Here is a 576,716-nt window from a genome sequence, read left to right as displayed (position 1 = left end):
TTAAATTACATTTAAAAATACAGGACTGACCAGTAATATCTAGCTGGTTTGTACCAGCCCAACCATGCTGTATAGCAGTGACAAAACCTCTGTAATCAAGTAATTAAGCCAAGTTTATGGCTGCTCTGTATCACCAGAAGAGCACACAGTGTCCCAAGTGGAACAGAATCTAGCCCATAATGGTTATTAATCTAGGAGTTAGCTCAGTAATGTTACATGCAATCCCCCCATTTGAAATACTGCTAGAAGCCTCAACACATTCCTAATTACCAGATGATAATATACAGGCAAACACGCTTTCTTTAAAATACATTTGCTACAACTATTGATTCAGGAATTGAAATTTGTACTTTCACTAGGGATGGAAATTTCAGAATGAGTCTAGGGCAGTTAGATGCCCATCTTACACTCAAATTCAATGGAATTGGATGTTTAGCTACCTTTGGCTATGTCTACAGAGGCAAAGTAAGGTGACCACAGATATGCAATTCCAGCTACGGCAATTGCGTTGCTAAAATCGATCCATCTGCCCTCAGCTAACTTAGCTGTCCACATTGGGGAATGTTGACAGCAGATTTTCTCCCATTGCCCTCCCTTACTCCTTGTGTCTTGTGAGGAGTACAGGGGTCGACTAAGACTCTTGAGAGGTCAATTTTGCCCACCGTACTAGGTGCGCAAAATCAAAACCCGAAAGATCAACCCTGAGCAAGTCGATCTTCCAGGATAGTGTTGACGTAGCCTTAGGCACTGCTGAAAAGCCAAGCTCTAGTGAAATGCAAATTTGCCTGTGCAATAGCCTAGAAAACAACAAAGTTTGAAAACGTGGGACAACAAACTGGATTCAGATTTCAAATTTCAGAAGTAATAGTTTTTTGAACAATTTATTGGTGAGACACATTGAAAAACATTTGCAAGTCAATTTTTTCAAAAACGGTGGTACTTACATTTAATAATACCCCAATGGGATGTCTTCCACATATTGTATTATGGTATTTCTTCAAGTAATTGCTAAAAGATACAGGATCTAGCTGTTCTATAATGCTCATACCCTGAAAAAGAGGCAATAGCAATGAATACCGAGTTAAAAACACATGAGCTTTACAAGTAATGAACATCCCAACTCCATGTGTTTGAGAACCTCAATTCTGATTTATGGGAGAGTTATGTAAAGGTCTATTGCTTCTCACCACTCCCTCTGCCTGTCCTGGCAAGATTACTCCCTGAGGAGTTTTACTCTGATGAGCTTCTGAAGAGTAGTAGCACCAAATACTAGGCAGGCTAAAATCAATGTGTGAAAACAAACCCTAATCACATATCCTAACATTTATGTTTATACAGACACAGATAGAATTGCACCAGTATTCCAGACAAAGGGTGCTCTTTTCCTGTCAGCATGTAACACATCAAATACATATAAAATAGCTCACAATAAATCTACCTCGCAGCTTCTACATCCCTCAGCTACTGCAGCACCAATAGCCACCCTGGGAATGGATGGGGACAAGGGTATTCAACCCTCGGACTGTGGCACTGCTTCCCCTCCCTACACCTGGTCCTTCACAGCTATGCACAGCAATGCTGCCAAAGTATCAGCAGTGGCAGCTAGGGCTCCAGTCCCCTTTGAAATGCTGGGCCCCAGGGCAATTGTCCCCTTTGCCCCCTCCCCAATAGCCTGCTCAGCTATTCCCCAGCTGTCTCTTGCCCAAGAGTGCTAGGTCCTGTGCTACATTCTCCCACCTGGGAAACGATTACCCCTATCAATGTTGCCAACAGGGTAATGAGGTCCAGTTACTGATGGGCAAGGAAATTTGCTCTGGAGTTCAGAACAGGACAATACACTTGTAATGGGGGTGGAAAGAAATTCTCAGGAAGTGGCGAGAGACAGAACCTGCATGCAATATTTACAGTGACATTCTCCTGAGATGCTCTTTCTTGTCTCTAGGCAGGTGGATGGAAAAAGCAGGTATCATCACTCCCAAAAATTGTCATCACCCCCAGTAAAGTCTGCCCATCACTCACAACAATAAAGCCCTGAACATGGTGACTGGTCTGCTGCTGAGTAGGGGAGATGACAATGCTACTTATCCCTTCCCGCAAAACAACTAATGACATATTCTTCCAGAAATACTGCAACTTCCTTGCTTGCCCAGGGGTTCTCAGGAAGGCATGCTTTGGCCCTTAGTTTCCCAACTTGTTCAGCAAGGCTATCAACTATGAGGTGAACACTTGTCCACTAGCTGCACTGTGTTCCGCTTGTTTCACATGAAGCTATTTGATGACGTATTAAACTTCTGTCATTACTGATCTAGGAAGGATATGAACAACAATTTCAAAGGCAAGACAATCTCCCGAGCTCTTCAGTTTTCTTGTAAATTTTAATTATTGCCCGGCCACACGGTGGGCCCCCATCAGCTGGTGCTACTGGTCCAAGTGAGCTGCACTCCCCTGCCCCCAAGCTAAGGTTGAGTCAGGCTACGTAGTACAAGCAACAGGCACATCAAAGGCCACACATTTTTCTTTATTGCATGTGATGCTCCATGACTTGGACTGAAAATAACCATAATTAAATCATAGCCTTAATTATGAACAGCTCATCAGAACACATTCTGCAGATAGATTCTTTATTTCATTAAGGGGGCACAGAAACTAGCATGGTACAGTATTTGTGTCACAGCAATAAGCCACAGAAATATATTGAACTCTATATGGCAATTTAGCAGCTGTCCTCTCTAAACGGTCACTGTATTTATCGGAACATCACGTAAACTGATTTGGATAAGAAAGTTATGGCCAGGGAAGATACAGAGTTGCTGGTTTTATTTGTATTCATTTGGGATGATGAGTGCATTTCACAATACATCACAATGCAGTCTTCACATTTTACTGAAGCACATCTATTTTAACCGTGGTTTATAGCCATGGAGTCCAATACACTGTCTGTTCGCCACTTGGTGGGACAAGCATGCGGCGGCAGCAGTGGAGGCAGCTCCTCCTGCAGCTCACTTGGGGCCAAGAGGTGGCTTGGGGCTGGGCAGCTCGCATGGTTCTGGGGTTGGCGGCTCTGGTGAGTCACCAGCAGTTTGCTAGGGGTGGGTGTGTGTGTGTGTCTGAAGGTGTCTTGCTGCAGGTTGCGGGGGAGGGGCAAGTGCCTAGCTTGGGGGACAGTGCAGGCTGGGGCGACTGTTAAATTTCTTTTGGACACCACAGGTATGTATAATTTTAAGGATTGCATTGGGATTGTTTTTGGAACCCTTTCCTGAAGCCCCATCCGCTGCTTCCAGGGGCTGCAGCTTCCTAGGACCATGGCTTCCCATACAGCCCCAGCGTTGAGCTGCCAGCTTACCAACTTGGGCTGCTGTTGCTCCTGTCCCGGGCTCCCTGGCTGCTGTTAGCGGTCCCTTGCAGTCAGGGCAGCCAGGGCCCCTCCTCCTCCCAGGCCCAGGACTCTCTGGTCCTGTAGAATCCGTGGTCTTGCAGGATGCCATATTTGGGAGTTTTAACCTGTAGTATATGGTGGTTTACCAAACTCACATTACACGACTTCTACAATAGCCAGAGATAAGAAGATGGGGAATATCTAACATAACAAAACTCCTTTTTAACTTCTATTATAATAATCAATGGGGCTACTCACATAAGCAAGGGTTTGCATGATCAGGTTCTTACATTATCTACAGTGCAGGGTCAGCAACCTTTCTGAGGTGAAATGCCAAAATTCGACCTTTTGATCTTTATGCACAGTCTGAATGTGGGCAATATTTTTTTTAAAATCACCAACAGTCATACTTACAACAGCTTCATTAATAAATTAAGTTGAAGAGCTTTACTGTTTAACTATGGAAATACATCATTATAACTTGGAAGGCAGAACAGAACAGTTAACAGGCTCAAACTACAGCTGAAAAGGAGACTTGCATCTTTCACTTCTTACAAAGGAAGCTGAGATTTGTCTTTGAACCCCCCCGGGATACCATCCTTCCTGTCTGTCCCAGGGGTTTACAAAAACATCATCACTGTGGGACCTCGTATCCCCACAGCCTCTGCTCCCAGGCAGGCTAGGAGAATGCTGGGTGCCTGCATCTCTAAAAAGTCAGCTGTCCCTCCCCAGGGAGGATGCCATTGGAAGGAAGCTTCTGAATTGGGCATGTGGTGGAAGCTTGGGGCCCACCTGGGAGTGGGAGCAACTGAAGATTGAGGTGCAAAGGGAAAGGAGAAACAACCTTTGAATGGGGGGCGGTCCTGATTGATGCTAATAGGGAGGACCAGCTGACCCTTGCAGGGGTGCAGGAACAATTTTGATAATGGGGTTGCTGACAGCTCCTGAACCAAACTGTAGCCTTGGCATTTTGAATGTCCCTATCTGGCTTGTTGACTGTGAAACTTATATAGGGTAAAGAACAAGAGAGAAAAATGTCTACGCTACGTGATCAAGTCCATTTTAAGGCAGTTAGCTTGATTTTACAATGTCACTGTCGTCACAGCAAATGCTATTAGTTCGCTTTTAGGGAGTGCTAAATTCGATATTATTACATCCACAAAGCAAGCTGGCGTAGCACGAAGTTTGAATTTAAAAGGTCAAATTAATGCTACTGTGGAAACACCATTTTTTTAAACTGACTATTAGCCTTCAGAAGTGTCCCATACGTATCTCACAATGCCTCACGGCTGCCTACTCTGGCTGCTTCCATTTCGGCTGCTCTCCAGGTGTGCAGGAAGTCAATAACAGGAAGCCTGCGAATTCGAATTCAGCACCAGGGAATCCGGGAAATGGAAGTGGGCACCTGGGCCCATTTTGAATTAATTTTTGTATTATCTGCATGTTGATCAACTCTACCCATGAAAAAAATAGCCCCAGCCTGAGGTGGTCGTTTCTTCCTTGCACAGGATATAACAGAGAAGACCAAGATATTTTTTCTGTGTTGCTGCCAGCCCCCACTCCACCGCACCATGTGGCAGCTAGGCTGCGGGGGTCATGCTTGTAGGAGAAGTCAAGAACCTTCTTTCTTTATTATCAGCATGGTGATTAGATCTACCCATGAATAAATAGCCTCAGTACAGGGTGGTGGCATCTTCCCTGCACAAGATATAACAGGAGAGTCCAAGATTTTTTGCCCGTGGCTGGCACCAGTCTCTGCCCCACGTGGCAGCTCAGCTGTGGGGGCCATGCTTGTGTGAGAAGCCAAGAAGCTTCATTTCTGAGGTTCACATTTGTACAGGGGCAGCCCCGGTCCCCTACAGGTGTCATGCTGTTGGGGGTCTACCCACTGCCTAATCACATCACAGGGCTAGCCCCCAACCCAATAAAAGGACATGTCTGCGGTGCAGTGCAGACCATGCTGCCGAGCAGCACCATGTCCTGGCTTGCGCACAATGAAGGCTCCAAAGGCGGAAAGATTTTCGGGGGCTGATGTTGCCAGGGGGAAGTCTCCCCCCAACATCAAAGGGGGGGGGACATCTCAACTGGCTCTTCAACCACCTCTCGCAGCACAGCCTGCTTTGAATGTGGGGGCATCAGCCCCCAGAGTCATTGGCAGCTGGGCTGGCCCCCCAATGGAGAAAGCTCCTGAAGGGACCTTGTCCACTGACCCTTCAAGCAATTTCCCCCACGACATCCCTCACTGAATGTTTGTGTGTGGTGGTGGCGGGCAGGAGGAGAGGGCCGTAATCTGTTCCTGTGATATTTTCAGAGAGGATGCTTCCTGTAGAAGTTGTACCATTTTACCCAGGTAAGGGTGCTATCAAAGAGAGAAAAAGTGGCTGGGGCACCAGTTGACATGGCACAGTCACAGTCACCTGGGTGATCCCAGGGCACTATGGCAGTCCCCTGCCTGGTGCACTATTTAGCTTAGTATACAGAGGTCATATCATTCTGCCCAGGTAGGGGTGATACCCGCCCAAGGGAGGTGGCTTTAGTTGTTATGGATTGTACTTTCCTCAACTTTACTGTTACAGTAAACCCCCAGTAAATGCAATTTCAACTTGCACTTAACTCACATTAATGGAAGTTAAGTGAAAAATCAAAAGGAGCACAGCTCCCCACTCCAGATCCTGGCTCCCCCAGCTGGGGGAAACCAGGGAAAAGCTGCTCTGGTGTGGCTGTCTGCCCGCTCGGCTCCCTCAGCTGAGGCGTAGCTTCTCCTCTGCTTCCCTAAAGCCCAGGGGAGCTAGGCTGCCACCTGGTTCCCCACTGACAACTTGCGTGAAATTAGAGTTATGTGAGGGTGTGCAGGAGCGCAACTCTCACGGAACTCAGAGGTCTACGGTATCCTACCCTACTCCAGGCAGACTGGCCCAGAAACAGTGTGCTCTGATGGCATCTATCATCACCACAGTTCACACCAGCAAGTGGCCGGAGTTAGGGTCAAGCTTTGGAAAAGTGGTGCGAAAATTCCTTTTGCTGTTCCTGTAATATTTTCAGGGAGGATGCTTCTGGTTTCAAGGGATGGGAAAGTGGCTGGGGGGCCAGTTGAGATGGCACAGGCACCTGGGTGGTCCCAGGGCACAGAGTCATGCCGGCGTGTGGGTATGATAGTCCCTTGCATGGCGTGCTAGTTGGCTGATCAGGCAAAAAGGCATACCTAAAGGCGTTCTTTCTACAGGGGAAAAGCAGCTGAACAACCAGTTTACGTGGTTCAGTCACCTTCTGAAGCCAGCCTATGTGGTTTTCTTTCACCTGGGATTCCCTACCCTTCCTTCTGAGAAAATGGCTGTTTGCTTTCCCCGGGAGCAGAATGAGAGCAATGCAATGTGGGAAGAGGACATCATATACCCACAACTACTTGGGGGGTAATTCTTCCCATACCGCACCAGCAAACAGAACCCAGAATGCTACGGGCTGATAGGTTTCCACAATACACTATTGCAACAGTCGATGTTTGGTGATTCAGTGTGGCAGCACTAACTCGCTTTGTGGGGAGGTGAGGAGAATCAAAATTGAATTTATAAAACCCAGTGTTATCAAGTTGAATTTAATAAAATCAAATTTATATCATAGTGTAGGTGTAGCCTCAGATTGCCAACAAAACCCTGCATTCTGAAACTGACAGCAAAAAGTCATTACAAATTCAAACCCTGATCCAGCCACCTTTTGCACAAGTGCAGTCCTAACTCACAAGATGAACTCCATTGAAATAAACAGAAATGTTCCCCTTACACAGCAGAACTTGGAGAAGCAGTGGTCTCTTAATGCTAAACAACTCCAGTGTTTAAGATCCCGTGAAATACTTTATTTAGTTCACCCCCCTGGCCTCCTGCCCCATTTGCTCAACCCTAAATGTTACAGCAGGTAAATTTACCAAAATCCTCCTCTCCTAAGGGCAGCTATTACTTTCGTGGGGACTTCCCTCCCAGCAGAGTTGTTTTGCTCCCTTCAGAACAGTTTTGTGGAAGGGGCGAGGGGGAGGAAATTCCTGTATTTGCCTGATTACAGCCAATGCTAACCTGTGAAAGCACAGCAGGAAACTACATCCCTCAGACTGCTCTTTAGACAGCAGAAAAATCCCGCCCCACATCTCTAGCTGCAGCAGCTGGAGTGAATGTGAATCTGGCTGTGAGGGCTGCTGTAAAAGCCTTAACTCTCTGCTCAAAAATACAAGGAGGCGTGCACAAAGGTGTTGAACCAGTTTGAAAGACAATTAAGCCTTAACCATCTTCAACCCTGGCTAAGCACTTTGTACACACTCCCTTGCATTTTCCTGCACTTTCCTACGGCAGATGCTTTGAGCAAACTCCTGGCTGTGTGGGGTGGGATGAGAAGGGCTGAGTTCCCTTGCATGACAATGAAAATGGGATCTGTGGGAGCACGAGCACCTGGTGGCCGGGCCTCACTCACAAGGCAGAATGACCATACACTCCATCTTGGAACGCTATCATACAACGGCGGGAAGGCCTGAAGCCAGGCCAGGAGAAAGAAAGCAGAAAGTTGACAAGTAGTTGGAGAGTCCCCAAAGAGAACATCCTGACAAGCCGATAGTAAGTCCCCAAAGAGAACAGCTGGGGCAAGTAGCTGGAAGACCCCCAAAGAGAACATCTTGGTTGTGCAACATTAGAGGTTTCCGGGGGAGGTTCAGAAAAAGACCAAGGACAGAGGAAATCTTGTAACATGTTCTGACAGGCCGGGAGGACAGAAAGCCCAAATTAGGTAACAAACGCTTTAATTGGCCAGGTATCAAACCCCCAAGTAAGAAACAGTATAAAAGGTGATTTGGCAGGGACAAGGGTGTGGGCTCCTGGACACCAGGCGGAGGCTAGCAACTTCCAGTCCAGACAGCAGACCCTGGCCTGATCACCCGGACGTCACCACCACGAAAGGTCCCAACCAAGCCGTATCTCTGACCTGAAGGGCCGCTGTAACGTAGTTGTTGGTGAGATGTGGGAGCATTGGATGTTATTGGTAAGTCACATGTAATTATATACAGCTATATGTAACCTAGTGTTTAGCCTATGCCAAATAAATATATATAAGACAAGTGTTAAGTAATTGTAGTTATGAACAAATGAATCAATCACTATTGGTAAATACCACTAGCTGGGGCTATACAGAGAATTATTGGGACTTAGAACAGCCACAGGGCATTGTGGTGTTCACAATCAGAGCGTTATTGTTGCTGGTACTGATAATACTGTGGAAACCTAGGTTTTAAAGTAGATACACTGAATCACATATTGCTGCTACACTATATAAGGCTGTTATAGTGGTGGGATGGTCGGTCCCGGGCCACCCGACTCCCCCCGCTGTATCAAACCCCACACGCACCCACGGGACCCAGAGTAGGTCGGCACATGGTCAGGCTCAAGTGCCATATGATGGAGTGGGGGGAGTGCATGTGAGAGTCAGGCTGGATGTCTGAGGCAAGCAGCAGCTCCCAGTGGCTAAGGATGACCCTGGGGCTACAACTGGCAGGTAACACCTCTGCCCTGAACAAAGAGGAAGGAAGAGCCGAGCTGGGTTTTGAATCAGGGGGCAGCAGTTTGAGGCTAGGGAAAGAGAGAGCTGGAAGGAGCCAGCCGGAGGAGGGGGAAAGCTACACCCCAGAGGGGCACCCCTCAGGGTCTTCTCCCCAGGACAGGTTGGAAGGACTGTCTCTGGCTGCTGTACTGTCGCTTCTGTGAGAAACTGGGCATCTGTTGCCTAATAAACCTCCTGTTGTACCTGCTGAGTGAGTGTCACTCCTGCCAGCGGACGGGGTGCAGTGCAGGGGGATCCCTGAACCCCATCACACTGGTGTCAGCAGTGGGATGCACTGCACCCACGGATGAGCTCCCAGCAGTGGCTGACTGAGCGCAAGAGAAGGCAGGAGCCTCACAAGAGCCAGAGGGGGAACAGAGCAATTCCTGCAGCTGCTGCCGGTGAGTGGATGACCCGGGAGGCAGCGGGGAGATGGATTATACCCGACTCCTAAAGGCAGAGCTAGCGGGGCTGTGCAGAGAGAGGGGCCTGACCGTGGGGAAGGCGACCAAGGCCCAGCTGATTGCCCAGCGGGAAGAGAATGACTGATCTGGGGGGGCAGAGCCTGTCCCGGCAGAAAGTGGCTGGTCAGCCTCGGGATGCGTTTCGGATTCTCCGACAGGAGCGGGGGCTCGACGCCGTCAGACAGACGCGGTGCCCACCAGGTCGCGCTCAGCTAGCAGTGGTCCATCACGGGCAGAGTGCCCCGCTGCAGAGCTGCGACGGCTGGAGCTCGAGGTGAAATTAAAGGAACTGGAAGCCCAGGAACGGCAGAGGGAACACGAGCGCCAAGAACGTCAGAGGGAACAGGAGCGCCAGGAACGGCAGAGGGAACAGGAGAGACCGGTCCCTGAATGTATGACAGAGGGGACCACCTCTTGGGCGAGTCCAGGAAAGAGGGGCCGGCCACCCACCCCGCAGAGAGCCAAGCAGAGCCTGGACAGAGCAGCCGGCCCGAGGGACACAACACGACCCAGGCTGTTATCGCTGTGGGCGAAAGGGGCATAGAGCAGCCCAGTGCCCCAAGCTCCCAGACAGGTTGAGCAGGCCGGGGGGTCATGGAGTCAACTGGGTGGAGTCCCAGAAGCCAGAGAGGCTGGCGGCCAAGGCAGGTGGTGCTGACAATGGGCACTCGGATTGGGCCGAGTCCGCCCCACAGACCAGCTCCTGAGGGGGACCAAATGCTCAGAGGTCAGTTTACAGAGTGGGGGCAGCACTACCTCTGTGGAGCAAGCGTCTCAAACACCTCGAGGTAGACGGGAAAAAGGTCACGGGGTTCTGGGACACAGGCGCTGACGTGACGCTGGCCCGACCGGGGGTGGTGGCACCGGACTGCATGATACCCAATTCCCACCTGACGATAACAGGAATTGACGGGACCCCTTTCAAGGTGCTCATAGCGAGGGTGCACCTGAAATGGGGGAAGAAGGAAGGCCCCAAGGAAGTGGGCGTGCACAGCCATTTGCCGGCGGATGTACTGATGGAGGCTGACCTGGAGAACTGGCAAGGTGAACGCCCTCGTACCCTGGTCCTGACCCGTAGCCAAAGAAAACGAGGGGTGCACTCCCCAGATTCAGGGGTACAGGCCCAGCCAAAGTCACAGGAGCCACAGGGGCCAACCCTCAGAGAAAGGGGGCCCCCAAAAACCAGATCTCAGAGGCCAGGGGCGCTGGAGCCAGGCAGGGATGGGGAAGTAGCATCTGCCCCTGCCCCAGCCGAAGAATTCCAGGCAGAGCAGCAGGGAGACCCCTCCTTGCAGAAGCTGAGGGAACTAGCCAGTCTGAGCCCAGCTCCACAGCTGGGGGAGGGCTGCAGGGAGAGATTCCTGTGGGAAAAGGGATTCCTGTACCGGGAATGGGCTCCCAGATGCAAAGCGGAGCCATGGAAGGTACAGAGGCAACTGGTGGGCCCCCAAAAGTACCGGCACAGGTTGCTGTACCTAGCCCATGATATCCCGCTCGCAGGACACCAGGGGATCCACCGCACCAGGAGAAGGTTGTTACAGAACTTTTTTTGGCCAGGGATCTTTGCAGCTGTCCATCTGTATTGCCTGTCCTGCGATCCCTGCCAGAGGGTGGGGAAGACCCGGGACAAGGGGAAAGCTGCCCTGAGGCCACTGCCCATCAGAGAGGAGCCTTTCCAGAAAGTGGCTATAGACATAGTGGGACCCTTCAGCAAGGCAACGCGTTCAGGGAAGAAATATATTTTGGTGGTGGTAGATTTTGCCACGCGATACCCAGAAGCAGTGGCCTTGACCTCTATTGACGCTGACACCATGGCGGATGCACTGCTGTCCATTTTCAGCAGAGTGGGGCTCCCCAAGGAGGTCCTCACAGATCAGGGGTCCAACTTCATGTCGCCCCTGCTGCAAAGCTTGTGGGACAAGTGTGGGGTCCGGCACACCTGGGCCACAGCCTACCACCCGCAGACCAATGGGCTGGTGGAGAGGTTCAATGGGACTCTGAAGCAGATGCTGAGAACCTTCATGAATCAATACCCCCATGACTGGAACAAGTACTTACCCCACCTGCTGTTTGCATACAGGGAGGTGCCCCAGGAATCCACGGGGTTCTCCCCGTTTGAGCTGCTGTACGGAAGGAGCGTACGGGGACCCTTGGACTTGCTCAGAGAAGTGTGGGAGGGGACGGCCTCTCCTGAAGGCGAGTCAGTGGTACAGTATGTACTGACCTTCCGGGAAAAACTCACCGAGCTCATGGGCCTGGCCAGGGAGAACCTCTCCATGGCCCAAAGGAAGCAAAAGGTCTGGTATGACCGTAATGCCAGGGCCCAGGCCTATGCCACCGGGGACCAAGTGATGGTCCTTATACCTGTGTGGTGGAACAAGCTGCAAGCGGCCTGGGATGGGCCCTTCAAGGTCGTCAAACAGCTAAATGACATGAATTATGTGGTGGAACTGTCAAACCGGGCCCACAGCCACCGGGTCTATCATGTGAACATGATGAAACCTTACTGGGACAGAGAGAACTTGGTGCTGGCCGTGTGCAGACACTGGGAGGGGCAGGAGGATGATCCCTTGGTGGATTTACTCACAAGGACCGGAGCCGGCTCCTTGCTGGAGTCTATTCCCCTCTCAGACCAGCTGACCCCTGCCCAGCAGATGGAGATCAAGGAGGTGCTGCATTCGCACCAACAGCTGTTCACTGACAGACCCGGACGCACTGACCTATCTGTCCACCGAATAGAGACAGGCACCCATGCCCCTATCAAGTGTGTGCCATTCAGAGTCACAGGGAGGACAGCTCAGGACACAGAGCGGGAGGTTGAAGACATGCTGGCTCTGGGGGTGATCCAACCCTCATCCAACCCCTGGGCCTCTCCCGTGGTGTTAGTCCCTAAAAAAGATGGGTCTGTTTGGTTTTGTGTGGACTATCGCAAGCTTAATGCCATCACTGTATCGGACGCCTACCCCATGCCCAGGCCTGATGACCTTTTAGACAAGCTGGGGGGAGCCCGTTACCTCACCACCATAGACCTCACCAAGGGGTACTGGCAAGTGCCATTAGACCAAGATGCCCGGCTCAAGTTGGCTTTCATCACCCCTGTGGGGCTCTACGAGTTCCTGGTCCTGCCCTTTGGCCTCAAGGGGGCACCTGCTACCTTCCAGCGTCTGGTGGACCAGCTACTGAAAGGGATGGAGAGCTTTGCCCTGGCTTACATGGACGACATTTGCATCTTCAGCCAGACGTGGAAGGACCATGTGTCCCAAGTCAAGCAGGTGCTGGACCGACTCCGGAAGGCTGGTTATCAAGGCAGGGAAGTGCAAGGTGGGAATGGCTGAGGTGACCTACCTGGGCCACAAGGTGGGCAGCGGCTGCTTAAAGCCAGAGCCAGCTAAAGTGGAGGCTGTCAGAGATTGGCCCACACCCCAGACTAAGAAACAGGTACAGGCCTTCATTGGGATGGCGGGGTACTACCGGAGGTTTGTGCCCCACTTTAGCTCCATCGCAGCCCCCCTCACGGAGCTGTGTAAAAAGGGAAAGCCTGACAAGGTGGTCTGGACCGAGCAGTGCCAGGAGGCCCTCTGCGCACTGAAGGAGGCTCTGGTCAGGGCCCCAGTGCTGGCAAATCCAAACTTCAACAAACCCTTCCTGGTGTTCACCGATGCCTCAGACGTGGGGCTGGGGGCAGTGCTAATGCAGGTGAATGACAAAGGGGAGAAACACCCCATTGTGTACCTGAGTAAGAAGCTGCTGCCCCGGGAGCAGAACTACGCAGCTATAGAGAAGGAATGTCCGGCCATGGAGTGGGCGTTGGGGAAGCTGCAGCCGTACCTGTTTGGACGGCGTTTCACCGTGTACACCGATCACTCACCCCTGACCTGGCTGCATCACATGAAAGGGGCCAACGCCAAGCTCCTGCGGTGGAGTCTGCTCCTGCAGGACTACGACATGGAGGTGGTCCATGTGAAGGGGAACACCACCACCATAGCCGATGCCCTGTCACGCAGGGAGGGCCCCGAACTTCCCCAGGTCACTGGCTAAGTGACCCCGCTCAGTTCGGTCTGGAAGGGGGGAGAGATGTGATGGAGTGGGGGGAGTGCATGTGAGAGTCAGGCTGGATGTCTGAGGCAAGCAGCAGCTCCCAGTGGCTAAGGATGACCCTGGGGCTACAACTAGCAGGCAACACCTCTGCCCTGAACAAAGAGGAGGAAGGAGCCGAGCTGGGTTTTGAATCAGGGGGAGGCAGTTTGAGGCTAGGGAAAGAGAGAGCTGGAAGGAGCCAGCCGGAGGAGGGGGAAAGCTACACCCCAGAGGGGCACCCCTCAGGGTCTTCTCCCCAGGACGGGTTGGAAGGACTGTCTCTGGCTGCTGTACTGTCACTTCTGTGAGAAACTGGGCATCTGTTGCCTAATAAACCTCCTGTTATACCTGCTGAGTGAGTGTCACTCCTGCCAGCGGACGGGCTGCAGTGCAGGGGGATCCCTGAACCCCATCACATGCCACTCAGCACGCAGGCCAGGGGTTGCCAACCTCTGATACAGTATTTCATAATTTAATGTCAAATAACATTGTCATTTTCCTAATACCTACTTTGTTTTTAAGTAAAGTGAGATAAGAGCAAAATACACAAAGAACTGTCCTAAGAGCTAATGGCTTAAGCAAATAAATTATATTTGCAGGTCCAACAGTCATTTTTCAAGTTGGCTTACTTTTTTCTGTCCATAACATAAGCAGAACAAAATTTAAAAGAAAAAAAAAAAAGCAATGATTCTGGCTACCTCCAGTTTTTGTGCCCACTCTGAACTGATTTTCGTTAAGTGCTGGGCACCTACAACTTCAACAGAAGCGAAGGGAGCAGAAAGTCTATAGTAGCTGTGAAAAGCATGCCTCAAAAGCACCCACCATCTGCTTGGAAATTTTGGCCCTAATAATAATATGAACTGATGGATTTGCAACCTGAATCTTGTAAGTGAAAATATAAAAGGTGACGGGATATTTAGTGTTCACTCAGGGCCATAACAAGGGTGAGGCGAGTGAGGCACTTGCCTCAGGGGCAGAGCTGAGGGGGTGCTGAAAAAGCCCCTGCTCGGATGCTGGGCGTAGCAGGATGGGGCTACGGCTTAATCACGTATCAGCTGCTCGCTCCCTGATGTGTCTCTCTGCCAGCTGATGTCAGTGCGCACTGAGAACCTGAAAGCAGCGTGAGGCGATGGCAGCAGGGATGGGGCACCAATGGCTGCTGGTGGAGATGGTGCTGGTGTTCTGTAAGGTGAGACAGTTCCTGCTCCTCCCCCATCAGCAGGGCATGTGCCAGGGCGGTGAGGCCTGGCCTGAGGGAGAGGGTGACGGCCCCACCGAGTAGCTCCTGCTGGACGGCATGTCACGTGGAGGGCACTGCTTTGAGCTGAGGAGCACAGACGGTGGAGGAGGAATGCGGTTGGGGCCCAGAGGTAGGCAACTTGCAGCCCTGGAGCCACTGCTTAAACTGAATTTAGTTTTTTTGTTTAAGTGGCGGCAGCCTCTGGAGTCACTGAGCACTCAGGAGCAGGAGGCCCTGGAGGAGAAAGCCGGCAGAGCAGGGAGCTGCCCACCATGCACATTGGGGAAGCCTGCAGGAGAGCTAGGGTAAAGGGTGGCTGAGCCTGCTGAAGACACGCAGAGAAGGTGGCGGTAGGGGAAGCAGCATTGGGAAAGCGGCAGTGGCCCTGGCAGAGAACTATGCTCATGCTCTGGCGCAGCTTAAATCTGAAGATGGGGAGACATTTTGGGGCTGAAAAGGTTACACCTGGAGATGGGGTGTGGGTTTTCAGGGTTGGGGGGGGAGTAAAGTTCAGGGATGGGGTAAGAACTTTCTAACTGGTACACTGTTCTTAAAACAGAGGTGATAAAACATACGGTTCAATGTTATTTATTAAGGACTGTCTCATATTCACACACATTTGCAGCTCTTGAAGTATTGATTTTATAACTGAATTTTAAAAAAAAAAAGTCTTCTTGCTATTTTGCTTGCAGACCCCTGGACTGGGGTAATGTATATCACTAGGGATGGCAGCAGGGGGTAAGCACCAGGCTTTGCGGGTCTGCAGAAATCTTGGTGGTGTCCAGAATGAGTCTGAGACCCTCCTCCCCACTACCTGCCTTAGGCTCTGGGCAGGAAGTTTGGTTGGGGAGAGGTGTGGGTTCTGCAGGGGAGGGGGAGTTTGGTTGGGGAGGGGAGTGGGATGGAGTAGGAATGCAGGAGAGGGTGAGGGTGAAAGCTCTGGCAGGGAATTTGGGTGCAAGAGGGGGTTCATGAGTGTGGGGTGAGGGGCGTAGTGCTGTAGGTAACCCCTCTGTGGCAGTGGCTTCTAGGTGGGGGACCAGGTGGTCTCTGAATGCTCCTGCCGTCAGACACTGCCCCTCAGCTCCCATTGGCTACAGGAGTGCTTGGGGAGGGGGCCGTATGTTGAAATGTGCCCCCCCCATATAGGTGCTGCAACATTGTGCTGTCAGTCATCCGTGGAGCAAGTGCAGGCCAGAAGCCATTCTAGCCTGGTGAGGGCCCCTAGGCTCTTTTAAATCTCCTGGGGTTGGCAGGTGGGGACAGAGCACTTACTGGGGACAAATACGTAGGGGTGTCAGGGAGAACTGGGGAAAAGACCTGAGCCCAAGTTTTGCTGGAGCTGGACCCATGGGGCCAAGAGTGTTCCTGGAGGCCCATGCAACTTGCCACCTCTGTGGGGAGCTGAGCAGTGAATCAGTCCAGGGTGCGATAGTGCTGCTGATCACAGCATTGTAGTCAGCAATAATGTCTCACTTCTGGCAGGCCTAAGCAGGGCACAGAGAAAAACAAGGCAAATGAACAGTCACCTGGGTAAACTCAGCTTGTGAGGAAGAGAGATTGGTGGCTTTGCAAGGATGAGGGTGGAGGGAGAAATCACAGTAACAAATGCACTAGTGAGAATATAGCAGGAGTGCCTTAATCCAAGTACAAGGGGACATTGGGCCAACCTGAAAAGTGGAAAGTTTGCATCTAATATTTGTGACATGTAATGTAGCTCTGGAACTTGCTGCCACTGGAAGGCACTGAGGCCAATAACTTAAAAAATATTCAAAAGAGGTTGGCCATTTCTATAACTCCTGGAAATCACTAGTTGTAATTTATTGTCCCATAGTGGAACAGATATTAAACCTGAACGTTTATGAATGAATCAACGTCATAAAACTTCTAACTTCTCCTGATGTACCTTTCAACCCTAGGATTCAATGAACTATTGGAGACTAGAAGGAAAGCTAACGTGTAGGGTGAATTTCTTCCTCTATAGTGAGGATGCTGGATTTGATGGAGTTTAGGTCTGCTAGAACAACAGTTGCTACACTATATTGACACAAACTGTGCACATGTAATGGCACCTTACAGACTAACAAATTTATTTGGCATAAGCTTTCATGGTTTAAAAAAAAAAACAAAAAAAAAGAACACTGTCAGACTTCATATTCAGCTTGAGAATTTATGCCTTTTGCTGGTCAGCATTATTGACCTCTTGATAGTTGGAGGCAGTCTGTTCCATATTATGATATTTCTACTGTGAAACACTAAGCTACTTTTTTTGTTTTTGGGGGGCATGAAATTTAACATTTTGTGAAGAAGGGGAAGGCAATAGGATAATAGACTTCAGTTTGCATGTAGGGACTACTATTGAAAGGCAGACATTTATTAATTCAAACTCTTAAGAAGGACTCTCTGCCATTTTATGCTAATGGAGAAATGGTTAATTATTTTCCAGACTGTTAAAACAGGCATTTCTGTGTTAGGAAAAGAAATGATTCCATGGTTGCTACTTTAACTTATAAAGTGTTGCTCTAATCTCTTCCATCCAACACACAAGGTGGGGACTACTTGCAGGTAATGAAATCTAACTTGAGTTATTATTAGGGCATATGATGAAAAGTAGTGCTTACAGAAGCAGCAGCACACCTCAGGCATTAATGGCATTTTTAGTTGGTCTCTCCCCTGCTGCCAGTTGCTCCTACAGCCAGCTCATTTAACATGGTTCTTAAAGACCAGTACATTACAAACTGAAAGATTCATTGCCAGTGATGTACACTGTGTAACACATTTCATTTGTAAGGGGTTGCTTGTTCTCAAGATACTGTATTCAGAACCGCTCTCCAGCATCATCTCTGAATGAAAAATGAGTTTAGATAAGTCTAAAGTTAAAATCATACAGAGACGTGAGATGTCAATTTTGCAGAAGATAGTGGCAAAAATCATTTAAATATATGAACACAAAATATGTTGGGAAGGTGAAAGATGCAGCATGTGTTAAAACTGAAGCTTGCTTCAAATCGACAATTCTTAATTGAATACAAACTTGCAGTTTTCTTGACTCTCTGGTTCTTTCAGTCGGCACTCTGTTGGCAAGTGAGCCAAAGTGAGTTAGATAAGTGAGTTTAGGTAGTACAACCTACTCCTTGACTAGTGACTTTTGGGTTTCACATGATCACTTTCAGAGTCACCCACTATAGGGAGGTTGAGCAATGAAACACAGAAGAACATCTTCAGAATGCTTTTCTTCCCAGCTCACCATTTATGAAGACTGGCTCTCAATTGCAGCCCCACTTCTTGTGAGTTGTCTGTCTGTTTGATAAATACAATCTTTACCATTGAACTAGATGAAGAACATGCAGGCATGCTGAGTTTTTAAACTTTCAATCTGTGATAATTTACATCAGACTATTAACCCTACTGTCTGGGACTCAGTGCTGTTTTAATGTTACCAAATTACTGTGCCGGCTGGGTCTCTGTATGTGTGGCTCATCCACAAACCACCCTTAAAAGGTGTGACTTCTTCCAGAAGGGAGGGTTACTGAACCAGAGAAGTAACTCTGGAAAAAAAGGTCAGAAGAGTGGGTGCTTCTTGCCCGCATGAGAGGACAAAAGTTTCAGGAATCAGCATCACCAAGAGGGAGGCTCTTTCTTTCTTCTTACAGTAGTAAGAACAGTGAAAACACACATGGTGATCTTGTGCTTGTAACATTCCAGGTACTAGAACAACAAGAAGTCTTGTGGCACCTTATAGACTAACAGATATTTTGGAGCATAAGCTTTCATGGGCAAACACCTGCTTCGTCAGATGCATGAGTGGGGGGAGGGGCAGGTTCAGAGGGGTATTTAAAGAATGGGGTCCCAGAAAAAGGGAGGGCCAGAGCTGAGAAGGTCTGTTCAGCAAGGTGGGAATGGCCCATTATCAATAGCAGGTAACAAAAGAAGAAAAAAGTCAGACCAGAAGGGGGATATAACCCATTATCAGAGTCTAATGGGGAGATCTTAACACCCAGAGCAGAGAAACTGCCTTTGTAAGCTGCGAGCCACTCCCAGTCTCTGTTTAATCCATGGTTAATGGAGTCAAATTTGCAAATAAATTGCAGCTCAGAGATTTCTCTCTCCATTGGATTTTTGAAATTTCTTTGTTTCAGGACTGCCACCCTTAAATCTGCTACTGAGTGTCCAGGGAGACTGAAGTGTTCCCCCACAGGCTTCTGTACGTTACTGTTCCTGATGTCTGATTTATGTCCATTTATTCTGTGCCTGCCGGTGCTAACCCAAGAGAAAGAAACCATGAGGTCTCACAATAGTATTATAGCTACAGTGACTCCCTCCCAACTTATCTATGCAATCTTTCATGTCACTCAAATTATCAAATGTTGAAATGATGTAACTGATGCCACCAGTTCCTCTCCTCTGTGATCACAGTGGAACAAGGCTTTGGCTGCCATTCCATTGATTTATTGTTATTTTATACTAGATTTTGCTCTAATCAGAATTGTACGCTACAGTTACTTAGTGCTGATGACTCTGGATGTCTGTCTGCTCTAACTATTACTAGGGCACTACACTACCAAATTCATGGTTCATTTTGACCAGCTGCATGGTGATAGGATTTTAAAAATTGCAAATTCCGTTATTTCAGCTGCCTGAAATCTCAAATTTCACAGTGTTGAAGTTGTAGGGGTTGTGACCAAAAGGAGGCTGGAGGAGAGGTGCCACGTGGTTATTGCAGGCTATGGTTGCTCAGGGTTCCCCACCTCCCTTTTCCCATCTCAAGCAGAATGAATTCTCTTGATGTGCACCTCCATTGAGGGGCTGATGGGTGACACATCACCTTCATATTGGTGCATGTAACAAAACTGATGTGGTGGGAGTGCAGCCAAGGGGTGGGGAAGTAGCTCAGGGTTGTGGCAGAGGGTTAGGGTGCAAGGTCGCTGGCTGGGAGGGTGAAGGCTCTGGGGTGGGTCTGAGGATGAGGAGTTTGGGGTGCAACAGAGGGTCTTTGGGTCTGGGGAGGAGCTCTGGGCTGGGGGTGTGGGCTTTAGGTTAGGGCTGAGGATTAGGGCTTTGGGGTACAAGAAGGTGCTGAGGGCTAGGTGGGTAACGGTTGGGGCTCCAGTTTACCTGGGCAGATTCCTGCAGGGGCTGGCAGGGAGAGGTTCCCCTCTTGCCAGCTGTGACTGATGGGGAAGGGTCTCCCTCTTTGGCAGCTTCAGGGCTTAGGTAGAGATGCTACAGCCCTAAATCCCAGAACAACACTTAATAGGAAGCTGCACAGCTTACAGGAATCTTAGGCTGTATTACAGCGACCCTTCTACACTGCTGCTGGGGGCAATGTTGCAGTCAGAGCTGAGCAGCTGGACAGTGGCAGGCGCTGGCCCAGAATCCTGCTCTGAAGCCAGAACCAAACACTAACAGCAACACAGAACTGATGAAGGGCCTGGTATGATACTGTATTGTCACCCTGACTTCTGCACTACTGCAGAAAGGAGGTAAGGTGCCCAGCTAACAGCCACCACTCTCTGAAAGCCCAGCTTTGCAGTCAGGGCAGACATAAAGGTGGCGATAATGTGACACACGTACCCTGTAACATGAGGGGGTACAACTTCATATTATTGTCTCAGGCACAAAATTAGCGAGTTAAGGCACTGTGTTCACTAGCAGACATGAACAATATTATGGAAGATTATCAACATATTTCAAAGCAGTAAACTGCCTTTTGATTGCAACAGTGAGAAAAGAGCAACATCAGTAAGGTTGGGCTACTGTTAAAGGAAGAGAAATTTTTTAAAATGCCAATTCTTAAATAATTTAAATAAAATACCAATAGCCTAAGGAAACAGTGCTTAAATTAAGCTTCAAATGAAGTCAGATTCTGATCTCTATTAAATGGCGTTCCCCCACTGATTGAAATTGACTTATCAGATTTCACCAGTACAACTCAGGTGAGCAATCTGGCTCCGATTGTGGCAGGTAGTTTTTTCTAGACATAATCAAAAGAAATTACATTTCCCTCCCCTAAATAAATGCTCCCCCCAACTATTAAAACTGTAGACTGTGGCAAAAGGCAAATATCTATCACCATCATCAACCACCAGGGGTTCAGTGCCCATTGGTGTCCTATGCCTCCCTCACTATTTTCTTCCATCTTTCCCTGTCCAATGTGGAGTGGCTTGGTTTCTGTAGACTAGTTCTGCATCAATCTACTATATCATCTACCCATTCTCTGTGGGGTCTGCCTCTCCTTTCACACCGTCCATTATGCTGAATACCAGGGTCTTGTTTTTTCATTCGTCATTCATTCTGCAGATATGCCCAAATAGCTGTAACTTCCATTGAATAATTTCTGCAGTAGGTTCTCTTTCAGCTGTATCTTCCTATAGAATTCCTCGTTGGTGACCTTCTGCATCTATCCTATTCTCAGGATCTTATTATAACAACTCATATGCCAATATCCTTCTCCTTGAATCTTTTATCACCCATGTCTCACACTGGTACCACAAGCTGCTGAACACACTTCTTCTAGATGCTCAGCTTCATTCCTAAGCTAACTGCTTTGCTTTTCCAGATCTTATCCATCACTTTCAAACTCGCTCTTGCTTTGGCTATTCTAGTTGCTATTTCCTTCTTACAGTCTAGATCATGTGTCATGTTGATCCCCAGATACGTGAACTTCTCTACATTCTCTAGTTCAATCCTGTCTGCAAGGATCTTCTTTCCAATTTTCGTATCTATAAATACCATTGTTTTTGTTTTATCGATATTCAGTCAGTCTGTGCCACTTCTCTTCCTCGTTTAGCACCTGCACCATTCTCGCTCACTTCTCTTCATCTTCCTCAATGACAGCTACGTCATCTGCAAACCTCAAGCTGTTAATTCTCATCCTGTGCACCAATATCCCTTCTACCACTTCCTTGATCTTATCAATTGTTCTCTCTAGGTGTGTGATGAAGATACTCAGCAATATCGATCTCCTTGTCTCATAACTCTACTCATTCTAAACCAACTTCCCAACTCCACACATTCTCACCACTGGTCTGCTATCTACTCTGTATGACTCCAATGCTGCCCGAGTAAATTTCTTATCTATACTATCAAATGCCTTCTGCAAAATCAAAAAAGCATTTGTAGATTCTCTTTCATCATGCTTTCTCCACTGTCAATCTTAGTACCAATACCTGCTGTATGGTACTTTTATCTTTCCTGAATCCTTCTTGCTCATCTGCTAGATGTTCTTCTATCTGCAATCTCACTCTCTTCATCGATATCAGCAGCACCTTGCCTAGATGACTTATTAGGGCAATCATTCTGTAGCTCTTGCATTCCAATGCACTCTCTTCCTTGTGTGTTGTCACTAACATGGAGCTTGTCCATTCCTTGGGTGCCTTCCCTTCTTTCCATGCTCTATTAAATAATCTGTGTATCTCCCAGATCATAACTTTCTCTGCTGTATTGATCCTCCCCCCTGCGACCTTATTTCCAGGACTCTTGTTCTTTAGTCATTTCACTGCTCTTTCTACTTCCTCTTTCAAAATATTGGTCTCTCTCTCTCAATGCTCGGCGGAGACATCTCTTTCGGTTCTTTGATCAGTTCCTCTGAGACAACCAAGTCAAACCGTGCTGTATAGAGATCAGTGCAATACCTCTTTATCACTGCACAACCTTCTCCTTGTTCATGAGCTCCTCGTCATTCTTGTCTTTATTGCCATCTACTTCAACTACCACTTCCTGTTAATATTCCTTATCACCTTATACACCTCCCTGTCTTGCAAACAGTGTAATACTTCTCTATATCTTCACACTGCTCCTCTAATCATTTTCCCTTATCCATTCTGGCCACTTTCCTTACCTTGTTGCACTTCACACTATATTGCTATTCTGCCCTCTCAGAAACATCCCTTCTGATCTTCAGTGCTCTCTTCTCTTGGACAAACTTTAGTGTCTTCTGTGTAATTCACTTCTTACTGATCTTCTCTTCTTCCAGAATTGTCTGCTCAATTGTCTCTTCTATCGCCGTGGCTATCCCTTTGAGTCTCTTGTCTAGGTCCTTCTGTGTGTCACAATTCCTGATCTTCTCTGAGTGCTGCTCTGTACACATTCCCTATTCCTTTCTCACCTAGCCTCGCCATGTCTCTCCTTTTCTTAAGCTGTGTCTTATACTTTCTCATGAGTTTCATCTTGATGTTCACAATCACTAGACTGTGGTCCAAGTCTATATCCACTCCTTGGAAGGTTTGGCACTGCTGTACTGAAAATACCCATCTTCTTCTTATGAAGATCATATCTATCATGTTCTTGGACTTCCCGTCATTTGACTGCCACGTCCACTGCCTACAGCCTTTTGTTTGTTGGCATGGAACCTCTAGAGGCTTCAGGGCAGTTTAAATATCTATGGCTCTTCTTAAATCATTGTGATAACAGGCTGGTAAGATTTAAGTATATCCTAAGTTATGTCCTATTACAGCCAGTACGTGTCCCTAATGCCTTATGTGGGAGGGAAAATTAACCAGAGTAACTATTCTGGAATAGCCCCCCAGTTGTGCATGCTTTTCTGAAATGAAAGTCAGTCATTTTAGTAGAGAATATTTACACTGCTTAGACAGCATAAGCTTAAGTAAAGTACTCGATGCTCAGCCAACTTCAGCAAGTTGTTAGTTTAGGCATGATGTTTAAAATGCAGAAAGGGAGAGAATGAGTGTGAGTGTGTGGAGAGCTAGAGTGAGTAGCCTCACATTGTTCCTTACCATTTCCATCAGCACTCAAGACTTGGACTGTATTTGAGGAAACAGAAGGCGTTGAGGATAGGATATGAAACTGAATGAATTCATTCCAAAAGCTGAGGAAACATGATTGATCTCTATCGGGAGAACATGGTAGCACTGTTTCCAATTACAAAGATGAACAGGCTGAACACCTAATGCAAAACTGCTGAAGAAAATTTCCAAAATTCCTAGAAAAACAGTCTCATGAGACACCAAAGATTCCAAGCTCTGTTAACAGACAGGAGAAAACAGAACAGAGATAGGTATTCCATACAGACAGTGCTGTTTGCTTATAAATAAGCTGCAGTTCAACACAGGAAGAGGATTTCACACATACAAATACTCATTAGAAAAGAAAGATGGCCATAAGGAGACTAAATTAGTAGATTACTATGGAGTATATTTTACTACCCCACCCCCAAAAGTAAGGTTACAAAATTACTCTCATAGTGATCAACCACGGAATAGTAGAAATTACTGTTAAAATTATAAAAAATGCTCCATCCACTTTGCTGAGTAACTGCCAAAGAAAAGAATCAGTACAAAGCAGCTCAGTTCACTCAACATTATTAAATATGCCTCACCCTCTGCTATATACTAGCTTTGGTCACAGAAATTAACAAATGAGAATAGATATTTACTATTATACTTCAATTAAATTCACTCTTATAAAAAGATGCATATCTCATTAGTTCCCACTCCTGGGTCTTGTCTACACTAGTCTTTATTAGAATTTCTTCCCACTGACCCAACGACAAAAACAACTCTGTCTTTTCTTGGATTAGTGTTCCTACAATGAGAACAGAAGGGTGTGAAAGGAAAAGACAAGAGTAGACATGAAAAGTAACAAGCTCCAGGGATAGTTCCAAATGCGGGGAGGAGGAAATCAAAAGGCTGCAACAAGCTGCATTTAATAATAATAATAAAAAAAAATAAAACATCCTGAAAAGCATTAATTATATAGCTCTATCTACAAAGTTATATACCAGTCAGTAATCATTCCAGCTAAAGTGAATGTCACAATTTTAAATTTTCGCAAAACTGAATCAATTCCACACTTATACTTCATAGTTATCATAACTATTCTTCAGAGGACACCTGAACTCTCCAAGACTTCATTTAAAAAAAAATAATTTTTTGCTAAGGAAATGTTTACAAAAATATTCTTTTTCAATCTTCTTCTCCCATGAGAGTTATACCTTTTTTTGAGACATGCATAAGGTGGATCAGGTAATATCCTACACTTGATTAATTTCTGTTGGTGAGAGAGACAAGCTATTGAGTTTACACACAGCTGTTCTTCAGGTTTGGAAAATGAAAAGAAGTGTGTGCGAATGGAGGACGAGGGTGGACGTGTGAGTTCTGGATTGTTGTATTAAGTTATAAATCCAGCAACTCTGGTATGTACATATGGCTCCACTGCTTTGGTGATCAATATCCTAAACACACATCTTTCAAGATCCATGGGTCACACACATGCCTATCACAAAAGTGGCATGCCTCATCCAGTGTACTGACTGCCCCAATAAGCAAGTGGGTGAAATGAGACACAGTGCCCTCAAAAGAGCTCAGAAAAATATTAGAAGACAAAACTGCTATCACCCCTTCTTCAAAGGAAACCTGCACAACACCAAAAAAACAAACCTAAGAGCTTAAGTCTATAACTTTGCTAGGCACTAAGAATCAAAATAAGACACACCAGCTTTATGGCTCATTACAACACCCTAAAACCCACTAAACCCCAGCTTTATTTTTTCCTCTCCTCCTCATCCCCATGACTGGAGACTTGTTAAATGGCGACTGCACCCTGAATGGTCCCTTGAAAGGAGTTAATTGCTTATGCTAAACAATCTGTTCCACCTTGTATTAAGCAGGGATGCTCTGAGCGCATTTCCCAGACCTGAAGTAACTGCTCTGTGTATCTTGAAATCTTGCTTCTCAACAAAAAAGTAGTCCCAAAAATATTACCATGTCCACTTTTGTCTCTCTACTACCATGGTACCAATGCTCCCTCCCTCACCATTCCTGTAGTTAAAGAATCAGTTATCAAAGACATAGACTTCCCAACTCCTTAGGGGGTGCTCAACCCCTGCTCTGCCTCAGGGGCCATTTCCGCTCCATTCCTTTCTCCAAACCCCTACCTCCCACCTCACCTCCTCCCTTCTAGCACCTCCTGAAAACCAGCAAAAAGCTGGTTGTGGCAGGTAGAAGACCATGGGAAGGAGTGGGAGGAGCTGATCAGCAGGGCTGCTGAACACCCACTATTTTCTTTTCCTGTGGATGCTCAAGTGCCGCAGCACCCCAGGAGCCTGCCTGTGTCAGTCACCACAAAACCATGAGTTTCACACACACGCATTGTAACATCTCAGCAATGGGATACTTACCAAATTCAGTGCTACTGAATGGCTAAAAGCTGTGCTTATCAAGTTCCAGCTGTAACCCTGTCTTCCCCTGCCTCCCGTCTTCCAGCCCAATTACCTAATCATTCTGTTACATCCAGTCTTTCAGACTCTGAAATGCTTTCACTGGCTTGGGAACTTGTGCTGAATGAATCCCAGAAGACCACCTCTGCAAAAAACTGGTGTCTGAATAAAGATCCAAAGGATGTGTGCCACAGAGACCTCAAAGAAGCAGATGTGGACAACTGGGAAGATCATACTCAGGACCACAGCAATGGAGGGTCCTGTGGCACCTTACAGACTAACAGAAAAGTTTTGAGCATGAGCTTTCATGAGCACAGACTCACTTGATGAAGTAAGTCTGTGCTCATGAAAGCTCATGCTCAAAACTTTTCTGTTAGTCTATAAGGTGCCACAGGACCCTCATTGCTGTTACAGATCCAGACTAACACAGCTACCCCTCCAATACTCAGGACCACAGTCTTTGGAAACAAGAGCTTAACAAACATCTCTGCAGTTATGAGAAGAGGCAGTCCAGCTTCAAAGAGGAGAAAAGAGCTTGCAGGAAGCAGAGCCCCGAAAATTAAAACACCACCCTTAAATATGGCAGATACATTCAAGATTGTCTCTCTTGGGTGGGTCTCTTCAGCCACAGTGGCCATAAAACCCACTGAGTTAATTCTTTATCACTTGGGACACATACCCATGATCTCTCGAGAATGAAGGATGCTTACTAAAAACTAGACTATACATTCTCTGGGTCAGGGACTGACATGCATTATGTGTTTGCGCAGTGCCAGCACATTGGGACCCAAGTAGGTGTGGCTTTCAAGAGCCAAAACAGATTATAAAGGCTAATTTTATTCTTTACACAATAAGTTATTGTTATTAAATAACTGCATTTTAACAACCAATATAACCATCCACATCTTCCACCTATTTTAGTTTTTCCAATATTGCCTCCATGCCATACTTCCTTACCATCACACTGGCCACATGCACCCATAAACATCTGTCTATCCTCCTGCTTCTTAGATAGGTCTTAACTACCGCCAAAGTGAGTCTCATCCTGGCCAGTCTCACAAGAGTGAGACTACTACCTGATGACCTACAGGATCTGTGCCAGACAAACTGTAGGTATCACCACGAAGTTCTGAGGAACAGGCCATACCCACTGGGTGAGGTGTGGCTTCCATTCATCAGTGGGGGGGTCTCCCCAGCAAGTGGTTGTGGGGAGGCAATGGATGGTTCTTGTAGCAGGCACCACAGTTGGTTTGTGAATGGGCCGATGTTGGGGACAAAGGGGCACAGCTACACAGGACAGAGGCATTTCCTTTTCCACTCTGCCTTGCATCACCTTGAAGGGCAAGGTCTGAATGGGGGTCTATTTCATTCATAGCTCCTTACTGGAAGGCGCTTATCTCCATGTTGATAAGCAGAAGAAAACCGCACTGAGATTTGGGAATCAAAGAGAACGGCTCAACATTGCCTAACAAAAAAGCTCTGCCTACCTCAGTGGATGTTTGAAAAAGGTCCAGACTCAGTAACTGTATCAATCTGAATATCAAACTATGCTTGGTACCCATTAAAAAGGAAAGACTCAAGTTCATTTGGGACAAACAAGTCTCTTCAATACCTAAATTCCTGTGGTAGTGGGTGGATCTGTGCTGAAAAGGACCCCATTTCCAGAGCTAGTGCTGATGAAAGAGCCTGGATACCATATGGTGGACATCACCAGCACCAAAAGATGAGAATTGCTTTGAAGGCATCAACGTAACATAAAAATACTTGTCTGCCATGACCTAGGGGGCTTTGCTCACTTGTTTAGGTACTAGTGTGCATACACCAGCTTTCTAGAGATACGGTATTTAGACTCTTCCATGGTCTGGTCATGCTTGGGCAGTATCAAGGACAGCTTTCTGTACTGAGCCATGCTTGGTACCAGGACCTGTATAAGAACTTGGGGAGTCCTAGAATCAATATTGTTGCCAGAGGAACCCGGAGAAAAAGTGAGACCTTCAGTCACTGACATGGTCATTACCTGAGAAGACTACAATTGCTTTGAAACAAGCTCTTTATGAGAACTAGAATTGCCTTTATGACGAGTCTTCCTGGTACCCACCACTAATTTCTCCCGTGCAAACATGATGTGGAGGTTGATGAGGCATTACGCTTGTTCAGAGACGCACGTATGGCCTGGATCTGAGGCGAGAAGGAGGGAATGCTCCATTATCTATAGCCTGAAACAAATCTTCAGATTTTTTCCAGTTCCCTTGATTACGATAGACTCCTGATGGTTGAGGGAGTACTTAAATCCCAGAGATCCTGGCATACCCTGGAGGCACACGGGTGAACCCCAAAAGGAACTACTCAGTTAAGGAGGGGGGGAAAAAAAGTCACTAGAGCAAAAATAAGGAAAGTGTACAGATGAATAAAAGCAGCATAATGACACTAAACCAAAACTACAAGATTCTAAAGCTGAACTTTGAATGGTATAAATGGTCATGCTACATTTTCCATCTCAGAACAAGGACTCTGAGAAGAGAGGGCAGTTTGCCTGCAGCTATCCTGTATGTGCTTGGTATGGGGCGCAAGCATGTGCCTGAATGGGCACTGCTACTGAAAATCTCTGATCACAGGCGCACGTACACCTGAAATGAAACACTCACAGAGATACAACTTGAAGAATGTAATAGGAAAGTATTTAGAGTATTTTCTCTGTCTTTTAGCATCGCACACAACAGCCATGAAGTTGGAAGCCAGCCTGCATGACCATGCATCTTCCACAGCATGCCGGTGCTTCACAGACCACGTACTGAGAACCTTTGCTCTATAAGAATCCTGCTTGTTCCCAAAGATCGCTTTTCCCCACTAGTTAATAATTTAGATATTGAAGATTCAGAATGTGCCTAAGTCCTGATGTATTACTTGGACAAAGAAGAACCTAGAATAAATGCCCTTTCCACTTTGAGATTGTAACATAGCCTCTGCAACATTCTGTCCAAGGAAGGGTTGGATTTCCTGCAATGTTTCTTCAAGATATTGTTGAACTTATGTGTATTTCTTAAACAGAGACAGCTGAAGTAATTTTTCTTCAGTAAATTTTGTGGCTCCCTGCCCTCCCCCGTGAAAATGGTGAGGACACGTGGATCTGAAGGCTTCTAGCACTCCTCCAGGCAGTAGTTCCTTCAAAGTGGACACTCACTGACTGGCCACTTCAGAACCTTTAAAAAAAAAACCAGAAAGCCTTGCTGCTTTTGTGAAATTGCCTTTGAATCATACGCTTTCCCCTGGAAGAGAGCTCAGGAGTTACCTGACTCTTGTCTAAGGAACACAGTTTAAATCTAGACCCAAATAGAAGCTAAATTCTTAAACTAGGTCTGCTCTGAAAAAATACACACCCTCTAAATAACATGGTTAAAAAAACAGCCTCTAAATACACAACGCTACATCAGTGCAAGAACTCTGTGGACCTAGCTACTACCCCTTGGGGACATGGTTTAACTATAGTGATAGGAGCATCTATACTTAAACCTTTACAGAAACACAGCTGTAGCTACAGACCAAGGGAGGTGCTTTTTCCTTCTATATTTTACAGTAGGATGAGAGGATGTAGGTCAGAGTCCCAAAGGAACAAAAGGGGCTTTAATTGCCTTGGCCAGCATGAATCCTACCTTTTCTCCAGGATAGCTGCATCAAACCTACTGAAACAAATCAGCAACATAGGTATGATTCTCATCTACTGAAACTAGCACTTTTACAAATGTAAGCTACCAAAACCATGTTCGAAGTCAAAAGCTTTATTGCTTCCCATAAATGCATGTACATCTGCATTTATACCGAAAAATTAGACTGAGGGAATTCTGAGCAGTCAGGCAAACATTTTTCTCATAAAGAATATATTACATTGTGCGCACTCAGTAAACTACATGATACCAGCTGCCAATCCACCAATTAGAGGACATTGGTTAAATATCCTCTGTATGACCAGAAAGAGAAAAAAGCATACAATCAACAACGTACAAATCAAATATTTCCTTACAAGATTCTAGAAGCATTCAAACTCACGTGAAGAACATTATTGGACAGTTAATTGCTCCAAATCTGAAATCTTACCATTTTATCTAGATGCTCAATGGATCTATAAATCTCTCCTTGCGATTCATCATAGTAACTGTAACGGAATCTTTGACCTTAAAACAAAAATCAGGTACAACATAAAAAGGGATGAATTAATAACTAGAATACGCCACTAAATAATTTCATCTATGATAAAAAGCAAAGTACAATTGAATCCACCCTTCTGGTAGCCAATCTAAAGTCATATAAATTCTAAATAAAAAAATTGAAAGATTGATAGATATTCATAAAGAACGGTATTTTTAACTACACCCTTCTGTTCTTTTAGTTATCTCAAACACCAGCACAGAATCTCACCAGAAAAACAGAAAAAAACCCTATACTACTTAAAGTGCAGTTATACTTTGCAAAAATGAATACGTAAAATGGCATTATGTGGTCCTATATTACTATAGTTAATCAATTATTTCATATCGTATTTGCTCAGTTTACAAATAAAAGGGCAGCTTTTCTCCCTGGCAGCCCTGCAAAAATCCATCTGAAAGTCATGATGTTCTCTCCTGCTTGAGCATCAGAACCAGTGATAGAGGCTGGATGTCTTTTTGAAACAGCCTTTTGATTAGCCATAACAACACACCAAAAAGTTACATAACCACAGTGTCATTGGTTAATATAACAAAATAGAAGTTAGAAATAAAATCTGAGAGTTCTGACTCCACCACCAACAGCAGATGTATAATCTTAAGCAATTCACGTAAGTACTGTGCCTTAGTTTACTCATTGGTGAAACAGGCAAAGTTACTTCAATCTTAGGGATCTTGACATAGGTCATCAAATCAGTTAAATTTTGTAAATTTCTTTTAAATGCACAGAAGAACGGCATTAACAACAAAGAATTACCCCCCTCCATATTACCAGGCTATAACAGTCAAGGACACTGACAGGGCTGAAGGGGAAGGAGATAAAGAGGGCTACTGTGGCTTTTTAAATCACTGCAGGAGCACTGTACTCTAGACAGCACTGGAGTGGAGAGAGGGAGCCTATGAGGCAGTATAGATGGTGCTGAGGGCTAGCTGTCCCCTGGCCTACCCCCGCTTCCACCCGAGGCCTCATCCTTTCTTGGGGCACACAGCAGGGGCTCTCCAGCCTTGCCCAACGGCCTGGCAAGGCTTTCAACCCTGCTGGTAATAGTGCAGAGAAGCATGTAACATATACATTTCATTATCTCCCCCTCTCATCCCACTGAAATCTCAAAGGCTGCCAAACACAATTTTATTTAATTTTTCAAATAAAAAAAATCACTTGCGGTCTTACAGAAGGTAGAAAAACATTTACATTCAAAGGATAAATTTACCTAAGCACCAAAGAATGTTTAACAAAAAGGCCTGCTCAAATATAGCCACATTGCTATAATATAAAAAACCTTTTAACTTACCCCAATGGCAGAAGTCAGAAGAAACCACAAACAGATTACTAGGTTCTGCTAGGTATTTACTGAAAAGTTTTCCAAATTCCTGTTCTTTTGACTCACTCAGTGCTCCAACCAATACTGGAACAATGGTAAACTCATCCTTATGGCTTATAAGCAAAAGAAAAAGATTTCACTTTGAAATATTACTATTAAGGATCAAGTTATTTTTCAAGGTATGACAATTGAAACTATAAATCTGCATCTTAAAAGGAAACTATTAACCTGAAATGTAATTTATTAAAAATAGCTTTAGATACTAATCTTTCCTCACACCCCTGCCAATGTTTGCTATTTTATCACTTTTATTTCCAATAATATTTCTTCTCAACTTAAAGTGAAAAAAAAAGCCACAAAACCAATGGAATGCACCAACTCTGTGGAGGAAACAGCAAAAAAGTGACTATGGACAAAATAAAAGGAGTGAAATTCTGCTATGTTGAGGTGCAGCACAACTACAGGCCACTGAAATTTAGCTTATGCCCATGAGATAGGACATAAATGATATGTAGCTCTGTGCTGACCTTCTACACAAACTTCACCAAAAGAACACAAAGTAAAAAATAAAATAAATTCTACAAGCACCAAAATAGAGGGGTTTTCCCTTTACTCCCTTTCTGTTGTAGTAATCATAGGGATCACCTGTAACAAAAGTAGCTTTCAACTGGGCACTGATTTTTATGTTGCCCACCCCCCCACACACACACTTTTAAATCTCAATAGAAAAGGTGTCCCGCTATTTGAGCTTGCCCCCCACCCCCAGTCTGGGGATATGGTTCAATGAACCAATCACAAAATCATAACATTTATATATACACGTAATACTTATTAAGTTCTCTCTTACAAAATGAGGGCAGGACTGTTGCCTATTATTCATTTACATTATTAGTATTTTGTCAATTCTTTTACCTGTATCTCTTCCAATGGGAGAGTTAATTTTAGCTTTGCAAATCAAAATTAACTTTTGGCCTTACAATACGCAGAAAAGCAATTTACAGACTAGCAGATTATAGCATCAAAGTTTTTCCCAAAACTAACCCTAATTCACAAGTCAATGCACAATACTATTTTATACAGGATGGTCAGATTTGACTGGTCAGCTGTTTGCCCTACTCCCAGTTTCCTTTCAAGTAAGAAATCCCAATTCTCTGAATTCGTAAATTTAAAAGCTAAAAAAAAAACTGTCATTCTCCCACCTAAAGAGTTCTGCCTATTGAAACGCACAAGCTGTTCAAATGTATAATTTTAGGTGTCACAAAATAAGTGTTTATCCATAGTACCTTTCCATAGCTTTAGCAGTATAAGGCAAATGCATTTCAATACTGTGTTCATCTTCATCTGTCTGGAGAGACATACGTTCAAACATTCCAGTCTTCCATAATTCTCCATAAACTGAAAAGATTTTAAAATATACGAAAATGCTTCATTAAAAAATAAGTTTTTAATCAAAAATTACATTAGAGTATTTTGTTAGAAGTGGCACAAAATACTCCTTGCTTCTGAAGGTAATGATCCCAGAACATGCCCCATTTTATGGCGCTTTCTAATTGAAGAGTAACTTGAATTTAACCCAAGTTACAATATATTAAATTAAGTTTGTATCTTACAATTGAGAATGTGTTGTGTAGAGCAGTGACATCCTTGAGATGCTTTTTGCAGACATTATGATATTTTTAGATCACCACTGACCATATGATTCCGTAACAGTGAAGAAAAAGTTGATGCAGTGGGCTGCTACTGAATGTGTTTCTTTACTAATAAAGCACCTTAGCCATTGGCCAGTGCACAAAACCTAAACTGCCGAATGTAAAAAGCCTCACCAGTCTCTACCTGTTCACGAGGTTGTGTGTATTATCTTGCACTGATAATTTATGTCTTTTTTTCTTCTGAACGCCTGCCCCATCCGTTCAAACCCTAGGGCTCCTAGGTGTTGCAATAATACATACAAAAAAATAAATGTGAAAGATACAAGATTAGAGATATACATACTCTTTTGATCAATTCGAAGATCATACAGAGGTGTTCTATAAATCTCCACACTGGAAAGTGCACATCGGGAAAGGGGCACATGATGGGAAGGCCCAAGGATGAAAATTTTCCGGCTAGAGTAATAGAAAAACCAGAATCAGAACAACTGTACTCCTACAGAGATCTATGATAGAAAAATAAAGTTGAAAAAGAAAATGATAAACTGAATTAATCTGGGTTGACCAAGGGTGGGAGCGAATAAACTGGTGGCTAATGGGAGTGCTCTACTTTACCAAGAACAGGGTTGGATTCTTTGCTACTGCACACCATCTTAAGCAGATGAAGGCACATACCCTCCACTGAGGGTGGGGTGGTATGTTTATCATCAGTTACTCAAAGCCTCTTTTGCTTCACATTAGTCTTTCCTGAGTTCAACTGAAGCCACTGCTTTTTCCCCAGAGGGTCTAGTCTCCTATGAGCTGTGTCATCTGTGAGTTAGCAACATACAAACACTACATAGATCTGCATGTCATTACCATACTACTGGCACTGCAACATATGTCTTGTTGGCAACAGGTGTTCATTTCACCAGCGCTCTGGTCCTAATTAAAGGTCAGTTCTTTTTGCCACAGAAATTTTTAGGAGCAGCTTTGCCATTTTATGGGAAATATGTGGTAGAGTTTCCGCAGTTAGATCACGCCAATTTTCTTTTGGTTTGTGTGCATGCAGTAGGAGAAATGCTGAAGTGCTACATCAGTACACTTTGAAATCTACCCGGGACGCAGACTTCCTCAATGGAGGCAAAATAAGGTGCTCCCGCAAGCTACCTGGTAAACAATAACTGACGTAGGCTGTGTCTACACTACCTCCCTACTTTGAAAGGAGGATGGTAACTAGGGTGTTGGGAGTTTATTAATGAAGTGCTGCGCTGCATATGCAGCACTTCATTAAGCAAACTGTCCCCCGTGACAACTTCAAAGTTTTAAACTTTGAAGTGCTGGCTCACATCTAGCTGAGGCTCACCTGCTGGCACTTCAAAGCCCCTTGGCTCCTCAAAGTACCGGCGCATGAGCCGCAGCTAGACGCTAGCTGGCACTTGGAAGTTTTAAACTTTGAAGTTGCCGCGCGGGGGGGGGGGGGGGGGGAATTTGCTTAATGAAGTGCTGCATATGCAGCGCAGCACTTCATTAATAAACTCCCAACGCCCTACTTACCATCCTCCCTTCGAAGTAGGGAGGTTGTGTAGACAACCCCATAGAGGAGAAAAAAAATCTACCAATGCCATTAAATATGAAAAGTGGAACTTGTTCCAGGAATTTCAATACAGAAAACATCTCTTTACCAGTGTTACTGTGGCAGGGTCAACTTCACTCCTGGCCTCAGCCCCTTGGTTCTAGTTAAAGGTAGTACTGGTACTGCGGTCTGGATCCCATGTGCTTTAGCTGCAGTTTGGACTTATATCCCTTGGCTGAAGGGAGCTGGCGTAGAGGCCTCCAGATCTGCCCGGGTTGAGTAAACAGTCATCCTAACCTCCAGCTGACCCCCATGGTCACCTGGAGGAAGGAGAGTGCAAACACTCTGTTCAGGAATTCTTCACCTCCCCAGATGTCTCTGGCAATGCTGGTACTCTTCTCTGCTTTCTCTCTCTCACTATCACCTTACCTGTTTTCTGGCCTTGTATAAAAGTCCAGTGGCAGCCTCCAGCGAGCTCAGCTGGTCCTAATCAATTTACAGAAGCCCCTCCTCAAATGCTTCCCCAGGTCAGCTATTCCTCGCCGCCCTGAAGAAATCCTCTTCTAATTAGCCAGGCCATCTCTGCTTGTTTAGCGTTGCTGCTCTCTCCTTCTAAGCTAGCCCTCTGGCCTGACCCTGTTCAGTTACCAAACGCTTTCCTTTTGAAAAAGGCTCAGTTTGCTCAAAAAAAGTTCCAAAAACCAGGAAAACGGTTACTCACCATTGTAAGTGCTGTTCTTCGAGATGTGTTGCTCAGATCTACTCCAGCCAGGTGTGCATGTGCATGTACAACTGTCAAAGTTTTTCCCTAGCAACTACTCCCTGGAGTGGTGCCTATATGTATTACTCAGACGACCCAGCACCCCTCAGTTCCTCTTTGCTGTCCAGTCAGATAGCAGGGAAGGAGAGGGCATTTTGAATAGATATGAGCAAGACATCTTAAACAACAAGTTACAATGGTGAGTAACTGTTTTTACTTTGAGTGCTTGCTCATATCTATTCGCGTTAGGTGATTCCCAAGCTAACTCTAGGAGGGGAGTTGGAGTCAACATGTGGCTAACTCCAACACAACAGCCCCAAAGGCTGTGCTTCATCTGGATCCCTGAACAATGGCATAGTGAGATGTGAAGGCATCCAAAGAGGACCGTGTGGCAGCACGACATCTCCTGGAGAAGCTCACGTGCCAGGAAGGCAGATGAGCATGCTTGCACTTGTGTATAGCGTGCCGTCACAGGCGGTGAGGGAACTTTAGTGAGGTCATAACATGCCCACATACAGGATGTGATCCAGGAAGAGATGCACTGCGACAATGTCCCCTCATACACTCAGCAATGGCCATAAAGAGATGCGAGGTCTTAGGGAAGGGCTTGGTCCGGTTGATATAGAACGCAAGCCCCTGTTGCAAATTGAGCTGGGAGCTATGACGTTTAGGATGGAAAACAGGCAGAAAATGTCCTGGCTAGTAAGGAACCCAGAGACCACTTTAGGCAGGAATGCTAGGTGAGGATGAAGTTGGACCTTGTCCTTATGGAATATCAGGCTCTAACATGAGGGACCGGAGCCTGGACACTCTTCTAGCAGAGGTGATAGTCATCAGGAAGGCCACCTTCCAAGAAAGGTCAAGGAAAGAAGTGGCCAGAGGTTTGAATGTGGGGGGAGGGTCCACAAACACCCAGAGCACCAGATTAAGATCCTAAAATGGAACTGGCCAGCAAACCAGCAGGTGAAGTTGGTCCATGCCCTTGAGAAAATGCCCCACCATAGGGTGCACAAAAACAGAGCACCTGCCCTCCCTGGGATGGAAGGCTGAGACAAAAGAGAAGACTGAGAGGGAACGTGATAGGAGTTTACAAGTACCTAAAAGAATGCTATACAAGGAGGATGGAGAAAAATTTCTCTCCCTGACTTCTGAGGATAGGACAAGGAACAATGGGCTTAAACTGCAGCAAAGAAGGTTTAGACTGGACATCAGGAAAAACTTCCTAACTGTCAGGGTGGTTAAACATGGGAATAAACTGCCTAGGGAGATTGTGGAATCTCCATCATTGGAGATATTTAAGAGCAGGTTAGATATCAGGGATGGTCTTGATCAGGTATTCCCAACCTATGGGTCCCGACCCAAACATGGGTTGTGATTAGCTTTGTTAAGGGTCACCAGCTGAACAGCTCCAAGCAGCATGTGGCTCTTAAGGAAGCCATTTGCAATTTCTTAATGCTGCCACCTCCGGCAAATATCACTAGAGATAGCAATTACCTTATGCCTAGGTGCTGAAAGCTTAACACTTGAGTTAATTGGTTTTAATGACTGTTACTTACTGGGAGCAGGAGGGCTGGGGGAGCTACCCAGCCTAGCAGCCCTGGTGAAGAGGCTGTGGGAGGATGGGGAGTGTCTAAGGCTGGGGGGCAGTTCTCAGGCTGGAGGCACTTTGGGGCTGCAGTGGGGGGGGTCTAAGGCTGGGGTTGGGGGTGGGGTGGTGGCGGTGGCGGTGGCTTGGGGGTATTTTGTGTTCAGCCCCTGGAACATTTAAAAAATTGCCATATGGCCCCCAGTGGGGGGAAAAAAAAGTTGGACACCCCTGCCTTACGCTTTACACCTAATACAAGCACTGTAGTTCAATCTTTCAGGAAAATTCAACTTACAAATGTGGAATTTATAAAACACAATTGTACTCAAAAAACAAGAAAAGTAAAACTTTCAAGACTACAAGTCCACTCAGTCCTACTTCTTAGTTTTGACAATTGCTCATGCAAGTTTATTTACAATTTGCATGAAATAATGCTGCCTGGTTCTTGTTCCTCTGTTACCTGAAAATGAGAACAGTCATTTGCACAGCACTGTTGTAGCTGACATCGCAAGATATTTACAAGCCAGATGCACTAAAGAGTTGTATGTCCATTCGTGCTTCAATCATCATTCTAGAGGACATGGGCCCATGCTAATGACAGGTGCTGTTTGTTAATGATCCAAGCCAGAGCCTACTAGCATCTGTTCATATTTATCATCTGAGTCAGATAACACAAGGTCAATTCTCTTTTTTGGGTTCTACAGTTTCCACATCAGAGCATTGCTCTTTTAAGATTTCTGAAAGCCTTTACCACACTTCATCCCTCTCAGATTTCGAAAGGCACCTCAGATTCTGAGACCTAGGGTCAAGTGCTGAAAGTATTTTTAGAAATCTTTCTTTAGTACCTTTCCATTTTGTCAATCTGCTGTGAAAATATCCTTGAAAAGAACATGTGTTGGGTCATCCTTCCATAACACAAAATATACTGCAGAATGTGGGTAAAACAGAAGGGGAGACATACAATTCTCCCCAAGGAGTTCAGTCACAAATTTAGTTAACGCTCCCCCCCCCCCGCCCAACAAGTATCATCAGCATGGAAGCATACCCTCTGGAACTGTGGCCAAAGCATGAAGCAGCATACAAAAGTTTAGAGTATCTGGCATTTAAGTTCCTTGCACCACCAGCTAAAAAGGTGCCATGCAATGCTTGTTCCTTCCTTCAAGTGATGCTGTAAAATAAAAAGCAGTATCCCCCATAAATGTAAAAAAATGTATTTGTTTTAGAAACTGGCTGAACAAGAAGGATGACTGTTTAAACTTGTAAGCTCTGAAGTTTTATATTGTGTTGGCTTTGAATACAATTATGTAACAAAAACAAATCTACATTTGTAAGTTATGCTTTCATAATAGCGTTTACACCACAGTACTTGCATGAAGTGCACTGAAAAATACTATTTCTTTAGTTTCTCATTTTTATAGTGCAAATATTTGTAATCAAAAATAGAAACTAACCACTGTAACCATTGTTTTCCATATTGTAACAGAAATCGGTATATTTGAAATGTAGAAAAACATTCAAAGATATTTAATAAATTTCAGTTAGCATTCTATTGTTTAGCATTGTGATTACTGGAGATTAACTAAAAATGAAGATTAAAATTAATCATGTGAGTTAACCGTGATTAACCAACAGCCAAAAATCTCAAACAAAATTTATGGGCTTGATGCAAGAATTACCAGATGAAATTCTACATCCTGCGTTATGCAGGAGATCAGCCCAGAACATTGTAATGATCCTAAAAATCTTTGACTATACAGGGCTTGGTTTAACTTCTACTTAGGTCAGTCAGGGTGCTTCCACAACTACAAAAGGAAACAGGATCAAGCTCACACAGAAAGCTACCACTGAATTACTGCAGTTTTTTGTTAACTCCCATTTCAACAGAATTATGCTGCAATAAGACTGTGAGAGACAGTCACAGTAGTTTAAAATATGGTGACAATGTCTGTCACCTTTACTCACATTGTGAAGTAAGCTGTTGTTTTAACACTTCCACTGAAATTAGTAAAACTGTGTGAAATATGAACTCGCAGAGTCAGGTACTAATCAATGTATGCTATTGAATTTGGAGCAAACAGAATCTTGCTACACATAGACCTCATTCCCACAATGACCTGTATAGAGGTAGATCCATGAGCCAACAAAGCTGTTTGCAGGATTAAGATCCTACTTTCAGGTGCTTTAAAAAGTAACTGTAACCAATGAAACAGATCAGGCTCTCTTTGAAACAGAGAGGTTACATCTAGACTAGCCCAAATCTTCGAAAGGGCCATACAAATGGCCCTTTCGAAGATTACTAATGAGGTGCTGAAATGCATATTCAGTGCCTTGTTAGCATGCCGGTGGGTGGTCGCAGCTCTTCGAAATTGCTGCTTTTTGCTGCTGCATGGCTCTTCCAGACGGGGGTCCTTTTCAAAAGGACCCTGGGAACTTCAAAATCCTCTTATTCTTATCAGCAGATAGGATACATCTGCTGATAGGAATAAGGGGATTTCGAAGTTCCCAGGGTCCTTCCAAAAGAGGACACCCATGAGGACGAGCTGCACGGCAGCGAAAAGTGGCAATTTCAAAGAGCTGCAGCCACCAGCATGCTAATGAGGTGCTGAATATGCATTTCAGTGCCTCATTAGTAATCTTCAAAGATTACTAATCTTTGAAATGGCTATTTGCATAGCCATTTCGAAGATTTGGGCTAGTGTAGACACGGCCAGAGAGTATCAAAAACAAATGATAAAAATGATAATATTATTACAAAATATTGACAGAAGAGTATATTCGATTTAAGAGGTGAAACTCAATAAATTTCAAGTTTGAATAAAATTTCCTCTCCCCAAATTACCAGAAAAAAAATCTAATGCAAATTTTCATCTCCAAAAAAATTACACTATTTGATATTTTTATTTTAAACTGAGTATTGTTGTTACACAAAGCCAAAATAAAGGTAAAGTAGAATGCAAATATCTAAAACATGAAGTAATGAAAATACATTTTTGATATATTTCCAACTTGCTGAGTTTAGCCAGAAAACAAAACTTTTATAAAATGTAATATAAATCTCAACTGAAAATTCAACATTTCAGAACAAACAGAAGAGCTGCAGTCAGCTTAACACATGCTGTTAAAGATTTTTTACCACTGTTAAAAGGTAGACACACACACACACACACACACACACACACAGAGAGCTTATCTCAATGTTACTTACGTAACAGTAGGATCCACTTGTTTGTAAGCATGGGCTGCACATGACCCACAGTAAGTATACCCAGCATGGCTGCAAAACACATTTTTGCAATTAACTTCTAGGTTTAAGACTGAGAACAAGCAGCAAAATAAATCAGAAATCTAAACAGAAAACAATCTAAACAGAAAAAACAGCAAAGAGAATGATTCAAAAAGGGAAATAAGAGATGGCAAGTATTAGTCAGGGCTGACATTTTTAAAAGGCAATATTGAGTATATGTGGGATGTGCTATTACAACGGCTATGTCTATACTAGCCAAAAACTTCGAAATGGCCATGCAAATGGCCATTTCGAAGTTTACTAATGAAGCGCTGAAATACATATTCAGCACCTCATCAGCATGCGGGCGGCCACGGCGCTTCAAAATTGATGAGGCTCGCCGCTGCGCGGCTTGCCCCAACAGGGCTCCTTTTCGAAAGGACCCCAGCTACTTCGAAGTCCCCTTATTCCTATGAGTAGATAGGAATAAGGGGACTTAGAGGTAGCCGGGGTCCTTTCGAAAAGGAGCCTCGTCAATTTCGAAGCGCCGTGGCCGCCCGCATGCTGATGAGGTGCTGAATATGTATTTCAGCGCTTCATTAGTAAACTTCGAAATGGCCATGCTGATGAGGCGCTGAATATGTATTTCAGCGCTTCATTAGTAAACTTTGAAATGGCCATTTGCATGGCCATTTTGAAGTTTTTGGCTAGTATAGATACGGCCAATATGTTCTAAAAAAATTATTTCTGAAGAAGTTCTGAAAGGTTAGTCAAAATAGTAACAAACCTGACAGCTTACCTGAAAACAGTGAAAAGACACTGAAAACTTTCTAAGAGAAAGATCCTAAATAAATTTAAACCAAAAAAAAAAAAACCCACAAAAATGAAGTATAACTGGCACATGACATCCCAGATATGCTGAACATATTGCTCTTACTACTGTTTATTGGCACTGTAACTCTCATAGCTAAAGGCGCCCCTTGGTACTTAATTAACCTATTACTTATCTAAGCTACTGTAACAAATCCATAGTCATCTATGTCTTCAGGTTTGTCAATACGCTTCAGACCATACAACTATACATCATTAGAACTCTGTGGCAACACTGAGTAATGAATAATGTGAAAGAAGCATCTATATTCTAGAGCTAAAGGACTATATGTGATAGAAGTAGATGAGAAAGAAAATTATATGTTTAAGATGCAATGAAAGACATACATCTGCCAGAGAACAAATGGTTGGGGGGCGGGGGGAGGGAGGGAGCGGGTATAAATACCTGGACTATAGCACAGTAATGGTTACAACTACAGAGAAATGAAATGAGAGAAGTGGAACTGAACTTTATCTTTTCCTGTCACACTCTTTGGCAATGACTAGCTCATGAGATGTTTTTTCCCTTTCCTTGTTTTCCAGACCCATTACACTCAAAAAGGTTTCCAATCATTTAAACTACTTATACATAATATAGAGATACACATCTCATAGAGCTGGAAGGGACCGCGGGAGGTCATTGAGCCCAGTTGCCTGCCCTCTTGGCAGGACCAAGCACCATTTATTTATTCATTTATTTTTAAATCTATTTGCCCCAGATTCTTAAATGGCCACCTCAAAGATTGTGTGGTCTGTAAAAAACACCTTATAAGAAGAAACTTACAGAGCTCAATCTTACAACAGAAGTAGTCTATAAGCACATATGCAGAAAGATATCTGACATATGTTATTTAATTTAGCAAAAGCACAACGAAACCCAATGGCTGGAAGTTAAAAGAGAAAACCTCACAACAAAAAATTACACTTTGAAAGATTCTTACAAAGGAAGCTGGCAACTTTTAAAATCAAGAGCTATCTTTAAAGATACCCTCTGGTTCAAATCATTAAGGCCACTCAATGCAGGTATGTAGATCACAACGATGCTCTGTGACTTAAAAAAGAAATCTGACTACCTAGCCTGTAGTTTCTCTCTACACTATTTTGTTTTAAAAAAAATCTCAAACCTTTTCTTAATCAAAGAAGGTAAGTATCACTGTTCCATTTTACAGGTAAGAAAGCAGACACACATGAATGAACGACTTGCCCATCATAAAAAGAATCTGTAACAAAGCTGGAAACAGAACTCAAGTTTCCTGACTCTGTCTAGTGCCCATCCATTTCACCACGTCAGGAGGATTTGGGCCCAGTTTCTTACTGTTTCTTCTGTGAAATGGTTATAAATATACAGCAAGCACTACATAAAAATGAATCACTATAACCAAACTATCTTAATATCTCTTTCCCATCTCATAGTAAACTGGATTGATCTCATTATTTTATTCAGTTATTTCAAGTCACTGCTACCAATTCTGCCTTTAATGTGTTTTAGAAATGACTAGCTGTTATTATTTCCAATCTACCCTGCAGACAGAATACTACATAGGGCTGAATGACCCATCAAAGACTGCCATGCAAATAGTTTTAAAAATGTGGCTAGACTCTTTGGAAAATAGCCATGCTTTTTTATTTTCCTATTTGCTATGTAATTTTGGTAGCTCATGCACTTGCACGAGTGTTTATAAATATTGTAATAACACTTATTCCTGAAAACAATACCATTTTATGGCTCTTCGTGTGTCTGATGCAAGGATATGATATAGTCCTACAGAAATGAACTACTCCTGGCCAAACGCTAGCTGTTATTTCCAATATTTATTCACCCTACCAATCGTCTGCACTAGACAATATATTCTTTGATCTCTACATGGGGGTAAGTTTCAGAGAGAATGTGAGAGATTAAAGGAAAATGAAGAAAACCAGATTAAAAAATTTCTTAAGTCTGATATTGTTTCTCCACAGCAGAGAAGGTTATGAACTTCTGTAGTGTTTAATAAAGGTAGGATATAGCAGAATATTTTAGTTCATGGTCCTGTTTGAACATTGAAAGGGGAATTATCTCACACATTACCTAGACGTCTAGAAGCAGTTTGGATGAAGAGGAATTAATAAACCACTTTCTCCTGCTCTTTTCAAATGTTTGAAGAGAATCATCATTTGGGCTCAACTTTATCTAGCTTGTTCACAGTCCAAAGTGTAACTTTTTTGAAAGCATGGTACAAATTCTATTTGATCATTCTGAAGGCATTTTTCTGATGCAGACATACCAAACAGAATCATATAAAGATATTTCTAGAACACAAATCAAATATTATTTTGAAAACATTTAAAACTTCAATTCTTTGAAAGAGAAAGAAAAGGAAGCAAAAAACCATAAGCCTGAACTGATCTACAAGTCAAAATACACGTTAGTTTAAGATGTTCACAGCATTTAGGTAGCCCTTAATTATTATTATTTTTAACAACAATGTACTAATGCTGCGCTTGGTGCTATGCAAAGAAATAATCATAGCCCCTTCTCCTTGAAGGATTTGAATTTCTTTATTCTATCCCTCTACTAAATAGGATTGTAGGAACAAACCTTTTTCTGGGAAAAGAAATGCTTTTACAATCTCGTTTGTCCATAAACTAATAATCAACAACGTGTTAAACTGTGTGCAGGTTTTAAGCCTTCATTTTCATGATAATTAGAACATTTTCAATGGTTTTCAAACGTTTTGTATTAGTGACACTTTTCATCCAACAAGCTGCTGAGTGATCACCCCTTTGTAATTAAAAATGGGGTGTAATTTAATTAAATGGGGGTTGGGGACTGTTGAACCCATGGAACTGACAGCTCATACACCCCATGTAACCATCCTGCAGCCCACTGAGGGTCCCCGACCAGTGTTTCCTGTAAAGTAAGTGCTTGGGCAGCCACCCAGGAGTGATTCAAATGCTACCCAGTGATTAGCAGAGAGCCCACAGCTGGCAGCATTTGTTCGTACAGGTGACGCACGCCACAGCACATGCTTCACTGCACATAAACACCACTTTAAGAAAGATCTTCAGAAATGACTTACTACCTCAAATGCTAAAATACAGATATGAAACTTACGGTGCAATAATGGCTCTAGCAGGTCTTTTTGTAGATTGTACTTGAGAAAGCCAACCTTCTAGTTGTGCATTCAGCTGGGGTCCTACAAAAGCACAAGTAAATACTGAAATAATAAAACAGTCTAGCACAATTTAAAATATAATCAAATACACTAAGTAACCTTTAAATATTACCCTGAGATTTTAAACCAAATATAAATAAAAGCAAATGTCTGTGTTGCAAGCATATAAAAAACCAGACAATCGAAAGCTGTAAAAGCAGCATGGCCCATATTGCTTAAAGTCATGCCATGAATGGTTTAGCCCCCCAAACTGTAATTGCTTCACTATTTGCACAACCAGTTTGCTGTTCTTAAATGAACAGAAGACACACACATACTGTGGTCAAGGCCACAAGTGTCAGTGACAAACTACTCATGGGGGGGTAAAGATACACATTCAATTAATTTCCTTTGTTAACCATCTAAGCTATGTCTACACTCCAGCGATCCTTTGAAAAAAGTTCTCCCAGAAGACTACTTCTGAAAAAATGTCTCTTGAAAGATCACATCCACAAACACAGCCCCGGCCACTCTTTTGAAAGAACAGGGCCGGAAACGCCATAGACAGTGTCTGATGGCCCTCAAACCTTTCCAGGAGCTCTGGCCAGCTGCTCTCTTAAAGGGACCCTCCCAAACACCCCTTCCCTGCCCATGCTGCTGAGGTCTGCCTTACTTCAGACAGCACAGAAGAGCCAGAGCAGGGACCAGATTACCAATACCAGATTAAGGTCGCATGAGGTAACAGTTATTTGTGGTCTAACCCTCTCCAAGTCCTTCGTGAATCTCTTGACCACTGGGTTCGAGAACAGCAATGAAAAGCCTGGGCCAGGATGTAAAACGGAAATGGCCATCAAGTGCACCTTAATGGATGAGAAGGTCAACCCCTCCTCACTCAGGCGTCAAAGATAGTCCAAAATAGTTGAAACCGTGGCCTGGAAGGGGGATGGTCCTTCCTGAGACATGCACATGGTGAACCTGTTCCACTTTGCCAGAGAGAGGCCCTCATGGAAAGTTTCCTACTGTTCAGAAGTACCCCCCTCACCAATTCTGAGCAGGAAAGTTCTATGGCACCCAGCCATGAAGCTTCCATGCCATGAAGTGAAGGGACTGGAGGTTGGGGTGCTGCAGCCACCCCTTGTCCTGAGTCAATAGGTCTGGGCATAACAGGAGTGTTATTAGGTTGCTCACCAAGAGGTCCAATAGAACCAAGTACCAATGCTGCCTGGCCCATGCTGCAGCCACCAGGATTACTGAGGTCTGAACTGACTGAATTTTGAGGAGGACCTTGTGGTCAAGGGGAACCGGAGGTAATACATACAAGAGCAGGCCTGGCCAGGAAAAGATCCCGGACTCTGGTTCCAGTAAAAGGAAAACACCCGGCACTTTGAGTGGCAAACAGCCCACCTGGGGAGAGCCCCAAATTTGGAAAATTGACTGCAGCATGTATGGGTGAATGTTTGAAAGTCGTGGTTCATGAAGGACCTGTTGAGGTGGTCCACTATGGTATTGTGGACCACCAGTAAGTAGTGAGCTTGTAGGAGAATTTGGTGTTGAATGCAAAACTCCCAAAGCCTGAGGACCTAGTGACACAGGGGACAGGAGCATGCACTCCCATCTGGTGATATAATACATTACTGTCATGTTGTCTGTATTCACTAACACACAATATCCCACTAGGTTCTCCTGAAATACCTCGCATGCCAGCCAGATGGTCCTGAGCTCCTTCACTTTGATGAGGAGCTTGAGGTCTGACATGCCCCAGAGAGCCTGACAATCTCCCAGATGTGCCCACTAGCCTAAGTCTGATGCATCAGTTACCAGGGACAGGGAAGGTTGGGAAGGTCTGAAAGAAACCCCCGCACGCACTGTCCAAGCATCGAGCCGCCAATGCAGGGTCCGAAGTACCTACTGCGGCAATGTCACTACCACGTCTACGTTGTCCCTCAGCCGGTGGTAGACTGCAGCAAGCCACAACAGAAGAGGGCAAAGCTGAAGTCTGGCATGCTGCACCACGAATGTACGTGCCACGGAGCCTCAGACAGCAGGTGGCCGTTGTGGTGGGAAACTTGATCATGTTGTTTATGATACCAGTCATAGGCTGAAACATGCTCACCATCAGGGAGGCTCTAGCAAGCACCTAGTCCAGGAGATCCCCTACAAACTCTATTCTTTGTGTGGGGACCAGCACTGACTTTGCTTTGTTGACCAGGAGCCAGAGACTGTTGAAAGCATAACAGATAAATCTTAAATGCTCTTGAACCTGGGCTGTGACGAACCAGTCTTCCAGGTACGGGAACAACTGGACTCTGTGCCTGTGGAAGAAAGCTGTAACTACTGCCATGCACTTGTAACTATCAACAGATAAGCAAAGCTACCAGTGAAGAACAGGTTGCTCGTTCCAACAACCGTCATCACAGTGAGAAGGAACTAAGCAGGGTGTGGGGCTGGCACTCCAGGGGGCACCACACTGATCCGATGGCTACCTGCTAGACGAAAAAGATTTCCAGCAACTGGGCATGCGTGTGCACGCACACCTACAACGTAATGCACATGAGCAATCACTCCGACTTACTACACACAGCTAAACGTCTCATTTCTGACGTGAAGATTCGAAATAATTAACCAACCAATTATGGTGAAGCAGTAGTGCAAATGAACCACACAGACACACTTGGCTCTCTAGACAGGTTACATGTATGCCATTATATTTTCCTTTCACCCACTCCGAGAACTTATCTTTTTAGAATGTAAATCCCGACTTCTTGTAAGACTAGATAGTACCTAATATATTTTAGGTGCTACTGTAAAAATATGAAAATAAAATTACATTGCATTTGCAGAAGAGAAACAGAAAATGAGAAAGGAGTTCCACAAAAGATAAAAATGTCCTTTTAGAGAGAAAAAGTGGATGAGGTATTATCTTTTATTGGACCAACTTCTATGGGTGACAGATACACATTTTCCAGTTTATGCAGCTCTGCTTCAGGTATGGGAAAGCTCTTTCACTTACTGACGACAGTCCAATACAATAGTCCCTTGAGTTATGTGAGGACTGTGGTCCCACACACCCTCGCATAACCTGAATTTCGCATAAGTCGGGGGGCAGTTTTTTGCCCCGGCCAAACACATGCTCTGCAGCCAGGGAAGCAGTAGGAGCACCTGAAGTTCCTTTAGAAAGGTAAGTCCTGGGGTTGGAGGGGGGGGCAATTGGGGAGGGTTAAGCCTGGTGGTGGGTTGGAGCTGTGGGAGGGGCGCAGGGGGGTTTAAGCCTGGGGTGGAGGGGGAACCGGGGCTGCGTTGCCCTTTGGGGGGTTGAGATGGAGCTATGCAGGGGGGTGAACAGAGGCCAGGCAGGGGGTGAACCGGGGCCATGCGGGCCCGGGGGAGTGGGATTTTGAGTTGCACTTAACTTGCTCAATGCGCGTTAAGCGCAACTCGAAATCATGCATTTTGAGGGATTACTGTACAAGAGATAATCTCATCATTCTGACTCTATAATGAGACTGACCCAGCTACACTACCACTGCATATATCTTTTTCTATAATGAAAACCAAATTGCATGCTGATATGTTAGAATCCCTTTGACTAATTTTAATTGTATATAAAACACCACTTTCACTGCATATAATCGATCATATTCTCAAAATCACCAAGTGTGACATATTCATGTCACCCTTAATGTGATGTTTTAATTAACATATTAAAAGACATTTAAGTTTATGTTTATAAATATGGCAAATGAGACAACGAAAAAAGGATAGGAATAGGAAAAGTGTAGACGTTACAATAAGTCCACGCATATATGCAACCTTTGCTAGGTGAACATCTAAACATATGTGCATGAATGCATATACGTTTTCTCCCATCAGATGAATGTTCACCACCTCGGCTGAATTATTTGTGTTGTATTAATACCCATAAGGCCCTAGTCATGATCAGCATCTTTTTACAAATTATACAGACAGAAATAAATTCTGTCCCCAGGAGCGTGCAGTTTATTTCTATGTATTTTTCGCTAAAGCTCTCTTGCTTTCTTTCCTCAAAACACTTATGTCCCCTCTTTTACGCCTGTCAAGGCTCTTCCCTACTCTGAAACCCCAAATGCAGAAGGTGGTGACAGCAAGAGACCTTAAAAATACCTTGCCTCTATAGGCTTCTGCTTAAAAGATTCCCAAAGTCACAGATTCCCTGACCCTGAAGGGTAGCTTTAAAACCCAGGCAGACACGCGTGGGATGTCTCCCTGTGGGGTAGCCCCAAGCTCTTGACCCTCCCTTAGGAGAAAGCTTGAAAACAAAGAGGAAGAAATTAAGCTGCAATCTGATAGCTGACCTTTCAGTCTTAAGCATACATACACAAACCCTTCTCTAGGATGCAGGAATCAAATCAGCTCCTTTAAAAATGTGATTTATTAACAAAACCAAAGCCGAAGTATACAAAGAAAGCAATAAAGCATATTTGCTTGCTAGGTACTACAGATCAACTTTAAAAAAGAGGCGGGGGGTGGGGGTAGATAAAACACAGAGAATTACTTCCCTGGGATTCAGTTTAGAAATTACAGTGTACCAGGAGGGGGAGAACTGGAGCACAGTACATCAGTCAGCCTAAGAAGTCCCACACCAAGTCAAAATAAAAAAATAATCTGATCACATCTGGCTAAGCATTTCCTTTTAACTTACATACGATAAAAATTCCAGTTAGCCAACAACCAGGACCAACCAATGGTCGAATAATCAAAAATATTCGACAACCGGGGGCGGGGGGAAGACATGGGGGCAGAGGTGCAGGACTGCTGGCTACCCAGGCCCCTTCTGCAGGGCAGGCTGCCCAGGGCCATTTATCTGACCCCTGGTTATCCTACATTCTGTTTTATCCCACACTGCCCCCAAGCAGTGTCAGATAAAACTGGGATGTTGGACAGCTGGGGGGCGGCGCATCAGATAATTGGGGTTTTACTGTATTTGCATGCCCAGATAGTGACATGGCCTAAATATTTACTGGATTCACCGAGCCCTGTTTCAGATTAAAATCTCTCTCCCCCACTTCCAGCTGGACAAAAGAAAGACTCCCTCAGCAAGTAACTATTTCAATTCAAAAGATTCCTCTCCCCACTGACTCACTTGGCTGCTTGCCAACGGATAACCCACTCTCTTTGGGTTTTATCCTTTACAGGCATTCAATTCATGACAACTCCTCTTCAGCCTCTTATTTCCCCCTTTTGTAACAGAATGTAATGATTACTTTATATATACACCAGAGCCACCGGGGTACCTAATCAAACATTTGAAATGGACACCTAACATGGCAATCTTAAAGCTGCCTAAGTCCCTCATCCAGTGACAACTCTCTGGCAGGGCTTTTTACATCCTGCATCTGCAGAATTTGCTACAGCACGCACCTCTTAGCACAACATATCTCCAGAGCTCCAAATTTCATTTTACAGCCATTTACAGTTGGGAGGAAAAACAAAAAAACAAAAACAAAACCAGAAAACATGATTCGAGATAAACCAATGCAATGCTGTCTTCAAGAGTCAGCAGGAAACCTAAATTAGATCAAAGACACGCGAAGTACCCCATGTAAACTTCTGAGCATTGTTTATTTTGAAACACATGGAGGATAGCTTAAATGTCAATAGAGCTAATCCAATTTGCCAATAATCATTTTAGAAGACACATTCAGCAAATATGCTTGTACATAATCCCCAAAGTCTGCTGATGTTTACAGGTGCTAAAACACCCGGCTACACCTAACAATTCCTACAATGCAGCATGCAATTATGTGTTAATTCAAAAAGCTCAGACATAGTGAAAATAGAAGATGTGTTATATTCAATTTGTTTTACACTGTCTGCACACTAAATATGAGGCACTATTATGCTGCCTGTATTTAAAAACTTCCATTTTTACTTTTTTTTTTTTTTTTTTTAAGTGGCAGTTGTGTCACCCCCTAGACACACACACCAGTCCTACAGACCATAGGGATCTTGCAGCAGAACTTAGGTTCCACTTGCCCCAGAATTCACAGCATATTCCTTAGAAGCAGACAACGAATGCAGTTTATAGAGAATGAGATAGAGCAGGAAAGCTCATATGTTACTAGAGCTGTCCGATTTGTTAGTTTTGTATCTTACATCGAAGTGAAGGGAGACAACGAACATCCTCTGGAAGGCTGGTGCCAATTACAAGCATTTTCACACCAAAACAATAGCTCCCCTCTGCTTCTAGCCCACCTGATTTTCAAGTTTTCTGACTTCAGCAAAGGAGATTTCCTTTTTGTTGCTTCTGTATCCCAGAGCTTCAATCAGTTCTACTCAGTGCAGCACAATAAAAAGCAGGGCTATAATGCATTAATAGTATGGTTATTACAATAAAGTTTGCAAGAGCAAATTATGTCATAACATGACCTCCACCAAGGGAGTTTTTGCTGTATGCAGTCTTTGATGATGTACCTACAATAATCAAAACTAATGTAAGGGCAAAGATTGCATCAAAACTTTTGACTGACCTCCTTATTCTCAGCTCATCTCCTCATCCCCACCCCTGAAACATGCCTTATTAATGGGCTTTTATTAATGTATTTGGGACTCTTGAAGTACATTTTTGCAGCACTCAGCATCTTACTCAGAACTCATGTTCTCAGATATATTCTAATACATTCTGGAAGTTTATTGTAAGGTATCCCAAAATTATCCTTCCTTCATTCAGTATTGTTATAATTGACTCTGATTTGCCAGCAGCAGGAACATTTTACAATAGATCTAAATTTTAAATTAAATTACATAGCAAGAAACAGTCGCCCACCTGAAGACAGTTGGAAACAGCAGTGAAGAGCCCAATCCTGGGACATGGTAAGTCAAATACTTTTCCAAAAGCAGCTCTGGAATGAGCAGCAGCAATACAAACCAGACATAACGTTCATGGTGTCTGCTTTACAGTGACCAGCGTTCCTCAAATGACCACCACAGGCCCCACTCTATCTGATGGTGGGATGAAAAAGCAGAGAAAGCTACGGTGACAGCAAGAACCCTATACTTTGCATGGAAGTCACTGATCAGGAAAACTGTGGTGGAAGTCTGCAGAGCAACAAAAGCGTTTTGATTACTACTAAAATTAGGGCTGACTAAGATAGATTTTTGTTGCATACATGGCACAGACTTTTGAGAATAGAGGGTTGTATTAGAGAACAAATAATGAAATGCTCTTCTAATTTGACTCTTGATACTGTTTTCCCTTTTGTTATCAAGCCTTTATTCGGTTTACATCAACAGGTACATAATTAGGGTCCTACCAAATTAACAGTCCATTTTGATCAACTGCACGATCATATAATTTAAAAAACAAAAACTGAATTTCATGATTGCAAATATTTAAATCTAAAATTTCAGTGTTGTAATTGTAGAGGTCCTGACACAAAAAGCAGTTGTGGGGGGGGGGGGGGGGTTTGCAAGGTTATTGAATGGGGGTTGCAGTACTGCTACCCTTATTTCACAGCTGCGGGTAGAAGCACTGCCTTCAGAGCTGGGCAGCTGAAGAGTGGTGGCTGCTGGCCAAGAATCCAGGTCTGAAGGCATAGCTACCACCAGCAGCTACACAGAGGTAACAATAGCATAGACTCTGTCTACACTAGGTCGATTTTACAACATGACTGTCTTCACTGCAAATACCATTAGGTCTTTGTTAATGGGTGCTAAGGTCAACTTTCTTGCCTCACCCCTCTGATGTGAAGCAATGCCAAGTTTGAATTTAAAAGGTTGAGTAAGTGCTAGTTTGGAAAGATCAATACTTTAAATTGATTTTACTGGCCTCCAAAGTTATCCCACAATGCCCCAAATGTGTCCGTTCTGACCGCTGTCACCTCCACTGCTCTCCGGGTGTGCAGAAGATAAGAAACAGGAAGCCTGGCAATTTGAATCCATTTTCTTTCTGGCCAACATGACGATCGCATCTAGCCATGATTTCTCAGGGTCGCAAAAGAGCCCCAGCATGGAGCCATCAAGAGAGCCAGTGTCTCATTTCTTGAAGGGCAGATGATCCGCACTGAGGAAACACCAGGGAGGCTCAGCAGCAGCACGTCCTGCCCTGTGTGGGGTTTCAGTGCTTGAAATGGCTTTTTCCCCTGCACAGGATTTAGCAGGAAAGCCTGCAGAAAGTGGTGTGTACCTGTGATAGGGTGTACCAACTCTGCACTGAGCAGGGGGCCAAAAGCCAGGCCTATTGGATAGAAAAGGCCCTGCCCCCAAGGCCCTGCTGGGCATGCTCCAGCTGTAAACCAGGTATAAAGGCTGGGGAAGCTTGGCAGTTGGGGTTGGCTAGCAGCAGGGAAGGAGCTCCCATGGAAGCAAGCAGCAGCAGCAGCAGCAGCAGCCGCCGCCGCCGCCGCCGCCACCACCACCGTCTGAGGAGCAGCAGCAACAGTGCTGGCAGCAAACACACCTCCTCCCCTGCCAGGAGCAGTCCAGAGCAAAAACAGCTGGAGGAAGCGCAGCCAGACTGAAGATGGCAGACTGCACCAGGAACAGGTCAGGAAGTAGCCCAGGGTGGGGGAACCAGGAAGGCTACTTGTGAGTTCAGTGCGTTGGGGTGAGGATCCCCCCCCCCGCTGAGCTGGTGGCTGGGGTCCCACGCCCACCACCACCAAGACCCTGGCTGGAGCTTGGTGGAGTGGGCAGGCCCAAGATTCCCTACCCCCAACCTCCCTGTGAGCCTAAGGCAGAGGAGACCTAGGCTGCTGAGGCCTGATAGGCCTGCGAGGCCTGCAAAGTGGGACTAGGCCGCAGAGTCCCTGACTGGGCTGCCAGGCCTGAGAACTGGGACTAGGCTGCTAAGGCCTGATGGGGCATGCAGGGCCCAGAGGGCATTGCAAGAGCCCTTCGGAGCAAGACGGGGTAGGAGACCCCGCCACAGTACCACCTGTCTCAGCTGACTCTTCCTCCCTTTTATGAGCCCACTAATCCTCCTTCTGGTTGTTAATTACTCCATGCCCTTTATATAGTGCCACAGAGAATCATCTGTGTAACTGATAGAGCACACGTCCAACATGAAAGCAACATAACCATAAAGAGTTTGCAACTTGTCTTAAAAGCATCAACCTGTGAAATTTACAATGTCCATCCACAAACATTTTCATGTGTTTTGAGAGTACCCAGCTGACTGAACCATTTCAACAGGTTGTTTGGCTAGTTTTCTCCATTTCACATTTGTGTGGGGCAGCCCCACACCCCAAGCCACCATGATGCTGGAGGGCTAGCCTCCCCATCCCCATCACATGGCAGTTGGGCTGTGGGGACCATGCTCGCAGACAACAGCATGTCCTGCTCAGTGCGGGGTGAAGGCTTCTTCCCTGCACAAGATTTAGCAGGAGAGGCCAAAACAACTTTTCTGCACTTCACACTTGTACAGGGCAGCTCCCGCCCATGCACCTGATGGGCTAGCCCCAGCCCCACCACACCATGTGTGGCTGTGCAGTGACAACCATGGCAGTGGCATGTTCTTCCCTATGCAGGGTGAAGGCTTCTTCCCTGAGAGAAACTCATTCTTAAAAGCCTCAACCTCTGGAATTTGCAACATGTGCGGGGGCGGGGCTGGCCCCAGGCCACAGACATTTTATGGAGATGCCCCCCACCCCCAGCACAGGCACACAACTGATTGAATCATACCAACAGGTTGCTCAATATTCTCTGGATCTGGCCCCCCAAGAAACCATACGCTGAGGGACTGGCCTTGGGCCACAAATGTTTTAGGGGGCTGGCCCCCCACAAGGCACCAGTATTCTCCCTCCCCAAATCACGTGGCTTGGGCAGGGGAAGATTTCCTATGACAGAATGGAGCCTGTGGGCTCTCTTTACCAGAAGAGGCAAAGAAATCCCTTAATTCTTTTCTCAACCTTTCTATCTTCCTTAACTTTTCCTTCTCTTCTCGAGCCATTACTACTTCTGACAGGGCAATGGCTCCTTCCAGCAGCCACTAGAGACCAATGCCTTCTGGGATTCTTTCCTTTTCTTCAGTTCAGTTTTGGGGATCCATAACGAGTCTAGAGCAAAAACATTCAAGAGTCTTCTCACCTCATGTTGGATACATCAATGCAATGGTTTCCACAGAGCATTCTTCACTTCTTGGGGGTGACAACTCCCAGATTTCATTCTCTACTTCAACCCTGGCTCCTTCAGCCAGATCCAATGCGAAAGTGGTCATGTATCTTCTTTCCCTGAGAATAATATGAAATCTTTCCCTAAGTCGCATGGAGTCTCTTTGGTGCATTTTCACCAGGGGAACGGACTTCTGAAAATGGCCCTTCTTCACTTCTGTGTGGCAACACACATCTCTCTCTCTCTCTCTTTCTTGGTCAAACCTAGATGCTTCAGTCTCTCTCTTCACTTGTATTTAACAGCAGTTTGAAGTCTCTTGAAAAAAATCTTTTTAAAAAGCTGCCTCATTCTGTAAAGATGACTTTCTGTAAAAAAGCTGCTTCCTTCCATAATGCAGATGACTCAAACAATTGCTCTCATTGGGGAAAGACTTCTGAAAAATGGCTGTTTGCTTTCAATGGGAGGGGAATGAGGACCATGCAGTCTGGGAAGATGACCTCACACAACCACAAACGTGTGGGGATTTTTTTTCCCCATAATGCACCATCAAAAAACTCCAGAATGCCAAGGGGCTGAAGGAACCATGGGATAGGTACCCACAATGCACTGGTGCAACAGTGGAACATTGGCAATTTAGAAGGGATGCACTAAGTTGACTTTGAGCAGGTGCACACACTCAACTTGAACTTTATAAAATCCAGTGTTACAAAGTCAACTTTAATAAATTCCACTTTATGTCATAGTGTAGATGTTATAGTATATCACCACCCTTACTGCTGCCCACAGAGCTGGGCCCTTAGTCAGCAATTGCCACACTCTGGCCACCCAGTTCTGAAAGCAGCACCACAGAAGTAAGGATGACATGAGTATGGTATTACTATCCTTATGTCTGCACTGCTGCTGGTGGGACACTTCCTTCAGAGCTGGGAACCTAGTTAACATTAGTCACATCTCTCCAGTTGCCCAGCTCTGAAGACAGCACAGAAGTAAGGGTGGCAATACTGTGACCCTACTAAAATAACTTGTGAGCCATCTGCAATTTCCTTTTGGGTCAGGGTCCCCCATTTGAGAAACACTGGTCTCCCCTGTGAAATCTATATAGAATAGGGTGAAAGCACACAAAAGGCCAAGTTTCACAAGAGGACATGAGATCCATGGTCCACGATGCTATGAAAATGGTAGCACCCTAGACATAATGCATCAACTGCTGTAACACTGGGAGTCACAAAGTATGTATTTCAGAAAGGTAGAGAGAACATCTGCTTTGCACAAGACCTCTGTGAAAACACAAAGGGTTCAAACAGGAAAGAGTTAAGAACAAGAAATGACTACTGCACATCAGCACCCTATGCTTCATGAGCCTCGTATTGCTACCAGTGTCAGAGAAATTTACAGAGCGAGAACACTTTCTGCCAAAGCATATGTAGAAATGAAAGAATGTCAACTGAAATAAAACAACCAACAGAGCTCCTTTGGAGCTGTTGATTAAACTGTGTATTATTCAACTGCAGTTAACCTAACCCAGACTATGGATGGTGTCTGGATTACAATACCAATCTTTGCTGAGAGTGGCTGGGCACTAATGAAAGTGGCACTAATGCTCTTTCCATTCCATTAGGATGTGTCAGTTTTAGTGTGAAAATGAAAAAAGGCTGCTCCACAATCTGGCCACTACAAAAATTGTATCAGATCATCAGAACCGGGGGAAAACAACCCTCTAAAAACACAGACCTGCACTAAATACTTTTACTTATCCCACTGACTAGTGGTGGTGGACTTGTTACAATCAATGTTTTTCTACAGGTTGGAACTCCCAAATTTGGCACTCTCTGGTCCAGCACCATCCCTCGTCCGGTAGGACAAGGGATGTCACTGGATCAGAGAGCTGGGCAGGAGGTACAGTCGGGGTCCTCTGGCAGCCCTGTGAGGAGGGGTGCCTGCAGCAGAGCTCAAATCCCCCACCTCCCGGTAACCCAAGTAGGGCAGCAGGTACACAGGGCAGCCCCGTGGGGCTAGCTTTCCCCCACAGCCCTGCAGGCCTGGGATTGGCACAGGGCTGAAGCCAGAAGCCCTGGGGCAGAAAGTAGGGGCACAGCCCAGTGGCAGGAAGGTGGCAGCTTGGGGCTGTGGCAGAGAAGCTTTCCTAGTCCAGCAAACTCTCTTGTCCAGGACTGGAAAGGGCCCAACTATGCCAGGACAGGGAGGTAGAACCATTCTGAGCCATTGATGCCACCTCCAAAACATAGCAGAGACAATAGATTTGACTTTGCTAACACTGGCATCAATTAAAGTGAATGGGAAGTAAAAGGGAAGACTCCGATGAAGGAAAAATTGATACGCAAGTTTCAGCTTTAACAGGTCCTTTGAGGCCTATTGCAGTAAGCAGAATGGGAACTCTTTCAGCCCTTAAATTAAGCAGCGAACTGCTTGATGAAACAAAAAGTTTTGTCCAACAATTTAGTCCTGTGAGTTAAATCAGAAGGAAAATTCAGAAGCTTTCCATGGACACTAAGTCTCTCCTTCTCATATATTCAGGTTTTGCTTCTTTGGTAAATGAAATCCTAATCCTACTAGTCTCTAGCAATCTAAAGACAGTTTTGTGGGGGGGGGGAAACAAAACAAAACGGAGAAACAAAGATTGGAACTTCTAATGCAAATGATTATGCAAACAAGTTTTTTTTTTTTTTTTTAAAAAGGCTTGGTTTGGTTTGTTTTTATGAGGAAAATAGGGCACAGGTCCCAAAAGTATTTTCCTTTTTCAGATATGCTAAAATATTCATATTTGGGGAAAGCAGTAAACCCGCTAGGAATCTGAAATGTCAAGCTCCAGTGTTTACAAAATAATAAGTTGTTATAATACAAGAAAACAGTTGATTAAAACTGGAACGCAACAAATCTAACACTTATGAAACTACTTTACACAGTCTCTAAATTAACCTATGAACTCTGCCACAAGATATTTTCCAAGAGTTTAGCAGGATTTTTAAAAATTTAAATATTTATATAGCCATAGTGGAGCCTGGGGAAGGCGGTGGTTCAAAGACTTGTGAGGCCTGAGTGAGCCAGAGGACACCCACAGGCACGGGTGCTGCATGGCCTTGTAGCAGGGTGTGGCGAGCGAAGCGGTGGAAGGATGTCTGAGGACGCTTGTGCTCACCCTATTAACCCATCCTCTGTCCGGCAGTCCCTGACCCTAGACCTTGGAAAGTCCAGGATGGAGAGGGGCTACCCCTCCTCCCTCCCCATGTAGGGACTGAAATGCCAAGGCCCATTTGCCTTCCTCCCACTCCACCTGGAACCCCTACTCATGCTCTAGCATGAGAGGAGGGCGCGACAGGGCCAGGGCAGGTTGGTCCGCAGTGTGTGATGGTGGCTGCCTGGCCCCCCTGAGCCAGACACCTGGACTGCAATTGGGCCAGTGGGGCATGTACCTTTTCAGCAAAAGGATGTGGGTCCCACCTGTGACCGTCAAGTACATAGAGTGGGTTGGGCATAGAGGCGGGCTGCCCTGGCCGGGCAGGATGTCCTGGAAGGGTAAGATTAAGGTTGGGTGGTGTACAAGTGGCAAAAGAAAAGGGGGGGGGGGAGATCTAGAGCCCCCCCTGCCTCCACACACTACTCTCACCTCAGTACCCCCTTCAAAAGGTCTCCCACTGCCTTCAGAGACAGCAGGCCAGGACCCTCCTGGTGTGAAGCAGACAAGGAACACCCCCAAACACTGGCTCAGCTTTGGCCATGTGCAGGAGGAGGAGAAAAGCACACACCTTTCAAACCTTTCCAAAAGCCTTGTGACAACTCTTAGGGGTGCATCACTCGGCTCGTGCGCCAATGAAAAACGCAGCTAGCTGCAAGAATTAATGTGACTTGCAGGACACACAGATCATCAACCCTTCGAACGCACTGTGACCAGTTCTGGGTCAGCTGGGAAGGCCTGGTGGGCAGGGAGTGTTATAGCCCCGGGGCAGCAACCTGGGGCTGAGGGAGATGACCACCACCATGCCTTCCTGTGGCTCCCTGCTACCCCCATAGGGGTATGGTTAGGGGGGCCTTAAGGGGAATGGGCCCCCCTGCTCCTGGCATGACTGTCAACCAGAGTGCACTGTCCTCAATGTGCCCTGACCACATCACACCACCAGGTGGGTAGGACCACGCCAGGGCACAGGGGCTCTGCGGCGATGCTGGCAACCCACCTGACCCATCTTGGAACACGGACCAAGGAGTCTAACGTGTGCAAGTCAGAGGCTCAAACAAAAGCCCACGGTGCAAGGAAGGTGAGGGCCAGTGCATTCTGCGTGAGGTGGGGTCCCAAAGACAACCATTCACAGAATGGGCACCACCAGCCCGTTTCCCCTGGCCCATCAAGTAGGTGGAATATGAGCATACGTGCTAGGACCCGAAAGATAGTGAACTATGCCTGGGGAGGATGAAGCCACAGGAAAGTCTGTCGGAGGTCCGTAGCTATCCTGCCTTGCAAATTGGTAGTGTGACCTGGCTATAGAGGCAAAAAACTAATCAAACCATCTAATGGCTGGCTCCCTCCAAAGTCTCCCTCAGGATAGCTGGCGCTTGTCCATATCCTCAGTTTTATCTGATAAAAACAAAAAAGCAGTCAAGTAGCACTCTAAAGACTAACAAAATTTATTAGGTGAGCTTTCATGGGACAGACCCACTTCTTCAGACCATAGCCATATCAGAACAGACTCAATACTTAAGGCACAGAGAACCAAAAATAGTAATCAAGGTGGACAAGTCAGAAAAAAAATTATCAAGGTGAGCAAATCAGAGAGTAGGGAGGCAGAAGTGGGGAGGGGAGTCAAGAATTAGATTAAGCCAAGTATGAAAACGTGCCCCTATAATGACCCAGAAAATTCCCATCCTGGTTCAAACAACATGTTAATGTGTCATATTTGATTCCTCAGCTCTCATCCCCTATTACCCCTCCTCTACTTAAGACACATTGATGACATCTTTATGATTTAGACCCATGGTATAGAGACTCTAGAAGAATTCCACAGAGACTAACAATCTGCACCCCACCATCAACTTATGCCTCAATTACTCCACGCAAGAGATACATTTCCTGGACACTACAGTACAAATCAAGGATGGCCTTATTGGTACCACACTCTACCGGAAACCCACTGATCGCTATACTTACCTACACCCTGCTAGCTTCCATCCTGTACACATAACTAGATCCACTGTTTACAATCAAGCCCTTAGGTACAATCGCATTTGCTCTGATCCTACTGACAGAGACCAAAAATTACAAGATCTTTACCAAATATTCATAAACCTGAATTACCCACCAGGAGAAATAAAAAAACAAATCGACAGGGCCAGACGAATACCCAGAGACCAGCTACTCCAAGATAGGCCCAAAAAAGCGAAGAACAGAACACCACTGGTCATTACCTACAGCCCCCAACTCAAACCACTGCAAAGCATTATTAAAGACCTACAACCTATCCTTAATCAGGATGCCATGCTCCAGAAGGCCCTAGGTGACAGGCCTGTTCTCTCTTACAGACAACCTCCCAACCTAACGAGGATTCTCACCCATAACCACAGTCTATACCGCAGAAACACCAGTCCTGGAACTTTTCTTTGCAACAAAGCCCGCTGCCAGCTTTATCCACATATCTATTCTGGAGATACCATCACTGGACCTAACCAGGTTATTCACAGAATCATGGGCACATTCTCATGTTTCTCAATGAACATCATATATGCCATTATGTGCCAACAATGCCCAGATGCTTTGTATATTGGACAGACTTCAAACTCTCTTAGATGAAGAGTTAATGGGCACAAAACAGACACAAAAACACTCCTGATCCACAAACCCGTCAGCCAACATTTTAATGTAGTGGGCCATTCTGTTAATGACTTAAAAGTTTGCATCTTACTAAAGAGGAATTTTCACAACACTCTTGAAAGAGAGGGTGCTGAACTCTTTTATATTCAAATTCGACACATTAACAAGTGGTTTGAACTGGGATGCAAATTTTCTGGGTCATTATAGGGGCTCGTTTGCATACTTGGCTTAATCTAATTCTTGACTCCCCCACCGCCTTCTGCCCCTCTACTCTCTGATTTGCTCACCTTGATAATTTTTTTTATGATTTGTCCACCTTGATTACCATTTTTGGTTCTCTGTGCCTTAAATATTGAGTCTGTTCTGGTATGGCTATTGTCTAAAGAAGTGGGTCTGTCCCATGAAAGCTCATCACCTGATAAATTATTTTGTTAGTCTTTTAAATGCTACTTGACTGCTTTTTTGTTTTGATAGTATATAGACTAGCACGGCTTTCTCTCTGTTATCTAATAAAGCGAATGATTAGCGGTCTAGGGGTTGAAACAGTCTCAACCTATTCTCAAACTTTAAATCGGTAAGAAGCCCAGCTCACTGGAATGGAGCAGCGTGTGGAATAAGAGTGCCTAGTGGGCCACTTTTGGTAAGTGGAACTGGCACGGTGGGACAAACTGAACGCCAGATTAAAGCGCCCAATGCAGATGCTCCTCAGACCCCACAAAAGCTGTTGGTTGATACAGACAGCAGGATGACGACCACGGAAGTTGGAATCCGCTAAGGAGCATATAACAACTCACCTCCTGAATCAAGTAGCCCTGAAAATGGATGGCGCTGGACCATCAGGCCCATAGGTGGTGGTCACTGGCAACGAAAGCCATGGGGATTTTTCTCCGAATTGAACAGCCTCTGGCATGTTGGAACAACGTAGGTAAAGGAAGTTGGCAAGCCGGCTCTGTAACTTCGGGATAAGGATTAGCTCTAAGGGCTGGGTCAGTCGAGCTAGGGCGTGAAGCAGGGCTGCATGAGGTGCCGTCTCCCAGGGGACAGCAGTGATTCTGGACACGAGCGGGGCCCTTCCTGTGGATCATCCCAGCTGCAGCAGGCATCGGTCACCTCTCCCCGCTGCCGTGATGGGGGGCGGGGAGGCACACAGTGTTCCGCCTTGTCTGGCGCCTAGCAGCTGACTTAGAACTGATGTGGAACAGGGCAATCCAACTGTTTGTTTAAAACAAAGCAACTTGAAGGCCTGCGATGGGTGTTGACACGATGTGATTTCTACCCAGTGCTCTGAATGTCAAAGTGAAGAAGTTCAATTAAGCACGGGTAAACCACCGGAGTAACTCTGGGTCAAATGACTGGGCAAATGAAAGAATACCCTGTGCCAGATTGCCGCCACTTTGGTTTGGGAAAAACAATGCACAGCCAAACTTTGGGCTTGCAGAAAAAAAATTTGCCCAACTTTGCATTGAGAACGATGGAGATTCTCATTAAGCAACCTCTTACACTGCCACGATTCCAAATCTGGAGGCTGCAGTCGCTGCATCGAGTAAGGGACTGGATCAAGCATACTCTCTAGACCGAGCTGTCTGTTTGGACTGAGCCAGACTCTATGCATCGAGCAGACTCTCCGGATGGAGATGGTCTCTCTGGGACTTGAAAGAAGAGCAGTTAAGTCACTGACACAAGCACCAAGGAGGGATTGGAAGACCAACATTCCATGAGATCCTTTCCCTCACGTGCTCTCTCTCTCTCTCATTTTCCCACATTTTTTTGTTCAGACTATCAACCCTTCCCCCTTCATGGCATTTTTGTAATGATTATATACCATGCTCACCGTCACCAGACATAACACAAGTTGGATGAGCTACCCAGAGCACTACCATCTTGCTCCACATAACCCAAAAATGAAACTCTTCAGAGTCTTCAAAATAGCCAAATGCCTCGTCTTCTAATTAGTAGCATGCATGAATGGATGAACATGATTCCCACTGTCCCCACCTACTTACTATCTAGCGAAATCACAGCCAAGGGAATGGGCAGACTCAGCAGGGAAAACGACCCTGTTGAGTTTGACTCTAGTCTGGTACTGCAAAGAGACATGAGGGGGTACAATAAGTGGGAGGCCGCCAATGAAATACCATTACTCTTTTTTTTCTTCTTCTTCATTTACCTGGTGAGACAAGGGGGCGAGCTACGAGTCTCTCTCACTTCTGGTTCCAAGTGCCCAACATGTCCTGAACATGACCTGCTCCAGGGACAGCTTCAGGTCGGGGGTTTGACTGGGACAGCGCACCTGTCAAACCGTAACACAGGTGTCCTAAGGCAAGCTCAGGGAAGACAGAAGCCTCCCATGGAGCAGAAGGGCAAAAGCTCGCTTGATCTTGATTTTCAGTATGAATACAGACAATGAAAGTGGGGCATCACAGTCCTCCTCACTTTTTGGCTTTTATGCAGGTGGTGTCAGAAAAGTTACCACAGGGATAACTGGCTTGTGGCAGCCAAGCGTTCATAGCGACATCAGTTTTTGATCCTTCAACGTCAGCTCTTCCCATCATTGTGAAGCGGAATTCAGCAAACGTTGGCGTGTTCATCCGCTAACAGGGAACGTGATCTGGGTTTAGATGACACTATGTATTTTACATTCTACTTGCTTTTGGAAAACATTTAGCTTTCAATTCAGCCATCAATTTCTGCACTCTTCATGAAAGCTTCCTAATAACCACAAGCCAGCAGATTTCTCAAGTCCTGTACTTCTCCATTCCTTTCATAACTCTTCCATAAATTCAACACTATAAAGTGCTTATAAAAATTCTAGTACATATGCATTTATTATTTTAATTATTTATACATGTGGAGGGGGGTTAAATAATCTAAGTGTAAGAAATGTGGCAGCAGGACCTCAATCCTGCTGAAGGAACAAAAGTGGTCATGTAGCACTTAAGACTAACAAAATAATTTATTAGGTGATGAGCTTTCATGGGACAGATCTGCTTCTTCAAATCAATTATTATGTTAGTCTTTAAAGTGCTACATGACTGCTTTTTTGTTTCGATAGAATACAGACTAACATGGCTATCTATGTCACTACTCTGCTGAAGGAACTTGAGGAATGTGTTCTTCAGAGATGCAAAGGGGAAGAGACGTTTGGATGTATATATGTAAATAGCGTGTGTATATGTAAATAGTTGCTTGTTTACAAAAGCTGCTGGGTAGCAGGAAAAAAGCAGTGGTATTTCGTCTATTGTAAACAACTTGATGTAAAGTCACAAATTAAGCTATCACCCAAGAGAGGAATTGTGGAATATCACCGATGTTTGAAATTATTGTGGTGGTACAGGGCAGTCATCATTGTGCAGCAGAAGGGGTGGGAAGGGTATATTAGTTGAACCAGCTGGCTAGGAGCCTTTTGGCCATACAGCTGTAAATCTGTAACAGACAGGAAACTGTGCTAGTCTATACACTATCAAAACAAAAAGCAGTCAAGTAGCACTTTAAAGACTAGCAAAATAGTTTATTAGGTGAGCTTTCGTGGGACAGACCCACTTCTTCAGACCACACATTGCGTGGGTCTGTCCCACGAAAGCTCACCTAATAAACTATTTTGCTAGTCTTTAAAGTGCTACTTGACTGCTTTTTGTTTTGACAGCTATAAATCTGGTTTGACTAGTTCTCCCCGACACTGTTCAAAGACAGAAGTAAAGCCCAGACTAGTTCTGGGGTCTGTAGTTATTTTGTGACAATCCACCCAAGTGGATAATGAGATTCTGTGGCTAGGCCCAGAGCTGAAGCCACTGAGAGCTGAAAACAGAGGATTTTGCCAGGAGCCAAAAGGACAACACAGTGGACAAGCAACCAGCGGAGCAGCAGGTGGAGCACAGCAGACAGGCAGCCGGTGGAGCACAGAGGACAAGTGGCCAGCAAGGGCGACCGGTGGAGCATAGCAGACAAGAAGCCAGAAGGCGATCTTGCCCTTGTGGGGCAAGCAACTCCATGTTGATGTACCTATGAATTCTGAGTCCATATAGACCAGACCATGCCGTGAGAGGTACACCCTTTGAGTAGGGGTGTGAGGGTAATGAGGTCTAAGCAAGGGACTTGCCTCAGCAGACTCGGTGGACAGTGCCTCGCCTAATGGAGCTCTCCCTTCCTTTGTTTAGTAATACTGCATGTATCACTGTGTAAATTTATGCTAAGCTACTGTTGTTAAACAAGCTGTTTCTACCTTGGACTCTGTGCTTACGAGAGGGGAAGATCCACCCATATAGGTACCCAGCAGGTGTCCCAGGTTACTGGCTGAGGGCTTGAGCTGGTTAGGTTGCACAGTTGATGGAATCCCCTTGGAACTGAACCCAGCCCTTCTAACGGTCACCTGCCATTAATAGAAGGGTTACATAAGCAAACACAGCAATCCTGTGGATTGGCACTCTACTAGTTACTGTCCTTCAATACAGTAACAAAGACACCTAACAGCTGACAGTAAACACATTTTCTTCCTGTCAGCATGAACTTGGAAGGGAATGGAAAACATTTAGACTAATTTACAGACAAAGTTAAATTTGATTTATCATCCAACAGATTATATACTCTTCTTTAAAACTGGCACAGAACAAGTACCTCCCTTCTCCCTCATTCAAAAAAATATTAAAACAATGATTTAAAAGACAGTGCTCATTTGATTAGCCACTGTTTTAGAAAAATCCTTACAGGTACAAGTGTTGCCTACACAAAAACCAGGATTTGAATGAGATAGAAAAATGGGTGTGAAGGACTATTCAAGATGAGCATCTATCTTCCCATTAGACTACGTATTTCTGAATGCCAGCCCAATGTATAAATCAGACACCACAACAAACCACATAAACCAAAGGCTGCAAGTACAAGGGTAAAGGGGAAGACACTAGAGTTATGTGTGATCTTTCTTTATGGCTTTTAAAATTTAACTCATCCTATGCTGACTTGAAGTCCTATCTTAGACATGTGAAAAGAACACTAGCAGCGGGTATCATTGAATTCATTATGAAGACAAATCACAATCTGAACAAAATGAAATCTATTTAAAGTCACTGGAGGACAGAAATTGGAATGTCCACATAGCAGCCACCACTTTGCAACAGAAGCCACCTTCTACACATTCTCTTAAGAAGCGCTTAGCCCTGCAACTTACTTGCTTTTAAATATAATAATCTTTTATGTCTCCATTCATTCCTCTCCACCACCACAAAAAGTTATCCAGCATTCAGCCTACATACTTTGTTACAGACCAAAAACTTCATCCACATCCTTAAGGCAGTACTTCACTTCAAGCTCTCTCAGGGTGCGTCTACACAGCAAAGTTATTTCAAAATAACGACACAAGTGTTATTTCAAAATAGCCCACCATTTATTTTGAAAAAGGTATACCCCACTGCATCAGATGCAATTTCTAAATAAATTGCACTAGGTGCATTATTTCTAAATAAACATTTCAAAATAGTGGCTGTGTAGAAGGGGACTACAGAGCTTTTTTTTAAATAAGCCAGTGAGGTGACTAGGATGCTGTCCAAGTGAGTTAATATTACTGTGTGTCTCATATGTACAATACATGTAATTCAAACTGAAACGGAGTATACTATGGTTATAGAGGTCTATTTTAATACTATTACTCATTATAACAATCAGACTATTTATCATCTTCAGATTTATGGTGAAAAATATTGAGGATTTCACTTCATTTGGGATATTTCCAACCCCAGTTCACAATATACTCAGTGATCCACCTAAAAAAAAGTCCGAAATAAAACACTGAATCCCAAATTACAGCTACATGTTGAAATCTTTCGCCCAGCACCCTCGGGACGTGACCCGTGTCGGACAAGAGAATTTGCTGGTTAACGGGAGGTCACCCTATATTCTAGCACATTATTAATACTTCCACTGCTTACTGGGCTCTTTGAAGACATTTGGGGGTAAAATACAGCTAAATAACAGCACAGAACTCTGAGAGCCAGGACTGTCTGTAAACAAACTTTATGGGACCACAGGAAACTTAGCCAAACCCATGATAAATGGTCATCCAACTATTTAAAATCATGACGGATTATCTAGTTTGCTGGAAAAGAGAGCTCCAGATTAGAGAAGCTCAACCTGTAGTACCGTTTTAATATTATGTAATCTTAAATGCCACATTTTAAGTACAGTAGTGCCTTGGGTTACATGATGGCTGCATTCCCACGCACCCTTGCATAACTCAAATTTCGCTTAAGTCGGGGGCAGGGGTGGGGGGGAGAGGAACGCACATTCTGCAGAAAGGGAAGCAGCAGGAGCACTTGGAGCTCCTTTTCAAAGGTAAGTCCTGGGGTTGGGTACGGGAGGGTTAAGTCCCTGGGAGGGGTGCTGGGGGGTTAAGCCTGGGGTGGGTTAGGGCTGCAGTGGGACTTGGGGGGGCGGGGGTGTGAAGCTGAGCCAGAGCCACACAGGGGGGAAGTTGAACCGGCGTGGGGGGTTGAACCAGAGCCAGGAGTGGGGGTGGTGAGCGGGAGACAGAGGGGTTTGAACTGGGGTGGTGAGCCAGAGCTGTGTGCAGAGGGTTTGAACCGGGTCGGGTCAGGGGTTGAGCGAGAGCTGCACACAAGGGGTGGTGAGCCAGAGCTGGACACGGGGGTGGTGAGCTGGGCCACGCGCAAGGAAGAGTTGTTGAAATGGGGCCATGCACGGCTGGAGGGGGAGCGGGATTTTGAGTTGAGCTTAACTAGCATTAATGAGAGTTAAGCACAACTTGAAGGTTTACTGTATTAACCCCATGTCCCATTAATGCTATCTAAGTCTAGAGCGAATGTAAGAATTCATGAAAATAATGCAATCCAACATTTTTTGTGATACTCATTTCCACTGTTTCCTTGGAAAGGATTTGAAAACAAAACCTGTCAGTTAATATATCATTTTTAACGAAAGAGACACTGACACAAGAAAGATTCTTCTTTGATTACTCTTCCAGTGACCATGGGGGAAAAAAAAATCTGTGGTCTATTAATCTCCAGGTGAAGAATGGCTGGATATCACTAACTTGTAAGAACCAATGATAAAACATCCATTCTCTATAGTCAACTTTTTTAAGAAAGTAAGTTAGTAGTAAGTCGGAGAAAGACACTCATTTTGCTCACAGTCTTGAAAGTTCATAAAAAGTTGAATTCAGTTTTTCAGTTTTGCAATAAATGAACCTCAGACTAATTAAAATAATGCTTTAAAGTTTGCATTTAGAAGGCTCCTACTAGGGGTTATCATTTGGTAAAATGTTGCACAGGACCAGTAGTAAATATGACCCTACTATGAATCTCCTCTCCATGTTACCCATTGAACTAGACACTAACTGCTTCAAGAGTGCAGTTCTCCAAAGGCTCTTGCATGCGTGCACATCCAGGGCAGGCCTACTGTAGACCTGAAAGTCGAACCTAGGTAAGCAATTCCATCTAGGGCAATTGCATAGCTGGAACTGATATATCTACAATCAACTTATCTGGCCATCCATGCTGTCTGGCCATCCTCTCCCACTGACCTCCCTTACTCCTCGTGATAATGAGGAGCACAGGGGTCGACTGTCAAGCCCTGATAATTCAATTTTGCACACTCCCCACTAGGCGTGCAAAAATGAACCCCAGACGATAGATCCTGACCTGGTTGATCTCCCCACAAGTGTAGATGTACCCTCAGACAAACAGAAAAGAGCTTATCAAATGATCTGTAAAGGTCCTTGCTCCTGGAAGATCCCTCACGCAGCCTCTCCCAGCACCAGAGGATCAGCCTTAACTGTCCCTATGTCCTGATAGTCATTGAGCTTTCCTAAATTCTACTGTGTCACACCACTACCACACCTCATTTTGCTGTATTCTTCACTTACCCCATCTCTTTGGCTTTCTACCTCTCCCCTCGCTTTGTCTTACTACCACATCAGTACTTAGGTACCATGAGAAAAGGTGCCTTATACTACCCTTCACTCTTCCAGTTCCTTCCTTACACCTCCCCACTTTCCTCTCCAACAATGGTCCACCTTCCAGCCCCCACCAAAAGAGTCTGACATTAAGCAAATGCTAAAAAGAGATTGAATTACCACCACAAAATCTGATCAATCAAGACAAAATTAGTAGCATAACCACGTATATTGCATTTACCATCCCCTATTTTAGGTCTCTACTTGCCTCTTAAGATTGTCAACTCTTCAGGGCAGAGATTTTATCCATTTCTGTTAGTTTAGCAAAACTAAGCACTACATACATGTTAAATAAAGCATTTATTAAACTATCAGGATAGAACACAAAATTCTGTTTCACTGCTTCTCTAAACTATATAGCAACTATAATTTCAACATAATTCATTCTTTTAGCTTCCTGAAAAGCCCTCCTCAGAACATTTTCTAATCTCAAAGTAAAAAAGAAACCTTTTAAACTTTACAAATACATAGACCTCCCTGGGGAACAGGCTTTTCATTCAGCTGGGGAGAAGGATTGAAAATAATAAAATGTTAAATAACTACAGTGAAGACCTTCTCTGCAGGTACCTGCTAAGATTTTAGCAGCCTATTTAAGCACCTTTTCTCTTTCTGATACACAATGTTCCAACAGAGTTGGCCAGACTGAAGCTGATCAAGTTTGGAAGAGACAGAGCGAGTCTTAATGAAATATTTAAAAAAAAAAAATGTACAAAGACTGAAAATTAAGGATTGAAACCACTTCAGCGATTAATCACAGAATTAGATCATACTCAAGTACTACTAGTGACTTCAGTGCAACTTTTCACAGCTATTATAAATAAGAGCTTCAAGAACAAACAGCAGGTTCTCTCTCTGATCGTAACTTCAGTGGAAAGTTAGTCTGGGTCCTTCACTCAGTTAGCCACATCATTCACACTGCAGGGGCATACTTGCACCAAACTCACGTACAGACATCCAAGGTCGGGGCTACAGCAACTAGGGTACAATGCTTTGATTTCTAGGGCCCTATCCCAGAATTCTTGGCACCTCACTAAAATGAATCACTTCAGGAACTGTTGTATGGTGCTTTGTGAAACAACTGATCTGTCTTTTAAACCACTGTGCAGCAAAACATCAAATTAAAAGCACTTCTGGGTGTGTCAGCTTGTCCTTTCTGTCCCCTGAATACTGAAAAGGCATGTTTGTAACACAGCACAATACATTGTTTCTGTTTTTTGCTGTTTTGTCAAGGCAGCAGAATCCAGATAGCGATATGAAGCATACCACAGGGAATTATGGCAGCAACCTGCAGTCCTAAGGTGGTGGCACCAAGTCGCAGCCAGATGATCATGTAGGCTGGCTGCATAGCACAGGAGAAAGATGATGTTGATCATGACTCTTGTAGATGCCTTTTAGACTGACCAGTGGCCTGGTACAGGACCATAAGCACAGAGTAGCAAGACTGCATAATAATGTGTTCCAGGGATGAACAGCAGCAACTTTAAAACCTTTGCTGAAATAAGGGCACCGTCACAGAGCCATGCAAAGAGCTCGTCCAATGTTCCAGGGCAGGATTTGCAAACGACAGAGACCATCTGACTACCTCAGACTGCTACTGCTCTGGGGCTAACCAGTTGTGTACTGGCAAGGCAACTGTTGGGGCAGAAATAATGGAGGTGTTTGAGGCCATATGAAAGGTGACTGTTACTAGGAATGCCACTTTCTGACCAGATAGGAGATGGCAAGTAGTTCCCCCTGTCTGATAATCTTCCTTTTCTCTTACAACACCATCCTGAGGAGTTGGTCCTTTTTTTTGCAGCTCTGTCCTCCATCTGGGTAACATGTATCCCAGAACTGCTCCTCAACCCCTTTGTTCTCCAATGTGAGGTTTGAAAACCCCATACACGGCATTACTGCTGTGGTTTACCAACCCATGGTAGACAATGCTAATGTTCCTGAACTAATAACCCCTGAAATGCGAGGGTACCACCACTGTACAGTTTTCTCACAGCAAAGAGTATGTGAACAAATCAATTAGAAAGTATACTACTTGCATATCATGCAAAGCTTGATCAACCACAAAGGCCAATCAATGAATAAGTGGGATATACCAACAAGATGTATATTGCCAAAGAGTCAGGAGATCTGGCATACCCCTGTTTGGAATAAAGGGGACTTTATTTCACCCAAATAATGTGGTTAACAGTAGCTACAGAAAGCCCCTTGATAATTTAGAGGACCTGCTTACCCTCTGCTGCCCTGGCTCAAAAAGTTGAATGTTTATGTAGGAGTACTGGGCAGAAGGTTTAGTTGAACAGAGGCAGGATGGAGGCAGAACATGCATTTGGCCAACTGAAGGCAAGAAGGCAAACTATAAACCTATACACCTGTTTGAATGCCAGCACAGAATTACAAATGTGGAAGGGACCTCAAGATATCTTAGAATCCAGTACCCTGCACTCACAGCAGGGCCAAGCACCATCTAAATCATCCCTGACATATGTTTATCAAACCTCCTCTTAAATATTTCCTTTGGTGGAGATCCCATGACCTCTCTTAGCAATTTATTCCAGTGCTTACCCATCCTGACAGTTAGGATTTTTTTCCTAAATGTCCAACCTAAACCTCATTTGCTGCAACTGAAGACCCCTTTCTTCTTGTCCTATCCTCAGAGATTAAGAATAATTTCTCTCCTTTCTTGTAACACCCTTTGAGTCACTTGAAAGCTGTTATGTCCCCTCTCTTTTCCAAATGAAAAATAAAAAAACCCCAAAAATTAATTTTCCCTTATCTGCTACGTTTTCTAGAACTTCAATAATTTTTGTTGCTCTTCTCCAGACCTTTGCCAGTCCATCTCCCAGCCCAGGCAACATTTCAAATCCAAAGAGACCAAATACCTACATCAACAATGAACTTTTCCACTTACTGCAGCCAGTGAGACGGGGCTTTAGTGTGTGCCTCAGCAGAACAGTTATAAACAGAGCACAGAATATGCATATTATATGTGCATTCATTTTTATTAAAACTATTCCTATTGTTGAATAATTATTTTAGCAGGAACCAGTTAAATCCTAGTTAGGATAATTCACTAGTTGCATGTTTAAATTCTATCCCGTTCCCACATTGGATCCATCCTAGCTCACACATGAATGGAGTAGAACAGGGGTCTCAAACAGTTTACTTTAAGGCCAATGAAAGTCCTCCTAGGGGGCTAGCAGGCATGCCTCTCTGGCAGGTCTCCACTTGTCCTGCTCCCCTCCCCCTTGCACCTCTGCTGACCCCCATCTGCTGGCTTGTGCACTTCCACCCATCTGTGAACCCCACAAGGGGGTCCTGACACCAGCACAGTAGCCCAATAGTATTTGAGTGGCCTCTGGCTGCTAGCTCTGTGGCACTGCCGGCACGTCCCTATGGCCCAGGGGAAGTGTGTACAGCACTGTCCTGTCCATAGGATGGTTTGGCACAGCCACACCAAGCCCAGAGCTTTGGGAGGCCCTCCAGCAGCCAACCAAACTGTCTTATGGAAAGGATGGTCCCTCATACTCAGTGGGGGCCATGGGTAGGATGGGGCCAGCAGCAAAGGTTGGGCCACCTCCACCCCCACTCACAGAGCTATGCAGCAGCCTGCTCCGCCCTGCCACCATCTTCTCAATCCTGGGGGAGGGACTTACGGGAAGGAGTGCAATGAGAGGAAGATGATGTGAAGAAGTTGGGCAGGGGTGGAGCAGTAGCTAGACTTGGAAGAAGGGTATGGACACCTCCCCCAGGGCCACAGGGACTCATGTGCCAGCAGCCACGCACGGGCCAAATTGTGGAACTGCTTGGGCCACGAGTTTGAGACTCCTGGAGCAGAAAAAGAGAAAAGGAAAAAAAGCACAGCTTCCATCCTGAACTGAAGCTAATGCCACTCCACAGCATGTACCAGCCTCTAATAAAATGTGCATGGGTCACAAGTCAGCACACCCTACACCACACTTATACCACAATCCCCCATAATGGCGACAAAAGTGAAAGCTTCCTCTCACCTGGCTCTAACTCTGCTTCCTCTCATACTTCCTCGAACAGGCCTATGGAATCCAGCATAAGACTATCCTCCAGTCATTCTGGCTATGTGGGTCTCTTCTGCTCCTGGTCTGTATATCAGACCATTCCACTTCAAAAAGCCTGTCAAGCCTGACACCGATCTCTGTACTCAGGACAGCACTGAGCATCTGGTCAAATGCCTCATAATAGGGCAGGGTAATGAGGAATTGTTGAACATTCAATTGGTATCCTTTGCTTTGTGGTAGAGACCTTAAAAGGCTTTTAATTCGCCGCAAAGACTGAACTGACACCCACTTGATCCTCTTCTTTCCCCACTCTTTGAAACAGTCTTACAGAGATGCTAATTTCAACTGTTTTCTTTACTGTACTTAAACCAGGGATCAGCCAGAATCCTGGAGTGATCCTCTGGCCAGCTAGCAGCACCATGGGACAGCAGCTTCTCAGGATATTGAAATGTGCTGAACCTTGTAGAGATGGAGAAAGTTGAAAGAAAGTTAAAATACCAACCAAGTGTACACAAACCAGAAGGTGGCTTCTGGTGCTGAGGATTTAAGAAGAAAGAATGTAGGTAAGAAAACCAGAAAATAAAGCCCCTGCAGAATTGTGGGCAAGTACTATAGAACCATCATAGCCCAAGCTTCATCTGTGTTCTGACTACAGAGTAGAGGCTAGTGCTCCCATTAAAATGAAACTTGAGCTTTAGACTATGCCTCCTGCCAGAGAAGAAAGCTGAGACACAAAAGAGCATTCAAATCTAGATTCATGTATGTGTGGACAATTGGGGAAAGAAAGGAGAGAGACTAAAATCCAGTCATGCTATCACAAACAATGGCTCTTTCCCTTCAATTTTCTTTTGTTTTTTTAAACTCCCATGACAATAAGGCCCCATCCAAAGAACAAATGTTGACCGTTATTGTGTGACTACTTAGAATATGGTCCAGTTTGAATTTAACCAACAGGTTCTTGTTTGTTTGTTTTTTTACCATTACATGCATGTTTGTATGTTCACATCTAGTTTTCTGCTTATGTTTTTCCTTTGGAAAAGTTTCTTGCCAGTCATCCCATGCTCTCTTAGAAGTCAATATTCAAAATGTATGCATACAAATACAGGCAGGGCAGGGCACTCTCAGCTATCCTACTGCACAGAACTGGATGAACAACAATTGAGCAAACTACTTACATGGGGTTTGCCAGATCTACACTAGGGGCCAAAAATCTATGTAAGATATGCAACTCAAGCTATGTTAATTATGTAGCTGGAGTGGACGTACCTCACATCGATTTTCTGTGCAATCCCCACAGTGGGAGGTCAACAGAAGAAACTCTCCCAATCAGTTCTCTTACTTTTAGTGACTGCAAGGAGTACCAAGATAGACAGCAGCATCCCACACATTCAATTTAATACAGCCCTATTAAGTTCAATAAAACAAACGCTGGAAGATCAACCACCAGCGCATTGACCCAGCAGTAAATACAGACAAGCCCTTAATGAGGTATGCCACCTGCCCAAAAAGCATGTGCTGAACTAGTACAGAAAGTCAATCATATGTCAACCTAGGCTTCTCTTAAATGACAAAGCAACTAATTCTAATTGGGTTCAGTTCCAGCCATGCGGCTGCAGCATGGCCCAGTTTAAACATAATAGCTGGGAAATGTAAAAAGTCATTTTACTTTCACACATTAGAGATCAGTTTATTACCCAATTAGTAACTTAGGTAACCTAATTTAGTGTATGCTATCTGGGAAAGTTAATGTTGTGATGAAAGACAAGCTTGTGTTGAAATATGTAACCTCCTATTCAAAGAAATGTATTATGTTGTATGTGGAACGGGGAAAATGTAAGTATTTTACTTTTTCAGATTTAACTGAAAATTGATCTAAAGTCTGAACCGATCATGTCTACAAATTTTCCAAATGAAAGATGGCTACATCGAAATAGGCGAGTGATTCCAGAAAACAAAATTCAGTACAAAATAGTACCACTGAAGTCAAGCTACTCATTTCTTCTTCCTGTCTCTTATGTTTCCCTGATCTTTGTTTCTTCTCTCCTCCTTGGCTATCCAAAGCCTCAACATTCCAAAAAGCATGTGACGAAACCTGTTCTCTCAAGCTTGAGCATGTAACCAGACAATTGGTATACTTTCCTTTTGTTCAGTTCACCTTCTCCATCTTCCTTCACAATCACCTGTTTCTTGTCACCACATACAGCATTCTTTTGAAGTGCCAACAGAAGCAGTGTAAAATTCACAGACAGGGATCTGATGTCATTTTAACTAACAATGAGAGGGAGAAGCCAGGTGCAATAGCAAGTGGAAGAAACCTTTGCTGAAGCTTTGATTACAGAAAGCGACATTGTTATAGTGTCCCTCTCACCCCATCCGTTCTATCGAGTGAACCCAGGACCTGCACCTTCCAATTCCTCAAAGAGCCAATGAAAATAAATGGAAAAATTAGGAGGATCAGACCAATTTCACTTTACTCTTATTCCATAACACTTTCATAAATGTGCTATGTGAAGAAGCAACATCCATATAAATACTGTTTCCCCTCCCGACAATGACCTTTTTTTTTTTTCTCTCTCTTTTTTTTTTAAAATGAAGGGAAAACTCTCCTATGGTAGCTTGCTTCTGCCACAAGATCCTTGATTCTAGTTACTATAGGACACCTGCATAATTCACTTCGCTGGCTGTTGTTGGGGTGGGGGTGCACCCATAAGAAACAGTATTACTGTTTTTATAATACTGAATTCAATAAGAACACACTATAACTTTTGGGTTAGTGCCTCAACATAAAAATAAAAGCTAGTCTGTGGTATCTGACAGTGTATTATCAGTACGATGATGGAATGGGAGAAGAGAAACAGTGGTCTTGGAAGACAACCTAAGTTACTTTATAAAAACTGTTTATGGTTGACAGCTTTTACGTTAGCTTTTAGAATTATGCAGTTAAGATAATATGCACCAGATTATTTAACTTTATGAGGCAAGAGAACATGCATACACCCATCCATTTATGCACTCCACTTTGCCAGGAGGTTTATACACAAAAGATACAAAGGCAACTAACCTACATAAGCCACTTTTATTACACGCTATCTAATTTACCAGGCATTTCTCAGTCTTAAGTCATTAAGAATGCATGGGAGGAAGGTTGGAAAATGTACATACTTTATTTAAATGACTTTTTCTAAAACTGTCTGCCTGTACACCCCTGCCCTGAGCCTCACCTCACCCTCTCAAACCTGACTCCTACCCCTACTGGGTACACCCAACCCCCTGCTCTGAGTCCCTCCTTGCCCCAGCCCTGACTCCTGCATCCTATTCCCTAAACTCCCAATGCACCAAGCCCCCTGCCTTGACTTTGGCTCCCCTCACATACATCCCAAACACCCTGCTTACCCCCAACAAATTGTAGTTTCCCTTCCTGTCCCTGAGAGAGATTGAGAGCAAAGTGCACAGTTCACCTCTCCCCCTGCCCTCCTCAGCCAGGTGAGGAATACAGTGAACTGTGCACTTTTCTCTCACTGAGGAAGGGGAACAGCAAGGAAAGAATGGGGGTGGGTGGGTGGGAGAGTTTAAACACCTCTTTCCCTGCACCCCATCCCACAAACCCTTACCTTACTTTAAGGAGGAAGCTGTATACCATATTTGGTGGTCCTGTCTCTTACTGTTTAAGGGGAGTTCTTGGAGACCCACAAACTCTCTACCATATATAGTAGATTACAAGAATATGTCCGATTATATAGACCATCACAAACTAAAACCTCAGATACAGTAGTATTTTGTAGGCCACAAAGATCTACTGCTTGACTCTTTCAAATGAATTATCCACTGAGTATTTTCAGATAACACATATCAATTACCAGACAGTAAGAGGAAGGAAAAAAAATCTATTAAATCATCAGCCACCTCAGCAAATACAGGAATGGTCATCAATGAATTTGTGTGTTCCTTCTGTTCTACTTCAGTCAGATACTCAAAACACAATGTGATGTGTAAATCTGTGCGTTTAGTATTCCTATCTACTCATAAATGAGGTTTTCATCATTACATGTTCTAACATGTCTCTGTATTAGAGAGTTCTCTCACTAACCTCCCTTATAAGCTGGTTCTTCCATAACTGTCCCCTACAAAGTTTCTCACACAGATAAGGTACCCTGCATCCCCAAACGCCATCAGAAAATATGATCTGGACTAGACAACCACTGGTCTGATCCTGAATAGCAAGTTCTACTTTTCCACGGTTTCTTTGTCTTTCCCTTTCCTAGTCACACCACGCTGCACTACCTTCACTGCTTTAGAAGAGTAGGACTGGAAGGGACCTCGAGAGGCCATTGAGTCCAGCCCCCTGCCCTCATGGCAGGACCAAGCATTTTCTAGACCATCCCTGAAAGCCATCTATCTAACCTCTTCTTAAATAGCTCCAGTGATGGAGATTCTACCACCTCCCTTGGCAATTCGTTCCAGTGTTTGATCACCCTGACAGTTAGGAACTTTTTCCTAATGTCCAACCTGAACCTCCCCTGCTGCAATTTCAGTCCATTGCCTCTTGTTCTATCCTCAGAGGCAAGGAACAACAAGTTCCCTCCCTCTGCCTTATGACACCCTTTTAAATACCTGAAAACTGCTATCATGTCCCCCCTCAATCTTCTCTTTTCCAAACTAAACAAGCCCAATTCTTTCAGCCTTTCTTCATAGGTCATGTTCTCTAGACCTTTGATCATTCTAGGGCATTGCCTGGGACACAGGCAGCGACTGTCAGCCAGGAGAAAGAGTGAGCCGGCAGTAACATGAACACTTCCAATCCGATTTCAGCAGTTTATTCCTCTAAACCACTCGGGGATTTGCTGCAGGGTTTTAAATGTCACTGGCGAGGGGACGGGGATGCTAGCTGCACGTGCAGGCTCCGAGCCCAGGTGTGCGCGCGAAGGGCAGACGGAGCCTAGGAAGGAGCTGCCTCTACCAGCATGTGAACGGGTGGCTAGTATCAGGGCCGCGGGCTGGACCTGCAACTCCCCGCGCCGGGGACGGAAGCAGGGGCCCTACCGGCGGCGCAAGGATGAGCCGCCGCGACGCCGACCCGCCCCTTCGGGCTGGAAAGCGCTGACTCAGCCTCGGGCTCCCGCCGGGCCCCCAGAGTCGGCTCAGGGCTGGCAAAAGGCTGAGAAGCCCGATCTCCTCCAGCACCGCGGCTGCCGGTACAAGCCGCACATCCCCGCCGGGGCCGCACGGGCACCTAGGAGCGCCCGCTCGACAGCTGCTCCGACCCCGCAGCGCTGACACTGCAGCTACCCCTCGGGGCACCCCGAGGGCGGTACCGCCCGCCCCACGAAACCTCCTGGCCCGCTCCCCCCACCCGCGGTGGCCAGGGCTGTGCCCGGCCGGCCCCGCTACCTGAGGCTGTGTACCAGCTGCCGGCGTGGCTGGCCTCCCGGCAGAGCACTCGGTTGGACATCTTGGTGCCTGAGCCGCCTATGGTGTTGGGGGGAGGGAGCAAGAGACGGGCCCGGCCGCGGCGGCGGCGGCAGCGCTACTCCCCCTCTCCCCCGACAGAGGCCGAGCCCCCGCGAGGGGGGCGGCGCTGCCGGAGGCGCCGCGGACCCGGGCGACTGCTGGCGAAGCGCTGCGAGGGGCGGGAGGGGGCTCGGCCACGGACCCCGGAGGGGGAGGGGGCTGGGACAAAGCCCAAGGTAGCCACCGGCTCTCAGGCGAGGGGAGGCCGCGGCCGCCGGGTTTGGCCCTCTTCGACTCCCGTGGAACGGGGAATGCACAGAATTAAGCAGAGCGGCTCTTCATTGGGTGACGAAAGCAAAAGCCCCGCAGCGATTGGCCACTCTTGCTCTTCCACCCGCCTCCCCTGCCCCACGGGACCGGTCGTGGCCCTTGATTGGACAGTGCTGCTGGAGTGGAGCGGAACGAGGGGGAGGGGGTAAAGGACCACAGGCAGGACTAGCGCTGATTGGTCAGCAGGGTTGCCATGGTGATGGCTTCTGGCCTCACTGATTGGCGGGTTGGTGTCTCTGTGGTGGCAGTTGGGAAGATTAGCGGGCAGGGAGCGTAGGGAGGCTGGGCGAGCGCTGAGGTGTGAGGCAGCGCTGAGAGGAGAGCGGAGCTGCCGGGCTAAACCCTGCCTCTATCAGAGCAGCTTCGCTGGTCTGTGACGGCTGCTGCCGCTGGGGCCCTTGAGGTGGCCTGAGTAGTGCTCCCCGGCCCGCCGCTCCGTCGAGGGGGCTGTGCTAGACAGCAGCCGCGCCCGCCGCGCCTCAGTCCCGGGGCCTAGCAGAGGTCCACTTGGGATACCTTCCTACTACCGAATCTTTCGCTAGGTTACAGCCTGTGGCGCTGGGTGCCTCCATACAACATAGCGGCAGCCGCTGGGAGAAAGAGGTGCGGGGGTTTGCTTTGTAACTCTCTCTCTCTCCCTCCCTCTCCCCCCTCCCCCTCCCGGCTGCCCAGAGCAGCAGGCAAACAGAGCGACTCCGGTAAAATGAAGGCTCTTAGTGCCCTGTCACTGAGCTCTGTCAAACAACGAGGAACAGAAGTAGTGTGATCATATACTACATACAAGGAAACTGGATTAATGTTACAGAGGAAGATTTAATTCTGTCATTTCCTAACTTGGCGTATTTAACTTTACAACCTTAAAGTTCCTTTAACTTAGATTAGGGTTTTCTTCTGAAATTTACTTGTTCAAGTAGATACCCTTCCAAACACTAACTTGGCTTAAACTTAGATAGCTTTTTAAGAGTTACACACTATTTAACAACAAGAAGAGAATTATCTCGTGAAGCCCTGACAGCTTGTTGGATGTTCTCATTAAATTAGGAATATTAAAAAAGTGAAAAATGGGAATATTAGGAATCAAAGAAAGGAATGAAATAATGTAGGGTGAATGCAGAACATTTCTATTGGTTCTCTTATTGAAGGGATGACAGTCAAATCTAATTCTACCAACTTTGTTACTGTTAATCAAGCTTTTAGCATTACCACTCATTGGCTATCTGGATTCCAATATGCTACAGCAGTTGTTACTGCTGCATTCACCCATTCTTGCAAGTTTTGGATAAAACAAAGAACTGCTAATTCTCAAGGATTGCATTCTTACACATTTCTGCACTTTGCTTGGATAGTTGCAAGCCACTGGGCTAAGTCACTAATCCATTTACTAAAGAATGCATTCAAACCACAGGATTTCAGGATTCTTTTCTTCACAGCTTTGGTTTTATTCAAACAAAAGTGTTAAGCACAACTTCCATCCTTTGGTCTGACCCAAGGTTTTTTTCTGATTTTTCCTAGCCTGCTCCCTGTAGGAATACATTTGTGTAGGACCCAAGATAAGCCACTCTGTTCCTAACAGGATTATACTCCATAGTCAGAGCCAAGGGCTACAAATACCATTCCACTCTCGGGAGCATATCTGTTAGTCTATAAAGGTGCCACAGGACAACTTCTTGTTTTTGAAGACACAGACTAGCTCGGCTACCTCTCTGATACATTCCACTCTCTGAGACACTGATACCAAGAAAATATTGGATGAAAAAAATCACTACAAAGAAACAAGTAACAAATTCAAATCCTCAAAGAGTAATAAAAATGTCTTTCATAATTATAATTTTCTGCTAATACATCTGTAAGAGATTTTTCAATGGAAGTCTACTGCTTTTTTCTTCTCTGTAAATCTAGCAAATGATGATTGCAGTGTGTAAACAATTGGTGTTAGTTTGTTACTAAATACCAAATCAGAAAGACTGGTTTGGTTAAAAAAAATCTTCTGGGTTAAAGAAGAGAATGAAAAAAATTACTATACGTAAAGTGAAAGAGAGAGATAAAGGAGAGGGTGAGAACAATAAGCACATATTAGCAAACAGGGCAGTGAAAACAGTGGAAATTCTATAACCAGTAAGGGCTAAGGATAGTGAAAAGACACATGCCAAATACATTAGGAACACATGAAATTCTAGCAATACTATAGGCAGCAGTGCAAGTAAGCTGCTCTGGTCCAGTATGCCACACCAGCAAGACAGTTCCAGCTGATATGGTGTACTGGAAAAAACACTGAACTGCCCCAGCTCCAGCTATACAGCATCCCACAAGAGAACACATTGGCAGGTGAATTAGAGCAGTATGGCAGTAGCTGCTGGTGTTCTGCTTCTTTCCCTAATGCCTGCCCTTGCCAGCAGGGAAAGTAGCAGAATCCCCAGGCCTGTCCACTGGCAGGCCTTCTGCTGTCCAGAGCCAGAGGAAATGCAGCATCCCATCTGCCTCCTTCCCCCACACCTCCCATGCACTGGAACCTCACAGGTTCCTACTCCTTCCCTCAGTACCAGCACTTTCAGAGCTCTGCAAATCTTGTAGTCCATCCGCTCTCCTCTTCTTCCCTCCTAGAGCTTGATAGACACAATCAGCTGATTCATTACCTTACAGTTCTGGGAGTAAAGGGGAGGAAGCATGCTGCAAAAGTGCTGGGAGGGAGGAGGTGGTGTAAGAAGTGCAGGGCTCCAGTGCCTTAATGTATGCGATGCACTTGGGGGAGCAGGCAAGAGGTGCCTGGACCACAGGTGAAATCAGATCTCGAAACATCCTGATATTGCTGCTGATCAGACATTTGACCTGAGCAGGAAGCCCTCTAACCAGTACCTGCAACTTTGATCTTTCCTCTTCAAATCCACAGAAATGCCCTGTTATTGTAAAACCCACAATAGGGAGCAAGGGTAAGGAGTATAATGATGATACTTAGCCGTAACATGTGATTTTGCCCAAGAGATCATTTGACTACTTCAGCTAATAATAGAAGATGTCTGAAAAAATTATTTAGCTGCTTACCTATTGCAGCTTGTGTAGTCAGTTTAGGTTCCTCTTAAACATCAGCAAAGAAACAATTTTTAAAATAATTGTTATAAGTAGTAATAAAATGTGAGGGTATTGTATATTGTTTAAAGCAGCAGTTCTCCAACTGTTTTTCCCATGGATCATGTGAAAACCAATGAGGGTCTTGGCCGACCAAGTAACGATCCCTCAAAATATTCTTTGTGCTGTTTGGTAATGTTTGTAAAGCACTATATTAAAAATGCCTTAAACACTTTTTTAGTCTATAAATAAAAGCACACAACTCTATAAATAAAAGCACACAACCATATCAGTAGCAGGGGATCTCTCCTCAGCACAGCAACCACAGAGTTGAGGCAGGGAAGCAGAGCCAACTGTCTCTTGGAACCGGGGAAAGTTGCCTCTTTTTCTGGCCACCACATCCCTGCACGCCCCAAATTTCTCTCACTCCTTCTGCTTTGCCCCTCACTCCTGACCTCCTATTTCCCTCAACTCATTGTCCCTTCCCACCTACTGTCTATTTCCTCACTCCAGCATCCACTAACTGGGTAGGCAGACCTTCATTTCCTCATGTTTACCCAGATTCACACTTTGGAGGAAACTATCTATAGACAACCTGAATGGAGCTCACAGACTACTGGTGGTCCACTAAGCACAGTTGGAGACCATCTGCTTTAAAGGATGCTCTATTATTAGACACTGAATTTTTATTTGAAGTTGGTCAAATTCCACATAATTCAAGGTTTGTCCTTTTAACTTCATAATGTTAGTGATGTTGCAGAATTCAAACAAAGCTGTTAGGCATGACAGACGATGGCTCATATAAGGCATGGCCAGTGTATGACCATTCAGAGATTTACATGGACCTCTCTGTTATTTCATAAAACTTATCACTAAGGAAGTTACTAATAAATAAGGCTCTATAGCACACTGCTGTAGCATCAATGTACCTGCAGTATTGGATGTTATTCAGAGGATATATTCACCTATGTCACTTTGTGTCCATTTCTTGTCTACATCAAAGTTAAGCATCCTAGAGGGCTCTGAATGAGGTGTCTCTTTTTAGTATACCTTCCATCTCACTAAATAAAGCTTTAGTGGCCAAGCATATTCACATGCTGTTTATGACTGCTTGGTTTATATCTTTGCTGGAGTAGGACTGAATTCTACACTGTTAACACAGAATTTTATGGCTGTAAGAGTTTGGGCTATCTAACAAGAGAGCAGCTATTTTAAATCAAGTTATTTTACCATGCAAAATCATAGCTGTTTCATGAATTGAGGTAAAATATTCCACTGAAATTGCTAAAGCTTTCAGCTAGCTGTGAACTTACAATACTTCATTCAGAAGGACACAACATGCAGTTAAAGGCTAGTGAGAATAATAATGTACTTTATTAAATAACTCAAGAAAGGATAAGAGAAATTTTGCAGTTATGAGAGAGATTTTTTGGTTCTATAGGATTTACACAGCAAAGAATGAATTGTGTAAGAAGTCAAAGAAATTAGCATGTAAGTTTAGCAACCAAACTGTCCCCTCCCTGTGGACTTAATTTCGGTCCTCAAACTGTGACTTGTTTTTTAAAAGATATGCTGCCAGGAATTCAATGGGATTTGGCGGTCTGTAGAGAGAGAGGGAAAAAAACAGAAGTAATTACTATTTGTTACATATATTTAAGCAAGCAGGAGTCAGGAGAACTCTTCAGCTTCACTGAAAACAGATTTACTTGTAAAAGCACTAGACGAATTAGAAATAGCTTTGTAGCATGACAATGCACACAAAGGGCTATGTTCTAGCAGCAGCTAGAGAACACCCTAAGGAGGAGGTCCTCCTTTTATTAAGCTCTCTATTGCAATTCCTCCTGGCCCTCGATAGCTACTCCACAACCTTCATATTAGGCTACATTTAGACTATGATTTAGGGGATGTGATTCTTCTGTTCGTGTACACACTGATATTAGCTAACACCAAGCTAGTGAGTATACACAGCAGTGTAGTCATAGTATCAGCAACAGAGGCATGGCTCAACTGTACCAAATAAAAACACAATGCTATCAAAAGGATATGTCAGTAACATAGCTCAGACATAGCTTTGCTGTTGCCACCTCTGTTATCGTAGTGACACACTGCTATTTATATTTCAACTAGCTTGGTGACAGCAAGCGCAAGTATGTGTACATAAACAGGAGAGTCACACCTGGCTCACTGTAGTCATAGCGTCAGAAGAAAACATTTATTGCTATAATATAGTTTATTCTAACCAACATTTCTCATTTTGCTTTCTTAGTGGCTTACGTGTCAAAGTTAATCAGTAACACATATCAGACAACATCTATAATGTGTTCATAGAATCACAGAATGCTAGGACTGGAAGGGACCTTGAGAGGTCAAGTCCAGCCCCCTGCCCTCATGGCAGGGCCAAGTACTGTCTAGACCACCCCGACAGACATTTATCTAACCTGTTCTTAAATATCTCCAGAGATGGAGATTCCACAACCTCCTTAGGCAATTTATTCCAGTGTTTGACCACCCTGACAGTTAGGAACTTTTTCCTAATGTCCAACCTAAACCTCCCTTGCTGCAGTTGAAGCCCATTGCTTCTTGTTCTATCTTCAGAGGCCAAGAATACCACGTCTTCTCCTCCTCCTTGTGACACCCTTTTAGATACTTGAAAACCGTTATCATGTCCCCCTTAATCTTCTTTTTTTCCAAACTAAACAAGCACAATTCTTTCAGCCTTTCTTCATAGGTCATGTTCTCTAGACCTTTGATCATTCTTGTTGCTATTTTCTGGACCTTTTCATACTCATATTAAACAGGAACTAGAGAAATATGCTATGCACAGATTCTTGAAAGAAAACTGCACAGGAAATAGGGAAGGAAGAGTAGCTCTAAAGTGGAAGAAACAACAAGAAACATGACATAGACAAGTAAAATTTAAAAGTCAGTTTAGAAAGGCTGGCCTTTCTCCCTCTCCAATCAACATGCACTTTAAACAATTGAGTGAATTACCTGAATTTACACGCTAATTTATTTAATGTAATTTCCAACGTATTTGCCTATTTTTACCAACTTCTACCTGGTAAGGTAAAAATTTGAAGTAGCTAGGTGTCTGAAAAGTTGTCTTACTTGATTTACATCAAATAGAAAATGTTTACTACAGTAAAAGCCTGGCTATATATTCATCCAGTGCCCCACTGCTGTGTGATCAGCTGCCCTCTGTCCAGCCTCGGGGGAGTAGAGCAGGGCCAGCTGCTGGCCACAGCTGTACTAAACAGCACATATTATTATCCATCATCTCTGGTTCCCTAGGGATGCCAGATAATAAAATTTGCACTATATCTCCTTTAGAACAGTTTGCCTGAAAGGTATTAGTTGCTTCTGCCAAACATTTTTTCTAACCAACAGTCTAGTGATAATAGTTGAAACTAATGGAAGAAAAAACACTGACACGCAAATTGTTCTACAATTAAGCCTCACCACCGCTTTTGCTAGGTGAGTTGATTTCTTTCTCAGACATAAAAAAGTGTAGTGTATAAATCCCATTAAGTTTGTCTCACCCCACGTATCAGGTTAGCACTCACATTCTAGGAAAATAAAAAGCGGTCGTGTAGCACTTTAAAATCTAACAAAATGATTTATTTGGTGATGAACTTTCGAGGGACAGACCCACTTCTTCGAATCTGGAAATTCTGTGAAAGTAAACTGGTACAAAGAATTTAACAGAAAGCTCGAAAAAGTTAAATCAAAACTGACAAATCAGCTACATAGGACAGATGGTGGGGGCAAGGAGGGGGAAGAAAATTACTTACTGCAAGTGTCTATTAAGTGAGTTGCACCTGAGGTCACTACAAATATCAAAGATGGGGAAACAGTCCTTGTAATGAGTAAGGTAACTGCCATCTTTATTGAGACCAACCCATGAAGTGTTAAAGTCTCTTTATTTTACCTGCATCCTAAAACAAAGAGACTAACACTAGATTACAAAGGGAGACATCCAAATTGGAATTTATTTGCAAGATGGACACTTTATGCGTTGGCCTCAATAAAAATAGCTATTACCTTACGCATTACAAGGACTGTTTCCCCATCTTTGATGCTCAGTGTGACCTCAGGCAACTCACTTAACTGAATAGACCAGTGGTGTCCAAAAGAAATTTACCACTCGCCACAGCGTCCCCCCTCAGCACCAGCCCCTCTCAAGACAGCCTCCACCACCCGCAGCCAAGCACCCTACCCCCCCGTCCCCCAAAAAAAGACCACACCTGCTGGTGTCTCACCAGGGCTGCCAGAGCCATGCCATGCCGCCCAGCCCCAAGCTGCTCAGCCATGCTGCCCACCCCACAAGCCACGCCACTCGAGATGCTCAGCTGGGCCACCCAACCTCTGAGCCGACCCACGCAAGCTGTCCTGGCCCTAGCCAGCTGCAGAAGCCTCCTCACTGCTGCTACCATGCACTTGTCCCACCAAAGTGTGGGAAGCATGCATAGAGTGACAGGAGCAGTGCCCCATGTGTGCAGCTCTCTTAAGCCGCATTTGCTGCACATGGCTGTCCCATTCACCACACATGGGGAACGGACAGCATAGTGGACACTGCTTCCCGCTTCTTTAACCCCACTGCCTTCTGTCCTATATACTGATTTGTCAATTTTCATTTCTTTTTTTTTTTTAATCTTTTTGTTAAATACTCATCGTGCCAGTTCACTTTTTCAGATTTCAAGATCTGAAGAAGTGGGTCTGTCCCATAAAAAGCTCATCACCTAATAAATCATTTTGTTAGACTTTAAAGTGCTACTGCTTTTTTGTTTTGTGAAGATACAGACTAACACAGCTACTTCCCTGTGACTGTTCCAGGAAAATGTCCGAAGTTTTAACTGTGGTCTGGGATATATCAATTTAGCACTACCTCGCACTCTCTACCCAAAGCAAAACCCCAAATAAGTCAATAGAAGAGCTGCACACAGCTTATAAGCAGAATATTGTCTCTGTATAGCAACTAACTGTTTACTTATTGATGTGGGCAGGTTCTAATTTAAGCTGGTATGTTCTTTTGTGATTAAGGATACCGTTGGGAGAAGCATGAATGTTCTCATGATTTTAAATTGCTCCATTAAGGTCGTTCACAACTTTTGGTAAGATTGATCAAAGGTTGTTACTTTGGCAGCAAATGGATATTAGTTTGTGTGGTATGACACTCACATGGTTCCAGTTATATATAGGTGACAAGAGTCAACCAAAAAGAAAGGAGAACTGACGAATATCCTTTCCATGCTGTACAGTGTATATACGAGGCCTCTTGGCAAAAGATGTAAACAAAGAGAACAGCATCATTAATAGCTGCTACAACACTTCTCTTTGTGTGAGCTCCAAGAATTTGGCCTCGGGCCTGAGGAAGTACTTTCATGCTATTGCCAGCTGGATGTACTGGAACTACCTTGTTCAATGAAGTAAGGAAAAGCACCATAAGTGCATAACTTACTGAGGGGACAGGGCTCATTCAAGAACCCAGAGCCCACCAAAAACATTGGTGTTTGCATGTCTGTCCCTGCTCTTGCTATGAGAAGCCATGCAACAGATACACTTAAAGAACAGATTTATTCAAGCTGCTTTCTTTTCCATCCTGTGAAAACCTTGCACTATGATTACTTGTTAATGTAACAGGAAGATTAGCACCACTCTCTTATATGGCTCACATCATGTGTGGCTAGTTACAGAACACATCTTGGCTGCTCAAGAGAACAGATATGCTAGTATACCTACCCCCAGTTCCATACATGAGCTTTTGATAAAGTGACAAACTGATTTTGTAAGCCCCAACCTGGGAAGGCCCCTGCAACATGTGAGGCCACCTTATTTTGAGACAAATGCTATATTAAGTTCTTTACCTCTCCTTTGCAAGTACAGCAAGTCCCTGTAGTAAAATAGGCACAACTGTCTGATCCAAGTAGGCACGTGTAGGTAATGACTGAAGATCCACCTTCTGCTTTGATGTTTTCTCTGCATTAATCTTCTCATTCTCTACTATCCTCTTACGAATTCAAAGCATCATGTAAATAAAAGTATTGGATATGAGTACATAAAATCCATTTAAAAGCAGAAATTCAGCATAAGAAGGTTATTAAAAGATAGAGTGAAATGTTCCTCACATTTTACTCTCTGTTTTCTCCTTGGCTGAGAATCTCACTTCAGTTTCCCTATGTAAGATATAGAAACCCTGCCACGTAAGCTACATTACATTTCTTGAAACTGGAGTCACCCCCTACATTATTGTTTTCATCAGCTCTTTTACATTCCTGGCTCTTCCCTGCCAACTTTGTAGATTAGAATTATTTTATCTATGTAGGCAGTACTTATTAAGTTGCTCTTGTCATCATTTGTAGGATCAGGCTTCAAAAATAGGACCAAATCCTGTAAGGAAGACTTAAAAGATAGGCTACATTCATTTAACCAAGCATTCCCCTGCCAACAATGGTTCTTGGATTAGACACAAGGATCCACTCTTGCAAATCCCTGTGTAAAGTTAGGGTATGATTAGCCTGGGGGGAATTCTGCAATTGTTGTATTTGGAGTAAAATTACAGAATTCCCCCAAGACTGGCTCTAATACAGTAAATTATTAATCTTTAAGAGGTTAAAACACACACAGTGTAGGTGAGTTTTCAGCTCCACTATATCACTGGATATTTGAACATTCTGGTCAAAAATATTAAATAAATCTTGCACTACAATACTCTCAAATGAATGGTCACACACACAATATTATGTATTTAACAGCCTCCAAAATTGTCAATTTTGCCAGTGAATTTTTTAAAAATCAACACTACTGAAAGTTAGTCCATAATTTATTCAAAGTGTAAAACAAAGTGTGGAGTAAGATCTTGGAAACACCACGAGTAATTCAATTAGCAGGTCTAGCCATAGTAGCTAAAATACAAATAAATAAAAATACCCCTGAAGGAACACACTCTGGCATCATAAAGGTAAGAAAATACAATGTATACACAAAATGTGCAATAAATAGAGACTATTTAACTCATATCACATCAAAATAAATACAGTGAAGTCTGAGAAGAGGACAAGAAAGTATGACTAAGATCACAGAATCAGACGGAGACTAAGATGAAGAATGGTAAGACAGGACTTTTGAACAGCAAGAAGTGGCTAAATGCTATTCATTAGTTGAGGCAGAAAAAGTTAGAGGGACTTAACTGAAACCATCTGCCTTACAATTAGTAAATATAGGCAGAGTAATATGAATATTCATTATTCAAGCCTAACCTTTTATAAAAAAAAAAAGTTTGAGGCAAAATAGCACTGAGAATTGGGGGTCGAGGGAAGAGTAGATTATGTTGGGATAAGGTTTCTAAGGCCTAAAAACACAGCAAGCTTCCTCTCCCTTTGAAATATACTGCCAACTCCTCAAAAAATGGTTTTAGGAACGTGTGATGCCATGCCAACATACCCAAGCAGGCATCACTCCTACACCTGACCAATTTCTCAATATTTCGACAAAGGGGATCATATGCGGTCTCTGATGAAAGCAAAAAACTAGCTGATTGTCACAGTTATTGTGAGATGTTTGTGTGAGAAACAATTTTAGAGCTCTAGAACAAAAATATACTAATCGTCACATAACCGTTGGAAGTCAAACCTGTAACCTGAGACCAGGGAGTCATAGAGCTGACAATCAACATCTGTGGAAGCTGCCCTTTGTTCACGATCCGAACCAGGTGCAGCTTGTGTGTTAAGACAAAATCCAAGGGAAATCTCTTTAGGGGACCCCCTCGGAAAAGACACAAGAGCCCATAATTGTGTAAGAGAAGGGGAAAGAGGAATTTTATCCTTTACAGAGGCAACACTTTACCAGCAGGAATAGCTTATGAAAAACTTTTTGGGCTACACACAAGCACTGCAAGATCTGCCCACTAAAAGAGAAACATCTTATGAACAACAAATTACTGTCTTGCCTACATATAAGCTATATATTTCATGTTCTGATTCTCTTTTATCTATACCTTTACATTTCAAAATCCATGTATTTTGAACCTTTATTTCAAGGTCTGTTAAAATAATAGTGAATTCTATTTCAATATCAACTTTCTTGATAGGTATTTTTTCTTGTTAATGATTCAAGGAAGAGGCTTTAGGTAACCAATAGAAGTGGCAAAACAAGTTCTTCTGACTACATCGATGGAAGAGATAGAGGTGAAGTTAAGGAAAACCAACCAACCAACCCCACCCCACCCCCCAAAATACTAAACAACCATACCAAGTGGTCATTATTTCTGATTGACTAGTAACAGAATGGTAGTAGCCCAATCAGCAATATTTATATACCATTAATTAGTCAATTGTGTATGGCACCAGAACTTACAGAGTCGTGCTAAGCACCCTTCATCTCCCACAGTCTTCAAAAGCAGTCAGTTTCTTCAATTTTGGTTGGACTCCCCGATCACTCTAGCTAAATTAAACACATATGTTCCCCAAAGCATAAATACTACTTTGATTGTATTTGACAACAATTAAATCTTACTTACCTCTACGTTTTCTGTGAGGCCATATTCAGCATGGGGATTTTCTGGAACCTGTAATACAACATGCTAGTCACCAAAACCAAAAATGCACTTTACGTATCTCTTCATAGAAAAATCAGTACGGTATACCCTCAAGTTACACAAGGCTTGCACTCCTGCACACACTCATGTAACTCAAATTTCGCACAAGTCAGGGAGAGTTGGGAACGAGGTGGTAGCCTGGCTCCCAGCTCCCCTGGGCTTGCAAGAGCCAGGAAACTGACCAGTGCACCAGATACTGCCTGGTTCCCAACTCCCCATCGTTCCCCTCACAGCTGTCTGCCCCCAGCTGGGGGAAGCCATGGTGGTGCAGCTGTCTGCCTGGCTTCCCCCAGCTGGGGTGGGAAGACAACCACAGCAGAGCAGCTTCTCCTCGGCTTCCCCCAGCTGAGGGCTGGAGCAGGGAGCTGGCAAAGGAGCTGTGTTCCTGCCAGCCCCCAGCCTCTGGGAATTTCAACCTGCACTTAACTCACATTAATACAAGTTAAGGGCAAGTAGAAAATGTGTATATTGGCAGTTTACCAGGTAAAAAGTTTCTTGCTATACCTGTGCCTGTCCTTCCATGATCTGTTCTGTATCCATGATCTGAAAGTTGGTAGTCACCAAATATGCAAAAGCCTGGGAGGGAAAAAAAAATAAAAATTAAAAAAAAATTACTGGTCATATCATTTAAATAAATAAAAAGTTAGTTGGTATTTGAAATACAATTGACAATTTTGGTCACGATCACTTAAGGCGTTACCTCTTAGAAATGTGTATGGGTTCTTTCCCTCCCCCTCAACAATACTTTTCTTGTATATAAAAATCAACAAAAGTTTTCTTGAGAAACATGTAAAATATAAAGACACAAAGTAAATTAAAACAGAACTGTCACACAAGGGTAGTTTCTCCACTATTACTTTAAAAAGAACAAACAAAGGTGTATATGTGATAAAGAGACATTTAGAGCTAACTGTACATGTTAGTGTCAAAGCAGACCAACGGTGGTTTTTATTTAAAAAAAATAAATACGAAAGGGTTGTTCCTTTTTTTTTTTTTTCAACCTTTAACATTTAAAAGTCAGACACTTGTTTTTAAACATCTGTTTTCTGCTCATTTTATCTTTTCTACACTATATGACTCTATACAAGAGGTTCTCAAACGTATTTGATAAGACCCCACCTTCTTTCTGTTTGTAGTTGTTTGTGCCATCCCCTGCCAAGCACGTACGCCACCATTTAACTCTGAAGGTGGAGGGGAGAGCAGCAGGTACCGGCCAGGCCACCAGCTCTGCAGGCAGCACTGCACCAAGCACAGAAGTAAAGGCAGCAATGTGAAATCACTTTTCACAACACTTAGACATTGCAACCCTTACTTCTGTGCTGCTGCTGCTGCTAGCCTGTTACCCAGCTGAGGAATGGCAGGGAGGAGACCCCAACCTTCGCTGGTGAGGCTCTGGCTGTCCCTTTTTATCTCCCCCTCGCCCAGGGCATGCCCAGCCCTTGTCCACAAGTCCCAGCCATCCAGAGTTAATACCCTGAAACCTTAAAAACAAAACAAAAAAATGCTCTCGCCTCCCTAGACATATTTCTTCACCTTTCTGGGAGGCCCACCACACAGTCTGTGAACCAAATTCTGAAACTGCCACTTTCAAGAGCCAAGTGAAACCAAGCCAATCAAATGAGCATGGAAGAATGTTTCAATTAATATCAGAGTGGTAGCCGTGTTAGTCTGTATCTGCAAAAAAAAAAAAAAAAGAAGTCCTGTGGCACCTTTAGAGACTAATAGATTTACTGGAGCATAAGTATTCATGGTCAAAGACCCACTTTGTCAGATGCATGGTGTGGAACTTCCACAGGCAGGTGAAAATATATAGACACAAGAAAAGAAGGGAGAGCCAGTTGAAAGAAAGGCCAGAGTTAACAAGGTCAGTTCAGTCAGAGGATGTGGCGCACTCCCAGCAGCTGGTGTGGAGGTGTGACCACCAAGACAGGAGAAACTGCTTCTGTCGTTGGCCAGCCATTCCCAGTGCCTTTGTTCAATCCTTAATTGATGGTGTCAAATTTGGAAGTGAACTGTAGCTCTGCAGTTTCTCTTTGAAGTCTTGTTTTTCAAGTTTTGTTGTTGCAGGATGGCTACTTTTAAATCTGCTACTGAGTGCCCAGAGAGACTGAACTGTTCTCCTACAGGTTATTGTATGTTACCACTCCAGATATCTGATTTGTGTCTATTTATTCTTTTGCATAGAAACTGTCCAGTTTGGCCAATGTATAAGGCAGAGAGGCATTGCTGGCACATGGTGGCATATATTATATTAGTAAATGTGCAGATGAATGAGCCCTTTATGGTGTGGTTGATGTGGTTAGTTCCTGTGATGGTGTCGCTAGTGTAGATATGTGGGCAGAGTTGTCACTGAGGTTTGTTGGTGGGACTGATTCCAGGTTTAGAGTTACTGTGGTGTGGTATATAGTTGCTGGTGACAATTTGCTTCAGGTTGGCAGGCTGTCTGTAGGTGAGGACTGGCCTGCCTCCCCAAGATCTGCAAGAGTGAAGGGTCATTGTCCAGGATGGGTTGTAGATCACTGATAATGTGCTGGAGAGGTTTGAGCTGAAAGCTGTAGATGATGGGCCACTGGTCTTCTGTTATTTTCTTTATTGGGCCTAGCTTGTACAAGGTGGCTCCTGGGTACACATCTGGCTCTGTCAATCTCTTTCCTCACTTCCTCAGTTAGGTACTGTAGTTTAAAGAATGCTGCATAAAGGTCTTGTAGGCATTTATTGCTCTGAGGGATTGGAGCAAATGCAGTTGTACCTTAGTGCTTGGCTGCAGATAGTGGATCATGTGGTGTGCCCTGGATGGAAGCTAGAGACATGTAGGTAAGCACAGCCATCAGTAGGTTCTGATATAGGGTAGTGTATATGTGGCCGTCACTTACTTGCACAGTAGTGTCCAAGAAGTGGCTATCTTTTGTGGACTGGTACAGGCTGAAGGTTGATGGTGGGGTGGAAACTGTTGAAATCATGGGGGAATTCTTCAAAAGCCTCCTTCCCATTGGTCCAGATGAGGAAGATGTCATTAATGCAGCACAAGCAGAGAAGGGACACTAGGGGATGAGAGCTGAAGAAGCATTGTTCCAGGTCAGCCGTAAAAATATTGGCATATCGTGGGGCCATGCGGGTGCCCATAGCAGTGCCAGAGATTTGAAGGTATAAACTGTCCCCAAAGCTGGAACAGCTGAGGACGCATCACCAGGGATACTGTTCCTGACAGCTTGTAGTTCATCTCTGGGTGGGATATTGACATACAGAGCCTCTACATCCACAGTGGTCAGGACAGTGTTTTTAGAAAGATCACAAACATATAGTAGTCTCCTCAGGAAGTCGATGGTGTCTCGAAGATGGCTACCAGTGCTGGTAGCATAGGGTCTGAGTCCACATATTCAGCCAATCCTGCTGTGAGAGTGCCAATGCCTTACATGATGGGGCATCCAGGATTGCCAGGTTTATAGACCTTAACCCTGATTGGGGCTCAATTATTAATACAGGTTAAACCTCTCTAGTCTAGCACTCTCTCATCTAGCAACATCTGTAATCTATCATAATTTTAGTTAGTAGGATGACCTGTTATCATGGGTGTGGCTAAATTTTTCATGATCTCAAAACATTTGTATACAGCCACCAGTTCTGGTTCTCAGTCATCTGTACTGTCATTTAGATGTAATTTACTCCTAAATATCTTCTGAAAGCCCAGTAAACAGTGGATGCATTTGGTAATGCTGCTAAGCAATAGTGACCTCTCATGGTCCATCAAATTCTCTCATTTGGCACTAGTCAAGTCCCCAGGGTGCCAGACTACAGAGGCTCACCTGTAATTATTTAACTCCATTGTAATAATGACCATTTTAGAAAAAGGATATGTATTTTATTGCATTGTCTCTTACAGCACAGATGAGCCAACTTTTTATGTTAGGCCCCACTTCTCATCCCTGCAATTAGCCGGGGTTCCACCACCTCTCTAACGTCATCTGAGCTGATGGACATTTTGGTTATGTTCATAAGAAAAAACCCTTTCAGCATGCATAAGAAAACAACAGACTATAAAAACTTTATTAATCAGTATATAAATACACAGAATACACATAATAAAAGCAGTAACACATTTCAACATTTTAATAGATGGATGAGCCTGAGACCCTCCAATCAATCATGCTATGCCCCCCCTTTAGGAAATATCACCCCCCCCAGGCCTACCCCTCCACTTTGTGCACCCCTGTTCAAGAGGAACCAAACATTCCCCCCTCCCTCTAAGAAGGTGCTAGAGTACAGGAGTTATACCGTAGTGCCTCAATTTACCCAAAGGTTGCATTCCCATACACCCTTGCGTAACTCAAATTTCATGTAAGTCAGGGGCGGCTTTTTTCCTTGGCTGAAAGCACTTTCTGCAGCTGGGGAAGAGGAAGAGGACCTAGAGCTCCTTTTGATTGGTAAGTACTTGGCCTAGGGGAGCTGCTGGAGAGGGTTAATCCTGATGGTGGGTTGGGGCCCAAGAGGGCAGAGGGGTTAAGCCTGGGGTGGGTTAGGGCTGCAGGAGTAGAGTTGAGAGGGAGCCACACAGAGTTGGAGCAGCTGAACCAGGGAAGGGGTGTTGAGCTAGAGCCATGTGCAGGAGTGGTGTACTGAAGCCATCCGTGGGTGGTGAGCCTGGCCATGGGGGATCTGAACTGGGGCTCTGTGCAGCTGGTGAGCAGGGCTAGAAGTGGGGGTTGAATTGGAGCTGTGCTGGACCAGCGGGAGCAGAATTTTGAGTTAAGTTTAACTCACGTTAATGCAAATGAAATGCACCTCGAAACCGTGCATTTCGAAGGTTTGCTGTATATTCAGAGATGTCCAAGACCTCCGCCAGCAGAGTCAGAGGCGAGGGGACAGGGGCTGATGCAGCAGCGCCTCAGAGCCAGATTACGACGGTTTCTCTTTTTCAATCAATCATTCTTATAACAAGCGGCGAAGGAGCATCGCTCTGACACACAGGAGAGTTCCCACCGCTGGAGAAATACGCCAAGGAGGGCACCGCAGCCCGCTCCTAGCACAGCCACCTACCCCTGGAGCCGGGGCTGGAGCCTTCTCCGCCACCGCCGAGCCCAGGTCACGAAATGGGAACCATCTGTCGTGACCCGCGGCAGGAGGCCACACGCCGGCGTCAGACAACCCCACATTGCCGCTCGGCTCCCGCACCCCCAGGCGCCACCGGTACCGTGGGCCTCCGCTGGAGCGGCCCAGGCTGCGGCGGCTCCGACATCGATCGCGCGTAGCGAGATGCTCCCCCCTGAGGCCGAGCGCCGGTGTGGCGGTACCTGGAGCTGACCGAGGGCAGACCCGCCCCGCCCACTCCGCCCTGCGGGTCGGGCCCGGAGTGAGAGGGACGCAGCCACTGCCCGGCCGCGGGCCGCTCTCACCTCTCGGAACGGCAGCTGCGGGCAGGAGGGGGCTGGCAGCGCCTCTCAGCGCGAGGCGTAGGAGGGTGAATCCGTTGCGGAGCTGCAAGAGCCGCTCAACCGCATCAGCCACTAGCAACGGCACAGCGGGGAGATATCGTAAATTGTTGCGCCGTAAGTGAAGGAAGCGGTGCGGCAGCGATTCCCTGCCCCCTCCCCCACTGCTCCTGCGCACAGAGATATCCTCCCACCTGCCGCTAGACAAGGCAATTGGAAAAGGCCGGCTCGGAGCCCGCCCCTCTAGTCTTAGCCGATACGTCACTAGCTATAGCCCGCCCATTGAGGTCCGCGCGCTTGGGCTTGCTGCGGCTGCGCAGATGAGCAGGGACACGAAGCGCGAGCGGGCCTCGCGGCTCTGGAGTCAAAGGGAGGGAGCACACAGGCCCGAGCGCGAGGCGCGTAGTGTCGGAGAAGCGCCTGCCGGAGTGGGAGGGTGCCTGACACACAGCGTGACCAGTCCGCACGTTGTGAAGGTGTATCCCTGTCAGTCAATTTCACCCACCGCCAGGTCACGTGAGCCCAGTGTGGGCAGGTAAAATGGTGTCTTGGCTCGTGCCTAGATGCATGAACGCACCCCAGGGCCCGGCCAGGGCTTTAACCGTTGGCTTCTTCGGTTTGGTGCAGCTGTTACTGAGAAAGGGCTTGCGATTATGGCAGGCAGCTCTGTGTCCCCTTCAGTGACACCTGCGGAGAGGCTAAAAGTTGCCCTGGGGTTGAGGGTCTCACCTGGCTTGCTTACTAGAACCTTTTTTACAGGCAGTGATACCTGAGATGGAAAAGACTTAGCTTTGCTGTCACTACCATTGCAGGGATGGTCATGGGGGGAAATATACTTAAGTACTGTGTTTTCAAGTAAAAGGGAGAAGTCTGGAACAATCAAGAAGCAAAAACTTCATGTTATCAATTCACATTTCAGTTAGGTACCATTACTGTATTATTTTCTTGCTGTTATTTCAGTCTATTTAACCCAATACTATTTTGCCAATTTTAAAATCTGCTGTGTATCATTTGTGAAATAAAATTGTTGGAATTTGCACATTAGGAAAAATTCAGATAATATCTTGCCACCCACCCTCCCACACACTCTAGCTATGAGCGCTGCATAAACCCCAGTGAAGCCAACCTGTGAGACTGGCATGATACTAGAGACCAAATTATTTTGTTGGAGTTATTTTTAAGTGACTTTACCCCTTCCGTTTAGAGCTATTTGGAGAAAAAATATCAGCTACCTATCAGCCAGAAATCTGCTTAATACCCAGTTGATGGGATTCTTAAGGTTCCTCCTGGACTCATTTTCTGGGGGCCCATCTTGAGATGTTGGGATAAATGTGCAGAGTATCACCACAGCAACTGACATCAAAGGTAGTTGTGTTTCGAAAGTATGAAGTGCTATAAAAATCTTAGTATTTTGACGAAGCAAATCAAGCACTAGGAATTGTAAAATTGGGACTCTTGTGATGTGTGACTCTGAGGATCAGGTGGCCTACTGGTTAATGTGTCTGGTCTCCAACTTCTTATCTTGTTGTTGAGGGTCCATATTGGTGCCTGGTCCCTGTCTTCAGCCCACTGCATCTGGGGCAGTTGTAGTAAAGTGGGGCATAGTAGCAGGACCTCGGCCCTCCTTCCCCAGTTCCCATCCTAGAGCTCTGTGAGAAATACAACAGGCAAGTTTCTCCATATACAAAGCTAAAATCTGCCACTGCAGACTCTTCATTACCTACAGGCTCATCCAGTCTTAGGTCATGGTTCCAGCAATCGAAACAGTCAATAGCTTCATAAAGTACCAAATAAGCAGGGCCACGGTGATGCATGGGATGGGTAGATAGGGCACTAGGTTTCCCCTGCCCCAAACACAGAGGACAGGGAGTGCAAGGGGCTAGCAGTTGTTAGAGCCAGAGCTTCTGGGTGGCCTGTGAGGCAGGAGGACATTCTGAGCAGTGGTGGGAGGGAAGAGGAACAGCATGACTCCATTCCCCTGGTTCCTGGCCATGTCACTCAGGGGAAGAGTGGGAAGTGGAGGGATGCAATCAGCAGCTGGAGCAGCAGAGCGTGCTGCCGATACACTGCTCCTCTTCCCTGGCCTCACACTGTTGCCGGTGACTATAGGGAGGCTGACTCCTTTAGTTGCCCAAGTAGTATTACTTGTGGGGGAAGACTGGGGAGAAGAGGCAGAGCAGGGGTGGAGCAAGGATAGGAAGAGGTGCGGAGGGATTGCACCTGAGGCGTCCCAGCCCTCCCCCGGTTAGTGGTGGCACAGGAAGGAGGCACATGGGCAGTGGTCACATGGGTGGTGGTCTCTGTGTCCTGAAAAGCAACCTCAAGATCTGCTGGTAGTTGAAGAGGTGGTTGGGGAAGGCACTGCCAGGGGCTTACACTGTAGTGCTGAATGCTGACCTGGCTCCTTCCACCTCCTGCAGCTCTCAGTGCTGTGGCTCCTCTGTAAAATCCAAGTTATCCTTAATGTGCAATAATAAGGTATATGGTCATGAAAGTACCAGAGACAGTGAGGGGAAAAAAAGAGTCCTGTGGCACGTTAAGGACTACCAGATTTATTTGGGCATAAGCTTTTGTGGGAAAAGATGGATCTTTAGTCTCAAAATCTTATGCCCAAATAAATCTGTTAGGATAGGTCTACATAGCAAAGTTAATTCAGAATAACAGCCATTATTTCAAAATAACTATCCTGGCATCTACACAATGCAGTTGCTATTTCGAAATAAGCAGTTGGCTTATTTCAAAACTGGTAAACCTCATTCTATAAGGAACAGTGCCTATTTCAAAATAAGTGCTGTTAAGACAGGGAATGGAGCCTATTTCAAAACAAGCCCTAGTGCGGTCAATGACTATTTTGAAATCTTGTCTTGGCGATCGGTTGATAACGAGTAGAACATCTTCATGTCACCTTCCTATTTGTGAGTCTATTGATGGCTGATCAGCCCAATTGTGGAGCCACAGATCTCATCGCAGAAGGGGCAGGTATTGGTAGCTGTTGGAGGGGCAGATGGCAGTTTCTGACGCTCTTTTCTTCTTCTCTTCCTCTCCCCATCTGCACTGCAGTGGGACTTGTCAAATTGCACCATGCCCTCACCAATTTCTATTCTCCACTAGGGATGGTCTTGGGCAAGGTTCTCCCAAGTGTCAACACCGATGCTGCACTTTTTCACATGTGCCTTCAGCATGTCCTTAAATTGTTTCTGCTGGCCCACAAGACTCCTCTGCCCTTCCTCCAATTCGGAAAACAGTATCTGTTAGGGGAGGCACAGATCAGACATCTGAACCGCGTGACTAGTCCAACAAAGTTGTTGATGAATGATGTCTTCAATGCTGGTCATGGTCGACTCTTCCAGGACACTAGTGTTCGTGCACCTATCCTCCCAAGAGATATTTAGGATTCTCCTGAGGCAGCGTTGATGATATTGTTCAAGTGCCTGCAAATGACACTTGTATGCTGTCCAGGTTTCACAACCACTGTACAGTATACAAGGAGCTTTGTCTTGGAATAGATACCTCGGTTCTCTGAGACCCTTTGTCTCAGGCAGGCGAAAGCAGAGCTTGCACATCTCAGACAAGGCTGGATTTCTGCATCAATGTCGACTTTAACAGAAAGATGACTTCCAAGGTATGGGAAGTGCTCCACATTTTCTAGCAATTCTCCACTGACTTCAATAGAAGGTGCATGAGATTGTCCCTTCGGTGGAAATAGGTGGAGCACCTTGATCTTTTTGATGTTCAACATGAGGCCAAGAGTCTCATATGCTTCAGCAAAGGCACTTAAGATGGTCTGGAGGGCTGTGGGAGAAACAGCAACAACCATATTGTCATGGAGCTCCATAATCGAGGTTGTGGAGGTCTTGCTTTTAGCCTTCAGTCTCCTGAGATTGAAAAGCTTTCCGTTCATTCTATAGACAATCTTCACACCCTCTGGAAGTCTGCTATCAATTAGATGAAGGGTCATGGCAATGAAGATGCAGAACATTGATGCTTGACTTCCATTTTGATCTCAAAGGAGTTGCTTTGGGATCCATTGTTGCTCAATACTGTGACAGTCATGGTGTCATGAAGAAGCCTTAAAATGCTAATGAATTTTTTGAGGCAGCTGATCTTTGAGAGGATGGTCTACAGGGCACCACGACTGACTAAGTCGCATGCTTTGGACAGGTCAGTGATACTCATATATAAGGCTTGGCTTTGTTCACAACATTTTCCTTGCAGTTCCGGAGCAGTGAAGATCATGTCTGCTATTCCTCTGAATGGTCAGAAGCCACACTGGGATTCTGGGATAATTTTTTCTGAGAGTGGCAGGAGTCCGTTTATGAGGATTCAACCTAAGATTTTCTCTGCTGTTGCCAGGAGGGAGATGCCACTATAGTTTCCACAGTCCGACTTGTTGGCTGTCGTGCAAAGACTGATGATCAGTGTGTCTCTGAAATCTTGTGGCATCTACTCCCTATCCCAGATCTTGAGAATGAGGAAGTGGCACTGTTTATGGAGCTCAGGCCAACTTTCTTTGAAGACTTCTAGTCCAGTTGCCTTGTTGCACTTCATTGCTTTGATGGCAGGTTGGACCTCCCTCAGAATAGGAACTGTTGTAAAATCATCTCTAAGTGGTTGCTGAGGGATTTGGTTCAACGATTCTAGGACCACAACGGAGGGATGGTTCAAAAGCTACTTATAGTGCTCCCTCCAGTAGAAGCAATGGCTCTTTGTCTTTCTTGAGTTGGGTACCATCCTTTGATCTCAGGGGTCTGATTACATGGTTTCTCAGTCCTTAAACAGCTTTGGTAGCATGGAAGAAACCTCTTGTATCATTGATGTCTGCAAGATGCTGGAGTTCTTACACCATCTCAATCCATGACTGGTTTTTCAGAGTCCTGTTTTTTACGTTGGACTTCTGCCTTGGCATGCGCTTTTCTCTTTGTCATGCAATTGATGTCACTTTGCCTAGCCCTAAAGGCTTTCCTTTTTTCGTCAATCAGGCATTCAATTTCCACATCACTCTCATCAAACCAGTCCTGATGCTTCCTAGTCTGGTAGACAATGGTTTCTCCAAGATCTCCAATGATGGCATTTTTCAACCAACACCAGTGTTTTTCCACATCTTCAGGGTATACTGTTGGCAGCTTCCTCTGAAAGTCAGTTTGTTTGATGGGATCCCTGATGGCAAATCCTACTCAATGAATTTATTTTTCTTCCTTTGGGGTTCCTTTCCAGAAAAATGTGTACCCTCCACCTTCTTCTTTTAGCTGTCCTTCTTCTGGTCTATTTGTTTCTGACAGGGCAGCGACATCAATGTTTAATCATCGCAACTCGTGGGTGATAATTGCCGTGTGTCTGTCAGGTCACTCACTGCCTGGATTGTCTGTTAGGGTCCAAATATTCCATGTTCCAAGTTTATTGTTCCATTTCAAGCACATGGACATGAACCCACTGGATGCAAGTATCAGAGGGGTAGCTGTGTTAGTCTGTAGCTTTGAGAACAACAAGAACTCTTGTGGCACCTTATAGACTAACAGATATTTTGGAGCATAAGCTTTTGTGGGCAAAGACCCACTTCATCAGATGCATGAGTGGGGGGGCATTTCAGAGGGGTATTGGATGCAGTTTTTCAGCCAGGGGGATTGAGGTGGACTATGTTTTAGGGCACACTTTCTAGCCCCCTCCCTATGTCAGGTGAGCAGGTAGAACCTAAGGGCTGCTCAGTTGTAGATGCAGCAGCTGGATGATTATACTACCTCAGTCCTCGGAACAGAATGACTGATACATACATCCACCACCTACATGCTGGTTCATGACTAAAAGCTTCCAGATTTCACAATCCTGTTCCTGTTGCTTTCGCCAGTTGCTACAGGGCTTAAGTGTAGGAGAGTAGTGCACAGAGGAAGACACCTGTGTGTGACTTCTTTGAACATGAGGGACTGTTGCACTGAAGCCACCACGTGATTTTTGAAGTCTAGAAAACTCAGGTCCACAACAACTGGGAGTCTCCTGTCCACTACAGCCTTCATGGCCCTTGTAGTATTACCTTTGCTATCCTCCACCTGTTCTGCTGTTGAGGACTTTTAAGATTGTTCATTGTCTGTCTTCTCCCCCTTGATCTTGCTGCCATGGGTGACCCAGCTAGGAGCAGGTGTTATGCTTAAACCAGGGGTTCTTAACCTTTTTGCCCTCACACATCCTCTGAAAGTGAAATTAATGCTTACACCTCCTGTCCTTCCCCAAATTAATCAATGAACCAATCAAGACATAATTAAGATGATAAAGAGATTTTATTTCTAGCCAATTACTCACATACACAAAAAATATAAAAATAATGAATTAAAAAGTTGTTCAGGACCACCTTAATGAGATGGCTGTTGCTGCTTTCAGTCAGTAAGGACAGAAGTTCAAGGGACAGTCTCGGACAATGCTAGGCACATGTCATGCCTGGCATCCAACCAATTTCTAGCCTTTGTCTTCACACCGACCAATGCTGAAAATCCAGATTCGCAGAGACAGGTTGTAGCAAATGGGATCAAGGCTGAAAGAGCTTTCTTTGCCAAAACTGGGTAGGCAGCTATTTGAAAGCACCAAAATTTATCAAGATTTTGATTGAAGAATCCTTGCTTCAGCAAAGCTTTGCTCTGCAAATCGATGAAGTCGTCCTTCTGCATGTCAGCATCATCCATCGAGTCCAAATTAAAGGTGAAAGGATTTTGAATCCACTCGTCATTTTTCAATTCATCTTTAACAAAGTAAGTATCAAAAGAGTCCATGAGATTTTCCAGATGCCTCAAAATATCGCCTTGAATCCAGTCTGGGACCATCTCTAATGAACACTCTCCAGAGAGAAGAACGTTTTCCAGAGTAGGAAAATTTGCATAATTGTTCTTTGCCACGCATCTCTTCCAAAGAGACAGTTTTTGCTGGAAGGCAGCAATCTTCTCATTTGCCTCCAGAACAGTCATTTCTGACCCTTGAAGTGAAATGTTGAGGTCATTCAATTGCAAGACTATATCTGAAAGATAGGCCAGTGACACAATGAAATCTTAGGTTTCAAACTCTTCAGTTTGTTTTCTTTTTCCTCAAAGAAACATGGCTATCTCAGTTCTAACTTCCGTAACACGAGGGAAGACTCTTCCATGTGAAAGCCATCGTACTTTTGTGTGATATAACAATACTTCATGAGCAGCTCCAACTTCTTGGCAGAATATTTTCAAGAGTCTGTGGTTCAAAGCTGGAGACCGGATGAAGTTCACTGCTTGAACAGCAGTATCCATGGCTGATTTCAGTCTTGGAGAAAGTGTTTTTGATGCCAATGCATGCTCTTCCACCCGCCTCCCCTGCCCCACGGGACCAGTCGTGGCCCTTGATTGGACAGTGCCGCTGGAGTGGAGTGGAACGAGGGGGAGGGCGTAAAGGACCACAGGCATGACTAGCACTGATTGGTCAGCAGGGCTGCCATGGTGATGGCTTCTGGCCTCCCTGATTGGCGGGTTGGTGTCTCTGTGGTGGCAGTTGGGAAGATTAGCGGGCAGGGAGCGTGGGGAGGCTGGGCGGGCGCTGGGATATGAGACAGCCCAATTTTGCCTTCCAGTCCAGTCAATTTTTTGAAAAGAACTCGTTGATTAGCTGGTACAAATCAGCAGCTTTTGTGGCAGCCAACAGGGGTTCACAGAATAAAAAATCTTCTTTGATGCGCATTTCGGTGGTGTATCTCACAAAAGCCAAGCATTGACTACATTGAGCCTTGTCAGTACTTTCATCCAATTGAAGTCCAAAGAGCAGAGTCACTTTCTTGAGTTCCTTCATGAGTTGATCCAAAATATCAGATGACATATCCAAAATTCAACAACTGATGATGTCGTTTGACAGAGGTATTTTAGCAATCTGTTTCCTCTGTTGCTTTCTGAGAACAACTTCAACCATTTGAAGAGTACAAGTCTTGATCAGAGTCTCACCGATTGTGTGAGGCTTTTTGTTCTTTGCGATGAGATATGCCACTTTGTAGGAGGCCTCAAGGAGTGGCTACTGAGTAGATCCAAGACCCGAGTTGGGTAAAGTGCCTGATGAGTGGAATCGAGCTTTCTTCTGCTTCAGCGACTCTGGCGAGTCCCCAGAAATTCCTGTGTGCACATTTGCAAAATGCTCTCGGAGTCTGGCAGCCCTCATGTTATCGTTACAGAGAACTTCTGCACAAAAAAAGCACTGAGGCTTTTTGTCAAGACAGCACGTGAACCCAAATTTCACATAATCCTCACTGTACTTCCTCTTCTTTGATATTTTCTTGTCTTCTTGAGGGGACAAAAAATGTAAACTAAACTATCAATTGTGGTAGAGTTAAATGCAAAAACAACTACCGGCGCTGAAGACAGACTGCTAACTGAACCAGTGCGTGTGGGCAAAGTGCACGACAATACGGCACGATGCCAGAGAAAGTGGTATGCCTGACCCTGAACAGGCCTAATCAAGGTGCGGCGTGTGTGAAGATAACAGTAATTCTACAAAGGCGCAATATTGTGTCTGACCTAATTTTTTAAAAGTGTCAGCCTTGAGGAAAAAAAATATCACCTCTTGTTGCATCAGCCAATCAAAATGTAACACTGTTAGCAAGATGTTAGCTTCTGTCATAACCAGTTTAAAGCGGTTTGGTGGAATATGGTCGAATAGCTCTAATGGTGAAAGTAGACATTATTCTCTTAAGTATCTGATCTCACCCCAAGTTCCCCTATATTTAATTAATAAGCAATTAGTGTTAATTTTAATTCACAATATTAATTATAAAGAATTCTAAACTTTTGAATTTTATACAGTGAGAAAGCAATTGTGATAAATTTTCTAGGAGGCACCTCACACCTCCCCAGGGGAGGTGCACCCCACAGGTTGAGAACTTTTACAGGGGAAAAGGCAGTATGCTGCATTTATTGCGAATACAGCAGCAGCATATGCTTTTCACACGCACGCACGCACACACACACACACAGAGTCCTGCCAGACAATGTTATAGTTACCAGTCCTGAGCCTGGATCAATCTAGTGAGCAGCTAGAATGATCACAGATGGGGGGCAGGGCCTTGTCGGTTGCGATCCAATGCTCTCCTGGAGTTGGTGGCAAGACGAACTCAAAGTCCCATGGCAAAGCACCCTGCTTTTATAATCCTTTTCTCTGTTGAGGTCTGCTGTGTCAGTCTGTGACTGGTGTGTTATCCTTTCGATGCCAGTTGTTCTCAAAACATCCTCCAAAGACTCATCCTGTAATCAGTTGTCTTTCGGGTGCCTGCTCCATGCTTGAGTCATCAATCTGCCAATCTGATCACTTCTTGACGGGGGGTATACGCATGGTCCTTCTCTGACGCCATAAAGGCCGTTTTCACCCATGCTTTGCCCCTCCTTTCTTGGCTATCTGGCTCTGGGGCTAACCTTTGCACCATTATCTCGACACAGACATACCACTTTCACACATAAACAATTCTCACAAGGACTCTCAGAGAAAAGCAGTGCAAAAGGCATTATAAATAAAACAATTAAGGCTTCAGCCTTCAACATTCGTCTAATCTCATTACCATAGACACAATATTAAACTGTCTCTTTACTTACTAAACTCAATAAATTTTAAAACAAAGAGTCATATATTCAATTAAAGAACTCAATGAATAAAATCAATAAAATGTTAAATGTGTAAATGTTACTTTACATTTTCTACATTATTAAACCTAAAATTCAAAATATAAAGAGAATAAAAGAGAATAAAACTTTCAACTCCAACCCAGGAGACTCCCTGCTGCATTGTTCTCGGTTCATTGGAATACACAAGCCCCCTCACCATGACAAAGGGACGATGTGGAGAGTAGGATTTCAAAATAGGCTCTATATGTAGACACTGTATTTCAAAATAGCTACGTGATATTTCAAAATGCATTTTTGGCTACATCTACACTTAGGAAAAACTTCGAAATGGCCATGCTAATGGCCAGATTGAAGATACTAATGAGGCACAAATAAATATTCATCGCCTCATTAGCATGTTGCTGGATGCATTTCAGCTGATAGGAATAAGGGGATTTCGATGCTTGTGGGGTCCTTAGACAAGTCATATGTGAGCAAAACGTGGCACTTGGGAAGTGCTGCAGCCAGCAGCATACGAATGAGGCGCTGAATATTCATTTCAGTGCCTCATTAGTATTCTTCAATTTGGCCCTTAGCATGGACATTTCAAAGTTTTTCTAAAGTGTAGACATGGCTTTTGTGTGTAGGTGCATCATTTTGAAATAAACTACTCCAAAATAGTTTCCTTCGAAATAAGGCCAAAGCGTAGTCCTTCAGGTGCCACAGGAGTCCTTGTTGTTTTTGCACATAGGCTAATATGACTACCCCGATACACAGCTAGCCAAGGACTGTCTCAGTAACAGCAACTATAGAGACTTCCTGTGCCAAGGCACCTTTTGCGCTGCCTACCCACATCCGTGTTGGCACCTGGTACCACATGACCACTTTTTGGCAGACTCCCGAACCCATGAGTGCGACGTGACACGCTCTGCACCGCGCACCCGCTAAGGACAAAAAGGGAGCTGCAGCGCTCCTCTGGAGCACTGGTTCTCCCTGCGACGTAAGCGGACCACGAGGCAACAGCATGATGACAGGCGCCTACCCAGCTGCCTGCCTTGCAGCACGTGGCTCCAGGCGAATCCGAGACCAACACAGCGCGCGCGCAGCAATTCCCCCGCTGGCCTCGGCACGCTCAGCTCGCCACACCTACACCACCAATGGACCCTCCGGACGCTGCGGCTGCTCCCGGCAGCCACTGCGGCACGCAAAGACTCACTGTCCCAACATGCAATGCGCCATCAGCGGCTTTCCCGAGCGCGCGCCAATCCCGATTTCCGTACCCGGCATGCCACGCGACCGGGGCCTCGCTGCATGCTGGGAGATGTAGTGTCCGTAGCCAGTTTACCACACCTCTCATTGTCATTTCGCGGCCAGCCGTCATGTTAACAATAGCCGTACGCTAGGGGTGGGGTGCTACGCTTCCCCGTATTCAGAAAGGGCTTCTGCGCAGTCTCCCCAGGGTCTTTTAGCTGGAGCTGGTAAAAAGAGGCGTAGCCGCCATGGCCGGTTGTTGTCAGTCACTGGCAGCGGGTTATGGCAACGGCGGTGAATGAATTCTCCGGGCGGCAGAGGGAAGAAGAAGGGTTCAGCCGGCTCCAGCACCCCGCCTCAGGCCTGCGGGGCCTCCCCCTCTGCCCCGGCCGGGCCGGCTCACCCTCTCCAGCAGCAGCAGGCGGCGAGGGCGGCCGCGGCGTCTCCCCATAAACGGAACCTCTATTACTTCTCCTACCCGCTCTTCGCTGCCTTCGCGCTGCTCCGCTTCGTCGCCTTCCAGCTCGGGCTGCTCTTCGCCTGGCTCTGTGAGCGTCTCTCCCGCGGCGCCCTCATGGCTGCCAAGGGCAGGGCCGGGGCCGGCGAGGCGCCCGAGCCCGGCGGGGCGCCCGAGATGGTACGAGCCTGTCACAAGCGGGCCTTCGAGTGCATCTCCGTGGCGCTGCGTATCGACGAGGACGAGAGAGGTGTGGGCTCGGGGGCGCTTGGGAGCGACGACGGGACGGGTGGGCGGGCGCCTGGGGTGAGAGACTAGCGAGGCCTGAGCTGAGCCAAGAGAGGGGTCTGGTGGTGGGGAGCGTCTGCTCTCCCCTCGCCCGGGGCTGCTGTGCGCCTCTTCATCCTTGGCTTGAGCTATGCCCTGATTGTGGTGCGCATTAGTGGCACATCCCTGAGACGTCTCCGCCGGGGGAAGGTGCTGCTGACAGCTCGCGTGTCAGGTGGGCAGTGGGTGACGGAGACCAGGGAGGGGCGGTGTGTGGCGGGAGGGTATCTACAGTTTTGCTTCCTGCAGGAAGGGCTGAGTCAAGGAGAATGGCAAATAAGATGTCTAGCTTGATGACAGAAAGGTGGAGTAACTTATGTCTAGTGAACTTCAGAAACCTGTTGAGCAAATGAGTGAAACCAGGTACAAAATGGGGGGAGGGGGAAGATGAAGCTTAAGGGTGACATTTTGGCTCAGTGGACTAGTATTTCAATCTAGGTGTGTGGCTAGACATCTCTCTTTTAACTGATGTGTATCTTTCTTTTTTAACATTAATACTTAATGCCTATGCTATATAGCTGTGGCAGAGCTGTGCATTTAAACTCAGTGTACAATAAGAGATTGAACTTCATGTTAAGGAAGTTTCAAGCGACAGCTTTAACATACAGAATTTCAGCCTTCACACATTTTCTGCATTTTCTCCACACCTTTTAATTTCAGTGCCAAAGCAGCTGGAGGAAGCATTCGGTTATCTAGTTTCTTATGGATGTGCTCACAGACAGTTTCTTTTTTCCCCAAAACAGTCTTTGAAATTCTGTCTTTTAATTTTAATTCATGTATGCTGTTTAGGAAGGGGAAATTAATCCTTGTATTCAGAACTAAATTGTCACATTCATGTCTAATTAGATTGCTTGGAACCATTATATATTTCAGAATATAGCACAATAATTAGATTATTGGGAACAATGATAGATTTCAGAATATAGCACAATCTTTAGACCATGCTTTTAGTTTGCAAATTGTATAATTGTTTAAGAAAACATTTGAGGCTTGATATACAAGTGGTCAGACAGAACCTTTTTTTTTTTTTTTTTAAATAATTTGTACCTTAGCAAATTAAACTCTTATTACATTGTATTTTCCTTTAAAATTGTTTTTGAGTAATAATTATTTTTCTTTTGCCCAGCAACTTATAGAACTCTGGGATACAATTAAATATAAACTACAGGGTTGAGGAAGATCACTGTGGGTTTAAAATTAAAAATAAAAACAAAAGCTGTTGCCATTCTTCTTCACTTAGACCAGTGGTTTTCATCCTATTTACCATTTTGGGCTCCATGCAAAACTCCTTGCATGGTCCTGAGGATGTCACATGGGCCATACAAATCTCTGCGGACTGGTTTGCTGATTGAGAACCACTAACTTAAACAGAAGTCTACCTGCAGCAGTATGACTCTGGCAGTGGTCAAAAGGGAGATGCAAGGGTACTGTGTTGAGCTTTAAATTTTTCTGTAAACATCCAGCATGATTTTTAAGGTGTAAAGACTCAGTGAAACTATGATTCTGCATAGGAGAAGGTTATTGGTTTCCTCTTCGTAAAAGCAAAGTAGAGACTATGTGCATGGAAGGGATAGACTTACTTTGCTCTGCAGCAGTAATTTGGGAATGGTAGTAGTGGGCTTAGAAGGAAACTTTTTAAACTATTAAGAATGTGTAAAGCTCTAGTTCATGTCAAGAAACTGTAATGGCTTATAATAAACTAGTGCTTTTTTCATTCAGAACTCTGTCAGAGCCTTAAGAAACACAATAGTTCTTTTATTTTCTCTTCCTTAAGTTTGATTTCTCCTTCCTCTCCCTACTCCATCCCATCCTTGAAGTCCTTTCTTTTAATTCACATTTTGTATAGTTTGTTTGTCCTAAGCATTATGGAACTATACAAACAGTCACTCAGATTATTCAGGGAGAGGAAACTATTTACAATTAAAACTGTAAAAATGAAGTCCTGTGGCACCTTACAGACTAACAGATTTTCTGGAGTATAATCTGTTAGTCCATAAGGTGCCACAGGATTTCTCGTTTTTGAGGATACATACTTACATAGCTATGCCTCTGATCATTAAAACTGTTGAAGTCTATCTTGGTTAATATTTACATAACAGCACAAATGCTGGAAAAATGTGTCCTCTCTAAATCCCATAACATAAAAGTAACTTCCAAGCCTTTGAAAACCAGAAATATTCAGGAGACCAATACAAATACTGGTAGGATAGGAAAATCTTTAAGATGTCATTGTTAGACCAGTATTATCATAGCTATTTTTTAATGCCAGTATTAGATGCTTTTCCCAGGTTCTGGTGTCCGGGGAGTATGGTAGTGCTTTCTTTTATAACTTTGCCCAATAACACTAATTCTCAGACCTCTTTATTGAAGTAATTGCAGTCCATTGAGCAGCATGAAGCCTTCAGCTCTTGCTCTTTTCATGAGATTATATTTTAAAATATAACTCCTGCATTTCAAAAATGTTATAGCTGTGTTACTAGTGTATGGTGCATAGTAGTGTGTGGGTTTTTTTTTTTTTTTTTTTTTTAAAGTAGCTTTAACTACAGCTAATGTGAGTATGTGCTTGGCTAGAAGCAGATCTATCGAATACAAAGCTGACAATGCTACATCCATTTTCCCAAAAAGGAACCACACTTTTGTATTTGGATCTATTAGTTACATAGAAGCATCAATTAGTCTTAGGGCTATAAAGGAATTTAAATGTCAATGTGTGCTTAATCTGTTTTTATTCTTTTTCAGATGCATTTTATACAATTTCATACATGAAGGGATTTCTGTTAAGCATAGTTTGTGGGTCAGTTAAGAGTTCTAGACTGTCCCATGTTAATTTTCGCCCATTTTATTTTGAAATAAGTGAGCATCATTACAATTAGGAAAAAGTAATTAATTTCTTACACTTCTAAATTTTTAGGCATACTATAATAGGCTTGCCTTGTTATTTGCAGCTTTTGTGGCAGTGGTTTGAAAATCCATTTTTACTTAGGGAATTGTGCAGCATCAGGGATGGCTGAGCCATCAAATTCTGTAGAATTGGAGTTTTGTTTTAACTTGTAGGGGAGTCTGAATCTGGGTCTGGTGTTGTCTTAGTTGGCCATCGGATAGTTCACCTTTTTGTGTCAGTGCCAAAATTAACAAAAGATTTGGGCTGTTTCACAATCAGAATTTTGTGGGCAATAGTGAAGCTGACAAAGATCTTTTCAGTTTCAATTTGGGACAGCTCTAATCAGGGACAGACGTTGGAAATATCTTGAGGAAAGGAGGGCTGAGGTAGTAAAGACTTCCCTCTTCCCCCTCCCCTTCCCCCCCCCCCCAGTTGTTGGAGAAACATGGCTGCCCTTAACAGCCTGGAAGCTGAAAATGGAGGGAGATAGAGAGCTTTGACTCCTCCAAAGGAGAAAGTTGTTGGGAAGGGAGATTTAAAATTAGTAGCCAAAGCATGTGAAGTACAAAGCTTTCAACTGAGTCCTAGGGTAGATGCCTGTTTGCTATATTGAGTGATGCCATACAGAATGCCGGGTGACAGATGTGAGACACAAGATTCTGGTGCAATACTCACTGCTGTTCACAAGTGCGCACTTGGAAAAATGTATGATGCTTTATTATATTTAATGTTTCAAAAAGTCTTTGCTCCCTTTCCCCTGACCTTTTCCTCGAGACAGCACTAAAGTTTGTGACAGCAGGTGTAATATAAAAATACTCAATATGAATACTTGATAGTTAAGCTTTTCAAAAAAAACTTATGCTAGCTAGGACACTTCTAATTTCCATAATGTGGTTAAATAGATCATGGAATGCAGGAGGTGAGCGAAAGTAGGGCTTTAAAATCAATCTGCTTTTTCATTATTTCAGTAAATTTTACAACAACAGTATCATGCAGCATATGTTAAATTCCAGCATTATATTGGGAGCCTTGTAAGCTTCCCTATGTGGCAAAGTTCAATCATTGCTGGTGCTTTTTTTGTATTTAATAATAATAATAAAAGAAGGAGCAGATCCTCAGCTGGCTCCCCACCCTCAGCCAATCCCATGGCTGGGTCTATCAAGATGCCGGTACTCAGTACCAGCACAAAAGAAAGCGCTTGTCTTCACCATCTTCTCTCCTGCTCCCTTCTTGTCACTTGGATAATTGCTACTTAAGAAGCTGACATTTCAGACAGATGGTGGGTTTTATGGTGTGACAAAGTAGCTAATGAGGTTGGTTATTGCACTGATTTTTCCCTTAACTTGAACCTGGGTTGTTGGAAATGAAAACCTGGTATACTAATTTAATGCACAACTTCCCCGTTTCATTGTTTCAAGAAATTTCTTATGGTAGGCCTATGTAGAAAGAGACTGCTTTGAAACCAGTTTTAAAAAACACCATGAGTTGTAGGGTTCCCTCCACTATATTGTGACATTGAAGTGACTTTGTGCTTTGCCCATCACTTGTGTGTTGATATAATCACTTTCCTTTCTGATTGCTTATATCTATTAATGGTAATTACCATACGAACATTATATGTAAATAGAAGATTAGGAAAGGGGTTTTTTTCCTTTGTAATTGCTTTGTGAATTGACAGCATTTAGTTTCGGTTTAACTATTTGGCTGTGCATGGTTAGTCCATTTTCTTCTTCTAAAACTTGCAGATGTTAGGGGAAATATCTGAAAATAAGCAAAAGTGATTTAGACTAGGCAAAAGAAGCAGGTTTAGCACAAAACTATTGTTAACTGAGTCTTTAAAATAGAGTAGATGTGAAGTTGTCCCTTTAAAATGTTTATACAACAGGAATTTTGCTCAAATGTAATTTTCCTCACATACGCAATTAAATTGTACGTCGTGGAAACATTCCTTTACAATCTAACTATGAAAAGTAAGGGGCCCATTTCCATTTTAAGCAGGACAAAAGGAACAAGCTGTTGAATGGTATAAGAAGGGAGTTGAAGAACTGGAGAAAGGAATAGCTGTCTTAGTTATTGGTCAAGGTAAGCCAATTTTATGTGTGTAAAATTATACCTTTTTGATGCATACCACTTCCTGGCATTTTTTGTCAGGAAAGTGGAACATTTATGCACCATATTTCATTTTTCAGGTAAACAGTTGGTTTGAAAAATATAGTGTAGAAGCACATGCAGATTTGTTTCCCAATGCAGCAGACATCTCCAGTGTAGGCGCACACATAATGATTTCCATTTACTTTCTCCATATAGGAAATATTTATAAATATATAAATAAAAACAAATGCCACTTGGAATTTAAGATAAATGTGTCGCTCAAATATTTCTGTTCTAATTTTCTAATATTTTGATGTTTTGCTCTTTGTAGTCCGCCGTGATTTTAGTTGGCCAGGTGACCAATTATCGTGGGCGTGGCCAAGTTTCTAGTGGTCTCACAAAGTTTGTTTACAGACACCAGTCGTGGCTCTCAGTGTTCTGTGCTGTTATTTAGCTGTAATTTAACTCTGAATGTCTTGTAAGAGCCCAGTAAGCAGTGGAAGTGTTGGTAATGCTGCTAGACAATATTGACCTCCTGCGGTTTGGCAGATTCTATTATTTGGCACCTGTGACGTGAATTCTAACTTTATTAATAGGCTTCAACTCAAATAGATTTTTGTCTTCGCTGTTCTAGAATTTTATATTATGAATATAAATCAGCACAGTTTGCACTGGGTAGGTATTTGAGATGTAAGAATCCTTCCCCCTCATCCCCAGGTGAAGCCATGCTACCAAGAACAGGGCTTTCCCTGGGGAGGGAAAGTGTCAGGTCTAGGGCAGCCCCGTCCCTGCTCTGCTGCCTTCCCCCACAAGCGGCATCATCTTGGGGACCTGGTACAAGGCAGCAGTGGTGGTTGGGGTGTGAGGTGGGAACTGCACTCACCATGGCAGCAGGAGCTGAAGGAAGTGGAGCCACCCAGCTGGGTGATGGCAGCAGAGCAGACCAGGCTGCTCTGTGTATCGCTTTGTTTACTGCAGTTCCCTTACTGCACTGAGTGTAAGGCTGCCTGACTCCTGCTGCCACCCTGCACCAGGCCCTCTATGTAATCTCCAAGGCTGCCCTAGGTCCCATAGGCTACCATGAATATGAGGGACTGTCCCGTCAATAGGAGAGTTGGGGCAGCTGTTGTGGGGACAGCTCTGACCAAGAAACTCCTATTTCTGTTCTCAGCATGGTGAATGAACATAGGAACAGGCCTTATGGGCCTAATTAGTTGTCCATCTAGCTCTGTCACCTGTCTTTAACAATGATCTGTGTATTCCCTGTAAAACATCTGGAAATGAACAGGATAATTTCAAGCGGTCCAGCCACATCATCTGACAGTTAGTGGTATAGGGCCATCAGAACATGGGGTTGCATTCCTGATCATCATGGCCATGTCTACGCTAGCCCAAAACTTCGAAATGGCCAAAATGAAGTGCTGAAATACATATTCAGTGCCTCATTAGCGTGCCGGCAGCTGTGGCACTTTGAAATTTTTGTGGCTTGCCACTATGTGGCTTGTCCAGATAGGGCTCCTTTTCTAAAGGACCCCGGCAACTTTGAAATCCCCTTATTCCTAACAGCAGATAGGGGTTTTGAATATGTCGAGGTCCTTTTGAAAAGGTGCCCCATCTGGATGTGCCATGCGGCGGCGAGCCGTGGCAATTTCAAAGTGCCATGGCTGCCGGCATGCTAATGAGGCACTGAATATGTATTTCAGTGCTTCATTAGTAAACTTCAAAATGGCCATTTGCATGGCGATTTTGAAGTTTTGGACTAGTGCAGCTGTAGCTCTTGACTAATAGCCACTGAAGGCTTTATCTTTCATGAATTTATCAAATTCTGTTTTGAACCCAGTTATACTTTTGGCCTTCCCAACATCTCATGGCAACAGATTTCACAGGTTGACTCTGCATTGTATGAAGTACTACTTTTTGTTTGGTTTTTAAACCTGCCACCTTTTTCATTTCATTGGTTGATATCTAGTTCTTTTGTTGAAATAATGTGGGATAAATTTTCATATAATCTGAAGAAATATTTCTACCAAAGAGATCATTAAGAGAGTTCCCACCCTTTTCTGCTCACTGAGTAATTTGGGAAACTTTTTTTTTTAAATTTGCCCATTCCTGCAGTAACTATTTGAGAGAAACAATCTTAGAAGACAGTTCCTATTTAATTGTTTTACAGTAAGCGAAGTCCTGGAGCTTAAAATAGTGAAACAGAGTGTAGTCAATAATAGTACCTCTTCTACCTTCACTATCTCAGAGGTTAGACAAGCTAATAAAGTGGGAGAGCTCTGTTTTAAGGAGGTGGCCATTGTAATATTATTCCTGATGTTTTGAAATGTGAAGGGACTCAGTTAATTCAATTTAAATTTGTTTTGTCAAGTTAACTCACGTATTATATCTACCTCTTGGTTCCTTTATTATGTTTTTATTCTTTACCTTGTTTTACTTTGTCTCTCTCACTGTTGTGTACAGTCTTCACAAAGTAAATGGCAGAATGCACCAGTGTGGCCTGGGATGTCAGACATGCACTGCAGCACTTAAGTCCTTAACTTTTTGAAGCAGACAGCCAATGTCTTAGGCCGTTTCTACACAGGCCACTTCGTTTGGAAGTGGCATGCTAATACACGGAGCAAAAGATGCTAATGAGGTGTGGATGCAAATTCTCCGCTCCTCATTAGCATAACGTCACATGATTTGGAGTCCGGAAGACCATTCTTCCGGACTCCAAAATGCTGTATAGAAGTGCGGCCCCTTCTTCCCAAGAATTTTCAGGAAGAAGGGGCCTTTGGAAGGAGGACTTCCTTCCGGAAGCACCCCAACCCCCGGAGCCGCGCTTTTACACAGCGGTTTGAAGTCTGGAAGAACAGTCTTCTGGACTCCAAATCATGTGATGTTATGCTAATGAGGTGCAGGGAATTTGCATCCGCACCTCATTAGCATCTTTCACTCTGTGTATTAGCATGCTGCTTCCAAAGGAAGTGGCCTGTGTAGAAATGGCCTTAACGAATTGTTTCCTTTTAACTTAGGTTTTCAGTTTCTTTCCTTTTCCTCCCTCTACCAGTGTGGAGAGGGAAAGGTAGATGTCAGTTTTAATAGAGGAATTATTTTAGCAATTGTAAACAATCATTTGACATTCCTGTTTTTAACATATATTTTTTTTTTCTTGTCAAGGTGATCAGTGTGAACGAGCTCGACGTCTGCAGTCTAAAATGATGACAAATTTGGCTATGGCAAAGGATCGTTTGCAGCTTCTAGGTACCACATGCTATTCATAATTTGAAATATTGGTATACGTGGTGATGTATTAACTTAATATAGCTCATTGTTTCAGTTGAAGAGCAAAAATCATTGTAGACTTCTCCTTGTTTTGTTAATTGCTAGCTGTATAGCGTGGTGTTTCTCAGCCTTTTCAAGTGACTGTCTCTTTCCCGATGTTTCCATTACCCTGGCTCTGTACATGGATCTGGGAATGGAATGAGTAGGTCCTCTCCCCACTTGCTGTCTCCCTGTCTACTCCTGTTCCCTTTTGCTTTTTGGAGTGGTGGAGATCCTTGGCTCAAAACAGTGGCAACTCATCAATATTAAATACTTCTGTGAAGTGGCTCAGGAAAAACCCTATCAGGAGCCATCTCCTACAGTGATGAGCCTGGAGTCCTGAGTTCTCTCCCCAGTTCTGGGAGGGCAGTGGGGACTGGTGGTTAGAGCAGGAGACTGGGAGCTAGGACTCCTGGGTTCTCCCCCAGCTCTGGGAGAGCAGCAAAACAGCCCTGAGCAACAAAACTTTTATAGCCATCTTAGACGTAACAATAGACCTTTAAAAATCAGAATCTTGTTTCTTCTTTTATCTGCAAAATTATCAAGCATGTGTCTGTCCCAGTTATGGTAGTTTGCATATGTTAGCAAACTAAGTTGACTGTTGGCCATGTGTGCCCTTAAATATATTTCTGCAAATGGAGATGGTAAAAGATGGGGAAGGTTGCAAAAGTGAAGCACTCAAGTCAGGAAACGCTATTATGGGAGTACGTGAAATCTTAACTTTGCAATAATTCAAATAAAGATGCAATTTTTAATTGTGTTCTTTGCCTCATTCTGTCTGCAGACTGAATGGTCAATGTAGTAGTGGTAAATAACAAATGAGTGAGGTTTCCTGTAAATCCTTGTTTCATTCTAGTTGAAATAGTCTTTAAGTGATATCAGTGTAAATCCACTGATGCCATTGCTTTACTTGATAGGTTCTTATGCCGCCTCAATTATTGTTGTTGAGCATCTACTCCAGAATTATACCAGTGTAACTGAGGGCAAAATTTGGATGAGGGAGCTGTCTTTTGTTATGAAGATCAGAAATCATACCTCAAATATTTTAAATTATATTAGACATCTAATGCCACCCAATGATATTGCTTCAGATCGGTTATACTATTCATTACTCTTCATTACTTCTTTTAAATTTAAAATGTTACACCCTTGCTTTTGTCTTGATATTCATCTTGCATACTTATATGGAAGCATTATTGTGGAAATTTGTGATTATGTAATTCAAATGTGTACTGTAATGCAGATAAGACTGTATGCTCAGCTGTCTTGAGGGCTCCACTTTGTGGTCTTAGGCCCCCATTAATGCAACTAAACTAGTTCTGATGGAATCTTGCATCTATAAGGGGAACCCATTAAAATGAATGAAGCTCTATGCTTGGTTGTGGACCTGCCTGTAGAAATCCATTTGCAAGATCAGGGGCTAAAGGTTGTTTGTTTTTACATAATAGCCTTGTGGAATTTTCCAAGTTCTTAAAAATAGTTCCTTTATATTAATACCTACTTTTAAAATCTTTTATTTGATCCAGTGAGCGCTATTAAATGCTTTGCTCTTTGTGTGGGGGAGTCAGAGAGTGCTCCCATGCTGAAATTCAGTTCAGCTATGATAGAAGTGATGTTGGTAGTATAAAGTAAAGAATCAGATAATGACATTGATTACATCTGTTTCTTTTTTAAGAATATGTCCAGTGTTTTTCATTTGTGTCTATAGATACCGGTGGATCCCTATCCGCTGTCTTAAACAGCAATCCCATAGAAGCATTGGCTGTAATAGCTTTTTTCCCCACATACATGACCAGGAGGCTGAGACTGTTTATCCTAGATGTGCTAACTGTGGTGATGCTGTTGTTTAGAGATTAGATTACTTTCGCGGATGCTACTTAGAAATTGAAGCTAATGCACAATGTCTCTCTTTTAGCTGAGTTTATCACTGTAATAGCACTCCAGGATATCTTGTTTGGCTAGATGCCTAATTTACAGATTAATGTGTTTTGGGTTAGGGGATCTATGGCTGCAGATGACATGGGGTAAGGAGTTGAAGCGTTTTGTTTCTTGGATTGGCAGCCACGGACAATTATTAGGACTACTTCTCCTACTGAATGCTCTAACAATCTTCATAAATATGGTATCCCAAATAATAATCCTAATTCCATTGACAATAAGATGATTGTATTCTGTGTAAGTGGGGGCACAGGAGAGAGCTTCCTGTTTTGGGAGACTGTAGGTTTGGAACTGGGCAATGTCACAATGGGCATTGCTTGATGTCGCCAGTCTTGCAGGAATGATGATAGAGATGGATTGCTTTGACTGCAAGAACTGCCTCTGTATTCGGAGGTGGTGAATCAGATCTTCCTTTGGGAGGAAATGCTATAGGATCCTACTCATCTGACCTCTAACAAGATATTGGTGGTGTGTGGCATCAAGGCGACATTTGTAGCAACAAAGGCTGTTAATCTTCATGCAATATAGAAACACTGCATGTCTTCCCACCCATACCTCTGTTATCAGAAGCCCTTCAAGCACAAATATTCAGTGATTTAATAATTTCCTATTGAAAGAAACACGTTTCGTAGTTGGTACTTGCTTCTACTTTGCAGCTTTTGTATTTAAGCTTAATGTACTGTTCGTAGATAGGAAAAGAGCATCAAGAATTATGAAACTGAGGAAATTGAATGTCTGATGTATGTAAGGAGAACAAATTTACTGTCAGAGGAATCCGAGCTAAGTGCTGCCAAAATGAGAAGAAAATTAAATATTTACTGTGTCTGGCAGGCTGAGCAAAGAGTTTATTTATTGAACTTCATTGTATAATGAAAGCTAGTCTCAATGATAAAGTAGACTGCAGTTTTTGTTAAATTTAAAGAATCATACATCACTAGGGCAATAGAAGAATCTAATTCCGCTATCAAGTGTGTTATCTCATTTGTTTTGGAGTGAACACCTATGCTAGGAGATTAGGTCAAATGTAGGTGACTTAGGTTGAATTTCTAAGGAATCAGTCTGCACTTCAGGGTCCATTGTATCAATTCAGGGCTCCTGTGGTTGACTTTTGTACTCCTGCTTTTCTCAAGGAGTAATGCCAAATTTGAGCTTGCATGTTCAACCTTTTGGATAGTGCAGACAGAGAGTTGTGAGATTTGACATTCTTGGCCTCCTGGAGGTATCCCATAGTACCCTAATGTGACCGCTCTGCTGCAGTCAAGTGTGCAGAAAGCAGTGTAGGAAAATTTGAATTTTATTTCCTGTTTGGCCAGTGTGGTGAGCTGAGCAGGAGGCATACCTCAGCAGCACATCTGGCCAGGGATTCCCTGGGTCATAGATGAGCTCCAACATGGAGCATTCAGGAGATCCTGGACCTTACTTGTGTGTGGCAGAATGAATCTGTGCTGGGAATATTACAAAGCAACAAAAGAAATACAGACATATATGCCAAGATGCCACAAGGCATGGAGGGGAAAAAGGATGCAGCACTGCAGGGCATCCCCGGTGTATGACAATAAATGAGTTCAGTCAGGTGTACCATTGAAACAAAGGAACCAAACAATTTTTGCTGTTGCATTTCAAAGGGAGGGGGAGGAGGCAAGTGTACGATGGGATGAAGATGATGCACATCCACAACTACCCACAGCACATTTTTGTCCCAGCAGACACTGAGACAGAAACCCACAATGCAGCAGGAACTATGCAGGATAGGTGCCCACAGTGCATTGCTGACCAAGTCAAACCTGGCAGTGCTAAGGGGGGGACACTCTGTTGACTTTATGTGCCAGTGTGGACATGCACCCTCAGCTTTTAAAATTGAATGATCAAAAACTGACCTTAACCAATTTGACCTAATTTCATAGTGTAGCTATACCCTTAAATGAGAAGGAGAAATCACTTAGGAGAAGAGCTATTAATTGCTGATCGGGGAGGGAGGATGGGAGTTCTTTCTCTTACCTAGTGGAAACTACAGGGCTTTTAGGGGATTCCATGACTACACTGACTCTAAAGGAAAAGACTTGCAATGCAGTTCTTGCACTTTTATGTCATGTACATTATTAAGAAGCAGAGTATGCTTTACCTTCACCTTCTCCAGTTTTGTGAGTCTCTTCTGTTCAATTATCAGTTGCCAAATCTCTCTTGTTAATTCCAAATGAGAACACTTGGTCTCAAATTCTGCAAAGCACATTTTGATACTTAGGATCAGGACTTCTGTCCAGAAGCAAAATCTAGTCATCAGTCGGTATAGACCAAGACCAACTAATATTTTAGAGTAAACAGCATAAGCGTAGCACTTTAAAGACTAACAAAACGTTTATTTGGTGGTGACCTTTCGTGGGACAGACCCACTTCTTCAAAACATCAGGTTGCAGCACTCCTTTCAAAATCACTCTTCCCTTCCCATTTCAGGAAGAGCACCCTCTTTTGAAAGCCACTTTCTAAAGAAAACGTGTGCAGATGCTCCGCAGGCCCTTTGTTTCAAAAGAGCAGTCCTCATGGTGCCTGATTTGTTCAATCCGTGGCCCACTCTTTTGTAAGAGTGGGGGCTGTGTGGATTCTCTCTTGAAAGAAATCACTCTTTTGGGGGTGGGGCGCGTGCATGCATGCACGTGCACTTTTTAAAGAAGTTCTTTTGGAAGGGATCTTCTGAAAGGGCTTCTTTTTAAAGTTCTTTGTAGTGTAGATGTAGCCTGAGGCATCTTGCATGTATATATTGTGTACACATAAGAAATATGTATACATGCATATTTTAAACTAGAGGATCCCCCTGCTATTAATGTCTTTTAAAAATGACTGCTGCTCCTGGCCATACAAAGGGCAAAATTGTGTCCAAAGCGCTAATTGTGAATTCTGACGCAAGCCGTTTGCCCTGTTTAGACAGGTCTTAAGGCGAAATGTGGCAAGTGGTTCGTAAACAACTGGAAGGCGCTAGGAAGAGATGACTTTAGAAGTGGTAATAAGTCTGTGTTTATCAAGGTGCAGTGCATTAAAAATCAGCAGTCCCTTCTGGCACCATCCCTGACTTTTCTCAGTTTGTGCTGAGCATTATGTTAGAGGAGACTCTTTTTTTTTTTTTTTTTTTTTAAAGAGACACGAAGCATAGTGGCTTCTCAGATTTCTTTAGGGAAGGTGTTGCACTTGGGGTGAAATTTATGGGTTTTTTTTTTTTGTGTTTGGGGTTGTAGTAATTTAACCACCGTGTTAACTCAGCACAGAAGTATTTCTGGGAAAAGCTAATATGGCTGATTGAAGCTGGTAACTATCAGCAGCCTGTAAAAAGTAGATAAGTAGGAAGAGGCAAAATTATGAAGGGCCTTAGCAGCAAGGACCCAAAGTGTGTGTCTGTGGCAGTGGAGAAAAGGGGACCATGGCGTGACTTGAAAGGAAGGATTATCAGAAATGTGTATATGTAATTTTTAACTTGTGGGGTTGAGAGATGGCTCCTGTCCTTCATAATATATATTGACTTATTTGTTCACTGCTAATAGATTAGTTATGTTGTACCATGCATTTTTGTCTGTCTTTCTTCCTGTTGATCTTAAATTATTTTCATGAAACACATTCAGACATTAATGAAGTGATCTTTGTTTCTGACCAACTCAAAAGTTTATTTTACAGAACTTTTTAAAAAAATTACATGCAGCAAACTAAGACAGTGAGAACTCCACAAACTTCAATTCACATTTTGAAATCCTGAAGTTCTCTCATTTGAGTACTAGAAACTGTCAAATAAGTCTTGTTTATTACAGATGCATTAAATATAAAATGTAAACTAGCTTACTACATAGTTCATTGAGCCACATTGAATGTGGCAAAAGAGTACTTGTCCCGTGCAGACGGTCCACACAAACTCCAATAGGAAGACTTCTGGAATAGGATTGTCATACAAATCCCACTTTGTCAAATAAAGTCATGATTTAATCTTGAGCAATGCCTTTTGGGGGAGGAAAAAAAACTTCTAATGTTAGTGATATTTGGGTGGGGGGGAGGGGTATGGTTACATTTAACTGATACAAGGATTTAGTGCCAGTTTAAAATTGCTTTAATTTGTACTTCATCCATACCTTTTTATAGGTTCACAAAGTAGTTAGCATAAATAGAAGTATCCTTTTTATCTTTTACCTGTACATCAAATATACTCAAGCCAAAGTTGTCGTTTCTATGTGATCGGCATACGTAAATTTCAGTGGTTCATTTTTTTGTTTGTTTTTTGTTTATTTTGTCCTTTTTTCCCCCCTCTGTTGCATAGAGAAGCTGCAGACAGTTTTGCAAATTCCCAAGCCGCAAATGGAGGTCTATAATGACAGTACTAACCTGGCATGCCGCAATGGACATCTCCAGTCAGGTGGGTTTGGTTTCACCAGCACTGAATTTAATTGGGGGATGTCTTTCAGTTTCTGGTATATTAAAGGAAAATAAGAGTTTCCAGGCCCCACATTAATATGTTTCTATTTTAAGGGTTTTATATAAATACATTCATTCCATCCTCTTGAGGTTTTTTGTTAATGCTGTTTATTATATTGTAGTCCTCAGCTGTTTCTCAAAATAGCTCTCCTTCTTTATTGCACCCTTTCAGGGTTTTCAGTAAGTTAGGGTCCAAAAGCATTTACCTTTAATATGCTTTGATCTAGTTCCTTTTCAGAGAGGACTAGATTATAATGCATTAATTAACTCTTAGTTCATGTTGGGAGGATCCATCCAGACAGTCCAGAGCAGGCCAGTGCAGAGTAGAGTCACAACCCAGTTTGTGATGAACTAAAGTGTTTGTGTAAACAAACCCAGAAGACAGGATTCCAAAAACGCTTTTCTTGTGGCTAGGTATTAAAGGAGGCTAACAGGACTGTATGTTGATTTAAATGTCAGGTGTTGATTGCTAGCATTTCTTACAAGACGTAATTGGCTGTAGTCATGATCATCATAAGAGAGACTTTTAAAAGCCTTTATTTGGTATTATATTTATAATGTGACCAGTATGCTTGGAATTCACTTTAGGTTTCTTTAACTGTTAGCTAGTGCTTGTAATAGATGTTATGGTTATATTTTCTGCTTCTAATGTAAAGAAAATAAACAGCAACCCTTGCAATTTTTAACTATAGGTTTTCTTCTTTTCGCCCAGGTGAACATATCAAAAGTACTAAAGTGTATTTCCAGTTCCCTGGCTACACAACTGAAGCAGTCTCCTGAATTCCATAAACTGTTAAGAATTAAAAGGATTATTGAAGCCAACAATATGATGTAATCAGAACTATATGGCCAATTTACTAATTCACAAGCAGTATAGACTAATCCTATTAAGTAGCGTTAAACACCAATGGAATTAATGAAATTCAGCTACAGTGTGCAGAGCACAGCATTCTTACAATAGTGTGCGATCAGTGGTTTAAAGTAACTATCAACTTGAAATCTAGTCAATTGAGTTAAAAAAAACTTTCAGTAATTCACTTGTCTTTGAATGCCTAAACTGTTTTTCCAGTGATATGGCACTTTTCAATTAAAAAAACAAGCAAGCAAACAAAAAGCCCTCCCTGTTTGGTTGCAAGATGTGAAAACAACAAGGAAACTATTAATCTAATTATGCAGGCTCAGCTACATAAAATAATTAAAACAGATGTATTTGTCTTCTGGAATTTTTCACTTAGAGTAGTTTTTGGTGTTTGAAATAATAGGTTGTTTTTATTAGTTTGCCTTTTTATTTTCAGATGTCATTTAAGCAAAACTTTAAATCAAGCTTAAGAAATGATGGCATGAAATGGCCCATTTAAAATTTGGTTTTCTAAATCCAGATTGTTCCAGTTTGAATATGTACACTTTTTTTACCCAACTTCCAAAAAAAGAAGAAAAAAATTAGGCTGCTTTTTGTTTCATGTGCCCCTCTTCCATTTTTTTGCTTAGTCGTCTGTATTGGTTTGCTAACGTGGGTAGCCGGAAAAAAGAAGGCTTAACAGCTACGCAGTCTTCAGTGTTGGCAATAAACAATTCTAGCACTCACTTCTTTTCAGAAGTTCCCTACATAAGTGCAAATCCTCTCCTTTCCTCCAGGACAGGAGTCAAACAGGAGGGGTCTGCTTCTGCAATGGGGTCATGTTATTTTAAGAACAAGAATATTTTTCTGTGTTGTTGTAGGTACCATCATAAATAAAAAGCTATGGAAGACAACAAAAATGCACTGGCTTTTGAGACTGGGCTTAAAGCCTGTACAAAGAAAAATAAGTCCTGCAGTCTAAAACTCTCCATTTCTATTAAAATGCCTAAGCAGAATAAATATTTGTTCCGTTCTTTGACTTGCAGAAATTATCTAAGGTACTTACATAACCTCTATTGCACTAGCATTATAGCATCCCAACCATCACTATAACTGTCCTCTCAACATCCTGGTGAGAGAGGGAACTACTCTATCCCCATTTTACAAATGGGACCTGAGCCACAGAAAATACGACTTGCCTAAGATGGCATATAGAGATTGAAATTCTCTCATCTGGCAGTTTCCCTTGTTCAGCAGGACAGTAGATGTTGCAGGACCAGAGAGCTTCAGCTGTGCGGGGCACAGTGATGCCCTGCTGGTGCCGGGGAGCCCCCTGACAGGGAACCAGGTCAGGGTGCCCCACTACCGGGAGCCTGTCTGGGGTTGAGGAGCCCCCCATGGCTCTGTCAGGTGTTCTGCTGTGAGGAGGCAGAGGAGATTCCAGCTATGGCTCAGAGCCCCACCAGCAGCCCTGCAGTCTCGGGGACCCTTGTTGGAGCGATCCAGAGCAGGGAGCCTCACCAGCAGTCTCACAGACTCCAGCCAGGGGGAGCCCCACTGGCAGCCCCACAGCAGGGAGCCGGCTGTGGCAGATGAGGCAGGGTACAACCTGTAGTAAATCTGTGGTGGAACAGGGGCTTGAAACCAGGTCGCCCTAGTTCTGAATTAATCCCCCTCGCCATTGGATCATCCTTCCTCTCTTTCTATGTTGTGTATATTCATGGGCTATGCAGATAACTTTCATACTCTGAATTACAAGTTTTAAGTAAAATCAATGAATGTTTTTCTATCCACAGCTGTTGAAAATGAAGTGTGTTGCTACCAGTATAATTAGTATATTATGTCTTTGCTGGCTACTTAGACTGGAAGAAAAGTTCACTATCAAGGGAAAAGCTACACCCCCAATATATATTTGTACAGTTTCACTCCCCAGTTCTTCAGTCTTTTGTAAAGAAATTATTGTAGTAGGGAAAGTTAACAGAGTCACTCTCTTGTCTGGATTTCAGAACAATGTATGAGCAGTAGCAGAAGTAAATTAAATGGAATATCTCACCAGGATAAGAACATCTGAATTAACAGGCTAGAGTAGATGGGGTAAAATAATGGAGACATTTTTCTCTTCTTCCCCTTCTGCCTTCCGAACTGTTGACAGTAGCTAAGAGATTGTAGGATTGAACAATAATAAAGTTAATTCTCCCTCTCTACATCAAGAGGGGGATGTTCACATGTATAAGACTTCTACTACTCACAGGGTGATCTGTTTGCTGTTTTGGAAATTCTCCATTTCAGAATAAGACAGTGAGGTATCCAAACATGCTGCTTCTTCCCAGTATTTGGGCTTTTCATTAGGTGGTTGTGCCTTGGCCTTGCTGGAAGGGGATGCCACCCTTGGTTTTGTGTCTGTCTAGATATCTGGGAAATTTTTAAAGTTCTGTTTGTAAGGATAAGATGGTGCTTACAGTCTTCAGTTCTGCTTAGTCAGTTACTCATATTGCCCCATCTTTTTAACATAACAAGAACATAATTCATAAGTTCAGGGTTAAATAAAATGTGCCTTGGTTTTTATCTGGAACAGATTAAAGATTTTAGAACATCTGGCTTTTTTAAGTTTACAGTGGGACAAAGCCAAACACCTTCCAAGGGCAAGTCTTGTATCTGAATAGCTGTCTGCATTTCTCATGGCTGTTCGTTGGCAGGCTTGTTATTGAGGTCTTTTTTTCCCAAGTATTATTTTGATTTAGTTTTTAAATAGCAAAACCTCTTTCTGTCCCTCACCTGCCACACCAAAATACCCAAGTAACTTCAATGTATAATGCAAGGTCTTTCATTTTGAAAATTTGAGTCCCTTGGATATTTATAAAAGTCTCTATTGTTGTAACACATCTTGTCTCTTATTTGTGCAGCTAGTCATTTATAGATGCATCTGGAGCTCAGTGAGTAGTCTTGAGAGAACTTCTGTTGAGTAACTTATTCTCCCAAGTGTCTGTGTTTTTCTTGTCTTTAGGTTACAACAAACTATCTGATTGTTCATAGGGATAGGTACATTTTACATATTTTGTTCATTAGTAATGGAAAATGGAAGTAGTTGAGGTGACTTCATAAGTTCTAGCAAGTGTAGGAACAAATCTTTAGCAAGTCTAAATGTCTTATTTCAAAATACAGTAAACCCTCGATTTAACTGACGAAGGGGGGGAAGGGATGTCTATTAAATCTGAAAGTCTCTTCCATCTAAATATGCAGGACTGTAGGCACCTTGAAAGGTGCACTAGGGAGTGCTCTGTGTGAGGGCTGGGAGGAACGCAGCAGGCTCGGGAGTGAGAGCTAGGCTGCAGCAGCCCCAGTGGCCCCAGCCGTGGACGCAACCCACTCCACTCCTGGGACCCTAGCTACGGCAGCAGCCCCAGTTGCTCTGGCAGCTCTTCCAGCACCGGTAGCTCTGAGTTGCTGGCATTTGGTTGGGGGTGGGGAGAAGGCTGGCAGACATCATCCATTCTTTCCCAAGTCCGTTTTATATCAGGGTCTGTTAAATCGAGGGTTTACTGTATTAATCCTTATGTGATATATGTTTCAGCAGCAATTAACTGGAATATTGCAATACTCCTAATATGCTTACTTCTGCCCTCACTCCTGGGTCTCAAACCATTCTGAAATTCATTTTAACATTGAGTACATCAAGAACACAGTACAGCTCAATGCTGGTATAGCACTAGTGATACAATATTATCCAGAGTAAAGGCTTAGTTTATGCTTAAAAGGGTTTGTCTGTAAAGGTGTACAGACAGCTAGAGATTGGCAAGATGCCTACTGCAGATGTGCTTTTTACAGGTATAGCTTAAACTTATTCCTTGAATGGAGTAAGTAATTAAGAATGACAAACATCCCCACACACACACAGACACACCGTCCAGTATAGGCAAAACTAGGGATTTTGGTGGCATAGTTTCTTCAGTCAGGGATAGAGGGGAAAAAATCACAGCGACATAGCCAAACTGGCAAAAAGTCTACCTCTAGACCAGGGTGTAGCAGGTCCAAAGAGAAGTTCAGAGAAATAAGCAGTTCTTGCTGAAGTAGCCAAGTGTAAATTTGCTGTATGGAAATATTATGAGTTTGAATATTTAGTGAAAGCTCTTCCAAATGAATACGGGACTAATTTTGAATGATTTGATTAGTCTTGTATTTGGTGCCTAGATACCAGTGTGATAGAAGAATTAAAAAAAAAAAATCTAACTGAGCAGTCTTAAAGATAGCATTGTAAAATGTAAGTAGATTGAATAATTGAGATTTTTGTTAGTAGAATTGCTAACTTACTGATTTCAACCTGAATAAAACTCATTTTCTTGTTTGTAAATAGCAAAAAACAAAAAACCCAAAACCCTTTTCAAGCAAATATAGTTCTTGAAAGGAATAGTCTTAACCAACCATCAAGAGTACAAAAGTTGGTTTGTTTTTTTTGAAATGAGAATGAATGATTGACTGCTCTTAAGAGAGACAAATAAAACATTTTAAAGTAAACATGGGAACAGTCTTCCTAGACCAATACCAGTTGGCTATGTCTGCATTACAGGCTCTTGTCAACAAAAAAGGCATTTTGTCATGCTTATAAGAAGCACACAGGATTTTTTCAGAGGGATAAGGCAAGAACACCGCATTTAAGAATACAGCACCATCCTATAATATGCATATAATATACTCAGTTTACTTGCAGACATACCCACACACCTGCAGACACCATCTTGTGGTTGCTTATAGTTACCAAAAGTTGCTCACTCTAATCCATGGGCCAGATGGATTAGGTGTGAGTGTGGCGCCAGGTCCTGTTGATCTGGATCAGTGCTCCAATGTTGACAAAATGAAAAGAACCCAACTCTGTAGTGGTGCACACATCTTTTATATGGTTTAGTCTATACTTCTGGTTCTTTCCCACTGCCCCAGACACTGAGTCACCAGTCAATGGCAGATGGGTTTGATCCTTTCCCCCTGCCACTGGTCCAGGTGGGTCATTGCTGCAGAATCCGCTTCCCATTGTTCTTCAGCCTCCAAATCTTTTTTGTCCACTTCATTGTCCAGACTGGCTCCAGAGGCTAACTCACTAAGCATCCGCATTCGCACTTCCAGATGGATCTCTCTCTCGCCCATCATTGCCCAGGGACAGCACAGGGTTTACAGTCTAATACAGCAGACCGTATCCCTCCAAAATGGTGGTGTAGATACAATATGGAGACAGATACAAAGTGTCTAGGAATACAAGATAACAAATACAAAAAAATAGTGCAAAGGTACCAAGTAGTACAAGGCTCCTATCAAAAGATACATAATAGTACAAAGTTTCTATTAAGATATGTTTCTATCCAGGCTTGCTATAGAACCTGGGAAGTGTCCAGATTTCGAAAGTGTTCTGTTGACAGTAAATTGACAAGTATCAGAGGGGTAGCCGAGTTAGTCTGTATCTTCAAAAAACAACAGAAGTCCTGTGGCACCTTATAGACCAACAGATATTTTGGAGCATAAGCTTTCACGGGCAAAGACCCACTTTGCCTGATGACGAAGAGGGTCTTTTCCCACAAGAGTAAATTGATAGAATGCAGCAGTTTTGTTGAGTCTTCTCCTGCTCCCCACAAGGAGGAACATCTCTGTCGACAGCAATCTTTTGACAAAAAGCTGGTCTGGATGTTTTGGGGGGGCTTTTTATCAACAGAAAAGGCCTCCAGGGTGCTGTGTGGCTGCCCCAGGGGACACCTTGTCCACAGCAATCAGTGTTCTGTGTTACCTGCCTCCAAACCTTCTTAAAGCTGCAGGGACCCCAGGAAACCCTGTGGCAGAAAGCAAAGAGCGTGGAAGCAGCAGAGGTACCATCTGTCGTCCCTCAAGCCGTTGCAGCCACTCCTTTCTTGAGAGCAGCCCGACATGGGAGACGGACAGCCACCCTGAGAATCCCCAGAGTTCTTGAGGGAGTAGAACAAGGGGTCCCAGGAGCCATCCTGAGGCACCGAGAGGTGAAATGTCATGGTATTGTAACTGTGTCAGTCCTGACCCAGAAAAGGAATTGTGGTAGGGAGACTGCAAGGTTATTGTAGGGGGCATGGCAGTACTGCTACCAGTAACCTCTGCACTGCCGCCTGGTAGTGGCGCTGCCTTCAGAGCTGGCTAGCTGGAGAGCAGCAGCTGCTTTGAAGGCAGAGCCACCGCCAGTACCAGTGCAGAAGCATGGTATGGTATTGCCACTCTTATTCCTGTGCTGCAACCTGTGGAGCTGGGTCCTCAGTCAGCAGCTACCACTTTCTGGCTGCCCACTTCTGAAAGCAGCAGTCCGAAGTAAAGAGTGTCAGGGTATGGTATTGCTATTCTTACTTCTGTGCTGCTGCTGGTGATAGGCTGCCTTCAGAGTGGAGTGTCCAGCCAACAGTCACCATTTTGTGGCCACCCAGCTCTGAAAGCTCCACAGAGGAAATGTTGGGAATACCACAGTCCCTTCTTCCCCTCGCATAACCTTGTGACCTCCCACAGGCCCCATTATGGATCAGGACCCTCAATATGAGAAGTGTTAGTTTCCCCTATGATTGAGAGTAAAAACACACAAGAGCAGATTTCACAGGAAATGGCCTGTTTCTCTTGGCTGTGAATTTGACAGGGCCCTACTCATTCTTGAAACTTTAGATCTAAAAATGTCAGTTGTTTTTATATGCCAATTCAAACTTGCCAAGGCATCTTTAGATGCTGGGATTTCCTTACATCTGTCGTCCTGGAAAGATGCCTCCATAATATGGATGTCAGTGATCTGTGAACACCATGGCTGGGACCTTGGCAGGAAGAGGAGGCTGCCACTCTCCCTCCTTCCTTCCATCAAGCTAAGGAAACAGTGGAGTGTGTGTGTTGGGGGGGGGGGTTGGGAGTCGCATGTGCCCCCAGAGTGGAATGCCAAATAATCTCACACCCCCATGCACCCACCCTTCCTCCCAGACCCTGCAGCTATACCTCCTGCCTACAACCTCCCTCTGACTGCATATGTATTGCTGTCTTTGTTACACCTGAAATAAAAATTCAGCACTCTCCAAACTGTTTTTATTTTCACCCTCAAACCAAGAGCAGGATAATGCTGGGGTTGGATGGGCCTGTACATGAAGTGGTAGGCCCTGGCCATTTGTGGCTTTGACCCTGGTTTTTAGAAGCTTAACACACCTCTGGTATTTTATAAATCCCTGGATCAAATCTCTCCAGAAGACTTAACTAACTACTATGGTAAAGCCTCTAGGATTCTTCTAGGTCAGAGTGAGCAACTCCTAGCACGGGTGCCAAGAGTGAGACAGGAGCTCAGACCTGCCCCTCCTCCCCCATCCAGCTGGGCACTTGCTGAAAGCAATACTGCCTGCAGATTAACAAAAGACCAGCTAATGCTGCCAACCACCATCTAAACAGTAAATCTCTGCTTCTTGATTTATTAATGAATCTGGTGTAAGTAGGGCTATTAATGGCTTTAAAAAGTATCACTGGCACTAGGACTGCACATAGAAGTCAAAAGGTAAAATTCAGCAATCTAACTTGCAAAGCTTTCTGACCCGTGTTCTAGGTCCTTAGATGTTGCTTGCAAGATGGGCTGGCTGTGTTTTCACTGACTGCTGAGTGTGTAATTTGTAAAAAGTTGGATCTCCCGTTTGTAGGAAGGCTTGGCCTGACTGCTGCCTTTAAGTTGTTCAGGCAACACCTACTGTTGATGTAAACTGTGTCACGCTAACAGCTGGGAATGCACAGACTCAAAGTTCTTTGCTTTAGCTTAGTTGTAGATAAAGTTTGTTTGAGGAATTTATAAATGTGACAAAATTCAGTAGTCCTCCTGAGGTCAAGAGAATGATGAATATTATTAACCCAGTGCTGTTGCTTTTATATATAATATATCTCCTTGAAAATGTGTGGGCTTTTTTTAAAAGCATTTTTTTTTTTTTTAACTTTCTGAAAGTGCTTTCTTTGGAAAGCAACTATGTAGAAACAAACCAAAAAAAAAAAAGGTTTAATTTCTTGCAGGAAGTAGTTGCTTGTTGAGGTTGGAAATTTTTTTGTTTAAATTTGTACATTACAATATCAAAATTAAAAATAAACCTAATACCAATTTTCAAAAAGTGTTTAAACTTGTAGCTGAAGTTCCTTAACTGCTCTTTAACTCTTAAGCCTTATCTTTACATGTCCAAAAACTAGTCTTTAAGTAATACTGTGTAATTTGGCCTCATCTGCATTTCCAGTACAGGCTACAAACCCATTTTTGCCATGCCTCATTTTATATACAGAGGGGGGGAACTTAATGCTGTGTAGTGAACATAAATCCTTCCTTCCTCCAGTCCACTTACTTGTTCCATAGATGCTATGTATTGCAACCCGACATCCACCAGTCCTGAGCCTGAAAACCTCATTTTCCCTGAGCAATTTACATGTACTGACTAGCTATCCCAGTGTATTTTACTTTATTAAACCTTCAGATATAAGCCAAATAGCCCTCTTAGCAGGTCCACGTGTACTGCCTGCAAATGTTTGTATCGGAGACTAAAAAAGGTCTCCGTTTACTTATGGAAGAAAGTCAGAGCAAGGAAGTAACAGATATTGTGGTGTTTGTACTCAGCAATGTAAGATGGACCTGCATCACAATTAACAGTGTGTTAGGTGGGAGGCTGCCTTAAAGCTGCTTATTTTATAATTAAATCAATTCTGATTTTATTCATCCCTGACGCTTCAGACTTTTACATTCTAGCTTGCTTATGACCTAGATTTTTATAAATCTCAATTATTTTAGTATTTTTAGCAGGAAATGAAAATGACATTCTAAATAATAGAAAACCAGACCATATGTTGAATGTGCTTGGTAAATGACTTAAATAAAATGCTGTGAGCATTACTTTTCTTAGGGAGTGGGGTGCTTTGGACCTGGAAGTTGAGGATTTGGCAACCTTTTTGTTGTAATAGCAATTTTGTACCCCTTCTTAATAGGGATGTTTAACCCATTAACCAGTAAAACCACCTAAACAGATAAGGCTTACTTGTTACAGTTAGCTGGTAGGGGCTGGAGCAGCCCCACATCTGGTGTGGGCAGAGAATTGCTCCAGCCCTGGGGGTCTGTCTCAGTGTGGCTGAAGCAGACCCTGTCTGAGGCAGCCTGGGAAGACAAGCTGCTGGGGGGGCCACTTTAGACGGGAGCAGTCCCCATGCCGTTGACAGAGGCTTCTCTGACTGGGCTGGAGTACCCTCACCCACAACGCTCCCAGGGCTACTGAGGGACAGGGACTGCTCTGGGCCCAGCTGGAGCACTCCTACCCGCAGCAGCTCTGGGTGCACCATGGGTGGGGAGCATGCCAGCCTAACCAAAGCAGTCCCTCCCCCAACTTCACATGGGCAGGAAGGGGGCTGCAAAGGAGTGGCATGCACAGCTGCCCCCTTTCTCCATTGGTTAACAATTATACGGTAGTTAACCAATTAAAGGGGATTTTACATCCCTACTTCTGAAGTGTTTGAATCCTTATAGTCCGTATTCTCCCTCTGATACTTCCTTGAGATAGTGGAAAAGGATATTGTTTGTCAAATAGTCACTAAAAATTGCTTGTCTAAATAACCTTTTAAAATTAGGGGTTAATTTTAAGCAGCGAATAGTGTATTTATGGCATCCTAAAGGATTAGGCTTTATTAATAAAGTCTGTTTCATTTTTTGTGAACATGTTAGAATAACTCTGACTCCAGGTAGTGTTAGTTTTTTAACATGCTTAGTTTTACAACTGAGATTTTGTTTATATGTGTCAGTTTCTTTAATACTCTGCCATGTTTAATATGCTGTCATGACAACATTAGCTTTGTTTTTCCTTTGTAGAATGTGGAGCTGTTCCAAAAAGGAAGGATCCATTAACACACACAAGTAATTCCCTTCCACGTTCAAAGACTGTTGCAAAAACTGGATCCACAGGCCTTTCCGGTCACCATAGAACCCCTAGCTATAGTGGGATATCTGCTTTGTCTGTGTCTAGACAAGGAGCCAATCCCACAACTTCAACTTTCAAGGTATGCCAGAGAGTAAAAGTGCCCAGCAACTGCTGATGTTAATGCGTAATCCATGCCAAGCTCTACTGTTACTAAATGTAGTCTAACCTAAATGCTCACATTCAGTTCCTTACAATATTTTAAAAACTAAAATTTTGGGCTGAAACTTCTTGGACTTGGGGTCTTGATTATAAAATGAATTAAAAAAAGGCAAAAAAAGGAAACCTCCAAATCATACTTTACCTTTAAGCCAGGAATGCTTTCATTTTACTCAGATGGTATTTTAAAACCGTAATACCCATTATTTCCAAATAACTGAGAAAAATCTTGAGCCCTAGATTCCCATTTTTGTTTTCCCCTATTCCCCATAAACCATGCGTGTACAAAATAGCCTGTTTCTCAGCTCTAGTGATCATGCTTTAAGAAAGCCAATTACATCATTAAAGTATAGTAGTAAAAGGTGTGTGCCAATAAGAAAAGATTAAACAGTTAGAAAGAAAAAGAAAGATTAGAGATCAGGAAGAAAAAGACAGAACCTGGTTAGAAATCTGATTATGACTTCTCTCTTGGCATGGTGTGAGGGGATGTGGCACTGGATTCCATTGCCCAAGTATTACAAGGGTCAGTCACGTTGAGTAAAACTTGGAACTCTCCAAACCACTGGTTGCTTAGTCTTTTTGAGTACATGCTGGGGAAAAATGTCGTTATAGAAAGTGAATCCAAATAGAATACAGGTTGAATCTGTCTAATCTGGCACCCTTAGCACCTGACCAATGCTGGATGAGAATTTGCCAGACCACAGGAGGTCAATATTGTCTAACACAATACCAATACTTTCACTGCTTAGTGGGCTCTTAGAAGACCTCTAGCGATAAATTACAGCACAGAACACTGACAGCCAGGACTGGTGGCTGTAAACAAACTTTATGGGACTGCAGGAAACTTGGTCACACCAGTGATAAGTGGTCATCCGGCTAACTAAAACCATTCCAGATTACAGGTGTTGCCGGACAAGAGAGTAATGGATTAAAAAGATTCAACCTGCATATACTAAATTTCTAAAAATGAGTATTTGATTTTAATTTTTGAAAATAATTAGAGCTTCAAGCAGATACTTAAGCACAGTGGATACAGTCAGCTGGCCTATGACATATCAAAGTCTGGCGCTTTATAGCTGAAATTGTGACATTTGAATTTTATTAATTGCATGCCTTTAAAATGTGTTTGTGAATTGTGAACTGATTTTGTTTCTTGTCTTAAGGCTCCTTCAAAAAACAGCAGAACTAACAAGCCTTCTACACCTACAACTGCTGCTCGCAAAAAGAAAGACTTGAAGATATTTAGAAATGTTGATAGTAATTTTGCCAATCTAATTCTCAATGAAATTGTTGACAGGTAAGTCAAACATCTTTTTGTATTCAGAAGCCAGATAACTTCTGGGATTTTAGTTTAGAATGAAGAACATGTCATGCTTCTTGAGGAAGAAATGAAAACCAGTTAGTGTATTTCCCAAGTTAGATAAAACTATCCTTTGGATATTTTATTTTCATGTTGACAGTCAGCTAACTAGCCACATGAATGAACAAGTGCTTACAAACAGCAAAGTGTGCAGTTATATTAGTTATCTTCAGATTGGTTCTTTAAAAATAGTTAAATGCATGAAATCAGATGCTGTAAAAAATAATGCTTCCTGTTAGGCTAATTGATATTCAATTTCTTTGTTAGTGGGCCAGCTGTGAAATTTGATGATATTGCTGGGCAAGAGCTGGCTAAACAAGCCCTGCAAGAAATTGTTATCCTTCCCTCCCTTAGACCTGAGGTAAGCAACTGAGTAATTTTTATCCTGTTGCTAGCATCTTAAAAATATATTAGTGCTGCCATTATGGAGAAGCCAGTAATTTTTATAAAGCTACGAGCTAATTTACCCACTGTTGCTGAGGTCCTTAAATTTAATGGGGGGGGGGGTGTGTGTGTGTGTGTGTGTGTGTGTGTGTGTGTGTGTGTGTGTGTGTGTGTGTGTGTGTGTGTGTGTGTGTGTGTGTGTGTGTGTGTGTGTGTGTGTGTGTGTGTGTGTGTTAAATAAAAGCAAAATATACCTATTTAAATCATTTGTGTTTTTTCAAAGCCTGACCAGAGCCACTCTTTCCTACGCCACCCTCCTGCCCTCAGCCACTCCAGCACCCCCTTATGCACCCTGCTTGGACTCCTGCTCCCCTGTAAACACACCTGAATCCCCTGCCCATATCCCTTCCTCACCCCCAACCGTTTGCTGTTCCCCTTCCTATCCCTGTGAGGGAGCAAGAGCAAAAGGTACAGTTCGCCTGCCCCCTGTACTGTTCAGCCAGAGTGAGGAATGCAGCAAACTATGCACTTTTCCCTCACTGACTGACAGTGAGGAAGGAAAACAGCAAGCAACGAATACTGGGGACAGGGAGCTTCAGGCCCTTCCTCCCTACTAGCACAATCAAAACCTGAACTTCCTGTAAGTTATAAGAAGCAGCAGCTGTGTTCTGAATTTGGTGGTCCTAGTTCTTAGTATTTAGGGGAGTTTTTGAACGAACTGACCAGATGTTCTTTGAAATATATAGTGTATTTACACAATTCGCAATCCAGCAGTCATGATGAAGTGCTGCAATACAGTGAAGAGTTAATGCAGTGGAATCTCTCGCAGGACTGTCACAGGTCTTCAGAGATATAGATGTGCTGCAAGGAGAGGTGTATGGTACCCTCAAGCTCTGTCTATGCTAATATTTTCAGTTTCTGTCTCCAGTGGCATGAAATAGCCCAAAAATGAAAGCACGAAGGTTTGGTAGTAATAAATACCACCCTCAAAGTAGTTTAAAATTGCTCACTGAAGGGCATACAGATGAAATAATGTTAGGTTTGTAGTTTGATAAAAGGGAAGGAAGTTAGTGATGAGGCGTGGTATTTCAGAAATAATGCTATTTTGCAATAGTGAAGGACAACTTTGAACAGAAGTAGTAAGTGGGGGATTGTAAAGATACACTGCTTGGTATGTTTTACATTTTTATAACTAACCTCTAAGCACTTCACAGAGTATGCTGGCAATTTTTGATTTTAAATGACTGGTTCTAATAGTCTTAGGTGTCTGTGCAGTGTTGGTGTCCAAGATCCTATAAATATAAGCTTAAATTTAAATCTGATTTGTGTTTTGCCACATATGCTGGGATTTTTTTGTATCTCATTCAGCTTGTATAACTAAAATAAACTAGTCCATTTCTAAACACCCCATCTGTGCTATATTTGCAAACATATCTGGCATCTGTACACATAATGGCTTAGTCCAAGACTGTGTGATGCAAAACAAGTTACTAGATGTTCTTTGACATTTTTCTGTAATCTGGCCAGGGATTTAAAGCTATATAGTGGACTTATTTCCTCAAAGAATGTTCTACCTGGTTTTAATGAATAAAAGTACTATGGCATCAGAGGAAAATCGAGTTTAACAAAATTAACTTGAACAATAATACACACAAATTGGGTGCTAGCATGCCAAAAGAAAACTAGTGCTGCAGCTCCATGGTAATGCTTCAGTGTTGCCAAGCAAAGTGCATTAGTTTACCAAGACAACTGTGCCAAGCCACCCGAACATGGAATGCTAAGGTACCATCACAAGTGGTGCTAAAGCACACCAAGCATTTTGACACATCTCAAACAAGCAATTCTTGAAGTCTTTGCCTCAAACTAGATAGGACGAGAAGGCCATGGTTATTATAGAGAGAGGATCCTAGAGACAATGTGGGAATATTTATAATCCGTTAGGGGCCTAGCTCTCTCTCCCCGCTGATGCACCCTCAAGGATAAAATCTTTTGAGAGGGGAGTTTAAGTTTCAGGAATGAGTGCTGCTCACATGGCGTATTCAGAGAACCAGAATTACTTACGGTTTTAAAATAACAGGCAGTCCTGTGGCACCTTAAAGATAAATGTATTAGATCATGAGCTTCCGTGGGTAAGACCTACTTCTTCTGATTATTGTTCTAACTTAATGATTCTTGTCCTTTCCACACTATTGTACCTCTTTCAAGAGTGAGGGTATGCAGGACAAATCATACTTTCACCTCACTTAAAAACTACTTGCTTAGTACAGTACTCAAAATCAGATTTAAAAATCCAGAAGTTCACAGCACACTATTACTGTATTATTATTACATTCTCATTTTACCATGTAATTATACAATAAATCAATGGCAATATAAGTATTGGACTTATATTTTAGTGTACATAGATTAATCTAAACTGCTCTGTATGAAATATTAGTTTGTACTATACTGACATTGTTAATGATTTTTATCTAGCCTCTTGTAAAACTAGACAGCTACCTAGATGTTGCTGTACCTCCTGGAAGACCTCGGGTGCCTCCTAGTACAGGGTATGCAAAGTGTGGGATGTGAAATTTTGTAACTGGGGTGTAGCATAATCACACATATCCATGACCTCTGCAGGCTTCCCCAACCTCTGCTCCCAACCAGCTCAGCTTTCCCACAGGCAGACGAGATCCTGATGGCCAAATTTTCTCCATCTTGCTGCAAAAGCCCCAGCTCTGCAAGAAAACATAAGGGAGTGTACGTAAAGTGGCTTAATTGTCTTCCAGCCTGGCTCAGCTCTTTGTGCACAGAGCTGCCGCTTTTGCTGCAGCCCCCACAGCCAGCTTCAGAAAGTGGGAGCTGGCCAAGCCTGTGGGCAGAGGGGAGGGAGCTGCAGAAACAGGTGTGTTTTGTGAATGAGACTAAATGTTCATTCCAGCTGCAGCAGCCAGAGGTGTGAGGAGGGATTTTTTCCGTTGTTTAAAGAGCAGTGAGAAGAATGCAGTTTCCTGCTGTGCTTTCACAGGTTAGCAATGGCTGTTATCAGGCAAATACAGGAAATTCCTACCCTTCGCCCCTTGTGCAATATTGTTTCAAAGGAAGCGAAACAGCTCATCTGGAAGTAAAGTCCCCCTGAAAGTTATAGCTGTGTTTGGGAGAGGGGTGGGTGGCGTCTCTGTTTGATCAACCCTATAAATGTTACAGCAGGCACATTTACCGATGTGGGGGCGGGGCGACAGCGTGTGGAGAGTCAGAGTGAACTAAACAAAGGATAGCAACGAAGGGTCCTGTGGCACCTTATAGACTAACAGAAAAGTTTTGAGCATGAGCCTTTGTGAGCACAGACTCACTTCATCAGAGTCCGTGCTCACGAAAGCTCATGCTCAAAACTTTTCTGTTAGTCTATAAGGTGCCACAGGACCCTTCGTTGCTGTTACAGATCCAGACTAACACAGCTACCCCTCCGATACTAAACAAAGAATGTAATTCTTTCTTAAACCCTGGAGTTGTTTAGCATTAAGAGACCATTGCTTCTTTGAGTACTGCTGTGTAAGGTAAATATTTCAGTGAAATTCCATCTTATGAGTTAAGACCGTGCCCATGCAAGGCCTGGCAGAATCTGGCTTTGAATTTATGACTTTTTTTGCTGGCAATTTCAGACTGCAGGGTTTTTGGCAATCTAAGACATTTTCTCTCTTGATCTCTGCTCAGTATTTGTTTCGCATTCAACAAGTCAAGTCCAGTGTATTGACGCCAATGCATCTGATGAAGCAGGTCTTTGCCCACGAAAGCTTATGCTTCAAAAAATCTGTTTGTCTATAAGGTGCCACAGGACTTCTTTGGTTTTACAGTTACATACCAACACAGCTACCCACTGATGAAAGCTGGGTAAGGACAGTCAACATGCCAGGCCTGCTCTGGATCCAGAGCACATGTGTTGCTGAGTTCAGACATTGAGAACTAGGTACCTTTCAGAATGCACCAGCATGTTCTACAGGTGGCAGTTAAAGAACAATACCTTAGAATGCCCTGCACGTGACACTGTATCATGTTCATTCTGTAATTCGGTATGTTTCATTAGAGAAAATGGATCTGTAGTATGTAAGGAACTAAAATGCTGTAGTCTATAAAACTGATTCTCATGCTTATTTGCAGTATTTGTAACCTAGCAAAGGGAGTTATTTTAAAGCAGAATATTTTTCAGTTATTTACAGGACTTAGAGCGCCTCCACGTGGATTATTGCTGTTTGGCCCACCAGGAAATGGGAAGACTATGTTGGTGAGAAAATTACTGTTTCTTGTTTGGCAGAACTCTAGATGTGAGTCTCAGAAAATGGTGCTTTTTTTTGTCTATGAAATTGAGAGATCCTCCATAGGGATATCCTAAATTATACCGTTGTGATCCAGTGCTACTTAGTAATAGTTCTGTAAGGAGCTGACTGAGATGATATCTGAGCCACTAGTTATTCTCTTTGAAAAGTCTTGGAAGATGGGAAAGATTCCAGAACACTAGAAAAGGGCACATATAGTGCCTATTTATAAAAAGGGAAATGGGGACAACCCAGGAAATTGCAGATCAGTCAGCTTAACTTCTATATCAGGAAAGATAATGGAGCAAATAATTGAGGAATCAGTTGGAAACATCTTGAAGATGATAAAGTGATAACAGTCAAAAAGAAATGTCCGACCAACCAACCAGCCTTTTATTTTTGGACAGGGCAACAAGCCTTGTGGATGGATCTGAGCAGTAGATGTGGGTATAGCTAGACTTCAGTAAATCTTTTAATACAGTATCGCAAGACCTTATTAACAAACTAGGGAAACACAACCTAGATGGAACCAGTATTAGATGGGCACATAACTGGTTGGATAACTGTTCCTAGAGTGTAGTTTGCAATAGTTAAGTGATGTTGGAGAGGCATAATAGGTGAGGTTCCTCAGAGACCAGTTGTACTCAATATCTTCATCGGTGATTTAGACAATGGGATAGACAGTACACTTGTAAAGTTTGCAGATGATACCAAGCTGAGAGGGTTTGCAAGTGCTTTGGAAGATCGAATGAAAATTAAAAATGATCTGGAAAAATGAGGTAAACTTAGGATGAAGTTCAATGAAGACAAATACAAAGTACTCCACTTGGGCAGGAACAGTCTCTGTCTCTCTCTCTCACTCACTCACTCACACAGGGAAACTATTGTCTAGGAAGAAGTATTGTGGAAAAGGAACTAGGGCTGATAGTGGACCGCAGGCTAACTATGAGTCAGCAATGAGGCACTGGTGCAAAAAAGCAAACACAATTCTGGGATGCATTAGGAGGAGTATTGTAAGTAAGACATGAGAAGTAATTCTTCTGCTCTGTTCTGCACTGAGTAGCCCTCAACTAGAGTACTGTATCTAGTTCTGGGAGCCACATTTCAGGAAAAATGTGGATATATTGCAAAGAGTCTAGAGAAGAGCAACAAAAATGATTGAAGTTCTAGAAAAAATGACCTATGAGGGAAGATTGAAAAAAATTGTTTTGTTTAGTCTGGAAAAGAGAGGGGACGCAGCCTTTTAGATACTTGAAAACTTATTACTAAGAGGAGGAAGAATGATTATTCTCCTTAATCTCTGAGGGTAGGACAAGAAGCAGTTGCTTTAAATTGTAGCAAGGGGCATCTAGGCTGGACATGAGGAAAAACTGCCTGTCAGAGTGATCAAGTGCTGGAATAAATTGCCTAGGGAGGTTGTAGAATCTCTGTCAGTGGAGATATTTAAGAGCACGTTAGACAAACACCGCCCCCAGATGTTTATAGATGGTGCTTTGCCCTGCCATGAGTGCAGGGAGCTGGATGCAATGACTTCCTGAGGTCCCTTAAGGTATGTCTACACAGCAAAGTTGTTTTGAAATAATTACTGCTATTTTGAAATAACCTTTGCAAGCATCTACGTAATGCAACCACTATTTTGAAATAATGTTGCTATAGCAGATGACTTATTCGAATTGGTAAATCTCTTCATATGAGAAATAGCACTTATGTCAAAATAGATATTTGGAAATTAGGGCTGTGTAGACATGGAATAGGGCTATTTTGAAATAAGCAATATTGTGTCTAATGGCTCAATTACTAAATAGGCTCTATTGTGTATGGATACTCTATTTCAAGATAAGAGCACTATTCTGATATGCATTTTGTGTATAGCAGCATCAAGAAATGTTTGCATTGTATCAGTTCCTGAAATGCCTTGGTGCATAAACTATTGCAAGAAAATTCCTATAAGTAGACACTGTGATGTATATCTTAGGGCTTATGCTTTAGTTTGGTTCTAGACACTGAATCATGTAGTTCAAGTTTCATATTGAAGAAATGAGGCAAAGACAGCCCTAATTCTTTAGGACAGTACCATTTTGAGTAACTGAAGTATGAACTACCTAAATTGGCAAGTTTCCATCTAATAGTGTTTTAGTTTTTCCTTATTAATTGATTTAGCAGAGGTAGTTGAGTTGTTCATGAGACATACTAAATTTTATATCCTATAAAATCCTGATATAGTCAAATTATATTACATCATATTCTATTTTTCTTCATACAATATATTTACAGTCTTGTTAAGCCTATTCTAAAGACTAAAATACAGTGGAGTTCTTCTACTTGCCACCAGTAAGAAGGCATTTACTGTTTTTCAGGCCAAAGCAGTTGCTGCAGAATCAAATTCAACCTTCTTTAACATAAGTGCTGCAAGCCTAACTTCAAAATACGTAAGTAATGTTGTTTGTTTTCTTAATGCTAATACGTTAGGATATTGACTACCTGAAGGACTTGTAGGGCTAGTACCTTAATATTTTTGAGTGTGAGGGGGATATCTTATGCCATGGGAGGGAACTACCTCAGTCCACTAGCCTTGTTAAGCCAAAACCCCTCCACATGTCTTTTAAAGTGTCATGAGCACATGAGACGATGCATTTGATATTCCTGTGGAAATATTTCATAAGTCTAGAGGCTGTAATATATTTCAATAGAACTTGTTCTGAATTTCATTGAGATTTAGGCACTTAACTACCTTCTGTCGCTTTAATATATCCTGCCACTTATTAGTGAAACTTTCATATATCTGTGTGTGGAAAAAGGTAGAAAGCTTCCCTGCCCCTCCATGCTGAATTAGTAGTTTGCTTATCTGTGGTATGGGAATGGGTCACGCAAACCAAAGTTGTCATAAACTGCATCTTAACTTTTTTCTAATATTTGCTTTTAAAATGCTTGACCGTTTTAGGTAGGAGAAGGCGAGAAACTGGTGCGTGCTCTTTTTGCAGTAGCCAGAGAACTTCAGCCATCAATAATTTTTATAGGTGAGATCTTAATGTTTGACTGTAGGATCAGTATATAGTTTTTTAAAAGATTGTATTTTAGAAAAAAAATTAAGTGCACTGTCTCTTTGAGGCTCACTTTTGCAAATAATTTTAAGACATCACTAATGCAGCAAGATCCTCTTACCTTATTACTTGCTCCTTAACTCACATTTCATTTAGGGAGCGTGTTTCATTTGAGCATGTTCCATAGTCTGCTCTAGTATCAAGTAATCTAGGAAAAGCTTAACGAACAAAAGAATTGTCCTATCATACCTTGCATGCAAAGATTTGTGTGTTAGTGCATTTTTATATATGACCCGCAGTACAGTTATGAATACATTTCACAGATTACACAGATGACAAAATGCATACAAAATTTCTATCTTGTCAGATTCCTGATCACTGGGCGCCCCATGGCCTTGCTTTTAACACCAATCTAATATTTTTCGAACAGTTTTGCCAGTGCTTGGCTGCATGCTGAAGCATAAAGATAAAACTACCTCTTATTGGTGTCCCCCCCGCTAGCAAAATACAATAAAAGCTTTTTGTGTGTTTGTGTTGGAGGAGTGAGGGATACTGGTAAATCAAAAATTCCTGTTAACTAAAAGGGAGAGTGTTGTGTGGGAGAGGGCTCAGAGCTTGAGGGTTGGGGCTCAGGAGGGGGTGTGGGTGTGAGATGGGACAGAGGCTTGGGGCAACAGGCAATCAGAGGAAGGATTTCATGGCACCAGGTCCAGGTAATGTTCACTTTGTGTGGCTCCCCATATGTGACAATGTATCTCTGCTGCTCATAAGAGGAGGGTGGTACTGCACGCTGCTTTTGCTTGCAGAAATCACCCCTACAACTCCCATAGGCTGGAGATGGCAGCCAGTCAGAGCTGTGGGGGCTGGCTCCTCTGGGGGCCACAGTGCACAGAGCTTCCTGGCTATACCTCCCCATATCATCTGCAGGAATACATTACTATGTGTGGGGAGCCTCCTGAAGTGAATGTTTGCCAGATCCAGTGTCCTGGAAGCCCTCCTGCATCCCAACCCCTGTCCTGCAGCATTTCCCATAGCCCTTCCAAAATGCAGTTTTATAGTGCTTTCTAACTGATAACTCAATGTTTACTGTAATCATTGAATTTCAAACTTGATATTTAGCTGTCTCACTGGCTGAAACTCTAAAACTCAGATTTTTTTCATTTAGATGAAGTAGATAGCCTTTTATGTGAACGAAGAGAAGGTGAACATGATGCTAGTAGGCGTCTAAAAACAGAATTTTTAATAGAATTTGATGGCGTAAGTATCAGTATTTATAGTATTGTTGGGTACTTAAATTAGTTAATGCAGTCATGGGTGCCAATGAAATGTGCTAATAATATGCTAGTGGGATTAAGATGAATTCATTTCTTGGCCAGGAGAAAGAACTGAGCATCCCTGTTGTGGGTTAATGACTGTAAGCAGTTGAAGATATTGAGGTTCAAAGTCAGGCCTAAACCCCACTTACACAGTATACATCTCTAGAAACAGTAGTGGCGTTTGCGTGTTTTTGTTTTGCTGTTCAAGGGTGTATCATTCCCGCCTAATGGGAGCCTGAACTTTTGGAAATTTGGTACTTTGCAGAAAAGAGAGGATTCTGGCTAAATGTTGTTAGATTTTTTTGATGTATGCAATTTATGAAACTGTTTTAAGGAGGCTTGTTCTCTGAGTATTATAGATTTGTAGTAAATAGTCATTTGGTTTATAGAAAATGGCAGGTGAGAAATGTAGCACATATAAGTAATCAAGGTTTCATATGTACACTGAGACATGCTGCCATCAGGATGGGAAAACAATAAAAATTAGAATGCCATTGATTGTAAATAAAGTAAATTCTGTTTTAATGGGTATTCAAACAACCAGATTTTGCAATTAACTGGCATTCCATCTTGTGTATGTGCAGCCAGGGGTTCCTCTATTCTTCCACCCAGTTCCTGCTGCCTAAAATGGCTCCCCATGCAATGGAGCCATGCTTGAACTGCCTAGAGCAGCGCTCTTCCCTCCCACCCCCCCAGAGCAGCTGCCATGTGTGAGCTGCTTAGAGCATCACCCTGCCCAGAGTGACTCGCCACCCAGCATGACCATGCGTGGCTTGCCCTGAGTGTCCTTCCATGTGGCACAGCACCCTACCCAGAATATATTGGCATATCCAGCATATTGGAGTACCTGGAAACCTCCCAGTCCTGGGGCTGTCAGACATGAAAGTGTTTAGAAGTAGAATGACTTCATTAGTCCCTTATGTCAACAACTGAGTCGAAACAGGGGTTCAGAGACAAACAATGAGAGTGGCTAAAGGCATGAAAAAACTTCCATGTAAACAGAGCTGGTACAGATTGCAACACTTTAGTTTAGAAGTGCAATGATAGACATATGCAAGGAAGTTCTATTTATCCTCTTATAGTACAAAAATAAGGAAATATTTAAACAATTAAAAGACAGCGAATCTAAAACTCAGAAAAGGATGTACTCTTTCACGTAATGTTCTTGTAGAATTGATAAGTATCAGCTATTGAGGCCAACAGTTCAGCAGGATTCCAGGAGAGATCTGGACAGATATATGATAATTGAAACATTCCTAATTAGGTAGATTTAAAAATAATGGAAGAGATGAGTCTTCATGCTTCAGGTCATAAATCACCCTCTTAACAGAGAGACTTGGGAAGAAAGTCCATTTGTGGATAGGCTATGGCACAATTATCTGATTGAGTTTTCTGTCACTTTCCTTTGAGATAAATGGTAATGGCCATGGTCATTCAGGATATTAGACTGACCATTATTCTGATCTGGTGTGGAAGTTAGTCTTATGATTTTAATTTTCCCCTCTATAGGCTTCAGTGTAGTTTCATTTCTCTGAACCACAGTAAAATGTGACTTTCTTTAAAATAGTAAAGATAAAGTAAGTCTTGTTTATCTTTCAGTTCTGAGTACTCTCATTAAATCAAAATTATCTAAGATCATACTGTCAGTTGCCAGTCCTAGCCAGGGCACTTGCTTTGGACACGCATGTTGCTACGGAAAACTGAGATGGAGTTTAAATATACTACACACTAGCCAGAAAAATGTGGATAACATAAAGCCAGCACATAAACTTCTATTATCACCGCCTAGTCAATGCTCTTTACTGTTTTTAACAGTTTATTGCATTGGTTCTTAGATTTCAGTTTGTTACTCTTGCTTTATAGGTACAGTCTTCTGGAGAGGACAGAATACTTGTAATGGGTGCAACTAACAGGCCACAGGAGCTTGATGATGCTGTTCTCAGGTACTTACGTTATGCCCCTTCTAATTTATATTTAGAGACACAGTTATGCTTAAATCAGATCCTATTATAAAGTTAAATATCTTGCACTTCTCACATTGTATTGGACTGAAATTTCCTAGTGTTGTTGGGTGGCAAACTTAACAAAATACCCAGTGCTTATTTTAAAAAAAGTGCCTCAGCATTCCCATTTGAGTTACTTGTCTTAGTACCATTGCCTTGAAATAGTCCTGGACCTCAGTGTCCATTGTCTTAACAAACTCTTAGTTCTTGGAGTGATTGTTCACACATCCTCAGTTACCGGAAAATCTTCCCTAGCCAGTAGCCATCAGGTCAGTGTGGTGCCCGCTAGCAAGGCCCTGATATAGCACCAAATATAGGAACTGCCCAACCTGTCCACTGCTTAGTTCCTTCTTGCCACGGTGTCGGTTGCTGGAACTCCCCATCGCTCATGTGAGCTCTTTATTAGTTGGTAGCATTTAGCTCTTACAAGACATAGTTCTTATTAGGCATTAATGGTTTTAAATAGTAAATAATCCTATTGTTGTTTGTTGCCTCCTTGAGACCTCGGCACCGGGGCATGCCGAGGTTGCCAGGCTTCAAAGTCTGCATTGGCTATGGGAAGCACATGCCAAAAAAGATCCTTATTGAGCCTGCCTTAAGTGTCTGGGTGAGAGTTACCAGCAACACCACTGCCCGAGGTGTAAAACCTTCAAGCTGAGGACCAAGACGAGATTCCAACAAAAGGACTGTAGGAAGTGGACGTGGCGATCTAATGACAGGAAGTCTGAGAATATGATAGATATGATTTTGATAGGAAGAAGTGGATAACATCAGTATAGCAGTGCCGAATTTTCCAAGGAGCGGATATAGACTCAGACCACAGTCTAGTGATTGCAAACATCAAGGTAAAACTCAAAAGAAAATGTAAGACACAGTTAAAGAAAAGAAAAGATGTGGCAAGGCTATGTGAGGAAGAAACAGGGAATGTATACAGAACAGCGCTCGAAGAGAAGATTAAGAATATCGCCACAGAGAAAGACCTAGATAAGAGAGTCACAGGGATAGCCATCGCTATAGAAGAAGCAATTGAGCAGACTGTTCCAGAAGAAGAAAAGATCAATAAGAAGTGGATTACCCAGAAGACACTGAAGTTGGTTCAAGAGAAGAGAGCGTCGAAGATCAGAAGAGATGTTTCTGAGATGGCAGAACAGCAATATAGGATGAAATGCAATGAGGTAAGGAAAGCAGCCAGAAAAGAAAAGGAGAAATGGTTAGAAGAGCAATGTGAAGATATCGAGAGGTATTACAGTGAATGTAAGACCAGGGAGGTGTATAAGACCATTAGGAATATTAATAGGAAATGGCAACTGAAGCAGATGGCGATCAAAGATGAGAACAAACAAGTGCTCATGAACAGGGAGAAGATTGTGCAGCAATGGATGAGATATTGCACCGATCTATACAAAGCACAGTTGGACCTGACTGTCTCAGAGACTGAAGAATTGAAAGAGATCTCCCCCGAGCATCAAGAGCAAGACTGATACTTTGAAGGAGCAAGTAGAAAAGGCAGTGAAATGACTGAAGAACAACAAGAGCCTTGGAAATAAGATCACGGGAGAGATGATCAAATATGGCGGAGAAAGCATGATTCAGGAAATACACCAACTATGTAATATAGCATGGAAAGAAGGGAAGGCGCCTAAGGAATGGACAAGATCTGTGCTAGTGACAATACCCAAGAAAGGAAGTACATTGGAGTGCAGGAACTACAGAACGATTGCCCTAACGAGTCATCTAGTAAGGTGCTGATAACTGACAGAGAGATTAAGATTGCAGATAGAAGAACATATAGCAGATGAGCAAGCAGGGTTCAGAAAAGATAGAAGTACCATACAGCAGATATTGGCTCTAAGACTGATAGTGGAGAAAGCTCAACGAAAGAACAAAAACACATACACTTGCTTGGTCGACTTCCCCCCGCCCCCCCAAAAGACATTTGACAGTATAGTTCAGAAAGTGACTTGGGCGGTGTTGGAGTCATACGGAGTGGATAGCAGACGGATACAGTTGTAGAAAGATATTAATGATAATACAGAGGCAGCAGTGAGAACATGCGGGGAGTTGTGAAGTTGATTTAAAACAAGTAGAAGTACAAGACAAAGACCCAATATCGCCAAGTATCTTCATCGCACATCTGGAGAGAGCAATGGACAAGATCATGGAAGAGGTAGAAGGGATATCTGTGCACGGGAAAAGAATGAACAACTTGAGGTTCGTGGATGATGAGGAGAAGCTAGTGAAAACGGTGGGCGTGTTAAACGAAGAAGGGAAGCAGTACGGACTGATTATGAACATGGATTAAAACAAAAAAAATGGTATTTGGAGATAAGGAAATAGGAAGGAAGATCAGTGTCAATGGTATTGAACTAGGAAATGTAGAGACATTCACACATCTGGGGAGCAACATAATGCATGATCTAGACTGTAAGAAGGAAATAGCAACTAGAATAGCAAAAGTAAGAGCGAGTTCAAGGGTGATGGATAAGATATGGAAAAGCAAAGCAATTAATTTAGGAACGAAGCTGAACATTGTGAAAACGTGAGTATTCAGCAGCATGTGGTACAGATGTGAGACATGGGTGGTGATGAAAGATTCGAAAAGAAGAATATTGGTGTTCGAAAGGAGCTCTTGTAGAAAGATTCTGAGAATAGGATGGATGCAGGAGGTCACCAATGAGGAATTATATAGGAAGATACAGCCGAAAGAGAACCTGCTGCAGAAGGTTATAAAACAGAAGCTACAACTGTTTGGACCTCTTTGCAGAATGAACAACGAACGAAAAATCAAGACTCTCTAGTGTTCAGCATAATGGATGGTTCGAACAGGAGAGGCAGACCCCACAGAAAATAGATAGATGATGTAGTAGATTGGTGCAGAGCTAGTCTACAAAAACTAAGCCACTCTGCACTGGATAGGGAAAGATGGAAGGAAATAGTGAGAGAGGCATCAGACACCAACATGCGCTGAGCCCATGGTTGAGGAGGAGGAGGACCTTAAAGGATAACGCTCAATGCCTCAAAGCCCTGTTGATGGAGGCATCTCTTCTGCTCAAGAAGTCCCTGTCTGAGGGGGCCAAGTATGCTTTCCTTGGTGTGGAGTGCACCAGCACTGAGCTCAGCCATGGCATCGATGAAGAATCTGGCACCACAGTGAAGGGCTGGTAGCTCAACCTTCTTGGAGAGACAAGTCTCAATTCCTAGTGCTTCATAACAAGAAAAGGCATGATGGGCCGTTCTCCTCTGACTTCTAAGTGTTGGGAGAATTCTCACAGTGTCAGGGAAATGCATCACCGCCAGGCCTCAGATGATCAGGGTTTGATGCTGGTCCAGAGGTTTAGCCCCCAATGTCCGCACCTACCATTGATGCCAGAGATGTTCCAGGCAGCACAGAGCCTCCTGCAGATCAGTGCCTTTTTTACTGTCCAGGAGGAACAAGTACCTGAGGCAGGTGTCGAGTCGTTCCCCTGTCACAGGGCAAGCCACCCATGATGGCATGTCTGCCTACACCTCCAGCTCTTCTGCCAGTCACAGCGCTGGCACCATCCCACCCAGTGCTTATGCAGGCACCCTCAGGCCTGGTACCTCCTTGGTCTTTGGCATTGGAGGCCTCTGAGTTGTGGTCAGACTCCTACTTGTCTAGTTCTGGCTGGAATAGGAATGCTCACTCTTCATTCGGGTGGAGTTCATGCTCTGCTCTGGGACAGTGGCCACCAAATTGGCAGCAGGCTCCACAGTGGCTGTTCTGGACTCTGTGTGGGTGTTCCAGGGGCAGTTCTCATTCACACTCTGTCCTGGGCACCATGGCTGACCTCGGGAGGTCCTCCAGTACTGCGTTTGGCATCTGTGGGATGGCTTATTGGAACAGCTTCCTCCTATGGAACTGTCCTCATGGACACAGTTGGTCCCCTTGGCACTGATGCTCTTGGTGCCGTTATTGTTGTCTGATCCAGTGGTTTCAATGCCTTTTCCTTTGGTGCTGTCCTCCATGGCACAAACTATGTTGGCACTGATGTTTTTTGACAATGGCTTCTCTTGCATTGCATGGCTCAGCATCACCCTCTCTGAGTTTGGCGTCGGTGAGGCAGGTGTCGGAGCCATTTCCCTTGGGTCAGAGGGCAGATGCACTGGACCTTGTGGGAGCTATAGAAATAGGCTGACCAATGCAAGTGGGTGCATCCTCTGGTCTTCTCCAGACGAAGTGGTGGTGGGGTTTTCTGCCTCCCCAGGCCTGGAGGATGGTAGTTCCCCAGCAGCTGCTGCACTAGGTGGCCTAAGATTTGAGGGTGCAGGCGAAGTAGATGAAGGATGAAGCCAACCCAGTGACATATATCTTGTCATCCATTGAATCCCACTACATTGGCACTGCCTCTCATTAAGACCAGATAGCCAAGACCATGTGGCAGACCCCAGTGTAAGCCCAGCCCACAGCAAGGAAAAGTGAGAGGGCATGAGCATCTTTTCACCAACCCTTATACCCGACTCCCTGGTTGTGGATGTGGCCATCCATAGGGAGAGACAGGGGCTTCAGAGGCCTTTGCCCAAAAATAGAGAAGTGAAATGTTTGGACCTGTATGGTAGGAAAGCTTATTCAACCAGGGGGCTACAGTGCCGCATATCTAATCAACAAGCCCTTGTGAGTAGATACGTGTACAATGCAGCTTCCTCCCTTTTCAAGTTCATGGAGCTGATCCCTCCCCCTGCCAAACCCAAATTTAGGGCATTAGTGGAGGAGAACAAGTTGATTGCACATGTGGCTTTGTAGGCCACCCAGGGCACTACTGATGTGGCAACAAGGATCATGGAGTGAGGTGTGGCCATGAGAAGGGGTGCATGGCTTCAAGTCTTTGGCCTCCCCTAGTAAGTACAGCAGACCACTGAGAACTTGGCCAATGAAGGGCCAAACATATTTTCAGAGAAAATATGATAAGAGGCTCCATACCCTGAAAGAGGCTAGGCCACCCTGAGGTCGCTGGGACTTCATATCCACGCAATGCAAGCCAGGCAATTCCCGCTCTCCCCCGCCCTTAAGCAATTCCCCTAGAACCCTAGGAATCAAAATAGGCAGAGAGGCTGGAGCCAGCAGGAGGCACTCCCACCAACCCAGCCAAGGGCAACAGGTTCTGGTGGGGCATCTAAGTCCAACGCTTGAAGGTGATTGAGAGCACCACACCACTTCTTGTTACAGATACAGCATGTCATATGTTTTCATTCCACCTAACCCTGTTCTACCCTGCCTGGTGCTGTATGACATCAGACTGGTGGGTCCTTCGCACGGTGGGAAGGAGACATGTTAAGGGCTGCAAGCAAGTTATTCCTTCCTCCCATGAATAGTAACAGAGAAGGAGCCGTGTTAGTCTATATATAGTATCAAAACAAAAAAGCGGTCAAGTAGTACTTTAAAAACTAACAAAATAATGTATTAGGTGAGCTTTCGTGGGACAGACCCACTTCTTCAGACCATAGCAGAATCAATATTTAAGGCATAGAGAACCAAAACAGTAATCAAAGTTGACAAATTGGGGGGGGGTGTGTGGAAATTATCAGGGTGACCAAATCAGAGAGCAGAAGGGCAGGGTGGGAAGTCAAGAATTCAAAACTTCCTCACATGAGAGTTTCAGTGCTCGCTTTGTTAGGGCTAAGGTAGCGTCAGTGGCATGTTATTGAAGTTTGTACCTTTTCGAAATATGCAAGACTGCTACCTGGAGTCTTGTTCAGAGTTTATGCATCACCCCATACTCTTATTTGGCCCGCAGCCCATTTTCTGAAGTGGTTGTATTTCTTGTTAATCTCCCACAAGTAAGAGTATGCATATGGCATGCTGGAGGAGAGATGTCTTACTCAACTGCCTCATTCCAGAGCAAGAACTTCAGATTAGCGGTTCCCTGTCTACTTTTTTTTTGCAGTCTGCAGTAGTGTTGGTCAAATGGGCATAAACAGTGTACTGTTATCAAATGTCTGTTTTTACTAAATAGCTCTCAGAAGTATCAGTTTTATTTTCTTGCAAATGCTTGCTCAGTATCTATTTGAGTTACATGTGCATGCGTGGCTCTTGGAAAGTTTTTCCCCTAGCAACTCACCAGCAAGTAGCCAGAGAGGTCAGCTGAGGAGCCCCCTGGAATGGCACCTATATGAAGCCCATATATGATACAGCACCCCTCAGTTCTCTTCTTACCACTTGTGCTGGGTGTTCAGTTTTTCTAGTCAAGTACCTGTTTGCTTTGCCACAGATCCCTTTCCACCTCTGTGCAAATGGTTGTAAATAGCTGTGTTTAGCATAAACATTGTTTTGGTTCAGTTGGTCTTCACTGTTCATTGGATAGGGAAGATTTTTCTCCTCCTTCTCCTACCTTTTCCTACTAAGCTAGTGGAAAAGTTAGGTATATTGGAGGGTAGGGTTAGGGCTCAGAGTGACTGAGACAAAATGGAGGATTGGGCCAAAAGAAATCTGAGGTTCAACAAGGACAAAGGTAGAGACGGAAGAATCCCAAGCCTTGTTTCAGGCTGAGAACCAACTGGCTAAGTACCAGTGCAGCAGAAAGAGCTGGGGAACTACAGTGGATGAGAACTAGATTTGAGTCAACAGTGTGCCCTTGTAGCCAGGAGAGCTAATGGCATATTGAGGTGCGTTGGGAGGAACATTTCTGGCAGATCTAGAGAGGTGATTATTCACCTTTATTTAGCACTTTGAGGCCACATCTGGAGTATTGCATCCAGTTCTTGACCCCCCAGTACAGAGAGGATTTAGATGCATTGGAGAGGGTCCAGCGGAGGGCAACCAAAATGATTAAGGTCATATGACCTATGAGGAGCGGCTGAGGGATTTGGGCTTATTTAGTTTGCAGAAGAGTGAGAGGTGATTTTGATAGCAGCCTTCAGCTACCTGAAGGGGGCTTCCAAAGACAATGAAGAGAGACTATTGTTACTAGTGACCAGTGGCAGAACTAGGAGCAATGGTCTCAAGTTACAGTGGAGGAGGTTTAGGTTGGATATTAGGGAAAACTCTTTCACTAGGAAGGTGGTGAAGCACTAGATTGGGTTACTTAAAGAGGTGATGGAATCTCCATCCCTAGAGGTTAAGTCCTGGCTTCATATATTCCTGACTGGGGTAGTTTTGTTGGAACTGGTCCTGCTTTAGGATTCAATGACCTGCTTCTGAGGTCTCTTTGGCTACACCTACACGTGAACGCTACATCAAAATAGCTTATTTTGATGTAGCGACATTGAAATAAGCTATTTTGATGAATAGCGTCTACACATCCTCTAGGGCTGGTGCCGTCGATGTTGGGCAGCACCACATCAAAATAGGCGCTGCAAGGGAACGTCTACACTCCAAAGTAGCACACATCGAAATAAGGGTGCCAGGAACAGCTGCAGACAGGGTCACAGGGCGGAATAGTGCTTCCGGGGCAACAGCTAGCCGCTCCCTTAAAGGGCCCCTCCCAGACACACTCAGCCTGCACAGCACGCGGTCTGCAGAGCCATAGGCATGCACACCTCGAGCGACGCAGTCATGGACCCCCAGCAGCAGCAGCAGCAGCAGCCAGAGGTCCACCCAGCCACCCCTGTAGGAGCAGTGGTCGCCCTGCTCCATGCCATACAGGAGGCAGCTGAGCACATCCTTGCCACAGAGGAGGAGCTGCCTGCAGGGGAGGAGGACGCAACCCCCAACCCTGCAGCACCCCTCCGCCCCACCTCATACGCCGCCGGCTGTGGAGCTACCCCACCAGCACTGACTGGTGGGAGCAGCTGGTGCTCGGAGAGTGGGATGACGGCCGCTGGCTCCAGAACTTTTGCATGAGCCGGCAGACGTTTCTGGAGCTATGCCAGTGGCTCACCCCCGCACTGAGGCACCAGGACACCTTCATGCGGCGTGCCCTCAATGTGGAGAAGCGGGTCGGCATCGCTGTCTGGAAGCTGGCCACTCCAGACAGCTACCAATCCGTGGGCCAGCAGTTTGGCATTGGCAAGGCCACCGTCGGGGCTGTCCTCATGGAGGTAAGAGGACCCACAGGGGGAGGGGGGCCCTGGCAGGGGAGGGCCACACACACCCTGCACACCCCTCATTGGTGCTCTCCCATGTGCTTCTCCTGCAGGTCATCCATGCCATCAACGCCCTGCTCCTCCACAGGCTTGTGAGGCTTGGGGACCCGGATGCTGCCATGGCGGGCTTTGCCACCCTGGGCTTCCCCAATTGCTTCGGGGCTCTGGATGGGACCCACATCCCCATCCGTGCCCCAGAGCACAGTGGAGGATGCTACCTAAACAGGAAGGGCTACCATTCTGTGGTCCTCCAGGCCTTGGTGGACAGCCAGGGCCATTTCCTGGACATTTATGTGGGCTGGCCTGGCAGCACCCACGACGCCCGGGTATTCCGGAATTCGGGCCTGTGCCGCCGGCTGGAGGTGAGGACCTACATCCCCCAGCGGGAGATCCCTGTGGGGGACACCACTATGCCCCTCTGCGTCATCGCAGATGTGGCATACCCCCTCTGGCCCTGGCTCATGGACCCTTACATGGGCCACCTGTCAGCCAGCCAGGAGCACTTCAACCAGTGCCTGAACCACGCGCGCCAGGTGGTGGAGCGCACATTTGGGCACCTCAAAGGGCGCTGGAGGTGTCTCCTCACCCGCCTTGATGCGGGCCCCACCAACATCCCCCAGGTTGTGGGCGTGTGCAGCGCCCTCCACAACCTCGTCGAGAGCAAGGGGGAGGCCTTCTCTCAGGGCTGGGCTGTGGAGGCTGGCAGGGCCGATGTGCAGCCACCTGCTGCCCCCAGTCGCCAGGTAGACCCCAAAGGATCCGGGTCCAGGAGGCCCTGTGGGCCCATTTCGATGAGGCTGCGGGGTGAACACTGGCAGGCCCCCCACTGCACCCCCCCCATCCTCCACAACACTCCCTGCCCCTACGCCCACACCACAGAGCACCCAAGAGCGCACCCCCCCCCACTTTTCTTGTAAATAAAAGCAGACATTTGTTCGTCAAACCAGATATATGTTGAACTCTCATTATTATTATCTTAACTATTTACAGGCCAAATAAATATTTTATGTTTATTTATTATTAAATTATTATTAAATTAATTACATTATTAAATTAAATTATAAATTATTAAATATTAAATATAAATAATATATAAATATTTTATATATATGTCAGATAAGATGAAAGAAAAAAAGGGGAAGACAAGGAAGGGGAGAATTATGTACATGGGGGGCAGGTATCAGCATAACAACAGGGGTCTAATAGAAACTATTTACAGAAGAAGATAAAACTGAAGGGGATATATACAAAGGGGGAGGGGGGGCCCCACACCCCGGGCCCCACACCCCCTAATGTCCAGCTCTGGGGGTGGGCGGCCGCGACCCATGCCTCGGCCTCAGCCCTGGCCGGGGCTGGCTGGGGGCCGGGCGGACCGGGAGATAAGGCCGGCGGGTGTCAGCTGGCCCCAGGTCCCCCTCGGCAGAAGGGCCCTCGGTGGTGGTGAGACGGCGGATGGAGCAGCGGGTGGAGCAGGCAGGGCGGGCAGAGCAGCGGCCGGCGCGGCATGGGGGGCTAGGTAGTCCGTGATATGCTCGAATGTCCACATAAAGGCCCCCCATGCCTCCTGCCGCCAGGCCAGCGCCCACTCCTGAAGTTGAAGGTGCTGCTCCTCCACCTGCAGGCACTGCTCAGAGACCTCCAGCTGCCGACGGTAGATCGCCAGCAGCTGGGGGTCCGTTGCCATCCAGGAGTGGGGCTGGCTCCGCCATCATCCGCGCCGTGGGGCTGGTCGGTGCTCCGCCAAGGGGCTGGCCGGGAGTGATGGCCCCGGTGGGCTGGCCAGGACCACTGACACCTCGCCAGCGCTCTCCAGTCCTTCCGATGGGGCAGATGCAGAACGCGGGGGGAAGAAGAGCGGAGACAGCCATTAGTGTGGGCCCCGAGCTGTGGCCCTTGTCCCCCCACCCCTCTGCTGCAGGTTCCCCATCCCCAGGGATGGGGCATGGCACTGTCCTGCTGGGGGGGCAGGGGCTGATGCACTCCTGTAAGGGACATGCCACTGCTGTCCTTGGGGCCATGGTCATCTGGGCATATGGAGGGCCCTGGTCATGTCTGTTACCCCCGCTCCTCAACTCCGGGGGTGCGCACCGGGGGGTACATACCTGATGGTCCGCTCCCACGGTCAGGGGACACCCAGTGGGCGGACGCCCTGCTGGAGCTCCCTGATGGCAGGATGATGTGCAGCCCCTGTCGCTGGAGGAGGACTCCCCCTCCTCCTCCTCCGGCGCCCCAGGGGTGGGCTCCTGGGGGGGGGCCCCGGGGTGTGGGGCTTACCTCCAGGGCGGACTCTGCCTCCAGGGCCTGCTGGGGCTTGTTGGCCGAGGTATCGAGTGGCCGGAGGGGAGGAGGTGTGCTGGGGGCCCAGGATGGCCCTGAGCTCCCTGTAAAAGGGGCAAGTGACAGGGGCGGCCCCAGATTGGCTGGCCGCATCCTGGGCCCGGGCGTAACCCTGCTGCAGCAACTTCACTTTACTGCGGACATGATCCGGAGTGCGGGCAGGGTGACCCTGGGCGGCCAGGCCCTCGGCGAGCTGAGCAAACGCATCTGCGTTCCGCCTCTTGCTCCCCATTACCTGGAGCACCACCTCCTCACTCCAGAGCCCGAGCAGGTCCCGAAGCTCGGCCTCCGTCCAGGAGGGACCCTGCTACCGCTTCCCAGCCTGGCTGCCGGTCTGGGAGCCCTGGCTCCCCTTGTGGTGGGGGGGGGATGCCCTGGCGGCGCTTAGGAGGCTGGCGGGTGGTCATCACAGCGCTGGGGGGGTTGTTCTGGCTGCTCAGAGACATGCAGGCTGGCTGCGTGGCTGGGCTGCCACCTGCACGCGCTCTCAGCTTCTTGCACAGGAAGGCAGGGGGCGGGGAGCTTTAAGGGCTGCTGCACGCGGCGACCATCGAGCTCAGGGGCTGGAGAGAGCATCTCTCGATCCCTCAGCTGATGGCCGCCATGGCGGACCCCACTGTTTCGATGTTGCGGGACGCGCAACGACTACACGTTCCCTACTTCAACATTGAACGTTGAAGTAGGGCGCTATTCCCATCTCCTGATAGGGATAGCGACTTCGTCTCACTGCCTTACGTCGATGTCAACTTCAAAATAGCGCCCGCCACGTGTAGTTGTGAAGGGCGCTATTTTGAAGTTGGTGCCGCTACTTCGAAGTAGTCAGCACGTGTAGACGCGGCCTTTGAGCCCTAGGATTCCCCTCGGGTAGCTTAGGGATGAAGAGATCCTAGGGCTTTAAGCAGTGCTCTGGCTGCTTGAAATCTATGCCAAGAAGTGACTCTCCTGACTCCTGCCTTTGTTTGGGTGAAGCTCATCAAACAGTTAAGTGCCCTGACTGTAGGGTTTTCAAGTCCAGACCCTGAAGGAGCACGTTCACTAGGCACCAACTTCTTATGCAGTCAGCACTTCAACCGCTGCAGCAAGACTCCGCCCCTCCATCCTGGGTGCACTGCCTGTCATCCTTGTCTCCGGGCTTGGCGCCTAGGAAGGGCTCCTTTTCCCTGAAAATGCTGGTGTGGCACTGCTCTCACTCTCTGGTATGCGCATCCAAGACACCTAAGTTGTCAGCACTGTCTCTGACAGCAGCATCCTTGGCTCAGAAGGGCCAGTGATCCTGATGCCTCTGTGTCCCGCACACCAAGCCCAATCCCCTTGGAGTCGTTGAGAGGTGATCACATGCCAGTTGGTCCTTTGTTGATGCCTGATACATACTGGAAAACCTGGGGACTCTTGGAAATTATGAGGTCCCCAGCATGCACTGAGGCTCCTGATCCTGGACGCATGTCCTGGGGTAAGCCTTCACTTCTGTATGTACCTTTCCAGGTGCCATCACCTGCACCCTGGGCCTGCCCCGAATCCAGCATGGCCCTCTCAGGTATTATCTTTCCAACTCTCACAGTACCACCTGCCTTTGCAGGCTCCTCCTTCTCTTTTCTGTTCCATCTGGCCCATTTCTCCATTCAGGGCCTCTGCTGTGGGCTCTTCAGATTCCAGAGCTTTGGCATGCTCTGCCTCCTGCTCTGACACTTGGCACTGATGCTTGACAGTCCTGATGCTATCTCCTTAACACTTGTCCTTGGTGAGAGCCGATGCCCAGGTGCCAGCTAAAGATCCGGTGAGGCAAAGTGTGTGATGCCGCACCAGTAACCACGCTAAGCAGCCCGGACAGGCTGGGTTCTTTGGTTTGCGTTTAGTTCGGGTACAGCAGCAAGAGGAATGCAATTAGAGACTTAACAATTACTTTTTATTTATACAAAGACAAACAGTTCAACTAAGACAAACAGTTCGATTTACAAATGATTTAAGTACAACAATTGTGAATTTTTGTTTATAACTTTAGCAGCAGTTAATAGGAAACCGCCAGCAGTGGTTTTTCAGACAGAAGTGGCTGCTGCGAGTAAAAGGGGTTTTTAAACTGACCACCAAATTTTATGAATGAAACCAAGATGGCCACCCAGTTGAGTGACAAGATAATGATTTTTCTTGCGGTTGGTAGCATCCAATGAAAGGTAATTGCTGACCGCAGCTTTCCAATTAAGGTAAGGACCCCCTGTGGTTTAACAGGCAGGATAATGATTTTCTGCGGTTCATGCAAAAGGTAATGGCCCACCGCAGTTCCCTAATAGAACTAAATAGCAAACACGTTTTACAGATAAGGGCTTCTCGCGGTTTGATTGACAGGCTAATGGTTTTTAGTAGTTTATAGCTAGAAACAGTTAGTAAACGCAGTTTTTTAAGGGGGAAACAACACAATTCAACTTAAGAAAAGTATTAAACGAATTAGCTAGCTTAAACTAATACAATTAATGTGTACACAAGAAAGGCACGTTGCAGGTGTGATTTTCACCACGCCTCTTAGACCAGGCGGAACCAGAGTCTTTCCCCCAATTCCTATAGGAAAGAAGTGTAATACAGGTGTAATTCTTACCCCTGCCTCATAGACCTGGCGTGACCAGAATCCTTCTCTCAGTCCCTTGGAAAGAAGTAGATACGAACCAGGCGTCCTGCACCGGACCTGGCCAGCAGGTATAGGTGATTGGAGCTCAAAGGGGGTGGGCTGCCAAACCCCTCTTCATACCCCTTTGGTCACATAGGCTTCTTCCTGGTCAAGTGGCCAATCCAGGGAGGAATGTGTTTGAACCCCAGGTTACCCAGGGAAGGTGCAAGGCTCAATTCGCACCTGTGAATTGTGGGCAATTAGGCACCTTTGGGAGGTGATGGGCGGAGGTTCCTCCTTTTCCTGGGGCGATGATCAGGCGTGTCAATTACCGATATTAGCCAGAAGGGCGGCCATTAGCTAGCCCATTCACTGTCTGGTTTCTGTGTATGGTAGAGAGTCTGGGTGAGACAGCACACCTGCGTTCCCAGGGCATCAAAGGCTGCCTGTCTCCCTCTCTGTCTGTCTCTCCCAGTGGGGGTGGAGAAGAAGAAAAGGTCAAATGGGGGGTTCATGTCTGGCTACAGTTGGGTGCTGGGGTTCACCAGCCGCAGGCGCACTGAGGTGCTGAGGCGCACTCAGCCACGTTCCAGTTCATGGACTCGGTCCCACTGCCAACACTGATCTGGCTCATCTCATCAGAACCCTTGCAGGTTGGACCTCCAATGTCGGTTCTGTGTGGCGCCAAAGGCCTGCACTACTCGGCATTCCTACTCCTGCACAGATCTTGGCCTCAACATAGGTCCTGGTCTCTGCACCAGTCTCTATCTCCGTGCCAATCCAAACGTTGGTCTCACACTTGATGACATTCTGCTTCTCGCCACCAGTCCTGTTCTCCACCATGTGATGCCTCTGGGCACTGATTTTGTTCCCAGTGCCGGTCAACTTCTTCTTTTCCTGTCTCACCAGGGCACTGCTGTGCTTGACATGGTTCTGCTTGGCACCCTTTGCCCTGGCACCATTCTTGCTTTCCTCACTGCTTTTGCTCGCTTCACCCATCACGCGAGACCACACGCACCAAGCCAGTCGTTGGCCTGGCTCATCCTGGGCCTTCCCATTCTCCTTCTCCTGCCTTGTTCCATGGCTCTGCGGTGTTGGACTCACACCTCCACATTAGCTGCTGATAATGGGCCACCTTCTCTGACTGAATTGACCTTGTCAACTCTGGCCTTCATCTTGACTGGGATCCCTTCCTTTTCATGAGCCTGTCAATTTAGACCATCCTCTGCAACCCCCACTCACGCATCTGATGAAGCGGGTCTCTGCCCGTGAAAGGTTATGCTGCAAAATATCGGTTAATGTGCCACAGGACTTCTTGTTACCTTGGTAGCTGTTCAAGATGTGTTGCTCATATCTCTTTGAAACCCAGCCTCCTGCCCCCCGTCAGAGTGGTTGTCAAGCAGGAATTGAGGGGTGCTCAGTTGGCTGAGTATCAGAGGCTTCACATAGGCACTACTCCAGGGGTCTCCCCATCCAATCTGGCTGTCTAGTTGAAAACCAACCTGTCTGTCTAGGGAGAGCTTTCCAACAACTGTGCATGTGTATGCACCCCTCCCTAAAATAGGTAAGTGCAATGCATTTTAGAGAACAGTTACAACAGTGAGTAACGGTTTGTTTGTTTTTATTTTTCAGACGATTCACCAAACGGGTGTATGTATCTTTACCAAATGAGGAGGTAAGTATGTGGCTAGTGAGCATTCCTTTCTGTGAGGTAAGAATCTGTTCTACAAAAAAAAAAATAGTATGACGTTAATTTGCGCTAGCGATTATTAAGCCTTATGGCAAATTACTGAGCTTTGTGAATTAGTGGTGTCTACTAATTCACTTTGGCCAGTGTGGTAAGTTTTATATCACTCAGGTGAATATTTAAGTTGTTTACATTCTGATGTACTTACTAGAATCATATCTGCTGGTAGCTGCTCCCTGTTTCTGGGTAGCTTGATGTTGTAAGGCTGTATGCTGATTAAACAGACAAGGACATGTTTTGATACACCTAAAATATTTGCAACAGCAAGTCTGTTTTGGTTTGGCATAAAATTCTCATTGCAAAAGGTTGTTAAATTGTATGGCCTTATTTTAGCAGTTCTTCAACACTAAAACAAAAAGCTACTAGCACTGTTAATTGTCTTAGCAGCAGCAGAAGTGTCTTGGATCAAGATTCTAGTTCAGTTGTCATGATTGTAGAGTGCCTGGCTGGAACCTATGGGACTCTAAGTTTCACGATTAAATCCTTGTGACCCTTAAAAGACAGTATTGATATATAAACTATAGTCAAAAGTACTACAAGTGTCACATATATAAACGTCAGAATTTACAAAATTACCATGTAATTTTGTTTTATATTTTTTCGAATAGCTTATAGAACTTAAATTTGTTCTTGTACATGAACATACAACTGATAAATGCTTCTTTTCAGACAAGATTGACTTTACTAAAAAATCTTCTAAGCAAGCAAGGAAGTCCACTGACCCAGAAAGAGCTGGCACAGCTAGCCAGGTAAGACTTAGATAATTCTGCTCATAATATTACTGGCTCACTATATTCACGTTGAATAGTAACAGAGGGTCTGTCCCACGAAAGCTTACCTAATAAACTATTTTGCTAGTCTTTAAAGTGCTACTTGATTGCTTTTTGTTTTGATACATTCATGTTAACTGTCTTGTCCAGTTACATTTAGAAATAATGCTAGTTATCAGGGATACAGAAATTGCAAACTGGCCAGTACTTAGAATCACAGAAATGCAGGGATGGAAGGGACAAACGTTGAGAGGTCCTTTAGTTCAGCTTGCACTGAGGCAGAAATAATTGTACCTAGACCATCTCTGATATGTTTTTCTAACTTATACTTGAAAATCTCTAATGATGAGGATTTTATGCCTTCCATTAGAAGCCTATTCCCATGTTTAACTGTCCTTGTAGTTAGAAAGTTTCTCCTAGTATCCAGCTTAAATCCCCTTGCCACATATTAAGTAAATTATTTCTTGTTCTACCTTCAGTGAATGTGAATAATAGTTTATGCTCCTCTATAATAGCACTAACACTTTTGCTGGTGCTTATTGGTGTCTCTCTCTCTCCCCCCTTTTTTTAACCTGGCTTCAGATTTTGGGTTTTCAAAATCTTTGATCATTTTGTTGCACTTCTCTGGACAATCTAATTGATCCACTGCTTTCTTAAACTGTGGCAACACTGGACTCAGATGAGTGCTTATTAGACTGGGATAATGACTTCCTGTGTCTTTTATGTACTTTTACCTCAGAAAGAGATCAACCTTTTCCACAATATCATCACACTGTTCCCTTTATAGCCCAGATCCTTTTCAGCAGTATTATCACTGAGCCACTTTCTCCCTATTTTGTAGCTGTGCATTTAATTTTAAATGAAGTGCTTTCCATTTGTCTGTTGAATTTCATCTTGTTGATTTCAGACCAGTTCTCCAATTTATCCTCCAAACTGCGTGCGACTCCTCAGATATTGTTCTCTGCAAATTTTATAAGTGTGTTTCTTCACTCATTATTCAAGTCATTAATGAAAACATTAACTAAAATAACCCAGAACAGTTTCCTTCCCTGAAGGGGACCCCATTAGATGCAGCCTTCCTAGATTGACATTTAACCTTTGATAACTACTTCTTGAGTATATGGTCTTGCAACCAATTTTGTATCCACCTTAAAATTTTATCTAAAACATATTTTCGTAATGTGCTTATGAGTTTGCTTATAAGAATGTAATATGGGATTGTGTCAAGTGTCTTACAAGATCGACTAGGCCAAAAACCCTGTCGTCAAAGGAAATTAGATGTTCTTGACATGTTAGCTATTATTTATGAGTAGGCCTGACAGGATTTGGGTTTTTCTCGGAGCAATTGTTCATGTGCATTCCAATGTAGGTGCATGCATATGTGCATGCTCGGTTGTTGGAAAAATGTACCCCTAGCCAGTAGCCATTGGGTCGGAGCAGGGCCCCCTGGAATGGTGCCAATATAGCGCCCAATATGGGCGCTGTCCCACCCAGCCCCTACTTGGTTCCTTCTTGCCGCAGTGCCGGTTGATGGAACGCCCCACATTCATGTGAGCCATCTTCTTAGTTAGCTGACAGCTGTTAGATATTCAGCTGTAAATAGTTCTAATTAGGTGTTAATAATTCAAATGGTTAATAGTTCCATTTTTATTGGTTAGTGTTGATCCTCAAGCCTGGAGTGGAGTGGTCACTCTTCCTCCTCGAGGCCTCGGCACTGGGGCATGCTGAGGTTGCTAGGCTTCAAAGTCTCTGTCAACTATGACAGAATGCCCCATTCCATTAAAATGTTGACTAACTGGTTTGTGGATCTGGAGTGTTTTGATGTCTGTTTTGTGCCCGTTGACCCTTTGTCTAAGGGAGTTAGAAGTCTGTCCAATATACAAAGCATCTGGGCATTGTTTAATGGAATTTAATTTAATGGAATGGGACACTCTGTCAATGACTTCAAGGTATGTGTGTTACTGAAGAGAAATTATCACTCCGTTTTACAAAGAGAAGTGGACGAACTGACATTTATATTCCAATTCGGAACATTAACACATGGTTTAAATCGTGATGGGAACTTTCTGAGTCACTATAGGGGCTCGTCTGCATGCTTGACTCAATCTAATTCTTGATCTTCCTCCCCACCCCTCCACTCTCTGATTTGCTCACCTTGATTATCTTTTTCTGATTTGTCCTCCTTGCTTACTGTTTTTGGTTCTCTGTGTCTTAAATATTAAGTCTGGTCTGGTCTGGCTATGGTCTGAAGAAGTGGGTCTGTCCCACGAAAGCTCACCTAATAAACTATTTTGCTAGTCTTCAAAGTGCTACTTGACTGCTTTTTGTTTTGATGCTGAAGAATGATTCTCATTCAGCCTGACTGAAGAGTCTGGGCAAGAGTCTCTAGTGAGACTACTGCCCAATCTGTAAAACCTTCATGCTGAGGACCTTCAAGGATAGGGCTCAAAGTCCTGTTGATGGGGATTTCTCAGGCTGAAAAGCTGCCTCCATTTGTGGGGTTGAGCACATCTTTCTAGGTGCAGTGTGTACTGGCACCCTACTCAGCCATGGCATCGATGAAGGAGAAGGGAACCTGGCACCATGGTGAAGGGCTCAACGGTTTCAGAGATACAAGTCTCAATGCCCAGTGCCGCACATGAGGAAAAGACATGACGAGCCATTCTCCTGCAGCTCCCAAGTGTAGGGAGAATTCCTAGGCAGCATCCGGGGAGACGCACCATGGACAGTCAAGGGCGCTATGCCACTCTGTTATAGTTCCAGCATGCCTTATGTCTTCATTCCACCTATCCCCATTCTACTGTGCCTGGTGCTGTATAACATTGGACTGGTGGGTCCTTCACACGGTGGAAAGGAGACACGCTTTCCAGTTCAGTTCTTACCACCCCTACACCCCGCCTTCCCCGTCCTGCTTGAAGGACCCCTCTCACAAGTGTCGGCTCAGGCAGGAGACAGTTATTCCTCCATTGGGGGGGGCAATAAAGGAGGCTTCTCCACAATTCAGAGGCCAGGGGTTTTACTCACATTATCTCCTAATCCCAAAATGGAAAGGGGAAATGAGGCCCCTTGGACTTGCAAGGCCTGAACATGTTTGTTTAAAAAAAAAAAAAAATCAGGTTTCACAGGGTCTGTCTGAGGCTCATTATTCTGTTGCTGGATCCAGGGGACTGGTTTGCTGCTGTCAACTTACAGTAGTATGCCTATTTTCATATCACCATCTATCCTCCTCACAGGAGGGTTCCTCAGATTTGTGGTGAACAGGGGGATGCTGTCAGTTCAGTCCTTCCATTTGGCCTGTTGATGATGGCTCCAAGGGTTTTCGCCAAGTGCATTGTGGTGGTAGCGGCAGCCTTCATCCACAGGCATGGTATTCAGTTGTTCCCATACCTGGACGACTGGTTAGTCAAAGGGAGCTCACAGGCGCAGGTTTATCAACACATAAGGTTCATTTGCCAAACCTTTGACAGTCTCAGCCTCCTGGTAAACAAGGCGAAGTCAATGCTCGTCCCAACTCAAAGAATAAAATTTGTGGGGAGTCTCCTGGACTTGGTACTTGCTAAGGCCTCCTGCCAGAGAACAAGTTTCAAGGTATGGCCAGCATCATAAACTACATGATCAAGTTTCCCCACCATGACAAGGTATTGCATGAAGCTCTTGGGACATACGGCAGCTTGTATGTTCATGGTGCAACGCACCAGATTTTTGTCTACATTCCCTCCAGTTAAGGCTGTCTTCAGTGTACGTCCTTCTGAGGGATGATATAGACAAATTAGTGATGTTGCCCCAGCAAGTGTTGCAGACCTTGCATTGGTTGCTGGCAGGTGTGGGGGGCAGGTTTCCTTTCTGGTCTCCTCAACCTTCCCTGTCCCTGGCAACCAATGCATCAGATTAAGGTTGGGGGGCACATCTGGGGAGCTCTGGACTCACGCTTTCTGGTGCATTTCACACTTCAAGCTTCACATCAGTGAGAGAGCTCACAGTGATCAAGTTGGTGTGCAAGGTATTTCAGGACAACCTAGCTGGGCATTTGTGTGTCAGAGTACAGACAACATGACAGCAATGTATATCAACTGATGGGTGTGCACACTCCTCTTCCCTGTGTCATGAGGTGCTCAGGCTATAGGAGTTTTGCATTTATCATAAAATTCTTCTGCAGGCCGATTACTTACCTGGGATCCACAATACTCTAGCGGACCATCTCTGCAGGTCCTTCATGAACCACTCGTGGTCCATTCACCTGGATGTGCTGCAATCAATTTTGTGAGTTTGGGGCTATCCACTGATGGACTTGTTTGCTACACACCTCGATTCGATATGCCAAACATCTTGTTCTTACTGGAACCCGAGTGGATGCATTCCAGCCTGTCCTGGACAGGCCCTCTGCTCTGTGCCTTGCCTCCATTTCCCTTCATCCACAAAATCATCCTCAAATTTTAAGCAGACCAGTCCTCCATGATTGTGGTGGCTCCAGCATGGGCCAGGCAGCATTGGTACTTGGTTCTTTTGGACCTGTTGATGTGCAGTCTGAAAACACAGGTCTCTTCAGCAGCATTCCCAGCTCATGTCCCTATTCAAGAAATCCGTAGGGCTGAGACCTGGTCTTCCATATATACATTTTCTGCCCATTACGCAGCACTCTAGGGAGGATGCTGCAGCGGGCAGGGCTATACTACAGTGATTCTGGGGTTCCAATCCCCCCGCTTAACATCAGTTTGCATTCACCTATGTCGGAATGCACATGAACAATCACTTGAAGAAGACAGTTACTTCTGTAACTGGTGTTCTTCAAGATGTGTGTGGTGTTCATGTCCATTCCAAAACCTTCCTTCCTTTCCCCACCATCAGAGTAGCTGGCAAGAAGGAACTGAGGGAGAGGTGAGTCGGATGGTGTCTATATTGGGCACTATATTGGTGCCACTCTGACCTGACGGCTATTGGCTAGGGGAAAAATTTTCTGGAAGCTGACCATGTGCGTGCGCACTCACCTTTTTTTGGAATGGACATGAACAGCACATCTCAAACACCAGTTATGGAAGTAAGTAACTCCTTCTTTATTTTTAAATATCTGAACAATGTTGTTTCTTTTACCAAACTAAATTTTCAGTTACTAGTAATGTTGATGGAGGATCAGAGAACAGATAGTAACTGTTTAATGACCCCATGTGCTGAGATTCAGCTTTATGGCTGTCAAAACACAAATTGTCATCATCACATGCAAAACATAAGAAATTAATATCCCTAAAACAAAGTAATTTCGCAAGCAACACTTCTTTCTTTGAAAATTGTAAATTTTGATTATTATCGATTGCTTGTATGGGGAAGTAGCATTTTTGTGGTAAATGGTGGTAAAATATCTAATCCTTCCATGACTACTTAAAAACCCTAGTTTCCTGTAGCTACATGCACATTTAATTAATAAATGTGAACTGCAAAGCAACAGAAATAATGTCTTCACTGCTCATTTAAGAAATAAGGAGGCTTATTTCCTGCTAAGAAGACAGAAGTCAACATCCCCTTCAATCTCCAATCAGGGCTGGGCAAGCTGTACTTCAGGCTTCACCCTCATTCTCTGATTTAACCATTCAGGTTTTTTTGCTAAGGGGCTCTGTCACCTTTCAAAAACAACCATTAGAAATGGTCAAGAGACATGATGATCCCTCATTACAGGAGCTGCTTAATGATTTGTATGTTTGTGTATAGAATCTACAGTCCACACTTAACATGAAACCCCGTGTTTTTCTTCAGTTAAATGCTAGTGTATCTGATGTGGCTGAAGGTGGTTTTCCGTAAGTGTGAATTAAGAGGACAGTAAATGCAACTTGAATCACAAATTTGTGTAATATTGCAGATACAAAAAAGCTGACAGATAGTAGCCCTGAACATGTGTGCATGCTCCCCTCATACTATGGGTTAAAAAAGGACTCAGTTATACTATTTACATATTTGATGCCCTTCATCTTGCTCAGTTTTCACCTTTCTACCAATTAATTTTTTTAGTATCTGAGAGTAGTGGTAGGAGAGCGTCTTTTACCTTACATGAAGGCAGACATGTCATACCCTTCATGGAGTCTATTAGGAACTTCACTATTGGATTTAATGAACAGCAGTATAAAACTATGCAATAGGCAGGTAGTATTGGTGACTTTGAAAGTATTTTCGGTAATAAATGTACACTTCATGCAGTATCAACAAAATCTTGTGAGTTTCAGTGAAAAACTTCTTGTAGTATGCTAAGTGCCCTTACAACAAGCACAAAATAAAAACGCTGCATTTTAATATTAAATGTTAAGATTCCTTTCAGTTCTCACCAGGCTTTTCAAGTTTAGTCTGGGAGAGATTCCTGCAGCAGTCCCCAAAATACATTAGAACCTCAGAGTTGTGAACGCCTCAAAAATGGAAGTTATTTGTAACTCTGAACAAAATGTTCCTTGAAAAGCTTACAATGGACATAATGCAGCTTTGTAACTTGACTATGCAAAAGGAAAATGCTCCTTTTTAACAATCTTACTTTAAATTAAATAATTACAGGCACTGTTGCTTTGCCTTGCCAAACCTTTTTAAACCTCCCCCTTGTGTGCGTGTCTTTCTGTTTTGTTTTTGTTTTGTTTTTGTTTTTTAAATTAAAGTAGTGCATTTTTGTATTGTATTTGCTGTCTCGCTCTTGTTTCTGATGCTGCCTGATGGTGTACTTCCGGTTCCAAAGAGGGGTGTGGCTGACTGGTCAGTTTGTAATTCTGGTGTTTGTAACTCTGAGGTTCTACTGTAGACAGGATCACCAAAGAAACTGGTCATGAGCTAGAAGCACATCACAAAGTATTAGATTCTAATCATTGTGATATGAAGAAACTACAACAGCAGTTTCTGGACAGTTCTAGGCAATATTTGAGAGTGGAAAGTGCTGACTATCTAGTGGGCTATTTAAAGGACAACTTTTGCATTTATAACTGTGTGTTTATAATGGCTTTCTGCAGTAGATTCCAGTTGCTAGATGTCAACGCTGCTTTCCCACTTTGAAACTGTGAGTGCAGAAAGTGGGGACCTGCGAAAACCTTAAAAATACCTTGACTCTACAGGCTCTGCCTAAAAACCTCCCCAAGGTCACAGATTCCCTGACCCTGGGAGGTTGCTGCCACCACCCAAGTGAGGGAGGGGGGGAAACCCTTTAAGCCCAGGAAGACACACTTGGGATGCCTCCCTGTGGGGTAGACCCCAAGTTCTTAATCCTCCCTCAGGAGAAATCTTGGAAACAGAGTTGTAATCTGATAGCTGACCTTTCAGTCTGGGGCATGAATATGCACAGACCATTCTCTAGGACGCAGGAATCAAATTATTGCCTTAAAGTAATTTATTCACAAAATGAGAGAAACCATTTAAAACAGGGGTGGCCAGCACATGGCCTCTGGGCCAGAATCTGGCCTGTGAAGCCTTTTCAGCTGGCCTGTGGAGCCAGCAGCAGTGCCATTTTATCCAAGTCGGCAAAGTGAGTGTGCAGCGTGGGGTCAGCAATCTGCAGCTCAGGAGCTGCATGTGGCTCTTTAAGGAGCCATTCATGGCTCCGGATGCTGCTGCTGCTGCTGCTGACTTGTCTGGCTCCCTGCCCTGCCACAGTGAAGTAAGGTAACTAAATGTAATTGATTTAATGGCCAGTGGGAGGGATCCAACTGTTAAACCAATGAAATTTTAGTTTTACATTATTTCAGCACAGCATGGCAGGGAGCTGCCTATGCTGCAGGTGGGTGAAGGGAGCAGGAGAGCTGTTGGGGGAGCCACACAGCCATGCTGAGGAGGAAGAGGTGGCAGCCGCTGCAAAGGAGCAGCGGGGGTAGTAGGCATCATCTGAGGTAGGTTAATCCTGGGCTTGGGGCTGAGAGGGGTTAAACGTGAAGATGTGGGGGGCGTGTTTGGCCCCCCAGAACATATAAAAATATTGACATCTGGCCCCTGATGGGGAAAAGAAATGTTGGCCATCCCTGATTTAAAATGTTTGGGTTGCAGCACAGAGAATTACCTCCATGGTTTTCAGTTTAGAAGTTAGAGTACAGGGGAAAGAGTCAAATCATTAACCAGGGAACCTGAAAAAGTTCCCACCATTTTCAAAATAACCAGAACCTGATCCCATCTAATTAAACATTTCCTTTCTACTTACGTATCTTTGGCTGATTATGAGATGGCCAGGAGGTTTACTGGATTCATTCCAGCTGCTTAGGAGCAATCATTTCTCTGTCTCCTCTGCATCAGCCACACAAAGATCCCTCAGACTGCAATTGTTCTCAGTTCAGAAGAGTGTCTCTTCCCTCCCATTGGCTTATCTGACCACCTCCTGCAGAGCCCTCTGTTTAACCCTTTACTGGCATGCATTCATGACACTAGACTTTGCTTAGAATGATACTTACATTTAATACTGATATTAAACTTTAATTGGTAAAGTGTTTTCAGCAGGAAAATGTGTTCAGATTAACGTGTCACTTACTAATTATTCTGAGCAGTTTTGTCATTTAATCTGAGGGAAGATACTATTTCTCTCTTTGGTAATATGCATGTAAAAAGATACAGATCGTTGAAAGTTTTTGTCCTTTCCATCTCCCTTTTTGCAAAGAATGACAGATGGATACTCAGGAAGTGACTTAACTGCATTAGCAAAGGATGCAGCACTGGGTCCTATTCGAGGTAAGTGATGTGGCCCCACTTTCCAATCCTCCTCTTGGTTTTGGAGTCTTTGACAGGCTAAGAATACCAGAGGGCATCTGTAGGATATAGTCTTTCTGTAACCTGAACTTAATGAATATATTGAGGGGTTGGGTTTATTAGGTGGGGTCAATGGTAAGTGGTGTTGAAGAAAGACATGGATTTGAGGCACAGAACACAAATTCTAGAGCGTGGGTCTGTAAATATTCTGGATTCCATTTGCTGGGAAGTAACTTTCTTCTCTTTCACTTCAGTGGTTGCTCTTAATGGGCTGTCATGAATCAGTGTGATTGTACTTTGAGAGTTACAGGTCTAGTACACTTCATGAAAACTAGGGAACAGTATTGTTTTAAAAGAGGCTTTGTCGTAAGAGCCATCCTAAGAACTGTTTCTCTAGTAAAGTGGAAACATGCTTACACTTACTTGTGCACTAAAATGTCCACCTTTTGTCTGCAATGTAAAATCTTCATATTTTTAGCATGTACTTCTCTGACAAACTCCTGTAAAAACTGCATTGTAGGATTTGATGTTTTCTCCCTTTCATCCTTTATGGCTTCCATCTCAATTGTGAAATTAAAGAAAATTTCCATGTAAATGCCAGTCCTACAAACTACAACTTTTCTCATGTTCTGCTGGTAGTAAAACTTCTTCAGGACAAACAGATATCTTCAGTTATACTCTAGTGTGTCAATGAGATCATTATTTGAAGACCCCTGTAGAATTACTACTTTTTAAACTTGGGGTCTTGTGGCACCTTACAGACTAACAGAAAAGTTTTGAGCATGAGCTTTCGTGAGCATGAGCTCATGCTCAAAACTCAAAAGCTCATGCTCAAAACTTTTCTGTTAGTCTATAAGGTGCCACAGGACCCTTCGTTGCTGTTACAGATCCAGACTAACACAGCTACCCCTCTGATACTTTTAGACTTGTGCAAACTCATTTAAGTGACTTGAACTTAATAAATATATCTGGATGCTCAAAGAGAAATGGAATCATTTCATATTCTCAGTTGTGTTGCCTGTGCAAGGCTCAGTGAAACACAACAATTTAGTCACTTAAGCTGATCTCACTTGAAATATACAAGAAGTAGGCATGTTGCATTGTAAGGTGCCAATTTTAATCAATCTTCAGAGTAGAACCGATCATAAAATGTTTTAGGCATCAAAAGTCTTGATGGTTTTTCCTCGTGAAAATCATTGCTTTTGGTTTTTTGTTTTAACAGAACTAAAACCAGAACAGGTGAAGAATATGTCTGCCAGTGAGGTAAGGAGCTGTAATGTGACTTTTTTCCTTCCTGGGTAGAGCATATACAGATGTGTCTAAAATTATTGTGAAGATATTTTTGCTTAATTTTTTTTTTTAAAGTTTTGCTTGCTTGAGTTAAGTGAAAAGATCTCTCTGAAAATGTTGGTAACTTAGAATACCAAGCTCTTTCTCACCCTCCTCCATTCCCCTTCTAAGGCTACAGTGACTGCTGAGCTATGCTGGAGCAGCATCCTCAGCCACCGTGCCCCCTTTTCCCAGCCCCTCCCCCCCAGGGCTGCTGCAGAGAGCACCCCCACCCATGATCCTCCTGTGAAGCTGGGGCCAACCCTCTGTCCATGGCAGGAGCAGAGGGGCTGCTCCATCCCCCTCCTGTTAATCAGTTAAAGCAGGGGTGTCCAACCTTCTTTTCCTCTGGGAGCCACATGGCAATTTTTTACATGTTGCAGGGCCAAGCCCTCCCCCCACACACGGACTTAACCTCTCTTAGCCCCAGCCCCCCACCCGCCCCAGGCTTAAACACTTCACAGCCCCAATCCCAGGATTAATTTACCTTACCCAGAAGCTCTGGGTGCTGCCACCCCCTCCACTGCACCTTTGCTTGGCCACTGTCTTCTCCTCAGCATGGTTCCCAACAGCCCTCCTACTCCCTCACCCACTTGTAGCATGTGCATCTCTCTGCACTGCTGTGCTGAAATAATGGGACTCAATTTAATTGGCTTAATGGCCACATCCCTCCTGCCAGCCACTCAACCGATTAAATTGAGTTTTACTCTTTCAGCGCATCAGGGCAGGGAGCCAGAGGAGGAAGGAGTTGCGGCAGCAGCAGGCACTGCAAGTGACTCCTTAAAGAGCCACATGCGTCTCGGAGCTGCCCAGCCCGCTTTCAAAATGGTGCTGTTGCTGGCTACGTGGGCCAGATTGTGGCCTGCAGGCCACGTGTTAGACATCCCTGGGTTAAACATCAGCACCCCTAATCAAAACTAAAGAGGATTTGAATAGAAACCAGCAGATCCAAACACCATATAAATTCTGGGCAAATTTTTGGATTCCTGTGATGATGGGACCTTTTACAAGTTGGGCTGCTTTCTGGTCAAAGCTGAAAAAAAAGTGACTTACAACATGTAGCTAGAACTTTTTTCTCCTCTTACACATCCTCACTCATAAGGGTGCCCAATCTGTTGTTGCTCTTGGGAGTGTCAGTTAACTAAGCTGTGTCTCTGAACCATCCTTGTCACTGAGTGCACCATAGACACAGGTCTCAACATAGAATCATGTGACTCTTCTGTTCTCAGATCAGGTCTAGGTCTAGGCTGCAGTCCCTGTGGTCTATTGTAGCTTATTTCAGCAGGTCTGGCTTTTCTTCAGTGCCTGCACTTATGTCCCCCAGGAGCAATCATAGTGGTGTCCAGTAACCAAATGGGATTCTTCAAGTCATGTTTATGTAGGTAAACAGAATTTTACACAGAAAATATATTTTATACCAGAGTATACAAGACCCTGCCTTTCAGCTTACCTTTCCCAGCATCTGCCCACCCCATCCCTCTTGGGGGGTAGAATAGCTCAGTGGTTAGAGCATTGGCCTGCTAAAAAGTCGAGGTTCTGAGCCCTCTTATTGAGGGGCCTGGAGCGAATAGGTTTAAAAAAAATAATGGGTCAGGAATGGTGACAGGTCTTGTTGTGAGAGCAGGGGCTGGACTTGATGACCTCTCAAGGTCTCTTCCAGCTCTGAGATATGTGTATTTCTCCACACCCTTCTTACCCTAGAAAACTATTGTTATTCAGCTGGCAAAACAGCTATGTTGCTGCAGCCCGGAAGTAGATTATTGTCCTATAACTTTCTCCACTGTTTTCTGGAAGATTGTTAATCTAGATCCACTAGAGTTCTGTGGAGGGGTCAATAAGCATGTGGACAAGAGGAATCCAGTGCATATAGTGTACTTTTAGATTTCCAGAAAGATCCCTCACCAAAGGCTCTTGAGTAATGTAAGTGATCATGGGATAAGAAGGAAGGTCCTCTCATGGGTTGATAACTGGTTAAGACAGGAATCCAAGGGCAGGAATAAATGGTAAGTTTTCAGAATGGGGAAAGGTAACTAGGGGTGTCCACTAAGGATTCATACTGGGACCAATCCTATTCAACCAGTTTTATAAATGATCTGTAGAAAGGGGTAAACAGTGAGGTGGCAAATTTTGCAGATGATATTACAGTAAACCCTCGAATTATGCGGGGATTGCGTTTCTACAGGTTCCTCCAGAAAAATGTGAAGCAAAGGCAGAGCAGCAAAGGGTACCACTTAAGTGGTAGCAGGATTAAAAAGTTTATGGATTCCTCAGTCCAGCTGGTACGTAGCTTGTGCCTTTCTGCCTGATATACATATAACAGGAGCAGGGAGAAGTTTCATTCCTTGTCTGCTTGTTTCTTCAGTATTAGAGCCTTGTTGTCCTAGCTTTAGTAGAAGATGAAGCTCGTGTAAGAGACATGGATTTGCCCTGATATAGGACTCCCACAATTGTGCTCTATTTGCAAGCTGATCTGTGTCCTTCTCTCAAAAGTCTTTCCCAATGGGGTAAATAGATAGGAGAGGGAAAAGCAGAATAGCAAGAGAGGAGTAAGAGTGTGTGTGGCTTTTTCCTGTGTATTCTATCTGTTAATAGTACGCAGAGAGCCATTTTGGATTATGGAGTGGAAAGCATCATAGGATTTGGGTGTACATAATAAACAAATTGCTGCAGCAACCCAACCATGTGGTATTTCTTTGTCTGTTGTCATTATGGCACATCTGGCTGCACCTGCAAACACTAGGCCCAAAGAAGTGTATAGCTTTTGAGATTGCAATGTACACGTTCATGTGGAGTTAGTCTGTGCTGCCTCAGAGGTCTGTGTGGGTGTGAATAGCAGTATAACCAAACTGCTGCACTGTACCCTCCTGGGATAAATGCCGCAGGTTTGAAATAAAAAGTTCCTAGCACTCCTTAACATAGACCTTTCAACAGAACTATGCTAATGCAAACCAAGTCTTTAATTTGCGTAATCCAAATTGCAGGGCAGTTTAGACAAAATCAGGGGTCTGCAACCTGAGAGCCGCATGCATCTCTTTAAGGACTTCTTTATGGCTCCTGATGTTAAAATGGTGAAGTAAAAAAAACAAAACAAAACAAACTCCTGATGATTTTCAGTACATGGTGAACGTCTCAAAGTCCAACAATGAACAACACATTTGCTATTTAGATACAAGATCTCAGTGTTGGATGGCTCACCCTTTATTGTGTGTATGATACTGTGTCTGTTTTGATCATGTTGCTAATAGTCTTGATTTTGAAAAGGAAGAAGAAGCTTGTGCCATTCCTGCTGTGAAGGGCAACGTGCATTTTAAGAAAAAAAAACATTAAATCTGAAGTAAAACTGGCATAATTAAAATGGGGTTGGAATAGCTTCAATAAAAAGAAAATCAAAGATGAATACAGAGAATTTCAAACTGAATGGACCCAGTCATCCACATTTATATCGAGTTCGGCTGCTCTCCCTTTGTGTCTCATTTACAATGAGAAATTCAACAAAAAATGCAACCTGAAGAGGCATTTGCTGAACGCACACACTACTTTTGCCAAACTGTATCCACCTGGAGATGCCAGGAAAAAAAACATAGCAAAGTAAGAACATGTTTGCTGAATCGTGAAATCACCAAGTAGCATTAACTGTTGCTAGTTTTGTGGCAACTCAAGAGATTATGAAATGAGTAAAGCTGTTCACAGATGGTGAATATATGAAAGAGTACTTTATCAAAGTATCAGAACAGCTGTACAGTGATTTCAAAAACAAAATTGTTCAGAAAATTTAGATCTGCCATTGTCTGCAAAGACAGTCAGGGATAAAACTCTAAAAATAGTCACAGATATCACCAAGCAGCAGTTTAAGGACATGAATACAGCCCCAGGCTTCTCTCTCGCTTGTGATGAACTGAGTGATGTCAATGACATTGTACAAGTTGCCCTTCTTGGCAGGTATGTGAATTCTGAGGACCCCAAGAGGTGCTTTAAGTTGCTGCTGCTCAAAGGCCAAACAAGGAGAGAAGATTTTTTTTTTTTTTTTTTTCAAGCTGTCATTGACTGCCTAAAAAGGACAGAAACAAATGCCAGCTGCATCATCTCAGTCGCAACTGATGGGGCAGCAAGTATGAAAAGGGCACAACAGAGGCTTTTTTCTCTGTTGCAGAAAATGCTGGATCACAATGTGATATTGTTTCACTACATAATTCACCAAGAAGCGCTCTGTGCACAAACATTTCCACCTGAGATCACAGAAGTGATAACCCTGGTAATGCATGTCATCAACAAAATGATGACAAAAGGCTTGAACCACCAGAAGTTCTGTGCACTTCTTGAAGAGGTCAGCTCTTAATATTCCAGCCTTCTCTAGTACAACGAGGTACGGTGGCTCTCCAGGAGAAATGTGCTTTTGTGTTTTGCAGCCTGTCTGGAAGTGTGAAGGTGTTCATGCAGCAAAAGGACTGTGAATATGCAGAGCTGACGAATTCTATGTGGCTACAGAAGTTTGATTTCATGGCATACATCACCTCACATTTAAATGTCCTTAACAGAAAGCTACAAGGAAAGGGAAACAGCTCTTTTGCCTTTAGAAGAGGTGCAATCATTTGAGTGAAAATGTTTGCGCGATGCATTGACGGGTTTGAGGAAGGCTTGGTAAAGGTCTTGTAAATGCAACCATATTTGCTCTGATCCATCAGACAGAGACAAACATCTACAAGACCTTTCCCAAGCTTTCCACAAACTACAATACCCACCTAAGGAAGAGAGGAAACAGATTGACAGAGCCAGATGGGTACCCAGAAGCCACCTACTACAAGACAGGCCTCTCAAGGAAAACAAGAGAACACCACTGACCATCACATACAGTCCTGACCTAAGGCCTCTCCAACGCATCATCAGCAATCTGCAACCCATCCTGAATGATGATCTTTCACTCTCACAGACCTTGGGAGGCAGGCCTGTCCTTGCCTACAGACAGCCTCCCAACCTTAAACAAATCCTCACCAGCCACTATAGATCACACAATGGTATCTGTAAGTCTGCAACCAATCCCTGCAACAAACCCCACTGCCAACTCTGCTCACATATCTATACCAGTGATATCATCACAGGACCTAACATCAATCATGCCATCAGGGGCTCCTTTACCTGCATGTCTACTAATATAATATATGCCATCATGTGCCAGCAATGCCCCACTGCAATTTACATTGGCCAAACTGGACAGTCTCTATGTAAAAGAATAAATGGACATAAATCAGACATCAGGAACGGTAATGTACAGAAGCCTGTGGGAGAGCACTTCAATCTCCCTGGTCACTCAGTAGCAGATTTAAGGGTGGCAGTTCTGAAACAAAGAAATTTCAAAAATCAAATGGAGAGAGGAATCTGAGCTGCAATTTATTTGCAAATTTGACTCCATTAAGCAAGGATTAAACAGAGAATGGGAGTGGCTTGCACCTTACAAAGGAGCTTCTCTGGCCTAGGTGTTAACATCGCCACATTGGGCTGACAATAGGCCATATCCCCCCTATCTTATCTGACCTGTCTTTTCCTCTCTTCATACATACTACTGATAATGGGCCTCTTCCACCCTGACTGAATAGACCTTGTCAGCTCTGGCCCTCCCTTTTACTGGGACCCCACTCTTTAAATAACCCTCTGAAACCAGCCCCCTCCCCCACTCATGCATCTGATGAAGCAGGTCTTTGCCCATGAAAGCTTTATGCTCCAAAATATGTTAGTTGATAAGGTGCCACAGGACGTCTTGTTACCTGTGTGAGCAAATGTCTTCAAATATGAATTTCATAAAAAGCAAACTGAGACACCAACTGAACAATGAAAGTTTACAGTCCATGAAAATGACAGCGTACTCTCCAACCATTAAATGACTCTAGAGAAACTCAGCAGCAGAAATTGCACTAAAATATCTGTAAGCTGAAAATTTGATCAGTGTACTTGAGATGCTGAAAATAATAAATGTTGTTTCATTGATATGAACTCATGTTAACAATGTGTGTGTTTGAAACAACATTATTTTGTCTGTATGCTTACTGTATTTGACAGGCAGAAGCAGATGACCTCTGACATCCTCCAAAGAGAGAGAAGGTTCAGGGGTGAAAGTCAGGAAGATAGTGGTATAAATGCCATGTAAAGTCTGAGGACGTAGAATATGTAAAAAGTTTGTGAACTCCTGCACGAAACATGTATCACATTACAAATCATTGTGTGTATGCTGCTCTTAAAACAGAGGTTATAAAAAGTGTGGTTTGATGTTATTTATTAAGGACCATCTCATATTCACATGCATTGACTCCTGAATTGAGTTTTTTACTGAACTGGGGGAAACAATGGCCCTTTTTTTGCTATTTTGGTTGCTGACTCCTGGACAAAGTCTAAACTGCTCTGCAATTTGGCAGTTCACTAGGCGCTCAGCCTGGGACAGCTGTCTCAGTTTCCCAAGGTGTAAAAGATGTAGAAATGGTTTTTGTTTGCTTGACAATCTAGAAATTGTCTTGTTTGTTCTTACCCTTCCTGCAATAAACTTCTGCCTCCCAGTTCTTAGCACGTAATTCTTCTATAGTCTAATTTTTTTTGATTATTTAGAGCCATATTCTGAAGTTATATCCAGCTGTAACTTTGGGGAGTAAGGGGATACCTTCTGTGGACTGGGAGCATTATACAATAATACCCTTCTGCAGGGGTGGTCAATCAGCTCGGTACTAAGAGCCATGCATAGAATGCTAAGAGCCACATATTATGTTTTTATATATCTATATAGATATGGTGCTTTTTTCCTTCTTTTTTGTGTGTTTTTAAAAAAAAAAAAAAAAAAAGCTGGTACTCAGCCGGCTCCCCTGGCCAATCCTACCACTGCAGATGCTGAGTTGCTGGTATTGAGTACCAGCACAAAAAAACACTGTGTAGAAATATATATTGTATCTAGATTTTTATAATATGTGGCTCAAAGCCCTCGCCCTCCCCTTCCCCAGCCAGGCATCCCCAGCTCCCCACTATAACCCAGTCCCTGCTCCCTTCCTCCAGAGCCGGCACCCCCAGTCTCCCTGCTCTGACGCAATGTCCTCCGCCTCCCATAGAAACAGGCATCCCCAGTCCTCTGCTCAAGCTTGATGCCGGTGACTCACTGGAGCCACCAGTACCACTGCTGCTGCCTCTGGCTTCTCCCACCAAGTGCTGGGGTGTGCGCACAGAGCGGCAGATGGCACGGCTCTGAGCAGAGGCCACATTTAATTGCTCAAACAGCTGCAAGCAGTTCAAGAGCCGTAGGTTGGCCACCCCTACCCTATTGTATGATTAGACATTTTAATCCTATTACCTGTGAAAAGGCAATATCACAAACAAGATCACACTGCTTTAATTGGAGGCAGGCCCCTCATATGCATTGACTAGCGCCATCTAGTGAGAAAGCAGTAACGTTTCACTCTCACAATGGCTCATATCCCCCGTCTGATCTGACTTTTTTTCCTCTTTTGATACCTATTATTGATAATGGACCATTTCCACCTTGCTGAATAGACTTTGTCAGCTCTGGCCCTCCCTTTTTCTGGGACTCCATTCTTTAAATACCCTTCTGAAAGCGCTCATGTATCTGAAGCAGGTCTTCGCCCATGAAAGCTTATGCTCCAAAATATCTGTTAATCTATAAAGTGCCACAAGACTTCTTGTTCACTTTATTTAAGTCTCTTATGATCAAGAATTACCAGGTTTTGGGTTTTCGTTACCTGTGATTCTCATTGTAATCTAACTCTATTGTGCCTATGTGAACTGAAATTTTAACAACCAGGTATACTGTGTTGCCCAAAAGTCTAGTCCAAAATCTTCATTTATTGAATAAGCATATGGCACAGAAAGCCATTCATGGTCTGAAAATCCCTTTCATTTTTTGTCTAGGTGAGGAATATAAGACTGTCGGATTTCACAGAGTCTTTGAAGAAGATAAAGCGCAGTTTGAGCCCTCAAACCCTAGATGCATATATTCGCTGGAACAAGGACTTCGGTGATACCACAGTTTGAACTGCTATGTAAAAGAGAGGAGAAAATGCTGCCTGCAATTAGCAGTTGGTACAGACTGATGGAATGCAGCCAAAGCATACAGGACTGCAGATCTTTAAATATCTGCCCTGGCAATTTAAGATTGAATAAAGAAAAATTATACAATGTGAAAAGTGTTGAATAAGGCCTCATTGCCTTTTCGTCAGGATTTACTCACAGGGCATGTAAGTTAAAGCACAATAAAACCTGGGGTAAGAGTTCTAGCAATCTAATCATGATATGAATATTAATTTGTGTGTTTTGTTGCAGAAATAATGTTCAATTTTATTGACTGTTTGAAAGATTTATACCTTTAACTTTTTTAAAAAAATTTTCCTTTATGACAGTTATTTTTCCTTCTCCCTTCTTGTAACTAACATACAACTGGAACTTTGCACATTTTTGTTTCAATTTTTAATATTTAATCCATATTGTGCCAAATAAGCCATTTCCCTCTGCAACAGGAAGAACAGCATTGGGAATTAGCATTATTTAAGGAGCTAAATAGAAAGCTTTGTTACCAATTTGTCTTTTTGTCTGTACAGTTCACAGAACAGTGTTTGTGTTTCTTTTGTTTTTAAAGACCTTTGGTAGCAAAACAGCAAAAATGCTATCAAACCAGTTGAAATTAATCAAAAATTAAGTCATAAAATGGCCAAGTGTAGCCATCTTTGCCAATGATATTTTTCTTTAATTCATTTGTAAAGCTTACATTGTAGAATACTAGCTTATTGTTAAGGTATGTTAACTTTTACTTGAAGCCCAACTGATTTTGAGACAGTAAATGTCAAATTGTAAAGTTTTAGATCTAGTGTTTCTACTGTATTAGTTTTTCCATTTACCATAATTAAAAATTTGTTTCCATTCTGGTCCTTAGTTTTTTTTACTCTGAAGAAGAGAGCATCTAAAATAACTGGCTAGATATTTAGTACATAGCACACAGTAACATTTTTATATCTTTCATGTGCTTTGGTTTGTATACTAAGATCTGAAATAAACTCAACTGATCTGCTTTTTTTAAAAAGTAAAATCGCTACATTCTTTGTGGTTTAAAAATGAATGTGTATTTAATAGCTACTGAAATAAATAGAAACACTTAAATCATGGCCTTTAAATATTGTAATAAAAGGAAACGAATATTTGGCATGTTTTGCATATGGGCAACATTTTGTTTACAAATTCTACTGTGGAGCTAAACTATGATTAAATCATGGGAAAATGTGAGATGGCATCACATTCCACCTTTTGAAAAACTTCCCCCCTCCCCAGTAATTTAAAACAAACCAACCTTTCCCAACTTATGAAGATTTTTCTCCAAAACAGTTGTATGGATTTTTACCATCAGTCATTTAAGAAATCTGTTTATGCAGCTTTTTTTAGTTCCAAAATTGGAAACTGAGTTTTATGTTGAGATTGTCATTAAAAATATTTACTCTATTCCTGAAGCAATAAGTTGTCAAAACACTGAGGACAGTTGGTCTTATAGCTTAGCTGTAAAAAGAATTGCTGATGTTAGATGCATACAGTTTTATGACAGAGCCTTCTTACTATTGCAAATATCGGGAAGGCTATAAGGAAAGAAGCAGAAGCTCTGTCAGCTGGTCGGAGATCTAAGCATAATTGTTCTATTCCTAGCCGAAGAACTGTAGAGGCAGCTTAATATTACAAAAATCAAGTAAAACAATAGCAGGAGATGAGAAATAGAAGAGGTAATGTTACTAAAATGCCTTTGAAAGAGTAAATGGGTCTGATTAGAAAACCAGTGGTGCAGGTGCCAGTTAATTGAGCATATCAGTTACCCGAATTTTGGATAACCCAGCTTTTGCTGTAGCTCCTTTAATCTCTGTTCTACATCCTTTTTTCAAGCAATTAGGTGCTACATTTTCTCAAAGCACAGGACTGGAAGAGACCAGGCAGAAATGCATCTCAACACTGTAGCTCAGTTTTGCTGACTTCTCTCACTACAGGTATGACTTGTGACCAGACAGGAATTCTAGGCATGGGCCTGCCTTATCTTCAAGTCAGCCGTTCCTTGGTTCTTGCCCAGTGACTTCATCCAGGTTCTGCACGCAGTGTGAATTAAAAAAACTAGCATATTTCACTCCCATATCAAGATATTCTAGGAAGCCTCTGATAATATCAATGAGAAATCAAGTGTGATTTAAAGCAGGTAATCTTTGGCACACCAGCTACGTCTACACTAGCCCAAAACTTTGAAATGGCCATGCCAATGGCCATTTTGAAGTTTATTAATGAAGCGCTGACATACATCTTCAGCGCCTCATTAGAATGCCAGCAGCCGCGGCACTTAAAAATTGACGCGGATGGGCTCCTTTTCGAAAGGACCCCGGCAACTTTGAAATCCCCTTATTCCTAACAGCAGATAGGAATTAAGGGGATTTCGAAGTTGCCAGGGTCCTTTCGAAAAGGATCCCAATCTGGATGAGCTGCGTGGCGGCGAGCCGCATCAATTTCGAAGTGATGTGGCTGCCAGCATTCTAATGGGGCACTGAAGATATTTCAGCGCTTCGTTAATAAACTTTGAAATAGCCATTTGCATGGCCATTTCAAAGTTTTGGGCTAGTGTAGACATGGCCACCATGTAGTTTTGACCAGGGAATGAAGGACTGCTATAATCTTCTCCATGGAATAGAAATAATGTATTCTGTCTAGTATACAGGAAGTGTTAATATCTGTTAGCTCAGCTGCCAGATCTTTCCTGAACAATACACGTTTAATTATCAAGCACTTCAAGCTGGGATATAATGCAGTCTATCAAATTGTTATAACCTCTGCCAGTTGAAATGTCACTTCTTCAACAGACACTGACACTGACATTTTAGCAACTGCTATGGACTTCTTTATCCAAGTGTGGAGCAAACTTAAGTATCCATATCCATTTTGTCAAAGATGATTCATAGTTCCTCTGGCCATTTCTGTGGTGCCTCAGCCAATGTAGCTATGCTGACATGGCATACGCTACACCTACGCAAGGTAGCTAAGTTGTTTTATTTCTGCTGGTTTAACTAGTGTGCTTCCCTAGATGACATTAGCTGTTCTAATGGAAGCAGTCACCCTTTGGCACAACTTTATCTACCCTGTAGGTTTTGCTGGCACAGCTATATCAAGGGCATGTGACCTTTTTCATACTCCTAGCGAACAGCTATGCTAGTAAAACTTGGTTGTATAAATTAAATTGTTTGTATTGAGCTATGCCACAGTGCTTCAGGTTGAGTTTGCAGATCTTTGTTGCCTAGCTTTGAGATTGGAAAGAATACCCATCATCTTGGAACCTTCCTTGTTCCCATCGTCCAATGTCTGTCTTATAAAGTATCTTGGCATTAATGTGTGTTGGAGACCTTTCCCAAATTTTGTATGGGGAAAGTGGAATAAAAAGGAGTAGGTAGTGGGGTACAACCTGCTATCATGGTCATTGTGCCATACTGCTTTCTGTTTTGATACTGTGCTTTGCTTCAAGGCAGTTGCTTATAGTGAAACCAACTAGGTTCTCTTGAGCTGGTCAGTATTGAATAATATTTCTTTACTTTGGTGAATTTCCATGCTCTTATTGTTTAGAGGTATTGGTTACATCATGTTAGGAAAGTGTGAGCTTTTGACAACTTTTTCTATATTGATACCACTCCATAAAGACAGGCCAACTTCTTTTTGTTGGCCTTAGCTTCCAGGCAAGGATAGGATCATTTTTATAATCTTCAGGGACGTGCACTAGGGTTTTCTTTCTTTTGTAACCTCCTGTCTTAGGGCTGGTCTACACTGGGGACTTACACTGGTACATCTACATCTCTGTGTTGTAAAAGATCCATACCCACTGTCAGAGGTAGCTGTGGTGACCTAATCCCAAATGTAAGTAGTGTTAAGTCAATGGAAGAATCTTCTGTCAACCTATCTGTCACCTTTCAGAGTGGTGAGTTAATTATGTTGATGGCATGAACCCTCCTTATCAATGTAAGTAGTGTGTACACTGAAGCGTAGCTGCAGACCAGCAGCAGTAGCAATGTACATGTAGACAGACCTGTAGGCTGGAACTCACTTTACTTTGCCAATAGCGATTTCCTTAGCCCAGCAGTAACTGGCAAAGTAGAAATGTCAGTGGACGAATCGAATGGATAGATTGTGTCACAGAATTTGATGTCCAGATTCAGAAGTATCTGAGACATAGGAGATAAAATTTGCCATATTTGCTGAAATTCTATGTAGTGTTCTTTATCAGAAGCATTTTATAATCCTGTTAATAGAGAATTGGTTCTGAGGAAGAAAGGGGAAAATATTTATCAGCTGACTGTCACATATAACATTTGTCCTCTAATGTTGTGATTGTGATGCTGCCCCTCAGTTCCACAATTCTTCTGCCTCTGTGGAAAGAAGATACCGGGAGGGACAACCCCCCCTTTTTTTAAACTCTAGTCCCTCCTCTAATAGAAGATGGAGATACAGTGGAAAGTTTCTGATATTGGTCCTCCATGAGAAAAAGGCTGAATCATGTCAAGGTCACTTTCTTTTTAATAACCCAGAGTTACAAAAACCAAAGGTGCAGACAAAATAATATCCTTGTTTGCAGTAAATTTACCAGATGATTCAAACTGAAGTAAGATTACTTGTGTTTTTGCTCAGAGAGTTATATTCAAGAGTGTCCTTTTGCTAATGTTTTGCTTCTAAAAAGGTTATCAGTGTTGCTATGGAGTATTAAGCTGCGTCCTTCTTTTGCTAAAGAAAAGTATGTGTAAAAAGCATGATAAACATTTGCATAGCTTTAGTTTCATGGTGTTTGGTCTATAATAAAATGTTGCAATTTGACTTGTTTTTACTGTTTCCCTTCTGTTTTGTTACATAAAATGTCCAAGCTAAGAGCTTTCGATAAATCTCAAGGTTATTGCCTTTTTTTGGATTTTTCTGGTATAGTATCAGATTGTGGGGAGCTTGAGAAGCAATATGTACATATCACACATATTTATTTCTGTGGGAAAAGACTCAGATAAAAGTATTTTAAAAGCTAATTTAAACATGTGCTATTTCCTAAATAAGTAATGTGCAGAAATTGCCTGTCTGATTACCTCACAAATGTGCTAGATTATAAATAAAGTGCAAAGTGGTTTCTGTGACTAATTCCAGTGGCCTGAGCCAACAGTTTTGACTATGCAAGGAAAATATGGCTCAGCCCAGGTAAAAGCTCCTCAGCTGTCTCCTACTTGGACAGGACCAGGGAGGGTAGTGAAAGTTGGCAGGACAGTTGTGGAAACTTAATTATTTAGTGGATGTAGAAGAATGCATGATCTAGTGCTTACAGGAGAAGTCTGGGAATTTAAATGCATGACGTTTCCTTCCATTGACTTTGTGATATCTGAGTTTGGCTAAATCATTCTGAAATCATAATTTGGGAAGAGGATGTATTTTCCATATGTAACAAAGAATGCTTTTTAATCACCTTCTCTAAGGAATCTGACCAACAGCACACTTCCATGTCACTTTTTATCTGGGCTTTTTTTCCGCCGGAACACTGCGGAATGGCGTTCTGGTGCCTTTTTTCCCAGCACCGCCATTTTGGCAGGGGGTTGGGCTGCACTACCCATTCAGGGCAGCAGGGGGAGGGGAGTGAAATGCTGTGCAAGTGGTGTGCCCCTCCCCCCACTCCACACTTGCACGGCTCCAGCTGGGAACCACACGTCGCCTCCAGTCTGGGCTTGGCTCCGCCGGGGAGCCGCACGGCACCTGCTGCGCAGCGAGGTCCCGGAGGCTGCTGGGGATGCTGCAGAGCTGGGAAGCTGCCCAGTGTGGATCCGAGTGGCCTTCCAGACACAGGATGACGACAATGGTGGAGTCCCAGGCCTGGCCCCAGGCAACCGTAGTGAGGCTGACTGTGGCCGATATGGGAAGTCTAGGTACAGTGCTCGGGACATGCATGGCACCCAGCTTGGCCCTGCTGTGCTGGGGAGCCCAGACAGAGGGGCAGTTAGTGTTTGCCTGGGGTGTCCCCAGTCCTGCTGGCCTCGCTTGACTCAGGGGCCACCACGGAGAGCTGGATGCAGGCTGGGGTTCCTGGTCCTGCCTCTGGGAGTGAGCACTGCCGTGGGCCAGCTGCAGCAGTGGTGCTGCAAGAGGGCAGCTGGTGCCTGATGATGGGGCTCAGCCAGAGCCTCTGGTGTAACTTGGCCTGGACGTTGCACCAGCAGGGGGGTCCTCTGCCTCTTGAGATGCGTGTAGCTGGAGACGTGCCTCGTGTGGAGCCAGCAAGAGACTCTCCTGGGGTCTGAGGTGAGGGAGGGAGTCCCAGCTGATCTAGCATGTCGGCAGGGTAGAAGATGGGTTCACGAGCGCTGGAGACCCGAGACCGGGAGGAGCTGAGGGGGGAGGCAGCTGTGTACTCCGGTGTGTGGGCTGGGGTCTTCTCTCTGCTTTCTAAAGCCCTTGAGTCTGTTCATGCCAGTCTGCAAAGATTCCTCTGCAAAACCATTGTGGAGTAGCTTTAAAGGTGCCCGGAGGCCAGATGGGCTAAATTCTGGATCAGGGCAAGATAGGGCGAGAAGGGGCCTGGAGAGGTCAGTCCGGCCTTCAGGAGAGAGACAGGACCCGGTGAACATAGCCATCTCTGCCAGGTGCCTGTCCAGCCCGTTAGAAACCTCCACTAGTGGGGATTCCTCAGCCTTCCTGGGACCTTTAGCTATCCTTACTGAATCACAGAAGTGCAGCCTGCCCCCTGCCACAACCGCCCACACGGGGTGCCAAGTTCCACGCTGTGAGGCATGTCAGTGACTGAGGTAAGGAACGTGGGAGGAAATCGTAAACAAGTTTGGACACTATGGACCCAAATTATCCTTTGCCAGTACACGCTGCATTGCACTAACAGAGGACAAATACATTGCCTGGCCAGGGAAGCTACTGGCCCTAAGAGGGTGAAATATCCCTGGCTGTGACAGCTCTTCCTTCTGTGTTTTTTTTTCCCTGTACATGGGCAGAATAACTTATGTGCACCAAGACTCATGTGATATGCACCACCAACAGAAACACACATTGCTAGCTATGGATGCCCTGGTAAGCAGCTGCCTACTCACTCAGCTTACAGGGAATACTGGCCATGACTCTCCAACTTCACCAGTACTCACACAGCGAACCTTTCCCATAAATCATTGGTTTGGTATTTCCTTCTGAGCTGGGGGCTTTTCTAACTGCACTGAGTGAGCTGTGTTTCAAAACCCAGTTTGACCAGAGTTGGGAGGAGAAAGGAGGATTAGACCTCATCCAGTCCTTAATGCTGCCTCATATGGCACTGGTGCTACATAGTGTGCTGCTGCGATTGGAAGGTATTTCCAGCATTGTTTGTTAGCACAATTTGATCTGCAAGGAGTTGACAGCTTTGATGTATTTTTTTCTTAGGTTAAGACAGCTCTGTCCAATGGCTTTACTTCAGATTAAAGCTGTAGAAATGACTTGTGGCATTCCTGCTAAGTAGAGTGTGGGATGCTCTTAGCAAAACTCTCCTGGAAATTAGAAGGGCTTCTGTCTGCTGCTAGTTACTTGTTCTGTCACTAAATCCTGTTCTGTAATTGGCCACCCTTAAATCAATGAACAGCTTGTAGACACAGTAAATTTTTTTTGTAACTTGTACATCCCAGTGGCAGTAATAATCTTTTGAGGATTGTTGACAATGTAGAGTGCACTATTCATTTTCATATGCTATTGTGACAATCAAGTGACTTCTTATGAAGTACGGTATGTTCAGATTTTATTACAAATGGAGGCAAAGTATCGGTTTAATTGATCAGTTAACACATTTTTAAACATGACTGACTTGGGATTGTGTGGTGGTGAACTTGTTAATTAAAACTTAAATATTTTTATAAAACTTTCAAAACACATTCTTGCTTCAGTTAAGGATTTAAGTTTTTTTTACTTATCAGTACGTCCCTAGTGTGCAAAAAGTTATACTGGCCTAAAAGTGCGTTGCACCAGTATAAACTATTCTTCTTCCCTAACTGGAATAACGCATACCAGTATAACCAGGGCTGCTTTTTCTGATGGAACCCTAACCCTAACCCTGGGGATACTTGGCTCTGGGGGAGGGGAAGATGGGGTTAGAGCAGGGGCTTGGGGGGTGCCTGGTTCATGTGGCGGGGGGAGGATGGGGGTAAGAGCAGGGGTCTGGGGGTGCCTGGCTCTGGGGGATGGCATTGTCCCTCTTAAGCATTCTGAAAATCTGACCACCTTAGTGGTGGCTGCTGGGGATACTGGGGGTGAGACCCTGACTGGTGCAGCTACAGGGCAGCTGCATCCAGAAGCCTCCATGTGCCTTGCGGGTAGTCTTGTTTTAAGTGACTACTAGCAGCATGTCCTCCCCCACAGGGAGTGCAGGGTGGCAGTAAATGCACAAGGCTGGCCACGAGTGGGCCAGGAGCCCTGCAGTCAGCTGTCAGCACACCCACACTTGCTCCTGCACAGCCCCGTCACAACCCACAGCGAGTGGCCACTAGAGACGTGGGCCCTGCTGAGGAGGGAGAGATGGGGGTACAGTGAGTCCACCACACACAGCCACCCCTGGACTCCCGAGACAATGAAGGCATTAACAATATGAAGCATATTTGGAAAGTCTTATGACCTACTCAGGGTGGTCTGTTCTGGTCTGGCTATGGTCTGAAGAAGTGGGTCTGTCCCATGAAAGCTCACCTAATAAACTATTTTGCTAGTCTTTAAAGTGCTACTTGACTGCTTTTTGTTTTGATAGCGTATAGACTAGCACGGCTCCCTCTCTGTTACTACCCTGGGTGAGTTTTATATTTTTTGTACTCCAGTGCCAGTGTTATGGGGTAAAATAGTCCTTACACATTTTAGGTGGCTTTTACAAGTCAGTGTAGGATGTACAGTTCTAGTGAATTGCTTTTCATCAAAGTGTTTTAAGACCATTATTTTGAATCCTTTTGATCAAAATTGAACAACCTAACCCCTGTGAGGAACCATCAGACTTGAGTTCCGGGGGAGGGGGGCATGAGTTCCACCACCTTTTTTTCCCCCTAAGGAAAATCACTGCTTTTTATGTTTATTGTGACAGCTAATTGTCTGCAGGAGCTGTGGGATTTTTTTGTTTTGCTTTTTAATCTATTTGCCCCGGCTCCCTAAATGGCCCCTTCAAGGACTGAACTGGCAAGCCTGGGTTTAGCAGGCTAATGCTCAAACCACTGAGCTATCCCTCCCCCATGAATAGAGGGAGATACACGTCTCATAGAACTGGAAGGGCCCTCAGCAGTCATTGAGTCCAGGCCCCTGTCCTCTTGGCAGGACCAACCACCGTTTTTTTTTTTAAACATTGCCCTGTCTTTCCTTGTCTCTCTCTTCCCCAGCTTTCCCACTGTTTATCCTGGCTGCTGCTTACATAAAGTGTGTGGTTTAGGCTTTAAGCTCTTCAGGGCTATTTTTAAAATACTGTGAGACAACAGCATGTTTCTGAGCACTGACAGAATTTTATTCCAAATGGTCCCCAAGTTAGGTCCTAAACTGCTGAGCAACATAACCTATTAAGGAAATATTTTTAAATAAAGGTGGTGATTCTTAGAGTAGTGTCCCCATGGGTGCTCCACTCTGGGTGTCGACGCGTCCTCACACCAGCACTCAGATTCTTCCAGAGCTGTGTTTTTCCTGTACCATGCATGGGCAGTGGTGCCTCTTTGTGCTATGTGGCGCACATGCGGTGCGCATCATTCAGTTCCTTCTCTACCATCCTTGGCTGCAGAGGGCGCCCCCCCCCCCCCCAAAAGACAGGAGTCTAGTTAAACAGTTAGCATTTCTTCTACCCTTATCCAAGTTTTCTCCTGTTTGACGTTCAAATTAAAAAAGAAAAAGCTTATTGTTAGAATCATTTGCTGTGTCATCACCATGCCCGGCTTCCACCGACGCACAACGTGCAGAGACTTCTGATGCCCAATGCTTCTGCATCAGTTGTCTTGAGTACGGGCTACCAAAGTCCTTCCAACCACCAGCCCTGGAACAGCCCTCTGCCAAAAAACTGGCAGAGGAGCCCAAAGGTACAGACTCTGCATGTCCCTCTACCTCAGTTGGCATGCGCTTCATGAAGGCAGTCCCTTCTCTGGTGTGTTCCTGGCCTCTGGCACTATCCTCATGGGCCATGCCAGTTGAAAAGACTAATGCAATGTCAGCAGCACTGTCAAAGCCAGCACCACTAAACCGGGCACACTCGGAGCCCTGATGCCAACATTTGCCACCTCTGACCGCACTGGTACCTCCAGCTTCAGCCGCATCTAACCCTGGGCACAAGAGGTCCTCGAAAACTAAGACCCCGCCCTCAGTGCCAGACCTGGAGCGCAAAGCACTCCATGCCACTTGCACGAAGCACTGGGCTCGGACCCATGCAAGTCCAGGGCTGAGGCACTGCTCCACTCTTGCATGGAACAGAAGACGACGCTGAAGCAGCACTAAGACACTGCTTCGCCGAAGCCCCCAGCACTGGAGCACAGCACAGTATCTAAGCAGCACCATGAATATTCGCCACCAAGGACACACACAGCACCAGCCCTGCCCAGCTCACTGCACTGTTTGTCCCCAGCACCACCCACATCCCCATGTTCATCTAGGCACTTGAGGTTCTCACATGGCTTGGGGGCCAAACTGCCCACCCTGGGAGGGGACAGTTCTGACTAAAGGAGCATCTTTTCATCACAGCACTCCAACTGGATGTGCCGCCTACCATGGCTTACGCACAGCCACCCCCACTGTGGTTTGCACACCACTACCCCATCCGCAAGAACCAGCTCCTCAATGGTCAGCTTGGCAGAGGCTCCCATGCTCCGCCGGCACCATCCATGATGTCCAGAGATCACCCCTCTCGCCACAGCCCTCCATGTGGGTGACGCATCCACCAACACAAGTCTGAGACTGAGGATTCCCTTTTGGAGAGTTAGGATAGGTCCCTGCTGCACTACTCCTCATCTTCACCGATGACGCAATGCTCTCAGTTTTGCCTCTGCCTACAGACAACTCACAGGCATTCCAGGAGCTATTTCAGTGGCTGGCCCAGGCCCAGGAAAAGGACCTGCAAGAGGTGCCAATAAAACAGTACAGACTTCTTTGCACCCTGCAGCCTCACTCCTCCTCCAGAATTGAGATGCCCACGGACAAGGCCATAATGTACCCTACAAAACTCATCTGGCAGATGCTGGCACCTATTCCCCCCCACTAATAAGAGGGCCAACAAACAATACTGGGCTCTAAGGAAGTGGAACTGATGTTTACCCATCTGCAGCCAAATTTGTTAGCGGTGGATGCAGTCTGCAACTCAACTAAATCCCTTTGCTCTACTAGGTAGGACAAGAGGACTAAGAAATGGGTCATCAAGTGGCACAAAGTTTTGTTCCTCCAGCATGTTGCTCCTGCGGCTGGCAAACTACGTTGCCAGGGTGACCGACTATAACTATCTGAACTGCTACAGGAGTTGGTCCCCTCCTTCTCTGAACAGCAACACCCAGCCCTCATGACTGTGATCCACAGAGAGCACATCACTGCCTGCACAGCACTCCAGTCCATGATGGACACGACAGCTAAGGTCACGGCCTCCACCATGGTCATGAGGTGCACATCCTGGCTCCAGTCCTCTGGGATCCCCAAGGATCTGCAGCAGAAAGTGGAGGACCCTCCCTTCAACAAATACTATCTATTCATGGAGAAGATGGACATGCTCACCAGCGGCACAGACCCCACCAGCAATTGCACCAGCAGCCTGCAGTGTCACACCGTCAACAACCTACACAAATGTTTGACGGGTGTGCTCGGGAGCCTGAAAGATCTTTCTGCTTCAGCTGTCACATAGTATGGGCACCATCTGTTCCATCACCGCCCCTGCCATATTTTCCACCGCTGGGCTGCCATTACTTCAGATAAGTGGATTCTGGAGCTAATGGCCTGGGGGTACTCTACCCCACCACCCCTTTTCTACCCTGTCCCTCTTCTGGAACCCTTATGACAAGCACTGTTGAATGGAGAAGGAAGAGAGCAGCTAGATCCAGTGGTTGAATTGCCTCCCCTAAACTGCACAGTTCTTTTTCTTTCTAGAAAAACTCAAAGGAATTTTTCAAGGGAAAAAATTGTATATGTGGTGTGCTTACACCCATCTCTTAATCTTAAAACGCCTGTGATATGTTTATCCATCTAAATTACACACTTAAGGTCTAGGACAGGGATAGGATACAATATTCTTTTTCACCTGTGTGAGATAATGGCACAGCATCAGATCAGTGGTTTACCTAGCCTAGAATCCTGTCTAACGGTTGCCAATGTTAGATGCTTTGGAAGCAATGACCAGAACAGGGCAACTATCCCAAGGCCTGGCAGTAAGAAGTTTAGGACACTAGAGCCCTGACCACCTTGGCTAATAGCTGCAGATGGACCTGCTTTCCACGAATTTATCTTAATGTTTTTAGCCTATTTGGTTTTGGCCTTCACAATGTCCCCTAGCAATTAATTCCATGGGTTGACTTGTGTTGTATAAAGTAGTACTTGTATTTCTTTTAAACCTGCTGCCTATAAATTTAATTGGGTGATCCCTCTTCCTTAGTCACTTTCTCCCTTCCAATCATGATTTTTATAGACCTTTATTACGTCCCTTGTTCGTTGTATTTTCCAAGTCCCAGCCTTTTAAATCTCTCCTCCTAGGGAAGCTAGTCCACATCCATAATCATTATTGCCCTTTCCTGTACTTTTTACAATTCTAATCTCTTTCTTGGGGCAACCATAATTGCAAATTATTTTCAAGGTAGGGCTGTACCGTGGACTTACAAAGTAGCATATGTTTTGTTTTGTTTTTTTTAATCTAGCCACAGAACTGCCCTGTCTAAAGAATGAATCAGGGCAGCAGACTCTCAGGTTCCATGTTTTGGCAGCCTCACAGCAGCTGCCCCAACCATCCTATGGACAGAAGGTACCAGGGGATCACAGGGCCTGATGCAGCCATGGCAGCAAGGATCACCTCCCTCTCCCAGCTCACCACACAGCCAGCAGGACCCAGCCTACTCTGTTCTGCCACACTTTCCCAGCCTCATGCATCCAGCTTCTCAGTGGCAGTGAGAAGCAGAGCATCCTTTCCCAAGGCACTCCAGTTCCCACCACCCACAGAAAACGGAAGCACAGTGGAATCGACTACCCGCTGCTCTGGCGCTCAGGTCTTGCATGGTACGTGTGTGTGAGGGAAAAGCGGTGACCACTGTTGCCACTCCTGTCCCTGACTCATAATGCCCAATGATTCACTGATGGGGAAGGGTGGAAGAAAGCCGGAGGCAGAGGAGGGGTAGGGGCGCAGCCTATGGGGGTGTGCGTTGCTAATTTAAACTTCATCAATTTGTATGCAAAGCTAGGGTTGTTTTCCACTATCCATTACTCTGAAAGGGGGCAGAGCAGTCCTGTCCGCTGGATGGTTCTGGGAGGCTGCCCCAAGCCCTGTGCCTGGAGGGAGACCTATGCGCCGGAGGATGCAGGGTCTGGGTGGTATCGAAGCCAGCGGCAACGCCCCTGGCCCCACTCTGCTTTAACTCACCCGTTCCCAGCCTTGCCTGGGTGAGGAGACAAAGGGCCGTCGGGGAAGAAGTGGAACGGAAGCAGGGCAGGCGCGCGAAGAGGGGGGAGGAGTGAAGTGGGGCAGAGGAGGGGCAGCTTGTTCCAACCGCCACACCCCCTGCAGGGGACAGCTCTGCTGAGGATTAATGGATTCTTCCCCTTTTCCTTCTCCGACAACCCCGCCCTGTCTCACGCCTAACCCCCACGCCAGGCCCTGGCTCCGTCTTCCCACCCAGCCCCCGCGGGGCCACCCGCACAGGTCCTAGGACACAGCCAAACCCTCGGCGCCCTGCCGGGGCCCTGCTGTGCTCGGCCTCGATCGCAGGGCTGGGGCTTTGCAGCCGCAGCAGCCCCACCAGGCCGAGCACGCACGCGCAGGAGCGGCTATAGGACCAGCGCAGGTGGAACGAGACCTCGCGTTTGCCCTCCCTGGACAGTGCCCATCCCGCGGTGCCCGCTACAGCTTACGGCCAGACTGAGGAGCGAGCTGATTGGTTGGAGACGCGGCGAAAGGCGGAGCACTACGGTTAGCGCCAGGCAGCTCTCAGCCGATGCTCTCTGTTTAATGCCGACCTCCTGAGACGCATGCGCATTTACCTCCTGAAGCGAGAGTAGCGCTACTTACGCTCCGTTCCGCCGCGGGACGGCCGGATTCATCACGTCACTTCCGGTCCGGGCGCTCGCCCGTAAACAGTGACAGTACTCATTTCCCCATAACCTCTTTTTCACCATGGCAACGGGTGGGTCCGCCTCTTCCGGCCTAGAGGAGGGTAGGACCCGCCAGTTCCGGTGCCGGGCGGGGGAGTAACATGGTGAGTTGCCCCTAGTCGGGGGGGAGTAGGGGGTTGCCGTGGCTACCGAGCTAACGGTCTCGCTGCCCGGGCACTTGGGGGGTGGCGCTTCCTAGGCTCGGGAGACGTGGCTGTTGCGGCCCCGTACCCGGCTCTCAGGACCTGGTGGCTTTCCGGGCCCGCGGGTTCCAGCGCTCCTGTGGGCCCCTCGGTGTTCGCCCTGCTGGGCTGTGGGGGCTGCGAGGTGAGCAGGTACCAGCCGTACTGCTGCCGCCTGCGGGCGGGGGCCGCGCTGCATGGCACAAGTGTGCCGTTGCAGCCCCGGAAGGTGTGAGACTTCGCAGCCCGGCGTGCTGGAGTCAGCTTAACCTCCGTACGTGTTAAGTGTGGACCGGCCCCGTCTCCGTAATGAATCGGGGGCTATGACGCCTGTGCCAAGCATAATACGACTGAGCACTTGATTCGGGCCCCAAGCAGCTCAAGGGAGTCCCGGGGGTAGTACATGCCCCTTAAATGCCATGGGCAGGAGAGGCAGAAAGTCAGCCAGCAGGGCCGAACGTCACCGGGCATCCCAGGGGGACTAGTCAAGGAGGCCTGGTGGCCCCCGCGGGGGTCTGCTTCTCTTTCCCACCCCATTCACTGGCAGTAATGGGGGAAACAGAGCAAAGTGGTCCCCACTCATTCTCCTCCCCTAGCTGTGTTGCTCCTGGGATGGGTGGGATGAACCCCACATTTAGTGACAGGAAGCAGAGCAATGTGCCAGAGGGAGTAGATTGAGCTGGGGACGTGTTCTGCTTCTTCCAGGGCTGCCAGTGGCTGGAGGAGTGCGTGTAGTTCTCCAGGTCACATCTGTTTTGGGAAGTGGTGGGGCAGAGCAAGGGAGGAGGTTGTCTCACCCCTTCCCTGAGTGCAGTGACGTGGATTGTGGGCCCCCAGTGGGTCCCTTCACCAGTCAGCCTGGGAACCTCCTGTTCATTATTAAGGTGTTTGTGGAGGGTCTCCTCTCAGATATTCCTGCTTGGGGACCCTAGTGGGCTAACACTGGCACTGTCTTTATGCTCTGGTGCCTGCTGCAGCTGGTTCCCATTCTTGGTGCATTGGAAGAAAGGTGGCAAAGGAAGAACTATACGGAAAGAGCGTGGCTGGTGAGGAAAAGAGATGGGGACAGGATGGGGGAACAGTTAAGGGAGTTGGAGGCTTCTTAGGTTCCTGATGTGGACCTATGTTAATGGCTTGTCAGGGACTTATAAGAGCTTTTTATTCTGCAGCTGGACAACTTGCCTCTAAATCTGTTTCTTGCTACAGAGTTAGCATGCTCCAAATATTTAGTGTGTTATTTTAGAGCAGGGATCAGCCGCCTTTCTGAGGCAGAGTTCTGAAATTTGCTCTTTAGACCTCTGCCGGTAATACTTTTTAAAACCACTAATAGTTCTATTTACAATGTCTCCAAGTAATAAATAAGTTAAGGTGCCTAGTTTTACCGTTACACTCTTTAAATCTCCATCTGGCTGGGTTTTTAAAATATGCTAAAATGTCTGGGATATTAATACAGTGTGAACCTCTCTTATCCTGGATCTGTGGTCCTGGCAGGACCACATATGTTGCTCAGGACCACACACACTGCTGAACCAGGGAGCCCCCAGACACAGATGATGTTACGGGCTGGGAGCTCAGCCAGTCTGACAGGCATCCCCGCTGGCTGAAAGCTGAGCTGCCACTGGCCCTGGTGAGGGAGTCCCGGTGGCCCGAATGGGGAGTCCTGGTGGCCAGGGGCACAGATTTGCTGCTGTCTGGGGCAGGCAGCTACCACTGGCCCCAGGCAGAGAGCCTCTGGGGTCAGGGACATGAAGCAAAGAGCTGAAGAGTGGCTCATGTAACATGTGTGCCAGGGGTTGCTTACCACTGCTTAGACTCTTTGAAAGCTCACATAGATCTCTCTCTGGTAACAGCTAGTTCACATTTTGAGGTTTTCTTCTTAACCTAGCTAAAAACAACAACAAGAGGGAGTATATAGACTAGCACGGCTCCCTATCAAAACAAAAAGCAGTCAAGTAGCACTTTAAAGACTAGCAAAATAATTTATCAGATGAGATTTTGTGGGACAGACCCACTTCTTCAGACCACATCTTCTACAGGTCTGGTATGGCTATGGTCTGAAGAAGTGGGTCTGTCCCACGAAATCTCATCTGATAAATTATTTTGCTAGTCTTTAAAATGCTACTTGACTGCTTTTTGTTTTGACAGCAAAAACAAAAGAACCCTGGCATACATTGCCAGTCTAGGGGAAGTCGCTGGCTGGAACCAGTGCTCATGTTCAGGCCATACTCTCCACATTTCTTGGTTGGGAAATGGATAACCAGAGTCAAGGATAGCATCAAAGCCCTGAGCGTGGAGCAGGCTCATTCCAATGCCCAGCTGGGGCTGCTGGATCCCAAGGAGAGAAAGCAGCAGGGTTACTTTTGCTTCACAGAGCACCCTGTAGCATGACCTTTAATGTCAGCTGACAGCACCCCAGGCCAGCCTGCCTGCTTGCAGGTTCCCCTTCCACCCCTGAGGTGCGTGGGTCTTTCCTTGTGCCCACAGCATGGTAGGTAGTAGTGAGCTTGCGTCAGGAGTAGTTGGTGGCAGGTACTGACTGCTGCTGCCCCCATGCCAGGAGTCATGCATGCAATAAGAGGGGGAGGGGTGTGGTCACTCCTACCTACCTGCTGAGCCATGGGGAGGCTCTGTGTGGGGCTCCTCTCTACCACAGCAGCTGCTGCTGCTGCTGCCACCACCACCACAATATGACCACTCCCGAGAGGCCCATGCACTCAGTGCAGGCACAGACTGGAAGAAGGGTCCCTGGGGAGAGGGAAGGTGGAGTAGAAACTGGCCGGAGCTGGGGCAGTCTTGTAGCCCCACACTGGGGAGCCTTGCAGCTCCAAGGCATGGAGCCAGTTTGGCGCAGAAAACCTCACCAGCAGCTTCACAGCTGCAGGGAGCTCCCCCGCTGGCAGATCCCAGCATCAGGAGCCAGCTGAGCTCCTGCCATGTGCCACTGAAAAGTGGCTCTTGTTCTGACCCCTGTTTTAGAGTGTCATTTAGATTCACTATCAAGCATTCACCAGTTAGGAAACACTAGATTCAGTTACCCATGCAACCAGAATTCTGCTCTCTCGTATCCATTACATGCTCTGAATGAGGTAGGAAACCTATGGAAGAGGAAACATATGACAGTTTCTAATTAAATGATCATGCATATGGACAAGGGAATAAGTTAGGGTTCTATTAGTGAATTTGGTATTGCCTGACTGTTTAACTGTGAAAGCTGAGTAGTGTTTTAATGTGGTTGTGTGTGTACATGATATTACAGCTTTCTTTAAAGGAAGAAAATATAGTGTTATGTACAGTTCTAACTCAATTATCAGTTGGGCTTCAATCCTCAGCTTTCCCTGTTGAAGCATCGTGTAACTACAGAATTAGCTGTGTCAGCTGACAGAAAAAGAAAGCTGTTAAAAATGAGGGAGCAAGGTTACGTGCTGGATTTTGATGAGGAGTTGAAGGGAGTCCAGAAAGAAGTAGTGTGTGGGTGTTTTTTGTAGAGAGTTTCTACCCCATGTTCTTCCCCCCTTGTTAGTGAAGTGAGCCCTGGATCCATGAGCTGCAGCTAGCGTGGGGGGGAACTTTCCCTAATCCCCAATCTAGCTCAGAGATTCTTTCAACACATGTTTTGGTGCCTTCCAACTGCGGCCAGCTGCTATTGCTGGTGGTCACACTGACACTTTTCCTTAAAATATTTGATTAACTTTAGAAAAAATATGCTTACATACACAGTGGTTCATAATTTACACTGGTTTTATTGTTGCAGATTCAACAATAAGAATAATGCCGTGAAAAGTGATATTTCTGTCTTTGTTAATACTGTATCATTTATCACAGCCTCCCAGGTAGCGAAAAGTGATATTAACAAACATACAAGTATAACTTTTTCATTGCCTTCCAGCTAGCTAATGTGTGTGTATGTTTAATATCACTTGTCTCTGCAAGCCCTGGGGAGTGGGGGAAGGTTGGAGGAGGAAGCAGCAGGTGCCAGGGATGGTCATAGGGATGATGTGGGGCCCAGGGAGGTAGTGGGAGCCAAGGGATATGGGGGTGGATAGTAAGCCTCACTATCTTGCTGCTAAAGCCTAGAGCAAGAGGGGGCTGGAACTCCCTTCCAGAGATCAGGACTGGGCGGTGCATGGGCAGAGCTGGGAATCACTGCTGGGGGCCAGTACCCACTGCCATGTGGCCAGTGTATGGAGTGAAACGTCAAAGTCTAGAGTTTGGTGGCCAGAACCAGGGGTTGGCACTGGGCTCTTACTGCTGCATGGCCAGTGGTTGGTCCCCAGAGCCACCTCCCACCACGACATAGCTGGAATTGGGTGTTTGTGCCCACTGTCGTGAGGTGGGGCTAGAGGTCATAGACAGGAACGAGAGCCATGTGGCCAAAGCCAGGGGTTGGGGCCCGAAGCCCCGTAGATGAAGGCTGTGGCAGTATGTCCAAAGCTTGGGCTCAGCACCCATCATACAGCTTGAGCCAGCTGTCTGTGCCCATAGCCCTGCAGTCATAGTGCACTACTATGCAGCTCTGGTTGGGAGGACAATACATGGGGCCAGCACCTGCTGCTGGAACTGGTGACCATGCAGCAAGATGCCCAAAATCCTCATGCTGAACCCTGCTGCCTGTATCCCAGTACTGAAGCCCACAGGGTGTCCCCACCCAGTGGGTCAAGAACTCATGTTACTCCAACAGTGCAGCATTGTCCCCCACCTGTCTCCAAAGGCAGTGCAGGAGGGCACATCCAGGAGCAACAGTGAGCGAAGGCCAATGCTTTGTGTGCCACACATACACCTGCCTATCATTTCCCAGGAGGCTTTCATGGCAATATGAAAAGCCCTTGGTGGCTGTTTGCAGTCATAGCGGCTGCATTTGGGTAACATTGATCTAGCTTCATCTATGTGTCTGACAATTTTATTCTTTACTATAGTTTCTACTAGTTTGCCTGGTAGTGATGTTAGACTTACGGGTCTGTAATTGCCAGGATTACCTCTAGATCCCTTTTTAAATATTGGTGTCCTTAGCATAGAACCAAATACTTCATTAAGAGCTGAGATTGCTGCATCTGATAGTGTAGACATTGACTCATTACGTGCTATGACTGTTCACTACAAGTTCCAGAAACTTGAGTCAAAGGCAGAAAGCTTTCCACAAGGAAAACATATTCTTCTAAGTGGAATTTTCAGTTTGGGCAGCCTATCGTGTCCAGGACCCAGTGAAGACCACTATACCCAAAATCACTGATTTCATTTAGGCTTGACAGAATTTCAATTTTATTTTGTTTTATAATTTCAGTGGATGATATCAATGTTTATTTCCATCAATTTTAAATGTTCACAGTTGTACAAAATTATGGGTTTTAAGCACTTGTGTATTAGTTGAATTTTTCAGAGTTGCAGGAAACTTGGAAGGGAGGGCTCAGACAATGGGGAGCAATTAGCTAGCAGATTGAGACATTTTTCTTCATTTGGATTTGTCCATTCAAAGTTGAGAAATTGATTAGGGCTTACAAAAGGAGGAAGATTTCTATCTCTCCTCCCCCTTCCTCTCCAGTCTGTGAATTAAAAGCCAGTTGGAAAGGGATGAGATTTGCTAATTCTTATAACTTGATGGGGGTGGAGGGATCGGATTTTCAATGCAAGATAGGAACATAACTTGCTTAGGGACTTCTGAAAATCCAAATGGGCACCTATCTGCATTGTTAAGCACCTAGAAGATCCCTAAAATGTAGCTCATGATGACCAGAAACAGTTTGCTAATATCAGATAATTCTTTTATTAAATCAGTTTTAAATGCAAAACATATTGATACTTTTCCTTACAGTTTAAATAAAAAAATACAAATTTTGTTTTTATATATATATTATTGACTGAATTCTAATTTCTGTTCACATGTAGCTTTACACAAATACAAAATAAAACATGTTCTAGTAAATGAGATATGTTAGTTACCATTTTCTAACATAAAAATGTTAGCATTAAAATTTGAATAAATGTATGTGAAGTTGTATAATTCCTTAAATATATAATGTATCCATGTGAATAAGAAGATCCAAATTTAGTATAAAGATTATATTTGGTTGTATGTCAATATGTTTAAATGCTTGTACAAACCAAATGTGAATTAAGATTTCTTTAAAAATGTAAAAACCACAAATGCAAAGAAGATTAAAATCAGCAGTCTAAATGAAGATTTCCTATGTGCTGATTGAATGCTTGTTTTAAACCACTTACATAAATCACTTTCTGATTTAAATCAATCTACTGTGTTGAGTAACATAGAAGAGATTGGAAGGACAACATTGGGGAAAGGTTGACAAGAACTCCTTGGCTCGGGTTATGCAAGCATGTTTTGCCGACAGAACAAGTGGAGTGTGCATGCAATGTGTTTTGTTGACAGTTTGTGGACAAAACTCAGCACTTTTGCTGGCAGCATTCTGCCTCACAGCCATAAGGCATAATGCTGCTGTGGACAGATTCTGTTGACCAAATAAGCTGTGTGGACACTCTGGGGGGCTGTCTCTCGACAGAGAGGGAATCCACAACAGCCCTGTCTGCTGTGCTTCCGGGTGCCTGTTTGTCGAGAGAGCAGCTAAGCAGTCCAGCTGCTCCGTTGACAGAGTGAAGTGCTCTTCCAATCTGCTTTTAGTGTGTGGCCACGGGAAATCTCTTCCAACAGTGACTTCTGTTGACAGGGCACTGTAGTGTAACCATAGCCCTTGCTTTTGATGCTTGCCCCTTTGTCATCTCCCTAACCTTTCTCATTCACAGTATTGACTGTCTTCATATTCCTCATCACAAAGAAGCAACATTTACCAGAAAGCAGCTTATATTCAGTTGACCCCAAAGCTTTTCTACAAAGGAGATACGTAATTTCTAGGGCTAAAAATAAAAAGGGAACATAAAAATGATTTGAATACGAAAAAGACTAACTTTTTTTTTTCTTAAAGGGGACAATACACCTATTCCGCAAATCACAAAGAACAATAACTAGCAAGTTAACACAGGAGTTTAGGTTGGTAGCAGCTGATCGAAGGGTAAGTTAATTTTTAAAATGGATTACAGATGGTTAACTTTCCACAAGTGTTTTTTACCCTGTCCTAGGTACATTTCCAAAAGTGTAGTTAAGTAGACATTTTAATTTGTGTTTTCGGTTAAACATTAATCTGGGCTCATAGCCTTGTACTCAGTTGTGTGTGTTGCCTTAATCAACCAATTTGAGAAATGGCCAAAATGTATATAAAGCATGGCATGAGAGCAGTTTAAGAAATAATGTAATACACATTGGTTTTTATAGCTGGCTTAAACAGTAATATTCTGTTTTCCAGCACCTGCATTGTTTTCAGTGAGTTTATTGGCAATTTTAATTGCTTCCTAATTTGTGTTGTCCATTGCCATTGATTCTGAGTGCCTCACATTTAATTTTAAATCAAATATATGATGAGCATAAAGCCTTATGGAACTGGTAAAATGTTCTTGATAGTAAAAGGTTCTATACAGCTTCCATTTCTTGAGACAGGACTGATTAAAGACCCCGTCCTAAAAAATTAAAAAAAAAAAGCGGGGGGGTGTAGGAGAGGTGCAGTAAAGGATTGTTTTGCACATGGTCTGTTGATAGGAAAGCCCATCAATAAATTTTTTTGAAAGTCTTGCAAATCTGTCAAATTTACAACCCTAGTGACAAAAGCTGTATACCTGCTGTTTACTTTGCATGATTATGAAGAAAATTCACGTGATGTTTGATATGCCATGAAACTGAATTACACATCTTTGGTGGGTGTGTGAGTAAAACTTAGCAAGGCCGTTTTGACTTGTTCATTTAAAATAATGGCTAAATATTGTGTTTCTTACTCAGACAAAACTTACAATGTAGTAGAGGAAATTTTGGTTCTCTAAAGACTGCTGGATTTGACGCTATTACTTGAGGGGATAAGGGGTTAAGCTTATATACAGAGGATTTAAGCTTAAAGTTTAGGGTTTGTTCTCCCCTCATTATTTGTCACATTACTGTTCAATGAAAATGTGTCTGCCCCACCACCCATGTCCATATCAGCAGTACTCTGTTTACAAGTAAAAATGTTCTTACTGGTCTCATGCCCTGCAAACTCAGCCTTGGATCTGAGAATCAAGTTGGGTTGTTTCTTATGCATCGTCATTAGAAGTAAATGTTCTGCAGGCTAAATTAGGTCCATATTTGCACCCGTGTAGCTCTACCATCTTCAGTTTTGGCTCCAAGTGACACTAGTGCAGTCCATTGGCTACAGTGGAGATGCCCGGGTGAAAAGCACTTCTTAACCAGTGTACATGAAGGAATAGCCTCCAGGTGTCTTAGCTCTGTTGTTTCTCCAGAGTTAATGGATGTAAAGCTATAACATTTTTATCACTAATTCAGCAGATGTCTACTTTACACAAATCTGCATGGATAAAGGTGGCATTTTTACATAATTAATTTTCAAAGTAGAATTGTATTTTAAGGTTTATGTAGCGCAATGATTTTGAAAGTGAGTGGTCAGTCTGCCCATAAAGTTAGCAGTGTGTGCGTGAGGGCATGTAATAGTTGATTTTAAAGTAAACCTTTTTTGGGGAAAATCACTACATATATAATGAAGTGTTGCAGGGTTTTTTTTAATCAAGTCAGGTACATATTGCCTTAAACCAAAGGGTTACTCATTTAATTACTTTTATTAACAGTCCTGGAAGATCTTGCTGTTTGGCGCAATTAATTTAATATGCACTGGTTTCCTGCTTATGTGGTGCAGCTCTACTAACAGCATAGGTATGTTGTATTCTTGCATCTAAAATAATTGTTGTTTATTGTTGAGTTTTAATTTATAGCCGTGCCAGCATAATAAACAAACAGGGCTCTGAGTATATTGAAATTAGATGACCGTGCAACTGGCCTCATAATTTACCCCATTTTAAGAGCCTGCGTAGTCAGTTTGAAACTTTCAGAAACTGCACACAGTCAGTGAATTCTTCAAGGTTCTCACTGTTTCCACAAGAGCTTTGGATCTGCTTTCTTTGCTAGTCCTTTCAGTGCTTCCTTTGTGCAGAGTTTAGAATCTTCATGCTAGTCCTTCAAAATTTTACTCATGTCTGTAATCTGATTTCAGTGGAGACCCTCTCTTCCAACTCTGATGTAGGGACAGTGGGTTTCTCCTGTTTCCTGGTCCTGTGTCAGTATATGGCCTGATTTTTGCATACAATTCAGAAGATGTTGCCATGTGTCTGCAATGCAGCTACAGAACCTATATTTTTACTATGTGATACAGTTCTAATCTTATTTCAGTTTGAAAAAATGATTATCAGAATATTGCTTTATTTCCTATCTTAATTGAGCCAGTTCACCCATCCCTTGTTGTAATATATACACATAAGCAGGTGCTGTTACTACGGGGATGGAAACCTTAATGATGAATTTATTGATTTTTCTGGGTTTAAATTCTAGTCTTATTGGATACTTATCCATGACAAAATACTTAAATATTTTATTTGGTTTCATAGAACTAATCTTGTGTTAATTTATTATTAAATGAAATATTTGAGTAGCTAGAACATATTGTGGCAGGGTCAGGCCAGAGGGCTCCAGCAGAGTGGCCAGGTAGCACAAAAAGGGGAAAAAAGACCAGCTAAATACAAGCAGCAGGCCGCAGAGCAATTATAGGCATTCAGGCAGATTACGGCCAGCTAGCTCCACTGCTGGCTTAATGGAGGCCCTTAAAAGCTCTCCACAGTTGGAAGGTGGGGAGGAGAGTGAGTGGATGGGAAGAGAGGTGTAGGGGAGATGGAGAGTGAGGGAGCAAAAGAACAGAAGCCTGAGAGAGAGGCAGACCAACTCCAGCTCAGGAACAGCAGGGGAGGGAGTCCCAGGAGGAATGACTGAGTCCACCTAGGACAGAGACACTTTGCAAAACCTCCAGCCCCCAGGGGAAAGGGGTGAGAGACAGACCCAAGCAGTGGCCTGGATAAGAGGGGCCCTTGTCACAATATGTATTAGAGACAAAAAAAATACAAAAACAGGTTTAAAAGTTACATTTTCATTCTCTGAGATAAATTATCTTTTCAGCGAAGAGTATTTGCACAGATAGAAAATGGTAGCTTGTTGTGTCATAGAGAATTTAAGGGATAACGTTTTTAAAGGCAAACCTACATACAATATTCTTTAATTCTTGTAATGTGAAAACTTAAATATAAAATTTGTTTTCACAGCTTTAACTGCCTACACATACTTGACAATCTTTAATCTTTTCAGGTAAGGTTATGGTTTTTTTTTATCTGATCCTACAAGTTTATCAATAATTTACTAAATTTGAAAGAGGGTAAAACAGCATGAAAAACTATTATGTTCCAACTACAGAGTTACTCGTAATTTTCATAAATATGTGCAAGAACTGATTAGTTGGCATAAAGATGATTTAGATTAAATGTATATAAGATTGTGCATCAAATAGTAAGTGAACTTAGAAGAAAACACTGCTCTGACAAGAACAGTTTAAAAATATCAACTATATTTAGATTTCTTAAAGAGCTGACTGAAGTTGTTACCACAATTGAAAACAAAAACCACATGGCGTGCCAAACTAGTATTCCTTTGATTGGTTGACTCAGGAAAATATTACCACCGCCAATTGTACAAGTGTATTTTGAAAATCGTGTGTGTGTGTGTGTGCGTGTGGTTTTTTAAGCATCACGGTTGGGGAAGTGATTTTTAGATCTACTTCTGTTTTATGGGTCTGTTAGCCAATGGCCAGGTAATGAGTGGTCTGTGAGCCTTATCACACCCGAGTCTTTAACTGCTAGGACCGGCAGCCCCTTCGCAGCGGGCAGCCAAAGTGGCTGACGGGTGCCCCAGAGATCCACCCGGTCTTCAACTGCTAGGACAGGCAGTCCCTTCGCAGCGGACAGCCAGTGTGGCTGACGGGTGCCCCAAACGGTGGTGCAGAGAGCTTATTCCACCCGAGTCTTTAACTGCTAGGACAGACTGTCCCTTCGCAGTGGGCAGCCAGGGAGGCTGACGGGTGCCCCAAGAATCTGCTCCATGGAGGCAGCATGACTCAGCGCTCAGCTTTTACTGCACCTTACCACTGACCGGGCTAATATAGCCAAACCAGCTAAGGTTCTTTGTTTGTGTTCGGCCAAGTTACAGTAACTGGAAGGAGTCGGGCTGAAAGCTTAAATGGTTGCTATTTATTAAAAGCAGAAACAAGAATCTTAATGGTTACAAGGCTATTGCTCTATCTTCGTAACTACTAGTAGGATGATACATGTGACGTGCCAATTAGATTACAAGTGAAAAGTTACCCATTTGAGGACCAGACACCTCAGCCTAAAGAGCTCTTACCATTAAATGTGCACAAAAGTACATTGCAGGCATAATTCTCACCCCTGCGTCCTTTGACTCCTGGCATAGCCAACGTTGTTCACTGAATCCCTCGGGAAGAACAAACGAGGAGGGCGTCCCCTGGGTCCTCGGGAGACAATAACCTTACCCGACCAGCAGGTACAGGAAATTGGAGCTCAGAGTGGTCTGCTGGGCCCTTCTTTATACCCCTTGGTTCATGCACATTCTTCCTTACCTAAAGGTACCGATTGTACTGGTTTGTCTTTGTGACACCAGTTCTTACAAGGCAGTTGCAATTTGATTTACACTTGTAACGTAGAGATAACTAAATCATTAAAACAGGACATTCTTTCGTAGGGGTGCGAGGTTCCTCTTTCGGGACGATTGTGTGGGCGTATCAATTATCAGTACCAGCCAAGGGCAGTTAGAGGCCCTGTGGTCAACAGCTAGCCTGTTAGCCCCCTTGTCTGTATTCTTCAGTCCAGGGTCATGCTGACACAGCACATCTGTGTTTTGAAGCATCAAAATTGTGCTTGAGATAAGTGCATCTGTGCTTTCAGGCATTCTAAGACTGTGCTGTTTCTTTGTGCTTTGTGCTCAGAGACACCTAAAAGGGGCAAGATGGAGTAGAGCAGGGGGATTCTGTCTGGCTACAGGGTCAGATCCTAAGAACACATTGACTTCATCAAGACTGCTAGTGCTTATAAAATTAATCATGTCTAAATCTTAGACTTTTGACTGTTTACTGATTTCTGACTTCTATTCCTGAAGAATGGATAGTAAATCTGCAGTTCCTATTCCTATGAGGTGTAATACAGTTTAGTTCAGTAAAAGAAAACCCGAATCATTTTTAAGAATATTTTGATACATTGGTGATGACCTCAGATTACTAAAAGAGAGGAGTCTGCTGGAAAATGTCTGTGATAGACAGATAATATCTTGCATTATCTTGAAGAAACCTTATAGAAATAATGCACTTTTTTAAATTAAGATTAATATTTTGGGGCTACACTTTATTAAGACTGCAACTGTGGCATTGTATTACTCCTGGGAGAATTCTGTGCCAAAAGAAATAAAATTCTATGCACGATATTTTAGAATTCTACATATTTTATTGGTTAAGCTACCCAATACGGGTTGAAACTCTGTTATCGGTGACATCCCTCTTCCAGCAGAACAATGGATGTTGCTGGACAAGAGGGCACCTAGACCAGAGAGCTCCCGTTGTGCAGAGCACAGTGGAGCCCTGCTGCTGGCAGGGGGCTCTGCTGGTAGCCTGTTCTGGGGAGCCCCAGGGCAGGGAGCCAGGTTGCGGGGAGCCCCGCTATGAGGATACCAGCCACAGTTAGGGTCCCTGCAAGGAGACCTGTAGCAGGTGTGCGGAAAGCAGGAAAGAGCTGGGCTGTGGCACCTAGCTCCACCTGCAGCCATGGGGAACTGTGCAGGGGAGGAGAAGCCCTGCCAACAGCCCCTGCAGCCTCACAGACTCTTGAGACCCCAGCCAAGGAAACCCCATCAGCCCTGTGGCAGGGAACCAGTGGGGGCACCGATTCCTGCAGCTGTGGGGACCCTGGATGGGGCTGTTACCCCTGGGGCCTTTGAATAACAAAGTGTGTGTAACCCCCAGTCAGAACACCAAATCTGACCCCTCCCTCAGTATCTGTCACCTGTGAATTAATGGAAAGCAGACGGGCTCAAATTAAGGGTGCAAACAACATACAGTTAACTCTGTCATATCTGGCGGCCCTGGGATTATTGGGAGGTTGCCAGATATTCAAATATTCTCGTTACTAGAGAGGTATACCTAACAATTTATAACACAAAAGAAGAATAAGATTACATATTAAGAAACAAACAAAAATGTAGGCTGAGTACACCTTGGTGTACACCTTGGTGTTTTTCTGAACCTCCCCTGGGACCGTCTGATGTTGTACAACCAAGATGTTCTCTTTGGGGGGCTTCCAGCTACTTGCCCCAGCTGTTCTCTTTGGGGACTTACTATCTGCTTGTCAGGATGTTCTCTTTGGGGACTCTCCAACTACTTGTCAACTTTCTGATTTCTTTCTCCTGGCCTGACTTCAGACCTTCCCGCAGTTGTATGATAGCGTTCCAAGATGGAGCGTATGGTCATTCTGCCTTGCGAGTGAGGCCCGGCCACCAGGTGCTCGTGCTCCCACATGCCCCTTTGGCCGTGGCCAAGCGAGCAGGACCTATACCTCCACACCACTACCGCTATCAGCAGCTAACAACGGCTGAGTATCCGCATGGAGGGCGAGAGAGTTGACCTGAGTCCCTATTGAGGTTATCCTGCGTATAAGTTGACACCCCAGAGAAACGACAAGTAATAATGCTATGAGTATTATGCAAATAGACCAAAATAATTGTTTTAACCCTCCCAATCCAAATATGGATGGGATACCACCAAACCATTTGTCCCACCAAGATGCCGCCTCTCTGGCCTGTTGACCGATTTGTTCTATATCCTGGATTATATCACTTACATTTTGCTTGATTGACTTAATTTCAAAACAACATTGTCCATTAAATTGTGGATACTTGTTACCTAGCCATTCACAAAACCCATTTTCTTTAGCAAGTAAATAACCTAATGCCAAGCGATTTTGCATAACATAGGTACGAATTTCTTCCATTTTATCATTTGTTAACCCTAATGCTTCTGCAGTTCTATTCCCTGAATGTTCTATACTTACGCCTAAAGCTAATATTTGCTCTTGCATAACTAGGTTACCTAATGGATTAAAGCTAACATAGCTTGGGCTGTTTTTGGTACCCAAGTTTTAAAAGCAACCCAACCATCCGATGTCCAACCTCGCTTTTTCCGGCCTATAAATCGTGATTCGGAATTCTTTCTGGTATAAATGGTGCTACCAGAAATTGCTAGTTTTCCTATAGTACAGCGACCGATAGGGTACTTCAGCAACGTTGAATGAGCCTGACTCCCACAAATCCAAAACCAGGCTGGGGGTAAGCTGTTTTGTTTTATCCACTTATGTGTCAATAAGTGGTCGGGAACTTTGGCCTGTGGCCGTGTATTATTAAACCTGTGCCACCATGGGCATCCGCCCAGCACACCCTGATTTTGCATATTTTTGGCCTTACTTTTGGGTGAGTGACCCAAACACGTCATGGGGTTTATGATGGTAGCATTAAAGTGCTTAGTGGAGTATTTGGTAATACTACACCCCTGTTCAACCATATCCAATTGCCGAAAAACCCCGTTGGCTGCAAAAAAATGCTGGATGCGACTTATCATTATTACACACATCTGCAAGCGATAACCAATGGGTATTATTCTTGCTAACAAAATTATTGGTTACATTTATATTTGAATGATTATATAACTCAAACAGCGAAAGCGTCAAATTACAGTTTTGTTGAAACCCAACAAAAATTGGCTTGTAATCTTCTCGCTGTTCTCCAATCCATCGATATATTGTCTCATGTAAACTCGGAAAGTCCCAACAAAAAGTTCCTTCTGGGGCAGGGGTATCTGTTATAGCCAATGTTATGAGTGTACTTGCTCTGGAATTTCTTTCTTGATAATCGGGGAAATATCCGAGGTTAGTAGAACTGAAATTAGAACTGTTCATAAACACAGGGTCCAACGAAATGGAGCCTCATTAGCAGAGGGTACTTTGTTAGTACAAACTACACATTCAGTGGCATTGGCTAAAACCGCGAATGCAGCTGCCCATAATTCAACAGTATTGGTGGAGTTTCGTGCTGCCGATTTCCATACGGGATTGCTGCTCCCAACATGAATTAGGCTGACCTGTAATAAAACACATTAGGCTCAGATAATTATCCTGGCCATATGGTTAGATTATAGGTTACAAATTATCTTCTGCTAAGCCAATTGTGATGCACCAGCACTTCCCCTTTGTGCTGTAAGCGAGTTACCCAATAAGTATTAGGGTATTGGGCCTGTGTTGTTAGTTGTGCCCAGGTGCGCAGGGTCCCGGAAAAATCCGGGGCGAGGCAGTCCGGTGTAATCCATTTTAACGCAGTTATTAAAGGAGCTTCTATAATTCCTACGTGCCCCTTTGACCAGAATTGCAAGTGTGCAAGTCCCAACAACAGCTTCCCTAACGGCCCATAGTTTCGTTCTGATCCATTTATGCTCCATTGCTCCAAATGTATTATCTTGCCCCTTTGAGTTATCCTGGTTAAAAAATGGTCTGCGGTCCATGCCAGCGATATAGTTATGGGAATCTCCTGTTCCACCCTGGATAGAGTTAACGGCTGGTTACTAACTTCAATAAGTTTCGTCAACGCCTCTGAATCCTCTGTGGTCCAACAAAATGGGTGTTTCTTAGTGACTTTTTTCTGCAATAGCCTAATTGCCCAATTAATTTCTAGGGGGAGAAACTGTCGAATGTAGTTTAATTCTCCTAAGATTTGTTGTACTTGTTGTTTATTCTCAGGATGCTTATTTTCCCACTCCTTTAATCGTCTGTCTTTTCCTTCCCTTGGCCTAATGCCATCAGAGTCTATTTGCAGGCCCAGGAAAGAGAACTCTGTTTGCACGACCTTGGACGACTTATCTTCACTGACCTGCCATCCATCCAGTTTTAACTGTTGATATACCTTATTTAGAAGCCTTTGTGTGGTTTCCCTCTCCTCTCCGGCAACTAAAATGTCATCTACATAATTTAACACAACCGTTCCCGGTTCCTCCTTTATCTTACTTAAAGTCTCCGTCAACTTTAAACTGCACGCTGCTGGGGAGTTAACATAGCCTTGAGGGCAAACTTTCCATTTATATATTTTCCCTAACACTGAAAAGTTTAAGATGCCCTGATCATCCCTTAGGGGGACTTGAAAAAACATGTCCTTAAGATCAATACTCGTGCCATATCTCAGTTTCTTAGACTGTAACATCTTCCAGAGTTCCGGTAAGGTGTATGGTGTTGTAAATTGTACCCTTTCTACTAGTGTATTAGCCTGTCTATAATCCACCACCAGCCGGTACCCATCTCCACTCGGCTTTCTTATTCCCCACCCGGGAGACAGAAACCTTGACTCTGGTACTAACTCTATTTTTTGTTCTGACAGCAATTTCTTTAATAAATTTCTTATATGCCCTTTCCCTTCCTCTGGGGTAGGAATTGGTTTGAACTTCCATGGACTCCTGTTAACTACTTTTGGACTATGCACTGAAGCACTTTCTAATTTTACCTGTAAGGCCTGCCATATTAATGTCTTCAGGCCCAGTCGTCGAATCTCATTTACCCCTAGTAAATTTTCATGCCCTATAATAGCTTTAATCTTATAAAATTTATTACCCCTTTTAACCTTAACCATAGCCATTTCTGCGGCTTTTACTTCGTGCAATCCCTGGACCCATAATTTTTTCCCTAATTTAGTGTGTGGGACAGATGGCTTAATTACTGAAACCTGTGCACCCGTGTTTAACAAAAATCTGATTACTTCCCCTTCTATATGTATTTTAGTGTAGGGCCTTGTGTATCGATTAAGCTCGGTTACTTCAGATAACGGCCCTGTCTGAAGCAACCCCTAATTGTTTTTTGCCTTGTCGTCCGCCCCATTCTTCCCCTTCTCACTGTCTCCGTAAGGGACAAAACCCTTCGATTTTGCCGAGGTGAATTGCTCCTCCGGACTCAATTTTCTCAGTTCACTTCTTGTAAGATTGCTGTTATTCAGCAAGAACCCAAATACTGCCCTTTCAAGGGGGGAAAACTTTCGCTCTCCCTCTCCTTGCTTTCGGTTCTGCCTGCTCTCGCTTGCTGCTAGGACTTTCGTTTCCCCTACGCTTGTTGGAAACTTGAGTTTGCCTGTGACCGTAAACAAAGTACCCAAAGGACGTCCAACTACTGTCTGCAGCCACATGAGATCTCCTGCTGTAACCCCTCCTGCCTCACCAGCCCCTTCAACAGCTACTGCACTAACGGGTACTTGAGACGGGTCTGCCAAAAACAAACAAGGACGGGGATTGTTAGCCTGAGCTGCTGTTAGTCCTAAGGGGTGTTGGCGAGCTTGCCACATGATAAATGACATGCCAGCAATGGTATTTATCAGCTCCTCCTCAGTCCTAATTGATCCCAATGGTATGTTAAACATTTGTAACGTTGCCTTCTGTCATCAAGGAGACGACAGCTGGGACAGTAACGGGCCATTGGGTGTTCTCCTCTATCTCCTGGCTATTCGCAGCACCCCCTGACCATGAGGAGTTTCGCACTAAATATCTAGCCTCTTCTTTATCTACTAGATCTGATCCAAACTATAATACTAACCGACCTAACCACTGAGGCAACGGTTCACCGGGTTTTCTGCTAGTGCTGTCTAACAACTCTTTCCGTTCCCCCAGGGTACGGGTCCGTAACACAATCTTAGTAGTTGTTCCCCCGGTTTGATTATGCTCTGTTCGTGTGACTGCTATAGGAAATGCTTGTACTACTCCCATCCCTTCATCGATAGTCTGCTCACGTTCCCCTTTTCCTACGCTACTCGGTCCTTCCCCCTTTTCCTTCAGCTGCCTGAAATCTGGATACAACGTCGGGGCTGAGGGGACCGCTGACTCAATCACCTCTGGGGGATACGGGGGGGGTGGCTCTCTCAGAGGAGCTGACTCCCTGAGCTGGGTGCCCCCCTTCTCTGCTTCCCCTAGTTCTCCTGGTTTTTTCTCCAGAGCAGATGTCTTTTCCTGTCCCCTGACCAACGACCTAGCCAATCCTTCTAACGTGTCTAGGGTGCATAACAACTTAACAAATTTCTCTGCCACGATTTTTAACAATCGCCTTGGGTCATGATCATCTGCTTTTACTTTATGAGCTATTCGCGCTTCCCAGCATTCCTCAGCTGTCTCTACCAGCAACCTATGTGCTTGTCCCCCGTCTTCCAAGGCATATTTCGGAAACCACGGGTTCTTTTCTTTTGTAGCTCTCTCTACACATCCTAAAAACACTTTATAAGCATGCATCTGATTCTGCTTGGGATCCAGCGGTTTCTGTATCCCTTCCAACTGCAACTGCTTCTTTTCCTCCCTGGGATAAAACCTTGACCCTGGGTGTTTTCTTAGGACACAAGCCAGTCCCTCAACTGACACTCTCATAGTATACTTTCTGTCATCCCCCTTATCAAACAGACATACATCAAGTCCCTCTTGTCCGCCCTGCTCGGTTTCCAATTTATGGAACTGAGCATGATAAATAACTCCTCAGGCTTTGACTCCCTCCCTGTTGACTCCCACGGGCATCCACGTCCCAAGGGATAAGACCCTTGACCTCCTGTCCTTGACGCCATGACGATGTGCCGACCTACTCTGGGTCCCGTGGGTGCGCGTGGGGTGTGATACAGCGGGGGGAGTCGGGTGGCCCGTGACCGACCACCCCACCTTTATAGCAGCCTGATATAGTGTAGCAGCAATATGTGATTCAGTGTATCCACTTTAAAACCTAGGTTTCCACAGTATTATGAGTACCAGGAACAATAACACTCCGATTGTGAACACCACAATGCCCTGTGGCTGTTCTAAGTCCCAATAATTCTCTATACAGACCCAGCTAGTCCAGCTAGTGGTATTTACTGATAGTGATTTATTCATTTATTCGTAACTACAATTACTTAACACTTGTTATATAGTTATTTATTTGGCATAGGCTAAATACTAGGTTACATATAGCTGTATATAATGATATGTGACTTACCAATAACATCCAATGCTCCCACATCTCACCAACAACTATGTTACAGCGGCCCTTCAAGTCAGAGATACGGCTTGGTTGGGACCTTTCGTGGTGTTGACGTCCGGGTGATCAGGCCGGGGTCTGCTGTCTGGACTGGAAGTTGCTAGCCTCCGCCTTGTGTCCAGGAGCCTACACCCTTATTCCTGCTAAATCACCTTTTATACTGTTTCTTACTTGGGGGTTTGATACCTGGCCAATTAAAGCGTTTGTTACCTAATTTGGGCTTTCTATCCTCCCGGCCTGTCAGAACATGTTACAAGATTTCCTCTGTCCTTGGTGTTTTTCTGAACCTCCCCTGGGACCGTCTGATGTTGTACAACCAAGATGTTCTCTTTGGGGGGCTTCCAGCTACTAGCCCCAGCTGTTCTCTTTGGGGACTTACTATCTGCTTGTCAGGATGTTCTCTTTGGGGACTCTCCAACTACTTGTCAACTTTCTGATTTCTTTCTCCTGGCCTGACTTCAGACCTTCCCACCCTTGTATGATAGCGTTCCAAGATGGAGTGTATGGTCATTCTGCCTTGCGAGTGAGGCCCGGCCACCAGGTGCTCGTGCTCCCACAGGTGTGAGAGCTATGTTCAATATTTTAGGTGCAAAAGTAACTCCCTCACTATTTCAGTTTGTGACCTCCATGGTAGCGTATAACAAACTATAATTTTACCTCAAAAGTGAATTCAGGTGTTCTCAATATTGGCAGTATTGCAAGGAATGAAACCAGGCTGAAATACTGTGGACAAAGGGTAATGCTAAACATCAAAATATTACGTTGTGAGGCTGTGTGTAAATGTGTATCAGGTAAGTTCTGTGTCCAGTGATGATTGGGAAGAAAGGAGTATGAAGTGTGTAGTGTAAATTCATAGATGACACTAATTTGAGGTGTGTTGCAAGAAGCACTACAAACAAAAATAATCCAAAGGCAGCTGCAGAGGAGAAAGTGGCAGGAAAGAGAATTCATTGTGGAAAAATTTAAATGTGCTATATCGGAAAAAATAATCTTAATCACACGTACTCAGGAGGAGGTAAAATCTTGGGAAAAATACTGACCCTGACCTGAGGATGATAGTGGATAGTCTATTAGGTGTGAACTTTGAGTGATCAACTGCAGCCAAAAAAAAACAAAAAAAAAACACCACCCCTGTTTGATTTGGAGGTGTATGCTTAGGGGCATCACGGTATGGAACAGGGAGGTAATAATTCCTCTTGCATTGCTCTGAGACCTATGCCTAATGTGTTAAATTCAAATCTAGGTACTTCAGTAGTAGGAAGATATAAATCAATTAAAAGGAATTGGAAGAGAAATACCACTTAGTAACGGGAGGTTTAGTGTATTGTCTTCTTAAACAGTTTATTTAGCTAACTGTAGTGGGGACGGGGTCACTGTCTACAAATACCTAAAAGATGTGAACACTAGAGAGGTAGAAGAATTATTTGGGTTGGCTCAAAGAGTTAAAACTAGTAATAATGGAAACCTTGGTCCATTACCGAGAGAGAACCTTTCCAGTGGTCAGATTTCTTTTTAAAACAGCATTCAAAGAAAAGTGGTAAAAACTGTTACGTATATCATGTTAATATAGTGCTTTAGATAGTGATCAATAAGACTGTCAAATGAGGGGGGTAATTTATCATGCATTGTGATAAAAAGTAAATATTTATTGTGAACAGTACAAGTATCTTAACGAAAAAGGAAAAAAGTATAGTAAAACCAATGCTTTGGTACAATTTTTTTTTGAATGGTGTTTGCTGATCATTCCTGTATTGTAAAAGGGAGGATTGGGCCGTAACCAAATCCCAAATGCAAAATGTCAGAACGCTGGAGAAGTTTGGCTCCAGTTCTGAAATTTACAATCTGGATCCACCTCTAATGTGTGATACAATATGTGACCAAATGGAAAAATCTGTATTATGGTATAAGGAGGCTTTATTCATTAATGAATTTAATCTAAATAAATGTGCAAACATTTTTAAAAATATGAAGAGAAAGTAGTATGTTTTTTGTATAATGCAGCTCTCGTATGTAGAGTGATTTCTAGAGTGTCTGAAATATTAGTTCCTGAACCTTAGAGTAGTTTAGTTGTCTTACTCTCAGTAACAGGATTGGTTTCTTCAGCATTCTGGAACTGGTTAGACTGTGCCGCCTCACTATTTATAGAGTGGTAACAGTGTGCTAAGGTTCTTCATTCAGAAACTTTTTAAGTTAATGTTCAGTTGATCTAACTTCCAGTTCTCAAACCAAGCACTTTTGGAAACTGAACACTTGTTCAGATGTTTAGCAGTGAATAATGGATGCCATGAGAGTCAGTGGACGTGGCTGGCCGAGTAAATGAATCTGAAATGGACTGTTTCTCTGTTAGTAATAGTAACTGCTGCCCATCATATAGTCAGATTAGATTAGAGTGGTCTGTTGCCAGAAATTTTTGTTGGAAGCTATCTTCTGACGAAACTTGTGTTGTCAGATCGTGGCCAGACAGCAAAGCAGATCACTCTGTTGATCTGCTCTGTTGACAGAGCGGCCAGACTGCTTGGTCGTGCTCTGGAAAGAATGGACACCCAGAACACTTCAGACAGGGTCACGTGGTCGGCAGTCCCTTCTGGGAGCCCTGGCAAGATGTGCCCTTAAAGGACCTCCCCCCAGATGCCCATTCCCTGCCCATGGTGGGGCATGCCTACCTCCATGAGTGACAGCACAGCTGCTAGTGCAGGGTTTCAAAGCCTGCTGAGAGATGCAGTGCTTTCTAGCTAGCCATGGTGAGAGAGCTGCCCCTGGGCTTGGACTGGCCTCAGCCAGAGGGACTTCAGCACCTGCTGCGCCTCCTCACGGCCATCTTCCCCTTCCTCTGGAAGGGCGAGGGAGACACTAGGTTTGAGGAACTTACTGCTGCCGCACAGTCCCACCTAGTGCTCTAGAGGCCTCTTCTGTCAACAGAAGGCCCCGCCAAAATATCCAGACTGGCTTTCTGTCACCAGATCTCTGTCAACAGGGACATTAGGCCTTGTGAGGAGCGGGATAAGACTGCCAACAAAAGTGCTCCATTCTATTTACTGTCAACAGAATGCCTTTGGAGTCTGGATGCTCCACAGGTTTTGACGACAAAACCCTCTAGTGTACACGCAGCATTAGTGTTAGACTCAAGGGGATAGGTAATATCTGTGCTGGAGTCAAGAGGTGGGGGATAGGCTATGAGATTATGCCACTACCCCTAGCTTTACAGACTAGATATTTTACATGATTTCACCCTATTTAAAAGCAGGAAACTTCATTCAAAAGGAATGCAAGTAAAGCAAATGGATTAAAGGAGAAATTTTCTCAGTGCTGCAAAAGAACAGTGGAAAACCTTTGCTTATCAATTCCTATTTGAAGGTTTCTCTGCCCTCCAGTTCCCTTTCAACAGAAGTTTTAGGGCTCAAGAGAATAAACTTTAGCTTCTTTTTCTTTTAGGAACTTCACTGAAAAAATACATTGCATTTGGAGTCACGATAAACTCGTAGTCTGAATGATGTGGGGTGTTTGGGAAGTTTGATGGTGCTCCTTTTAAGCACAGAACCTCATGACACAATGATCAAAGGGTGTAATCTCTGATACAAGAGGTAGTATTGAGTACAGTTCTATAACTCATTAGCTGTCCTCATAAAACATACAGCAGAGGCCTGGTCCACACTCCAAATACAGACAAACTTGCACTGTATTGTAGGACAGGAATCAGCAACCTTTCCGAGGCAGAGTGCTAACATTTGACCTTTTAACCTCTATGTACAAGCTGAGTGCAAGTGATACTTTTAAAGTCACTAATAGTCCGGCTTACAAGAGTGTCATTAATAAATTAAGATGCAGAGCTTTACCGTTTAGGTGGTGGTTGGCAGCATTAGCTGTTTTGTTTTGTTAATCCACAGGTGGCATGCCTTTGAGCAAACTCCTGGCTGCCTGGGGAAGGACAGGCAGGGCTCAGCTCCTGCCTTGCAGGCTGATGAAAATTGGCTCGCATGCGGTTCTTGGCACCAGTGCCGGAGATTGCTGACCCCTGTTCTAGGAAATCTTTGTAAGCCTAAAAATTGCAGGATTGCATCCAAAGTGTAACCCAAGTATTACAGAAACATTCAAATTGAGGGTGGGTTCTAAAAGCTAAGATATATATTCAATCTACACAATAGTTTGCAATAAAGTAATTGATTTTCCTAATAGCAGCCTTCTTTTCTATTTTAGTTTGATAACATGCCTAATAAGTTACTGGGTAATGATGAAGAAGCCTAGTCCAGCCTATTCATTTGGGTAAGTTCTGATAATTAAGACCTTACTTAGCTTTCAGTATTGCAGAAATTGTGGGTTCCACTGTATTCAACTTCCTCTGCAATTTTGACAGCCCCAGTGTGTGGGGCTGAACGTGGGAGCCCCAGCTGCCCCAGAGCTGAGAGTGGAAGCCTCAGTGCCTGCTTTCAGCCCCAGATTCCTGCTCAGACCCCCATGGTGGCTGTCAGCAGCAGGAGCTCCCTCTCTGCCCACCAAGCAGCTGCCAGTTGCAAAAGATTTACTACAGCTAAAGTCCATTGTTATTTTCCTCAATTCTCCATGGCTTGTCTGCAACTCAGCACTAATTTTTTGATAACCCTACAATTCAAGTAGGGCCTTACTAATAGTAAAGTATTAATTATTTAATGTGCCATGAAAAATACATGCAAGTATATTAGCTGTGTGTCTAGAAAGTTTCCACTGTATTTGCATGTACATGCTAAAAGTCTTCATAAACAATGAGAATATTTACTCCATCCCCATTGGCTTATTGTGCTGCATTTGGTCTATAATGTATAGTTTGCCCATTGTTTTGGTTCGTAGGCACACTGTATGTAGAAAAACATTTATAGTACCTCATAAATCAAGGAGACATAAATACTGAAAATCTAAAAAATGTCCTAGGACAGGGATGGAGACAGAGATAAATTGCTTCATTTTATGGTGGGGATTATCACGATAATTTCCTGTAGCTCTCCGATCAGTTAACTATCCATAGTAAATTATATGGATCTTGGCCTCAAGGTGTGCTGGGGAGTGCACAACAGAATTGCAGGGCCCCATCCCTGCACTGGCAGGCCTGCCTAAGGAAACTTGGAAATAATTACTTCCTAAAACTTTGGATTCATTTTAAACTGTACAACTTGAACAAACTCAAAATAGAAGCCAAAAGTGGTCTTGCTTGTTCCTCCACAGGCGAAACTGAAAAGCCTATTAATATACTGTCTTGTCGTCTTATCTTATTTCTCAAATTCTAGATTTGAAAGATTTGAAGTACTAGCAGTATTTGCTTCCACAGTTCTGGCACAACTTGGAGCTCTTTTTATACTAAAAGAAAGGTAAGAAGGTGAACTGTTTCCATTATGCTTTACATCTGACGCTCTAACATAAGAGGGCATTCCACTCCAAGTTAAATAAAGCTCATATATTTTTAAACTATTGTAAAAGAAAGGTAATTATTAGAAAAAGTTAGATTTCTTAAAGACAGTATCATCTCACAGCAAGAGGTAATGTTATATTAGCATATGTTGCTGATTTGGACTATTTACTGTGTATGTGGACTACAACAAAATTATAAAAGTAATTAAAGTTAAAACTTAAATGAGCCTACGAATTGCATATTCCAGGTACTCTGTTTTGGACCTCATAAGCAATCTTATCACGTTGTTTGGTCACAGAGATTATCAAGCAATGTTGAAAATACATTATTTTCTGTAATTAGTTAATTTCAGTATTTTCAAGTGTTCATCTGTTAAATAGCATCGTATGTATGATCTAAACCAATTGTATAGTAGAATAGTTAATTTACGGGTTTGTCTGTTTTTTCTTTTAACTCCTATTTTATCAATCCATTCAAATTTGCTCCATATTGATACAAACTATTTTAGGTGCATAGTCTGTTTTTTTGCAGTTTATTTTTGATAAGTTAAGCACACCAGAGAGAAATAGTTTGTTTCAAGTGCTTAGTTTTAAAAATGTTTTTAGAACCCATTAAAATATATGATTTGCTTTATGTAAATTACCTATAGTGTTTCCACAACAAATTTAAAAGAAATTTAAATATCTACAGCTGTATTAACAGCCTAATAGTGCCACTGATTTTGTGAATCATTGGTATCAAGCCATGGATATATCTTTGAAAAAGAGGCAGTGTTAGAACTATATAAGGTTTCCAGATGTAACATTGAATTTACTTACCTTGATGAGTTTACATCCTGAGAGCCTCTTCAGAACTGCTGCATTCCTATTGAATTTGTTGGAATTGGTGGCAGCTGAGCGCCTCACAAAAGCACTCCCTCTTTATATAGAGATGGTGTTTCTAATTCAGGTTTAGTTTTGCTTTACTAAAATTTGTTTTAAAATATAATCTTTTTATGCATTCATTTGATGTGGAACAGAGAGCCTTTTAGTGGCCTCTTTAGAAGGATTTACATGTTTAGATTTTTAGAGTATCCTTAATAGCTTGATGCCCAGCATAGCCTTGAGTTTCTCCTGTGATGGCAATTGCACCTCATCTGGGGTAGTATGCTGTACTGCCTTACTTGTGTATTACTGTTTTCTAATGTTTTCTTTGCTACAATTGAAGATTTTTTTTTAACTGCTCATGGATTGAGAAGGAAAACTGATCTATGTCCTCATTAGAACATCCTTTTTGTTTAGAGTTATTTTATCTATCCTCATTTGTCTTTTCTCTAGTGGTAAATTATACCCAGATTCAATCTGCATATCAGTACATCTTAAGACAGTGTTTCCCATTTTTCAATGTAGTTGAAGCATTTAATTTGGCATCCCAATTGTTATGTTTATATCTGGATTTAGCTGCCTGCTGCTGGGGAGGAAAAAAAAATCTTTCCTCTATATAGCTAGTTTTTAAAATATAATTCAGTAAACTCAACTAAAATTAACAATTTGTTTCTTATAGTACAGAACGGTTTCTGGAACAACCTGAGATACACACGTGAGTTTGGATTTTTATATGTGAAAATAAAATTTTGACACTAGTGCAGAGTAAAACTAACTTGGCTTATTTAGTGTTTTCAGTACATTGATATTTCTGTGTTTAAAAACTGTGTTCAAGACCTGTGGTGATTACTTTACAATCTGTAGCATGGAATTAAATATTAGTTTACATGAGCCCGTAAATAGATAGCTGAAGAGCAGTTACATATTTGTTCCTTGTAAGCTAGTGCTTTTATTGTTTTTATATTTTGATTTATTCAAATTTCTTTTTTGAGGTTGTATAGTTGAGAATTAAATTAAGCCTGACCTTAGCCAAAATAATATTTATCAATATTTTAAAATGAGCAAATGCTATCGGTTATTAAGTATTCAACTGGAATTTAAAATGGAGCATGTTCAGAAATGTTTCATTAAAGTGGTCTAACTTTGTAACATCACAGGTGGCTACGGTGAAAAATGAACGTTAATCTATGTTTCCTTTTTTTAGGGGACGATTGTTGGTTGGTACTTTTGTGGCTCTCTTTTTCAACTTGTTTACAATGCTTTCCATTAGGAATAAGCCTTTTGCTTATGTTTCTGAAGGTATGTGGTGAATGAACTGTGACAAGAATCAAGGAAAGGCAATGAATGTTAACTGTTATTTGACAAATATATTTTTGTTAAATAAGAAGCACAGTTGCCATGTGTGTCACTTCTAGTGGTTCCATAAATCTAATTAAAAGGTTTCGAATTAGAGATGGTCTCCTCAGTGGTCATATACTAAGTCCGATAGGATACACAGAGTGTAGTACACCTCCATCAAAATGGTAAATTGATTGTAATTGCACACCTGGCTATTACTTTGACATGTTTAAAATAAATGTAAGAAGCCCTTCTTCACACGACTCCCAGTCAACATGTGGAACTTGTTGCAGGGGATGTTGTGACTGCCAAAAGTATAGCTGGGTTCAAAACAATAGATAGTTAAGCTGTTAGCCAAGATGATTGGGGTGCAACCTCATGCTGAAGGTCAGGGGTGTGCAAAGCGGGGGGACAGGCCCCTTCGAGGAAGCATGAAATTTCATAAGGGGAAGCGCAGCACGATCAGCTGCTGCGGCTCAGGCTCGTCCATCTCGTTAAAAATATTGAAATATGTTACTGTTTTTATGGATGTGTATTCACATTTACACACTGAGAAAGCTTTTACTTTCTACATACAGTAAACCCTCGCTTTACGCAGACTCGACTTATGCATTTTTACATTAACATGAGTCAAGTCCGGGAGGATGCCACTTTCTTGTACACCACCTTGCTGCTTACCCCACCCCCCACGCGCACTGCTGGCCGGCTCAGGGGCTTCTTCATAGGCAGCTGCTCTCTTGCAGCTGCCCAGCACTGTGACTCCGGATGGGGAGAGGAGCAGGATTGGCTGGAGCTGCGCGGGACCAAGACACGCTGTGGCTGGAGTTGACAGGTCCAGACTCAGTGCTGGAGCCCTGGGTACCACCCAAGCAGTCCCAGGGCCAAGTCACAGTGTGGCTGGAGGTGGCAGGGGTGCCAGGGCTGCTCTGCATGGCCAGCGGCTAGAGCAGGAGGTGTCCCCGCCCCACGCCTAACCCAGCCCCTGCCCACCCACAGGGGGAGCCAGAGCTGCTGGCTGGAGCAGAGGCTCCAGCTGCCCGCTTCCCCCAGCCAGGGGAATTCTGGGGATCTCCCCAACCCCCTTCCCAATTTATGCAAAACTGGATTTGCATGGAGGTTATCCAGGATACAACCTCCGTGTAAATCGAGGGTTTATTATACTTATTTTCTTACACATGGTGAAAGGTGGCTGTGTTTTGGTTTTTGTTTTGTTTTGTTTTGTTTTTTTCATATGACCATAACTGAAATTTCCATCGGTTTGGATTGCATTAGACAGGTTGAGGGGAGGGAGGGCTGCTAATAGCAGGGATGAAAAGCGAGGCCCAGTGTAAAAAGTTTGCTCACCCCTGCTCTAGGTGTCCCTGAACTTCTGATCAGAATCTGGGACTGGAGTACAGGGGCTGGATCACTAGATAACATCATTTTTTTTCCTCTGAGGCATCTAATCTGGCACTGGCCAATGTCAGAAAAAAGGATACTGGGCAGGATTGAACATTGATCTCTCCCAGTATGGCCATTCTTACATTAAAATACAGATTAGGTTCTTCTTCTGTTTTTGCTCCTTCATTCAGTCAGTACAATTTCAATGTGGGTAATCTTACAATGAGGCAGACAAATATTTAAAGTTTTTTTTTCCTTGTGGCTTTTAAAATCTGCCTTCTTCATGCAGCTTAGTCATTGGAGTTTTTACTCTTTGTACAAGTGGAGTCAGGATCATTTCACTAATTGAGCATTATGGAAATTAAGTGAAATCATAACTTTTAAAAAGGCTGTTGCATCACAAAATGTGCTTGTTTTGGTTAGTATGCTTTTAGTTACTTACAGTACTTTATATATAATGCACACGTGTAGAAAAACAGAAGTGAATGGTGCTGGGAGCAGGAACTCCTAAATTCTAACTTCCTAATTAAAGCTCAGCCAATCTGTGCCACAGTTGCCACATCTGTAAAATGTGGGTAATATAGTTTTGTGAGGATTAATTTTTAGTGCTCCCCAGCATAAATGTAAAGGGTTGTATCAGTGATTATTAGTATTCATTATTTGTCTTGTGTATTCTGAAAAGTAACTTATGTTATCCGAGGCTCATTACATCTGTCTTAGAGGCAGGATGAGACCTACATTTTTCAGGAAAATTTAATTGAGTTCTGTGGACTAGCTAGAAAGTGAGAATTAGCAAAGTTCTACATTACCTTCATGATTTGCGTTTAGCAAGATACCTCACTAGGAACTAGAAATGAAACTGTGTGGTGAAGAACCAGAAAAGTGTGGTGAATTTAAACAATTTTTAAAAAAAAATTATGTGATAGGAAACAGTCACAGTATTTGGTTCTTTAAATCATAGAAGATCAGGGTTGGCAAAGACTTCAGGAGGTCATCTAGTCCAACCCCACTCTTCAAAGCATGATTAACCCCAACTAAATCATTCCAATCAGGGCTTTGTTAAACCTGGCCTTAAAAACCTCTAAGGATGGAGATTCCACCACCTTTCTAGGGAAGCCATTCCAGGACTTCACCACCCTCCTTGTGAATATCCAATATATTCCTAATATCCAATCTAGAGCTCTCCTGGATTCCTTTCCCCACTCCTAGTAGCTTCACAGGGTATCCTGTCAATCAGTTCCTTGAAGGAGTCAGATTCTGCTTTTCTGAAGTCCAGGTCACAAATTCTCTTTCTCTCCTTTTTACCTTTTGTCAGGATCCTGAACTCAGTTATCTAAATGGTCACTGCTGACTAGGTTGCCACCTACTTCGCCTACTAGTTCTTTCCTGTTTGTGAGCAGCACGTCAAGAAGAGCATGAATTGTCATTGGTTCCTCCAGCACTTGCACCACATTGTCCTCAGCACTCTCCAGAAACTTCCTGGGTTGTTTGTGCACTGCTGTATTGATTTCCCAGCAGATGTCAGGGTGATCGAAGTCCCCTGTGAGAACCGAGGTCTGTGATCTGGAAACTTCTGTACATTGTCCAAAGAAAGCTTCGTCTATCTGATTCTTCTCGTCTAGTGGTCTATAGCAGATGCCTTCCGCAACATCACACTTGTTGCTCTTGCCTCTAAATGTATCCCAAAGACACTCAACAGGCTTTTCTCCCATTTCATACGAGAGATCTGAGGAATCATAATGCTGTCTTACACGTAATGCAATTCCTACACTATAACAAAGGCACATGCCCTCTTCACAGAGTCTGTATGAGGATGTAGAGGAAACTGTGGACAAGGAGATGGTGAAACATGCTGATAACAATTTAGCTAGTGAAAATGAAAGAAGATTTTGGAAAAACTTGAGAGACTTAGTCAGATGGCATGGGATAGCAAGGTGGGAGATGATTAACTGGAATTAAGGAGAGGTACTGAAAAACTGACTAAATTGCTCCTGTATAAATGGGCTCTGCTAGGTTTCTGTCTAGAAACAAGGGTAGATATTGCTGTAGAAATTCAATGAAAACATATGCCCAAGGCGCACCAGTGTTTAAACCACACAGACTGCTCAAATATATTTTTTAAAAATACAAGAAAATAATTGAGATGGCATGGAGGTGTGGAGTTGAAGCCCCCAGTGTGACAGCCCAGGGGACAGTGTCACTGCTGTGCCTGGGGGAAGCCCTCCCTCAGGGCCTCGGAGGTACCACAGACCCCGGTGGGCCTGCTGGATGGCAGCCATGCATGGCTGCGCGTAGGCCCTGCCGTGGCGCTCAGCCTCTGCTGCCCACAGCAGCGTGCAGCCACCATAAATATGGGACATGGTGCTTCCTGCGTCCAGGTGGATGAGGAGGCATCTAAAATGCCCCCTCAGGCAGGTGACATTGAAGGCCTGCTGTGAGGGGTCAAGGTTGCCTGTATAGGGCTTCGTGAGCCCTGGCAGTAGGGGATGGGCTGCATCCCCCACCAGGCAGATGGGCATGTTTGTGTCCTCAAGCCTGCAGGAGTGGTTGGTGAAGAGGGTTCCAGCGTGCAGCTTCTGGAACATGCCAGAGTTCCTGAAGATGTGTGTGTTGTGCGCCTTCCCTGACCACCCAACCTATATGCCCATGAACTTGCCCTGGTGGTTGGTCATGGCCTGTAGGGTCACTGAAAAGTTTCCCCTCTCATTGATGTATGTAGCTTTCTAGTGGTGTGGGGTGCAGATGCACATCGATGACCCCCTCTGCTGTTGAGGAAGCCCAGGGCGCCGAATCCCGCAATGATGGCATCCACATCTGCCATGTGATGGCCGTGACCACCTACAGCAAAGCAGGAGTCAGAGGGGTGCCAGGGAGCCTGACAATTTTCCTCTCTCGGTCCTTCCCACTCACCGAGAGCAACCCCCTGCAATCATGCCCACCCCCGGCTGGGCTTTGCAGGGGTGGGACAGAATGAACCCTCTTGTGGAGGGAGCTTACGCTGCCACCACCCCTCCCATTCTCTAGGGATGCCTGTCCTGTCCTTCCATCCCTATTCTGGGCCAGTGGCCTGAGACTGCCGTACCTGCATGAGCAGGGCCTCAATGGCCGACCTCCCCATGCTGAACTGGTTCCCGGATCGGTAGCTGTCCATTGCTGTGAGTTTCCAGAGGGCAATGGTGGTGTGCTCCCAGAGGGGGATGTTGGGCCTCAGGCACATGTTCTGTCGCCACAGGGCAGGGGCAAGCCACTCACCGAGCTCAAAGAATGTGGCCTCCTTCATCTGAAGTTGTGAAGCCATTGCTGGTCTCTCCATCGCTCCAGGATGATGTGGTCCCACCAGTCTGCACTGATGTCCAGACACCAAGTGCTTCAGGGTACGGTGTCAGGTCCACAGGGGCAGCCTCCAGCTACTGGATCTGCTCCGCCACATAGCCGAGCAAGGTCTGCAACGTGGGTTGGGGGTTGAGTTCCTGCAGAAAGTGCTGCATGACTTGCAGCAGGAGCTGAAGACTAGCTGCAGCCTGGCGCCAGCTCCATGGTGAGGAGTGCTTGTGAGGTCCTGGATCAGGGCAGTCAGAGCACGTGGTGACAATGCTTTACTGTCCCTCAGGGGTAGGCAAGCAGGCAGGAAAACCTGAAAAGTGGCTGTTCAGAGGGGTCGCTTTAATCACAAGCCTCAGATGCTCTCAGACAGCCATGTCAGGAAGTGGCTACAGCCTTGGTGTCCTGCCTGGACTTCTTCCGGGTGGCCCTAAATGCGACTTAGCATCCTAACTGTGCGGAGGCTGCATTTTGAAATAACTGAGTGCTGTTTCAAAATACGTTTGTGTGCATAGATGTGTTGTTTTGAAATAAGCTATTTCAAAGTAGTTCTTTTGAAATATCTTGTTTCAAAATAATGCTGCTGCATAGACAGCCCCTTGTATCTCAGAGCCAGGTCCCTGCTCCTGGGACGGGGGCCTGGACAGGGTAAGGGAGAGTTTGAGGTAATAAGTTTGTAGATCACAGTTTAGGATGTAAACTTAGAGTAAGAAGCATTTTGGCCACGATATTTGAGCATTTCTGAATTGACTAGATGCCTTTATGTGAGTCCTTCTGCATATATTGGGTGTTGGCTGTAGCTGAAGACAGTATATAGCCATGATCTGATCCATTATACCAATTCCTTTGTGCCTGTATATAGGCTACGTCTACACGTGAAGCCTACATCGAAATAGCCTATTTCGATGAATAACATCTACACGTCCTCCAGGGCTGGCAACGTCGATGTTCAACTTCAACGTTGCGCAGCACAACATCGAAATAGGCGCTGCGACGGAACGTCTACACTCCAAAGTAGCACACATCAAAATAGGGATGCCAGGCACAGCTGCAGACAGGGTCACAGGGCGGACTAGCGCTTCCGGGGCAACAGCTAGCCGCTTCCTTTAAGGGCCCCTCCCAGACACACTCAGCCTGCACAGCACGCGGTCTGAGGAGCCATAGGCACACAGACCCCGGGCGACACAGGCATCGACCCCCAGCAGCAGCAGCAGCCAGAGGTCCACCCAGCCCTCCCGGCAGGAGCAGGGCTTGCCCTGATCCATGCCATGAGGGAGGCAGCTGAGCACCTCCTTGCTACACCGGAGGAGGAGCTGCCCCCAGGGCAGCAGGGCTCAACCCCCAACCCTGCAGCACCCCGCCCCCACCCCCGCCTCACACGCCGGCGGCTGTGGAGCTACCCCACCAGCACCGACTGGTGGGAGCAGCTGGTGCTTGAGGAGTGGGACGACGACCGCTGGCTCAGGAACTTCAGGATGAGCCGGCAGACATTTATGGAGCTGTGCCAATGGCTCACCCCCGCACTCCGGCACCAGGACACCGCCATGCGGCGTGCCCTCCCTGTGGAGAAACGGGTCGGCATCGCTGTCTGGAAGCTGGCCACTCCAGACAGCTACCAATCCATGGGACAGCAGTTTGGTGTCGGCAAGGCCACCGTCGGGGCTGTCCTCATGGAGGTAAGAGAACCCACGGGGGGAGGGCAGGGCAGGGGAGGGGAGGGGAGGGCTGAGGAGGGGAGGGCGGGGCAGGGGAGGGGAGGGGAGGGCAAGGCAGGGCCACGCACACCCTGCTCACCCGTCATTGGTGCTGTCCCATGTGCTTTCCCTGCAGGTTGTGCGTGCCATCAATGCCATGCTCCTGCACAGGCTCGTGAGGCTGGGGGACCCAGATGCCACCATCGCGGCCTTTGCCACCCTGGGCTTCCCCAATTGCTTCGGGGCTCTGGATGGGACTCACATCCCCATCCGCACCCCACATCACAGTGGAGGACGCGACATCAATCGCAAGGGCTACCATTCTGTGGTCCTCCAGGCCTTGGTGGACAGCCGGGGCCGTTTCCAGGACATTTATGTGGGCTGGCCTGGGCAGCACCCACGACGCCCGGGTTTTCCGGAACTCGGGCCTGTGCCGCCGGCTGGAGGCGGGGACCTACATCCCCCAGCGGGAGATCCCTGTGGGGGACACCACCATGCCCCTCTGCGTCATCGCAGATGCAGCATACCCCCTCCAGCCCTGGCTCATGCACCCGTACACGGGCCATCTCTCCGCTAGCCAGGAGCACTTCAACCAGCGCCTGAACCACGCGCGCCAGGTGGTGGAACGCTCATTTGGCCGCCTGAAAGGACGCTGGAGATGTCTCCTGACCCGCCTGGATGCGGGCCCCAACAACATCCCCCTGATTGTGGGTGCCTGCTGCGCCCTGCACAATTTGGTGGAGAGCAAGGGGGAGACCTTTTTCCAGGGCTGGGCTGTGGAGGCCGGCAGGGCCGACGTGCAGCCACCCGCTGCCCCCAGTCGGCAGGTGGACCCCGAAGGGACCCGGGTCCGGGAGGCCCTGCGGGCCCACTTCGATGATGAGGCCGTGGGGTGAACTCTGCCAGGCCCCCCACTGCCCACCCCTTCCTCCACAACACTCCCTGCCCCAACGCCCACCCCATGGAGCACCCAACCGCACCCCCCTCCCACTTTTCCTGGACAAATGACAGCACGCACTTGTGGCTGAACTTAAACTGCTTTTTCTTTTAGAATTTTTTTTTTTTAACTATAAATAAAACAAGAACAAACTATATGCAACATGTGTGGAACCAAAGTAATATGTACAAATAAAACAATAGTAATAAAAAAGTTTGTTCACTAATAAAAAGAAAGCCAGGGATGATAAAGGGGAGAACTATTTACATGGGGGGGACAGGGCAAACGGGGGGCACAAATTAATAAGTCCCAACTATATACAAAGGGGGGGGGCCACGTCCCGGGCCCCTTGCCCCTAAAGTCTGGCACTGGGCGTGGGCAGCCAGGAGCCCTGCCGCGGCTGCAGCCCTGTCCGGGGCTGGCTGGGAGCGGGGCGGACCGGAAGATATGCCCGGCGAGTCTCAGCTGGCTCCAGGGGTCCCTCGGCGCTCCGGCCCTCGGTGGTGGGTGGCGGGGCGACGGCGGACGGGATGGCGACGTGCGGAGCAGCTGGTGGTGCGGCGGGTGGAGCAGGCAGGGCGGGCGCTGCGGCGTCCGGCGCAGCATGGGGGGCCAGGTAGTCCACCAGGTGGTTGAAAGTCTCCATGTAGGCCCCCCGTGCCTCTTGGCACCAGGCCAGTGCCCACTCCTGCAGGTGCAGGTGGCGTTGCTCCACCCGCAGGTGCTGCTCCGCGACCTCCAGCTGCCGACGGTGGATGGCCAGCAGCTGGGGGTCCGTCGCCGTCGGCTGGTGGTGGCGCGGGGTCCGCCGTCTAGCCCGCCGTGGGGCCGGTCGGTCCTCGGCCAAGGGGCTTGCCTGGAGCGATGGCCCCGGAGGGCTCTCCGGGACCACTGATGCCTCGCCGGCGCTCTCTTCCGGTCCTTCTGATGGTGCAGGTGCAGGACACAGGAGAGGAGCGGGGGAAGAAGAATGGAGGCAGGCGTTAGTGTGGGCCCCGAGCCGTGGCCTTTGTCCCCCCAGCCCTGTGCTGCAGGTTCCCCATCCCCGTCCCCGGGAGATGCTGCTGTGATGGATGGGGTTCAGGGGTCCCCCTGCACTGCACCCCGTCCCCTGGTGGGAGCGACTCTCACTTCACTCCGCAGGGTCTGACAGGAGAGGTTTCTTAGGCCACAGATGCCCAGTTTCTCCCAGGAGTGACAGCACCAGCTGTCAGAAGAGACAGTCCTTCCAACCCGTCCTGGGGAGAAGACCCCAAGGGGTGCCCCTCTGGGATGCAGCTTTCCCCCTCCTCAGGCTGGCTGCCTTCCAGCTCTCCCTTCCCCTAGCCTCTACCTGTGGCCCCCGCCCTCCCCCCCCCCAATTCAAAGCCAGCTCGGCTCCTCCCTCCTCTTTGTTCAGGGCAGAGGTGTCACATGCCAGCTGTAGCGCCACGATCATCCTTTGCCCCGGGAGCTATTCGGCTCTTGTTGCTCATATCTAGCCTGAGTCTCCCTTTTGCACTCCCCCCACTCCATCACATGCTGCTGCTGCTGCGGGGTGTCCCACCCCCTCCTCCCGGGGGCCCCTCAAGGTTCCGCTCCCCCCTGCCCCGGGGATGGGGCATGGCACTGTCATGCGGGGTGGCGGGGGGCAGAGGCTGATGCACTGCTGTGAGGAACATGGCCCTGCTGTCCTTGGGGCCATGGCCATGTGATCATGTGGGGGGCCCTGGACACACATCTATTACCCCTGCCCCTCAAGCCCAGGGGTGTACACCAGAGGGGGGTACATACCTGTCAGTCCACTCCCATGGTCCGGAGATCCCCGGGGGGTGGAGGCCCGGCTGCTGCTCCGGGATGGCAGGAGGAGGATCTGCAGCCTAGATTCTGCGGAGGAGGAGCCCCCCTCCTCCTCCTCCTCCTCCTGCCCCTCCTCCGCGATGGCCCGGGGATGGGCTCCGGGGGGGACCCCTGGGGGTTAGGGCTTACCTCCGGGGCGGACTCCGGCTGAAGGGTCTGCTGGGGCTCGTCGGCTGAAGTATCAAGGGTGGCCGGAGGGGAGGAGGTGTGCTGGGGGCCCAGGATGTCCCTGAGCTCCCTGTAAAAGGGGCAAGTGACGGGGGCGGCCCCAGGTCGGCCGGCCGCATCCCGGGCCCGGGAGTAACCCTGCCGCAGCTCCTTCACCTTACTCCTGACGTGATCAGGAGTGCGGGCAGGGTGACCCCGGGCAGCCAGGCCATTGGCCAGCCGAGCGAACGCATCCGCGTTCCACCTCTTGCTCCCCATTACCTGGAGCATCTCCTTCTCGCTCCACAGCCCCAGCAGGTCCCGCAGCTCAGCCTCCGTCCAGGAGGGGCCCCGCTGCCGCTTGCCAGCCTGGCTGGGCTGGCTGCCCTGGCTCCCCTTGGGGGGGTCCCCTGGGGGCGCTGGGGGGGCTGTTGGGCGGCCATTGAGGGTCCTGTGGCTGCTGAGGGACGTGCAGGCTGGCCGCGTGTCTGGGCTGCTGCCTGCACGTTCCCTCAGCTTCCTGCACAGGAAGGGAGGGGGAGGGGACCTTTGAGGGGCCGCTCCACGCGGCCACCATTGAGCTGAGGGGCTGCAGAGAGCGTCTCTCAACCCCTCAGCTGATGGCCGCCATGGAGGACCCCGCAATTTCAACGTTGCGGGATGCGCAACGACTACACGGTCCCTACTTCGACGTTGAACGTCGAAGTAGGGCGCTATTCCTATCCCCTCATGGGGTTAGCGACTTCGACGTTTCGCCGCCTAACGTCAAAGTTAACTTCGAAATAGCGCCCGACGCATGTAGCCGTGACGGGCGCTATTTCGAAGTTAGTGCCGCTACTTCGAAGTAGCGTGCACGTGTAGACACGGCTTATGTGTGCAATAAATGTTACTGTCTGAGCCTCAGTATTGATTTTATTTATTTTGCAAAATATGTTTATAAAAGTTTAATTAAATGGCTAAAAGGTGGTGGTTTTTCCTCCATCAAATTCAGAAGTTGTGTTCTAGAGTAGATAATGCTGTAGCTGCCTATATTTATATAAATGTCCTTGCAACATAGTCACAGGGCCAGATTGTGCTCCCTTCCTCATGTTGGTGAGCAGTGACTTGCATGAACAGTCTCGCTGATGTCAGTACGATTACTCAGGTGACTTTCTGCATACAGGTGTGCGCGCCAAGGGAGAAAAGTCAGGGTTATATGCATTTAGCGGTTAACAAAGACATTTTCCTTAAAAAAAAATAAACTGACATCTGGAGTTACCCTGGAAATTAATCCAGTTCAGTTGTTGTATACTACAAGTTTTATAATCAAATGTGCTGGATAGTGGAGCAGGGCCACCATCATGGGCTGCACTGCTGGCCCTGGCCCTACTGCTGCCGGCTGGGCAGCCAACCCTGCCCCAGCCAGGCACCTGGCTCCCTAGCTCCTGCTCCATTGGCAACCAGCCCCACTCCATCAGCCCCGGCTGTGCAGGAGCCGGTTAATTGAGCCTGCCGGTTATCTGAATTCTGGATTACCTGGCTTGTACTATATAACAAAAGGTTTTTGACTAACCACATGCCAGACAGTGTTCTCCATTCTCAAGTGATATTTGAAAATCTCTGGTCATTCTGATCTCACGTTAATATGGGTTATTCATTCGTATTTTAATACTTCCTTATATTTTAAAAACTAGCTTGATTTTTAATTTTAAGATGAATTGTCAGTCTGATTTATAATTGGTACCTTTTTGTTTTTATGAAGCTGCTACTACGAGTTGGCTTCAGGAGCATGTTGCAGATCTTAGTAGAAGGTAAGGCTTCATGATATTTTTTTTCATAATAGCTAATACTTCAGTCAGTGTTAGTCATTCTTATGCCATACCAAGTTATTTTTAATTGCCTCATGCTATGTGATGCACTTTGACCAAGCGTTGAGATACAAGTTTCTGTTCTCTGCTTGGCACATCTGAGTAACATTCACCAAGTAACTGAAGATAATGCTATTTCAAGCAAGGTCAATCTAAGCTACATTTTCTAACAGCCTTTGAGGGTACCTGACAGCTCAAAATACTTAATTTGAACATAACAATTCTATAGGGACATGTCACTTAGTCCAGCAAGAAGATGGAGGTCTTCAGAAAGGCCATTGAGAAAGGTCAGGTGCACATGTTTTCTTTCAAGGAGGTTTTTTGAGTGATTTGCTCACGTGCTTTCCAATATAGGTGTGCGCACATGTGCATGCCCGGGTGCCAGAAGTCTTTTTCCCCGGGCTGGTAGTCATTGGTCAGTACAGCGCCCCCTGGAGTGGAGCCAGTGTGGCAACCAGTATTTACACTGCCTGACACACTCCCTGCTCAGTTCGTTCTCGGCACAATGATGATGTCGGAACTCCCTGTTGCTTGCGCGAGTAGCCTTTTCTTCACTGCTAGCTTTGCTTATCTGTAGATAGTTTATGTAGCTAGTTAGTGTTAATAGTTCATTGTCGTAGATAGTTTGTTGGTCCTGGATTGAGAGGCGGGTTCCCCCTTCTCACAGCCCTGGTACCGGGGCATGCTGAAGTTTCCAGGCTTCAAAGCCTGTGGAGGGTGTGGCAAGTGTATGCCAAAGAGCCATCTGCACTCATCGTGTCAAAAGTGTTTGTTTAAGAGCAATCAGTGGGCTCACTGTTCCATTTGTAGAACTCTTCAGTGAGGAACTTCAAAGGACAGGTGCAGCGCCTTGAGGTCCCCCTTAATGGAAGCGGCTTTCCAGCCAAAGTGATCACCATCCATGGGACCGAGCACAGCACCCTCAGTGCAGAGCACACTGGCACTGAGTGCAGCAGTGGCACCAGTAAAAGACAGAGGGGACCAGCACTGGGGTGATGGGCTGACACCACTCTTCTAGGGGAGACAGGTCTCAATCTCTGGGTCTTCATACATGGAACAAGCAAGACAGGGGCTTAAAAGAACCCCTCTGGACAGCTGCTTCTCAAGTTTCCCTGCGGTGCCAAGGAGGGAGGGATGAGCCCGAGGCACTGACAGTTGAGCTGCAGTAGGGGAGTGCTTCAGAAAGCCAAGTGTTGACTCTGGGGTCTGGAGAGGGTTGGACCACAAATCCCCCTTACCCTCATGGGACCTTAATCTGGTGTTTGTATAAGATTATGGGGCCCCCCTTTGAACGGCTCACTTCCTGTTCCCTGTTGTTTTTAAGTTATGAAAAAGCCTTTTTGGTGGCCATCACATCAGACAGAAGGGTGTCTGAACTTAGAATAAATTGCCAAGGGAGGTTGTGGAATCTCCATCGCTGGAGATATTTAAGAACAGGTTAGATAGATGTCTATCAGGGATGGTTTAGATAGTACTTGGTCCTGCCATTGGGGCAGGGGGCTGGCTCGATGGCCTCTCGAGGTCCCTTCCAGTCCTAGTGTTCTATGATTCTAGAGCACTGAACACTTTACACAGTGTTCCACAAGGACAAGGTTAGACTGAAACCCCATCCTGCCTTCCTGCTGAAGGTGGTCTCCTCTTTCCATGTCAGTCAGGATATTCCTCTACCTGTGTTTTATCCCAAACCTTATGCCATCCTGAGGGAGGAGAGTTTGCACACTTTGGATGTCCATAGAGCGTTAGCTTTTTATATAGACAGGACCAAACCTTTCAGAAAGTCACAGCAGCTCTTTGTTGCAGTGGTAGACAGCATGAATGGCCATCTGGTTTCTTCCCAGAGGATCTTCCACTGGATAGTGGCTTGTATTAAGGAATACTACAAGCTGATGGGGGTGCTCCCTCCTCCTGTTAGGGTTCATTCTACAAGGGCGGAGGCATCCTCAGCAGCAGTCCTGGCCCATGTCCCAATTCAGGAGATCTCTAGAGCCTCCATACTTATGGTTGTGGCTCATTACACAATTAGGTAGAATGCTAGGGAAGACGCTGTAGTGGGCAAGGCTGTACTGCAGTCATTCGGAGCCTCCGACCCCACCCCCTAACATCAGCTTTCATTCACCTACATTGGAATGCACATGAACAATCGCTGAAAGAAGAAAACAGTTATCTGTTTCCATAACTGGTGTTCTTCAAGATGTGTTGCTCACATCCATTCCAAAACCCACCCACCTTCCCTGCTGTCAGAGTTGCCAGCAAGAAGGAACTGAGCATGGAGTGGGTTGGGCAGTGTATATATATTGGTAGCCGTATCGGCGCCAATCCAGGGGGTGCTGCACCGACCCAACGGATACCGGCTATGGAACAAAGACTTAAAGCAACTGGGCACGTGCATGTGCACACACCTACATTGGAATGGACATGAGCAACACATCTCGAAGAACACCAGTTACGCAAACAGGTAACTGTCTTTATATTCTTTGGGTTCCAGCTATGACATATTATTTGTTTCATTGTATGCAGAGCCACAGCAATGTCTTTCATCCAAGAACTGAAACATTGTGTATCATGTTCTGGCTCTTCACTGTTTAGTATAATTGGACACTGAGCAAAAAATAATACAAATAATATGCAAATAGCCTTTGCAAGATACTGAAAATACTTATGAGCCTTCAACATCCCTCTGTATATTGTATGCTGTCAGCAGTACAAAGACAGTAAAAAGTTCTGTCTAAAAATAAGATACTGGATTATGTTAAATAATATTGCATAACATTTTGTACATGCTGCAAAGCCCAGCTGTTCTCTAAAGCATTTCAGGGGTGGCATGATATAAAGTGTAGTGGACGGAGCAGAAAAGCGTAAGTTTTGGTAATCATAAAGAGCTTGATTTTTCAGTGAGCTAAACAATTTGGTGCTGGTCTTGCTGTATGCTTATGCACATCTTGAACTTGAGTGCATAGACCTTATTGAACCAAGCCCTTAATGGTGCCATGAGAGCAGGGGCGGGACTTGCTGATGACCTGTCAAGGTCCCTTCCAGTTCTAGTATTCAATGACTGTAAGGCTATACTACCCCAGGACATCAACCCTGAGTCTAGTATGGACGCATGAAATCAATCTCTTGGAGGTTGCAGTCAACCTCTGTACTCCTTGCGAAATGCAAGGAGTAAGGAAGGTTAATAGGAGAAGTTCTCCCATCAACCTTCACCAGTATGGGCAGCCAAATTAGCTGAACACAGTCACAGTAGCTAGAATTGCATATCTATGCTTGACTTATTTTTGCCTAGTGTAGAGGTAGCCTAAATTAGATGAGACAAGGTGACAGGGACTCTGTGTAGCAGAGAGAGGTCTGTTAAGTCACATCTCAATGTGTGCATGTGGCAAAGAGTCAATAGTTTCTAAATTGCATAAGTAAAAAGTTAAAAATGTAAAGAAAAATAATGATTCCACTATTCAAAGGCCTTGGAAGAGCAACACTACGTCTACTGTATGGACAAGTGGGGGAGAGGATTTAATGTCTAAAATATTTAGATAGAGAAGACAGTTAGGTTGATTAATGGTATGGCATCCCAGTCTTATGGGGAGCAGCATAGAAATCTGTCTTTAAAAAGACTGGAAAATTTAATTTTTCAGATACTTTAAGAAGCTTCCAGAGCAAGGGTCTGGGACACATAGCCACATCTGCTAACAAAAAGGGGGGTAAACTTGATCACAGTTTAAAATTGTGGAAACATTTTTTGAAAAACTGATTGCTCTAGTGCATTTTACTGTAATGGTGTCTCCTGTTTTTGCCTTGTGAGATTAGAAATCTTTATTTAAAACTGGGAAAGAGTTTGAATATAATAATGATGCAAAAAATAGGCATGTTCCACGCACACAGCTCTTGATTTCAGATTATTAGTAAGGGAGGGAGACAAAAAATTGCCCTAGGCCTGAAAGAACCTAATATATGTAGTCCAAAGAGAGGATATTTTAACTTCCAGCAGGAATAAAAAAGGCTTTTAACCTATACATCATTCTGTCTTCATGATCCTCAAAGTGTGTCTGTTTTATGTTGGAGTAGCAGGTGTAGCTTTTTAATTCTAGTTTCCATCACTTACAATAACTAACTGAAATAACTTTTTTCTGTTTTGTTGCAGTCTATGTGGAATCATTCCAGGGTTGAGCAGCATCTTCCTTCCACGAATGAATCCTTTTGTCTTGATTGATCTAGCTGGTGCTTTAGCTCTTTGCATTACATATATGTTAATTGAAATTAAGTACGTATAATCATTATTTAAATAAATAAAATACTTATTTTAGGATCTAGTTTATGGGAAATATCCTTTTAGATTTGCAAGATGTGATAAGAAGCTGAAAATTCATGTGTCTCAGGAACCCCAATCATTTAGACACATTTGTTGGGTGTTTCATATACACTTGTTTAGTGAATTTTAGCATGTTGTCTGTCAAAAAATATACAATGGTGGCCATTAAAAAGAAAAGGGATATGACTTTTGTGTACCCTAAGAAACAAGCATGTCATTTAAAATTACCCTTTGTGTTTCAGCAATTATTTTGCTGTAGATACAGCCTCTGCGATAGCTATTGCTGTGATGACATTTGGTACCATGTATCCTATGAGTGTCTATAGTGGAAAAGTACTACTTCAGGTGAGACAGTGTCAGAAAATATTTTAATTTTACCTCATTAAAAACCTACATGTTTCATTGACATTTACATTAAACATTTAAATGAAAAATATTCCCAAGGACAAAATTATTCATGATTAAACTGAAGCAATTTCTCAAGTGAGATAATTATATATCATGGAATCATAGCAATCACAGATGCAGCCTATAGTTCCAATTGAGTTGTTGCTTTGTTGCATGTACTGTCACTTTGTGAACCTAATAAACTATCTAGTCAGCTAAATTATATTTAGAGGACTATACTACTGTAAAGGCAGCAGACTGTGCGTCATAATTAATAAGTTAAAGTCGCTTTAAGATTAGCACCAAACTAGCATGTTTGTCTTTATTGTAAAATTCTGTTAATTTTCAGACAACCCCAGCGCATGTGATTGGTCAGCTAGATAAACTTGTAAGAGAGGTAAGTTAGTGTATAATATGTTACATGAAGTGCAAAGCAGAGAACTTCAGTACAAAGACTAAAGATGCATAGTGAGCATCTGCGGGTCTTTCAAGTGTTCGTTCCACAGAAAAGAAAGCTGATGGCATATGAAAATTTCTCTCTCTCTGTCTCTCTCTCTGTGTGAGAGAGAGAGATCAATATTTCCATGATGTATCAACTGTACAGTTTTATTTAGATTTTAAAGTTCTTAATTTGGTACAAATCTGTGTTAAAATATATTCAATCTTTAATTGATCACTGAAAGGTTTTGTGACAATGGCTATGTCTACACTAGCACAAACCTTCAAAATGGCCATTTTGAAGATTACTAGTGAGGCACTGAAATGCATATTCAACGCCTCATTAGCATGCCACCGGCCACAGCTCTTCAAAACTGCTGTGTTTTGCTGCCACGCGACTCGTCCAGACGGGTCCTTTTCAAAAGGACCCCAGGATCTTCGAAATCCCCCTATTCCTATCTTCATGTAACCAAGATCTGTTTTTTTCCAACACTCAGGCTCCACCATAACTGCTTTCAAGTCCCCTATTTGTTATATGCCCATGCCTTCTGCTGACAGGCATAAGGGGATTTTGAAGTTCCTGGGGTCCTGTTGAAAAGGAGCCCTGTCTGGATGAGCCACGCGGCAGTGAAATGCGGCAATTTCGAAGAGCCACAGCCAGCGGCATGCTAATGAGATGCTAAATAGGCATTTCAGCGCCTCATTAGTAATCTTCAAGATGGCCATTCGCATGGCTATTTTGAAGATTTGTGCTAGTGTAGACATGGCCAATATGTTATAAGAAGGCATAGGGATATAACAAATGGGGGACTTGTAAGCATTCATGGTGGAGCCTGAGTGTTGCAAAAAACAGATCTTGGTTACGTGAAGAAATTACACATTTGCAGGTACAGGTTGAACCTCTCTAGTCTGACATTCTAAGGACTTGACTGATACTGAGCCAGAGAATTTGCTGAACCATATTGTTTAAGACTTCCACTGCTTACTGGGCTGTTAGAAAACATTTAGGGCTAAATTACAGTTCAATAACAGCACAGAACACTAAGAGCTAGAATTGGTGGATAATTTACTACATATTTATTTTTTAAATTAGGTTTCTACTTTGGACGGTGTCTTGGAGGTTCGAAATGAGCATTTCTGGACATTGGGCTTTGGTACTTTGGTATGTTTTGTGCCGTATTTTCTTATTCTTAAAAGGAAACATCATCTTTAACCTCTTGGCTAAATAATTAATAAATAAATTAAATCTCTCTCTACTATTTTCATTGCAATTTAGAAATTCACATGCCGTAAAATAGAGCTTTCCTCCTTCCTGCTAAATAAAGCTTGGGTGATTTATTTATTTGTTTTTGGTGAAAAATTGCAGTGTTTTCTAAAAACTTAATGAGGCTTGGAATCCTCTCCTGCCACCACAAACAAGATGCAATTGCTTGTTATATAGGGAGGCATTGTGCCACAGAGCCACCATAATAATCTTTTGTTAAAGAAGTGCATTTTACAATTTAGAGTGGTGTCACAAATGTAGAACTTTGCTTTTATAGAGAACAATACCACTAGCAGCACATTCATATGTTTCTCAACTATGCATTTGTAACGCTGACTGAACTGGGTTGTCAGCACAAGGGATTGAATCTGTGACCATAGGGGCTAAAGCCCTGTGCCTACTACATGAGCTAAAGGCTAAATGGCCCTCCACCAAGGCTGTAGAGCAGAGACTTCACTCACCCTAGTACGTGGTCGCAGTACCTCTGGTGATTACACATTCTTCTTACTATAGGCTAAATTATATCTTGGTCCTAGATATTTTTTTAAAGTGCTCTCTCCATGAAAACTTTGATTTTAACCATGCATTAATAATCAGTTTTAAGGCTTTTCAGAGGATGTTAAAGAACCTTGGAATAAAACTACCATTTTGGACGCTTAAAATTTCTTGCAAATGTCACCAATGGTTAGTGGCAAAACAGTTAAGCTGCGTCTACACGTGCACGCTACTTCGAAGTAGCGGCAGTAACTTCGAAATAGCGCCCGTCACGTCTACACGTGTTGGGCGCTATTTCGAAGTTGAAATCGACGTTAGGCGGCGAGACGTCGAAGTCGCTAACCCCATGAGGGGATGGGAATAGCGCCCTACTTCGACGTTCAACATCGAAGTAGGGACGTGTAGACGATCCGCGTCCCGCAACATCGAAATAGCGAGGTCCTCCATGGCGGCCATCAGCTGGGGGGTTGAGAGATACTCTCTCTCCAGCCCTTGCGGGGCTCTGTGGTCACCGTGGGCAGCAGCCCTTAGCCCAGGGCTTGTGGCTGCTGCTGCTGCAGCTGGGGGTCCGTGCTGCATATACAGGGTCTGCAACTAGTTGTTGGCTCTGTGTATCTTGCACTGTTTAATGAAAGTGTGTCTGGGAGGGGCCCTTTAAGGGAGCGACTTGCTGTTGAGTCCGCCCCGTGACCCTGTCTGCAGCTGTGCCTGGCTCCCTTATTTCGATGTGTGCTACTTTGGCGTGTAGACGTTCCCTCGCTGTGCCTATTTCGATGTTGGGCTGAGCAATGTCGAAGTTGAACATCGACGTTGCCAGCCCTGGAGGACGTGTAGACGTTATTCATCGAAATAGCCTATTTCGATGTCGCAACATCGAAATAAGCTATTTCGAAGTTGGGTGCACGTGTAGACGTAGCCTTAATATGGGATTCTCTTCTGGCTTTATCTTATGGAAAGTTAATATGGATTGTCTCTGAGGAAGAAAAGGCTCATCTAAAGAAACAAAAAGTAAAATGTAGTCTCTCCCACTGAACTCTATGTGCTCTGGCAATCCTAAAACAGAACTAGAATTGCTAAAATATAGAGGAGCACCTAGTGAGATCCTAACTGGAAATATGGAGTTTATTAAAACTTTCTAACAGCTGTTTTTATTTCTGTGATATCAAATAGATGTGCAAAAATATTATTACTGAAGCTAAAGTGGGGAATGAAGTACTCAATGGCAGCCTGGGAATTAAAAATCTTTTACAACTTTTCTCTCCTTTTTATTCTTCTACATTCCCTGAAAACAGGGTTACTATAATTGGCCTTTTAAAAAAGAGGACACCCCTGAGAGGGAGTGTATCTGTATCCATATCTACCGGCTCCTATGGTATTTAATATACTGTAACACATTAATACAACATGAACTGGTAGATACGGATATAGATACACTCCCTCTCAGGGGTGTCCTCTTTTTATATGGTAACCCTGCAGAAAAAACATGAGCTTTTTTGGCCAATGTTAGCTTACCTAAGTGTGATGGTAATAACGAAAAGGAGTTTATGGAGTCACCTATTCTATTGTCTGAAATACCAGATGTTACAGAACTACTGAAGGTATGCCTGATCCTGGACTCAGTGGATTCTTTCTCCACAAATTTTTAAAAAATCTTTGCACCTCAGCTTGTCTGTTTGCATCTGCCAACCCCTTCCATTCTACAGTGAAAAGAGGAGTGCTATCCAAGATCTGCCCACAGTCTTGCTAGTTAGTGCTACCAAATAGAAATCCAGCCATTAACTTCACTTACTGTAGATCAAATTCTTTGTTGGGTATAGATGCAAAAGTGAAATGCAGGACAGAATTTTGTTTCCCATTCTGTCTGCAGTACTAGCTCACATTACAGGAGAGGAAAATACTAGTAAGGATCAGGAAGGTATATACCACACACAGATTGAACAGTACTGTAATCACTACAGACATGGAGCTCTGAGTCCATGTACTGCTGTTGCAATGCTGCTGTTCTTACCTGTTACAGCTGGAGCAGCATAACGACATAATATTCCTCAACTTGGATTAGTTTCAGTGCTCTTTTCTTCTTCTTTTCAGCTGCTGCCCTCACTTCATTGCTCACTATAAACCATATGTAACACCGAGTACCTAATGTTCTAATAATCTAAGTTTTCCAGGAATGAATCTCAGCCTCTCACCTTCCCAGTGTTTTGGCCACATGGAAATTTGTACTCACGGAATTATTTGTGTGGCTCTGATCAGCTCTCTCCACTGAGGCTCCACAGTAGTCTCTGCTTTTGTGCAGGATAAAATACTGTTTAACTCCCTTTATAGCTAAAATGTGTAATGCAAATCAGAACATCTACGTATCTGTTTTTTGGTTCACTTTCTAGGCTGGATCAGTACATGTACGGATTCGAAGAGATGCTAATGAACAAATGGTACTTGCTCATGTGACTAATCGACTGTATACTCTGGTCTCTACTTTGACTGTTCAGATTTTCAAAGATGATTGGATCAGACCTACCTTAACATCTGGGCCTATTGCAAACAATATGTTGCATCTTTCAGATCATCATATTATTCCAATGCCACCTTTAAAGGCCACTGATAATACGAACCCTGTTACATCGACTCCAGCTAAACCTAGCAGCCCACCTCCAGAGTTTTCTTTTAACACACCAGGGAAAAATATGAACCCAGTCATCCTTCTAAACACTCAGACAAGACCTTATGGATTGGGCCTTAATCATGGATCTGTACCTTACAGCAGTGTATTCAATCAAGGATTTGGAATTCCAGGAACAGGAGCAACTCAAGGATTCAGGACTGGTTTTACAAATGTCCCAAGCAGATATGGAACTAGCACTCGAGGTCAACCCCAGCCATAATAAACTCTTTTACATTATTTATTGTACATAAAGGTATTGATTTAATTTTTTTAATTTTATTGTCCAGTTTTGGAAACCATTAGATCAGTTTAAATAACTGGGATCAGCAAAATTGTGATGGCATAGCGTCCTCCATTCCTTTCAGCGGAGAACTGTTCACTGAATAGCTGACCCACTGCTGTTGCACAATCTGTTCTGCCCCAGCTTCCCGCTCCCCTTACAAATTATAACCACTGTTTAATCAATCTTTGGCAAAATCACAGTTAGATTTTCCTTGGTTGGAAATGCTTTTTCTGTCAATACACACTTTACTGTTCAGTGTGAGGGTAAACTAAGAGTTTTAAATTTCGTAAAGACTTTAAGGGTATCATTTATTTGATAATGCTTTTTGATTTTATTGAGGTACAAAATTAGCAACTTTTTCTTGTAACTGTTCTATACTCATCTTTGTATTTTTTATTTAATTGCAAAATTACATGACTATCATGGCAAATAAAATATAAGTTCCTGTTTTAGAAGCACCTCTTTCTTAATGATGGCTACTCCTATAAAAGTATAACATGGATAGATGGCTTTGGCATGCAGAATTGATGACTCACTCTTTGTATGCCACTAGTTCATCCTTCAGACTGCTGCAATACCTTTTCATTTATGACTCTGCTTTTCTTATATAGCATCAAAAAAAAGCTAACCATTTACACACCTAATTCATGTGCATCGTATATTAATGGTGCAGAAAAAGAGAATGAAGTATATAGCAGTAATACTTTGCTTTTGTGGTACTGAGGTCTATATTTGCAACATGCTTGTACCTAATTTTCACACACATTTAGTTGTTGTTTTTTTCCTCAATAAATGTGCGTATAGCTGTTTCTCTAGGGTTCAAAATTTCATCCCAGAAAGGCTCCTCCCTTTTTTAACCTCCCATTCCCCCTTTGCTATGATGATCCAACATAAAGGCCTTCTGGCAGCATGGCTTTTTTTTTTTTTTTTAATTGCTCCTACTGTGCTTTACATCATTCAGTTCCCCAGGCACGGGTGTTCTCTACATTGCATTCTGTATCTAATCTCATCTCTGCACAAATAGGTTACCCATTCCCACTGTCCTCCTTGCTGCGCAGACTTGTCCTTCAAATTGTCCTCACTGCAAAGGCTTTCCTTTGCTCACTAGCATACTTACCAAACAGTCCAGCCATCTTAGATATTGTGATAAAGCACCAATTACCATCATGAGTATCTAGGTGACTAACAAGTTGAAATCTAGTCAGATGTTATCTGAAGATAATTCATTTGACCAGGAAGATGAAGACCCTTTTTTTCCTCCAGAGCTGGGTAAGCTAGGAAATGGACACTTCCCTAGTGCCTAAATCTTCACTTGGGCTTTTGAGACTTTCTGTTCCCATGTGCTAGTTGTGGAGTTTTGCAGTTCCACACACAAACCATTTTCAGTTTATGTCCCTACTACTCACATGAGTCCACTTAGGTACATGGCTGCTTCCCCACCTCCCACCCCACAAAAAAAGAACCAGTGATCTCTAGGACAGTACCTTGATGGGGATTGCCTGGGGGCCATCTGCTGAGAGCCACAGCTATAAAATATATTTTCACATGAGTACCAGTCTCTGCGGGGTAACCATGTTTGTCTTCTTGCTTCTCAAACTTTTGCCTAAGATTGCCCTTTTGGACCTGATCTGGAGGCATATACACATACCACTTAACTTAATTTGCTTTATCTGCTGGTCCTGTGGTCCCTTATTTAGCTCCTCCCTTCTCCACTCTCTCCCCCTGCTATATAAACCCTGGATTCTAATAGCCTATATCAAAGTCTGAAGAAGTAGGTCTTATCCTTGAAAAGCTGAGAAGTCCTGTGGCACTTCATAGACAGACAGATTTTTTGGAGTATAAGCTTTCGTTGGCAAAGACCCGCTTTGTCGAATGCATAATGCCACAGGACTTCTCGTTGTTTTTGCGGATACAGACTAACATTGCTAACCCCTCTGATACTTGTTACCCTTGAAAGCCTCATTACCTAATACATTTGTCAGTCTTTAAGGTGCTACAGGACTCCTTGTTTTTTCGTGGGCTATGCCTAGACTGCAGGCTTCTATTGACAGAAGTTTTGTCGACCACACACATGTCCTGACTGCAGATCTGTCAGCAGAGATCTGCCGGGAGCGGTCTGTCAACATCCTTATACACAAAACAAAAAAGCAGTCCAGTAGCGCTTTAAAGACTAACAAAATAACTTTTCAGATGGTGAGCTTTCATGGGACAGACCCACTTCTTCCACTTTAGGCGCTACTGGACTGCTTTTTTTGTTTGATAAAACATAGACTAACATGGTTATCTCTGTTACCATCCTTACATACCTCGTTCCATGAGGAAAGAGGGATGTCTCAACAGAGTGAGGTTTTCCAACAAAACTGTTAGCAAAAGACATGTAAAAGTGTTGCACAATTTGTGTACCTTTTGCCGACAGTTCTTAGCAATCTAGACGCAGCCATGGGTTACAGATGGGGATTTAACTCTTAGGGCAAGGTCCACACTGCAAAGTTGCATCTGCCCACCTGTACCTCTGCAGTGCTGCTGCTGAAGATGCTCTAAGCTGTCAGGAGAGAACTCTTCTGTCAGCTTAACACCGCCTCTGCAAGAGGTAGTAGTTGTGTTGGCAGGAGAAGGGTTAAGGTCTGGATTTTTCATGCTAAAGTAGGTTTGTAGTGCAGTCTTGACTCTGCTCTTTCTAGCAGATGAATGGACAACAAACTCATCTCAGTAGAATAGTATTGAGGTTCATGAATATTTTGTAGAGATCTTGTAGTTTTCGGCCTCTGTCAGAGGGATCAGAGCAAATGCGATTGTACCTAAGGGCTTGATTGTAAACAACGGATCTAGTTGTGTGTACAGGATGGAAGCTAAAAGCATGTAGGTAAGTATAGCGATCAGTGGGTTTCCGGTAGTGTGGTACTGATCAGGCCATCCTTGATTTGTACTCTAGTGTCCAGGAAATGTATCTCTCGCGTGGAGGGGTCAAGGCATAAGTATTAGGACATAAAACAGTGTCAAGAAATCAAGCATAACCTAATTTTGAAGTACTGCCTATTTTTATTTTGAAAAATCCTTGGATTTGTTCCCACTAGTCACCATTGTTTAATAACCCCGCCTTCATTATTCAGTTTTTAATAGAAGTTGCACACAGAATGAAATTCACCCAGATACAAAGGATATCGAACAGGCATATTGTACTTCTTGAGCCCTAAGTTGTATCACTCTCAACATCAGTCTTAGCAACAGAGAAACTGTTCCTTATAGAATAATACTTTTAGCTACATTTACGAATTCTCTACTTCAGTCACAATGATTTTTTGTGTGCAATATGTCTACTACATTCACTGTATCTGTTTGCTTGCTTGTAGTAGAAGCCACACTTTAAATGTGAGACACATTTTGATTTAAAACCCAAGGGTGTACTGAATACACAGCTTCTAATCAGAGACTCAGTATTTTACTGAACTGTGAAATACTAGTACATTTAACAAGTATTCTGAATAGCTAATTTACTATGCATACCAGAGACATGCAGGTAACAGAGGCTCTAATAAAAACACGGCTCTTAAGCTGACTTACTGTTGTAAACATTCACAGAAAGGTAGCCGTATTAGTCTGTAACTTCGTAAAACAAAAAAGCAGTCCTGTAGCACTTTAAAGACTAGCCAAATGATTTATTAGGTGATGAGCTTTCGTGGGACAGGCCCACTTCTTCAGATCTGGACCAGGTAGCCGAGGGAGTCTACATAGCTGGGAAGGGTTCTGTGGCACCTTATAAACTAACAGAAAAGTTTTGAGCATGAGCTTTCGTGAGCACAGACTCACTTCATCAGATGCTGGTTTTGGAAATCTGCAGGGCCAGGTATAAATAAGCCAGAGCAAGGGTGGGGATAACAAGGTTAGCTCAGTCAGCAAGGGTGAGGCTTACTACCAGCAGTTGATCTGGAGGTGTGAACACCAAGGGAGGGGAAGCTGCTTCTGTATTTAGCCAGCCATTCACAGTCTTTGGTTAAGCCTGAGCTGAGGGTGTCGAATTTGCAGATAAATTGTAGCTCAGAAATTTCTCTTTGGAGTCTGGTCCTGAAATTTCTTTGCTGTAGAATAGCTACTTTTAAGTCTGCTACATTGGTAGACATCTACCAATGTAATTTATGCCATCATGTGCCAGCAGTGCCCCTTTGCTATATACATCGGACAAACTGGACAGTCTCTACATAAAAGAATAAACGCACACAAGTTGGATATCAGAAATGGCAATATACAAAAACTTGTAGGAGAGCACTTCAATCTCCCAGGCCACACAGTAGCAGACTTAAAAGTAGCTATCCTACAGCAAAGAAATTTCAGGACCAGACTCCAAAGAGAAATTTCTGAGCTATAATTCATCTGCAAATTCGACGCCCTCAGCTCAGGCTTAAACAAAGACTGCGAATGGCTGGCTAAATACAAAAGCAGCTTCCCCTCCCTTGGTGTTCACACCTCCAGATCAACTGCTGGTAGTAAGCCTCACCCTTGCTGACTGAGCTAACCTTGTTATCCCCACCCTTGCTCTGGCTTATTTATACCTGGCCCTGCAGATTTCCAAGACCAGCATCTGATGAAGTGAGTCTGTGCTCACGAAAGCTCATGCTCAAAACTTTTCTGTTAGTCTATAAGGTGCCACAGAACCCTTCATTGCTGTTACAGATCCAGACTAACACGGCTACCCCTCCGATACATAGCTGGGTAGTTCTGTTTTGATCTGAACTTCCAGATCGGAGGAAGTGGGTCTGTCTCATGAAAGCTCACCACCTAATAAATTATTTTGTTAGTCTTTAAATGCTACAGGACTGCTTTCTTGTTTTGTTGTAAACATGTTCATATGTGCAGAATCAGGATAGAGCAATATTACAAAAATAATTTTACTTACATTTTTAAATCTTGATGTGAGGGAAAAATTTTGGCAATTGTGATTCTTAAAAATAGATAAAAAGTAACTTGTGTAAAGAAGTCTGGCATTACCTTGTATACATTGACTGAATTGTACAATCAATGTTTTGTAGCTTTCACAGACATGTAGCTTATTTACAGTTTATATTTTATAAATGACTTTGAGAATTCTGATATGGGTATTTGTCATTCCTTTGCCTCTGCTAATTGTATCTTAAATTTCACTGTTAGTTACAATCAGAATGTGTTTATCTAATTACACAAAAAAGCAAGTATCTGTGTATGTTAAATGGGAAATGTTGATATTAGTTGTCTTCACTCTCATGACCATCAGACTACGGCGCCAGCAGGGTGACATCAATAGTTTGCGTGGATTGTGTTATGTGTTGCAGAGAAGGCTGGGAGGATTCTACCTACCAGAGGATTCTGGGCAGTGTTCCCTGTAAGTTGTGTGCTTCTGTGGCCACTCAGGAGATGTTTAAATGCTATCCAGCTGTTTAGAAGACTGCCCACAACTAGTTTTTGTTTCCAAAGGTGATGCACATTTGAACATGCCTAGATGCAAAGAAAAAAACTTATTCTGCCCATGGATGGAAAAGATTAGTGAGAACATTGATTCCGGTTTAACTAATAAATCAGCTCTAATCTCACAGGAAAGTGACAGATAGAAAGACTCCAGGCCAGTGTACAACATCCTTTCTTCATGGTAATTGATCCTCTGGTTGAAGTTCTGAAGGTATATGGCTCCAGAATGAGGCTGAACACAACTGTCAACATGCAGAAAATATTGAAAATTTTGCTTTAGATATAAATTATATAATGTCACACAAGTCCCTGATTTAGCAATATTGTCCACTTGGGAGACTCCTACAACTGTGCAGAACCCCCTTGACTTCAAGACAGACATAGGGTATCCTTAACTTGTTTGTGTGATGTGGTCAGGAATGAGAGCCAGGAAAGGGTTAAGCAGTTGTAACTAAGCAAAGGAGAGGGGAGTTTTGAGTCTTCCAATGTGGCAAGAACTGACAATGCAGCTAGAGAGATTGGGACCTTAAAACTAGGCTGGGTTCTTTTGTGTGTGTGTCACAGCATGGATGGAGGGACATGAGCCCCCTGGGAAATACTTCCCGAGGATCACCAAAACTATGTAAGTAGGGAAAAGTGTTTCGATAGAAGAAAACTTTTTACAGTGGGCCCCACTTTTTGTCCCTGCAATTAGCAGGGGACCTCCCTGACCCTGTCTAGTGTAATCCAAATTGATTGGTTATGTTTACATGAAAAACCTTTCGGCATGTGTAAGAAAATATGTAGAACGTAAAAACTTTATTAATTGGTATATACATGTGAATGCACCTCCGTAAAAACAGTAACATATTTCAACATTTGAAGGTGAGGGATAAGCTTGACACATAGCAGCCAGCTGTGCTGCACCCCCACTTCTGACATTTCACAACCCATCCCCCAAGGGGGCCAACACCCCTGTTTGCTTGCCCCTGCATTAGGGAGTTGACCATTCATTTTTACAGGTTGAGAACTGGCTTTGACTCTGTTATGCTTTGCAAACACTTAACTGTCTCTTCATCCCAGGATTACAATCTCTGTGATATATGAGTCCACTAGGTATGCTGGCAGATATCTTTTAATAAAGTACCTTTTCTTTATTAAACACTCTGCTGTAAGCCAGGTGTGTATGCAGAAAGGGAGAGAGGTCTCAAGTCTAGGTGCTTAGCTCAGCCAACTCACTATCAGAGATCATTGTTTCTTTGTTTACCCACTCCTGGGGAAATGAGTTTGGGGGACCCTCAGAAAAGATTCCCAAATTATTTCTTTTCTGAAAAGGAGTTTTTTGCACTTGGGTGATGGCAGCTACTGACTTATTCCAGAGAAGCTGGGATCAGGGAGAATTTTCTGTCTCTGTGGGAGGTTCAGAGGCAGGGCTGGCCATTTTATTAGGCAAGGCTACCCCACTCCCATTAACTGCACTCTGAGTGCCAGGGTGGGGAATCATCCATGACTGATGCTCATTGCTGGCTCAGGCCCTGGCGCGTAAGTAAAAATATTCAGGTTACAAAGTGAGCTCTATATGGCTACGTGTACACTCGCCAGCTACTTTGAAGTAGCCAGCACAACGTCGAAATAGCACGCGTCGAGTCTACACGCGCCGTGAGCTATTTCGACGTTCAAATCGACGTTAAGCGGCAAGATGTTGAAATCACTATTCCCATCAGAAGATGGGAATAGCGCCCAACTTCGACACTGAATGTCAAAGTAGGGTGTGTGTACACAATCCGAGTCCCGCTACTTCAAAATGGGGGGGTCCTCCATGGCAGCAATCAGCTGAGGGGTTGAGACACTGTCCAGTCCCTGCGGAGCTCTATGATCTCTGCACCCAGCGGCTCTTAAAGCCGCAGGGACCCAGAAACCCCGTAGCAGGAAGCTGGCAGTGTGCACGCGGCAGCCATGCCACAAGGTGTCCCTGCACTGCCAGAGGGACACCATGGCAGCCAGCCAGCCTCATGAGTTCCCCTAGAGCTCCCCCTCTGGGCCATCCCAGGGCTCCCAGGCCTCCAGCCGGCGGGGTAGGAAGCGGGGCCCCTCCTGGACTGACCCTGAACTCCAAGACCTGCTGGGGCTCTGGGGCGAGGAGGAGGTGCTGCACGTCATGGGGACCAAGTGGCGGAACGCGGAGGCGTTTGCCCAGCTGGCCGAGGGCCTGGATCCCCGGGGTCACCCTGCCTGCACTCCTGACCATGTCGGGAGCAAGGTCAAGGAGTTGCAGCAGGGTTATGCCTGGGCCTGGGACTCGGCCAGCCGGTCTGGGGCTGCCCCCACCGCTTGCCCCTATTACCAGGAGCTCAGGGCTATCCTGGGCCCCCGGGGCACCTCTCCCCTCCCCCCCACCCCCAGCCACCCTTGACACCAGAGCCAATGAGCCCCAGCCGGCCTCGGAGACAGGGTGAGGTCCAGAGGCCAGCCCTGCCCCCCCACGGCTAGAGCCAGGACCCTCCACCCCAGCCACCGAGTGGTCCAGCGAGGAGGGGGAGCTCATGCTGGACAGCCCATCCCGCAGCTCCAGCTGGGTGTCTGCTGCATGGGCCTCTCCTGAGCCTGGCAGTGCACCATCAGGTATGTACCCCACAGGGCACAGACCCCCCCCCCCCCGAGCATGGGGCAGGGGCACCACTTGATCGGGGTGGGGGGGCCCACATCCCCACAGCACCCCAGCCTAACATGGCCCGGGCAATCCACAGCACAGGGACGGTGCCACAGCCACCAGTGCCCAGCAGCCCCTCCACCCATGGACAGGGCCGTGCCCCACCCCCCAGCGGGAGGGGAGAGGGGTGGACCACTGGAGGGGGCCACCCACAGGATCACTGCATGCACCAATGGGGGATGGATGCGGGGGGGGGACACAGGCCCTGGGGGGGGGGGGGGCGGGGGGGCACAGGTCAAGGCTGGGTATTCATGGCCTCCCTTTCCTCCCTATTTCTGCAGCCGCACCATCTGTGGTCCCCGACAGCCCTCCAAGACCACCGGAGCACCAACTCCCAGGGTCACCGCATGCCCCAGGATGGGCCCACCCCCACCAAGGACACCGCTGCACCACCACAAGTGACCCCGAGGTGGCTGCGGCCCTCCGGCACCAGGCGGACCTCATGGAGTGGAGGCTCCAATTTGAGGAGCGGGAGGCCACCTACCGCCAGGAGGCCTGGCAGGAATTTATGGCCACCTTCAACTGGGTGGCCAACACCTTTGAGGAGCTGGTGGCCCGTCCGCCTCCCCCCAATGTCCTGCCTGCTGCCCTCCCCACCGCCTCGCCTGCTGATGACCCGCCTGCCAACCCACCTTATGTCCTGCCTGCTGCGCTACTCACCAGCTCCTCAGAGCAGGAGCCACCCGGGGCCGAGGACCTGCCTCGGCCATACCTCCCCATGCTCCCGGCCCCCAGCCAGCTTCGCCGGGGACCCCAGCTGAGAGGGGAACCGGCCAGCCAAATGCGCCGGGGCTTGCACCCTTCCACCCCCCCACCCCAGAATGATGGGCCGACAGGTGGCGTGCCCACATCTCCCCCCAGTACATAGTTGACCCCCCCCCCGTAATAGTTTATTAGCGATGTCCCCAATTGTATATAGTTATTATTTTCATTGAATCTGTTTTATATATTTGCTAATATTATTTGCCAAAAAGAGGCGACATTTTTGTTCTTGTAAATAATGATAGTTTTATTTTTCCACAAACCTGTGTCCTGTGTGCTTTTGGTGAGGGTGAGGTGTGGGTGCTGGGGTGGGGTGCAGGGATGGCCGTGGGGTCACTCACTGGGCCCCCTGGTCAAAGTACTCCCTTAGGGCCTCCCGGACCCAGTGCCTGTCCTGATGGGCCTGGCGGCTCGGGGCGGCGGCTGGCTGGGGGTAGGCTGTTGCGGCCTCCTGTGCCCTGCACGAAGGCCTCCCCCTCGCTTTCCACCAGGTTGTGGAGTGTGCAGCAGGCCCCCCACAACCTGGGGGATGTTTGGGAGGCCCAGGTCTAGGCATGCCAGGAGGCAACGCCAGCAGCCTTTCAGGCGCCCAAAGGCTCACTCGACCATTTGTCGGGCATGGTTGAGTTGGGCGTTGTAGCGCTCCTGGCTATCAGTGAGGTGGCCTGTATAGGGCCACCTAAGCCAGGGCTGGAGGGGGTATGCTGCATCCCCCACAAGGCAGAGGGGTATGGTGGAAGTATCCCCCAGAAGGATCTCCCTCCGGGGGATGTAGGTCTCCCCACCTGCAGCCGGCGGCACAGTCCCGAATTCCAGAAAACGCGGGCGTCGTGGGTAGAGCTGGGCCAGCCCACGTAGATGTCCTGGAAGCGGCCATGGCTGTCGACCATGGCCTGCAGGACCACAGAGTGGTAGCCCTTCCTGTTGACGTAGTGGCCACCACTGTGGTCTGGGATGCGGATGGGGATGTGGGTCCCATCAAGGGCTCCAAAGCAGTTGGGGAATCCCATGGCGGTGAATCCCTTGACGGCCGCATCCAGATCCCCAACTCGGACGACCCTCTTCAGCAGCAGGGCATTGAGTGCACGCACCACCTGTGGGGAGGAAGCATGGGTGCCTGTGAGGGTTTGCAGAGTGTGACCCCCCTCACCCAGGCCCCCACTCCTCGGCCCCCCTTCTCGCCCCCCCCCTCCGCAGGCCCCCCTCACCCAGGCCCCCCTCCCCAGCAGAGGGTTCAGCCCCAGGCCTCCTTACCGCCATGAGGACAGCCCCGACTGTGGCCTTTCCCACTCCAAACTGCTGTCCCACAGAGCGGTAGCTGTCTGGAGCGGCCAGCTTCCAGACAGCTATTGTGATCCTCTTCTCGACAGGGAGGGCGTGCCGCAGCTAGGTGTCGTGGTGCCTTAGTGCAGGGGGTGAGCCACTGGCAGAGCTCCGTGAAGGTCTGCCGGCTCATGTGGTAGTTCCCCAGCCACTGTTCATCATTCCATTCCCCCATAGCCAGGTGCTCCCACCACTCAGTGCTGTAGGGGTAGCTCCAGAGTCAGCGGGGCACCCGGCAGCAGGAGGGTGAGGAGGGCCCGATGGTCGGGGGTGTCTCCTGGTGCTCCTGGGGAGGGCTCCCATTCCAGAAGCTGCTGCGCAGCTGCCCAGGCAGCATCCAGAAGGGCGCCTCCTCCACAGGAGGCAGCTTGTAGGGCTTCCAGCTGCTACTGGCCGTCCATGTCTGCAGGCTCGAGGTCTGTGAGGCTTGTATCACCAACGCAGGGCTGCTCATGCAGTGCAGGCCGTGTGTGTCTGGGAGGGACCCTTTAAGGGAGCGGCTTGCAGCTGCCCCGGAAGGGCTAGTGTGCTTGTCCATGTCTGTGGGCTTTCCTGGCCCTTTATTTCAAAAGAGGGGGCTTGTGTGTGTGGACGCTCCGCGTTTCCTTCCAGGGCGGCTCTTTTCGATGTTCCCCGGTGCTACTTCGATGTTGAACATTGACGTTGCCCTGGAGGACGTGTAGACGATAATTGTCGACATAGCCTATTTTGATGTTCTTACTTCAAAATAGGCTACTTTGATGTTGTGTCCTAGTGTAGACATAGCCAGTGTGTCTTTATTGAAATCAGCAGAGCTATTAAAACTATGAAGTGAAAAGGCATAGTTTGTTCTTGTAGAATGCAAAGAAAAACAGCTTTAGGTCCCAATGCCCTTCAGACACATCCACTGTTCAAACTGGATGTGAAGAGATGCTAAAAGCTAGTCCAGGAAGGAAGCATTCTGATTCAGCTTACCTAGTTTCCATGTGACGTTTACCCTTGTGATCAACAGCTCTTACAGTCGCAAACAAAGAGGGAGTCCTTGAAGTCAATGAGTCAAATCAACTTCACTGCAATTCTTAAAATTACACCAGGAATGATTCTGTCCCTTCTGGTCGAAGCACCTCAAAGCACTTTGCACTGCAGAACAGCAAACTATCGCTCAGCTTTGTTAAATGTAACCATTATTTTGGGTGCATGTTTTTCATTAGTTCTGTTTTTCAGTGTGATAGGATGAAAGGTTCAGTCAGGTTCCACTGATTCACCCTCAGATTGTTATTGCCTTAGGCTCGGCTTCCTTTCTTAAATGTGTTGATGCTAGTGACAACTTGTGTTGATACAGCTGTTTGTAAGGCAACATCCTCTGCTGTTTTGAGGGGTTTACATCAAAAGCATCAATGGACTAATCCAGCATTCACCTTAGTAAATGAAAAGGCTCCCACTGTCTTCGATGGGCACTGGATCAGCCCCTAAAGCTATTATAGATAGATTTAAAAGTATCTACATTCTGTGTTATAGTCCTTGAAGAATGTTTGGTTTTTTTTTTAAACATGGGTTTAAACAGTTTTTAGCTCTTTTTCCTACATTATAGGGCAAGCTATAAGTACAAAGCTAGGGGAGTAAAAACAGGGACGTTAAGCACTTGTGTCCCTATGAACAAGAACCTCATCTCCTTCTACCTAACACAGCAAGGATGATATATAGGGCTTCAGGTAGGGAAACCATCCATCCCATTTTGGCCAGGGCAGCCCCATATTTGGCTCAGCCTGCCATTGAAGTACCCCTTACCAGGATCCAGGCTGCCAGTATAGGGCTTCAAGAGTCAGGGAAGCGAGGAGTAGGTTATACTGCCCTGACGGATGATGGGCATGTCCACCTCCCCAACTCTGATGGAGTGGTCAGTGGAGAAAGTGCTGAGGTACATCTTCCAGAAGAGGCAGGAGTTCTGGAAGATGCATGCTTCATAAGCCTTTCCTGGCCATCCACCCGGACGTCTGTGAAACAGCCCTTATGGTTCACAAGGCCCTGCAGCACCATGTGTCCTTGTGGTTAACGTAGGCTGTAGCCCAGTGGGCAAGGGCCAGGATGGGGCTATGCATGTCATACAGGGCCCCTCTGCAATCGGGGAAAACAATGGCAGCAAAGCCATCCACTTTTCCCAGAGTGACACCCATGCACAACAGCACCTGGTTGATGGCATGCATGACCTGAAGGAGTACGAGCCCAATGGTGGATTTTCCCACACTGAACTGGTTCCCAGTGGAGCAGCAGCTGTCTGGCATGGTGCGCTTCCACAGGGCAATGGCAACACCAATCAGGTCCTGCGGGTGCTGGATTAGAGAAGGTGGTGTGGGACGAGAGAATCTGTCAGACAACAGGAGGCAAATATTGCCTAGCAGCATTGCCAACACTTCCACTGCTCCCTTCCACCACAGATTTCTAAAGGTATATAAAATGGTGACGCCACATGGGTGGCTCCTGCACACACACAATGGTGTGCCGAGGGAACCTCCAGGAATACATTTTCCAGTTATAAACTGGGTTTAACTCCCAAACAGCAATTATAAATGGTATATAGCTAATAGACCAAATTAGAATTAACACACACCTTTACTTAATAACTTATGGAAAAAGGGTTACAAACTAAACTTGAATAAAATCAATTAATATACACAGAAATAAATTAAACTTACAGACCTAGCATTTATACTACCATCACTTAGCAGAGTTGCAGCTACTGGCTTGCACTGGCACGCTGCTGGTGTTCTACTGGACTTCATACAGCTTGGTGAGGGTTCTGTGTGTCAGTCCAGGCAAAGCAACAAGCTGACCAGCCCCTCTGATACTGAAGCTGGCCCTGCAGTATGGTAACAGGCACAGATAAATAAAATTCCTTCCCTCCAGGGTCTCTCATTAGCAAGCTGTAGCTCCCCAAAGCAGTTCCTGGCTCGGAGGAAACTCCACACCTGCCCTAAAGTAGTCTGTTCACTCATCCTTAACTCTCCGGAAACAGGGAGACCAGCACCTTCTTCCCCCAGCCAGGCCAAAAAAGCCTCGCTTTCCTTCCTTTTTTCTCCCAAAGCCTCATGACAGTTGTAGTCTGTAGAGCCAGAATGCAGTACAAAGGATCCTCCTAGTAACAGTCAGAGGCGCCTATAGACAGAGGGGCCTACAGGAAAGTAGGCGTTACAATGATGGGAGGTCTAACAAGGGGAAAGTTAGCTCTAATACATGTAGACTAAAATTTTCAAGTCTCCAAGGGGATCTGGCTGACCAAATGGGAACTGGACAGCCAAATCACGTCGGGCAGCTTTGAACATCTCTGCTGTAAAGTTTCTGACCTGTCCATTTCTATTCCTTCCTGCATAGATTCTATTCCATTGTTAAGTCTGATTCATCCATCAGACTAACTTCTGTCAGTGCACATGGGAGTTAGTTCCTCATTCCAAGCCATTGGCTTTGGCCTGGATCCTTCTGCAGTTTACTATATATTCAGAGGCTGGGGGCACAGGAAAGAACTAACTATAGGAGCCACCTTAGGTTGCATGTACTCTGCCAAGTTTTGTCACCAAAAACTGCCTTTTGGTGACAAAACCGTGGTAATGCACACACTGCAATGCACCCGGTTTCAATTACCAAAAAAACAAACAAAAAAAAAAGTTCCTCCTCCACTGGGAACTTTTTTTTTTCCTTCCTCCCTTTATTGACAAACATGAAGTGCAGACATGAGCCTTTTTTTGTTTTTTCATGTTTATCAGCTTCCAGGAGGTTTCCCATAATGCCTGAAGTAGCCATGCTGATCAGCCATTTCAGACATCCAAGAATGGGGCAGTGGAGGTCAGAGACAGGATGTGGAACGCAGTGAAGAAGGCAGCTGGTTCGTCACTAGGTACAGCAAGACTGTAAGATCTAACTGCCTTAACCTGCACCTCAGCTAGACACTTCGATACGTTGGTTTGCTCTGCCATGAGTTGCAATAGCTCCATGTTATGCTCCTCCTCCCTGCACCTCTTTCCGGCTTCTTGGTTGGTGTGCATGCTCTCTGACTATGCATTGAGTTGGGACCAGTCAGTCACAGAGGAATGAATCAAATTCCAGAACATATCTTCCCTTGTCCAATTCCTTTCACCTTCTAATCTGGCTCAGCCTTTGTGCTGGCGTGGGGAAAGAACTTACAGATGCCGCTCTAGCTGCAAGGAAAAACAGACACAACAGACTCTGCTCACCTCCTACGCATTCTCCTCCTCCTCCTTCTCAAGAGGGTCTTGGGAGGTATCCACGGAAAGTTTTGTGATACAGGTGGGGTCACCACCTAGAATGGCATGCAGCCACTCACAGAACTGGCATTATCTGTAGCTCAGAACCAGAGCAGCTCCCTTGTCTTGTGTTATGCTTGTCTGAGAACTTGACTAGATTTACCAGAAGATCAAGGCACTGGTGGTCAATCTTCTGAAGTTTGATTTTGCATGTGTGCTGAAGATGCAGCAAAATCGACCTCTCTGGACTCAGCCGTCAACCCCTGTACTCCAGGCTACAGCATGGAGTAAGGGACACTGACCTGAGATTATGGAGGCTCAGACTTCACTAGGGAAGTAAATCAATTACGATATGTCGATTTTACCTACACAAATGTGGTAGCTAGAATTGCATATCTGAAATCGACTTATTTCCCTAGTATAGACACCCTGAGTGACTTTATTTTCATGCAGCCCTGCTGTTTTCCTAGTGTAGCCCTTCTCCCTATGCCCTGTGTAGCTTTGGCATACCTGTCAGCATTCCTTCTTGGAATAGAATAATAGAATCCAAAGGCTGGAATGGACCTCATGAGGTCATCAAATCCAGCCCCCTGCCTAAAGCAGGACCAACCCTAACTAAATCATGCCAGCCAGGACTTTGTCAAGCTGGGACTTAAAAACCTCATGGGATGGAGACTGCACCACCTCTCTAGGTAACGCATTCCAGTGCTGCACCACCCTCCTGGTGAGGTAGTTTTTCCTAATAACCAACCTACACCTCTCCTTCTGTAACTTCAAACCATTGCTCCTTCTTCTGTCATCTGTCACCACTGAAAACAGCCTCACTTCATCCTCTTTACAGCTCCCCTTCACTCTTCTCTTCCGCAACCTAAATAAGCCCAAATCTCTTAGCTTCTCCTCATCGATCATGTGCTCCAGCCCCCTAATTTTCATTGCCCTCTTCTGGACCCTCTCCAATGCATCCACAACCTTTCTATATTGGGAGGGGCAGGGGGCTCAAAACTGGACACAATACTCCAGCTGTGGCCTCACTAATGCCCAAAAGAGGAAATAACTTCTCTAGATCTGCTGGAAAATGTCCTAATGCACCCCAATATGCCATTAGCCTTCTGAGCTACAAGGGCACACTGTTGAGTCATATACAGCCTCTCACCCACTGTAATCCCCAGGTTCTTTTCTGCTGCACTGATACTTAGCCAGTCATACCCCAGCCTGTAATAATGCTTGGGATTCTTCCGTCCCAAGTGCAGGTCTCTGTACTTGTCCTTGTTGAACCTCATCATATTACTTTTGGCCCAATCCTCCAATTTATCTAGGTCACTCTGGACCCTATTCCTACCCTCCTACATACCTACCTCTCCCCCTAGCTTAGTGTCATCTGCAAATTTGCTGAGGGTGCAATCCATCTCCTCATCCAGGTCATTAAATAAAGATGTTGAACAATACCGGCCCTAGAGCTGATCCTTGGGGCATTCCACTTGCAACTGACTGTGAACCAGACAATGGGTCTGACTATCTAGCCAGCTTCCTATCCCCCTTACAGTCCATTCATCCAATCAATACTTCCATCACTAATGGGAAAGAATACTGTGGGAGACTGTATCACAAGCACTGCTAAACTCAAGGTGTAACACATCCATTTACTTTCTCATGTTCACAGAGCTAGTTACTTCATCATACGAGCCAATCAGACTGGTCAGGCATAACTTGCCCTTGGTGACTACTCTTGATCACTTTCCTCTATCCCACATGCTTCAAAATGGATTCCTTGAGGAAACCATCTGATTTTTGCAGGGACTGAAGTAAGGCTGACCAGTCTATAGTTTCCTGGATTGTCTTTCTTTCCTTTTTTAAAGATGGGCACTATATTTTCCTTTTTCCAGCCATCCAGGACCTCTCACAATCTCCATGAGTTTTCAAAGATAATGGCCAAAAGCTCTTCAGTGACATTTGTCAATTCCCTCAGTACCCTTTGATGCATTAAATCCAGACCCATGAATCTGTGTATGTCTAGCTTTTCTAAATCACTGTTTAACCTATTCTCTCCCCACCAAGGACTGCCCTCCTCCTTCCCATTCTGCATTGGCTAGTGCAGTAGTCTGGGAGCTGACCTTGTCTGTGAGGACAAACACAAAAAAAAAAACATTGAGTACTTAAGCTTTTCCCAAATCATCTGTCACTGGGTTCCCTCCCTCATCCAGTAATAGCCCCACACCCTCCCTGATCATGCTCTTATTAACATGCCTGCAGAAATCCTTCTCATTACCCTTCACATTCTTTGCTCGCTGCAGTTTCAGTTGTGCTTTTGCCTTCCTGATCACTCCCCTGCATTCTCCAGCAAAATATTTATATTCCTCCTTAGTCACCTGTGCAAGTGTCCACTTCTTATATGCACCTTTTTTGAATTTAAGCTGACCAAGGATTTCCCGGTAAGCCAAGCTGGTTGCCTGCCATGTTTGTTTTTCTTACCATGCCTTGGGATGGTTTGTTACTGTACTTTCAATGAGGCTTCTTTAAAATACTGCTAGTGCTCCTGGACTCCTTTTCCCCTTTCTATTAGCCTCCTAGGGAATCCTGCCCATCAGTTCTCTGAGGGAGTCGAAGTCGGCTCTGCTGAAATCAAGGGTCCATATTGTACTTCTCACCTTCCCTTTTGTCAGGATCCTGAAATCCACCATCTCATGGTTGCTGCAGCCAAGGTTGCCACCTGCTTCTACTTCTACTACTAGTTCTTCCCTGTCTGTGAGCAGCAGGTCAAGCTGTGCACATCTCCTGGTCAGTTCCTTCAGCACTTGTACCAAGAAGCTATCTCCAGCATTCTCCAAAAACTTCCTGGATTGTCTGTGTGCTGCTGTAGTGATCTCCCAACAAATGTCAGGATTATTAAAGTCTCTCATAAGAACCAGGGTCTGTGATCTGGAAGCTTCTCTCAGTTGTCTTGAGAAATCATCATCTGCCTCATCCATGTGATCTGATGGTCTATAGCAGACACCAACCACAACATCAGCTCTCTTGCTTCCACCTCTAAGTTTAACCCAAAGCCTCTCAACTGGCTTTTCTCTCTCCATATACTGGAGCTCTCAGCCATCACACTGCTCTCTCACAGACTTTGCAACTCCTTCTCCTTTTCTCCCCTGCCTATCCTTCCTGAACAGGTTATACCCTTAGATGACAGTGCTCCAGTTATGTGAGTCATCCCACCAAGTCTCCATTATTCCAATCACTTCATACTCCTTTCACTGAGCCAGGGCCTCTAATTCTTCCTGTTTCCCAGTCTTCCTGCATTGGTGTACAAACACCTTAGATAATTAGCTGACTGGCCTACTTTCTCCTTTCAAACAAGTGGTCCTCCTTTGTTGTGCCTTCCCCACTTACCTCAGGACTTGTGTCACCGTCCCCTGACAAATCTAGTTTAAAGCCCTTCTCACTAGGTTTGCAATCCTGCCTGCAAAGATGCTCTTCCCTCTCTTCTGCTGGTTTGGAGCTTTGCCTGCACAGACTATTTGCTCCATGCAGCAATCAGATCCAGCGTCTCCTGTACACTCCAAACTGGAGCGTATTTCTAGCCTGGGGCACTCGTGGTAAGCTGTGATGAGTGCTCCACCCTGATCACACAGAAATTGAACTTTGAAAGTCCTTAGGGCTCTTAACTATGTACCTGGCTGAAGTGCAGTGTTGAACGTTCTGCCCAAAGTGGTCAGATCCAAACTCTCTAGAGGTATTACCAAATGGTGCATCATCTTTCAAAGGCACACATGACAAATTATTCACATATTTTCTATAACAAATGGTTGTAAAGCTTTTATTCCATGGTTCATGGGTGTCCTAAATGTTTCAAAAAGTCATAATGTATTTCAACCTTTTTTTAGTCTCCGTTAATTAAAAAAAAAAATTGACAAGGACAATGTCTGGAAAAAGTACTTTTTTTTTTTAATTTGTCAACAAGTATTGCAAGGATTTCCCTTGTAAGTTGTAAAAGATGTTAGCCATCACCTTTTTATTATAATTAGTTTAGTCACAAATTTAACAGACAAAAGAGGAGTGGCAGGAAGAAGGGAGGATATGAGAGGTGGGAGAGGCATTTTATATTCATCAAGCTATGGGTATTGGCAACTCTTTTTTTTTTAAACAAAAAAAACACTGGATCATATGACTATAAATTTGGGTCAAATCCAACAAATAGCTTTGGTTGGAGGAAAACACAGATAGCCAAAATTCTTTGTTTTGACTCTTCAGTTGGAAATAGAATTTCAACCTTTAAATTCAGCTAATTACAGGAACAGATAAAAATCACTAAAATTGCCAAATCTAAACCAAAAACTTTGAACAAAATATCTGTTTTTGAGTTGACCAAAATGTAAAAGTGGCCTTAGGAAAAATCACACCTGGGCCATACTTCTATTTTGCCAACCCCCATCACCCATGGCCCCAGGGCTCCTTGGGCTTCCTCCGCTCCATCACCTCTGGGCTCTGCAGCCTCCCTGCAGTGTTTAATTTGTACTGAAAGACACCAGAGCTCAGCCCTGGAACAAATTAAGCATGAGCTGGGCGACCTGATACCAGTGTGTGCCGACCAAGCGCCCAGCTCTGAAGGCAATACCACCACTGCCAGCAGCACAGACGAGTGGCATGGTATGTTGCCACTCTTATATCTGCACTGCTGCTGTTGCTTGTGGCGTCTCATGCTTGGTATGTGGATCAAGACAGGCTTTTTGCTGTCACACAAGCACTGTACCTTGCCAGAACCCATGGCCTTCCCACAGTCCTCTGGCTATTTGACTTGCCAGGGATGTCACTTAGATAGTGCGGGGGGGAGCCACCTTCCATGGGACACTTATACACCTGACAATTTCAAGTTTTTGGCGGGGTCAGGTGGAGGGGTTGGCAGATAAGTTAGCTATTGATTTCACACACACATAAATCCAAAAACATATTTCCATCAGTAACAATTGAAATTTAGAGATAGAGAAACCCCAAGAAAAATGGTGCTTAAGAACTTGTTAGTCAAATTTCAGTGATCTAAACCAGCGGTTCTCAAAGTGGTCCATGGATCACTAGTGGTCTGTAACCATCTTGCAGGTGGACCATTTGCTCAGGACTTTCTCCTCCCCACCACCTCTGCAGCAGGGAGCTCACCTGGCTCTCCAGACCTCAGCCTTCCCCTTATGTTATAGCTGCATATCTATATTTGTACACTCTGGTAGACTGATATGAATAATTTAATATATAAGGTATTAGAGATAAATGAATGCATTTTGTCATCATGGATGGTTCGCTGCTGGTCCATGGAAAGGTTTGCGTTGAGTCGGGTGGGGCACGGGCCAAAAGGTTTCAGAAGTGTAGATCAAAACTTCTGAACTGGTCTTGTTACAAAGGGATTAGTGAATGAACAGTTAAATCAACACATTATTTCTGGGTTTAAGATTTTCGTGTATCTACACATGATACTGACACACATTGGCTACATCTACACTAAAGAGTTTTTCCAAGAAAACCAGGCTTTTGTCGGAAAAACCCATGGAGCTTCTACACGCAAACCGCCCTTTGTTGACACACTGCCAACAAAACTTGACACTTTTGCCAGCAGTCTTGTACCTCTCCATGTTCAGGAGTAACGCCTTTGTTGACCAAAAAGCTATGTGGATGATCTGGGAGCCCTTCTATCAACAGACAGGGCTTCCGGTTCTGATCTCTCCTGTAATTTTCCACAACTGTGAAATTATAACAATAAAAAAAGCTTAAAAATAAACAATTTGTGTTAAAGTTATAAAAAGTGCATTCACCAAGCCTACTTATAAGCCAGAGGAAAAGGGTTGAAACATGGGATGGGGCAGAGCCTTTATGTCCACTAGCATTCTCTCTCAGTTTAGGGCCTGATTGAAACTGTAAATCTCACATTCTCAGTTCCTTACACTAACTGCAGGAACTCCAGTGATGTTCAGAGAATGAACTACCGGACCCGTACTTCTCATCTACCAGCAGCTCTGCCAACCAACTCCTCCCGCCTAGTGCCTCCCACCTGCCACAAACAGCTATTTTGGGTCACTCGGGACTCCAGGAGAAAGGGGGTGGAGCAGGAAAGGGGTACACTCAGGGGAAAAGGTGGGGAAGAGGCGGGGCCTGGATAGGCACTTGGGGAAATGGGGGATGCTGCATTTCCCAGAGCAGGTGTGGGAAAAGACGGGGTAGGGGCAGGGCTTGGGGGAAAGGAGTGGAATGGAGGTGGGGCAGGTGGCAGTGGACATCTATGGGTCCGGCTCTGGAAGGGAACCTGGGTGCGGGAAGGATTCTCAGCCAACAGGAATCTCCGTACAGGCCCTTGAGGCAGGGGAAAGTCGGCAGAAGCAGCCTGGCCACCCCCACGGAAGAACCAAACAGCCTGTAGTTTCAAAGGTTGCGATACAACAGGACTGGCAAGAAATGTAAATTGCTTTCAGGCCTGTTTACTCCACTAGTAAAGGTGTGAGTCACCAAAACCTGAGTAACCCCCGTCCAGCCCATGGGAGCCAAGAGAAAATGGGGATTTCTCATGGGTGAATAACAGTTTCTTCTTGTATCAGAGAAGTAGCCGGGTTAGTCTACATCTTCAAAAACAACAAGTCCTGGGGGCTCCTTACAGACTAACAGATATTTTGGAGCATAAGCTTTGGTGGGCAAAGACCCGTTTCCTTCACCCACGAAAGCTTATGCTCCCAAATACCTGTTAGTCTGTGACGTGGCCCAGGACTTATTGTAGTTTCGTCTTGCGTTGGAGAAAACCGCCCAGGGAAACCTGTGTTCACTCAGGGCGCTCCCCAGCCCCTCCCCTTTCTCTGCCCCTTGCCCTTCTCTCCTCTCCCTTCCCCCTTGCCTCCACTCGCCCTTGCCCGGCCCATTCCTCCTCGTTCTACCCCGCCGTGCCGCACCCCGCCGCCTGGGCGAGGGCGGGAGGAAGCCCACTCCCGGTACCCCATCACACCCCCCGGAAGAGGCCATATACGGTCACCCGGTGCAAGGCGCCCCAGGTGAGACCCAGCGGCCGGGACCCGCCCCACTGACTCACTGACTTTCGCCCGGGCGCCGCCAGGTTCATTAGCCCTGCCCGGCGCAGGGGCGGCGCTGCAGGTGGGTGGGTGTAACCGGAGAGGCGGCGCGGCGGGGCTGGGCCACTACCTGCGGAACCTGCCGGGCAGCTCAGAGCGCTTCCCCCCAGGCGCACGCACGGCTCGTTCTCCCGCTGCCTACGCGGCCGGCCCAGCGCTTCGGACGCCCCCCGCCCGAGACTCCCGCCTGCCCGCCATGGAGCTGCTCCACCGGACTGCGCTGCTGCTCCTGCTGCTGACGGCCGCCGCCCTGTGCTGGGCTCAGGAGGGCCAGCGTGAGTAGGGCCCCCCCGCCGCCGCCGCTTCGCCCGAGCAGCCGGGGCCGTTCCGACTGCGCTCTGCGGGTCGGGCTGCAGTGGAGGCTGTCGCGATCCCCCCCCCGCCCGCGCCCCAAAATGGCACCTTTCGTCAGCGCGCGGCGGCTGGGGAGCGGGCGGGTACCGCGGGCTCCGCCTGCTGGGCGTGCAGGGAGCCGTGCGGCCGCGCCGAGCCGCGCCCCGCTCCCTCCTTCTCTCCCCCGGGCTCTGGTTGGGCCTGCAATCCCGGCGCGCTCCCGAGAGCCCCGCCCCGCTGCGGCGCCGTCCCAGAGACCGAGCGCGGGAGGGGGGGGGGGAACTGCGCGGAGAACCCCGGGGCGGGTCCCTGCGGCTGGAGGCGCCGAAAAGCCTCTGCTCCGAGGGTCGCTGGCGAGCCCCGCGCTAGAGCTTTGTCTCCCCGGGAGCCGACAGACGTCGAGTGCCGGCGGGTGGAGCTGGCCTCCGGCGTCCAGCGTAGGCGTCTCTACGTACCGCCTGAGCTACAATCAGTGGCTAAGAGGCGAGGTGGTAGAGCAGCCTCAGTCTGGGGGTGAGCGACCCCTTTAAAATTATAAGTAGCCCCTCGCACCTGCAGTGTGCAGACACGTCATTTTTCCTACCATTGCAACACATTGGTTTAAACCACTTAATCCTAACTGGCTGGTTTGAAGAAATTGCTTCTAGGCAATAAACTGGCCATGGTACTTAAGCCCGTGCAAAAAGGCTGGAGTAAAAAAAATCGATGGCATGTAAAATAAGTCCAATTTTTATCCATAAAAGAAGTTGAGAAGTGCTGAGTTGATGTACCCTCCGGAAGAGCTCTGCCTACTTTCAGGGGTGCACGTACCATGGGCTGAGAAACACTGCACCAGATGGAACAGTACATCATATCCAGGTGTACGAGTTAAAGCTGCATGTCCACGAAATTGCAGTCTGCTAAAATAGGGAAGTGGGTGTTTGGTTTCTTTTTTCTTCTTTAAGGTTCAAGTATTCATAGACTTTTTTTGTCTTTAGCTTGTACCTGTTTGAGGAATAAACGCACAACCAACTGCACTATGCGTTCTGGTACCTGCTGGTGTACATCCGTTGCGTCACAAGTTGCAGTCAATTGTACAGCACGTAAGTGTGGCCTTCTCAGTGTGGCTTGGACAGCTGCTTATCACTAGCTTTTCAGGCAGCAAGTAAGAACTTACTAGAATTGACCACTGGACTCAAGAAATAATTCTCCCCGAGGCTGAATCTATACTTACCGTTCATTCAGTGCGGTGGGATCAATTCACTGGAGTTTGATTATGCCACGTCTGTGGAGATGTGGCAGAATCAATCTCTCTGGGCTCAGCTGTCGACCCTGATACTCCAGGCTATGCCGTGGAGTAAGGGATGTTGGTGCAAGCCCAAAGCGGCCCTGGTCTACACAAGGGTAGGAAGTCCATCCTGATAGCATTGATTCTAGCTGTACTAATGATGTAGCGAGAAATGCGTATCTGAGATCAACTTTGTGCCCTTCTATAGACCAAGCCTTAGGGAATGCTTCTTCCTAACACTGTTACTGCTTTAAATGTCTTCATGCTCCTGGTCAAATGTCTTTTTTGTCTCTAAACAAGTTCTCATTCAGACTAATATATACTCACTCTTTTTCATCTTTGTCCTCTGTCCCCGGTAAAGCATTTTATAGATTGCTTTTTCTATAATGTTTCCTTTTAGAACCCTTCAGTTTCCTTTAGGAGCCTGGAGCCCCCTCCTGGGCTCTGAACCTCTTATAATGTTTCCTTTTACAATTCCTGCCTTTCAGTATAACCTCATTCTACTGATACTAAAACCCGTGGTTCAAAACTCCATTGGTTTTGGTATGACAAGCTTTTTTTTTTCTAATTTAGATACTTTTTTAACTGTTCTCAGTGACTTCAAAATGTCTGCTGATGAAGGCGGAAATGGCTGGTTTAAAGAAGTCTGGCCGTCGTGAGAGACCAAAGCATGCATATGTAGACAATGATGGGATTTATGATCCTGATTGTGGAAACGGTAACATCTTCAAAGCTAAGCAGTGCAATGGAACCTCCTGCTGGTGTGTGAATACTGCCGGAGCAAGAAGAACTGAAAAAAGTGACACAGACTTGCATTGTAGTGAACTAGTCAGAACAAGGTCAGTCTTGTAACAGAATATGATACCATAATATAATAGCATGTGACTTGCCCTCTGTATTTTCCCCATAAGAGAGAAGAATTTGTGTGTGTGTGTGTGTGTGCGCGCGTGTGTGCACACCCACCATGAATCCAGTGGCTCTTGCTTGTTAAAGACTTCAACAGTTACAAAATTGTCATCTGTCATGTAGTAGGTGCGAATACAGGTATTCGTGGAAAGAAGTTTCAAGTCCTTTTTGCTCTCCACAACTTAAAAAATAAAAATTGGCCATCATTGACCTCAACATGAGTGTGCAAAATAAGCTACTATATTGGCACACCTGACTTTGTACATAAGATTTTTTTTTTTCTAACTTCTACATTCCAGCTGGATCATCATTGAAACAAAACTTGGTGAGAGAAGCACGGCTGTGGATGCTGCTTATTTGAAGGAGTAAGTGCATCAAATTAAAATGGCTGCTTATGCTAAAGTAAGGGATATCTATTTCTCACTAATACAATAAGGGGTAACTGGTGGGCAGGGGAGGGCCCGGGGGTTATTGGCTACATTCTCCCCTTCCACCTTGCTCCACTCCCACTCCACCTCTTCCCCCAGCTGAGGCAGCCCAGGGCACAAGCGAGGCGGGGAGGTCCGGCACTGGCATTAGGGATCTAGCCCCCTGCACTCACTGATAGTGGCCGGGGAAGGAAGCAGTGCAGCCACTGCTTGCTTTGCTGACTCAACTTCCTGCTGGTGAGTGCAGGGCCAGTCCCATTCCCTCCTCCTGAGTGGTGCACTAAGAAAAATGCCGTGAGGAGGGGCTGAGTTGCTGCGCTTCTCCCATTGCTGCTGGTGAGTCTCAGGGACCCGGCAGCTAGACCCCTGCCCAGCCCTCTCCCCCACCCCATCTCTCTGCTTGGTGCTGTCTGGACTCTTGCCCCTCCCACCCATGGCACTGGGATGCATGTGATCCCTTATGACACACCCACCCACACACATTGGCCCCCTATGCATTTAACTAGGGTTGTCAACAGCAGTTAACTCAAGTGTTTAACTCAGAACAAAGCGACTCAATTAATTGTGATAATCATTCTTAAACAGTAAGAGAATAACATTTTAAGCTAGATGGACCATTGATCTGGCCCAATATGGCTGTTCTTATGATCTACACTTTCAAATGTATCGTTTTCAATTACAGTACAGAATACAAAGTGTGCAGTGCTCACTTTATATTTTTGACTATATATATTTGCAGTGTAAAACAGGATTCATGTTCAACAAGTACTATATTGGCACTTACAAAGGTAATTTTTTCTTGTGACTTAATAGCACCCCCAAACAACACAGACTTGAGTTTTATAAATCCCCTCAGTTCTAATTCTTGTTCAGCCAATGGCTAATACAGACAAGTTTGCTTACATATTCAGGAGATAATGCTCCCTGCTTCTTATTTGGTCAACTATGAGCAAGAAAAGATCTTCACATGGCACTTCTCTAGCCCGTGTTGCAAGGTATTTATGTGCCAAATTGTTTGTCCCTTCATGCTTTGACCATCATTCCAGAGAACATGCTTCCATGGTGATGATGGGTTGTGTTCAATAATGGTCCAAACCAGTGCAGACCGACAGAAGGTCACTTTCATCATCTGAGTCAGATGCCATCAGCAGAAGTTTGGCTTGTTTTTGTTTATATGGTGGTTCAGTTTCTTCATTTTCTGAATCAAAGTTGCTCTTCTGACAGCATGCTTTTACATCTCTTCCTTTTCACATTTTGGAAGACACTTCAGAGTCTTAAACACTTAAGTTGAATGCTGTAGCTATCTTTAGAAATCTCCATAATGGTACCTTTTTGTGTTTTGTCATTTCTGGAATGAAAGTGTTCTTTAAAATTGCCCTAACAAAAGTATATGGCAGAATGTGGGCAAAATCCCCATGGAGCGGGACACATACTTTTCCTGAGGAGTTCAGTCACAGATATTAATGTGTGGTGGTTTTTCGTTTGTTCCCCTCCCCTAACAAGCATCATTAACATGGAAGCATGTCCTCTGTGATCATGGCATGAAGAGGCATACAAATGTTTATCATATCTGGTATAGGCATATCTTGCAATGATAGCAATAAAAATGCTGTGTTGAGCACTTCTTCTCCCTTTCAGATTTTTTAAATTAAGAAGTGGGCAATGTTATTTCCCTATAAATGTAAACCGTCTTAGTGATCAGTTGAACAAGAAGTAGGACTGAGTGGACATTACTGTTTTTGAGTGCAGATTAACAAAAACATATTTAAGTTGCACTTTCATGGTAAAGTACTTGTATGAAGTAAATTGAAAATGCTATCTGTTTGCAGTGCAGATAGCTATAATCAAACAGTTTTAAGTGAACATTGTACAGAGTAGTAATTGAAATTATATTTTAAAATATAGATAACATCCAAAAATATTTAAATCAATGATACTGAATCTGTATTGTTTAACAGTGTCATTAAAAGTGCAATTAATAGCATATTTTTAAATGTCATGGTTTAATCACTTGACATCCCTAATTTAAATGAAGTAAAATGCAGTATTCCAAATCTAAGACATTTAGTAAGAATATCAAAAATAAACCCTTTGTGTTACTTGCATTCCCGATCATGCTCTTTCTGGAGCTGTGAGAACTAGAACCTTAAGATTAAGTCCGTGATCACTTGAGACCGAGCTATATTTCCTTTTTAAAAATAAGAGTGAGAGGCAAGGGAATAATGCAAACATCACAATACCTGACTCCATTGAAGGCCAATCAGAACGTCTAAAATGCTGATCATAAACTCCCATGAAAGCACCAGTTGTCACTGGAGCTGTTCTTATACATAATTCTTCCAGTAGGCGTTTTCATAGTCATGAAAATGAAGACTCTTGACTAATTTTATATGATCCTAATACATGGTGTCTAGCTCCTGTGTACGGTTAGAGTTGCTGCGTTTTAATCTTGTAATCTTCTCACAGCATCATCAAAAAAGAATTTGGAAAACGTTACTTGCTGGATCCAAAGTATATAAGTGATGTTGTGGTAAGAAGCATGCTTTTTTTTTCATAACTTAGAAGTGTGTCTGGAAATTAATTTAATGTGATTTTAAGTTTGAGCTCCCAAAAAGCAAATATTTTTCTTCAATTTGAATATTCCAGTTGACTAGAAAGGATGGTGAGTTTGTGTAAGCATTCAGTTGACTAAAATAGACTGAAGGCTATGCGTGCCTAAATCTGGAATAGATTTTAAAATTGGATTTTTCTCCATCCTCTCAAGAAGGGAGAGGCATCATGAAGCATCTCCTGGTCAAGAACATGCCCTGTGAGACTATGCCCCTACCTTTTCTTTCATGTCCTGACAAGCTCTTCATCACCAGCTCAGATTTTTTGATTGTGTGTGAATTGGAAGTATTGGAATAAGGGCTGATACAAATTCTCCTCAGATTCACTCTCCTGAAGTTCTAAAATTCCTTCTCCACCACGGACAGATTGTGTTTGAACCATCAATGGTTAAGCAGCATCTAGTGTGCCATTTTGATATTGCCCTCTTGTTCTTGATCCTCTAAAATCTGCTCGTTGATAATATGTAAAAGAGCATAATGCTACAGGATTGCTAATCAGTCCAGCTGTTCACAGGGAAGTAATATTAACATTGCTTGCTTTTTTGCAGTATGAAAACCCTTATGTCACTATTGAACTGAAGCAAAATCTTTCCCAGAAGACTCCCGATGATATGGATATAGCTGATGTTGCTTACTACTTTGAAAAAGATGTAAGAATGCATTAATATTGTCAGAACAGGGACTTCTAACAACAATATTCAAGTTTACTGGCTAATAATTTGAGTTGTAGCCAACATTGCTTAGATGGGCTATTGCATAGGAGCAGTGTGCTATTAAGTGCCTTTTTAACTTCCCACAGACCAAAGGCGATTCTCTAATTCAGGATGAAACGCTATTTTTTAACATATCTGCAGAGCCTCTAAAGTTTGATCAGACCCTAATCTACTATGTTGATGAAAAGCCACCAGAGTTCTCCATGAAACGTCTAACAGCTGGTATTATTGCAGTCATTGTAGTGGTAATACTGGCAATTGTTGCTGGAATTGTTGTGTTGGTAAGTTAAATACTCTTTGTGCCTGATGCCCACAATTTTCTTTGTTTAGCACACATTGAGTTCCAGGGTTGTCTTCCCACCCCAGCTATTGGCTAGAGGAAGGAAGGAAGGAAGGAAGGGGACAGGTAGGGGAAACTGACCTGTGGGCAGGGAAGAGAGAGACTAAGCTCTGGTTAGTGGCTCTGCCCAGGAATAGACGAGGTAGCCAGCCAGCCGGAAGACTTTGTTTCCTTTGTTCTCATTTACTTTTCCAAAAAAATTCCTCACTCCATCAGTTGGTGCGTGATGGCACCTGAGCGTGCGGTGGCACATTACTCGGGGAAACAGTAGAGACTCGGGGCCGTTCACTAGGCATATGCTCCTGCACGGGGCACCAAACTTTTAGGTGACCCATGCCATCATGGGTGTGGTGTATGCAAGGGGCCGTGCTCAGCCAGCAGCAGGGCTGCCTTCTCCCTGCCCCCTTGCTTCCACCCTCTTGCTTCTCTCAGCAGCATCGGGGGCTGAGAGGAGCCACGGCACCATGGGCCCACCCTTCCCCCAAGAGGCTTGTGCAAGCAGGGGTGGAGGATTGGCTGTGTCTGACTGCCATGGGTTGCAGACAGCTGGGCTACCCCTGTGACGCAGCTCCTCTCTTGGGCTTATACTGGGGCAGTGCTGGCAGAGGGTGCTGCACATGCCGCTCCCCCTCAACCCAGAGCGCCCACTCTGCTCTGGCCCTGCTGTTGTTCAGTTGTGGGGGTGGGGTGGGAGGGGATCCTGAACCACGCTAGGCAGGACGAGGTACCAGCACCCTGGATCCTGACCCATGGACGCTTTCTAATTCAGCTACATCTCCTTGGCTTGTACCTCCGTGGGGTGCTGGGATTCCAGGGTTGTCCCCACCCCCAGCTCCCCAAGTAGTTTTAAACTGTTTTTTTGACATGCCCCAATTTCATAATTCAGTTCAAGCCCTGGTAGCTCATATGAGAGGGGTGGGCCAGGCTGCCGTGGAACAACCTGGCCTCTGAGCAGGTTTTTGTGCGGGAGCTGTGCCTGGGCTCAGCAAGGCACCAGTTAAATAACCCTGCATAGGGCCCCACAAATCCGAAGGATGGCCCTGTGTAGACTATAGAGAAGCAACTGTGTGTATTGCAGCTAAGTGATCCTTTGGAGGCAGAAGGGGTTGGGATCGTGATAAACAGGATAACTTAAGTGGTGTATTTGGCTGGAGAGAACAGTCTTAATTTTCCTGCCAAATGCAGTAAAGTGGGTAGCAGAAACTCCCCCCCCCCACATACCCCTTTCCTGAAGGAGTCAAGGATGTGGAAAACTTTATAGAGTGAGTGCAAACCTTAACACTGAATGTCATGCTTGACTTAACTGTCTAATATATGTGTCTTTTACAGGTTATCACTAGGAAAAGGAGAGGGAAGTATCAGAAAAGTGAGGTAAGTTTTGTAAAGGACCCCAAACGCTCCACACCTTTTAGCCTTCTTAAAAAAAAGTCTATGTAATGGAGTGTCAGTCCCTCCCCATTATCCCGAACACCCCCCCCCCCCCCGCAAAAAAAAATATCCTGATGAAAGACTCATTTTACAGCTAAGGCAAGGTATGGGGTTTTTGTATCCATATAGAAGTAATTCATTGCAATGAATTACTGTGACCTGAGCTTCTGTTTTTAATGCTGGCTGCTCACTTTGTAATAAAACAATTATTGTAAGGATCATACCAGCAGTCTGCATTTTGCCTTAGGAACATGCTTTCTAATATCTATAGGATTATCACTATAAATAAGTAATATACGTGATGTCAGAAGCAGTTGATACTGAGGGAAACTTAGGGGCTTCAAAAAAGGCATATAGCTTAAAACTTCTTCCCTTCAGCTTGTCAGAGAGCAGAAGTAATTCTAATTTGGGTTCCTTCAAGTAGCTTTGGCAAGCCTAGCAGCAGGTTCAGCTAGATCCCCTTGTTGTTGATTCTCGTCTATGTTTGGATGGGAGACTTAGAATTGGGGGGGGGGGGGGGGGGGGCCTCTAACCAACCAAAAATCAGTGGCGGCGGGGGTGGGGGGGCACAGGTGAGTAGCAGAAAAGAGCCTTACATACCCACAACTGAGAAGCAGAAGACGACTCTTACCTTGCTCCCAGTGTGCTCCAGCCTTTTAGCCATTGTGCTCTTCTGGGCATTTCTTTAGAGTTACTACTCCCTCTTCCGAAACTTGTTACAGCATTTTGAAACCTCTTATGTGAACAAAATTAATATGTATTTGGTACACCAAGCTCAGGCCTTTATGCCTAGACATTAAGTTCCCAGTAACTGCATTAAGACCATTCATAGTTATTTGCATCATCTACTAATGACGTTGAGCCCCTGAGTCGCTGTTTACAGGATGGGAATTTTATTTGCTGTTTGGATGAGTGAAGTGAAGCCCTATGCTTTTGCACAGTGCATGCCAAACTCTAGTCTTGAATGTGCAATCGTGGGGTGAAAGTGGTGGGTACGGTGGGGTGTTTGAGACAATAGCAGCTCTAATAGAGGGATGGGGATTGACTGTCATCGTCTCACTTCCTGCAGTGACCTATAAATGTTTTCCAGCATCTGTCCCATTTCTCCTCTTCCTTCCTCCCCAGGTAAAGGAAATGAATGAAATGCAAAGAGAACTAAACCCGTAACTGAAGTCACTAGAAAACAAATTGTGACTGACCAAGAAGGCAAACAGAACCGATAAGACTAGAAGTGTGAATTTAAATGGTTGTCTTTGTTCTTCAGAGAAAAATTGTGACTTGGTGATCTCTCAAACTCTGAGCGTAGGTTAGCAACATTGGTATTAGAACTTACCCTATCAAGAATGCCTGGAAAGAGGCAAAAGTATAATTTGGGAATTGGCTTACAGTCCAAGAAGTTTATTATAATCTAAACTTCAGAACAATTACAGTAACTTACACATCAGAGTATCCACCTCTATATCAAATTTCCTCTTGCAAGCAATGAAAAACAATTTCACTTTTGGGAGACTGATATTGTCAGGATATAGAGTTTGAGTTTTATAGCTGTCTGGCTCAAGTACAATTGAATATGGCTTGGTTTTTAAGGATGTACGTACAATGTCTTAAACTTGCTGTAACTTTTTTATTACTTGAATTTAATAAAACTCTAAAACAAATTGCCAGCGCCCTCTTCATTATATTGACTTGGTACTATGCTGCTAGGATAGTAAAACTAATCAACTGCACTTCAGTATTCTCCTGTACTCCCATATCTACAGAAAAAATTAAGCAATAACACAGTACATGTATGTAATCTTTCTTTTTTTGTGGGGAGAGGGTACACATGCATGTAGTGGGGTAGCTGTGTTGGTCTATATCTGCAAGAACATCAAGAAGTCCTGTGGCACCTTATATACACAAACACATCTATTAGTCTATGCCTAGACCAAAGAGTCAGCTATCAGATTACAGCTCTTTGTTTCCAAGCTATCTTCTAAGAAAAGGGTGAAGCTTGGGGATTACCTCACAGGGAGGTATCCAAGTGTGGCTTCCTGCATTTTAAAAGGGACTTTTTCACTTCATCTCAGGGGATCTGTGACCTTGGGGAACTTTTTTAAGCAGAGCTATAGGGGCAAGGTGTGTTTAAGGTTTTTGCAGACCCTCCACTTTCTGAACTTGGAGGGCCAGAATGGGGATCAGCCTTGACAACCCATTCCACAGAAAAGTTGCCCCTTGCCCATTTGCCAAAATCTTGGGAGTGGCCCCCATCAAAAATTATTGCCCACCACTGCTCTACACCATAAATCACAATTTTTATCCCAGCTGCTTTCAACCGAAGATGTATAATAAACTATGCTAGGTAACATTAATGGCTGTGCTGCCAAGACTGACTGAGATTTTACTTCCTATTCCAGCTTCAGCGTGGAAATATTCCTATGGAAGCTGGGTGCTTCACACTCAGTACTTGGGTTTCAAATAGATAGGTTTCAAACATGGAGATGATTTGGAGCACACAGGAAGTGTTATGGTGCCCTGCAGGCTATACCCTAGTTACCACTACATTACAGAATTCTATTTAACAAGAGCTTTACGTTTTTTGTTAAAATCTCACTAAGATGGAAAATACCAAAAGGTGATATAGACTTTGATTCCTATTAAACTTTTATGGTGGTTTGACTGGAAAATATTTATTCATTCCACACACACATTAATTTCAAAATCACCCCTGCGGCCATACGCTGCATGAGCCAAATCTGGCCCATAGCCTGTTGGGCCCTCAGGCAGCTGCCTGCAACAGCCCCATATGCTTGAAGCAGCTAGCTGCTGGGGCCATGTGCCACTAAGCAGCGCATGCCCCTTGTGGAGGGTGGGGGGGATGATGATTGATTTTTCCATGCTACCTCCACCCTCAGCACAATCCTTGTTGCCACAAGGATTATACGGAGGGCTGGGACAGTGTGTGAAGTCTCTCCTTCCAACACCAGGATGCAGTGCAGAGGAGCACATGGCCCCAGCAAATGGCCACTTTGAACAGCCTGGGGCTGTGGCAGGCAGGCAGCCTACTTGAGGGTCCCTCTGGGTTGGAGGCAGGAAGCTGCCTACATAAGTGCCTCCTGGCCACAGCCTGCATCTGGCGCTCCTCCCACTTCCACACCTGAACTTTGTGCCCTAAGTCATCACCCAGCCCCTCTGCATGCCCCTGCACCAGGTCACAACTCTCTCCCAGACCCTACAACCTCTCCTCCAGGTCAGAATCCTCTCCTGCACCCTAATCTCATGCTTAAGGTCACAACTCCGACTGAACACTTTCCCTGGAACAGACAGTAACGTGATGCCCCTCCAGTTCTCACATTCCTTGAGGTCACTTTTCTTTGGAAGCTTCTTGTTTCTAGTCTTGTGAGATCTCCTCAGTGTCCCAGATTTTCCCAAATAGATTATATATCATGTTGACTGATGTCTCACTACCTGCGTCGATTACTTCTGAAAGAATGTTGTCTGGGCCAGGTGTTTTTCTGCTTTTCATATGAGCAATGGTTTTCCTGATATCTTCTTTTGCAGGTCTGTTGCTGTTAATCTGCAGAGGTGCATTTGCTGGTGGTAGAAGAGCTCAGGACAGGGGTATGCAAAGTGGAGGTCAGGACCCCTTGTGGAGGTGGGGGTAAAATTTCCAAAGGGATTGGCTGCTAGGTCTCAGGATCATCCATCTTATTAAAAATTTTGAAATATGTTAATTTTTATGTACATGTATTTACATGTATATACCAATTAATAATGTTTTTACATTCTACATACTTATTTTCTTACACATGCAAAAAGCTTTTCTGTTATACAAGCATTACCAAAATTTCCCTCTGCTTGGATTACATTAGACAGGTTGGATGGCCCTGCAAACTGCAGGGACAAAAAGTGGGACCCAACATAAAAAGTTTGCTCACCCCTAATCTAGATGGTTCTGGTCTTGCTGTGAGTACGGGGGACTGGATTCGATGGCCCCTTGAGGTCCCTTCCTGTTCTATGATTCTGTAGTCTGGTTCCTGAAAGGCCTGCAGAGGCTCTTTCTGCCAGTCAGAAACTTGGTTCCTCAATGGTCCTTTGTAGGATCACAGACCCACCCTTTCAGCTTACGGCTTCATCCGCCCTCTCCCATCTGTCATGGACTGCAGCTTTCCTTGAGAAGTAGCCACGTTAGTCTGTAATCTTCACAAAACAAAAAAGCAATCATGTAGCATGTTAAATACTATTTAGCTGATTTGTCAGTTTTTATTTCATTTTTTTCTATCTTTCTGTTACATTCTCTTCATCTCAGTTATCATTTATCAGAATTTTCCAGCTCTGAAGAAGTGTCCCCCCATGAAAGGTCATTACCTAATAAATTATTTTGTAGGTTTTGTAAGTGCTGCAGGACTGCTTCTTTTGTTTTGTGTAGTTTTCCTTGTAGCCATTACCTCCAGGAGACACATATCCAAAATTAAAGCCCCCTGGTCAGAACCTCTGTACATATTTGTCTACAAAGACAAGGTCCAACTGTAACTTCATCCTGTCTTCCTGGCCAAGGTGGTTTCCCCTTTCATATCAGCCAGGACATCTTCCTTCCATTATTCTGTCCAAAGCTGAACTCACTCAATGAGAAGAAGGGGCTTCATACTTTGAATATCTGGCACACACTTTGGCATTCTATCTGGAGCACACCAAGCTCCTCCACCATCTTAATAGTGACAGTGAAGAGAATGAAGGGCCTTTTGATGTCCTCCTACATCCATACTTTGTTACGAGCTGGCACAGGTCCAAACACCATCTGTTGTGAAGGCCCAGTGATACAAGTCAGGCAGCCTGGGTGGCCTTTCTGGTGCATGTCCTGATGCAGGACGTCTGCAGGGCCACAATGTAGTCTTCAATGGACGTGTTCATGACATACTATGCCATTGCCCAGCAGACCAGAGACAACGCTACTTTTGCAAAGGTGCGTTGCAGTCTACATGTCCACTAACATCTACCACCTCCAGTGGTACTTCTCGGGAATCACTTAGGCTGTGTCTACACTAGCTCCCTACTTCGAAGGGAGGATGGTAAGTGGGGTGCTGGGAGATTACTAATGATGTGCATAGCATTTCATTAAGCTAATTTCCCCCCCGCCCCCCCCCGCAGCAAAAGTGCTGCCTTGCGTGTAGCCGTGGCTAACCCACCGGTACTTTAAAGTGTCTGGGCAACTTTGACATACCGGTGGGTTAGCCATGGTTACACGCGAGCCAGCACTTCGAAATTTAACTCTTCGAAGTTGCCGCAGGGGAGAATTAGCTTAATGAAGTGCTGCATATGCACCATGGCACTTCATTAATAATCTCCCAACGCCCTACTTACCATGCTCCCTTTGAAGTAGGGAGCTAGTGTAGACAAACCCTTAGATAGAAGGGACAGGAGCAAACTCTTGAAGAGGAAATGACAAGTTTCCTTTTTCTGTAGCTAGTGTTCTTTGAGATGTGTTGCTTGTGTTCATTCCATGACCTGCCCTCCTTCCCCACTGTCAGAGTTTCTGGAAAGAAAGAACTGAGGGTGGGGAGGATATGACAAGTGTCCCTTATACGACGGCCTATGCACATCACTTCAGAGGGTGCCAAAGCTGGTCACTAGTGAGGGGAAAAAACTGGCAGCGGTGTGCATGGTGAGCACACACACACCTTTAATTTAATGGACATAAGCAACACATCTCAAAGGATGCCAGTTCTTCAAAAAACTACTCTCTTATTTTGGTTAGCCCACTGAATAGTCTTTAGATGGTCGCTATGTACCTTGGATAGACTGGAGTTCATGAACTAGGATTACAAGGCTTTATAATGCTGATAGTGAGCTCCTGAACCTCCTTACCTTCTAGCCTGTGCACTTTTTAGCCTTTGCTGGCCTAGGTTGGGGGCGTGTCTTGGGGGCAGAAGGGAAGAGTATTAAATAACATTTGGTATCTAGACTACACAGGGTCTGACTCCTGTAAAACATTATATATATAAAGTTGTTGAATGAAGTATAAGAAGCAAATATTTACTACTGCTGCAAAGATTTGTGGTGCATCATTAAATAATAGTTTGTTGCAGAAAAATACTTTTGAGCAGTTTGCAATCTAGACAATTGAAAATTTGACAGATTTTAAACAGAATGATGATGGTGAGAGCTGCAGCACTCATTAAATTAACAGAAAATGCTGATGTCCACCTTTCCTGATTCAGCTTATGTTTTGTGTTATGGAAGTCCAGCAAACTTTTGGGACCTGAGAATATTTTTGGAATAATAACTTCTAAGAAAAAACGGTTGAGAAGCTTGATTTATGTAGCTTTTCCTTTGCAAATTCTGTACTACTGATCATTGGGGATACGTGGTGGCAGAACAAACAGGGATTGGAGTGCATGAAGACACCGTCTGCCATCTTTCTTGTCATTATTATAGGCAGAAGTACATGCAAAGGATAAGCTCCCATTTTGTCTTCCTGAAAGTGAACTTTCGAAACTTGGCCATATTTCATTACTGTTGTTATTTGCACTGTGCTCCAGTTTTGTGTTTATTTTTTGAGGGGAGAAGGGATGAAGGGGAAATTAAAATGGTTACTTCAGCCCATGGCCACAGAGCCAGTTACCTTATCCTAGAAACTAATCAAATTGGTCAAACATGACTTGCCCTTGGTGAATCCATGTTGACTACTCCTGATAACTTTCCCCTCTTCCAAGTGCTTCAAAATGGATTCCTTGAGGAGCCCCTCCATTATTTTTCCAGGAACTGAGGTAAAGCTGTCCGGTTTGTAGTTCCCCGGATCTTCCTTCTTTCTTTTTTAAAAGACGGACACTACGTTTGCCTTTTTCCAAATTATTCAGCCCTCTCTCAATTGCCATGATTTTTCAAAGATAATAGCAAAAGTCTCTACAATGACATTTGCCAGCTGCCTCAATATCCTCAGATGCATTAAATCTGGACCCATGGATTTGTGTATGTCCAACTTTTCTAAATAGTTCTTGCTTGTTCTTTCCTGAGAGCTGAGAGCTGCCCACCTCCTTCCCATATTGCACTGCCGAGTGCAGTAATTTGGGAGATGACATTGTCTGTGAAGACAGAGGGGAAAAAAAGCATTGAGTACTTCAGCTTTTCACAGATCATCTATCACTAGGTTACCTCCCTGATCCAGTAACTTCCCCACACCATCCCTGATCCCCTCTTATTGTTAACATGCCTGTAGAAACCTTTCTTGTTACCCTTCACGTTCCTTGCTAGGTGCAATTCCAGTTGGGCTTTTGCCTTCTGGATTATTCCCCCTGCATTCTCAAGCAATATATTTATATTCTTTCTTAGTTATCTGTCCAGGTTTCCACTTAAAAGCTTTCTTTTTGAGTTTAAGCTCGCCAAGCTGGTTGTGTACTGCATTTGCTTTTCTTATTGCACATTGGGATGGTTTGTTCCTGTGCCTTCAATTAGGCTTCTTTAAAATACTGCCATTTTTCCTGGACTTCTTTCCCCTTCATGTTAGCTTCCCAGGGGATCCTGCTCATTAGTTCTCCGAGGGAGTCAAAGTCTGCTCTTCTGAAGTCTCTGATGTGTGTTTTACTGCTGTATTTTATTGATGTTCATGTTTATTATTTTCAGGATTATGAACAATGGGCACAGTAAAATGAATGAACAGCTTTCACTGTGAACCATGGTTTATTTGTTCCGGTTTCTACACGTAGTGGACTCTGATCACTACACCCTGCTACAGTATCGGACTACAAATTGCTTGACATGTATTAAAAACAAGTAAAGTTTATGAGAATTAAATCAGTGCTAGCAATTCATTTGGCACAAGCTAATAGGTGACATTCATCTTGCCCTTACTGACAATTGCCTAAAAAGGGAGAAGGTGCCTGTCTTAAAACAAAGGTGTATCACTGAGCAGATAGGTGACCATGTATTTCTGAATAAACAACTGTATCCCTGTGTCTACACGAGCTCCTTCCTTTCGGAAAGGGCATGTTAATGAGCAGGTTCGAAAGATGCTAATGAGGCGCTGCTATGAATATGCAGTGTCTCATTAGCATAATGGCAGCCACGGTGATTGGAAAGTGCAGCTTTCGAATCGCACGCCATCCATGGAGACCAAGACCTTCCAAAAGGACCCCTCAGTTTTCGAAAGCCCCTTCTTCCTAACACCAGGCTATGAGCACAAGCTTATGATTGCTTCTCAAGATGAATACACCAGGTACTGGCACTCCCTTCACCTGGGACATCTGCAGCATGCTGATACTGAGTAGGGCATGGGTGAGCAAACTGGTGACATCATACTCCACTCTTCCTCTCTGAAATTATCAGGGCTCCTCCAACCTGTGTAATGCAATCCAAATCAATGGAAATTTTGGCTATGTTCACATAAAAAAACCCTTTTGGCAAGCATAAGAGAATAAGTATGTAACATGTTGGAACTGTATTAATCGGTATATAAATGTGAGTACATATATATAAATGGCAATGTACAAAAGCCTGTAGGAGAGCACTTCAATCTCCCAGGACACACAGTAACAGATTTAAAAGTAGCTATCCTACAGCAAAAAAAATTTAAAACCAGACTCCAGAGAGAAACTGCTGAGCTGCATTTCATCTGCAAATTTGAAACCCTCAGCTCAGGATTAAACAAAGACTGTGAATGGCTAGCTAAATATAAAAGCAGTTTCTCCTCTCTCGGTGTCCACATGTCCAGATCAACTGCTGGTAATACGCCTCACCCTCCCTGACTGAGTTAACCTCGTTATGTCCAGTCTTGCTCTGGCCTGCCTATTTATAGCTGACTCCACAGATTTCCACTACCTGCATCTGATGAAATGGGTCTTTGCCCACGAAAGCTTATGCTCATACATTCCTGTTAGTCTGTAAGGTGCCACAGGACCCCTCATTGCTTTTTTAGATCCAGAATAACACGGCTACCCCTCTGATATATAAATGTGAGTACACACACGTAAAAACAGTAATGTATTTCAACATTTTAATAAGATGGATGAGCCTGAGATCCAGCAGCAGATTGTGCCGCACCCCCCTTATGAAATTTCATGCCCCTCAAGGGGCGCAACCCACACTCTCCACACCCCTGCTCTGGGGGCCATGTTTGTTTCCTTGTTGTTGGTTGTTTTGCAGCAGGCGTTCCCTGTATTGCTAACTCTGGTGATTTGCAACCAGTCTTGAAATATTACGAGTTCTTTTGTTCCCTCCGCCTCCTGAGTGGCGGAGGAAGTTTCCATCTAAATCAAACAGAGGTTGTTGTGGTTTTTTTTAACCTCCGTGGTTATGGAACAACACATGCGAAAAAGTAATAAAAATGCTCAAAACGCAGCAGTTAAATTAAGAGACCTTAATCCTAATGACTGTGCTTAAAACGCTTGGTTGGGGTTTGCCTGGGCTTGGCATTAAGGGCTCCTCGGCCGCTAACGGCGTTGGACGGCGTCTCCGGCTGGGGCTGGGGCGCCGCGATTCGCTGGGGACTGGCTGGAAATGGTTCCGTGGCAGGAGGAAGCGGCCGCTGCTCACCAGGCGCGGGCGAAGAAGCAAGGCCCGGCCCGGCCCGGCCGCTCCCCGCCAGGGGAGACACAAATCCCCGCGCGCGGAGTGGAGCAGAAAGGCCGGAGCCCAGAACTCCACGAACACTCCGCGCCCGCTGCGCAGGAGTCTGGGGGATCGAACGCTGCCTGCGGCTGACGTCATAGCCGCCCGGCCCTTGATTGGCTGGGCTGTGCGTCGAGTGGGGGAGGCGCTGGGGCTGCCAGCTGCTCTGGCGGGAGATTGCAGCATGGCGACGGCGGTGGGGGAGGCCGTGTGGCCGGAGGGCGCCGGCAACGAGAGCGGCTTCGTGCGCGCGGTGCTCGCGCTGCCCGCCAAGACCGATACCACCGTGCGCTTCTTCGAGCGCGGCGAGCACTACACGGTGCACGGCGCGGACGCGCTGCTGGCCGCCCGCGAGCTCTTCCGCACCCGCGGCGTCATCCGCCTGCTGGCGGGGGGCCCAGGTACTGGTGGGGGAAGATGGAGGGGGTAGGTAGGTTAGGGCGCGCTGGGCTCAGCGCTAGCGTCTCGTACGCAGGTGCTGCGCATGGGGTACCTGCGTCCAGGGAAGGGGGGTGAGATCGGGGTCCTGCCCCTTGTGCCTGAGCTGCTCCCCACCGGCCGCGCCATTTCTGCGTTCCCCTGTGTTGTCGGCGTTGTTTTGTAACTGGAGCTTTTCTCTGCCCTCCCTGCAGCGCGTTAACCGGCCGCTTCTCCTCCGGCAAGGAGTTCGTTTTCACTCTGCTCCAGCGCCTTCTGCTCAGCGCTCAGGGCTTCGGATCTGAACGTGCCTGCTGCCGGTGTCGCGGGTTCGGGGTCACGTGTGAGATGCAAGGGACTGAGCAGAAAGTGTGACCTCCCTTGTATACATTTTTTAACTAGCAAGCTCTAATTTTAGATGTGCGGTTTTTTGTTCTGTCAGTATTAGGGATGTAACAGCAGTGAGGTTTGTTAGAGCAGCATTATACAGTACTATAAAAATCGTCTTGCTCTGTTTATAGCAGGGTGTAAGCATCTTTACTATGACGATGTGTTGCTTTTGCTGAAGGTGTTAAATTGAGTGAATTCTCGGTTTGTACATGTAACAAACTGCATGTGTGGTGACCCCCATTTAAGAAAGCCTAAAGGAATACAGAGTAGTAGGCATTCTTTAGTCTGCATAGACTATGGATCGCGCCCTTTATAGTTTCAATTGATGACTTCATTTACAGCATCTACTGTGACTATGAAAACCCACACGAGAGTGACAGTCCTTGCTGCATCTCTTGCAGATGTAGTGGGTGTCTGGCAACTCCTTATTGTGCTTTCTGTGCGCTCGCTTCTCCTCTGCTAGCTGTCTGATCCTCATCTCGCCCTTCTGAAGGCCCTTGTGTAACCCCTGCCTCCATCTGCTCCGGTCGTCTGCTAGTTCTTCCCAGTTGTCCAGCTCGATGTCTACCTCTCTGAGGTCTCTCTTGCAGACATATTTGTAGCGCAACTGGGGGCGTCCGGGAGGTCTTTTGCCAGAGGCTAGCTCACCATACAGGATGTCTTTTGGAATCCTTCCGTCATTCATCCTGTGGACGTGGCCAAGCCAGCGGAGCCGACGCTGCCTGAGGAGGGTGTGCATGGTTGGGATTCCAGCTTGCTCGAGGATGGAGGTGTTGGTCACTCTGTCCTTCCATGACATTCCAAGGATGCGCCTGAGGCAGTGCCAGTGGAAGGCATTCAGCCTCTTTTCCTGGCGGGCATACAGGGTCCAAGTCTCGCTGCCATAAAGGAGGGTGCTGAGGATGCAGGCTTTGTAGACTTGCATTTTGGTATGAGTGTACAGCTTGTTGTTATTCCACACTCTCTTGCTGAGTCTGGACAGAGTTGTGGCCGCTTTTCCAATCCTCCTATTTAGCTCAGTGTCCAACGACAGGGTGTCAGTGATGGTGGACCCGAGGTAAACGAACTCGTGGACGACCTCTAACGTATAGTTGTCAATGCTGATTGATGGGGATTCAGCAACATCCTGACCAAGTATATTTGTCTTCTTTAGGCTGATGGTAAGTCCAAAGTCCTTGCATGCTTTGGAGAACCGATCCAGCAGTTTTTGAAGCTGGTCTTCTGTGTGAGACACTACAGCAGCATCGTCTGCGAACAGCATGTCTCTGATGAGGACTTCCCGCACCTTAGACTTAGCTTTCAGCCTTGCAAGATTAAACAGTTTCCCATCAGATCTTGCGTGCAGCAAGATGCCCTCTGTTGAAGATCCAAAGGCATGCTTCAGGAGGAGTACGAAGAAGATCCTGAACAATGTCGGAGCAAGCACGCATCCTTGTTTGACGCCGCTCCTGATTCTGAAAGCATCCGATAACGCGCCGTCATATTGGATGGTTCCTCTCATGTCTTCGTGGACTGACTGGATGATCTTGAGTAACCGTGGAGGACAGCCTATCTTGTGGAGCAGTTTGAACAGACCATCCCTGCTGACCAAGTCAAAGGCCTTGGTCAGGTCGATGAAGGCTATGTAGAGTGGCTTCCTCTGCTCCCTGCACTTCTCCTGCAGCTGCCTTAGAGAGAAGACCATGTCAACGGTAGACCTCTCTGCGCGGAATCCGCACTGCAATTCGGGGTGCACCCTCTCAGCAATCTTCTGGAGTCTGCCAAGGATGACGCGAGCGAACAGTTTACCAGTGACGCTTAGGAGGGAGACTCCACGGTAGTTGTTGCAGTTGCTTCTGTCTCCTTTGTTCAGACCTGCACAGATTACTTGGAGGAATGAGAACAGTGCATTGTGGGCTAGCTCTAAGCAAGATATGCATTGCTACTTTGTGTTCAGGAATGGAAGTGTTGAGTGTGATTGCATAAGGGGATAACACTGGTCGTTTAATTATGCTCAGTTAAAATAGGGGAGAGCAAACTTCTTACGTCAGGCCCCACTTTTCGTCTCTGCAATTATCCGCCTCCCCCCTGCAGCCTGTCTAATGAAATACAAACTGATGGAAATTTTAGTTCATATAAAAAAAGCTTTTGGAATGTGTAAAAGAATAAGTAGGTAGACTGTGAAATCAGTCTCTGGATTTAGCCAATGTTCCTGCTTTATGATACATATAGTCTTTTGATTGAAGAAGTGTAGACAGGTTTGTTTGCCCTAACATCAGTGTTCCCTGTAAGAAGAGCTCTTGGGTGGCCACCCAGGAGAGATTTAAGTGCTGCTCAGCTGATAAACTATTTCCCTGGGTAGACCATTCCAATGCTTCACCATCCTCCTAGTGGAAAAAGTTTTTCCTAATGTTCAACCAGGACCTTCCCAACCACAACTTGAGACCATTGCTCTGTGTTCTGCCATCTGTGACCACTGTGAACAGCCTCTCTCCAGCCTCCCTTCAGTCAGCTGAAGGCTGTTATCAAGTCCCCCCTCAGTCTTCTCTTCTGCAATCTAAACAGTCCCAGTTCCCTCAACCTTTCTTCATAGGTCATATCCTCCAGCCACCTAATTATTTTGGTCACCCTCTGCTGGACCCTCTCCAGTGTATCCACATCCTTCTTGTAATTGGGGGCCCAGAACTGGACAGAGTACTCCAGATGTGGCCTCACCAAAGCCGAATAAAGAGGAGCAATCACTTCTCTGGATCTAGTGGCAGCGCTCCTCTTGATGTAACCTAATATGCCATTAGCCTTCTTGGCTACAATGGCACACTGTTGACTCATGTCCAGCTTCTCGTCCACTACAACTCCCATGTCCTTTTCTGCAGAACTACTACTGAGCCAGTTGGACCCCAGCCTGTGACAATACTTGGGATTCTTCTGGCCACTTGTTCTTATTGAACCTCATCAGATTTCTTGCAGCCCAGTCTTCAAATTTGTCTAAGTCACTCTGGACCCTATCCTCTCCCTCCAGCATACTGTCATCTGCAAACTTGCTGAGGGTGCAATCCAGCCCCTCATCCAGGTCATTGATAAATATGTTGAACAGAACAGGACCCAGAATCAAACCTTGGGGCACTCCACTCGAAACCAACCGCCATCCCAACATCAATCCGTTGGTCACTACTCGCTGGGCCCGACCTTCTAGCCAGCTTTCTATCCATCTTACCATCCATTTATCCAATCCACATTCCTTTAACTTGCTGACAAGAATATTGTGGGAGACTGTATCAGAAGCTTTGCTAAAGTCAAGATAAATCACATCCATTGATTTTTTTTTTTTTTTCCCCCCCCCTCCCCACCATCCACAGAGACGGTTATCTTTTCGTAGAAACTAATCAGATTGGTCAGCTATGACTTGCACTTCATGAATCCATGCTTACTATTCGTGATCACTTTCCCCTCCTCCAAGTGCCTCAAAATGACTTCTTTGAGGAGCTCCTCCATGATTTTTCCAGGGACTGATGTAAGACTGACTGGCCTATAGTTCCCTGGATCATCTTTCTTCCCTTTTTTAAAGATGGGCTCTACATTTGCCTTTTTCCAGTCATCTGGGATCTCTCCTGATGTCCACAACCTTACAAAGATAATGGCCAAGGGATCGTCAACGACGTACCCCGACTCCCTCAGAATCGTCAGATGAATTAGGTCTGGACCCATGGATTTATGTACATTTAGCTTTTTTAGATAGCTCCTAACCTGTTCTTTCCCCACCAAAGGCTGTCCACCTTCATCCCACAGTGCATCACTTATTGGGTTAGTCCGGGAGCTGTCCTTGTCCATGAAGACAGAGGCAAAGAAAGCATTAAGTTCTTCAGCTCTCCCTACATCATCTGTCATTTGGTTACCTCCCTCATCCAGTAGGGGCCCCACGCCTTTCTTCTTGCTAAAATCCCTGTAGAAACCTTTCTTGTTATCCTTCACATTCCTCGTGAGTCGCAATTCCAGTTGAGCTTTCGCCTTCCTGATAACTGTCCTACATTCTCGAGCTATACCTTTACATCCCTCCCCAGACATATGTCCAAGTTTCCACTTTTTGTAAGCTCCCTCTTTGTGCCTAAGTTTGCCGAGGATTTCCCCAGAGATTGTTACAGGTATTTGAGAAATAGAGAAGCTTCAGCTTTAAAATTTTCATCTGTTTAGTTGAGAGCTTTAACCAGTATATCAAATTTTTTCAGAACTGCTTTGATATCCTCAACTCAACAGCTCCAACAAGTCCATGATGACAGATTCGACACACAAACGTGGTTTGAACTAGGACAGTAATTACTTGGCCCAATATAAGGACTCTTACATATTTTGTTTTATCTAATTCTTAACTTCCCCACCCTACACCCCGCTCCCGCTGCCCCTCTGCTCTTCTGATTTGCCAGCGTTGTTAACAATTTTTGGACCTCTGTGATTTAAAAATCGAGTGTATTCTGGTATGGCAATGATCTGAAGAAGTGGGCCTGTCCCCTGAAAGCTCATCACCTAATAAATTATTTTGTTAGCCTTTAAAGGGCTACGTGGCTGCTTTTTTGTTTTTGTAGCTCCAACAAGTGTCATTGAGCTAAGTTGTTGCTCCCGCCCCCCCAAAAAAAAAATCTTTTAAAAATTAATTTTTTTCCAAAGATAACATGTCCCTTTGCTCTTCCTTCAATGAAAGTTATGTAGAGCTTGAAGAAGCATTTGAACATTTTGGATAACTTCAGTGCAAGAAACCATAACCACTATTGCAGATTTAATATATGAGCATAGCATCAGTTCGTGCAGATTGCCTTTTTTTGTGGAATTTGTTGCCTCATTGTGTCCCCTCCAAATATATCCTGTCAAGCACAAAATAAAATCAACTCTATTACGGTTTGTAAATATGGTCGCTTGTCCTCCACAGCTTTCTTCTTTTGATTATCAAGATGGGATGCAACACTCCATGTTTTACAGACCAGTACTCTACGCTTACGTTTGGCAACAGCACCTAGGGTGGGATTCACTCCTGGAACGTTAGTGAAATTTTGCATTTGCTTTTCTCCATCATTTAAAGCCAGTAATTCAAAAAGCTGATTTGTGTTTTACCCCATCTCCAAATACTCGACGATGAAAGAAGAAAGCTTTGTCATCATAGACGCTATATTCAGACCATTTATACTCACTACATACCACTCTTCCTTGGATTTTTTTTCTCCTCTCACAGGCCGTGGTTAGAAGAACCAGTTACAGGCACATATGGGCCTTCTTTGATATATGCTAAAAGTGCATCCAGTCCAATGCAAGGGTCTCTCATCTATGGAAATCCACACTTGCTACCTCTCTATGAGCATTTGATTTGGAATCCTGCACAGTATCATTGGAACACTCCTTACTGCTGTATACAGAATTGTAAACTTCCTGTGAGAGTCAGGTTCAGTTACTGATGTACTTGGCATTGGTGATTTAGCTTTCTTTGCATAGAAAACTTCCAAACTTACTTTTCTTTTTGCTATTGTGTGAAGCTACTAATGAAAACATCATTATTAAATAACTTTTAACATAGCCTGTCCTTGTACCAACTTCTCAGAAAAACTAGTAAAAAGCATAACAAAATTCCAAGGCTGGTTGAATAAATTCTCTCTCTCTCTCTCACATCCTGATGTAAAAAAGCTTGTCACGTGAGACCAATTTTTAATCTGTAACCAGTTGGTTTTATTATTAAGGTTTGAAAATTTAGAAGTAAATTCCACCTCCCATGAAGCCACACCTTGCTCACACTCAGAGGTGGCCTTCGAGAAAGTGGTGTCCTGAAAGAAATCAAATGCTGGTGCCCTGGTCGTTGGTGCTTTCCCCCCACAAGCTCTCTGTCCCTTGTAGCCCTCACTACAACCTAGACTCACCCTGGATATCTCCTGGCTGTTTCCAACTGCTCCCCCAATTCTGTACCCAAGCATCCCATCACCCTTGGCCTCACTCCCTCACCACTCCTACTGCTAGCTCCTGGCTCTGCTTCTCCCCCCTCCAGATGCCCCCAACCTCTTGATTCCAGGATTCACCAGACTCCCAGAAGCTTAGCAGATTTTAATCCTGCATTTCAGGGGCTGATGGACTATGGAGAGAATGCAATGGCCCAGCAGCTTGGGCAAAAGTTAAAGTAGTTTACAGGGCTTGGACCATTTCTCAAAAAGTGTCTTTATCTTGCACAACCGAAGAAAGTTTTAGCACTGCAGAGAGGGGCAAGCATGAACATGCATGAGGCAGCAGGGAAGGTAGCGGGCAGGAATCAGATGTACTAGCAAACTGAAAGGGGTGTGAGTGAGTGGCTTGGGTTGGGGGGTGGAAGAGGAGGGAGATGCAAATTACTTGCCACTTCATGCTTTCTGGCTTAGCCTTAAATTTCTCCTTTCATTTTAGTGACACTGGCATGCAGAAACAAAAATAACTAATTGTACGATGCTGAGGATTTCTGGAACGCTGTAAGCCGTTACATATTTTTGCAGCAGTATTAAAAAAAAAAGTACTGTACCAGTTTTACCCCCGTGTAATATCATTGGAGTTAGTGGTTTTACGACAGAGACATTATTGTACACCTGGCTATCACAGCGCAACAATGTTATTCCGTATCTCATCTTTTTCTGTCCCTCACTGTATTCAGTACAGTAGAGCATACCTTCTATTACCTCCTTTACGCACTATGCCATTGTCACACCTTCCGGCCTACTCCCAGTCTGCATACAATATAACCACCTTCTAATACCATGCTCTGTAAACAGTATTTTAACAGCTTTTAACTTACAAATCCTTATGAGAGGTACAGCTTGGAAATCCTCACTCCTTTGCTGATGCTGCCTCCCCCACCCCAAGTCTCCCACTGAAATCCCCCTTCATGTGTTTATCTTTCCCAACCTCCCATCTAAGTTCTGGGCCCTGCTGCCTCCTTCCCCCCAGGGATGCCCAGGCCCCATGGTGTCTGTTTCCTAGTTGCTGTGTGAGTCACCTTTCGCCTGCTCCTTCTATTTAGCCTGGGCCCAGCTAGATCCCTCGGATCCCAGAGTTGGATTAAAAAGCGGGTTGCAGCCTATGGCCCTGGCTAAGGATTTGTGAAATTCAGAAAGCTGTCTTGCATGCATACTATTTGCATACATACCTCAGCTTTAAGAAGCTAAACAAATCTGTGACTCAAACAGAGAAAGTCATGCTCTCACAACCAAAACCAAACAACTGACAATGGAAAGTAAGACACCAGGATACCGTACAGTTGGTGATGGGTGTTTGTTTGGCATCCATGCTGTGCAAGTGAAATAGATCCCTACTGTGCACAAAAAAAAAAAAAAGAAGGGGGGGGGGAGAGGGCAAAGATATCGTGTGTATGTGTGAGAGAGAATGTAAGTAAAACTCAACAACTGAATAGAAGCCCTGTTTGCAAATAAGGTCTTCCTCTTCCAAAATACCTAAGCACCATACCCGGTGCATGCTACTTATGAGTCATGGGAAGAGCCAGAACAAACTGAAAGGTTTTATTGTAGCTAATGTTTAAAACAAACCAAAAGGTGGATTTAACAAGATAAAGTATAGGGGATCCGGGGGTTGAGGTCGGGTTACAGGGGAAGTGGCCAAGCAAACAAAGTTTAAAAGGCCAGAGGTGTAACCTGCCTCATCCTGGGTGTAGGTGGGGAGGTATTTAAACTCTTAGTTCATAGATGTCCTTTGAGGCATCACCCATAAAGAAAAACAGAGTCTGAAAGTCTATCATAGTTCATAAGTTCATGGGTGAAGTGCACACCTCTTGATGGGGTCTGTCGTGCATTCTGTTCAGTCTGCTGGCCTTCCTGGAAAAGGGAAATACTCAGGCATAGTATTTCAGGAATATTTCAGGCATAGTCAGTCAGGTAAAAGAAGCCAGTGCTTTGCCAACCTCGTCATCTGTCTGCATCTGTCTCATCCGTCATTGTCCAAGTGTAGGCGGGAGGTATTGAAACCTTAGTCTGTAAATATCCATTTGGGTGCCACCTATAAGGCAAAGCAAAAGTCATGGTCTCTAACAAGGATTGCAAGTCCATGGGCATTGGCGCACCCAGTGATTGTGTCTTTCCTGTGTCCTCTCAGTCCAGTGGTCTTCCTGAAACAACACATAAACATAGTCCGTCAGGTAACGTTGGCTTCTTTCACCTGTGTCCCTCGTTGTACTTCTTAATTGTACCTCGTCATCTACTGGGGATGGCAGCATCCCAGAGTGTAGTCCGATGAGGGAGGCTGCAGGTGCCTTCTCCGAGCCTCACCCCTGTTGGTCATTCAGGTCATTGTCCCACAGGGGTTGTCTGGTGTGCTCCTGCCAACGTCTGGAATGTGGTCCAGAGGATTCACCACATACTGTCCTCTGTCAGCCATTTTTGTCCCTCGTCTTTGGTCTCCTCCGGCACCCATGAAAAGAAGCAAACCTAAAAAGGAGAGAACTGTTTGAGCACCCTCCCCTCCCCCACAGCTGCAGCTTTCCATGGTGGGTGACCACAACTGTCTCTTTAAGAGAGTTTGCTGGGAAAAGGCTTTTCCCTGTCTCATCCCTTGTCAGTAATCTCCACCCATCCTGGGATTCTCTTGGCAATGGTCTTGTCCGGCACCTGCAGAGAGAGAGGGCCTCTCGAGGGAAGAAGTGGGTGGTGCCGTGCCCCCCCGTTGTGTTCCTCCGAGGTGGGAGACCAGGATCGTGTCCTTGGGGAGCAAGCCCATGGTCTCATCTGCAGCAGTGAGCCCTCGTTGGTCGTCGTCTTCCTTTGATGGTCTTCTCCGGCATGTGTGGGGAGAGTCATAGACAATAGAACTGGAAGGGATCTTAAGCGGTCATTGAGTCCAGTCCCCTACCCTTACAGCAGGACCAACCGCCATCGAGACCAGTGGTTCTTAATCTTTATTGCAGCCTGCACCCTTTTGGTTCTCAAAATATGTTCTCGCACCCCTTATCAAAAACAGAGACGGGGGTGGGGGCTATACACTTTTAAATGTGCATTAAATATATGTAACAGTTTTGTTATTACTCACCACAAATAATAGTACAATAGGCATACAAAAATACATAAGTACTACCCAGAGGTGTTGTGGAGGTTTGCTGTGGAAGTGAACTGTAACTGACCCACTAACAATTAGCAGCTAACTGAATTCATACACAGGTTTGATGAAACAAAGTAGTTGTACTTATGTGCCTGTGCGTAATTTGTGTTTTTGATGATTTGCCTTCTAAAAAAAATTTGGCATGTCTCGCAACCCCAGAAAGGGCATCACACACCCTCAGGGGGTGCATGCACTCCAAGTTAAGAACTGTTGGTCTAGACCAGGGTGTCCCAAACTTTATATAGTTGGGACCCAGTTTGTTTTTCAGTGCCTTTTTTTCACAGCCCAAAAATATAAATACGTATAAAGAAGGAATGAAAAATGAATAATGTTTTGTTGTTTATTATTTGCACTCATCCCTAGTTAAATGAGTACTTTACTTATGAGTACTCGCTAAAATGAGGGACATGTATACCTACCCTTTGCTCTCTAGATGAGTGAACTCCCCCCTGCTAATACGAGCCTAACACCTACCCTGCAGCTCCAACCTGCTGCAGTCTGAAACCCGGGCAACCTCACAGAACCAACCTGCCACGGCCTTTGCCCCTCCACGGACCCAACCTGCAGCAGCCTGAACCCTCCCGCCTGCCTGGCCCATGGACCTAACCCACCACCGGGTTTTAACCCTCCCTCCTGCTCATGGCCCCAAACTGCCCCCCAGCCTTTAACCCTCTGCAACCCCTCCCTCCAACCCAAAGTTCGCTTAGCTTCACCATATGTATGCTGCCACTCCTTCCATGAATTATGAGCACTTGGAACCAATCAGAGACTTTTACATGTATTTTAATGGGAACTTAGTGTCCCTCTTACGAGTTTTCACCTGTGAGCAGAAAGTTGGGAGCCAATTGTGCTCATATAGCGAGGGATGAGTTTATTAAAAGTGGGGAGGGGGAGATTCATCTAATGTGTGTTTTTATAAAAAAAAAAAAATCATACCCTATTTCCTTAGGCTTTATAGTGATGTATAGGTGTTTTGGTGTTAATGTGCATGCTCTGACCTTCACTTTTTTGGTGGTAGACTCCAGGTCCCTGCAAAATAGGAGCTGTTCCTTGAGTGTAGACAAGGCTTCTTCATGAGATGGTTGTTGGAGATGGGTTGTCATTGAAAGGACTCCCCTGGAAAGCAAGCTATAGCTTGTTTCCACAATCCTTTCTCAGAAAATCTATTGTGCAGTGTGAAAGACAAACTAGAAAAATGCGAGGGTAAAACCTTTATCAAGAGGGAAAAGTAGGTGAATTTTATATATTAGTGAAAACTTTTAAAATAGACTGGATTTGTGAATCTTGAATCTTAGTGGGGAAGTTGGTGCCTGTGGTTCGAAATGTTTAGTAATTAGCGAAAGGCAAGGGTGCAGCACTCAAGCCATGGGAATTTTGCTCCAGCCGCAGGAATTTCCAAGCTTCTACAAAATGGCGTACTGCATAGTAGAGATCACAGTACTGAGGTGTTAACAAGAAGTCTTTACTCGTACTGAGCCTGTATAATCTTGTTTTTAACACTTGGAAATCTTTGTTATAACAGAAACATTTTTATTTTGGTTTGTGGCGTGTACGTGCTTGCTGTTGCTTTGTGTGTTAACATAACGCTCTCTCTGAAGGTTGCAGGTCGAACGTCCCTGGTTCGGCACCCTCAGGACCTGACTGGTGTTGAACCAGGGAATTTGCTGGAATGGGGAGGACACTGCTTGCCACTCTGTCCCCAGTCACTGCCCCACCTGGGGCTCAGCTGCTCTTTGCGCCAGGGCTCCTGCTTCAGCCATAAGGCACTGGCCTCTTCCCCAAGCTTCACTGCTCTGACCACAAGGCACTGCTGTTCCAGCCAGCCTGGGGTGTCCCTATTCAAGCAACACTCCTCACTCCAGCCTGGTGAATTTTCCCCAACACTGCTGGACCCTGGGTGTTGCCAGATCAGGGAAATCCGGATTGGAGAGGTTCAGCCTACATTAACTTTTGTCCTTTGTAATGATCTCAATTTCAGAATGTATGTACACAAAACGATAGTTGTGTATACCTTACAAACACATTTTTTCACTTCTCTTCTGTAGGTAATCAGAAACTTGAGAGTGTTGGGCTTAGCAAAATGAACTTTGAATCTTTTCTGAGAGATCTCCTTTTAGTTCGTCAGTACAGAGTTGAAGTTTACAAGAACAAAGCAGGAAGTAAATCTGTTAAAGAGAATGACTGGTATTTGGCATACAAGGTATTAATTTCTATATCCAAATGTGAATCAAGTGGGGGAAATGCAGATGTATGCTATATTTTAATCGTTTAGTTTCAAACTTTTATCAACTTTCAGTGTCTCCAGTGGACCATATGATTGTGTCTGTGTGCAGGGCAGAGGGGTCATTTTGCTTTCTGTATATCCTGGCATTTCTCCAGTATTCCAGGGTGGGTTGACCCTGCTCTACAAGTGTGCCATATGTTGCTCAAGGGGAAGCTTCATGATAACTGACTTACTGTATAGCTAGAGGTTTGCATTCATAATTTTTTTTTCTGTAAGTATAGTTTTAATAGGCCGAAAAGTTAGAATCTGGTCTCTTCTATGTCCTGGGAGCATGTAGTATTTTATTTGTTCCTTTGTGCCTTAAAAAAGCACATGTTTGTACAAATGTATCATATTATGCTATGCAGCATCAAAAATCAATACACTCAGCTATCAAAATGTACCTGTCCTCACATTTAGGCTTTCTGTACAACCATTAGGACAGGAAAACTTTTTTAACAAAAAACTAAAACTGTTTAGAATCTGAATGTTGTTTGAGCCATGAATACGGGTTGAATGTTTTGGCATTTCTGGATTAGAGTAACATAATTTGCTACCAGAAAGGTAGTTGAAATTTACCTGCTTTTAGAATGCAGTGTTCCTCACCTCCTTTGTCTCTTATTTTAAAAGTAGTTTCAGAATGATTTAAATATAATTTGGGAATCCAATTGCACTGGGAGTGGGTGTTATTAGCCACAAACTTACCATATTGTTAGTTATCATATCTGCTTTCATTTCCAGTTGAGTGATTTTTAAAGTATGAGCTTTTTTTTAAAACTGAGTTTTTTGCTGATACACAAAAAAATCCACCTTGTTCTATTAAACCTGACAGTGTTTGTTCTGCATTCTAAGTTTTCTTTCTCAAATAGGGCTCTCCAGGTAACCTTGCCCAGTTTGAGGAAATTCTCTTTGGCAATAATGACATGTCGACTGCCATTGGGGTTGTGGGCGTTAAGCTATATACTACCGATGGACAAAGATTAATTGGAGTTGGGTATGTTGACACAACGCTTAGGAAGCTGGGTGTCTGTGAGTTTCCAGATAATGATCAGTTCTCAAACCTTGAAGCTCTCCTTGTTCAAATTGGACCCAAGGAATGTGTGCTGCCAGGAGGCGAGACTGCTGGAGATATGGGAAAACTGAGACATGTAAGTTGTGTGATTATGTGGAATGACTGATTTTATATTTGTATTAATTGAGAATAGGGAGGAAAAGCTCTGAAATAAGTTGTGAACTAAGATCAGTAGGGGCTAAGAAATTAACAGAATTAATAAAGGAGCTTGAAGGAATTCTGGATGATACATAGATCACTTGTTCAGTTAACTGCTTTACACATTGTAATTATCAAAAGGTTCTGTTAATCTTGGTTCATGCTACACTTAGATCTACACAAGACAGCTCACATCACCCTAATTCTGTGACAGGATCAGGCCAGCGGGCTAGGTAAGAAGGGGAGTGAGGCAGCTCTAATCAAAGCAGAAATGGCCGTAATAATTAGGAGAGGGTTACTTCAGGGCAATGAGGAGCAGCTGACCCATGGAAGCAGTGGAGAAGGGGCTGCTATCAATCAGTTAGGGGCAGCCAATATCACTTCGGGCTGCCACAGATCCATTTAAAAGCTTTTCCTGTTGGAGAGGAGACAGGGAAGAGGAGGTTGGAGAGAGATGAGGAGATCACAGATGAATAGTCAGAGATGATAAGGAGAAACACCAGCGTTACCGAGACAGCAGGGAAGGTGAGACGCTCCCACAAGGTACTTTGGGCTCCCTTCCCTAGGTAACCTCAGAGGTCAGCCCATGGTTGGGGAGGGTTGTTTGAACAGCTGGCAGAGCACCCAATGCCCTTCTAGTTAAGAGACTGGAGTTCAAACCTCAGCAAGGGGAAGTAGAACCCAGACTGTCGTACCCAGGTCTTCTGTGGGACTGTGAACTGAACAGAGGTCTGGGGTCCAGGACTGGGAGCTGACCTTGCTGTAGTACCTTCAATAAAATGTTGCTACTGCTGATGTTACCTGTTACACCAACTTAACTCCACCTCTGCAAGAGGTGTAGTTCTTAGGTTGACGCATTTGTTGCCCTACGCTGAATTGGTGCAAGCAGTCCTGTTAGCAAGGTGCACCCCAACACATGAAGCAAAGTGTGAACATGAAGAAGTCTTTTTGCTGCTGAGGGAATTCTGTGCCACATTTTTTTCATATTTTATTTGTCAACAAATAAATGTGGAGGCTTCAGCAAGGCAGTAGGAAGCCTAGGCCACTGGCTGTGCAGAAGTGGGAGACCACCCTGCAGCCAGCCATCAGGACTCTGTTTGATGAGGCTGCACCCAACACAGCACAAACCTGGGCCTTGCTGTCTGTGTCAGGACCACTGTGAACGTACAAGAGGAACAGAATTTCATGCACATGCTCAGGCCTGGTCTCCAGATCAGGTGTGGGGAAGGAGGGTCTGCACAGCAGGATCCAAGTGTTGAGTGGCTTAGTGCGAGGGTATATACAGGAGATGAAGAGTTTTTTTGTATGGGTGCGGTGGTGGGGGCGGGGCGGGTGGGAAATCAGGGTGTGGGGAGCTTGGTTGTGGGGTCTGGATGTCAGGGGGAATCTGAATGCACAGGTGCTCTTTGGTGGTGGGGTGGTGAAATACAGCAGGGTTTAGGTTCAGATGTGTGAGGCTCAGTGGAGGATTCTGGGTGCAGGGGAGTGAGACTTGACCAGGATTTTAGTCTGTGGGGGTCCAGATGTGCACAGGTTGGGTAGATGAGGGAGTAGCTCCCAAGACAGCGACCACACCCCTATAGTTGAGGAAGGATGGGGCAAGTAGTGTATATTGTGGGGAGGTACGGAGCTTCTTGCAGCCTGGGAGGTTTCTGGGAGTAAGTTTGACCCAGTCCCCGTGTTGTCTTTCCTCGCCCAGCCCAGGTTAAGGGATTAGGAGTTGAGCCTGGCTCAGGGTAGAAGGGATGGAGTGGGGCTGGCATGACTGTTCTTGCATCTTCCTTTTGCTTCCCTGCCACCCATTTTTCTGCTGGGAAGCAAATAAGTCTGCAGGCAACATGAACTCTGCAGGTGTGTGGTAGCATAGAATTTCCTCAGGAGTAAAAAATGATGTAATTTCTGCAGTGGCTGTGTGGTAGCATAGTTTAGGTTGACATAATTTTATAATATAGGCCTACCCTTAGAGTAAAAGTCTGTTTTTCCTTTATCTTCTTTGTGTAGTCTCACAATTGAGTGGAAATAAACAGTTTGTCTTTGAGAATACTCTGAATAGCTCACTTTCTTGAGAACTGGAAATGACTTATAACTTGCACACCACAGATCATTCAAAGAGGGGGAATCATGATTACAGACCGAAAAAAGGCTGAATTCACAACAAAAGATATTGTGCAGGACCTCAACCGCTTGCTAAAATCGAAAAAGGCAGACCAAGTGACTAGTGCAACATTACCAGAGATGGAAAAACAAGTGAGTATCTTGTAGCTGCTGTAGATAAAGTAGTGATTAATGCATATTTTTGAATGGAACACTGTCAGTTGTCATGTGGTGTTCTGCTTTTGCTGTATTCCTTTCTCTTGTATAACTTTGTTAAACTGTAAACTCTTCAGGACACTGGCTGCCTTGTTTGTTTGATATCTGACACATTTTAGCATCACCAACTTGTGAACAATGTTTTTAAATGAGAAGTAGCAATACTGTGTAACTTTGATTTCAGTGCACTGGTGTCATTGTTTTTTGTCATGTCAAGTTTTAGAAGGGAATCTAGAAGTCTGCAGGAGTATTTTAAAGCTTTCCTGACTATTGCCAGTGAAACTATGTGACTTGAATAGGCACTTATTTAGGAAAAACTGCTTTTAGGGACTATACTTAAGCATAAACGGAAGACGTAGGTAGATGCTGCCACTGGTATGGTGCTCTGGCATCTGTTTTGCTCCCTCTAGTGTTGATTAACGTTCGGCTGCGTGCATGTTGTCCTGCTCTAAGTGCTGTGCAGGCTCTGCAGTTAGCCCAGACTGCAGACTTCTGAGAGCCCCCCGGAACCACAAATCAGATAAAGTGCTAAGGCTCTGGCAGTCTCTAGTACCTTGGGCATCTAGACCAGATACCAACAGCTTACACTAGTACACATGTGCACCCTGGTAATGATGCGATTCAGTTAATGGCGAGGAGTTTCTGCTGTCTCCTCTGAGATAACTTGTCTGCACCTATGTATAAAAAGCTTATGTATCAAGGTGCCACCTTAAAACGTATTAGGTTGACACCCCCTGACTTAACTAGATACCACACATTACCTCGTACATGGTGGCTTGAGCAAAGCATCACTATCCCTCATGCTGTCATCCCAACCCTGTGCTGAACCTGGGTTGGTATGCCCCTGTTATCTCTGGGGAGTGTAGTAGAACCAAGGGAGATGCTCTGTTACCATCTTCCTGGAATGTTTACGTGTGTGGCCTGTGCTTGGTGTTTTCTGCAATATCAGTAGCCCGAGCCAAATTCCCATGAGCTGGACCTGCGTTTGCTCACAGCTTTAGCTTTGCTTTATGTTAGCAAAACATTGATTGTTCTTCTTCGAGTGTCCCCGTGGGTGCTCCACATTAGGTGTTGGGCTCGCCCGGCACCGCAGATCGGATCTTCCAAGCAGTTTCTGCCGGACCGCGCATGCGCCAGTGCGCACTGCTCCCTTGCGCGCTCCTGGCCACGTGCGCGATCCGGTCCCTGCCAGTTCCTCTTAACCGCCGTCGGCTGCAGACGGAATCCGACTAGGCTACGGCCAAGTTAGCGTATTCAATGGTTTTAATTGTTTTTCTTTAAAGTTTTCAAGTTCTTAGTCTATTGTTCAGTTAGCCAGTTGTTATTTTCAAAAAAAAAAACAAAAAAAACCCAAAAACAAGAAACAACAAGCGGGACGGCATTCAGTCCAGTCCTAGTAACAAGCGGAGCACCGGAGGCCAGGAGCCTAGGGCCATTAGCCCTCCTGGCGCGGCAGGCTATTGGAGAGGGGGAAAACAGCACAGAGAAGGTGCTAAGTACCCCATTAACAGCGAAAAGACTCACCAACAATGTCCTCTTCAGGATTCAAGAAGTGTGAGTCTTGCCAAGAGGCAATGCCAGCGTCTGATGGGCACAGTCACTGCATAAGGTGCCTTGGGGAGTCCCATGTCACGCAGAAATGCTCCTTCTGTGCAAAATTAACAGCCAGAGCAAGGAAGGACAGGGAGATGTGGCTTAAAATGCTGCTCTTCGACAAGGCCCTCCAGCCAGACGTGCCGGAGTGGCTGCAGCAGGAGGGACCCTCCGGGGCCCATAAAAGGAAAGCAGCCTCCCTCACCCCATCAGTGCAAAAACGGAGGAAAGTCTCCCCAGCCCAATCCCTGCTGGCAGCAACAGCGAGCGGGACGGGAGGAACGCACAGCCCCCAGCCGCAGCAACAGCTGATCAGCAGCGGCACGGAGAGCCATGTGGAGGCGGCTCAGCCTCCGATAATCAAACAGCCGCCCGCACCGCAGGCAGGGCGGTGGCTAAACAAGCGCTGGTACCGGTGGCACCGCAGGCAGCGGCACCGACCCCCAGGGAACCGGCGGTGCAGAGCGCGCAGGCACGCAGCCTGCAGGCACCGGAGGACACCGCCCGTGCGGCACCGCCCATGAGCGTGCCGAGCGCGGCGTGGAAGGGGCCTAGATCCCCTGCACGTCAGGGGGCGGAGCCACCCCCGCAAGGGAGGGGGAAGGCTGCACACAAAACAAGGCACCGCAGCCCCTCTTCAGACAGGGCTGCAGAGTTGCTTTCTCTGAGCCCTCCGCTTACGCTGCAGACTCCAACTAGAAGGCAGGGGTCCCCCCTAGCCTACCCGGAGCCCCCGTCTCCATTTTTACAACCAGCCTCGCCCTGGCTGGGACCACCTTCACCCTTCCTGGGGTTTGAGCCGCTGGAGTACTATCACAAATCGCTCGCTCCAGTGTCCCAGGTCTCTCGACGATCTCGCTCCCCCAGACGCAGGGGGTACGCACCAAGGGAGTGGTCCAGGTCACCTTCCCAAGAGCAGTGCCCATGCTGCCATGGTCGCCCCTATCATGCGGGGCATAGACACCACCGGCAATCTACCAGGGAAAGATCCCCACAGACGGTCCCGTATCCCCGAGGGCAATCGCGAATGGGGACAGAGACTCAAGTATATCAGGGGGAACTGGTTATGGAACCCCGAGATTTTCCCTTGCAAGCTTCCAGCGAGCGGATATACCATCACCAACAGGAACCGGAAGCGTCCAGAGAGGCGTATCCTAGTGGTTCCTCGCTCTCCTCCCCGGACGAGGCTACGGCCCCAGGGGACGTCCATGCTCCGGATGATCTCAAACAGTTTCAAGAGCTGTTTAAGAGGGTGGCCTTCATGCAAGGCATCCAGACAGCAGAGGTGCAAGAGAAACACCATAAGCTCCTCAAAAATCTGAGACCTCTGGCCTCCTCCAAAATAGCAATACCGTTTGATGAAGCAATCTTGGAGTCCGCCACTATGATGTGGCAGACCCCCCCGACTATTCCGCCTGTCCACAAGAGAGTGGATAAGAAATACTTCGTGCCGGCGAAGGGCATGGAGTTCCTGTTCAGCCACCTACAACCAAATTCCTTGGTGGTGGAGTCGTCGCAACAAAGATCAAAGACATCTCAATTCAAGACAGGGGGAATAGACAAAGATGCCAAGAAGCTAGAGCTGTTCGGCGGAAAGGTCTACTCCTCCTCCACTTTAACGTTGCGAATGGCAAATTACGCAGTGCATCTAGCGAACCATAATTTCGACAACTACACTAGGTTAACCTCCCTCATGGACTCGCTTCCAGAGGACAAGAAACCGGTGCTCAAGGCCATCGTGCAAGAAGGCTACGCGGCCTCGAGGACGGGAGCTCAGATCGCCCTGGATGTTGCGGACACAGCAGCACGCTCCACAGCTACGGCAGTGGTGATGCGAAGGGAGTCCTGGCTCCAGACTTCGGGTATACCGAGGGATCTGCAGGCAAAGATAGTCGATCTTCCCTTCGACTCGCAGAAGCTGTTTGCTGAATCAACTGACTCGGTCCTTCATTCCAGTAAAGACTCAAGAGCCACACTTAGGACCCTGGGGATTTACACCCCTCCATACAGAAAGAAGTACTACCCTCAACAAAGATGGTACCAGCAACAGCGTCCCCGGTACCACAGGGGTTACGAGCAAGGGCGACATCAACAGCACCAGCAGTACAGAACTCCCAGGCGGCGTTCCCAACAGAGCCTTGTGTCCTCGGGGCAGGGCCAAAGGCCACAAGTTTGACACACAGATCCAGGGCTGCGCCATCACTACCATCTCACAAGGTCATCCAAAGCGGTTATTCCACCATCGCCTCCGACCATTCTACGACCAGTGGCAAAGGATCACCACAGACAAATGGGTGCTGGAGATCATAGCCACGGGGTACGCCATCCTCTTCCAGTCGCTCCCACCGCCACAACCTCCACCCAGGCCCCACCTCCAGGAGGCCTCCCATGTAGAGAGGCTCAAGCAGGAGGTAGACCATCTCATGCTCATAGGGGCAGTGGAAAGAGTGTCGGAGCAACTGCAAGGGAGAGGGTTCTACTCGAGGTACTTCCTCACGGAGAAAAAGACAGGAGGCTGGAGGCCCATCTTAGATCTTCGAGGCCTCAACTGGTACCTGCGCAAGCAACGCTTTCGGATGATCGCAATCGCCTCCATCCTTACGGTACTGGACGATGGAGATTGGTTCGCAGCCCTCGACTTACAAGACGCGTATTTTCACATAACTGTCCATCCGGCTCACCGACGATTCCTCCGGTTCATGGTAGGCAAAGAATATTTTCAATACAAGGTCCTACCATTTGGCCTCTCCTCGGCCCCCAGAGTCTTCACCAAGACCTTGGCAGTGGTGTCAGCCTACCTGCACAGACAGGGGGTATTTATATTCCCGTATCTGGACGACTGCCTACTCAAAGGGGCCTCGAAGGAGGAGGTACTACGCATGATACGCGTCACAGCAGGCACGTTCTCTTCGCTCGGCCTGGTTATCAATCTGGCAAAATCAAAGATAGACCCCACACAGGACATAGAGTTCATAGGGGCACGCATAAATTCTATTACAGCGAGAGTGTATCTACCAGAGACTCACTTTCGGGCCATCGGCTCCCTCGTGCAAGTCATCACCTTCAGCCCTACGGTGCCGGTTCTGACGTGCTTACAGCTGCTGGGCCACGTGGCAGCAGCGACGTTCGTAATACAGAACGCCAGGTTACACATGTGCAGCATGCAGCACTGGCTGGCGAGCGTATACAAACCGGCAGCACACACCGTTCACAGGGTGGTGTCGCCCACAGCAGAGGTGCGCAAATCCCTGCAACGGTGGGTAAACCCCAAGAACTTGCTAACAGGGGTACCCTTCCACCAACCACAAATATTGGTTTTTCTTACTACAGATGCCTCCCTCATAGGGTGGGGAGCACACATGGGCGAAGAGGTGACGCAAGGGCTGTGGTCCTCCACGGAGCAGTCACTGCACATAAATATACTGGAGCTCAGAGCAGTGTTCAACGCCTGCAGACACTTTCGAGACCATATACAAGGCAAAGTCGTCGGGATCAGTACAGACAATACCTCCACCATGTTTTATATAAATCGGCAGGGAGGAGCTCGGTCCCGTGCCTTATGTGCGGAAGCAGTCCGGTTGTGGAACTGGTGCATCTCCAACAATATAACCTTGAAAGCCTCGTACTTACCAGGCGCTCACAATGTGAAGGCAGACCAGCTGAGCAGGCATTTCGCACTCATGCACGAGTGGCAGATCCGTCCCGATCTGCTACGACCGATTTTTCACGCATGGGGTTTTCCCCAGATAAACCTGTTTGCTACTCAACACAATAAGAAGTGCCCACGATTCTGCTCCAGGGCAGGACTGGGACGGGGGTCCCTGGGGGACGCATTCGCGATCTCGAGGAGGGGCCCCCTGCTTTACGCTTTTACTCCCATAGTGCTGATCTACAAAGTCTTGTAGAAAGCCAGGAGGGACGGAGCCCGCATGATCCTGATAGTCCCAACGTGGGATCGACAGCAATGGTTCCCCCTACTCCTGCGCATGTCGGACCGTCCACCAATGCCCCTTCCGGTGGTGCCGGATCTGCTCACGCAAGCCCAGGGGTCCATAGTGCATCCGCACCCCCAAGGCCTGCGACTACAAGCATGGTTAATCCATGGCTCAGCTCCCTAGAGAGCACATGTATGGAGGAAGTGCAACAAGTCCTAGAAAGTAGCAGGAGGACTTCCACCAGGAAGACCTACAAGCAGAAATGGACTCACTTCACGGCATGGTGTTCTACCAAACAGCTAGCCCCCCTTTTGGTGCCTATACCTGTAATATTAGAGAATCTACTGGACCTCAAGAGAGGAGGACTCTCACTATCCTTGTTAAAGGTCCACCTTGCCGCCATTTCGGCGTTCAGACACGAAGAGGAAGGGCACACGGTGTTCACCCATCCCATGGTTACCAGGTTCCTCAAAGGGTTGGTAAACCTATACCCCCCTTGGAAACCGCTTCCACCTTCGTGGAACTTGGACCTGGTGCTTAATGCGCTAACGGGACCACCGTTCGAGCCTTTGGCCATGGTTTCCCTCCGCCTCCTTACAATAAAGACGACCTTTCTTCTCACAATCACGTCAGCTCGCAGGGTGAGCGAGCTTGCGGCAGTTATGGCAACGCCACCCTGCACTGTTTTTTCCAAGGAGGCGGTAACCATACGGCTGCATCCAGCCGTTGTTCCTAAAGTTTCTTCTGAGTTTCATATTAACGAACCTATTGTTTTACCCTCATTCTATCCAAAGCCTCATAACTCTAACAAAGAGGCGCACCTACACCTCCTGGACGTGAGGAGGGCGCTAGCCTTCTATATAGACAGGACCAAGTCCTTCCGGAAAACGGATAGACTCCTAGTCTTTCTCGCTCCCAAATCGAAAGGAGAAGGTCTCTCTTCGCAGAGAATCTCGAAACACATCGTATCCTGCATAAAAATGTGCTATGAACTCAAAAAGACTCCTTTACTGGCCACGCCCAGGGCTCATTCCCCTAGGGCGGTGGCGGCATCAACAGCCTTTTTCAAGGGCGTTGCGCTAAAAGACATTTGCAGAGCGGCGACCTGGTCATCCTATGACACCTTCGCCAAACATTACGCCCTTCACAGGGTATTCCAAGAGGATACCCGTCTCTCGACAGCGGTCCTCTCGGGGACAAGCTGCACATAATCCAATTACCCACCTCCTATCTTGGGTTACTGCTGGGTAGTCACCTAATGTGGATCACCCACGGGGACACTCGAAGAAGAAAGTAAGGTTACTCACCGTAGTAACGGTGGTTCTTCGAGAAGTGTCCCTGTGGGTGCTCCACTACCCGCCCATCCTCCCTGCTTCGGATCTCTGTTTAGTATTTTGCAGGAGCATCTGAGGCGGTTGGTCAAGGAACTGGCGGGGACCGGATCGCGCACGTGGCCAGGAGCGCGCAAGGGAGCAGCGCGCGCCGGCGCATGCGCGGTCCGGCAGAAACTGCTTGGAAGATCCAATCTGCGGCGCCGGGCGAGCCCGACACCTAATGTGGAGCACCCACGGGGACACATCTCGAAGAACTACCGTTACTACGGTGAGTAACCTTTCTTTGTTCAGGCCTTAGGCCTCTCACCAGGCATCCATTGTCAGGCCCTCTGATTGCTACAGAAAATCACTGGAAATTGTCTATGGTGCATTTACATTTCTGTACCTAAGTTTATTGTGCAATCATATTTTTCATCTCATGAGTTTATAAGCGATTTTAGGTGCTTGTTCCTATGGTCTAAAATTTACCATAAAGGTCTGAGATCAGACCTCTAAATGCTATCTGTATTGGCTCCCTCGGAACAGAATCCCATTGAAAGGGTCATTCAAAGCTCTTCAAAGAATTGGGTGCAGCTACCTGACAGCTCTTGTGCCCTTCCACTGACTGTAACAGTGCAGCGCAATGCACAAGATGCTCATAATACTTGCCACAAGAGTTTGAAGCCGCATGAGATCCATGCTAGCCTTGCAATGGCATGGATATGTAAAAAGGGCATGAAAACACTTTTTGCCATTGTTTTCCAAGGGGAGGGAGAGGAGAGACGTCCACTACGAGAGACCGATGTCACGCTTCCTGCAGCACCTTTTTTGTCCCATGAGGCACTGGAAGCTTGAATGCAATGGGTTAGCAGGAGCTCTGGGATGGTTACAGTGCATTGTTGACAGAGTTGAAGCTGCCACCGTCATTGGGATGCAACCCATCGACTTTGTGACAGTGTGGTCGTGCGCTCTTAACTTCACAAAATTGTGTGCTACAAAATAGATCTTAAGAAATTTGAACTTATTTCCTAGTGTAGATGTAGCCTGAGTCATAGCACTTGAATCTGCCAGCGAGTACAGTTTCTGCATGGCTGTCCTCTGCATGCGTGAGAACACACTGTGTTTTTTTGAGTGGTATCTGTGTAGTGAACGTCTTGGGTAAAGATCTCATGGGAGGGTCAGTTTACCTGCCACATCCAGGCACAAAATACAATGCAAGTTAGGAATGGTCAGGGTGATAAGGAGTAAAATCCTGCATTGGTTACTTCAGTTTGATTTAGATTTTTTTGTAATGGGCCATGTTCTGTAAATTGCTGCTGCTTCTTTGAGAGCTTGCTCTTAACTATTTGAGTTTAGGCGTGAGAGTGCATGTATGCACGACTGTCATAAATTTTTCCCTAGCAACTTGCCAGCCAGCTGAGTTGGGAACCACCCTGGAATGGCACCTGTGCAAAGCCTATATATTGACCTAGCTGACTGAGTACCCCTTGGTTCTCCTCTTACTGCCCGTGGTGGCTGTTTGATTGTTCTGGTCAAGTACCCATGGCTTCACCACAGATCCCTAGCCTCCTCTGTGCAAGTAGTTGTAAGTAGCTGTGTTTAGCATAATCATTGTTTTTGCTTCAGTTAGTCTTCGCTGCTTGTGGGGAAGGGAAGGTCTGTCTTCTCTTTCTCTTTCCTCTTCAGGAGGTTAGGGATGACCAGACCCCAGGGCTTTAAGCAGTGCTCCGACTGTTTAAAATCTATGCCAATGAGCAAGCCTCACAACTCCTGCCTGTGTTCTTTGTGTGAAGCTCATCGAGCAGATAAGTGCCATGTCTGTAAGGGTTTCAAGCATTGGACTCATAAGGAGCATGACGTTTGGCTCCGGTAACAACTCCTGGAGTCAGCGGTTCAGCAAGGCTCTGCATCTCCATTCTCGGTGTGCAACACATTGTCTTCGGTTCCAGGCTTGGTGCCCAGGAAGGGCTGCACTTACTTGAAGCTGCCAGCGTGGCACTGCTCCCGCTGTCTGGTGTGCACCTTCACGATGCCCAAGTTGTTGGCACCGAGACTGGTGACAGTGGCATCCTCAGCACAGAAGGTACTGGAGGCTCCCAGAGCCTGAGATCCTGATGCCCTTGTGTCCCATGCAACAGACCCTGTCCTCTTGGACTTGCCTAGAGGTGATCTTGTGCTGGTTGGTCCTTCATCAGCATCTGATGTGTACCAGGAACACTGAGGACTCATGGAAATGGTGAGCTCCCTGGTGCACACTGAGGCCCTGCCCCTCAATGCATGTCCAGCAATAAAACTTCACTTTTGCCTGCACCTGGCCAACTCCACAGGCCCACCCTGAGTCCCAGCACAGTTGTCCAAGGCATCACCATTACGACTCTCAGTGCCAGATGCCTTCTCAGCTTCCTTCTCTATTCCAGTGGACACCAGCCCATTCTGCATCCAGGATGTTCTCTGTGGACTCTTTGATTCCAGATCTTTGGTGCACACTGTCTCCCACTCTGCTCAGCACTGTGCCTCAGCAGTTCCGATGCTGTCTGCTGGACACTCGCATTCAGGTTTCGCAGTTTGTCTGACTCAGGCTGCACCTTGACCAAGTTCCTGCTTAGGGACTCGGTCCTGATCCCTGCACCGGCCTAGCTCTTCTGCCCAGGACCATCGTGTGTCAGACTCCTCAGCATTCCTGCTCCCTACACAGGTCTCCCTCTCAGCACTGCTCCCACTCTTGATGCTATTCCCTGTCTTGGCACCGGTCTCTCTTTCTCTCCATGACGGTCCTGATCCTGATGTTGGTCTTGCTCTTGACATTGTTCTACCTCTCAGCACTGGTTCCGTTCTCTATGCTGGTCCCATTCTCCAAGTTGGGATACTTCTTTGCATCAGTCTTGGCACTGATCTTGTTCCCGGCACCTGTCTTGGCACCTGTCAACTTCTTTTCTTGTCTTGTCATGGCACTACTCTGCTCAGTATCGTCCTTGGCACCCATCTGGTTCTCACCCTGGCACTGTTCTTGCTCCCCTCGCTGCTTTCATTTGCTTCTTCAGTCCCATGAGACCATGTGCACCAAGACCATGTGCTCCTCCAGGAACAGTTGGCCTTCCCTTTCTCCTTCTCCTGCCCCATTTCTCTGGTGTCAGACCCCCAGGACCTGGAACAGAACTCTGCTGTTGCCCAGTGTCCTCTAGCTCAGTATCCATACTGGGAGCGCTGCGAATCGATGAGCACCGTGCTTTCTGCTGGGTCGTATATATCATCTGCCGCAAAAGCTCCTGAGGCTCTTGCCATCCTACTCTGCCTCCTCTTACAGAGGAGTCTGCCCTCATGGTGCCCCCCTTGGCATCCTCCAGCTCCTCCCCAGGCAAGGCCATAGTATGTGCATCAATCAGCCTTGGGCCTCCACCCACTGACTATAGGGCACTCCAAGAGCTTCACTGCTCTGCGGCCCCCAGCGTTATTCTCCCAGTGGAGGAGGTTAGTCTGTTGACGCCACCTGTGACATTCCGACCTTGGAAAGTCCATCCCATGGGGCCCTGCCTTGTAACAAAACTGTCGTGACTGCAGCTTCTGCTGTTTGGCAGACACAGTCCTCTGTGCCCCTGACCGCTCATGAGGTAGGACGCAAGTACTTTGCACTGGTGAAGGGCTCTGAGTACCTACCTGCACCTTGCTCCTTGGTGTTAGACACTATAAATGAGACAGAGAGAGCACCAAGGCCAGCAAGCCCCAGCCCTTACGTCCAAAGGTGCCAGGTGTGTAGTCCCCTTCAGACAAAAGGTCTATTCGACTGGGGGCCTTATGCGTGGGATGGATAACCAGTTGATCATCCTTAGTCACTACAGTTATGACTCCTGGGCTGCAGCTCTCCAGTTTGAAAAAAGCCCTGCTTGAGAATCTCAGGGAGGAATTCTCAGCCCTCATGCAAGAGGGCAAGGCGGTGTCTCGCTTCTGCCTGCAGGTGGCCCTCGATGTGAATGGCACTGCAGCCCTCTCCATTGCTTTGGGCAAAGCCACGTGCTGGGTGGCCTGGCTGCTGGGGCCATTTGGCTCCCTCCAGAGGTCCAGCAAACCATCCAGGATATCCCTTTTGACTGCCAGGGGTTGGTCTCTCAGCAGATCAGTACCCACCTCCACAGCCACAAGGACTCTTGCAGTATCCTGAAGTCCTTAGGCACGCATACGCTCACTATGCAGCAGAAGCTCTTTAAGCTGCAGCCCCAGCAACACCACCAGCAGTCCAGGCCCTTCCAACCTTGTGGGTGCTCGGACTTGTGTCAACAAAAGGGACAATATTCCTGCCCCAAGCCTTCCTGTCAACAGTCCGGGGCTGGTCATGGCCAGTCAAAATCCTCATGGAAGTACTTCTTTTGATGGAGTATCTGCACTGGTGGATCCTGGCCCACTGTTTCTAAACAGATTGGTCTTTCAGGCCTGGTCAGCCATCACGTCAGACTGCTGGGTCCTCAGGACTATAGCGTCAGGACACAGCCTCCTGTCCGACTCCACTCTGCCCTCCTTCCCCCTCCCCCCAGTCTGTCTTCAGGAGCCCTTCTCATGAGCAGCTCCTTCTCATTGAGGGTTCAGTTGCTCCAAAACCTGGGGGCGATGTCAGAGGTGCTCCCTCAGTGCAGGGGTTTCTATTGCTGCTACTTCCTGGTTTCTCAGGCAAATGGAGGGTTGCAACCCATCCTGGACATCTGGGAAATCAACACGTTTGTGGTGTCTCACAAGTTCCACTTGGTATCTCTGGGCACCATTATCCCTTCTCTAAATCCAGAACATCTTTGTCGGTGTTCCCTTTCATGCTCCTTAGTTCACCGTGTCCCTGGTCACGGATGCATCACCTTTTGGTCTGGGATGCTCACCTGGAATGTCTTACAACTCAGGCGTTGTGGACAGCAGAGGAGCTGTTACACCACATCAGTGTGCATGCACGCTGGGCCATTGGCCTCGCTTGTCTGGCATTTCTGCTTGTTCTCTGCGGCTGATGCATAATACAATGGCCATGTCTTACATCGCCCAGCAGGGTGGGGGGCACACTCCTCACCACTCTGCTCAGAAGCTCTGTGCCTGTGGGAATTCTGCACACCCCACTCCATTCACCTGTAGGTATCCTATCTCCTGGGTGGGGGTGGGGTCCAAAACCTGCCAGCAGCCCACTCAGTCTTCAGTTCCTGGCCCAGGAGTGGTGGATCTGCATATCCTCCGCTTTATCTTCCAAAAGTGGGGCTTTTCTCTGCTGGAGGTCTTTGCACCCACAACTGCACCTGCCATGCATTTTGCTCCCTCCAGAGCCTCAGCCTGGACTCCATAGCAGGTGCATTCCTCGTTCTGTGGACACTGGGACTGCTCTACACCTTTCCTCAGTCTCCCTTTGTGCACAGGGAGCTCCTTAAGGTTTGCAGGGACAAGGAGGATATAATTCTGGTAGCCCCAGCGTCGGCTCGCCAGCACTAGTACCCCACACTGATGGAGCTCTTTGTGCTGCTGCCCATTTGACTTCCCCTGTTTCTGGACCTCATCACTCAGAACCATGGCCATCTCCACCACCCACTCGTCTCTTCACCTCATGGTGGGATTGCTCAGGGCCAGTACAGCGGCTCCCCCTTAGCAGTTGCAAATTGTCTATGTGATGGTCCTGCGTAGTGTTGAAGCACAAGACTTCTCTGTGTTTAGGCGGCTAACATTCAGCTTTATTGAATTCAATAAGGCAACAGATGAGCCAAACTGGACACTAGTAAAACCAGGTCCAGCAAGGCCGCTTGATGCAGCTAACTCTAGTATTTTATACCCTTACACGAACAAAGCCCAGTGTCAGAGGCAATTAGTTAGAGAATCGTAAATCGCTTCTCAAAGAGAAACCGTTATCAGCAAAAAGAAACAGGTACTAGGGAGCTGGAGCCTTGACTCCAAACAGTTCATTAATGCATTCCATAGAGCTCATCCTTCCTGCTATTCCCAAACAGGTCAAGGAAAGTACAGGCTCTTGTGTGTGTGGAGAAGTAAAGGATGTGAAATGGCTTCTTATACAAGATGGTTTCCACAGTAGTCAGGTGGACACGGGTCTCCTGTGAGTGCACCCAGCGTGATCTCATACCTTTGTCCCGTGGCGTAAGACTACCTTGTTTCCCTGAAGCAGCAAGGCCTTGCTTCTTTATCCATCAGGATGCATCTGGTAGCTATTTCAGCCTTCCACCCTGGGGGAGACGCGCATTCTGTGTCTGCACACTCCTCAAGGGCATGGACTGACTTCACCCTTCAGTTCGCTGAGCAATTCCAGCCTGGGACCTTAACCTGGTCCTCTGGGAGCTTATGGGCCTTCCCTTTGAACTGCTGGCCACTTGCTCTCTTCTACCTCTCCTGTAAAGTGGCCTTACTGGTGTCTGTCACCCCTGCTGGAAGGGTGTCTGAGCCCCCTGTACACAGTGTTGGTTTCATAAGGACAAGGTCCAACTTCTCCCTCACTCAGTATTCCTGCCTGAAGTGGTCTCCGGCTTCCATGTTAGTCAGGACATTTTCCTGCCTGTGTTCCATTCTAGACCTCATAGCTCCCAGCAGGAGAGCAATGGCTGTCCTTCCTCGACATGAGACAGTTGCCTGCATTCTATATTGACTGCACTCAGCCCTTCTGTAAGACCGCACAGCTCTTTGTGGCCATTGCTGAGTGCATGAAGGAACTCCTGGTGTCATCACATTGCATCTCCTCCCGGGTCACATCCTGTATGCTGGCATGTTATGACCTGCGAAAGTCTCTCTGCTGCCGGTGACGGCACTCTCTCTTCTGCCTTTCTGGTGCCTGTGCCTCTTCAGGAGGCCTGTCATGCTGCCACATGGTCTTCCGTGCATAACTTCACGTCTCACTAAGCAATTGTGCATCAGTCTAGGTGAGATGCAACCTTTGGGGCTGTTGTCCTAGATTCAGCCACGCATTGGCTCAAGCCCCCGCTCTCCTGGCTTTAGCTTTACAGTTGCCTAACTCGAATAGATATGATCAAGCACTTGAAGACGAGAAATGGTTACTCGCTGTTCTGATGTCCTTCGAGATGTGTTGCTCGTATCTGTTCAAAACCCACCCTCCTGCCCCGCTGTCAGAGTGGTTGGCAAGAAGGAACTGATGAGTGCCAAGTGGGCTGGATGTCATAGATAGGCCTTGCATAAGCACTATGCTAAGGGGCTCAAGTTGCTAGGGAAAACTTTCCGACAGCCGCGCACAGACACGCCTAACTCGAATAGATATGAGCAGTGCATCTCGAAGAACAGTTACAGTGGCAAGTAACCGTTTTTTTAATGGATGGGGGGTGCTGAAGTCCCTGTGATGAGTTTGTGTCTCCAGTACCGAGTCATCTTGCATACATTGCACAGTGAGTTTAATGATGACTGATTCTGGCTTTCATTGGACCTTACGTGATATCACTTCTGGATAAGTACCAGGAAAGAGGTGTGCTAACGTAAGTTTATCACGTTAGTTAGGCATTACTGTTACAGAACTGTGAACTCTTTGTTGGCACTGTGGGTTTCCTAAGTCCATGTGTTAGGAAAGAGTCTATTTACTTCTGCTGCTTGGACAGTTTTGAGATGCAGGAGAGTGACTCAGGGTGCAAGCATGTACTATGGTATCATAGCAGCAGCAGTAACATCTACTTCCATAGTACTGCAGCAAAAACAGGTGCATACTAAAACACTTCTATAAGCATGTTCATTATTAAGCTTTCTTTCTCAGAAACATTCAGTTCCCTTTTGGATTGGAGTTAGGAGCCAGCGATAGTTCCTTTTTACTAACATACTTCAGGATACAAGTCTTCTGAAAAAACTAAATGCAGCAGGAAGAGGATATGCTTACTTTCCATTACTGCTTCTCAAATGTTGCTGGAGCTTAATCATGAACTTTTTATTTCCTACACTTTCTATGGTTTGCTAGCAACCAACCATATCAAATGCAAATTCTTTGCTTTCTGAATATTGTGAATGTGTATTTAGAACATGTGTTTAAATACTAAAATACTTTGTATTCTATGACTTCTGGGTTCCTGGTATCCAACTCTGTGTAAGTGCTTAAGGCTTCTTAGCTTCACATTTACTGGATTTTGTAACTCAACACAGGTTTAACCCAAGTTCCTAGGGCATTGTGAATTCCTCTTTTAGGCCGTAGACGTGGGTCAGTAACCCTTTGGCATGGGTCCCAAGAACGGCACGTGATCTGATTTTCGTTGGCACATGAGGAAGGAGCTCAGTCCCACCTCTCCTTCCCCATGCTGTTGGGAGCTTGCTCAGAGCCTGTGGATTAATAAAGAACAGCTAATGCTGCCAGTCACCACCTGAACCGTAAAGCTCTGCATCTTAATTTATTAATTAATGAAGCTATTGTAAGCTGGACCGTTAGTGACTTTAAAAGGTATTAGTGGCCCTGGGACTATACATATAGAGGTCAAATTTCAGCACTCCATCTTGGAAAGGTTGCTGACCTCTGCTATAGACTCATCAGATAATCAAAAACAGAAAAATCCTGACTTAAGTTGACATGCCCCTGAGAAGCTGTTCTTGGATATTGGTGTAATGGTATAAAATCTGTTGTCAGAACTGTTTTGTTTTACTGTAACACATCTTTTGTAACTTTAGGTTGCTATTTCAGCCTTGTCGGCCATTATCAAGTATTTAGAGCTTTTGTCGGATGAATCTAACTTTGGACAATTTGAACTGAGTAGCTTTGACCTCAGTCAGTATATGATACTGAACAACGCTGCTGTTCGAGCCCTTAATCTTTTCCAGGTAAGAAACGAACATGTATTTGAACTTAGGAACTTGCTTTCTGCTTAATTCACAAAAGCATATGCTTTGCTATTTGATGTAGAAGCCTTGCTACAGTCTGTTCCGGAAGTCCTTTTTGGTGATGCATAAATTGGACATTTTTGTTTTTGTTTTTATTTTGTTTGGTGGCTCTAATGCTGTCTAAATTACTGAGGGGGCAAGGGGGATGTAGATTTGGAGACTTGAGCCTCCACTTTTACAGGAATTCCCACTAGGCAGAACCAGAGGGATTGCCAGGTTCAGTGGCTGCGGCTTGGAATTTTGAGTATCCTTTATTTGCATGCAAAATTGTACCTTGAGAACTACACGGGGGCGGAGGGGTAGGGGTCTTGGTACAGTGGTGCCCTTATTGATCACAAAGTCAGGTTAACCTTTCTAAAACAAATAGGCAACCCTCTAAAAATCCAAGTATCTGAGTCTTTTAAACGTTTCTTTGTGAAGCTATGCCTACCCCGCCTGTTTGATGTATTTGCTGCTTGTCTGCACAGAAAAGTGTCTCAAACACTGGTGTATATGTTGCCCTTTTTTATCAGGTTCTGCTTAGTGCATGTTGCCTTTTGGGCCCCATGGAAGAAGCCTAGGGGAGCACTGTTCTACTTCTCCACCCACGAAAGGCTCCAGTAGGTTCCAGGGAATAAAGAACTCAGATCTGGCATCTAGGCTTGCTAGCCCAGTTGGAAAGGAGAAGCTTGAAGATTCTCGCTGCCTTGTCCTGCTGTGTGCAAGAGTTTGGGGAGGGGAAGCCCATCTCCATTTCCTTCTCTAGCTTTATGCTTCAGTTCTGGAGTGGCACCCTTTACCCTGCTCTCTTTGCTAAGTTCCTGCTTGGGACACGGGACTGATGTAACTTTCTGACTAGGTATTTGGAATTGTGAGGACTTTTCCTAATTAATTTTAATATAGGCTTTTCTGTAAGGGAGGTGTTGCACAACAAGGTTCAAAATACAGTCCTAAAAGTCCCTGCTGCAGGGCATCAAAAGGTAGCTTCGTAAAACATTACCTTACACAGTGTATCGATACACAGTGTATCGACTGACTTTAAAGGGCCAATTTCGTCAAATCTTGTACAGGAGTCTTACATCTTGTTGAAACAGGCAGGTTTCTGTTCCAGGGGCTTTGCTTGGTCTGGCATTCAATTCTGCTCAGCTCCTGGTCTCCAGCATGGGTTTCCAGGGTCCCTGTTTTGGAGCGGAGATCACTAATGTCCTGGAGTTAGCTTCTAAAATCTGTGGCTGTTGGGCAGCCCTGCCATACTGACTACACTGGGGCCAGGCATTATTCGGGCTTCCAGCAGATCTAGGGGTCTGGAAGCATTGGAGCTACCATCCTGAGGTGGTCTGCATGGTGGGACTGCCTCTGTGCAGCAGACCCTGCAAGCTCAGTGGCAGGGACTCTAGCTCACCCTGGCTCAAGCAGGGAGCCTATCAGATGCAAGAGCTTCAGGGCATATTGCAGTGAAACACAACTCCTTCCTAACTGAAGACCCTCGCTTCCAGCCATATGTCCTTTGTATTCCTTATTCCTCTTAGCCTTTCCATGCAGAATATCTGTCAGAGAGTAACACCGATTTTGTTGTCTTTGGCCTCCTACTTGGTGTTAGCAAAGCTCCAGCTGTAGAATATTGCTACGTCAACAGACCTCAGTTTGTCATTCAGATGTGTGTTTGAATTTGCAGAATATTAAAGGAACTGCCTGTGTCCTTTTAGAAAGTAAGCAGATTTGGTCCGAGAAGCACCCAAACACACTAAACAGTTTTTGACTTTTTTTCCAGGTAAATAGCTTGTTTTAAGTACAACTTAGCTATTTCTAAGGCCTTGTCTACGCTGGCAAGCTATAGCCCAGTAAATCTGCTCCCAATGCTGTAACTCCAGCAGTTGCAAGGCACTTAATGCAAATTAATTCCACAGTTGTGCGCTGTAGGCAGACTACCTCAGCATGAGGTGCAGAGGTTTCTGCGCAGTGGCTACCGTCCTGGGGTGTCAGTGTAGATACTGTTGTTTACTAGAGCACTGTGACCTCCAGTACTTGTCCCACAATCCCTGTTCTCACCTCTCTGGCTATCGGTTTGCACTCTACTGCACTACCTCAGGTGACCAATCCAAAGCCCCTCCCTTTGCATTGGTTGAGAATTTTGAAAGTCGTCATCTTCTTTGCTTGGCAACACGTGGAGTGCTCCTAGTGCATCTTTCCAGGTGACCATACCTGCTTCATGTGCCAGGAGATCCCCTATTTTGGGTATTGGTGAGCTGGTGGACCTCATCAGAACATGGGGAGACAAGACTGTCCAGTCTTAGCTGGGCGCCGGCTGTAAGAATTATGATACCTACAAGCAGATATCAAAATGCATGACGGAGGGGGCCATGACTTGAATGCATTGACGTGCAGAGTGAAAATGAAGGAGCTGTGAAATGCCTATCACGGGGCATTGGAGACTGTACCCACAACCTGCTGGTTCTGCAAAGAGCTGGATGACATACCTGGGGGCAACTTTGAGGCTTCTAAGCAAAGAAGGGAAGCGGTAAGGGCTGATTATGAAAATCAGTTAAAAAATGGTATTTGCAGATAAGGAAATAGGAAGGAAGATCAGTGTAGATGTCATTGAACGAGAAAATGTAGAGAAGCTCACATATCTTGGGAGCAACATTATGTATGAGCTGGACTGTAAGAAGAAAATAGCAACTAGAATCGTGAAAGCAAGAGCAAGTTTGAAGGCGATGGATAACATCTGGAAAAGCAAAGCAATACGCTTTGGAATGAAGCTGACCGTCTTGAAAATGTGTGTATTCAACAGCATGTTGTACCGATGTGAGACTTCGGTGGTAGCAAAAGATGCGAAAAGAAGAATATTGGCGTTGGAAAGGAGTTGTTACAGAAAGATTCTGAGAATAGGATGGATGCAGAAGGTCACCGATGAGGAATTGTATTGAAAGATACAGCCAAACGAGAACCTACTGCAGAAGGCTATACAACGGAAACTACAACTATTTGGGCATATTTGCAGAGTGAATGACGAACGAAAAATCAAGACTCTGGTATTTGGAACAATGTACAGTTTGAACAGGAGAGGCTGACCCCACAGAGAATGGGTAGGTGATACAGTAGATTGGTGTGGAGCTAGCCTACAGAAAGTAGGCCACTGCACTGGATAGGGAAAGATGGAAAGAAATAGTGAGAGAGGCATCAGACGCGTACAGGCGCTGAGCCCACGGTTATTGATGATGATGATGATCACAGCTCCACCCTGAAGACTCCCATGGATACTTTGGGGCATCAGGGGCCAGAAGTGTATTGAGCCAGGAGGAGGAAATTGTGCATACGGGTGCCAAGGGTGAGGGGGACTCTGCCTCCATATATCATGAAGTCAGGAGCAATTTTCAACCCTGGAGGAGGTGAGCCATTTGCAACAGTTGGGAGGGCTGGGGAAGCACAAACAGCAGAGTACATGCCTCGTGGGTGGCTTTGATTTTTGGAAACTCTGAAGTGAGTTAGGGGCAGAAGGCTTAGGTCGGTGTGGTGCTGTTCCTGACACAGGGCTAATCAGATGCAGAACAGGTTGTTGATGAACTCTCTCACTTCACATTTATTGGCCTCTCATATCTCCTTAAAAGTGTCGTGCAGGTGCTGGGATGCTGTTGCCGCTGCAGATTCCTTGGCAGAGCTGCTTTGTTCCTTGTCCCATTACGGGTAACATTCCCACGCTACTGTGTTGAGGGGAGGGGGAAGGGACCACTTCTTCACACAGGCAAGTCTAGTAAGGTCCAGGACTTAAGCAGTTCTCTTGTGGCAAACCCTCTTTTGCTTTCCTGTTCACCTTCAGCATCAAAATATCTTTCAGGCTGATCACAGGCCATAGAAAATGTGTGGATGTTACTGATTGTAGGGTTCTCCTGTGATGTTGGTTCTCCCCTAGATGCATGTGCCTAGACTATGGTAAGGCTCTGCACCCATGAACTGCCCAGCCCCAATGGTTAACTCATCATGGTGGGCGTGCTTGTGTTTAAAATGGGTCATGTCAGTGCTGTCTAGTGTCAGTAATTGTCCATCTGTAAAATGGAGCATTTTGGGTTCACAGGTTTAAACTTGCATGGTGACAAGTATCAGGGAGGTGGCCGAGTTAGTCTGTATCTTCAAAAACAACAAGAAGTCCTGTGACACCTTGTAGACTAACAGATATTTTGGAGCATAAGCCGATGCATCTGATGAAACAAGTACTTTCCCACAAAAGCTTATGCTCCAAAATATCTGTTCTTCTTCGAGTGTCCCCGTGGGTGCTCCACATTAGGTGTCGGGCTCGCCCGGCGCCGCAGATCGGATCTTCCAAGCAGTTTCTGCCGGACCGCGCATGCGCCGGTGCGTGCCGCTCCCCCGCGCGCTCCCGGCCATGTGCGCGATCCGGTCCCCGCCAGTTCCTCTTAACCGCCGTCGGCTGCAGACGGAATCCAACTAGGCTAAGGCCAAGTAGTGTATTCAACGGCTTTATCTGTTTTTTTCTTAAAGTTTTTTCAGGCACTTAGGCTACTATAAGCTTGCCGGTTGTTATTTTGTTAAAAAAAAAAACAAAAAAAAACAACAACGAACAAGCTAGGAGAGGGACAGCTCAGCCAGTCCCAGTAACAAGCGCCGGAGGCCAGGAGCTAGGGCTATCAGCCCTCCTGCTAAGGCAGGCCATCGGACGGGGAAAACGGCACAAAGAAGGTGCTAAGTACCCACTTAAAAACACAAAGACTCACCAACAATGTCCTCTTCAGGCTTTAAAAAAAAAAAAAAAAAAAAAAAGAATGCTGCTTCTTGACAAGGCCCTCCAGCCAGAAGCGCCGGAGCGGCCGCAGCAGGAGGGACCCTCCGGGGCCCTTAAAAGGAAAGCTGCCTCCCTCACTCCATCAGCGCAGAAACGGAGGAAAGTATCTCCAGCCCGATCCCTGCCGGCAGCAACAGCGAGCGGGACGGGAGGAGCAAGCAGCCCCCAGCCGCAGCAACAGCTGATCGGCGGCGGCACGGAGAGCCACGTGGAAGCGGCTCAGCCTCCAATACTCAGCCAGCCACCCCGCACCGCAGGCAGGGCGGCGGCTAAGCAAACGCCGGTACTGGCGGCACCGCAGGCAGCGGCACCGACCCCCAGGGAACCGGCGGTGCAGAGCGCGCAGGCACGCAGCCTGCCGGCACCGGAGGACACCGCACATGCGGCATCGCCCTCGAGCGTGCCGAGCTCGGTGCGGACGGGGCTGGAATCCCCTGTATGCTCCCCAGCCCGATCCCTGCCGGCAGCAACAGCGAGCGGGACGGGAGGAGCGAGCAGCCCCCAGCCGCAGCAACAGCTGATCGGCGGTGGCACGGAGAGCCACGTGGAAGCAGCTCAGCCTCCGATAATCAGCCAGCCGCCCCGCACCGCAGGCAGGGCGGCGGCTAAACAAGCGCTGGTACCAGCGGCACCGCAGGCAGCGGCACCGACCCCTGGGGAACCGGCGGTGCAGAGCGCGCAGGCACGTAGCCTGCCGGCACTGGAGGACACCGCACGTGCGGCACCGCCCTTGAGCATGCCGAGCTCGGTGCGGACGCCGGAATGCCCTGTATGCCCCCCAGCCCGATCCCTGCCGGCAGCAACAACGAGCGGGACGGGAGGAGCAAGCAGCCCCCAGCCGCAGCAACAGCTGATCGGCGGGGCACGGAGAGCCACGTGCAAGCGGCTCACCCTTCGATAATCAGCCAGCCGCCCCGCACCGCAGGCAGGGCGGCGGCTAAACAAGCGCCGGTACCACCGACCCCCGGAAAACCGGCGGTGCAGAGCGCGCAGGCACGCAGCCTGCCGGCACCGAAGGACACCGCACATGCGGCACCGACTTCGAGTGTGCCGAGCTCGGTGCGGACGGGGCCGGGATCCCCTGTATGTCAGGGGCGGAGTTACCTCCTCAAGGGAGGGGGAAGACTGCACACAAGAGGAGGCATTGCAGCCCCTCTCCGCACAGGGCTGTGTAGTTGCTTTCTCACAGCCCTCCGCTATGTTGCAGACTCCAACTAGAAGGCAGGGGTCCCCCCCCACCTTGGCCTACCCGGAGCCCCCTTCTCCATTTCTGCAACCAGCCTCACCCTGGCTGGGACCACCTCCACCCTTCCTGGGATTTGAACCGCTGGACTATTAGGCAAAGTCGCTCTCTCCAGGGTCTCGACGGTCTCCCTCCCCCAGACGCAAAGGGTATGCACCAAGGGAGTGGTCTAGGTCACCTTCCCAAGACCAGTGCTTATACTGCCGTGGTCGCCCTTACCACGCAGGGCATAGACACCATCGGCAATCTACTAGGGAAAGATCCCTACGAACGATCTCGTACCCCCAAGGGCAATTGTGACCGGGGACAGAGACTTAAGCATCTCAGGGGGGACTGGTTATGGAACCCCGAGATTTTTCCTCGCACACCTCTAGTGAGAGGGTGTACCATCATCAGCAGGAACCGGAAGGGTCCAGAAAGACGTACCCCAGCGGTTCCTCGCTTTCCTCCCCAGATGAGGCTACGGCCCCGGGGGGCGTCCATCCTCCGGACGATCTCAAACAGTTCCAAGAGCTGTTTTACGAGGGTGGCCTTCACGCAAGGCTTCCAGACAGCAAAGGTGCAAGAGCAACACCATAAGCTCCTCAAAAATCTGAGACCTCCGGCCTCCTCCAAAATAGCAATACCGCTGATGACGCAATCTTGGAGCCTGCCACTATGATATGGCAGACTCCTGCGACTATTCCGCCTGTCCACAAAAGAGCGAAAAAAAAAAAAAAAAAAAATACTTCGTGCCCACGAAGGGCATGGAGTTCCTGTTCAGCCACCCACAACCAAATTCTTTGGTGGCGGAGTCGTCGCAACGTGGGGGAATAAACAAACATGCCAAAAAGCTAGAGCTGTTGGGCAGAAAGGTCTACTCCTCCTCCACGCTACTGTTGCCAATGGCAAATTACACAGCGCATCTAGCGAACCATAATTTCAACAACCACATTAGGTTGACCTCCCTCATGGACTCGCTTCCAGAGGGCACGAAACCAGTGCTCAAGGCCATCATCCGACCATTTTATAACCAGTGGCAAAGGATCACCACAGACACATGGGTGCTGGAGATCATAGCCACGGGGTACGCCATCCCCTCCCAGTTGCTCCCACCGCCATGACCTCCACCCGGGGCCCCACCTCCAGGAGACCTCCCATGTAGCGAGGCTCAAGCAGGAGGTAGACCATCTCATGCTCGTAGGGGCAGTGGAAAGAGTGCCGGAGCAACTGCAAGGGAGAGGGTTCTACTCGAGGTACTTCCTCACGGGGAGGTCCATCTTAGATTTTCGAGGCCTCACCGGTACCTGCGCAAGCAACGTTTTCGGATGATCACAAACGCCTCCATCCTTACGGCACTAGACGATGGAGATTGGTTCGCAGCCCTCGACTTACCAGGTCCTACCATTTGGGCTCTCCTCAGCCCCCAGAGTCTTCACCAAGACCTTGGCAGTGGTGTCAGCCTACCTGCACAGACAGGGGGTATTTATATTCCAGTATCTGAATGACTGCCTACTCAAAGGGGCCTCAAAGGAGGAGGTACTACGCATAATATGTGTCACAGCAGGCACGTTCTCTTCGCTCGGCCTGCTTATCAATCTGACAAGATCAAAGACAGACCCCACACAGGACATAGAGTTCGTAGGGGCACGCATAAATTCTATTACAGTGAGGGCGTATCTACCAGAGACTCGCTTTCGGGCCATCGGCTCCCTCGCGCAAGGCTTCACCTTCAGCCCTATGGTGCCGGTTCTGACGTGCTTACAGCCGCTGGGCCACATGGCAGCAGCAACGTTTCGTAGAACAGAACGCCAGGTTACACATGCGCAGCATGCAGCATTGGCTGGCGAGCGTATACAAACCGGCAGCACACACTGTTCACAGGATGGCGTCGCCCACAACGGAGGTGCGCAAATCCCTGCAATGGTGGGTAAACCCAGAGAACCTGCTAACAAGGGTACCCTTCCACCAACCACACGTATTGGTTTTTCTTACTACAGATGCCCCCCTCATAGGGTGGGGAGCACACATGGGCGAAGAGGTGACGCAAGGGCTGTGGTCCTCTATGGAGCAGTCACTGCACACAAATATACTGGAGCTCAAAGCAGTGTTCAACGCCTGCAGACACTTTCGAGACCAACTGAAAGGCAAGGTAGTCGGGATCAGTACAGACGATACCTCCACCATGTTTTATATAAATCGGCAAGGAGGAGCTCGGTCCCGTGCCTTATGTGTAGAAGCAGTCCGGTTGTGGAACTGCTGCATCGCCAGCAATGTAACCTTGAAAGCCTCGTACTTACCAGGCGCTCGCAATGTGAAGGCAGACCAGCTGAGCAGGCGTTTCGCACTCACGCACGAGTGGCAGATCCGTCCCGATCTGCTGCAACCGATTTTTCCACGCATGGGGTTTTTCCCCAGATAGACCCTGTTTGCTACTCAGCACAACAAGAAGTGCCCACGATTCTGCTCCAGGGCAGGACTGGGACGGGGGTCCCTGAGGGATGCCTTCGCGATCTCATGGAGGGGCCCCCTGCTTTACGCTTTCCCTCCCACAGTGCTCATCCACAAAGTGTTGCACAAAGCCAGGAGGGAAGGAACCTGAATGATCCCGATAGTCCCAACGTGGGATCGACAGCAATGGTTCCCCCTATTCCTGCGCATGTCGGACCGGCCACCGAGGTCCCCTCCGGTGGCGCGGGATCTGCTCACGCAAGCCCAGGGGTCCATAGTGCATCCGCACCCCCAAAGCCTGCGACTACAAACGTGGTTAATCCATGGCTCAGCTCCCTAGAGAGCACATGTACGGAGGAAGTGCAGCAAGTCCTAGAAAGTAGCAGCAGGACTTCCACCAGGAAGACCTTCAAGCAGAAATGGACTCGCTTTACGGCATGGTGTTCTACCAAACAGCTAGCCCCCTTTCGGTGCCTATGGCTGTCATATTAGAGTATTTACTGGACCTCAAGAGAGGAGGACTCTCGCTATCCTCGTTTCAGGTCCACCTGGCCGCCATTTTGGTGTTCAGACACGAAGAGGAAGGGCACACGGTGTTCGCCCATCCCATGGTTACCAGGTTCTTCAAAGGGCTGGTAAGCCTATACCCCCCTCAGAAACCGCTTCCACCTCTGTGGAACTCGGACCTGGTGCTTAATGCGAAAAGGGGACCACCGTTTGAGCCTTTGGCCACGGTTTCCCTCCGCCTCCTTATGATGAAGACGACCTTTCTTCTCGCATTCACGTCAGCTCGCAGGGTGAGCGAGCTTGAGGCAGTTATGGCAACGCCGCCCTGCGCTGTTTTTCCAAGGAGGCGGTAACCATACGGCTGCATCCAGCCTTTGTTCCTAAAGTTTCTTTCTGAGTTTCATACTAACGAACCTATTGTTTACCCTTGTTTATCCAAAGCCTCATAACTCTAACAAAGAGGTGCGCCTACACCTCCTGGACGTGAGCAGGCGCTAGCTTTCTATATGGACAGGACCAAGTCCTTCCGGAGAACGGATAGGCTCCTAGTCTCTATCGCTCCCAAATCAAAAGGAGAATGTCTCTCTTCGCAGAGAATCTCTAAGCACATCGTATCTTGCATAAAAATGTGCTACAAACTCAAAAAGACTCCTTTACTGGCCACGCCCAGGGCTCATTCCACTAGGGCGGTGGCAGCATCAACAGTCTTTTTTCAAGGGCGTTGCGCTAAAAGACATTTGCAGAGTGGCGACCTGGTCATCTTGTGACACCTTCGCCAAACATTACGCCCTTCACAGGGTATTCCAAGAGGATACCCGTCTCTTGGCAGCGGTCCTCTCGGGGACAAGCTGCACATAATCCGATTACCCACCTCCTATCTTGGGTTACTGCTGGGTAGTCACCTAATGTGGAGCACCCACGGGGACACTCGAAGAAGAAAGAAAGGTTACTCACCGTAGTAACGGTGGTTCTTCGAGATGTGTCCCCGTGGGTGCTCCACTACCCGCCCATCCTCCCCGCTCCGGATCTCTGTTTAGTGTTTTGCAGGAGCATCCGAGGCGGTTGGTCAAGGAACTGGCGGGGACCGGATCGCGCACATGGCCGGGAGCGCGCGGGGGAGCGGCGCGCACCGGCGCATGCGCGGTCCGGCAGAAACTGCTTGGAAGATCCGATCTGCGGCGCCGGGCGAGCCCGACACCTAATGTGGAGCACCCACGGGGACACATCTCGAAGAACCACCGTTACTACGGTGAGTAACCTTTCTTTAGTCTGTAAGGTGCCACAGGACTACAACTTTTGTTTTTGAAGATTTAACCTTGGAATCTCAGCCTGTCTTGTTCTCACAAGCTAGCTGACTGCACTGGACAAGAAAATAACCTTGAAAAGGTAGGGGGTCCTATTTGTGTGATGTGATGCTTCAGACTGTTGCTGAAAAGAGAGAATTGGAGTGGAGAAACAATGAGAGGAGGGAACAGAAGGAGAACATGGAATGAAGCCATAGAATGGCTCTTGAATTTTACAGAGCACCAAGTAGATGTGCTCTGGGCATTGCTACCACTGCAGACTGAGCAGCTTCTTGCTCTTCCTGAGCAGCCAGTTCCCAAAACTGTTTTCCATTCATCCTCTTGTCACTGCCATCACGTTTTTGCTATTATCCTGTCTCTAGTTGGCATCTGTTGCATTCCACATCTGCCCCTTCGCCATCCAGCCCTGCAAACTCCCACAGGCACCTAAAGCATTCAACGCCCATCCCCACACAGCACCCATGTGGCAGCACATCAGGTGACTGGGCTGCATATGGCACCTGGACATATACAAATCGCTTTCTCCTCCCCCAGTTCCAAAAAAAAAGGGCAGATATAATCGTGCTGCATGTGTCTTCTATGTTTGTTGCGATCTTTATTCCATCGCATGAAGGCAGGCAAGCACATCTCAACAAAACAACTGACATTGTTCTTTTAAATGCATCATATGAACCAATCGCAGTCACCTAATGCACTCTGTGCATGGCAACAAGCACTACGGGCTTTCAGCATCAAATTGGTGCCTCAAGGCGTCACTGATCCTTATGGACCTTACACTATGCTCCTTTGTCTCAGGCTGTTCAAACTCAGCTTCCAGGCAGTAAGTCTCAATTGTCTAGCCCTGAGTCAAAGTTTCACAAATATTATGGAGGGTGCAGCACACAGCTATAAGTATAAGGATGTTGCCATTATCCAGGTCCAGCTTCCTGTACAAACGTCACCAGAAGCACACTTCATTTATTCTGCACTTGCTCAGCCTGTTGTTGAACTGCTCCTTGCTGCTCTCAAGCCCCCAGTGTACGGCTTGATGAACCATGGCATTCAGGGCTAGGCGGGGTTCTCTCTGAATGAAGATGAGCACATCAGCTTCCTCAGTAGAAATCTTCTGGTCCGGTAAGAAGATCCCCATTTGCAGCCTCCTCTACAGGCCAGCGTTCTGAGAGATGTGTGTATCATGCAGCTTTCTGGAAGGTCCATGAAATGCCCCTGATGATCCACAGGCAGCTGAAGAACCAACAGAAAATACCCCTTCTGGCTATTGTATTCATAGGCTAGATGGACTGATGCCAGAATTGGAATATACATGACATTTATCACCCCTCCATATTTAGGAAAGACCATCTGCCTAAAGCCATCCACAATTTCCTGCACGTTGCCCAGAGTCATGGCCTTTTGGAGCAGGATGTGATTGGTGGCCCTGTGGACTTCATCAAAGTGAGCCCAGCCATCGACTGTCCCTCTCCAAAATGATTGCTGACCTGTCGGGAGTTGTCTGGAATAGCCAGCTTCCACAGTACAATCACCATGCACTTTACTAACAGGGTAGCTGTGTTTCTTATGGCCTTTTATTGCAGGGTGGGAGCCAGGCTCATCGCGTGGTCTCGTGGAAAGCAGCTTTCCTCATTTGAAAGTTCTGTGGTCACTGATCGTTATTCCAGACTTGCATGGTGATGTGATTCGACCACTCAGGTAGTTGTTACCAGAGCCCAAAAGCAGTGTTCCACTGTGGTCATCACCTCCGTAAATGCCACAAGACGTTGTGTGTGTCTAACTCCTCATTGTCACTTTCTAGCTTAAGGAGTAACTCTGCTGCATTTCATGTTAGAGACCTATCAGCATTATAGACCTGTCAGCACTTTCTTCAGTTGTTTTGGGATCTGTTTCCGTAGACCAAGGAGGCAGAGCTTGTAGCACAAAAGCTGTTGAAAGATGGTACCATATGTGGATGGACATGAGTTACTGGGATGTGAATCGATGGACCACAGGGCACTGGGACAGGACCCAAGCTGTCCTACAATGCCTTCCCCCTCCCTCGCCTTTCCACAAGCCTCAGCAGCAGAAAAGGTGCTCTGTGGGATAGTTGCCCAGAGTGCACCACTCTGAATTGATGCTGTTGCAAGTGCCTCAGGTGTGGTTATGCTACGGGGCTGGCAGCTGTCAATATGGACACACCACGGGGGTTTAATTTCTTTGCTCTGCGAGCAGGGCAGTAGCTGACAGCATTTTATATCTGCTGGTGTAAGATGAAGCCGAAAAGTAATTACAGGATGAAAACGGAGCAGCTTAGGCAGCAAAATTAAGGACTTCTCTGTTTTGTTTTCTCTTTGGTGCTCCCCTGATGTAAGTCCCCATTTTTTAGTTGCGTTCTTTATTTTAATCAGGCTGCTCAAAGCTTTGTCCTGATTCTTTCTGCTAGAGTTACTACAGTGTGAGCATGTCTACGTGACTCAGCTTTCAGTAACAATGCTGTTTCGGTGCGGCCGTGGTAAATATCAGTACATGTGAATGCCCAAAATACTTCTATCCACATGAGCAGGTTTCACTTTGTCAGCAGGAGAGCGCTTCTGCCAACAAAGCAGTGTTTCACATGTGCGCTTGCCATAGCAAAGCACTGTTGTTCATGGGGCAAGTGAGATTATGCATGACAAAATTTTTTTGAGCACGTGGAAATGTAGTCATAGCCTATGACATGTTGAACTGGGGTTGGCTGGTGTGATCTAAATAGGTAAAATGAGCTGAATATGGTTGTCTCCAAAGATAATGGATTTGTCCCGCCCACCTGATTAGCAGTGTGCATACTTACAGCCAGCAGTGTGTTCAGCTGCTTCCCCCCACCCACCTGCCTTGCTCTCTCTGCAGCTGAGCTGCTTCTAGGAATCTCCTGCTAGCTGTGCGGGGAAGAGGAGGGGAGAAGGTAATGCTGAAGTCAGGGTGCTCCTCTGCCCCATCTCTGCAGAGCAGGGATCAGGGGAGAGAAACACAATGGAGCTGCTTCAGTGTGAAGGATGGATGGTAAGTGACTCACTCAGGAGTGCAGATCAGGGTGTAGGGAGACAACAGAGCAGGACGTATTTCCCTAAAAGAGGCAGAGGGCGGCTTCTGTCAGAAACTTACCCAGCAGCAGCCAGCAAACGCATTCTGTCTCACTGTTGCACATACCAGTCTGTGCCACATACGCGTAATTGCTGAGAGGTAGCTGTGTTAGTCTTAATTTCACAAAAACGTGTAGTTGGAGACTTAATAAATAAATGTTAGGTAATGAGCTTTTCTTGGTAAGACCTGACTCTGAAGAAATAAGTCTTACCCACAAAAGTTCATTGCCTAATATATTTGTTGGTCTTTAAGGTCCTACAGGACTGTTTTTGTGTTTTTTGTGGCGTCCCAGTCACATATACACTGCAGCACACTTAAATCTGTGTCACAAATCTGTCTCAGCATTTCTCTTTCACACTCACATACTTGGTCTTTTGCTCTGTAGCCCATAGCCCTACCCCATTTGCCTGAGGCCCTGCCCCTTCTGGGGGTCCAGAGCCTGCCCACAACCAGTATTAAAGTTCACGGAGTGGCCCGTGTGAATAAATTGTTGCTCACTACTGCCCTAATCTGTTCTTGAGATGGTTGCCAGCCTGTGAGCAAAGAATTTGCCACATGGTACCATTGCTTGAATATCAGACTTTTTTCTCTTGACTGGAAAATCCATTACAAAGTTTGTTCTTACACTGTTTACAATTTGAGTCACTTGGTGAGGTAGGACATTTGATTGCTAGCAAAGCTGATGTGCTGTACTTCCACATACTGTCTGAGCCATGAAATAGTAATGTAAATTGGCAAGTACAGAAAAATAAAGTTTGCTGGGAAACTTTGAGGAGATACAGAATCAGATAGCTATTCTTCTGTTAGCCGGTCGTCTAGGTATGTGCTTTTAAACAAACACTCGCTATTCCATGCAACAAATGTTTCATATATGTAAAGTACCCATGTCTACAAGTGTAACAAGAAAGTAAACTGTTACATGAATTATTTTGGTGTTGGTATGACTAATTATTTTAAATAATATTAGATCTTGCATCTGCTTGCACTTGGTTTGATATTTCATAGTAGTGTATAATTCTCCAAGATGTTGACTGTAGCTATTGTGCTCTGACCAAATAAACTTGTTACTTCCCACCCTTTTAAGCTGACATTACATGTTGCATAATTCTATTTCTTTCTTCTGGAAACTTTCTCCCTTATTTCTCTCTCTGATGCTGAAACCAGAATGGACATTGGATTTCCATTTGAAGCTTGGTGATTTTAAGTGAAGCTGTGTGGGGATGGAAATGTTGGTAGTATTAATATTTTCTGTCTTATCCTTTCAAGTTGAGACTTGAAGGCTCTGAAGCAGATATATCAGCTATTTTTGAGTGTTTAAATTTGATAATTTCCTACTGGCTGAATTTTGTATGGTGCATGCACACACACACACAGCTTTATTTTGTTAAATGAAACATGTCTGCCCTTAATGTTTAGCCAGAGCCTGAAGATAATATACTATAATCTGAACAGACTTCCTTTAGAGCAGTGGTTCTGAACCTTTTCAAGACAGCTACCCATTTTTGTGACCCAAGGCAATTCAAAACCAGGGAGTTGGAAAGTGTTCCTCTCCCCCTTGCAACCCCAAACTGGGCCCCGCCCCCCCCCCCCCGGCTTAAACCCCTCAAAGCCCCAAGCCACCCCCTCCACCTACCTTACATGTGAGCCACTGCTGTTTCCGCTGCTCCTTCACCACTCCCCCTAGTCCTCTCCTTCTGTTCCCCCACCTGCATCACAGGCAGTTCCCTGGTTTGCCCCACTGAAATGGGACTCAGTATAATTTGGTTTAATGGCTGGATCCCTCATGCTGGCTGTTAAATGAATTAAATTAAATTCCATTTCCAGGTACCGGGGCTGGGAGCTGGAGGAGGAGTTAGGTGTCAGCATCTGGAGCTGCAAATGGCTCCTTAAAGAGCCACATGTGGCTTGGAGCCACCCAGCCAGCCAGCGACCCTTACCAAATCTAATGGCGACCTGTGTTTGGGTTGGGACCTATAGGTTGGGAATCCCTGGTTTAGAGGATGTACCCTGTAGTACAACAAAATTGCCATTATTAATGGTAGATTTCACTGTGTTAGTAATATCAAACTAGAAAACTCAAATGCTCTGCTGAGCTGCCATCTGTTCTTTTGCTAGTTCATGACCCTGCAAAGGATAAGCCTTCTTGTCCAATTTAATATGTCTATATCAAGTTATTTAATATCAGAGTAAATAAAAATTCAAATTTCCAACATGGCATCTTAGACTGTTGTTTCTTAACTAAATTGAAAGTCTTAATGTTCCCTCCTTCACTTGAATTTCTGAAGTGGTGCCAAGTTAGACTGAAAAGAAAATGTTCTATCTTTCCAAGTTTTAAGTGGGCAGCTGGGATCACCCTGTTTAGAGTACCAGAATCTTCAGCAATGATTTTTTTTTTTTTCCAGAGTTCTGTTGAAAATTCCAACAGTACACAATCATTGGCTGGCTTATTAAATAAATGCAAAACGCCTCAAGGACAGAGATTGGTTAATCAGTGGATCAAGCAACCACTTATGGACAAGAACAGAATAGAAGAAAGGTAAACATACATGTTGGTATGAATCTGGTCACATCAGTGCAAATCCTTGCCTGTAGGTAGGAGTCTGATCACACGTTTCTCTTTAGTCGTCATCAGAAACAGCTTTTTGAGATTAAAATGTTGACTTTCAGTTGGAAATAGACTAACAAGCACTTAGTTTTCTGTAGAGGATAATGTAAATTCATTTACAAAGTGTTTTAGGTGATGTGTTTACTTGGACCAAAGGGCTTTTATCTCTAATAGATTTATATCTAATGAAAGGATTTATGTACAGGTTACACCTCCCTTGTCCAGTATGGTTGGGATCTGACAAATGCCAAACAAGAATTTGTTGTACGAGTGAAGGTCCAGGGTGTCTGCCCACAGACAGCTCTGCGCTTCCAGGGCTGCTGTGGTCCTAGCCGCCCTCCCTTGGGATTCTGGCCCAAGTACAGGTTTCCCAGGGCTGCCATGGAGCAGTACTCCCTGCCCCGCAGCTGCTGCAGAGCTGCCAGGGAAAGCCGTCTCTGTCACTAAAGCTGTTGTGACTGGGAGTAGGAAACCTAGCAAAAAGCATGACTTGAACCACTAATGATGATAAAGAAGATGAAGTTAAATCTTCGCGTTCATTGTGTGATATTCCATCTGTTCAAAATTCTCTCTTCTGTCCTGGTTACACAGCAGCCCCATTACTGGTGGAGTCTTACTTCACTCTGTTGTGGGTGTTTTGTAAGGTAGGCATCTGATGCATCATCATCATCAATAACTGTGGGCTCAGCGCCTGTTGGTGTCTGATGCGTCTCTCACTGTTTCCTTCCATCTTTCCCTGTCCAGTGTGGAGTGGCTTAGTTTCTGTAGACTAGCTCCGCACCAATCTACTATTATCATCTATCCATTCTCTGTGGGGTCTGCCTCTCCTATGTGAACCGTCCATTATGCCGAATACCAGGGTCTTGATTTATCTGATGTATGGCTGAGTAGAATCCAGAAATCGCAAGTACTTCTAGTGCTTTACACTTAAGTAACCTTCATGAGTCAACTTCTGGACTAAAGTCTTGGCTTCTTCCAGCATGTTTCCAGTGGATGCGTCTGTTCCAAAAGAAGCTTCTATTGCTAGGCAAAGTTCTCCTACTGTTCTAGCACACGTCTAGGTAGCATTGTTGAAACCACTGGGGTTAACAGTAGACTTCCAAGAGAGAATATTGGTAGTCTTTTCTGAACTTAGTAATAAAACCAGTCTTCCAGCCTCATTAGTTAGGTCTGTCCTATCTCGGTAGATACTTTCCTAAGCCAGTTATAACAGTTGCTGTAATTTTAAGATAACAGCCAAGGATAGCTCATGAGAAAGCCAACAGGTTTTCCAAGTTTGGACTAAATTGAACTTCCATACCAGAGTATCTTCTGTCTGTTTCCAAGATGTTCAGTCCTTTGGACTCTTGCTGGAAAAAGAGTACGTAAAACCATTAAATTTATGGATTTTTAGTGTCATTTGAAGAATCTGCAGCTCATAAGAGTACAGGCTGAAGTCACTGTCCTTAGCACTGTGCCAGGCAGAGCTGTAACACTCCCTTTTGTGAAGGCTGATTTGTAACAGGGGGTTTTTAAAAAAAAACAAAAAAAAAAACCACCCCAAAAAACTAGATAAGTTTATGAAGGATAGGTCCATCATTAGCAATTTGCTGGAATGGGTTGGAAATGCAAAACCATGTCCTGAGTGTCCCTAGCCTTATATTTGCCAAAAGCTGGGGGTGGACATCACGGAATATATTGCTTGGTCATTGCCTCTGAAGAATGTTGTTACTGGCCCCTTTTGGAAGCAAGGATACTGGGGTAGACAGACCATTGCTCTGACCCAGCATGATTATCCTTATGTAAATATTTTTAGTAAAATAATGTTTAGTACAGAAACTCCCCACAACTCTTGAGATAAGGATAACTTGAGAACAACCTTGGCAAAATCTTTTGAAAAATCTTGGCATTCTAGGAAATATATATTTTCCCAGTCACAAATACAACATTCTTGGAGCAGTCACTAAACTTAATCCAAACTCACTTTGCAATACAACCAACTATCAGTGGAGCCTAATTTCAGTCTGTCTTTTTAAATGTGGGAAGGGCAGATCAAATAGTGCCAGTGATTCTTAGGCGGAGCCAACACTCCCAAGCAAAATATCTGTTCCTGATACCCTTTCCCCCACTTCACTAGCCTATAGCATCCACCCCCCTGCTTATGAAGTGCAGTTCAGGTAAGGATGATCAGCACTTAATTTGTAATGAAAGAGATGCTGGTGTTCAACCAAGTTTGTTACTTTCCTAACTTCTGTGGCAAGGCCAGAGGTGCCAGGGCTATGGACTGCCAAGTCTAGAAGTGCCGAGGTTCAGTCTCAGCAAGCCCTCACAGAGATTAAGTACTGAGGGAAACCTCACCATCCAGGCAGGCAAAGTACAGTTTTGCATCCCTTTACTCATACAATAAGGATAACGTCGATGCCCACATTTTAGACTAACATGATTTGTAGCCTAGCATCAGCCAAAACTGATCACTTGTTGAGCAACACGTTTTGGTCTGCCGGAAGTCTGGTCCTGAAGCCTTTCGACTCACCCCTGGCTCATCAGTAGCTGGCAGGGGAGAGCTCATTCAGACCTTGCTTACAAATCATAATTAGAAATTGTTAGGTGGGCCAATATAGCTGAAATAAATGCATCAATATTGTCCTAACAGCTGTATGAGGAAGCTAGTCTTTGTTCATACTTTTCAAGCCTATTGTTTTCTTAAGTACGTGTATTTTTTCCATAGACTGCATGTGCTTTTGGAGTGTACGTTCACATTTCAGTTTCAATTCAAATTCCCAACCAACAGCTAAATTGGCAACACTGGAAACTGGGGTGGAGGGTGTTGGGGAAATTCAGGCAGTGGGGTGTACACTCTTTGGCTGTGTCTGCACTACAAAAATAACTTTGAGGTTGTTTACCTTGAAGTACAGCTTCAAAGTAAGCAACTTCGAAGTTGAGTGTCTACACACCCCCTGCTTCGACTTTAAACTTTTGAAGCAGGGCACTCCTGGGAATGGACTAGTGACTTAGAAGTTAGCCTCTGTCAAAGTTTGACTCAGACTCACAATTTATCAGACCACTCTGTTTTATTAGCAAAGCCGCTCTGCTAATACATTTAGAAGTGAGCCCCCCGAGTGGGGCTTGTGTCTCTTAATTTATACAGTTTTTTGGAGAACAAGTTACAGACAAGTTACAGACAAAAGAAGAAAAAGATTTTAGTCACCACCCTTCGAGATTCCTGAGACCAGTCACGTATTTTCAATTACCTGCCACCCTTAACAATCTCCTATAACTTAACTAATTGCCCTTCACACCTTCCATTCTGATGCCTGCTTCTTAGACGTGCTGGCTCCATCTTAATTGCTTCTCCATTCAAAGCTAACTGTCCCTAGGTGTGCTCCCTCAGATACTTTGTAACATGTTTTGGCATGCCCTCTCATATACAATGTATCCAGCATGTCCCCTTATACGTTATACTTATACAATGTTATACTTCCACAATCCCCCCTTTTGGTCAAGGCTACGCCCATGACCAACGACTTACTGGATTCCATATATCAATCGTTCTTTTTCATTACTTTCACTGGTGACATTTAACAACATTAGATTAGCACTCTGGTTAGGGGTAACCTGATGGATGGTGTGTCTTGTGCAGTTTTGGATACAACAAGAAATCAATTGAAAACACACAAAGATTATTAGAATTCCAAATAGGATAGTCAGGATTCCTTGAAACAACCAGTTTCCCAGAGTAGAGAAATTGAATAAGTTACTTATCCATTTCCACAAGGAACTTGGTTCTTTGTGGGGAAGGTAAGCATTTTCCCCACAAACCCAATGATGTCCCATTAAAGCTGGGAAGGGTTGACTGCAACCCTTTGACATGTAAGAATTTACGAAGGAGGAATAGTATTCCCCAAAGGGCACAGGATGATTTTCACTGGGAGAAGAGGTAGCATTTACATGACATTTGTAGATGGTGCTGTTTTTCTCAAGGAAGCTGTAGGGGGAGCAAGAGATTGAATCTCTGGTTTGATCCCAGGTTGAGAGGAAGTTTATCTTTCCATACCCGGTTCGCCATTCTCCAGCCTTGTTTGAATAGTCCCATACACCATGGGACACGATGTATTGGAGACAGCTGCTTCTCCCTAGATTCAGCCCTGTCCCATTACACACCCAGCACCAGTGGCCCTTTCCTTTCACCACACTTATAAGTTTAGGAACATATGTTTTTCCCAGCCCCCAAGTGTCATTTTTCTTTCATGTCCTTTTAAGTGGATAGGGTTCTTCAGCAAGCTTTGAGGAATTCAAAGGGATTGCCATGGTGGGGATACTAGCTTGTGAGTGAGCTGGGATGTGGCTGCAGACCCAGCAATTAGAAATATTCAGGATCTGGGCTATTTGCACCTGTTGTTGGATGAAAGAATTGTCACTGTCACTCTGGATTTCCCAGACCCTCAGGACACAGTAGCTGAGGATTAAGCTTCTCAAAGGACACATGTTGGAAGCAGGACCCTTTCTGGTTCTGACAACCCCTTTCGAGGGAACCGCAGTCACGGTTTTACGTCCACCAGGCAGCAGGCGCTAGGCTCACTACTGCTTCTTGTTTGTTGGGTCCTGGCTGTCTGCTTACCCTCTGCTTCTGGCAACCCTTACGAGAGCGCAGATTGTAAGGTATTGCAGGCTGTTCCTTTTTGTCTTCTGGGGTTGAAGCTGGTTCTGCGTGGTCTTGCAGAGGTGCTTGGTCCCCTGGAGGTGGCGCTGGCTTACACTGTGAGGCGTGGATCCATGCAGCGATGCGGGATAATTTCACTGGTGTCTGGGTGGTGAGCAGCACCTGGTATGGACCCTTCCACTGGGGTTCCAAGGTATGCTTCCGAAGGTGGTGCCGCAGGTAGACCCAATCACCAGGCTCAAGAGCGTGACAGGCAGCAGAGGTGGGTTCCGTCGGCCAAGCTGCTCGCACCTGCGAATGGAAGGAGCTCACAGCTTGCATTAACCCTTTGCAGTACTGGAGGAGCGTGCTGTGAGTTAGGTTTAGGTCTGGGACTGGGGTAATAGTAGCCATTGTTCGCATAGGGCGTCCCATGATGATTTCAAATGGACTCAATTTGTGTCTCTGGGATGGGGATGACCGAATTTCCATAAGGGCCAGTGGTAAAGCAGCTGGCCAGTTTAACCCTGTGGAACTACAGATTTTTGCCAGCTTATTTTTAAGCACACCATTTCGCCTTTCAACTGCCCCTGCACTCTGTGGACGGTAAGGGCAGTGCAACAGGTGGGTGACATGTAATACCTGGTTTAGATGTTGAACAATTTTTCCAGTAAAATGTGTTCCCCGGTCACTAGACAAAGTGGCAGGAATTTCCTTGGTAGGGATAATGTGGTTTAACAGACATTTTGCAACAGACAATGAATCGGCTTTGCGACAGGGAAAGGCTTTAATCCAACCCAAAAATAGACATATTATAACTAAAATGAATTTATATTTGTGACACTTTGGCATTTGTACAAAATCAAGTTGCCAGTGTAGGAAAGGTGCTTGAGGCAAACCCCGGAACCCTTGTGTTACTTTTACAGATTTGCCTACATTGTGGCTTTGACAAGTAACACAAGCGGCACAGTGGCGGGTTGCAAAGGAGCTGAAATGGGGAGCCCACCACCCCGCCTTACTCATAGCAGAGACCATCCCCTCCTTGCCAACATGCGAAACACCATGTAGCAGGGCGGCTAGAGACGGGTAGAGTGAGAGGGGGGCTTCAAAGGTACCGGTGGGCGATCGCCAAAGGGAATCAGAATGCAAAGAGCAACCCAAAGCACTCCAGGAGTCTTTCTCTGTTTCTGGGGCAGAATCCTGGAGCTGAGCGAGATGAGACAGGGATGGTGGCGTTACAGAGACAGAGAGGGGACCAAGAAACGCTTCTGGTGAAGGTTTTTTAGTGGCGGCATGTTTTGCAGCAGCATCAGCAAGTGCATTACCTTTTGCCACCTCGGTGTCTGCCGCTGAGTGGCCAGTACACTTAACAATTGCCAAGGCAGACGGTAGGAAAACTGCATACAGGAGGGCGGCAACGTAGGGGCCATTCTTGATAGGGGTACCAGTAGAGGTAAGAAAACCTCGAGCCTGCCAGAGGGTGCCAAAGTCGTGCACAACCCCAAAGGCACACCGAGAATCAGTAAAAATAGTGGCACAGAGTCCCTTGGCTGGAAAGCAGGCACGGGTTAGGGCAATCAGTTCAGCCACCTGGGCAGAGGTCACAGAGGGTAAAGGCGCAGCTTTTATGGTTTCAGAGAGAGAGACCACAGCGTACCCTGCAAGAAGGTGGCCTTGGTCATTTCTATAACAGGACCCATCAGTGAATAATACCAAGTCAGAGTTAGGGAGAGGTACATCTGAAAGGTCGGGGCGCGGGACAGTGATAGCAGAGACAGTTGCAAGGCAGTCATGGGGTTCACCATCACTAGGTAAAGGAAGGAGGGTAGCAGGGTTTAACCGGGAGCAACGCTTAATAGTGATATGTGAGGCTGAAAGCAGCAAAAGTTCATACCTAGTGAGGCGAGCAGAGGAGAGGTGAGCAGTGTTGCGTTGCAGAAGGAGAGTTTCCACAGAATGGGGAACCATGAGAGTGAGAGGAGAGCGGAGGACAAGGGACTCAGGCATCTCGACCAGGCACGCTGCAGCAGCTACAGCGCGTAGGCAAGGGGGTGAAAAATAGGGTTGGGGATCAGCTGGAGGAACCAGCGGGGGGTTCACTTGATTTCCCATACAATTATTAGGTCGTCTTGGACACTCTCCTTTCCAGTGTCCAGGCTGTTTACAGTAGTTACAAACCCCAGTTAATCCAGCCCCCCGCCCCCTTCCGCAACCCTGTCCCTGTCCCCGGTGTGGTCTGCTTAGCCCTGAATAATGCTGTATCTGCAGAGCCATTAACTTTTGGGAGGACTGTTCCTCCTTTCCTTTTAAAGTGCGGTGGCAATGCTCTGCTACTGCCAGCAATTTGTCCATGGTTTCAGTCTCCCATCCCACACTTATTCGTTTTAACAAGCTGCCTGTGGCAGGGAGAAGACCATCAACAAATGCATGTGCCAAGGCCCCCTGCCCATTTACATCGGGCTCTTGTATTCCTGAATGTTGTAGGAAAATATCAGCTAGCTGGGACCTATAGTCGCCTGGGCTTTCTCCTTGCCCTTGCTTACAGCAACGTATTGCTGTCCAGTTTGTTTTAGGAGCCCACACTTTGGGAATGGCTTGATGCAGGCGCTTCCAAAGAGCCATACACCGGTCTCTGTACGCTGAATCTGGGCCAGTACTTTTTATGGTTGAGTGGCGTGCCTCAGCTGGCCAGTCTGCGGCAGCCAACCATTTTTCATAATAACTGGCAGGAGCTAACAATTTACACAGTTGGAGGAGATCTGTCTCAGAGGGCTCATAGGTTTCACAGATTAACAGAAACTCCTCAGCAAATTTGACAGAGTTTTCCTGTGGTTTGGGAAAACCTTTAACTATAGATAAAAGTTCCTTACGAGTCCAGGGCTTATAATCCCATATGGACTCACTTTCTCCCATCTTAAGGACTCGTAAGGGTGCCACAACAGTTTGATCAGAGTCTCTCATTAACCTCCCATCAGGTTCTCTTTTCCAAGAAGAGATGTCAAGAGAATCTTTGCAGTCTGCTTTGGATTTCTTCTTCATAATATTTTGCAGAGCTGCGAGGCCAATGAGGGTATCTTCTTCACTTCCATTATCTGTAGTCACTGAAGATTTTTCTTTTTCTGATTTCTTATTTGCGCAGGAGTATGGTGGGGGTCGGGTTTGATCCGGATCATTGCACAGGACTGGGCGAAGGGGAGCGCTCGGACTAGTGGTGGGAGAGACTGCATCCAATTGAACTTTTAGTTTTTTTGCTAGAATTTTTAAGAGAGGTGAGTTTTGACTCAGTCCATCTACGATTTGCCTCTTCCCACCACTGCATGAAGCAGTCTACTTCTCCTCTCTCCAATTTGGTTTTTGGGAGGACGAGTTTGCTTTTTAAAGCGTCCACTCGATCCTTGTCCCAAGAACCTAACAGTGGCCACTGTAATTTGGGGTTCTCTAGAGCTAATTTGGACCATTTTTCAAGAAACCTACAAGAGTCCGGACCCCTCCTAAAATACATAAAATAAGCCGGAGTTCCCTTAGGGAACTGTTCTACCTTAGACTTCTGATTACCCATCCAGGAGGACTTCACACAGCACTCACACAAGAAGGAAATTCGGGCTCGGCAGAGCGGTACCCGGTGCAACACACAGAAAGGAGCCCACAGGCTACTGCCTCAACTGCCCTTGCTTTCACACCAGGGGTTATACCCAAGGCGTGGTGCGGCTGCAGCTGTGCAGATTCCACTTATTCAGACCGTGGGGACGGGGACCCCTTGGTCAGCCAGTCTCCAGACAGAGATGGCTTCCAGATTCACACACACACCACAGGGAAGATGGATAGACACAAAGACAAGACAGTCCTCAAACCGGTTAAAGCACAAAAGTAATAATTACCTGAGACGTCTGATTCCAGAAGCTGGATCCAAAGACCCCTACCCGAACAGAGTGGGAACCAACAAGTTCAATGGCGTAGACTGCGCTGCTGCTGTGTACCTTTCTGTCTTGTGGAGGATCGCTTGGACTAAGCATCCAGGCGCCGGCTGCCACGATCGCCCTGCAAGGCAGTCAGGGATCACACAGCCTCAGCGAAGCCGCTTGCCATCTTGGTGGAACCTCCAAATTGTCAAAGTTTGACTCAGACTCACAATTTATCAGACCACTCTGTTTTATTAGCAAAGCCGCTCTGCTAATACATTTAGAAGTGAGCCCCCCGAGTGGGGCTTGTGTCTCTTAATTTATACAGTTTTTTGGAGAACAAGTTACAGACAAGTTACAGACAAAAGAAGAAAAAGATTTTAGTCACCACCCTTCGAGATTCCTGAGACCAGTCACGTATTTTCAATTACCTGCCACCCTTAACAATCTCCTATAACAGCTTCCAGTTAACTTAACTAATTGCCCTTCACACCTTCCATTCTGATGCCTGCTTCTTAGACGTGCTGGCTCCATCTTAATTGCTTCTCCATTCAAAGCTAACTGTCCCTACGTGTGCTCCCTCAGATACTTTGTAACATGTTTTGGCATGCCCTCTCATATACAATGTATCCAGCATGTCCCCTTATACCTTATACTTATACAATGTTATACTTCCACACCTCCCTTTCTTCAAAGTTAATTTTGAAGTAAGGATAAGTGTGTGTAGATGCTCTGCTGGCTACTTCGAAGTAGCCTCTTATTTCAAAGTTAACTTCAAAGTTATTTTGTAGTGTAGACACAGCCTTTGTGAGAGCATGTGGGGGGAGGGAGGAATCCCTGCTTAGAGGACATCAGGGAGCTTTTGGAGTACTCCCATTGTGTGTGAATGGTTAGTTTTTATTTCCTCCTAGACATACAGATTGAAGAGCAGATGCTGGGTTTGAGAAGCAGTTTACCCACCCTGTGGCATCTTGGTCACAATCTCTATACAAGCAGATAGATGGCATCTTTAACACACACAAAAAAAAAAAAAACTGAGCTATTCTTTCAGCCTCTTGGATATCAGGTTTGTGTGTGTACATATAGATTAGCCTTTTAAAAATTATATTGCAAACTATGGAAAGGGAGGCCAGAAACTTCCAAATTTTAACTTGGAAATGGCCCCCAAATGCTGGTTTTCAGATGGTGCACTGCAGGTATCTCGGGACATGCTTCCATAAAACAGCACGTATCTTGCAATGCCTTAAGAATACAGGGTTGTATAAGAATTTTAAAAACTCTTTTTTTAATAGAAGTCAGAACTCCAATGTAGTTTTTGTCTTTTTGTAGTCTTTCAGAGACTGCATGTACAGTCAAAGATCTGTTATCCAGCACTTAATTAAGCAGAAACGGCATTTCTATCTCCCACTACAAATCTTCAATGTAGTGATGGGGACTAGTATGCTGCCCAGCATGTTACGCAGTTGCATATTCTGCATTCTGTGCAAGAAGCAGAAGATAAGCAAGCTGATATAAGGGATTTATTTAAAAAAAAAAAAAAGCTTCCAGGGTGTGTCCACTGGGCTGAATCTGTAATGACCCTATCTCCTACACCAGGAGTGGGGAACCTCTGGCTTATGGGCTGGATCTTGCCTGTGGCCTGTCTTGAATCCAGCTTGTGCTGTGAGAGCCAGTGCTGAGACTCAAGCCATTGGGGGGCGGTGCTGTGGCTGGAGCACCAGCAACAGCTCCCTGCTGTGGAGGGGAGAGATCCCCAAGCCTGTCGAGCCAAATCAAGGCAAGCCCTAGGCTAGAACGGACCCATGGGCTGTGCCTGCCAGTGGGAGGAAGTAGCTCTGCATGCTGCAGGGAATTGGAGCCAGTGGAAGTAGCGGGGATGCTGCTTGCAGGGAATGCTTTCCTGCAGCGTGCATATCTCTGTTCAGGCACCTGCCCCTCCCCCAAGCCATGCCAGGTGGGTGCCCCACTTCCCTGCTCCTTTGCACCCCCTACCCCAGTCTGCTCCTGCCCCTCTCTCCCACCCTGCTCCTGCACCCTCCCTTCTGACTAGACCCCGAACCCCCACCCTGCTCTGTCACCCTCCCTCCCATCCAGGCCCCGCTTCCTGGCAAAACTAGAGCTTGAGTGGAATGTGTCCTCCCTTCACACTCCCCCACTTCTCAGTTTGGGGGCAAGTCTGTGAAGGTTTTTATTGCCCTTCTCATTTGGGAGCCAAGCCAGTGAGGACTGTGGAATTCTTGTTTCTTGCTTGTTAGTGGCCCCCACTGATTTTTATGTGGGCTGGTGGCTCTCAACCCAAAAAAGGGTTCCCCACCCCTTACAACTTTACACCTTCTACATCTACAATGATCTGTGGTAGTTGCGTTACCCAGCATTCTATTAACCAGCAAGCTTGGTTAACTGGCATGCCCTGCTGAGGGGGCTGGTGGCTGCAGGGGCTGGGCGCCCGGAGTCCCAGCTTAAATAACTGGCGCATTTTCTTATCTGGTAATCCTGTTTCCTGGGGATGCCAGATGATAAAGCTTGTACTGTATTAATATTGATAATGATGACCCTGAAGTACTACAGGAGTCTGAATCATCAAAATTAAATTACATTCAGTACAGTTTTAGCATTGTGTGTTTTCAGTGATCTGGGTGCATGCATTGTGCTACCTGTGGTGAGATATGAGATCATAGGGTAACCTACTGTATAGAAAAATCACTGGTATGTGCCTAAATGCTTCAAGAAACCAGCTACTCTGCAGTGCAGTAATACTACACTGTTTTCTACTTTATTGTATTTTAATATCTTGAAAATTTATATCCTATTGGTAAAGCATGACTAGCTTAACCAAGATATTAGATTGATCAGCAATCCCCGATCTTCCCAATGTTCCGGACAACAGAGCTTTTTACTATACTATGCATCTGTTAAACTATGAGACGTTTTATAATCACATTGCAAGATGCTATCTAGGAACTTGTTTTAAACAAGCCTCTTCACAAAAATGCTATATTAAATATCTGTCTGAAATTTGTCCCTAAGTTGCTTGAATATCAGGTTGATTTTTAAGTATGGTATACTACAAATATGTGTCAGCATACGTTTTTGGATTGTGCCTGAAGCTGAACCCTAATTTTTATTTTGGGGAGTTACAAACTACAGTGACTTTGGATTTGCCTCTTTTTAAGAGTGGTCATGTCAGTCACAGCTCAGTAGCTAAGGTTGTATTGGGAGAAGCTAAACCCTTACTTTCTGTATGTAGATTTTATCCCCTACTGTTATGCTGAGTACAGAATTACTTTTTTACCGATAATTTACAAGTAAATTTTTGAATTAAAATTTGATATTGTCAGAAATTTAGCATCTCTGACAGGGCGGGTGAGATTTGGGTCCACCAGGTCTTTTAATCCAACCTGCAGCCCACTCCTGTGGCTTGGAGCAGTGCCACTCAAAGCAGGTGGCCACTCTCTGTGGTTGTGTGCATCACAGGGGGAGGGCTTCCTGTGCTGCCCCCACCCACGACAAAATCTCTCCCCTCCTCTTGACCAGAAACCGGTCAATGACAGTTGAGAGATTTTGTTGTGGGTGGGGGTAGTGCAGCACAATTTGTCAGCTCCCATTGGCTGGTTTCTAGCCAATAGGAATGGAGATATTTTGCTGGACGCAGAATGTGAAGTTTTTCCCCCGCAGTGCAGTGAGCCATGTGGAACAGCTCCCTGCTTTGAGCAGTCTGTGGCTGCTGGCTGGAAGGGAAGCTTGCCTGAGAGTGCTGCTGGCTGGGAGCTGCTTAGGTAAGCACCTCCTGGCCAAAGCCTGCCTCTGCCGCCCCCCCCGCCCCCCCCCCCCCCCCGGCTCAGCACTCTCTCAGACCCTGTCTCAGGTCACAACCCTTCCTTCACCCTTCAACCTCATCTGTGCAAAGTCCACGACCCTAAGCTCCTTTTTACACCCAACCTCCATCCTGGAGCCTGCACTTGCTCCACAGAAAAGTGCAGCCTGTGACCAGTTTCCAAAATCTTGGGGGTCCCTCATCTCCCCCATCCCCAGTCAAAAATTATTGCCCACCGCAATCTGTGGCATTCTCTTCCATGTCTGAATGATTCTAATGTAGATACACTGTCTTGAAAAAAATAAAATGGTGGCAGGTTGCAAAAGATGACTCTAGCTCACTCTTGGTGTGAATTAGCAGGATTGTACTGTACAAAACAGTTTAAAACTTTGAAGGATTCTGAAACACTTTGTACACATACAGAGTGGCAATGGCTTTGCTGCCAATGAAATGCAATCATCTGTGGAGACTCCACTTATTTATCAATTGTTGTGCTGTTCAAGAAATGAGCTATGTTTAGCTGAGATTTGTAGGCAACAGTTTACATAGAAATTTGGTTGAGTATAACCACTAGATTCATTTTCAGGAAAAAGTGCCATGGAAACTTGAATGGTTCTGTTTTCAAATGAAGGTGCCTCCAGCTGTACTCTGTCCTTCCGAATCACCTTCAGGCAATGTTGGTTCAGTACTAATGTGAAGTGTGCACAGGTTCATAATGCATCAGCGTTTCCAAGCAACGCCATGTGCTACAAAGCTCACAGTAAATGGTGCAAACCCACCAGACCCTGCTTGATGAGTTTGGCTGCAAAATCTTGCCTCACGATTGAGACCCGTGTGTGGTCATCCCAGCTGAAGCAAGTCTGCTTACATGAGTTAGTGAGGGAACATATAGCGTTAGTTCTACACGTGCAGAATAACAAACATCCAGTTATGTATTTTTAATGGTGCAACTGCTAAGAAGCACAAGGAAAGCAGGGACTCCTTACACTTTCATTTCTGGATTTTTTTCATTTTTGGTTTTCTTTTCTTATGGTAGTTTGACAAAGCTGTAAAAAGGAAGCTGACTTAACGTAGTCATCCTCTCTGGGGAGTTGCTTAGGAAGCAAATGTAAGAGGCTGTTGCTTCGTGCTTTGCAGTCAGTTTATTTGTGGTACTGATATCTCTACGTGTATGTACCAAAATAATAAATATACACTGTAATCAATATTTTGTAACGTTGCTAATTATAAAAGTAGCCTGTGAAAGCCCTTGCTATTTAGCAGACACTGGAAATCCTGAGAAACTAGAGCTGCAGCTGACTGAAAAGTAAAAGTTGAAACATCATGTTCTTTGAGCACTTGCTCATGTCCATCTGAATTAGATGTGTGCATGCGCATACATGGCGGTGGGAAAATTTTTCCAAGCAACTACCAACCAGGTCGGCTGGGGAGTCCCCTGGAGTGGCAGGTATGCAAAGCCTATATGTAACCCAGGCGACTTGGTGCCCCTCAATTCTCTTTACAACCCGTGTGGATTTTCCATTGTGTTGTGAAGTACTTCTTGCTATGCTACAGCTCTCTCTGTGCAAATAGTTTTAAATAGCTGGGTTTAGCATAACCATTGTTTTGGGTTCGGTTAGTCTTCACTCTTCATCAGGTAGGGAAGGCTTCTTTCCTTCTCCTGCCATTTTTCCACTCTGGGGGCTAAGGGAATGAAAACATTCCGGGGCGCTAAGAAATGCTGTGACTGCTTAAAGTCTATACCAGTGAGTGGCCCTTATGACTCCTGCCGTTGTTGTTTGGGTGAAGCTCATCAAATAGATAAGTGCCATATCATCAGGGGGTTTCAAACCTCAGACTGTCAGAAGCATGACTTTTGGCCCTGGCGGCGGCTCATGGACCTATTCCCTGCACTAGTCTGGCTCCTCTCATCAAGACCCTCACGGGTTGGGCTTTTGAAATCTACCTTCTGTGGCGCCAAAGGCTTCACCTTCTTGGCATTCTCGCTCTCTGTGCAGGTCCCTATCCTGGCACTGGTCCCACTCTCACGCTGGTCCCAGTCTCCATCCTGTGGGCACCAGTCTTGCTCCTGGCAATGGTTGACTTCTCCTTTTGCTGTTTTGCCATGGGGGCAATCTGCTCAATGTCGTTCTCCTCAGCGCTGGTCCTACTCTCGGCACCCTTCGCCCCAGCACTGGTCTGGCTCTCTTCACTGCTTTTGCTCGCCTTCTCAGTCCAGCGAGACTGTATGCACAAAGCCAGATGGCCACACTCAGCAGCCCACTCCATTGCCTCGGGAATAGCCATGAGTCGGGTGGCCTGGCTTTTACCATCGGTGTTTCCTCCACAGGTCTAGTAGACTATCCAGGACCTCCCTTTTGATTGTCAAGGCTTGTTCGTTCAACAGACTGACACCCCCCTCTGCAGCCTCAGTGACTCTTACAGTACCATGAAGCCCATAGGCACGTATATGACCACTTCACTGCAAAAGCCCTTTAAGTCAGAGTATCAGCAACAGTTCAGGGCCTTCGAACCTCATGGGCACTTGGACTTCTATCAATGAAGGGGATGCTACTCCTACTGCTAGCTCCCTGTCAACAGTCCGGGGCTGGCTGCGGCCAGTCAAAACCTACAAAGCCCTCCTTTTGATGCTATGCTCGAGGTCATCATACTTGCACCCTTACCCTTTCTAAACAGACTCTTTTTCCATTCCTCCAGGCCTGGCTGGCCATTATGTTGGACTTCTGGTCCCTCAAGACTATTTCTTTTGGATACACTATCCTGTTCCACTCTACTCAGCCCTCCCATTCCCTCCCCCCGCCACCCTGCACCCAACCCATCGCTCTTCAGAGACCCTTCTCACGAGCAGCTCCTCCTCACAGAGGTTCAGTAACTCCTAAACATGGCAACAGTGGAGGAGATGCCCCCTAAGTACAGGGGCAAGCGTTCTGCACTTGATTCCCAAGGTGAACAGCAGTTGTGACCCATCCTGGACTTCTGGGTGCTCAAGAAGTTAGTCATGTCTCACAGGTTTCTCTGAGCACAATCATTCCCTCTCTGGATCCAGGGGACTGGTACGATGCTGTCAAGCTAAAGGATGCTTACTTCCCCATTTCCATATATCCGTTTCACAGTGGGCCACCTGCACCTTCAATTTACAGCCCTCCCCTTTGGGCTGTCCATGGCCTCCCCAGTGTTTATCAAGTGTATGGCAGTGTGGCCACCTTCCTCTGCTGTCATGGGGTCTAAGTGTACCCGTACCTGGACGACTGGCTCCTCCGGGGTGGTAGGTGGCATTAACCAGATGGACTCTGGACAAGCTGGGCTCACTGCACAACCCGGCAGTGTCCTGTCTTGACACCTACTCAGTGCATAGTTTGCCGGGGCAGTTCTCAATGCCATGCAAGCCAGGGCCTTTCTCCCTGAACAGTGCTATCAAGCTCGCTTTCAGCTCCTGCACTCCCTCTCTGTATTTCCTATCGCCACTGTCCACACTTGCCATTGGCTTCTGGATTATAGGGAAGCCTGCATTTACGTGGTGCCATTGCCAGGTGCCATCTCCACCCTCTCCAGGAGTGGTTGACTTTGGCTTACAGGGACAGCCTGGACATGGTCATAACCCTGCCTTGCCATGTCTCCAGTACTCTGCACTGGTGGCTGTGTCCACAGAACATCGTCTTAGGCATTTCCTTTCATGGTCCTCAGTCCGCCATGTCCCTGGTTACAGATGGGTCAGCTTTAGTCTGGAGTGCTCCTCTGGGACGTCTCACAGCTTCCCCGCTGTCCACAACACCGGACTTGTCATTCCAGATCAATGTGCATGAGCACCAGGCCATTTGCTTTGCTTGTTCGGCCTTTCTATCTCGTCTTCGCCACCACTGCACAGCGGTCGTGACAAACAGTGGAACAGCCATCAACTAGCAAAGAGTGGGGGGCGCTCCTTCCTGCTGTGCTCCGAATGTGCAGTTAGGGAAAGCAGGGCTTTTTTTATTTCAAATGGAAGAATATACAAAATAGGTAAAGACATTAATGCAGTGACAAATATTAGAATAAAAATTATTCTCAAAATTATATATTACCATGTGTAGTGGAAAAACACAACTATGCGTTTTATTACTTGTGATAAGTTGCTGGTTCTACAACCAGTTAAGAATATATTTTTACAAAATTACAAAAATGTACGGAAAAAGGAGGAGCTAGTTTTGGAAATTTCATTTTCTGGTTCACACGTTTTGTGCTGATAATGGAGGATGGACAGTACTTGACGTTACCTGCTTGATTTTTCTGTCTTGCATGTATAGTCTTCATATGACCAATTAAAAAGTTATGTGACAGTAACAGCGTGCCCACTGACATGTTTAACTTTACACAGTTGAAGCGTCAGTCAAACTAAAATTCTTTTTTATGTAAATACATGAAATTAAATCTTGAAAAAGAGAGTTTCTTTTAAAGCTTAATGTTCAGTTAAAGCTTTGAAACGCTGACAGTAATTTGGGAAAGTAAACAGTGTTGATTAATTAAATTATAGAAGTGAGGTTAGCAATTATCCTCTAATTACTATAAAATCTTGATTGAACTGATAAGATTTTTCAAAGAGGGGATTGTGTTCTTCTTTTGCTGCTTTGCTATGTGAAGAAGGCTTAAGTTCTTCGAGTACTGTCCCTCTGGTGTTCCACTCTGGGTGTCGGCACGTCCTCATGCCAGCGCTTGGAGTTTCTTCTATAGCAACGGTTCCCTGTGCCACACATGCACAATAGTGCCTCCTCATTCTCTCTGGCGTGTGTGGCACGAGCCCCTCCGTTCCTTCTCTACCATCCTCAGCTGTAGACGGAGCTTCATCCTGTCAGCAAAATGGAAGTTAGATAGAGTTAGTGTTTTGCTATAGTTTCCCTTTCTCCAAGTTATTCTCCTAGTTTGCGTTGCCGTTTGGAGGGAGGAGGGGAAGAATTTATACTGTTCATTAAGCTTTTGTTGCTGCATCACCCCCATGCTGGACTCCCCAGACTTCAAGCGGTGTGAGACTTGCAGGAAAGCTGTGTCACTTTCCAATGACCATGCTTCCTGCATTAAGTGCCTGGGCAAGGATCCTGTGTGCACTCCTATGCATACCGGCTTTTTCACGTGCTGCAACCTCCTCCTTCATCCAGGGTGGCACTCCGCACAGATGAAGCCATAATGGACCCCACCAATGTCATGTGACAAACACTGGCCTACATCTCTCCCGCAAACAAAAGGGCAGACGAAAAGTACTTTGTTGCCTCCAAGGATGTGGGGGTTTTATTTACACACCCGCACCCTAACGCTCTGGTGGTGGATGTGGTTCAAAATAAAACCAAGTCGTTCCACTCTACCCATGCAGGAGAAAGCCAGCAAAATGGGGGACATAATGGGGTGTAAGGGGTATTTGTGTGGCACACTCCCCCTTCTCATGGCCAACTATACAGCTGTGCTGCCCAACTATTACTATCAGAACTACTCCAAACTCCAGGGGCTGGTTCCGGCACTGCCAGAACACCAGAGCCAGACCCTTGTCACTATCATTTGGGAGGGACACACCGTTTTCAGTACAGTGGTGCAGTCTGTGGTGGACATGGCAGCTCTGGTCACCGCATCTGCTGTGGTCATGCATCGCACGTCCTGGCTCCGGTTCTTGGGCATCCCCAAAGAATTGCAACAGAAGGTGAGGGATCTCCCTTTTGATAGATGACCTCTGTTGGTTAAGAAAAACTATGATATCCTCTACTCTATGAAGGACTCCAGAACCATGTTGCATACGCTTGGCATGTATACCCCTCTGGTCAAGTGGGCCCGCTTCTCTTCTCATCAGTGACCAAGAGAGCACTTCCCACAGTATCAGCGCCAAAGGCACAGATCTCAACAATGATGCTCTGGAAGGCAGCAACACCAACAGTCCTCAGTGTCGCACCCACAGCCACCAAAGCAGCAGTTTTGAAGGTGTGGTGGAGAGTCTGGGAAATGGTTTAGTTCAGACCAAACTGGCCATCTCCTCCACCCCTTTTTACATTGCTGCCATGTCATCAGCGTGGACAAGTGGGTCCTGGAACTGGTGGCCCAGGGGTATTGCATCTCTTTCACCTCCACCCCATCCCCCTACCTACCTCCATACCCTGTTCCTCTTCAGGGGCCCTTCTCATAAGCACTTGCTCGAGCACGAGGTTCAGCACCTCCTCTTCTTGGCCATCGAAACAGTTCCCAGAGAGTTTCAAGATAGGGGGCTCTACTCCACCTACTTTCTCACTCAGAAGGAAAATGCGGGATGGAGACCAATCCTGGACCTAAGGAGGCTCAACAGATATATCCTTTACCACCTCTTCAGGATGGTGACTCTTGCTGCCATTATCTTGGCCTTGGACAAAAGCGACTGGCTGTCAGCTCTTGACCTACAGGATGCCTATTTTCATATCACCATCCATCTGACGCACCTATGTTTCCTCCTTTTCACAGTGGGACCTTGCCATTACCACTACTGGGTCCTCCCGTTTGGTGTCTCCACCATGCCTAGGGCGTTCTCCAAGACTCCGGTGGTGGTAGTTGCACAATTGCATCAACAGGGGATCATCATCTTCCCTACCTGGACGATTATCTCCTCAAGGACTGTCATTCACCAAGGTGCAAAATTTTGTGCACGCTACTATGGAACTTTGGCTCAGTCTTGGCTTCCACATAAACTACAACAAGTCTATGCTCCAACCCACACAGTCTCTGGAGTCTGAGAGTGCACATAGACACCATCCCTGCCAAGGCCACACTACCAGTCTAGCTATTTCAGGCCTTGTGTGACTTGATTCAGATGGCATGTTTGTTACCACGGTCATGGTTTGTCTCTGCCTCGTGCTGCTAGGACACATGGCTGCTGTTGCCCATGTGATCAAGCTGGACAGACTCCGCATGTGTTGTCTCCAGACATAGCTGGCCTCTTGCTACACCCTGGCCAGGGATCCTCTCTTCAAGTCTGTGGCTATTCTGCTGCATGTCCTTGGCTCGCTCCACTGCTGGACTTGCCCTTTTCACCAACTGCCATTGTCTGTTACCCTTAGTATGGATGCTTCTCTTCTGGGCTGTGGGGGGGTAGGGGGGGGAGGGGAGGGGGAGGTCACCTGCACAGTGCAAGGCAAATGGCTGTTCAACAAACAGCCACTCCAAATCAACCTTCTAGAGCTCTGGCGGGTTGTTACACATGCAAGCATTTCCAACGGTTCCTGGAGCACAGGTCGATCAGCGTTCTTACGGATTATACCACCTGTATGTATTACATAAACTGCCAAGGGGGAGTCCAGTCCCCGTTCCTGAACGCAGAAGCCATAAAGCCGTGGACATGGTGCATTTGGCATCGGGTCACCCCTGTTGCCAACTACCTCCCTGGCGTGCTGAACATGACAACGGATGCCCTCAGTCAATCATTCAGTGACCATCACAAGTGGGAAATCAACACAGAGGTCCTCAACCAATGTTTTGCCTCTGGGGACAGCCCTACATGGACCTGTTCACAACCCACCTCAACAGGACGTGCTACTGGTACTGCTCCAGGGAAGGCCTTGGGAAGCAGTCTCTAGGTCTCATTTCTAGTGGCCATCACGTCAGCCAGGAGAGTTGGGGAGCTTGCCACCCATATAGCTGAGCCCTCCTATGCTGTCTTTACCAAAGATACTCACCCTTCAACCTCATCCCAGGTTTCTCTCGAAGGGCCCTTCTCCATTCCACATCAATGAACCTATCCACTTACTGATGGTTTTTCCCAAAGCTGCACTCTGACCCTGTGCACACAGCATGGCTCATCCTGGACATTCCCTGGGCCATGGCCTTCTGTATTGACCATACGAAGCCTTTGCAGAAGTCTGACAATCCTTCCGTCCTTTGCAGAGCGATCTAAGGGCTTGCCTGTTTCCTCTCAATGGCTCTTCAAGTGGATGTCCTCCTTTATTCACACTGGTTACATGATTCAGTGCGGGGAGTTCGCAGGAGCTGTCACTACCCACTCAACCCAGGCGGTGTCCTCTGCTACTGCCTTTCTCAAAAACATGCCCTTTGTGGACATTTGCAAAGTGGTCATGTGGTCTTCCAATAATATGTTTGCTTGGCATTGTGTTCTTTCGTCTTCCATCGCTTCCTCCATCCAAGTGCGACAAGCAAGGTTGTCTGCTGTCGTAGTTACTGAGCTTCAAACCCACCTCCATTCTGCGACTACTGCTTGATAGTCACTCAGAGTGGAGCACCCACAGGGACAGGAGTTAGTTACTCACCTTGTGCAGTAATGGTGGTTCTTCGAGATGTGTCCCCCTGTGGGTAGTCCACTTCCCTCCCACCTTCCTCCACTTTGGAGCGTCCTGCTTTAATTGTTAGGTAGAGAAGGAACAGAGGAGCTTGTACCACGTGCGTGCACCAGATAGCTTGAGAAGGCGCTACTGCGCGTCCCCTAGGGTCAGGGCTTAAAAACCGTGCAGCTTGGCCCTGCAAGGAGGGTGCTGGGCTTGCCGGCATGTGGAACCTTAGTGGGGTGCCAAGGCTGTTCCCACCCCAGAGAAGGCGAACCCCAGGCACCAACCCCTACAATTAGGAATGGCAAGTCTCATCTTCCCTAATTTTGCTGGAGGACTTCTTTTGTGTGTTTGTGGGAGTCAGAGTGTATTGTGAACTTTCTCACTTTTATTGCCGTAAGGAGTCAGAGAATTGTAGGACTGGATGAGACATTGGGAGGTCACCTAGTCCAGTTCTCTGCACTCATGGCAAGACTAAATATTATTTAGAACATACCCAGTAGCTATTAGTTTAACCTGCTCTTAAAAATCTCCAATAATGGATATTCTTCATGCTCCTGGGCAAATTATTCTAGTGCTTAACCACCCTGAAATGAAGTTTTTACCTATGTCGAAGCTAAATGACCCTTGTTGTAATTTAAGGCTATTTCTGCATCCTGTCTTCAGGGGTTAATGAGAACAATTTTTCTCCCTCCTGTAACAACTTTTTATGTATTTAAAAAACTGTTGTTGTATTCAAGGGTATTGGAATGTCTAACTCTTACTAGAATTTGAGATGTGTATTTTTAGTAGTTTGGATGCAAGATAAATCTGAGTGTCATATGTAATGTCATAATTTCACTACTTTTTCTGCCACTAAAATTCTCTTGGTACAGCGTGCAATTAAACTAGAAGAGTCTTCTACGCTTCCATTTTTGCAGTTAAGTAAAGCTTTCCATTACGCTCTACCAATAACAAAAGCAATAATTTGTCTTTTGATCTTTTATATAGGTTAAATTTGGTTGAGGCCTTTGTAGTAGACACAGAGCTACGTCAGTGTCTTCAAGAAGAGCTTCTGCGTCGTTTTCCAGATCTCAACCGGCTAGCCAAGAAGTTTCAAAGGCAGGTAGCAACCCTGCAGGACTGTTACCGCATGTATCAAGCTATTAACCAACTGCCCAATGTTGTCCAGGCATTGGAAAAACATGAAGGTAACATGCCTCCCGTGCCATTTTAAAACTGTTTTATTGTTTGTGATATATTTATATTTGCAAGAAGTAGAGGATGAACTTCAAAAGATTACGATGGTAGCATATTTTGTTGAAGGAATCATAGAATAGATTCTCTTTCGATCAGTGTCCCTGGTGATGCTCCACCCATGGGTGTCGGTGAGTCCTCATGCCGGTGCTCAGAGATTCTTCCATAGCCATAGTTTCCTGCATCACGCATGCACAGCAGCACCTTGTGCTACCTGGCAAGCGTGCAGCGTAGACTCCTCAGTTCCTTTGCTACTGTCCTCAGCTGCAGATGAAGCATCATGTTAAGCATTATCATCTCCTTTGCACCGTGCAACCCCCTTTGTTGTCCAGGGTGGCACTACCTATGGACAAGGCTATAATGGACCTGGCCACAGTATTCTGGCAAATCCAGCATCCATTGCCCCTACTAGCAAGCAGATGGACCAGAAGTACTTTGTGGCTTCTAAGGATGCTGAATTCCTATTCACACACCCGCCCCCCCACTCCCTTGCTGTGGATGTGGTCTGTAACAAAACTGGGTAATTTCATTAAACCCCACAGGACAAAAGCCAGCAAAAAATGGGATATCATGGGCCAGAAGGTTTACTCATCTGGCACTTTGCTGCTTTGGAGAGTTAGTTATATGGCAATGCTGGCTGAGTGTGATCACCTAAACTACTCTAAACTACATGAGCTGGTCCCAGCTCTGCCAGAGCATCAGCATCAAGCCCTCACCAGCATTATCAAAGAAGGGCACACTCTTGCCAGCACTGCTGTGTAGTTCACAATGGTCATTGTGGATACAGGGGCTGCAGTTACGGTGTTGGCAGTGGTCGTGCGGCGTACATCCTGGCTCGTACCCTCGTGGGTTCCAAAGAAGCTGCAGCAAAAGGTCGAGGACCCTCCATTTGATCACCAGCACCTTTTTGCTGAAAAGGCTGCTGAGGTCCTACGTTCTGTGAAGGACTCCTGATCTACCTTGCACGCACTCAGCATGTACACGCCCCGGTCAGATGGGCCAGCTACTAGCCGGAGCAGTTTCAACAAGTCCGGCAGCAGTACTGTTTTGAGCCCCACCAAAAGCACAGGCCTCAGAGCAGACAGTTGGGCAGGCAACATCAGGGCCAGCTGTCCTCAGTGCCTCGCCTCAGGCACCTAAACAGTTGTTTTGAGGGTGTGGTTGAGAGTCTGATGCATCGTTCCCAACCGGGCATCATGCAGTTTCAACCATTTCATCACCATCTCCGCCCCCTCCTTTCTCAGTGATGTGCCATCACAACAGACAGGTGGGCTCTAAAACTGGTGGCACAAGGTGCCATCCCCTTCAGTTCTACAACCCTACCTGCCCTTCTACCCTATCCCTCTCCATTTGGGGGCTGCTGAGTCAGTCCCCATAGAATTCCGGAGTAAGGGGGTCTACTCCCCTTATTTCCTTGCTCAGAAGAAAAGCGGGGGATGGAGACCAATTTTAGATCTCTGGAGGCTCAACAAATGTATCCTCTACACACGTTTCTGGATGGTGACTCTCACTACCATTATTCCAGCCTTGAACAAGAACTGGCTCTCAGCTCTCGACTTACAGGATGCATATTTCCGCATCACCACCCATCCAGCTCACAGATGCTTCCTCCACTTTATGGTGAGAAACCGTAATTATCAGTATCGGATCCTCCCATTCGGTCTCTCCACAGTGCCAAGAGCGTTCACCAAAACTCTGGTGGTGGTGGCTGCCCACCTTTGACATCAAGGGGTCATTAACTTTCCATACCTAGATGACTGCCTCCTATAGGACCCCTCCTTCCCTGAAGCCCAGCACATGGTACGTACCACCTTACAGCTCCTGCTCCGTCTGGGGTTCCATATCAGCTACGAGAAGTCTACAGTTCAACCTACTGAGTCCCTGGAGTTCATAGGAGCACACACGGTCACTGCCACGGCCGCTCTACCCATCCAGCGGTTTCACACCGTGCACAACCTCATTCAGGTAGAGCATCTGTTACCCACCACTACAGTGTGCGCCTGCCCCATGCTAATGGGACATATGGCTGCTACCACCGAGTGGTCAGGCTGGCCAGGCTCCGTATGTGCTTCCTTCAGTCATGGCTGGCCTCTTGCTATGTCCTGGCCAGGAACCCGCTGTCCAAGGCGGTGGCCATTCCTCTAAGCATTCTTGATTGTCTTCGATGGCGGATGTGCCCAGGCAATGTCCTCGCCGGCATCCCTTTTCTCTAACTGCTGCCATCCATCACTCTTGCCACAGATGCCTCCCTTCTGAGTTCAGGGGGCACATCTAGGTCCTCACATGGTGCAGGGCAAGTGGTTGTTCACGGAACTAATGCTCCACATCAACCTTCTGTAGCTCCGCATGGTTTGTTATGCCTGTAAACACTTCCAGCAGCTCCTCACTCTCAGGTCAGTCGGTATTCTCACTGACAACACCACCTGCATGTATTACATCCATCGCCAAGGGGGGTCCACTCCCCATTCGTGAACGCAGAAGCCGTAAGACTGTGGATATGGTGGATTCAGCATTACTGCACCTATGCAAGTCTGACCTCAGTCTTAGTACCATCCGAGTGGACTCTGTGGCTTTGGCAGCGTTTCACCAAACAGATGATGGGCTATCATCCTTGCCTGCCCCATTATCAAATGATTCCTGCAGGTCTCCAGAATACCTTTCCATCAGTTTGGTCCCTGGTACCTGTTTGGGACCTCAGCTTTGTTCTTCAATGACTTATGAAGCCACCATTTCAGACCTTGGCAATGTGTTCCTGGCTTCACCTGTCCATGAAACTATTGTTTCTTGTGGCTATCATGTCAGCCCAGTGAACTGGAGCGCTCACTTCCCTGATGGCCGAGCCTCCCTACTCACTTTTACCAGGGATAGAGTTACTTTCCAGCCTCATCTCAAGTTCCTCCCTAAGGTTCCCTCTCCATTCCACATTAGCAAACCTATACGCTTCCAATGTTTTTCCCAAAACTGCACTTTGACCCCGTGCGTTCAGTGTGGCACACCCTGGATGTCCACTGTGTGTTGGCCTTTTACAGCAACCGTACGAAGCCATAGCACAAATTCCCCTGGTTCTTTCTGGCCTTTACAGAGCAGTCAAAGGGTCTACCTGTCTCGTCCCAATGACTCTCCACTTGGATTTCTACCTGCATCCACACTTGACATGCAGCTCATCACAGGGAGCTCCTGGACGTCGTTACAGCCCACTCAACCCAGGCGGCGTCCTCCACTACTGCCTTTCTCAAGAACATACTCCTCATGGATGTTTTCAAGGCGGCTGCGTGGTCTTCCAGTAGCACACTTGTTCAGCGCTACATGCTCTCATCTGCCATTGCTACTTCTATTCAAGTGGGCCAAGCTGTGTTGTCTACTGTAGTAGTAAATGAACTCCAAACCCACCTCCATTCTGTGACTACTGTTTGCTAGTCACTCAGAGAGGAGCACCCACAGGGACGCCACCTGAAGAAGAGGAAGTTACTCGCTCACCTTATGCAGTAACAATGTTACTTGGAGATGTGTGTCCTTGTGGTGGGTAGTCCACTTCCCTCCCTCCTTCCCCTGCTTTGGAGCGTTGTGCTCTAATTGTCAGGTAGAAAAGGAAAGAAGGAGTCTGAGCTGTGTGTGCACCAGATAGCACAAGGAGGTGCTACCGTGCATGCATGGTGCGGGAAACTACAGCTATAGAAGAATCTCCAAGTGCTGGCAGGAGGATGCACCAACACCCGGACTGGAGCACCCGCGGGGACACATCTCAAAGAACCCATTGTTACTGCACAAGGTGAGTAACTTCCTCTCCCTAAATCAATCTACTATAAATTTTAGAGCAGGGGTGAGCAGTCCTCGCCCCAGGTGCCCAGAGTGACATGTGGCATTGGCATATGAGATGGGAGCTAAACCCCCCACCCCTCCTCCCCAATGCCGCTGGGAGCTTTCTCAAAGCCATGCTGACTGTGAATAAACAAAAGACCAGCTAATGCTACCAACCACCTCCTAAACAGTGTAGCTAGTATCTTTATTAATGAAGCTGTTGTAAATAGAACTATTAGAGACTTTAAAAAGCATCACCAGGACTCAGATCATACAAGGAGGTCAAAAGGTCATATTTTGGCACTCCACCTCGGAAAGGTTGCTGAGTGTTTGTTCATCTGTCTGTGTGCCTGTCTGTTCATTTGTGAGTCTGTTTGTACAAGAACCAACCCCTTCTGAACAGTAACAGTGAGGACCAACAAATTTGATACGTAGCTTCCTCTTATTCCGATTTGAAGGCACAGTCAGGGTCTAATTGTGCCAGGATAATGGGATATGAGTAGAAGGCAATTGTTTCTCATGAAGCCGAAAGGTAGAGGTGTGACAGGAAGGAGAGTTATACTCACAAATGATCACACAAGGGCAGCTGCCAGCCACTGCACAGCACCAAGCTGGCCTAGGCCAGGGGTGATCGAAGTGCGGGGGGGGGGGCCACAAATTTTTAAGGGGGGGGCGTAGTGCAGTCAGACTCTTCTGCTGCCTCCCATGCCCTTTGCTGCTGCCACTGTCACCAAGGGAATTTGGTGACCAATGGGAATGTTGGTTTGCCTGCCACAGTGTCTGCTGGGCCAATCAGAAATGCAGAGGCCCTGAGCCAGACGGCAGGAGGAGCCAGTGAGTTCCTGGCTCACTAAGATGCTTGGACTGGTCCCCTCAGCCAATGTCACACTGATGCCTAGAGACAAACTCCACCCCGCCCCCCCCAGCTCTGGCTGAGATGCCAGTTTGGAGCAAGTGCTGCTAACTGGGGGAGATGCAGGGCCACTGCCAGCCTGGTGCCGCCAACACCCATCAAAACGTTGCAGCCCAGGGTCATTTACCTCCTGCTCAACTGCAGCACCAAGTTCTGTGGCCAGCAGGTCAGCAATGGTAACACCTACGAGGTGGAGGTGGTGATGCAGCTGAGCCTCTAAAGTCCCCCCTTCAGGTATTCCCCTGAGTGCTCCTCACTTTGAGGTACCCCTTGAGTCCCCCACGTTGCTGTTGGCGTCCTTCCCCCACCAGCACTCCTCCATATTTGGGGCATCCCCTGGAGCCCCAGCATCCTGAGCACCCCACCCACTTCTCAGGTGCCCCCCGGCATCCCGTCCTGTGGTCCTCCTTCAGGCTGGGGGGAGATGGGGCTTGTAATTGTCAGAATGACAAGGGGTCTTGATGTAAAAAGCTTCTCATCCCTGCCCAAGGCTACCCATGGGGAGGCAGCCACTGACCAGGCCGCGTGGCCCCCTGCTATGCCAGGGGGAAGCTGACAGAAGGCCTGCTTGGGCCAGCCCCTGCCACCCATGGCCTTGTCCCGTGGAGAACCTGCCCGGGCCCCAGGGAGAAGTCAGCAGGTAGCCTGAGCGGCTCCCACCTTGCACCGAGGCCAGCGGCCTGCATAGCTCCTCTCCTGGCCCTGGGGAGAAGCTGATGGGTGGGCTGCCTCCCCCCCACCCCATCCCAGGCTTGCCCCAGACCCAAGCAATGCTGAGTTTAAAAAAAAAAAAAGAGGTCTTCTAGCTAATTAATAACCAGACAACCCAGATTCTAGAATGGAAAGGAAGGCCTCAGATTCCAAAACGGATGCAATAGCCTGCTCTTTTTAAATAGAGGGTGTCCCAAGCATGTTCTTCACATGTTGGCAACTGTACTGTTATAATAAGGGTGAGATGATAGTGATAAATATGTCATAGGCCTAGGCCATTTAAGGCCGCAATTCATTACTCAGGTGAGGTGTGAGTTGTGAAAGAGAAATGGAGAGGAAGAGACCAGGGTTTCACTAAATATGTTGGCAAAGAAGTGGAAAGTTCTGTTAATAGCCAGTATGTAGTATTGTCTACCTATTAATGCACCAAGGTTACTTGAGTATCTCATGTTCAGAAGCAAACTTTATAATTCCAAGCTTAATCACCTGCTGCAGTGATTGATTGTGAAAAATTCTAAGGTAATTCATAGTATTAGTAATACTGATAAAGCTTTATTTGGTGTGACTAAATTTTACTTTGTAGTTGCAAAACAGTAAACATTTACTTACTGATATAAAGCTTTTTTTCCTGCTCGTTGTTGTACAGGCATTACAGTTGCAGTTCAGAAGATACGTTGGTTGTCCAGAAATATAAATATCTGCAGGTGCTAATGATTAATTGAAATCTTATTTCTGTTTGTATTTCATTTAAAATTCTGTACACTTTTGTGTGAGATGTAGAATCTCCTGCTGGCAACTGTATTCAGTGTTAGGTCATGTCTGTCTGTCTGTCTCTCCCTCTGTGTGTGTGTGTGAGAGAGAGAGAGAGAGAGAGAGACGGGGGGGTCTGTATCTAAGCAAGAAGGTGTATTTTACAATTCAGTTTTTGTGAACTTTTACTGAATTGGCTTCCCATTTGAAATTAATATTAGTAGATATAAAATTCTGATGTAGAATGGTGAGGAGGAGACTTTTTAACTGAATTTCCCAGTAATGTCCAAGGTCCGAGTTACAACTGGTAATGTTGGAAGTTTCCTAACTTGTGGGATCTTATTTTTAATACAAAGTATTTGCATGGGGCAAATATAATTGAATTTTTCAAATATTCCAATTAGTACATTATAAAAATTGGTAGCTCTAGAGGATAAAATCTCAGCAAAAGTGATTTTCGGATATCTCCTTCCCCCAGCAACACAGGGTTGTGTTCAGATGGCTGATGTTCACTTTATTAATGCAGTGTATGAGAGTCATTTTGGATATGAATAAAGCACATGCAATAGTGCCAAGTGATTCTCTAGAACAGTAATTCTCAATCTGTACCTCTGTGGACCTCACATATAGTTGTCTGTTATGTGGGCCAATGATAGACGATATATATATCTCTATGGCTCTGAGGGTGTTGCATGGGCCACAGTTGTGTGCTGACTGGGCCACAAGAAGGCTGTGTGTTGAGAACCACTGTTCTAGTGAGATTGCAAATGTTTAGTCTCCATTCTTTGAACGAGGTAGATAAGCTACAGATAGGAAGAAATTGTGAAGTGCAGTCCTTAGAATAATTATTTTCACAATTTGGTGAAAACTGACGTGTCATTAATTGTTTTGCTTCAGTCTGAAAAGTTCATTTCAATAGTCTGGTAAATATTCAAATACATCTGACGAAGTGGGTTTTACCCACAAAAGCTTATGCCCAAATAAATGTTAGCCATTAAAGTGCCACAGGACTCCTCGTTGCTTTTGCAAATACAGAGTAACATGACTAACTCTCTGGAGAAATAATCACCAATACATTTTGTTCTTTGACAGGAGAACATCAGATGTTGTTGCTGGCGGTATTTATAATGCCTCTTAACGATATCATTGCTGACTTCTCTAAATTTCAGGAAATGATAGAAACAACTATAGACATGGACAAGGTATGGGATAGTTTTAAAAACTATGAAACATTTTGCTGACCTGTTTTGGTTTGGGTCACTCTTTCATTAAGATACTTAATTTGTAATCTATATAAATATTTTATTGCTATAGAACATTTCAAGTTGCTGTAACTAGACCGGTAGCCTATTGCATGTAAATATAGGATTTATTTTTGAGTTTGGATTCTGGTCGCTGGGGAGCAGAATGACTTAAGTGAATGGGAATGCACAGGATAGTTCTTACTTACAGAAATGTTTAGACTTAAATATGAATTACAAGGTGGCTACACAGATAAGTTGAAAAGGGATGGAAAGCTGGCTCCGTGCCCAGGGTTATCTTTTTGATATTTCTACAAAACCAGTTACAATCATAGATTAATCAGTCTCCCGAGGTGCTACTGAGCAAGTGTGTTCAGCCCTAGAGGGGGGTATAGGTCCCCATGTTACTCTGCCCTAGAATTGGTTAAAAATTGATAAAATTTCATAAAATATTTTTCAGAGTAACTTTTCCACCAGCAAAAGTTATGCAGCCACCCATCCAGATGATCTTGGAGCAGTTACTTTGGTATTTGAAGAGTTCTGTCGAGTTGTCCGTAGCTCAGAGAGAATCATTACAGTGCAAGATACTGTTTTAAATTCGGAAGGGATGAGCAGGGTCCCTACCATGGTTCAGTCTCAGTGTTGTGGCTATAGGATTTGAAAATTATAGTCAGTTTTGTGTTTTTCATACAACATACACTTATGCAGTTATGTCACTTTTAAATTTACTTCTGAAGTTTCACGGTGGTGTCAGGGATGTACCAACCCAAAGTGGGTCATGGGGGGAGTTGTGGCAGGCTTGCCACTCTCACTATTGTGCTGCCATCAGCTAGAGCTGGGCTCTGAAGACACCAGATGAGGAGTTTCATGAAGCAGGAGGAGGCTCCTGAAGGTGAAGTTTGGTCCAATCTCCGCCTTGCTATTGGAAAACCCCAGCCAGGGGCTCCTAACTGCTAGTCCTGGACTTACTTCTGCACTATTTCTGGATGTGCGTCAGGTATCCCCACCAAGAGTAGGTGTGCAGGCCAAGAACAAGTTCTGTCCCTTTCCAGCCTGAACGCACAGTTAGGAGCCCCTGGCTGAGGCACTGCCAGGAGTCTGGCGAGATTAAATTTCATGGGGAAGGCTGTATTTCACAGTCCGTGGTGCATTTTTCTTGGAACCTGGGGATGAGGTTGAAGTTTCATATTAAATTCAGATACGAGGAAAATGCCGGAAGAATTGCACATGTAGGGGGTGCGGGTGGTTAAAAATGGAACAAAACACCATTTCAATAAACCACTTCCTTGCATGAATGTGTTTACTTGCTTGAAATCCAAAGCCTGCAACATATCTTTTTCATCCACAGTAGTAGCCAACAAGAGTGTAAAAATCAACTTAAACCAATTAGCAATTTTCCTTTTTCCTTTTTAAAAACACTTTTTTACCCTAAATTCCATGTAGATGAGACTGTTTCTAGGGGTAGTATCTCCAGCAGGATAAAGGGGCACTACAAGGGCACTCTACAAGAACCTTTTTTGAACGTTAGTAGCCGATTATGTAACGAGTGTTATTAGAAAAGTTTGTTTCCGTAGCCTCATGTCGCAAACTGCCAGGTTTATCTCCCTACACTTACATTTAACTTATTTTTGTTATATTTCGTGGTGGTACGGTAACTCTCCAAGCTAAGTTCACTTATTTTTAGTTTGTTTAGTCAAGTTTCCAGTAGCTTATTCAGAGACAGTAGTTGGTTATATCCCAAATTAAAGGTATTTTACAGAAGTTTGAACTTGTCCGTGGTGTCAGGGTTTAACAGATTAGCATACATGGGGTTGTAAAGGAATCCGCCTCCTGTCCCCAATGGGGCCAATAGCCTCACCAGGCTGCTCAGCAAGGTGTGGCAGGGGGCAGCGGCAGAGGGGGGAGACTCTGCTCCATGCCCCTCAGAAGGGTCGGGACCTTGGGCAGAGGGGGCGAGGCTGCAACAGCCAGCCCTCCATGCCAACTGGACTGCAGAATCATTCCCCCCGGCCTTCCAGCCTTGCTGTTGCCTGGAGAGTGCCGCACAGTGCTCTGGCAGCGATTTTTAAAGGGCTCTTTCCCCCTCCCCCACCCCAACCCCCTGTCAGATTAGCAGATTTCTGGCAGTTTTTCCACCATCTTCTCCAGCATGGGGCATGTGTCACTTGCAGGGTTCTGCAGCCTTCAGTGGGAAGGAGGTCAGACTTAGATGAGCATTGCCATCTCTTCTGGCCTTAAAGTCTCTAAATCTGTGAATGTTCATAACCCTTATGGACTCTTGTGGAGTGTTGCATGTGAGGATGTGACGTTACTGGACTTACAAATTCAATAGGAGAACCATTTCTGTAACCACTGTCTTAAATCTGCACCAAATCTTGTGCCAAGTGGGACCAGGTGAGGTTTCTAATGAAAGCTGGTAATTCACTGACTCTGTCTATGCTGCTTACATGTCTCTATCATGCTTGTATGTGAAGTTGTAGACGTTGGTTCTGTACCTGTGTTAGAAATGTTTTAGCGCTGGGATTCATCACGGAAGGTGTGGTCACCTCCCCACTAGGAAGATGGGCTAGAATCTTGGACTTCAATGCACATCTCAGGTATTTAACTGAGACCTGTTGTCTGGGAAACTCCCAGTGAATAGGCAGAATGCCCCAAAGAAGCATGGACAGATAATCTGATCAGGGGATTCACCCTTGAGTACGTGCTCAGGAGCAGAGACCTTCTCTCTATATGGCAAGTCTATAAAAAGAACTTTGGCGGTGGCCCTTTTGTCCTGCGTTTCTGAGACCACTGGTCTTGGGCTCCATCTTGGGAGCAGTCTGCAAGAACATCCCTGCACTAAGCTTGTATAGACTATCCACCCCTCAGAGGATATATTTTCAGATTTTCAAGATAGCAGCTTTTTACCATCAGCTGCAGCCTGCATCAAAAGCTTTGATAGATGTATGTTATTTAACCACTTTAATAATTTTTCTCTCATCCTGTCCTCTGTCTGTCTGTCTAGTTTTTTATTCTAAAGGATTGGCATGGCATGTTGCTTTGGGTAAGATCTAAGTATATATTGTCCTGAGAATGTGGCTGGTCCCTTTGGGGTGGCAGAATCTGTGTGGATTTGGTAAAATAGGTATTTCATGATCTCTCACCTGAGTAAGGAGGCTTACTGGTTTTGGAACTGCTGGGGAGTCTGAGGTATTTATCTATGTAATCACTTGCTTGCCAGGAGAAGAGAATGAGAATGCTTTCTTGGTGCATGGCTTTCAGATCAGGGTGTGGAAAAATTGTCATCAGGACAGTGTAGGCTACTTGCACAATTCTGCTTGTGCACTGTTGCTTATTAGAGTGTCTTTAGTGAGTGTCCATACTGATGATGATATATGTAAATCATGCATACATCTGATGAAGCGTGTTTTTGCCCTCAAAAGCTTATGCTCCAAAATACCTGTTAGTCTATAAGGTGCCACAGGACTTCTTGCTAAATGTAACTCAATTAATGAAGAAGGAGAAATCTATGAAGGAGGAAATAATAAAGTAATGAGTTAATCAAACTGTTGGAACAAAGTCTGGACACCGTGTATGAAGCAAGCAGGAGGGTTTATTACACACAGTGCTGCTGTAAGCGTTTAGTTTACAGAAGAGAAGATTTAGGGGTGATTTAATAGCAGCCTTCAACTTACTGAAGGGGAGCTCTAAAGAGGAGGGTGAGAAACTGTTCTCAGTGGTGTCAGACGATAGAACAAGGAATAATGGTCTGAAGTTGAAAAGGGAAAGGTGTAGGTTAGATATTAGGAAAAACTACTTCACTAGGAGGGTGGTGAAGCACTGGAATGCGTTGCCTAGAGAGGTGGTGGATTCTCCATCCCTCGAGGTTTTAAAGTTCTGGCTGGACAAGGTCCTGGCTGGGATGACTTAGTGGGGGCTGTTCCTGCTTGAAGCAGGGGGCTGGACTAGATGTCCTCCTGAGGTCCCCTCCAGCACTGTGATTCTGTGGAGTGTCACTTCACTCATCAGGACTCTGTGGAGCACTGCCAGACAAGAGGTTACAATTGATTATATAGATTATTGATGAGGGCGGGGGGAAAACTATGGTATGGATGTTACCCAAGCCTGGATAGGTCCTAGCAGCAAGAGGAAATGAGCACAATAAACCAATAATCTAAAAAGATTACGTAGAATCCCCACCCATTGCTTATAGAACATTTTATCTCTGGTACAAGTGGATTTTTTAAGAAGTTACTTAAACAAAGCAGACATCTAATGACATCTATGTGTCTAATTGGACTAATGATGCATCTACAGGGGTAATGATGACACCTTCACTGGCTTATCTAGGGGTGCATTATCCAGAAGATTAAAGCAAAAGAGACAGTAACAGCATAGAGCAATAACACATCTGTTTTGAGTACCAGCCTGGGATAACAAATGGGATGGTGCTATATCCTGGCTCTCACATGCCTGGCCTCTTCTTGGAATGTGGTTGCTGGGGAACTATCCCTTCCTCAAAACTCCAAGGCCCTGTCCAAGTTGGGACGATCTTTGCTGGGTCTTGTGAGTGAGATGGGGGTGGAGGCATCAAGTTGGGATAACCTTCCACTCATGCTCACTGGGTTTCTGAACTATAGGATTATAGGCCTACTCCAGACCTTAGGATTCGAATAGGGGGTCTTTAGCAGAATACCATAACCTGCTTCAGAAATTTCCATCCTGCACAAACTAAAATTGCTTCATCTGATTGCCAGGAAACCTGAGTACTGTATATGTGACATAAGGATAATTGGGTTGAAGTTGGAATGGATTTTGGAAAATACACTCGTTGCCTTTTGTAACCGTACAAACCCTGCGGAGTGTATTTTAGTGGTAGGAGTTCTGCCCTGAAGCTCTTGCCTATTTCAAGAAGAGTTGCCATTTTAGAATATTCCATCCCTCTGTTGTCTGCCTGCTAGGTTTATGTAGATAGGCGGTTATGCTGTTTGTGGGAGAATTGTACAGCAGTCGTTTCATCCCACTCCAACAAACTTGTATGTTTGTTACTGTTGAGCTATCAGCACACAAATAAATGTTCAAATCCATTTCAAATGTAAATGGCTGGACTGCAGGGTGCCACATCTGGGGGCGGTGGCCTGTAGCAAGAAGAAGAAAGAGAAGAATCTGTTAGAATCTCTTTGGACTCAAAAAGCTTAACATACACAGGGCCTGTTGAGGCAAGCCTCAAAAACAACAGCTTTTGAGCTGGAAGGGGAGTGCTACCGGGTTTTGCATACAATTCAGGTAAACTCTCATTATCTAGGAATATAATCTGAGACAAACAACACTGAATTAAGAAATGATGTACAAACCTTACTAAACCAAATAAAACTTAATGACAAATGTAAAAACATTAAACTTCTGCATAACCAATGTTTGCAGCAATCAAAAATGTTACTAGTTATATTCCTTCTCATTCTTCTTTCCCTAGGTGGAAAATCATGAATTCCTTGTGAAGGCTTCTTTTGATCCTAATCTGACAGAGCTGAGAGAGAAGATGAACAAACTGGAGGAGAGCATGCAGTCACTTCTAAAGATTGCTGCCAGAGAACTAGGTACAGTGAAGTAAAACTCCCCTTAATTACTTAGTTCACTTATAAAGTTCTTTGAGATCTACCTACCATACAAGACTTATGTGATTATATCTTCGGTTCAGTTATTTAATTGCTTTAGATTACTAGATGATTTTAATGGTGTTATTTAGTGTGGTATGTGAGGACTAATGAGCATCTTTATGCCCAAACTACATTTTATGGAAGGTAGTGTTTCAGAATGGTGGTTGCATGCCTGTTACAGAATTTATTTATTGTAACTGTTTCTGCCCTTCTTTGCTGATTTTATTTTTATTTAGACCCTTGGGGAATGTGTATTGAAATACTCTGTTCTTATCTAGTCATAGGGGTGTCCATTTTGGAAATGCCTATTTCTTTATGAGATGAAGATTAATTTAAAATGGAATATAGAATTCTGTTAAGGAGAATTGACGATGTAAAGTCTACCATTTCTTTTGTTGTAGAGTCAGTGCAAATATTACATTGATCAGTAATTCGTATTATCTCTCAATGAAAATAAAGTGTAAAAAAGACTGGAAACACTGAAAATTAGCCAAAATTACCATTTTGTTATTTACATCATGGTTTTGCTCATGTGACTCTGCTGCTGCTTGTTCTGGAGGTTCCAGATACCCCCAACACGCACAATATCAAAATATTCAGTTTTTCTTTCGGATCAACTAGTTTAGTAGACAATTTCAGTGAATAAAAGTCTGCTAATTTAACTGTGTTTCTAAACTAAACTAATTTATCTGAAACTTATTTCTGACTCTTTTTAACTGATTGTCTTTTTGGGATGCAAGTAAACTGAAGTTTTTTATGCTTTGTCATTTTGAATGAAATACATGGATGTAAAGGAGTGGAAGTTGATTGTCTAGGACCTGGAACTGGGGTTTCGATCTCCTGAAGCACGTATCAGTTGAGATAAGCAGTTTTTTCCAATACAAACAAGCATAGCTATGTAACTAATACTTGTAATATTTTTTAACACATCCTATTTAGTCTTAGCTGAATATGATGGAATGCTTATTTTGTACCCAGTAGCAGGATGGAAATTTGAATTAGATGAATGTGCCATTTGGTGCTTTAATGAGTTAGGGGTGGAGATGAGCAATACATTTCTAAACACAGTTCAGATGTTGCCAGTACACAGACATGAACATTAAATTTGGTGTGCCTAATGTCATTTAAATGGCATTGCAGCTGACAAGCAGCATTCAGAGAATGAGGATAATACAATGATGTGTATTTCTAATGATGAAATTATTCATTTCTCTTTTCCTACCCTACTTTCCTTTTATTGAAAAGGCCTGGAAGCTGGCAAGAACATCAAGCTGGACTCCAATTCACAGTTAGGACATTACTTCCGAATTACCTGCCGAGAAGAAAAAGTCCTCCGGAATAACACAAAATACAAGGTCTTGGATACCCAGAAGAATGGTGTAAAGTTCACAAACAGGTATTTGGCAGACATAATTCATTTTTGCATTTATTTGCTTTGAGGTTGTAATTCATCCCTTTTTGCATTGCCCTTATGGGAGTTGTCTTTCTGAAACAACTGTTCTCGTATTTACATATCGAATTGCTTGGCTTTTCCCTCTTCTGTGTAATCATTTTGTTCATCGACAGAAGTATTGTTGAGATGAGCGTGAAGGAAAGAGAGTGCTGGTGCAGAAATGGCTGTCACTGTCTTCTGCACAATGGTTGTCCGCTGTCTGTGGGCCTTCTTTTGTTGTGCAGAACATATGGATTCCTGTGTTGGACCAAGATTTCACACGTACTAATGCTTTCTTCTTGACTCTGGGGGTTTGCTGTTTCAGAGCAAACACTTTAACAATACCTTATAACGGGTGAGCAGACTTTTTACATGTCCCCCACCCCATCCCCAGGGTCTCCCCAGACTGCCATGGAAGTGAGTGCTGGTCTCCTGGAAGTGATGTGCCGCAGTCCCTCAGCCATGGGGACAAGGGCTGGGGGGCAGCAGATGAGTCAGGTTTCTGAATGGCACTTTCTCTTTTGAAAAGTTTGGCTTTTATTTTTAGCTCGTTCAAGGAGCAGAGACCAGCAAAAAAGTTATAAATCTCCTTTCTTATTGCTCGATCATTTCTCTGATCCTGGCACTAAACAGAAAGAGATTGATAGTAATTGTGCTAGTTTTGTAACTTACACTGCTTCTTACTGTGAGGGATTCTCAGCAGCAATGAAACTTTAAATAGAATGTGGTCCTCCCTGTTTATATCAGACTCTCAGAAGCTTTGAAGCAAGCCCAGCCCAGGGTGTCTCAGGGAATTAAGTCTAAACATGCCTTATAAGATAGAATTAGCATTTTTAAAGCAAAGCCGCTGCTGGGGCTTGAGCTCAGAGCCTGTGCTTGGGACATCTCAACATGCTGCTGAAGGGGGACTTACTTTTCCTGCTGGCCCTGCCTGGTGGGAGCAGGGAGTGAGTACCTGGGAGGTGCTGATCCGCGCTGTCTAGTCTGCATAGAGTGGAAGCTTGCCTGCTTCTCTGACCATGCTGTCCCCCAGGCTCTGCTGCTAGCAACCTCAAGGAGAGACTTTTGTAAGGCATGGGGCAGGCTGCGTGCGGTGTGAAGCTGGGCCTGAGTTCCCCTGAACACTCAGTTGCTGCTCACTTCCCCTCCAAGAATCAAGCTGCTCTCCTCTAGCAAGGCCACATCCATCTCCCAGGACAGAGACCTGGAGTGAGCTGCTGCCTCCGGCAAAATAAAAAACCAGCAACCAGGAGACAGCTCTTGGTAGAGCTCAGCATAACAGGAGCAGAGTGACTGTGGGGAGGGTAACAGAGGCAGCAAGGGAGGGAGAGGAGGAGCCTGATCGCACTGTGCCCCCACTTAACACAATTTGATAGAATGTACCCCACTTTGTGCACTCCTGCCTGATAACATGGGATGCAGATGTGCGATGACTGCATGCAGCCAGCTCACAAGCATTTCATAAAGTCTAACTCTAAACTCTAATCCATTTGTCCAGGCCAACATAAGCTCAGATCATTGATAGGCAATCTGTGCTAGTGAGCACGTCGTGAGTGGTCCTTCTTCATCAAGGTGGGCCACAAGTATGTTGTAACCCATAGGGTAGTTTTGCTAATTGCACTTGCATACCTAGAAGTGGAACGGCGTGCTGATTTGAACTGTAGCACCTTGACTATCAGATTGCTCTCCCCAATTGGAACACACAGGACAATAGCTGGATGCTAAGAGAGAAAACAAAAAGTGGTGTATTGTAGAAAGTGGTAGCACAGACTTGAGAGAACATCAACTTGAAATACTGTGATTCTGTTCACAGTAAATTGAGCTCCTTCAATGAAGACTACACAAAAAGCAGAGAAGAGTATGAAGAGGCTCAGGAAGCCATTGTAAAAGAAATCATAAATATTGCTTCTGGTAAGTAGGGTTAACAAATGAAATAAGCTGAAATATTTGCAGAATTTACTATAGTCTTTCCTTATTCTTTTCTTGTTCCCTGTATACATAAGGAAAAGTATTTATAATTGCAGTTGGTTTCAAGCACTGGTCACCTGTTCAGATGGTCAAAATGTTAAACATTCCTAGGTGAAGGGTGCTAAATTATTGTAACTTACCTGGAAGCAGAGTTTCATGCAGAGCAGTTCTTAAAGTTTTAGGGAAAAAGTTAAAAGGTTCATGAACGTAATGATCTGGAAAAAAAAAATTGTCGTTAACAAGCTTTATTTAAATGAATCGCTGGCCTGATAAGGAAAGAGCGGAGAGTTATGCATCATTAAGCTAAAAATAGTGAAAAAAACTTCTGTATCTTTATGAATACTTTAAGAACTTTCAGTTGAGCCGATAAATGCTCATATTATGTAAATTGTTTTCAAGAGCCATCTTTGAAGTCATTTTTGAGTGGCATGTGTTGAACTTGCAAGTATTGAAATAGGAGAATGAGTAACCAGGAGCCAAACAAGGAGGCAAAAATGTTAGGTGCAAACGGATCATTAATTAATTAGCTGCCCCTCCCTCCCCACCCCATATCTCCCTGGAACAGAGAGATATGGTTGCTGTAGAATAGAAAGCATGAAAATTACTTCAAGATTTCTCGTTCTGACATGTAAACAGTTCCAGATTATGGACATTGTAGATCGTAGTCTGTATCTGGGTACCATAATTAAAGAAATAAAAAATGTTTAGAAGACTGAATCTCTTGCTCTCCACTGAAGTTTTATATTAAATGTTGTTTACTTATATCAGGAGTTAGAGGCAGCAACCCCCTCCACCCCCCATAATGATTTTCTTGCATAAAACTAATTTAACTTTTATTCTCAATTTCTGTTATATTCATTTGCTTAATTATAGTCAGTTGGAATTGCATATATAGTGAACTCTTTCATATCCAGCAGCTTTGGAACCAGGAGTTTGCTGGATATTCAAATATTCTGGATAATAGAGAGGTATACCTAGCAATGCATAACACTAAAGAAAAACAAAATTGGGTATTAAAAACAAACAAAAATGTATGCAGAGTACTTTGTTTACTAACAGAAGTATTGTACACTGCTAACTTATACTACAATTGCTGTATTTATTTGTATTTACTTTCGCTATACTGTGCATATGGAAAACAAAACTAAAATTTACTTATGATTAAAATGCCAGTTGTTTGAGAGTTTTGGATAATAAAATGCCAGATATGAAAGAGTTAACTGTATTTGTGTTTTTTCTGATACTATGGTATATTATTCACTAATACATTGCAAAGCAAGCATTTCCTTTGGCTTGGCTGGGTCTTATTTTCATAGTTTGCAGTGTGCTGTAGCTATTAGTTCTGTCTTTTGCTTTAATGTGTTACGGTTTGAGTGAGCAGCTGCATGAAAGCCAGTTACAAGGTATGAAAAGATTACATCTACAATAAATCTCCAGCAGACATAAAAGTAGGTCTCTCAGCTCATTTAAAGACTTCACTGGTGTTGTAACACAAGTCCAGAGATATATACGTCTGTATCTAAACATATTTTGTCTTCCTCCAGTGAAGACACTATAAAGAAACTCTATTGTCTGCATTGGGTGTACAACTCTTAATTGCAAGTGACCTTTTTAAAAAAGCCTTCTTGCTGCTCTGCATCCTGCTGTGCAGTGAGAATCAATGGGGTTAGTTAAGGCCCAGTGAGAGAGTGAAAATTGCCTGGTAGAATTTTTTGGAGTGAATTTTTTGAACTGTACTGCTCTCTTCTTTTGACAAGCTGTTCCACTTACAAATATTAAAGTAATTACAGGTCTGTAGTTAAGTCACTGCAAATGCTCTCAACGGGCTTATTTAGTCTTCAGAAGAGACGAATGGGTGTGGGGAGAGGATTTGATAGCAGCCTTCAGCTATCTGAATTGGGGTTCCAAAGAGGATGGAGCTAGGCTGTTCTCAGGGGTGGCAGATGATAGAACAAGAAGCAGTGGTCTGAAGTTGAAGTGACAGATATCTAGGTTGAATAGTAGGAAAAACCTATTTCACTAGGAGGGTGCTGAAGCACTGGATTACCTAGGAAGGTGGTGGAATCTCTATCCACAGAGATTTTAAAGGTCAGGCTTTTCAGAGGCCAGGCTGGAATGATTTAGTTGGGGTTGGCCCTGCTTTGAGCAGGGCTTTGGACCTCCTGAGGTCACTTTCTACCTTAATCTTCTGTGATTTGAACAGATATTTAATGATATTAACACGGGTTATAGAATTTAAACATCTACACAGTCTCACTCTATCTTGCTTTCATGCCACATCCAAATAGTGGTTATCAGAGGTAACGTGGGAGGGAAAGGCTACCTGGTTATTTTGAGCATATTTTAAATAAGTTTCCCCCTTTTCTGAAGCCATTGGGGCAATTAGTAATTGGGATGCCTTCTCTCCATTATAGACTGAAAGCATCCTATCTCTGTGGGCTTAGTGTAGGAATCACACAATGACTCTGACTTCATGTGTGGTGATCTGTCACATGAGCAGTCAGTCTGTTGTACACATTTTCATTATCATTCTACTCCAAGATGTCGCAGTTGTCTGCAGTAGGCAGTCTGTAAGATGAATGGAGTTTTATCAAAGATGTATTCTTGATGTCCTTGGTTTCCATGTTTGCTTTAAAGCAAAATTTAATTTAAAAAACATGAGTTTTGGGACTAGATCACAGTAATTGAGTGGAAAGCATGTGCAAGGGGAGTTGGACTTGTATTTGTGATATCCTATGTAGTTTCATTATAAATTGCAGTCTTTTGATTTCTTATAGTGTCCTCAGAATTCTGTGGACACTATAAGAAACAAACGCACAAACACGAAAGGAGGGACAGACCCTGCCCCCAAAGACTTACTGTGTTTTTGTTCAAATTTAGGTTTAAAATTTCCTTAAATTTTGTTTGTGTAAATTATAAATTCAGTACAGTGTTAGATGCATTTTTCTGGGTTTTTTTTGCCTTTAAACAGGTTATGTGGAGCCAATACAGACAATGAATGACGTGATAGCTCAATTAGATGCTGTTGTCAGTTTTGCTCATGTATCAAATGGTGCTCCTGTGCCCTATGTACGTCCAGTCATTCTGGGAAAGGGACAAGGAAGGATTGTGCTGAAAGGCTCCAGACACCCGTGCATTGAAGCTCAAGATGACATAGCATTCATCCCCAATGATGTTAACTTTGAGAAGAGCAAGCAGATGTTCCATATTATTACTGGTAAAGACTGGTTTATATGCAGTGTTTTTAGTTTTCGTTTAAACTCAGTCTGTATCAATTCTGAAGAATGTCTTGTAGGAATTTTTTTTTATAAAAGTCTGTCAATAAGTGCTTTATAAGTAAGGGGTTAGAGATCAGTTAGTGATTTACTTATAGCAGTGCTGGCATTTGGATCAAGTTTTGGAAAAAAAAAAAGATGAGACTGGCTTTCATAAGCAGTTTCAGCACTACTTGTTTTTTTTTGTGGTGGTTATGCTTAGTAAGCATGTGTTTTAAAACAAAATGTTGTCATGATGTCCTTAGAAAACATTTCATTCAGTGCTGGGTACTTTATACAGGGAGACTTACCAGTCTTTAAAATCATTACATTGGGTCAACAAGTTTGTAACTAAAGGTATACTTGTGGGAATGCTGATTATGATATTTGGAGGTCTAATGACATTTAAACGAGATTGTGTGGGTAGAAGAGAGGGAGATCATATAAAGTTATTAGTAAATCGCATAGCACTTTAGGAGGTGAAAAGGTGTACATGTTTTCCACAGAAACTGTGAACACCTGAGTTAGCATTATGAATTAACACACAGGTGAATGTTTCTGCCTCGAAAGAGCCCAGAATTCATTTCATTATATTGCTGTTTCATTTTTGATAAGTAGGTCATTGTAGCTGAAACTTTTTGTCTGCAGTCTTAGTTCAGAGGTTATTGCTAATGTGACTTGCCAGTGGAGATGTATTCATGTAGCATTGATAATATGAGGGCTGATTACTTTCTGGTAGATTTTACAAGCACTATAAATTTTAATTTATCTAGTAGACAGTGTAGTTACCTATATAGTGTATAGATGTGTAATTTGTCAAAAATAGCATCTGTACTTTATATGTACTTTTCCAGTGAAAGTTCATCTTTAATGTGAATAATCTGCTATACTTTTCTATTACCAGAGTGGATAAAAATGGGTGGTTTAGAAGTATATGTGTATGTGGTGGGGAAGGGGGGGGGACTGTAAACTAAACACATCTTTTGAAAATTTATTTAAATTTAAAATTGACAACCTATGTTTAGGCCTAAACTTCTTATAACCTGTTAGAGTGATTTACATAAAGAAGTGCCGCAGCAGTGGTTTATTTGTCTAGTGCAGGGGCGAGGAACCTTATGTTGGGTTGGGGGCCAGTGACCCACAGAAAAATCAGTCAGGGCCACATAAAAAAAAAAAAAAAAATCTCGAAAAACCCTCACTGGCGTGGCCCCTGACTGAGAAACCTTACTCTGCTCACACTCCAGCACAATGGACAGGGGGGTAAAGAAGGGGGAGCTTTGGCCTGGGGAAGCCCTGAACCTGATTAACTCTTGTTGGGGCTCAGGGTGGGAGCAAAACTGGGAGGAGGGGGTTCAGGATTCAGTGTGTGTCGGAGGGGGCTTCTGAGGAGAAGGTGTGGGGTCTGGGTGGGACAGAGGGTACAGGAACAGGCTGAGAGGGGGTCTGGGCAGGCGGGGTGGCAGGTGCAGCTGGGAGTGGAGGAGTCTGGGTGACAGGGAGGGGTGGTAACTTCTGCATGTGGCGGCTGCCTGGGGGAACAGCAACATGGAGAAATGCTCCATAGAGAGGTGTTTCTCCCTGCATCTTCCAGATGTGAGTTCCAGCCAGGGAGGGGGAGCAGGCTCAGTGGTGGCATTGCTTTCTGCCCCCACCGGGCAGAGCCTGCAGGCCAGAGCCAGTCACAGCTAGCCTGATCTGGCCCACAAGGCTCAGGGCTCCCTCCCCCCGGGTCTAGCGAGCTCAGAGTGTGTTAAATCAAATACGAGAAACTGACTGGATGCTGAAAAATCAGGACAGCTTGTTTTCCTCTTCCAATTTAGTAATGAAAATGAGGTGGGAGAGGACAAGTTCTTTTAATTCTGAAAATTGGAAGAACGTGAAGCCAAATTTTCAAGGGTGTGTAGGCGTTACAGAAACAGAAAGATGTACAATGAGATTTTCCAAAGCTCCTGAACAAGTTAGCTGACCAGAAACAATCAAACACTCACTATTTAATGTTTCCTTTGCCTAATAAATCATTTTAAAACTAGCTGTGTAGAGAAGTGAAGAAAGTAGTTCTTTGAGCGATTGCTCCTGTGCATTCTGATGTATGTGTGCATGCATAGCTCTCAGAAGATTTTTCCCTGGCATTACCTGTTGGGTCAGCTGTAGCTCCCCTTGCAGCAACGTGGATAACATTGCCTATAAATATCCCTGCCGACCTGACCTCTGCTCAGTTTCTTCTTTCTGCCTACTGATGGTTGTTGGAGCATCTACTGCTGGTTCACAGTTGGTGGCATTCCCTAGTTAGCAGTTCTTTGTTTATTAATCAGTAGTTATTGCTGTTAATCTTTGAGGGGATTTTCCCCTCACTTGGTGGTGCCCTAGGGTTTCAAACAGAGTAAGAGATGTGGGAACCTCATGCCAAAGGGTAACCCTCACTCTGCTTGTCTTAAGTGCCAGGGGGAGAGTCACCTGCAAGATAAGTGTTTTATTTGCAGATCATTCAAACTAGGAGAAAGAAAGAAACGCATCAGAGACTGAAGCTGACCCTTATGGAATCAGTTCTCCAACCCCAAGAGCTGACTTATCTTCATCGGTGTGGAGCATGCCAGCATCCTTGTGCGATGCTTTGGTGTCTAGGCCAGACATGGAGTTTTGGCATCACTACCCAGCATCTAAGACTGCTCCCTGGCTGTGGTTGCACTCCCCGGCACAGAAGTCAGGGGCTTGATACGCTCCTTGATGCTGAAGAAAAAAAAAAAGAGTGCAGAGAGGCTTCTCTTCTCTCTCCAGCAGATCCTGGAGGGGCCCCGGGCTGTCACGAGCACAAGCGGCTGCACACCCAGCACCAACCCCGACACTGTCAACTGTGAGCCCACAAGCAAGTCCATCAAGTCCAGCATCAGTAGTCTGTCCAGTACTGGTGATTGTGGAGGACGTAGACCTTCCTTCCGTGCCAGATATCTCCAAGGCCACCAGGGAATTAGTTGAATTGGCGGCATGTTCTAGTCCACCCATCGCACGCCCAGAGCCTCTCCTGGCCTCTCCCCCAAAAAGACTGTTTCTGCCTGTGACCCTCTGCTACTAGCTGTGGTCCCCAGCATGTAGTTTTTGGCCAGTCCCACCACCAATTCTCACTCCATTACTGGCGTACACAGTAACGGCACCAACACTGACGATGGCACGAGCATCCCTTCAGCCACCGGGACCACTTCTCATGCAGGCCGCAGCAACCAGCGTGGTCGGCACCGGGACAGTCCTCCTTTGTACCATAAGCCACATTTATGGCTCTGTTACCAGTGTCACAAGTGTTGGGCAGGCTGGTGGCACCTGAGGTTCTTCCTGCAATGCAGGGGTCAAGTCTGCCTTACCTGTCATCAGCACCTTTAGCTCCTAAGCACAGGGGTAAGCCACAGGCCGTGTCATTCCATAGCACATCCCTGAAGTACCACTCACATGCACCATCCGGGAATGCTCTGCCTTGGTCTGCTCTGGACTACACTTCCAACTCTGAGGCAGACTCTCTGGTGTCACTCAGCTCCTGGTACCAATCCAGGTCTAGGTACTACTCCTGGTGCAGACATGGTCCCCCTCAGTGGCAGGCACTGGTGCAATGGCCCTTTTGGACTCCCTAGGCCTAACACCAGATGCAAAGTCAGGGTACACCCCCTTGGTCCCTGTCAGTGGCACCCCGAGGGCAGGAGGACCCTTTAGCTGCTGTGGGGGCTCCAGTCCCAGAGCCCACCTCCCCCAGTGTTTCTCATGGCTCTTCAGACTATGCTGGACTCAGACTCAGCAGCCCTCACTATGGCCATGGATGCAGCTGTCGGTAGAAGTCAGGCCAGTACAGGTGCAGCACACCATCCAAGACCTACCCTTTGATGGGCAGCGGCTCTTTGTGGAGAAAACTGACTCCCACTTGCACAGCCTCAGGGATTCTAGGGTCACTCCTGAAGTCATTGGGTATCCACCTTGTGGCCCCCCAGGGCGGGCATGTACAGCTGTATTAGCCCCTCACATTCCTGGAGGAATATTTCAAGCAGGACCAGGGCAGGCATAGGGGTCGGCACTCGGACCTTAGGGGAATGCAGCGACCTTCTTCCTCATCCCAGGACCAGCATCGAAGCAGCAGCAGCAGGAGCCTAAACCCACCACTTTTGAGGGCACACCTGGGAGCAGAGCACTTGTGGACCTTCAGGATCCTTCCCCACAGTTTATCAACTGATTATCCACTTCTGCTGAATCTGGGCTTGGATCGCCTCAGACCGCTGGATTCTCAGCACAGTACGAGTGGGATACACTGTCCAATTCTATTCCCTCCCTTCCTCCCAGGCCCCTAAGCCCTCTGACAAGCAGGTCCTCATTCGGGAGGTACAGCCCCTGTTGTCCCTAGGAGCTATGCAGGATGTTCCCAGGGAATTTTGGGGTGGGGTTTCTACTCCGGTTGTTTTCTCATTCCCAAGGCCAAGGGGAGCCTCTGGCATGTTAGGGACCTCAGAAAGCTGAACGCATTTGTAAAAGGGTTGAAATTCTGCATGGTGTCCCAGGCCTCTATTATCACACTTTCGGATGCAGGCGACTGGTTTGTTGCTCTCAACCTATAGGATGCCTGTTTTCACACTTTGATTACCTCTGCCCGCCTCTGGTTTCTCAGGTTCATTGGGACAAGCCATCACTACCAGTTCACAGCATTGCCATTCAGCCTGGCCGTGGCCCCCCGGGTTTTCACAAAAAGTGTGTGTGCCGGTGGTGGCTGCCTTCCTTTGCAAGGGGGCATCCAGGTTTTCCATAACTGGATGACTGGCTCATAATGGGCCAGTCCCAGGAGCTGGTCATGCACCAGGTACGGTTCATCCTGGACACTCTCAGGGGTCTGGATCTCATACTAAATGCTCCCAAATCTGCCCTGAATTCCACCTAGAGGATAGAGTTCATCGGGGCCCTGTTAGACTAGAGAGCAGCGTGAGCCTTGTTCCCAGGGACTCATCCACATATCATGGTGGATGTTATCCTAGCCCTAAAGTGCTGCTGGACAGCCAGGGTCAAACGTTGTATAAAGCTGTTTGACGTGTGGCCCCCTGCATGTATGTGCTCCAGCTCTTCTCCACCTCTGCCCCAGGCATGCATGACTGGCGTCGGTGTTTCGACTGGCCAGGAGCCGTAAGAATGTGCTAGTCACACTGAAGGCAGTGGCATTAGGGTCCCCAGAGTGGTGGCTGCAGGAAGAGGTGGTGGGCGAGGGGGTACCCTTCACCCAGACTCAGTCCCAGCTGACCCTGGTAATGGACACTTTGAACACGGGTTGGGGTGCACACTTGGGCAGTTTGGAACCAGTCGTTGTGAATGGAACACAGCCTGTTCCTCCAGATCAATGTCAGGGAGCTACAGGTGGTTCTCCTGTTGTGCCAGGCGTTAATGGTACATCTCCGGGGCAGCTATTACTAGTCTTCATGGGCAGTGCTACTGCTATGTTCTGCATCAACCAGCAAAGAGGGGCCAGGTCTTCACCTCTGTGCCAGTAGGTGATACGTCTGTGGAACTGCTGCATGAAGCAGGACACAGTCATTCAGGTGTTATACCTGCCAAGGGGGCCAAACAGCCCGGCAGATAGTGTTAGTCAGTCCTTTCAGTCTCACAAGTGGTCCCTGAGGGGAGAAGTACCCAGGTCCCTGTTTCAGGAGTGGGGATATCCTAGGGTGGATCTTTTTGCTAACCGCCTCTACAGGAAATGCCCTCAGTTTTGTTCATTTCAGGGCCATGCCAGGGGATCCCTCTTGGATACCTGCGATATGTCATGGTCAGGTCAGCTCCTGTATGCATTCTCCCCATTCCCTCTGATACCCGGGGTCCTATTCAAGATCCACCAGGACAGGGCAGAGGTAAACCTCATATCCCTGGTTTGACCCAGGCACGTTTGGTACACCACCCTCCTGGACCTGATGACCGTGAGGGCCGTATCTCTTCCTCTGTTGCCCAGTCTTCTGACACTGGAATATGGTCAGTTGAGGCACCCAATTTAGACTCCCTACACGTCATGGCATGGAGACTACATGGCTGAACTGCTTGGGGCTCCACTGTTCAGTGGCATTGGACAAAGTGTTACTGGGCAACTGAAAGCCATCCGTCAGAGTGACTTGTATGGCCAAATGGAAACTGTTTTCCTTGTGGTGTACCGCTAAAAGGATTTTCCCCTCTGGGGCATCTGTCCCCCTTTGTTCTGGATTATCTACTGTACCTTAAACTTGAGAGGCTGGTGGTGGTGTCCCTCATGGTTCACCTAGTGACTATCAGTCGCTGTTTGGGGACCCAATGGTGGTGTGGTTCCTTAACGGTCCTTAAGAAGCTGTAAGGGTGGTTTCACCGTCCTTAAGGATGGTTGTACCCTCTGGTAAGAGATCTGGTGCCTCCCTGGGATCTTAATCGGATATTATCTTGGTTGGTGGCCCATCCCTTTGAACATGTGAGCACGTGCTTGTTAGTGTACCTGTTGTATGACGTGGCATTGCTGGTGGCCATTCCCTCGGCCAGGAGGGTGTCAGTGCTGAGGACCCTGACATCTGAATCCCCTTATATGTTGTTCTGCAGGAATGAAGTGCACCTGCGTCTGCATCCTGCATTTTATTGAAGGTTGTAATGCCCTTTCGTGTTAACTAGGATGGATATCTTTCTACCATTTTTTGCCCTAAACCTCATGCCTGGGATCAGGACAGGTTGTTGCACTCCTTGGACATATGGAGTGCTCTAGCCTTCTGTATTGACAGGACTAAACCGTTCTGCAAGCTCCCCCAAATTTGTGTCATTTGTGGAACGCATAAATGCCCCGTTACTGCTGTGTACCTGTTGTCCTGGATCACATTGTGCATTAACATCTGCTATGAGCAGGCCAGACAGAGTCCCTGCCTTGCCCTGCCCTGCCCAGCCCATCAATGAGGGTCCAGACTACCTCATTGGTGTTCCTTGTGCACGTGCCTGTCTCAGACATCTGTAGGGCAGCAACATGGTCGTTGACACATGCCTTCACCTCACATCATGCCCTGGTACAGCAGGTCTAGGGAGATGCCAGGTTTGGCAGTGTGGGTCCTGTAGTTGGCTACCAGGTAAAGGTAGGATCTGGCCCCACCTCCAGGGCATACTGCTGGTACGTCACATACCAGAATGCACAGGAGCAATCACTCAAAGGAAAAACAGTTACCTTGTAACTTGTTTTTCCAGATGTGTTGCTCCTGTCCATTTTGGACCCCTCCACCCCCCACCGGATCATCCATCAAGAAAGAACTGAGCAGGAGGTCAGGTTGGCGGGGTAGTTACAGGCAGTGTTGCCACAGGGGGGACAACAGCTGGCCTGACGGGAGCTGCTAGGGAAAAATCTTCCAACAGCCAAGCGTGCACATCAGAATGGACAGGTGCAGTGCATCTCGAAGAACAGCAGCTACAAGGTGAGTAACTGTATTATCTTGTGACTTCAAACAAACTGCATTCATTGTTGACCAGAAACACTATCAAGATTAAACATAAAATTAAACCCTTGTAGCTTTGCTGTAGGTTAGAGGTACATCTGTGCCCTTTAGATTGTTGCTCATATTTTTGAGAAGAGAGGTTATTTAAAAAAATCTTCTTTAGGAAGAATATCGGTCATGAATGTGCAGTTGCTAACAAGCCCACCCACGAAGCTGAGCTGCTTGTTGCAGTTGTTGATTAAGGACAAAGATGCATTTTCCATGTCGATTTTAGATTATATTTACCTTCAGAGCCATTAACCTTAAGAATCTCTTAAAGCTATTGGTACAAAGGAGAAGAAGCTACTTTATTAAATTCTTATCAAAATTTCATTTCTTAGGCCCTAACATGGGAGGGAAATCAACATACATTCGCCAGACTGGAGTGATAGTTCTTATGGCCCAAATTGGGTGCTTTGTACCATGTGACTCAGCGGAAGTCACTATTGTGGATTGTATTCTGGCTCGGGTAGGAGCAGGAGACAGTCAGTTGAAGGGCGTCTCGACTTTCATGGCAGAAATGCTAGAAACTGCTTCGATTCTTCGGTAAGAACTGTACCTGTTTTTTGCTTCATCAAATGTTGGAAGGAGGCTATCATACAGGATTTCTTTGTGCTGTAGCATTTTTCTTTCTATTCATGAGAAAATTTGTACCTTATCACCATAGATACTGGTGCTTCTAGATGAGAACAGCCTGTATGTTTTACTTAATGAGTACCCGGTTTTGTTCTCACATTGTCATGCAGATCTAATAATCATTCATTTTACATAATATTTTTTATAGAATATCCTTACAGTTAACTGTTTGTCTTGGCATTAGACTAAATTTTGAATTTCAGAGAGCTTAAACAATCTAAACTTTGAAAAATGTGTTGATTTTAGGACAGCGTCTGAAAACTCTTTAATCATCATTGACGAGTTGGGAAGAGGAACTTCAACCTATGATGGATTTGGGTTGGCATGGGCTATTTCGGAATATATCGCCAGCAAAATTTGTGCCTTCTGTATGTTTGCCACACACTTTCATGAACTGACAGAACTTGCTAACGAAGTGCCAACTGTGAATAATTTACATGTTACAGCACTAACCACTGATGAGATGCTGACTATGCTTTACCGTGTCAAGAAAGGTGAGCTCTTGTAAATGCTGAAAAAGATAAAACTATCAGATGCCATGGGAGAGGAAAAGAGAGCCTTTCCTACGAAAAGACATGAAGGTGCCTTTCTTACTCTGATACAAGGTCTTGGCTCTTCTTAGCCATCACTAATGATTTGTTGCATTTCTCTGTTATCTACAGAAAGCTGCATCTCTTGGTGAATACAGATGAAAATTAGCACATTTTATAATGGAATGAGTTGTTTTCTAATCCTCAGACTTAGTTCTACAACATAAGTTAAAGCTTTTTGTCCTGTTTTGAACATTATGTTATCAACAAAATCCCCCTCAAAATTTCACAGGTCTGCATTTGCCTAAGGAATGTACTACCTATAATTGCTCTGGGATATTTCATGCATTAAAATTGAGTTTTAGAGCAAAAGATTAGAACTTGTTTCTACAGGAAGGATCAGTGTTAGAGTTTGGCAGAACAGTTCAGTAAAATGGTAAAAAGAACAGTATGTTTCAAATTCACGTATCTTAATTAGCAAATGTTTCAATGTATGACATTATAAACACAGAAGATATCAGCTAACTTACTTCTGCAACAGTTGATATCTAGAAAAAGGTTATTTTTCCCTCAGCAGAAGTGGCACATGAAATTGCAAGCCCAAAAGCAAGGATTTTTAATGAATTGCTGGAGAATGCAAATATGTTTCCTGTATTTAAGAAAAGAGGGAAAACGTTATTCAGGAAATTACATGTCCAAAAGTTTGACCTTAATTATTTTCCTCTTCCAAATTGCATGTAAGACCTACTGCTACACAGTAATTCAGGTAAAATGCAACGCAGCTTCTTGAAGATGATAACTGAGTTTCTGACAGAAAATGCAGTAGATCTAACCTTCCTGGATTTCATTAATAATTTTCTGTGTCTATAACTATTAGATGCTTTAAAGTGGAGAAGATAGGGATTAAAGAGAGAATCAAAAGCTGAACGAGGAACTGGTTAAAGGGGAGACGACAGTGGAGTCATGCTGAAAGGTGAACTGTCAAGGGAGTGGGGTGCCAGACCACTCAAAGTGGCTGTCTGCTCCATGTTGCTGTCTGCACTGAGCAGGGGGAAGCTTCGTGCACTCTGCCTCCACCCTCAGCACAATCTCTCAGCTCCCATTGACTGGTATCTGGCTGATAGGAACACATGAAGCCTTCCCCCTACCTCCCTGTAGCTCAGATAGCCACATGGAACAGTCAGACACTTTGAGCCCTGCAGCTTCTCTGTGCCTGAAGGTCCACGAGGGGCTGGCTGCAGCCAGATTGAAAAACTTGGTGGGCTGAGCTGGATCTTGCCCGCCCCTGAGCCAGAGACTTATCCATTGGAATTGGCATAGGAGAAGAAAGGCTGGGTGTATTGGTCATTCACAATTGTGAAAAAAGCTAATGCGATCCAAGTATGCATTAGGCAAGGGATTTCCAAGAGAAAGAGGAGAGCATTAGTACCTTTGTACAGTAGTTTCAGAGGAGTAGCCTTGTTAGTCTGCGGCCACACACACACGCACAAACTCACCCCAGTCCTGTAGCCTTGTTAGTCTGCAGACACACACACAAAACACTCCTGTAACACACTGAAGACTAACAATTTTAAGAACTGAAGAAGTGGGTCTTACCCATGAAAGCTCATTACCTAATAAATGAAATTGTTAGGCTTTAAGGTGCTACAGGACTGCACGGTACCTTTGTACAAGGTACCGATATGATCTCATCTGGAGTAATGTGCGCAATTCTGGTGTCCTGCTGGACACTCTCCAGGGCATCCACATGGTGTCCAGAGTTTTAAAAAAAGATTAATTCAGACTGGAATAAGTGCAGAGAAGGACTACTAGGATGATGGGAGAAATGGAGATCCTATGTTACAAGAGGAGACTGAGTTAGTCTAACGTAACAAAGGCTGAGGAGAGATACAGTTGTCCTTCTTGATAGATTTATAGAGAGAAGTCACCAGGTAGGGAGAGAAGCTATTTAAATTAAGATCAAATATTGGCACAAGAACACATGGAAGTAAATTGGCTATCAACGAGATGGAAAGGTCTCTGAATTACTGCAGAGAAATTTCTTGGGTCTCTGTCTGGAAGGTCTCACCCACAAACTCACTCTAACTGATCAAAGTATTTGGAGTTTGTAAGGAATTTTCCCCTAGGTTGATTGTCAGAGACCCTGTAGAATTTTTGTCGTCTTCTGCAGTGCTGAGACATGGGTTGCTTGCTTGTTTGAACTAGAATGAATGATTTGAAGGCTTTAAATCAAGTTTTGAGGAATTGAGTAACAGCAAGGGGCTCTGCGCCTGTTACAGGAGTGACTGGATGAGGATCCGTGGTTAGTTCAGATGATCATGATGGTTCCTATGGGACTTAAAGTCTGAGGTGAAAGGAGTATGTCATCAACCATCAAAATATATAAAGTAAATCTCCAAGTTCCTTTACAATTTTCTGTTGGTATTAGTGGACTTATGTCGTGGCATAGCTAATTATATGCAGCAGAGTTCTACTACAAATGGTCAGTGAGTTTCAGTGCTTGGGTGAAAGTGAGGAAAGAAAAAGTATTAAAACAATTGTAAATAGTACTAAGATACTGAAGACAAAAATTATTGTATTTTAAATGGCATGTAATGTCTTTGAACTATTCTAAGCAGGACTGTAGACAATGAGAATGTATTTTGTAGTATCTGCAAAACATAGACTAAAGTCAGGAAATAGTGGGAGAACCTGAACTGTGTATCTCTCTTCCCAAAAAGACAGAAATATCGAAGGGCTTGTTTTTATGATCTGTTAGTCATTGTAAATACTTTCTGTTGAAAGTTGACTTTTTCTGTTCTTCAGGTGTGTGTGATCAGAGTTTTGGAATACACGTAGCAGAGCTTGCTGCTTTTCCAAAGCATGTAATAGCGTGTGCGAAAGAGAAGGCTCTGGAGCTAGAGGAGTTCCAAAATATTGGAAAACCTGCAGAATCCGAGGAAGAACCAGCAGCTAAGAGACACTACAGAGAGAAAGAGGTTTGTTAATGTAGTCAAACAAAATCTATGCAAGACTGTTTGATTAACCATTGTTCGCTGAAAAAAAGTTGTATGATGATTTTGAATAAAAAAGCTGGTGACTGGCAAAAGCTTTTCATCCTTTCTATGAACGATTAGGTTGCAGCATTGTATTTTGCTGTATAGTAAACTCTCAATTTTACTAACCCCAATTTAGGAGACTGGAAACAATGGATGTCCCCCCATTGTTCCTGAAGTCCTCTGGGATCAGTAAAATCCTAAATCCCTCTGCTCCCCTCTTGCACACCTAACTCAAATGGCTCCGAGCAGCACTTCTCGAAGAACGGAACTAAGGCATTGTGCACTTCACCTTTCTTCACATCATCTGTCATAAGGTTACCTCCCCTATTCCGTAAGGGTCCCACACCTTTCTTGATCATCATCTTATTGGTAACATACCTGCTGAAACCTTTCTTGTTCCCGTTCACATCCCTTGCTGACTGCAGTAGTGCTTTGGCCTGCCTAATTACACTCCTGCATGCTTGAGCAATATATTTAAGCTTTTCTCTAGTCACCTGTCCAAGTTTTCAGTTCTTGTAAGCCACTTTTTTGTGTGTTAAGCTCAGCAAAGAATTCACTGTTAAGCCAAGCTGGTCTCCTACTATATTTGCTTTCCTTCATGACTCTCCAGCTGAATATTGGTTACTTCCCCTTTTTTGTCTTTGGGAAGGTAATATCTCACTGATTCCCAGCTTGTTTATGAAATCATGTGAATGTGTTGTATGGTTGCCACTAATACATACTGTAAATTGGGGAAGTGTTGTTTTTGAAGCTATAGACTAACGCTGTATCCCTCTGAGACATAATTTCAGATGCATTGATGATATACAGACAGAGAAATGACTTTCATAACCTTTCCCCGATACCTTACAAGACAGGCTTTATATGAAAGATCATGATTTTATAAAAATGAGCACTGTGGGATTGTGACACAGCTTCTCCTAGCTTGGTGGGTTCCACTTTTATGCAGATTATTTGCCTCAGACTCACAGCAGGTCTTGATCTGAACAAGTGGGTCTGTCCCATGAAAGCTCATCACCTAATAAATTATTCTGTTAGTCTTTAAAGTGCTACATGAGTGCTTTTTTGTTTTAACAGGCCTTAGGTTAGACATCAGCAGTTTGGTGAGCCACTGTCATCATTGGCCAGCATAAGGAGTGGGAAAGGAATAGAAAGAAATTAAATCACAATTGTGGGAGACATGGGATTAAACAGGTTATTGCATTGGAAGTCCCACAGTGCACTAGAGGCTTATGTAAACATTGTAGTCTTGACAAATTGTGTTATTAGCACAGGGATTGTGACTACTAGGCAACATTTTGCTTGGTGCATTTAATGTTTTGCTTTATTGTTCATCGCTTCAGTTTTAAAAAGTTACTCACTGCTTTTTAAAGGCAAACACATAAAGCTTTTTTTTTTTTTTTATTTTAATGTGTTCCTTTTTTTTTGACTTGCCAGTCACTGATTGCTTAGTAACAACTTGGCCTTTTCTTTTGTATTTTAAAAACATGTCTGTTTGGAGTATAGCTTCACAATATCTAATCAGGTATTCCAGCTGTTGTCAGAGATATTGAAATAGTCTCTGTGTTCACCTAATGCACAGCTCTAGAGTTAAATTATGGTCTGGGATTTAAATATGAAACTCACAGTAAATCTAGCTAGTCAAACTAGCAGGTTTTAAAATCTATAGTTCTTTATGTGCATAGTTATTTACTATACAAAATTTTGTTGGTCAACAAAAGATTTCTCCCATCAATCAGAAGGTAAGAACACTTATTGCTCTGCCGGAAGGAGTCATGGAAGCTAGTGCAAGATACTAAATCTTTTATGTCAGGAAAACTTCTGGTGCTTAATGAAATTCTGTTCTTGATACTTGATGGGATTGGGGAGAGAACCATCTCAAAGATTAAATACACTTTCATTTTTCTTTCAGGAAGGTGAAAAAATAATTCAGGATTTCCTTTACAAAGTGAAATCATTGCCCTTGTCAGACATGTCTGAGGAAGACATCAGAACAAAACTGAAAGAATTGAAAGCAGAAGTACTGGCAAAGAATAATGGCTTTGTGAATGAAATTGTTTCCCGAATAGAAGTTACTCCATGAATAAAAGCTAAAATGACTCTGCTTGAACTGTTTAAAGTCACAGAAGCTACCTTCTTCTTGTACGTTTTGTGCTCTGTGATATTTTGCACTCAGTACTAAAGCAACTTTCTCTTGACTTGTTACGATTTAAAATGAGTACCTACTGAACCTGTGGAAAATTTAGTTACAGCTATTTTACTTTTATTACAAATTCTCAATAAAATACTTTCTCTAATAGCAGGGAAGTGTGAATAAAAGAGTGACGGTGTGTTCATAGCCATAGGAAGTAGCAGTGCGGGGGTATTGCAGTGCCCCCAGATTTGGATTTGGTATCACAGCAACTGGGCCCACTGCTGCCCAGGATTCTACTCATCCTTTGGGCCTGCTGCTTTCCAGGATCCCACTCAGCCCTGAGTCCTAGTTGCTGGCCCCAGCTCTAGGGTGCTGAGAGGGGCACGGACAGAGGGAAGGGAAGGCAAGGGGTGCAGTTTATATGCTTTGTGTATTCACTCAAAACATATTTTCATAAAAATATGGGATGCAGTGTCACTAAGAAAAAATCTAGAGACGTGCAGTGCTTATACCCTACCTGTAAAGTAACAATTTAGAAAAGAATTGTATAAAACAGTGCAGAGTACTGCTACGAGTGTATCTGCTTGATACATAAACATTCATATAATACTTAGAAGGAGTCAACTTAATTACTTATAGAAATTCACATTCGTGCACAGCATCTGAATTAGATCAACTGGTTTTCAGTACATCTAAAGAAAGCTAGCAACACCTATTACAAGCCTGTGAATAAGCTACTCATGTATTTTCCTGTGAGGATCACTTGCTTGAGTAAAAATTCTGTCATGCTGTTCATTAGAATAACTTTCAGCTGTTAATCTAAGCATGCTGTTCTCCTCAGCCGTGGAAGTGGAGTTACAGTTCTGTAGCATGCCTGCTCAGCTTCACAGCTGTGCTATGTAGGCACACTCATTGTACAGGATTTCAGCTCTAAAACTAGAATCAGCAGGACCCAGGAACCATCTTGGTTGCTCCTATATTCTTCTAAATCCCACAAGAAAGGAAGGTACTGTGTTAATGTTAGAGGTGTTAATGTTGAACCAGTTAACTGGTAACCATCACCTGAAATCGGCAGTTACAAACCTTTTCAAGACGCCGACCTGTTTTGACAATTGAGTAAGACTGTGTGACCCAAGGCAAATTGAAGCTGGGGGAAGGGGGCTTCTTCCCAGGAAAATTTTGTTTTTATAAATCTTGAGTCTGTTTTACCTTTAACACTTTTACACACTGTGAAAGTTTTAACTGGATCCACCCTTGCAATGTACATATAAAATTTATATAATTGGGAGTAAATAAAACAGTATGTATTCTAAAATGTTTCTTTGCAGGTGTCAGGACAGGTAGGTGTGTGTGTGTGTGTGTGTGTGTGTGTGTGTGTGTGTGTGTGTGTGTGTGTGTGTGTGTGTGTGTGTGTGTGTGTGTGTGTGTGTGTGTGTGTGTGTGTGTGTGTGTGTAAGTACTGCCAGTGCTGTGTACAGCATGTGCCAGTGGCAGTGGAACAGTGTACGGGGTCAGCGGTGAGTGTGATGCTCTGCCCAGGGGCAGGGTGTTTGGCGGTGACACTTAAACCCCTCTCAGCCCCAAACCATCACCTGCCCCTGACTTACACTCCTCTGCATTATAGTCAGGTGCATAGGCCACAGCTGCTGATGTCCCTGCAAACCTGATGGCTTCCATAGGCTAGAGACAACCTCCCTCAGAACTGTGAGTAGGAAACAGTTGAAGTAAAATTTGAACAGTTCAGTCCACACACAACAGTATTTTCAAAAAAAAAAAAAATTAGAGAGATCCCACAAGTTTAGATTTAGTTCACCTAAATCTCAGTTAATGTCTTTGATCAGCAAACTGGCACAGTTTACTGAGTCTGAATCATCTTCCCTCCACTTGCTTGTAGGAATTCAGTTGATCATGCATTCTCCCCCTGCTGGCCAGTCAGCTAACTGATTAACCTGTCACCCAGTGAAGTCACAAGTGAATAGATTTAATGTAAACCCTGTTACAATACAAAAACTGAGGAGAGCAAAACATAAATGACTTCCCCATTACTATGTTTAAAGACAAGTTGGTGAATTACAGCAGTTGAGAAAGTTATTTAGAACAGCATTCAAAGTAGGCAATTGAAACAGAAGAAAATATTTTCCCTCCCAGTTTCCCCTTGCTATAATTAATATTGCCCCATTCCCTGTAAGTTAATAAGCATGACTAATTGGCTACAATGTGCTTCAGACTGAGGGGACAACAGCCTGCTTTCTGCTCTTAGGTCAGCTTCTCCCAGAACACCTGGCTCCTAGTAAAGCAGCTGTCCTTATGGGAGTCTGACCCCAGCAACAGAGAGAGAACCTTTCGGAGCAGACCTCAGACTACCACACCCATTTCCAGAAGCGTCCGGGTGCGAGTGCTAAATCTGCCCAGCATCAATGACCCAGACACAACTCATCCCACAGATTGAAGTGTTCCCCCACAGGCTTCTCCCTGGACACTCAGTGGCAGATTTAAGGGTGACAGTTCTGAAACAAAAAAAATCAAATGTAGAGTGTGGGAGCACGAGCACCTGGTGGCCGGGCCTCACTCACAAGGCAGAATGACCATACACTCCATCTTGGAATGCTATCATACAAGGGTGGGAAGGCCTGAAGCCAGGCCAGGAGAAAGAAAGCAGAAAGTTGACAAGTAGTTGGAGAGTCCCCAAAGAGAACATCCTGACAAGCAGATAGTAAGCCCCCAAAGAGAACAGCTGGGGCAAGTAGCTGGAAGCCCCCCAAAGAGAACATCTTGGTTGTGCAACACCAGAGGGTCCTGGGGGGCGGTTCGGAAAATGACCAAGGACAGAGGAAATCTTGTAACATGTTCTGACAGGCCAGGAGGATAGAAAGTCCAAATTAGGTAACAAACGCTTTAATTGGCCAGGTATTGAACCCCCAAGTAAGAAACAGTATAAAAGGTGATTTAGCAGGAACAAGGGTGTGGGCTCCTGGACATGAGGCAGAGGCTAGCAACTTCCAGTCCAGACAGCAGACCCCGGCCTGATCACCCGGACGTCACCACCACGAAAGGTCCCAACCAAGCCATATCTCTGACTTGAAGGGCAGCTGTAACGTAGTTGTTGGTGAGATGTGGGAGCATTGGATGTTATTGGTAAGTCACATGTAATTATATACAGCTATATGTAACCTAGTGTTTAGCCTATGCCAAATAAATATATATAAGACAAGTGTTAAGTAATTGTAGTTATGAATAAATGAATCAATCACTATCGGTAAATACCACTAGCTGGGGCTATACAGAGAATTATTGGAACTTAGAACAGCCACAGGACATTGTGGAGTTCACAATTGGAGTGCTCATAATACTGGTGCTCATAATACTGTGGAAACCTAGGTTTTAAAGTAGGTACGCTGAATCACATATTGCTGCTACACTATATAAGGCTGCTATAAAGGTGGGGTGGTCGGTCCCAGGCCACCTGACTCCCCCCGCTGTATCAAACCCCACGTGCACCTACGGGACCTGGAGTAGGTCGGCACATCGTCAGAGGGAAATCTCTGAGCTGCAATTTATTTGCAAATTTGACTCCATTAACCATGGATTAAACAGAGACTGGGAGTGGCTCGCAGCTTACAAAGGCAGTTTCTCTGCGCTGGGTGCTAATATCTCCCCCCTAGATTCTGACAAAGGCTCACATCCCCTCTCTGACTTGACTTGTTTTTTCCTCTTTTGATAAGTGCTGTTGATACTGGGCCACTTCCATCTTGCTGAATAGACCTTGTCAGCTCTGGCCCTTCCTTTTACTGGAACCTCACTCTTTAAATACCGTGGTGAAACCACCACCCCCACTCACGTATCTGATGAAGTGGGTCTTTGCCCACAAAAGCTTATGCTCCAAAATATGTTAGTCTATAAGGTGCCTCAAGACTTCTTGTTCTCGAAGCTACAGACTAACATGGCTACCTCTCTGATACTTGTCACCAGTTTTGAAGTAGATATCGTTAAATTGAAGGTGGCATACCACTCCCAGATCTAGGGAAGGGATGATGAGTTCAGAGAAACCATCTGAAACTTGTTGGGCTCCTTAGGGTCCAGGATGGGTTGGAATCTGCCCCCCTCTTCACCCTGGGGGTTGAGGAAATAGTGGAAGGAGAAGACCCCTGCTCCTGAGCTCCTGAAGGACCTCGTCTACACCCTGCAAAGTCCAGACTCAGGCTAGCTTGCTGATTTGTTTATCGGGAGTAGCAGCCCCTGGCCTCCTCTCTCTGTCCCCTCAAAGTAAACCTTCCAGACCAATAAAGAAGTGTTTAGTGTCCTCTGACTTCGGTGCTGGAGCCTGGTGGCCCTGAGGCTTTTTCCACTCATCACCACCACCACCGCGGAACAGAGTGCAGGATGGATGAATGGGTATTCAAAGCCCTTAACAAGGACAAAGTATATTCTTTCTACCCCTTTTGCCATTGGTGGAATAGAAGCTGCAGCTTGCCAGACACTTTTGGCCAAGATGAGGATGGACTTTATAATTGAGAAGGCAACCCTGAACGGGCCAAGACATTAACCCCACCTCATCCTGCTCAAGCCGGAGCTTACAGCTAAGGGCTTCCTTCCAGAGCAAGGGAGCTGGCGCACGACAGACATGCCCAACACCGCCTTGCCCAGAGAAGAGGATGAAAAGGCCACTGGGGGCCCTCATCTTGCCCATCCTCTATGAAGCACTGGAACGCGTTGCCCACAAAGGTGGTGCAATCTCCATCCCGAGAGGTTTTTAAGTCCTGGCTGGGAAGCCTTAGTGGGGGTCGAGCCTAGCTGAGGCAGGGGGCTGAACTCAGCGACCTCCTCAGGTCCCTTCCAGCTCGGTGACTCTCGGAAGGGCAGGTGCTAGGGTCAAACTGGGGGCTCCCCCCGCAGCACGTGCACGCGGGGCTGGGGGGGGGCGTTCCACTGCGGTGCAGCAGAAAACTCGGGGCCTTTTCCCGCCCCGCCGCGCGGGGAGCGGCTGGCACGGCCGCCGGGCAGCAGGGGGCGCACGAAGCACGCGCTGCACGGGAGCCGGCGCGTCCCCGGGCAGCCCAAGGCCAGGGCGCGGGTGGAGCCGGGTTATAGATGTGGCGCGGCGCGGCCTCCGGCCCGGCCCCTCTGGGTCGCTCCACCCCCAGCAGAGGCGGGGCCCAGGGCGGATTTCGCGCGCTGGCGGGAGTGGGTGGCAGCCATGTCCCGGCAAAGCACCTTGCTCCGCTTCTTCCCCAAGGCCCCGGCCCCAGCGCCAGGCCCCGGCCCAGCCCCGGCCGCAGCGAGGCGGAAGGGCCGCGCCTCCAGCGAGGCGGCCCCGGGGCCCGGCAGCGGTGCTGGCGCGGCGCAGATGGGAGCGTCTGGCGGAGCCAAGGCCCGGGGGGCCGGGAAGGGGCGAGCCGAGGCCGCCCGGGCCGCCAGGTAACCGCGCAGGCGGGGGTGGGGCTGGCGGCGGGCGAAGGAGGGTCGGGTCTGGGCTTGTCGCCGCTCGGGGGGTTCCGGGGGTGCTGCTGCCGGGACGCGAGGCGCCCTGAAGCCTCTCGCCCCTCGGAGCTGCGGCTCGGGCCGCCCACGTGCATTGGCGTTCGGGGGTGGGAGGCCGGAGCGACACGCGCTACAGACACCCCCGGGGAAGATCAGCTTTCCTCCGCGCGGCCCCGGGGGCGGCTTCGCGGGGTGCAGCGTGTCGGCGAAGCGCTTACTGCACAGGAGAGCTGTAGGAGCGGGTTGGTGGCGGGCTCCGCTCTCCTGTGGGCGGAGCTCCGCTTACGCCTGCGGCTAGGCCAGCTGAGCGGATTTTCACAGCTCCGGGCGACGTAATTTCCCCTGCAAAACAAAGCAGCAGAAATGTAGCACGTTAAAGACCGACTAAATGTGTTATGCGGTGTTGAGCTTTCGTGGGGCAAACCCACTTGTTCAGCTCAAGCTGATCACTGAATAAATCGTTTTGTTAGTCTTTTAAGTGCTACATTTCTTCTGCTTTGTTTTGTTGGAGTACAGACTAGCACAGTTACCTCTCTGTGATTTCCACTGTAAGGTTGTAGGGTAGGTCCACCCTGCAGCTATCTACAGATGGAGACCCCAAAATGCTGAATGGCTGCATATGCAGTTTCTCTCTCTCTCTCTCACACACACACACGTGTTCATCCTGTGCACTGAATTAGCTGAAGGTACTGTGGAAATAAGATGTGATTAATTACTGTATTACAGGCTCAGTTGAGACTGCAACTCTAATTCTGGCATTTTCTAACTTTTATATGCTCACTGTTAGTGTTTTTAACGGATTTTTATTTGTAATGATTCTAGTGTTAAACACCATTCTCTGGATTCTTTTAATAATGTGCAAATTTATGGTGGGCTACATGCACTGTTTATCTAATCAGCTGAAGTATGTGTGTCTTTTAATGCAGAAAATCCATTTTCACTGAAACTGGCTTGTTGCTAGTAATTAATCAATATTGGAAACAAACCACTAATGTAAATGGAATAAGCCTCTCTAGGGAGAGTGGGGGAAAGGACTTCATACAGCTTGGAGGTCATTTTTCACAAGGCATAGTGAAAATTATGTTCCAAGAAACAATTCTCTTGAGGCATTTGTAGAGAAACAATTTTTCTCTTATCTTAAGGAAACAATGGTGAATCAGTTAACATTTTAGCTAATCTTTCCAGAATATTGTTGCTTGACTGATGTCTTAATACCTGATAATCAGCATTGCAGTCCGGTTCTTGCTGATTAAAAAATTGGAAAACAGTGGCCTACTTTTCAAAAGATCTGTTTCTATTAGCTGCTGGAGGCTTTTGAGCAGTTGAGTGCTTAGTGAGAACAGAGGTCTGTTAAAAAACCTGGTCTTGATTGTGAGTGCTAATTGTGCTTGGGAATCTGATTTTTCTCCTTATGTAAACTGTTTGGCATTTCTGCATCCCCCCACAATGGATAATCTCTTGTTTTTAGAGAGACATTTTGGAGTGTAAAAACCAGGTTCTATTCAGTAAAAGTGTTTGCATGTAGAATATAAAGTTCTGGTAACTCAGTAAATTGCTGAGACCAACCCAGTCTCTTAGCTTCTAATAAATAGTTTGAGTTAGAAGTGCTGTAACTTTTATGAAAGGGCTGACTTAAAGATTGGGGCCTTTTCATCTGTTAATTAAATAAGTTGTCTCTTTGTGTTTGCAGTGTTTCCTTTGATTATTCGCCTGGTGATTTGGTTTGGGCCAAGATGGAAGGATACCCCTGGTGGCCATGTCTTGTATACAACCACCCAACTGAAGGAACAATAGTCAGAGGGAAAGGAAAATCCTCTCGTGTACATGTACAGTTTTTTGATGACAGCCCAACTAGGGGCTGGGTTAGTGTTAAATACTTGAAGCCATATCAAGGTAAGAGATGTAACTTAAATATCTGAAAACAAAAATGGAAAGATGTAGTTCGGTCTATAGAAATAAACATGGGCTTGGGACTAAGAAACTTCTTCCCAGCACTTGTGCTGAGTTCCTGTGAGGAAAATTGTTTCCCATTGAACAGACGCTAACTGTTCTAAAGGGTTTTAAACAGACACATGCACAAAAAAAGCATTTGTCCTTTTTTTCTTCTTCCACAAATAGAAAATATATATTTTTGTTTGACTTTATTACCCTAAAAGCATCATGAATGTCAAGCCTGGTCTTCCCTATTTTGCTGAGGAACCTTGGAAGAGCTCAACTATTGCCATTTGTCTGAGAATAATATCCAAAACATAGGATTAGATATACATTGGTTAAGTATTTTAACCCTATCGGTTCTAGGGATCTGTAAGATGTTGTTTGGTTTAGCTAGGAACAGCTTTGATTTCTTCTAAATTCATTGTAAAATTACAGAACAGAGATGATTAAATAATAGTGTTGTTTTGAATAATAGAACATACTAACACTTCATCAATAATCAACAAATCCGTATCTTGGTTCTATAAACCTTATGCCAGCAGTAATTTATTCTAACCTATTTTGACATATATCCTGGATGCTGTTATTTGCACACATCTAATTTAGTGGGTTTTACCCATGAAAGCTCATGACCTAATATATTTGTTAGTAAGGTGTCACAGGATTGCTTGTTGTTTTTGAAGTTACCGACAAACATGGCTACCCTTCTGAGATTAAGCTGACTATGTAATTTTGATACACGTCCTTTTTCAATTTGCCAGTTAAGGTTGATATGTGAGGTTACACACTAATGGGCATTTAGTAATTATAAGTCAATGAAACAACTCAGAATTTAGATGGTTGCCTAAGTATTTAAATTAAGAACTGAGAGGTAAAGGTGAATTAGTAGTCGTGCCTTTCCGTTCAGAAACACTCAAATATGTTGCAGCTCCCTAAAGTATACTTACGTTGTACAACTGTTATGAAAGGCCAATTATTTAACATAATTGTTGGCGTGAAATTAATCTGCATTTTCTTTGTGATCTTGATACATCTTCCGCATAGAAAACAAATTCAAGAATTAAATGCAACATTAAATAACATCAGCATTTTTCAGTTTATATGCAGAAAGGTGCAAATATGGTCAATAGCTTTTGAAATAAAAATACAAAAAATTAAGTGTGTCATTCAGAAATTTCCTTTTTTAAGATCTTGAAATATTTGGTTAACTTTAAAGCTATAAGGTGGTGAAGGTAAATAATAGGTACTATATTGGTTTTAAGATTTATCTTAATATAAATACAGTTCTTGGGATCTCTTTGGATAGAATTAGGTAGATAAGCTGCAAATTTTTTTTTGTGGGGTGTAGTTCTGAAAATCTGCTCTTTTGACAGCGGGGGGCCAGATTTTTTTTTACAGTTTGCAATTTCACACAATTTCTTGTGTATTCATGCACTGTTACTTCCTTACATCTGCAGATGATGAGAATTGGCCCCCGAGTCTACACAAATGAATGTGCAAGCAAGATGATTGTGTAAATAAGCTAAAAACTGACCTTCAATGTCAATGCAGAATTTCTGACTGACAATAGCAGGTGACAGATGATTGGAAAATATTTTGTAGATTGTGGGTTCTTCACGGATAAAGATGGTTTCTTAATAGGTATTTGTGAAATACTGGTATAATGGGCCCTTATTATTTGTATTGTAGGAGCAACTTAATTAGAATAATAAAATTAAAAATTTAATTACATGTTCAGAAAAATTTATTTAAAAGCAATGAGCAAATTTAGATTAGTGTTTCCAGGAAAATACACTTGTATTCTGCTTTACTGCTGGCTAAGAGTTTTTATCAGACATGCTGAATTTTGACAATAAAGGCCATCTTTTTTAGCTGTTTTTTATAAAAACATATAAATAAATACATGCACAAGTTGGAAATGCCACAAATAAAGAAATTCAGTGTTTGTTATTTGTGAAAACTGTAAACCGAAACTGAACCCTGTAGAGTTCAGCAAGGCATCAATTATTAAAATGATTTAAATGGATGAATAGGTGAGAACATAACTTGTAAATACTGGGGCTAATAACATACTAAGCTGTAAAGGTATGCCATAATAAATTCTTCTAATTCGGCAGTCCCCAAACTTTTGAGGGTTTCAATATTCCTTACCCCTGTCTGTGTTCCCCCTGCAGCCGGGAGTGGGCTATGGCTTGGGGTGGGCGATTGCAGTTGGATTTGGGAGTGGGGCTGAAGCCAGTGACTGAGCTGGGGACAGGGATGGGAGTGGAGCTGCACCCAAGCTGTGCTGTGGGGCTAGCAGCTGGGACCATATCTGCAAGTAGGTCTGCTCCTGGCCCTGCTTCAGGCAGAGAATAGAGCTGGGGATGGGGCCAGAGCCAGGAGCAGAACAGGGTATGCATTTTACTGGATAGATAAACTAATTCTCTTTGTCATGTCTTTCCCTTACTACTTATGCTGAACAAATAAGTTTACATGTTTAAAATCAGTCTGATGGAATAATCTCAAAAATGCTGGATGATGCCAGTGACTGAACATCATTTATTTAAATGTGGAGAGAACATCTACAGTCGAAGACTGGCCTCATGCTATATGCCCACCTTTGCTTCAGGGTTCTGACAGGTTATTTGCATGTTTTGTAGGTTCGGCAGTTAGGGAAACGCAGAGGGGAGGTATGTTTTACAGTTCAAAGCCTGAAATTAAAAGAGCAATGGAAATGGCAGATGATGCTATGCGGAAAGATAAAAGTAAGCGGCTTGACCTGGCTGTGTGCAATGAACCATCAGAAACTGAAGATGAGGAAGAGATGGAGGTAGCTTTTTCTCTTTCCTGTGATCTCATTACGGAAGTAGTGTTAGCAAATGCAGATTCTTGTTCCCAGTTCTGTGTGTATCATCTTTTCCTTTCTCAAATAACAATCCCTTTTGTTGTCTGAATGAGGACCAATCCAGGAATAATTTGGATTTTTGTAAAAGCTGTTACTAGCCAAAGAATAGCATTCCTGCATATCATTACTGTTAAAGAATCTCATCCAGTGTCTTGTCTCTGGGTTGTGTGCATTCCTCTGAATGCACAAGAAACAGCACAGGGAGCACTTACGGAACAAATTGTCCACGTGGAACATTGGTCTTAATGCAAAAATATAGGACACCCTCACTGACAAACTTCTATCATATGGCAAAGTGGGCGTGTGTCCATACGTGTGTTTCTTGGTCAGTTTATGTCTCGCCCCACGTTCACTGTGGCTTCCTTAACAGACTTGAAGAAAAATCTGACACTGAATGTAAACGAAAGTCAAGGAAAAAAAAAGGCATCTCAGAGGTTTTGTGTTGTTTCAAAGAAATAACCTTGAAAACATGTCCTAATTGTTGGGGTTCACAGGAACAACTTCAGCAGGAGTTTAGAAGACATGGCCCCCTTCTCTTGGAGATGCACTGATTTGTGTAAAACAGGTTTTGGATATGCCTTAAAAAATAAACCAAAGTAAAAACTCTATGTAACTTTCCTAGCTGAATGAATGGTAACACTGTGGTTATGGCAGATCATTGTGGCGAAGAGACAGAAGAAAGTTTGTCTTGAAGGCCTTCCCAGAAGGCCTCTGAGGGTGGCGATTCGGCCACTACTTTGGGTGATGCATTCCAGTGCTTTACTTCCCTCCTGGTTAAATGGTTTTTCTTAACAGCCAACCTGCATTTCCCACTCCGTAACATGAGACCATTGCTCCTTGGTCTGCCAGCTGTTACTATTGAGAACAGCCTCTCTGTCCTCTTTAGAGCCCCCCTTCAGGAAGTTGAAGGCTGCTATCAAATCACCCCACAGTTGTCTCTTCTGTAAACTAAATGAGCCCAAATCCCTCAGCCTCTCCTTGTAGATCATGTGCTTTAGCCCCCTGATCATTTTCATTGCCCTCCACTGGATGCTCTCAAGTGCCCTATCCATACTGGGCAGAAATGGGGTGGAGGGAACGGCAGACCTGGATGCAATATTCCGGATGTGGCCTCACCAATGCCAAGTAGGGGGGAGTAAAACTTCTCTAAAGCTGCTGGAAATGTTCCTCCCTAATGCACCCTAATTTGCCATTAGCCTCCCGAGAGCATATCCAAAACCTGTTTTGTACAAACCAGTGCATCTCCAAGAGAAGGGGGCCACGTCTCCCAAACTGCTGCTGAAGTTGTTCTTGGCCAGAGGGCACACTGTTGACTTACATTCAGCTTCTGATTCACTGTAATGCCCAGGTCCTTTTCTGGTGCACTGCTAGTCCGTTGGTCCCCAGCCTGTAAAAGTGCTTGAGATTCTTCCGTCCCAAGTGTAGGACTCTGCACTTGTCCTTTTTGAACTTCCTAATATTACTTCTGGTCCAATCCTCCAATTTGTCTAGGTCACTCTGGATGCTCTCTCTACCCTCCAAAGTATCCATCTGTCCCTCTAGCTTAGTGTCTTCTGCAAATGTGCAGAGGGTGCAGTCTGTTCCCTCATCAAGGTCTTTAATGAAGATGTTGAATAAAGATAGTTAAACTTACAGGTAACTGGAAAGAATAAATAAAATGGGTTACTTAGGAAATTTGTGGGATCCATGACACTGGAGGCATTTTAAGATAGATGAATGTCAAGGAGGCTGTGTCTACATGGGCACAAATCTTGGAAATAGCCATATTTCAAAGATTACTAATAAGGCACTAAATTGAATAGTCAATGCCTCATTAGCATTAGGAAACTTCAGGCAGCAGTGCTTCGAAAGCCCCATGTTTGAAAGTGCACGGCTTGGCATGGCTACGTGGGGGTCCTTTTCGAAAGGACCCGCCCCTTTCGAAATCCTCTTATCCTGCTCACTGATCGTAACAAAGGGATTTCAAAAGGGGCGGGTCCTTTCGAAAAGGACCCCTGTGTAGCCGCGCCGAGCTGCGCGCTTTCCAAGCGCCGCAGCCGGAAGTGTCCTAATGCTAATGAGGCTCTGAATATTCAATTCAGTGCCTCATTAGTAATCTTTGAAATAGGGCTATTTCCAAGATTTGTGCCCATGTAGACACAGCCAGAGTGTCTTAAGTACACTTACATCCTGCTGTGCCAAGGCAGTATTTACTGCAGCAGAAAGGTGTAATTTCTAGCCTGCCTAAGACACATCTGTGACAGATGGCTAACATTAGCAGTGTTGGACATTGCGAGCCTGACAATGGCATGAGCTAGCTGCCCTGGGAGAAAAGGGAGGGTCAGGTTGGTTTGGAATCTGGTGGCTAGCTCAGGCTGGCCTCAGTGCTGCAACATCTGTACTATTTTTAGCCATACTAACATGCCCCTGTGCTTAGAAATGTCACCTCTTGCTGGCAGAGTGGGCATAACTTTGAGGTCCTTTTCAGCTCTATTTCAGTGATTCTAAAAAGAGGTCTTCAGATTTTGTGTATGGACAGTACTTCATGATCTTTTACATTCTCTTACGATGTGTAATTCAGGCAGCATTAGGAAAGAGAGTCTTAAAATGTAGTGTGAATGAACACTGGCAGGGGAACTGTTGCGCAGGTGGTGTTACTGAAACTACTTCAATTTAAATATTTTTGAAACTGACTTGATTTTAATTTCGTCCAGGTTTCTGGGAAATGGATCTAACCTTCTCAAACGTCTCATAGCTACCAATCAATGTTTGATCTTGTCTAAATTTCTTGATTCATTAAGCTCTGGAATGCTGTCTGGTTTGTTGATTTGGTGAATTTTATCCCCTTAAAACTGCAGTTGGATTGCCCAGCTTCAGTCAGCGCCTGTATGTAGAGAGTTGCTTTGCAGTGGAACTGCTAAAATGAATCTGTGGGTGTGGGGGAGTGTGTGTGTGGGGGTGTGTATGCGGGCGCGCCTCCGTTTTGTCCCTGCTCAGCCCCCTGGCAATTTGAAATGATGGGGGAGGAAACTGGTTCAGATCTTCACTTCTTCAGCACTAGTTTTGTGTAACTGCTAAATGCAGCTGAAAGGGCTGACCAGGTTTATGCTTCTCATCGTGCGTAGTAGCCCAGTTGCTGTGGGTCAGGCATAATTGAGTGGCTTCAGACCAAATAACTTAATTGCAGCCATTGAAAGTTGGTCCAGTCTGATAACCTTTAATAAAGTTAAGCATGTTTAATTTTTTCAGTGGTGTAAGTTTACAAGTTCTGTCTTACATATTTGGAAAGATATGATCATTTGACAATCCTCTATGTATTTATCATTACAATACCTCTGTGGGGTAGGGAAGTGCTGTAACCCTCATCTTACAGGTGCAGAAATAGAGGCACAGAGTGATGGTGACTTGCCCAAGGTCACAAGTCTGTAACAAAGCAGGGAATTGACAAAATGGAGGCACGCACGCACGCATGCACGCACATATCCTTTGTTTCATTTTAGCAGTTCCGCTGCAAGACAACTCTTTCTACATGCAGTCTGCCCGCTGACTGGATCATTGTCCCATTTTTTTAATAGCTATGGAGAAATGAGAAGAATCAGTAACTAGATTTCTAAATCCTTTATAGTCAGACAGGTATTTTGGAGCATAAGCTTTCATGGGCAAAGACCCGCTTCATCAGATGCATGAGTGCAGGGGCATTTCAGAGGAGGATTTAAAGACGGGGTCTCAGTAAAGGGCAGGGCCAGAGCTGACAAGACCTATTCAGTCAGGGTGGATATGGCCCATTATTGCCAGTTAATGTGGAGTAGTGAACGTCACGAGAGAAGAAAAAAGTCAGTTCAGTCAGGGGGGATGTGGCCGATTGTCATATGCTAATATGGAGGTGTGAACATCAAGAGTGGAGAAGCTGCTTTTATAATGGGCCAACCACTCTCAGTCTCTGTTCAATCCTTGGTTGATGGAGTCAAATTTGCAAATGAATTGCAGCTCAAATTTCTTTCCATTTTATTTTTGAAATTTTTTTGTTGTAGGACTGCTACTTTTAAATCTATTACTGAGTGTCCAGGGAGATTGAAGTGTTCTCCTACAGGTTTTTGTATGTTACCGTTCCTGATGACTGATTTATGTCCATTTATTCTTTTACATAGAGGCTGTCCAGTTTGGCCAATGTAAATTTCAGTGGGGGTATTGCTGGCACATGTTGGCATGTTATATTAGTAGATGTGTAGGTGGAAGAGCCCCTGATGGTGTGGTTGATGTTAGGTCCTGTGATGATATCACTGGTGTAGATGTGTGAGCAGAGTTGGCAGCGAGGTTTGTTGCAGGGTTTGGTTCCAGCTTTAGAGTTACTGTGTTGTGGTCTATAGTTGTAAGTGAGAATTTGGTTAAGGAGAGGACAGGCCTGCCTCCCAAGGTCTGTGAGAGTGAAGGATCATTGTCCAGGATGGGTTGCAGATCACTGGTGGGTTGGAGAGGATTTAGGCGGGGGCTTTATGTGATGGCCAGTGATGTTTTCTTTGTTTTCCTTGTTGGGTCTGTCTTGTGGCAGGTGGCTTTTGGGTGTACATCTGATTCTTTCAATCTGCTTCTTCACTTCCTTAGGTGGGTATTGTAGTTTCAGGAAAATTTGGTAAAGGTCTTGTAGATGTTTGTCTCTGTCCGAGGGAGGTGAGCAAATGCGGTTGTTCCTTAGTGCCTGGCTGTATACAATGGATTGTGTAGTGTGCCCTGGATGGAAGCTGGGGGCATGTAGATAAGCATAGTGGTCCGAGGGTTTTCAGTATAGAGTGGTATTTTATGCGACCATCACTTATTTGCATAGTAGTGTCCAGGACTTGGATCTCTTGTGTGGGCTGGTCCAGGCTAAGGTTCATGGTGGGGTGGAAACTGTTGAAATCATGATGGAACTCTTCAAGAGAGTTACCAAAGGATTGCACAAAACTGAGTGCACAAAATGAAATTCATTGTTGATAAATGCTAAGTAATGCACATGGTAGAAAACATTATCCCAGATACACACACAAAATGATGGGATTTAAATTAGCTTAAGAAAGATCTTGGTATCGTCATGGATGTTTCTTTGTGTACACTGGCAGTCAGAAAAGCAAATAGAACCATTAGGACAAGAATAGATAATAGATGTAAATTCCTCTCTCTCTCTTGTGTATGTGTGTACCCCCATCCCCATTATATACCCACATCTTGAACAGTGCGTGTGGTACTGGTTTTCCTATGTCAACAATGAATTGGAAAAATAGAGACTGGCAATACAAATGGTTAATTGTGTGGAACAGCTTCCATATAAGGAAAAAATAGAAAGATTTGGATGGTGCAATTTGGAAATGACATGACAGTGGGGGGTGGGGGATGAGAGAGAGCTATAAAATTGTAAATGGTACGGAGAAAGTGAGTACAGAAGTGTTATTTAGCCCTTTTCATAACAGACACAGCAAAAGGCACCCAATGCACGAAAGTCAGCAAGTTCAAAACAAACAAAAGGAAGTATTGCACACCGTGCGCAACCACCCCGTTGAACTTCGTGAGAGGGGATGTTGTGAAGGCCAATGTGTAAATGGGTTAAAAAGAATTAAGTAAGTTCATGCTGGATAGATCCATCAATGGCTATTAGCCAAGATGGTCAGATAGGCAACCTTATGCTGGGGGTGTCCGTAAGCCTCTGACTGTCAAATGCTAGCACTGGACAACTGATCATATCATTTGATGATTGCCCTCTTCTGTTTTATCCTTTATAGCTGGTTAAGCAATTTGTCTTTTGCTTTCCAACAGGTTAGTGAAAGTGCTTCGGCTAACAGTGAAGATTATGATAGTGAGGAGGAGGAGAGGAAAACAAAGCTGCTGGCGAGCCGGTGGAGAAGTGGTGTGAAAGCCAAAAAACAAAGAGTGTTGGACTCTGGCAGTGAAAATGATGGTTCAGATGAAGAGTTTAAGCCAGATGCTAAAGATGAAGCAAGCAGCGATGAAGCAAGCAGTGGTGTGGGGGAAGGTGAATCTGCAAGCTCTGAGTCAGACACAGAGGTGGATGCAGACAGTCCTGTGAAAGTCCCTTCTAAACGAAAGAGAGAAGCAGACAGCAAATTTGTTAAAAGGGATAGCTTGGAAAACAACCTTCCTGAAATACCCAAAAAAGCGGTAACTGTTTCTTTAGAAATCAAGTCCAAGCTTACCTCTTTTGCCGCACCTGACAACTTTGAATCTCAGCCAAATGTTAGCAGTGGAGGAATTAGCAGTTCTACTGTATGGGAACATGATAAACTTGAATGGCTTCAGGAGGGGAAAAAGAGAGATGCATGTAGAAGGCTACAAACTGATCCTCGTTATGACCCGTGTACCCTTCATGTGCCAGAGGACTACCTTAACAAGTGTACTCCAGGAATGCGAAAGTGGTGGCAGCTAAAGTCTCAAAACTTTGATGCTGTAATCTTCTACAAAGTTGGGAAGTTCTATGAGTTGTATCATATGGATGCAGTGACTGGTGTAAATGAGTTGGGACTGATATTTATGAAAGGTATTTGGGCCCATTCTGGTTTTCCAGAAATTGCATTTGGCAGATTCTCTGATGTTCTAGTACAGAAAGGGTACAAAGTAGTCCGAGTTGAGCAGACAGAGACACCTGAGATGATGGAAGCACGTTGCAGATCCCTGGCCCACCCAACAAAGTTTGACAGGGTTGTACGTAGAGAAGTATGCAGGATAATTACCAAAGGGACACAAACATATGGTGTTCTGGATGGTGACCCTTCTGAAAACGTTAACAAATACCTTCTCTGTGTAAAAGAAAAAGCCGACGACGACTCTGGGCACCACCGTGTATACGGTGTCTGTTTTGTTGATACATCAGTGGGAAAATTTTTTGTGGGACAGTTCCCAGATGACCGTCACTGTTCAAGGTTTAGAACTTTGGTTGCACATTACACTCCCGTACAGATCCTGTTTGAGAAGGGAAATCTGTCTCCAGACACACACAAGATATTAAAAGGCTCACTCTCTTCTTCCATGCAAGAAGCCTTGATCTCTGGCTCCCAGTTCTGGAATGCATCTAAAACATTGAAAGCACTAATTGAGGAGGGATACTTTGAAGATAAGCAAAATGTTGATAATGGGTTTATTTTGCCTCCTGTGATCAAATCCATGACATCAGAAAGTGACTCTCTCGGTCTTACTCCTGCTGAAAACTATGAGTTAGCTCTGTCAGCTCTTGGTGCATGCGTCTTTTACCTCAGGAAATGTCTTATTGACCAGGAGTTGTTGTCTCAGGCAAACTTTGAGGAATATGTTCCTGTGGACATTGATGTTGCAAAAGCTAAGGGATTAAGCAGTTTCTTTGCTAAAACTAATCAGCGGATGGTGTTGGATGGGGTGACACTAATGAACTTGGAAATCTTGCAGAATGGGACTACTGGTACTGCAGAAGGCACATTACTGGAAAGGATTGACACTTGTTGTACCCCTTTTGGAAAGCGACTCCTGAAACAGTGGATATGTGCACCCCTCTGTAATCCCCACTCTATCAATGATCGTTTGGATGCAATTGAAGATCTTCTGGCAGTTCCTGATAAAATGTTTGAAGTTTGTGAATGTCTGAAGAAACTTCCAGACCTTGAAAGGCTCTTGAGCAAAATTCACAGTATTGGATCACCACTTAAAAGTGAGACTCATCCAGATAGCAGGGCTGTCTTTTACGAAGAAACCAAATACAGCAAAAAGAAGATCACTGACTTCTTGTCTGCATTAGAAGGGTTTAAAATAATGCTTGAGACAATAGAGATTATGGAAGATGTTGCTGCTGATTTCAGATCTAAAATACTTAAGCAGATAGTCAGCCTCAAGTCTAAAAATCCAGAGGGCTGTTTCCCTGACCTAAGTGCAGAGCTTAAAAGATGGGATACTGCTTTTGATCATAATGAGGCTCGAAAGACAGGAGTAATTACGCCAAAGGCTGGGTTTGATCCAGATTATGATAAGGCACTAAAGGATATTACAGACATTGAAGACAATCTTCGGGAGTATTTGGATAAACAGCGCAAACGACTTGGGCTCAAATCCATGCTGTATTGGGGAGCTGGCAAAAACCGCTACCAAATGGAAATCCCAGAAAATGCAATATCACATAACTTGCCTGAAGAATATGATCTGAAGTCCACCAGAAAGGGTTATAAACGTTATTGGACCAAAGAGATAGAGAAGATGCTGGCGGAGATGGTCAACGCAGAAGAACGGAGAGATGCAGCACTGAAAGACTGTATGAGGACATTGTTCTACAATTTCGATAAAAATAGCAAAGACTGGCAGGCAGCGGTAAAATGCTTTGCTGTATTAGGTAAGCTTTGTTTTAATGGCTTGTTAAGCTAACACTTTAAAATTTTGAAATTTATTAGAATAATGTAACTGAAAAATGAGTGGTGAGTACCTCTTTGCCATGAAGGAATTCATTACTATGGAAGCCAGTTTTCGCCCTTGTTTTCTGTCAGAAACCAGGGGAAAGCTAGTTGAAGGTGTACTAAATAAAAATATGTATTGTTTGTGTATGTGAGTTTGTGCAGAAGGCAAGATATCAAAGGCTTATATGTGATGTGCAATAGAGGAGATTACTTCTGATCAGCCTCCAGTAAAAATCAGTTGGGTGGGAAGTTCAGAATCTTCACCTGTTTTCTGAAGTGGAATTAGATATGCAAGGGTAAACCCCTCAGAAGGGGGATCACATTCTTTTAAACACTCCTCCCAGCCGGTCTGTGCACAGTGAGAAAAACGGGAATGGGGGATATTCACAATTAACTGGAATTTTTCTAACTTTTGTAGATGTCTTGATATGCCTTGCTAACTATAGTAAGGAGGGTGATGGACCATTCTGCCGGCCTGTATTTCTACTGCCAGAAGCAAATATTCCACCTTTCTTGGAGCTTAAAGTTTCACGCCATCCGTGCATTACAAAAACGTTTTTTGGAGATGATTTTATTCCGAATGATATTGTGATAGGTTCCAAGAATGAAGATGAAGACAGCAATAATGAAGCGTGCTGTGTTTTAGTAACTGGCCCAAACATGGGTGGCAAATCTACGCTAATGAGACAGGTGAGTATGAAATACGGTTACGTAAAACATTTTTTGTTCTAGAGCACTATAGGACATTATTTCAAGGAAGTATTAAATGCAACATTGAAACCTCCAGGTTGGAGTCTCGTCACAGTTTGATAACACACAGCAACATATCAGCAGTTCGGGCTGCAAAGTGGAAAAATAGTCTGTGGTTGAAAATGTAAGAAACACTTGCATAAGAAGGATGTAACCTACCATTAAGAATTTAGCCAGCAAAATGAGACTAATACTTACCTTCATAGGAAGGATGGCAGACTCAGGGTTCACTATATTGGATAGAGGGTACTTAGAATCCTAGGCCTGGAAGGGACTGCAGGTGGTCGTCGAGTCCAGCCCCCTGCCCAAAGTAGGATCAGCCTTGACAAAATCATCCCAGCCGGAACTTAAAAACCCCTAGGGATGGAGATTCCACCACCTCTTTTAGGTAGTGCGTTCCAGTGCTTCACCACCCACCTGCCTTGTCCTGCCATCCGTCACTACAGAGAACAGCCTCTCTCCATCCTCGTTAGAGCCCCTCTTCAGGAAGCTGAAGGCTGCTATCAAATCACCCCTCACTCTTCTCCTGCAAATTAAATATGGCCAGATCCCTCAGACTCTTCTTGTAGGTCATGTGCACCACCCCCCTAATCGTTTTCGTTGCCCTCTGCTGGACCCTCTCCAGTGCATCCACATTCTGTTCTAGGGGGTGCCCAGAACTGGACAGAATACTCTAGATGTGTCTTCACCAGGGCTGAATAAATGGGAATAATAACTTCTTTGGATCTGCTGGAAATGCTCCTCCTAATGCATCCCAATATGCCATTAGCCTTCTTGGCTACAAGGGCACACTATTGACTCACATCCAGCCCCTCATCCACTGTAATCCCCAGGTCCTTTTCTGGTGCACTGCTACTTAGCCAGTTTGTCCCCAGGCCATAACAATGCTTGGGAGTTTTTCTGTTCCATGTGCAGGGCTCTGCACTTGTTTTTGTTGAATGTCATCAGATTTCTTTTGGCCCAGTTCTCCTTCAGTTTATCTAGGACTGTTGTCTGCAACGTTTTCATTGGGGCCACGTGGTAATTTTTTACATGTTCTGGGGGCCAAACACAAAATAGCCTCAGACCTGCCCACTGTCCCCAGGCTTAACCCCTTCACAGCCCCAAACTACTGCACCCTCTCTCCCACCTCCAGGCTTAAACCCCTCACAGCCCCAAACCTAGGATTAACTTACCTCACATAGGAGCTCCAGGTGCTGTCACTCCTGCTGCACCTTCGCCAGCCCACTGTCTCCTCCTCCTCATAGAAACTAATCGGATTGGTCAGGCATGATTTGTCCTTGGTGAATCCATTCCTGATCACTTCCCCCTCTTCCAAGTGCTTCGAAATGATTGTGAGGATCCCCTCCGTGACTTTTCCGAGGACTGAGTTAAGGCTGACCAGTCAATAGTTCACTGGATTGTGCTTCTCATAACACGTTGCTTCTGTTGGCATTGATGTTGATTCAATGCTAACTTTGGAGTTAGGCAGAGGAAGGCGTACTGAATTGCCAGTACCAGTTCCTGCAGTCTTGTGTGTTCTGAGATCTCTGTCAGATTATGTAGGTGTAGATTTTCTTTAACTTGAGATCTGATACTCATGTAGTTATAGCTAGTACCTAATGTAGCACCTTTGGGCCAAGCAGAGGCAGAAGATGTAGTTTGGTTCTTATTGTGGAACTAAATCACTGAGTGAAGTGTGTTGGAAGAGGAAAGTTGGACAATAGTTTTTGTGTTTTTTCTTTCTCCCCTGCAGGCTGGCCTCTTGGTAGTATTGGCTCAGTTAGGATGCTATGTACCTGCTGAAACTTGCAGACTTACTCCTATTGACAGAGTATTTACACGACTAGGTGCCTCAGACAGAATTATGTCAGGTGAGTTCCTAACGTTTGTGCAAATACAGAACAAAGTGGTAAAAATACTTGAGTAGATTTTAAATGATTCACTTATTGGTTCTCTAGACACTTGGGGTCAATTCTGCTCTCTTACTACTGGATCAAGTCTGAGGCCTGAAGCTGTGCATGACATCCTGCATTAAAGGGAGTAGCCAGCTGTCATGTTTCACTTGGCTCCTGGTGGAGAGTGAACCCTGAGGTATGGCTTTTAGGGCAGAAACAGGACCCTGTGCATGGATAGTCTACATGCTTATTCATTATGTCTGATGAGACACCAGGATTACTCTTGATTACCCTGGAACTGGAGTCCCATGTTGGGAGGTAAATTTTGAGTTATATTTCTGAAAAACAGCTGATGCCAGGTCCCCTTAGAATAACCTTTTCCAGTTACTTGGGAACAGAGAAAGTTGCTTGCTTCATAGACTTCATTTGCTTCCTAACACAAGCCACTCTGTTTTGGATACGTAAGGCTGTGGTCCAGGTTCTTGATGTCAAAATGCCTCCCTTTGTCTCAGAGCACAACTTACTCAGAGAATGGTGAAAAGTAGAGTTCACAGATTTCTTGGCTGTCTGTCTGGGGGTGGGGGAAGGGAAGCTGGGGTGGAAAAGGTTGATTGCTCAGCAGCAATTTAAAGGGTGGCTCGGTTGGAGGGCACAGGTGCAAGTGTCAGGCTTGGTCTAGACTGCAGGCTTTGGTCAGGAGACCTCCAGTCACCCAACAGAAGTCTCCGCATCCAAACAACAGTTTTGCTTTTCTGAAACCGCTCCTGAGATGCAGAGCTGCTTGATTTCGGTCTACTCTCTTGTTCTTTGTCCTCCACTGTCTCCCCATTCCACCCCCCGCTGCCCCGCAGACTCAATTGCTGCTGTTGCTGAGTAAGCATGGCACATCACTTCCGCGTTGGGGGGGGATGTACTAATTGCAGAGATGAAAAGTGGGGCCTGACCTAAAAAATTTGCTCACCCCTGCAATGGGTGAGCAAAAGGAGTCATCTGCAGCTCCGGATGCTGCTGCCGCTGACTCCTCTGTGGCTTTCTGCCCTGCTGCCACTGAAATAGAAGAACTGAATTTATTGGTTGGCAGGGAAGCAGAAGGGGGCCAGCTGTTAATATTGGCTCATTTGGAATGGAATTTAGTTCCATTACTTTATTGGTGGCAGGGCAGGGAGCCACAGAGGACCCCTCACTCAACCACCTTACCTAAGCGGCAACACCCGTCTGGTTGCTGTGGCATGGCTCACCCCTGCCAGTGAAACACTGCCATGCCAGCCTTCCTTCTGTTGGGTGCATGTGACTGCCTGGCACAGGCTCCTCGGCCAGCACCATGGATGGGTTAGTCCTGGGAATGGGGGGCAAGTTTGCAGGAGGGAGGCTAAAGCTTGGAGATGGGTGGGGGTTTGGGGGCTGAGGGGGGGTAGAGCCTGGAAATGGGGTTCCACAAAATTCTTTAGAGGTTTAAAGGGTTCTGTAGCCAAATAAAATTGGGAAGCACTGCACAGAGGTTTGTGAAGAGTTGCTTTGTTGAGCTTTGATTTCATTGCAGTCAGCTACTGCTACTTGGAATTGAGGTTCAGGCATCAAACCATTTAAAACTGCTGCTAGTGCTTTGAATGGGAGCTACTTGCTTGGTCTGCTAGTAAAGTCACTCGACCATGGGGTAAAGAAACTGCTCAAGCTATTAGTATGTGGTGGGAAGTGCCTGGAGAAAAAAGTTTGCTTATTCATGGCTTTAAAAACAGGCTTTACCATCCATGCTCTGAGCAGCATGGGGTAGTTCAGCTCTAGGTATGCCCAGCCAAGCCCCTTCTGAGATAAGGCTGGGATGTGGGGAAGGAATCTTTCACATGGGAAGACCTGAAGGAGCACAAAATCACTCTACCTGCATATTCTGGACAATGTTGGCGTCTGGCTGCACCAGGGGTTATTTTGGTTGTATGAGGAATTCCTGCTCTAGTAATCTGTTGTTTTTTGTAGTGTAGCTGTTCTGTTGTGTGTATAATCTTTCACGATTACTTGGTCCTAATCCAAAAATTTTTCATTTTAGAGCCTCATGTGCTACTAGTGTAGATACTCAAAAGCCAAGCAATTGAATTTAATAATGGATTGTGGAGGTGGTAACACAAAGTGGGAAGGATCCCATTTAGAGACAACCTAGGAAACTGGGGTTTTGAATTTAAAATACAATCAGGGATGTTTTCCTCTATAATCCATGTACAGTTTTATTAAGGGTCTACAAGAAAGTATTATTTGGACCCTACTGCATGCACAATTTCATTTCTGAGTTTGCTGTATTTTTAGAAGAGAAGCTGCCTCTGGAGACTGATTTAATCTCTCATTTCCAATGCTGATAGTCACAATTTGAGAGTATCTGCTTTATCGTATTCAGGTATTGAGTGCAAATGTTAATATATTTGCATTTCATTGGTAAGTGGATGACTATTTTTGTATAAATTTATTGGGCAAGTAAAAATGTGTAAAAATGTCATGGTATTGAATATACCATCTTGAGCTGGATTTTTAGCTTTACAATGTTCCATTTTATTTAATGAAAATTTTTTTGCAAAAATGTCCTTTAATTTCTATAAAGACAGTCTAGAGAAATCATGGCATTTTACACAGGCCCTGCCTTAATCTTAGAATACCACATACACATAGAATACATACATACAGTAGCATAGTCAGCGAAGCAATATTGAGTACTGGCTTTGGAAATGTGACTGTCAACATTTAAGCATTTCATTATAAGGTGAGAAAGCAGCTTCATGGTAATCAGTGGAAGGAGAATTTATAGAAGGCCCAAAGAGTTACTTGAAAGAGCTGATGGGTAAATTAAATGTATCCATGGGATTGTACCCTGGCAGGGGAAATAAACTTCACATATGGGGGTTAATCTGAGAATTTACAAGTAACTATTGCAAAGTCTGCTGTCTTGCATGTATGGAGCTTTTTGTCAGTTTGGAATTCTCACCAGGTGAGTCCCATTGGGGGAGAAAGGGCCTTGCAGTTTGCAATATGTAAAGGTCTGAAGTCTTTCTTCTGCTTGGATTCTGTTTTTAGAAATAGCTTTTAGATTTCTGCTAACTTTTTCTTTCCTTATTGAAGAATCCCTGCATTTGAATTTATTGAAATCTGTAACCAGGACTTTCTCTTCCTAAAATGCTAATAAAGGGAGTTAAGTATTAACATTTAATCATTTGTTCAACTGTCATTGGTTCCTGTCGCCATTTCATTAATTCACCAGTTATTCTTTTTACCAGAAAGAGGACTTCAGGTTCTTTCCTGATGGCTTTTTTACAGAGAGTAGTATACACACAAGGTTGCTTTTTCATATTGCCAGTTTTCGCTCGGCTATGCTTCTTCCCCTAGCTGATAGTTTGAATGTATTTTCTAAGCTCAGTTTTCCCAGTGAGATGCTGACGCTATCTCTGGTCACAGACTAAACTGGAATCTTCCAGCAAGCTAGTATGTTGTACATGTCTGCCTTTGCAAAATCTTTATATGCTTTGAATGAAGCTTTGTTTTTGTTCTTTTTAGGGGAGAGTACCTTTTTTGTTGAGCTGAGTGAGACTTCCAGCATACTCCAGCATGCAACAGAGCATTCCCTTGTGCTTGTGGATGAACTAGGTATTCAGACTCTTATTAAGTATAGGGAATAAACAGGGAAAACTGGAAGTATTAGTATATAAGCTAAATTGTAATTTGACATTAGATTGTGTGGATAAAGTGTGTCTGGAATATTGGTATGGGGGGTATAGCCTATTCAGGAGTCCAGACAGGGGAAAAGGGGTGTTGTATTATTCATCAAAAATATATCATGCATTTTGTGATCGAGAAGGTGAGAGGCAGACCAGTTGAAAGCCTGACTGGTGGGGGAGGAAAAAAATGCCATGATAGAGGTGTTCTGTAGACCACCACATCAAGATGAGGAGGAAGAGCCATTTCTACAAAACACAAGACCTGGTATTAATGGGTGCACATGCTAGCTAGCAAGTTCTTGGAATACAGTGAGGACATTTTGTTTCAGAAAATGGAGGACATAACCAGGAGTTGGGAGGAAGACAGCCTTGTTAGACTTCATTCTGACTGAGAGGAATTGGCTGCAAATCGGAAGATGGAAGGCAATTTGGATGAAAATGATACTGAAATAAGTTTGTGGTCCTAAGAAAAGGGAGGAGGAAGCAACAGACTAAGGACAATGGACTTCAAATTATCAGACTAATTCAGAAAACTGGTTGGAAATGGGCCAGGGAAGAAAATTTAAGAGCTAAACGAGTTCAGGAGGGTGGGCGAGTCCTTACAGACTATTAAATGCACAACTGCCCACTACCCAGATGTGAAAGAAACAGGAAGGGATCTGAAAATGAAAGAGGAATCTTACAAAAATGGAAACAAATTGCTAAGAAGGAAAAAACATCAGATGTTCAACTGCAAAATGCAGAGTAACTGATTAAGTGGCAGTGCAGCTGAAAAGGACTTTGGGGTTATAGTGGATCACAAGTGAGTCAAAAGTGGAATATTATGAGGAAAAAAGGCTACTATTTTGGAGCTCAAAAGGAGTGTTCATTGTAAGCTATGTACTCCATACTGGTGAGGCTTCTGTTTGAGACCTGGAGAGAAAATAAAAATGCCAGGTTCAGAAAACTAGGCCTGCGAGGAAAGGTTAGGAAACTTCAACTTCTTAGACTGAGAAATGAGGTATGAGGGGTCTGATAAGTCTTCAGGTATGTTAAGTGAACAGTGATCTTGTTCTCCATGTCTTCTGAAGATAGGACAAGTAGTCATGAATTTACTTTGCAGCAAGAGATTCAGAAAAATCTTTTGAAATATCTGGCCTAAGTAGTGAGTTCTAGAATCCCTGTCGTTTGGATAAGAACAAACACCTATCAGGAATGAAAACAAAAAGCAGTCAAGTAGCTCTTTAAAGTCTAGCAAAATGGTTTAAAGTGCTACTTGACTGCTTTTTGTTTTGATAGTGTATAGACTAGCATGGCTCCCTCTCTGTTACTATCAGGAATCGGGTAGATGACCTCTTTCACAGCTTTACATTTCTATGACTTTGTTATAGATAAGGAAATCCAATCTAAGATTAAAGGCTAGGTTATAATGTACATTTGACAGTAGCAGTTTGAATGTTTCATATGGGTTAGCTGCAATGCTGCTGTGGTTTAGTCTTTTAAATATTAACAGTGTATGTCCCCTGAAAAAGGACGACTTTCCAGTGGGAGGTACTGCAGGACAGTGTCTTAACTTTGCTACTGGCACTTGACTTCTGTCAGAGAAGGAGTTCGGGAATGGGAGAGGGGACTGCCCATCCAAGGCAGCTGCTGCCTTAGATTGCCCATGCCACTAGTGATTTTGTAATCCCCCTTATATAAGATGCATCTTTCCTATTGCTGCATGAAGTACCCATGCAAACAAATATTTGACATCTTGAGTAGTTAGCATAATTGCAGATGCCTTCCCTCTACTCATAATTTGCGCTTCAAATTCACATCCTACTGTTAGTATGAATTAGCTCATCAGCCCCTGTAAATTTTTATTCTGCATTTAGTATTCCTAGGGGGAGAGACTGCATCTGTACTACTGCACTGCAGGTGGTGATGCTCTAAGCCCATAGGTTCACTTATCAATTCAACTGTCTCTGGGAGAGGTTGGAGAAACTTTACACAGACAGTTAGGTCAGTATCATTTACATCACTCAGTTGTGGATAATTCACACCCTGAACAATGTAAATTATACAAAAATAACCCATACTGTAGAGGATCTTCATGTAGGATAGCTGTAGTGCAGAACAACTCTTGTGGAATTTATAGCACTAACTTTCCTGTGTAGACAGGGTGTTGGTAATTTATTGGGCTCTACTTTCAATTACATGTAAAATAATTTAAATCTAAATTAAGTTCTCTTTAAATGATGTGTTCAACTCATTTTACTTGGTCTTTTCTACCTCTTTGGATATCTGAAGGTTTTTCTTCTCTTGCAGGTAGAGGCACAGCTACTTTTGATGGTACAGCTATAGCAAGTGCCGTTGTTAGAGAACTTGCAGAAAATATAAAGTGTCGCACGCTGTTTTCAACACACTATTATTCGTTAGTAGAGGACTATTCACACAGTGCTGCTGTGCAACTTGGCCATATGGTATGTACAAATGGTTTAAGGAAAAGTGGGGATTTTATTGGTAGGCCACGTTCCTCAATTTTCCACTAGCCCTGAAAAAGGGGTTCCTGAAAGAAGGAAATGTTTTGTACACTAAAACAAACTACTCATTTTTTTTAGGCCTGTATGGTTGAAAATGAGAATGAAGATCCAAGTCAGGAAACTATTACATTCCTTTATAAATTCATTAGAGGAGCTTGTCCTAAAAGCTATGGCTTCAATGCAGCAAGGCTTGCTAATATTCCTGAGGAAGTTATCCAGAAAGGCCATAGAATTGCACGAGATTTTGAGAAAGTTACACTCTCACTGAGGCTGTTTAGGTAAGTTATTTCCTGAATTTATTAAAAATACTCTGATCTTGTGCCACTGAGAGAGGTAACAGGTTTTAAAGTGGCTATGTTAAAACAGAGACCTTTTCTCAGTATTATTGTGCTAAGGGTTCACCTATGTTATTTTCAGAAGCATCCCTTGGCACTTACGAAGCACTACATGAGACTTCAGGAACTAACATCCTATGGCTAGGCTTTAAAAATTCATATAATACCGCTCCTTCAAAAAAGTAATGAAATTAAGTGGTGAGACTGAGGGCAAAGAGGGTGAAGTCCCTTAGTTTGAGACAAACTTCCAATCCTTCAGTAATGAAGACTGATTTACCTAAAAAAACACAAGTGAAGAACTTGCTAGACTTTTCAAATACATATGTTTAGCAATGTCAACTAATTTTTTTTCCTCCTCATTTAGGCACCTTTGGCTGGTGGCAGAGAATGCAGCAGGAGATAAAGCGGTTCGTAAACTGATGACTATGTTGAATAATCTCTAAGATATGTTAACAAGTGGTTCTCTCACAAAGGTGGTTTGCAGACAACATTATGATCTAATAAACTTTATTTTTTAAAAATGACCATTTTTCCATTTTCTTTCCTAGGAAATTAAACCCTTTTCTTACCTACCCTCTACATAATGGTTATTGAATACTCCACAATATATTAAGTCTAGATGTTATGGTACATGCATACACTTTCAGGCTGTTGATTACCCACTGTCACCAATACACATAAATGGAAAAAAGCTTTGAAACTGTATAGGGCTGTATATATACTTGTCTCAGTTTCATTATGGCAGGAAATTGCTGTGATTTCCAGCTGCTGATATAATGTCCAGACTGTTTAAAAAAAAAACTATGAACAAGACTGTTTTGAGGAGACTTTCTAAAGTGTACTTCACAAAACTTAGTTACACGGGTACTTTGTTTTATAGTGCATTATAGATGCTAGAAAGCCTCATTAAAACGCTTGCTTTTTGCCAGGGTGATTTGAGTACAGACTATTGCTGGGGCAGGGAAGGAGATTAACTTTTTCAAAGAATACCAGAAAAATTGCTGGATATAATTTAAGATTAGTGTTTTCTCTTTCACAGAAAGAACGTACATACTGGGACATGAGTACAGTTACAGCAAGTCTAGGTGGGCTAACAAAACAGGACACATTCAAGTACAATAAGATTTCTTTGCTTGAAATTAAAAACAAACTACATGAGATTAAAGCATTTAAAATCATATTTTTCAATCTGAGTAAATGTTAAAAAAATCAAAAGAAATGCAGAAGTGCTAGCTCACATTTTACCATGTTACAAAAGCAATTGGTACCCATGTCCATAAGAGCAGCAACAAAGAATGCTGCCTGTCTACAGAATAGTACTACTGCAAATTGGACTGCGTTTCAATGCTACTTGTAAAAACACCAGCTTTTCAGAAGTTGGTATCTGTACAAAATTGCAGCTTATTTTCTTCACTTCTGTCCCTTCAAGAGTCTCTGTGTACACAGTAATGCTAAAACGCCCAGTTCTGTTATCCTGAGTCAACATATTGCCACTTTCTTTTTGGTAGGTTGAGCTCCATAGTGTCAACACCTTACACATCCATTTTAATACAGTCTCTTTCTGCAGAAATGGGCAAGTATAATTTCCTCCAAAAAAGTTAAGTTATGATATTAGAATGGCAGGACTTTCTTGCTGAAAGGAATTCAGTTGTGCTGCAATGTATTAGATTCTATGGGGGGAGCAGAGTCATATAGTGTGTCTGTATCATGTGTAGGCTCTCCAGCGAGTGTACAGGGATTGGACAGTGTTCCAGCACCACAGTCACAGAAAAACCTAGGGGGGGAAAAAAGATTATCTTCAGTAGGAGAATTAAACTTGCTTTAAGTTTTAATAGTAAACCACCTCAGACCAAGTATTTGTTCTTGTTAACATACCTGTCATGTCTAATAAATTCTACATCATGTCCTTGATGGCACTTTTTAATGCAGTTCACACATATGGCATTACGGTCCGTGGTGTTACAAGTATGACATCTAAAATAAAATGGAGCATATTAGCCATGAATTGAAAACGGACACACTGATAATTGCCAGTGTGTTAGGCACAGAAAAATGCCTACTTACAGGAGAAATGTTATTCTTAAATCAAAAGCCAATAATTTTTCTATTACAATTGAGTACTCAACTGCCAGACTCTAGAAAACCAATCTAAGTTGGTTTATCTTTTACATTAGCATAGGTGATTAAATAGAAAAGGGGCTAGAGCAAGGCTGGGTGAAGGAGATTACTATTTCTTATGATTTAATACTGTTTGTAAATGTGTTACCTGTAGAAGTCATGCATTGGGTAGCTGGTGTAACTTGATATCTTATATAGACATTGGCCTCTACTGACAGCCTTTTCTATGGCATCTTGATTGTTCATTATTTTGTTATCTGTAAGAAAAGCATAAACTATCAGATGATGAGAACATTCAGTTTAGGTCTCATCCAATGCTACATGCCTGTGGTGAACTCTGGAAAATTCCTGGAGGAGTTCTGCATGCAATATTTTCAAATTCTGTAAAATTCTGCAATTTTTATGGCACACACACAATATAATCACATCAGGTTCAATTAGTTTTGGTGACTTATTTCAAAATACTGTCAGCAAACATCACTAACAATATAGACAACAAAAGATTCAGGAAATGTTTGGCACCTTAATAGAGAAGTGAGTAATTCATTTAAACTGCAGTACCCGACTATTTCCCACACTCCTCAGAAGCCACACAAAGGCTTGGAGACAGGAGGAGCTGAGGGAGAGGAAAGTAATCACTGAGAAGGAGCCTGTGCATGAACTAGGTGTTTGAGTGGGGAAAAGCACAAAAAAGGTTTCTGATGGGGGTAAGCTAAATGAGTCAACAATGTGATGCTGTTGCAAAAAAGGCAAACATGGTTCTGGGATGCATCCAACACAAGTGTTAGAGCAAGAACCAGTCATTCTTCAGTGCTCATTAGACCTCCATTGGAGTACTGTGTCCACTGCTGGGCACCACATTTCAAGAAAGAGGTGGAGAAAGTCCAGAGAAGAGCAACACAAATGATTAAAAGTCTAGAGAACATGGAGCTATGAGGGTAGACAAAGAACTGGGTTTGTTTAGTTCAGAACAGAGAAGACTTAGAAGGGACATGACACTGGTTTTCAAGTACCTAAAAGAGGGTTACAAGGAGGTGAGACAAAAATTGTTCTTGGCCTCTGAGGACAGGACAAAGAGCAATGGACTTAAACTGCAGCAAGGGAGATTTAGGTTGGACATTAGGAAACACTTCCTATTAGGGTGGTTAAACACTGGAATAAACTACCTAGGGAAGCTGTGGAATCTCCATCAGAGATATGAGAGCAGGTTAGAGAGACATCGATTGGGGATGGTCTAGAAAGGATACTTGGTCCTGCTGTCAGGGAGGGACTGGACTTGACCTTTTGAGGTCCCTTCCAGTTCTAGTGTTCTATGATTCTAACTAACTCTGGTCTTACTTCTTTCAGACTTGTTCAATAAGTGCCTCACACCCATATTTAGGAAGCAGGATGGTATTTCCTCCAATTTTTCAAATAAGGAAAATCTGTAAAAGGTTACTTCCAGCAGAGCTGGGAATGGAACACAGGTCTCATCCACTCAGCTTATATATACCCACTGTTCTTAGCAGCAGACCATACTATTTTCCTCTTAGTACCAACTACAGGCCCCAAGAATCTTGGTAACCAAGGCTGCTGTTTCTCAACTAGTGGCCTTACCCAGTTGCAAAGCAGTGCCTTGCTATAGCTACTTATTTCAGCAAACATGTAGAGTAAGTTTCTAAACCATACTGAACAATTGTTTTCACTCTTGTAGCAAGGAGTTCTGGTTACAGTTATTCAGTATTGTCTGTCAAATTACCAGTCATAAGAAATCAAGCAATAGTCTTGGGGGCGGGGCTGGACTCAATGACCTCCTGAGGTCTCTTCCAGCCCTAGGATTCTATGATTAAGAACAGTCTGAAGAGAATTAAATACAGAAGTGATCAGTGTAAAAGGCTGCATTTTGCCAGGGAACATTCACACACAAAACAATGTTTTTTCCCTTGGACTCTGCAATGCTTTAAAGGTATTCCAGCTATTGACTTAACTCTGAGCAAAGCTCAACTATTTCTTTCAGATTAAAGAGTAATACTGCCAAAGATGAGACACAGACATGACAAATTCGACAGCACTGAATTGTCAACCATGCAGTTCATCTTTAAGAAATGACACATGTAAATAAATATGTAGTGTAAAATCCACATACCTTTCATTGTTACATTGACGCCAGATGCTAGAAATAACCCTCCAAAACGGTTGTTGAAAATCTGATTGCCTTCTAATGTTGCAGTTGCATGATTTGTTATTTCAATACCTGTATTTGTAGGCAGTGGGGCAGAGAATCAAAGCTTTAGTCACTATGTATTTTATACTTCTTTCAGCTACCTGTTTTATAGTTTAGGCACACAGTAATTTCTACTACCGGTTACGCAGTCAAGAAAAACATTGGCAAAATGATTGCTACCTAGAAATTGTGCTGTGACAGTCCAAACATTTCTGCTGCATCCCTTCACTGAGGTAAAGCCAATAGCCATGTTTTCCAACTAGCCGACAGTAATCAAACCACTAGTTTCTCGGGTAACAAAGTACAACTGACCAAGATTTTAAAAAGTGACGTGATCTTTGTGTGTTCATCTTGACCTGATTTTCAGGAACTGTACATTTTTGTACAGAAACCCTATTTTTAAAGGTGTCAAGCTGGGCCCCCAAAAGTATGTTGATTTAAGCCCAAGATTTCCAGAAATCAAAATCCTTCATATTAGTTGGCCACAACTCATTTAGGCACTCAAAGTTCTTTTAAAGGTCTCCACAGAAGCTTGATACTTCTGAAAGACAAATGGAGAAAACTCAAGCATTCAATTTCAATCAAACAGGATTTGATTGAAACATCCATGTATAGAAATCACCATTATTACAATAAGACTTAATATTCCTAGTCAACTGATTCTATAAAGATGCTATTTTCAATACTTTTGAAGCCCTGCATAGAAAGTGATTCCAGAATCTCAGAAATATGCTGCTAAAATGTTCCTTGATCTAAAACAGGATTAATGATAGAAAATTCAAATGAATTCTTATCAAATCAGTTACATAGACACGCTGAGTGACTTGAAAAAAAAAAGTCAACAGTTACTAGGAAACGTGCTAGATGATGATATAGGAAATACATTTTTTCCTGACAATTTCAGAGAATGCTGCAAAACTGGCACTTTAACAACTCTGAAATGTGAAATGATTTCTAGACCATACTGCAGCATATTTCAGACAGTTCATACGAATAACTGTCCCAGCTGTAAAAAAAGGACATATGCCTATTATAGTAAAATACTGAATTAAAATCTGTAAAATCTAACCCTTCAAAATATGATTTAAAGAATACAGACCAGCAGCAAATCCATCAAATATTCGATTTTTCCTTAACACAGGGTGGCTGTTGGTGCTGATGAGAACACCAGCTTGAGCGTTCCTAAAAATATCATTCTCTTCAAGGAGACCTACAATGGAATCAACACAACCAAATTCAAGGCTAAGCATCATCTTCTTTCTCTGTATAAACAATCTGTATGATATTTTACAGAAGTACCAATGGCTCCATGCCAGTGATGGGTATTCCCAGGATGAAGGATTAACAGGATGGTTGAGACAATGTGTGTCATCTTTTGAAAGTTATTTTCAATTTATACAAATCTGAGGACATAACTAGTATTTTCAGTTCAGATAAGGGACCTATGATGCACTAAAACAAGCTTGTAAGCAATAACCTTACAGCAGAGATTTTCTGCTAGAAATACACAGAGGTCTTGGAGTGGTACATCAACTTATCTAGATAATCTGCCAAGTTTTTACAACAGGCAACATAGAAAGCAGTAGCCAGGTCAGCACAATCAATTTCACACAATGACTTATTTATACTGTTCTGTGCATTGTGCTCCAAAAGGTAAGTACAATATTTATGTTCCAATTAATTTATTTTATAATTATATGGCAAAAATGAGGAAGCAAGCAATTGTTCTGTAACAGCGTGCAGGAACACTTGTATTTTTGTCTGATTTTGTAAGCAAGTAGCTTTTTAAAGGAGATGACACTTGTACATATGCAGAACAACTCAGACTTCTGAAAAGGGTACACTATTCTGGAAAGACTGAGAGCCAGTCTGTATGTGGGAAAACCAACTGTCAGACTTTTTGTGCTCTGCTCTGTCTTCTACAGCAGCATTTGGTAGTTTCAAAGGAGAGCTCAATTTTTGACTGGTACTTTGCCACTGCAGTGCAGCTCTCCTCAAAATTTCATAATCTAAAATTAAAGTTTATAAAGCTCCCTGAATCCCCCTTGCAAGGGGCAGCAAGTCAGCTGGATCATCAGGCAAATTCTGCAGCATGCAGGGCTGGGCTGGGCGAGTTGAGAGGGTGCTAACCCCGGGCAGCTCCGTGATGCAAAGAGGTAAGGGGGCAGGGGAGCGAAGGGTGGAGATTTTGGATTCCAGGTGTGGCTGCCCTATGGGGGTACAAGATGGCGCAGTGGGAGCCTGGGCAGATGCTGGCAGGCAGGGTGTAGGGGCACTGGACAGTGCAGGGTCCCCCATTTCCAATGCAGATACTCCTGGGCCTCCTGGACACTTCAGCCCCATGCCTGGGCATGGGGACTAATGAGATCAGGTACAACAATTTTCCCTGCCCCAGTAGGGCTGGAATGCTCCAAGCCACAGGATATGGGGAGCAGGGGGTACCAGAGATGAACTGGGCAGGCCCTGCCAGTGGCACCCCAGCAGCCTGGGCAGGGAGGAGTGGAATTGTGATTAAAGTTATTTTGTGAAAACCACATGAGGCTGAACTGACTGAAAACGCGGAATAAATCCAAGTAATTGGGACAAGACATTCGACTACTGGTGGCTATTCAGTCAGCAAACTGAATCAGGAGCAAGTGGGAGCAAGGCTGGAAACTCTCCCTGCCTGGGCCTGGCTGCAGGAGCCTAGCAGGCTGTGGTAGGCCGTAGAGCTGTGCCCCAAAGGCAGATAGGATGGGCAGAGCCAAAGTACTGTGCTGGGGTAGAGACAAGGTTTGCCAGGTGGCTGTGGTAAGAAAGTGGAAGGGAAGGAGAAGGCCTGAGTTGGAGCCAGCCCCCCAGTGCCTGGATCGGGCTGCATAGCTGAGTGGCAGCCGCTATCCAAGGGCCAGGTGTTACCAGGGAGAGGGAGCAGCTGCTGCGAAGGCAGCTGCCCCTCTCCATGTCCTTGGGCTCCTAAGCAGCACCTCCAATACATGCCATGTTCTAGGAACCTGTCTCTCCTCCAGCCCTTGTGAAATAACAGGCCAGGAATCAGGACACGCCAAGATGCCAGGCCCCCCAGGTGGCCTTCTCGCAACCTGATCTCCAGCTGCAGACCTTGTGCTTCTGCTCACTGCAGTTGGTTTCTTTCCTGTCTGCAATAAGGGGCACTTCCCACTAGAGTTCCAGGGTAGATAGTATTCTTATTGTTGTTTAACAGAGCAATTATTTTGCAATCACTTGACAGCCCTAGAAATTTCCTTTTAATGGGTAGTTGGGACAGTCTCTCTCTTTCCAGAGCTTTGGGATTGACAAAAACTGTACCTCAAAAAATAAAAACAAATCCACCACAAAGCCAAGATACAGGATTTTCAGTGTGGTTTCATCAGACATCTTCTTCCTTAAGTTAAATGGCAAAAGAGTTACAAGTGCAGATTGCAAATGATAAGGAAGAAGTCTAGCTTTACAGAGTAGCCCAGAATAGGTTTCCTGGATGAGATGATTTGCTCTTTTGCCTATTGCCATTTTAGAATTACAGATTTAACTGATGACACTAAAAAACATTCGTGTGTTTTAAGTATTTTACTACTTCATAAAGAAAAATCAAATTTCTAAAGAGCAATGTACAAGAACAGTATCAATCAGAACTTAGGCTATAATGCAACAGATTTAGTGTATTCTAATGAGGAAAGAATGTTACCTCTGCCTCCATTAAATATACAGATGCCCCCATCTCTTCCATCGTGGATTTTATTTCTTCTTAGTGTAGGATTACTGTCTGTCTTAATCCATACTCCAGCCATTGCATTATCAAAGATTTCATTGTCTTCTATAAATCCAAGCCCTATTAAAAATTAAACATGATTGTCTTTCTGATAACCATATTACAAAGCATCTTAAGATCTGAAAAAATGAAATAATGGACCTACCAGAGTTATAAACAAGAATACCACCATTCTGGCCTCCCCAGATTTTGTTGCGCCTAATTTTTGGATTGCTTCCAGTTCTACATATAACCACAAGAAATTATTAAAAAAATGTGTTTCGCAAAACTGAACACATTTAAAATACATGTGACGATGCAGGAAAACAGGACATCAATCATATTAGCATTCTGTTGGCTTACACATCAGACCTCATGTAAAAATATAAAAGACACTGTTCTTAAGCCTTTAGAAATCCTTGATTGTTTCCAAGTAAGCAGACTTCAGAATTCACACCATAATCAACAGAGAGAGAAACTAAAAGTCATCTTCTAGGTTCTCCTGTCAAAAATTCCTTCCCTTGATTTGAAATTGAGGACACTATATTTAAAAGACCCTCCAGGGTAAACTTAAGAAACCAAGGCTGTGTCTATGCACTCCCTCTCTTTCCGAGGAGGTATGTAAATCCGCGGGATCAAAAATGCAGATGAGGTGGGGATTTAAATATCCCATGCCTCATTTGCACATTCCTGTGAGAGAGAGCCTTGGAAGTGGAGTCACTTCAAAAGTGAAAGTGCTGTGTAGACACTGGCATATTCACCTTCAAAATTACCCCACTGCCAAGGCCGCATCTCGTGGGAATATGCAAATGAGGCACGGGATATTTAAATCCCTGCCTCATCTGCAATTTCAGTCCCACTGATTTACATACCCCCTCCAAAAGGGAGGAGGCATATAGACGTGGCCCAAAAGATAGGGGAAGTAAAGAGAAAAAGATAGTACAATGGAGATTATAAAAATCTCATTTTAGATGCAAAATAAAAGCACATTTTACCTTATTTGAACCCCGGAATACATATGATTATAGATGTCATTGTCCTCCAAGACTCCATGGCCATTGTCATAAAAATAAACACCAACCTGACATTAAAAATAAAATAATTGATATGTAAGTAAGAAAGAAGCGTGAAAACAGTATTTCTACCATGCAAAAAAGCCCAAACAAAAACAAAACAAAAAATAAAAAAACCCACCTGTTTCCCACTATGTATTCTATTTCTCCTCAACACTGGAGTACTTCCTGTTGTCACCCAGACTCCAGCCAAAGTATTACTGTATACTTCATTTTCTTCAATCACACCTTGTCCTTTTTCATGCTAAATATCGGGATAAGATAAAACAACATAGCCTCATGCAAATACTGGCTTTATGGTCTTTTTGTAGGGGAAAAAATTGCTTTGTCCAGGTCTGATGATGTCCTTCCCTACGGCAGAAGTCTCCAGGACTTCTTAAGTTACTACAATTTTTAAACTCATTTTGTACTATTCACGAGACTTTACATTTATTTTGAACATTTTAAGTCTAAAAACAGATTGTTTATATCTGATTTACTCTTTGACATTTTAAGGTCTTGTACTGAAGTTTAGAAATCTCTGCTGGGTTTCGCTAGAGGAACTCAGCGCTCAACTTACGGTAGAACTACATTCGTTCAAAAATTGACTATGGGAAGGTCAATCTTCCTGAGCTTGATTTTGTCACATCTGTTAAGGCGTGGTAAAAATTGACCTCTCTGGGCTTGGCTTCGACACCTGTGCTCCACGCTATTACATGGAGTAAGGGACAACGATGTGAGACTCCTGAGCCCTGGACTACACTAGGTAAGGAAGTGACTTCTGATACGTCAATTCTAGCTACACTGTGCATATGAAATCATCTTTCGACCCTAGTGTAGATCTATCTAGTGTGCTAGCAAATCAGATTCTAATCTTATATTCAGCATTGTCTATTAAAAATAAAAAGTTACATAAATTGGTTTATTTCTCAGTTAAGTTATAACAATATTAGTGCATTTGTATTTAAACGTAAAGCAACATTAGATTTTCAAAGCCTGATACTCATGCAAATACACTCATCCCTCACTATATGAGCGCAACTGGTTCCTAACTTTTTGCATGTAGGTGAAAACTCTTAAGAGGGACAATAAATTCCGACTAAAATACTTATAAAAGACTCTGATTGGTTCCACGTGCTGGGAGTGGCAGCAGCTGGCATTGCTTTTGAAAGGTAAGTGAGCCTGGGGTTGTGGGGGGTTAAAGGCTGGGGGCAGTTTGGGGACATGAGTGGGAGGGAGGATTAAAACATGGTGGTGCATTGGGTCCACAGAGGATGGGGAGAGGGGCTCAGGCTGCTGCAGGATGGGTCTGTGGGGGGCCGGCGGGAGGGTTAAGGCTGCAGTGGTTCAGGTGTGTGGGGCCAGTGTGGGGGTTAAATTTCAGTGCTTCAGGTGCACGAAGCCAGCAGGGGGTTTAAATTTTGTCGGTTTGGGTGTGTGGGGTCAGTGGGGGGTTTAGGTTTAGCTGGTTTGGGTGCGGAGGGCTGGCAGGGGGGTTAAATTTCATCAGTTCTGGTGTGCCAGGCTGGTGGGGGTTTACGTTTCTGTGGTGCGGGTGTGGGGTGTCAGGCTGCGAGTTGGAGACGTGGGGAGGGAGTAAGTCTCATATTAGCGGGGGGAGTTCACTCGTTAAGTGAAGTAGGGGAGGTATGTGTGTCCCTCGTTTAAGCGAGTACTTGTAAATAAACTACTCCTTTAACGAGGGATGAGTGTAATAATTACACAATTCTAGTCAGAGAGCTTCAGTTCACTTTGTATAATCCTGGGTTTCACATGCTAGAGACCTAGATTCTAGTCTGACTTCTAACTTCTCTGCCTATTTTCGTGATATATGCCTGCCTGGGGATGAGGAGATGCGAATTTAGTCAGCCTAGTTGTAAATGTGAAATCTTCCAAGGTTTCTAGATTTTTGTATACATGATGTCAAATTATTACCTAAAAGCAACGGGCTTGTCTATACTACCAACTTGCTTCGAAGGAAGGATGGTAATGAGGGTGTTGGGAGTTTACTAATGAAGTGCTGCCGTGCATAGGCAGCACTTCATTAAGCAAATTCCCCGCCGGGGCAACTCCGAAGTACCGGCACACGTTTAGCCGTGGCTCACCCGCCGGTACTTCAAAGTGCCAGGGCAACTTCAAAGTCCCCTTACTCTGCAAAATTTTGAGGAGCACTTGATTAATAAACTCCCAACACCCTACTTACCATCCTCCCTTTGAAGTAGGGAGGTAGTGTAGACACAACCAAAGTGTGACAAAATAGAAAAGGAAACTTTAACTATTCACTTTAAACTTTAAAAAGTGTCTAAAAACACTATTTCCATAATACCAACTGAAATATCTAGCAGAATTTGCACGCTTACACTTTCTGTACAGTAAATACTCACCACATATATTCCACCATGTTGGCCATCATGAATCTTGTTGTGTCGAACAATGGGACAACTGTTTGTTCGAATCTGAATTCCTGCTAATGCATTACCTGAAATGAAAGGGGTCATGCTTCAGAAAAATTTGGCACACAAAATATAAGTCCAAGATGCAATAAGATAAATGTATAATCTTACCATAAATATCATTTCCTTCTATAAGGCCTCTTCCATCACCAAAGATGTAAACTCCACCTTGATTTCCATTAAAAATTGCATTACCCCTAACAAACAAAACCGCATATTACAAAATCATGAAAGTAAGTTAAACTGCACCATATAACCTAAACCTATACTGAAAATGCATAAATATATGTAAAACTTACCAAGTTCTGAAACACAGCATAATGTCAGGATTGCAGAAGTTTAAGAAAATATATATGTCTGGAAACAATCTATGCATGCAAATTAATAAGATAATTCCACTGCATCCTGGCACACCCATTTCATTTTTATCTACGTAGGCACGATCATGTTATTCAAAAACTGAAGTACTATGGCACACATTGTCCCTTTCTCCCTAAAATATTCCTAAAAACAAGAACCAATTAACCACCCAAGAAACATACCAACCTTATTGTTGGGTCACTGTTTGAGGTAATCCAAACACCTGCAAAATTGTTTGCATAGATTTTATTCTCTATAAATTGTCCTCTTCCTTTTTCATGAACATAGATGCCTCCAGTCTGACCGTGATGGATTTCACACCGAACTACTGTAGGGTTGGCATAAGCTTTGACTTCAAAGCCTGCTATCCTGTTTCTATGTATGTTACAGCTTTCAAAATAACCCTGCACAAACAAAACAAAGTTTTCTATAAGAAACTCTTTCTAAAATATGAGAAAAAGACTGTTATAAAATGCTCCCCATATATCTTGAGACTATTAAAAAAAAAAAAAAGTCACGTCCACAAAAAGTATCATTTGCTCTAGAACTAGGCAATTATTTAGCAATCACCACTCATAAGCATCTTCCAAGTAACTAACATAACACATACACAGAAAATCTTATTCATTAAATGAAAAGAGATTTGTTTGTATTGCTATCTATCATCATTTAACAGGAATCTGTGTGCCTATTTTCAGCGTTCTAGTGCGCATATTTAGAATTGCCTTATACTAATAAAGTCAAGTTTAAAATACACATACCAAAACTACTATTTTAAGAAATTGCTCTATTGAATCTGTATGATTTTAGTTCATCAATTTGAACATTAAAAAAACCAAAACAACAAACACTTGTATTTCCCAAACACACTGCAATCAAAATACGAACTATCACTGTGGCTGCATCTATACTTGCATTCCTCTTTTGAAAAAGGCATGCAAATGAAGAAATAAAAAATGCAAGCGAGGTGCAGATTTACATATCTGGTGCCTCATTTGCATATTCTTTCAAAAGATTTTCTTCTGAAAGACGAAAAGCAGTATAGACACCACCTCTTTTGAAAGTAAACCCCATCTTTGAAATAACTCTTCTTTCCTTTTCTTTATGAGAAGAAGGGTTCTTTCAAAGATGGGGCTTACTTTCAAAAGAGCTGTGTCTACACTGCTTTTCTTCTTTTGAAAGAATATGCAAATGAGGCACCAGATGTGTAAATATGCACTTCATTTGCATTTTCAATTTCCTCATTTGCATGCCCCTTTTGAAAGAGGAATGCAAGTGTAGACACAGCCTCTGTGGAATGCCGATTCTGAAAACTGATTAATTTTATTAGACTTTACTGTGACTGCAACAGCTTAATTCAGGAAAGCCATGAAGGGAGTTTATAAAGGGGGACTGGGTGCTGAGCACACTTAAGTAGCTTAAAAAAAATCAATACCTAAATTTTGTCACATGGAAAATATGGGCAGGAGGAGGGAAAAAAAGGCATGGCATCAAGCAGCACTGTATATCAAAAGTAACTTTGTTTATATATCTTTTTTCAGTCCTATTTGGTCATTATTTATTACAGGTTGCACCTCCCAAAATTGGGATTCTCTGGTCTGGCAACACTGTGGTCCGGCTGAGGCTGGGACTGTGTCCGGCAGCCCAGCCGTGGCTGGAACCAGCGCTTGCGTCCAGTAGTGGGTGGAGCCAGCACTGTGCCCAGAAGCCCAGCTGTGGCTAGAGCCAATGGGACCGCATCTGGCATCCTGGCCATGGCAGTAGCCAGCATCCCCAGGGCCAGGACTACATCTGGCAGCCCAGCCGTGGCTGGCGCCAGCACCCCAAAATAAACTGAAGCAACCAAGCTTCTTTAAATCTCCTCTTATAATTCCAAATAATCAAGTTACAAGTCTGAAGACCTAAGTGACGCCCTTCCTGAGATAACAGTCAACATTCGCAAGGGACAAGTGACTTGGGATGTCCAAATTCAGACACCCTGGAAAGGGCTGGCTTTCAACGGCAGGTCTGAAACAGCCCTAACACACTACTTAGGCTGCAATTATTACAATTTACTCTGCAGTGTAGACAAACTCTCTACTTTCTATCAGTTCCGTATATGCAGAATCAAAAGTGAGTTTGGTCATCAGCAGGTGCCTGAAGGCAATGTTCATCCAAATAATCACGAGGAAGCATTTGGCCTGATTCAAAGTCTCCTCTTCTTGAGTTGACTTTGACAGTATAAATAGAAATCCATGTTTAGTTTGCTATTACGTTAAATTCTCTTATTTTCTCTCCACATTATCGTCAATGTGTGGCACATTTTTGAATGCGTAACTGTGGGCTTGTCTACATTACCACCATCCTTCGAAAGAAGGATAGTAATTAGGGTGTAGGGAGTTTACTAATGAAGTGCTGCACTGCATACGCAGCACTTCATTAAGCAAATCCCCTCATCCCATGGCAGCTTCAAAGTTTTAAAAAAGTTTGAGGAGCAAAGGGACTTTGAAGTTGCCCCGGTACTTCAAAGTACTGGCGGGTGAGCCGCAGCTAGATGCAAGCCAGTACTTCGAAGTTTAAAACTTCGAAGTTGCCATGGGGGGGAATTTGCCTACACACCGCAGCACTTCATTAGTCAACTCCCAACACCCTAATTACCATCCTTCCTTCGAAGGAAGGTGGTAGCGTAGACAAGCCCTGTGTGAAGTAAGCGTTGGAGGAAAATGCTGGTTTTGGCAACTGGATGGGGGAAAGTTGACATGTTTGGCATTCAAAGATGCATGGAATATGGCTGAGGAATGGTGGATTTCACCAGGTGACTCTCCAGCAAGATAGTTCTGCCATACGGTCAGCAATGAAACACAAATCCAAGTGTATTCATCTCTGTGTTTCAGAGAAAACCAACTGGGGTTATTCAGGTCAATTTATATTCAAGTCATTGTTTCAAGGTCTGTTCGGAATCAAGACAACAACTCCTCTGCATTAGTTTTATTCAGTTCTTATTAAGGTTTTCTTTGCAGCCATTAGGTGTAGAAACAAAAGGTTAGTCACCATTGTAACTGTTGTTCTTTGAGATGTGTTGCTCATATCTATTCAAGTTAGGAGAGCACGTGCACAGCTGTTGGAAAGTTCTTCCTAGCAGTTAGCCAGCTGGATTAGCTGGGGAGTCCCCTGGAGTGGCACCTATGCAAAGCCTAATATATGACCCAGCTAACCCGGCACCCCTCAGGGTCCTTCTTGACAACCACTCCTACAATAGGGCAGGAGGATGGGCTTTGACTAGATAGGAGCAACACATCTCAAAAAACAGTTACAACGGTGAGTGAATGTTTTTTATTTTTCTTCAAGTGCTTGCTTGTATCCATTTGAGTTAGATGATTCCCTAGACAAGCCCAGGAGCAGGGGCCAGAGTCAACGCATGGCTGACTCTAGGACAGCTACCACAAAGGCTGCATCTCATCTGGATTGGTGCACAATTGCATAGTGAGATTTGCAAGTGTGCACAGAGGGGCACGTGGCAGCATGACAGATCTCCTGGAAAGGCATGTGTGTGAGGAGGTCTGAGCTCATGTAGAGTGTACTGTCAGAGGTGGCGGGGACACTTTTGTAAGGTCATAACACACCCTGCCAGGGCTGATCCCTACTCTGACCCTCCAAGTGCAGAAAGTGGGAACCTGCAAAAACCTTAAAAATACCTTGCCTTTACAGGCTCTGCTTAAAAAAGCTCCCCAAGGTCACAGACTCCCTGAGCCTTGGACGTGCTGCCACCAATAAGTGAAGAAACCCCCCCTTTAAAACCCAGGAAGACACACTTGGATATCTCCCTGTGGGATAACACCAAACTTCTCCCTTTCCATAGGAGATAGCTTAGGAACTAAAAGAAGAAATTAAACTGTAAGCTGATAACTGACCTTTTGCTTTAGGCATGCAAATACACAGACGTTCCTCTACGACACAGAAATCAAATCACTGCCTTAAAGTAATTTATTCACAAAACAAAAGATGAAAAAATATCAAGAAAGTAAATAACCATACTTGGTTGCTGGGTATAATGAAGCAACTCAAAATATCAAGATTAGAGCACAGAGAAGTAATTCCCTGGGATTCTGAGGTTATAGAATACAGGGGAAAAATACATCAACCAGCCTAGAAAGTCCCACACCAAACCCAAAATAAAAATAACCTGACCGCATCTAAACATTTTCTTTCTACTTACATATCTATGCTCTGATTATGATGTGGTCAGGATATTTACTGGTTTCATCAGCATCTTGGTCTCTCCCTGCTCCAGTCGCAGAACAAAGACAAAGACACTCCTCAGCCTGCAATGCTTTTAATTAGAAAAGAATCCCTCTTTCGCCCCTTGGGTCACCTGGCTGCTTCCTACAGAGAACCCTTTCTCTGGGTTCAACTCTTTCCAAACATTCATACATGACATGCCCACATACAGGACCTGATCCAGCAGGAGATGAGATGTAACGCCACCAGGAGTCCCTCCATGCGCTCAGTTATGACTACAAAGAGCTATGTGGTCTTATGGAAGGGCTTAGTCTGGCCAATATAGAAGGCAAGTGCTCATCTCACATGGAAAAAGTGCAGCTGTTGCTCCGTCCGGGACCTATGAGGTTTAGCATAGAACTCAGGCAGGAAAATATCCTGACTAACATGGACCCCAGAGACCACTTTGGGCAGGAACACCAGGTGAGAGCAAAGCTGGACCTTGTCTTTATGGAAGACCGTGTACAAGGGCTCAGACATGAGTGCCTGGAGTTCAGCTACCCATCTGGCAGAGATGATAGCCACCATGGAAAACACTTTCCAGGAGAATTAGCAGAGGGAGCAAGTGGCCAGCAGTTTGAAGGGAAGGCCCATAAGCACCCGAAGGACCACATTAAGGTCCCAGGCTGGGACTAACCAGAGAATCAGCAGGTGAAGTCAGTACATGCCCTTGAGGAAGCACCCCACCATGCTTTTTTCTTTCGAAAGCATCTCTTCCAAAAAGAGATTATGCAAATGAAGCATGAGATATATAAATCAGTGCCTCATTTGTATTTTCTATTTCCCTCATTTGCATTCCTCTTTTGAAAGAGCAATGCAAGTGTAGACACAGCCTTCGTTGTGATTGGTTTTCACTTTTCAGCTAAATTTTTTTTTTTTTTAAACTTAAGTAAAAAATTCTGGACTCTGAAGAGAGTTGGGGGAAGCAACATTAGAGATTTAAAAAAAAACTGGTCACAAAAATACATTTCTTCAAAATTGTTGCACAGTGATACTTCAAAGCTACAGATGTAAAATAATGTCCAACAATCTCTCTTCAAAATAAAAATGTACATTACCATGCCATGGTCAAATGTGAAAACACCAACATCCCGTCCATGATGAATATGATTCCGTCTGATAATTGGGTTTCCATGGTTTTTAACCCAAATCCCTGCTAATGCATTATTGGAGATCTCATTGTCCTCATATATTCCCTGGCAAAAAAAGTAAAAACCAAGAATCAACAGGAATGAATAGGAATACAGAAGTCAGGAGGAAAAAATAATTAGAAATAAAAAGTACCTGTGCATGATCTGTAATATAAAGTCCAACATTTTCACAGTCACTGATGTTACAGTGTTTGATAGTGGGACAAGCTCCCTGGCCACTAACACATACTGCAGACCCCACTAGAAGAAAAGTATAAAGTTAAAGTTAAAGTGTAGTATATTTATAGGTAGTCTAGCCTTGCTCTTACCAAAAACCACATACAATATGTACTGGCATCTAAAAATGTAGCATTCCTATGATGCCTTTTATTAAAGCAATGAAAAGTACTTTACCCAGATAGGAAACTACTACCACCTGCATTTTGTGCATACGGAAACTGAGGCAGAGAGAGTTTAAGTCACATGCCAAAGGACACACTGGTATGTCACTGGCAGAATGGGGAACATTTTGTGTACTAATTTAGGTTCATAAAAATTAGCTCATCCAACTTGTCTCACCCACACTGAACAATATGCAGAACACACACGCAAAGATGCAAGATTCTAGAGTGAGGGGCCCCTCTCAAAAACCACTTTGCCACTAACCTTCAATAGGGCCAGGACCTCATCCATGATATCTGGTTAAGCACAGGAGGTTACTCACCTGTGCAGTTACTGATTTTGAGATGAGAGTGTCCCTATGGGCGCTCCACTTCTTGTCAAGGTGCATCCCAGTGTCTTTAATTGGAGATTTTACTGCAGTGCTCCCTCTCTTCCTTCTATGACCCCCCCCCCCCCGCCCCCACCCAGTCTGTGTACATGCAGTGTTCACCCCAGGAACTGTGATAGTTAAGTTGCATGTGCTTGGCTCACGGCTCCTCAATTCCAACGGACTAATACTGTTCTGATCTAGATGGGAGCAGGGTGGATACTGGAGCACACACAGGGACACTCACCTTGAAGAACTTCAATTAGTGCACACATGAGTAACCTGCTCTTCTCCAAGAGATGTTCCTGTGTGTACTCAATTTCTGATGACCGCAAAGCAGTATCTCTTGGGATGGCTGGCACTTCAAATAAGCAAAAAGGCTGTGGACAAGGCCATTTTAGCAATTTTAGCGTCTGCTGCTGGGCCTTGTAAAAAGCGTGTAATGTTTAGCAAATGTGAGGGATGTCCATGTGTCCACCTTGCAAATGTCTGATACAGGTACATAGTGTAGGAAGGCAATGGAGATGTAAACAGCACTTGTAGAATGTCTCCTGATAACTGGAGGAGGCTGGACTTGTTTCAGTTGGTAGCATAATTATATGCAGGTTGCAATCCATTTGGAGAGCCTCTGGGAGAAGATGGCATTGCTCTGTGATCTCTGCATCGTGGAGACAAATAACTTCTGTATGCTTCTGAAGGGTTTAATTCTGTTGAGGAAGGAAGACAGGGCACTTTGTACATTTAATTTGGCATGTGGTTTGGTAAAGAATGTTGTAGGTGAATGGCTTCGTTGAGATGAAAGGAGAAGAGAATACGTGGCTAGTGGTTCAAAAGGTTTGTGTGTGAGTGCATTGCGCACGAGGTGCAGATCCCATGGGCAGGTTGGTGGTTTTATGTCTGGGTATAGGACTTCAGTACCCTTCATGAATCTTTTAGCGATTGGGTGGGCAAAGACTGTGGTGTTGTCTACCTTATCAAGGAATGTGGTTATGGCAGGCAGATGGACTTTGATGGAGCTAGCAGAAAGGCTGGATGATTTCAGTTCTTGTAGATGATCTAGAACAACAGGAAGAGAAAATAAAGTTGGAGAGGGGTGCTCCCTTGTGCACCAGGTTGTGAACCTCTTCCAAGTACTGTGGGTGCTCTGGGTTCTGCTATGTAAGAGGACTGTCCTGATGGGCCCTGAACATGTTAACTTCACATGAGAAAACAACTGAGCTACCACACCCATAGGTGAAGGCAGTCTACATTGGGATGAAATATTCAGTCCCTTTGTTGAGAAAAGAGATGGGAAAGGGGTGGCAGGGGAATTGGAGAGTTCACAGATGCATGTCAAGAATGGATAACATGGTTGTTTGAGCAGAAAGGTGCTGTTAGGATTATGGTGGCGCTGTCTGTTCCGATTTTCTGTATTACTCTGTTCAGCAAGGGTATTGGGGAACCATATGAGCGAGCCAGTCCATGGGAGCAGAAAAGCATCTCTATGGACATTAGTCCCCAGTCCTGCCCTGGAACAAAATCTGGGGCATTCTTTGTTTGCTGATGTTGCACATAGATCTAGTTGGGGATAGCCCTAGTGTTGGAAGATTGGTGTGCAAGACTGCATCATCTATTTCCCATTCATGTAAGAGAGGAAAACGTCAGCTGAGCTTGTCTGCAGGGGTGTTGAGAGTGCCAAGTAGGCATGAGGTTGAAATGTGGATGTCATGTATGCACCAGTTGCAGAGCCTGACTGCTTCTGTGCATAGCGTGACCGAGCTCCCTCCTGTCTGTTGAGGTAAAACATGCATGGCACATTGTCAGTGATGATTCTGATCTTACGACCTCTCATATGGCGGAGAAAATGGAGGCAAGCATTGAGTACGGCCCTGAGTTCAAGTAGGTTTATGTGGAGTGAAGTCTCGGCAGTAGACCAAAGGCCTTGCACTGTGGCGTGCTCCATATGTGCTCACCATCCTGAAAGAGATACATCGGTAGTGATGGCAATTGAAAGGGGTTCCTGTTGAAATGGAACCCCCTGTGCATACATTGTTTGGAATGGTCCAGCAGAGTAAGGAGGTCTTGATCAAGGAAGACAGGGTAAGGCGTTTGTGTAGTCTGTGCCACTTTGGTTTGTATATCAGAGACACTGATAATTCCCCATATGATAACTGATGTGTTAATGGCTCAGAGCTCTGTGATTCAGGCAGAGTGTTCAGGCACCGTGCTGTCTGTAGTAGCTGTATGCTTTGAAGCACTGGGGCAATTTCAAAGGAAGGCTTAAGCGCTGTTTAGTTGCAGAGAGGTAGCCGTAGCCTATGGTACTTTAAAGACTAACAAAATAATTTATTAGGTGATGAGCTTTCACGGGACAGACCCACTTCTTCAGATATGGAAAATCCTGTTTGCTGTGCATTGCTCCTGAGTGGAGCGCTGTGTCAAGAGAGGTAACTGCTGCTGCAGCTGACAGCCCTGAGTCTCCGCACCCTTGGAATGGGCAGTCTCCTCACGGTCGGTGCTGGAGATGCCTTTTGTGTTATAGTTGCTGAGTCATGAGATAGCTGGCTTGTGTAACTGCTAGGGACATTTAGTTATTCAACACTGTGGTGACAGGGAAGCCGTTGGATATTTCTTTGTCATCTTCTTATTTAAGGTGGAAGCGGAATCTTTGCCAGGATCAGAAGCTGGCCAAATGGGGTCCTTCAGAAGCAGGTGCTTTAACCACAGTTCCTGGGCTTTCTAAGTCCTGGTTTTCAGTCTATTGCAGCGTATGCATTTTTGGGGTGAGGCTCCCCAAAACAGCATATACATTATGACTGGCCGTCTGAAACAGGAATGGCCTCACAACACAAAGAGCACCACTGAATCCTGGGGAGCCAGGCACAGCTGTAATTTGAAATAAAAATGGAGTCCCTTTTAAAAAAAATTAACAGAGAAAAAAAATAAATAGGGAAACAATCCCATCTGAGAACTGGGTGGGATAACTAAAGCGAAAAGCAACCTAAGGTAGCAGCACTGCTGCACTCTCTCCCTACCTAGGTTCAGTAGAAAAGGAACTGAGGAGCCCCAAGCCATGAATGAGCTCCTCAGCTGAACTGGTGAAGTGAACACAAAGCGCATGGCACGTAGGCAGGAGGAGGAACACTGCTGTAAAATCTCCTATCAAAGGCTCTGGGACTCATCTTGATCAGAAGTGGAGCACCCACAGGAACACCTCTCAAAGGAGAACAACTTATGCACTCACAGAATAAAATATCACTATCCAAGCAGACCAAGGTACCAGCTGTCATTCCCATATGCTCTTCAGTAACAGCTTCGTATAGCATGCACAGTAATAATTCCAATCTCGAAGTGACTAAAGCTTGGATAAATTATAGCAAGGTTTGCATCTCAAAGGTCAGGGCCCAGCTAAATTGAGAGGGGAAAATGTTCCTAAGTTTTGTGCAACATATGGATGGAAAAAATTTTGCTCACTACAATTATCTGATTTCAGTAACAGCTTTTAAAATCAATTTAACACAGAAGAGGATACTAACCTGTACAAGTACTTCGAATGATACAGTGATCTATTATGGGGCTGCAGTTCACAGTAATCTCTAAGCAGTGGTGTGCATTGTGGTGCTGAGCAGATTTGTCATCAGGATTAAACTAAAAGAATAAAATTTAATGTTCTGGATTTTGTTTTTTTAAAAAAGCATAATTTTGGAAATTATTAAAATGTTCTTCTCAGGTTGCTTACCCTGATCGTCATATACCCAACGTAAGCATCTTCAGAACCCTCCATAAAAACGAAAGTGGAATCTCTAGTGTTTTCTATAATGACTTTATCTGCTACTTTGCCAGGTGCTGTAAACAAGAAGTTATTTAAAAAAAAAAAACACACTTATTCTTTTCCTTTGAAAACTGAAGCATACATGAAAATTTCAAGTTCTACAACTGAAAAAAATGCAAATTCAAAGGCGTATTTACATTAGGAGTGCTTTACCATACAGATATAGATATATACTACACTGGAAAAGAGCTCCTAATGTTGACACAGGTGTGCTTTGTACTTACACAATAAAACCTCTCCCCATGAGCATAAAAAGCCGTATTAGTAAAAATGCAGCTTTGCCAGTCTGTTTACCACCTTCTGCCAGTACATCTATGCTAGTCAAAGGTTTGAAGAAGATCCTTGACCTAGCTACTCCAGAAGAAGTCTGTAAGATAGATGTGGTCTTAGTTTAGGTGCAGTTATACTGGCATAAAAGTGACTCTGCTAGTATAAGTTACATTCTTCAGGGAAGCAGTTTTAGTGGTGTAAGAACCACACCTAAATAATAGTTTTGAATATATAGTAAAAAACTTTTTCTAGGGCAGACTTCGCCCAGTGGTCTGGCTTCAAATTTCCTATTCTAACTATTATGAAATTGTTCCCCATTAAAACAAACCAGAAATAGGTAATTCAGTATAATGTATAGGAAAATAGAACTGATTATAAAACACCATTTAAATTTTCTAATACACATTAAAGAGATAACTAACATATTTAGGCTCAAATGTGCATGATTCTAAAACAGTTATAGTTTGGCACTGTATATGGTCTGGATTCAAATTTTTTATTACAATTAATACATAAATTCAGTAAACCATCTCACAGCAGATTCTACCTAATACATTTTACACAAAACCAAAAAAGTGGCATTGCCTAACTTCTCAACATTGAGTGCTACAGAAAAGTCTATTTCTATACTTACTGCATTAGAATATTGCAGTTTAAAACTGAACTACAGTTCAGAATAAGTGTTAAGCTTTTCAAAGTAAGTATAAAGATGGTTTTATAATTGCTAATCTATAGGAGTCAGTAACTTGAAGCATGACTTGCAAGGTTCTTCAGCATTCTTTATACTGACTCTTGACAAAAAATGTTTTGCATGCTACTGCTGAAGAACCAGAAGAATGGGCACAAATTTTAAGAAACTGTTCTTATAGCTATGTTGACATCAGTGATGTTGGTGCTCAAGAACAGCAATAAGCAAAAGAGCCAATATAATGTCACTACAAACTGGAAATGAAATAGCCAAACCAGTTGTAATTCACACCTTTAGTTATTTTGGTATAAGTCAGTGCGGAACACTCTTAATTAAGAAATAAGGCCTTATCTACACAGTTTTTACGTTGCTATAACTATATCATTTTAGAAATCTTTAAGAGAATAAACTATATTGTTAAGTAAACTATAACTATATTGATAAGTAAAACTGCAGCTATTTGAGGGTTATACTGTTAAAAATATTAATCCAAGAAACTTGTAGCAGGATGAAAATGTGTTTAAACTAACCTTAAGAATGCTCACACAAATTTGCATCAAAACAACTAGCTTGAGGGAATATTACAAACAAATTAAGGAAGAAATGAATCACTTCAATAGTCTTTCTAGTTCTACATTACAATGGCATTGCTAAATAAACAGGAGACAGTTTAAGCTGTTCCCTTGAATCATGGATTGTAAGGCATTTGACATGGTCTCGCATCATCTTTTTTTCAATAAACTAAGCAAATACTACCTAGATGGGGCCATTATAAAAGGTGGGTGCGTAACTGGCTAGACCACCATTCTCAGGGAATAGTTATTAATGGTTCACAGTCATGCTGACAGGGCATAACAAGTGGGCTTCCGCAGGGATCTATTTTGGGACCGGCTCTATTCAATACCTTCATCAATATTTAGATATTGGCATAGAGAGTAAGCTTATTAAGTTTGCAGATGATACCAAGCTGGGAGTGGTTGCAACTGCTTTGAAGGATAGGCTCATAATTCAAAATGATCTGGACAAACTGGAGAAATGTTCTGAGGTAAATGGGATGAAGTTTAATAAGGACAAATGCAAAGTACTGCACTTAGGAAGAAAAAATAATCAGCTTCATACATAGAGAATGGGAAGCGACTGTTTAGAAAGGAGTACTGCGGAAAGGGATTTATGGATCACAGTGGAGCACAAGCTAAATGAGTCAACAGTGTGGTGCTGTTGTAAAAAAAATAAGCAGACATGATTCTGGGATGCATTAAGAGGAGTGTTGCGAGCAAGACACAAGTCGTCATTCTTCCACTCTACTCAGTGCTCATTAGGCATGATTATTGTGCTCTGTTCTGGGCACCACATTTCAAGAAAGAGGAGGAGAAAATGGAGAAGGTCCAGAGAAGAGCAACACAACTGATTAACGATCTAGACAATATGCGCTATGAGGGAAGACTGGAAGAAATGCGCTTGTTTAGTTTAGAAAAGAGAAGACTGAGAGGGGACATGACACCGGTTTGCAAGTACCTCAAAGAGGGTTACAAGGAAGAGAGAGAAAAATTTTTCTCCTTGGCCTCTGAGGACTGGACAAGGAACAATGGGCTTAAACTGCAGCAAGGGAGGTTTAGATTAGACATTAAGAAAAACTTTCTAATTGTCAGGGTGGTTAAACACTGTAATAAGTTACCTAGGGAGATTGTGGAATCTCCATCGCTTGAGATATTTAAGAGTAGGTTAGACAGACACCCATCGGGGATAGTCTAGGTGGCGTTTGGTCCTGACGGGAGGGCAGGGGACTGGACTTGATTGGCCTCGAGGTCCCTTCCAGTTCTATAATTCTATGATTCTATGCCATGCTGTGCTTTGTACTGCAGCAGGGTGGATACAAAAATTTTAAAAAACAAAAAACAAAAAAAAATTTTAATTTAAATTGGATATTTCATTTTTAAAAAAAGAATTAAATACTAAATTGCTCAATTAAAAGTGTTACAATGAAATCTCATCTCAAATGTGCTACAGTCTCATAAAAATTTAATTAATGTCTCTACTCTGTCCAGCCTAACTACTAGATCTTGCTTCTTGAAAGTTCTGTGCTTTCCATTTTGTTTCTCAGCAGATTCAAAAAACTACACATGCAAAGATAGATACAAGGTGTATTGGATTGTTTTCACTCTCTGTTTGTGTGGTGGTGGACCTTGGGCAAAGATAGCAGAGGAGTTAGTTATGATGCTGTCTTAGGACAGGTCTACTCAAGAGGAGAAAGATACGCAACTCCAGCTAAGAAAACAGCATGGCTGGAGTTGACATGCCTTAGGTTGAATTTCTCAGCAGGTGGTGCACAGGAAAAATTCTACCGTCAGTTTCTCAGCTGCAAGGAATACCAAGGTTGATGGAAGTGCCTTCAGTGTTCAATCTAGTGGGTCCACACTAGACCTGCTAAATCAAACCCCAGAAGATAGTCCTGCTGACATGTCGACCTGGCAGTAAGCCTACTAAAGGCTATAGGAAAGAACAGAGGCAGCATAGAAAGGAACAGTGTATCGACTAAAACAAAAAGTGAAGACATTATTCGCACACATGCAGCTTCTTATATCCTCAACACTTTTGCCACAGAGCTGTCATGGCTTCTGGGTACAAGAGGGACCCTATCAGGGAATACTTTGAAGAAATTCATTTCCTGGGTAAAAAGAAGAAGACATGTCAAGTGTAAGCAGAGCAAGATGACGACGCAGGCTTAGTTGCAAGATAAGTTGCATCATAAGGAAAACAAACAATTTATTAAGAGAAAATTATGTGGATGAAGAAGTGAATATGGCTAAGTGAATCAACTGGTTAGTAACATATAATTCAGTTTGCAATCCATCATTCTTTAAGACTGTCTGCCCTTTTAGTATAAGTGAGATTTGTCAAATATCCAAGATGTTTGCTGTGTTGGATGTTGGTAGAAGAAAGGTTTAGCTTAACTAATCTCTATGGCTTATTTAATTACTTAACTAGGTTTAGCATCTATCACTGCAAAAAGCTGAAGAAAGAGAAATTTAGAGTTCCCAGTTGCCACTGTCATTTTCTTATTTTGTATTATATAACTAACACATGCCCCATATTTCAGAACATCATGGCCACAGATCACAATGGTGATGCCATAAGTTTATTCCCTATTTTACTTCAGCGAAATTCTGTCGCTCTAGGAGAACCCCTTTCTATATTTGTTTTCTCAAAAACACAACCCAGGCACCAGTGAGGCTTACTTCAAAATTAAGTGCACTTTAAATGCAATCAAGTTTAGCTTTTTTGGCAACTTTATTTTAACCATTTTGGTGATTTAAACTGCGAATTAAGTCAATTATTTGAATCAATCCACCCTGCACAGCCACAGGAGAAGGAATTCTCCCTCTGTCCATGGAGAAACAAGGACGTTCTGAACCATTATCACAGTAGCGGTATTTCACCTGCATAAGCGCTTGTTGCTGTGCTTCCTTAAATAGAGTTGGTGAATCCCACAGCAACAGATAAATCTATACCAGCTGCAAACCTTTCTATACACACAGACGTGAACAGAGCAAGAGAGCTCCCTTCAGTTTTACAGTACCCAAGATCTTCCATGGGCAAGAACATTTTACCCTTAAATCACATTTGTCCTTTTTCTGTTGGCTGCTGACATGTTCTATCCTGTTCTCGATGTACAGAATAAGCAATTTTCACATCTTGTTCCACTACTTTCCCACTCTTGTGGGAACATGATTTCATTTTTGATTGTTGCAGAGCTGTGAATATATAAATGTAACCTGTTTCAGTTCCCTAACACTATCCTCTTATCTCTAAGCCAAATGAATTTAGGTCGAAAGTCTGCACTGTGTCATCTTACCACAGAAATTATTAATAAGTACACAGTTTGTTCTTCCCATGTTACAAGTACAGGTTCAATCTCTTCAGGCTGGCACCCATGGGACCTAACTGATGCCAAACCAGATAATTTGCCAAGCCACAGGAGGTTAGTATTTTCTAGCAGCATTACCACTGCTTACTGGGCTCCTAGAAGATATTTAGGGGTAAATTAGAGCTAAATAACTGCACAGAACACTGACAGCCAAGACTGGTGGCTGTAAACAAACTTTATGAGACCATGGGAAACTTGGCCACACCCATGATAATTCAGCTGGACACTGAGCTAAGTAAAACAATGCTGGTCAATGTTTGTTACTGGACTAAAAGAGGTTCAACCTGTACCAATGTTACAGGTATGTTTGTCATACTAGCAAGTACACTCAGAATCCAGAAACCCTAGATGTTAGCTGAAGACACAAAAGGAAGGTGGGGGAAAAGATACTAGAAAACAAATACCACAACACTTACTTTTCAGAGAAAAAGGGAAGCCTGCTAATTATTGCGCTGAACACTGAATGCTCAGAAACAGCATTGGCCAATGAGCAAACTGTGAACCAGATACCAGGACAGTATTTATTTCACCTACAGATGCTTCTCCTCTCTTTGTAACAAGGAGGTGATTGTAGCTTAATCCTTTAAATTTGGGATCTTGGAAAAGGCTAAAAAGGGAATGAGACTTCCACAACCTTTTGTTTTTTTAACTATGTACATCAAAGCAATACCAAAAGATTTCTTACCAAGAGAGCAACTCAGGAAAGAAATTTCCTGGTTACAATGAAATGCTGAAAACAAAATTAAAAAAATAGTGAGAAACCCAAATTGGGAGTATAAAGAGGGTCATTAATTTTTCAATTCAGCAAACTGTGGTAAGTTAAAAATCTCACTTTCTGGAATAAAATTTGAAGAAAGTCATGTTGTAAAGGGATCAAAGTGACCTCTGCTAAGTTTTAAACAATCAAGATGAGTGTACTTGGAGACATAGTCTAAGACAGACAATTGTCCAAAGAAACCCAGAAATAACTGGGTGAAACCTACACCAGAGTATCACCCTTACTTTTGTAAGCATAAAAAGGCAATAGGCTTGGATCTGAGAGAAATAATTGACGTACTCTTATCAAACATGACTGGTAAAATTCAAGGATGACTGGAAGGAGCTTGCTTTGCTTAGCCTCTATAAAATCTACATCCTTTACAGAATATGGTTCAGACCCATGAAACCTCGAAGCAATCCCTCTATTATCAATCCAGAGAGAGGACTAAAACAGATGTGATTTTTCAGTACATTCCATTTATAGAGTAAGATTTCTGATTTCAAGCTGTAAAATTTGGATTAAAATTGAGGTCTTGATATAGGAAGTTCTCTCTTATGGAAAGGGGCAGGAGAAGCAGATTCACAAAACAATGCTCTTCAACCGTTTTGGTATTCCCAGAATTAGATTTCTTACTATTTATAATCTTCCTTGATAGGAAATTTTCTGGTAATCATTTTCTCAATGTCCTTATATCCCATTCAAGTCAAGGGGAGGAGATGGAGAAATGGAAGCGATGCCTTCTTTCTCCAAGGATACTGACAATATAATTCAGCCAAGACTCCTAGATCCAGTACTTGTTGAACTATCTTGTTATCCAATAACTGAGATATACAGGTTAATGAAAGAGATTTGTACGTTTTGTTATGACTAATACATGCTGGAACAACCATTCTTCTGCACAAATTGGATCCCACAGAGCAAGTATGCCTGATTTTGATTTATGTAAAAGATCACAGAACATAAAGTTCTTTTCCAGAACTGAGTATTTCTGCTCACTAAATTAGAAATATTGACTTCCTAAAGAGAAATTGTGTCTTGCATCTCTAAGTTGTCTCCTCCTTTCTAGAAGGTTTTCAAAAGGAACTGTTGGAAAAAATGCCATGGCAGAATTGTGTCAAAGGAACTAGGTCCCTCAATGGTCCCAGCACTCCCAGAGACATGCAAGATTGAACAGAGAAAAGGAGGGTTGTTTAACACTGTCCTGACGACCCACTCTACTTTGAGTACTTTTCCAGACAACCAAAAACTTTCCCCTTCTGCAGTGCTACTGCTCATTCAATGATAAAGTGTGTGAGGAAGACTTTTCTCTTTGTTGAGGACCTGGGAGAGGATTTAGAAAATGAGCAGCTAGACAGAGATTGTTTTGGACTGCTCTTGCAGATTTTGTTCCACCTCAGACAATCACGTGTTACCCTCCCCCACACACACACGAGAGAGGGAGACCGAGCTTCAAAAAGCTACAGCAATATTGTTCACTTTTATGAACATCCACAATGGGAATGCTAGATCAAATAACACCACTGTGTATTCAGAGCTACCAAGGACCCATCATTAATCTTCAAAATGTTTGGTCGAACTGATCTACCAAAATACAAAGATAAGCATCTTTCAAAACATGAAAGAAAGCCAGAAAATATCCATAAGCAGAAGTTTCCAAAGTTCATCTCCAAGGCATTAACTTGTACTTTTGCCATTTTGTGAACTAGTTCAGCCATTTGATGTCTAAGAAAGATTTTAGTCCCACAGATTTCTTTTGGACTACAAAGTATCTAGAACAGGGTAGTTCAACATCATGGGCCACACGGACACAAAATTTAGTTTTCAAGCCACATATGATAATTTTATCTTTTTAAGGCCATGTAAAATTAGATGAGGGTGATGGTATGTAAAGATTCTTACATTATGAAGCCTAGTGCCAAAGCTTCCAATGCCGTTTGTGGCTATAATAGGACTGTAACACAGCAGCTCTCTTACACAATGAAGGTTTTATTAACACTGTTTTTAAGCAGTTAAGGGAAGGTGGTGGTGGAAATAAATTTATGTATTTCCTTCAAAGCTCCATGAAAAATTCATGAGAAAAATCTGGTAACTAAAAAGAACAGATACAAATAGAAAAAGTTAAAGTTGAAAAGGAGACATTAAATTTCTATTGAAATAGTGCTAGTTTTATTAATGGGAGGTTGGTGAGGGTTCTTTTACCCGAATATCCTTATTAATGATGGTGGCAGCAAGTAAAAGATATGCATCCAGTGTTTCATTTCCCATTTGGTTTTGGGTCTTGGATTTCATGTGTTTCATAACAGAAAATGTACTTTCACATATATAAGTACTATTGAGCCATTGAATATAAATGAGTGCACAGTCTCTTAGCTTGGAGGAAAGCTTCTTGCAGACCAACTTCCAGAAACTATATTGACTTTTTTTTTTCCCCCTGGGAGGAGGGGAAGCGACGCTGGGTCAGACTGCAGTTCATGCAATTCAAACTGAAGATCTGGTGACTGTGTCTCCACTGTAGCTCCCATTGGATTGATAAACAAATGGAGACTGAGCTTCAGTTTATCAAAATCTGCATCTCTCTTGCTGAAGTCACCAGATATAGTTTCGATTTTTCCTGCAAAGCTTGAAAAGTCTGCCTTGATATCATCTGTCATCAGTTCATGACAAGAAGCAAGGAATATATGATCGTTCTTCTTTAAACACACACTGAATAGCTGCAGCTTCTGTTGAAAGCTTCGATGTGTTTTGCCAAGTTGCTCATTCTGAAGAAAGGGAAGGATTTCTTTTCCAAGAGCAAAAGTAACGCTGGAGTCTTCCCATTACTGAAACACCTGATATTTGAACCCAGTGGTAGGTCACTAAATTTCTGGAAAGGGGTGGTGAGTGGGATGGGGTTGGAGGAAGAAAAAGAGGAGAGAGACATTGGAAAAGGGGTCAGGCATGTGTGTGGTCATGTGCACAAGAGGCAAGCTAGGGAGCTTCACCCACCATCCACATTTACCAGCAGACAGGGAACACTATACCCATGTGCTTGATTCAGCTCAACTGAAGGCCTGAGGCTCACCGATGAGGCACATCGTGCTGAGATACCTCACACATACACCATGTGTCCCTAGTGAGGCAGGACCCACACTGGGAGTCTTGCTTTATTAATGGAAGGGTCATGGTGATATTATTATTTAATATATGATAGAAGAATTGCAGAGCCTGACACGCGTATCGTAACCTCCCCAAAATACCTCTATTATAGAGCTGAATTTTTGATGAGTGGTCATGCACTCCCAAGGAGTACACTTAGTGCAGGGGAACAGGGACAATTGCTCTCATTTACAATATGAGACAAGATAATGTTTCTCTTCTAAGAGATAATGGTCTTCTAAGAATAATAGGGTAAAAGAGGATCTATGAAAACTGTGTTTGCACTCAGGAGCCCACAAGAGCAAAAGAAATGTCAAAGCAGAGTTTGACTGGCTTTGCAAGACAGAAGAATTCTGACTGAGAGGCTGCCTTGTGAAAGGAACAGCACCGGTTCTGGCTGTCTCCAGAACAAATACATATTTGGGACTGGAAACTTTGTTATGGGAAAACCTTGTTACTCTTACCTCTGAAAAATATAGAGAGCATACAGCTTTCCATGTTTTGCAGTAAGAAGCTGCAATGAAAAGCTACTCTGAATTTATTTGATGTCAGAAGCCAAATACTGTCTAACAACTTTTGATCTTCTGAAAGGAGAACCTAAGCAGCTAAATGTTAAGGATAAACAAACACACTTTGAGGCTAGACAGGACCATTTTGACCATCTAGCTGGCCTTCTATATAGCATAAGCTAGGGACTCCTATCCACTGTTTTCTGCATCTAGTCCAGTGACTTGTGACTGGAACTACCAGACATCTTTCAGAAAGACACCCACACTTGATTTAAGAACGTAAGAAGGGCCATACTGGGTCGGACCAAACCAAATATATTGTCTTACATAGCTCACATATTGTGCAAATATAGTCCAGTAGGCTGTCTTCAAACAGTGGCCACTGCCAGGAGCCCCAGAGGGAGTGAACAGAACAACAGGTGATCACTGAGTGATCCCTCTCCTGTCATCCATTTCCAGCCTGACAAACAGAGGCTAGGGACACCATTCCCACCCATCCTAGCTAATAACTAGTGATGGACCCAACCTCCATGAATTTATCAAGTTTTTTTTTTTTTTTTTTTAAAAACCTGATAAAGTCCTAGTCTTCACAACATCCTCTGACAAGGAGCTCCACAGGTTGACTGTGCACCATATCAACAAAAACTTCCTTTCCTTTGTTTTAAATACACTGCATATTACATTTGGTGACCCCGAGTTCTTATGTTATGGGAACAAGTAAATAACTTTTCCTTAGTCACTTTTTCCATATATGTCATGATTTTACAGACTTCTATCAAACCCCCTTAGTCTCCTCTTTTCTAAGCTGACAAGTCCTAGTCTTTTTAATCTCTTTTCATACAGCACCCATTCCAAGCCCATAAAATATTTTTTTCCCTTTTCCAATGCTAATATATCTTGTTTTGAGATGAGGCAACTGCGTAGGTTTTAAAGATGCCAAGAGATGGAGAATTTACCACATCCCTTGGCGCTCTCTTCAGAGATGTACCACCAACAAGGAAGTCACCTCAAAGGGAGATCAAGAGGTTTCTGTGTACTAAACCAAAGTTTTTGTGACATAAATGGACTTCAAAATTAAATCAGAACCATTTCTGTAACCAATGTATGAAGTTTGCATCAAATCTTTTGCCAAGTGGGCCAAGTGAGGTGTCTAATGAAAGCTGGTAATTCCCTGAATTTGTTTACACTACTTGTAAGTCTGTATCATCTTTGTCTGTAAAATTATAGATATTGGCTCTATACCCATATTAGAAATGTTTTAGTGCTAAGGATTCACAGCAGAAGGTGTGATCACCTCCCCAGTCATGTAACATTAGCTGAACAAAGGCCCAGACATGGATTCCACATTTTATGGAAATTGAGACTTGTCATCTGGTATGTAGCCAATGGCAGAATGCCACAATAGGCTACCTGATGAGGTGATCCTCCATGGCCTACGTGAAGGAGAAAGGTATTTTCCCTCCACATGGCAAGTCTATAAAGATGTCCCTGGCAGTGACCATTTTATTCTTCAGTCCTCATGAACTAAGCCTGAGCCAAGACATGAGGTGAAGGGACTGGAGGTCCAGATGGGGGAGGTAACCATGAGTCTGCAGGAGGAGGTCTGGCAGCTGAGGAAGTCAAATGGGTGGAAGCACAGGGCTCTGTCAGTGTGGGGTACCAGTGCTGACAAGACTTGCCAGGGCTGGGAGGATTATGTTCACCCAATCCCTTTGATCCTTGAGCACCTTGTGTGCAAGAGAAAATAGAAAAAAGGCAGAGCAGGGCTTGGGTGGGTGAGGTGGGAATAAACCCTGAGCCTTGTGGGCTGGATCTGGAGTGCAGGGGAAAAGAAGCATGGCACTGTGCACAGTCACTCACCCTCCCACTGTCTGGGGAAATGCAGTGCTGGAAACTGCCCATGGGAGGGCTTTCCTGCAGCCCCATTGGGTAAATTTGGCCCAACAGGAGTAGCAGAGGACAGTACTTGGGAATAGCGGGGAGTGCGGAGCCTGGTAAGCACCCCCCACTCCCCACATGGACAGCTCCTGGATCTCCATCCCCAGTCCCACCACCACCACCCCAGCTCTCCCAGCCCGTCAGTTCCTGCACCCCACTCCTGCCCAGCTCTCTCACTCCAAGTCCACTCCTTCACCTTTCTCCTGGCCAGACACCCCACCCCCAGCTCACTCCTGCACCTCCTTCCACTCTGTCAGACACCCCACCCTCAGCCCTTTCCTTGCCTCCCAGCCTGCTCCAGCACCCCACCTCTCACCCAGAATAGGAACATAAAATCTCATTATTGATTAACCAGTTGAACGCTAAGTTCAACTGGTTAACCAAGTAAATGGGCTGGTGCGCGGGCGCAGCTGGGGCGCTTCTGCTTGCAGCGCACCGAGGACCAGTGCTGCTCTGGTTCAGCTGCAATGTCTGTGCCTGTGGCATGGCTGCAGGTGGAGGGCACTCCAGAACAGCCAGAGCAACTCCCATCTGCAGCTGCACAGCCTGCCAGTGCCCCCAGACTGGCCAAAACAGCCTCTGTCCACAGCACCCACAGGCATGCTGCAGGGTGGGGCACTCCAGCTGGGCCACAGCACTCCCCATTCTCAGCAGTCCTGGGAACACCGTGGGTGGGGGTGCTCCAGCCAGGCTGAAGCAGACCCAGTCCTGGTGCACATTCTGGTAATTTGTAATTTCTGTAATTTGACTCCTGTATTTAATGTGGACGCTCTTTAGCTTTACATATGAAGGCTGCAACTACATTTAAATTCCAGATTTGAAATATAAATGTATGGTATACGTGTGTAAAAACAGAATATAATATACCCAAATACACAAGTATGCGTGTGGGTGCAAAACTGCTTGGATAACTGTTCACAGAGATGAGTACTAATGGTTCGCAGTCATGCTGGAAGGAAACAAGTGGGGTTCTGCAGGGATCAGTTCTGTTCAATATCTTCATCAACAATTTAGATATTGGCATAGAGAGTACGCTTACCAAAGTCTGCAGATGATACCAAGCTGGAAGGGTTTGCAAGTGCTTTGGAGGATAGTCTCAGAATTCAAAACTATCTTGACAAACTGGAGAAATGGTCTGAGGCAAATAGGATGAAGTTCAATAAGGACAAATGCAAAGTACTCCACATAGGGAGGAACAATCAATCAGTTTCACACACACAAAATGGGAAGTGATTCCCTAGGATGGAGTACTACAAGAAAGGGAGCTAGGGTCATAGTGTAGCACAAGCTAAGTATATGAGTCAACAGTGTGATACTGTTGCAAAGAAAAGCAACTGCGATTCTGGGAAGCATTAATAGGAATGTAGTGAGCAAGACACAAGAAGTAATTCTTCCACTGCAACTGCGATTCTGGGATGCATTAATAGGAATGTAGTGAGTAAGACACAAGAAGTAATTCTTCCACTACACCCTGCACTGGATTAGGCCTCAGTCAGAGTACTGTGTCCAGTTCGGAGTACCACATTTTAGGAAAGATGTGGAGAAGCTGGAGAAGGTCCAGAGAAGAACAACTAAAATGAGGAAAGGTCTAGAAAATATGACCTATGAGAGAAGATTAGAAAAACTGGGTTTGTTTAGTTTAGAAAAGAGAAAGCTGAGAGGGGACATAATAGCAGCTTTCAAGTACCTAAAAGGATGTTACAAGGAGGAGAGAAAAAATAATTCTCCTTAGCCTCCGATAGGACAAAAAGCTTAAGTTGTAGCAAGGGAGATTTAGGTTGGACATTAGGAAAAATTTCCTAATTGCAAGGTGATCTAAGTTCTAAAATAATTTGCCTAGGGTGGTTACGGAATCTCAATTGTTGGAAATATTTAAGACCAGGTTGGATAAATATCTAACAAGGATGATATAGATGGTGCTTGGTCCTGCCATGATTGCAGGGGATTGAACTAGAGGTTCCTTCCAGTTCTAGTATTCTAACACACACACACACACACACACACACACACACACACGCGCGCTCCCCTATCTGTCTGTCCATCCATCCACATACACACACGCACAATGTATATATATAATCATATGTGTATGTGTATGTGTGAAAGAGAGATAATGGTTCCCTATAACTCGGATGGTTTACCACAGTAGGATGGCTACTTTTTACTTCTGGATACTTGAGTACAATTAAGATGGCATGCTGGTGTACTTTTACTCAAGCGGTTTTCCAGAAGCATACTTTGACTCGTACTTAATTACATTTTTTCCAAAGTATCAGCACTTTTATTCAAGTAATTTTTTTCAGTATTTCTTCCACCACTGGCACAGGGTCCATATATAAGCTCCACAAAGACCCAACTCCAGGGAGCTCCCCAGCGACTCAACTGCTAGCTGATAGAGAAAAGCCTTCTGATAGCCATGCACGCACACACGCACACCCACCTAAATTGAACAGATATGAGCAAGCACTTAAAGAAGAATCCTCCTATCTTTCAACAATTTTACTTGAAACTTACTTTGACCTCCTTCTCTAGGATGATTCTATGATCTAGCAGAAGAGAAAACTGTAGGAGAAGCCTTAATGCATTGCATAAATCGTCCTGTTTGGGATTGTTTCCATTATGGTCAACCACTGACTGCAAAATGGCTGATGAAAACTGCTCTAGGACACAGGGAAGTTCTGCACATAAACAGGTCCCAGGAAAGAAAACTGAGCATCTCAGTTGCAATAAAAAGCAGGCCATAAGACTCCACAGTGGGACTTTCTTTTTTAGCCTTCTTTTGCATTTTCTCCATTATAAACTGAGTACAGTAATAACTAACAAGGAGCGAGAACATCTGTCACAACCATCAGCTATTTCCTTCAAAAATTAGAAAATATAGTGTGCTAAGAGTATAAAATTGCTTCATTTTGGTCTGTGGCTTCTTGTCTCCATGATGCAGGACAGGAAATACCCAAATTGTCTCGATTAGTGACACACTTGCCACAGAAAATCCATATTGTGACTAGACTGATGTAGAAAAGTCTTAATAATTGCTGCTTGATAGCCTTAAGACCTATTTGTGATACAACTGTTAAGAGACAAGAAAGGTTAACACTGAGATAAAGATGCTTTTCAAATTAAATACCTGCACCAATCATAGTGATTGGAGATTCGATATAAATCCATTCATCAGTATATATACCAGAGTGAACAAAGATAAGTCCATCAAAATGAGCTTCCTGAACCCCACCAAGGGCATCCTCAATGGTGTCGTAGTACTAAAAAACAAAGAAACCCAGACATGAGTTAAGCAAAACGTAGCAATGAGAAAAGTCTGCAAGTAGTCATATAAAGTAATTCAGAAACATACCAACATATTTTCTCTTCCTTTATATCTTGCAGGGTTGCTGTAGAAGTGTTCAGCAAAGCCTGGCTTTACATGTGCTCCTTTGTACTGAAATAAGGAAAATATTTAAAGAGAACCCTATAACTAAGCATGCTTATTGCATATGTATACCTAGAAACATTTTAAAAAGTAAATCACCAAAAGCGTATAGTTGTAGTAGTCTGATAGGTTCCTTAAAATAATTTGTATTTGGAAAATGTGTTCACTATATGTGAGATCCATAAGTTGCAATTTCCACCTAGTATACAAAAGGTTGAATCCCTTAGCTACAAGTTGGAGTGTTATTTGGGACCAAAGAAGAAGTTGTAATGTAAATCCGGATATCAACAAACAAGCAAGCAGTAAAAGAGCCATAATTTTTAAGATGAGAAAGGACCATTACGGCCATCATCTGACACCCTGCATAGCAGAGACCAGAGAAGTTTAAGTCATTCATGAATCTGACGGAGCTGGAACATACACCTTTACTAAAAATTAAATTAAGGGTAGGGAACCTTGATTAGGTCACATGCCCCTGACCCACAAAAAAAACAGCTGGGGCCACACACAAGTGAGACGCTTACCCCTAGGGCCAGATTAACTTTGCTGGTGGCCCGGATCCAGTAGATTTTGTGGGCTCCCCCTAAGCTGCAGAGTGGGTCCAAAAATGAGGGGTGCAATTTGCAGCAGGGATCTGCCAGGGAGTGGGAGGGAGGTGGGGGTGGGGTCTGGGCATGAGGAAGAATGCAGGAGCACGGTAGGGTGTGGATGAGGGCATGTGGGAATGGGCAGGGAACTGAGGCATGAAACTGATACAGCTCCTGAGAGGACACAGGAAGCTCTGCACCATCCTGCACTTGCAAGCGCCACCCCCCATGCCATTTCTACTTACGGTGACCATCCGTCCCGTATTGGGCAGGATGGTCCCATATTGTTTTTTTTTTTTAAAGGGACAAATTGTCCTTTATTTGGCCCCCTCCCCCCAGGTAAGCAGGGGTCACGCCAGCATCTGCTGCTTCCCCAGGGTTTCCAGGGAGTGCCAGTGGCTGCCACCTCCTTCCCAGCTCCCTAGGGTTTGGAGGAGCCGCTCCTCCCCGCCATCCCATATCTGGGACAGGGAGATATGGTCACCCTATTCCTGCTGACTGCAATTCCTGACCAGTGGGGGTGACAGGAGTGAAGCCTACAAGCAAGCACAGGGACAGAGCTGCTATGTGCTGCCAGGGAACAGCAGTGCACAAAGCTGCTCCCGCCCTCTCGCTGCCAGGCAGAGCTCACAGGCTGCTTGCCTTGATCTTGCCCCCAAGGCTTGGGGCTCCCTACACTCCACCGACAGCAGCAAGCCAATCCTAGGACTCCAGTGCTACTGGCAACATATTTTAAGCCTTCTAAGGAAAGCGCATCAAAGATTATTACAAGCCAGTTCCTTTCTGATGACATAATACATTGGGAGATTATTTGCTGTCCAAGGGCTATGAAAGAACTTCACAGTCAATGATGAGAATGCCAATTCACACCCCTGAAACAGAGAGCTGACAAGCTCACCAGAAGCTCCACCACAGGAAGTAAAATTTCTGCAAAGAGTGATCCAAGATAATTAATTTAAATACAAGCACCATTTTCAGACAGGGCAAATGATTTTTAAAATTATTTATCATCATCATACTGCAGCATAATGCTGTAAACCTTCTACATCACTATCAAAGCTTGACAGGAATATGGGATTTTAAAAGTTGGCTTGCAGATACAAAATCTCCTCAATTTTTCAGTGACTTTGCTAAAGAGAAGTAAAAAAAGAAAAGGGAAAAAAATTCCAGCACCCCCCCCAAAGATTTTAAGAACCAGATGCAGCTAGTCTCTCAGTCCAGTTGTTGAGTAACTCCTGAATATACATATTGGCAAGTTACTGAAATCTGGTACTACACCTCTGTAAATTGTTTTTAAAATTTCAATATGGAATCTTTCTGAGAATATGAAAAAAGCAATATTCATACCAGCTGCTGAAAGCTTTCTTTCCAGGGATTTGGGTGTTCATATTCTTCTGGATTAATCTGATAGAATTTACCGGGTTCTGGATGCATCATTGGACGTGTGTATTCAAATACTTCCATATAGAGACGTTTCCTAAATAAAAATTTCAGTCAATCAGAACAGAAAACGATGTATCTAAGTGGTAAGAAGTTTGTAAGTTCAGGTGTATCATAATTACAAACCTATTTAACAACTTAAGGGAGGAATTTTCAAAAACATTAATTGTTTACTTTACCATTACTGAAGTCAATGCTAAAATGCCATAGAATTTCAGAGTTTAGTCCATATTAAGTAGTTCCAACGTTCTAAACCAAAGTATTTAAAAGCAAAAATATTTTAATGATGTTTATAAAATCAAAGAGTGTAAGTGGCCTGAAAGTAATACAATTGAAGAGAAAAGACACATGGTTTTTCTAATGTGCACTTGGTGCACATTAAAAGGTCCTACTCAGTAAAGGATTTAGGTACATGCTTAACTTTAAGTACATTACATGATTTTTTAAATAGACTAGGACTTAAGGATATGGTTATGGGCTCTGTGGAATGAGAGTTTAAGTGTGCACTAACGTAAGGCTCTTTGTCCTTTCTTAAAACGTTGCTGCATCTCTTCTCAATATTCACCACCACAACTCCAAAACAGCCACCAAATACAGTGCAAAAGTACATTTTGTAGTGCAAGGAGAAAGTTACTTGCATTGTACAATCAGGTAGGTTCTTCACGATGTGGCCCCCTAACAGTGCTCCACTTTAGCTACATCTACACTTGCCCACTCCTTTCAGAAGGGGCATGTTAATGAGGCAGTTCGGATGATGCTAATGAGGCACTGACATGAATATGCAGTACCTCATTAGCGTAATGGCAGCCACATGCAATTCAAAAGTGCTGCTTTTGGAACATATGCTGCCTGTGTAGAAAGGGGGCCTTTCCAAAGGATCCCATCTATACGGGTGTTGTCGCAAAAGCGGCACTTTCAAATCACATACAGTCACCATTATGCTAACGAGGCGCTGCATATTCATGTCAGCAGCTCATTAACATCTTCCAAACTGCCCCATTAACATGTCCCTTCCGAAAGGAGAGGGCAAGTGTAAACGTAGCTTTTAGGTTCTTGCATATCCTTATACTTGTAATCACAGACTAGTGGTAGCACTACCTGGTTGGGTTTCGTGGCCCTGCCTCTCCTTTTCATTAACAGCCTCTACCACCAGAGAGCAAGGGGATGGGAGTGAGATGGTACTCATATCCCTTGACAGGAACAAACTACTTGTGTTGCACCCATTCAGAAGCTGGACAGATGGAAGCAGGGATCTGCCAGACTGTTCTTGCAGATGCCAAAACTGTCTTGTTATTAGAGAAGTCCACAGGCAAAGGACAATCCAGGGCCAGAATGTCAACCATGGGGTCATCTGGTTCAGCAACCTCCTCAATAGGGAGGTCGAGATTAAGGGCCACCCTGTGAAAGAGGACCTGTAATGCCATAAAGTCCACCAATGAGGAGAACATGACATCAAGGTACCCACCACAGCTTTGTTTGTCAGTCCAGGAACTGGAGAAAGCCAGTAGAGGGACTACTTCAGTCATTCAGCTGGTGGGTTGAATATGCAGTGTTCGTCTGTGAGCATTAGTTTTGCAGTTCATAAAGTGGGGGCAGTCTGAAAGTGTGTTTGGCAGTTTGATAAGTTTGAAAAATGTGAATTGGGAGTGCTTTGTTCCAGGTGGTGTCCAGACCTTGAATCTCAGGAAGTTTGCTGCTTACTGGGAGCTAGAATCCAGGATGCAACAGAGAGTCTTCCAAAAATCAAACCTGTGGATTATTACCCATGTAGGAACTACTGACACAGCAAAGAAAGACCTTGAGCAGATCACTGCAGGTTATGTTACTCTGAGAAAAAAGATCAAGGAATATGGTGCACAAGTGGTGTTCTCATCCCTCCTTCCCGTTGGAAGGAAGGGGTCCAGGTAGGATCATCAAATCACAGAAGTATAATGTATGGTTGTGCAGATGGCATTGGAGAAAGGGATTTGGTTTCTTTGACCCTGGGATGCTGATTCCAGAACAAGGATTGCTAGGAAGAGATGGGACCCACCTAACAAAGAGAGGAAAGAGCATCTTTGTGGGCAGGCTTGCAAACCTAGTGAGGAAGACTTCAAACTACATTTGTCAGGGGACAGTGACACAAGCCCTGAGAAAAGTGGGAAAGAGGAAGGTTACAACAAAGGAAGAGCCTTGATTCAAAAGGAGAAAGTAGGCCAATCAGCTAGTTATCTAAGGTGTTTGTACACAAATGCATGGAGACTGGAAAGCAAACAGGAAGAGTTAGAGGCCCTGGCACAGTCAAATGAGTATGAGGTGATTGGAATAAAGGAGACTTGGTGGGATGACTCACATAACTGGAGCATGATTATGGAAGGGTATAAACTGTTCAGGAAGGACATGCAGGAGAGCAAAGGAAGAGGTGTAGCACTATGTAAGAGAAGAGCATGACTGCTCAGAGCTCCAGTATATAGGAGGGACAAAAGTCAACAGAGTTTTTGAGTTACACTTAGAGGCAGAAACAACAGAAGTGACGTTGTGGTTGGTGTCTGCTATGGTCCACCAGATCAGGTAGATGAGGTGGATGAGAATTTCTTCACACAATTAAGAGAAGCTTCCAAATCACAAGTTCCATTTCTCATGGGAGACTTGAATCACCCAGACATTTGTTGGGAGACCAAGACAGCAGCACACAGACAATCCAGGAAGCTTTTGGAGTATGTTGGGGACAACTTCCTGGTACAAGTGCTGAAGGAACTGACCAGGAGCCATGCGCAACTTGACCTGCTGCTCACAAACAGGGAAGAACTAATAGAAGAAGAAGAAAAGGGTGGCAACTTGGGCTACAGCAATCATGAAATGGTGGATATCAGGATCCTGACAAAAGGAAGGAAGGTGAGCAGTAAAATACAGACCCTTGATTTCAGAAGAGAAGACTCTGACTCCCTCAGAAAACTGATGGGCAGGATCCCCTGGGAAGCTAATATGAAGGGGAAAGCTGTTCAGGAGAACTGTAAGTATCTTAAAGTAGTCTTATTGAAGGCACAGGAACAAACCATCCAATGTGCAGTAAGAAAAGCAACATGGCAGGTAACCAGTTTGGCTTACCAGGAAAATCCTTGGTGAGCTTAAACTCTAGAACATGGTTTCCCAAGCTAGAGAGCGTGAAGAAATTCCTGAGGGTGGAGACAAGGTGACCCACCCTTGTCATTCCCCCAACCCCAAGAAAGAGCTGGCCCTTGCTTCCGGCTCTCAGCCCCTGCCATTTCACATGGGCAACGCAGCACAAACACTATAAAAAGCAGGCAGCCAGCAAAGGCCCACATGGAGCTAGCTGCCTCCTGCAAAGGTGAGTGAGTGTAGGCTGGCAGGGGAAGTGGAGGATGGGGTTAGATGGAAGCCTGGAGGTGCCTAGCTTTGGTGGAGGGGAGGGGCTTGGGCGGGCGGCTCAGGGGTGGCAGGCCCTGGCAGCGCCAGGGCACAGGTGGGTGGCTTGGATGGCTGGACCTAGGAGCATGGGGACTTAGGCCGCTGGCCCCGGCAGCACAGGGCTCAGGTGGGAAGCTCTGATAGCCAGCCCTTGGCTGGCAGGAGGGTGGTTTGGGTGACTGCTGCACAGGTGGCTGGTTCTGGCAGCGTGGGGACTCGGGAGGATGGCTTGGGTAGCTGGACGGCTGGCCCTGGCAGCATGGGGGCTTGAACGGGCGGCTCAGGCGGTTGGTCCCGGCAGCACGGGACTGGGACCAGTGGTCCCGGCAGTGCAGGATTGGGGCAGGTGACCAGCTTGGGCTGCACCAGGCACCCACAAGGTGGGACCCGTGCCGTTAGCCTGGATGGTCCATAGTAGGTCTCCTAAGATTTCCCAACTTATGAAAAAAATGAAGAATCATCTTTCACATTAAATTCATTTGTTTCTACTGCTTCTGATGTTTTTATTAAATTTTTGGGCCAAAAAAACAAATTTGTGCTTATTTTTTTATTTTAAATAAATATTTTTATATTAAGATTTTGTGTTTATTTTAAATTACAGATTGAATTTTTTTAAAAGCGGGGTTGGATGATGGTAAAGAAGAAGTGGGGGGGCATGAGGGTTTCCTCAAAAATCAAAAGGGGAACATGATGCTGAAAAGTTTGGGAGCCCCAATAGAAGCCAGTCATCCAGATACAGGTTAACTGAATGCTGTTGTGATGGAGGAAGGAAGTCACCACCGCCACATATCTGGCAAACATTCTGGGGGCAAACATTCTGGAGATTCCAAAAGGAAGGGCTGTAAACTGAAGGTGCATGTGGCCCATGGTAAAGTGCAGATATCACCAAAAAGAAAGTTGGATGGAAATGTGGAAGTTAGCATCCTTCAAGACGAGAACAGCGTACCAGTCCCCCAGATGCAGACAGAAAATAATGGTGTTCGGAGATCCTACACAAAACGTGTGGGGAAACAACAAACCTGTTGAGTTCCCCGAGGTCCAGGAAGGGACACAGACCCTCCTTTGCATTTAGAACCATGAAGCAGTGGGAGTAGAACCCCAGGCCCTTGTACGGAAGGAGCATCTCTTCCACTGCTCCCAAAAACAGAAGTGGTTGCAGATCCCTGGAAGGGGATGGGTTGGCAGCAGAAGGGAGGAATGGAAAGCGATGGCATAACCAGAGGTGACCATCTTGCAGACCTGACTGTCTGACGTAACGGCCAATCAGGCCAGGAGAATGGACAGAGTCTGTTAAAGACCAGAAGGGTAGGACCTGGTGGTACATGTACTCCAATCTTAGGTGCACCATCTAAAACAGGACTTGGATTGGCCACGACTGGACCCAGACTGCTGACAGGGAGGCTTGTGACAAGTGTAGCAGGCACGGTTTGCGCTGGCAGAAATCTGGCGCCTGGCAAGAGTCCGAAGGGCTGAAACCAGACAACCCAGCGCATGCAGTGCCCCAAGTGACAACCCAGGCTACAATGCCCCCAAGTCCAGCAACACCTGTAGGCAGGTACATGACACCACCTTATCCTGCTGCATGAGGGCTGGGAAACATCTCCCACAAGTCCTCAGTGAATTTTTGAACTTGAAGGCCAGGGCCCTGGAGTTGTAGTTATACCGCCACAGGAAAACCAGCTGGCTAGCCACCCAGGTGTCTAGTGGCCTTAGACTTTGGGACCAGAGCCTGTTGACCCAAATGTTCCTTTTCATTACCTGAGTCCATCACCAAGGAGCACAGTGGGTACACAGATGCTCATACCCTTTGATAGGTGCAAAATATTTACAGTCCACTCCACAGGCAGTGGGATGAATGGAGGCCAATGTTTGCCAGAAAGCAGAGGCAGTGGACATGATGGTTTTGTTGAATGAGAGGGCCACATGCGATTGTCCCTTTGGAGTGAGAATGTCACGTGTAGGGTAAATAGACTCAGCAACCTCCTCCACAGGGAGGCTGAGGCTGGTAGCCAGCTTATACACACATCTCACAGAGCTGGAAGAGACCTTGAGAGGTCGTCAAGTCCAGTCCCCTGCACTCACAACAGGACCTATCACTATTCCTGACAAAAACAACGAGAAGTCCTGTGGCACCTTATCGACTAACTGACATTTTGGAGCACGAGCTTTCGTGGGCCAAAGATCCGTTTTAAGGTTCCAGAGGACTTCTCATTGTTTTGGCAGATGCAGACTAACACGGCTACCCCTCTGATACTTATTCCTAATTTTTTTTTTTAAAATCTAACCTGCCCCAGACTGTTGGAAGTCCCCCTCAAGGGCTGAACTCACAACCCTTGGTTTACAAGGCCAGTGCTCTAACCACTGAGCTATCCCTCTCCTGGAAGTTCATTTGTAGAGGCCTTAAACAGGTGAACCCACCAGTGCCTCATCTGTAGAGGAGCTGGAGTAGACCAGGGTCGGGTGGGGAGGAGCTCACCAACAGTGCTGGGTCCTCCAATGGATGACGTGAAGCATAAGGGGCTGCCTCCAGAGGAGTGGAAGGACGAGGGGCTGGAAGGAACCAGTTGACAGTAGCCTCAGGAGCCGTAGAAGTAGCTGAAGTGGGAGACAGAACAAGAAGTACAGAGTGCCCTGAGCCTCCTGGTATGTCCAGGGCATCCAAAACTTCCACCAGGAAGGAGGCCCGAAAGTGCCCGAGTCCTGGTCCATGTGGGAGTGCCCCAGGGTGGAAGGGTCAGACACAAGAGAAGCAGACGAGGCCGACCCTGCTGGAGCCTCTGCGAGGTAGAGTGTGGTAAGCATCAATCTGACAGCAACAGTCCATGAGACTGATGCAGTGAGCGAGATCAGCAAGGAGGGAAAGATCGGTGCCAGGACGAGAGAGTCAGACTGGTGCAGAGACAAAGGCCAGCACTGAGAAGCAGAGCAGTACCACAACAAGACAGGACATGGTGAGCTGGACCAGCACTGAGAATGAGACCGGTGCCTAGGTGAAAGGCAGTGCTAAGACTAATATCATCAGCAAAAGAGGGACCAGTGTCGACACAGAGATCTGTGCAGAGAGCAAGACCTGCGCAGGGAGTGGGAAAATCAAGGTGGTGAAGCTTCACACATGGAGATGCACCGAGGGGCAGAGGCCTCAGTCGGTGCCACAGAGCTCATCATTTCGGTAAGTCCCTGTGCCCGGTACCTTTCAGGAACAGATGAAGAACCAACTGGCACCAGATCACCTCTGGAAGAGTCCATGTGGGTGGGACGTGGTGCATGTGATGCTAAGGTATTAGGATCATGGGTCCTGGGAGAATCCAGCGCCATCTGCGCTGAGGTCAACAGCGCCGATGCTGATGACTTAGGCATCTTAGCAGCGTGCACCAGAGAACCAGAGCAGTGCTGCACTGGAGGTTTCAGGCAAGATGAGCCATTTTTCATAACCAGGCCCGGAGCAGAGGACAGCATGCTACACACCAAAGGAGGGGGTGCAAAGCTCTGCTGCAGAGGCTTAAGTGCTGACTCCACGAGGAGCTGACGGAGCCAAAGTCAAGCTGCTTGTGAGTCCAGGACTTGAAATCACTGCAGATGTGTCACTTACCTGGCTGATGAGCTTCATCATGAGGGTCACTCATTGGCATGGACTTTAAGCAGTCACTGCACTGCTTAAAGCCTTGAGACTTCTTCATGACCCTAACCGCTGTGGAGGAGACATTCCCCTACTTGAGGACTATAAACAATGGCTATGCTAAAGACTACTATTTATAGCTATTTACATAAGAAAAGCTGGGGAGCCCTGACACAGCAACAAGTACTTCGCCATAATAGCAATAACCTCACAGGCAGTAAGAAAGGAACAGGAGGGAAGTCAGGTCCAGTGGGTCACATACAGGTTCCATAGCAGCACTACTTCAGCGAGCTCCTCAGCCAACCCAGCTCGTAGCTGCTAGGGGAAAAACTTTCCAACATCTGTGTACGTGCATGTGCGCACACTTAACTCAAATAAATATGAGCAAGCACTCAAAGAAAATTAATTTAAAGGGAGGTAAACTCAGAGCTGCTGAGGTTCTGACCTAAGCAAAGGGCATAAAGAAGCAACCAAGGGATGGCAGGTGACACCAGTTAGCCACTACAAGCACGAACTGCGTACCACGCATGCACTGCTACCGGGGGTATTGCTGCTGAAAAAAAATCTCCAATTATAAGCGCAGCTCGCCAAATCATCTTATGTGGAGCACTCACAGGGACATTCCTCGAAGGAAAAGTAAATTATCTACAAAACTTGGGCTGAAGGAGAACGGCTGCACTAGGAAGACTAAACTATGAGTTGAAGCCAAACGCTCGGCTCATGCCAAAGGCAGTAGAGAAACGACAGGGAGGAGGGGTTTGGTGGTGGTAGTGGAAAAATGTTGCTCAAATGGCACTACCAGACAGGAACTGGTATCACTAGTCTCTGATTACAAACACAGACGCAAGCACCTGAAGTGGAGCATCCATCAGGACATTATTTGAAGTACTATAAATTGCATCAATGAACATATTCAAATAAAACAGATGTTAAAACTTGTGCACAATAACTGGATGTATCCATAACTGGTCCTAGAATGTGGAGATTTTCACACTGTCACAGTCTTTTGATAATATAAAATGGAGCTCTGCTTATCAGGTATACTGTCACATTTCCATTTGAAAATGTATCTTCTGCTGAAAGAAGTGACCCTAACACTATCTGAACAGAATATTCAAGTTCAATTTATTTCTCATCCAGCATACTGGTTCTCAGTTAGCTAAGATGCTTTCGGGATCTCAATAACTCTGGAGAGAAACAGCCCACATACCCAACATCTATGAATTCTTTTTAAAAATCCAGACAAATTAAAATCCTAGTGTAGTCATAGGCAAGATCTTCCCTGACACTTAAAGGAAGCGTCTTTAAAGAAATTGCCACCATGGATCACACCATACAATTCCCACATAAACTTTAAGAGGAAAGTGAGAAAAGATACTAACAGGATGATTAATAACGTCATCCAAAAGTTCAAACAGATATAAATCTAGGAGGAAAGTTTTACTGGTTTTTAACTGCACATAACCAATACAGTTAGGCATAGCTGTTTATAACAGACAACCCTTATGTCAGCTAAGCATACTAAAAACAAACATTTGTTTTAATTTAAACTAACTGTAACACCTAATCAGCATTTTTCTACTGTACTTGGAACTTTGTGCTGCACATACAATGTATCTCAAGATAATGAGGAAAAGCTTTTCACTTACCACAAAATTGGATCATTAGCCAGCTCACTGAAGCGTTTACAAACACAAGCTGCTCTACAAAGATCTTGCTCCAGCAAGTAGGAAAAGATCTTTAGAACCACTTCATCTGGCAGTTTCTCCTGAAGATACTGTTCTGCAGGTGCTGCTATTAAAATATTAGTGTACATCAGATTATTACATTTAATCTACTCAGTTTCTAATATAAAGCAATCAGTGACTTTCCCTACTATTCTAATTATTAGTGTCCTTCACATATGATTAGCACCATAAAATTTAAGAAAAGCTATTTAAACTCACACACTACTAAGCATTATATATACCCTCTGCAGCCTGAATCTGGCAGTTTATTTAAACAGTAAATTTCATTGAGTAAATTTAATCTACATGTAGAGACAAGCATGAGCAATCATTACATTAGGAAGCCCTGGCTCTGAGATTTAGTCTTCCTTCAAATCCTACTTTAAAAGTTTAAAAAGTTTAAAACTTCTCCACTCACCTTTTGATCAGAGCAACCAATTTGTTTGCATATTATATTACAGTTATTATACACGTCTTAATAGAGAATAGTTTAATATAAACTCTTGAAAACTATTTTCAATTTATTCTATCATTAATTGTTGCCACATATCTTAGCACAGAAAGCAGTCAAGAACTCCAAACCCCAGAAACAAAATATCAAACACACAAGCACAGGACAAATCTTCTCAGAAGGATTAGCTGCCAGAAAATACCTCTAATAAAATGTCTGTTTTTTCCACATTGACACTACAAAGATAATATGAAGAGTGTTTGTGACATGAGAGAACACTATCCAGCAATGTGCTCTGCCCCCTTTTTCCCCCTCAATGCCTTTGTTCTGACCTCTATTTTAATGTGAAAAAATGTAAGTAAAATGACTGATCATCTCACGCGTTACCTTTATGTTTACAAATACACTGGGGATTAAGCTTAGAGAGGTAGAGAGAAGGGGACTATGGCTAGTACTGTACTTCACCCTCATACTTCTAACAAGCTTTCTGCATACATTTTCCATTAGTGCCTTTTTTTTTTTTTTAAAACAGTTTTCACAGTTTTCCCCATCTCTTTAGGTCACTGAAGTCACACCAGTTCTTTAGCTCAGACTGTATTCAAGACTGCTCTTCAGTAAGAACTGTACAGAACAACATATTCCGAAGCTTAATTAAATAAACCTATACACAAGTTAATTAATATTATTCAAACTCAAAGCATTTACTGCAGAGCCTCTAAAACAAATTTTAGGATTAAGAAATTTAGGGAATTTACCAGGGAAACCAGATGAGCTGACATACAACAATTCTACAAAGAAAATTGATGGTCAGATTAATATGTTCCTTCCACATCAGGCAGTCTCCATTGTGGGATTTACATGCATGGTACCCTCTCTATTGAAGCAAAGAGGAATCAATACCTGCAGAGGAGATGGTCAACCCCATGGAGTTTTGAGAAAATATAGAGTGAACGCAACACAATTACCTTTCATTTCTCAGTATCAAATATGTATGCCCATAATGATCACTTCTTTAAAATACAGAAGGCTTTGAATGCCTCTACTAATATACACATCCTTTTGATGGTCTCATTCACATACAACGACACCATACATTTATACTTCAATACGATGTTTAATCTTAGCCAAAATGACAACAGAACGATATGGTGAAATTAAAGAAAAAGGCCCAGCCACTTGGAAGAATTATCATACTTTGATAAATATACAACTGAGATTCGATAGAGAGCATGCAAGTTCCAAAATTCCCATGGACAAAGGTGTGGTAAGCTGGTAAGTTACTTTCAGTGTGAAGAGACACTGACAAAAGTGAACTGATTTAAATAAAACTGATATAAAGTACTGATTTTTATCATGATTTAAATCAACAAGCAGAAAATTTGACTTAATTTTAATCTTGTTTTACATTTGTACTGTTCAAATATCTCCTTGTACCTGGAGGTTGAGATATGTGTGATCATTAGCTGGATTCCAATTATGGGTGTGCATGTGTGCAATGCACTAGTCATTCACAACAGTGTCTGCTGATCTCCATGTGCATTGCGTGTCAACTGTGTGGCATATCTGTGGCTTTAAAAAAGAGTGTGGTCAATCTCATTCACTCATATGTAGGAACACAGAGCCACAGAGGTGACTGAGAACAGGTACTGGAATCCAGACAGGGACAGCACATCTTGAAGAGCCTTCAGTTGTATTAAGTAACATTATCTTCTTTTTGAGAAAAAGTGTCCTTATGTCGATTCCAACTACAGTAGAGTAGTAAGCAGTGGTCAGAGCAGAGGTGGATGATAGAGCTTGAGAGCTATCATTGAATACAAGAGCTTGTCTGATGGCAATGTTGGCCAATGTGGCAGGGGTGATAGCGTAACGTGTCAAAGGTATTGCCAGGCAACCCAGTGGCAACACAAAGAGAAGTTACTCACCAGTGTAGCAACGATGGTTCTTCGAGATGTGTCCCCGCGGGTGCTCCACAGTAGGTGTTGGGCTCGCCCCAGAGCCGCAGATCAGAAAATTCCTAGCAGTCTCCGTCGGGTCACGCATGCGCCAATGCGCACCGATCCTTCACGCGCCTTCGGTCACATGCGCGATCCGGTCCCCACCAGTTCCTTGACCAAACGCCCCGGATGCTTCTGAAAAAACATGAAAACAGAGCTCCGAAGCGGGGAGGACAGGCGGGTAGTGGAGCACCCACAGGGACACATCTCGAAGAACCATTGTTACTACACAGGTGAGTAACTTCTCTTTCTTCAAGTGGTCCCCGTGGGTGCTCCACAGTACATGACTACCCAGCAGTGACCCCAATTAGGGAGGTGGGTGTCTGCTTATGTTCAGCTTGCCCTTGATAGGACTGCTGTTGATAGGCGTGTATCCTCATCGAACACCCGGTGCATGGCATAATACTTGGCAAAGGTGTCGTAAGATGACCAAGTCACCGCTCTGCAGATGTCTTTTAGCACGACGCCTTTGAAGAAGGCCGTCGACGTTGCCATCGCGCTGGTGGAGTGAGCCCTGGGCAGAACTAGCACAGGGTCTTACTCAGCTCGTAACACAGTCTTATGCAGGACATGATGTGATTTGAAATTCTTTGTGAGGATACGCCTTTCCCTTTCGACCTGGATGCGAGAGACACCAAGAGCCTGTCCATTTTGCGGAAGGGCTTAGTTCTGTCTATGTAAAAGGCCAACGCTCTCCTTACATCTAGCAGGTGCAGGTGCGCCTCTTTGCTAAAGCTGTGAGGCTTAGGATAAAATGAGGGTAATACTATTGGTTCGTTAATGTGGAACTCTGAGGAAATCTTTGGAAGGAAAGCCGGCTGTAATCTTAAGATCACCGCTTCTTTTGAGAATACTGTGCAGGGTGGCATTGCCATTACTGCTGCGAGTTCGCTCACCCTGCGGGCTGACGTGATGGCGAGAAGGAAGGTTGTTTTCAGGGTAAGTAGCCGGAGGGGTACCGTGGCCAATGGTTCAAAGGGTGGTCCCGACAGTGTGTGGAGGACCAAGTCCAAACTCCATGACGGCAACAGTGGTTTCCCAGGGGGTACAAGTTTACCAGTCCCTTTAGGAACCATGTGACCATAGGATGGGCGAATATGGTTGGCCCTTCCTCTTTATGTTGAAACGCTGTTATAGTTGCAAGATAGACCTTTAGAGAGGATAGGGAGACTCCGTCTTGTTTTAGCTCCAACAGGTATTCTAGAATTGCAGTTATAGGGACGCCCTGAGGAGCCAACTACTTTGAAGAGCACCAGGAGATGAATTGTTTCCACTTTTGCACATAAGTCCTTCTGGTGGAAGTCCTTCGACTAGATTCTAAGACATGTTTCGCTCCCTCCAAACATGTGCTTTCTAAGGCACTGAGCCATGGAATAGCCACGCCTGTAGGCGGAGTCTTTGAGGGCGTGGGTGCACTATGGACCCCTGAGCCTGCATGAGAAGGTCCGGCACTACCGGTAGGGGGAGTGGCGGGCGGCATGACATGCGCAGAAGCAGAGGAAACCATTGCTGTCAGTCCCAGGTTGGGACTATCAGTATTATGCGTGCTCTCTCCTCTTTTGGCTTTCTCTAGAACCTTGTGAATGAGTGACGTGGGAGGGAACGCATAGAGTAGAGGGCCTTTCCATGACACCGTGAAGACGTCCCCCAAGGATCCCTGTCCTATGTCCGCTCTGGAGCTGTAGTGAGGGCATTGTTTGTTGTTGTAGGTGGTGAACAGGTCGATTTGGGGAACCCCCCATTTGTGAAAAACTTGTCGGAGCAGACAGGCATGGATCTGCCACTCGTGCGTGAGCGCAAATCGACTGCTTAGCTGGTCCGCCTTCACATTGTGGACACCGGGTAGGTACGAGGCTTTTAGCATTATATTGTTGACAATGCACCAGTTACACAACCGGACTGCCTCCGCGCATAGCGCATGGGATCTGGCCCCTCCTTGCCAGTTGATATAAAACATGGTGGTGGTGTTGTCGGTATTTATCCCAACTACTTTGCCGTGCAGGTATTTCCGAAAACATCTGCACGCGTTGAACACTGCTCTGAGTTCTAGCACGTTTATGTGCAATGTCTTTTCCACGTTGACCATAGCCCGAGTTACTTTGTTGCCTACGTGCACTCCCCATCCTATGTGGGATGCATCTGTTGTAAGAAAAATCGTGATTTGTGGTTGGTGGAAGGGCACCCCTACTAGTAAGTTCTTGGGATCTGCCCACCATGCCAGTGACCTGTGCACCTCCGCTGTGGGCGATACTGCCCTGTGGATGGTATGGACTACGGGTTTGTAAACGCTTGCCAGCCAATGCTGCAGGCCCCACATATGCAGCCTGGCATTCTGTACTACAAACGTGGTGGTCGCCATGTGCCCCAACAGTTGTAGACATGTTAGGATTGGCACTGTGGGGCTGTACATCAATCACTTGTACCAGGGATTTGATGGTGCAGAAACGGGCCTCGGGCAGGTATACTCTTGATGTAGTAGAGTCTATGCGTGCCCCTATGAACTCTATATTCTGCATAGGCTTGGTCTTTGATTTCGAGAGTTTGATAACTAGGCCCAACGAGGCGAATGTGTTTGTAGTGACGTGTATCATGAGCAGGACCTCTGCCTTTGAGGCCCCTTTCAACAGGCAGTCGTCCAGGTATGGAAAAGTGAACACACCCTGTCTGTGTAGGTAAGCTGATACTACCACCAGTGTTTTGGTGAACACTCTGGGTGCTGAGGAGAGACCGAATGGAAGAACTCTGTATTGGAAGTGCTCCCTGCCTACTATGAAGCGGAGAAAATGTCTGTGCGCCGGGTGAATAGTTATATGAAAATACACGTCTTGCAAGTCGAGGGCTGCAAACCAGTCTCCATCGTCCAATGCCGTAAGTATGGAGGCAATTGTAATCATCCTGAAACGCTGTTTGTGCAGATGCCAGTTGAGGGCCCATAGGTCCAAGATTGGCCTCCAGCCCCCTGTCTTCTTCTCTGTTAGGAAGTACCGGGAGTAGAACCCTTTCCCTTGGAACTGTTCCGGAACTCTCTCCACTGCTCCTATGAACATGAGGTGGTCTGCCTCCTGTTTTAACCTTGTCTCGTGGGAGGGGTCCTTGAAGAAGGACTGGGTGGGTGGTTTCGGTGGAGGTAATGATTGGAAGGGGATCATGTATCCCATGGCTATAATCTCCAGTACCCATTTGTCTGTGGTGATGTTTTGCCATTGAGAGTAGAACGGTTTGAGCCGATGATGGAACATGTGCTGGGATTGGCATTGAGGGATGGTGTTGATATTGCAGTCTCAACATACCCGTCAAACTTGCTGTCTCAGGGCTTGCCCCGAGGGTGCGCGACCCTACTGGGGGCATCGTCTGGGGGTCCTATGCTGCTGGTGATGGCGCCCTTGGTCATATCTCCGTTGGTATTGTGTACGCTGAGGTTGATAAGCATAGCGCCTTTGCTGGGGGCAAAACTTCTTCCTCCTGTACAGAGGGGTATATATGCCCAGGGTCCTAAGCATGGTTCTCGAGTCCTTGCTGGAGTGTAGGACCGAGTCAGTTGAATCTGCGAATAACTTCTGTTTATCAAATGGAAGGTCTACGATTTTTGTTTGCAGATCCCTGGGAATGCCGGACATCTGGAGCCACGATTCCCTACGCATTACCACTACTGTGGCTGTGGAACGTGCTGCCGTGTCTGCCATGTCCAGGGCAATCTGGACTCCTGTTCATGAGGCCGCGCAGCCCTCTTGGACAATTGCTTTCAGCACCGGTTTCTTATCCTCTGGAAGGAAATCCATGAGGAAAGCCAGTCTGGAATAATTGTCAAAGTTGTGGTTTGACAGGTGTGCTGCATAGTTTGCCATTCTGAGTAGTAAGGTAGAGGAGGAATAGACCTTCCTACCAAACGTGTCTAATTTCCTTGCGTCTTTTTCTGCCCTCGATTTATATTGGGGTGTCAGAGCTCTGCTGTGATGATTCGACTACCAGGGAATTCGCTTGGGGGTGGCTAAACAGGAATTCCATGCCCTTGGCTGGAACACAGTATTTCTTATCCGCCCTCTTATTTGTGGGAGGGGTAGTGGCTGGAGTCTGCCATATGTTGGTGGCTGATTCCATAATCGCTTCATCTAGTGGGATAGCGATCTTAGATGAAGCCGGGGTTCTTAAATTCTTCAGGAGTTTATGATGTTTCTCCTTCACCTCCGCTATGTGAATGTCCTGTGTTTGTGCTACTCTCTTGAATAGTTCTTGGAATTGCCTAAGGTCGTCCGGGGAGCGGGGGGGGGAAAATATCCCCGGGGACAATCCCCTCATCTGGGGAGGACGAAGAGGCGTCGCTATAATTTACCTCCCCTAATTCCTCCAATTCCTGGATTTGTTCATATGCTTGTCCTTTTGAGGATTCAGAGGGGAGGTCCAGGGTCTGTGGACCAACGTCTGCCTGGGGAGGCTGTGTTCTTCTCACGGAGTGAGACTGAGTGAAGGGGTGTTGGCGGGGATCTACCCCTGCACCTGGACCCCTGTGCCGATGTTCAGTATGGTAGGGACGGCCATAACAGCATGGGCAAGGGCCCAGTGATGGGGATCTAGACCATGATCGAAAAACGTATGCATGGGGTCTAGACGAGCATGACCTCCGTGATGATGCTGAGAACGGTGGAGATGCTCTGTGATAGTATTCATAGGGCTCCCTACTGGAGATTGGTGAAGGTTGTCTGAGCCAGGGGGATGGTGGTTGAAGGAATGGGAATGGAGGTCTGAAGCAGGCCATTGGAGTTGCTGCCTGATGTTTTTCGGGGGGTGGGGGGAGGGTGGGGTGGAGCTAGGCAATAACAGCAATGTGGTGGCCTCCGGTGATGGGCTACGGTGCCACATTTTGACCTTTGCTTTTCCCCATCCCTGCAAAGCAGGCACCATCCCCTCCCGTGCCGAGGATCTCGGTGCCATTGTGGGTGCCGTGCTCGGTGCCCCTGTGCACGGCACCGTGTGGGTAGCTTCCTCCAGCACCGTTGGGTCCCATGCCGGGTACCCCTGTTCCAGCGCCGTCAGTGTCACAGGGCTCGGTGCTGTGGGAGTTAGTGCTGCCGATCCCGGCGCCTGCAGTGCCCCCAGTGCCAACTGCTTAATGGTCGGAAGCCCCAGCACCACTACGTGCACTACAGTCATCCCGCTTTGATCAGCCCACGGGTCAGAGCCCTGTGCTCCGCTCGTCCTGCTCGCAGGTGTTACTGGCAAGGATCGAGTTGGAGAAAACTTCCTTTTCTTTTGTACAGAGGTGGTTAGGGAAGCCGCCTTCCTCTTGTGCGACGCCGAGGGTCCCTCTTTATGGGGATTCTCCAATGGTTCAGGTTGGAGGGCCTTATCAAATAAAATCATTTTCAGCCTCATCTCCCTGTCCTTTCTGGCTCTGGCTGTGAGCTTGGAGCAGTGAGGACACTTTTGTGGAACGTGGGTCTCCCCGAGGCAACGAATGCACTCGCTACGCCCATCTGAGGCAGGCATGGCCTCGCGGCATGACGCACATTTCTTAAACCCCGGCGAGGACATCTCGGCCTGGGCGTTTAGTCTTTGAATGTTAATAGGGCACTTAACAGGTAATCAGCCCTGGAAAAAAAAGATAACGTTTGCGGCTTTTGGGATAGCAGACCGATTAAGGCAGCCACCCCTGTTCTTCTCTTTCTCCCACCCCCCCCCTTTTTTTTTTAAACTATATCTACATTCAACGAAAAACAACTTTATCAAAGTAATAACTATTAACAAGATTAACAAAATTAAGAAGTAGTTTTATCTTTCTCAGGCGTCGGAGCCAGAGTGAAATCCGTCTGCAGCCATTGGCGGTTGAGAAGGAACTGGCGGGGACTGGATCGCTCATGTGACCGAAGGCGCGCGAAGGATCGGCGTGCATCAGTGCATGTGCGACCCAACGGAGACTGCTAGGAATTTTCCGATCTGCGGCGCCGGGGCGAGCCCGACACCTACTGTGGAGCACCCACGGGGACCACTCGAAGAAGAACAGGATGTCCTGTCACACAACACCTGCAAGGAAGGCTGATGTGGTGGCATGAGCCCACATGGAATGAGCTGTGACTGCTGGTGGCAGAGGAACAAGAGAGGAGGTAAAACGATCAGTACTACTGTGCTAGATCCAGTAGGAAATATGTTGTGATGAGAGCCTTGACAGCAGTCAGCAATGGTAACAAAGAGGCAGGGGGAAGTGCAACAGGGACAGGTACATTGGAGGTGGAATGAGAGTACGCACGTCCAGGGAGTGTGGTGCCTTGAGGAGGCATGTTGGCTTGTAGTAAAATGCAGGCAGACATACGCATTGATTGAGGTGGAACAGGGATGCCACCTTGGGGAAAAATTCAAAGGTGGAAGGAGACCTAGCCTCTCTGAAAAGACATTAAAAGACAGGGTCTGCTATCATGGCCACCAGTTCACCGACATGATGTGCAGAGGCAATGGCAACCAAGTAAGAAAGGCAGACAAAAGAAAGGTGAGGGGTTCAAAGGGTGGCTCAGCAAGGATAAAGATGACTAACATAAGATCCCAGGGAGGGGGCCAGCTTGCAGACTGAGGAGGCAGATACTGAGGAAGCAGATGAAAGTCAGGTGAGTGAAAAAAATGGCGAAGCCATCCAACAGCGGGAGGAAAGCACTGAACACAACCACGTGGATATGAACTGAGGAGTGGGTGAGGCTCAGGCCCACTCACAGCAATTCTGGGTCCCAGGGCAGAACAGGCAACAGACCCCTATGACTTGGTCTACCTGACATTTGGGGGGTGCTGTGCCTGCACTGCTTGCATGTTCCCCCTTACTTTTTTCATCCATGTGACCAACACATTATGTGCATCTAAGTATGTGCCCATGTGCATCACCAGAAAGAACCATAGAAGTAGAAAAATACTTATTTTTAAGGCGTTATCATAGGGATAATTACTCCAGCCAGGCCAAATTAGACATTTTAGAACTCACCATTCAAAGAATTAGATTTAAGTGAAAGAGCAATAAAAATTATAAAATGTGTAGATAGGTCAAAACACTAAAATAGCACACTTTGACAGAAAAAAATTACAGAGAATAGATCCACATTACAAGAAGTACCGAGCAGTAAGAGAAAGTTACTCGCCTTGTGCAATAATGATGGTTCTCCAAGATGTGTCCCACACGTGAGTGGCTCCACTCTCGAGCGTCAGTGCATCCCTGAGCTGGTGCTCAGATATTCTTCTATAGCTGTGGTTTCCCGCGCAGTGGCGCCTCCTTGTCCTATCTGGCGCGCACACAGCACGGGCTCCTCTGTTCCTTCTCTACCTGACAATTAGAGCAGGATGTTTCAAAGCAGGAGAAGGAGGAAGGAAAGTGAAGCACCCATGGGGACATACATCTCGAAGAACCATCGTTACTGCACAAGACAAGTAACTTCCTATTCTTCTTTAAGTAATGTCCCCATGGTGCTCCATTCTGGATGACTATAAAGCAGTAGTCGCAGAATGGAGGTGGGTCTGGAGCTCAGTACCTGCCACAGTAGACAACATCACTTGGCCCACTTGGATGGAAGAAGCAATGGAGATAAAAAAGTATAATGTCTAGCAAACTTATTACTGGAAGACCATAGGACCACCTTGCAAATGTCCATAAGAGGCACATTTTTGAGAAAGATGGTGGTAGAGGACACAGCGCAGGTCGAATGGGTGGTGACAGCACCTGGACAGTTCCCTATGGTGAATCATGTAACAGGTGTGAATACAGGTGGAAATCCACTTGGAGAGCTGTCGAGAGGAAACAGGAATGCCCTCAGACTACTCCGCAAAAGACAAGAAGAGTCTTGGAGATCTGTGCCAATGATTCATGTGATCAATGTAAAAGGCCAAGACTTGACAGACGTCCAGGGTGCACCACACTGTGTGCGTAGGGTTGGATTGCAGCTTTGGGAAAAAATGTCAGTAAGTGGATAGGTTAATTGATGTAGAAAGGAGAAGGGACCTTAGGAAGGAACTTGGGATGAGGTTAAAAGGGTGACTCTATTCTTGGTGAAGACCATGTAGGGAGGCTTGACCGTAAGGGCAGCAAGCTCCCCAGCCCTCCTGGACAATGTGACAGCCACTAGAAATGAGAGTTTCATAAACAAACACAGCCAGGAACACATTGCCAGGGGTTCAAAGGACAGTTTCATAAGGCAATGGAGTACGTAGCTAAGGTCCCAAACAAGGGCCAGGGAACGAACTGATGGAAAAGTGTTTTGGAAACCCATCAGAAAACATTTGGCAATGGGATAGGTGAGGAATGAGTATCCATCCTCTGCCTGCTGGAACGCCGCCAACACTGCAGCAGGAACTCAGATCATACTAAAGCTTAAGCTCAACTCACATAGGTGCAGTAGTTAGTCCAAGAGGACAGAAAGGTGTGCAGCATGAGGAGTGGTGGAATTATGAGGGTCTATGCAATGAGAAAAAACTGCTGCCACTTGTAGAGGAAAGACTTGCACGTTCATTCCTATCTGCTGATGACAAGAACTTTCTTTACTTCCTCAGAGCATAGGGTTTCGGCATTTTGGAGCCATGAAGAAGCCATACATAAAGGCACAGTCAGAGAGCTGGGATGGAATGTGTGGCCAAAGCCCCAAGACAGAAGGTCGTGGTGAGGAGAAAAGGGATAAAGGAGCCACTATTGACATCCGAAAGAGGTAAAGATATAAAAGTTTATCTGGGCTACACCAGGGCTACCACAATGAGGCAGGCCCGGTCTTGCCTGACCTGGATAAGCAGTTTGTGAATCAGGGGAATGGGAGGGAATGCATAAAGGAAGGGAGCATCCCATTTGATGGCAAAGAAATCCCCGAGAGAGTGCTTCCTGAGACCCACCCTGGAGCAGTACTGGAGGCATTTTCTGTTGAGTCAGGTTGAGAACAAGTCCACATGGGGCTGGCCCAAGGGGCAAAGCACTTGGCTGAGGACTGCTGTATTGGGTTTCCCATTTTTAATGGTCACTGACCGAGCAACTGAGGGCATCTCTTGTCAGGTTTAGCACACCAGGGAGGTAGGTGGTAATGGGGGTAATCTGATGTCGAATGCACCACGTCCACAGCTTTACAGCTTCTGCGTTCAGCGATGGGGACCACACTCCCCCTTGGCGATTGATGTAATACATGCAGGTGGTGTTGTTGGTAAGGATGGTGACTAACCTGCATGCCAGGAACCACTGGAAATGCTTCCATGCGTAATAAACTGCCCAGAGCTCCAGAAGGTTGATATGGAGTGTCTGTTCATTTAACAACCATTTGCCTTGCACTGTGAGCAAGCCCAGATGGACCTCCCCCAGCCCATAAGAGAAGCATCCATAGTAAGGTTAATGGACAGTGGTGGTTGGTGAAAAGACGCACCAGCCCATGTTGCCCAGGCAAGTCCACCACTGGAGAGAAGCTAGGAGACACAGCGAGATTGCCACAAGCTTGGTGAGAGGATCCCTGGCTAGGGTGTAACAAGAAGCCACCAATGACTGGAGACAACAGATATGGAGTCTGGCCAGCTTGACCACATGAACAGTAGGACCCATATGGCCCAGCAGCGCGAGGCAGAAGCACACTGTGACTACAGGTGATAAACGTGCCACCTGAATGAAGTCGCACAAGGTCTGGAAACACTGGATGGGCAGCGTGGCCTTGGCCGTGACTGTGTTCATGTGTGCTCCTATAAACTCCAGAAACACTGCGGGCTGGAGGATGGACTTGCCACAGTTTACGTTGAAGCTGAGACTGAGCAAAAGCTCCATGGTGACATGCACCATGTGCTGCACGTCAGTGAACGATGGACCCATGCATGAGAGGGCACCCATCCAGGTAGGGGAAAATGATGACCCCCTGTCAATGTACCATGAGAGTGTCTTGGAGAACACTTTGGGTGCAGTGGAGAGGCCAAACGGGAGGACCCAGTACTGGTAATGGCAGGAACCCACTGTGAAGTGGAGGAAGTGTCTGTGTGCCAGAGGCATTGGGGATATGAAAATAGGCATCTTGTAGGTCGAGAGCTGTGAGCCAATCATTTTTGCCCAAGGCCACAATAATAGTGAGAGTCACCATCCTGAAGCAGCGGTAAAGGACATATTTGTGGAGCCTCCTTAGATGTAGGGTTGATCTCCATCCCGTTTTCCTTCTAAGTGAGAAAGTAGGTGGAGTAAAACCCCCGCCTAGAAACTCCACGAAAACGGACTAAAGGTCCCCAAGGGGAGGAAGTGCTGAACCTCTTGCTCAAAGGTGCTACGATCCCTTAAGAATCAGAGGGGTAGCCGTGTTAGTCTGGATATGTAGCAGCAACGAAGGGTCCTGTGGCACCTTATAGACTAACAGAAAAGTTTAGAGCATGAGCTTTCGTGAGTAAGAGGGGAAGGATAAGGCAGTCGGCTGGGGACGGGGGTGGAGGTGAAAAGGATGGAATATCCCTGCACCACCAGTTCCAGGACCCACTGTCTGTGGTGATGACCTGCCAGCAACATAAAAAGGGGTGGAGGCAATGATGAAAAGATTGGTTTACAGATGCACTGGCCTGAACTAAATGATCTCCCAAACTCTCAAAACACACCCTTAAAATTGCTGCTTTTGGTGGCTGCAGATGCGACAATGAAGACTGCTGATGTTGCTGTCTGCCAGAGCATTGTCACTGTGGTCTGTGTCTTTGGCACTGATGGAAGCGCAGCTGTTGCTGCGGGAAGTGCTCGTTATCACTGATAAGAAGAGAAGTGGACCCTCTTCACCAGAGGGGTATGCATGCCAAGCCGGCACAGTATGGTTCTAGAGTCTTTCATAGAGTGAAGGACATCATTGGTCTTTTCAGCAATTAGATGCTGTCTATTTAAAGGCAGGTCCTCCACTTTCTGTTGTAATTCTCTGGGGACCCCTGAAGACTGAAGCCAGGATGTGCAATGCATGACCAGAGCGAATGTCATAACCCGAGCGGCCATGTTCATGATGTCTACTGCAGACTGGACCGCCCAACTGGCAATAGCATGCCCTTCCTGAATGATGCCGACAAGGGCTTGGCGTTGGTGTTCTGCTGGTGCCGGGACCAGCTCCTGGAGTTTTGAGTAGTTTTGATAGTCATAGTCTGTCAGCATAGCTGTATAATTAGTCGTGCGTAGCAGGAGCATACTGGATGAATACACCCCATTATGTCCCACTTTTTGCTGGCTTTGTCCTTGGGGACAGAGCAGAACAACTTGGTCTTATTGCGGACCGCATCCACCACCAGCGAGCTAGGGTACAGGTGTGTAAATAAAAACCTTTTATCCACCCTTTTGTTTGTGGCAGAAAGGGAGACCAGTGTTTGCCATATGACGTTGGCGAGGTCCATAATGGCTGCAACGCTGGGGGGGTGCCACCCTGGATGACAAGAGCGCATTGCAGTGTGCATAGAAGTCAGTACTGTTTGACCAGCACCTCCTGCAAATCCTTGTCTTGGTCCTGGGTCAGTCTTCAAAAGAGGTCCTGAAAGGCCCTTGCATCATCTGCAGGAGGGGGTGAGACAGAGAGCACTGTGTCACTGGGTGAGGACCGGGAAGGGTGGAGTGGGAAGCCTTGTCCCCCCTCCAATAGAGAGTACTCAGTGCCGGAGGAGTGCTGAGACAGTTGGTACAGTGCCAAGGTGGATGGTCATGGCGACAAAGGACGCTCCCCCAAAACCTTGGATGGTGCTGATTGGTGTAAGACTGAGGAGACCACACCTGCCATGAAGACCACTCTGGTGCCTGGTGGTGGTATAGGTAATGGTGTGCGAACCATGGAGGAGAATATGCCACAGGGGGCAGGATGTTCTGCCATGCAGAGTGTGTTTGGCTTGAAGGCTGGGAGGAGAAAACACTAGGGCAGTTGGAGCCAGCTCTCCCAGAGTAAAGGGGTTTAGCACTGGAACCACGTAATGATCCCGAGCGCCGAGACAGGTGTGGAGATGAAGGCAGTGCTGTGCGAGTGAGGTGCCGTGGGTCTGGTAGTGACAGGTCCAGCACCAAAGTTGCTCTTCACGACAAAATAGCATTCTTTTTCTTGTAACCAGAAGAGTGCCTCGGTGTCAGGGGTTCCGGTGGCACATCATCATGGTGCCACTTTGGTTCTGTTACCAAGTCCACACAAGAGCGAGGCGGAGAAGCAGCCTTCATCTTACACAGTACCGGGGTCTGTGGCTTATGCGGGCGATGCAGTGACTTTGAACGGTGCCGCTTATGCTCAGAGCCTGGGTCATAGGGTAGGGTCACGGTGACTGATGACCATTCATGCCCAGATGTCTGTGTGGCTGGAATTGAAAGAGACAGCAGTGCTGATGGCATCGGGGGTACTGAATGCTTGCAGATCATCTCCAAAAGCACCCTTAGAGGAGGTGCTGTCACAGGTGGTGCCAGTGAGGCCAAGGATTTGCTTGCGGAAACAGCCCAGGATGACGGTGCCACAGGCCAGGAATGCACCAGGGACAGGTCTGGCATGGGAGAGGTGCTAGCTGAGGCAGAGGGATGCTTAGAGTTTGTACCTTTGGGTTTTGACACTCAATCTTTAGCAGGTGGCTGCTCCAGGGCCACCAGCCAAAGAGATTTTTCATGCAAGTAAGTTTTAAGTCTGTTAACTTGATCCTTTTGAGCCCTCACAGTTAAGCTGCAGCAATGCACATGGGACTGAGTCTGAAGACCCTTGCCCAGGCACTTAATGCAAGAAGCATGATCGTTGGAGACTGGCATGGCTTACCTGCAGGTCTCACACCGCTTAAAGCCCAGTAAGCCCGGCATGGTGGTGATGCAGCAACAAAGCTTAACTAATTCTACAAAGCTTTTTTGTTTTCCCCAAACAAAGCAAACTGGGAAAACAACTTGGAAGGGAAACTGTAGAACAATTGGTAACTAAGGCTCTCTCTTACCTTGCAAAGAGGACATAGCTCTGTCTAGAGCTGAGGATGGTAGAGAAGGAACTGAGAAGCCTGTGTCCGCATGCAGGCCAGATAGCACAAGGAAGCACCACTGCACATGCATGGCAGTGGACACCATGGATACAGAAGAATCTCTGAGCACAGGCATGAGGACACACCGACACCCCAGAATGGAGTGCCCACGGGGACACTACTCAAATAAGAACAACAATCATACAACTATGAATTGGGAGGTGAACGTGTAACAGAAACAGGACAGTGCGTATGAGACACTACGAGACAAATAGACCACTGTGTGTGACACAGTGTGACGCTGCTACAGTGCTATTGAAAGTGACCCAGGCAGGGCTACCACAGCAACAGCTGCAGCTCCAGACCACCTTAAATCCACCAGGCCCCCCAACAGAATTGCCCCCCCCTTTGCTCCCACCCTGTTTGCAGTGCAGGATGTAATCCAGGACTGCAGGGGTGGAGATGATGTCCAGGGAGTAGCCATGGTCACATATCTAAAAGGTGAAGTGACACCATTCGGCTTCGCAGGAAGCTCCAGTGGATGAGTACCAGACGTACGTAAGGAGGTCACAAGACAAAAGAAGAGAACTGTGGTAAGACATCCCCTTGTCCTATTCAGGTCTCGCATCTCAGCTTCCAGCTGGAGAGCTCAGGTCACACCCAACTCTGTTGCTCTGGCTGGTTGGTTTGTCTCTTTCCCTCCCCTAACCCCATCCAGGGCTAATCAGCGTTGGTAGGGGAGGAGGGAACCAGGCACTCTTCTTCCTCAGCCTCATATCTGTTCTGTCTTCTCCTTATCTCCTTCTCAACAACTTTTCACTCTCCTCCATCTCCACTCTCAGCCTCCCGGTTAGACTGGGGCTGCTTTTAAGAATGACAGTCAGATCAGCTGGCTCTCATTACTCCACTGCAGTTTACTTTCACCTGCATGGCTGCACTAGCTGTTTCCCTAGCACCAGATGCCAGCCTGTGGTGCCTTTACCTTCTTCATGGCAGAGTCTGCCAGCCTCCATTACATATCTTCTCCCACTGCTCAAGACTACGGGAGTGGGCTACTTGAGACAGCAAAGAGTGTATCCTGTGGACAGGCTGATTGCATGCCCATGCTGGGACCCAGCCTTATGTTGTACCTGGAAGTGGAAGGGCTGTAGGGCTAGGAAGCACTGAGTCCCCAGTGCATTTCTGTCCTCGTTTTGCTGCATCCACTGGAGAGAAGCATGATCAGTGACCAGGGTGAATTTCTGTTCCAGTAGGTAGTACCACAGGCTTTCCATGGCCCACTTCACTGCTAGGAACTCCTCTTCCACAGTAGCACAATTTTGCTCCCTAGGTAGGGGTTTCCAGCTGAGATAAAGAAAGGATGCTCTTCTTCCCTGACCATCTGGGACGAGACAGAGCCCAGCCCAACCATGGAGGCATCAGTCTGTAGCACAAACTCTCTCTAAACATCAAGGACTATGAGTGCGGGATCACTGCAGAGAGCAGTTTTTAGGTCGTTGAAGGCATCTTCTGCTGCAGGGGTACAGTGCACCATGTCTGGGCCACAGGATTTTGTAAGCTCTGTCAAGGGGTGGGCCCAGGAGGCAAAGTGGGGAATGCACCATTGGTTGTACCCTACCAGTCTCAGGAATGCTCTGACTTGCTTCTTCTGGACTAGTCTGGGCCAATTCTGGATTGCTTTGACTATATTCATCTGGGGCCCCCCATATCACATCCCACAATGTACCCAAGGTACCTGGCCTCTGCCAGCCCAATCATTCATTTGTGAGGATTCTCAGTGACCAGGCCTTGGTAATACTCATAGCTCCCTCATGAGTCAATCTCGTCTTGAGAAGGACCTTGTGTCTGAACGGGACCAAGGGAATGCAGGGACCCTTCCAGGACACGCTGAACATGTCTGCCAAGGATCCCACACCGTTCTGTTACGAACAAATAGGTCCACCCAGGAATAACCCCCGATTGAGAAAATTGATCTCAGTATGTCCAGGTGAACGGACCACTCGTGGTCCTTGAAGGACCTGCTGAGATGGTCTGTTATGAATGCTGGGTAGATAAGATGCCTGTACGTGAGTGTTGTGATGAATGCAGAGCTCCCACAGTTTGAGGGCATCCTGGCACAGGGGAGAAGAGCATACACTGCTGTCATGTCTGTACTCACTGACATACAATGCCCTACCAGGTGAATCCAGAACACTTTCCACACTAGCCCGATGACCTTCAGGCCCATTACATTGATGTGGAGCTTGAGGTCTCACTTGCTGCACAGGCTCCCCAAATGAGCACCCAGGCCCAAGTCCGATGTATCTGTCACTAATGACAGGGTTGGCTAAGGGTCCTGAAAGGCATTCGAGCACACAGCACGCGAGTGTCCAGCCACCCGTATAAGGTCTGAAGCATATGCTGTGGCAATGTCACTCATTTGTCTATATTGTCCCTGACAGGGTGATATTCTGTGGCAAGCTACGACTGGAGGTGATGCAGCCTGAGCCTGGCATGCTAAATCACGAACATACACATCACCATGTGCCCCAGGAGCCTCATGCAATACCTGATTGCATGGTGGGAAACCTGATGGAGGTCATTTATGATGCAGGCCATGGCCTGAAACCTGACCTCTGGCAAGAACACCCTGGGGAGCACAGGGCTGCTACAAAGTCTATTCTTTGCACTGGAGCAAGCATGCATTTCACCTCGTTTACCAGCAGACCAAGACTGTTGAAAATCTGTCTTATAAACTGAATGTGTTGCTGGACCTTGGCCTGCAAGCCTTCTGTGACAACCCAGCCATCCAAACACAGGTACAGCTGCACTCTGTGTCTGCAGAGAAAAGCGGCCACTGCATGCACTTGGTGAACAGTCTTGGAGCTGCAGAGGCGCCAAAGGGCAGGACTGTGAACTGACAGTCTCTCTTGTTCACCACAAACCCGTGGAACTTCCTGTGGGGTGGGTAGATGGCTACGTGGGAGTATTCCTCCAGTTACTCGAGGGCAGCAAACCAGTCTCCCGGATCCAATGAAGGGGCAACGAGCCCTACAAAGGGCATGCAAAATTTCATCTTTTTTACAAACTTGTTTAAGCCTCACAGGTCCATGCCCCCTTCAGCCCTCAGCCTCCCTTTTGATTCTGGAATTAAGAAACATCAGCAGTGAAATCCCTGAGGAACCTCTTCTATTGGCCCTAGAGCTAGGAGCCACTGAACCTACTACATAAGAAGATTCTTGTGAGAAGCGTCCCTGAAGAGGAGGAGGGAAACTGGAGGGTTGGGAGGTGGGTATAAACTGAACTAGACAGCAGGACAAGAACCACCAAACATCAAGCCCACGCCTTCTGCGTGTGGTGCACCCTCTTTTTCATGTCCGGAGTACATCAGGATTTCACCTGTTGACAGGCATAGCTACCCAGGTTGTGCGTCCATCTTGTCCTCACACAAGCCCAAAGTACAAGCTGGTATTGTTTCATTTCTGCTGCAATCCATGCCGTCTTCCCTGCTTGACACATCGTCCGAATGTTCCACATACCAAACTGGATGGTTGCTCTGGGTGATAGAAGGGTCAATTGTCAGGCAGCTTTCTTCTGGTTTCCCTACCATGCTTCAAGATCAATCCACATGGATTGCTAATTCCTCCAAAAACTTGCATAGTTGTAGGGTTCTTTGTAGATGTTTCCGTAACTTTTATTTTTTTATGGATAGGAGTTGTTAAGCTTAAGGCGACCCCTTTACCTCAGAATGAGGTGATCCAAATTTGTCTGGTCTCTACTCTTTGACCTGCCCAGTGTGGGTGACCCTTCCAGGAGCTGCAGCTCCTGCTGACATACCTCTCTGAGTCACTGAGACACCCAAGACACCTCACCACAAGAAATGGATCATGAGGTGGCCAACACTTGAAACTAGCTGCTAAAAGCTACAGAAACTATTAACCTTTCAACGGAGTATTTACACTAAGACTACCAGCTAATCAAATTAAAGTACTTTGCTCAAATGAGCTGCATGGAATTCCAGCTAACCAACATGGGCAGCAAGAAAGAAGTGAGCCGGGGGAAAAAGGAGGAAGTGACTATATTGGGCGCCATGAAGATGTCACTCCAGGGGTGTTGCACCACCCTGATCACTAGGGGAAAAATTCTCTGGCAATTGGGCAAATGTATGCATATGCACCCACATTGGAATGTGTATGAATAATTACTCCAAGAAGTAATCAACCTTACATCTGATAAGGTCAAGATTTTTGGCTGCCAGGTCAGAGGTGGAAGGGGGTCTGGAGCAAAGGTGCTGTTGGCAAGTACATAGTTTGGCCATCTGGACCACCAAGGAATTTGGAGGAGAGAAAATCCATACACTCAGCTGGCACAAATATAGAGTCACAGAGCCCACTTTGGAGTAGATGCACAGGAACCTGGATGTGTGCCAGACCATCTTCACAGACTGAAGGATGGGGCATTAGAAATGGGTAAGACAGTACAAGCAGCGCTTGGAGACTGAAGAATATATAAAAACTGGTCTCATGGGTCCTGAATGAATATCCTCCATGGGAAGTTTGAAGGTAGAGGCTATATGACAAAAGAGAGCTTCATATTGAATATGGTCATACAGTGGCAAGAGAGAGGCACCAGTGGGTACCTCTGTAGCCAGCAGCATGAGCACATCTGCCAGAGCAGGGGTGTCTGAATGAGATCCACAGATGGAGAGTCTGATGATATAGGCCCCAAGCTGCCCTACTGGAGCACACATAGGTCTTCAGGTAGGTGAGGCATGGGTCAGCAAACTGCTCATAAGACAGCAGGTACAGGTGGTGTCTGATATCTGGATTGTAAGAATTGACTGGCAGGAATACAGGAGCCGCATCAGAAAACTAGTTTGAGTCTGAGTATGGGTCCTCAAGAGATGGAGCCATCAATGCCAAAGGGAGGGGGAGACAATGGAAGGTGGTTCCTCAATAGGAGAGGCCCCTCAAGTGGGAATGGAGAACTGATAGTAGCTGGTGCTGTGGGTCACAGCAAGTAGTCAAACAGCAGGATCAGCTTAGCCACAGGACAGGTATCCTGGCATGTGCAGAATCAGACAAGAGGGATCTGACAGTTCCTGCAGAATGAACAGTGGTGGAGGCAAGGGCTGCACAGTGGTCACCGAAGCCCAAGATCAAGAATGTTGTAGCCTGGTGCCTGAATTACGCTCTGAGCAAGAACCACCTCATCATCAGTAACAGAGAGGGAGCCGCGCTAGTCTCTACACTATCAAAACAAAAAGCAGTCAAGTAGCACTTTAAAGACTAGCAAAGTGGTTTATTAGGTGAGCTGTCATGGGAGAGACCCAAGAAGTGGGTCTGTCCCACGAAAGCTCACCTAATGAACCATTCTGCTAGTCTTTAAAGTGCTACTTGACTGTCTTTTGTTCTCATCATCAGTGTGCAACATCTCACAGTTTGGGGAGAAAAAGTACTTGGGGGTGGTACCCACTGGGAAGCCACCCTTATGGCAGTGTATGTGGTCCTTATGCGCATGATGCTGCTTGGGTGGATATGACTGTGCCACCAGTGCTGGGTGGGAAGGGCCAGGAGCAGGACTTGGCACCCATGGGGATCCTGTGATGCAGGATTATGCATTGCCAGCTCCACCAGAGACTTGCAGAGAAAAAGCTCGTGAACTTTTCAGGTTCAGGGCAGACAGAAGTGCAGCAACGTGAGATTCACTATGTCAATAGACGCAACACTGATGCTCGTCACTCGTTGACAACTAGTAAGGGCAAAAAGGACTGTACTTCAACATGGACTGCCAGGGTATAAAGGAATGGGAAAAAATGAGGCTGGATGGACAAGTACACTATGAAAAACTACAGCCAGCACTAACAGGAGAAGTGTTACAGTCAAAGCAACTAAGCACATCAAGGAACAGTGGTTCCAAATTTGGCCAGCTGACAGCAAGAGAGAACTGGAGCAAGTATGACCCACACAACTTCTTAAAACTTTGGTCCACATAGGGACCATCACTCGAAGCACTAATTTTGGTTATCCAGCTAGACTTGAACTCAGATAGGTTCCTCAAAAGGGCTTTCTACTTAACCTCCAATGATCTGGAAGTTGGTTAGGTCTCCTCCATGATGCCTACTCCTTGGGCCACATCCTAGGAGCCTATATATGTTCAATTTACATGGAATCTGATATATGTACTGATCGGCTGCCTCTCTGAACTCAAGATCAGATAGTTGCTACTAAATCCTTAAAAGCAAGTTCTCAAAAGTTTGTGAAGACCCAGCTCCAGACAAAAACCATAATATACCAATTTGCTGCAACTGCAGGCTAGATGTGTAACAGAAATTGTGCAGGATATTCAGACAGGAGACTGCAAACTCAGGAGCAAAGTCAATAATTTTAGCCTGGCAAATGTACAAATGATTGACAAATCAGAAAATTATATATTCTGAAACAGCAACCAAAACCCACAGATGCTGGCATTTTGTGAGAACTACAAAACTCTTTCACTCATTCACTTAAAGCTGAAAACAGATGGCAACTGCTACTACGTCCTACGTAGAACTAACTGTTAAATAGTCTTGATGAAGTTATCAGGACCAAAGTAGACACATTATATACATATATTTGTCTGAAAGGAGAAGGATGTTTATCGAGTCTTTATGAATATCCACATGAATGTTATGGATCAAAGGGTTTACCAACAAAGGAAACTATTATATCAGTTGTCTGTGGGGACATAGTTCTTTCACCATACAAATAGTTTTTGGGGATTTTACTGAAAACCCTCTGAGAAATAAACTAAATCCAATAAAGAGGCCTTCTCACACCACAATAGGAGTGTTCACAAAGGCAATTATACCATTATAAGCATAGTAGCATGAATCACTCCTTAACTTATATTTGTATCTTGCACTAATATAATTTTCCCACACAAACAAGCCTGAACAAGGGAGTATAGAAAAAGATTCTTACTGTAACAGAAATTAAGGTACTGTCAATAACTTTTCCTGATCAAAGTGTCAACATACTCCTCTTAGCCATCTATTAAAGATATGCAGTCTTGGGACAATAATGCTGTAATGACAGATTTCAGTATTTCCATTCAGAATATCTGTTAATCTATGATACTTCCTCTGACTGTAACAGTATACCAAATACATTTTTTCTATAACCATATTAAGAGGCCTAAGGCCTTCCTCTGCAGCCAGAATGAAGAGCAGCAGCCATTAATAGTCAACCTAGAAGTCACATACTCACATTCCATCTAAATTTCATTACAATAGTATCACACCAGACTGTTAGGAGGTTTCCACATTATAATGCCACCCGCTGTCAACAGATAAAGAAAGCAGATCCCAAGATTGGTAAAGAAAACAGTTAATAGCATTTTGTCTGGCAAGAAACTACTTAATAGCTAAGGTTGTCGAATCCTCATTCTATGATGATTGTTCTCACTTTCCTACTACTGTCTGTATGATCTCTTCCTGGTTTGCAATTGTTTGTCTGAAGTAGAATTTTTCTAGGTGTAAACCACCTAACGTCATGGAGTGTGACTGATTAGGTAATTCTTTTACAATAGGTTATTAAAATTAAAACTGTTTAGTAGAATTATGCTAAAATAATTGGTCATGGTATAGCTAAGCAGGACTCATATTTCATTACATAAACTGGGATCAAAGAACAAAAAGGAAAGCAAAAGCAACAGCAACAGCAAGAAGAAAAGAAAAGACCTGGAAAAACAACTCACCTCCAAGACACAAACAGCCTAAAACCAGAGATGCCAGAATTCCTCTGCATGACCTTGAGGTACAGCAACCAGCATCCAGAAAGACTGATTTTGTCAGGCCAACAGGGGAAGTCTGCCTACCTCTATCATGACTGGTGAGCATGACACTGAGTGCTTAGCACGTATTCTGCTTGACTGGTAATTGTCAATAAAAATCGAGAAAAAGAATATTACTTTTTCAGTGGCACACGGAGATATACCCTGAGCCCTAGTAACTGGGTAAGGGTGCGTGTCCCTGAAGTGTGGAGGGGATAAAGAAATTTGTGCAGGTAACGAAATGGTATAACTGTGCCCTTTATTAAGGAGGTAGTAGCAAGTTCAACTTTAGGCAAGGCAATGAAGTCCTTGTCGTATTTTTTCATTTGCTCATGAATTCCCATTTCTCCATACTCATGAGGAAGCTGAGGAATAACGACAAACCTCTTCTTCAAATTAACAAGAATATCATTCTTTATTCCCACTGTTTGTTTTTCCAGAATCAGAGAAGCTACGCAGTTAGACCTCCATTTTGCCAATTCGAACAAACTTAGCTGAATGTCGGAGATGCCTTTTTTCCCCAAACCACAGCTTCAAAATTTCCTCTTTACTTCAGAGGATCTTTGAGCAGAATATGTCCATATGTTTTGAAGACTTTAACAAAAGTGTTGAGAAAATGTGGTAGCCTGTTACACAAGATAACTAAATCTTTTGTTCTGTCCCTTTAAGAGACCACTGTGAGCAACATCTTCCTTTGCTGCCCCCCAGATCAAAGTCCTCAGTGAAGGGGAAGGTCTTGTAAGAGGGAGCATTACTAAGGTGTCTATAAAGGACAGAGGTTGGGGATGTGTTCTCAGTGTGTCCCTCCTCCCCTCCCAAAAAATTATAACTTCTCATGGAGCTCATCAAGATGGCTAGAGAAGAGAGAATCACCCTAATGGAAGGGGATTTAAACTATGCAATTCACTGTTTCCTACTACGAGGTCTTAGCTGAGTACAAACCACCCACAAAGAAATAGCAAACCACAGCAACTCGAGGCAAGTAAGCAAGCAATACCTATGGGACTACCAGAGATGCTGGAAGCACCACAGTAACCATAAAAGATAAACAGCTTCCATAGTGCAGGGTCACTTCTCTAGATCTCTCGGCCACCCTCAGACTGATTGTTTCCCTTTTGGATGCTAAGTAATCAGGAAGCTCCCCTGAAGCTCTCTCAGTTGGGTGGGCAAACTGAGGAAAAGGACCACTGGGCTTGGTGGAGGAATACAAAGTTTTCAAGGAACATGCAAACAAACTTACCCTAATCCTTGACTCCATGCTACTACTACTTGACCTGGTCTCAGATAAGAGGGCTTCACTGAAGTTGGCTCAACAATAGCAACAAAGACCTTTTCATATACTTTGGCCAAGATCTTCATTTCCTTGAAGTCTGATCAAACATCTATGTCATGCCAGTTAGTTAGCTGGGAGATTCATCTTTGCCTCTTGGAAACCTACTTACTAATCGTGGTTTTACCTGAGCCATCTTTCTTACCTTTGGTATGTGGGGAGGCATCTTATTGACCTTTTCAAGAAACCATTTTAAAAAGCTTTAAGACAATAAAGACACAGATATTTTGTTAATGCTCTTTTTTAAAAAAAATCCCATGAAAAGCTGCTACAAAGCAAAACCTGAAATCTATCATGTGTCCAGATCCAAAGGAAAACACATTTGGGAAATTTTTCCTGAGAGCCAGTCCAAAACGCAATCTCAGTGCCAAAGATACAGTCTGTCTTCAGTTGCTATGGAGACCAGAAAGATGCTCCAAAGGAGACCAACACTGAGTAAGCTTACCAATTGTCACATACATGTATTAGGGAGCTCAGTCTGCATTCCCACAGCTCAACATAAATGTCACACATTTGCTTGAGCAGCAGGCAGGACCTACAAATCCACCTGCAGTTGAGGAGATTAGATTCAGGGAAACAGGCCACATATGGCTACCTTTCAGTTACTGCTGCTGCAGGATTCACATGGGAAAAGAGGAGCAGCAAGACAAGGTAGTGACAGCAGGTAAAAGATAAGTGGGGGAGGGGAATCAATACTACTATTTCTCAGCTCACATTGCCCCTAATTGATTGCAGAACCCCCAGAGATCCTCCACACACAGGCTCCCTGCAAAAGCCAAAGCCACCAGACTAATTACTAATCATTCGGAGTCCTGCCCCTGCAAAAGAGAAAGCCTCTAACCCCATCACCAGACAGCATCCACCTAGCAACCTCAGCATTCCCAGACATACCAGCATTCTACCCACCCTCAGAGCATAATAAACCCAAGCTGCAACCATCCTCTCAGACACTCAAACAGTGCTCATAAACCTATCCAGCTGTCTAACAGCACCCAACAACTCCAGACACCAAAATAACACCCAGATTCCCAGCTGCTCCCAGACACTCTCCAGGACCCACCAATCCAAGCATTCCACCCTTGACTCACCTATTTAGTCTAGTAATCTCAATCACACATAAGCACTCTCCCATACTACCACTGACCCCTTAGATAGCCTCCTAACTTCTTGAAGTCTCACAGTTGCCAAGTTTTGAGCAGTTCTGTCCTGCCCCTATCGCTGCTCAGGGAAGTGTGTATGTACCACACAAAAAAGTTTGTGGTCAAATGCAATATTTTGCATATATGTAAATCAGCTCAATAATTACTGTATGTAAAATGTCACAGGGACCCACACAGACAGTGCAACTATGAAGATGGCAAATGGTCACTGCTTTTGTGTGTGAGTGTAAGTGTGAGAGGAGCAACATGCACACTATTCTCTACTTTCAAACCTGCCACATTCAGTTCACTATCTCCTCATTACTTTCTTCTGCCCCCAACCCCGCCCTCTGCTGAAGCACTGAGTTCACAAAAGAAAAAAAATGTAGGTATCTTCGTGACTAGGTATAAAATTCACAGATTTTCAAATAAATGGTACAGCCATAATAGACAGGAAACAAGACAATGAGGGTGATGGAGAAAAATGTGGAGGTACAACAGAACGAATAAAAACCACTGTGTAAATTATTTTACTATTTCTGTAAGGCTAAGCCTACACTGCAAGATAAATTCAACTTTTAATAAATTTGAATTTTTAACCTTGTTCTTATGAATTCGAATTTAAGTATCCTTAAACATTCTGGAATTTCAATCCACCACTTCTCCATGTCAAGGTATTGTGTCCCCATTACCTTATTCAAGTCTGAATGCGTGAGTCGTGCCTTGTGGGTACCTATCCCACAGTGCCTTAGCCCTGTCGCCTTCTGTGGGTTTTGCACCAATGAGTTGTGTGTAAAAAAGCTGCTGCAGTTGCATGTGGATGTTTGATGTCACTATCCCAAAATGCAAAACACTGTCCCAGAATTAAGTGCACCCACTAGCAGTTTAAAAACGTATGAAAGATAGCACCATTTTTGCTGGCAAAGCACTGGAACAAGCATGGATCCTCAAATGCTTCAAGTCATTGCACACACCGTTACAGCAACTTTATGGACTGTCATGCACTTTTTCTTTCAACTACAAAGGGAGATGATGGTTGAGGAGGAGGAGGATGAAGATTTTGAAGAAAAAAACCACTTTACTGCAGTCCAAGCACTCTCAAATGCTGGCTGCCCCGGATACATTCTTGAGAGTGGAGCAGCAGTTTTGGACTGGTGAACCAGCACAGAGTGGTGGGATTACATCACTTTAGAGTCCTGGGATGACCAGCAGTGGCTGCAGAACTTTTGCACACATAAGTCCACTTCTATGGAACTTTGTAATGTGCTGGCCCCTGTCCTACAGCACATCCTGTGTGACCACAAGCCTGGAAAATTTGCAAAAATGCTGTGCGGTGCCATGATAACAGATCGCTATCTGGCTGCCTGGCATGGAAAGCCATGCTACCATGGAAGCTGCACTAAGTCAGGCCTGGCTGAAAATCTGGTGCAAAAAGAAACCAAGATTTCCTGAATGAGGCATTCAAGGAGATCTCCAAAAAGGAGAAGCACTCCATCCCCAGAAATATTAGCACACTGTTCTGAGGGGTGCAGTTCTATAGAAAACCTGTATCCATACCTATGCTTATACCCAGCCGCAACCCCTCATATTCAGAAAAAAAAAAATGCTCACCAGACCAGCTGGGCCCTGGCAGCTCAGGGACTGGTTCAGAGGGGACTGGCTCCAGGTCTATGGGCAAGAGCGCTGGGCTGTTGGGAACAGCTTCCTTGGGCCCCTGCTGGTTGCCACTGTCGTCCTCTCCCTGGCTCACCAGCTCCTCTCGAGTCACCCTGGACTCCAGACCAGGGCCTCCACAAGTGTCAAAATGAAGAGCGGGCAATGTGGTCAGGTCCCCTGCACGAAGCAAGTGCAGCTGTTCATAATGGCAGGAGGTCTTTGGAGAGGACATGGACCGCCAGTTGCCTTCCTGGTCTTTGTGATACGCCTGCCAGAGTTCTTTCACCTTCATCCAGCTTTGCACAGAGTCCTGGGAGTAACCTTTTGCAATCATCAACTTTGACATCTTATCATACAGGCTCACGTTTCTCTTGGACACCCGAAGTCTGCTCGCCACTGATTCCTCTTCCCAAACTTGAAGATCCAGAATCTCTTGACAGCTCCATGCTAGTGCTCTCTTGTGACCCTGAGTACTGCTAGAAAGGTCACTATCCTGAGCGCTCATGATTCCAAGAGATGGCTATCAAAGCAATTGTACTGATGTGGTGTGATGCAGTGGGTAAAAGACATTTCAGCTTCGGGTTGCATCTTATATTTCGAGGTGTTGCTGGTGATGAATTCAAATTCGCAGGCTTCCTGTGACCTACTTTCTGCGGACCAGGAGAGCACTGGAGATAGAAGCAGCCATACATGGCAGGTAATTGCGCAGCTTTGTGGGATACATACAGGACACTTCTGGAGGTTAATAAATTCGATTTTAAGACATGGCACTTCCACACTGGCCTTTATTTGAACTTTTAAATTCAAATGTGATGCTACACCCAGTGGGTTTCAATGATATTATGATACTGATATTAATGTTAATGATATTTACAGTGAAGACAGCTTGATATTATAAGGGGACTGACTTCCTTAAATCTGAATTTATCTCATAGCGTAGACGCAGCCTAAGTCTGCATGTTTATGAGTCTATATACACTCAAAAAAATGTCTGAGTAGTGACCAATTATGCCTGTAGCATAGTCTAGCATCTACACCAGTTTCAAAGCCTTCTGAGCAGACAGAGTTGGCTAAACAATCTCTAGATTAAAGGCAGTCATCTAATGTTCCAAAAGTAGTTAAAATGGGGTGGGAGGATCCAACATGGGAGAGGTACAAGAAGACACACTGCGACAACACTAGGAGTCCCCTCATGTGCTCAATGATGGCAACAAATTGCTGCATGATCTTACAGATGGACTTAGACTGGCCAACACAGAAGGCAAATGCTGTCTCACATTGAGGAATGAAGCCCATTGCTCCTGCCAGGAGCCATGAGACTCAGGATAGAACACAAGCAGGAAAATGTCTTGACTAATATGGATCCTAATGGATGCATGGATGGCCAAATAGATGCGTTTCGACTGCTGGTGTACTCAGCATGATGTCGTGCCTTTGTTCACCTCTGCCTTGCAGGTGTTAAGACTACCTTGTGTGCATTACAGTGCACCTGGCAGAAACACTGGGTCAGGGTGGAGTTGGGCCTTGTCCTTATGCAACATTGTGTACAGAGCTCAGACCCGAGGGCTTGAAGCTCAGATACCTTCCAGCAGAGGTGACAGCCACCACGAAGGTCACTTTACTGGAGAGAGGGAGGAGAAGGCAAGTAGCCAGGGGTTTGAAGAGAGGGCTCATAAGCATCCAGAGAACCAAGTAACGTCTCAGGCAGGGACCAGCTGGCGAACTTGCAGGTGGAGTCTATACATGCCCTTGAGGAAGTGCCCCACCATGGGGTGCACAAACATGGAACACCAGCCTTCTCCAGGATGGAAGGCCCATATGGCTGCCAGGTGCACTGTAATGCACACAAGGTAGTCTAACACCTGCAAGGCAGAGGTGAACAAAGGCACGAGATCATGCCGAGTACACCAGCAGTAGAAATGCATCCATTTGGCCATGAAGGACTGTCAAGCAGATGGTTTGTGGCTGAGCTAAAAAGGACCCGCTGTATGAGCCCCCAGTTGGCCTACTTGACAGACGTCAACCACAAAGCCACCCCACCATGAGGTGGAGAGACCACAGGTCCGGGTTTGGAACCAGGGAAAATCAAAACTGTCCAGAAGCATGGAGAGCTCCATCAGTGTGGGGTACCAACGCTGGTGAGCCCATGCTGGGGCTATGAGGATTATATCTGCCTTGTCCCTGTGAACCTTGAGGAGCACCTTGTGAACAAGGGAAAATGGAGGAAAGACATAGAGCAAGCCCCCAGTATGCAGAATGAGGAATGTGTCCATGATGCAGCCCAGGCTGAGGACCCAGAAGGAGCAGAATGCCATAAGCTTTGGTTGTTCCAGGATGTGAAGAAGTACAGCCGGGGAAATTGACGCACATCCAAACAGACGTCATGGAGAATGCAGAGTCCCAGAGTTGGGCTGTTTCTGGCAAAGCGCTACAGAGCGAGACCCTTCCTGCCTGTTGATTGAAAGACTGTGGCTGTTTTGTCCATGAGGATTCTGACCACTCTGCACAACACGTGAAGGAGAAAGATCTTGCACACTGCCCTGAGCTACTTGAGATCTACAGTAAATTCTTTCATATACGGCATTCTATTATCCGGAACTCCCAAATAACCAGCATTTTAACCATAAATAAAATGTAATTACGTTTTCCATAAATACAGGACAGTGAAAGTAAATACAAATAAATACAAGCAAATACAGTATAAGTTTACAGTGTACAATACTACTGTTGGTAAATAAAATTCTCTGCATACATTTTTTGTTTCTTAAGCTCTAATATTGTTTTTCTTTAGTATTATGCAATTGCTCAGTATACATCTCTATTATCCAGAATATTTGAATATCCAGCAACTTCCCAGTCCTGGGGCTGCCATATATGGAAGAGTTTACTGCATGCAGAGGGCTAGCACATCCTGGGACCATATACCCTGCATCTGCAACCTGCCACGATGAGTGCCCTGGCCCAGGTCTGAGGCTTCAGACACCAGCTCGGTCAAATGTGGGGTGGCTTGAGAAAATGGAACCCTTGAAGTCAATTTTTCTGATCAGTCCACCACAAAAGCAAGTCAAGGACCTCTGATCACAACAAGATCCAAGGGGTGACTGGCAGATGAGTATATGGACGTCAGCCAGTGCTGTAAAGGACATAGCCTGAGCCTGGAATGGCATGGAACATCATGTAAGCGCATGCTGCCATGTGACCCAGAATGCGAAGGCAGACCCTAGTGGTGGTCAGCAGAGAAAAGAGAAGTTACTCACCGTAGTAACGATGCTTCTTCAAGATGTGTCCCCGTGGGTGCTCCACGATAGGTGTCAGGCTCGCCCCAGCACCACAGATCGGATCTTTCCAGCAGTTTCTGCCAGACCGCACATGCGCCGGCGTGCGCCGCTCCCTTGCGCGCTCCCGGACACGTGCGCAATCTGGTCCCCGCCAGTTCCTTGACCAACTGCCTCGGATGCTCCTGAAAAACACTAAACAGAGATCCGAAGCGGGGAGGATGGGCGGGTGGTGGAGCACCCATGGGGACACATCTCGAAGAACCATCGTTATTACGGTGAGTAACTTCTCTTTCTTCCTCGAGTGTCCCCGTGGGTGCTCCACGATAGGTGACTACCCAGCAGTAACCCAAGAAAGGAGGTGGGTAATCGGTTTATGTGCAGCTTGCCCCTGAAAGGCGGGTATCCTCCTGGAATACCCGGTGTAGGGCATAATGCTTGGCGAAGGTGTCATAGGATGACCAGGTCGCCACTCTGCAGATGTCTTTTAGCGCGATGTCCTTGAAAAAGGCTGTTGATGTCGCCACCGCCCTGGTGGAGTGAGCCCTAGGCAGGGCCAGTAAAGGGGTTTTCCGAAGTTCGTAGCACATCTTTATGCAGGACACAATGTGCTTCGAGATTCTCTGTGAAGAGAGACCCTCTCCTTTTGACCTGGGAGCGAGAGAGACTAGGAGTCTGTCCGTTTTCCGGAAGGACTTAGTCCTGTCTATGTAGAAGGCCAACGCCCTCCTCACGTCCAGGAGATGCAGGCGTGTCTCCTTGCTGGAGCTGTGAGGCTTCGGGTAAAACTATAGGCTCGTTAAGGTGGAACTCTGAGGAAACTTTCGGAACGAAGGCTGGGTGCAGCCATAAGGTTACCGTCTCCTTTGAGAATACTGTGCAGGGCAGCATTGCCATAACTACTATGAGCTCACTCACCCTGCGAGCTGACGTAATTGCAAGAAGGAAGGTTGTCTTTATTGTAAGGAGATGGAGGGAAACTGTGGCTAAGGGTTCAAACGGAGGTCCCGTTAGCATGCTGAGCACCAGGTCCAAGCTCCACGATGGTGGAGGCGGTTTCCGAGGGGGGTACAGGTTTACCAGCCCCTTCAGGAACCTGGTAACAATAGGATGGGCATACACCGTGGGCCCTTCCTCTTCATGCCGAAAAGCTGATATAGTGGCGAGGTGGACCTTCAACGAGGATAGGGAAAGCCCTCCTCTCTTGAGGTCCAGTAAGTATTCTAGTATTACAGGTATAGGCGCATCAAGGGGAGCTAATTGCCTGGTAGAACACCATGCAGTGAATCGAATCCATTTCTGCTTGTAGGTCTTCCTGGTGGAGGTCCTTCGGCTACTCTCCAGGACTTGTTGTACTCCCCCCGTACATGTACTCTCTAGGGAGCTGAGCCATGGATTAACCATGCTTGTAGGTGCAGGCCTCAGGGGTGTGGGTGCACTATGGACCCCTGGGCCTGCGTGAGCAGGTCCGGCGCCACCGGAAGGGGAAGCTGTGGGCGGTCCGACATGCGCAGAAGCAAGGGGAACCATTGCTGTCGATCCCATGTTGGGACTACTAGGATCATGCAGGCTCCCTCCCTCCTGGCTTTCTGCAAGACCTTGTGGATGAGCACTGTGGGGGAAACGCGTAAAGCAGGGGGCCCCTCCACGAAATCGCGAATGCGTCCTCCAGGGACCCCCACCCCAATCCTGCCCTGGAGCAGTATTGGGGGCACTTCTTGTTGTGTTGAATGGCAAACAGGTCTATCTGGGGAAAACCCCCATGCATGAAAGATCGGTTGTAGCAGATCGGAGCGGATCTGCCACTCATGTGTGAGTGCAAAGCGCCTGCTCAGCAGGTCTGCCTTCACGTTGTGAGCGCCTGGTAAGTACGAGGCTTTCAACGTTATATTGTTGGCGATGCACCAGTTCCACAGTCCGACTGCTTCCGCACATAAGGCACAGGATCGAGCTCCTCCTTGTTGATTTATATAAAACATGGTGGAGGTATTGTCTGTATTGGTCCCAACTACTTTGACTTGTATGTGGTCTCGAAAGTGTTTGCAGGCATTGAACACTGCTCTGAGCTCCAGTATATTTATATGCAGTGACTGTTCCGTAGGGGACCACAGTCCTTGCGTCACCTCTTCGCCAACGTGTGCTCCCCACCCTATGTGGGAGGCGTCGGTGGTGAGAAAAATAGAGATTTGTGGTTGGTGAAAGGGTACCCCTGTTAGCATGTTCTTGGGGTTTACCCACCATTGTAGGGATCTGCGCACTCTGTCGTGGGCGACACCACCCTGTGGACGATGTGGGATGCCGGCTTGTAGACGCTCGCCAGCCAATGTTGCAGGTTGCGCATATGCAATCTGGCGTTCTGTACCACGAATGTTGCTGCTGTCATGTGGCCTAGCAGCTGCAAGCATGTTAAAACCGGCACCGCGGGGCTGTATGTAATGACTTGCACTAGGGAGCCAATGGCGCGAAAGCGAGCGTCGGGTAGATAAACCCTTGCTGTGATAGAGTTTGTGCGCGCCCCTATGAACTCTGTGTCTTGTGTGGGGTTGATCTTTGACTTCGCAAGGTTGATGACCAGGCCCAGCAAAGAAAACGTGTTTGCTGTTATGCGTATCATGCATAGTACCTCTGCCTTCGAGGCCCCTTTCCGTAGGCAGTTGTCCAGATATGGGAATATAAATACCCTCTGTCTGTGCAGGTAGGCTGACACCACTGCCAGGGTCTTGGTAAAGATTCTGGAGGCCGAGGAGAGGCCGAACGGCAGAACCTTGTATTGGAAATGTTCTTTGCCGACCATAAACCAGAGAAAACGTCTGTGTGCCGGGTGGATCGTTATATGAAAATACGCATCTTGTAAGTCGAGGGCTGCAAACCAATCTCCATCGTCCAGTGCCGTGAGCATAGAGGCGACTGTGATCATCCGAAAAGCGCTGTTTGCGCAAGTATCGGTTGAGGCCTCGAAGATCTAAGATGGGCCTCCAGCCTCCTGTTTTCTTCTCTGTGAGGAAGTATCGTGAATAAAACCCTTTCCCCTGGAGTCGCTCTGGCACTCTTTCCACCGCCCCTGTGAGCATAACGGTGGTCCACCTCGTGCTTGAGTTTCGCCTCGTGGGATGCATCCCTGAGATGAGGCCTGGGCAGAGGTCTTGGCGGTGGGAGCGACTGAAAGGGGATCACGTAACCCGTGGCTATGATCTCCAGTACCCATTTGTCTGTGGCGATCTTTTGCCATTGTGAGTGGAACGGTCGGAGGCGATGATGGAACATTAATTGTGGATGACATTGCGCGATGGTAGTAATAGTGCAGCCCTCGACCTGTCCGTCAAACTTGTTGCCTTTGGGCCTGCCCCGAGGATGCACGGCTCTGTTGGGAACGTCGCCTAGGAGTTCTATACTGTTGTTGATGCCGCCCTTGGTCGTAGCCCCGTTGGTAGTGAGCACACTGAGGTTGGTACGGGTATCGCCTTTGTTGAGGGTAATACTTTTTCCTTCTGTATGGAGGGGTATAAATACCCAGGGTTCTGAGTGTAGCTCTTGAGCCTTTACTGGAATGAAGGACCGAATCAGTTGACTCTGCAAACAACTTCTGCATGTTGAAAGGGAGATCGACAATTTTTGCCTGCAGATCCCTCGGGATACCCGATGTCTGAAGCCAGGATTCCCTGTGCATGACCACCGCCGTAGCCGTTGAGCGTGCCGCTGTGTCCGCTACATCCAGGGCAATCTGGACTCCTGTCCTCGAAGCTGCATAGCCCTCTTGCACGATGGCCTTCAGCACCAGCTTCTTATCTTCTGGAAGTGAATCCATGAGAGAAGTAAGCCTGGAGTAATTGTCGAAATTGTGGTTCGCTAGATGTGCTGCACAATTTGCCACTCTCAGCAGCAGGGTGGAGGAGGAGTATACCTTTCTGCCGAATAGCTCTAGCTTCTTGGCATCTCTGTCTGTTCCCCCCGCTTTGTACTGGGAAGTCTTCGATCTCTGCTGAGACGATTCTACCACCAGTGAATTTGGTTGTGGGTGACTAAACAGGAACTCCATGCCCTTTGCCGGGACGAAGTATTTCTTATCTGCTCTCTTGTTTATAGGTGGAGCAGAAGCCGGGGTCTGCCATATGGTGGTAGCAGACGCCATGATTGCTTCATCGAGCGAGATAGCGATTTTGGACAAGGCCGGAGGCCTCAGGTTTTTGAGGAGCTTGTGGTGCTTCTCCTGCACCTCTGCTGTTTGGATGCCTTGCGTGAAAGCCACCCTTTTAAACAGCTCCTGAAACTGTTTGAGGTCATCCAGGGGGGCACCATCCCCGGGGGCCGTAGCCTCGTCGGGGGAGGACAAGGAGGAATCACTACGGTAGGCCTCCCTCGAACTCTCAGGGTCCTGCTGTCGGTGGTACACCCTCTCACTGGAGGCTTGCGAGGGAAAATCTCGGGGTTCCAAAACCAACTCCCCCTAAGACAACTGTATTTCCATCCCCGTCTGTGAGTGCCCGCGGGGATACTGGACGGTTGAGGGGGACCTGCCCCTGGGTGTATGCCTGTGGTGTCTATGCCCAGCGTCATAAGGACGACCGTGGCAGCACGGGCACGGTTCCTGGGATGGAGACCTGGCCCACTCTCGAGGTGCATACCCCCGAAGTCTGGGAGAGCGAGATCGTCTGGATGACTGAGACAATGGTGAAACTGGTTTGTGATAGTACTCTAGGGGGTCAAATCCCAGAAAGGGCGAGGGTGGCCCGAGCCAAGGTGACACTGCTTGGAGGAACGGAGAAGGCGGCTTTGGGTAGGCTGGGGGAGACCCATGTCTCCTGGTTGGTGTTCGCAGCATAACGGGAGGGCTTGTTGAGAGCAGCCCTGCAGCCCTGCCCAGAGAAGGGCTGCGGTGCCGGGTTTTTACTGCTGTCTTTCCCCTCCCCTGCGGGGCTGGCTCCGCCCCTTCCCGTGCTGGGGATCTTGGCCCCGCTGTCGGCGCCGCGCGGGTGGCCTCCTCCGGTGCCTACAGGCTGCGAGCCCATTGGCCCTGCACCGTTGGCGCCGCGGGGGTCTGTGCCACTTGCTGCGGTGCCGCCGGTTCTGGTGCTTGCCTGGCCGCCGCTCTGAAGGCTGTGCGTGCCGGCTGCTTAGTAAATCGGAGGCTCAGCCTCTGCCACGTGCGCTGCCACGCTGCCACTTGTTTGTGACTGCGGCTGGGGGCTGTGTGCTACACCCGTCCCGCTCGCTGTGGCCGCCGGCAGGGATCGGGCTGGAGAGAGCTTCCTCTGTTTCTGCACTGAGGGGGTGAGGGACACCGCCTTCCTTTTATGGAGCCCTGTGGGTCCCTCCGATTGAGGCCTCTCCGGCACGTCTGGCTGGAGGGCCTTATCAAACAGCAGCATTTTCAGCCGCATTTCTCTATCCTTTCTGGCTCTGGCTGTGAGCTTTGCACAAAAAGAGCATTTCTGGGTAACGTGCGATTCCGCCAGGCACCTAATGCATTGACTATGCCCATCAGAGGCCGGCATAGCTTCGCGGCACGACTCACACTTTTTGAATCCTGCAGAGGACATCGCGGTGAGTCTTTGAGCTGTTAATAGGGTACTTGGCACCTTCTCTGTGCCTGTTCCCCTCTCACGGGCCCCAGCCTGCCGCGGCAGGAGGCCTTCTGGCCTTCACGTCCCCGCGTTGCCTCTGCTCCTCCTTCTCTTTTACTAAGAACTTTCTACATTTTTTTTTTTTTTGCAATAAAGAAAACAAACAAACAATCTAAGTAAGAACTCTGAAACTCTAAAAACTCTAAATACGCTGACTCTGGCCGCAGCCTGAGCGGATTCCGTCTGCAGCCGACGGCGGTTAAGGAGGAACTGGTGGGGACCGGATCGCGCACGTGGCCGGGAGCGCACAAGGGAGCGGCGCATGCCGGTGCATGCGCAGTCCGGCAGAAACTGCTGGAAAGATCCGATCTGCGGCGCCGGGGCGAGCCCAACACCTATCGTGGATCACCCCGGGGACACTCGAGGAAGAAAAGAAACTTCATGATGAGATTTGCCACTGCAAGGAACGTTTCCCATGGTAGCGATGTCAAATCTAGCACCATGACGATTAACTCCATCCTTTGCAGCAGTACTAATGTCCACTTTTTGTCATTTATCAGCAGGCCCAGGTGACAATACATGTGGAACTGGAGGCTGACATCCCTGCAAACTCTGAACTCATCGCTGCCCTGGAGGAGCCCGTCATTCAGATACAGATAAACCTGAACGCCCTGGCAGCTCAGGTAAGCTGCTACTACTAACATGCATTTTGTAAATACCTGTGGGTTGTAGCCAGCCAAAAGGGGAGTACTGCAAACTGGCAGTAGTTTGTACCCATTAAACCAAAAGAAGCATGTCTGCCACTAAAAATCATGATGTGGAAATATGCTTTCTTAAGGTCAAGAGTCTTTTATCCCTCGTAGCACAGTATCTGTATTTTCTGCAAACAGGTCAGTCCCATCAAACAGAAGATCCTAAATTGATTATTGTGCTTCTGCGTATAACCCCAAAAGGAGTAACTCAAGCCATGCTGCACATGGAAATTGCCAATGCCATAGAACATGCCACAGAATCCACTGCACTGGAAGCCACTTCAAATGCAACCTTGGCCACAGATGCCTCTTCTTTGGCAAGGGCTTGGAATTCTTTCTTGATAACTTCAGACAGGGTCAACTGAAATTTGATCATCGCCTGACACGTTTAGGTAGTAGCAGTCATGGTGGTTCACCACATGCAGTTGAATGCTGGATGCAGAATAAAGTTTATGGCTGAACACATCGTGCCCTTTGGAGTCTTTATTCCTCAGAACTGTGGCTGGCCGGCCTGGCACTCATGGTGATTTGCAGCTTCCATTACCAGGCAACTAGGAAATGGTAACCAAGTACTTGGGTTCCGCTCTCTTAAAAACTGGAAGGAGAGATGAGGGACCCTGCCACATTGCCTTAGTGACTGTGCTGTGGAGGGGCAAGGCCATAATGGCTGGGTCTACCACACCCAATACCACAAAGGGGGTATCAGTAGACTCCTCCAGCTCCTCAGCCTGAAGGTTTAAGTTGGGGACCACCTGCTTTAAAAAGTCCTGATAAGCCTTAGTATTGTCCTGCAGGACCATTGGAGGAGGTGCCACAGTAGCCTTGTTGGGGGACAAGGAGGAGGACGCCTGCTCTGACAGGCCTTCAGGTGTGAGGGGCAGCTCAACTGACTCCTCCTCCACAGACAGCATAAAGAGCTAGGAGGTCTCTGGTTCCGGGGGCTGCATGGGCATGATGCCCTGACCACCAAGCACAGCATCTGAGGCTGCAGAGGAAACCCCCACAGGTTCCAAGGGCACCACTGTACAGGCCTGGGATGAGAGCAACAAAGCTAGAATGGATGTCTGGGCTGGCGGGAGGAAGAGCACTTGGAAATGCAGCCCACAGACTTGTTGATGCCCGGTGACCCTGAGGGCAAGCATGCCCTCCTTTCCACTCAGTGCCAGTTGCTCCTGGATGGAGCACAGTGCTGGTGAATGGCAGCAATGGAGACCAGTACCATGTAAGAGGTGACCTGTCTCTCAAAGTGCAGCTGGACCCTGGGGAATGGCAGTCCCAGGTGTACTGCAAATGCCAGGGAGACATATGCCTCTATAGGTCTATGTACACTGCTGAATTCCATCTTGAGATGCCCAGCCCCATCACGCCCCCTGTGGACAGTGCGGGCCTATGGGTCGTCTGTCCGTTCACAGTTGAGAGCAAACCTTGTGCAATGGCCCCCTGGAATGGGAGTGCTGTCTGTCTGGGCAGCGCCGAGCAAGAACTTTCTTCTGTGGTGGGGCCCCATCATAGTCGGCACCTGGCCCACCTGGAAAGCCTATGGGTTCACAGAACACGAATGCGGGCACTGCTGTCTGGAGTAGGTTGTGGAAGAGAAGTGGACTACCGTGTTCAGTATCTGATGGGGCCCTGGTGGATGTGTGATCCATGTCCTGGTCCCTCCCTGCTTTAACTTGCCTTTTTATGGGCCGGAAGACTTATCTCTGCCCACCTTCTTAGGCTGGGGCCAGGGATAAGGACTAGTGCCAACTGACTAACAGCACCTGAAGTGCACCGTGCACCAAGGCACTGGTGTTCGGTGCTGAATCTGAGCGCTGATCTTGTGGAACAGAGACTGACTCCACGAGAAAAGCCTATAAATGGATTACTCTCTTCCTGGGTCTGCAGCCGGAAAGATTTACAAATTTGGCATTTGTCACTCCTGTGAGCCTCTCCTAAGCACTCTTTATGAGAGCTGCTGATGGGCACAGGCCTGAAGCAATGAGCAGATGCCTTATAGCTGGGGGACTGAGGCACGCTCCATCCTGAGGTCATGTCCCTTAGGCAACTATGGCTACAACTAATCGCTAGAGAGGAAGCTATTTACAAAGGACAACAACTATTAACACTAAAACTGACAGCAAGGGCTGTAGCACTGCAGTTCCAAGTACCACTGGCAGCAAGAAGAGACTTGGGGGAAGGAGGGGAGAGAGGGCCCAAGCAGCGTCCTATAGAGCATCCTATATGTATACCACCCCAGGGAACACTGGAACTGGCCCCCTACAGATACTGCTGAGGGAAAAGCTTTCAGTCCCAGTACATATCACCTATGTTGAATGAACATGAGCAAGCACCTGAAGAAAAGAAACTGTCAGAATAAAAAGGGTACATAATTAAGAACCAGCACCTGAGCTATGTGTGTTTTTTTTCAGATACTGTATGTGGTTGTCACTGATGTTGAAGACACTATAATCAATTAATGCTGTATTTTTGTTGTCTCTCTATTTGGAAAGTCCCTCATCAAAGTCCTCTGTGCTCTACTCCCCTATGTTTTACCCACATCACCACTATTTGCACTAATGGTCCTGATGCCCCACTCCATCTCTTGGTTCTTGATGGTAACTGGTCCTCAAATGACACCACATTGTCTCCACCAATGGCAACGCAGGAACACTTCTTACTCCCCACCCCCCCCAGCCATTAACACCCTTTATTATTCTTTCTCTATTACACACACACACACACACACACACACACACACACACACACACACCACCCCCTGCTACTATTACCAGAAAATGAGAATACAGGATAAAAACTGAACACGGAAGCAAATGAGAAAATCTGTGCTGGCAGACTGAGTTCAGCGAGAGGCCCTTTTAACCAAAATTTGGAAAGTCCATAGCAGGTGTGTACTTGTGTACAAAGAATACAGCTATAAAAAGTCTGGGGGCCCATAAACTACAGCTTCCAATTCTCACAGTGAGCTCTATGAAGCAGTTCCATCCTGGACCGCTCTGCATAATCGTAATGCTTTTTTCCAAAGGTGCACAGTACTTTGAGAGCACAGAATCAAACTTGGATCACAGGAATATGTTTGATTATGGAATGACATGACATCCAAAGTAGAAAACATTATAACCAGAAGTAAAGCTTGTAGCACGAAATAAGGAGAGATCTAAGAGCAGCAGAGAACCTCTGAAACCTCCTGGTGACCACGTAAGGCCATGGCCAACTGAAAAAAGGCAAAAGTAGTACCCATCTTTAAAAGACAAAAGGAGGAGGAAGAGCTAGGGAACTACAGTCAGATCAGCCTCACCTCAGTCTGTGGAAAAATCATGGAGACTATCCTCAAAGAATCCCTTGTGAAGTACTTGGAGGAGAGGTAAAATGTTGGGAACAGTCACCCTGAATTCACCAATGCAAGTTAGCTGTCTCCAGGTATAGGGAAAAAGTGATGGACATGATATACCTTGACTTCAGCAAAGCTTTTGATATAGTCTCCCAGTGTTCTTGCCAGCAAGTTAAAGAAGCATGACTTGGATGAACGACCTATAAGATGGGACAGAAAACTAGCTAGACTGTCGGGCTCAGTTGACCAGCGTCTTGATGTCTACTTGGCAGTTGGTATCAAGTGAACTGCCCCGGGGTCAGTCTGGCAACCGGTTTGGTTCAACATCTTCGGTAACGATGGGATGGGCCCTCCACAAGCTCATGGATGACACCAAGCTAGGGAAACAGCTACACTGGAGAGTAGGGATATGGTCCAGAGTGCCCTACACAAAGTGGGCCAAAAAAAAGCTGACAGAGGTTCAACAAGGTAAGTGCAGAGTCTTCCGCTTAGGAAAGAAGAATCCCATGCATTGCTACATGCTGGAGACAGACTTTTTCTTCAGAAAAAGGACCTGGGAATTACAGTGGATGTGAAGCTGGATATGAGTTAACGGAATATCCTCCTTGCCAAGAAGGCTAACAGCATATTGGGCTGCATTAACAGGAGCACTATCAGGAGGTCAAGGGAAGTGAATTTTCCCCTCTTTGGCACGAGTGACGTAACATCTGGAGTACGTGTCCAGTTCTCTACACACACCCACACCTTCCCAATTACAAAAAGGATGGGGACAAAGTGGAGAGAGTCCAGCAGAAGGCAATAAAAATGATTAGGAGGCTAAGGACACAAGATTTGTGAGGAGAAGCTGAAGGAACTGCTCTTATTTTGTCTGCCATTACTCAGCATAAGAGAAGAACGAGGGTGGGACCTGGTAGCAGCCTTCAACTACCTAAAGGCAGTTCCAAAGAGGACAGAGCCTCTTTTTCTCACTGGTGGCAGGTGACAGGACAAGAAGCAAAGGTCTCAAGTTGCAGTGTGGGAGATCTAGGTTGGATATTAGGAAAGATTACTTCACTGGGAGGATGGTGAAGCAGTGGAATGGGTTGCCTAGGAAAGTGGCAGAATCTCATGTTAGCAGTTTTGAAGGCCAAGATAGATAAAGTCCCAGCTGGAATGGTTTAGTTGAGGTTGGTCCTGCTTTGAGCTGGAGACTGGACTAGATGAGATCTCCTGAGGTCAGTTTGAACCCAAATCTTCTATGATTCTATGTCAGACAGGTTGGTGTGATAATGACAAATCACAAAAGCTGTGTGGAAGAACAAACTAGGTTGAAGGAAAAAATAAGAGCTGGTAACAGACAGTGACACATACAGACACAGAACTGAAAGTCAAAACACAGTAGAGGAACTGGTACAAAAAGTTAGAGATCAAACCAAGTTAACAGAAGGAATTGCAGAAGTATAACCACACTGGTTGATGTGGAAATTGTTCTAGACAACTAAAAGGAAAGAGGGAGGAGGTGAAAAGCTTATTATTAATTAATGTTACAAAGCTACATATCAAAGTCACAGAGAAGGGCAGAAAAAACCTCACTAAGGGAAAGAAGAGCCTAGTATCACCTCCAAAATCATCAGATTTGGGAGAGTGAAGATAAAGAGAACCAGGGGAGAAAAGCAACAGCTGCTGAGCAAGTCTCTCTTTTTCCCATTTGCACACAGAATAAATTTTGTTATCTGCGCAGAGGCATGCGTAGATGTGCACCACCAGCAAAAACACATATTGCCATATGGCAGTTTTGCAAACAAGTTTTGATAACAGGTGAAAGGAACAAGTGATAACATGGCCAGATATTGTGGCAGAACAGGAAGAAGGGGGGAAATCATGAGAGATAGCAAGTAAGTAAGATAACAGGACTACAGGATAGATAGCAGGACAAAAACCAATTGACATACAAATCAAGAGAAGAAAGTGGGGAGAGAAAACCATTATCCAGAATAGCTTGTCAAGCTCTCACATGGAACCCGCAAGGAAAATGCAAAAGAGGAAGACCTCAGACAATGGGGAGAAGATCTACTGAGACTGAAGGACAACAATTGGGGTATTCCTGAAGTCAGGTAGAAGTTTTGTCCCAAGATAGAGTGAAGTGGAGGGGACTTGTAAATGACCTGTGTTCCACTTGGAGTACAAGGGTTAAGTAGTAATAAGATGATAACAGATGGCGATAAAGGTAGTAGCAAGAGGAAGATGCCGAGGAAGAATGAAGAGGAACACAGAACAGAATATGTGCATAGGAAACTGGAAATGAGGTAAGAAAAAAACAATTATTGTTGTATTCTGCCATTCCGAGGCACTGCCCACGATGGAGAAAACAAGCACCACAAAGAGCAGAGAGATGAAAGGCAGTTCCGACAGAGTGAGAAGCAGGGTGTATGGTCACACTGCAGTGAAGATCTAGCAAAAGCGAATGATGTTAGACAATCCAATATTTGGAGTAGCCATAAGACGGGGTGGGGAAACACCAGCTCGTGGTCCAGACCTGGGCTGCAGCTTGCCTGGATCCAGGCCTCAAAGCTTAGGGCTCCTCTCCCCAGCATCCAACCCAGAGTGTGTTGGGGGTGGGGAGCCTCGAGGCTCACAGGCCACTCCCAGGCTATCAAACTGGATGCAGCCCACGGGTTCTGCCTGACAGGGCAGTAAGCAGTGCCACCACCACCGCTCCTCCTCCTCCTCTTCCCTCCAGCTGGGAAAACAGCAACTTACAGCTGCCTGGAGAAACTTTTCTCCCCACCACTCCCACGCACTGCCCCGCCCCTCCACTGCTCTGATTGGCCAGAATTCCAGCCAGTCAGACCAACTGCAGGGCAGTGCCTGGAATAAGATGAGGAAAAGCCTGTCTGTAGAGAGCACTTCTCCATGCCACCATTCCCTCAGCCATGGGAGGAGGCAGCAGCAGTGGTGGTACATAGAACTGTCGCCACCATCATCCAGACCCTTCCCATCCCCAGCACACTCCTGTACCCACTTCCTGCTCAGACCCCACACCTTCTCCCCAGTAGCTCCTTCCCGTACATTGAAGCTTACCCATTTTCAGTCCCACATGGAGCCCCAGAAGAGTTAATCTGGCCCTTTGCCACTCTCCTGCCCATACTGCTGGCGAATGAGGGAAGTGAGGGATCTCAGTCAGTGGCCACATCACTGAGAGTTTTGTAGTTTGGGGGTGGGGGGCTTGTTTGTTTTGCTTGTGTGGCCCCTACTGATTTTTCTATAGGTCACTGGCCCTTGACCCAAAAGGATTCCCCATCCCTGCCACAAGAGATGGAGAAATGGTGGGTGTATGGAAGGGATATGGCTCTAGCTGTGAGAAAAGAAAGCCACTTGGCAGCCTTTCATTCTTCTCACATCAGTCAAGCTTCTGTCTCATACAAAAGATTTTGAATTGCTGACCTTGCTCCACAACAACAGAACCACCAAGGTGGGAGCATGGAGACCTATATTTTACACTGTGATGAGATGTATAAATCAGATATTAGGACAGAAGGGGTTAACAAGCAGTTCTGGGCTCAGGTGACCAGGTTCTGCTGTACCTGCAGAGCCTGCTCTAGCTGGAAGAGCTTAAAAATGAGCTAGGAGATGTAAGAGACAGGGCATGACAGCAAAGGAAGAGAGACTTATGCTAGAAGTTCCCAAATTAGGGTGCTTCTGGCCACATCACTAATGGAAGATGAACCTACACAATGGGCCTACAATGGCAGCTATCCCAGGCCCTAGAGAAAGCGCCAGTAGAAAGACCCAGGAGAGGGGTAGCTAGAAGCTCACTCCTCCGGGCCAGGTGATGCCTAACTGAAGATGAAAGCCAATCAAGAATTGTAAACTGTCTAAAATTATAGGCAGTGTGTGCAAACGCATCAAGTAATGAGAGTGAAATGCAGAATCTTAAGCCAGTTTGAAGCTGGGGTTAGCCTGTAAAGAAAGTAGCTACCAGCTGACCACAGGTGCGCTGAAGATTTAGTTGATTTTGTTATTTTCTGTGAACTTCAGGTGAAGGACTTTTGAGGCCTTGTGGGGAAGCAAGTATTAACATGTGGCACAGGAAGGGAGAACCAAGGCACATCAGGACGTTTACTATAACTGCCTTTCATAGAGCCTTTTGGAGCTTAGTGGAAATAGCAGTCCAAGCTGCCCTAAAAATGATCCTTTCTGGAGAGGAGGGATAAACTTGCTTTCATTATCTTGGAAGAAAGGAAAGTGTAGAGACGCTAAGTCTCAAGTCAAATGTCTGCCCTTCTATAAAGTTATGTAGGTGGAATGAAGATTCTTTCTGTTGTGGGGCTGTTGGACTCTGTAGTCTGGAAGGGGAGATAGGTAACAACCTGGCCTTCTGGCTACACCACTAATGGAAGATGAACCTACACAATGTTAGAGTGATGATGGCTAGAGAGGGATGCCAGCAGTGATGAGAACCAGGACTCAATCATCTACTCAATTAGTCACATCATTAGTAAAGCCCTGCCGTCAGCCCAGGCATCTGTTGTCAGACAGCAAGATTTTTTAACATAGATACAACTAGAAATCAGTGCACCTTTACAAGAGCCAGATCTGAACACCTATGCTCTTCCAAAATTTAAATTAAAACAAGTCAGAAATTGTTTTTTCCGCCCTCTCTCTTCATTCTTTTATTTACCTATCTGAAAAAAAATCCCCTTTGCAACACAATACACTGTCAAAATATTTCTTCTCCAATCACCCCCTTGCCAAAAATATTACCTGATAAATCCTGGGATTTTCCAGATACTCTAGCACGTTTAGCTCGATGACCAAAGTTTTCAGTAGCTGAAGTGGAGGCACCCTTTAATCATATAAATAAGAATTGGTTACAACATTATGGCACTTATAAAAATGTTAAGAATTAACTACGTAGTCCTCAAAATAAAGTAAATCTATATATACAGTAAACTCTGCCTTAACAGGCATTCTATCATCCGGAACTCTCAAATAACTGGCATTTTGACCATAAGTAAATTTTAATTACATTGTCCATAAGTACAGTATAGTGAAAGTAAATACAAATAAATACAGCAAAGACAGTATAAATTTACAGGGTACAATACTACTGTTGTTGGTAAAGTACTCTGCATACATTTTTGTTTCTTAATATCTAAGCTTGTTTTTCTTTAATGATATGCATTACTATTGGTAGTTCAATCATCCAGAATATTTGAATATCCAGCAACCTCCCGGTTCTGGGGCTGCCAAATAGGAAAGAGCTTACTGTATGTATTTTATTTAAAAAAATTACCTCCATACTGCTCTTTGTTGGACAAGCTGTTCTTTTAGGAAGAAGAGTTTTTCTGCGAAGTTGGTATGGACTATTTTGTGCACCAGGACCTGATTCTTCTGCAACCATATCTGCAGGTACATCATCATCTATCAAAAGGTTAAAAGGCAATTCAGTTATTTGAATTATACAGCTTCCCCAAACTCACTAGAAAAAGTGTGCCGGAAGTTTTAATTAGCATTTTTCTGATACGAAAGAAACATCTACTAGCATCAACTATTTGCTTTTCTAAGAATATGCAGTCAGAAATAGGCCACAATAAGTCAGTTGTTAGAAGTGCATGCACAAGTCACCTTCACGTATGCCCTGTATATTTATTTTCAATTAGTTTCTACACACTGATCCATTTATTTATTTGTATTTACATAATATTTATGTTCCAAATGCTTTGAAATATGCTTTATACTAGGGCTTACTTTATCTAGAAATAATTCAACTACACTAATGAAGGTCAGTCCACTTCTACTTCATTGCTTTTTACTTCTGCATACCACAGACTTTACAGTGAATGATACCAAAATTTTAAGTTAACCATAAGGTATCAAGAAAGCATCTACTCGGTCATCATATATACCACAAAATTTAAGGTTGGGTTTCCTAAGCAGTTTAGTGATGGTGCATTTAAATGTGCTAGCTCTTTACTACAGAAGGGGAAGACAACCATAGCATTACCTAAAAGAGAAAAAAATGTTGCTTTGGTTTTTCTTTATTTGGCTTAAAGGAAATGGTAATAAGATTGTGCACTGTCCAACCACTCAATAAAAACAAAGAACAATGTTTTAATACATGTTGTAAGACTCTGTTTTATTGCTATGTTTTATTCCATTCTAGCAGTACCTCATGAAAATGATCTAACTGGAATACAATTAATGAAATAAGAAAGAATTTTTTTGTTTTAATACCGCAGTAACTAAAATCATTTATTCACCAGGTTGTACCATATTAAACAAAACTACAAGAACAAATACATGTGGCGAAGTATAAACCTGAAACTTTTTACTTCATTAAAGAAATCTTTATCTACCAGTTGGGGTAGCTTTCTCATAACATTTAGCTCAGTAAGAAGGGTTCTCACCTGGAATGTGAGGAACACCCCCCGCCCCCCGCCCTCCATATGAGCAAGAGAAGGCATTTAAATAAGAATCTGCCACCTCTCAGGCAGGCTATGGGACATTCTGATGAAATCTTCTCTCCACCAATCTCTTCTGCTTAAGATAAACCACTGTGCATAAATAATTTTTAAAAGTTATGTAAGCAAGGGACTGAATCCTGGTTTTCCACGCCCCGCTAAGTGCTTTAACTAGAGTTCTCTTCACATTCTCTGTCTCTGGCTCAATGATTCTTTCATTATTTACCAACACTGAATTGCTTCAGGAAGAGACACTAAGTAATCCCAATATGCATATGCTATAGTCCAGAGACTAGGTACTCACCAGAGAAATGGAAAATCCCTGTTTAAATGCCTTCTTTGCCTCAGTTGAAGGGGAAATGGAACTAGGTTTTCTCCCACATCATAGGTGAGTAACCTAACCAGTGAGCTAAAAGTTATGAGGAAAGTCATCTTCACACCTGCCCCCACCCTGGTTTGCATAAGCTCATCTACAGTGCCCCATATACCAGGAAGGCTCTGAGAATGCTTACTTAATCAGGACCCAAAAGCAAGTTAAGAGGAGTAATACCTATTCGCCCCCACTCTGTGCACTGCTTTGGGCCTGCACACTGGGGATGCGTTGTGTACAGGCAGGAATATAGGTTCTTAGGGAACTTCTACTATGAGAACATAGGCTTGAAATGACTTCTGGGTTTGCTAGCACACGAACTGGGGATTTGTTAATTCTGGTAAGGCCCTATTCTGAGACTTAGGTTTTACCAGTACTTACTGGTAGACTTAGGGTTTACCAGTATGAGAGCATGATTATGTTACCATCAATAGTGAATTACAGCTACAAGATTTACTAGTTTAGATACAGTCTGAATATCTTAATTTTTCCTTTCATCTGCCACCAGCTTCTGGTAATAGAACTAATCCATGGAATAGCCAAAAGGGACTCAACACCCAAGCCCTGCTATAATGTGGTATAATGCCCATGTCTCACACTATACAGCAGATGCCCTTGGTTCTTCACAAATGGAAGCTGTAACCCCCTAAGAACATTTTGTTCTGCAAATTTATGCAAAAATTGGAAGTAATCTGGAATTACTTGAAATTTCTGAGCAACCCACCAGTCACAACAACAGATGCTGTTTCCACTATAAAATTCCATGAGAGGTGAGAAAGACAGAAACACAGAAAAAGACATAAGTATGAAACTAGGTATAGCTTTCTGAACAATGAAGCTAGTGATAATGCAATGCTTCCAAATTACTACAGGAAACAGAGCAAAGGAGGACAGGAAGTAAAGCTGGAAAAACTTCCAACACAGCAGTTTGATCTCTGTAGAGATGGAGAGGGGGAAGATGTTCAAGGATAATCCCATTCTGGTTCTTAAAGTAAGTCAGTAATGGTCACTTAGGATAAAAATATGCTGTCATTCCTGCAAGAGAAGCAGAATTTTAAGCAAAATCAAAATTAAAATATTAGGTTGGCACCACTTAAAGACGACGAAATTCCTTCTCTTTATAACTAACCATTTTCCTCTAGCATAATTATGCAGAAGAATAGAACATATCTCAGAATATTTCCCTAGAATTAGAATATGTATATACCTCTCCAAAAATGAGCTTCATAAGAGCTAATGAAACACTTCAAAAACTTTCTACACAGTCAAATAATCTACATTATGTAAGGATGGAAAAGGAGAGGGGTAGGATATATCAAAGAATACAAGTTGCACCTCTCTGGTCTGGCACCCTCGGGACTTCAGTGGTCCCAGATGAGGCATTTTGCTGGACTAGGGTGGGGGAATGCTCCCTGATCCCTTGGCACCCCCACTGTTCCGCCTCAGCACACTCCCCAGCCCAGCATGGGGACACCACTGCCAGGCCTGGCCCACTGTGGGGCTATTAGGAAGCCAGCATGGGTTGCCCACCTGCCCCGGCCCTCTATTCTACATCCAACCCTTGTCCTTCTGGAGAAGGGATGTTGCTGCACAAGGGAATGCTAGTTTTCAGAGGTGCAACCTCAAGTATCTTAGATTTTTGGTTATAACTGCCAAAAAAGATCCTAAGTGCAAGGTACAATGAGAAATAAGAGAGATGAATAAGAGGATATGGGTAACAACAGCAGTGATCTCTTTAGGCCTGGAGGAGTAGGGCTGTCTTTGGGGAAGGTGCCTTTTCAGGGGACTGGTGCCGCATGAAGGGAAGATCTAGGTTGGCGGCAAAACAGCCCAATCCCTCAGGTCCGAACAGCACTGTTTGTGAGGGCCCCTACAGTGCTCTCTACTAAGCTTCTCATCCATCTTCTCCCTCTGTAGTACTGCCTCACTGTGTTCTGGAGTAAAGTCAACACAACCACACAGAACCCTTCTCGCACAGATGCCCAACTAAATATGTGACCTAGAAATTTGAGGCACAGAACACAATTGCGACTATAGAAAACTACCAACGAGAACTCTTCAAACAATCCAACGTCTCCTGCTACTGACTAATTATAAATCAACAGAATTGAAACAAGACAAAAATTAGTCACAGAGAAAGATTAATGACTGGTGAAATCTGATATTATAAAGGTTCCAGTTAAGACTGACCTCAGCTGCCAACCACTATAGTCTATATTTATAACAAATAGTGTGCAATTTATTACAACCTAATTCCTTCAGATATAATGTACGCAGGTGAGTGCAATGATTTTTAATTATACAGAAGTTTTAAATGTATGAGTTATTCCATACTGAAATTTGGAACCAACAACGGGCATTACAATACCAATTTTTATTTATTTTTAGGAACCCATTTAAAAATGAGCTCATATTAACTTTATTTACTTGTAAATTCTCACACAACTAATTCTATAGTCAAAGAGTAAAAGCTCACACAACAACATAGTAGTTTTAAATTAGTGCCTAGGGACCCCAATTGATACTGGGAATTCACTGTCTTAAGTGTTATACACACATAATGAGAAAATCACTACACTACAGATCTTAAGAGTGTAAATCCCTGCTTCAACTGCAAAATACAGTTCAGCCTTCACAAGAGATTCAAAGCTGTTGTCACTATAATACACTGACTAGGGATATTCCTTGAGAGCATCTATTTCAAGTAAAGTATTAAATAAGTAATAATTAAAAGATTAAAAAACCAGTGCATGGGGGTTTTATGAAGTTGACTAAAATTTAAAGATTACCACAGATCCACTTGTTTCAGCAGAATATTGTCTATCCTCTTAAAAACACCTATTGAAGAAATGCCATTTGCAATCATTAGTTCTACCCTGTGAATAAAAGAGAAGATTTCTGCGGATTATAAATACTAAGTATTTCCCTGCCTAAGATTGGGTAGAATATATTTCTCACAAAGTATATTATGTAATAAGAAAAAAATATAAGCTTACAAAAACAGGTGGCTATTGTTTATTAGAAAGATAAAAGTGTATATCTATTTATGAGAGAGTGTAACATTTTTATTACTACATCTAACAATGGCACCTCCCAGCAGACATTTTAAAAGTAGTTACAATGCAAGTCAAAGAGGTGATTTTTAAACACATCTGAAAGAAAAAAAAAAACCCCAAAAAATGGCCCACACATTAGGCCACTGGTCTGACTATGAGTCCTGTACTTCAAGCACAAGACCAACAAATGTCACAATCAACTGTGGATACATATAAAAGCTTGTGCTATTCCACATAACATCTAAATATGAAACTTAATTTTCCTGCATAAACGGTGAAGTTCAGGGAAAAGGTCAAGAAAGTTGCTGGACTGTGTCAAGGCTGATCCCCACTCTGACGCTCGGAGTACAGAAGGTAGAAGCCCGCAAAAGACCTACCTCTACAACAGAGTCACAAATCATTCCGATGCAGAGCGCTGAAATTTGACCTTTTGACCTCTATGTACAGTCCAAATGCTGGGGATGACTTCTAAAAGTCACTAATAGTTCTACTTACAACACCTTCATAAATAAATAAAGACGCAGAGTTTTACCATTTTGGTCTTTAAATCTCCATCCAGATGGGTTTTTTTAAAGAGCTAAAAATGTCTGGGATTTTAATACAGGTTGAACCTTTCTTATCCCAGATTCTCTGGTCCCTGGCTGAACAAGGGAGCCCCAGCCACAGAAGTTACTAAAGACTGGGAGCAGAGCCCACCACGGGCCCCGGGGGTAGGAGGTGTGGGGCTGAACTCCTATATTCATGCCAGGGAAAAAATGGCTCACATACCAGGGATTGCTGACCCCTGCTCTATAGGCTTCCCCTTAAAAGCTTCCCAAAGTCACAGAGTCCCTGATCCTGGGAGCTAGCTGCCACCACCCATTGCGGGGGGGGGAATGGACAAAAACAAAAAACAAAACAAAAACAACTCTTTTTAAAACCATGGAAGGCACACTTGGGATGTCTCCTAGTCCGGTAACCCCAGGCTCTTAAGCCTCCATTAGCCAAGTGCTTGAAAACAAAGGGGAAGAAATTAAGTTTCAATCTGATAGCTAGCCTTTAAATCTTAAGCATATACATACAGACCCTTCTCTAGGATGCAGAAATCAAGTGCCTTTAAAACAAAACAAAACAAAACAAAAAACAAAGTGATTAACAAAACAAAAGTTACATGATAAAGCGTATTTGGCTGCTGGGTATTACAGAGGTAAAAAAAGGTAGTTCAAAGCTAGTGTGCCCAAAGTGAGGGGTGGGGGTCTTTGGAGGAAGGTGAAATTTCCGAAAGGGGGTGGTCAGCACGAATGGCTGCTGGATCTCAGGCTCATCCATCTCATTAAAAATTCTGAAATATGTTACCCTTTTTATGTATGTGTATTTTCATTTATATACCAATGAAAAAGATTTTTACATTCTACATAATTTCTTACACACGCCAAATTTTTTTTTCTTCACATGAACAACCAAAATTTCTGTCAGTATGGATTATGTGAGAGGGCAGGGAACGGGACTAGATGACCTCTCAAGGTCCTTTGCAGCTCTATGAGATACATGGGTGTTAGACTGTGAAAGCCCTGCTAACTGCAAGGATGAAAAGTGGGGCCCAACAAAAAGTTTGCTCATCCCTGGATTAAAGCACAAAAGACTTTCTTCCCTGGGATTCAGTTTAAAAGTTACATGGTACAGGGCATAAACCGGACAGCCCAAGAAGTCCTGCACCAAACCCAAAATAAAAAAAATAACCTGATTGCGTCTGACTAAACATTTCCTTTCTACTTACATAACTGAATGCCCAAATCTCCTTGTGGCCTGGATACTGCCTGAATTCCTTAAGCCTTGGCTCAGGCTTATACATTACTGTCCCTCTCTTCTAGGGCCACACAAAAGGAAGACCTGCTCAGCAGGTAACTGATTCAACTCAAAAGAGCCTTTTCTCTTCCCATGGTCTCTCCTGGCTGTTTGCCAAAAGAGAATCCACTCTCTGCATTTAACCCTTTACAGGTATTCATTCATGACAGAGTGTCTCAAGAAGAATTTGGGCACAACATTACCAAAAATTTTGTGAAGTAGGCACACAGTTATTTTATCAGTAAAAGCGAAATCAGCCAGAAGCCCTGGGTTCTCAATTTCATTCTCTATTCAGTCTCTCATCACAACTCTTGCTAAATACTACTGATGATGTAGGGCTGGACAAAGCTATTTATTAAAAAAAAAAATCCCTCTTCTAAAAGGCAAAATGCAGTTTTTAAAATAAAAATCTAAAGAGTCCTAAAATTTGAGTATTTATTTTGTTTTTCCCTCATTAATTTTTTGCCACCGACTGACAGACTAGTGATTTCTCTTCACGTTTCTCTTTCATTTTGCTACTCTGAATTTTCCACAAGAATGGAATTTTAAAAAGTTACAAAGTAGCAAAAATGAAAAAGTCCACACACTGTTTTACTGCACTCTGCGCCGAAAGGAAAAAGAAGGAAAATAATTTGAATTAAAAATATTTGTGAAAGCGTCAGGGAATGAAGGAAGGAGGGACAGTGTTCCAGGTAGGGATGTAAAATCCTTTTTAATTGGTTAACTGGTCAAACGGTAGGTTTAATTGGTTAACCAATGGGGGGGGGAAAGCTGGGCTGGAGCGGCCTCCCTGCCTCCCCCACACCAACACAAACATTGCAACCAGGGACTGGGGCTTCTCCAGCTGTGCTAGAGCTTCCCTGATTGCAGCACTGCCACGGGGGCGGCGGCGCAGAAGGGGGTTCCAGCACAGCCGGAGCAGCCCCAGTCCACAGTGCTCCACAGATGAGGACATGCCAGCCAGGTGGAGCAGCCCCAGTCTGTGGTGTGCCATGGACAGGGGCACCCAAGCTCAGCTGGAGAAGCCCCCATCTGCAGCAGCCCCGGCCCCAGCCACCTGCCCCGTCCAGCTGGCCCCCACAGCCACCATGAACGGGAAGCTCTCCTGCTGGGCTGGAGGGCCCCTGTCTGCAGTGGCTTGTGAGGCTGAAGCAACCCCCTGCCTGAAGCAGGCAAGGGGCTGCTCCAGCTCCTACCAGTTAACTGTAATTGATAAGCCTCATATGTTTAGAATGAGGCTTACTAGTTAACCACTTGAACATCAACATCACTAGTCCCAGATCTTAAACGCCTCAGGGCCCAGCTATCCCTGTTCCACTTTACCCGCAACCAAATCAGGCCTGGAGGAAGGACAGGAAAAAAAAGGGTGGGGGCAGGCTCAGTTTAGGGCTGACTAGCAGGGAGAAAGGAGCCTGGTTCAGTCATCGTGGCACAAGAACCAGCTTATCCCCCTGGGAAAGTGGGGGGGAACCACTGAGACACCCCACCTAAGGGAGAATCTGAATTATTAGGACAGACAGGACTGAAGCTCTATAACAGGGGTCTGCAACCCAAGGCTTCTTCGTGACTCCCAATGCTGCACATGAAAATTAAAAAAACTCCTGAGTATTTTTGATAAACTGTGAAGTTCTAAAAGCCCAAAAATTAGCAACTCATATGTAAATAGCAAACGATATGTGACCTCAAAACATTGGATAACTCCCCCTAGCGCCCCCCCAGAGAAGGTTTTGGAGTGAAAAATCAAGCACACATCAAGTGTGAAGAAACAGAACATGTAAAAAGTTTGTGAACAGCCTGCAGTAAACATGTATTGCATTACAAATTGTGTGCGCACTGTTCTTAAATAGGAGTGATGTTATTTACTAAAGACCATCTCGGATTCACATACATTGTAGTTCTTGAATTACTGTGTTTTTTACCGAATTGGGGGGAAAAAAAAAAAAGTATCTTCTTGCTGTTTTGGTTGCCCACCCCTGCTCTAGAGGACAGGAATTGACAATGTTAGTAGAAAAGAAGCAAGGGAAGAAAAGACAAAAGAAAGCACAGAAGAGAGGGAAAAAGAGAGAATGGAATATAGGAAAGAGAAACAAAGGGTAAAAATAGCAATGGCCCTCAGTGGAGACTGTGGCAACAATGTGCATGTTAAATAACTAAAATCTTACTTGCTATATAAATGCCATATATTGGGGGGTGGGGGGGGAAATCAGTTGATGTCAGCGGAAACTGTTCTGTGGATTGAGGAGGACAATTAGCTGCAAACTTATTCCAGGCCCACAAAGGCCATAATTAAATATAGAATTTGGCCCTCTACGTAGGCCAAACAGTAGTTTAGCAACCCAATAAGTCTCAAATAAGAAAGACAATCACAACCAGAACAGAACTACTGATATCATGGTGAGGAGATCCACGTGGAAAGCCTGTGGAGCCTAGACCGCATCATTAGGAAGTGACTATTGTCGTGCTCTGCATCCCTGAAAAACAACAACAAAACAAGTACATATGCGGGATGCTCCAACACCAGCCTACACATATATTATAACACAGTGAAATATAGAGCTACTTCTTATTCCCTACTACTATTACAGGTGCGTCTACACTAGCTGGCTACTTCAAAGTAGCTGGCACAATGTCGAAATAGTACGTGTTGTGCCTACACGTGCCGTGAGCTATTTCGATGTTGAAATCGACGTTAGACGGCGAGACGACAAAATCAGTATTCCTATCCGAAGATGAGAAAAGTGCCCTACTTCGACGTTCAACGTTGAAGTAGGGCGTGTGTAGACGATCCGTGTCCCGCTACGTCAAAATAGTGGGGTCCTCCATGGCGGCCATCAGCTGAGGGGTTGGGAGATGCTCTGTCCAGCCCCTGCGGGGCTCTATGGTCACTGCGTGCAGCAGCCCTTAGCCCAGGGCTTCTGGCTGCTGCTGCTGCAGCTGGGGGTCCATGCTGTGTGCACGGGGTCTGCAACCAGTTGTTGGCTCTGTGGATCTTGTGCTGTGCAGGGCAAGTGTGTCTGGGAGGGGCCCTTTAAGGGAGCAGCTTGGGGCTTTGCTGGCCCCTTATTTCAATGGGGAGCGCTTGTGTGTGTGGATGCTCCACATTTCCTTCCAGGGCGGCTCCTTTCGACGTTCTCCATCACTACTTCGATGTGGAACGTTGACGGCACCAGCCCTGGAAGCGTGTAAACGTAACACGTCGAAGTAGCCTATTTCGATGTTCTTACGTCGAAATAGGCTACTGCGACGTAGCGTGCTAGTGTAGATGTAGCCTACATGATTCACTATGGAAAATCATCATCATCATCATCTAGATTATTTTTGCTGTCCAGGCAAAGTTCTATCTTGTTCACCCTCCTCTGACCCAGCACTGTGCCATGCTCAGCCCCTCCCTCAGCCCACGCAGAGCCTGGCCCAGCCCCCCAACAGAGCCCTCTCCCCACTGCCACATTGCGCCAGACCTAGACCCAGACCCTCCCCCAGCCAGCATGGGGCCAGTCCAAGGTGCCCCGCCCCACCCAGCAGCACAGTGCCAGCCTCAGCCCTCCCCCAGCCAGCACAGGATCAGACCCATACACTTTGGATGTGTATTACATGAAGTTTCTGTCTAGAACTTTCTTCTAGCCCAACTTCTGCTTGCAAGCAGAGCTGCAACTGGGCATCTAGTGCTGTATCTATTTTTACTAAAACTGTAACTACCACCAATATTTTTCCAACCAATTCAAAAGCAGAACAAACCTTTAGTTTCATTCACAAGTTCACATTTTCAGCAGAGAATCTTCTATTGCTCCAAAAATTCTAAAGATTCTAAAATTGGAAAGATGTTTTATACTGCTGTTTACCTCCCTTTTTTAAGAGAAGCATATGAATATAAAATCTGACATAACAATACACCACAAGTCTTCTAAAGAGCAGTAACAGGAGGCAATAATTACTACATATTGCTAGAATATATTCAAAGCAGACCATATTCACTAAGGACTTGCAGCTACAACAACAAAAAAGTTCATTAACATATACAATACCCCTTAATGAAACCCTATCTCCATTCTGCAAAAGCACAATTTAAATAAATTGTTTCTACAAACGTAACCTTGAAGCAAATGAAAAATTAATTGTTACTACAGGGTAAGAAATCAGTATTTCCCAAATAGGAGGTGGGTGCAGAAAGAGTAGAAAGGTATGTTTCAAGTAAAAAGAAAAAGAGAGAAAGGGGAGAAAGGTAATTCATAGTGTCTTGTTAGAGCATTTTAATCTTCTGATCAAAGCACACAGCATGGTAATCTGAAAACAACTCATGCAATTTATCATCGCTAAAAAGATCAGTTATTGCAAGTCTATCTTTTTAATTACTAATATTGTGAGGGTTTTACAGATATGCCTTGTTTACTTTGTGGTTTTTTTCCCTATTTTTTTTTTAAATACTTGTGTAAGGGTTTAACTCTCAGTCTTCCTTGTTCTTTTCTGAGGAAAAAATAGAAATTAGTGTTCTAATAATATCTGTTGGGTCAGCTGTCGAGACCCTAGTGTGGTGCCTTCACAGCCGCTCCCCTCGGTTTCTTCTTGCTGGAACACTCCAACAAAGGGGAGGAAGGCAGGGTTTGGCAGGATTATATGGACTTGTGCCACACTGGAAGGCCCCTCCCTGCGGGGAGAGGATGTCAATTATGGAGTCAAACTCCTTCATATGCTCTTCTGCCTGGATGTTCAGGTGCTGGGCAACCCCATGGAGGTGGTCCTGTTGAGCCCTGGAATCCATAGAAGGAAGATATGTTGCCAAGCCAACCACTTCCCCATCTGTGGAGGATGACAAAGACTGCCATGGTTGGGAGGAGGGTCCTCTGGGTAATCCAACTCCCTGGTTACCACCATCGGTGCCAGGTACAGAGCTGAGGTTGCTGTGCCTACCAGCAATGGATGGAAAGTGGCATGAGTCTGTTTGGGACTATGTTTAGCACTAGGATCCCCAGAGACCAATATGGCTGACAGGGTTCTGCAAGGCACTGGCGCCACTGGGTCCACCCAGAGCCTGGGCCCTGAATCTGGTGGTACACTCATAAGGTCCAGAAGGGTCATTGCATATGTCCTTGCCACAGGCCTAGCCAAGGAGCCTGAGGAACTGTTTGCGGTGTGGTGCTCTGGGATCAGAGCTTGGACCTCAAGCAATGCCCGCTCCTCCTGGAGGCATACAATTCTGCTTGGGAGCCAGAGGGTACTCTAAGATAGTCAGGGGCAGTACCGCAGTCAGTGGGCTGGGGACTGGTGTCACAGCAACAAGAAACACTGGCTCAGCATCATCAGCTTCTCCTGAAGCCTGACCACAGGCAACGGCACCATCGGTGCAGAGAAGAGGTATGCCGGTGCTGTTGAAGACACTGGTAACTGCAGAATCTAGTAAAGCTTATATAAAGAGATGGTCAGAAAGGAACAAAAAAATATAAATAAAAAAATCCTGAAAGAGAGATAGTAGGAAGAAATGTGTCACTTTTCATGACCCAACCGTGCATTCACTGGAAATTCTAATATTGAGGAGCTGTATCAAATTCCTAAAGCGACCAAACCAGCTCACCAGTCAGAGGGAGGAAAGGAATGGAACAGAGCTTTAAGAAAGTCTGCAAGTGTAACTGTTATTTCACACACATACAAAACACTAGGATACGCCAACAAGTCCTTGTGTCCCATTAAATTCTGCCCACTCAAGGGCCTGATTATTAATAGATGCAATGGGAAAAAAATAGGTCTTATTTCAACTCTGCTCCCACTTAACACAGTTCTTACAAAACTAACCCTTAAATGCAAAAAAGGCCAAGAAAGCAGGTGATATACTTTATCAGTACAAAGCTTTTCTGTTAGAGCAACTGCAGTAATCCATACTCACAGGTCTTTGTTTTCAAATCTAATTCTTCCTCACATCGGATAACTACTACTAGTGTGCATAGTAACCAAGAGAGCTTAATCTATTGAAATGGTGACAGAACAGCTTTACACAAATGTAAAATAACGGTGTGGGTATATGATTACTGGAGCTGCTCTCAAACCCATTTTACAGATAGGGAAAATTTCCCTTTGCCAAAGCAAGCAGCTCCAATAATCCATACCAATGAGCTATAAACAGTTCCAATGAACTAAAACAGTGAAAGGAAAAAACTCTCTCAATCTTTTTAAAAAAATTATTCCTGAACTAAATCCCACAAAATAAATAGGCTGATACTTAGTCTGCCTGAGACACTGAAATATACCATATAGCGCTTAACGAACAAATGGATTAACATACAGATACCTGCTTTCCTAACCTTTTTTTTTTTTTTTTTTTTTTACAGGCAAACGAAAAAGCTGTCAAGTAGCACTTTAAAGACTAACAAAATAATTTATTAGGTTCACAGAATCATAGAACAATAGAGCTGGAAGAGACCTAAAAAAGCCATCGAGTCCAGCCCCCTGATCTAAGCAGGGCCAAACCCATCAGATCAGCCCCTCCAGGGCTTTGTCCAGGTGAGACTTAAACACCTTCAGGGATGGAGACTCCACTGCTTCCCTGGGTAGACCATTCCAATGTTTCACCACCCTCCTAGTAAAAAAGTTGTTCCTAATGTTCAGCCTGGACCTTTCCAAACGCAACTTGAGACCATTGTTCCGTGTTCTGCCACCCGTGACCACTGCGAACAGCCTCTCTGCAGCCTCCCTTCAATAAGTTGAAGGCTGTTATTAAGTCCCCCCTCAGTCTTCTCTTCTGCAGACGAACCAGTCCCAATTCCCTCAACCTTTCTTCATAAGTCATACGCTTGAGCCCCCTAATTATTTTGGTCGCCCTCCGCTGGACCCTCTCCAGTGTACCCACATCCTTCCTATAATTGGGGGCCCAGAACTGGACACAGTACTCCAGACATGGCCTCACCAAAGCCAAATGAAGAGGAACAATCACTTCTCTGGATCTACTAGCAATGCTCCTCATGATGCAACCTAATACGCCATTAACCTTCTTGGCTGTAACGGCACTCTGGTTGACTCATGTCCAGCTTCTCGTCCACTACAGCTCCCAGGTCCTTTTCTGCAAAACTACGACCGAGCCAGTCGGACCCCAGCCTGTAACAATACTTGAGATTCTTCCAGCCCAAGTGCAGGACTCTGCACTTGTCCTTAATGAACCTCATTAGATCTCTTGCAGTCCAGTATTCCAATTTGTCTAAATCAATCTGGACCCTGTCCCTACCCTCCAGCATATCTACCTCTCCCCTTAGCTTAGTGTCAAACTTGCTGAGGCTGCAAACTAGTCAGGTCACTGATAAATATGTTGAACAGAACAGGACCCAGAACCAAACCTTGGGGCACTCCACTAGAAACCGACCGCCATCCCAACATGAAGCCATTGATCATGACCTGCTGGGCCTGACCTTCTAGCCAGTTTTCTATCCATCTTACCGTCCATTTATCTAATCCACATTCCTTTAACTTGCTGACAAGAATATTGTGGGAGACCGTATCAAAAGCTTTGCTGAAGTCAAGATAAATCACATCCATTGATTTTCCCCTATCCACAGAGTCAGTTATCTCATCATAGAAACTAATCAGATTGGTCAGGCATGACTTGCCCTTCATGAATCCATGCCGACTATTCCTGATCACTCTCTCCTCCTCCAAGTGCCTCAATATGACTTCCCTGAGGAGCCCCTCCATGATTTTTCCAGAGACCGATGTAAGACTGACTGGCCTACAGTTCCCTGGTTAATTATTAGGTTAATTATTAAGTTATTTTGTTAGTCTTTAAAGTGCTACTTGACTGCTTTTTTGTTTTGATAGTATATAGACTAACACTGCTCCTTCTGCTACTCTTTTACAGAGAACACTTCAACCTCCTTGATCCCTGTCTGCTGGGCTTTTACTGACAAGAGACAAAGGTCCTTTTTGGGAGTTGTTTCAACAATAGTTGTAGAAGAATAGCTAAATTATTTCATTGATAAAATATTCTTTAAGTTGCTTTGCCTTGTTGTGCTGACCAAAAACATATGGGGAACACCTGACCAAAATCTGTTATCCTTCCCAAAGTTCAAAGATTTGGACTATCTACAGAGAGTGCATGATACTTTTCTGGTTACATTTCAAACTGAGACAGAAGGAAGGGAAAGATTACATTAAAGCTGAAACTTACTTTGGGACGAAGACAGGCAAAGTCATCATTACCTCTTTCACTATGAATTGAAATAAGCACATATTTATGCAGTGCTTTTTTGTGCCAGTACTTGCTGGTACTGAGTACCAGCACCTCTGCAGCCCCAGCCACAGGATTGGCTGAGGGAGAGTGGTGGACAGTGAGGGGGATTGGCTAGGGGAAAGTAGGGGGAGCAGCTGACTGAGTGCTGGCTCCTCACTGTATTTACAAGGAAAAGATGTAATTTCTCCTATACTTCTGACTTAATTACAAACAACATTGTCTTATTGAATACAAACACCTCTAGAGCAATGTTTCTCAACCTACTTACCATTGTGAGCCACATGTGCAGCTCTGTGTGTGTTTTTTGGGCTGCATCCAAATATATACCCTATCTGTATAGCCCTAAGGATTGTCACATGGGCTACAAATCTGTGCAGGTTGAGAACCACTGATATAGAAGAATAATGATTTCACAGAAGGATTGGGAACAGTATTTTGAGCACCAGAGAGAGAATTTCTGCTTTGGAACATCACAGAACTAAGGCTTCGATTGCTTAACTGCTTTTAAAAACAAAAAACAAACACAAACAAAACCCATCCCTAACAAATGAAACAAGCAATGCTCCAATACCAATAAATGCAGTGACTGAAATGTTTTAAAAAGAATTTTTCCTCTAGACCACTTTACAGAAAATTAAAAGTATCAAGTCTATGAGGGCAACAAAAAAAAGAAGACTGCTCCTAACGGCACAAAAATTTTCAGGGAATGGTTCAAGAACCCTGCAGTAGGCACATATGGAGTAATCTAGTCTCTGCACTGATCTTATGCTAATAGAGATTGGTTTAAGAACTGAAACAAAGTTTAGAATTCCTTCTAAAATTTAAGTGTCATTAATTAGAATAACCAGGGATAGTCTTGAATTCCATAAAACTATCCTCTCTCTTTTTAAATCTGGTTAAGTTCTTTGTGTCATAGTTTAATCCTTTATTGTGTATAAAAGTTTCTTACAACTAAGCTCTACATTCACTCCACTATGACCATTTCTAGACTGCAGGCTTCTGTCAACAGTTTTGTTGACAAAGCACGTGTGCAGACTGCAGATGTCTGGGAAGAGATCTGCGAGTTGGGAGCATTCTGTTGACATCCCTGTACACCTCGTTCCATGAGGAAGAAGGGTTGTCTTGACTGGACAGGGGGAAGGGAAGGGGAGTTTCCCCAACATTTGGCCCCATGGGAATCTTTTGCCGATAGTTTCTTAAAGTTTAGACAGCCTATGAGAAACAGTTTATTTTAATCAAGAACAGCCATACTGGATCAGATACCAGTCCATTTAGCTCAGTATCCTGTCCTTCAACAGTAACTAATGCCAGATGCTTCAAAGGGAATGAACAGAACTTTCACCAAGTGATCGATCCTGCTGTCCAGTCCCAGCCTGAGGAAGTCAGAGGCATATTACAGATAACCACACCATGTGGATGCATCCCTGGGTATCCTGGCTAATAGCCAATAATGAATCTGCCTCCATAAACCTAATTCTTTTTTGAATCAAGTTAAAGTTTTGGTCCTCACAACATCTCCTGGCAGTAAGTTTCACAAGCTGACTATGCACTATGTGAAGAAGTGTTTCCTCTTGTTGTTTTAAAACCTACAGCTTAGTAGTTTTATAAGGTGATCCCCAGTTCTTGGAGTAAACTACACTTCTTTATTCAGATTCTCTACACCATTCATGATTTCACAAACCTCTATCATAACTCCACTAAGTTGTCGCTTTTCAAAGCTGAATAGCCCCCATCTTTTTAATCTCTTTTGTACTTTTTTCCTTCTATTATCATTCCTAATAGGGATGCTACATGGTTAAGCAGTAAGGGCTGGAATGCCCCTGGCCCCACACATACCCGGACTTCACAAGAAAAGAGACGAGGGCTTCTCTGGTTCCATTTGTGCATATATAAGAATGAACTGAGCTGATCAACAAATGGATCTCAACTACTAGGATATCACTGGTGAGTGACTAGGCCAATCTTCAATTGGCAAATCCAATTACAGATATCACACAAAAATCCACCATTTGCAGCTGTTGTGCACTATTTTTGGATCCTGAGCTTTTCTTGTAATGTCTGGATACACTGACTCTCAACATATTTAAGAGCCTGCACAAGTTTGCTGCCAGAACAATCTCTCCTGAGCAATGACTTCCAGGTCACCAGGAACTATGGAGATCTTTAGACCACCGAAGCTATGTGTACACTACTTAACACGGAGGTCCTTCAGCTGTGTGGTATCACAGGCAGGGAAACAATGCTTATGAATAAACAGTTTTGCTGAACTGTTCATGTTACAAGGATAGATGATTCATATATACCTGTAGGGAGCAGGTGTGGCTGCTCTGTGACCCAGAAGGGGAAGAAACCCTCCTTGCACCTTGGTGGGCAGAATTTAGCTCCACTCCCTTTCCCGACCATAAGGCAAGGGGCAGAGCTACCAGTATAAAAACTGCTGGCCAGAGCTCACTAGGAGCCCAGCCACAGGCTCTGAGCATTCAGGCAGGGTGGAGGATCCTTTACTCCAGGAGGCCAAGGACTGACCCAGACCACCAGGACCCTGCCAGATGACTCAAGACGAGGAACCACCCATCATGGCTGAGGCCTCACACCCCTCCAGACCCAGAGGAGCCTGACCAATGCTCAACCTGAAGCTGAGGATTGGCCTGGACCACCAAGACCCCTGATGGAAGACCTACAGGAGGGACTGTTTGCCAGACCCAGAGAAGCCCTACCTGTACTTGACCAGGTACGAAGAGGGGGAGATGTGGAAGTGCCCCAGGGATAAGAGAGGTCAATGTGTTGCAGTGTGGATTCCTGCTGACCCTGGCAGCAGACCATGCTACTAACAGGGCCCTGGGCTAGGGAGCAGGGGAGCCCGAGTCCCCCTGTCACTCCTGAACCATGGATGACAGTCTCCCCACACTTGCTGGTCCAGGAGTGTGCCTGGGTTGCCTAGTGCTCTCTGATCATGAGCGCCTGGGCCTACTGCCTTTGTATTGGCTGTGACTGTTTGTTGCTCTGCCCTGCATCAGGGCCAGGGCCTACCTAGTATTGACAGCTGTCGTTTGTTTGCCACCCCACCCTGCACCACAGTCTGAGCATTTGGACACTCTTTGTCTGTTGACCCACCCTGCACCAGGGCCTGGTCCTACCTTACACTGACTGTTCGCCACCTTGCCTTGAGCCAGGGCCTACATCATACTGACTGTTTGCTGCCCCACCTTGCACCAGTGCCTGGGTTTAGTGACTTGATACTGACTACTGTTTGTTGCCCCGCCCTGCACCAGGGCTTGGGCCCTTTGACCCTGGGAATGGACTCACTATGGTGCCTACCCTGGAGCCGGGCGTGGGCTCACTGAGGCCTGAACACAGGCCTGACCCCCAGGACTGGATCACATAGGGAGCCACTCTCTGAGACAAGTAACCAACGCTACCGAAGGTCTTCTATGGCAACCTTATTTGTGGAAAGTACTCTCTTGGTGGTCAGTATAAAGCTACATCTACGCTACGAGATGAATTTATTAAAATAGATTTTGTAACACTGGGTTTTATAAATTTGAATTTGACGATCCTCACCTTCCCCCCACAAAGTCAACTTATTGCTGCCACACTCAGTCGCCACATATCAACTGTTGCAGCAGTGCATTATGGGAACCTACCCCCCAGTTCCATCAGCCCTGTTGCATTCTAGGTATTTTCACTAGTGCAATATGTGGGGGAGTGGTTATGAGTAAGTGATGTCATCTTCCCCCATTGGGCTGCCCTCATTCTCCTCAGAGAGTAGCAGGGTAGAAGGGGGGCGCGGGGTGTCAATGACTTAAGAGTTTGCGTGTTACTGAAGAAAAATTTTCGCACCACTCTTGAAAGGGAGAGAGCCGAGCTGTCTTTTATATTCAAATTTGGCACATGAACACGTGGTTTGAACGGGGAAAGGAATTTTCTGATTCACTATAGGGGCTTGTTTGCATACTTGGCTTAATCTAATTCTTGACCTTCCCCCTCCCCCTTCTACTCCTCTACTCTCTGATTTGCTCACCTTGATCATTTTTTTCCTGATTTGTCCTCCTTGATTACTGTTTTTGGTTCTCTGTGCCTTAAATATTGAGTCTGTTCTGGTCTGGCTATGGTCTGAAGAAGTGGGTCTGTCCCACGAAAGCTCACCTAATAAACTATTTTGCTAGTCTTTAAAGTGCTACTTGACTGCTTTTTTGTTTTGACAAGACTAGGTGTACGTAATACGTTGTGTGCTTTGATTATATTAAAAGTCTACATTTTTCTGCCCATACTATCCTATCAACGGTTTGTTTTCCTTGGGTATATAATTTCTTCTAGTTTGTTTATATTTAGGATGGTAGCTCCATTGTTCAAATATTCTCAAAACTGTGATGGAAGCACTGAATGACTGACGGATGAGATCTGCCTTTTCATCAGCGACTAACGCTACTAGTCTCTCTACTCCTAGATGTGCCCCCACCCCTAAAAACTGGGATCCTTTGAGTGGATCTCAAAAGGAAAGCATCTGTGGTGAGCTACTGGAAGAAAGATGTGCCAGTACACTTGCTTCTAAACTGGTTATGTTTCAACCACCACTTCTGAGAAAGTTCAGCACAGCTACTTCTTCTAGTGCCTGGTATTCAGCTTCCACTGAGAAGAGTACCTGATGACTAGGGTGCTCGATGAATACAAAGTATATTCATGGATGCTGATATTTTTGGATATAAAATTAGTACCCACAGAACCCAGGACTCTTCCGGGAACCCCACCAACAAAAGGAGCAGAACAGGGAGCTACTCCTCCAGGGAGCCAACATTCCATGCCAGCCCCTCTTCTGGCAAAGCTGCACTGGCTGCAGCCCTGCCCACATGGGTGGGCATCAGGCTCACCAGCATGCCCCAGAACAAGAACAGGTGGGGGTGGGGGAATAGTACAGCCTTGCCAGAAAAACTACTGATGCAGGCTGTTCCTGGGAACAGCAGCTCCACTTTCTGCTCCTTTCAGTTCCTGGGAGAGCCCTGCAGTTCTACAAGCACAGGTTTATATCTGCAAATATCCGTATCTGGATATTTGCAGATAGATGGATAGATCTATATGCACACCGGGCTCTCCCGATGACAACACAGAAGAGTCTACTATAATACCCTTTTAGATTGCCCTGAACTGCAACTACTCTGACTAGTTGGGTGGTCAACGTGGCTCCCAGATATATGAACTTCTTGCTCATGGTTAGTGTGCTTTTCTCACTGTTGAGCATTCAGCCAAGCTAAGCTACTCCAGTAAACAAGTACAATTTACAGAGAGGGCGGTCCGTACTAATAGTCAGTTAATCCTGATTACTGATACCCAAAATTAGTGGCAATTTTTGAAAAATTAGTCTTACTTTTTCTAATGCTCTGTTCTCTCTAATAGGTTTAAGACTTACCTATCTCACAAAGGAGACCAGGGATAAATTCATTAATAACTATGAAGCACTCACATACAATGATGAACGCACCAGGAAAACCTCTGAAGAAATAAAATGATCATTCAAAGCAGGGTTAATATGTGCAGTAACGACGGCCTACATTGGCACAAGATGAATGATGGAGATCAAAAATATTGAACACTATCTGTTTAGTACATTGATTAAGGCAAAAACACAATGTGCAGTAATGTCATTAAGTCTCATCACATGCATATATCCACTGGAACTAAATTAGAGTTGCATAGGCAGGAAATGTTCGAATAAAGGCTAATTCTTCAGTGCTTGACTCTGCAACCTTAATGATTCTCAATGTAGTTCACATAGCATATGCACAGATAGAATAAATCTCTTATCCCTTCCTTCCCTCTGTCTTTGCCACCTGCGCCCCCGCCGCCACCCCATGCCCACAAACATCCCCATTCATTTGGAAATGAGAGGATACCGGCCAAAATCTAAACCTACCAGCTGTAGACTGGACCCATGAACATGTGAGAAGCCAACCATACCCCAAAAAGCAGCTGGGGGGAAAAAAAAAAACAAAACCTCCTCACAAGAATGCCATCTCTAAACCCCATGTCACAGATAAATAGTACCTTTCCCAGACTTGAAAAGCTCTGTGCCACTCCAAGCTTGTCTCTCACCAACACAAGTTAGTCCAATACAAGATATCTAATCTATCTTCTTCTCTCTAACATCAGACTCTCACTAGTGGTTATGCAATATATGATGTTCCAAGAAAAGCATTCTCTCTCTCTCCTCTCACCCAACTCTCTAATTCCGTATTCTCCCACCTCCTGTGAGGGTGGATGGGAAAGGAGTCTGACGCTGCTTTTAAGTTGCTGAGTGGAGGGCTGTATCAGAGTGGCTTGCTAACCAGGATTATGTAATGAGCCACAACTGGGAGGAATCGAGTGGTCCTCCAATGAAAAGAAGCTGGAAGCTGCACTGCGGTGGGAGGTGCTCAGGGGAATAAAACACCTAACAGTGAACTAACTCTAGCAGAGAGTCAGGAAGGCAATGAAAGTGCCCCAAAACAGGACGCAACAAATGGAGTTTGTCCAAGACATTGAGTTTTACTCTTGTGTTTATTTTACCTTAATAAATACAGACCTGAAGGAGGAGGATGGATACTGAATGTGCAAAAGCATATGGAATCATTGTACAATGACTTGGAAGAGGGAGACTAGAGTAGGACAGTGCAGAGGCATCCTTAGACATGACAGATCCCTTGAGAAGCAATAAATGGACCTGTCACCATAGAGACATGTCCTCCGACCACTTCATTGAGTCCCCTTCCCTAGTTCACAGCTCCAGTACATGCCTCTAGTGCCACTCAAAGCTCTACCAAGGGGCATCAGAGTGAAATTTTAACTAGTCCCCTCAGTTTCATTGCTGCCAACAAAGGTCTCAATAACAGAGTTTAACCTGACCAAAATATTGTTGATTTCACTCCCCTACAGTCTGACAAATTTCTAAGCAGAAGCAGTAAGGTTATATTTGTCAGACAACTTAGTTTTTCTTCTTTGTAGAGCAGATGTGCCTTTGAAAAATAAGTTGGATGGCAACTTCTGCAGCAATTAAGTTGGTCATGCATGACGCCGTCACACTCAGTGTCTTTGTGGAGTGCATCCTCACTATAGGATCATAAAACACTAGAACTGTAAGGGATCTTGAGAGGTCAGAGTCCAGTCCCCTGCCCACATGGCAGGACCAAGCAGCATCCAGATCATCCCTGATAAATATTTAAGAGCAAGTTAGGTAGATGTTTATCTCCAGTGATGGAGATTCCACAACCTCACTAAGCAATTCATTTCAGGCTGTGTCTACACTTGCATTCCTCTTTTGAAAAAGGTATGCAAATGAGGCATAAATTTGCATATGACACCTCATTTGCACATTCTTGTTTCAAAATAGCTTCTTTCAAAAGAAGAAAACCAGTGTAGACACTGCTCTTTCAAAAATAAACCTCATCTTCAAAAGAATCCTTCTTCCCATAAAAAAAGAGAAGGATTCTTTAGAAGATCGGGTTTACTTTCAAAAGAGCAGTGTCTACACTGGTTTTCTTCTTTCGAAAGAAGCTATTTCAAAATAAGAATATGCAAATGAGGTACCCAATGTGCAAATCTGTACCTATTTGCATTTTGATTTACCTCATTTGCATACCTATTTCTAAAGAGGAATGCAAGTGTAGACACAGCCTCAATGTTTAACCATCCTAACAGTTATGAAGTTTTCCCTTATGTCCAACCTAAACATCCCTTCCTGCAGCTTAATCCCATTGCTTCTTGTTCTATCCTCAGACGTCAAGGACAATAGTTTTTCTGTCACCTCTTTGTAACAGCTTTTTAGGTACTTGTAAAATGCTAACACATACCCTTCCAGTCTTCTCTTTTCCAAACTAAACAAGCCCAATTCTTTCAGTCTTCCCTCACAGCTCATGATCTCTAGACCTTTAATCATTCTTGTTGCTCTCCTCTGGACCCTGTCCAATTTCTTCATATCTTTCTTGACATGTGGTGCCCAGAATTGGACACAATACTCCAACAGAGGCTTAATTAGCACAGAGTAGAGCAGAAGAACGATTTATCATGTCTTGCTCACAACAGTCCTGTTAATGCATCCCTGAATCACATTTGCTTTTTCTGCAAGTGTCACACTGTTGACTTATATTTCGCTTATGTTCCACTATGACCCCTAAATCCCTTTCTGCAGTACTCATTCCTAGACAGTCACTTCCCATTATCTGTGTGTGAAACTGATTGTTCCTTCCTAAGTGGAGTACTTTCCATTTGACCTTAATAAATTTCATCCTGTTTACCTCAAACTGTTTCTCCAATTTGTCCAGATCATTCTGAATTATGACCATATACTCCAAGGCAGTTGAAACCCCTCCAAGCTTGGTATCATCTGCAGACTTAATAAGCATACTCTTTCTGCCAATCTCGAAATCGTTGATGAAGACACTGAACAGAACCGGTCCCAAAACAGACCCCTGCAGAACACCACTTGTTATGCCCTTCCATCATGATTCTGAACCATTACTAATTACTCTCTGAGAACAGTTATCCAGACAGTTATACACCCACATTATCTAAGCTGTATGTGCCTAGTTTAATGATAAGATCATGGGAGATGGTATCAAATGCCTTACTAAAATCTAGGTATAGCACATCCACTGCTTCTCCCTTATCCACAAGGCTTAGTATCCTATCAAAGAAAGCTATCAGACTGGTTTGACATGATTGGTTCTTTACAAATCCAAACTGGCTGTTACTTATCACCTTATTTTCTTCCAAATATTTGCAGATCACTTCCTTAATTATCTGCTCCATCATCATTTCTGGCACAGAAGTTAAACTGACTGGTCTGTAATTTCCTGGGTAGCTCTTACTTCCCTTCTCATAGACGGGTATTATATTTGTCCTTTTCCAGTCTCTCCCAATTTCTATGACTACTCAAAGCAGATGGAGGAAGTATCTGAGCCTTTAGCTATCAGCTCCTTGAATATTCTAGGATGTCTGTTTGTCACCAGGGCCTGATGAAATACATCTATTTTTTCTAAGTAATTTTTAACTTTTTTTTTATTATGATTTTATCCCCTAAACCTACCCTCTTCCCACTAGTAGTCACTATGTTAGGAATTCTTTCATCAGACTTCTTGCTGAAGACCGGAACAAAGTCATTAAGCATCTCTGGTATTTCCAAGTTTCCTGATAGTCTCCCTCCTCATTGAGCAGGGGGCTTACCCTGTCCTTGGTATTTCTCTTGCTTCTAATATATTTATAGAATGTCTTCTTGTTACCCTTTGTGTCTCTAGCTAGGCTGAGCTCATTTTGTGCCTTCGCTTTTCTAATCTTGCCCTGCATACCTGTATTGTTTGTTTATATCTATCCTTTGTAATTTGTCCTAGTTTCCATTTTTATATGACTACTTCTGGATTTTGAGATCATACAAGACCTTCTCATTAAGCCAAGGCAGTCTTTTGCCATACTTTCAATCTTTCCTATGCAGTAAAATAGCTTGCTAATAACGTCCTTTTGAAAAACTGCCAACTCTCTTCAGTTGTTTTTCCTCAATCTTGCTTGCCATGGGACGTTACCTACCAGCTCTCCGACTTTAACAAAATCTGTCTTCCAGAAATCCACTGTCTCTATTTTGCTGTTCTCCTTTCTATCATTCCTTAGAATGATCAACTCTATTATTTCATGGTCACTTTCTCCCAAGCTGCCTTCCACTTTCAAATTCTCAATCAGTTCCTCCCAATTTGTTAAAAAAGTCAAATCTAGAAGAGCTTCCCCCCAGTCACTCTCTCAATCTTCTGAAATAAAAAGTGTCTTCAGTACAGTCCAAGAACTTACTGGACAGTCTGTGTGCTGCTGTGTTAGTTTCCCAACATATGTTTGGCCGCTGAAGTCCCCCATCTCCACCACATCCTTCACTTTGAATGATTTGGTTAGTTGTTTAGAGAAAGCCTCTTACACCTGGGTAGGTGGTCTGTAGTGCCCCCCTGCACGACATCACCCTTGTTTTTCACCCCTTTTAACCTAATCCAAAGACTCTCAATGCAGCCGTCTCCTATGCTTATCTAGGCCTCAATGTAGGGGAGTACATTTTACTATATCAGGCAACACCTCCTTCCTGTGTACCCCACCTATCCTTCCTGACTAGGCTGTACCTTTGTATACCAATATTCCAATCATGTGCATTATCCCACAGGATGCCTCATTCAAAGACACAAGATTAGAGAGCAGTTAAGAGAAGCTAACTATCATAACTGAGGGTGTGTGTTCTGGAGCCTTCATCTCAATATCTGCAAATGGTATTCCCACTTTCCTGTCTCTGAAAAGATTTCTGTTCTGAGCAATAAGTGGAGTCATATAGTTAGCTCTAGGGACTAGATGCAATGCTGATTTTTCTCTATGGTTATATCAAAGAAAGGAGATCTAAAGGAACCCTGTGGACAAGCAAAGTGAAGATTTTGCCATATGCCTCTTATGTCTGATACTTGATGAAGTGGAGATTCTCCACTGTTATGTTATATACAAGCCTACATGAGTCTTACTGTTCTTCATGAATGCTGCGTGCCTCAGTCTCCCTGCATATGGTACCAATGGTTAGATGGTAGAAATGGCAGAGTGTAACTTTTACTGAGTCCCTGAGTGACACATAAGCCTGCTCCAGCTGCCTGTATGTATACTATGGCTGGTGCCCTTTGTACGCTGAGCCCCAGGAGGGGGATACAATCAAGGTGACACACAAAGTGAGATTAAGACCAGGAGGAGGAGCAATGATCATATTGGAGGTTGGACTGCTGGAAGCCAGGCAGGTAGTCTGGGTTTTGGAAATTGCAGGGGAAGGGGGCATGGGGGGGAGTCCAGGATGTTCTGCCTGGAGCCTACCCATGATGGAGTTGGTTGAAAATCACCAATTTTTATACTAACAAGATCTGTTCTATGCTGTGTTAGTCAATTAATAAACCCTGGTGTTTTACAACACTGACTGAGTCATGGCCGATTGCAAAATTGGGATGTAGAGCCTTCTGGCTTCCCCAGGAACTCACTCCAGCTAACTTGCTGTAGGAAGTGAATGGTGTGGAACAGGATACTGAATCCTCTGAGGTGAGACACAGGAGGTTCAAAACTGTGCAGACTTATTGCCCTAATGACTGTATGAGGAAGCTATCACACACTCCTGGGTGGCTTTACACAGAGCAGTTTCAGAGCACCAGCCCCACTGACTTTGTGACACCATGCAGCCTGTGGATATAGGTGGCTGGAGGTAGATGTGAATATGATAAGTCTAGCTTTCATGAGTAAGAATTATCAAAGGGGTAGCTGTGTTAGTCCGTATCTGCAAAAACAACAAGAAGTTCTGTGGCACCTTAAAGACTAACAGATATTTTGGTGCATAAGCTTTCACGGGCAAAGACCCGCTTGGACATCTGGAATCTCCACTACATTGCATCTGACCCCATGAGAGCTTATGCGCCAAAATATCTGTCAGTCTATAAGATGCCACAGGACTTCATTGTTTTTATGAGTAAGAACTGGAGGTCTTGGATTCAGAAGCTGATGGGTTGGTATTGGCCTGTAATTTAACTTAATCCTGACAAATTTATAAGACCAGTAACCAATTGGTTTAAATAGTTTTTTTAATGTAAACCATCGGTCTAGCTGAATTAATGTAAACATCCAAAATTGACACACTTACAATAGTTTAACCATGACTTAAAATCAGAGGTTTACATTGGTTTAACTAGACTGATCTCAAATAAACTAGGTTTTGGTTTACTTAATATTATTTACTAAGTGATGAGCTTTCATGGGTAAGACCCACATCTTCAGGTTTGGAGAATAACTGATAACCAAGAGAAAAAAAAAAACCCTGATGAATCAGCTAGATGGGGGGAAATCAAGTGGGGGGTGGCAGAAAGAGGAAAAAAACTTCTGCAAGTGCTTATTAAGTTAAGCAGGATGCCTGCCATCATTGCAAATATCAAAAAGTAGGGAAAGTGTCCTCGTAATGCATAGGATAATTGAGATCTTTGCTGAATCCATGGTGATAGGTATCAAATGTGAAAATGAATTCCAATTCAGAAGTCTCCCTTTGTAATCTGGTGTTAAAATCTGTTTATTTTAAAATGCTCATTTACCGGTTTGTGTGTATCCAGATTCCCAATGTCTGATTTGTGTCCATTCATTCTCTGGTAAAGTGATTGTTCAGTTTGTCCAACGTACATGGCAGAGAGGCACTGCTGGCACATGTTGGCATATACCACATTAGGGGAAGTGCAGGAATATAACACCCTGAATGAACCGTGTCAGTGACATGGTTAACTCCAGTGATGAGATCTCTAGTGTAAGTATGTGGACAGAGTTGGCAACAGGATTTGTTGCAACGAAAGGTTCCAGGATTAGTTTTTCTGTGGTATTGTGTGTGATTGCTAGTGATAATTTTTTTGGGATTGAGTGGTTGTCTGTAGAAGAGAACAGGCCGGTCGCCTAGGGCCTGTGAGCGAATCATCGTGTTCCATTACAGGTTATAGATTGTCACCGCGATGGAAGGGTTTGAGTAGAGGGCTACAGAACAAGTATTGTTCTGTTACTTTCCCACTGGATAGGCCCAAGAAGTAGCTGACTTCTGGGTATTTGTCTGGACCTGTTAATATGTTTCTTTACCTCTCCCAGTAGGAGACTCAGTTTTACAAATGCTTCGTAGAGATCTTGAAGTTTTTTGTCTCTGTCAATAGGACTGGAGAAGATGTGGTTGTACCTTAAGGCTTGACTATAAATGATGGATTGTGTGATGTGTCCTGGATAGAAGCTGGAGGCCTGTAGTTAAGAGTAGCGGTGAGAAGGTTTCTGGTATAGAGTGGTATTGATTTGACCATCAGCGATTTGTACTGTGGTGTTGAGGAAATAATCTCAGCCTTGACCATTCCACACGAGAGATTTAATTGTTGAAATCCCTGTGGAATTCTTCAAGGGTCTCTTTACCATGGATCCAAATGATAAAGATATCATCAGTGTAGCATAAATAAAGGAGGTGTAATAGGGGATGAGAGCTGAGGAAATGTTGTTCTAAGGCAGCCATAAAAATGTTAGCATATTCTGGGGCCATGCAGATACCTATAGAAATGCCGCTGATCTGGAGGTATAAATTTTCCCCAAATTGGAAATAGTTGTGGGTGAGGACGAAGTCACATAGCTCAGCCAACAGATGCGCCATAGTAACATCTGGGATAGTGTTCCTGATGGCCTGTAGTCCATCTCAATGTGGAATACTGGTGTAAAGGATGGTATTTTTCAGGAAGATTTCTGATGTTCAGTAATTTCCTCAGGAAGTCAGTGGTATCTTGGAGATAGCTAGGAGTGCTGGTAGCATAGGGTTTGAGGAGAGAATCAACACAGCAGGATAGTCCTGAAGTAAGGGTGCCAGTACAGTAGGGTCTCAATTTGCAAACCTAATGTTAGCGAATTCAAGTATTTGCAAGCAGCCATGAGCGAATGCTTCCCCAGGGCTCTAGGGCAGGAGCAGCGGCCATACAGTATTTGTGAAATTCAACATTCATTAGTGTTCTCAATACAGAACCCCTCGCGAATGTTGAGACCCTACTGTACCTGAAATGATAGGGGCTTCCAGAGTTTCCAGGTATATGGATTCTGGGTAGCAGACAGAATAATCATAGCTGGGGCTCCAAAGGCATGCCTGTGTGAATCTGGTCCCAAGTAGAGCAGGGAGTTTCTTAAGCAGATGGTGGAGTTTTTTGGTATTCCTCAGCAGGATAAGAGGAAAGAGGCCTGTAAAATGTGGTGCTGGAGAGCTGTTTAGCCACCTCCTTGTCATAGTCTGACTTATTCATGATGACTACAGCACCCCCTTTGTTAGCCAGTTTGATTATAATGTCAGTTATTTTTTGAGATTCTGGACAGCACTGCAATCAACACGGCTAAGACTGTCAATTGGTGTTATCTTCACACGTCAGCCTCCGCATGGTTGCATAAGGAATGAATGTAGAAGTCCAGGCTGTCATTACAACCATCGAGGTGGGCAGAGGGAGTGTCCACATAAAACACTTCCTCTTTTGGTGTTGGGGGTGTCTAGCAGGTTAGCTTGATGTTCACTGATCTCCCTCACATGGAGATGGTTAAAAAGGCTTCAAGGTCAGCCCAAAGCTGTATCAAGTTCATGGGAGCAGTGGGGAAAAAACGCATTCCTGGGATAAGACAGACTGTTTTGCCAGGCTGAGTCTGTAGCTGGAAAAATTAACATTATCCAGTGAGTTGAGACTGTCCTAGTTGTAGTTCACTGTGGTATGAAGTAGTTGAGATAGTTTATTATCCTCTCTCTGTTATAGGGAGTAGAAGCGTGTATTACAGATGTTTTGTCTTGTGTTATTAAAGCCGCACAATGTGGCATCTTGTGTGGAAGTTTAGTTATTGATGAGAGTTTCAAGGTCAGAGAGGTCATTCTTGATCCTCTGCTGTTTGTTGTACCGGATACTGATCAGGTGGTTCCTCTGTGCCCCAGACACTCAGAGAAACTGTCTCTCGCTAATCAGTGTAGCGCATTGACTGTAATGAGTTTTTCCCTTTCAGTCCCTTGGGTATGATGTCCATCTTTTTACACTTGGAGAGGAAGATGATGTCTGTCTGTATCTGTGAGAGTATTTCAAGTAGTTGATGCATTTTCACTCCAAACAGCTAAATGCAGTGCTTTGCATGATGAATAGTCTCAGAGAGAAAGCCATGTTAGCCTGTATCTTCAAAAAAGTCCTGAAGCACCTTAAAAGACTAACAATATTATTTATTTGGTGATGAGCTTTCACGGGAATGACCCACTTCTTCAGATCTAGAGAATAATAATGGAGATTAAGAGAACTGATAGAAAAAAACTGATATAAAAATGAAAAAATGTTGACAAATCAGCTATTTCAGGGGATGGAAGTGGGGAGGAAGAGACAAAACCTCTGAAAGTATCTATTAAGTGGTAACAGAGAGGTGGCCATGTTAGTTTGTATCCTAACACAACAAAAAAAGAAAGCAATCGTGTAGTACTTTAAAAACTAACGAACAAAATAATTTATTAGGTGATGAGCTTTTGTGGAGCTGACCCACTTCTTCAGATCTGGAACTAATGCTATATTGGAAATGTATAGCACTTTCTCTATGTCTGAAGAAATGGGTCTGCCCCACAAAAGCTCATCCCCTAACGAATTATTTTGTTAGTTTTTAAAGTGCTACGTGATTGCCTTTTTTTGTTTTGTTAAGTTAAGTGCGATGCCTGCCATCACTGCAAATGCCAAAGGTGTGGAAATTGTCCTCGTAATGCGTAAGATAGAGATCTTTTGAGTCCACGGTGATAGGTTTCAAATTTGAAAATGAATTCCAATTCAGATGTCTCCCTTTGTAATCTGGTGTTAAAAATCTCTTGGTTTTAAAATGAGCACCATTAACTGTCAATAGTGTGTCCTGCCAAGCTGAAATGCTCACTTACCAGTTTGCCAGTGCAACTTTGATAAAGTAGTCTTGCTTAAGATAGAGACCTCTCAGAATACAGAGAAGTCCATTTACCTTTGAAAGTGTTGATCAATTTGATTTGCCATATACTTTGTGTTTTGGGTTGCGTTTGATTGTCTATTGTTACTTCCTTCAATGCTTTGAATAGCATTGCGGTACCTGGGTACAATACTTGTGGCTTCGGATAATATCTGACAACCTCACAGTAGTACGTACCCCTCTTTGAAACCCAGTAACATAGTTGATCTTTCCCCCTTTTTCATGCATTCTTTTCGGCCCATACGTGTCAGCAGCTGTAACAATTAACTATGCAGAACTTGCTAATATTCCACTGCTAATACAGGAAGCTTAGGCTACTCACTTAAACCCAGTTATGGCATGGTCTTTGGACAAGAGTTTGAGCAATTTGGAGTACATACTCTGTCATTTTGGTGATCACAGAAAGAAGTGAGTATGTATGCGCACTTGACTGGAAAATATGAAAAACTGTTTATCCTGAGAGTCCACATCAATGGATATATAAAGATAATCCATAAATCTGGCTAGGATGAGACTAGCTAAGCTGTAAAAATTCAACCTCCCCCTCATCCCATTTCCTTCCTTTTTAAATGCTGGCGCACAATTATTACTTTTAAAATCACATAGTATGTTGTGGACACTGGAGAGAGACATGGAAGTACAAGTGTCCTTGCATATAAGTACTCCTTGGGAACCCCTTGAAATGAGTAAAGTTTCATGTGACTATGTTAGCAGGTTCTGGAAACCTGTTTTGCTGCTTTCTGCATACTTCTGTGGATGGAAGTAGTTCAGGACACTAAGACCCTTACTTAAATGATAACAAATACCTGAACGCTTCTTTGTATTTAATTACCATACATTTATACTAGTACGAGTCATTTTTAAAATATCTGAAAATAACTAAAAATATCAAAAGCGTATTTTTTATTTTGCTTCACTGTAATGTATAAAGAGAAACTGAAAAGAAGGGGGAGCCGTTCTGTTTATTTTTAATCTTAGTAATGCTAAGTCCAGCATTACCTGATAGTGGGTGCTCTCATAAGAGGTGTATGGTGAGCTCTCCCATGTTAATTGATACAGAAGGCTTATAGCACAGACTTACTTTCTCCAAAATATTGACTAGCCAGTGAAGTTAAAACAAAACAATCCCAAAAATTTTAATCTCATCTGATTGAGTCTTCATTGTTTATATTGCAAACTGCAGTGGTTTAACTGAAATTATTTTAGGTGAGCTGCAACAATCCCCTACATCACATTCTTTTAAAACAAAAAGCAGTCAAGTAGTACTTTAAAGACTAGCAAAATAATTTATTAGGTGAGCTTTCGTGAGACAGACCCACTTCTTCAGACCATAGCCATTCCAGAACAGACTCAATATTTATGGCACAGACAGCCAAAAACAGTCATCAAGGAGGACAAATCAGAAAAAAAAATGATCAAGGTGAGCAAATCAGAGTGGAGGGGTGGGAAAGAGTCAAGAATTAGATTAAGCCAAGTATGCAGACGAGCCCCTATAGTCATTCTTGACCTTCCCTCTCCCCCACCCCTCCACTCTCTGATTTGCTCACCTTGATCATTTTTTTCTGATTTGTCCTCCTTGATTACTGTTTTTGGCTGTCTGTGCCATAAATATTGAGTCTGTTCTGGAATGGCTATGGTCTGAAGAAGTGTGTCTGTCCCACGAAAGCTCACCTAATAAATTATATAACTAGTCTTTAAAGTGCTACTTGACTGCTTTTTGTTTTGATAGTATATAGACTAGCCCGGATCCTTCTCTGTTACTATTCCACATTCTTTTAAGTTGATTCAAACCTCAGTATAGGTGAGTTTTACATTGTTATAATGTCCACATTGGAATTTGCTTACTTTACAAAATCTAAACAAGATTTTATGTAGTTGTGCAGCTTGTAACAAAGAGATGGCCTTTCCTTTCTCAATGTTCATCTTTCATTGTCTTGACTTGTGTTGTCATAATTTCATTTATTCTAGTGCTCAGAGACTTTCAGGCTAAGTTTGTAATTTAAAGAACAAGCAGTTTTGTTTTTTTTTAAACTCTTCAGGTCTTGTTTATTACTTTACACACACACACACACACGATCAGATTTGTTAATATTATTTACAGCTTATCTTGAAGACATTTTTATTTCACAGTACTGAAGATTTAAACTATTTTACAATAATTGCTTTAATATAATTAACATAATAAGATTATTTTACTGCTATCACTGCAAATACTATTCTCTTGTTTCGGCTGAGTAGAACCTTGCTTTTTCTATAGCATCATGTGTGAGAGCAGATTTGTGTACTTGAGCTAATAGTGTTGGCTTTGCAATGATTTGTTTAAAGCAAGTTTTAGGATTCTAATTGCACAAGAGTCAAGAAACTGAAAATTAGCTGAGGGGATCTTATCTTGGCCCCACTGCATATATATTACTGCATGATCTTTTACTACCTTATCATGCAACACAATAAATACAGTTATATTTGTGTATGAAAGAATATAGTTTGGCAGAGTCTCACTGAAGTAACAAAAAAGTATATATATTGCTGCATATTGAAGTTGCTGTATAATCTTTCATATCTTATGCAATAAAAAAGTAGTAAGATTATTGTAATTCCCTAGAAAGAAGAGTTAAGTTTGCCGTGAAAACCTTAAATGTTAGCTTTCCGAATTTCTACAAGGTTAGCACATAATTCTGGTTGATGTTCCACCCCATCCTGCACTGACCCCTACCACCACTGGTTTCCTTCACCCTCTCTTCCTCCCCAACTCCCCACCTCCACCCTACTCCTGCCCCTTCACCCCACCCCGACATCCCCCCCGCCATCAGACCCTCCACCTAGACCCAGTATCCCCAGCTCATTCCTGCAACCCTTCTGGTCAGACCACCCAACCCCAGCCCACTAATGTACCTCCCTCCTGCTCAGATTATCCACCCCCACACTCTCCCCCTGTGCCCTTCTTCCTGCTCAGACCCCACACCTCAAGCCCACTTCCTGACAGCCCCCTCCCACACTGAAAACTCATTTCTGGCCCCATCCCAAAGCCTAGAAGAGCCCACAACATCTCCTAGCCACGGGCTCTGGGTCCGGTGTGCGAGGGGAGTGAAGGCAGTCTTTTTTGTGTTTTTCAGTCAAGGATCACAGCGCAAAGGGTTTTTTTGTTGGTTTGTTTTTTTGTTTTGTGACTTCCCACTTGTGAGTCCTCCAAATGATATGGCTATGAGGCAGTGGCACCCAACCCAAAAAAAGAAAAAAAAGTTTCCCTATCCCTGTTCTAGACGGTTTTCAAGATCTCAGACTGTATCTTCTCAGAAAGCAAAGAGACAAGTTTAGTGCTAATTTTTAAAAGTGGGTGGCTGATATTTGAAAAATTTGACCCTGATACTTATGATGTCATAAGTTACTCAACTCAGCTTAATTTTACTTTTGTTACAAAAAAAATTATCACAAGTCTATATGAAGCGCCACACTAAGAGTCTGTCACCTATCATGCCAAAAGCCTGTTGAAATTGGCAAACACAGTTAGGATATATACAGTAGTCCCTTAAGTTACGCAAGGCTTGTGTTCCCACACACCCTTGCATAAATCCAATTTTGCCTAAGTAGGGGGAAGGGGGGGGCAGTTTTTTTCCCCCAGCGGAATGCACCTTCTGCAGCCAGAGAAGCAGGACGAGTATCTGGAGCTCCTTTTGAAAGGTAAGTCCTGGGCTTGAGGTGGAGGGCAGCTGGGGAAGGTTAGGGCTGCAGGGGGGCGGGAGATTGGAGTTGAGTTGGGACCATGCAGCCCTGTAGGGGGTTAGCCAGAGCCACGCTGGGGGGTAAGCCAGAGCCAGGGGGTGTCAAACTGGGGTTGTGTAGGCCCAGTGGGCTGAGCCAGAGCCGTGGGGAGCAGGATTCTGAGTTGCACTTAATTCAAGTTTAATGCATTAATCACACATTGAGGGATTACTGTACAAGTTTCTATGGAAAAGAATTTATTTCACCAAAGAGAACGTGGCACACTTACTCAAAAACTTATGAAGTCATGACTGAACAGCAAAATACCCATTTAATGCACAGGATTAATTACGTACACCATAGGCTTTAAAATAGCCGCTAGCGCCTACTGGTCTGGTGTCTCCTTTCACCATGTATCTTGTTACCAGAAGGAGAAGAAAAAAGCCACCCACAAGCCTAAGGCTAAAACATTCTTAGGATTTTCAGCAAAACTATTTCATCTCATACAAAAATTACTGCATAGTTTTTCTAGATTGATAAAGGGAGACTACAAAAATGACTACTATTCTCCACCATCCCTCTATACGGTAAAGATACCACAAACTTACACATTAATACCCAATTTTATAAAATACAAAACAACCAAAAAACTGAAGACTACACGACCAGCCTGCAAAAGGTAGCATCCACCAAGTCTACGGGTTAAAAAGACAAGAAAATGTGTAAGAGGATGCCCATGTGGCTACCTTGCTCAGTTCTAGAAGGGACAAATTCCTCTCTCACATCCTAAGAAAGAGTCCCTTCTCATGTAATGTTAAAATATTGTTTAAAAGGTCATCCTTATCTAGGACATTGGCGTTTTTAACCTAGTTGTGACCTGAACAGGAAAAAACTAGAAATGACTAAGGATTTTCTTTCAAGAACACACATCAAAACAAAAACACCCTCCCATACACACCCTTAAAAAAACCCACTGATCACTATAGTTAACCTACACGCTTCTAGCTTCCATCCTGCACGCATAATTAGATCCACTGTTTACAGTTAAGCCCTTAGGTACAAACGCATTTGCTCTGATACTACTGACAGAGACCAAAAACTACAAGATCTTTACCAAATATTCATAAACCTGAATTACCTACCAGGAGAAATTAAAAAAAATCAACAGCGCCAGATGAATACCCAGAGACTAGCTACTCCAAGATAGGCCAAAAAAAGCCAAGAACAGAACACCACTAGTCATCACCTACAGCCCCCAACTCAAACCACTGCAACGAATTATTAAAGACCTACAATCTATCCTTAATCAGGATGCCACACTCTAAGGTGACATGCCTGTTCTCTCCTACAGACAACCTCCCAACCTTATGAGGATTCTCACTAACAGCCACAGTCTATACTGCAGGAATACCAGTCCAGGAACACTTCCTCGCAACAAAGCCCGCTGCCAGTTTTGTCCACATATCTTTTCTGCAGATACCATCACTGGACCTAACCAGGTTATTCACAGAATCACGGGCACATTCTCGTGTTCCTCAACTAACATCATATATGCCATCATGTGCCAACAATGCCCAGATGCTTTGTATATTGGAGAGACTTCAAACTCTTAGACAAAGAATTAATGGGCACAAAACAGACATAAAAACTCTTCTGATCCACAAACTTGGTACCCGGCATTTTAATGGAGTGGGCCATTCTGTTAATGATTTAACAGTCTGCGTGTTACCGAAGAGGAATTTTCACAACACTCTTGAAACAGAGGCTGCTGAATTCTCTTTTATATTCAAATTTGACACATTAACACATGGTTTGAACCAGGATGGGAATTTTGTGGGTCACTATAGTGGCTCGTTTGCATACTTGGCTTAATCGAATTCTTGACTCCCCCACCCCCCTGCCCCTCTACTCTCTGATTTGCTCACCTTGATAATTTTTTTTTCTGATTTGTCAACCTTGATTACTGTTTTTGGTTCTCTGTGCCTTAAAATAGAATCTGTTCTGGTATGGCTATGGTCTGAAGAAGTGGGTCTGTCCCACAAAAGCTCACCTAATAAATTATTTTGTTAGTCTTTAAAGAGCTACTTGACTGCTTTTTTGCCTTAAAAACCAGCAAGCTTCATTTTCTAATTGACTGCCTAGGCTATTCTACTGCAGTAAGAGATCCGGGGGTTTGGGTGGATCACAAAACAAATATGAGTAATGCTCTTCATAAAGATGGCATTCCGAAACCAGCAAATGCCTTCTGTTAGCACATTCTGCACTTACAATAAAGGGCTTATATATGTATATATATATATATATATATATATATATATATATATATATATATATATATATATATATATATATATATAGGCTCTGTAGTATACACAATCTTATACTGTGGAGGGAGACAAATTGTGTTGTGCAGCGGCCCTATTTGGTACCCTCCCTCCTCCCACCGCCCCCCCAAAAAAAAGTCATACAGTGAATAAGCTTAGAATCACAGAATTCTGGGGCTGGAAGGGATCTCAGGAAGTCAACAAATCCAGCCCCCTGCCTAAAGCTACATCAACCCCAACGAAATCATCCCAGCCAGGATTGTTTCAAGTCAGTACTTAAAAACCCCTAGGGATGGAGTTTCCACCACCTCTACAGGTAGTGCATTCCAGTGCTTCACCACCCTCATGCTGAAATAGTTTCTTCTAATATCCAGCCTCCACCTCCGGCTCTGTAATTTTAGACCACTGCACCTTGTTCTGCCATCAGTCACTGCTGAGAACAGCCTCTTGCCATCCTCTTTAGAGGCCCCCCTTCAGGAAATTGAAGGCTGCTATCAAATCGCCTCTCGCTCTTCTGTAAACTAAATAAGCACAGATTCCCTCAGCCTCTCTCCTGATATGTCATATGCTCCATGCCCCTAATAATTTTTGTTGCCCTCCGCTGGACTCACTCCAATGCATCCACATCCTTTCTACACAGAGGGACCCAGAACTGACAATACTCCAGATATGGCCTCACCAGTGTAGAACAGAGGTCTGCTGGAAGTGCTTGTTCCTTTCAAAGTGATTTTCTGTTTCCATTTGATCATAACTCTTGTCTCATTTCTCTCATTTCCAGTAAAATGGAAAGTGCCTTGTACCCAAAGAAACTTTGAATGTGGATAATAGCAGAGAGTGCATTTACAAAGTTTGTGGAGGATACTAATTTGGGAAGTGTTGCAACTGTTGGGAGTATAGAATTAAAATTAAAAATGATCTTGACAAAAATGGAGAAATGATGCCATATAAATAAGATGAAATTCCATAAGGACAAATGCAAAGTATGCCATTTAGAAAGGCATATGCAAATGTACTAATATAAATCAGAAACTGCTGGTATACCATCACTGCTCACTGATCCACAGGAAGCAGGGTCTAGTGGTCCAACTGTTAGTTCTGAGTCAGGAAGATCCAAGTTTTAGTCCTTGGGGTCCCAAATTTTATATATGATCTTGGGCAACGTAATTCAACAAGAGATTATGAAAAGTGAAATTTTAAATTTCTGCACGATTTCCCATTACATATGGAGGCACTCATTTAATAAAGATGTTTTTATCACATTGCGAATTTTTAAAATAAGGTTTTTAAAGTATTTGATTTGTTTAACTGTATTTGTTAGGGTCAAAATATTGATACCAAATAAATACTAAAAAGGAAGATTCATTTTGGCTGAAATAATTATTTTTCCTCTTCTATCAAAGACCTACTTCCAGCAGGCAAGTGATCAAATGCAATTTAGCACAGCAACTAAGTTTTAATTGCAATTCTCTTCTAAATTGCATGGAATGGGGAGTGATGGCAAGTTGTTTAAAAATGCCATACTGTAGGGCAGGGGTCAGCAACCTTCAGTACACAGACCATCAAAGTAGCAGGCAGGCACTGGCAGGCCATGAGACTTAAAAAATAACTGTCCACAGGAACAGTTCCCCACAGCTCACAGCGGCCATGGCTCACCAATTCTGACCATCAGGAGCTGTGGGAAGCAGCATGGGCGTTTGCACTCTGCCAGTGGATTGTCAATCCCTGCAGTATGATCAGGGGATTCCAACCTTTTCAGCCTTAGGGCAAAACTGAAGTTCAAAAAGGCCACAATCAATACTTTGGGACAGATTCTTAGGCAGGCCAAAGGAAGAATCACATCCCCTGTTGAGAATTCCCCCAACAAGAATAGTGAGCATTCTCTTCCCCTACTCATCCCACCGCTCAGCCTCTACTGCAGGGAACATGTCCAAAAGTCAGAAGGGAAAATGAATGGAGTTTGCTATACTCCAGCTACCCTCAAAATGGCAATGTCCCTAAGCCATAAGGAACAGCCGTACAAACTGTTCTAACTTGTACTACAGCATGGAGCCCATTGATGTATACCTGCGTTTCTTGCACTTTTTGGACCACAGAACACCAAACAATAAATGTTTTTATGCAGAACACCTATGAAAATTTTCTTTGAAAAAAAAAAAAAACAAAAAAACTGTCAGACCCCCTCAAAAAAAAACCCACAAACAAACAGCAACATATAAACAAAATTAATTACTTTAATCATGAATCATAGCAATGAAGTAGTAGCATTGTACAGTAAACCCTTGATTTATGTGGAGGTTGCATCCTGGGAACTGCCACATAAATAAAATTTTGCGTAAATTGGGGGTGGGTGGGGAGATGCCCAGAATTTCCCTGTCTGGGAGAAGCTGCGCAGCCACCACTCCCTCAGCTGGGGGAATGGGGGCGGAGAGGAGAGGGAGCCACTCTACCCCTGGCTTCTCTGAGCTTGGGGGAGGGGGCACACAGCTAGGGGCTGGGAGGGGTGATTTCGACTTGCTTAATTCACGTTAATGCAAGTTAAGTGCAAATCAAAAAAAAAAAAAAAAATCACACTTAAAGAGTTTACTGTATTTGGTTTTAATAACAAAAAATAAATACCACCAGTGTGTATTTCCAAAACACTCTCAGAACACCTACCAGTTGTTCACAGAACACCAGCGTTCCATGCAATGTAGTTTAAGACACAGTGGTTTAAACAATCGTTTGCTGGACAGTAGTCACATATCGGAGATCAGCGAGCTAGCTTCTGTCCCTGGCTCAAATAAAAGGCTGTATTGGACAGAAAAAGGATAAACAAAGCAGGCTGTATCTGAAAAGCTGGGAGGAGGGAGGGGACAATTATGGTTTAAGTTTACCACAGCTTAAATCTTGGACTCAATTCCCAACACTGCCTGCAATAATCTTGCATATTGACCTTTAATTGGAATATTTCTTTTCAGTTATGGAGAATGTGAAAAATACTGGCAAAAAACATTTATTTATGATTAATGCTGTATTGTATTAATCACCATAAGAATGTCATAGCACAGATCCTATAGCATTTTATATTTCTTGCAAAAGATGTCAAACAAATTAGATAATCCATTAAGTTTTAAAAGGCATCATTTACTAGCTCTTTTTCCAAATCCAATTTTTGTCAAACCACTGACAAAAATCCAAAGAGCATCAAAGTTTACCCCTTTTAGGATTCTTTTTTAAAATATAAAGGTTTAAAGCTTCTGTGAAGATTGAGTAAGAAAGTATTTTAAATTATGGAGTAGGCATAAGCAACTTCTTATGAAATATAGTAAAGTTAGATTGCTTACTGCAATATTAACTTAGCTGGCATGCACAAACTTCCTATTAAAAGTTCAATACACTGTTACTGGTTATTGTATATTTTGTGATATCTATTAACATAATGGTGAAGTTTGGTTTAGTATAACCAAGCTCACTTCACTGTAGAAAACTTAAGTGAAATCCTTCTGCTCCTCTCCTTTTTGCTTTTGCTTTAAAAAAAACAAAAAATTTAAAAATGGAAAAGGGGCTAGAACATTTAAAAAATTACTTCTGGTTAATAATGTTAATATGTTGTTCCAATTAAACTTAGATGTTCAAACTTCATTGAGGAGATTGAGCTTGATGGGATGACTTTGTACCACTGCTGCTGCTAAGAATGTTTTTCAAATGCAACTACTGTGGCTGCATACGGTGATCAGGCACTTTCTCCAGCCACTGTCTTCTGGGTTGTGGGTATGGGGAGGAAGTAGAGGCCCCTTCTGCTCTCTGTTGCTCTTGGATGCACTGTCTTGTGGTGTTGGGTCAGTTGGGCTACCAGTAGGGGTTAGGCCCTGGCCCCCTCTGGAGAGGCACACGGCACAACAGTGGTGGAGCATACAGCTGTTGAGTTCACCACCTTCTGCAAGACCATGGAACTCAGACTTGAGGTTTCAGACCTCAGGCAGCAGGCTCTTAGTGCACGGCTTTCAGCTCCATAGCTTTGGGCCCCATCCTCTGGCTGCAGGGCTTCAGCCACCATTAGTCCATCTCAAAAGCCCCTGGCTCTCTACCTCCCTCTCTAGGGTTTAATATGTCCTCAGGACTGAGTAAGTCTGCTGTGAAAAATTGTAGTTGTAAGTTTGTCACTATCAGGTTTAGCAGCAGGTTTACCTAGCTATCAATAGATAAATTGTAATGATGTGGCCATACATACATATGTATGTACGTACATACGTACGTACAGTAAAATCAGTGTTATGCAGAATTCAGGTAACCAGTACTTTCAATTAACTGGCATCTGTTTTGCCGAGACCAGAGCTGGCAGCCACATGGACAGGGCTGCCTGGCAGGGAATGGAGCCAGCAACTGTGAGGCTGGGGCAGCCTGGCCCTCCTCCAACATCCAGCACCCTGAGGAACTGGGAGGGCCAGATAATCAAAGTTTATGCTGTACCCCTCTCTCTCAAAGTTAAACATTAAATACTAATATTCAATACTAAATATTAAATATTTTATGAAAAACTGTGATGGTGGCTACTAGCACTGTGGTGCCACCAAATAATTAGTCTAGAGAACCCCATAGCAGCACATTTATTTATATCATGGTGGTTTTATCACAGCAGAACGTTCTCAGATACTCACTGAATACAATGAGATTTTTTTTTTTTCAAATCATTATTACCATTCAAAGTTACAGCATGGACAAAGGTAAATATCTACACTAACACTCTTCAATGTGTTTACAACCCATTGATTATGAAGTGCTTCTGATTCTACAGCACGTCAACACAACAGCTAGGGATTAGCTCTTCTTGATCCAGCACACTAAACACAGTACTGGGGCTGTGTCAGCAGAGGTTAACCTCCTGAGTAGGAACCCACCCAAACCCTAGGTACACACTCAGGTGACCATATCATGTTCCTGCACATGCTGCTATAGCCACATTTATTTTTAGCATTCTAACTTGAGGACAACTAGCCTGTGCCTGTCCTGGAAAGCATCCTACCCACTGCTGTGCAGTCATACTTAGGAGATGGGCAATGGTAGAGAATGTATAAACCCATTCTTAATAGAGCAGGGATTCTCAACATAGCATGGAACACCATTAGATTTTCTAAGGGCTGCCAGCTGGGCGGCTCTGAGCCACATGTGACTCTTTAAGGAGTCATCTGCAGCTCCCGCCATTGCCACGGCTCACTCCTCTGGCTCCCAGTCCTTTTCTTGATGCATTGAAATGGAACTCAATTTAATTGGTTTAATGGCTGGTTCCTTCCTGCTGGTCATTAAACCAACCAGCCATTAAACCAATTAAACTGAGTCCCATTTCAGGGCAGCAGGACAGGGAACCATCCACACTACAGGTGGGGGAAGGGAGGAGGAGGGCTGGGGAGAGCCGTGTGGAGGAAGCAGCAGTGGCCCAGCAAAGGAGCAGTGAGCAGTAGCAGCACTCATGTCAGGCAGGTGAGGAGAACGTTTTGGGGCTGTGAGGGTGGGGGGCAAATCAAGATGTATAATTTTTCCCCCCAAAGGACAACCTCCTCTCCCCTCAGTTTTGAATTGCTTTGGGTCACAAAGTCTTCCTGAATTATCAAAATGGGTCACGGTCTCGGAAAAATTTGGGAACCACTGCAATACAGGCAAAGTACGGAATTATAAATCTCCTCTGCCTCTAGACACCCAGGTATAGGTCTTCTTTCCCTACAATTCTGCTGACCAAGAAACTGCACTCATTCCTATTGAGGATCTAGCCACAGAACATTACAGCAGATACTGCCAGGATCAGCCACAGTATAGCTCTGTACTTGCAGATAAAAACGGAGTCCATGACCTCCAAATGAAGCGGCTCATTTGTTAAGTAATAAAGATGATGAAATCACACCATTCACACACAAGTATGGTGATCAATACTTGAGCAACTTCAGGGTCCTAGTCAACCTTCCAACCTATCATATGTTCATCCCTGGATACATTTAGGACTTCTCCCTTTCCATGACCTAAGATGGCAGCTCTAATCAACAGGAACATTCAACCTAAAACAGACTAGACAAAGTTACTGAACACAGAGTTTTTTCAGAAGCCCATCCACTAAAAGTCAAACTGATCCTGGTAGATCGGACCATCCCGGGGGGGGAAGTAAAGAATCATCTCTTCTGCAAAAGCCTTTCCACAACAGTTATGCACAGCTCCCTTGCATGAGCTCCTTGAAGATAAAGGAGAACTACTGCATGCTTGAAAAAATAACAGTAAAAATAGAAAAGTGGTACATATATTTTGGATTGTTGCCATATATAAAATTTTATTGATGCCAAGATAATTTGGTAATGGATAGATCAGAAATTCTTCTCAGCCTCTCCTGCTATCCTTGTCTAGTAGGCACAAAACACTTTTCCTTGTCCAAATATCATCTTTCCTTGTAATGGACTTCTACGCAATACACTTCTTTTATGCCAGGATTGGAAACCAAAGCTTATTGCACGTGCACAGCATATCACCTTTCAACATATTGGAGCACTTCAAAAAATGTGGAGAGAATCGCTTTTCAAGTGCACATTCTAGAGAGGATTACAATAAGAACACACAAAAGTTGATGTTTTAATATAATGTTTGAATTGCAGACCCAAAAATAACTTACATTCCTTTGAGCGCGGGCAAGAAACAGGGCAACACTGAATTTTACGAAGCTATCCAAAGAAAGTTACAGTTGAACTAGGAATAAACATCACAAATATAAGTAAAAGTTAAGTTTTCCTTAAACCAACATTTCCAAAAGTGTGGTCCGTGGCCCAGTACTAGTCCTTGGGGGGAAAAAAAATACTGGTCCTTAGGAAAGATACAAATTATCTCTATGTACTATTATTATCATGAATAAATAACAACAGTGAAAATTTATTCATTTTTCATTCTTTTTATATGTGTTTATATTTTTGGGCCACAAAAAAGGGTACTGAAAAAAAAAAAAACAAAAAAAAACAGGTCTCAACTATATAAAGGAGGGTTTCCCAAACTTTAAACAATAAAATAGCCTTAAGAGCTTCGTCAGCCATGTGTGTCAACCAACCAGTTAGCTGTACTCAAAAAGAACAGCAGTGGGGAGGGATAGCTCTGCGGTTTGAGCCTTGAGCTTGTAAGTGCAAGGTTTGGAGTTCAATCCTTAAGGAGGCCATTTAAGGATATGAGGTTAATAGGTTAAAAAAAGAAAAAAAAAATTGACAAGGAGGGTGCTCGGCCCTGCCGAGAGGGCAGGAAACTAGACTTGATGAACTCTTGAGGTCCCTTCCCACTCTATGAGATATGTACAGTAATACCTCGAGATATGCACATAACTTGCTTTTATGTGGGGGCATGTCAGCCCCTTTGGGGGACAGGGAGACCTGTCAGCAGCTGGGCTCCCAGCCCAGCCCCAGATAAGGCTGCCGCTTGGTTCCCCACTGCTTGTGGCAGCTGGGAAACTGACCAGCCAGGCAACCACTAATCACAGATGTATCCAAGTTTCCCACTGTCCCAGGCAGTTTGTTTACAGCCAGTAGTCCGGGATATCAGTGCTCTGTGCTGTAATCTACCCCAAATGTCTTCTAAGAGCCCAGTAAGCAGTGGAAGTATTGTAACACTGCTGGACATTTTACCTCCTGTGGTCCAGGAAATTCTCTTGTTCAGCGCCGATCAAGTCATAGGGGTGCTAGACTAGAGAGGTTTAACATGTTCTAAATTTTTCTCATTTAAAAACACAGGTACAATTGAATCTCAAACATGCTAAACCTACACTTACTGTCTCCAAAAAGTGAATTAATAGCTCTATTCTGCTCAGCCTAACTACCAACTCTTGCTTGTTGAAAGTTCACAGCTTTCAGCTTCTGTTTCTCAGCAGACTAAAGACATATGTGCAAAGACACAGACTGGATAAGGCTATTGTTGTTCTGTATTTGGAAGTGGAAATAGGCCAAGCAAGGCAGAAAAGTTAGTTAGGACACTGTCTTAGAAACATAGGAAAGGAAAGAAGCATAGTAAAAAAAGAACAGTGGAGCAGATTGGAAAGAAAAAGGGAAGATATTATTCCATACAAACATATAGCTTCCTATGTTTCCCTACACTTTTGTCACAGAAAAACTGTCATGGCTTCCAAGCATAAGAGACTTTTCATGGGAGTACTCTGAAGAAATTCATTCCTGAGTAAAAAATCCACCAAGTGTACACAGTGCAAGGAGATGCAGGACCTCGCTACAAGAATGAAACATCGTAAGGAAAACTGCTTGGGAAAAAATGATGTGGCTATCTGGTTAATAACAAATAGTTTCAAGACTTTTGCTATATAAATATAAATCCTTCAGTATAAGGGTGATTTGACAAGTAAATTCCCCAAGTGGTCCGCTATGTTTGATGCTGCTAGGAAAAAAATGTTTAGCTTAGCCAATCCTTACGACTTATTTAATTAACAAGGGTTGAATCTATCACTCAAGTATGGGTACAGAAAGCTGCAGTATAAGAAATCTAGAGTTGAGATCACTGAGATCATTTTCTTATTTTATTTTACGAAGCATATGCCCCTTAATTTGGAAATAATGGTGATACCAGCTACGTCTATTCCCTATTTTACTTCAGCCTAACTCAACTTTCCCAAGGGAACCTCGTTCTACACTTGGGTTTCAAAAAACAGAAAAGTCAGTGAATTCAGTGGTGCTCAATCCTAAATTAAGTGTACTCTAAGCACAGTCAGTCTTAGCTTTTTTGGTAGTTTAGAATCAGATCCACATCCTTGCTGAAAAAAATGTAAACAATTAACTGAATAATAGATTAAAACGAACTGAGAAGAATGATTACTCAAAATCATTTTTAAATTTTGTTTCAGGGTCCCATTTAAGCATCAGAGACTTCAACTGTAACTGCAACAACTTCAAAGTCACCAGTTGGTTCTTTTAGCAGTAGTACTACAGCTAAGGGTATGTCTTCACTATGTGGAAGATTGACCCAGTCAAGGTCAATCTTCTGGGGTTCAATCTGGCACACCTAGTAGGGACATGCAAAATTGAACTACCTGGAGTCAACCATCAACCTGTTCTCCTCGAAATCATGAGGACATTAAAATGACCTGAGTTGCCAGAAACAGATACTCTCCCTCTCAGGGGTGTCCTCTTTTTGAAAGGTCAAACAGGGTGACACTAGTTTAAGATTTAGTTTAATAAAATGTAAGAGTTACTCCATTTGTGTGTATGGTTTAGTTCTTACCATTCCAAATGTACTGCTCCTGCATTTGCAGCATGACATACATAATGAATATGATGTCCTATTTCCTAAATTAATATAAATCAAGTTATCTAAAAAAAAATTACACAAAATATCATACTAGATGTTGTAAAATGCTGTATTAAGTTGTACATTAATATTTTGATTATCACATTTGCACCACTGTTTAAAAAACATAGGAAGTAGTATCGGGGGAAAACTGATTTAAATTAATCCACACTGCTTAGGTATAGGTATTTGGCTAAACGAAGAGACATTTTCCATTACCTAGCAATTTAAGCAACACATACTTTTTCATTTAAAAAACCTGACCTCCAGTGACAGTGCATTTCATCCACTACCGAGATCTTTATATAATTTACACTTTAATTTCACAAAACCTTCAAATGTACAATACATGGGTAAGCAATTGTTCACCATCTCTGAAAATGAGAATATATTCATGTTGCCTTAATCATAGGTGGGTTTCTTTTTTTAAATGTACCTTTAACTGCTGATTTTTCATACATCACTAGTAAGAACATTCTCAAAGTTTTTGCCTCAGTTTCTGATTACACAGGTAAAGAAAACTTCCATCAACATAAAATAACCAACGTTAATTCAGATAGGGTTCTAAAAATCTGCTGCTAAGCCCCCTCTCTAACTACATGCACAAAAAATGTATTCATAGAAAACACAAAGAGTTAAATCACAGACTTGTAGGACCGGAAGGAACACTGAGAGGTCATCTAATTAAGTCCCTTACGCTCATGGCACAACCAACCACCATCTAAGCTGTTTGTCTAACTTCCTCTTAAAGATCTTCAGTGACAGAGCTCCCACAACCTCTATAGACAATTTATTCCAAGGCTTATCCACCTGGACCAGGGATCAGCAACCTGCAACTCTGCAGCCGCATGCAGCTCTTTAAGAGCCTTTGGCTCTCTGCTCTGCAGGCGGCTGTGCTGAAATAACAGGAATAAATTGAACTGGTTTAACGACCGGTGGGGTGGGAGCCATTATTTCAGCGCAGCTGCTGGCTTGGCAGAGAGCTGCCCACACTGCATGTGGGGGAAGGGTGCTGGAATGTTTGGGGGAGGGACAGCTGTGCCCCGCCCCTGCCAAAGCCATTCAGTCATACTGAGAAGTCGGGGGAGATGGCGGCAGCTGGACAAACAGCAAGGAGCTCTGGACCTGTCCTGCACTAGGCTGCTCTGAACAGCGAGACACTGGGTGAGCAGGGCCGCCCTCCAGGACAGGCATGGGGCAGCCCTAGCAGCAGGAAGAGGCCCCCAAGGCAGCTCCACGAGCTAAGGCAGAGCGCAGGAATGGGGGCAATGCGTAGGTGCTGCCGGGCTGCTGCCAGGCTGGACTCGGGCTCGGCGAGGCCTCTGTGTCTCCTTCTCCCCCAGCCACGTGTACTTGGGCCGAAACTGGGATTTGCAACTACAGCCACCCCCTCTTCTGTGAGTGACGTTATGGGGCAACCCCTCATCTGGACCAGAAAAGAAACCCTGCCAGGGTCTCAAGTGAGTGGGAAGGGGATTGAAGGGCTCTGCAGCTGTGACATGGAGGCAGCGTCTGAGCTACCGACCCAGCACGGCTCAGCTACAGCAGCCCCGACTCAGCCACCGGTCCCTGGGCGTGCAGCTGAAGGATTCTTTCTTGCCAGCAGCAGGGAAGAGACAAGGGAAAGTGCAGCTCATCAGAGGCAGGCTAACTGGGGATGGGGGGGGGCAATTTGGAGCTGAAGAGGGTAAAGCTTGAGATGGGGTAACATTTCTATCTGGTACAAATAATTGTGGGTGCTGTTCTTAAAATAGGGGTTACGGAAAGTATGGTTTGATGTTATTTATTAAAGGACTATCTTGTATTTGCATGCACTGGGGGTCTTGAAGTATTGATTTTGTAACTGAATTTTGAAAAAAAACACACCAAATGTCTCTTCTCGTTATTGTGGTTGCAGACCCCTGACCGGATCATGAGAGAGTTTTCCTAATGTCCAACCTAAACTTCCCTTGCTACAATCTAAGCTCATTGCTTCTTGTCCTATCCTCAGACGGGAAGGAGAACAAAATTTTCCTCACAACTCACGTACCTGAAAATGGTTATCTTCCCTTTTAGTCTACTCTCTTCCAGAATAAACAAAACTAATTTTTCAATTATGTCTCATAGATCATGTTTTCTAGGCAATCATCTTTGTTGCTTTTCTCTGGACTTTCCACAATGTGACCACATATTTCCTTAAGGCCGTTTCTACACGGGCCACTTTCTTTGAAAGTGGCATGGTAATACACAGCCCGAAATATGCTAATGAGGTGCAGATGCAAATTCCCCACGCCTCATTAGCATACAGTCAAGTGATTTGGCGTCCGGAAGACTGTTCTTCCAGACTCCAAAATAACGTGTACAAGCACAGCCCCAGGGGAGCTTCCGGAAGGAAGTGCTTCTTCTGGAGGCCCCTTCCTCCTGGAAATTTTTGGGAAGAAGGGGCCTACGGAAGAAGGACTTCCTTCCAGAAGACCTCCTGGGGGCCGCGCTTCTACACGGCATTTTGGAGTCCAGAAGACTGGTCTTCCGGACTCCAAATCACGTGACAGTATGCTAATGAGGTGCAGGGAATTTGCATCTGTACCTCATCAGCATATTTCGGGCCATGTATTACCATGCCACTTTCAAAGAAAGTGGCCTGTGTAGAAATGGCCTAAATGTGGGACCCAGAACTGGACACAATACTCCAGTTGAGGCCTAATCAACGTAGGGTGTAGCAGAAAAACTACTTCTCTTGGTTTGCTTACAACACTCCTGCTAATACATCCCAGAACACTTATTTTTTACAACTATGTTATTCTGTTGACTCAAGTTTAGCTTGCGGTTCATAATGATCGCCCAGATGTCTTTCTGTAGTATTCCCACCAAGACAGTCATTTCCCAGTTTGTACGTGTGCAACTCATTTCCCTTCTTAAATGGAGTACTTTGCACTTGTCCTTATTGACTATCATCTTATTTAAGTCAGACCACATCACCAATTTATGCAGATCGTTATGGATTTTAAATCTACCCTTCAAAACACTTGCAACCCCTCCCAGTTTTGTATCATTCACAAATTGCATAAGTGTACCTTCTATGCAATTATCTAAATCAACAATGAAGATACTAAACAGAAGCAGAACCAGGACTCACTCTTGCAGGACACCACTCTTTATGACATTTCAACATGTGAACCATTGATAACTTCTCTCTGGGAACTGTTTTCCAACAAGTTTTGTACCCCTCTTATTAGTAGTTCTATCTAGGTTGAATTTCCCTAGTTTATGAAAAGGTCATGCAAGACTACATCAAAAACATTACTGAAATCAAGATATAGCATGTCTACCACTTCCTCTCACCTCCCACACTCCCATCCACAAGACGCAGTATGGTGTAAAAGACAGATACGAAATTGGTTTGACAAGATTTGCTCATGACAAATCCATACTGTTACTCATCACCTTGCCTTCCAAATGCTTGCAGGTTCCCAAAAGAAGCGACTATCAGAAGCCTTACAAAAAGACAGGTTTTATCACAGGTACTTAAACACGTATTATGGCTCTTTTGGACAAAAACAGGGAAGTGAATTCCTAAGTCAAGTACTATCCAGTAAAAATGTCCTAATTCCAGCTTCTAGCCATTCAAAGCTACAGACTGGGCACAAAAAAAAACTCAAAAGTTACAATACATACAGTTTCCACTGTGAAAACCCAAATCATTTAGGAGTTTACAGGTCAATAAACAATTCTGAGTTTCTTCCAAAAGCAAACCTGAAATAAATAGATTTCAACGAACAGGTGCAACAGGCTTCCTATGACTGGCAACTCTGATTAGTTTGCAGCTGCACAATGCAGTCCTCATGGCTTTTGAGCTGTTATCAAGAATAGCTCCTGTTAGCATTCAATATTATTCAGTGGCCATATCCAATCTGGAGACTATTAGGTTGTGTGTTTGTGCAGCCACACGTGAAATTTAAATGCCACCCAGCTGACTAGCAGAGTACCCAAAGCTAGTTTTTTTTTCTAATGAGGGTGCACATTCACACGACTCATTGCACCAAAAAAGTTATTCTACACATGACGAGAAAAATCCACACATGAATGGAAAAGAGTAGAAGGAACTCTGGTCCACATCTTACAGAAAAGCTCAAAGGTCTCCAGGCAGATCATTTAAGGTGAGAAGCCTTTTCGCCATCCCCACAATCTGAAAATCCAGAGCAATTCCAAACTGTGAACATTGATCAATACACAGATGAGAAAACATGCCTTAAAACTTCTTCCAGATGATTTCCTCCCATAACCCAGAACTACTCGCATTTTGTGCCTACAGAGCTTTCGTCAGGATGTTCTGTACTAGAATATCTCAACTTGACGCTAGCTAAATGAAAAAATATCATGTCTGAATCATATCACCATATCCTGAACACTACACAATCTAGATTGTCCAACTATATCCTTTTGCTAACACATTTACAGGATATAAAGGGGCATAAGAATAAAATTAGCAAAAGAGAACCTAGGACAGATGAGTCATTACTTAATGCTAGAATGTGGAATCATCCCACAGGTAAAAGACAGTAAAATGTAATTCTGATTATGTTAAACAAGGTAGGTAAGAAAGTCAACTAGATCTCATGATCAGTGGTATCAAGGAATGCTGATATGTCTTAAAAAACAAACACACACCCCCCCCCACCAAAAATAGAGCTCACTTGCATAGTCTCCATACAAATAGTTAATGGCTGATTTCCTTCACCTGTCAGTTTGAACATTTCAGATGAGGCCAAAGTTTCCTGCCAGCAAACTTGTCAATATACCTGTCCTGAGAGAGAATGGTTAGACAGAGATTGGCAAGAAAACCACTAACAAGAAGCGGCTTCTGGAGCAAAGTCTAGTCACCACACGGAAGCAGGCGCTTCTCTAGGGCTACATCTACTCTTTTCGAAAGGACCCTGCCAACATCGAAATCCACTTACTCCTATCAGCTGATTTCACAGCAATGTTGGCACCGTCCTTCCAAAAAGGATCCCTACATAGACGAACTGCGGGCAAGCGAACCGTGGCACTTTCGAAGTGCTGCGGCTGACAGCATGCTAATGAGGTGCTGAATATTCATTTCAGTGCCTCATTAGTATTCTTTGATTTGGCCATTAGTATGTCCATTTCATAGTTTTTTTTAAGTCTAGACACCGCCTAGGTGCTTGTAAGCTCAAACAGCGTATCCAATCCATCACTTCAGCTATATTTTAATCAGCCATAAAAGGGCTTACAAAGTGCAGTCTAGCTTACAAATTATAGGCAAAAATTAATTTATTTAAAAAAATACAAAAAAAAAATAAAACTAGAGTGTAAGCAGTATAGTGCAGAAATCTAAACTGGCCAAACCTCAGAGAGCACATTTATCTTCTCCAGGCTCTACATATGTATCTGTTTATAATTAGAAGCAGCTGAAAGTCAGCAAGCTATTGCTCACCTGAAAATAACTTACAAGCTTTTTTACACTGGGCCCCACTTTTCATCCCTTCAATTAGCAGTGCCCCCAACCTGTCTAATGTAATCCAAAGCAATGGAAATCTTGGTTAGGTCCACAAGAAAAAAAGCCTTTCGGCACACATGAGAAAATTAGTATGTAAAATGCAAAAACTATTAATCAGTATACAAATGTGAATACATGGGCATAAAAACAGCAACATATTTCAACATTTTTAATGAGATGGATGAGCCTGACACCCAGCAGCTGATCGTGCTGAGCCCCCCCTTACAAAATTTCACATTCACCCCCCCAGCGGCTCATACCCCTCTCTAACTGTGGGTCAGGACCCCAAAGTGGGTTGTGATCACATTTTAATGGGGTCACCAGGACAGTCTTAGGTTTGCAGGGAACTGGGGTCCAAGCACCATCATCTGGGACCAAAGGCAAAACCTTATGGCTTCAGACCTTTGCAGCGGGGGCTGAGGTTACAGGCCCCTACCTGGGGCTAAACCCCTCAGGCTTCAGCTCCGTCTCTCTCCCCACAAGGTCCTGCATGGGAGAACTTTGGCTTTTGCCCTCCCACCCAAGGACAACGTTCCCTTGACTCTTTTCCATCCATGTGCAGAACAAATTTTTATGTGCAGCAATGCATGTGCACAACCAGTAGAAACCAAACCTTAGCTGTAGCCACTCCGCTAATCAGCTGGGCAGCATTTGAATCTCTCCTAAGCAGCTGCACAAGAATCTAGGCTACTGAGAACTTTTGTTGTCAGTAAAGGGTCACAATGCAATAAAGTCTGAGAACCTTCTGATCTAGAGAAAGCACATGCATGGATTAGACAAGTGAAGCTGCGAGCCTCTCCAACAACAGTTACAGATCGTAATGGTCTTATTAACCATCAACTTCAGACAACGAATGAATCAAAACATAGATCATATGAGCTAATGCCTCAGAAGGCCTTATCTATCAAATCCAATTGTTCTCTTATAACAGATGCCAAGCCTCAGGTCTGCATCTGGAAAAGTGTGTCTTCCATCTTAGCCTCTCCTCTCTATCAGCCTGGCCAATATGGCAGACACACTGCTTCCTTCCCCAAACCTTAAAACAAGTTCCGCATATCCTGAAAGCTTGTTCCCTTCAAGAGAAGATGGTCCAATAAGAGAGATCATATCACCTACTAAGAGACCTGCAACCAAAATAGTGAGAAGAGCCATTTTTTTCAAATTCAGTTACAAAAATCAATATGTCAAGAGACAACACATGGGAATACGAGACAGTCCTTAATAAAGGACGTCAAACCATACATTTTGTCACCCCTGTTTTAACAGTGCACACAATGATTTGTACCAGTGAGAAAGCTGTAATCCCCATCTCCAAGCTTTACCCACCTCAACCCCCAAACCATTCCCCAGCCCCAGGTTTAACCCCTTTCAGCCCCAACCCCTCACCTCCACCCCAGATTTACCTACCACTGCCCTGCCCCTTCCCCTCCTGCTGCCTCCCTCTCAGTGCAGCTCCAGGAGGGGCAGGCTCAGGTTCCCCTTCCCTCAACTCTCCTGTAGGCTGACTTCCAACATGTGGACCCCATGGGTGGCTCCCTGCCCTGCCGGCTTCCTCCTCCAGGGCTCCCTGCACTGCTGGCTTCCCCCGCACCACAGCTGACTGCTCAGAGGCTACGGAGGCTGCCACTGCTTAAATTAAAAAAGCTAAATTCTGTTTTAACTGCAGGCATTGTTTAATGGATGGCAGCCTCCAGGACCACAAGTGGAGTCAGCAGCAGCAGTGCTTGAAGCTGCAAGTAGCTCCTTAAAGAGCTACAGTTTGTTGACCCTGGCAATGCTACTCAACCCTCTCTTTGCATCTTAGTAGTTGCTGTTAAAGGTGTTCAACTACCACAACTGGTGCCTAAGTAATGTTCTCCAGGGGAGAACATGAGTAATGATCTATAAAATATAAAAGCAAACATCTTCTCACAAAATTTCTGCTAAAATGGATGATACAGAATTTGCAATCAAAAAACAAACATAACCTGGACCTGTAAAACACTGGCTTCAACTCAACTACAGGAAAATAATAAGAGTGTTTTTCAGTTAGACTGACTTCTCCATGTATTCAAAGAAAAAGAACCCCACACAGAGTAACCTACCACGGAAAGCAGGAGGATTTAGGAACAACTGATTCTGGTATGCAAGCTTAAAATTTGTTAGTTTGCTCTAATAAAGCAAAAATTTAATTTTTTTAAAAATTTAGTAAAAAATGTCACATATTAGACTACTGAAAACAAAGCCATATTTCAGAGGTTATTTAACATTGTTTTCCCTGCTATTCATAGGAAACTGATTTAACCGATGAGCAAAGAACTAAAACAAAGATGTCTATGCTATGTGTCTGCCATATAAAAGCAATAAACTCACCAGGATATTTATACCACTCAAACAGCCAAAGTGTAACAATGAAGAGAAAAGTATAATGGAAATATAAAAAACAGGTAATTGCTATCTTTTTTTTTTTAAATCACTTTTATTCTACAGTAACTATTCCAAAACAAAATATTTTCCTGTTTAAATGTATATCTTATTCTTTGTACTCATTCTGGATTGTGAGGTCCACACATACAGCACTGCATTATTTTTCCTACATCAAATATACTTGGTTTTGATTCTTATAAAAAGGAAAGTAAATAGACAATTATATAAAGATTAACAATGGTACAGAAATGTATTTGCTTGTATCTGTATGTGTACCTGATTTTTCTCTTCTAATCTACGGAAAAGGGAAAAGCAACATGAAATATAAAAGCTTCTGTAAGCAAGAGTCAATATGAGCAAAATTTGGGATTCAAAAAATAAAAAAATCCACCACATCCCATACCAACGTGAAAAAGACTGGAAACCCTGTATGTTGGCATACCATCAAATTCATGGAATGTGTCTTTGGAGCCACTAGATGAGGTATATGTCTTGACATTTACAATGGACAAACTTAGCTTTGATGTTTCAGAAGTAGCATGACAGCATTTGTACTAACTTGGATAGCAAATCCTGCATCCCACAATTTACAACACAGAATATGGGCCCAAAAAAGAAGCACAATGGCAGAACTGAGTACATACATTTCCACTAATTTAATTTAAGATACTTTTCCAAAATTTTTCTCTACGGCTATGTCTACATTGCAGAGATCTTTTGAAAGAAGCCCTTCCGAAGATCTCGCTCAAAAGAGCACCTCCACACACAAAAAAAATCACATCAAAAAAGTGATCTGCTCTTTCAAAAGAGAGTCTCTTTCAAAATAACAGGCCAGGGATCAAAAAAAAAAAAAAAAAAATCAGGTGCCATGAGGACTGCTCTTTAGAAAGAGGAGACCTAAGGAGTGTCTACACATTTTCTTTCAAAAGCAGACGCTCTTTCTGAAACAGGAGTGAAAAGGAAAGGAGCGCCACATTCTTTTGATTTACTTTTGAAGAACATTTTGCATGTGTATACACTCCATGGGATCTTTCAACAGAGCTGCCTTCTTTTGAAAGAACTTGCCAGTGTAGACCCAGTCTAGGAGAATAAAAAAATATGTATTTCACCTTTTCTTAACCCGTCGTCATTTTTAAGGAACACTGAACACCAACATTAAATTTCTTTCTACCTCTAGTACCTCTCTTTTGCTATCTAAGGGCTGATCTACATACAAACTGCAACTGATCTAGTTATTTTGGTCCAAGTTTATGTGCAGAGACTCTTATTTCACAAGAAAAGTGACTAAAAACTTACCATCTAAATAACCAAATAAATTTCAACACATCTTTTGTTATACCAATTTAGATTTATACATAGCTGAGGCTCTAAGAAAGGCCTGCTCTACATTCCTGAGAATTGTCTACATTGTCAGATACAAGAAGAATCAAAATTTAGCTTACACAGTATACCTGCAATTTATCACATACAAACCCCAATTCCATTAAGAACTTGGTTCTGGATATAACCCCTGGATTTTAACCAATTATTCCTATTAGCATATGTAGGACTTGGACATAAACATAGACAAGTGTACGGCTGCTTTTTGCAAACAAGCGGGGGAAAAAAAATCTTGTATGCCATTTCTTATGCTAATAAAGTTAAACTGTGTACTGAGCAAGAATTTTTATATATGGGCCTTACCTTGTTTTCCTCCACAGAGCATTGCTATTATTCCATTAGTGAAAAATGGTACTGCAGAGGAAATGTGGAAATATTTAAGTACAGAACAAAAAGTCTATCTAGTTTAGTATCCTGTCTCTGAAAGGAGTCTGTCCAAAGTTTTACAGGAAAATTAAAGGACCCAATTATATCATAGCCTTTTCCACATCACAGCTATATGTCAGAGTCAGATATGCTGGAACAGGTTTATTTTATTTGATTTGTATGATGATCTCCTTTTCACAGAGCAAACAAAAGACCCCTTACTGGTTACCAACATCTGTGATGTACCAGTTTATAGGGAGATACCAGGATACTCTATATTCATTATGTCAGAGATCATACTGCAAATATAAATTGCTGGAATGCAAATGTCCATAACTGTTCTGTGTCTAGTCACACACAAAGCACTGGCATGATTATACTTCTAGTGCAAATCTTCATAAAGAACCTATCCAAACGTACCATGGGAGAAATCTTTTTGATTTCACCTGATGATCCATTCATTTCCTGCAGCAGGAGGTAACCTTTAGTTATTATCAAAGTTCATTTAAAATGTTGTTGCTTGCTATATGTGTACTTGATGCTCTACCCGTACAATAGCATTCAATAACAAAATTATGAAAAACACCATTTATCTCAACAACATTAAGCAACAAGGAGTGCTATCGATAAACAGCAGAATGCATTAAAAACTTGATTATTTGCACTTCTACAAGTCCCCTTGTGTCTATATTATATCATGAAACAAATAAATACCATTTTATACATCATCATAATTGATTCTCTTCTTTCTAAACTAGATCCTGGTATATTCCTTTTCATATAAAAGCCTTTTTTACTAATAATTTTACACTGCTCACTTCTCTATTACCTTTATTCAAATGGTGATCAAAACTGAAGGTAATAAAAATTCATCACTGACTTACAGAATGCCATTCTGTAAATGTTTTAATATTTGATTTACTTCACTGACTAGCCCCCTACTCTACCCTGCACACACACATATATAAAAATAACAGTCCAATCCAACTCCCACGTAAGACATGAACATCAGTGCAGACTCTTACACTTCAGGGGTGGGGGGGGGGAGAACAAGCATGTCAGAGGTGCACTAAATATTAGTATAAAACTAACATAACATTGAACAATTTATAACCAGATTGGGGTCAAGTCAGACATCAGTGGCACCTTAGAAAGTGGAAGAGGGTAGGGAAAAGAAAATCATGAAGATTCAACAAACAGTGAAAACCTGTTACAGTCCATCATGTGGTAAACAGTAGACAACTACTCCAGGATTTTCAAGGGTACACAGACCTTCTTAAATATGTAATGTGATTAATTAAATTACAGCCTAACATTCTAACTAAGAAAAAAAGTTTCCTCTCATATCAATAAATTAGTACAGTTGGAACAGTTTATGATGATTAGCAGAACCCTAAGACTGAATAATCATAGCAATTAATCTATAAATGTGAAATTTTTTCTCTTTCACAAAAAAAATTAATTTTTAAGAGGTTTTTAAAATCTACAACCCAGGACAAATTTTCAAAAAATAGCAGGAGATACAAGAATTTAATGCATGTCACACAGAAGGAGAAAATAAAAAATGTAAAATGATGGATTTATAAAATAAGTCATTTTAATTGCCTAATTACTGAAGATATGTAAAGGTTTCATGCAATAACTGGGGATAAGACATCGCATCCTCCAGTTACATACACAACATTCCTTATGCTAACCAATATATATGGTTGTGATAGGGACAGAGAGAAGAGAAAAGAAAAGAGAGGAGAAATAGATAATTTAAAGTACTTCATTTTAAATTCTTTACTTCATTTGAGAGACAGATTAGGGTTTTTATGCAATCAAAACATTATGTAACTCTGTTGTAAATACATCTTGCTTCTAATGTAACATCCCAAATACTCAAAACCAAAAGACGTTTGGTTGAGAATGAAGCTTTTTTTTTTTAATTCTAAAAAGGCATTTGTTCATCTAAAAAGGCATCACAGAACAATTCCCTTTATCGTGCATAAAAAAATAAAATCCAATCCACAAGCTAAAACATGCAAAATGTCTCCTTCAACACCACCCCCATCTCTCCTTTAAGAATACCCCTTTCAAATACTCGACACACAAACCTAGCCAATTAACATGGCAACAGTTACAGAGCTAAGTGACCAAGGAACCATTCTCCCTCCAAAAACACTCAGCACCAGCGATTCTGCTAGTAACTATGGGAGGGGAATCCCACCTGGGTGAAGTCTCAGGCCTTTAGACAATGGTGCTGCCCTGATTAAGTCCAAAATGACATTTTTGCAATAGGCCTTGAACCAACACACACACATAAAATTACCAGGATTCAGCTGCCGTGTCGGCGCCTCCCATTTCCCCCCCAGGAGCCTAACCCTAGCCTTTCTCCGGAGGAACAAATGTGGCGAGGGACTAGCGAGTGGAGGGAAAGGAGAGTTACGAGATGGAGGTAAATAAATGGCCGAAATGTTACACTGAAATGCTTCGCTGTAATGGGTCCCCCTCCCCCTTCAGGGCTGTGAAACCGAAGCACTGAATCCAAACTGCGCAGCAAACATTGTGCAGCTCAGGAGACTGGGAAGAGGCAGAGAGGAGCCGCGGCGGCTGCGGTCTCCCTGAGATACCCTTTAAACGACTGGGGTGGGGAAGGGGAGACGGTGTCAACCAAGTCACTCGGTCACCCCGGCCGCCTGGTTACGGTCTCCTCCTGTCCCCGGGCACAGCACAGCGGATCCCCTCAGCTCGAGGGGCCAGTCCCTCGCGCTGCACCCGGGGGGTCGCTGTGCCCTGCCTCCTCCCAGCACGAGCGGATCGCCCAGCCCTTCCTCCCCAGGAGAGCGGGGAAGGCCTCCCCCCACACCCCCCAAAGAGGGGAGCTCCCCGCGGGGAAAGCACAGCCGCTGCCGCCCGCGGGAGCCGAGCCGAGCCCCTTCCTGGCACTGGAGGAAGAGCCGACCACCCCCCCGCTCGGCGACAGGGCCCAGCGGCCCGAGCCGGGGCAGAGCCCGAGCCAAACAAAGCGCGGCCTGAGCCAGAGCCACGGGTGAAGCAGCCTGGGCTTTTCCTGGCGGTGCGCGCCCGGGCCAGGCGGGAGGGGGAACTGCACCGCCGCGGCCTCCCCCTTCTCCAGGGCAGGGCCCTGCGCGCCCGGGCCCGGCTCGCTTACCCCGTTCCCCGGCGGCGGCGGCGGCTGCGTTGTTCCTCTCCTGCTGCTGCGGCTGCACCGGGCGCGGCCTGGACACTCGCCTGGGTCTCCTGTTGGCAGCTCGGACCGAGTTCATTTGCCGGCTCGTGTGGGTGGCGGGAGGGGAGGAGGGGGGTTATCCTCCGGCAACCGAGACCTCTGCGGGGGGAGGGAGGGAGGAGAGCCCCGGCGGTGGCCGCTTCGCGGCGGCGGGGGAGGGTGGGGGGGGTCTCCAGTTGCGGTCCCGCCGCGGCTGCTGCTGCCGTCTCCTCCCCGGCTCGCTATGGCGAAACGGGAGCTGCCGGCCGCCTGGGTCTCCTCCCGAGCACTCGCTGTGGGGGCCGTTCGCTCCGCTACCCCCCTCCCCAGCCCCCCCAAAACCCTCTCTTAAAGGAGCCCCGCAATCCCGAGACCGTCGCTACTCCGTGGCAGGAGGAGCCATTGACACTGCCTGAGACACTCCGAGAGAGGCAGCCAGTCGCGGCTGCTTTCTGCCAATCAGTGTCTCCCACACAGAGATGAGGCAATCTCACGGCCCAATCCCTTAGCAGCTTTCATCACTGCCGAAGTGGGGAGGGAGGGAGGGGGCTCTGTGGTGAACGGGGTGGGGTGGCTGGAGCCAGAAGCAGGATATAAGGGCTCGGGACACTCAGCCCAGAGGGGAGGTAGGAAGGGCTGAGTGAGGCAGTCGGGGCGGGGCGGGCGCTGTGTTTAAGCATTAGTGTGAGGAGAGGCTGGGGAGTCCTTGGAGGAAGCGGGATAATGGGGTTTGGGTTGCAAAGGAGCAGCCTTTGTAGGAGACGAGGCGAAAGGGGGCTGCTGGAGGGGAGTCACAACCGCTCCGGGGTTGTTTATAAGAGGTACAGATTCTTCCTCTTGTGTGGAGAAACAGAACGGGGCTTGGAATGCCCGGTGGTAAGACCAGGGCTCCTGAAGGGATCAGAGATGTATGGGCATCTGGGAGGAGAGGGCAGAGACCAGGGTTAAAGTTTGGCATTTGGGAGGGGAAGCTACATACATGTCTTTGTGGGAGGTGGAAAATGTAGGGTGGAAATAACAATAGCGTAGGTATAAGCTGGTGATCTCATGGAGAGAAGTGATTAATCAGTTCCTGGAGGAGCTGGGGGGCGTCATGTGAGTCTTCACAGACCAGGTTTAAGATCCCAGTTGCATCTGAATTGGAGTCACTATCGAGTCTACTCTTTTAATAGCAATGTGGAGCAACAAAAGAGGAAGCATGGGGGGAGAGCAAGTGTTCAGAACCCTCCATTAATATATAAAATGGTATGTAGGGAGGCATGGAATGATTGACTAATGTGCCTCGATTTTATTGTGAGCCCTGGTAACTTTGTTACTTGGTCTCTATGGCTTGGGGGTTTCTTGGTTGCTACCCATTGCCTACCTAGTCCCTGATTCAGTTCGGCAAATCTTTCACACAGTCTTCTCTCTCTCTTCCCTAATGCTCTCCTGTGTTCTCTTTTGCTAACTGTACCACGTGTTCTTATGTTGAATAGTAACAGAGAGGTAGCTGTGTTGGTCTGTATTCTAACAAAACAAACCAGCAGTCCTGTAGCACTTTAAAGACTGACAACATAATGTCTTTCATGATGAGCTTTTGTGGGACAGACCCACTTCTTCAGATCTGCCTGAGATGCTTCTTCTGATCTGAAGAAGTGGGTCTGTCCCACAAAAGCTCATCACCTAATAAATTATTTTGTTAGTCTTTTAAAGTGCTACAGAACTGCTCTTTTGTTATGTGTTGTTATGGCATTTCAGACACATGCTTTTAAAAATAATCACTGCTGATCATGGGTGGCAATCCGCAAGGGACTTTAGAGCAGAAACCAGTGAAAGAAGTTGGAATGTTTTTAAAATATTTATATTGCTACCATTTAAAGCTAGAATATATCCACCCATAGCAAATAATATTTGTTGTTTCCAAAGTTACTCTCTTAAAGACATCCTCCAAGTACACATGCTTAACTATCAAAACACAAAGCAGTCAAGTAGCACTTTAAAGACTAGCAAAGTAGTTTATTAGGTGAGCTTGCATGGGACAGACCCACTTCACACCAGAGCCTGTTCTGGTCTGGCTACGGTCTGAAGAAGTGGGTCTGTCCCACAAAAGCTCACCTAATAAACTATTTTGCTAGTCTTTAAATGCTACTTGACTGCTTTTTGTTTTGATAGTGTATAGACTAGCACAGTTTCCTCTCTGTTACTATGCTTACCTATAAACATGTGAATTATTCCTGTTTACTCTAGGTCCTGAGCCTACAGAGCCTTCAACTACTTATGCCTGAGCTTCAATAACACATATATTAGCTATGCCTAGTGAAGTGAAATAGCTAGCGAACACTAGAATAGAATCGCAGGACTGGAAGGGATGTCCACACACACAGTCCACTCCACTGCACTCTAGCTGGACCCAGCACCATCCATGTCAGGGGGAGCAAAGTTTTTTACATCATGCCCCACTTTTCATCACTGCAATTAGCTGGGCCCCCAAACCTGCCTAATGTAGTCCAAACTGACAGAAATTTCAATTATTTTTATGTTTAAAAAAAAAAAACTTTCTGCACATGTTAGAAAACATGTAGAATGTAAAAATGTTAAGCATCATATAAACGAATACACAAACACAGTAACATATTTCAACATTGTAAATTAGATGGATGAGCCTGAAACCCAACAGCTGATCATCCCCGTATGAAATGTCATGCCCCGCCCCCCCCGCCCCCCCGCTTTGTGCATCGCTCGCTAATGTTTGTTTAACCCATCCCTAGGCCCCAACAGGAATTGAGGCCCCGTTTTACAAGGCTGTGCTCTAACTACTGAGTTATTCACTAAAAGCGTGTTATGTTGAGAGTAACTTCTTTTCAAGTCAACAGATTTGTTTCCTGAAGCCTATGCAATTCTAAAAACCTCAAATCTGAATTCAGAAATTCTCCTGAGTGAGTTTTAGGTTTATAATGTAGGTAAAACTTAACATAAAGTCTGTGTGTGACAAGAAGATGCTATCCATGGATCAGTATATTTGTACCATTTTGTTGCCCTGAGAAAGGGATGAGTCTATAGTTCCTCCTCTTGCCTGAAAAGAGGGTTGTAACTCCAGAGAGGGGAAGGGGGAAAAAATCACACACAATCATAGAATTCTAGGGCTGGAAGGGACCTCAGGAGGTCAAGTCCAGTCCTTGCCTAAAGCAGGATCAACCCCAACTAAATCATCCTAGCCATGACTATGTCAAGATGGGACTTAAAAGACTCCTGGGGTGGAGATTCCTCTCTCAGTAACACATTCCAATGCTTCACCGCCCTCCTGGTGAAATAGTTTTTCCTAATAGCCAACTTATACTTCTCCTTCTCTAACTTCAGACCATTGCACCTTGTTCTGCCAGCTGTCACCACTGAGAACAGACTATCTCCATCCTCTTTAGAGCTCTCTTTCAGGAAGTTGAAAGCTACTATAAAATTGCCCTTCAGTCTTCTCTTCTGCAACCTAAATAAGCCCACATCTCTCAGCCTCTCCTCATAGGTCATGTGCTCCAGCCCCTTAATCATTTTTGTTGCCCTCCAGTGAAACTGCTCCAATGCATCCACATCCTTTCCATACTGGGGTGCCCCAGAACTGGACACAATACTCTAGATACGGCTTCACCAGTGCTGAGTAGAGGGGAATGATTAATTCTCTAGATCTGCTGGAAATGCTTCTCATGAACCCCAATTTGCTGTTACCATTCTTGGCTACAAGAGCATGCTGTTGACTCATATCCAGCCTCTCATCCACTGAAATCCCCAGGTCATTTTCTGCTGCACTGCTACTTAGTCAGTCTGTGCCCAGCCTGTAATAATGCTTGGGATTCTCCCATCCCAAGTGCAGGACTCTGCACTTCTCCTTGTTGAACCTTATCAGATTTCTTTTGGCCCAGTCTTCTATTTGTCTAGGTCACTCTGGACCTTATCCCTACCCTCCAATATATTGACCTGACCCCTAGCTTAGTGTCATCTGCAGATCTGCTGAGGATGCAATCCATTCCCTCATCCATGTAATTAATAACGATGTTGAACAGTACAGGCCCTACAACTGATCCTTGGGGCACTCCAGTTTCAATCAACTGCCAACCAGACATTGAGCCATTGACCGTTACCATTGGGCCCGTCCATCAAGCCAGCTTTCTATCCATCTTACGGTCCGTGTATCTAGTCCATACTTCCTTAACTTAGGGGCAAGATTGTTGTGGTAGACTGTATCAAAAGCTTTGCTAAACTCAAGGTATATCCCATCCATTGACTTCCCCATGTACACAGAACCAGTTACCACATCACAGAAGCTAATCAGATTGGTCAGGCACGACTTGCTCTTGGTGAATCCATGCTGACTAGTCTTGATCACTTTCCCCTCTTCCAAGTGCTCCAAAATAAATTCCTTGAGGATCCCATCCATGATTTTTCTAGGGACTGCCATAAGGATTACTAGTCTATAGTTCCCTGGGTTGTCCCCCTTTTTCCAAAGATGGGCACTACATTTACATTTTCCAGTGATTTGGGATCTCTCCTGATCTCCCCGAGTTTCCAAAGATAATGGCCAAAGGCTCTGCAATAACATCTGCCAATTCCCTCAGTACCCTTGGATGCATTAAGTCTGGACCCATGGATTTGTGTATCTCTAGCTTTTCTAAGTAGCTCTTAACCTATTCTTTCCCCACCAAGGGTTGCCCACCTCCTTCCCATATTGCATGGTCTAGTGCTGTAGTTTGGGACCTGATCTTGTCCATGAAGACTGAGGCAAAAAACACATAAAGTACTTCAGCTTTTCCTACATCATCTGTCACTAGGTTACTTCCCTCATCCAGTAACGGCCCCACACACTCTCTGATCACCCTCCTATTGTTAACATGCCTATTGAAACCCTTCTTGTTACCCTTCACATTCCTTGCTAGCTGCAGTTCCAGTTGTGCTTTCGCTTTCCTGATTACACGCTGGAATTCTTCAGCGATACGTTTATACTCCTCCTTAGTCATCTGTCCAAGTTTCCACTTCTCATACGTATTCTTTTTGAGTTTGAGCTCGCCAAGGATTTCCCCATTAAGCCAAGCTGGTTGCCTTCCATGTTTGCTTTTCTTACTGCGCATTGGAGTTGTTTGTTCCTGTGCCTTCAATAAGACTTTTCTTTAAAATACTGCCAGTTCTCCTTACCTCCTTTCCCATTCATATCCTTTTCCCAAGGAATCCTGTCTATCAGTTCTGTCAGGGAGTCAAAGTCTGCTCTTCCAAAATCAAGGGTGTGTGTTTTTCTGCTTGCCTTTCTTCCTTTTGTCAGGATCCTGAAATCTACCATCTCTGCAGATCTACCACCTCTGTCGCTGCAAACCATGTTGCCATCCACTTCTATTTCTCCTCCTAGTTCTTCCCAGTTTGTGAGCAGCAGGTCAAGCTTCACATGGCTTCTGGTCAGTTCCTTCAGCACTTGGTACCAGGAAGATATCCCCAACATTCTTCAAAAACTTCCTGAATTGTCTGTGCACTGCTGTATTGGTCTCCCAACAAATATGTGGGTGATTCAAGTCTCCCATGAGAACCATGGCCTGTGGTTTAAAAGCTTCTCCTAGTTGTCTGAAGCAATCCTCATCTACATGATCTGGCGGTTTATAGCAGCCACCAACCACATCATCTCTGTTGCTTCTGCCTGTAAGCCTAACTGAAAGATTCTCAACTGGCTTTTCTCCCTCCATATACTGGAGCTCTGAGCAATCACACTGCTGTCTCACATGCAGCACAACTCCTTTTCCTTTTCTCTCCTGCCTGTCCTTCCTGAGCAGTTTATACCCTTCCATGACCGTGCTCCACTTATGTGAGTCATTCCACCAAGTCTCCATTATTCCAACCACCTCATACTTCTTTGACTGTGCCAGGGGCTCTAATTCTTCCTGTTTGTTTCCCAGGCTTCTTGCATTTGTGTACAAACACCGTAGATAGTTAGCTGTTGGCCTATCTTCTCCTTTTCAATCAGGGGTCCTCCTTTGTTGTTCCTGCCTCCTTCCCCACTTACTTCAGGGCTTCTGTCACCATTCCCTGACAAACCTAGTTTAAAGCCCTCCTCGCTTGGTTTGCAAGCCTGCCCGCAAACATGCTCTTTCCTCTCTTTGTTAGGTGGATCCCTAGATCCCATGTCTTCCTATTAATCCTTGTTCCTGAAACAGAATCCCATGGTCAAAGAAACCAAAGCCCTCTCTCCGACATCACCTGCGCAACCACACATTTACACTCAGTGATTTGGTGATATCTACCTGGACCCCTTCCTTCAACAGGGAGGATGAACGAGAACACCACTTATGCTCCAGATCCTTGATCTTTCTTCCCAGAGCTACATAATTGCAGTGACCTGCTCAAGATCATTCTTGGTTGTGTCATTAGTTCCTACATAGAGGAGTTGGAAAGGGTAGTAATCCTCAGGTTTGATGATTTTTGGAAGAGACTCCATCACATGCTGGATTCTAGCTCCTGGTAAGCAGCAACCTTTCTGGAATTCCAGGTCTGGATGGTAGATGGATGACTGCATCCCTCTTAGGGAGTCCCAAGCCACCACCACCTGTCTTTTTCTCTTAGGGGTGTTGGCTGTAGAACCCCCATCCCTAGGAGTATGCATCCCGTGCTTTCCAGTCAGTGACATCTTCTGTTCTCTTCCCTATAAAGATCCCTGTCACAACATTCTCCACCTAATCATCTGTATAGAGAGCCTGAAAGCGGTTCCATATGCCCACTGGAACTGGAGATACCTGAATGGGCTTTCTTCTCCTTGAGGTTACGTGCTTCCAGTTTTCTTGTTTATTATTGCCTTTGCTGGCTGCTCAGCCTGCTGTGCCTGTAGTACTAAAAGCTGCCTTCTGTCAAGGAAGTCTTCACCTTCTCTGATGAACCGGAGGGTTGATATTTTCACCTCAGTTCCTCTAACCTTCTCTTCCAAGATGGTGACCAGCTTGCACTGGTACTTATGAAATACCTTCTATCGTCTGAGAGGAAGACAAACATGGCACATGCTGTGCAGGTCACAACAGCTGACTTGTCAGTAGACTTTAAAGGGTCTGATTGCTAGCATGATGGTGAGGGCTAGCAGCTGTTTGCTGGGCACCAGAACCCTGTTCTCGGAAGGAAAAGTGTAACAAACTGTACCATGGTTGTAGCCTGTGTGATCTAGTCTGCAGAATTTTATCAAACTTAAATCTTGCTTGTACGGCTAAACTTTTTAAAAGCTCTTTAAATTTACATACTCTACCTCATAATTACTTGGTTCTAAAACTCAGATAATGCAAGATACAATTTCTGCAAACTGGCAAATATTTAAATAAAATATTTTATAGATGTTCTAACTGCTTTTCTCTTTTAAATCTAGCTGTAATATGTAGAATCTTAGTGTTCCAGCTGGCTCTATGAAATTTCTCACTACCAGTATTACTTTTCATGCATAGATTTTAAGTAGGACCTTATCAAATTCACAGCTCTGAAAAACACACCACAGACCATGAAATCTGGTCTCTCTTCCCCTCCCCATGTAATCTGGTCTCTTGTGTGCTTTTGCCCCATACTATATAGATTTCATGGGGGAGACCTGCATTTCTCAAATTGGAGGTCCTGACCCAGAAGGGATTTGTAGTGACTTCTACTTTTGCACTGCCTTTAGAGCTGGGTGGGGAAAGAGCAGTGGCTGTTGGCTGGGCATCAGTGTTCTCCATAAGCTGCATGCCTGTGCAGCCACTCAAGATATTCAGATGCCATTCATCTGATTTGCAGAGCACCAACCGCTAGGTTTTTTGTTTCTTCTGGTGGTGCACCTTCACACAAAGCCTTGGTGCACCTAATAAATTTATACTGCGCATGGATGGAAAAAGATTACAGGTAGCAGCCAGCAGCAGTTCCGAAGTAAGTGGCAATACCATACCACACTGTCGTAATGAGGTGTCATTTTACCATCCCTCTGGAATGTATTTCTAGCCTGTGCCTAGGTAGGACTGTTTCTGCAACATCGGCTCTGTTCTTGCCAAGTTCTGTGAGCAGGGCCTGCCTCTTGGCTCACAGCTCATTTAGATTAGCAAAGCTTTGACCACTTTGAACTAGGCCTTAGGTCTTACACCAGGCTAGTGATATGAGCTTATGTTTCAGGCGCTCATCTGACTACAATTGTCTCCCAATGACAAAACTTGGACTTTACCCTGTCCTCTGGCAATGACCATCTTCATTGCATCTGTGGCTGTGAAAACTGAGATGTGATCTAAAACAAGTTTTGTTGAGGGAGATCAGTTATACTCTTCTGTAGCATTTAAACCAGGGCTGGGTATAATATGGCCTGCAGGCTGGATCCACCCCCAGGGAGCTTCAGCTGGTTCCCTGCTCCTGCTCAGCACTCTGAAAAGCTGGCTATAGGGCTCTGAATGCTATGAGGCCAGGGGAAGCTTCAAATGCTGTCCCCACACCCAACAAAATTTTGCAGCTCCCATTGGCTGGTTTCTGGCCAATAGCAGCTGCCTATATGTGGGACAGGCAGCATATGAATTATTCCCCCCCACCTCTGTTTTTTAGGCTCATTGTTCAGCAGACATGGCCCTGGCAGCTGCACTGAGCACATATGGGGGCATGGATGACAGGGACCCTAGCTAAGGAGCTTGCTGGACTGCTGACTAGGAGCCCCCCGCAAGTAATACCTCTCAGCGAGAGCCTGCCTCTGGCACCCCAGCTCCTTCACCCCTACCCCATATAACTCAAACTTGCACCCCTCATTTCTACAGCCATATTCCTTCTCAGACACTGCACCCCCTCCTTCACTCCTGTCCCAGGTCACAATCCCCTGCCAGACTCTCCATCCCCTCTTGCACCCCTCCTCCAGGGCGGAATCCTCTCCTGCTGAACCCCTACCCCCTTCTAGATCCTGCACCCCTTTCCCCTGCCCAGGTCACAACCCCCTCCTTCACTCATGCTCCCCCCAGATACTGCACCCCTCCTGCATCCCGGTTTCTTACCCCACGCTCCCTTCTTCACCCAGACTCCCCAATCCCTTCATTAATATCATGAGCATGAGTGCAGCCCTTGAGCACTTACCAAATCCCTGGAGCAGCCCCCTATCAACAGTTATTGCTCACCCCAGATTTAAACTGAAGTGGACCAGGCTTTGCCTGGTTTTAGTTACTTCACCCTGTATTTTGCAGTTCCTGGGAAAAGACTTGTATTACAGTACTACCTAGAACCTCCACCCCCAGCTGCTATAAAAACATAGTCCGGGGGTCAGCAACCTTTCTGAGGTGGAGTGTCCAGATTTGACCTTTTGACCTCTACCACCCAATGGGGTGATACTTTTTAAAGTCAGTAATAGCCCTTCTTACAACAGCTTCATTAATAAAGAGGCAGAGCTTAAGCATTTAGGTGGAGATTGGTAGCATTAGCCGGTCTTTTGTTAATCCGTAGGCAGCATGGCTTTGAGCAAGCTCCCGGCTGCATGTGCTGTGTGCTGACGAGAAATGCCCCATGTGCCACTCTTGGCACATGTGCCAGAGGTTGCTGACCCCTAACGTAGGCCATATCTGTGCTAAAAGGGGGTTGCCAGTGTATTTATGAGCAAAGTATTTCTAGGCTGTGTTTAAGCTGCACTGGTATAGCTCCCTAGTGTGTTCACTGACCCATTGAATTTTTCTGCTGCTGTAGGAGTACCACCTCTGTCAATGATGCTAGTGCTGTTTTGTCTCATACCTGCCTGAATACAGGGGTTTTTAGCAGAATACCTATATTAGGAGTGTGACTTTCTCCCCACCCGTAACCAATGAAACTTGTATACCAGCCTAGCTATAAAAGTTGATGCAGCTACACCAGCAAATATAGGTTTTTGATTGCATAGCTTATTCCAGCCTCCCCTGCCCCGTCTCATGTGATGTTAGTTATACTGGCAAAAGTGTACTTAGCATAACTGTCTATGCTAGGAGCTTTTGAGTGGCATAGCAATACCAGCAGAAATTCTAAACTCACCGCACCCCTGACTGGCATAACTTTACTGGCAAATGTTTGTAATGTAGACCTGTGTCCTCCCACCCACAATCGCTTAGTCCAAATAGATACTGAAAAAGCATGGGAAATGAAATGTCTTCACCAAAAAGTAACCACAATCAAGGCTGTTATTTGCAAAAACTTCCTCAAAACAAAGATTTTAAATGGAAATGGGTATTTTTTAAAATTGTGATAGTGATCAAAATGTACTTGGTGCTGTCTAAACACATAGTAAGTAATAACACTTGCCGTGAGTCTCTTTATGGGGAAAGGGATGCAGTAAACCTTCGGAGCATGTGTGTTGATGACTGAAGTGCTTGTTAATTCAATGTTTTTCTCTCGTGTATTTCTTTTGTTTATATTGCCAACATTTAATTGCAGGGTGTTGAAGTGGTTTGTTTCACAAAGACTACTAAACAGCCTTGCAACAGGGGCTGTTTTGCTAAGACTACTGATACATCACTGGTTCAAATCTAGCTGTTGGGGAAGGGGGTTCTTGACCTCACCATTGCTGCTTCTCATTTTGCCCCCTTCCCTGAGTGTTCCCTGTCCTTTCTTGTCCCCTGACCTCTTAGCAGCTCCTGAATGCCACTGAACAGTTGATCTGGGGCAGGTGGCAGCTGATGGGAGGTGGTGCCTAATGGGCTAAGCACCCACTGTTTTTTGTCCTGTGTGTTCTCCAGATCACAAGCACCCTTAGAGTTGGTTCCTATGATCATTTGGTTCAAAAGTGCTTCACAAGAGAGGTCAGTATCATTACTTCTGTGTCACAAGTGAGGAAATCGGGAGACTCAGAGAGTTTACATGACTTTCCACAATAACCTAGTGGCAGAGCCAGGAATAGAAACTAGGTCTCCTGAGTCCCAGTCCACTTCTTTGTTCATGAGGAGATACTGTCTAGTATGAAAGGGCATCTTCAAGGCTCAGCTGAGATAATTCTTCCTTTATATTCCTCATCATGCTAGAATTATATGAATCCTGTGCTCCTGGAAAAGTCGTATTTTGCTCTTTAAATGCAGTTGGGTTGGTTTCTTTTGGGTTTGGCGACTCCTTTCTCCATTTGTCTCTTGTGTACATGAGAGAAAAAGAACTTTTGATCTCAGTTCACATAAACCTTCCCACCCATGTTTCCAGTAATCTTTGTCCATCCATGTGTGGAATAAGTTTTGATATGTGCACTGAAGCATGTGCACCACCAGGAGAAACACAAACTTAGCTGTCGGCACTCTCCTAATCATTGGGTGACATTGGAATCTCTCCTGAGTAGCCACATAAGCACACAGCTTACTGGGAACACTGCTTTCCTATTCATGTCAAACATTTATTTATTTTTATAGGAACAATAAACTGGAAACATACCTGAAAACCTGTCTCTTTTCCCAACTCTTTGGGTGTGTCTACACTAGGAACTATTTTCAAAGTTAGGCACTACTTCAAAGTAGCCACTAGAGAGTCTACACACATTTTTCCCTTACTTCAAAGTTAACTTTGAACTAGGGAGCCCAACTTTGAAGTCCTTACTCCATTCCCGGGAATGGAGTAGTGCCCTACTCCGAAGTTTAACTTCAAAGTAGGGTGTGTGTAGATTCTTAGCTTCGAAGTTGTACTTTGAACTAAGCGACTTCAAAGTTCTTTTTGTAGTGTAGACACAGCCTTTGGAAATTATTTTTTCCCTGATATTGGGGGAGTTGTCTTCTGTCCTTCCTGCATGCCCTTGGCTTCTGAAACTAGAAGAGAGAATAAGAAATCCTCAGACATGTTGTTGATATAAACAAATACCATTACATCATAGCACACAATTTGGTTTCTCTATTTAGAGTCTGCCTTTAAAAAAAATATGAGTAGACGCCTAAAGCATAATACTTAAAAAGAACTTTATAAAAGACTGCCTAGGCCAACGTGGTAAAAATAACTACTAAACTGAACTTGTAATCAAAATTACAATTTTAATCCTTCTTTACTGTGCCAGTAGCTGTCAAGTGAGCCATACTGGATCGGAATAAAGCTCTAGCCCAGTGTTGTGTCTTCTGACAGCAGCCAATGCCAGGTGTTCCAAAGGGAATGAACAGAACAGATAATTGGCTATGCTACCAGAAGGCTATGTGGGGCTGCGAGACAGTAGTGCGACACAGCAACCACTGTGTAGACAACCCTGCAAATCTAAGTCAAAACTACAGTAGCCTCAGTAAACCTTACTGTTGGTTCATGAGAGTTGATGGGTCTACCCACCTGGTTTTCTTAGGAGGGAGACAAATTTCACATTCTCTCACCAGCAAATAAGCAAGGGAGCACTATCTCCCTAGCCCCCTTCCAGAGGCTTTTTCTGAGTTAGGAATTATCTGAATTGTTGACTTGCTTCTCTCTCCCTCACCCTCAGAAACCTGTGAAGACTGGCTTGTATACTTTAGCATAATGGGAGTTGGGGGGGTGGGGTAGAGTCAAATGTCTGCTATTAGAGCAAAGTACTTCTTACACAGAGAAAGCTAGACTTGAATAGTCTAACTCACAAGTGAACTTTGTAAAGTGCTATAGTGTTCATTGTGACATGCAAAAGCAGAAGGATAATCTACAGAATCCATTGAGTGGCCTTTCATGTGATGCTTCAAATGGACAGAATTACTTATAAATCAGACTTGTGTAAAATCTAACTTGCATATCTATTCCTCTTCTCTAAAGAGAGGGGGCGTTACATAAAGCATCTTTGCACCGGAGATGCCAATATAAGAAATACACCATGAAATAGTTTCTGACCTCTTGACCAGTGGAATCTTCCTTTGGTTGAAGGAAGACTACCCCCAGTGCATACCTTTTATGATCATAGCTTTCATTTCTCAATCCTTACTATTTTCCCAATTTTATCTTTTTTTAAACAAATCAACCATCTCTATAGGCTAACAGTGTTGGGGGAAAGGGTGTATCTGTTGGAACAAATGACACTTAGGTTTAACTGTTTTTAAAATAGTTATCCCCCCCCCTTATTTTCTCAACAATCAACTAGTTTTGTATGAATACCATTCAGCTCTTGCTAAAAAAATGTGCCAAACATGCATGAGTGGGGCTTCAATTTCCAAGGTGATCTGTGTAGGCAGACTGTTTGCACAGATCACTTGAAGGATCAGGGCCTAAGAATATGAAGAATTCTGCACGTGTATTTCCATGTGTCATGCATATTGTGAGAAATCTCTTCAACCTGGGGAGGTCCTGTGCTTTTGGGCAGATTGATTGCCCAAGAAGCTCACAGCAGCCCTCAGTTTAGATATTTTTGCCTGTTTGTCAAGCTACTCTCATCATTGGCCAGCACAGAGAAGAGGGGAAACCAAATTCCATAGTCTCTACAGCTCCTCCAAGTGGCTCAGGGCAGGACAAACCCTTTTACCAAAACTAGTCTTTTTCCTGTGCTGATAGAGAGCTGGGTGGAACCGGGACCCACTCTCTTCTCCAGGTTCCAGCCCAGGAACCCTGGGAAAGTAACTACTTGCAAATATCTTCATTTACAGCTGAGACACAGCCACAATCCTCCCCACTACCTACCTCCCTCCCTCACAGGTTCTTCTTTGTAGGGCCTACTTCCAACACCTTGCATACCCACACTGCTCCACCAGCCAAGGAGCCCTTTTTAACCAGCCTCAACTGGTTCTTAATTGGCCCCAGGTATTCTGATTAGTCTGACTCACTTGACTCTGGAAACCTCCTAATTGGCTGCCAGTGCTTTAATTGGCTTGATTGCCCTGATTGATTCTGGCAAATTCCTGCTAGTTCTGGATTTGCCTCTGCTAGTTTATCCTGGGAACAGGGACCCATTTAATTTCCGGCCAACATATTCCCCTTCTGCTACTTGCCTGTAGCCCTCTGGCCTGACTCTGTCACAGATCTCCTTCTCTCTGCTTGTAGCAGTCAGGACCGGGGCTGCTTTCCTCTCCTGGTCATGGGACCTCCTCTCCACCTCCTTCTGGCTCTAGCTAAGGCTGCCAATTGTAACACCAGGAGGAGAATGCTGGGTGCTCTGTGACTGTGGGGCTAATTTCTGCTCCTCCCTCAGCTCATGTGTCCAGGCAGTGCCCACTGGCTCCCTAGGCAGCTTTGATGAGCAGTGTATGCAGTGGGGGGCAGGGTTCTCTCCTCAGCATCCCCCTCTGTTCCAGTCCTTTTACAGCTGTGACCTGCACACCGGCCCTGTCTTCTCATTTGGGCTGGGTCTACATGTGCCCCTTCCTTTTGAAAGGGGCATGTTAATGAGCAGGTTCAAAATATGCTAATGAGGTGCTGCAATGAATATGCAGCACCTCATTAGCATAATGACAGCCACAGCAATTTGAAAGTGCAGCTTTTCGAATTGCATGCCACCTGCGGAGACAGGACCTTCTGAAAGGACCCCCCCCAATTTTCGAAAGCCCTTCTTCCGAGATCAGGGCATGTGTAGACCCAGCCTGGTTGTCCCCTGAACTCAGTTCATCCCTAGGTCCAGTAGTCCCTGCCATTAGGCTGAGGGAGGGGCTTTAGCAGTGGGCAGGCTTATGCTCACCCACTTCCTGGGCAGCCAATTAGCACTTTCCTCTCCTTTTGTCTTGCAGGCTGCTTCTTCCCACCACCTCAGTGCTGGGGCTGTGGAGTTGGTGAAGGGGCCCCTGCAGCCTTGCCCTTTGGGGAGGTGAGGGAGGCCCTCCATGCTTTTTTCCCCTTCTTCTGAGGTTCTGCTGGCCCCTTCTTTGCTTCTGCAAGCCAGGATTCCACCACCATGGCTGCTGCTTCTCTTTAGTGTTGAGGTGGTCTGGCAGTGCACTGGAGATTTTTCACAGCTTGCTGGGGGTGGAGGGGAGAAGCAGTGCCAGGCCTTCTTTTCATCTTGGTTTCTGGTGGGTGTTTAATGTGGGTTTCCCCCCTCCCCCATATGTCTGCTGCTTCCTCCCTTGGCCCAGTAGCTGCTTGGGACTTTTTTCCATCCTTGGGACGTACTACTCCCCTTTGTCCCTGCTCAGTTCATTGCACCTCTGGGTCTTGCAGCAGCTGCTGTGGGCCTGCTGCTCGAGTGCTTGTGAGTGTAAGTACCCACAGGCAGACTTGAACCCGGCCCTTATGGAGCTTAGTCCAGGCACCTCTACAGTTTGAGTTCTGATGATCTGGATCTTGGTGCTGCCCCTCTTCTCTCCATGCCTGCTGTCGCTCCCACTCATCTGCCCCTGGCACCTCCCTTTCAGGCCCAGATGAACATGCGGGTGCCACCGCTGTGCTGAAAAGCAAGGTTGGGCCCGCAGAGGTGAGGACAGTAGGGATGGCGACTAGACTCTTATCGGGCTGCGATCCTGCCCCTGCTCCCAGGTCCCTCCCTGTCGGTTGTCCTGACCCTGATCCCCTTCCCGTTCCCGCTCCTCCTTTTCAGCCCCTTTCTCCTCCTCCCCCACCTGCTTTTGATCCCCTAGCCCTTCATCCCCCTCTTGCTCCTGAGCCTCTTCCTCCTCACCTTCCTCCCCATTACCTTGTTGCTTCAGCCCCCAGGAAGGCCTTGTTTCCCTTGGATGGTGGGGCCTCAGGAAGTGGGTTTTGTCCCTCCCTTTCCCAACTTGTCTGGGGCTGTTCTCCTTCTGCCACCACCCTTTGGCAGTCCCTGATTGCTTGTCTTCATTGGCTGTGGGGCCCACAAAGGACCTGAGGATGTTCAGGGCCCTGAGACTTTGACACCTGATGCACTGAAGGCTGAGATGCACAGTTTCTTGGAGGACATATTGGTTCCAAGAACAAGGTGCCTCTCACCCTTCAGAGGTGCAGTGACTATCACCTTTTCCTCCAGACCATCAGGGCCATATCTTGAGAAAAGGCAAGGGGAACAGGAGGCTGGGTGCTGCAGCTTACCAGCGGGCC

The 576,716-nt window shown here is 44.9% G+C and overlaps 8 protein-coding genes across 21 annotated transcripts in view; 5 read left to right on the top strand and 3 right to left on the bottom strand.

Moving 5' to 3' along the window:
• Window positions 1–77,826, bottom strand: part of MEMO1 (mediator of cell motility 1) — a 79,301-nt gene extending 1,475 nt beyond the window's left edge. The window contains exons 1-8 of the mRNA XM_074988628.1: window positions 77,482–77,826; window positions 44,162–44,243; window positions 40,180–40,248; window positions 33,418–33,530; window positions 32,709–32,820; window positions 31,396–31,538; window positions 29,997–30,073; window positions 945–1,049 (exon numbers count right to left, since the gene is read on the bottom strand). Of these exons, the coding sequence (XP_074844729.1) occupies window positions 945–1,049; window positions 29,997–30,073; window positions 31,396–31,538; window positions 32,709–32,820; window positions 33,418–33,530; window positions 40,180–40,248; window positions 44,162–44,243; window positions 77,482–77,542 (762 nt within the window). The 5' untranslated portion in view covers window positions 77,543–77,826. The remainder of the gene's footprint in view (window positions 1–944; window positions 1,050–29,996; window positions 30,074–31,395; window positions 31,539–32,708; window positions 32,821–33,417; window positions 33,531–40,179; window positions 40,249–44,161; window positions 44,244–77,481) is intronic.
• Window positions 77,827–82,286: 4,460 nt separating this feature from the next.
• DPY30 (dpy-30 histone methyltransferase complex regulatory subunit) lies at window positions 82,287–106,398 on the bottom strand. Of its 4 annotated transcripts, none has more exons than XM_074990038.1 (5): window positions 106,267–106,398; window positions 90,032–90,103; window positions 89,450–89,497; window positions 86,799–86,941; window positions 82,287–82,535 (listed from the first exon to the last, which is right to left on the bottom strand). In XM_074990038.1, exons 2-5 carry the CDS (start codon window positions 90,065–90,067, stop codon window positions 82,463–82,465), a joined length of 300 nt encoding a protein of 99 aa, XP_074846139.1. In that variant the 5' UTR covers window positions 90,068–90,103; window positions 106,267–106,398; the 3' UTR covers window positions 82,287–82,462. The 4 variants fall into 4 exon arrangements, with proteins under 4 accessions (XP_074846139.1, XP_074846137.1, XP_074846138.1 ...); XM_074990036.1 differs by lacking the exon at window positions 106,267–106,398 and adding an exon at window positions 105,818–105,989; XM_074990037.1 differs by lacking the exon at window positions 106,267–106,398 and adding an exon at window positions 94,918–95,144.
• Window positions 106,078–180,360, top strand: SPAST (spastin). Of its 8 annotated transcripts, none has more exons than XM_074990027.1 (17): window positions 106,078–106,495; window positions 111,452–111,535; window positions 114,707–114,790; window positions 121,080–121,175; window positions 131,914–132,101; window positions 133,342–133,475; window positions 133,806–133,899; window positions 138,112–138,186; window positions 140,575–140,646; window positions 141,159–141,234; window positions 142,424–142,515; window positions 144,438–144,517; window positions 159,183–159,225; window positions 159,967–160,046; window positions 168,664–168,734; window positions 169,975–170,015; window positions 177,978–180,360. In XM_074990027.1, exons 1-17 carry the CDS (start codon window positions 106,087–106,089, stop codon window positions 178,098–178,100), a joined length of 1,842 nt encoding a protein of 613 aa, XP_074846128.1. In that variant the 5' UTR covers window positions 106,078–106,086; the 3' UTR covers window positions 178,101–180,360. The 8 variants fall into 8 exon arrangements, with proteins under 8 accessions (XP_074846128.1, XP_074846127.1, XP_074846130.1 ...); XM_074990026.1 differs by having other exon boundaries at window positions 111,449–111,535; XM_074990032.1 differs by lacking the exon at window positions 106,078–106,495 and adding an exon at window positions 106,646–106,747.
• Window positions 180,361–192,377: 12,017 nt separating this feature from the next.
• On the top strand, window positions 192,378–243,932 carry SLC30A6 (solute carrier family 30 member 6). 3 transcript variants are annotated; one of them, XM_074990021.1, is made up of 14 exons: window positions 192,378–192,496; window positions 199,507–199,593; window positions 201,248–201,332; window positions 202,766–202,808; window positions 215,822–215,887; window positions 216,883–216,963; window positions 218,547–218,582; window positions 219,072–219,166; window positions 230,265–230,313; window positions 234,506–234,625; window positions 234,916–235,018; window positions 235,410–235,457; window positions 236,592–236,660; window positions 239,642–243,932. In XM_074990021.1, the coding sequence occupies exons 1-14, from the start codon at window positions 192,494–192,496 to the stop codon at window positions 240,137–240,139; spliced, it is 1,383 nt and encodes a 460-aa protein (XP_074846122.1). In that variant the 5' UTR covers window positions 192,378–192,493; the 3' UTR covers window positions 240,140–243,932. The 3 variants fall into 3 exon arrangements, with proteins under 3 accessions (XP_074846122.1, XP_074846125.1, XP_074846123.1); XM_074990024.1 differs by lacking the exons at window positions 235,410–235,457; window positions 236,592–236,660; window positions 239,642–243,932 and having other exon boundaries at window positions 219,072–219,084; XM_074990022.1 differs by lacking the exons at window positions 192,378–192,496; window positions 199,507–199,593; window positions 201,248–201,332; ... (1 more) ...; window positions 215,822–215,887; window positions 216,883–216,963 and having other exon boundaries at window positions 218,564–218,582; window positions 219,072–219,084.
• A 17,701-nt stretch (window positions 243,933–261,633) lies between these two features.
• EPCAM (epithelial cell adhesion molecule) lies at window positions 261,634–271,411 on the top strand. Its single transcript, XM_074990025.1, has 10 exons — window positions 261,634–261,651; window positions 261,840–262,004; window positions 263,040–263,144; window positions 263,925–264,168; window positions 264,535–264,600; window positions 267,130–267,193; window positions 267,821–267,922; window positions 268,072–268,266; window positions 269,655–269,696; window positions 270,879–271,411. The coding sequence occupies exons 2-10, from the start codon at window positions 261,926–261,928 to the stop codon at window positions 270,918–270,920; spliced, it is 939 nt and encodes a 312-aa protein (XP_074846126.1). The 5' UTR covers window positions 261,634–261,651; window positions 261,840–261,925; the 3' UTR covers window positions 270,921–271,411.
• An 8,084-nt stretch (window positions 271,412–279,495) lies between these two features.
• MSH2 (mutS homolog 2) lies at window positions 279,496–383,247 on the top strand. Its single transcript, XM_074988626.1, has 16 exons — window positions 279,496–279,736; window positions 291,266–291,420; window positions 292,353–292,631; window positions 294,794–294,940; window positions 310,455–310,604; window positions 326,421–326,554; window positions 348,200–348,399; window positions 355,710–355,819; window positions 361,311–361,434; window positions 362,740–362,890; window positions 364,740–364,837; window positions 367,866–368,111; window positions 375,968–376,172; window positions 376,509–376,756; window positions 379,598–379,770; window positions 381,743–383,247. Exons 1-16 carry the CDS (start codon window positions 279,520–279,522, stop codon window positions 381,911–381,913), a joined length of 2,808 nt encoding a protein of 935 aa, XP_074844727.1. The 5' UTR covers window positions 279,496–279,519; the 3' UTR covers window positions 381,914–383,247.
• A 3,911-nt stretch (window positions 383,248–387,158) lies between these two features.
• Window positions 387,159–410,298, top strand: MSH6 (mutS homolog 6). Its single transcript, XM_074990018.1, has 10 exons — window positions 387,159–387,379; window positions 389,133–389,335; window positions 392,020–392,189; window positions 398,031–400,581; window positions 401,061–401,332; window positions 403,128–403,245; window positions 406,801–406,890; window positions 409,251–409,405; window positions 409,544–409,743; window positions 410,165–410,298. Exons 1-10 carry the CDS (start codon window positions 387,159–387,161, stop codon window positions 410,241–410,243), a joined length of 4,059 nt encoding a protein of 1,352 aa, XP_074846119.1. The 3' UTR covers window positions 410,244–410,298.
• A 9-nt stretch (window positions 410,299–410,307) lies between these two features.
• FBXO11 (F-box protein 11) lies at window positions 410,308–561,295 on the bottom strand. 2 transcript variants are annotated; one of them, XM_074990020.1, is made up of 23 exons: window positions 560,817–561,295; window positions 502,578–502,705; window positions 502,046–502,127; window positions 457,051–457,192; window positions 448,285–448,414; window positions 446,276–446,359; window positions 446,051–446,183; window positions 431,606–431,712; window positions 431,403–431,514; window positions 427,273–427,379; window positions 427,047–427,184; window positions 421,918–422,135; window positions 421,483–421,568; window positions 421,303–421,397; window positions 419,061–419,183; window positions 418,862–418,947; window positions 418,033–418,109; window positions 417,804–417,947; window positions 415,221–415,331; window positions 414,044–414,151; window positions 412,067–412,175; window positions 411,676–411,774; window positions 410,308–411,574 (listed from the first exon to the last, which is right to left on the bottom strand). In XM_074990020.1, the coding sequence occupies exons 1-23, from the start codon at window positions 560,929–560,931 to the stop codon at window positions 411,445–411,447; spliced, it is 2,664 nt and encodes an 887-aa protein (XP_074846121.1). In that variant the 5' UTR covers window positions 560,932–561,295; the 3' UTR covers window positions 410,308–411,444. The 2 variants fall into 2 exon arrangements, with proteins under 2 accessions (XP_074846121.1, XP_074846120.1); XM_074990019.1 differs by having other exon boundaries at window positions 410,309–411,574; window positions 457,051–457,195.
• Window positions 561,296–576,716: the final 15,421 nt, after the last annotated feature.

Source organism: Carettochelys insculpta, chromosome 3 (genome assembly GCF_033958435.1).
Source record: "Carettochelys insculpta isolate YL-2023 chromosome 3, ASM3395843v1, whole genome shotgun sequence".
NCBI classification, from domain to species: domain Eukaryota; kingdom Metazoa; phylum Chordata; order Testudines; family Carettochelyidae; genus Carettochelys; species Carettochelys insculpta.
The sequence above is the reverse complement of the archived record's forward strand: the minus strand, read 5'-3'. Positions and strand labels throughout refer to the sequence as shown.

Coding starts and splice junctions, on each gene's coding strand:
- DPY30 (XM_074990035.1), bottom strand. CDS start 94,321: ATGCACGGTTTCGAGGTGCATTTCATTTGCATTAAC. Junction 90,104..94,285: donor TGCATTTCATTTGCATTAAC/GTGAGTTAAACT, acceptor TTTCCCTCCCAG/GCTTTTGCATATTTGGTGAC. Junction 86,942..89,449: donor GCCTCACAGAAAACGTAGAG/GTAAGTAAGATT, acceptor TGAATTCGTAAG/AGGATAGTAGAGAATGAGAA.
- SPAST (XM_074990026.1), top strand. CDS start 106,087: ATGAATTCTCCGGGCGGCAGAGGGAAGAAGAAGGGTTCAGCCGGCTCC. Junction 133,476..133,805: donor CTCAATGAAATTGTTGACAG/GTAAGTCAAACA, acceptor TTTCTTTGTTAG/TGGGCCAGCTGTGAAATTTG. Junction 168,735..169,974: donor AGCACTGGGTCCTATTCGAG/GTAAGTGATGTG, acceptor TTGTTTTAACAG/AACTAAAACCAGAACAGGTG.
- SLC30A6 (XM_074990021.1), top strand. Junction 218,583..219,071: donor GAACAACCTGAGATACACAC/GTGAGTTTGGAT, acceptor TCCTTTTTTTAG/GGGACGATTGTTGGTTGGTA. Junction 235,019..235,409: donor GTGGAAAAGTACTACTTCAG/GTGAGACAGTGT, acceptor GTTAATTTTCAG/ACAACCCCAGCGCATGTGAT.
- EPCAM (XM_074990025.1), top strand. CDS start 261,926: ATGGAGCTGCTCCACCGGACTGCGCTGCTGCTCCTGCTGCTGACGGCC. Junction 262,005..263,039: donor CTGGGCTCAGGAGGGCCAGC/GTGAGTAGGGCC, acceptor TTTTGTCTTTAG/CTTGTACCTGTTTGAGGAAT. Junction 263,145..263,924: donor TGCAGTCAATTGTACAGCAC/GTAAGTGTGGCC, acceptor AACTGTTCTCAG/TGACTTCAAAATGTCTGCTG.
- MSH2 (XM_074988626.1), top strand. CDS start 279,520: ATGGCGACGGCGGTGGGGGAGGCCGTGTGGCCGGAGGGCGCCGGCAAC. Junction 291,421..292,352: donor ACTGGTATTTGGCATACAAG/GTATTAATTTCT, acceptor TTTCTCAAATAG/GGCTCTCCAGGTAACCTTGC. Junction 310,605..326,420: donor GAGCCCTTAATCTTTTCCAG/GTAAGAAACGAA, acceptor TTTTTTTTCCAG/AGTTCTGTTGAAAATTCCAA.
- MSH6 (XM_074990018.1), top strand. CDS start 387,159: ATGTCCCGGCAAAGCACCTTGCTCCGCTTCTTCCCCAAGGCCCCGGCC. Junction 400,582..401,060: donor AAAATGCTTTGCTGTATTAG/GTAAGCTTTGTT, acceptor TAACTTTTGTAG/ATGTCTTGATATGCCTTGCT. Junction 401,333..403,127: donor AATCTACGCTAATGAGACAG/GTGAGTATGAAA, acceptor TCTCCCCTGCAG/GCTGGCCTCTTGGTAGTATT.
- FBXO11 (XM_074990019.1), bottom strand. CDS start 560,931: ATGAACTCGGTCCGAGCTGCCAACAGGAGACCCAGGCGAGTGTCCAGG. Junction 415,332..417,803: donor TATATTTAATGGAGGCAGAG/GTAACATTCTTT, acceptor ATTCCATTGTAG/GTCTCCTTGAAGAGAATGAT. Junction 414,152..415,220: donor ATTTGATGGATTTGCTGCTG/GTCTGTATTCTT, acceptor CTACAAATACAG/GTATTGAAATAACAAATCAT.